Source organism: Pan troglodytes, chromosome 15 (genome assembly GCF_028858775.2).
Source record: "Pan troglodytes isolate AG18354 chromosome 15, NHGRI_mPanTro3-v2.0_pri, whole genome shotgun sequence".
NCBI classification, from domain to species: domain Eukaryota; kingdom Metazoa; phylum Chordata; class Mammalia; order Primates; family Hominidae; genus Pan; species Pan troglodytes.
This window is the reverse complement of record NC_072413.2, coordinates 69,233,623-69,721,209: the sequence shown is the minus strand read 5'-3', so window position 1 is coordinate 69,721,209 and position 487,587 is coordinate 69,233,623. Positions and strand designations below refer to the sequence as shown.

The 487,587-nt window shown below is 39.9% G+C and overlaps 1 protein-coding gene, 3 long non-coding RNA genes, 1 other non-coding gene and 1 pseudogene across 57 annotated transcripts; 2 read left to right on the top strand and 4 right to left on the bottom strand.

Annotated features, from left to right (window-relative positions):
* Positions 1–276: 276 nt before the first annotated feature.
* SIPA1L1 (signal induced proliferation associated 1 like 1) lies at positions 277–417,453 on the bottom strand. 50 transcript variants are annotated; one of them, XM_063792959.1, is made up of 27 exons: positions 417,357–417,452; positions 416,680–416,739; positions 326,045–326,111; positions 227,994–228,096; positions 211,448–211,506; positions 164,737–164,789; positions 151,978–153,777; positions 122,455–122,585; positions 117,114–117,302; positions 90,848–91,022; positions 82,846–82,949; positions 79,813–79,970; positions 69,595–70,168; positions 68,669–68,943; positions 55,996–56,265; positions 42,506–42,652; positions 39,092–39,216; positions 36,814–36,876; positions 36,257–36,375; positions 31,941–32,383; positions 17,727–17,966; positions 16,778–16,943; positions 11,309–11,555; positions 7,501–7,647; positions 5,919–6,033; positions 2,998–3,082; positions 277–2,305 (listed from the first exon to the last, which is right to left on the bottom strand). In XM_063792959.1, the coding sequence occupies exons 7-27, from the start codon at positions 153,473–153,475 to the stop codon at positions 2,162–2,164; spliced, it is 5,415 nt and encodes a 1,804-aa protein (XP_063649029.1). In that variant the 5' UTR covers positions 153,476–153,777; positions 164,737–164,789; positions 211,448–211,506; positions 227,994–228,096; positions 326,045–326,111; positions 416,680–416,739; positions 417,357–417,452; the 3' UTR covers positions 277–2,161. The 50 variants fall into 50 exon arrangements, with proteins under 50 accessions (XP_063649029.1, XP_063649030.1, XP_063649023.1 ...); XM_063792960.1 differs by having other exon boundaries at positions 416,326–416,739; positions 417,357–417,441; XM_063792953.1 differs by lacking the exon at positions 164,737–164,789 and having other exon boundaries at positions 417,357–417,453.
* LOC129136989 (uncharacterized) lies at positions 40,558–42,499 on the bottom strand. The gene is made up of 2 exons (XR_008539035.2): positions 41,432–42,499; positions 40,558–41,397 (listed from the first exon to the last, which is right to left on the bottom strand). It is a non-coding gene; the product is annotated as an uncharacterized LOC129136989 (long non-coding RNA).
* On the bottom strand, positions 341,664–341,733 carry LOC112205477 (small nucleolar RNA SNORD56). The gene has a single exon (XR_002939430.1). It is a non-coding gene; the product is annotated as a small nucleolar RNA SNORD56 (small nucleolar RNA).
* LOC100614830 (PDZ domain-containing protein 11-like) lies at positions 407,133–407,603 on the top strand (annotated as a pseudogene).
* On the top strand, positions 417,435–445,134 carry LOC107968203 (uncharacterized). 4 transcript variants are annotated; one of them, XR_008539033.2, is made up of 7 exons: positions 417,435–417,692; positions 418,313–418,410; positions 426,499–426,663; positions 427,197–427,317; positions 442,410–442,603; positions 443,574–443,816; positions 444,956–445,134. It is a non-coding gene; the product is annotated as an uncharacterized LOC107968203 (long non-coding RNA). The 4 variants fall into 4 exon arrangements; XR_008539032.2 differs by having other exon boundaries at positions 444,366–445,134; XR_008539031.2 differs by lacking the exon at positions 426,499–426,663 and having other exon boundaries at positions 444,366–445,134.
* Positions 442,510–450,967, bottom strand: LOC107968204 (uncharacterized). Its single transcript, XR_001709231.3, has 3 exons — positions 450,814–450,967; positions 443,644–443,772; positions 442,510–442,594 (listed from the first exon to the last, which is right to left on the bottom strand). It is a non-coding gene; the product is annotated as an uncharacterized LOC107968204 (long non-coding RNA).
* Positions 450,968–487,587: the final 36,620 nt, after the last annotated feature.

Sequence of the window (487,587 nt, the reverse complement as noted above, 5' to 3'; positions counted from 1 at the left end):
ATGTTATGAAAAATCCATGCGTGGATAATGAAGGGGAAGCTAATTATGAAGTGCTCTGCAAATATTAAATCATAAGCAGAGAAGGCAAAATAGTAATTCTCTATCGACATGTGGACAGAGTAAAAAAGTTTATTAACATTCTGAGAAGGACAGAAATTTTCAAGAATCATCATTAGTGTTAACAAAGCTTGATGAAAAAATTCGGATGCAAGGAGGGTCAATGAGTTATTGGGTGGTCTTTCAAATAAGCAAACCTCAAGCAATAATACCAAAGTGTTTTAAAAGAGCGTTTAAAATGAATTTTATTCTTTGAATTTTACAAGTAGTCTTTAGAGGCTTCAAACAAGAACTCTGTTGCAAAACTCTAATAAATAGCTTGCCCCAAGTCCCCAAACAAAATGTAAAACAAAATGAGAACTAAACTCAGAAGGATAAGCAAGACTTCAGAATGCTTGGATGTTAGCAATATTTCTCATTTACAAAGAGATATCAGGCAATGTACAATCTCCTTCATACAAGTCAAAGAGAGAAAGAGACAGACAATTGAAATCTTTACAAAGCACTCCGAAATCTTCCTATTTCCATGATAGAAATGTCACCAGAAAAAAAAAAAATTCCATGGAGAAATCACAATCAAGAATGAAACTGTAGCATAAAAATCTGGTAGTGAATGTAGCAGGGAGAAGAGAGGAAAATCCATCCTGTTTCTTTCAGGGATGGAGAGAGGAAGGAATTGAGATTACTTGGGTGAGGGAACTTCCAATCAGATGCCGCCAGAGTGCTGAATGTTCCCTTAGACCAGAGTTGCCACTGAAAGGGCAGAGGGGTCGGTTTAGTGACAGTTATGAAGGCAACAAACAAAGGGGTCTCCTCAGGTCAGTCAACACTGGCCAGCCCCATGTCTCTGTGCTCTACAGCAGCCTTGGAAGAGTGACCCAGGGGCCCAAAGCAGCCTGCATCACAAGACAGGAAAAATAGCACATCAATAATTTCTGCAGCAGAATCCTTTGGATGGCCATGAAAGGATGCAGAAAATGCCGTGCTGAAATTTCACACTGGGACATGCAGGTTTCAAAAGCCCATTCTAGTATCACAGTCATTGTTCCTAACAAGCAATAATTAAAATTCACAATTAAACATTCACTGTTAGCTTCTCCTAGTTACAAATACTGGTGAAGTCTTGCTCTGGAGAGAAAGATTAATTTAGAGATATGGTCATTTTCAGCAAGCTAAAAAAACCAATTGTGCCACATTTTTATCTTTAAAAATCTTTAAAACGTATACTTTTGACCAAAATGCATTCAAAATGCAGACAGATAAGGTTTTAGTTTGGGGGAATTCTGAAATCAATTAATGTTTGGAGCCAGGAAGCTGTAAGAGAGATTGATTCCAATTTAGTGGGGCTCAATTAAGCCAAACAAAAAAGAGTCTTGCAGCACAAGTGGGACCATCTTCCTGGGGAAAGGGAGAAGCAGGAAATGACCTCACAATGCAGGACTGAGAAGGGGTGTGGCCTGCAGGCACTGTCAGAGCTGCTCTGGTTTACAGACTTGCTGTTAAATATTTAACTCCGGTCCTGCTGATCTCTGGAGGACAGGTACAGACAGCACTAGCTCATGCACGAGTCATTCAAGGGAGGTAGGCATTTTCTCAAAGCAACTCCCTCTCCAGGCATTTTAGGGAAGAAGGTAAGGAAATATCCCTCTCTACTCCCCAAACAAGTTATAAAAACATTCTTTTTCTAGGAATAATGATATTTGTTAGAATAACAAGGGAAAGCTTGGGTTACCTGAAGTTGATAAGAAAGCTGATGGGAATAGAGGCGGATGGGCCAGGGGACGCCCTGGTCCAAGGCCCAGTTTCTTCTTAAATACATAACAGATAAAGATATTGTGCAAAAAAATAAAGACATTCACATTTTAGCAGTTAAACTTTTATTTTACTGTTTAAAATTTTTATTTACTTTTTTTGTTTTTCTTTTCTACAAAAGGCAGGTGATGATTGTTGATCTGCAACTATTGTGTTGTGCACTCCCCGAAAGGGGGCAGAGTAGGAAGCCGGGGAAGGTGCTCTGAGGATGCTTTCTATGGAGGGAATAAGGGCTGCAGGACACTCGCTGGAGGGAGTGTCTGGGCCCTTCTCCTGTCCTCCTCAGCCTTCCCTAGCTCATGTCTATGGTGTTGAAGACCCATTCCGTGAACTTCTTCAGCTTGTCCGAGGCATTCTGGGACTCCTCCTGTAGCCTCAGGTTGTCCTCTCGCAGGTGCTGCACCTCCGCCTGAAGGTGAGCTTTGTCTTCTTTTTCCTGGGAGGCAGAGTGAAGTAGAAAAGCTAAGAGGTGTTGGCCCCACCTTGCCCAGCTCTTCTGAGTAGTAGCTATGGACCCGTTTTGATCTTTTGTCCATTTCTATTCTTCGTTCCTCCAAACACCTGTCTAAACGGACTGGTATCAGGTGCTAAGACACTCTAAGCTCAGGGAGCAGGGCTTCTAGAGAGATTCCACCCTGCAGGATTAGCTCTAAGTAATCCTGGAATGTAAGTACATTAATGTGTATTTTAACATCCTTGTTATTCAGGATTGTCTTAAATTTTAGACAATTGTGTTGGTGGCTGATGTCTTGATATATAGTCAAGGCCACCCAAAAAACAAAACATTCAGTTCTTTTGGTGCAAAAGCCCCAATAACACCGACTACATGGGGGTCTGGGCTACTGACACATTATACAAGGAGTGGGGAGGCCGGGAGAGGACCCAGATGGTGCTGGCTGAGGTTCACAGCCTTTCACAAATTATTGAACAGTTTTTCTGTACACCGGACATCGAACGCCTCCTCGTGCTGTGTGTTCCAGTGGCAACTGAAATCCCTGCAGCCCCAAACACGTGCAGGCACCGGGAAGACACCCACGTCTTATTTTACCACGCTACTTAGAAAGGGCTCTCATGGTTCAAGGGTAGTTTGTACAGACTGGACAATTTGCTTTGAGAATACATGTTTACCTTCTTCAGATCTTCCCGAAGCATCTTCAGCATACCTTCCAGCTGGTCCACTTTAGAAGCCAGAGTGGGAGAGGAGTCTTTACTGCTGGGAACAAGAAACAAAAGACCATGTTGGCAGGGGCCTCCATGGCTGGGTTTTTTTTTTTTTTTTACTCTGAGGAGGCTGTATTTATAAAATGGTTTTCAATGTCAAATTACTCAGTATGGCGACCCAATGAGTATTTTTACTTTAAAAAAGAAAATGGTAGTCTTGAAAAAAGGTAATACAAGCTTGAACTGCAGCCAATCAATAGCTTCCTTTGTTAAAGATGCTGCATCCTCACGACTAAAGAATGAAGCACAATAGTGAAAATGGTCTCTTTGGCAGCACAAGAGGTACTTTCTGGCAGATATAATTGTCAAACAGTAAAATGATTCCCAGGGAGGCTCTGGGATCTCTCTAGTGGGCTTTGACAGAGGAGTTACTCCCCTGTGTGTGGGAAGGAAGCTGGGGAGCTGATGTGATAGGCAGGTCGTCTCTGGTCCCAAGTGTGTGGTCTTAGCTACTCATGCAATTGCAGCTAAGGTATCATGCCTACATCTTAAACCACTGGTCTAAGTATCTTGTTAGCCTAGGCTTAATGTCTTAAATTCTGTCCCAGTCTGATCAAAAAACCATTTTCTTCTCATTTTCTCATGTTTTCTTTTGTTTATGGCATGCTAATCATGCCGTGCTAGTGGAGTACCGAAAGAAGTGTGAGCTGGGGTACGGCAGGCCAGCCAGCGAGCTAGACAGACGGCATGGCTGGGCACGCTCTCACCCCGAGGGTCCTATGGCTGAGGAACTGACAACTTTTCTTGCCACACTCTCCTCTACCTGAGTTCAAGCTGCCAAATTTTCCTGATTCCTAGCCAAGCTATACATCCTCAGGGGCACACCACAGAGAACCCAAAGTCTTCCATCGGGAAAACATGCAGAGCCTCTTCCCAGCGCCAATGGGAAAGAGCTAAGTGACTCCGAATTTTCCAGGTCACGGAGTAAAAGGTATTCTTTACTTTAAAAATAAAGATTCAAGTCACAATTCCTGACCTCAAATGAACTGTGTTGATGTCTTCTGCTAATCCTAAGTCTACAAGAGGCCCCAGAAGGCAAAACCCACCGTGGTGTACAGTGTGGCAAGGCTGTGGGCTGATGGAGTGACCATGACCTCCAATCCCTAAGGCAGGAAGGCCAATGAAAAGCTGACAATGAATGGGTTTGAGAAGGGACATGGTCAGCTGCAGTCCATAACCGCATAGTATGGTACGGCAGGCTGGTCCGATTTTGGGTGGGCTGAAGGCCACAGATGTGGTAGAAAAGGGGCAGTGCTGGACAGACACAACGAGGCTGGGGCCGGGCAGCAGTGGTATCCTTCGCAAAGCCACTGCAGCTCATCAGGACTGCAGCAACGCTCAGGAGCATTCTGTCTGTTCACCTCCATTTCCATTTGTTCAGTCCACGCTGACCCAAGAAAAGAGCCTGTCATCACCCTCATCTGCTGATTTTTTAATAATCCTTTCACAGGAAAACAGTCTTGGCTCACTCACACTTCTCTTTGTTGGAGGCTCCTTCCTAACGAGGCACATTTGGGGCTTGCTTCTGGGATATGCATTTTTAAAGTTCTCAGCAGTCAGCCTGATTGCTGCTCTCCTCACCCCAGCAGTGCCAGAGGTAAGTGCGGCCTCTCTCCTATACTCATAACAAATGATCCCCTATTCTTGTGCCTTCTCGTTGAGAGCACTTCCTTGCAGACTTGTTCAGAGAAGTCCTCAATGGCAAGCCCCAGTTTATCTGTGCCATTTACTTCAATTGCCTTTCCTGTTATTGTCCGTTTCTGACCAAGTTTTACAGATACCTGGAGTTTTAATCACTCTTGAAAGGTTTTTTCCTTTTTCTTAAGACAGAGTTTCGCTGTGTCACCCAGGCTGGGGTACAGTGGTGCGATCTCGGCTCACTGCAACCTCCGCCTCCTGGGTTCAAGTGATTCTCATGCATTGGCTTCCCGAGTAGCTAGGACTACAGGTGTGCACCACCACGCCTAGATAATTTTTTGTATTTTTAGTAGAGACAGGGTTTCAGCATGTTGCCCAGGCTGGTTTCAAACTCCTGAGCTCAGGCAATCTGCCCGCCTTGGCCTCCCGAAGTGCTGAAATTACAGGCATGAGCCACCAATCCCAGCCTCAAAGGGTTTTAAGGGAAGAGATTTCAAATGAATGAAATTATTCTGCAACAAGAAGTGCTTACTAAATGTTCCATACCTGACTGATGGGATGCTTTAACATACAGAAATTAGCACACATAAATCTAGCAACCTCACCATTTTGAAACTAAGGGGAAAACAGAAAAGTCGGTCTCTGCATAAACAGAAGTTGTAAAGTCCCTGCTCCTGACTGAGAAGCCCTTAGGACCTCAGTTATTGCCTACTTTTCACCTTCATACCATCTTAACCATCCTGGTGATTTAGCTTTCCAACACACAGACGTGAAGCAGCACACTGGGAGCCACTAGGACTCAGCAAGTGCGTGTATAAGCATGACCATCAGCAACACTGCGAAAGAGACTGAAAACCCAGACTGCAGGACTACACAGCACAGAGCACAGGGATACTTAGAGCAAATGGTCTCTCCTACCTGCCCCAACTGGCCCTGAGGGCATAAATGTATTATGACATTAAATAATAATGAATATTCATCATTATGGCCGTATAAGTCATCAAGAATAGTTTAATTATGTCTACAGTATTCAGTTACAAAGCGTTCTGACTAAAATGTAAAGTGTCTAGCCCTGCAGTGATGAGCTTCACTCAGCTACTCCGTGTGGCTTCCATCTCTTCTCCCCACAGATGCAGTCACTGGCAGATGTGACACAAGGTGCAGAGTGCTGCCCTTGCACTGGGACCAACCTGCTGTAAGGCTTCATCTGGGCCAGAGCCTGGTCCTCCAGCTGATCACTGTTGGATGCAGCACTCAAGGGGCGATGGTTTTCATCACTAGCAGCAAAAAATGAGGCTCTCTGGACTGGAAAGGAGAGAAGAAACCATTTAGTATTTTGGAACCACATCCCTGGCCCTATCTATCAAAGTCAACAAGTGGTCTAGTTGGCAGTCATGTCTAGTATTTCCAGTGCATCCTGCACTGGAAATCTTATTTCCCAACCCTCACAGGGAAAAATATGACTGTTTTAGCTATAAGAGGATTGTAGCCATGTAATTTCCCTTTAAGAAACATTTGTGAGTCAATTTCTAGTCCCCCCTCTTCCCTGCTCATCACTGTAGCATTCTATGAAATGTTTCTCTGGAAACAGTCCTTGTGCCAAATTTCCAGACCAAGGCTTTCCACTCAGCAATGAAATAAATGTGTTCGAGAGCTAGCATTATGCTTAAAACTTCTTGAAGTATGTTTTCCACCACAAGATTCCTGGACACTCTGGTTGGCTTTAACATAAATCCATACCACCTGTATTCCAAAACATACCAAGTTAAAATTTAAGCCAAGAAAACTAAATCAAATTTAAAATAATCTCCCATTAGAAACCAAAACTTCTACCATTTGTATATGAAGGAGATTAACCAACAAATTGAAAAATCAAGTTAGAACTGGGAATTTCCATCTGCTAAATAAACAGCATGGAGGTAAAAGGATTCGCTGCTGACCATTCCATGGTTGCCCGACGTACAGATTCTGTGGCCTAGTACATTTCTCCCCAAAATTAAAACCTGACTAAATAGCAATTTTCAATTCTCCTAATTAAGAGCAACAACAACAACAAAAACAGAAAAAAAAATCACCTGCTATAATTTTGTAAAGAATAAGAATAAAAATTTTAGAAAGATCTTTAAACTTAGAAAAAAGTCAGTCTTCACTCAAAAAACAAAAACCCCAGCTGACAATCTTATGTCAACACACACATACTGCACTACTTTTTGTGTTTTCATTACAGCAGGCAAGATCAGCACCAGTCTGAGGACCTGCATTTAAGAACCGCCAGCATAAAGCGAGCACACGGCCAGCAGGCTGGCAAGGAGACAATGCAGACAGACAACGCGCTACCGCGCACGGAGACGAGGGAGAACGGCAAAGGGGGCGCCCCACATTTGTGAGGATAGGCGCGTGGCCAAGCAGGGCAGGCACTGTGACATTTAGCAACAATGTCTTGCGATGTGATGAAAGATCCTCTCTGGATACATGTTCTTTTTAGTCAAGGGACAGCTGGGATTCCTCTACCCATTGCCCTTCCCATATACGGAGGAGGTGAGGCATTCATGTTATGAATCCTGTGGAGGAAACACCAGGTGGCATCTGATTACATAAAACATGTGCCTAAGTGTCCAGCTTAGGGTCTGGTCCCTACTGAATGCTCAGTAACTGATAGCTCATCTGGTGAGGCACATATGTTGTGAGTATGTCCACAGAAGTAGAGTGGATGGAGACTGCTCACTCCGCTGCAGGATCCTGGGCTGTCTTGTGTGGATTCAGTGGACTCACCCTCATAGGCTTTGGCAGCATCTACCAGGTTGGACCAATCCAAGTCTGCAGCAGTGTCAGGCAGGGGCATCAGGCCAGGGTCGGGCATAGGCTGCCTGCGGGTCTCCTGGATGTCAGTGAGGGAGCTGTCCGAGGCCGAGAACTCTCCTGCAGGAAGGGAGGAGGAATGAGATGCTTCTTGTGCCTGTGGAAGAGCCACTCAAAACTTACCTCTTTCCTGTTACCACAATAGATTGTAAGCCATTTGTGACTGTTATCAATGTCCAGGTTAGCAGGCTGTTAGTGGCTATTCTAAAGCTGACTTGAAATAGGAATCGGCTTCCTCTAGTCTGCCTTCATTTTTTCACAACCTCCCATCATCTGCCTTCCAGCAGTGAGTCATGGCAAAGTTAGTTTTGCACGGAGGCACTAAGTCTGCTTTTGTGAGAGCTGTCTGTCCACAGCAGGGCCTAGGCAGCACTAGCATCTACTTTCCTGCACAGAGTCAAGGGATTTGGGCCAGGAAGAAGAGGCCTACTTCAACAGGGAGCTGGATTTTGGAGCCAGACCAGGGATGTTTCTTCCTATTAGAGGGGACAATAGGGCTTATTTTTTTATTTTTTGAGACATATTCTCACTCTGTAGCCCAGGCTGGAGTGCAGTGGCATGATCTCGGCTCATTGCAACCTCTGCCTCCAGGGTTCAAGCAATTCTCCTGCTTCAGCCTCCCAAGTAGCTAGGACTAAAGGTATGTGCCACCATGCCCGGCTAATTTTTGTATTTTTAGTAGAGACAGGGTTTCACTATGTTGGCCAGGCTGGTCTTGAACTCCTGACCTCGTAATCCACCTGCTTCAGCCTCCCAAAGTGCTAGGATTACAGGCGTGAGCCACCACGCCCAGTTTAATAGGGTTTATTTTTATCTGGCCCGGGAGTGGTAAGGGACAGAAGGCCCATGCCTGCCCTCTCTGCTGTTCAGGGGCAGCCCACTGGGTTCCATGGTCAAAGGTGTCCAAGGGGGTGTGAGGGGCAAATCAAGGGATGTGAGTGTGCTGGGTTACTCAGACAGAGCTAAGACAGGAAGGTGATTTTAGGGGTGGAACTGGCATTATTCTTCCCTAGGATGCAGTCATCACACGAGCTATTCTTTGGACCAATTTTGGGTTGCAGCAGTCTAACATCCCAAGCTCTTCCTAAGGGGACATTTTGTTGAATACAAATATTAAACCATTGTAACAACAAACTGACATATTAACAACTAAGATCTGCTTGGCAGGGAGGACTGGGCAGAGTGAGCCACCCTGAACACTGAAGGCAGCTTCTATTGCTCAGGTTCATGCAGGCAGATAACAGGAAGGGCGGGCTGCTGGGGTCCAGGGGAAACGACGCTCATGACATAGAAATGCCCTCAGTAGGCAGAAGCTGGGTGGAAGCAAGGGCAGAGCACACCACTCCACGAGAAGGAGCACCCTTGGAAGGTGACTGCGACACTCAGGTCCATGCAAACACACAGCTAAAGCTAAATGCTCAGCTAGAATATTTAAGTGACTCCAGAAAGACCTGTTTACCAGGAGTTAAAGAGTTTCATGTATTATGACAGCCCGGTAAGCCAGTGTATTAAATGCTTTGTTTTCCCTTTCAAATTACGAAAAGAACTTCTCTGAAGTACAGTTGCTGGTTATTACTGTGCTCAAAATCAGCAAAATTATGAGTAAATGGAAGTTAACAAACACTGCAAGATATTAAATGTTCAGTTCTACTTAAATGTGCTCCTACCAAGGGTAAGTAGGAGGGGAGATAATTCTGTGTGTAACTCACAACCCTTCTGCCCTTTTATCTCTGGGGCCCGAATTTCCATGTGGGGGATAAAAGAAGTCACCCTTCCTCATCCCCCAAACACATTTCAGTGGAGGTCACCAAAGCAAGGCAGGGCTGAGGGATCAGCCCAATGAGGACTGCCTGGTTAGGGGGTGAAATCACTGCAGCTGCTATCTTATTCAGGAAAACAAGAAAAAGTGAAGGGAAGGGGCTCAGAGAGGGCCGCCTGTCCCTGCCTTTCCATTGTGGACTCACATGGGGCCTCTAGTCCCAGGACTCCTCGTCTGGACAATGACCACATGTGGGACACAGATTTCTGGGCTGTTCTTTCGGAATGTAGGCTTCTACTACTCAGGACCTACTCTGATATGACACATGCAGAGAAGACTTCACAAAGGGGTTACCTTTACACTGCAAAGGCAAATTAAAAGTACAGGGAAATAAGAGAGCAATCAAAGTAAGGCAGGAATAATGGAATTCAGGGAAGACTGACCCCGATGTAGGGAGAGAAGAAGAGAAAAAGGTTAGGGGCAGGAGGTCACTACCAGAAGGCTTGTTCTGGAGTCTGCTGACAAAAAGTGGTCATTTCATGTGCCAACCTTGGTTCATCGGAGGTGACTTCCTGGCGCAAAGACAACCCAGATTTTAGCTGCAGGTGGATGGAGCAGCTTTATTTAAGGAGATTTAAGGAGCAGGGGAAGCTGGCATGATCCTCGGGGCGAGCAGGGTGGGTGGGACTGCGCTGCTGAACAGTGAGTAGGACAGAGACATGGAGGAACATTCATGAGCGTGGGCTAAGAGCTCAAAAATAAGGGAGCAAAAGCAAGAGATGTAAAGAAATTACTGTTCCAGAGAAGCAGCAGAAGGAAAAGAAACATGGGTATGAATGGACACTGGAGATATAAAAGCTGCAGCAGAGTTCACCAAAGGAAAAAGGACAGAAGGGAGGAAGGGTGACAGCAGTGCATCCGGCAAATGATCAAGAACACTGGTTCCGTGACAGGCATCTGCTGTGCTGGGCCACAGCTATGAGGGGAGGTGTAGAGCCCTGGAATGGGGTGGGACAGAGACAGGAAAAAGGGAAAAACCAAATTTAAATCCCGAGTGCCAGAACGTGGCCCTTAATAAAACTGGGATCTAGTTGGGTCACAAAGCAAACAAGGCATATGTGGACCAGGTGCAAGAACATGGAGTTACCCATCATCCACAAGCCTTTTCCTTACATAATGCTTGCCTGCTCACTGCACGAAAAAATCAATGAGTCAACAAATGAGTGGTTGACACCACAGGCAATTTCCTTACAGCCTGGGAAAGAATGACAGCAATGGCAAGTCTGGGTTCTTATGGTAGCTACAGGAAGCAGCGGATACCACTCTCTAAGAACTAACTAATCTAGTGCTAGTCAAATTTGCCCAATCATAACAGCAGCTGGCATGGTTGCTAAGAATACCAATTCCCGGCCGGGCGCGGTGGCTCACGCCTGTAATCCCAGCACTTTGGGAGGCCGAGGCGGGCGGATCACGAGGTCAGGAGATCGAGACCACCCTTGCTAACACGGTGAAACCCCGTCTCTACTAAAAATACAAAAAATTAGCCGGGCGTGGTAGCGGGCGCCTGTAGTCCCAGCTACTCGGGAGGCTGAGGCAGGAGAATGGCGTGAACCCGGGAGGCGGAGCTTGCAGTGAGCCGAGAGCGACAGAGCGAGACTCCGTCTCAAAAAAAAAAAAAAAAAAAAAAAAAGAATACCAATTCCCAGACTATTCTTTTGGAGATTCAAACTCAGGAGGTCTTGGGTCCAGTGAGGGAATCTGTTATTTCTAGCAAGCAACCCAGGTGACTATGGTGGTCTGGGATTACAGGAGAGAGAGGGCAAATGAGGAAGGGGCGGGTGAGCTGAGACCATCTGAGCATGGATACAGGACCCCTCTCTGAGCACATGAGTGGCAGCCACGTCTGGGGACACTGACCATCATCAACAGGGCCATCCAGGCTGCAGCTGAAAGACCACTTACCATGCAGCGATTTCATTCCTAAGGTGTAAGAAGGCCTCCTCAATGGGAGCGACTTGGGGAGAGAAGGGTACGTGCTACTGAAGAGGACGTCGTTGGGCAGGGCTTGGTCCAGAAGTGACGCCCTGGAGGTGAAAAAGTGCTCCCTCTGGCTACTGTAAATGCTCTCGTCCGACAGTGTTCTGTGCAAGGCCCGCCGTGAGGTGGGGGTGCTGGGGAAAGGAGACTGAGGAGAGGAGAGTGCGTGGAACTGAAAAACAGGATCAAGACAAAAGAAAGTCAATTTTCTGGTTCAGATCCCTGAGACCAAGGTTGGGGGAGGGTGGGATAACCAAGTTACTGCTCCAGACACACCCCTAGCAAGGAAGCTTCAGGGCCCACTGTCTATTTCTACAACCTCAAGGAGCTAACCCAAGAATTCCTGGTCATTATTCCTTAGCCTGGCACGCTGCCTGCAGTCTATCAGTGCTCCCTATGTGATTCAGGTATGTGATTAAGTGGATCTATCAAGATCGTGTGTGGTTAAAAACAAGACTTTAGGATCAGATAAATGTGGGTTTTATTTGAATCCTGTGTCTCTGACCAAATCATACAATCTCTCTGAGTCTAATTCCTCATTTGTACAACGGGAGCACAAAACCTCTCAGGATTACCACAGGGATTAAACAAAACGCTGGACTGAGCACAATGGCAGGTGTCAGTGGCATGATGAAATGGTGTTATGGCCCCCGGGGGAAGAGAGAGCCACAGTGCCAAGAGGGTATCCTGACAAGCTTGTCGGATGATAACATGCTTGCTGGGCAACAAGGGTATTTGATCATCAAAATATTTTAACTCACATAGCAGGTAGCTCTTGATTAACTACTAACTTACACCAACTGAACCTATCGAGGTAGATAAATTTCATGAGTTTTGGAGAAAATTCATTTTTTGAAGATGCATTTCTATTCATGAAATAAGAATAGGGTAGGCTGGGCGCGGTGGCTCATGCCTGTAATCCCAGCACTTTGGGAGGCCGAGGTGGGCAGATCACTTGAGGTCAGGAGTTTGAGACCAGCCTGGCCAACATGGTGAAACCCTGTCTCTACTAAAAATACAAAAATTACCCAGCCGCAGTGGTGCACGCCTGTAATCCCAGCTACTCAGGAGGCTGAGACAGGAGAATCGCTTGAACCTGGGAGGCAGAGGTTGCTGTGAGCCATGACTGCACCACTGCACTCCAGCCTGGGCAAGAGAGTGAGACTCTGTCTCAAAAAATAAAGAAAGAATAGGGAAGTCAGCTTTCTAAATGACAAATAATTATATATTTAAATATACATGACAAATAGTTCCAGATGTATCTCTTATCTTTTGCCTTTGTGACCAAATTTGATTTTACTTGAGATTTTTTCTGCAAATAGCAAGCTTCTGAGTATCCCTTCACTGAGAACAGCAGATACCTTAAAAATAGCAACCTGAAAGGCAACAGAGCATTTGACCCATGAACAATAAAGTTATCCTTATTCATTTCCTCTTAGGCCACTGTCTGCCTCGATAGGGAAAATGATGTGGAGAACAGGTGAAGATGTGAGGAGGGTGTCACTGCTGGTTGAAAGCCACCCTGGGACTTCCCATGACACTCTGAAGGGGCAGAGAGAGAATGATTTAGCAAATGCTCCATTTAGTGGGCTGATTACAGACCCAGAAATACAGTGGATACACAGGGCCTAGCATGCTTCCGCTCAACAAGCCAGGGGTGAATCAGGTCCAGGCTACCCTCAATGTGGTATGCACAGCTGCTGCATAAATACCAAAAGATTATGAATCAAACACATTGTGAATACACCCAAGATGTGACCAACTGGGTAAAAATTATTCTCACTTTAAAAAAATTCATGATGAATTAAATCCAAGGTACATATGTACTTGTCTAGAAACTAAATTGCTGTGATAAATGCTTTGAGAGAGAGAACTTGGAATGAAAGTGATAATTTCCCTTCTCTTTTTGTGGAGAAGAGTGAGCATTAGAGCCATTATATGGCTTGCTAACTGTAATTTTCTTAAAAAATAAAACCAGATTAAAAAATAAAACCAAATAAAACATCTCCACCTGCAAGGTTCTAGGACTATCACATAAGGCTCCCGCCTGCCAGGTCAGATCTCAGATTTCTGTATGGAAAAACTGCTGCTAAATAGTTTTCAGCACCCCTGGTTTTAGTAAAGGGATTTCCTTTTCCAGTATCCCCAGCCTGATGGTTTTACAGGTGTGAAATCCTCTGCCAATTCTAGTTTCAGCCTCTTTGGGAAATGTTAATATGCTTCAAGGCCATGAACAGCTACCTTGAAGAGCTTCTTTAAGCAGGGTGCCCTATGAAAAGTTAAAACACCCTGCAGTGAAGGGAGGCAGGACAGGAAGCAGAGGAAGCAACCTACCCCGAAGGCGTTCTGCTCATTAAAAGGTAGGAGAACCCAGCCTTGTCCAAGAATGTTGAGATGGCCCCTTGCCCCATCCTCTTTAACTCCAGTCTTAAAGGTGTGCAGAACTAACTGCTTCCCAAGAGCAGCCCCTGCCTGCCTTGCAGGTTGTACCTGGGATTGCCCAGGAGCGCTGCCTGGTGCTGCCAGCCCTTGGGAAAGAATCGCAGTGGAGTGGGATGGCACTGGAAGTGGGATCACACCTGGAAGGGATTTCAGAGGACATTCGAGAAGGGGGCTGGTTCTAACTTGTGCTCCAAGGAGGCCCTAAGGGTTCCTTATAGCACCACCGCTACGGAGAGGTTCAAGTGGGACCCAGGAGTCCAGACCATCCCATCCCTCCCATAAGAGAAACTCTACTGTCTGAATTCTATATAATGGGGTTCCATGTGTGATTTAAAAAAAAAAAAAAAAAGGCTTCCTGAGCTTTAAGACTGGTTGGGCACCACTGATCTCCTCTGGTCCTCTCTCTCACAGTTGAGGAATGGGGCCTGGAGAGGTGGAGTTTTGTTTCATGCCAGTCTCCTGTTCTCTCATTCTTTTCAGTGCCCCTGGCTATTAGTGACATGTGTCACCTGCACTCACAAGAAACTCTTCCTAAATACTGGAGCCACACGAAGCCACCTCCTTTGGTATATACCTGAGAGCACTGGCACTACTGTCTGTTCACTTGTCAGACTGTATGCCACCCTTGGGGAAAATAACGTTATCCTATCTCTGCTTGCCAGTGAGGTTTCTTAGAGTGCTGTAGCTCTGCCACTGTTCTTGAGGTCCTTGCTCTGCTGACAAATGAGCCTGGGAGTGACCCTGCCACTCAATATTAACAAAAACTCATAGGTAGCACTGGCTATCCAGGAAAATCAATGTGGCACATGAGTGGCTTTGGAGTGTCACAGCCCAAAGCTGGCCATGACACCTAGTATCCTGAAGCCTGAGGCAGTGACTCAGAGCCTTGAGCCAGGAGTGGCCTGGAAGACCTCTCAAGGGCATGCCAGCCTTACTGACACAGCAGAGCCTCCATCATTCAGATGACGACTCTCAGAAGACAAAGGGAGCTACTAAGCTGAACTCATCTGAAACTAAACCTGCTCAAATAAGATGAAACTGGAGAGAGAAAACCTGGGCCTATTCCCAGTTCCTGCTTCCAGCCTTCTCACTGTGATGGTTCAGCCAGCAGAAGCACTTTCTTCGCAGAGTCTCACAGTAATACAGTCACAACATAAAGAAAGCACACTCCTGTTTCAAATAGGAATGCTAAAGTAATTCATTTTGGAAATAAAAGCCAAGACCTGGAATAAGGACAAAATCAGACATTTGCCTTCAATTATTTCTACTGCATAAGTAAATCAAAAGAATGAAGGCTCTGAGCTTTCCCCTTGCCAAAAATGTTAAACTAGGAGTTGGAAGAAAAACTCCCTTCAGGGCAGGTTTTATTTCCCTTTAACCTCAAAGGAAAAATCTGAAATAATTTTTATTTTCAAACTGGTACTTGAACATTTTAATATACCTCTTTGGGTTTTGGTGGATAAAGAAAGAAGTTTCAAGCACTGTCTTTCGCAAGGTTGCTAAGGAAACCATTTGTGCCCTGAATGATGAGTCAGAACTGTTAAGTGCTGGCTTATGAGATGGAAATTACAGAAATCAAGAATGGCTACATCTGTACAATGATTTATTAACATAAATCATGTTAACAAATCATTTATTTCTCGACAAAACTCTAAAGTGGTCTTTGGGGGTACATTCAGTTCCTATGAATGTTGATTTTTTAGGTTTAGGGGGTTTATCTGGCCTATCTGGGGAGATGCATGCACACGCACACACACGCTAGCATGGTGCTAGGGAAGCCTGAGGGCGGCAGCCCCACACAGCTGCTCCACCCGCCATGCCTCTTGCACTCTGATCACAGTCTGAAGCTGGTGTGTGGTTTAGGAAATATTCTAGCTTCCATTTCAATCAATTCAATTCTCAAGGTTCTTCTTAAAGCTTTCTAGTCTCTTCAAATAGACTACAAATCATCCACCTAAGAACCTAGAGAACAGAAGACTTCAAAGTTTGCAGCCATGACCTTTCTGGGGGTGCACTCCCTTCTCCTAGGAGACCCAGAAGACCTCAGACAGAAATACCTATACTCAGAGTGACGTAACTTCAGGCCCAGCTCAATAAACACCCATTCCAATCCCCGGGGGCGTGAGACTCCACACTTTATAGAACAAGAAAGGAGAGAGCCTTAAGTGAGTTTCCAAAGGTCTTACAAGCTGAGACGAGTACACAAACCTTTCCATGTGGTCACATAAAGGTCTGGACAACACAAAAACGTACACACTGGACAGGTATTCAGGACTTGGTGCAGAGAGACTGGGTTTTAGAGAAGACATTTACCGTCTGGAATTCTGAGCATAAAATAGAAGGCTTTATGAAGTCAAGAGAGTTTGGAAAGTTCTGAAGGTGTGTGGGTAGACTTAGATTGCTGGATTGAAGCAGCAGCTGTACATTTACTTTTGTGGGTGTGGCAATGAGAGCGACTGTCTATCAGGCAGTTTCTCTGAGTGAAGAGAATACCATATATGGCCAGTAGGTTTGCTAGACAGGGTCAGGAGCAAATGGGGCCATTTCTGAGAAGACGAGGACCCTCTGGACAGAAGACAGTAAAACCCTTATGGAAAACGTTCTAGCTTTCCATAGGAGCCACAGGTGTCTCTGCACAGTTTCCAAGAAGTCATATCACCTAAGTGATGTTCAGGGAATCATGCACTCTGAGCAGGACACAGCAGAAGAATAAACAGCTGTAGGGGTAGGACCAGGTTAATAGAAACCATGACTAATGAGATGTGGCTGCAGGGACAGAGCACTGTCAAACACTGTGGACCAGTTATCAGGGAAATGGGATGATAGCAGGAAGTGAGACTTAGTGAAGAACAGCCAGTAACCAACACTTTCTGGAAAGTGTGACTATGGTTAATAGCCCCATCATGTCTGGCTTGTTTCTAATTGCCATCTACCCTGAGCTCTGTCTTGTACCTTAAAACTCTTCTGTGATTCAGGAGTTGGGCTTTCAAGATCAATTAGTTTCTTTAGATCTTCTTCAATGGTGGACTTGGAGGTTGGCTTAGGAGATGCCCGGAGGTCTCTGGTTGAGGCACGCAGCCTGGTGTGGGCTATTTCATTGCCATCGCTCTGATGACGCCTGGAAAAAAAAGAGAAGAGATGATACATACCAACTCAACAAGGCTAGCTCAAGGGCATGATGGGCTCTAAAGGATGTAAGTCAATATAAGTCAATAGAGAAATATTATGTGGAGAAACAGATAATTACTTCTGTTTATATGAGAATCTACTCATATAAACGCTTACTGAAGAAACAAAACCAATTTGAAACACAAAATAAAATCTGATGAATAAGTCACTCTTTTAAATAAAGCTATTAGTTTTACTAAGCCAAAATTAGCAACAGATTTACTAAACGACCACAGGGTATACATCCAAAATGCAACCTTTGCACAAACGAAAACAAAATAATTGAATGAATCATTTAATTTTTTGCTGTACTACCTTGTCAAAAAGTCCTTTATTTTCAGGGGTACTCACTCACTTTGTAATATTCCCTCTGGTGCCTACTGGCCTAGTTAAGAATTACACAGGAAGGCTGTGATTAATTTAATCAAAGGGACTAGTATGGTCTTAGCACCAGAGGGGCAATTATTCTGAAGTGTATCCTTCAAACACACCCTTTTCAAGATCTAAGATTCTCAAATCCTAACATTTTGCAATACATCTTATTTAAGGAATGAGGCAGAGAAATAATTTAAGAAAATATTACTTAGGAAAAAAAATAATAATCCCACCAACAGACCAACTCCTGCCAACCCCCTAGCCTGGCCTCTTTTGTTGTAAGAGATCACGCCAAGCTTTTCTATTCTCTGTCCTGTTAAAAGCAAGCCACCAGCAAGGGAAGGAAAGTAACTCTTACTTTCTCGTGTCCATAAATCCCACGGAGTTTATGGTTCCTTCGGGTTTTTTCCATCCAATCAGGTACTTGCTAGTAGCGCCCTGGCGAGGGTAAAAACTCCTAGGACCAGAGGAGGAGGAGGAAGAGGAGGAGAAGGATGGTGCGAGCTGTGAGGGGGCAGCTGGATGAAGCTCTTCTTTAGGTGAACTCCGGGCACTGGTGAAAACCACTGGGCTGGCAGAGTGTCGGGAGCTCATGGTACTGAGGAGAAGCAGGGCAAAGACATGTGTATCTCAGGATCATTATGTCAGCTATAAAAGTGCTGTCCGGGGTACGGGTGATGGCTGGGTTGAACAACAGTGAATTTTTCATGAACTATTAACAGCGATGCCTGGCTGGCCTTCCTGGCTTTCTCATCATAATTTAAATGTCTGCTCTCAAAGTGACAGATGACCACTAGGGCTTAGTCTGCACTTTAAAAAGTAAAAATACTTAAGACTGTCAGGGACACTTTCAACTTTTTTCACTTTTTTCACATTGGCACCACTGACATTTGTCACGGAAGTCTGGCAGTGGCAAGAGACAGAAGAAAGAGAAGTAAAAGGTCTACCGTCTCCATGCCTCTGTCTTGCTTTCCTCACAACTAGGGATTGTGGTGATGCTCTCTAGGACCAAGCTGAGGAGGGGAGAGTAGACTCAAGCAGGGCTATGGCTCTTCAGACTCACATCCAAGGCCAAGGGGCACAGTGAGTGCTCCTTCCCCATGGCAGCTGGCATTCCTATTGGCTCTGGAAGCTGCTGGTCGATGTATTTCAAACATCGGTTAAAGATTACAAAACTAGGGCTGGGCGGGGTGGCTTATGCCTGTAATCCCAGCACTTTGGGAGGCTGAGGCTGGTGGATCATCTGAGGTCACGAGTTCGAAACCAGCCTGACCAACATGGCGAAACCCTGTCTCTACTAAAAATACAAAAATTAGCTGGGCATGGTGGTGTGTGCCTGTAATCCCAACTACTTGGGAGGCTGAGGCAGGAGAATCGCTTGAACCCGGGAGGCAGAAGTTGTGTGAGCCAAGATCACGCCACTGCACTCCAGCCTAGGTGACAGAGTGAGACTCCATCTCAAAAATAAAAAAGATTATACAACTAAAGTCTGCATGACTAAAGAGTCCAAAACTCAGGGGTTTCAAGAGTTCCAGAGCAGAAAAAGGCAAGATTTTCAAAATAAGGGATGAGAGTTTTAGTTGACTAAAACTCATGTTAAAAGTGGAAGGCCTTTAACTGTAGGATTTTCATACTTCCTGCCCAGTGGTCTCACAGGACCACACTATTTGAGCCTTTCTGAGTTCTCCAGCATGGGGTGAGACCAAAGATGGCTGACTCTTGCTACAACAGACTTTCAGTTATTTTTACTTGAGGTTTAATTAACAGTATGTGGTCCCAAAGCGTTCCTCGATGGCACTTTCATTTGTCAAAAATGAATCGTCCTGACGTAAATAAAGTACGGACTCTAGTTAACAATACTGTATCAATATTGACTTGGGGAGGAAGATGACTGAATAGAACCCTCTAACAACTGTGCCTCCACAGGAACACCAAACTGAACAACTATCCACACAAAAAAGCACCTTCATAAGAATCCCAAATCAGGTGAGTGATCACAATACCTGCTTGTCACATCATATCAAGGGGAAAGAGCCACTGAAGAGGGTGGGAAAGATGGTCCTGCATCGCCTATGCTCCCTCCCCTACCCCTGGCAAAGCAGCTTGGAGAGAGAATCTGTGCACGTCGAGAGGGAGAGGGTGTGGGACTTTGCATTGGAACTCACTGCTGGCCTGTCACAGCAGAGCACAACACTGAGCAGAATTCTGCTGGCACCCACGGACAGAGCATTTAGACCAGCTCTGGGCCAGAGGGGAATTCTCAGCCAGAGTGGGAGGAAGCTGAGTCCCAGCTGGTTCTGCCACCAGCTGACCAAGGTGGCCTGGGGCCCTGAATACATATGAGTGGCAGTCAGGCCACAGGGACTGCAGTCCTTGAACAAGCCCCAGAGCTGCACTGGTTTAAGAAGAAGTGGACTTGGGATGCACATGACCCCATGTGACACCAGCCATGGTGGCCAAGGGAATGCCTACACCAACAATCCTCCAACTCCAGGCAGGGAAGCTTGGGGAGAGGCTCCTTCCACTTGGGGAAAGGAAAGGAAAGAGTACAGAGGGCTTTGTCTTACAACCTGAGTAGCAGCTCATCCACAGGAAAATAAAGCAGGTGGAATCCTGAAGCCCTCGATTCCAGAACTTTGCTCCTGAGTGGCGTTCCAGACCCACCCAGGGCCAGAAGAGAGTCTGCTGCCCTGAAGCGAAAGGCCCAGACCCAGCAGGATTCACCACCTGCTGACTAACCAGCCCCTGGGCCTTGAGTAATCATTGGTGGTAGCCAGGCAGCAGTCACCACGGGCCTTGGGTGGGACCCCGTACCGTGCTATCTTCAGGTCTGACCCTGTGCAGTGCCAGCTGTGGTGGCCATGGGAGTGCTTGAATCACCTTCCCCAACTCTAGGCAACCCAGCACAGAGAGAGACTCCTTCTGAGAGGGAAGAGAGAGAGAGAGAGACATTGCCTAGCAACCCAGAGAATTCTCCCTTATCTTGTCCAAGCCCATCAAAGCAGTGCTTCTTGGAGTTGGTGAGTCAAAGCGTTCCTGGACTTAGGGTGCCCCCTAGTGCCGATACATCTACAGTGACCACAAGCTAAGATCACAACAGTCCCATTTGAATACATGGAAAGCCTTTTCCAGAAGGACGGGTACAAACAAGCCCAGGCTGCCAAGATTGGAATAAATACCTAACTCTTCAATGCTCAGACACTGATGAATGTACACAGGCATCAAGAACATCCAGGAAGACATAACCTCATCAAATGAACCAAATAAGGCATCAGTGACCAATCCCAGAGTGACACAGAATTCAGACAGAGAATTCAAAATACCTGTCCTCGTGCAAGTTCAATAAACTTCAAGATATCACAGAGAAGGAATTCTGAATTCTATCAAAAATTTAACAAAGAGATCAAAGAGACTGAAATAGTAATTTAAAAATCAAGCAGAATTTCTGGAGTTGAAAAATTCAATTGACAAAGTGAAAAATGTATCAGTTTCTCAACAGCGGAATTGATCAAGCAGAAGGAAGAACTAGTGAGCTCAAGACAGGCTACATGAAAATACACAGTCACAGTAGAAAAAAGAAAAAAGAATAAGAATGAAACATGCCTACAAGAGCTACAAAATAGCCTCAAAAGGGTAAATTTGTTTTTCTTTTTTTTTTTAGACAGTCTCCACCCAGGTTGGAGTGCAGTGGCACTATCTTGGCTCACTGCAACCTCCGCTCCCAGGTTTTCTACTTCAGCCTCCTAAGTAGCTGTGATTACAGGCAGCCGCCACCATGCCCAGCTAATTTTTGTATTTTTAGTAGAGACAGAGTTTCACGATGTTGGCCAGGATGGTCTCAAACTCCTGACCTCAAGTGATCTGCCAGCCTTGGCCTCCCAAAGTGCTAGGATTACAGGCATGAGCCACCATGCCTGTCCTGTCAAAAGGGTAAATCTAAGAATTATTGGCCCTAAAGAGGATGTAGCGAGAGAAGGAGATCGGGGCACAAAGTTTATTCAAAAGAATAATGAACATTTCCAAACCTGGAGAAAGATATAAATATCCAGGTACAAGAAGGTCACAGAACTCCAAAAAGATCCCACCCAAATAAGACTACTTCAAGGCATATATTAATCAAACTCTCAAAGGTCAAGGATAAAGAAAGGATATCTGAAAGTAGCAAGAAAAAAGAAGCAAATAAAATAAAAGGGAGCTCCAATACAACCGGCAGCAAACTTCTTGGTGGAAACCTTACAGGCCCACAGAGTGTGGGATAACATATTTAAAGTGCTGAAGGAATATTGATTCTCAAGCTATAATAAATGTACTACACTAATGTAAGATGATGCCAACAGGGGAAACTTGGTGAGGGGTTTATGGGAACTCTATCTTTGCAACTTTTCTGTAAATTTGAAGCTATTTTGATATTAAAAAGTCCCACAATAGGCCAGGTGCAGTGTCTCATGTCTGTAATCCCAGCACTTTGGGGGCCAAGGCAGGCAGATCACCTGAGGTCAGGAATTTGAGACCAGCCTGGCCAACATGATGAAACCCTGTCTCTACTAAAAACACAAAAATAGCTGGGTGTGGTGGTGCACACCTGTAGTCCCAGCTACTTGGGAGGCTAAGCCCAGAGAATTGTTTGAACCCGGGAGGCGGAAGTTGCAGTGAGCCTAGGTCAATACACACTGGTGCTCAACATCATCGGTTACTAGGAAAATGTAAATTAAAACCACAATGAAGGACCATTACACACCTACCAGAATGGCTACATTAAAAGACTTATAATATCAAGTGCCGGCAAGGATGTGAAGCACTAGAGCTCTCATACACTGCTGGTGGGAGTGCTACTTGTTATGACCACTTCGGAAAACTAGTTCAGAGACCCTACTAAGTTGAACATATGTATATTCTTGACATGGATATTGCATTCCCAGAAACTCAAAAGAAACATATATGTATGTGTACAAAAGGACATGTACAGGAATTCTTAATATTGGCTGGGTGCAGTGGCTCACACACCTGTAATGCCAGCATTTTGGGAGGCCGAGGCGGGCAGATTACTTGAGCTCAGGAGTTTGATACCAGCCTGGGCAATATGGTGAAACCCTGTTTCCATAAAAAATAAAAAAATTAGCCAGGTGTGGTGGCATGTGCCTGTAGACCCAGCTACTTGGGGGGCTGAGGTGGGAGGATTGCTTGAGCTCAGGAAGTTGAGGCTGCAGTGAGCCAAGTTCACACCACTATACTCCAGCCTGGGTGACAAAATAAGACTCTATCTCAAAAAAATAAAAAGAGGAGGAAACAAAAAAGCAAAGATTCTGAATATCCAAAATTGGAAACAATCCAAATGTTCATCAACAGTATAGTGGATAAATGAGCTGCTATATTCTCACACTGTAACTATAACATAGCCATGGAGACAAGCAAATGTTACCTGCAACACATGGATAAATCTTAGCAACATAATGTTGACTTAAAGACACAGGACACAAATTAATGCAGATAGTATGATTCTATTTATATTATATAAAGTCCCAAAACAGACAAAATAAGGCTATTATTTTCTTAATTTTTGTTTTTGCTTTTGAGACAGGGTCTTGCTCCATTGCTCAGGCTAGAGTGCAGTGGTGCAATCACAGCTCACTATAGCCTCAGCCTCCTGGGCTTAAGCGATCCTTCCACCTTAGCCCCCCAAGTAGCCAGGACTACAAGTGCACACTGCCACACCTGGCTTTCACATGTATTCTTAAAAGGATAACTGGTTAAATAAGATCAACCCCGATTCTTGGTTTTATCTATGAACACAATGGGCTGACACTAGCTCCCAGGTGTGAAATGCCAGTGCACTTCTTTTCACTAGTGGTTCTAATTGAGACAGCCCCATTTAATTGATTAGATTTAGGCACAAAGGTTATGAGAGAAACAAATGAACAATTCACTGGTATGGCTTTCTTCTTTAATGCACACAACTCACAGCATGAAGCTGTGCACTTCAGTACACATGGCCTCTAATTCAGTGGGCCTGTGAGCGTCACCTGGGAGCTCTTCTAAAGCATACTTTCTTGTGTCCCAATCCTAGATATTTAATTTAGTAAAGGAGGAATGATGCCTGGAAGATTAGGCAAAATGTCCTCCAAGTGTTCACACCAACTGAGGCCTACTGCTCACTCTCATCCAGTTGAATTACACACATTGTTGTGACGGTCAAAATCCAGTTCCATATTGTCTAGGTGAAGAAGGTGAAGTCGCGGCAGCAGTGTTTCTCAAGCCACAGAACATGGCCACCTGTAGGTACTGATGTAACTGGGGAATCCTGGGCTTGTGTTAGATCTTCCAGAGCCCCAGAAGTCTGTATTTTAACACACTTCCAAAGTATTCTCATGTTTTTTTGGGTTGAAGAAATACTGCATTAGCCCCTCAACTCCTCCCACTCTAAAATGAGTCTGTCTCTGGGCACAGCTGTGGGTGGGCTCCTTGCAGCTGACCAACCCACTGGCCTGAGACTGCGTCAAGGGATGTGCACCCATACACTTCACCTAAGAATCTCTGAAGTAGATTAAATTACAATACAACTACCATGAAGCTATCAGCTTCATAATTTTTAAGGGGAGCTGTGTGGCTGGGCTCTTTCATTATCCTGGAAATTTCATGTTAATTTAATAGGCTGCAATTTCATTTTACTCACAGAGAGTTAAATCTTGTCATAGGAATTACGTAAGAAGGGAATGAACCAATAATATCTAACAAAAGGAAAAGAGCATTAGATGTAACAGGAAATAATAACTGCAATATGTTACTTTTCTCAATGTATAAGAAGTGAGTTTAACTGAGTATGGCCAAATTGGAATCACTAGAAATTTACTCAAGGTGTCTCTAAATTCTACATGAAGAAACTACTAACTTTAATTTTTCCATAAGCTATAGGGCATTTCTCCTTTCCTAAAAAGGAACAACCTTAGATTCTGTCTGGCCATGTCAGGATGTTAATTTTGAAAAGGAAGAGAGGATACACAAGTACATGATACCCCATATAAAAGAGGTCGGGCACAGTGGCTCACACCTGTAATCCCAGCACTTTGGGAGGCCGAGGTGGGTGGATCACGAGGTCAGGAAATTGAGACCATCCTGGCCAACAAGGTAAAACCCCGTCTCTACTAAAATACAAGAAATTAGCCGGGCGTGATGGCATGCATCTGTAGTCCCAGCTACTCGGGAGGCTGAGGCAAGGGAATCACTTGAACCTGGGCGGCAGAGGTTGCAGTGAGCCAAGATCGTGCTACTGCACTCCAGCCTGGCAAGAGAGCCAGACTGTTTCAAAAAGAAGAGAGGTAGTGAGGTCACCGAGGATCTGGGACAGCCTGAATCTGTCCAAACTTCTCATCTTGACCTGATGCTCAAATGAAACCATGGACCACGTGTACAGCAACCTGGTGATTTTACATTCCCAGCTGTGGCGAAGCTTTATAGGAGGGGATGCTAGATGACCAATCTGCAAAAAAGATGCTACTCTCAGCGGGTGCTGCTTTAAGGAGGACCTACATCTATTTGCTGACTTTGCCAAGCGATGAGCCACACAGGATTGGGAAGCCTGAATGTCATCAATCAAGGCCCAGAGTGCTGAACCTATGAGGCCTGGGGAGACCGCTGTGAATTCCTGCATCGTCACTGAGATCATCATATCCTGTGAAAAACATCTGCCAGCCACTGTCTGTGTTGTAGAAAGCTGCTGATGGGAAAACTTGGAGTCATCTACTATTTAGGCATGGCAAGGGGGTTTTAGACAAGCTTGGCCTGCTAAAGATGGTATTTTCAGGAAGCAGAGAGAAGCAATTAGTCACCTGTCCAATGGCTGTGGCAAAATCTGGGCAATGGCTGAATGCTGGTCTAATACCAAGGAGAGGAGAGCTGATCGGGTTTCCTGTGATTGCTTGTACAAATAACAAGCCTTTGGGTGACGGATAATGATTAAGGAGGACTCCTCCCACTGTGTTCAGCACTAGCCAATTCTGTACTCTATCCAATAGAGTACAGTACGGAACACAATTTAGAAGACACTAATTCCAAAGGACTGGGGGGAAAACAAACAAGTGAAGTAGGGATGATTAAGTTGACAAAGAAGATATCCAAGTGACTGCAGTAAAGAAAAATTGTCCATCTATAAAAGGCAGAAATTTAACAGTATAAGGGCATATTAATACATACAGCATAGGGAAATGAGTGGCTAGCTATATGCAGCAGCAGAAGCCTCAGGGATCACCGTGGACCACAAGCTGAAAAGCCTGTAACGCTAAGCTATTTAGTAAGGGGCTAACAAGATATCTATGAACATTATCATTTTATTGGGCATAGCTGAGAAGAGTGTCATGTCCAAGTTTTGCATCTAAAAAGGATAAAGAAAACAAAGCCAGACGCTTGAGAAGAGAAAATATGATTACAGGATGAAACACACAAAGTGTAGTTATAAGAGCTGTGGGAGATACCTGCTTGTTAAAAGAAAAGTCACTAGAAAATTGTTAGGGCAGGTGATGAAGAGCTTACAAAAGGAAATGACAAAAAACCTTTGGTCTTAAAATGACATTTACAGTTTGCAATACATTTGATAATCTTTTTTATTTTCAACAAACATATAAAAACAGCCATTTAGTAGGTGGAACAGGACTTTGGTTTGGTGGTACTAGGCTATGCTAATGTGTATGACATGGCACATTACCAGCTGCAGGCTTTATCCATTAGACACTGAGTTTCTGACCTGCTGTCTATTGTGTAGAATCTGAACAAGCTGACTGCTGAAATGCAGTTTGCTGGCCAGTGAACTGAAAGATGCAATAGTAAGCCATCTTCATTTGTCACCATGTGCTTGTATCTGTTTAATTTGTGCACCTTAAAATCCTATGGTGTTTTCCATGACCAATACGCCATCTCCTAGATTACAGATGAGTGACAAGCCAGGTGAAATGGTACAACTGGCCACAGGCCACATAGCTGATCAATGGTAGAACTGAGACTTGAACCAGGGTCTCAGGCTCCAAATCTATTTTCCCTATGTTCCTCTCCCAACTTGCCTGGGGGTAGAGAGCTATACCAAATTTTCCTTCTTTCTTTTTTTGCAAATGACCACGTTATAGTCAATAATCTATATCCAATAACTAGGTTAAGGCAAGCAGGGCCAACACATGTTCTCAGAATCTTAGATGTCAAAAATCTTCATGTTTAGAAAACACTCAGCTCATAAAAAGACATTTATTCTCTCTTAATTGTGTATTTGAGCTGTAGCTAGAGGAATGGAATTAAATATTGAAAAGGGAGAGGACTTATTATATACTGAAATTATTTAGAAAAGTTGTGTGGGCCAGGCTCAGTGGCTCATGTCGGTAATTCCTGCACTATGGGAGGCCAAGGTGAGAGGACTGCCTGAGCACAGGAGTATGAGACCAGCCTGGGCAACATGATGAGACCCTGTCTCTATAAAAATATTAAAAATTAGCTTAGCATGGTGGTGCATGCCTATAGTCCCAGATACTCAGGAGGCTAAGGTAGGAGGATCACTTGAGCCCAGAAGGTTGAGGCTATAGTGAGCTGCAGGGCCACCACTGAACTCTAGCCTGAGTGACAGAATGAGAGACCCTGTCTTTAAAAAAAAAAAAGGGAGAAAAGCTGTGAAATCTCTTGAGATTATTTCCCTCCCCACCGCCCCAATAAAACAATTGTATGAATTCTCATCCTGGTAGAATGCTTTACATATGACGAAGAATGGGCTCTCTGCCCTTTCTGAATTCCTTTTGGCCTTATGATTTAATGACACTTGAAGAATTTGGGCTTGCTACATCAACTGAATGAATGGATTAGTTGCTTCATAGAACAAAGCAAAAAAATGTTTTGTTGGTGAGATCTGCATCAAGCATCTGTGGCTTGACAGAGGGCTCATTTTCTCAAGGTTCACTTGAAATTTCTTCCTCAGTGGTTCTATTTTTCAGTCTTTGAGGTTACTAAAAGTAACTGGTTCTGGATAAAATAACCACCCCCAAAAGCTGGAAGAGGTGTGGCAAGATCGCTTAGGCCAAATCACCTGGAGTTCTGCCATGTAACAGCAACATAGAACATAATCGTGAATGTTTATTGTATGCGGTGATGCAAAGCAAAAATTGCCAATTAAAATGATCCATACCCACAACCTAGGCTAAGGCAAATAGAGTCAACCACATCTCTTAAGAGAAGTTCTGGTTTTGTTATTTTAGAGGGTGAATTTTCAAATTCTGAGTTAGTCCATAATATTTAGAAAAATGACATTCTCATCTTAAGGAAAAAATATAAAACAGAGGCAATTAATTGTTAGTAACTAAAAAAAAAAAAAATTTCCAGGCAGAAAAGATTTAGAGAAGGAAATGTTACAGATAAAGACAACTGAGTAACTTCTAAACAAAGATGGAAGGCATATTTCTCACATCCATAGGATGCCAATGAGGGTGCAGGGAACAGGGCATACACAGAGGCACACAGACAGCCCAGTGTGCCAGAGTAGCCTGAGGCAGTCCTAATGTTCAATGTAAACCACACATAAGAAGCCTTTCTTTTCCTCAGCTCTCAAGAAACATACAGCTTTTGTGGCATGAACAGTTAACTTATTAGATCAACCAGAAAAAGCACATTCATGAAATTGAGCTGTGTTGACAACTGTGAGCAGGCATTTTTCTTGGTCTTTAACCAGTTCTTCCAGTGATAATGTCAGACACTGACCAACATATATCTAGATCCTGACTGATATTTGTATATTAGCTGTTCTAAAGTTCTTCCTTGTCATACTTCGTAGAGTTTAAAAACTTTTATGTAGACATGACAGTTTACTAAGACTTCATGCTACACAAAACTCTATGTATGCTCTCATACCTACACCTATAAGCACTGCAGCTCTGTGCAAATACTGATGCATCTGTACAATAACCTTCAAAATAGTTAGTGGTTTTCTAAGAGCCAGGAGTTGAGGATTTATGTAACTTTTGAACTGGTTTGAGTCATCACGCAAAAAACATAAAGAAAAGTCATTCTTTCATTTTTTTGAGACAGTGTCTCACTATGTTGCCCAGATTGACCTCTAACTCCTGGGTACAAATGATCCTCCTGCCTCAGCCTCCTGAGCAGCTGGGACTATAGGCCCATGTCACCGTGCCCAGCTAGTTATTCCTATTTGCTCACTGGCATGTATTGAGTATCAATCTATTATGTTCACGTTGGCATGGCCTATGCAAATGTACTTAGGATGAACATATTGGGTGAAAAATCCTCTTGTACTGACTAGATGGCAGTAAAAAGGTATATGTGATCGCATAAGTGGGTAGTAATTGGCTACAGGTGTCTGAGGGGGCCTTAGGGAAGCAAGAGGAAAGAGACCTGGAGAATAGCTGGCTAACAACCGTGGACACCAAAACAAGTCAGGTCAGTCAGTTACAGAAGAGATGTCTATGTGCAAGCATGAGGTAGGGTTTTTAGCTTTCTCATGTGTGTTCTTAAATTAAGCTCCAACATCAGAAACAGCATTGGTCAGCAGGTCTAGAGGATTTTGGACTAACTGAGGAGGTCCTTGATTGCCACACAAACTGGCACTGCCTACTGCCAAGGCCAGAACGCTAAGAAGAAAATGAACGCTGCTTAAATTTAAGAATGTCCTTAAATTACTACTATCTTCACCTCTCCTAGGCTTACCACTAATCATTTTTTTTTTCAGTGGTTCATTTTAAGATCTGAAAGTGAAACAGCCATTACCAAAAAATAAAATAAAATAAATTTTCTCCCTACATTTCCAAGCTTCATAAAGATACACATATATTCTAGGGAGCAATAATTTAGAGCAATTAATAGACGTTTTTAGTTATAGAAAGTTACCAGTATGTGTGGCTTATTTTAATGACATTCAAATATAGCAACTCTATGTAATTACCAACCTGTATTAATGTAGCTCTCATGAGGAGCTACAAAAGATCTGCATGATCATCAAGAGGGAGACTAGAGGACAGAGAAGGTAGGAATGGAGCCCAGCCAGAAAGATGCAGTGAAACTTAATCACTGTAATTTAGACTTTGTCACTGAGTCCCAGGTACAAGCTCTTTTAAGCACTGTCAAGATATCTCTACATTAATTGCTGTTCCTGTCTTCTGAGGACACAAACACTCTAATTTGCTGTGATTTTAGTTTTTCTATAGCAATGTGCATTTGGTGGCTAAGTCCCCTTTCCTCCAGAAAAGGCAGGCTGCTAAAGCTCTGATTATCCAACTCACTCTGCCAAGATCAACATACCAAAGTCTCAAAACATCCCTACTTACCAGAGTCTAGAAATGAATGTGACTCAAATGAGTGGGTGAGAAGCTCTGCCACCCTCCCTGAATGGCCACATTCTTCTCTTCTCTAGTAAGTTTGACTTTCAATAGGAGAGTTATTTCTAAAGGATGATTTCAATGATTCTGCATTCTTCCAGTTAGAAGCAGAAAATTTAGATAATCCTTTGAGGCCTTCAGGCAGCTCCAGTCAGCACATTCAGATAATGCAAACCCAGGTGCTTTTTTCAGGGAGCTTTGTTGATCCCCTGGGATTTGTTAGATAATGGCACAGCCGCACATTCTGTGCTTTGGTTTCAGGGGCCCAGCTCTTTCCAATCTCACTCCATGGTGATGCCATTTGAGACAAGATCTCTATAACCAACTTTCTTCTGCCATCACATTGGACCAGAGAAATATTTTCAGATGGAAGACATTCTTAAAAAAAGGCATCCTCCTTTCAAAATGACAAATTGAAAACCAAAGAAATAGGAGTCAAACTAAACTTAAAAACCAGAGAGAAACTATTCAGATATGCAAAATGTTGTAAGTCAATGCACAGTCTACAGAGATGGGGATGTGCCAAGAACAGCCAGCGAGTGTCATCCTTCTGTCTTGTGTGATTCTGTCTATATGGTTATGGCATCTGATGCCCACTTCCTGTTCTACTTTGGCAAACACATCTCTTATACCATTTGAATCAAACAATCTACTTTCTGAATTGTGGAATGGAATACATAGTACTCAAGAATATTGAGACTACTTTCCCAATTTCCTTTTGCTTGGAAGCCATGGAGTTTCCAGACCTATCACCATCATTTTGAGATCTGCAATGTGGTAGTGGTAAACAGAAACAAAACTAGTGAAAGGCTTCATACCATGGGGCCTGACATTTTAAATGAAGGGAAGCTCAATGATAAGTAACGATAGAGACTCCATGAGAAAACAAAATACTTAGCTGGTCAAGTGAAAGCAATCCAAATTAAGTAGAGGACGTCCTCTCTCCTTCAGGTTATCTGGGCTTTACTGACAGATTATGTGCCTAAATTTCCATTTGAAAAATAAAAACTAAATTAAGCCTCTCTATTACTTTTCTTTTTCTTTCTTTCTTTTTTTTTTTTTTTTTTTTTTTTTTGAGACAGAATCTCACTCTGTTGCCCAGGCTGGAGTGCAGTTGTGTGATCTTGGCTCACCGCAACCTCTGCCTCCTGGGTTCAAGCGATTCTCCTGCCTCAGCCTCCCAAGTAGCTGGGATTACAGGTGCCTGCCACCATGCCCAGCTAATTTCTGTACTTTTAGTAGAGACGGGGTTTCACCATGTTGGCCAAGCTGGTCTCAAACTCCTGACCTCAAGTGATCTGCCCACCTCGGCCTCCCAAAGTGCTGGGATTACAGGCGTGAGCCACCACGCCCAGCCTCTACTATTTTTCTTGCGGTCATAATCATAGCAGACCCAGAAGACAGCAAGGTTAGATGCTCTCACACATTGATCAATGACTGACAACAATCGAAGATAAAAGGAGAAACCACACAGAGATCAACAGGCCTAAAAAGACAGTGATGGAATGCTTCTTCCCTATGTGGATCTTGTCACATTGGGGATTTTAGGCTCCAATCAAGAGGAAACGACAAATAGCATTTATTTTATCTAGAGGTGTGATCTCCAAGGATACAGGGGAATGTGTACTTTCCTATTCTGAAAGGTATGTCTAATTTTAGCTACACGTTTCTATTGGACATCCCCCACTCTCAACCCATTGCTGCCAGGAGCCAATTACTGAAAAAAAGTTACAATGTAAGTATCAGGTAAGTGAGGTTCTCGGCTTGAGAGGCACGTAAAGGACGTGCTTGGCATCGCAAACGATGCTCTGTTACTCAGAAAAGACCCCTTTCTTTTAACAATATGGTCAATATTTTAAAAACATAGTCTTCAAAAGCTTGTCCCAGTATACATTCCCTATTACTCACCGAAAGCCAACATTACAAAATTACAAATTTCCTCTCAAATTGTAGTAGCCAGGAACATTATTTTAAAAATCAAATCCAACTTTAAAAAGAATAAATCTGCAAAATTTTCTCACAGTTTAAAATAATGCACTAAAATTGCAGGATTAAAGTATTTTGAAGGCAAATAAAGGGCATTAAACATATAAAAATAATTGTCACTGCAGAAAAACCTCCTTTCCTTATACACTATTGAGCAAAGTAAAGTGGGCTGAGGCCAGGGAACTGGGCTTAGGTCTGGGCTGGGAATCAGAGAGACAGCGGGGAAGGGTGGTTACCTTGTGTGGGAAGCAGCATCGTTTATACTGAAGGTGCTGTTCTCCCTTGTCAGAGGGCTCGAGCCGGCTTGGCTCTTGCTGTGTATGTCTAAGCTCAGGGAAGACTCTGTTTTCCGGTCCAGGCCGTGGCTCTCTGTCTCCAAAGTCCGATCTGCCATGGAGATTACTTCACTGGAGCTGTGCCATAGGGGTGCCACTTTCTCCTTGCCTGACCCTGAGCGAGGTGACGATGTGGCAGCCCCCAGTGAGGCTGTGCTGCCGTGGCTGGGGCCATAAGAGGTGGTGTCAATGCCACTGTCAGCAGAGGTGCCTTGCAGATAGTTATAGCTGTTGAGTTCGGATTCTGTGCGGTCCCCATCGTACCACTTCTCATCACTATGGGCACTCGACGCATTGCTGGAGAGAGTATTGCTACTGGAGTGGCTCGAGTAGTGGCTATCAGACTGCAAGAGAAGCAGGATTTATTTGAGAGCAAAGTTTTGCTTCCTGAACAAGAGACTAACAGAAATGACACTGTGATTAATTTCTAGTTATAGGGCTCTGAAGGCCTAAAAGTTCCAATAATGACTAGTCACAGTAAGACAGGGAACCTATGTCACTATGGTCCATTCAGAAGTATCCATGGTAAAGAGTACTAGAAACGTGTTTTTTTTTTTAATCTATTTTTCATTATTTGATTTATGCTAAAGTATCAATACTATTGAGATTATTTTAGTCAGGAAGAAATTTAAATTGTCATTGAAGTTTTAGTATCTTAAAAAAGAAAGGAAATGACATTTCCAAAGGGATTATAATTAGAAAGCATGTTAATTCTAAAAGCCCTATTTGTTCAGAGTAAATAGAAGGCTGAATATAAGACTTATGTCTAGAGAGAGCTCCTTCCCCAATTAGCCTCTGTTTAGGAGACAGCCTTCTAAGACATGCTTTGAGGTGAAATTTATACAGAGGTACCAAGGTAATTCAATGGGGAAAGAATTAGGTTTATCATGAAATGATGGTGAGACAACTGAATATTCACATGCAAAAAAGAATAAAGTTGGAACTGGGGCAGCGGCTCACACCTATAGTCCCAGCACTTTGGGAGGCCAAGGCAGGTGGATTGCTTCAGCTCAGGAGTTCAAGCCCAGTCTGGGTAACACAGCAAAACCCCATTTCTACAAAAAATACAAAAATTAGCCAGGCGTGGTGGTGCCTGCCTATAGTCCCAGTTATATAGGAGGCTGAGGTGGGAGGATCGCTTGAGCCCAGGAGGTTGAGGCTACAGTGAGCCGAGATTGTGCCACTGCACGGCATTCCAGCCTTGGTGACAGAGTGATACCCTGTCTCAAAAAAAAAAAAAAAAGAAAGAAAGAAAGAATAAAGTTGAATCCTTACCATATAGAAAAATAAACTCACAAATGATCAAAGATCTAAATGTAAAAGCTAAAACTATAAAGCTCTTACAAGAAAACATATGTGTAAGTCTTCAGGACCTCCAGTTATAAAATGGTTTCTTAGCTATGACAACAAAAGCATATGAAACAAAAGAAAAAAATAAACTGGACTTCATAAAAATTTAAAACTTTTGTGCTTCAAATAACCCAATTAAACAATGGGCAAAGGATTTGAATAGACATTTCTCCAAAAAAAAAAAAAAAAAAAAACACCAAAAAACAAATGTCCAACAAGCACATCAAAAGATATTCAATACCATTAGTTATTAGGCAAATACGAATCAAAACCACGAGATGCCACTTTGGCTATAATAAAAAAAGCCAGATGATAATGAATGTTGGCAATGTTGGGTATATAAAATGGGGTGGTAACTATGGGAAAACAGCTGCAATTCTATGTTGGTATATATATATACCCAAGAGAAATAAAAAGGCATGTTTCATTGTACGTGGATGTTTATAGCCAAATTATTCATAATAGTCAAAAAGTAAAACAAACAAAAAATCCAAGTGTCCATCAACTAATATATGGATTAAAAAATAGGGTATATCCATAAAATGGAATATTATTCAGCTATGAAAGGGAATGAAGTACTGATTCATGCTACAACATGGATGAATCTTGGGAACATAATCAGCGAGAGAAGCCAGGCTCAAAAGGCCACATATTGTATAATTTCATTTGTATGAAATGTCCAGAGTAGGCAAATCCAGAGAGAGAAACTGGTGACTGTCTAGGTCTCCCAGGGGATGACAAGCAGTCGGTGGTGGTGATGAAAATGCCCAGGAATCAAGCAGTGCTGGCCGGATAACTCTGTGAAAACGCTGCTACAACTCACTCAATTGTATATTTTAAATGGGTAAATACTATGGTATGTGAATTATATCTCAATTTAAAAAACATATAGAACTCTTTCCATATGCTGGCTTAGATGCTTAGAAAGAACATTTGATAGAGTTTCCCAAATAAATAAGAATTTAAAAGATATCTGAATAAAATAATATTTTAAATTAGAGGGAGGCGGGAAGTCCAGATGATTGCTGGAGATTAAAAGAGGAGAGAAGGAACTGTGTGTGTGTGCGTGTGTGTGTGTGCATGTGTGTGTGTCTTTTGGTAGAGGAAGGAGCAGGCTCTTCATTGGCTAAGGGGAGGGGCAGGAATAGGACATGCCAGTTTCTTTTTTTTTTTTTTTTACGGAGTCTTGATCTGTCACCCAGGCTGGCGTGCAGTGGCATGATCTCAGCTCACTGCAACCTCTGCCTCCCGGGTTCAAGCGGTTCTCCTGTCTCAGCCTCCAGAGTAGCTGGGACTACAGGTGTGTGCCACCACACCTGGCTCATTTCTTGTATTTTTAGTAGAGACGGTTTCATCATATTGGCTAGGCTGGTCTCAAACTCCTGACCTCAAGCGATCCACCTGCCTAGGCATTCCAAAGTGCTAGGATTACAGGTGTGAGCCACCGTACCCAGCCACCAGTTTCACCTCAAAGTGAAACATCTCTTCCCCTTGAAAAAATAATCAATCCCACTTACTTTATTGGTGTTACTCTAGTTTTTCTCAATAACAACTTACTAAGTGCTGTAATAAAGCCTTCATTTATTCTTAATAGGACAGAACTTCTTTAGCTCCAGACCTGTGCTGTGAAATCTGGTGACCCTTAGTCATGTGTGGCTATTGAGTACTTTCAACATGGCTGGTTTGAATTGAGATGTATCAAGAGTGTAAAGTATATAATCCATTTCTACAGAAACATAATGGGAACCATATATGTAATTTTAAATTTTCTAGTAAAAAGTAGAAAAGAAACATGTGAAATTAATTTTAATAATATATTTTATCTAGCCCAATGTGCCCAAAATATTATTTTACCATGTAATCAGTATAAAAATTATTAACGAGGGAGGGGAAATTTATAGATCAATTGGGATAATCTATCATTTACAAGTAGATTTGTGACAATATCACATTGTCACAACTTGCCTCAGTAAATATTTTCCTCATAGAAAGGTTTTCCTCAGTAAACCTTTCTCTTCAGAGAAAAGCGCAGGGCATGCTAACTCTCCCTTGTTTTTTTTAGCTTCAATATTCATTTTTCTATAGCAAAACTTACATGCATCTCTCATTTAAAGTTCTCTGGGCATCTTCCATAGTGAACCAGTAAGCATGAAATACAATATTTCCTCATTCTATAGAATGACGTGAATATAAACATACACATTCCAGTGAACAGACACACCAAGGAAATCAACTGCATGGGGAGGGTGTCCCGTCCCAATAGCGGTATCAGGGAAGAAGAGTGGGGAAAAAAATAAGAGGGGAGTTGGAGAATGATAACCTCATATTCCCAATTTTACTGTAAGTGAGAAGGAATTGTGTATTACTATAGCTAAAGGATGAAATGTGTATGGCTATGAAAGACAAGAGAAGCGGTAGAGGAGGCATAGGGGAAGCTGTCTGTCTCCTACACCTCCTCTACTGCAGCAGAATCAAAGATATGGTTGGAGCATCAGTCCTGCTGGAGTCCTCTCATGGCTGGAGCAGGACTGACGCTCCAACCACATCTCATGCTTGCAATTGTGTAAGCAAATAAAATCAACTTCTAACACATTTCCACTCCTAACATTTCAGGATTGTTAGTGACTGAATCAGATGACCAGACCTGTGGGGGTGGCAGAAGCACAGCAATGAGGAGTTACAATTTATCTCAAAGCAATCTAAAGGCCATGGCAGCAGAAACTGCAAGGCCATGGCAGCAAACGACCACTCTTTGCCAGAATGATTTCCTCTTTGGCCATGCAGAGGAAAGAGCAGAGCATTTTCATAGTGCAAGGAAGGTACACTGCTAGGAATCTAATACTTTTTTAAGTTTACAGTTAACTTACATGCCCTTGTTTGTTTGGAGACAAATGAACCACTGGATCCTGCCGCATTAATCTCCCACTGGGGCTCTCTCGGAAAGCTGGCAGTACCTTTGATACTGCTGGGAGATGGCATGTTGGCTCTGGAATACAGCATAGGACATTATGGTGCAGGCACTAAGCAGAAACAAGCACATGGTGACAAATGAAGATGGCTTGCCATTGCATCTTTCAGTTCACTGACCAGCAAACTCTGCATTTCAGCAGTAAGCTTGTTAAGAGTCTATTTGATAGACAGCAGGTCAGAAACTTAAGTGGCTGATGGATAAAGCTTGCAGCTGGTGACAACTTGTCACGTCATACACATTAGCATAGCCAAGTACCACCAAACCAAAGGCCATGAACAACGCAGCAAAGTTCAGAATCAACTTTTGGTTTGGGGGAAAAATTTAGATTATATGAATTAAATTTATGAAATTCATTCATTGCCAAGTGTGGCTAACCTAGCTTGGTCTACATTACCTAGACAGGCATGGATGCAATCACGTGTTACTTACCATGACACTTTGGAAATATTTTACCTGTATATTCATGCTGCTCGAGGACAAAAGAATTGAAATCCTGAGGTCCTCTATAACTGTAAGCTGAGCACAACAGAAAAGACACACAGCAACTAGTTTACTTAAAACAATTGCTTCCTTTTGGACTCCAAGCTGGCGTTCAAGATGGGGTTCCAAAAGTGAGAGATAAAGAATTTATCCTCCATAACACCACTATAGCTAATAGCAAGAATCCTGGGCCTCTGAAACACCCTTCCTAACGTGTAGAGGACAGGGCAAAATACTCCTTGACTCTGACTCTCAACCATTTCCAAAAGCAGAGGCAGAAAAGTGAACAGCCATAAAGATAAGTGAGCCAAGTCAGTAGGCTAAACTCCTGTCTCCACTGTCAGGAGGGTACCTGTTGATAACACACTGATGCCTAACCAATAAGAACCTCGTAAACATTCTCAATCAGTGCAAGTCATTAGAGAATGTTGTTCTTATAAACTGAGTAGAGAATGGTCAGCCCATTATATACTCAATATTGGGTACTGAGTAATAAAAATGCAACAATTATTTTTCTTGACTTCTCCCTGGAATGGCTTATACCAGCTAAGCCTTCTGATTCCTTCTGATGTGCCAGTTAGGAAAGGCTTGGTTATTTTTCTGGAATGCTGGGATATCAAAAATTATTTTTAAAATTATTTTAATATTTTATTTGAAGGGTTGGATTTCCCATGGTGAAAGGCCACCACTTGGACCTCTTGTACTGTAGTGAAAAGGCTTCTTTGGCAGGCTTCAGGGGTATCTTATTTTTAAAAAAGTATACCTTACAAAAAAGATCAACAAATAGGTTTTAAAAATTCATCTACATTCATTTTTAAGTCTTATCTATTAAGAGTGGGATGCCACTAAAGTAAAGTGGATGCAGGGAAAAAAAGACTAGAGGGAGGTTTGTGTGAGAGAATGAACAGGGGTCTAGGAAGAACCTTGTAATCACCCTTTCCATCCCTTCTCACTCCGTGTGACTTCCCGAGAGTGGGAGGCATGACACTGCATGCCTCACAAAGGGCTTGCTGGCAGCCTTGTTCAAAGCCTGCACTAGGAGCCAAAAAAAGCTGCTAAAGTCATGCTGAAGAAGGGATCCTTTTCACATGTGTCGTTACCATCTCAACAGTATCAAAACATATGGGATTTAAAACATTCTGTCAAGAGTAGAAAAGCAGATCAGAATATGCTCAGGTTTTCTGTGTAGGGGTGGGTAGGATAAGAGTGGAGAATGACAGATGGCTTCAATAACAAGGCACATCTCACTGAAGCTACTGGAACAAAGCATATCTTCAGAACCTAGGAACTCCATTTCTCTTCCTCAACCCCTGTCTTAGTGGAACACATCTCCACTCCTTTCTATGTCTATGGTTAGTACATTTACTTGGGCACAGTCATTAAAACAGGACGAAACAATGAATTTGCAGAGAAGATTAACAGATGGGTCTTGTCTTATAAGATTATCTTTTTTAGCCCTGAAATGTACACCTTTTTATCCTACACTGATGCAACTAGAGATTAAACAAAGGAGGAAAAAATCCAACAGTCTAACAATCTAGATTCAAGTTAATGATGCACCAACTGTGTTGGTACCAAATCCCTGAGGCTCCTGTGTTGAAAATCTTGTTTCATGGCAAAATGTTATTGTATCAACTAGTGTTATGGTGTCACTGTGAAACAACATATATATAGAAAGAAAGGGCTATGCAGTAGAAATCCGGGCACAAGCTCACTAATGCAAATCTCTTCCACCCAGCTGTTTCATACTGCTAAGACATTTCCTTAGCTGACAGCTTAATAGCAGAGTGAGAAGAATTTTTTTTAAAAGCACATCAGGGAGGAAAGAGATTCTAAGCAAGCTACGGATGTGACTAAACAATAATTGTATCTCTTTTCCACTTTGTTAGTAGTTTTGTTTTTCAAATTGACATTAAGTATACCAAGCAATCTCTCAAGGCACTTATTCTAGGCAAAAACAAATAAACAACGGGGAGGAAGGTACTTAGTCTGGTAGTCTGGTGTTTTAATCTAGGTGCTCAAAATAATTCCTATCGCCTTTCCAGTTTTGAATTTGGGGTCACTTAGAATTCCTTTTCTCTTAGGTCTTATTTATTGTTTTCACTTATACATAATCTAACAGAGACTTAATTCTAATTCATATTTATTAACTAGGGCTATCTTTTATAACAATGTTTTGATAACATCATCAAGAGGTGACCTAAGTCACCTTGTAAAAGCAACTTTCTTCTTGTAGAAATTGATTACTTACCCATCTGGTCAGCAATGCTATCCTCACTTCTTTGCCAGCTAGGCGTGGATTTTCCGCTGCCACCAATATCTGACTGGGTGTTCTGCCTGTCAATGGAGGCTGGGGATCTACGGCTCACTCCAAACCTGTGGTGATTTCCGCAAAGGCAAAGACAACATCAGGGACCTTACCCATGAGGGGAAGGCAGTCCTGGGTGTAATGAACTAAATTTTAATGACAGGCACTACTGGTTTTTGCTTATGTGTCTGTACTTGTATACACACCCTGGTTCGTGTTTACGTGGGTGTGGAAATGTGTATGTTGTGGTCAATATACACCACTCTGCTCAAAAAGGTATGCATGCTATGTAAACAAACTTGTAACAATGAGGGCGGAAGCCATTAGGACTGAGCTAACCTAAGGTATGTAGTATAAGAAACCAAAATTTTCTAAGCCCTCGTACAGCCAAGTTCAGACTTACTCACAGCCAAAAGAAAAAGTTCACAAACTAAATATTAATATTCCATATATATCTTCCAAATGGTATATTGTGGAGGTTTGTTTCTCTTAACTTGGTAGTTTACTAAATCATTAAGTCAGTGGTTCTTGGAACAAGTATTTTCTGAGTACTTGCTTTGTGGTCTGAAATACAAAGATTACTATCATTTAGATCATGTAGAAACCACGTTCAAACTGTATAAATTTTAAACTGCCTTTGGGAAGGGCAATTTGGAAGCAGGTAAACTGGCAAAAAATAAAGGCAAATGTTTATTTCTGGAAAGAACATTTAGCTATTTAGTGAGCCAGTTTTATTTTTCCCTTTGTAAAATAATAATACATGCTTAATTAAAGCATATGCCTTGACTAGCAATATCAACAAAGTAAATACTGACTGAGCCCATGAAAAAGTGCCAGAGTGTAGAATTTAAACATTCATATGGAAATTTACTAATGTATATGTGGTTACTAATGAACTTATGCATAATCTATATAATAAAAGACCAAATAGGGGCCAGGAGCAGTGGCTCACGCCTGTAATCCCAGCATTTTGGGAGGCAGATACAGGAGGATCACTTGAAGACAAGAGTCAAGACTTGCCTGGGCAACAGTGTGAGACCCCAGGCTCTACAAAAAAAAAAAAAATTAGCCTGGTGTGGTGGCCACTACAGTCCCAGCTACTCAGGAGGCTGAGGTGGGAGGATGGCTTGAGATGGGCCTGGATGAACTGATGCTTGTGGGGTGTCTTCTTGCTATAGGCTGATACATGTATGGGTAAAACCAGGAAGTGGTGCACAGAAAGGCAGGAGATAAACAATAGGAAGACCTGGGGCCAAGTTCCAACCCCCATCCAATATGACTGAACAAAGTCACTGAATTTTTGCCTCAATTTATGTGTAAAACAGCAATTCCATTATAAGAAACCAAGGAGAAAAATCTACATAAAGCATCTGCAAAGTAGAAGGGGCTAGAAAAACATTTATCTTAATAAAACTTTTTTTTTTTTTTTTTTTTTTTTGAGACGGAGTCTCGCTCTGTCCCCTAGGCTGGAGTGCAGTGGCGCAATCTCGGGCTCACTACAAGCTCCGCCTCCCGGGTTCACACCATTCTCCTGCCTCAGACTCCTGAGTAGCTGGGACTGCAGGCACCCGCCACCACACCCAGCTAATTTTTTGTATTTTTAGTAGAGAAGAGGTTTCACCATGTTAGCCAGGATGATCTTGATCTCCTGACCTCGTGATCCGCCCGCCTCGGCCTCCCAAAGTGCTGGGATTACAGGCGACAGCCACCGTACCCAGCCAATAAAACTCTTATTATATCATCCCCCCAGTTACTGTTTCACAAATGCTTTTCATTTACATACCCCATCACAAGGCTCACTAAGCAAAGCTATCTCACATACTGATGTAGCACTTATCAAAAATAAAAACCTTGATTTATGAAAACTTCTAATTGGTTAAAGTGGTCATTTAAAAAAAGGACTCACAATTACACTTTTTGCCATCTCCTCCCTAAGGGTCCTTGTTTCATTCATAAGAGTAAATATACCTATTTATGATCCTATTCTAAATTTGTATTAAGACTTTTTTAAAAGGCATGGAGATGCCAGTTAGAAATGGATTCTAATCATGCTTTTACTTTTTTATTTTTTAAGAGACAGGCTATGTTGTCCGGCTGGACTCATATTCCCAGCCTCCACGGATCTTCTCCTGCCTTAGCCTATCAAGTATATGGGACCACAGTGCCCACTTGCTTTTATTTTTTGGTAGCAGTGTAAACTTTTAAACCTCTGAACCTTTTAAACCTCTGAACCTTTTAAACCTCTGAACCTTTTAAACCTCTGAACCTTTTAAACCTCTGAACTTAAAGCTGGACATTTTTCTGGCCCTCTGGTTTTAAATAAACAATAAGGTAAAACTATCCTTAAACTCTGCTTTGGAAAACATTTTCATCTGATGAACTTTTAATTTCATTTCTCATGTATGCCCCCTATCCCCAATTTATTGTATGCCAGAGTATAAGGCATACCCAGTCCTGAAGAGCTAAGATAAAACTTGTTCTAAATTTTACTTGGTGCTGTTTTTGAAGAGCTTAATTGTTCTTTGTTCAGAGAAGCATTTAGTAGTTTAAGAGTCACAGTTAGATTTGAAGGAGTTTTAAGTAATCATTTGGCTGACATATGAAACACATTCAGTGACCAAGGACTCTGCCTCATGAGGCCATCCAGTTCTTTCCACGGCAGGCTGACAGCTTTGAAATATCTTCCTCAAAATGGGCTGGACCCTTCTTCTCTATAACTTTCATTTATTGGCCTCACTTGTCCTCACAGACAAATTTGATCCCTAATCTAAGAGTCCTGGAAGAAAGCTACTGTGGCCTCCTTACCTCCATAATTCTCATCCTCAGCTTGCACATCCTCAGTTCTTTCTCCCACATGGTCTCCAAACTCCTCATTTACCGGGGCCCTCTCTTTGGACCTGCCCTGCCTGGTCAGAATTCCTCAAAGTGTGTGGTCCAAAAATAAATCTCCAAGGAGGGTAGAACACGCCCTATGTCTTTTAAACAGTTTTGCTTCTTAACTGCCTCTCATTCCCATCCTAAAACTTGTACAGGTGTTTTTTCTACTTTGGAGTAAATAAGAAGTGACAAAATCTGAACTGTGAAACTAAACAATATATACAATGGACAAACTAATGCAATTTGATTTCTTTGCCATTTAGTTCCTCGTAGAGGCTAGAGAATGATAAACTTCCTAAGAAGTAGTTTAAACCAGCCATGAAGCCATTTTTCTATCTGGATTATTAACTACGTTTTCTCTTTTGTTTGTCTACAAATTGATCAAGGCTAGCTGAATGGAAGTCATTTTACATGTCTGAGTACAGATGAAAGAAATGATGCCAACAGGGACCATGTACAATGGGACAAACGCATAACTACCCTTCGGGCATGGACTTCTGCCTGTAAGTGCCCCCCACAGAACCAGTATCACTGGATGAAGACAAGTTGCTAGGAGAGTTCCGACACTGGGATCTTGCTAAAGCCATGGATGAGACCGTCACATAGATGTCCGAACCAGGAGACAGCCTGCATGTGCAATACAAAAACATGAAGTCAACAATTCAAAGGGAAAATCCCAAGGCAACGCATGATGGATAATATCATATAAATGTGACAAAAACAGTGACTTCATGGAGATAGTGAAAATGAAGCCAGCTGGAAGCCTACAAAAGAAACTTCCCCATAAAATGACTCCCTAGGGGAACAGCTGGAAAACTGCCTTGGAGGGGGTGGGGGTGGGTGTCACAAAATAATGGGGAAAAAAGATCTAGAAAACATGTATGCTTCCAAAAGCTGCCAGAATTCAATTGGCTAAATTACTTATGCAGTTTCCTAGTATGGCAGAGCAGAAGATAATTGAACCCAAGTGACATTAACATAGCAATTAATTCCAATTTCTTACACTAGTCCTCCCAGAGTATATGACCATAGTAACACTGGTACATTTTTTGTATGCTTCTTTGTTTTCCAATTTTATTATTCACACTCTGGAATGAATATTCAGATTTTGCTATTTAGTATTTATAATTCTGGTTGGTAGTAGTATCACTATATAAAAACCTCCATGAAAAAATGTCTAAAACTGCAGTTGTTGAATTTAACTAGAATTACTGAATGTATATAATATCACAGTAGAAGTGTGCTCCACATGGGCACCTCATGTATCTGTTTTTAAAGTTATGGGTCCTTCACACTGCCAACTGGCTGTCAAGGCAGAAACCATAGCTTTGTGGTCAGGACAGACATGTTTTTTCCCCTCTACCTCCTCTACTCTAGTAGGCAACACGGCAACCACAGGGATATGAGTAAGTGATGCTGTGCTGACAGTTGTGACTAGGTTTAAGCTAACCCTTAGTAACAATGGTATTTTATTTCAGAAGCAAACGCTGGCACAAATCACTCGACTACTTGTAGCAGGGGAGGTCATTTCCATTTTATAACTTAGGAAGTGAAATCTAAGTCATCGTTCAAGTTCACAACAAGTCAGGTCTCTAGACTCTAAGCCCACTGCACTCCATGCTAAACTACCGCTGTCCCCTAGAGAAGGCCTGTTTTCTGTGGGTTTATTTGTTTTTTTAATAAGACAGTTTATAATCGGTTTGCATGCTCAAACAACTTTGCACATAAAGCTATCTTAAGACAAGTCAAAGTTTTGACGTCTTGAGACAGAAGCTGCTTCACTGGCAGAGGCCCTGTCCCACAGTGAACCTATTTATCTTCTGAGTAGGGCAGGATGGGGCTTCAGGTATAGGAAGCTGAGAAGCTTTGCTAATAGAGAAAGAATAAGGATAGATACTAAAAAGTACAACTCCCAAATTAATCCATGCCCAAGAGGCAGATCTGACTTGAGAACCCAGATTTGTCTCCGGCTGTCTCCTAAACATCTTGACTGGACACCTTTCACCAGCAATCCAAATCAGACCTTTTCAAGACTAACACATTTTATCCCACTCTCCAATAACGCAAACTGCCCTTCCTATATTTGTTATCTCAAGATAAACATCATTTTTTTTTGTACCACATAATGGCTTTATTCACAGGACAACTTGTGACTGCAAGTCATGTGTCTAGTCAAGCTAAACATGGCGAAGCCATTTTTTTCCTTCCTCTGTCTTTACTTTCCACAGTCAATTGGGTTAATTAAGTTCAACTACTATTTACTGAGCACAAACTGTGTGTCAGGCACCTGGTGCTGGTCCTGATAACACAAAGACAAAGAAGATATCTAGTTTCCAACCTGCTGAGGGGCTTCTGATTTCTCTCACCTGCAGCCTGGGTCAGTCCAAGTGTCCCGACAGGTCTCTCAACTTCCAGGCTCTCTCCACCCCATTCCTCCAGCAGCCCCAACCCACACTCTTCCATCAAGTCAACAGACTGCTAAAAGCCTATTCAAAGCTTCCCTTTGCCTACAGGATAGAGGACCAAATCCCTGAGACCCTCTTTAAGGCCTTGAACCATCTGACCAAACCCCATCCTCATCTCCATCCCCATTAATGGCTCCACGCACCCTACATTCTAGATACAGTCAAGGTGTCCCAGTTCTCAGACTCTGCCCATTCACACTATTATCTTTTTCTCTCTGCCTGGAATGCCTTCTTCCTTTGCTACTCACATAAAAAGGCCTGATGCCAACATCATAGCTTTGAATTCATAGATTAGAATCTCCTCAAATCCTATGACAATCTGTTCTTTGCACCATTACACCAAGTCATATAGAATGGTTATTTTATGTGTGTCTCCCTTAACGTGAATTAAGATTCTGTCTTTAAGGGGCCAGGACTGAGCCTTATTTATCTTTACATTTCTGAGTGCTTAACATGTGTTTTGAATGAAGGAGAATCCCTATCAGTGGTGTAGAAAATGAAGAAGAGAAGGGGGATTCAGGACAAGTACCATAGTTATGTCAGATGCCCCAAATCAGGAGTTCTCAACTATGGTGGGGCTAGATCACTTGAACAACAGTTGGTCACTAATAATGAAGTGCCAAAATTTGTGAATAATTTAATAAAAGCAATTGTAACAGACTGAAAGTTAATATGCCTTCTAAAATGCAAGAAAAAGGGATGGAGTTACAGGTGATAGAATTACACCTAAGCCCAGACACCCATGTGAGTATCATCCATCTTACATATGATGGTGAGAGAACTTAGGACAATGCCTGTTCTAACTAGTGTGAAATGGGGTAAAGAGGGAGACTTGGGATGTCAGTGTTCGGGAAATGTGGTGAGAAGAAAGAGGCAGGGTTTCTAAAGTCTTCCTGTTATCATCATCAATCTTGCTGTTGCTATACAGACTGTGAGAAATATGGGCCAACCACCCACTGGCACTGTAATTAGGTTGCCAGATCTCAAAGTAGGGTATGCGTGGGGCAGGTATGGCGGGGCCACGTACTAGTGGGATACTAGCTCATTTCTACTTCAGGTAATGTGTTTTAATAAGAGAAGATCAAGACATTTATCTGGGTACCATAACATGGGTTTCTCTTTACTCTTTTCCACTGAGACATATTGCAAATTTCTCATTATTATTCTAAAGTAATTAATTGTAAGGTGATCTGAAAGGGGTATGAATAGGAGGAGTTGGTTATGAAAATGAAAACCAAGTAAGGCTTAAGGAATGACGTGAATCCAAATATAACAAAATACCACATTCCTTTCAACCTGATGTGTTTGGCTCTTATACACACCTAATAGAAACTTCAAATAGAGTTTCACTTCATAGCTGCTTTGACTTTCTTACTGCAAAGGGGAGGAGGTGTTACAGAAAACTAGAAAAAAAGGAGACAGCAGTGGAATGTTAACCCAGTGAAGATTAATGCAACGTGTAGGGGTCTGATGATTTTTTGACTTAGGGGTAAACAAGCAATGCCAGTGAAGTATATTTACGGTGAACGTTAAAATGTTTATGCTTCTATGAGGAAGTTACAACATAATTCCAAAGGAAAAGTCAAGATGTAACCTTTACATTTGTATTTAGAGGCTGCTTTTCTTACCCTGTTCTCCAAACGTATATTAAGCTAAGATATCGCAGGCTAGTTCTCAACCTCAGCTTTCTTATTTGGCAAATGTATCAGAAAATTCTATTTGGTTACTGGAGTTATCCCAAAGCGAAAAAATAGCATTTCCAGAAGGCTGGCATTCATTCCCATCCCTCTTTTGCATTTATATAACTCAATAGTGGCTTTGTTTTCTGACTGTTCACACACATAGAACACACATAGAGCAACTGATGGAATGCCACCCAAATGTTTTTATGACTCTAGATGTATGTATGGTAGGCAAAGAAAAATTCAGAATTAGCCCTTATTCTGATGACTTACTATTTTTTCCAAATACTCTGAATTTGATACTATCACACAAGTATTATTTGAGAACAGACCTAGTGGGAGAGTGGAAGGCACCGCCGCCTGTCTGGGTACTGGCAGTCCACTTCTGCAGAGATAGCCTGAGGCTGATCGTTATTGGAAGATGGGCTGATTGCTATCCTGCCACTTTGAAGAGGTGCTTCAAGAACTGGGAGCAGTACCTCTCACATTGGCTCACATAGGAAAACCAGCACACTGATCTCCTGGATCTCTGTCCATCCCACCCCACCTTACAAGTGTACTCTGTTTTAAGAGTTGCTGAGTCCAGTGAAGTTACAGCAAGATTACAAGAGACTTTTCTTCTCTTTTGAGATAAATCCAGATCTTTCTGCTTAAAGAGCCCCAAACGTCTGATGTTAATGCCCCAACAGATTTAGAGGACAAAGATTAATACCTCTTTCAATTGCTGTGAGATCTTTCCATTCTGTTGAATACAGGCAATATTCTTTTTAAAGAATGCTCTGGTCACTGTCAGAGAGGAATTCTGTAAATCTTTTAGCATTAATTTCAGAAGATTTTCTTCTCTATATTTTTATAAACTTAGTCAAGAAATAACTAAACATTTTTAAAATAACTGATACTAAACATCCTCTGGGGCTTCCTTCTGCTGAAATAAAACACCAGGGCTTTTTTTTTTAATTGTACTAAGAATGCGCAATTGAAAAAGTCATGATCATCACCATCCAGAGACATTACTTCCACAGTCTTTTGACTACACTTAACACTAAACACCAGCTTTTCATTTATATGCAATGCACTTCACTGCAGTGAAAACAGAGAGTTGAAGGGGTTGGACATTTAGGAAGAGATGGTCCAAGATACATCCTTCATTCTTCCAGAAGCAGTCGCACACCAGGCTAAAAAAGAGAGCTGACACACACACATACACACACGCACACACATACGGATTTCTAACACAACCACCCCTGTCCTCCACCACACCTATTCCATGAATCAACTCACAGGACGACATATATAGTGCCAACATTAATAGATTCTTATTAAACTGATCACTCCAGATTATGACTGATTACAACTTATCAACTTATGGCTATGGAATTCTAAGTGACAAGTTGATGGTAAAATATTTTCCTAACTGATTAGGTAAGATTAATTAAATCTCTATTCTATTTCTTACTTTTTATTCCAACATGAGATATGTACAAGGACATAAGGCCCTCAGTAACCCAAGTGCAAACAGTGAGCTGGTGGTATAAACAAGTGAGAGCACTTCAAACAGCAGCAGTGATGGACAAATTAAATGCTTGAGTCCATAATTATGCACAGCATTTTACCACAACTTAGCAATTAAAATGCTATCCAACCAGGGAACAGGACCAAGTTAAAGTCTTCTGTCTTCAGCCATGTATATCAACTAGGATTCTTCCAAAATTATGTAAAAAAAAAAAAAAAAAAAAAAGAAAAGAAAAAAGAAAAATCTCTACAACAATTCAAGGTGATGTAATTTGGGTGCTATAACCGGAGTAGTTTGAACAAGTTGTGTTCAACTTCAAGCAACTCGTGCCTGTCTTTTCATCGCTTCCTGTTGTGTACTTTGTGAACAGAGTTACTGCTGGCTTTCTAACCACATAATTCATACCAGCTGTTCAGACTAGATCATGGGAATCCTGTTCTTTTTTTTTGAGACGGAGTCTTGCTCTGTCTCCCAGGCTGGAGTGCAGTGGTGTGATCTCGGCTCACTGCGATCTCCTCCTCCCAGGTTCAAGTGATTCTTCTGCCTCACCCTCCCGTGTAGCTGGGATTACAGGCACCCGCCACCACACCCAGCTAATTATTGTGTTTTTAGTAGACAGGCTTTCGCCATGTTGGCCAAGCTGGTCTCCTGACCTCAGGTGATCCACTTGCCTCGACCTCCCCAAGGGCAGGGATTACCAGTGTGAGCCACAGCAGTTGGCCCCAAAATCCAAAACTTTTTGAGCGCCAATATAACATTCAAATGAAATGCTCATTGGAGCATTCTGGATTTCAAATTTGGGATGCTCAACCAATAGGATCCACGCAAATATGCGCAAAATTAAAAAAAAAAATTGAAATTTGAAACATTTCTGGTTCAAGCATTTTGGGTAAGGGATGCTGAACCTGTATTACCCTAATTAATCTTCACAGACTCTAAGAGGTGGGGCCGTGACCTACTTGAGTCATGGGGATGTTAAAGTGCAGAAGGACAGGACCTTGCCCACTGCCACACACTCCCAGTAGCGTAGGCAGGATGCAAATCATGGCCCCTGGACAGCACAGCCTACCCTCCTGGTGCTTCTAGGAATTTCCAGGCAGGTCACACTAATACACAGGTGGCCCTGCAGAGAGGAAGCCGTTATGGAAACATTTCCCTAGGGTGAGTGCAGAATAGCTACTTTCGAGGCCCAAGGAATGATGAGTAAGTAACTGAAGAGCTGGAGCTGGACACAGTACTAGAGCATTCTCCTCCCATTCCTGGGCCACTCTGGAGTTTGTAAATGATGGGGAACTGGGAGGTGTGCCAAGCTGAAGCCATTGTGCCCATTTCCTGAATGCCTGAATAGGAACCACTGTTGCAGTATCATCTAAAAATGTGAACTTGCAAATCACATCAACTCTAATCCTGACATGGATGCCAGAGTACGCTGTTTCCTGCAAGGAGTGGAAAACAGGAGCCTTCAGAGTCCGGTCACTTTAAGTCAAATGCGGCCCTCTGCTTTTCTCCCTTGTCTTGGCTGACAAATACACCACCAGAATTCAGTTCCAACTAAAACCTTTTGAAGGAGTCAATCAAGATCTTGCATTTCACTTTGAGTCAATTTTAGAAAAGCTCTACCAGCAATATACTTTTAAAATGAAGTATTCTAAACTTAGTCAACAAAAACCAAATAATTCTACTTATATCTATGTTTAATGCTATAGCTTTATCAGACTATCAAGTGCTTTGCCTTTACCTATCATCTAATTTTTATAAAAGGAAATTGGTTTATTTTCTCCAAGATAGATTAAATTCTGTCCCCAGTTACTTAAATAAGTCCTTTTGATATTAAAGGGTCATTACCACAAATGGAAAGTAGAGGAAACTCTTAGTGTGGAAAGCTGGACTACCATGTGAAGTGTAGACACACTAAGTTGAGGAAACTCTTCTTAAAAAAAGCATTGGGAGCCTATTAAATGCCAGAGTCTGTGGCTAGTATTTGGAATACAAAGATGAATAAGACAGGCTAAGTTTAAAGAAATGGACAAATAACATTAAAGCGAAGTTTCATAAATTTTGTGAGTGAAGAAGCCATGTGGTGGTAAGAACATTCCTAGTGAGGCAATTAAGGTAGAAATGGGAGGAGAGTGTTTTGGGGAAATTAAAGGCGACTTGTCAGAGGAGCAGGCATGGCAAGACTTCAGCAGTCAAAAGAAGGAGTGGAAGGTGCACCAAGTAGAGGAGCTCCTAAAAAGGCATCAAGGGGAACATAGTGCTTGCAGAGGAGAGAGCCACTCCCATGCCTAGGGATGGGGGTGGTGACGATGATAGGGGAAAAGGGAAAGGCAAGTCCACATAGACAAACTTTTTGGGAGGGACAGGGTCTCACTCTGTTACCCCGGCTGGCGTGATCACGGCTCACTGCAGCCTCAAATGCCCAGGCTCAGGTGATCCTCCCACTCAGCCTCCCAAGTAGCTGAGACTACAGGCATGTGCCACCACACCTGGCTAATTTATTTTTATTTTTTGTAGATACGGGGTCTCACTATGTTGCCCAGGCTGGTCTTGAACTCCTAGACTCAAGCCATGCACCAGCCTTGGCCTCCCAAAGTGGTGGGATTATAGGCATAAACCACAGCACCCAGCCAACACAGGCAAACTTGCTGGTGAGTTGGACTTGATCCTGAAGGCTGTGTGGAACTATGGAAGGGCTATAATGAAAGGCACAGCCTGAGGAGTATATCCATTTTTATTAGGTCATCCTTCCAGTGGGAGGCTGGTAATCACACCTAGAGGCTGTTGGCAACAGTTTAGGTAAGCAAAAGAAACTTAGTGCGAAATGAGAACTTCTCAGGCAATGGCAGGAACGTGTGTGGAGATGGAATGATAGTGCTGAGGGGAAGCTGATAACGAATCCTACTTCTGCTCTGGATACTCAGGTAGATGGCAAAGCCATCCACCAAGGTGGGTAACACACGAGACGGAAGAGGCAGAAGGAGGGGCAGGTGTGAAGGTCAAGTCAGCTTGAACTTGTGAATGTGAGACACTTTCATGCCTTTCAAGTGCATATGTTCAGTAGGTAGTCAGGAATATGAAAAGTGAAAAAGAGACCAAGGCAAAACAGATCAGCTAAGGAACTGCCCACATACAGATGACGGTTGAGGTTGCTCAAGTGGATGAACCTTCTAGAAGAATTGCACAGTGTGGGATTCAAATAAAAATGAGGAAGAAGTGGGGAACACAAATTTCAGGGTAATGAGATAGGTGCAAAGAGCTGACGATACAAAAAAAATCAGGAATACATTTTGGAAGACAAGGAAATGTAATTTGAAGAAGGAGGGAGTAGTGAATGGTATCAAATAAGCTAAGGACCTAACACCATCCAGAAGCTTTAGAAATGTAGAAGTTAGCTGGGTGCAGTGGCTCTCACCTGTGATCCCAGCACTTTGGGAGGCTGAGGAGGGAGGATCACTTGAGGCTAAGAGTTTACAACTAGTCTGGGCAACAGAGTGAGACACTGTCTCTATAAAAAAAATCAAAATCATTTCAAAACATAAGCTGAGTGTGGTGTGGCGTGTACCTGCAGTACTAGTTACTCAGGAGATTGAGGTGGGAGGATGGCTTGAACCCAGGAGTCTGAGTTTACAGTGAGCTAAGATCAATGCCACTGCGACAGAGTGAGACCCTGTCTCAAAAAAAAAAATAATTAAAGAAATGAAAAGAAATATGGAAGTCAGTGAGCAATGGGGACCTAGCTGGAGCATTCCCAGTGAAGTTCAAAAGTCCCATGATTTCAGGATCCTCATGGCAAGGCACGAAGCTGTGATGGAGGGGGCCAGTATTTGGAAAGCACAAGTCTGAAGCTTCCAACCACAGCTAATGTTCTAAACAAAAGAAGAGTAAACATTAAACGGTGCTCGTTTTGTTTGAAAGCAGAAAATGACACAGTGGAAGATTAGCTTAGATCCTGTATGATATAACAAACTTAGAAAGTATTTCCTTAAAAATCAAGACTGAATGGTCACGTGACTATTATGCTCTCTGAGAGGAGAACTCTTTTAAGTTTGTTTCCACCACATTCACACCCTATATGGTGCTGGTGTCTGTAAGGAAGGAGGGAGGGAGGCTGCAGACGCAGCTGCCATAACTGCGTGAACAAAAAAGGCCCCCCATCCAGCTTCTTAAGAGTTAAGTGCAGGGGTCTCAAGGGGAGTAACAATGACATCCAGGTAAAACTCAGAAGTACCAAGTGTTCAGTGAGCTCTAACATCAAATATTTACATAAAGGCTGGTAATACTAGCCTAAAAAAAGGAGAAAAGAAAATCATTTTACATGCTAAGATGTCTGTTGTTTATCCAAAGCCCCTCAACTAGCTCAACTTTTATAAGCATATTAACACAGATCAAGGTTTTATTGCTGATCCCGCATTATGTTTAAACACAGTAATGTATCAAGTTCAGCATGCCACAGCCAGCAATTTTTATTTCAATCCTACCCTTAAGCTCTAGGTAAATTTGAGGCCAAAATAGTGACCGTATCATATTACCTATTTCTGTTGAACGAATGTTAATTGTTAATAAATACTACTCTCACAAATACTGTAAAATTCTGTAATCAGAAAGCCACCTGGAGAGCATAAAACTCATATATTTAAACCAAATAGAAATTAGACTTTATTCTATTTAGATGCCAAATGGATTATCAATTCTTACTGTGTCAGTTTCTCTTAACTATGTAAAAAGAACATCATCCAACTAAAGAATTTTTATTAAAACTCAAAACACCAACATTTTTATGTCATAAAAATCCTGACCTTGATATTAAAGGAAAAATATTATGCAGATTTATTTTTTTTGTTCCTAATGACCTTTTAAGTCTGGGATACTACATACAAATTAAAGAAAAACTATGCTTCTACAAGCAGTAAATTAGTGTTTTCACCCAAAATGGACTGTGTTGGATCCATCCATGGTTACTTAAGTGGGCAGATTTGGGGAGCACTGGAGGAGTAGACTTGAGATGGCTGCTAACTTGAGCTTAAGTATAGCTGGTTTCTCTATGGTTAAACACAATTTCCCTAACCTACAGGAGAAAAAATGAATGGAATGAACAACTGTAAAGCATTCTTTAGTCACAATATTACGCCACACCATTACTGGTAAGGCAAGATTCAAGGTCTGGCAGACCCTGTCATTTATTTTCATGATTTATGATTCCTCTGAAAGGTCCAAATTATACTTGGTGAGTACAAGGTACAAATTGTAAATGGCACTCAGGACGGCGCTGGTATGCAGGGGAGAGTCAGATGGATGAGGGGTGCCCCGGTACTCCTCACTTCTGTATCTCAATAAGGTATTTGTTCTCAGTAGGACTACAAAGGGGATGCTTGAAGTTTTCAGTTATGTTTTACTAAATTTCATGAAGGAAATTATATTCTAAGGTGAACTTTATGCATCTGGGGACTCAAGAAGGACTGAGGAAGTATTTCTGATAAAACTCATGAATCTGCTCTATCCTCAAATATTCCTGGAGTCACAGTAGCAAAACAAACTTTCTCAAACACGAGTAGCCCGTATCCTAAATTCTTTGGACCAGAAATGTTTTGGATTTTGGAAGTTTTTGGATTTTGAAATATTTGCATTACACTTGCAGTTGAGCATCCCTAATCCGAATATCTGAAATCCTCCAATGGGCATTTCCTTTGAGCATCATGTCAGTGCTCAAAACGTTTTAGATTTTGTAGTATTACAGATTTCAGACTTTTGGATTAAGATATTCAATCTATAGTACCTTCTCTTTATGCCTCAAAATTAAAACTTAAAAGATATTTTTTACTAAAAATTAGGAACGATAGGGTAAGAAACTGAACTTTAAATTTTCATAAAAGAAGAATATCCATCCAATTAATTACCATATATTTCAAAATGAAGATGAGCCAAATCATCCTAATATCCTGGAAACTGTAGGACTGAGATCTCACAAGTCATCTAAGCCCTGCATCCTAAGATCTGAAATCCTAGTCTAGTGTACTGAATATATACCAGAGACTAAGGGGGCAGTGAGTAGAGGTTAAATTTTCCTGAAAACCTCGTCAGCCCCACCTATGGCCCTTTCACCTCTGCAGCTTAGAGAGTCACAAGCTACTCTAACGGTCTTCTAGAAGGCGCACTTACTGAGATGCATTTTCCTCTGGGTGGAGTAAAGAAGAAAGGCAGACACAAGTACACACAGAAATTACCTCTAGAACTCAAGGATCTACATCTGGAAAAAATGGAGTTCTGCATTCTCTAGCACTGAAAGCTGCTCCCATCGAAATATGATACTCAGCTACAAAAAATATTTTCCCTTTTGAAGGTCAGTATGACTGGCAAGGAGCTTTAGTTTCTGTTGCAGAAATTAAATTCAACATGGAATCAAAATACATTCTCAAATGGAATATTGTATAAAGGAAATTACACAAAGCCAATTTCACTTGTGAAAGCCTGCTGATTGTTCTGGAGAGAAAGAAAACAGCACTGAGGTGGGGGAAAAGGTCCTTCTCTATACAGTGATTTCCTGGGTTCATCTTTCAAAATGTGGGCCAAATCATGAATTCCAGTTAGCACACACCTCAGAGGCAGCCAAGTCTGGAATGTGTCAAAAAAAGAATTTACTCAGAGGTCTCTTGGATGTTTTCCTCCTCAAAATAAGGAAAGAGAGGAGTCCAGATGGTAATGGGGCCACTATGGGAGAGGAAACTTTTATTGAGATAAATAGCAAGGCTCTGTAAATAGATCTCCAGGATGAAATGAGAAGTTGTAGAAAGATGACTATGTTTTTGGTTTGTCTGTTTTAATTAAATTGTTTGTCTGTTTTTATTAAATTATTTCTACATAGTATCCTAGTAACCTAAAATAGTTAAGTGACAATGTTTTATGCAACAGTTCAAAAGTCAGACTAAGATAAAGACTTCATAGTGTGGTTTCTAAATCTTCCTGCTCTCTGCTCCCATACTGGAGCGGTGATGATTTACGTGTATCTGGGAACCGTTTTCCTCAGCATCCTGCTCCTGCCAGACCTGGTTCTTGCCACTCAGATGAGTCAGGCTCATGTTTTGGCTTCCACGTGGACCCTCCCTTCTCCCCAACACAGTTCCCAGAATACAGACTTCTCTCCAGGTCTAAGGGTTTTCACAACAACATTCTGAGATGTGATTAAGGCAATCCTGAAGAAATGGGGAAAGGACAGTGGATGGACAGAAAGAAGTTGACTTCTAGGCCAGGCGTGGTGGCTCACGCTGTAATCCCAGCTACTTGGGAGGCTGAGACAGGAGACTCGCTTGAACCTGGGAGGCAGAGGTTGCAGTGAGCCGAGATAGCACCACTGCACTCCAGCCTGGGTGACAGAGTGAGACTCTGTCTAAAAAAAAGAAAAAAGAAAAAAAAGAAGTTGATGACTTCTAGCAGACCACTAGCAGATTATTCAATTAAACTGCTTTAGTGTACATGATTTGAGGTAACCAAATTTATAGTGCAATTACTTAAAATCTGTATAGCCAACTTCTATTCCCATTTTGAAAGCACTTAATCTAGTTTAATTTTAGGCCTGGACTCTAGTTCAAAGTGCTGCAGTTTACTCTTAACTCCAGACAAAAGTGCTAGGGCAACCTTGTAAAGGCAGAGTTAACCCACTACCTTTTGGGAGGGAACTCTCTATGGCTTTCAATTTAACAACAACCTTTGGTTTCTTACTTTCTAGGACCCCTCAGTCCCTCGCCCTCTGGCTTACTTTACTCAGGACTAAGTGTTTTAACGTATCTCCACGTATCGTCTTCTCTTCACTATTCTTTCCTATTTTCAGAGTAGTGAAAAATATGTTTGTGTTATACTAGTTTTCCTTCCGCATAATCCTTTATTAATAAAGTGACACAAACATAGTTATTCAACCAAAAACCTGCCTTCTGTTGCTCTTATATCATCATTTCGGAACAAAATGATGAAGACTGTCAAGGATGATATACAGTCACTGTCACCTCAAAGAGTCTGCTAAATTCTAATCCACAGGGCCACTAAGCATGCAGTAATGACGTCTGTTGATAATCACACGGAAATTAAAGAGCAAAGCACAAATACCAGTGTGCAGAGCTGAAGGCTTTGCTAGAATCAATCTCTGTTGATCCTTATGGTTTTGGAACACTACCATGCTTTGAAAGTCACTACGGTATGCACCTCAGTTTAATTCTTTGTTTCTAGTAAAATATGAAAAGGCCTAAAACTAGTGCTTATGGGTCTGTGTTACTTACATTTGGGGCAGAGAGAGATAGAGCAAACCTTTGAAGGCACACTTACCGCCTCTCTAGTGGGCGCCCGTCACTGGAGATGCTTCGAGGGATGTTGGCGGCTCTTTCTGGAGGAGGCATCTTCCCATCTCCTTTTCCAGCATTCAGCCGCGAGGTCATGGGACTCTGCACCTGGGACGGGACTTGAGGTGAATGAGGCCCCTTGCTGGCGTTCCTCTGCCACTTGTTATTATTTCGGAAGGGAAACTTGAATTCATATGAAACACCTTCATTCATTTTGTACTCCATCACTGGCATGCGGTAGGTTTCAGAGCAACTCCTATTAGGGGCAAGGCACAGGGAGAAACACAATGGATACTGCGTTTTCTTGCTGATGGAACCACATTGATTCTCATTAACACTTAAAAATGGATCCACAATTTCACCCTCTGTTTCAAACCACCTTTCAATCTTTGGGCCCTAGTACTTATTTTCTTTTCAAAAACCAGAACCCAAGGAAGTATTATAATAGTATTTTCCTTTACTCAATCCCAACTTGTTGAGTGCGAGATATGGAGTCTTTAAAAAACAATGGGACCCACGGACACCCTGGGGGTGGCCAGACTACTGAGACCTGAGGAGGAAAGGCCACCAGGACAGCATGACAGGGGCATACCTGAGAGCATGAAGTCTCAATGGAAGCAAGCGGCTTCACACACCCACCACTGCACACCACGACTGGGTTCTGAAAGGGTGTATGAGCAGCTTCACAACCCGCCACTGCACATCGTGACTGGGCTCCAAAAGGGTGAACGAGCAGCTTCACACACCTGCCATTGTACACCATGACTGGGGCTCCAAAAGGGTATACAAGCAGCTTCACACACCCGCCACTGCATACAGTGACTGAGCTCTGAAAGGGTGTATAAGCAGTTTCACGCACCTGCCACTGCACATCTTGACTGGGCTCCAAAAGGGTGTATAAGCAGCTTCACACACTTGCCACTGCACATCGTGACTGGGCTCTGAAACGGTGTACGAGCAGCCTCACACCCCCACCACTGCACACCATGACTGGGCTCTGAAAGGGTGTATGCGCAGCTTCACACTCCCGCCACCGCACATTGCGACTGGGCTCCGAAAGGGTGTATGAGCAGCTTACAGACCATTTCACTTTGGACCAGCGACATCACAAGTGCTGTGTAGCCACATGCCTCCTGTCCTGGACAGTGCAGGCCCAAAGGGCGTCCGGCCAAAGGCCTGGTCTTGACGTGGATGAGGCTGAAGGCGCGGGGAGGGAAGGTGAGACATGGAGACGGGGGGCAAAGTGGAAGGGTTTACATAGTTGGCTGGCAGGAGAATAAGGACAATGCAAGGTGCCACTCTTTCATGACCTTGTCTACATATCTCAGTGTTGACTCCTTACATTTCAAATGTGTATTCCATAATGCATCTTCTCCCCCACCTTCAGTAGAGTTTTTGTTGTTGGAAAGTGCCACTTTTGGAGCATGTGCTCAGAAGGAGCAATGGCGTCTGCTGCCATCCTTACTTGACTCAGTCATAGCCCACGTCTCCAAGGAGTACTTTCTTCTTGGGGTTTCCTTACCAGTCCCCTAAATGTCCCAAAAGCCAAGGGTGACCTTAATCTGACCCTCCGCCCAAGGCTCCACTCTATCCCTTTTATGCTTTAATAGCAATGGCTTTCACACTTTCTGGATGACAACCTAAGACATACATTTCACACTGGGACACAGCACCACCATATATACACACAGATGTGCATCCTTCCTCTCATGTCTTCCATTTTGCTGTATTCTGAATGAATACACTTCATCCAAAAATACACTGGGCACAATGTCCTAAATTGATTTGATGATCTACTTGAGAGTTATGGTCTGCAGTCTGTAAAACATTGTTTTATGGCACATTTGACATTACTTTTAGTAGTTAATGACTGCTATGTCATTAAAACCTTTTCTCTAATAGAACATTTTCTCTAATATTAACGAATACTACTTTAGGCTCTGATATAATTTCAAGCTTTGATTCTGATATTTATGACAAAAATATGCCATTGCAACCCTTTTTTGGTTGTTCATAGAGGTAATACACTGTGGTATAGTTTAGAGTCTTTCATTTGTGACTACAGCCTTTCATTTCTGACTAAATAAGGCATATTATAAAGATCTAATGTTCTGGATCTGTAAATACAATGCAAAAATATTACATTTTACCAAAGGAATATTGACTAAAATTTATAATAATGCATGGAAAAATTTCACTTATGCTCAAAATCTGGACTATCTTTGCTTCTCCTCAGCAATGCTCTTGTTCTAACTTGTTAACTCAAAGAACATCATCATCTATGCCCCTTTCTGTCGGCTGCTAGGAACCAGCACATGTACAGAACTTTATTATTATGTATTTTGGGCACCAACTTTCCAAAAATTTTCACCTAGGCCATGTTTTGCTTTCACTACTACCTCTTCCACCTCCAATTCCCTAGCTAAGCTTCTATTTTAATACTGTACAACTACTTTCTCTTTCTTTTTGAGAGAAGGTCTTGCTGTGTCGCCTAGGCTGGAGTGCTGTGACGTGATCAAGGCTCACCACAGCCTCAACCTCCTGGGCTCAAGTGATTCTCCCATCTCAGCCTCCTGAGTAGCTGGGACTACAGGTGTGCACTGCCACGCTCAGCTAATTTTTGTATTGTTTGTAGAGACAGGGTTTCGCCATGTTGCACAGGTTGGTCTCAAACTCCTGAGCTCAAGTGATGTACCTGCCTCGGTCTCCCAAAGTACTGGGATTCCAGGCATGAGCCACTGTGCCCAGCTCACAAGTACTTTCATAGGCTGTTTTAAGTCCATTTTGCATCAGGCAGATAATAAAATAAATAATGATAATGGTAACAGACACAATAACAGCAATAACCTAATATCAAACAGACAAGTTACTTTATCTTTGGGTTTCTTCAAACACTCTTTGGAATAGTCTTTTAAACTGCTTAACATTTAGTATGAAAACTGGCTAGAAGGCCTCTCTGGCCAAAGACGCTGTCTTCCCCACAGTCTACATTTTATTTCCACTACTCATAACATATAACTGGAAACTTTCTTCATATCCCACATTGGCCAAATATAGTATGATAAAGTCTGAGCAGAGAGAAGATTCATTCATAAACAATGAATAAGCACAGAAGGTTCTGCAGAGCTAAACTTCAGCTACTCGCCATTTCTGATTGCCTTTTGTGGCCAGGGTAACCATCACTGGCTCCCTGGTCTCTTACTTAACTCTGCAAAACAGAAGAACGTTATGTAGAATCAAGAAGTATACAACAGACTGAAGAATACAGATTAAAAACTGGCTTTTAATGCTATGCATAAACTTTCATAAAAGGATTTTTATTATATCATTCTAAGTAAAATTCTGTGTTGACGAACGGTAACTCTAATAATACTTATAACTTACAATGCGCCAGGCACGAATTTAGCCACTTTACAGCAACTCTATGAAGTGGATGCTATCATTATCCCCACTTTGTAGAGGAGGAAATAGAGGCCTAGAGAGATTAACCTGCCCAAGTTTACACAGCCAGCAGGTGGCAAAGCCAGGATTTAAACCCACAGAATTAATACATACTATGTAGGTAAGACTGTGTAGGTTAGTCTTATTTTAGCGATTAACGAAACCATTCCAATTCTCCAAGGAAAATTCAACAACTTTTATAAAACCCAATTAAAGGGCTATGGCCAGCAGGAATTACAATGTCAATGCTAAACGTGATAAGAGGTGACATGCTGAAACCCTAAATTAATGGAAAAGCTACTCCATCTCCTTACTCTGTTTTTCAGTCTTTGTATTCTTTCTCTTTTAATCTTTTATTTCTCATAACTCTCTCCTTTTTCCTTAAGACCCTGTGGAATATAGAGAAATGGTTGACTAGGAAATTGAACAGAACATCACAACACTGGACTCACGAGTCAGAAAAGTTTTATGTTTGAGGATGGCTTGGTCCCTATAAGCCATGTGACTCTGGCTTGGAAAAAAACACATAAACTATTTGAATCAAAACTCCTCCTCTGAAAAATCAGAGATCTGAACCACATGATTTCTAATTGCCCTCTTCACTCTAAAGCAGTATGCTTTAGCACTTTAAAATACTGGATTTTTAAAATGAAGAAAAAATGCTGTGACCTGTTCTTATTTAAGAGGTAATTTGGTCTTATGTAACCTGTTTGTTTTTAGCTTGTCATTTTGAATGGCCCTTAATTGCTTTCTTTAAGAACTATAGGCTAGTGGCCCTCAACAGAATAAAGGGTTGACCACTCTATGCAATACCATTCAGAACATCACAATTTAGTCTGTTCATCCAGGTACTTTTCATCTTGTCACGGGAATGACGGTGAAGACCCAGAGGTCACAGAGGTCACTAATCTATTGATGCTGGCTACCTACTGCAGAGGGGTGACAGCAGGGGGTTGAGAATCAGGCAAGTCCTGCATAAGGGGCCTGCTCACTCCAGGGAGGTTTTCCAGTGAAGTCTACCAGGACTGTGTCCATCAGGCTGTCATGCTAGCTGGTTCCGTTCACTCTTTGCGCAGCAACTGAACTTCTCCCAGCCTCATTCTCATCACTGTTTTAATAAAAATGAAGCTGCTGATACGGAAGTCCTGGGAAGGGAATAGCATGTTCCCTTTAAATGATATGAAACAGGGAAGGGAAGAGCTGGGTAGAGGAGGGAGTGGTCCCTGGCTAGGGCTCCACCCCCACGGATCAAGATGAGGACAGGCACTCCTGCCTTTGTGTCCAGATGCTGCATTTCCGAAGACAACCCTGGCCCATGACGCCCCCATCCTGTGGCTATAAAGACCCGAGGCCCTCTAGATTTTCTAGTTTATTTGCGTAGAGGTGTTTATAGTATTCTGATGGTAGTTTGTGCTTCTGTGGGATCGGTGGTGATATCCCCTTTATCATTTTTTATTGCATCTATTTGATTCTTCCCTTTTCTTCTTTATTAGTCTTGCTAGTGATCTATCAATTTTGTTGATCTTTTCAAAAAACCAGCTCTTGGATTCATTGATTTTTTGAAGGGTTTTTTGTGTCTCTATCTCCTTCAGATCTTCTCTGATCTTAGTTATTTCTTGCCTTCTGCTAGCTTTTGAATGTGTTTGCTCTTGCTTCTCTAGTTCTTTTGATTGTGATGTTAGGGTGTCAATTTTAGATCTTTCCTGCTTTCTCTTGTGGGCATTTATTTAGTGCTATAAGTTTCCCTCTACACACCGCTTTAAATGTGTCCCAGAGATTCTGGTATGTTGTGTCTTTGTTCTCATTGGTTTCAAAGAACATTTTAATTTCTGCCTTCATTTCGTTATAAACCCAGTAGTCATTCAGGAGCAGGATGTTCAGTTTCCATGTAGTTGAGCTGTTTTGAGTGAGTTTCTTAATCCTGAGTTCTAGTTTGATTGCACTGTGGTCTCAGAGACAGTTTGTCACAATTTCTGTTGTTTTACATTTGCTGAGGAGTGCTTTACTTCCAACTATGTGGTCAATTTTGGAATAAGTGCAATGTGGTGCTGAGAAGAATGTATATTCTGTTGATTTTGGGTGAAGAGTTCTGTAGATGTCTATTAGGTCCCACTTGGTGCAGAGCTGAGTTCAATTCCTGGATATCCTTGTTAACTTTCTGTCTTTATCTGTCTAATGTTGACAGTCGGGTGATAAAGTCTCCCATTATTTTTGTGTGGGAGTCTAAGTCTCTTTGTAGGTCTCTAAGGACTTGCTTTATGAATCTGGGTGCTCCTGTATTGGGTGCATATATATTTAAGATAGTTAGCTCTTCTTGTCAAATTGATCCCTTTACCATTATGTAATGGCCTTCTTTGTCTCTTTTGATCTTTGTTGGTTTAAAGTCTGTTTTATCAGAGACTAGGATTGCAACCCCTGCCTTTTTTTGTTTTCCATTTGCTTGGTAGATCTTCCTCCATCCTTTTATTTTGAGCCTATGTGTGTCTCTGCACATTAGATGGGTCTCCTGAATATAGCACACTGATGGGTCTTGACTCTATCCAATTTGGCAGTCTGTGTCTTTTAATTGGAGCATTTAGCCCATTTACATTTAAGGTTAATATTGTTATGTGTAAATTTGATCCTGTCATTATGATGTTAGCTGGTTATTTTGCTTGTTAGTTGATGCAATTTCTTCCTAGCATCAATGGTCTGTACAATTTGGCATGTTTTTGCAGTGGCTGGTACCGATTATTCCTTTCCATGTTTAGTGCTTCCTTCAGGAGCTCTTGTAGGGCAGGCCTGGTGGTGACAAAATCTCTCAGCATTTGCTTGTCTGTAAAGGATTTTATTTCTCCTTCACTTATGAAGCTTAGTTTGGCTGGATATGAAATTCTGGGTTGAAAATTCTTTTCTTTAAGAATGTTGAATATTGGCCCCCACTTTCTACTGGCTTGTAGAGTTTCTGCCGAGAGAGCCACTGTTAGTCTGATGGGCTTCCCTTTGTGGGTAACCTGACCTTTCTATCTGGCTGCCCTTAACATTTTTTCCTTCATTTCAACTTTGGTGAATCTGACAATTATGTGTCTTGGAGTTGCTCTTCTCGAGGAATATCTTTGTGGCGTTCTCTGTATTTCCTGAATATGAATGTTGGCCTGCCTTGCTAGGTTGGGGAAGTTCTCCAGGATAATATCCTGAAGAGTGTTTTCCAACTTGGTTCCGTTCTCCCCGTCACTTTCAGGTACACCAATCAGACGAAGATTTGGTCTTTTCACATAGTCCCATATTTCTTGGAGGCTTTGTTCATTTTTTTTTACTCTTTTTTCTCTAAACTTCTCTTCTCCCAAGACTAAACCAGGAAGAAGTTGAATCCCTGAATAGACCAATAACAGGCTCTGAAATTGAGGCAATAATTAATAGCCTACCACCAAAAAAAGTCCAGGACCAGACGGATTCACAGCCGAATTCTACCAGAGGTACAAGGAGGAGCTGGTACCATTCCTTCTGAAACTTCCAATCAATAGAAAAAGAGGGAATCCTCCCTAACTCATTTTATGAGGCCAGCATCATCCTGATACCAAAGCGTGGCAGAGACACAACAAAAAAGGAGAATTTTAGACCAATATCCCTGATGAACATCAATGCAAAAATCCTCAATAAAATACTGGCAAACCGAATCCAGCAGCACATCAAAAAGCTTATCCACCATGATCAAGTGGGCTTCATCCCTGGGATGCAAGGCTGGTTCAACATATGCAAATCAATAAACGTAGTCCAGCATATAAACAGAATGAAAGACAAAAACCACATGATTATCTCAATAGATGCAGAAAAGGCCTCTGACAAAATTCAACAGCCCTTCATGCTAAAAACTCTCAATAAATTATGTATTGATGGGACATATCTCAAAATAATAAGAGCTATTTATGACAAACCCATAGCCATTATCATACTGAATGGGCAAAAACTGGAAGCATTCCCTTTGAAAACTGGCACAAGACAGGGATGCCCTCTCTCACCACTCCTATTCAACATAGCGTTGGAAGTTCTGGCCAGGGCAATCAGGCAGGAGAAAGAAATAAAGGGTATTCAATTAGGAAAAGAGGAAGTCAAATTGTCCCTGTTTGCAGATGACATGATTGTATATTTAGAAAACCCCATCGTCTCAGCCCCAAATCTCCTTAAGCTGATAAGCAACTTCAGCAAAGTCTCAGGATACAAAATACAAGTTCATATGGAACCAAAAAAAGAGCCCACATTGCCAAGACAATCCTACGCAAAAAGAACAAAGCTGGAGGCATCACGCTATTTGACTTCAAACTATACTACAAGGCTACAGTAACCAAAACAGCATGGTACTGGTACCAAAACAGAGATATAGACCAACAGAACAGAACAGAGCCCTCAGAAATAATACCACACATCTACAACCATCTGATCTTTGACAAACTTGACAAAAACTAGAAATGGGCACAGGATTCCCTATTTAATAAATGATGCTGGGAAAACTGGCTAGCCTTATGTAGGAAGCTGAAACTGGATCCCTTCCTTACACCTTATACAAAAATTAATTCAAGACGGATTAAAGACCTAAATGTTAGACCTAAAACCATAAAAACCCTAGAAGAAAACCTAGGCAATACCATTCAGGACATAGGCATGGGCAAGGATTTTATGTCGAAAACACCAAAAGCAATGGCAACAAAAGACAAAATTGACAAATGGGATCTAATTAAACTAAAGAGCCTCTGCACAGCAAAAGAAACTACCATCAGAGTCAGCAGGCAACCTACAGAATGGGAGAAAATTTTTGCAATATACTCATCTGACAAAGGGCTAATATCCAGAATCTACAAAGAATTCAAACAAATTTACAAGAAAAAAACAAACAACCCCATCAACAAATGGGCGAAGGATATGAACAGACACTTCGCAAAAGAAGACATTTATGCAGCCAACAGACACATGAAAAAATGCTCATCATCACTGGCCATCAGAGAAATGCAAATCAAAACCACAATGAGATACCATCTCACACCAGTTAGAATGGCAATCATTAAAAAATGAGGAAACAACAGGTGCTGGAGAGGATGTGGAGAAATAGGAACACTTTTACACTGTTGGTGGGAGTGTAAACTAGTTCAACCATTGTGGAAGACAGTGTGGTGATTCCTCAAGGATCTAGAACTAGAAATACCATTTCCCAGCCATCCCATTACTGGGTATATACCCAAAGGATTATAAATCATGCTGCTATAAAGACACACGCACACATATGTTTATTGCGGCACTATTCACAATAGCAAGACTTGGAACCAACCCAATGTCCATCAATGATAGACTGGATTAAGAAAATGTGGCACATGTACACCATGGAATACTATGCAGCCGTAAAAAAGGATGAATTAATGTCCTTTGTAGGGACATAGAAGATGCTGGAAACCATCATTCTCAGCAAACTATCACAAGGACAAAAAAACCAAACACCACATGTTCTTACTCATAGGTGGGAACTGAATAATGAGAATACTTGGACACAGGAAGGGGAACAGCACACACTGGGGCCTGTCATGGGGTGGGGGGAGGGGGGAGGGATAGCATTAGGAGATATACCTAATGTAAATGATGAGTTAATGGGTGCAGCACACCAACATGGCACATGTATACATATGTAACAAATCTGCACGTTGCGCACATGTATCCTAGAACTTAAAGTATATATACTTAAAAAAAAAAAAAAAAAGGAAAATGCCTGGCACCTAGTAGGGGCTCAGAAAGTTTGCTATACTGTCCCTGTCCTTTCTTCTCTTAAAAAAATTGTAGTTTGGAAATGATTCATAAGGGGTCTGCATATTTTCCAAGAACAGGGAAGAGAGCCTTGTTTTACATGTTATTTTATTTATTTATTCTTATTTTTTTGAGATGGAGTCTACCTCTGTCGCCCAGGCTGGAGTGCAATGGCACGATCTCAGCTCATTGCAACCTCTGCCTCCTGGGTCAAGTGATTCTCCTACCTCAGCCCCCCAAGTAGCTGAGACTACAGGCATGTGCCAGCATGCCCCCCTAATTTTTTTTGTATTTTTAGTAGAGAAGGCTGGTGAATCATTTGAGGTCAGGAGTTTGAGACCAGCCTCACCATGTTGCTCAGGCTAGTCTCAAACTCCTGACCTCAAATGATTCACCAGCCTCGGCCTCCCAAACTGTTGGGATTACAGGCTTTTACATGTTATTTAAGTACTACTTTTTTGTTGTTGAACTATTATATATATTTTAAAAGCTGCATTTTCAAAATGAATGACTCTCCCATGTGAACACACAAATCCATTTGTGTTTGTATTAGATCCTGGGGGTGTTTGTATTACATACAGTCATCACCTCCCCCACCCCCTTGCTTGTGTCCCTCTCTGGGTCCTGGCGACCCTAAGAACCACCAGGCTGAGGGGTAGAGGAGCAGCTTGCCTCAAGGAGGCCTGTCCTGCCTCTCGCTGCAGCTGCAGTGACTGGTGGTGAAGTCCCAGCTGACAAAGAAGAGAATGACTATTCAAAGAACAGAGTAATTAGTTGCTACAAAAACAGCAGTGGGAGTGTGAAGTGCGGAGGAGAAGAAAAAAATGACACAAGAGCATTATTCTATTTTGTTGAAAATTGTAACAAGGTGTTAATGCTTCAGCTGTTCCCTTTGAAGTTATCTCTAAAGAAAGGAGAAATGAGCAGGCTTTCAGCCCTCCAAAGGCATCAAGGCATTTCCCACCTGCCCTGCCCAGGTCTGACTTTTCAGATGGAAACTGTATGGCTTTTCAGATGGAAACTGTAGGGCTTTTCAGATGGAAACTGTAGTGAAAGGGGCCCTGTGTCTCCCTCCAGGCTGGTGGGGCTGTGCAGTGCACTAATCCTTCCCCCAGCCTCCCCTCCTGGCACCCAAATGACATGTCACTGGCAGCTCCACTGGCTCCTCCGGGAAGGCCTGAGAGCGTCACAGCGGTGTGACAGCTCATTCACTCCCTGGTGTGCTGGAGCTGGTAATCATCCCATCTACCCCAATGCTGCCTGCAGTGACATCACATCGGTAGCTTGGAACCAGCCACAGTGGGAGTATCTGCACCATAGAAATCAGCAAATACTACAAATAAAGTTTTCTTCACCCCAGCAGAAAGCCAACTCACCAGCACATCACTGCTGATTCTAGTGTATAAGGAAAGGATCTGTGCTCTAAGCACACAACGTGGCAGTTCAGAGCCTGGACTCTGATGTTAGACCTAAATTTGTCAGATGAGCTTAGCAAGTTACTAACCTTTGAGTCTCGGTTTCTTTTAAAACAGGAATGCTACTAACACTATCACAAGAGAGGGTTGTTATGAGAATTAAATGCACTAACCCATAAAAAAGTGCTTTTTTCAGGGCCTGGCATATTAAGGTAAAAAACTCAGTATATTAGTTATTTTCACTGACACACCACAATATATCTAGTCTACTATTCCTCCTATCATGGCTCCATCTATCCAGGATCAGGCCTCTTATCCATCTTTCTAGTAACAGCTATTTACAATTTTGATGTCTGTACTGTTGTCTCATCCCACCCACAGTCACACAAACCCATTTCCCTCTCCTTTCCCGCATATAAACCTGGGAGCCTAGATACAAGGGAAAGACTTCTGAGTGGGCAAGATGGCATCATAAGGTCAAGGGCTCCATATTTCAGTAGACGGTCCTTAGACTAACATCTGTAACTCTTTACTGTAGGTAATTAAGGTTGACAATTTACAAAGCTTGGCTATCTTCTCCCATTTATAATTGTCTGTTCAGAAGCAATAAAGTAGACAATTTGAAGGAGAGACAGCAGAGAAAGAGACAAGACAAGGAATGCAGCAAGACTGGAGACTGTCATAAGCAAGAACCCCACGGCCTTTCTGAGCCACGTCACATAATTTTTTAAATCACAGTTCAGCACATTACTTAACATTTAATGATGATATGCTTGGGGAAACCAGAAAAGGCTAATAAGGTTCATTAGACCTGGTTAACTAAGGCAGGGTATGTGGGTAGGGCAGTTTCTGAATATTTACTCCTCTCCAAAACAGGTGAAATTAAAAGTTCATATTTTGATTTCCAGGGAAATGCAGTCATCCAAAAGGCAGTTCTTCAAACTATCAGACAAAGGAATTTTTCTATATTTTGACATATATACATAATCCCTAGGCCATCTAGGAGGTAAGCAGTATTAGGAAATACTATCCTGAGCAAAGTATATAAAACACACACACGCACACACACACATATATATTTGCTGCTCTTTACTTTTTAAAAGACACAAATAGCCTATCATAACCATTAACTTTCTACCATCTGATATTCACAAATCCATGAGAGCTCAGGTGTAGGACTGGTCATCTTAGTGGCAAAATAGGACACAGAACACTGTCTTGGCTTTAGAAAGCCTAAGAATCAATTGCCAAAGCTTAAGAGAAATTCTTAGAAAATAATGGCATAAAATAAAAAGAGAGATCTTAAAAACTAGCAAAAATAGCATGTGCATGTCCAAAGGAGAAAATAAACAGTTGATTAAATTTCTTCCACCAAGAAACCTCCCCAGAGACAGAGAAATTAAATTTTCAACAGTGCTGCTGGCTTGGCAGGAGCTGCGGGGGGTTGGGTGGGGCAGGGAGCTCTTAGGTTTTCCCTTCTGGAAAAGACTAGGAACCAAAATGCCAAAGCACCATGAGCAGGGGCAGCTCACCTGAAGCCAAACCCTAGCACATGCAGATACAGTTAGGAAAGCAGCTGCCAGACTGAGACAGCAAAGGTCCAAACAATTGCTGAGTTTTGGGCAGCAACTGGGAGAGAGAAGAGAATAAGAGCATCATGGAACATAGAAGAAAAGCAATCTGACAATTTGAGATGTTGAGTGTCTTTTAATGTTAAGTGTTGAATGTTTCTCAGCTCCCAGTGGAAAATTCTTAAGATGGATATTACCAGACTTCTCTATCTGTCATGGCAACTTTATAAATCCAGTGATGTAAATCCTGGGAATGGTCCCATTTAGTCACTCTTTCCAGCTGCTGTCACCACACACTGAAAGGGAGCTTCGTCCTGAGTCAGACTCCATGGATGAAACATTCAGCATCACATGTAACCTATTGTTCTTCACAACACCCTACTCCACTACCTGCTAAGAGATGTTCTACATGGTACACAAACCCTGCACTCGAGTCTCAGGCCCACAGCTGTCTCCTCAGACCTACCTCCGCGGGGTGCAGTCATCATGCGGGGGAATGATGACAACCTTCACCGTGACAGATGTTCTCAGGAGGTCAATCATCTGCTCATGGCTCAGAGTGGCTACCGCCACCTTGCAGATCTCTACCAGGCGACTGCCCTGCCTCAGCCCTGCCTGCCAGGCATAACCGTAGGGCTCCACATCCGCCACGATGCCCTCATAGTTGACATGGAAGCCAAGCTGTCCTAGCCCATTTCTTCGCAGAGTCATCTCCACCGATTCACAGCCTTTTGAAACAAACTAGACAAGGAAATAAAAGATACTGTGGTTTAAAGCAATAGGGTATTAAGTGGTGGACATGGAACTGGAAAATCATTGCAAGCAGGGTTAGTTCTGAATACCTTATTGCCAGCTGAAGAGCAGTCTGGTTATTTCTTCTTCACTAATCTCCTATTCATTAGGCCAAAAGGAATATACTTGTTGCATCCAAAAAGCTCAACGGCTTCCCTGAAGTTACAAGGAAACCTCTACCAGAGACCTACAGGGAGCTGGCAGTAAATAGAAACCATATACTGCTACTCATTTAGCCTTTGTAAAATTCAAGGCAGCAGATACTCAAGCAATTCTTTTCAACACCACCACCAGATGACTGGACTGCAGCACCAGGGAACAGGTCACATGCAAATGGGTTTTGAACATGAACACACACACACACACACACACACACACACACACACACACAGAGTAAATGTGTCTTCCCCAATTTGTTCTACTTTTCCGAAACATCCATGGAAAACACAAGCATGAGATAAACTCTGTTTGCTTCACACATCAAGGGAGTTTTCAGAGGAGCTAATAACAGAGCACAAGGTTCAGTAACTTGGCTCTAGTCTGTATTGAAAACTTTATGAAAGAGAAACTGCATGTAAGGAAGAGGAAGGAGAGACTCACCTGCAACCTTTTGACAATCTCTTTGATCTCCTCAATGTTAATAAAACTCCCCACTGAAACACATTCTCCTCGTTCATAGAAGATTTTGAGGCTGGTGTCAGTTGAAGTCCACCCTATCACATCTCTACAGGAACAATTGAAGACCACGCTCTTTGTTTCCTGTTCAATGAGCACAATGAACTCATTGGAGATCCCTAAAAGGCAGTCTAGTTCCATGGCCTTGTTGTAGTCTTCAGCCCGGACTGCCCATACAATGGCCCCCATGCTGCTGAGCTCGGCTCCTGGATATGGCTTAGACTTTTCCTTCTTCTTGGAAGCCAGAGAGATGAATGGAAACTTGCCAGAAGGGTCGATAGGGGTGTTGGTGACATTCTTTTCTGCCAGATCTTTCAGGTATTCCTGGCGGGTCCGAGTTGCCATGGCCCGGAACTTCTCCGATTTATGAGCAGCATTTTCTGCATTAATCACTTTCGCCAAAAGGAAGTCCCTGAACACATTTGACTTAGGGAAAGTGACCCCTTTAGGAATGGGAGGCCCAAAGGAAGGCACATCTCTGGACCTGGTAACAGCCACACTGAGAGACAAAGATCAAAGAGAGCCACGTCAGTATTTCTCAGTCTCACAACATCAGAATAAAATATACTTTCTCAAAGACAAAGATGTACCTCAGATACAAAATAGCTGCTTATTTTTCCATGACAAACAACACACATTTCTGCTTAATACGAGTATATTTTTTCATTCTACCACATTTAGGATTTACACAACATAAATTTTTTTCTAGGCCAAAAACAAACCTCCCAAAATCCCCAAAACTAACACTATTAACTTTTTTTTACCAGACAGGAAACTGACCAAAACTCCATGAAAAAAATAGGTTTACTGTAATATTCTGTGTAAGACATTTTAAATACCTACTAACTGTTTTCAAGGGAGGTTACTGTAACCACATCATCTTTCAGAACAAGCATACATTCTGTGAGAACACAAATGTGTTCTCCATTTTAGATATGATGGCTATAAGCAGACAGCTTACATTGAAAATATCAGAAGATGCATGCCATAAAAGAAATGAATTAAATTTCAATAAAACTTAACTAGTATTTGTTGGCCTAAGTGTGAGGCATTATGCAACCAGATTAAAAGCATAATTTTAAAATGAAAATTGGAATCTGAGTAATAGTATGAGAATCTTTATGTAATAGCAACAACGCTTTAAAATCATATTTTTAAACTGAGCTATTCCTTGGTCCTTTTGGTATTTTATTCTGATAATCTATTTCTAAGAAAAATATTTTCCTTCTCCCATTCCTTTAAGCAAGATTGATATAAGAAAGCCTGTTCCAGTCATTTCTTCTGAATATATATTCCTAAAATTGGGCCTAAGAAAAGGATCATATGAACATTTGTAATAACTTATTATTTTTAACCTCAAAAGGAAAAAAAGTAAGTGTCTCCTAAAACAACAAAGGAAGTTGTTGATATAGAAATAGAGAGGTTGAGTGTTTTATATCATTTCCCAAGATTTTAGTAAAGTTTGACATGACTGGAAATGATTCTAACACATCGAAGATCGCTCTTTCCAAATTAAAAGTGAACAAATTATGCAATTATACTTAGTATTAGGGAAACAATAAAAAAATTGGTTTCTTCTGAACTCTTGGAATAGAAATGGCATCATCAGAGAGTATGCATCTTTCAAATAAAATTGAAGAGCTCTGTTTCACTTTTTCTTTAGGAAGGGTTTGCTTTAAGATATTCAGCTTTGTTTTTCAAGAAATAGTTATTTCTTGTGAAAATAAGAAAAATAAAAATCAGCAACCTCAGGAGGCAAATTATATTTCTGGTGGAATGGAAAAGCTACATGCTCAGAAGATGCCATGGGATGGCCTATCTGTTGGTTTTACAAGTGTATTTTTAAAAGACTACCTAGTTCACTTCATGACAAAGAACAGTGGCAACCAACACTCCATTTTCTAACTGGAGGAGAGAATTCAGAGACTTCCATATGTTAATTATACCAATATGTATTAGGAAGGCAATTTTTCTTGTCTATTGTGAACTGCCTGACTTGAACGCTGACAGCTGTATAATTTTAATTTGATCGTGTTATTTTTCTCTTAAAGTCAAGCAAAAGATGCTGAAATCCAGGTTTGCTAGATTTTTCTAAGTGGAATCCTGTAAGAATCCAGAAATATTTAATATCTTTCACTTTAAAATTGGCAACTTCTCATCTGCTATTTCACTCAAATTGTTATTCTTTCTCAGAAAATATCTGTGATTTTATTTTAAATAAGGAGAGCAAAATGCTTAGCAGGGGGTGTGATTTTAAGCACCCTCCATCTACTTGCCCCTTAAACTAAATGGCTTTCTGCAGATCCATTTATTAATTGATAGAACTTTAGACAAACATACACTGAAAACCTACCAATAATTAGAAACAGCTATAATGAACTGTGAGGAAAAGAACTGAATCCTTACCATATAATTTTCAATGATTCACTGTGGTAGGGAGGTAAATGATACAGGCACTGAAATCAGCTTCGCATAGTCAGAAATAGAATCCTTACAGAAGATGAGGAAGATGATACCCTGGAATGCTCTTTTCAAATAAATGATTTTGTTTTGGATAAATCAAACTGGCAAGGTTTCTACAAGGTTAAAAGCTCATTAATTTAGATGCCACAAATTCTGAACTCTTGATAATAAGGCCTGGTTTAAGCTAAACAGAATATTTAGAAAAAAGCCTTTCTAGAATCTCAGTTTGCTGCATGTAGTTACCTAAGATATATTAATTATAAACGGTTCTTGGTATTTTTAAAAGCAGATTCCAAAGGGCCTCTGCTTGGCTGTATGTATATTAGCCTAGTTGGCAATTCTGTGTCTTCTTGGAAATAATACATGCTTTAAAATCATAGCCATGCTTTATTTACCCAGCATTGTTGAGGACTGGAATGTTCTACTCAGCAGGGTTATCTAGATGACAGACAGACAGAGCTAGAGGCTAAAACAGTGATGGAAAGTTATCACAGGAAGGGAACTTAACAGAACTCAATGTTCCTCAAATTCTTTCAGTAAAATCTTTGGGTTTCATTTGAAAATTCACCTCGATTTTACATACTACTGAAAAATATTTGTGTTCATTTTCATATAAAAATCTTCTCACTCCAAAATCTTTGGGTACACTGAGCGACCAGGAAGGTGTCTTGTTTGTATTCTGTGGTTTGACATCTTCATGAACCTCCGGTTGAGCAGCTGGTACAAATTCTTCACTTCTCCAGGAACAGATACAGAGAAGTAAAAGGATTTACCCAGATTTGTTAGAGAGAGCCAGGATTGGAATGTAAGCTTCTGGACAGCCAAGAGAGTGCTCCACGACAAGCCCACACTTACTCCCTCTGAGGAAGTGCTTTCAAACCTCCTACTCCTGAGGTGCCTGCTAAAAGGGACCATTCACATGGGTCACATGGCCTAAGAGATGATGAGGCTATTTCTACTCGATATGGGCCATGTAACATTGGTTGGCATCAAAGAGCTTGAATGAAATAACAAGTGTTGATACCCAAAGCCAACTTCAAGCTGACACATGAAAATTTTCCAAAGACTTTTTTTTTTTGAGATGGAGTCTCACTCTGTTGCCCAGGCTGGAGTGCAGTGGCGCGATCTCGGCTCACTGCAACCTCTGCCTCCTGGGTTCAAGCAATTCTCCTGCCTCAGCCTCCCCAGCAGCTGGAACTACAGGGGCCCACCATCTCGCCTGGCTAATTTTTTGTATTTTTAGTAGAGACAGGGTTTCACTGTGTTAGCCAGGATGGTCTCGATCTCCTGACCTCATGATCCGCCTGCCTCAGCCTCCCAAAGTGCTGGGATTACAGGCATGAGCCAACACGCCCGGCCTGTTTCAAAGACTTCTGAACAGTTTAGTGGATAAAAATTGAGAAATATAAGACATTTGAACTTTGGAAGCACAATGGAATAACAGCAATAATCAACAATCCCCAGCCCAAAATTTAAAAGGAAGGTGATACAGAAAACATCAAACGGGAGAAGGAAGTTTCCTCTTCTTGGAGCCTGAATCAGATTACTGGCCAGGGCAGCTTCCAAGAAAGCAGATCTGGGCAAAGGACAGGAAAGATCAAACACGTGCCAATCATTCTCTCGATTTCTAATAGTATTGATCCACCAGTCACTGAGTACCTACTATGTGCTAGGCACTTTGCCTTTGCTGAGGATCAAGGCTGAAGATGTCCCGGGCTCAGCCCTCCAGAAACTCAAAATCTGGTGGGAGCCACAGCCAGTGATTTGAGTCTCCTACTTGCGAAGTACAGGGTGCTACTGGTAGCACTTAGGAAAGGCACTTTAGTCCTGGGAGGTCCAGGGAGCCTTCTCAGAAAAAAGAAAAGCAGGAATTCATCAGATGGAGGGAAAGGGGAATGTGTGAGAGGAGCAGCATGTGCAGAGCGGAGGGGCAGAGCATGCTGTTCTGGGGAGTGGTGAGTAGCTCCAAAGGAGTGAGGTAGGCATGGGGTGCAGACTGGTAGATGAGACTGAGAGACAGGAGGCCAAACCTGAAGCCCCCATGCAGTAAGCTATGCTTGCAAGTCTGAACTTTCCTCTAAATGCTTTTAAGCACAATAAATGACATAATCAGATTCTTGTCTTAGAAAGGTCAGCTGCAGTGGACAATAGGGATGCTGATTAATTGAGGCTTGAAATAGACCTTCTGAAAGAAATTTCTATCACTTGACCTACTTGGATTTTTCTTCTTCTCAGCTGAAGCTTGCAAAATCTTTTTTTTTTTTTTTTTTTTTTTTTACAGAGAGGAAAGAGGATGAACACAGACATTTAATGGACATGCATCACGCTTCCTCCCTGCCTATGCTAGATATTTTACTTAATAGGATTTTAAGTGGATGTCAAGCAACTTCCCACTGCACTGTTTAACAATTTGGTCTAATTCCAAGTGCTTTTTGTACTATATCATACGGATTCCTTTCAACAGTTATTACATTTTAATTACCGGGTATGGAAACCTCTCTGAGAGGAGTAACACATATTTCTACCTTCCTAAACATACCTACTGACCACAGTTTAATATTTGTTTTGAACAATCAGGGTCCTTGTTATGACTACTTATTACTATTTTAGTTTTAAAATGAATAACAACTCTTTTATTTCATCAAATAGTGTGTCAATGTTCCAATTTACAATTGTTTAGGATGTCCTAGGATTTTCTTTATAGTCTTTTTGTCTAAATTGGGATCCAAATAGGATCCACACATTGCAATTAATTTAGCTTTAAAAAATGTTTTATTCTGTAGATTCCCCTCCACTTCCTCACCATTTCTTGCAACTTACTTGTTGAAGAAATGGGGCTTTGTGTCTGCAGAGTTATTCTGGGTCTGAATTTTGTCAACTACAAACATGTTCCTCTGTCTTTTGTATTTCCTATAAATTGGCTTTTCTGGAAGCTTGATCAGATTCAGATTTAATTTTTTTTAGGGGGTAGCAAAAATAATTCATAGGTGAGGTTGTATTCTTCCATTATGAGGCACATATTTGTCTCTTTTTATAGTATTTGCATCCTTTGATGATCAACGCTTAAATCCATTAATTCTGTAGTTGTTGAAAAATGGTATTCTCTTATACTGTGTTTCCACAGTGAAGCCCTCAGGAGTGACTGAAGCACACAATAGTTCCCCCTTATCTATGGTTTTAACTTTCTGTGGTTTCAGTTAGCTGTGGTATAGTACAGTGAGGTATTTTGAGACAGACACCACATTCATATAACTATTATTAAAGTATATTGTTATAACTGTTATATTTTATTAATTACTGTTAATATATTAATGTGCCTAATTTAGAAATTAAACGTTATCATATAGGAACAAACATAGTATATATAGGGGTAGGCACTATCCATGGTTTCGGGCATCCTCTGGGGGTCTTGGAATATATCCCCAACAGATAAGGAGGAACTACTGTATTTGGTTGTTTGCCCCAAAATCAAATGGCCCCAGACTGCTATGCTTATTGAATTCATATCTTTGATGTGAATAGTTTTTCAGCATCTCTTCTATCAATAAACAAGTATTTGTTTCCAGTATATACTCGCTATTAACAGCTCCTTCTTCTTTTTTTGCTTCTAATCTTCTCTATCAACTGGGATCAGATAATTAAGGTCACTGCAACGATACAAATAAAACAATAGAGACTGGAGGGCTCTCATCAGTTATGGGATAAGCTTTAGTATGCAGACTTAGTGACTGATTTCTGAGTTCTTGGCTACATGATGACTCACATTAACTGGCCTCTGGAATTAGTCTGAATTAGTCAGTTATTCCTATATAAGCTTTCTAGTCCCCAGGGAGGTATAATACCACATTATTTTCAGATCTCATGTCTAGATCCACTATAGGGATTTTTCTCTCTTTGTTCTCATGTTATATCCCAGGGTCCAGAGTAGTGTCTAGCACATATATGCTAAGGGCTGGATAAAGAACTAATGAAAAATAAATGGATAATGACAGTCTCCAAATTTATCTTTCTGTGTACAAATTACCTAGCATGGTAACACTGGATAATTTTTCCTAGAATTCTACTTATGTAGTGTTGAATTGATGGCCTAGCATTCTGGAGGCCTCTACTGCCTGGTCATCTTTTCTGCATTAGTAGGCCTTTTTATTGTACTTTCCATCCTCCTTCCCATTTCTAGGCTTCTGTCCTTTCCACTGACCACTCCTAGAATGGTTTCTCTTTTTCCCATTGAATTCCATCCAGCTATGCTTTAACACACACATCAAATCCCATCTTCTCATAAATATCCATATAACTTCAGCCTGTAATGACCCCACACCTCTCCACACTATTACTGCAGGACACTCTTTCAAGGAAACTTTTCCCCTTTCCACAGTTCAGATACCAGGTAGGTGTAAGTAAATAAATATGTGTGTTCATGGTGGAGAAAGTTGGGACCAAGAGGTTTTAAATGCTAAAAAGCACTTGGGGTACAAAAAATAGAAAGAATGAATATGACCTAGTTATTTGCTAGCACAACAGGGTGACTATAGCTAAAAATAATTTAATTGCACATTTAAAAATAACTAAAAGAGTATAACTAGATTGTCTGTAACACAAAGGATAAATGCTTGGGGTGATGGATACCCCATTTACCCTGGTGTGATTATTATGCACTGCATGCCTATATAAAAATATCTCATGTAACCCAAAAATATATACACCTACTATGTACCCACAAAAATTAAAAAATTAAAAAAACTTAGAAAAAGCATTTGAGTTACTCTAGCTATATCACTTAGGGATAAAATTAAATTAGATTTAAATAAAATGAGTATAAATCAACCCATGTCTAAGTTTTTCCACCAAACCACCCCTAATAAAACAGGCCTATAAATTCATATCCCTAGTAGTTCGGGGAGTGGCTGGGGCTTGAGAAAAATTCACAGGTGTAGAAATTCTTTGAAGACCCATGTTTTATCTGAAAACTGATATTTTCCATTCTACCTCATAATACATTTATTTTCATGAGAAAATAAGCTCGTCCTTACCCTGCCTCCCCCCAACATTAAAGGCTTGAAGAAAGGTGTCCTGTTTATTCTGTGTCTTCAAACACTTCCTGACATCACCACATACCTGAGGAGGTGTGCCTGCCTCTTTTGAGAAGGATGGCAAAAAACTATTGATCTTTAAAGTTTGCAATAGGCATAGGTCACTACTCTATAATCTCTTGTGATTTCTTTCAGTGATGTTACAAACTAATGTTTTCTTGGATTTATAAACAGGCCAAAATTCACAGCTTAAAAGCTGTGTGTTGGGCCTTCAAACAAGCCTGATAACTAGGAAATTCCAGACCTGCCCACATGTCTTGAGCAGGGGTGTTCAGTATCCCACTTCCCGCAAAGACTCCTAGCGTTAAATGATGGGGTTCAAACGGTGGGCTCTCCAGGCAACAGATTAAAAATAAGAGAGAGAAAGCAAAAATCCTAATTTTCAGGGGAGGGATGATAAAAATAAAAAAACAAAGCACTGAAGAAGGCGAACATACCTCCCTGAGCAGTCTGTTTAGACTTGTGCGGTTCATTACAGTGGCCACAGCCAGCTGTGGCTATTGAGCACTTGAAATGTGTCTAGTGTGACCAAGGAATATCAAATTATATTAAATTTTAATTAATATATGATTTAAAAATGGATACTTAATTCTGTTATTTTAAAGATTTTTAAAAGTCCATTTGGAAGAATCTGGGTATATTAAATCTACCTTTTCATTGTAAATTTTATGAAATCTAAATATACATCAAGTATCACCAATGAAAATTTAGCATTCTAATTGAGATATGCGGTAAGTCTAAAATGTACTTCAGGTTACAAAGACTTAGTCCAAAAAACCATGTAAGATGTCACAATAATTGTTAAATGCTGAAATCACATGTTAATTCATGTTGAAATAATATTTAGATATATTGAGTAAATAAAATGTATAAATTGGTCAAAAACAGTGTCAACATTAATTTCATCTATATCTTGGCACTTTTTTAAAAAATCTGGCTATTAAAAAATGTAACATTAATATGTAGCTTGCATTATAGTCCCATTGGACGGTACTGATTCAGACAAAGGCTTGAAAAGAAGAAACTCTCTTTAAAAGAAACTGCATAGCTTTCCACTCCCCAAACTTTGGAGTGCCCATTCAAAATGGGCTTAACTTTCTACCTGTCAAGTGGTATGAAATCCTTTGCATGAATCTAGTACATAGCATGTTTTAACTGCTCAGAGTATTTTCTAAATGCAAATCGTTATCCATCCCAATTATAGTCAATTGTTCAGTGCTTTCATTCTACAACTAACCAGAGCAGCTCTCAGACACCATTTCCTTGATAAGAGGTTTCAGATCTAGGTTTTCATTGTTGGGGGTTCTGCCCCAACCCTAGGAAACTACAGACCTCCCTGGTCTTGGGTGTTCACCTAGGCTCAGCACCTGAAAAGTTCTGGAACAGCCTCTGTGTTGGGAGCTCGGAGTGAAAAACCCAGCTTTCCCAGCATGTTAAGAGAGGCGGCATAGCAGTGTGGTTAAGAGACTGGGCTCTAGAATCAAACTGACTGCATTCCTGTCTAATTCTGCTCAACACTAGCCAGCTAACCCGAGCCAAGTGACCTGGCTGAAATTTCATCATCTGAAAATGGAGATAAAAGCAGTACCTACCTCATAGGTTTTAAAGATTAAATGGGATATACATGTAAGATGTCTAGAATAGTTTGGGGCTTATAACAAGAGCTCAACCAATGCAGTTATTAGGATATGTGCAAGGATGGTGACAGCCAGCAGGAGACCAACATAACCTCTACTTGTTTTTTTTCCCTAAGCTACGCTTACTCTACTCCTAGAATTAATCTGCCTTACCCCTAGAAATATACAATTGTGGATCTCACAAACTGTCAATGTGCACAGGTCACTTTCTATGCAGGTAACATTTTTTAGGGATGGAAAGATATGCCAAATGTCCATATTTTGAAAGGAACTGATGCACATTAAAAACATCTTACAAATGCCAGAACATTACCCTTACACATTCTGGCACTACACCCATATCGAGCTAGCGTCACAGGTCCCTATCCCCTTCAACTCCTAACTCTCTAGTATTATTACAAGAAAGGTCTCTGCAGATAGAGGCCTGAATTCTGATACTCATGTGACTACGTCAACAAGTAACACTGAAACAATTTCAATAATGCTAAATAAAGTATAGAAGCGCTTCTAAGCTTGTAGTCAGAGTGCTAACATGAATCAAGTAAGTCAGAGGCAAGGATTTAGGCTTCTTTAATAACAATGCTTTTCAAAAAATTAACTTCTCTTCCCTATTTATTATAATCATTCTTCTCTGCTCTTGCCATGCCAAAAGAAAAATATAATTAGCAATATGAGTAATTAGTTGGTTGGTGACCAGATGGTATGGATGAAGGACATCACCTAAGAAGGAGGTGCAAATGGAAACGGCAGGTGTCTAACCAACATGCTTGGGTAATGTCAATGCCACCAGATTACATCATCATGTGAATTCAGCCATCCGCATGCATGGTTTAAAGACAAAAAGAAATAGTAATAGACTTCCCATTGCCACTTTAGAATGCAGAGCTGAATGGGGCCTCTATGCGATAACCAGCCAACATCCACAGAGCCCCTGCTGTGACACCCATACACACCTATAACAGACACTGTCAGAGCACGGATTGTGCACCCTGACGATGACGAAAACGTGCTGGAAGTGGGATCGGATGTTTTTTGGGCTGAATGGCTGTGCTCCAGGCTCTTGGAAAACAATTGTTACGATATCATTTCCAATGTGCCGCTTCCTCAGGAGCTACAAGAAAAAATAAGCAACCAACATAAATAACAATCATTTGCTTCCCCCACCACCCCAATTCCCTTATATAGCTGTATTTAAAACATCCATTCCTAATAAGTACACATGAAGGTAGGTAATCTACACAGGTACTGTCAATGTTTTCACCTGCCTTATTCCCTCTAAGGAAGAACATAGAAATGAATATTCTGAAATTTGCATAAAAGATACAGCCATTCAAATAGATCTACCCAATATCTGGCATATTATGCCAGGTCCCAACATCACCAAACCCTCAGTTTCTATAACAACAGTGTTGTTCCATTTTCATATAAGAAAAACACGTGCCATAGGGAAGATTTTTAGAGATGAGAATGGCTGAAATAATTACAATGTAATTTATGTTCTGGTTTAACTGGCCTCATTGAAAGAAAATGTGGCTAAGGTGTTTTCTGATATATGTTTTGTGTCACAAGCTGGGCATGTAGAAAAGAATAATATTCCAGAATGTTGCAACAATTAAAAGCAGGTAAATTTCAGGTTTAAACAGCTTCTTTAATTGCAATGAAAGCTGCTTAGCTTTCACATTCTCTGTTTCACATTCACTGGGTTTTGGATGGGTGGCTTTCAAACTCAGGCACCCCAAATCATCCTAGGTCAGTGCCTTTCAGCAGTTAATTCAATAGTGTAAAGGAAAACCAAACCAAATTTGTGTTTCTCAAACTTACTGTACGGAGGCTCTTAAAAAAGAAAAACAACTAAGTGTGACATTTATATAAACTATCCATTAGACATAAGCTTGTACTTATAAAACTTGAATTTAAAAAAATATTCTCTAGTGACATTAAGGCATACAAATTGCAAACCAGTAAAATCAGTGATCTAGTATTGGCTGCCAGCTGGGAGAAATAATAGCCTTTTAGATTAGGGTTGCAAATTGGGAGTTAGAATGTTCAGGAAATGCACTTTTAACCTCAGGAATTTGAAAGCATCCCAAATTGTCTTCTAATGAAGCAATTTATTTCTGAGTTCATTTCTAAATATGATATACAAACAGACGTTATGAAAATAAAGGCTGGTGTGTATTGATTGCTCTACAGAACATACCAATAATTAAAGATTATTAATCTACTCAAGATCTTGGACATACCAAAAACAAATACTATTTATCTACATGTTATGCCATTCCTGCATAAATGATGTCATTTTCTGTAATATTATTCATTCTTCAAAATATGGCTTGACATATAAAAATAAATGTCTTAATAAAGGACCCAAATAGAAACAAATCCATTTTTCCATCTTATACTACATATAATGAAAAATATTTTATTAAAAATATTTGCAAAAGAATTTTTAAAGATACATTTTTCCTGGTTTTTTTTTTTCAAGCATAAAGTAATCTACATAGAGGAAAATAAATTTTTTGGCTAGAGAGTGAAAATTTTTTCATATGTTGCAGTACCAATTTCTTTCTCATTCTGATTTAGGACTGTAACATTTTTGCCTTGATTGGACTCCACAATTAAATAATTGAGAGAGCTGCCATTTAAATGCCCACTTTCTCTGCCTACCACTTTAACTCATTTAGTTACAAATAATCAATCCAATCTTGTTAGTAAATTTTTTACCCTTACAAATCTCATCTTTCTCTTCTAAGTGATCAGGCAGAATAAGCCTTTATGCTCTCTTTAAGGATCATTTTGTTAATGTTCTTAAATTTTTTATCTACTGACTGGTCAGAATAAGTTTATTATGCCTTTCTTAGCATGTTGTTTTTCTTTCAAAGAGAGCTAAAATCTGGAATTTGCATAAAACAAATTATCAACAAAGTACAGATCAGGGAGTTTATCTTAAAACAGGTTTACTTCAGATTTATAGCTGATTCATTGCTTTGCTCTCTATTTTTTATTACACTGGCAATCATGAAAGGCAAAACTTTGTTACCTAGATTTGTGATTTAATCAAATGTGAAGTGATAAAGTGTTAGATTAGATCAGTGTTTGGTTAACTTCTGTGAAAGAGGATGTGATTCATTCTGCAGCTGGCCTGTGCTCTGTTAGCACAACAATTGACAAAAACAAAAATCCATATCCATTTGAAGGTCAGAAGTAAAATTGGACTGCTCAAGTTTGTAATAGCTTTTAAAAGAAGTGTGTTAGCTCTCTGGTTCTTTTAAATTTCAATTTGCTACTATTTATTTTAAAATATTTTAAAAAATCAACTACCACATATTCCCTAAAACAATAGTGCCAGTTTCCAGTTTGCTCTGTAACAATCTGTCACCTCTTAGTTTCCACATTTTACTACCTCACTTACACTTTAGTAATTGGGCATTGAGCTTTTAGATCATTTTAAGAGAAGCCCTGTGTATGATGTGCACATATGCAATTGTTATTTATGTTCTTTGCTATCTCCCAATGAACATGGTAAGGAAGAATATCATTCTGTTGACATTTGACTTTTTTCCAAGTTAGTATTTTATATCTCCTTTGAAATCTATAATGCAACCTCAGAACTTTCCTATTCTGTGCACTGACCTCTTGAGATGAAACTTCACCCACTCATGGATGTTCTTTGCAACCCTGCAGAGTCATGTAATCACCAATGATTTCAACTTGTTCCTCAGATTTCATGAAAACCTCAATCCCCGTGGGTGAAAAGCAAATGATTAATTCACAAAGGCATCCAGCTGGCTGTTAACCTAAAATTTGTGTCTCTTCATTTGTTTTCAGTTCATTTGCTATTCCTTACTTCCACAAAGCACAAAGCTTCCCGCTGCTGTGACAGGTGCAACACTAAATTCTGGTTTAAGATTTTACAAACTTGCCACTTAGGCTTCTAGAGGAAATGAAACAAGGGTGAAAACACAGATAACAGGAGGATCTCTTACCTGTTGTTTGTTGTTAGGTGTGTATGGCAGCATGGTAGAAACATGGAACATAATTTCATAATCTTTGTATGTTGTGTACAGAGAATGGGTTCCAGTGGAGTCAGCTACAGTTAAAAAAAATATAATGATGAGATGACTATAACAGGAAAAATAATTTATTTAAGAGAAATATCTCAAAAAAGAAAAGAGAAGAAAAGAAAATGATTTAGGATGAAAAGATTCTAGAAAAGACAGGTGTTCTTCCTTTTTTTTTTTGTATTTGATCCTCTTTGGCAGTCTAGTGAAGCCTACGGTATTTGATCCTCTTTGGCAGTCTAGTGAAGCCTACGGATCAGATCCCTTCTCAGAATAATATTTGTAAAAGTATAAAATAAAAAACATAAGATTTCGAAAGAAATTATATCGAAGCGCACAGTATCAAATAATTTTAAATATGAATGCACAAGATTTATATAACAAGATTTAGCAGTTGGTCTAATATCTACTGTAATGCTGAAGACATGATGAGCACAAACACTCTTGAGATGTCTGCAACAACAAATAATATAATACGAAAATATCTGTGCTTTCTATTGGCAATGAAATCACAGGTAAATGAATTACTGTGGTTTACTGCCTATGGCCATAATGAACAGAAATGCTAAATTTCAACTTGGGGTCAGGGAAAACAAAGAAAATATTATTTCCCATCCAAGTTCACAGACCCCTGAATGCTGTCGACACATCAAGTTAGGAAACATTTTTCTAATACTTCCAATTCAAGCAAGAGACTTGTTTTGTTCTCAAAAAAAAAAAAAAAAAAAAAAAAGACAATAATTTAACAAGACCATTAACACTGAAGAACAAAGGTGACACAGCAACGTCTAACAATTTTTTTAAGACTTAAGCATGTTGTGTTCTCACTTTCCTTAAGAAAAAAAAACACCTCTACTGCCTTTATCTTAACAAAGTTTCAGAATCAGTGTTCCCACAAATACCTGGAAGCTGCAGAAAAAAGTTATTAACTTCCCAACTCAAAGGGAATACCTGTTTAGACTCAAAGGATCTGGACTTAGGGGTTGCAAAAGGAACAGAAGTACATTCACTGTAGGTAAACTCAACCCTCTATCAACCCAATTTTTTTTTTTTTTTTTTTGAGACAGTCTCACTCTGTCGCCCAGGCTGGAGTACAATGGTGCGATCTCGGCTCACTGCAACCTCTGCCTCCTGGGTTCAAGCGATTCTCCTGCCTCAGCCTCCTGAATAGCTGGGACTATAAGTGCATGCCACCATGCCTGGCTAATTTTTGTAGTTTTAGTAGAGACGGGGTTTCACCATGTTGGCCAGGATGGTCTCGATCTCCTGACCTTGTGATCCACCCACCTTGGCCTCCCAAAGTGCTGGGATTACATGTGTGACCCAACATACCTGGCCTCGACCCTATTTTTTGAGGACCAAAACACTTGATGGCATTTTAGAGAACGATGCTCTCAGACAAAGTCTCTGACACATACCAAAAGGCAACCGTAGTTCTGAAAACTTAGTATGCACAGCATCAGCTGCGGAGCTAAATTAAGAGGCAGATTCCCAGGGCCCACCCCCCAAAATACTCCTCAGTGGGTATAGGGCCTCACAGGGGAATCTATTCTTCACAGACACTCCCAGGTAGCTCTAATGCAGTAACTCCGCTGCCGTTAGGTACTGCTCTAAGAATAGACTACAACTGTGGCTTGCAGACAGCTTTCTAAAGATATTCTAGAGCTCTGAGTTTCAAGCTTGAGCTTGTTGGAGAATCTCAATTTTGAGCTGACAAAAAATGCGAAGGCTTAAAAATAGTCAAAAATAGAACAAAGCAAAGACTACTTTTCAAAAATTGGAAAACTATGTAACAACATATAAATATCCAAGAAAAATATCTTCTAAGTATTAATGACCATCACAACAAAAAAACTGTGTATTACTACAACAAAGGATTCAACTGAACTATTTAAGACAGGTCTTGAACGTGAAGAACTTATCTATTGTCAAGAACCCTTTCTATAAATATGTATAGAACAGATCAGCACATTTTAAAACTTTAAAGTGAATGTGTCACCACTGACGTGTACTTATACATGTGTTTCAAGTCAATTTTAAGCAAAATTAATGAAACAGAAAAAAAAAAAGACTGTCATTGGTATTCATTTATTACACTGTGCTTTATATGCCTGCTAGTTCTAAAAGGATTACTGCCAGAGAGGAAAACTGCTGGGGAAGAAAACACTGAAGATCATTTATTTTTCTACTTCTAGCCCCTTCTCTCTGTCCTCCACGTCTCATTTCACACAATGTATGCTATCTGACCAGCCTTTTTCTGAGGTCTTTTAGATTCATAGAGTTTTGCTGATAATTTTCAACAGTTTGGGAATAGTTTCAGAAGTTTCAGAGATGAAACTAGGGCTAAAATAATGAAACTTTTCTTTCCAAGAAGAAAAGAATTCCAAAATCCTGAAATTACTATGCACTTCATAGAGGTATTAAACTTTACCAGAAAGAATGCAAAAAGAATGTTTGCTATAAAGAAATAATTAACAGAGTAAACAGACAACCTACAGAATGGGAGAAAATATTTGCAAACCATACACCCAACAAAAGACTAATATCCAGAATCTCTAAGAAACTTAAGCAAATCAACAAGAAAAAAACAAACAGCCCCATTAAAAAGTGGGTAAATAACACAAACAGACACTTCTCAAAAGAAGACATACACGTAGCCAACAAACATGAAAAAATGCTCAACATCACTAATCACTGGAGAAATGTACATTAAAACCACAATGAGATACCATCTGATATCAGACAGAATGGCTATCATTCAAAAGTCAAAAAATAATAGATGTTGGCAAGGATTTTGAGAAAAGAAAATATACATACACTGTTCATGGGAATGTAAATTAATACAGCCACTATGGAAAACAGTATGGAGATTTCTCAAAGAACTAACAATAGAACTACCATTTGACCCAGCAGTCTCCCTACTGGGTATCTACTCAAAGGAAAAGAAATAATTTTATCAAATGGCACCTGCACTAATTTGTTTATTGCAGCACTGTTCACAATAGCAAAGGCATGGAATCGACCTAAGTGTCTATCAATGGTAGACTGGATAAAGGAAACATGGTACATATACATCATGGAATGGTACGCAGCCATAAAAAAGAACATCATCATCTCCCTGGCAACAACACACATGCAGCTGGAGGCCGTTATCCTAAGTGAATTAATGCAGAAACAGAAAGTCAAATACTGCATGTTTTCACTTACAAGCAGGAGCTAAACAATGGGTACACATGAACATAAAGATGAAAACAACAGACATTGGGGAGTCCAAAAGTGGGGAGGAAGGTTGAGAGGAAGGGTTGGAGAACCCTACTCCACCTCAAAATCTCCACCTACTGGGTACTATGCTCACTATTTGGCTAATAGATTCACTAGAAGCTCAAGCCCCAGCATTATGCAATATACCCCTGTTAACAAACCTGGACATGTCCTCCCGAATCTGTAATTTTTTAAAAGAAGACTGTTTACTATATTACTAAGGAATAAAGCATCCAATGCTCTTATTATAATATTTTTAGTGACCATGAAACCCTGAAACTATGAAAGTTTTAAGAGAATGACTATCAGGAAAATGAAAAAAAAAATGCTTTTTTATCTGGTTGAAGAGCGTATTGAGCAACTCTAAAGGGACAATGTGCTTGTAGAAGAAGGATGAAAGAATGATGCTACTTCATATTTGTATAGAGCTTTAAAACTTAATAAGTAAATTCAGGCATTATATAGGTCACCTTGACAATCACGTGATCTGCCTCCTTGACAATCACATGATCTGCCTCCAAATCTTTCTTTATGAAAAGTCTTATATCTCTTTTAAGATCTTGAACCTCAACTGCATTTATAACACTGCTGAAAAATGGAGGAGAAAACAAACAGTCACTAACATTGCAGCAAATTAATGAAGGCAGGGCTTTGAAGGAAAGCTTTTACAGAGGGCTTCTAAGTCTCCTGTGTACTGACGTGACAAACAAGCCTCAGTCAGGAAATAATTTCCCCAAATAATCCACGTACGCAGCTAAAAATGAGGATGGTCTCCAGCTTTCAAATAACAAACTGCTTGGTGGGAAGTTTATTGTATTTATTGTAGTGTGAGAGAATGGTAATTATCTAGGTTATATCATCCAAATAAGAAAACAAAAAGGAAGGAAAAATCCACTACTAAAAATTTCTTCATTGCAGAATTGTTCCAGCCTGTGACATATTTATTTGTAGCTTGCTTGTTTGCTACAAATCCTTATTTTTGAAATGTGTAGATGGTCTTTGCACAGATAACTGGGAAAAAGAAGAAATGGTTCAATAGTTCATTACTTCCCTGAGCCTCGTCCTCCTTTACAAAAATACTAAGAAATGAATATGATGATAATGCATGAAGTAGAGCTATCTCATGAGCTGGTTTGAATACTGTTAGCTCAAGGGCTTAAGAGGGAGGAAGACATAGGCTAAAGGCCGGTCTTGGGGCTTTGCTATACTTCATTCTACTTTTATGCTTTCTCTGAACACTTCATTAACCACACTACTGGGATCTATTCTACTTTCCTAATGCTTGCTAGCTATCTAACCATGGGCATGTTACTTAATCTAAAGAAGCCAATTCTGTAAAGAGGGGATAATTGGTATCTAGCAGGTTTGTCGGAATTAAACTAGACGGCATACATATCAAAAGTATCTGGGACTTCTGCTTCCAGCCATAATGAAGTGCTTGATACAGCACTTACCATGCCATTGTGAATAACTAGAAAAAATGATATAATAGCTGAAACAACTGTTTGCAGACATTGGACAACAGGCAGCCTTGGATAGTGATCCTTGAGAAAAAAGAATACAGAAGATGAGCCCTATGACCCCTGGGCTTTCTACCTTGAGGTACTTGTGGGACAGTGACACAGAGCAAGGTACTGAAGGGGGAAGCCAAGACAGACTCGAGTTCAGGAAGTCTGAGGTGGTTGATATTTGCTAGGCAGAATACCAAAGAGAAAGAAATATCAGATGAAAGGTTCAGAAATCTGAATAGGGGTCCCTTTGAGTCTTGAGTTGGACAGTAAGCTGCATATGCATATGCATAAATTCCAAAAGCCAAGCAAAGACAAAATATTAGGGAAAGAACAACTACCAACGAATTATAAGCCAAACAATTCCACAGTTCACACTGGGTTGGGAGATATTAATGAGTTCTGAACAGCCACAGTAGACACTTCATTGAATATTCAAGTACTGAGGTGCAAGAAAAGTCATGCCTTAGTAGTAGGGCTAAGTTAGCCAGAGTAAAAGCTACTCTAGGTATGCTTTAACAAAGCTTAAAAATAAGACTCATAAAAATCAAGCTATTCTGCAACTTCACTGCCTGCCAAAACAAAACTCAACACTTAAAGAAGATAACAAAATTAAGACACTGAACAATGAAACATTTACAATATCCAACATCTTATCAAAAACAACCAGACATGTGAGGATGTAAAATATATACAAAGGAACCCCATTAAAAAAAGAAACTGAAAATGAGAGAAATGATGAAATTAGCAGATGAACATTTTGAAACAACTATTATAAATGTGTTTAGGGATCTGAAGGACAGCGTGAACCTAAAAAGGTGAGAATAGAAGACATTTAAAAAGATTATCAAATGCAACTTTTGGCCCTGAAATATAATATCTTAAATGGAAATTTCACTGGACGGGATTAACAATGAATTAAGATACCATGGAAGAAAAGAAAAACACAAGGAGCTTTAAGATATATTAATAGAAATTATCCAAACTGAAGCACAGAAGGAAAAAAAAAGGTTAGGGGGGAAAAAAAAAAAAGAACCAGGGCCTCATTAACCTGTGGTACACCAGTGAGTGATATAACATATGTGTAATTGGAGTCTCAGAGAGACGGGAGGTTAAGACAGAAAAAATAAAGAAATAACAGCAGATAGTACTTTAATTTGATAAAAACTACAAACCCATAGATTCAAGTGACATCTACAGTGGGAATGATCCTTGAACATTTGTTCTGAAAAGCACTTTTTTGGAAAAAGAATTATATTCAAACTTTCTTGACACAACATAAAGTTAGATTAAGTATGGCGAGATTACATCACAGCACATAGAACGAAGTCTTATCTCTACTAGTGTCCAGCCCAGTAGGAGGCAGCTGAGGTGTACAGAGGCTGGCTGTTGCCTATTTTGGTGGTCTATGATTATTTAATGCAAGTTTAAATGGCATAGTGAATAGACTCTAGTTTTTGTCCCTATTAATAAGCTTGGAGTAAAAGAGACGATTTTGCGTACTGTCTTCTTTGGGGCTTCAGAGTAGGAATACTTCCCTACTTTTCGTTCATTTTAGGAAATGCGACATTTTAAAAGGACAGAAAAGGACACTTTTCTTTGAATCCTTCTCAGGAAATATGCCCTGAAAGGTCAGACATGCCTCATAAAGTTGAACTACTTAAAGGAGAGTAGTTCAGTGAAAAAGAATCTTTCCCTGTTGAAGGTATTATATAATTCCAAAACTACATTAAGAGGCTGTTTGGTAATCCAGGCTCATCCCCCTCTAGCCTTTGCAGTTGTTGGGATAATTGGACAAACTGTGCACAAAGTGCTTATTTTGTGTATTCCACTGCCTTACTACATGTCATGTTGCTTAACGATAACCTAGCTATACATTTCTCACATCACCCTTCATCACAGATAACACACAATCTTATCAACTCCCAATCTGACCATTCACTTATAGTATCACTGAGCTTATTACACATTCTCTTCCCAGATCCTTTCAATAACTGTTTGTGGCAGTGATAATTTATACAGCACAACAAATGGGGGCAACATGAATGAACTGTACCAGGTGAATATCAGAATAGCTGGATAAAAAGAGTTTAAGGACATACTGAAATTTAACATCTTTATGCAGTTGCAAGCAGAGTACAGAATGTTAAAATAATATTTAAGCAGCTAGGCTATTTATGGGTTTTAATAGTCTCTCTTGCATGTCGTTTCCAAGTTGGCAACAGCAAAACCATGGCAACAGGAAATTCTTCCCTGCAGTGGAGTTTATGAATGCTTTTCTGTTTTCATGACTCAACTCCTTATTTAATTTCCTGTACAGAAAATCAGAGAGATTACTATAGACTGCAATACAGATGTGCTAATCCCAAGACCCTCTCAAAGAAAAACAGGTCACAGGTGTCTATGGATGAATTTAAAGATAAAATTTAAAACTGCTTTCACACAGACACATAGCAAAAGTCAACACGCTCTTTGATTAGTCCCAGCTAACCAAAATAGGCATTTGAGAATGCTAACTATTTTACTGACAACTTGGGGACTGGACATGGACAAGCTTTTAGGTTCATGCACCATAGTTAAACAGATTGTTTCATTATCATGCTTTTAATCAACACATTTTATGAGCTAAACTAATACCAAAGCTAAAAAGCCTATTTTCTCAGAGATTAAGTAGACTGTGAATAATAATAATAGAAACAAAAACCCTAGATATAAAAAGAATACAAAAAAACAAAAACAAAGGCTGACTACATAGATAAACATGAAGACTATGAAATGAATTAATGGAAGTCAAAAATTCCAGGCTTACACTCAGACGGTTGTAAGTTTCCGGAGTTTTTAATCACCCTAACATTTGGCTAAATGTAATGAAATTTACACAATGCTCACCCAGGAGCAATTCTGCACGATCTGTGTCACTGCCCCACTCCATGCACACACCTCTGACAACACTATTTTTTTTAGAGTCTAATTCTAGCTACTTTGGTTATGATCTTCAACTGTTCTGGTGCTACATCCTCCCTCTCTGGCTTTCTCTCCCCCATCACCAGCAGTGTTCTGCGATAAATGGCAATGTTGCTTTACGGATAATTTAGCAGATGCACAACAGCACAACAGGGGGAAAATAAGCCTAGTAGGAGGGTGTAAGTATTTCTTACTTTTGGTATCAAGCTGTGCTCGATACTTCTCAAATCCTTTGAGCCGAACTCGCTCTCCCAATAGTTGAAGGAATTCTTCAAAGGCTGGGCCAGCTGACTCATTGTTGTACATCTCTTCTTCAGTGCTCTGTCCAGCTTTGCAGTACATGATGCCTACTTTCTGCTGGTAGTTCAGCTGTGAAGGCAGGTAATACGATGCATATAAATATAGGCAGATCCACTTTGTCCCAGTCAAATGCTAAAAGGTCCTATAGGGCACACGCCCAGAAAATAGCTAACACCTTTCTTCTCTTGAAATCCTTCTGTATTTTCCGTCTTTGATCCAAAATTAAGTGCAGCAAGTATCTACAAACTTCATGAATTGAGAAAAGGCTAGAAAAATAAATGAAAATTTCCTGTATGTAAAGATCATGCACCATTAAACAGATCTGTTGGTACTATAGGAAATTTCTGTTAATCAATTACAAAGTACAAAATGAGGTTATTAAAAAATCCTGGTAACTAAAGGCAATTCTTTTTTTATGGTGTCCCCCCTTTTAAAAGGGAGGTCTTTACAAATTTAAAAGCAGAGGTCTACTTTATAAAACATATTTTAAAATAAACTGTTTTGCACTAAAAGGTCCACTAATATTTTTGCAGTTTTTTTTTTGTAAAATTAGAAAAGACTTATCTCCCAATACCCTTTTCCCAATATATTAAATTATAAACCTTGCCTATATCTTTGTTACAGCACTACTATCATCAATACTGTACTTAGAGCAACTTCTCTTTCAAATAGTTTTCCAAAGGATGAGTGTCTGCAGAGAAACTTTAAAAGAGGCCTCACAATGGCAAATCAGCTAATGGCAAATATTTCTTCCTCAAATGCAGTTAAAATGAAGGATTAAGAGATTTACTTATAACATTAATCAAAACATTTATTCATCATTGAAAAGTCCAGTCATTCTGCAAACAAATTTTAAGGTGTTACTGATCATTTAACAAGCAGTGAGTTTTCAACATAAAAATGTGTACTTAGGGCTGGGCACAGTGGCTAATGCCTGTAATCCCAGCACTTTGGGAGGCTGAGGGGGGCAGATCACTTGAACCTAGGAGTTCCAGACAAGCCTGGGCAACATGGCAAAACCCTGTCTCTACAAAATGTACAAAAATTAGCCAGGTGTGGTGGTGCACACTTGTAGTCCCAGCTACTCGGGAGGTTGAGGTTCGAGGATCATTTGAGCCCAGGAGATTGATGCTGCAGTGAGTCATGACTGTACCACATACTCCAGCCTGGGCAACAGAGCAAAAACTCTGTCTCAAAAAAAAAAAAAAAAAAAATTGGACTTTGAATTCTCCAATGACATTGGGACAATTCTTATCACTTAATCCTATTTCCAGAGTGTCATTACAACCACCACATCAGTAAGGTTTTATCTAATAAAAGGGGGAAGAGAAGAGGTGAAATTTTAATAGCTAACATTTATTGAATACCTACCATATGCCAGGCACTACGTGCAGTGTTTAACATACATTAAATTCTTACTCTCACAATAGCCCACAAGGCAAATATTACCCCTGTTTGACAGATGAGCAAAGAGATCAGAGAATGCAAGAGAGAGGAACTAGTACAGTAGGGAGAGACACAAGATCATAAAGAGTCAGTTCTGTGACTCAGCTCCATTAACTATCACAGGACTCAACCAGGTTTGTCTTTGGACAACCGCTGCAACATATGTCTACAACTTCTTATTTGCAATTCTGAAGTTGAAAGGTAGAAAGCAAATTTAGGCAAACATATTTGGCAGCAAAACTTGATATGGGGCTGACATTAGTACTTTTAATTTATTCATCTTTGTGTGAATATTCATGTTTCCCCTGCATAATTGATTGTGGGGTACTGCCCCAGATCTCACTGGGAATATTACTATATGGGTCATACATTTTATTATCCCTCTAAAATCTGAAAATTCCTCAATTCTGAAACGCAGCCAGCCCTGCCACTTTATATTAAGGGACTATGAACCTGAACTACCATTTTCAGCTTTCCAAATCAAATGGTTCAAATCGTGATAACGGAAAATGTCACAGGGGAGAAAACAAATGAACAAACAAAAAAACACCTTTGCTTGCTTTGTCTCCCTCCCCTGCACCCTGCTTAGCTGATAAGAAAGCTCAACAGCCTTTGCATTGTGCATAGACAGGAGAGTTCCTGGATATATATATATATTTTTTTGAGATGGAGTTTCGCTTCGCTCTTGTTGACCAGGCGGGATTGCAATGGCGCAATCTTGGCTCACTGCAACCTCCGCCTCTGGAGTTCAAGCGATTCTCCCTCCTCAGCCTCCCAAGTAGCTGGGATTACAGGCATGCGCCACCAGGCCTGGCTAATTTTTGTATTTTTAGTAGAGATGGGGTTTCACCATGTTGGTCAGGCTGGTCTTGAACTCCTGACCTCAGGTGATCCACCTGCCTCGGCCTCCCAAAGTGCTGGGATTACAGGCATGAGCCACTGTGCCTGTCCTGGAATATTTTTAAAATAGCATACAATCTGACCTACTGCTACCTTGATTATGAACAGGCACACATTCGGGACTTAGTTCATTTTTGTATAGCACACATAAGAAAAAAAAATCAGGGTAAAACTTGCTGCACACTACTGACATTTAACCCCTTTCTTAGCTGGCCTGCTTCTAATGGCTGAATGTGGCTAATGCTTAGAAGGGAACGCTCCCACAGGTAAAGGTTTCATCTTGGCTTTAGAATTGAGCTAAGTACCCTATTAGGTCTCAACAAATAAAAAGGGAGAGATAGTCTCGATGTCTATTACAAAAGAAGTCCTTAATACAGCCAGATTCCAGGGCTGAACATTACCTGACTCTCTCCCTCCAGGGAGAACAAAAAGATCAAGCAATCTGTAGACAGGAAGGGGCTTTAAGTTACATGCTGTCTGGCTATGCCTTCCAGAACAGCCTTCACTTGCAACAGCGTAAAACAAAACTCACCCTGACTAATGGAAAGCATTACAGCGACACTGTATTTGTGGGTGCCTATTTAAAACTTCATAGATAGAGGCCTAAGATTTCACTGTGCAACACTCAAAAGGATTAATTTATTTAGATTCATTTATTAAAAAAAAAAAGTTTCCTGCAGAAAGAAGATAAGAAAACATCCCCCAAAGTAGTGGACAAGCAGAATTCAAGGACAAGACAATGTGCCTCTTTTGACTGAATTCTATACCCTAGTGAGCTCCACCTGCTGACAGAACAAACCGGTTTTGCCAGTTGTGAAAGGAATAATCCTTTAAGAGGATTAGGAAATTCCTTACAATGTCAAATTTCCTCTGGTTTGAAACTGTGTCAAATATCACTTGCTGTATCCTCAAAGGTGACAATGTGACTGTATCTTGATTTCTACTCCAATTAGATCAAAGGTAGGTAGCATTCTCCGAACTCAGGCTCCTAGAATCCTTAGCAGCCATGCTCCCGGATAGAATGAGATGTTGACAAGCAGAAGTTAAGTAAATGTAATCAGGAACATTCTAAGAGAAGGAGCTAATGTACATGGAGTTGTAAAGCCATGATGTGGGGATTTTGGATTGCTTTGAGGTTATATAAAACAGTATTTATTGTCTGAGAAACACACAAACATACCTACATGGGCTTATGGATCTACATATACAATACTTTAAGGTAATGATCAAAATAGAGTTATGATGACACCAGAAGCCCTCCTGGGAACAGGCTAGGTTTATCCACAGTTTAGCATCTTGCTTTGGATAACCTCTGGGTCATTTAGCAATGGTGCCATAATTCATGCCTGCAGATCAGCTGTTCATATGAAGCACTGAGGGAAGTGCTGGGCACTCAATAAATGTTTGTACATACAAAAGTGATGGTGGTCAGTCCAATGGGACAAGGGCTATATTTGAGATGAAGGTCTTAAATCTCAACAAAGTAAAGGGGTCTTTCAACACTTACTAAAAGTGATGTGAGCTTCCACAACTGGGAAACAACAGTACATAAATTTGCTCTTCCTCTCATACAACAGGCACTTTAACACAGAGTTAAGAAACAGACACTGCAGGCTCACGCCTGTAATCCCAGCACTTTGGGAGGCCGAGGCGGGTGGCTCACGAGGTCAGGAGATTGAGAGCATCCTGGCTAACACGGTGAAACCCCGTCTCTACTAAAAATAGAAAAAATTAGCCGGGCGTGGTGGCGGGCACCTGTAGTCCCAGCTACTCGGGAGGCTGAGGCAGGAGAATGGCGTGAACCCGGGAGGCCGAGCTTGCAGTGAGCCGAGATAGCGCCACTGCACTCCAGCCTGGGAGACGGAGCAAGACTCCATCTCAAAAAAAAAAAAAAAAAATAGAAAGAAAGAAACAGACAGTGCAATCTGACTTAAACAGCCATAACTTCCTGGAAAGATGGACGATAAAGTCACAGCCCTGTACCAGAAGAAAGAGATGTGAATAACCAAGTTCTCAGTCTTCTTCAGAAGTTTTGCATTTTACCTCATCTTGCCTGGTATCATGGCCAGAAAGCGGCCACTGGGGTAGAACAAACCATGAGAACAACTCAATTCTTACATTCTTATGAAACCTCTACTATTGCCTAATTAAATTTAGAAATTTAAAATAGTCACTATGAGGTATTTCATTGTGCAACAGTTCTTGAAGTGTGGACTGTGAACTCTTGAGCATCTCTGAGAACCTTCTTGTGGGGAGTGATGGATCATGACATCAAAACTATCTTCAAAACACTATTAAGAGTCAATCTGGTATTTTCCACAGACATATGCACTCATGGTGAGTCAAACTGCTGGCACTTTTGCATGAATCAAGCAGTGCCTCCAAACTATACCAGCACTCCTTGCATTCTTTTTCTCCGCTATACACTCACCCCTTCCCCAAATAAAAACCCAGTTAAGAATGTCCTTGATGAAGCAGTAAAATATTAACTTGTATTAAATCTAGACACTTGAGTATATGCTTTTTAATATTCCATGTGATGAAATGCAGCGTATATATAAAGCATCTGTTGCCTACTAAAGTGCTTTATGATAGCTTTCTCAAGGAAAAGCACTTGTTCAACTGAGTTGCAAGATGAACTTTGTGTCTTTTTCATAGAAGACTGGCAGGCAGAGTAATTTCTCCTCAAACCCACCTACTTCCTAATCCCTAGATCCTGTGAATATGTAATGTTAATGGTAAAGGGGAGCTCAGATTATAGAAGGACTTAAGATTGCCAATTAACAGATGGGGAGAGTAGCCAGGATTATCCAGATGGGCCCAATAACTGAAAGGTCCTTAAAAGTGGAAGAGGAAGACAAGATGATCATCAGAAAAAGACAACGGAGACAAAAGAGAAAAGACAATGGAGGCGGGGTCAAAGGGATGCAACACTGCTGGCTTTGGAGATGGAGGAAGGGCCATGAGCCAAGGTGCACGGGCAGCCACCAGAAGTTGAAAAGGCCAAACACAGATTCACCCTTAGAGCCCCCGGAAAGGACACAGTTTGATTTTAGCCCAGTGACACCAATATTTAATTTTTAACTTACAGAACTGTAAAATAACAAATCTATGTTGTTTTAAGGCACTGAGTAGGAGTAATTTGTTACAGCAGCAATAAAAACCTAACTAAAATCACTATTTTCATATGAAAGAACAAACAAGAGACAAACTATAGTCATTCAGGCTTGTGTATTTGGGAGATATTGTCTTGAAAATATAAAAGGGAGCCTGTTACTTCAGGAAAAACAACTGACAGTATTTCCTGACATAATAGAATTTAAGCTCTAAAGCAAAATTTAAATTTTTGGAAACTTACACCTATCACCATGAGCCTAAGGGTTTCCCAACACTTAACTCTTTTTCTAATAAGATCAATGGAATATTTTCATTATTGTAAACTAAGCAAACACTTACAAAATCTCCATAAGAGAACCAATTTTTCCAAATGACTGCTGTATGAAATTACAAAATCATGCATGAATAAAAGATTCATTCAAGGCCAGGCATGGTGGTTCATGCCTGTAATCCTAGCACTTTGGGAGGCCAAGGCGGGAGGATCACTTGAGGCCAGGAGTTCAAGACCAGCCAGAGCAACACAGTGAGACCCTGTCTCTGTAAAATTAACAAATCAGGTGGGTATGGTGGCATGTGCTTGCAGTCCCAGGATTTGGAAGCTAAGGTGGGAGGATGGCTTAAGCCCAAGAGGGCAAGGCTATAGTGAGCCATGATTACACGATTGTGCCACTGCACTCCAGCCTGGGCAATAGAGTGCAACCCTGTCTCAAAAAAAAATAAAAAGAAAAGAAAAAGGAAAAGAAAGATTCATTCAAAGTGCATGAAAGTCAATGAATTTTTAATTTAACAGAATGATTTCAGATTAACTCATGATTTCAGATTCCACATAGCTATCAACCTTTAAGAAACTACCATTTGTTGGCCGGGCATGGTGGCTCACGCCTGTCATCCCAGCACTTTGGGAGGCCGAGGTGTGCAAATCACAAGGTCAGGAGTTTGAGACCAGCCTGACTAACATGGTGAAATCCCGTCTCTACTAAAAATACAAAATTTAGCTGGGTGTGGTGGTGGGCGCCTGTAATCCCAGCTACTTAGGAGGCTGAGGCATGAGAATTGCTTGAACCTGGGAGGCAGAGGTTGCAGTGAGCCAAGATCGTGCCACTGCACTCCAGCCTGGGCGACAGAGCGAGACTCCATTTCAAAAGAAAAAAACACACACACAAAAACTACCACTTGTTGAGTTTTGGTGTTATATCAAAGGAAAATATCCACAATTATCTGAAAAGGCCGTATGAAAGTCCTTCTTTCTCCAAGTACATAAACTCTGTGAGGACAGATTTTCTTCATCTACTCCAACCAAAACAATACATTGCAGCAGACTGACAGCAGATGCACATATGTGAGTCCAAGTGCCTTCTATTAAGCCAGACATTAAAGAGATCTGCAAAAACGATACTTTCTTTGCACTAGTTTTTCATTTTAGAAAACTTTTTTCACAAACATGTTACTTATATTAACATGAAACATGTAATCATTTTATTTAAAAAGAACATTTTAAAATTTGTTTTGATTGTAATGTGGTAAACACACAAAAAAGTCTTATGAACAAAAGCTCTTTGGGATCTTTAACTTTTAAAAGGGTGAAGGGACTCTGAGACGTAAACATCTGAGAACTGTATTGCTATGCTTTCTTCTGGATTTCTCTAACGACTAAAAAAGTCATCTAACTTTTCCTATGTTCATTGTTTATTTTGATAACCTTTCTTCTGAAAATCAAGATTTTTCCCTTTGGCTGCTGTTAGGAGTTTCTCTGTATCACGGGTTTGAAACAATTTGATTATGATATGTGTTGGTGTCATTTTCTGCATGCTTCTTATTCTTAGGGCTCATTGAGTTTCTTGGGTCTGCTTGCATCATATGTGGAAAATCTGGAACTATTTCCTCAACTACTTTTTCAGGTAGTTCCTAACTCCTCTGGGGTCTCCAATTATATGAATATTAGGTCAGGTGAAGTTGTCTCACAGTATATTGATGTTGGGTTTTTTGGGGTTTTTTTGGCAATTGTTTCTATTGCTATGTCATCAAGTTCACTAATCCTTTCTTCGACAATGTCTAATCTGCTGTTAATTCTGTCCAGTGTACTTTTCAACTCAGATATTGTAGCTTTCATATCCATAAATACAAAGCTTTTCTTTTTCCAGATTTCTACTTAATGTTCAATCTTTCCTCCCGCTTCCTAAACATTAAAAAGACATCAGAGTTATTTTTGTGGTTTTAATTGTTTTATTATTTTATCCCCTCCCCAACTATAGGTCATATGCTCCTGCTTGTAGTTTTTAATTAAATGATTGACTGTCAGACATTATGAATATTACCTTGTTGGGTGCTGGATATTGTTGTATTCCTATAAAGTATTTTTGACTTTGTTCTGGATTCATAGTTAAATTACTTGGCAAGAGTTTGAGCCTTTTAGTTCTTGCTTTTAAACTCTTGGTTGTACGACAGCAGTGTTTAGTCTAAGGATAATTCTGCCCCACTATTGAGGCAAAAGCATTGTGAGGCTCTACTCAATGCCATGTCAGTTATGAAGTTTTCCAATCTGGTTTGTAGGAGTTGAAACTATTCGCACCAGAGGTAGACTGTTTACGGCTCTCTCCTCCCTGATTCTCTGTGCTCTGCGAATTCTAGCCTCCCTGGACTCATATCTCAATCTCAATCAGGGAGGCTTCTGGCCTTTAACTGGGTACCCCCTGCCTGTACTGTAGCCTGGAAACTCTCTTCAGGCAGAAAGCTGGTGCAATCTTAGGGTTCACCTCATTTGTTTCCCATCTCCCAAGCAATCAATGTCCTTCAATGCCTGATGTCCAACATTATAAAAACCATTGTTTCATTGTTTTGTCTAGTTTTTAAGTTGTTTCAGGTGGAAAGTTAAATGCAGTCCCTCTTACTTAATCTTAGCAAGAAGCAGAAATTTGCCTTCAGTTTTTAAATCAACTTTATTGATGTATGATTTCTGAAGAGTAAATGCAAGGCGTATAATTTAATAACTTCTGACAAACCCCCAACACAATCAAAATACAGAACACTGCCATTACCCCAATAGCTCCTGGTTCCTCTTTGCAGTACATCCCTGCATCATCTAACAGCTTCAGGCAACCACTGTCCTAATTTTGTTTTTTTTTACTATAAATTAGTTTTGCCTACATTTTAAAGAAATTTTTTGGTGTAAAATCCATTGTGAGGGTTACTCTTTCAGCACTTTAGAAATGTCTTCTGCCTTCTACTTTTTTTGTTTGTTTTTGAGACGGAGTCTCGCTCTATCACCCAAGCTGGAGTGCAGTGGCTCCATCTCGGCTCACTGCAAGCTCCGCCTCCCAGGTTCACGCCATTCTCCTGCCTCAGCCTCCAGAGTAGCTGGTACTACAGGGACCTGCCACCACACCCGGCTAATTTTTTTATGTTTTTAGTAGAGATGGGGTTTCACCGTATTAGCCAGGATGGTCTCGATCTCCTGACCTCGTGATCTGCCCGCCTCGGCCTCCCAAAGTGCTGGGATTACAGGCATGAGCCACCACGCCTGGCCTCTACTTTTTCTTTAGGCTTTATAGCCCAGCAAATGTTTAACAGTCTTGTTGTTCTTTAAAGGTATTTTTCCATCTGGCTATTTTTAAAGAGTTTTCTCTTTTTCTTTTATTTTCAGCAATTTTTACTATGAGCCTACATTTGATTTTTTTTTTTTTTTTTTAGATTATCTTGTTTAGGGTGGACAGAACTCCTTGTTTTTATCTTAATGCTTGTCTTTCATCAGTTCTGGAAATCTCTACCAGCATTTCCTCAAATACTGCTTTTATTCCCAAATAATGCATACATATCTTCTCTTCTGGAAATTCAATCATATATATATTTTGCTGTTACCCACATGCCTTTCAGACATTTTTCTGTATTTTTCTATGTTTTCTTGTCTCCGTTCTTTAGTTAAAATTTTTCTGGTAATCTGTCTTCATCAGTTCTCTCTCTTCTACTGTGTCCAATATGTTCTTAAACATATCTACTTTTAAATAAGTCTAACTTTAGGGGTTTTTTAGTTTTAGAGTTTCAATATAGGCTGGGTGTGGTGGCTCATGCCTGTAATCCCAGCACTTTGGAAGGCCAAGGCAGGTGGATCACTTGAGGTCAGGAGTTCGAGACCAGCCTGGCCAACACAGTGAAACCCCGTTTCTACTAAAAATACAAAAGTTAGCCGGGCGTAGGGGCACACACTTGTAATCCCAGCTCTTCGGGAGGCTGAGGCACAAGAATCACTTAAACTCAGGAGGCGGAGGTTGCAGTGAACCAAGATTGCACCACTGCACTCCAGCCTGGGCAATAGTGTGAGACTCCGTCTCAAAGAAGAAGAAAAAAAAATGAATTTCAATATAATTGTTTTACAGATTTGAGTTCTCTAGTAAGCCTTGAATTCAATTTGTAACCTCCAAAGCCCTATACAAGCTCTGATTTGATCTGATCACTGAAAGCTCTGATCTGTCTCCTAACTTTTTATCTGCTGCTTTATGCTAGATGGAAAAGCCCCAAGATTCTTAACCTATCAGCAAATGTCTAAGAGAAAAAGCACTGTAAGATATTGTTAATCTTGATAGACTACAATTTCTCAAATTTTTTTTTCTTTCTAGATCAAGCTCTTGGTGCCACATCTAAGAATTCTTAACCAAGCTGAAGGTCCCAAAGATTTTCTCCTATGTTTTTCTCAAAAAATTTTAATACTTGTAGATTTCAATCTATGATCCATTTGAATTAATTGTTGATGCTTAAAAGTCAAGGTTTAGGCCGGGGGCCTGGTGGCTCACACCTGTAATCCCAGCACTTTGGGAGGCTGAGGTGGGCAGATCACTTGAGATCAGGAGTTTGAGACCAGCTTGGCCAACATGGTGAAACCCCGTCTCTACTAAAAACACAAAAATTAGCCGGGTGTGGTGGTATGCACCTGTAATTCCAGCTACTCAGGAGACTGAGGCACGAGAATTGCTTGAATCTGGGAGGCGGAGGTTGCAGTAAGCCAAGATCATGCCACGCACTCCAGCCTGGGCAACAGAGCAAGACTCAGTCTCAAAAAAACAAAAAAACCCAAAAAGTCAAGGTTCATTACTTTGTTTATGGATGTCCAGTTGTCCCAGTACTGTTGGAAAAGCCTATCCTTCCTCCACTGAATTACTTTTACACCTATGCCAAAAATGAGCTAGATATATTTGTGTGGGGCTATTTCTGGTTTCTCTATTCTGTTCCACCGATCCACATGTCTACCCTTCCAGCAATGCCACACAGTCTTGACTACTGGAGCTATATAACATGTATTGAAATCAGATAGAATAATTTCTCCCACATTAATTCCTCTTTCTCAGATTGTTTTAGGTATTCCAGTTCCTTTGTTTTTTCATGTAAACTTTAGAATAATCTTGTCTATAACCACAAAAAAACCTTGGTGGAATTTTGATAAAAATTAAGAAGTTAAACTTTGTATCAGTTTGGAGAACACTGACATGATTAATATATGTTAACGCTCTCAATTTGTGAATATAGTATGCCTCTCCATTTATTTAGGTCTTTGGTTTCTTAGAGACAGGACTTAATCTGTCACCCAGGCTAGAGTGTAGCAGGATGATCATAGCTCATGGCAGCCTTGAAATCCTGGGCTCAAGCGATCCTCCTGCCTTAGCCTCCTGAGTAGTTGGAGCTACAAATGCACACCACCATGCCTGGTTAAATTTTTAAAATTTTTTGCAGAAACAGGATCTCACTATGTTGCCCAGGCTGGCCTTGAACTATTGGATTCAAGCAATCCTCCTTCCTTGGCCTCTCAAAACGCCAGGATTACAGAAGTGAGCCATCATGCCCAACATTAGGGTTTTGATTCGTTCATCAGGGTTTTGTAGTTTTCAAAATACAAGTCCTATTCATGTTTTGTTAGATGCATGCCCAAGCTTTTGTTTATGTTTTTAGATGACATCTCACCGTGTTGCCTGGGCTTGTCTTGAACTCCTAGGTTCAAGTGATCTTTCTGCTTCCTGACTATCTGGGATTATAGGCACAGGCTATCATGTTTGGCTCCAAGTTTTGTTTGTTTGTTTAGGGATTGCAAATGGTGTATTTTAATTTCAGTGTCCACATATTCACTGAAAGAAATCTAACTGATTTTTGTAAGTTGATGTTGAATCATACAAGCTTGCTAAACACATTTTGCAGTTCCAGGTTGTTTATCTATAGATTCCTTAGGGTTTTGCAAACAGACCAGCATGTCATCTGAAATAGGGAGTTTTATTTTTCCACTGCTGCGTCTACATGCCTTTTCTTTTACTTGCCTTACTGCACTGACTAGACTTCCTGTACTATGTTGAATAGCAGTGTTAACAGCACATATCCTTCCCTTTCTCCAGTCTCTTACCATTAAGAATAATGCAAGCTATAGAAGTTTTGTAGATGTTCTTCATCAAGCTGAGAAAGTTCCTCTGTATTCCTAGTTTTTATCATAAATAAGTTCAAATTTTATCAAATGCTTTTTCTGCACCAATTGATATTACCACGTGATTTTTCTTCTTTAGTCTGTTAGTACGATGGGCTACATTAATTGATTTTTCAATACTGAATCAGCCTTGCATCTCTAGAATAAATCCAACTAGGTCATGGTCTACAAAATTTTTTTCTACTTTATTATATTTGCTAATTTTTTTTTCAAGGAATTTTACATGTATATTCATGAGGGATGTGGTCAGTAGTTTTCTTTTTTCCTACCTTTGTCTGGCTTTGGTATTAGGGCTTCATAAAGTTAAATTTAAAATGTTTCTTATCTTGTATTTTCTGGAAGCAATTGTGCAGAACTGGTGATAATTCTTTAAATGTTAGGTAGACTTCCCAGGAAAACCATCTGGCCCAGTAGATTTCATTTTTGGAGTTTTAAAATTATGAATTCAATTTTTTTCAATAATCATAGGGCTATTCAAATATTCTATTTCAGTTAGCTGAGTTGTGACTGTTTTCTGAGGAGTTCTCCCATTTCATCTTGTCAAAATTATATGTATTCAGCTGTATACAGTATTTCTTTAATACATTGTTGCTATTGGGGGGGTTGGTGGTAATATCTAATTTCATTCCTGATAGAGTAGTACCCCCGTATTCATGAGGGATATGTTCCAAGACCTTCAGTGGATGCCTGAAACCATGGATAGTACTGAACCCTATATAACTATATACCATGTTTTTCCCTCTACCTAAAAATCTATGATAAAGTTCTTATTTTTTTTTTTTTTAAGAGTCTCACTCTGTCAACCAGGCTGGAGTACAGTGGCTTGACCATGGCTCACTGAAGCCTCCAACTTCTGGACTTAATTGATCCTCCTGATTCAGCCTCTTAACTACAGACATGAGCCACCAAGCCTGGATAATTTTTTTTTAAATTTTTTGTAGAGACAGTGTCTCACTATGTTGCCCAGGCTAATCCTGACCTTCTGGCCTCAAATGATCCTCCCACCTCAGCCTCCTGAGTTGCTGAGATTATAGGTGTGTCACTGTGCCCAACTCGATAAAGTTTAATTTATAAATCAGACATAGTAAGAAATTAACAACTAGTTATAAAATAGAACAATTACGACAATACAATGTAATAAAAGTTAAGTGAATGTACAATGTACTCTCTCTCTCTCACAATATCTTATTGTATTGTACTCTCCTATTTTTAGACCACAGTTGACTGCAGAAAGCGAAACCATGAATACTGAGGGACTACCGTGTTGACAAGATTTGTATTGTCTGTTTTTCTTTGTCAGTCTTGTTAGAGGATTTTCAATTTTATCATCTTTTCAAAGATCTAGCGTGTGTGTGTGTGTGCACGCGTGCACACACAGGATCTGGGTTTTATGAAAAAAAAAATTTTTTTTAACCCCAAAGATGTAGCTGTTTGTTTTTTTTTTTTTTTTTAAAGATGGAGTCTCATTCTGTCAGTCAGGCTGGAGTGCAGTGGCGCCATCTCAGCTCACTGCGACCTCTGCCTCCCGGGTTCAAATAATTCTCCTGCCTCAGCCTCTTGAGTAGCTGAGATTACAGGCATGCACCACCATGCCCGGCTAATTTTTGTATTTTTAGTAGAGTCGTGGTTTCACCATGTTGGCCAGGCTGGTCTCAAGTGATCCACTCACCTGATCGCAAGTGATCTGCCCACCTCGGCCTCCCAAAGTGTTGGGATTATAGGCGTGAGCCACCTCGCCTGGCCAGATCTAGCCTTTCATTTCATTAATTTCCTCAAATGTTTTTCTATTTTTAATTTCATTGATTTCTGATCTATACCATTTCCTTCTTTCTAGTTGCTTTGGATTTATTTTGCTCTTCTCTTTCTAGTCATATAAGGTTATGAGCTTAGATTACTGGTTTGAGATGTTTTGTCTTTTCTAACGCAGCATTTCATACTGTCAATTTCCCCCTCAGCCTGCTTTAATTGTATCCCACAAAGTTTCATATGTTGTCTTTTCCTTTCCATTCAGTTTACATACATTTTTTCATTTCCTTTGAAGTGTTTTCTTTGACCTACTGGTTACTTAGAAATCTGTTTTTTAGTTTCCAAGTGCTTAGAGATTTTTTCCATTATGTTTCTGTTATTTCTAGTTTGATTCCACTTTGATTAGAAAATATACTTTTTGTTATTTCACTTCTTTTAAATTTGAGGATGTTTATTTCATGGGACAGGATGTCTATCTTGGCATACATTCCATGTGCAACTGAAAAGAACATGTATTCTGCTGTTGTGAGTAAAGTGCTTTATGTCAATTAGATCCTATTGGTTGATGTTGTGAAGTTCTATGTCTTTGCTGATTTTCTGTCTAGTTTTCCTTTCCATTGTTGAAGGAGATATGTTCAAATCACCAACTATAATTGTGTATTTACCTATTTCTCCTTTTAGTTTCATCAGTTTTTTTCCTTCACATTTACAGCTCTGTTTGACGCACATATATTTAGGATTGCTGTCTTCTTGGTGGATTGACCTCTTCATCATTATGCAATGATCCTCTCTGTCTCTGTTAACTTTCTTTGCTCTGAAGTTTACTTTACCTGACATTACTAAGCCACTATAGCTTTCCTTTGATTCATGTTTGCATGGTCTTTTTCCATTCTTTCCTTTCAACTACTTATATTTCAAGTAACTCTATAGTTTATATAATTAGATAATGCTTTTTAAAATCCAGTCTACCAATCTCTGTCCTTTAATTGGTATATTTAGATCTTTTGCTTTTAATGAACTAATTTCTGCATTAGAGTTTAAGTCTGTCATTTTATCTTTCATTTATTTTATCTTTCTGAGAATTACTTGAGTGCTCTTTAGAATTCTTTTCTGATTTATCTATAGGGCTTTTGAATGTATCTCTTAGAACTTAAGTGTTGTTAGTGATTGCTCTATGTATTACTATATATATCTTTATCTATGTAGTTGATATCTACATGCACCGTTTTACCAATTGAAGCGAAGTGTAGAAACTTTACCTCTCTTTAGTCTCCTTACTCTCTGCCATTTATAAAACACTTATATTAAAAAATTCTTGTACATATGTTTGAAAAGCACATTTGACATTGTTATAGCATTTGCTTCAAATGGCAAAATAATTTAGGAAACTCATTAAGAAAAGTATTTACCCATATTTTTACTCTTTCCTTCTCTCTGAAGTTCCAAGATCCCTTTTTTTCTGTTTGTTTGTTTGTTTGTTTTGAGATGGAGTTTCGCTTTTGTTGCCCAGGCTGGAGTGCAATGGCGTGATCTCAGCTTACTGCAATGTCCACCTCCTGGGTTCAAGTGATTATCTTGCCTCAGCCTCCCGAGTACCTGGGATTATAGGCACCCACCACCACACCTGGCTAATTTTTTGTATTTTTAGTAGAGACGGGGTTTCACCATGTTAGCCAGGCTGGTCTCGAACTCCTGATGTCAGGTGACCCACCCGCCTCGGCCTCTCAAAGTGCTGGGATTACAGGTGTGAGCCACCATGCCCTCCCAAGATCCATTCTTTTATCACTTCCTTTCTGTTTAGATAACTTAGCTATTTTTTTTTTTTTTTTTTTGAGACGGAGTCTCACTCTGTTGCCCAGGCTGGAGTGCAGTGGCACGATCTCTGCTCACTGCAAGCTCCGCCTCCCAGGTACCCACCATTCTCCTGCCTCAGCCTCCTGAGTAGCTGGGACTACAGGCTCCTGCCACCACGCCAGGCTAATTTTTTGTATTTTTAGTAGAGATGGGGTTTCACCATGTTAGCCAGGATGGTCTTGATCTCCTGACCTTGTGATCCACCCTCCTCAGCCTCCCAAAGTGCTGGGATTACAGACGTGAGCCACCGCGCCCGGCCAACTTAGCTACTTTTTAAGGGTAGGTTTCCTGGTAACAAGTTCTCTTAATTTTCCTTTATCTGAGAATGTCTCAATTTCATTCCTGAAGGATATTCTCCCTGAACACAGAATTCTGGGTTGACAGTTCTTTTCTTCCATCTCCTGAAAAATTATCATGCCACTTCCTTCTGGCCTCCATGATTTCTGATTAAAAAAAAATCTGTGATTCAAATTGTTCTTCCCTTATAGGTGGGTTTTGTTTTTTTTTTTTTTTTGAAATGGAGCTTTGTTCTTGTCACCCAGGCTGGAGTGCAGTGGCGCGATCTTGGCTCACTGCAACCTCCGTCTCCTGGGTTCAAGCAATTCTCCTGCCTCAGCCTCCCGAGTAGCTGGGATTACAGGTGCCCGCCACCATGCCCAGCTGATTTTTTGTATTTTTAGTAGACACAGGGTTTCGCCATGTTGGGCAGTCTGGTCTCAAACTCCCAACCTCAGGTGATCCACCTGCCTCTGCCTCCCAAAGTGCTGGGATTACAGGCATGAGCCACCGTGCCCAGCCGTTCTTCCCTTATAGGTAACATGTCATTTATCTTTTGCTTCTTTCAAGTTTTTTTTTTTTTTTTTGTATTTAGTGTTCAAAAATTTTACTATGATGTCTCTTGCTGTGGACTTCTTTGGATTTATACTGTTTGGGATTTGCTCAGTTTCTGTCATGTGTGGGTTTATACCTTTGACCAAATTTGGGAAATTTCTTACCAAATATTTCTTTGAATACTTTTTCAAGGCCTGCCATCTTTCTCCTCTTCTTCCAAGACACAATTGTTAAATATTTTATTATCGCCCCACAAACCGTGAAGCTCTGTTCATTTGTTTCCCCCAGTCTACTCTTTGTTGCTCAGATTTGGTGATTCCTATTTATCTTCAAGTTCACTGATTTTTTCCTCTGTCCCTTCCATTTTGTCTCTGGGGACAGGGGCTTCTAGGGTGTCTAGCCCATTGAAGTACCTTACATTTCAGAATTTATAATTTTTGGTAGACTGCTAATGGCCCATATTCAGGGTCCACTAGCATCCTAAAAACCTATCTACTGAGTTTTACATTTTGACTGTTCTATTTTTCAGTTCTAACATTTCCATTTGTTCCTTAATACCTTCAATTTTTTGCTAAGACTTTCTATTTTTTCATTTTTAAAAATCATGCTTGTGGCCGGGTGCTGTGGCTCACGCCTGTAATCCCAGCACTTTGGGAGGCCTAGGCAGGAGGATCACGAGGTCAAGAGATCGAGACCATCCTAGCCAACATGGTGAAACCCCGTCTCTACTAAAAATACAAAAATTAGCTGGGCGTCTCTACTAAAAATACAAAAATACTAAAAATACAAACATTACTCACGAGGCTGAGGCAAGAGAATCGCTTGAACCCGGAGGGCGGAGGTTGCAGTGAGCCGAAATCAAGCCACTGCACTGCAGCCTGGCGACAGAGTGAGGCCCCATCTCCAAAGAACATAACATAACATAACATAACATAACATAACATAACATAACATAACATAACATAACAATCATGCTTGTAATTGCTCATTGAAACATTTTCATGATGGCTGTCAGAAAATCATTGTTAGATAATTCTAACAACTGTGTCATCTTAGTGTTGGCATGTGTTGATCAAATTTTCCCTCAAGTTGAGATTTTCCCAATTGTTGGTATAAGCAGTGATTTTAAATTCAATTTTGGACATTTTGGGTATTAACTTACGAGACTCTGGATCTTATTTAAATCCTCTATTTAGCAGGCCTTCTTTATTACCATTCTGGTATGGAAAAAATGACACTGCTAGGTGGGGTTGAACATCAAGTTCCCTCCATGACACCTAAGGGAAAGCAACACCTCTGTATTGCTAGGCAGTGGCAACAATTCCAGCTCCCTGCTGAGTCTCTCCTGATACTGCCCTGGTTGGTATCAGGCATGCATGATTACTACTCTCCACGTGGCTTTCACTGACACTTTGGTAAGAAGACCCTGTTATTGCTGGGTGTGCAAAAATGTCCTGACTCTCCACCAGGCCTCTTCTGATGCCACACAGTGGGGAGCTGGAGGGGCACTTCATTACCACTCCACCGTGATGAAAGTTCCAGTTCCTCACTTAGCCTTCTCTAATAATGCCTCAGCAAGGATTAGGGAGGAGGGAAGGCTGTGGGTTTTTTGTTGTTGTTGTTAGCTTCTTTTTGTACTGTGCAGTTGGAGTAGAGAGATTCCTGTTTTAAAGTTTTCTAAGTTTGTTTTTTTTGGTCCTTTTGCTAAAAAGAACAGACATTTGGGGGACATTTTGGCTGTGCCTATAGGCATTTCCAGTTTGCTGACTTCTTCAGCCCAAGACTGGGATATATGAGCAAAGAGAAAACCCAGGGACCTCACAGCTATGCCATTCCAGAGATCTCAAGGTCCCTAACCAGCCTGCTGCTTCTCTCCACCTTTCAGATTCATTTTATGTTTGTTTTATACATGTGTCCAAGGTTGTTGGCTGTACCTAGCAGGAAGAACGCAGAGAAATACATCTACTCCATCTTTCCAGAATCCAGAGTCCAAACTTAGTTTTAAAAATATTTTGTTCAATTTTCCTGGTTATTCTCAATGGATGGGCTGGTCTGCAATAAGCAACTTTGCCATTACTGAAAGTAAAGATCTTGGTCATTAAAATAAAACAAAAAAATTGTTCTAATTCACATTATTTGCTTTGATTTGTTCTTCATATACATAACTCTCTTAACTACTTCCTGAAGATAAATTTCTATACTGTCCTCCAAAAAGAATGACAAAGAAACTGGAAAAATTCCGCATTGAGAGCAAAAAATGCCAGTTAGAAAATGTATATCCTCATTGGGAATTACTAACAAAAATCCAACTGTTTTAAAAAAAATGACATATGGATACTAAATAGTAAAGTTGTAAAGAGAAAAAACCTGACAGATGCTTTCAAAATTATTTATATATAAGTACACAGACATATTCTAACCTATTTTTATCTTTGGCATAATGTAAAGGAAATAATCCACACACAATAATTTTACCTAATAATGTTATTGTGCAAAATTTCTCACAAAGATAAAAAGTTTCATATTGGGTATTAAGTGGATAATAAAGGTACCTGATTTTTTTGACATTGAGATGAATTTCAATTCTACAGAAAAAAGTCTTCATTGCAGTACTGTTTGTAAGAGAAAAGGACTTAAATCTACACATACATGCCCATCAATAGAGAAACTGATGAAATAAACTATGGCACAGCAGTACAACAAAATACTATGCTACTATGCAGTAGTAAAAATACTGGGAAACCTTTCTATGTACTGACGAAAAAATCTCAAAAATATATTCCTAAATGAAAAAAGCAAGTGTCTACAGCCTGTTATATTTTGTATAAGAAAGGGGTGAAATGCATGGAATACTATGCAGCCATAAAAAGGATGAGTTCATGTCCTTTTCAGGGACATGGATGAAGCTGGAAACCATAATTCTCAGCAAACTATCACAAGGACAGAAAACCAAACACTGCATGTTCTCACTCATAGGTGGGAACTGAACAATGAGAACACATGGACACAAGGTGGGGAACATCACACACAGGCCTGTCAGGGGCTGAGGGGCTGGGGGAGGGATAGCATTGGGAGAAATGCCTAGTATAAATGACAAGTTGATAGGTGCAGCAAACCAACATGGCACATGTATACCTATGTAACAAACCTTCACGTTGTGCACATGTACCCTAGAACTTAAAGTATATATATATGTATATATATAATATATAAAAGAAAGGGGTGAAATAAAGCTGCATATGCATATTTGGTGGTATCTGCATAATGAAACAGAAATACAGAAACTGCATAATGAAACAGAAATACTACACCTTGTAGTTAATAAGGTGATTAACTACAAGGCAGGGGAGAAAAGGGTCATAGGAACAGGTAGAAATGGAACCCCTGAATGTAAACATAGTCATACTGCTTTGATTTTGGGACCATTTGAAACTATTGCCTAGTTTAGATAAATCCTATAGGAAAGAAACTGGTTTAACTTTTATTTTAAAGCTGAATTTAAAACACAATCCACAATTCAAAATCCAGAAGACAAATGTTTGCCACCAGTTCCTGCATCCTTCTGAATCGTGATCCAAGTCCTCACGTGTGATCTTAGTCTTGCTGTGTTCTCTCACTGCAAACTGCAGTCCTACCATAGCCGCATGTCTTCCAAATGCTAATGCTATCAGTCCCATTAATCACAAAATCTTCTCATTGGAAGGGACTCTATCCTGTCATCCAATCCAGCCTCAGCCAGGCAAAAGAACAGCGATAGGCCAGCACAGGGTGATCACTACTTGTGAACACACAAGACAAAGCTACAGATGCCACTGATTTCTTCCCCTGACTAGATGGCCATGGTGGATATCTCCTTCCTGAAAATGTACATACGGATCCACCAGTTGTCTGGAATCAATTTGGTAGCCATCTGAACTCTAAACATGCATTAGCTAATATCATAATCTAAGAGACAATTAAAATTCTAGGAATGGCAATTGTTCTGCCAAAGCTTCATTTAGAGAAAATCAGTTTTGGAAAAAATATTTCCCCTATGGATCATTTTTCAAAACTAGCTGCCTGAATCAAAGAGAAAATGGCTAGTCAAACTCATTTATCCTCACAATAAAATAACGCAGCAAGGCAATGAATAGGCGAAGTCAGCAGAGAATTTCATTCATGTCCTTAATCAAAGGGTCAGTGCTATTCATTACCACATAAACATTGCTCATTTCCTTATATCCATTCTTGAGATATTTATTGCAGAGTTAAATTAAATATGATCACTTTCTCCCTTACTCTGACTTCAATAACCTGAAGGATAACTTCTTAAAATTTGAAACCCAATAAATATTTTCATTTCACTGCATTTTTTATAATCTAGAAAAACAGTGAAGATTCATTTAGGCGAAGTCACTACCATGTACATGAAACCTGACATTTCCTAATGAAAACAGAACTACCAATTTTCTCTACTGCAAACTAGCAACTGTACCTTAAATATTTATAAACCAGACCCATTCCAATTTTATTTGGGTTTAACATATTACACTGAATACTGGGCACTGAAGTCTGCAGCAATATAATTCCAGTTTCTTCTTCCATTCATGGGGAGGGAAAAGAGGACAGGGTGGCTGATGTACTGGTTGAGAATGCAGGCTCTAGAGTCTGAGTGCCTGGATTCAAGACCAGCCTGCACAGACTCTAATTGTGACTGGTCTTTGTGTCTCAGTGCTCTTAGCTATAAAACAGGAACAATAATAGTATCAAAGCATTCTGAGGATTAATTAAAATAATTCATGGAAACTGTTTCACACAGTGCCTGGCCTAGTCACTGTCAATAAAAATCATCTACTTTTGGCCAAGAGCAGTGGCTCATGCCTGTAATCCCAGCACTTTGGGAGGCTGAGGCAGGCGGACCACGAGGTCAGGAGATCGAGATTATCCTGGCTAACACGGTGGAACCCCGTCTCTACTAAAAATACAAAAAATTAGCTGGGCGTGGTGGCGGGTGCCTGTAGTCCCAGCTACTTGGGAGGCTGAGGCAGGAGAATGGCGTGAACCTGGGAGGTGGAGCTTGCAGTGAGCCGAGATCGCACCACTGCATTCCAGCCTGGGCGACAGAGTGAGACTCCGTCTCAAAAAAAAAATCATCTACTTTTATTACTCCCTTACATGTGCCTCACACTCCTGCTCAGCGGGATTCCTTGCTGCCCCGTGAATGCACTGTGTGCTTCTGTCCTTCCGAGTCTCGTTCTTATTGTTCTGAGTATGGACCACCCAACTGCTTATTCCCTGGCCTGATGAAATCTTCTTCCCCTCCAAGGCCCATCTCATTCTGATCCAGTTAACCATTATGACTTGTCCCCACTGGCTTGTACCTCCATGCTCTTTGTTTGCAATTCTCTTACTAGATTTATTATATTAACCCTGACATCCATTACAGTAATTTATGACCCTGTCTCCTTCATGGATAAGGACTATGTCTTACTAGCCTATTTTGTTCTCTACAGTATTTAACAACCTGCAGAGTCATACTTAAAAAGCATTTATTGGATTTGAAACAGTCCTGCTTACTTGTGAAAGTGAGCATAATGTATCAACTACAACAGAAGCTCTCTCATAGGATATGTATAAAGATTAAATGAGATAATGTATGTAAAGGGCTACTAACAAGTTATTATCTTATTATCAACACCTCCTATTTCTTCAACGTTTTATCACATGCTCAGCACTGTACTAAGTGCTTTACATGTGGGAACGCCTTAAACCAGGGCTTGACATAATCATCTTTCATTCCCCTTGCACAGAGTAGATGAAATATAGGTATTTTTAAATGACTGTTGAAGAAAAATGGCTCTGACATGGCAAATTTAAAAGTATCTGAATTTTCTACATTATTTAAAAGCTGACTTGATTAAATAATAAAATTCCTAATACTTCACAGTATAGTTTTTAAAATTATTTATTTTTTTAGAGACGGGGGTCTCATTATGTTGCCCAGGCTGGTCTCGAACTCCTGGGCTCAAGCAATCCTCCTGCCTCAGCTTCCCAAAGTGCTGGGATTATAGGTGTGAATCACATCACCCAGGCTACAGCATAGTTTTAAGCATCAGAATATTCCAATATTCTACACTGAATTCCTAGTTAGAAATTAAAAAAATAAAGATAACAGATTTAAAAAAAAGAAATTAAAAAGAAAGTAATTCGAGATATGTAAATGGGATCTTGGAAATCTTAAAATTGAAGAGCTGTATTATGCAAATTTATATCCAGTGCTCAGGACTATTAAGGGATGACAGGTAAGAAAAACAGCTCTGGGAATTTCTGTATGCCTTAATCCCCTTGACTGTAAAATAGGCCAATAGTTGGAATCTATTGCACAGGGTTGCTGTGAGGATTAAATCAGATTATGCCAGTAAAGTGATTAGAACATAGTAAAATGAAATATGTATTTATTTCATTTGTTTTTATCATGAGATGCCCCCAACTGTACTGTAAGTGAAGATCAAGGTGCCTGACAGTAAGAACACAAATTTTCTAAAGCATCAAGTGTTATAAATTCTTATTGGTGTGAAAATATTAGGGGGTTAGTTTTGTCTTCTCATTGCCATTTTAACAACTGACATGGGCATCACTAAGTAGTGAAAGGCGGGCGCGGTGGCTCACATCTGTAATTCCAGCACTTTGGGAGGCCAAGGAGGGTGGATCACCTGATGTCAGGAGTTCGAGACCACCCTGGCCAATGTGATGAAACCCCATTTCTACTAAATATGCAAAAATTAGCCAGGAGTGGTGGTGCATCCCAGTAATCCCAGCTGAGGTGGAAGAACTGCTTGAGCTCGGGAGGCAGAGGCTGCAGTGAGCCGAGATCGCGCCACTGCACTCCAGCCTGGGTAACAGAGACCCTGTCTCAAAAAAAAAAAAAAAAAAAAAAGTAGTGAAAGTCCCAGAAAGGCATCAGGATGGAGAATGTAAAAGCTTGGATAAGCTAAAAAAATTAGTTCGTTTTCTAAAATAAGTTTCTTCAGGAATTGAAATGCATACTTCAGCTCCCACATATATATCACTGTCAAGTTAAATAAAAAAATTATTAGATTTTTGTGCAGTGCTTTCTTTTATATTTAATAGATAAAATTTTAATTTTTCTGTTCACTTTAGCTTTTGATAGTGGTAAAATGAGGAATTAAAGCACCAAAGATTTGAAAGGCAAAATGCCACAATATAGGAAATAAATTGTGTCTTCTTTTACAAAGCATGGTTATGTAAGACAGTTAATAAAAACATAAAATATATTAAAAGAATCATTTAAACCAAATATAAAAAGAGATTTAAAGCTCCTTCTGATGAGTCCAGTTTCCTTGTATCACACTATGAATCTCTTTAAATATAACGACACACAAAGCTGGAAATTTTAAAATATGACGACACAGATGGAAACTAAAAATGCTTTGCAATGATTCATATGCATAATCCACTGCACTTATAAGCATTTCCTTTTTAAAATCTGTATTTGTAAAGGCACCAAAATAATCAGTTTCTCAAAATAATTCCAAGGCATTAATGAGATTTCCTACCAAAAAAATTACTCCCAAGACTAAAAGCCTAAGTATGCATGTCGTCTGCTTTATCTCAGTACAATCCAGGCTTTGAATGCTGTATGTATGGAGATAAAAAAAAGACAGAGGCTAACCCCCGGTGCTCTTTAGTCCAGACATGGAGCTGTTCATATAGAATAGCATGCTTTGAACCTCTAGATTCCACTGTCTAGTAAAAAACTACTGTCTAATAGTAATACTCCTGTTGAACGGGATGACATATTTAAGGCACTTACTTTCAAAGTAAAATTGAAGAGACTGACTGATTGCCAAATTTTAATTTTGCCTAGTAAAGATATTAAAGAAAACAACTATCGTATATTATAATTAATAATTTATGAAGGAAGGGACATTTTAATGCTTCCAAGAATAGGAAGGCCATAATTTCAAAATAATGGCCAGTTTTGTGAATTAAATAAACTTTGAGTTCAACTCTTTATAGTGTTCTTATCTTTCCCATGTGGATAGGACTATAAAATATTTATCACAGATCAGCACCGTCTGTGATCCAGCACTTGGCATCACTAACAGAGGACATAAAATGTGTCAGAAATCCCCATAATGTCTACAACTAGAGTATCCATTTTTATTTAATATAGTTAAAACAAAAGAAAATGGCAATAACTATCTCCTTTACATAAAATAATGTTTTAATAGAAATTTCAAATGTTAAGTATATGACTATATTATCAATGTCTAAATGTTTTTATTCTCCTTGATAAACACAGTAGTAGAAATGACCGAATCAATAAAGTTGGACCTAAACATCATTTTTCTACGCCTTTGTTAGAATAAATGTTCAGAATACTACTGGAAAACAGCCTCCAAAATAGTTACGTTTATACGTCAGTAGTCTTTTGAAGAATTCAAAGGGCAACAAATTTTCACATTATGAACATGGATACTCACAGCATTCTTCAGATGTATGTGTCAAATAGATATTAGCTGTGCATTATGAAAAGTGAAATGGATAGAAAAAGGCAAAGATTAGAAAAGAGACACCTGGCCAGGCGCAGTGGCACATGCCTGTAATCCCAGCTACTCGAGAGGCTAAGGCAACAGAATCGCTTGAACCTGGGAGGCAGAGGTTGCAGTGAGCTGAGATTGCGCCACTGCACTCCGCCTGGGTGACAGAGTGAAACTGTCTCCAGAAAAAAAAAAAAAAAAAAGAGAAGAGAGAAAAGAGACATCTAACTATTGCTTCATTATATATTCTCAGTGGCTGAATTAAAACAATAAATATACCTTAAAACTGATTTTTTGGACTCCCATTCATTTTAATAAAATTTGAATTTTTGATTAAGGAAATCCTATCCAAATCTGTTCACAAAATGACATTCAATAGCTGGACCCTTCTGTGAAAAATGAACATAATGGGGAAAATAAATAAATAAACTACCTGAACCAATTTTATTTTTGGAGTAATTTTTAAATGTAATGTTAAAACTACTACCACCCACTACTAGGATGCAATGTGGCTAAAATGCTAAAAGAGAGAATTAAAGTAAGAGTATATAAATATATTATCTATAAAATTAGCCCATATGCTCAAATTACTCTAAGCAGAATGTGAAATTTTACATTTTTATATTTAAAAATCTTGGCTAGAATATATCTTTGGTGGTACTAATAGACTTTGAAACTCTAAGCTTTTAAGAACAGCGCGGTGAAGTGGCACAGACTTTGAGGCAGACTATGTTTGCACCCTGGTTCCAAAACTTACTAACTGTGTGAAATTGGATTTATTACTTAATCTCTCTGTGCCCCAGAATCCTTCTCTCTAAAATGTGAATAATAATAGTACCTTTCTCACAGTGTAGGGAGATTAAATGAGATAACATATTTAAGGCACTTAGAAAAGGGGCTTGCAAATATGCTCATTATTATTAATTACTGTTATTACTGTATTGTCATTAACACAACATTATTATGATTACTGCTATTATTTATTCTCGGACACTCGAAAAACTTACCGTACATATGGAAGATTATCAAAAGAATTTAACGTAGTTTAAAGTGCCTTATTTATAAATTCTGACATGCAGAATTTCATCAGATGAGAAATGTTCAGAGTTCAGAGTTAAGAAAAAACAAAATGAGTAATTGCAAAGAGAGTGTCTTTCACAATAAAAAGTATCAATTATCTCCATCAAAACAAGAAACATTAAGGTCTGTATTCCGGAAGCCTAGCAATAAACCTGAGCAAGAATGCTCTCCTCATAAAGGCAAACTCACCCCTTGTTCATCCAGTTTCATGAGCTGCTCTGTGACCTTGGGTGTGTTGAAGGCCAACCGCAGGCACTGGACATTGAGCTCAGGAACCACGTGCTCCAGCACTTCTTTGAGAGGCAGGCCTCTGGCTGTCGAGTGCTTGGCTGTCGACGGAATGGCGTCCTCCAGGACGGAACCTCTCAGTGTCATGAGCTGCAAGAGAGACAGGTGCTGTGGTGAGGCTTCTGGGATGTGAGATGCCTCAACACATGTACATGCACTGCAGGCCTGAACTGTGGGGCTCCTCACGGAGCTAGGGAATGATTTTTGATGGGTAAAGCCAGTGAGGGAGAAAGAATGAGAAAAGTGATGTAGGATACTGTAATATGAAAAATGAAACCAATGCTTTCAAGACCAGGGTGGGTCCAAAGGAGCACATAATCAAGACTTCTGAGGATATTTATTTAAAGACCAAAAATAACATTTCCTTAAAGAGATCAGTAAAGATCAAGGTCTCTATATGGCTATACCGTGTCACTATGCATACTAATTAGGAAATTAAGATGGCAGAATCCCAGAGCAATGTCTGAAGAATAAATACTTAGAATTTGGATGTTATACTTCTTTGAATTATAAAAAGGGGGAGATAAAGTTTTAAGCTTCATAAGGCATGGCTGACAAGCATAAACTATTCATATTACCAAATGCTGCTGCCACCGGACAATTATCACCATCAGTACAGCGGCACAGGCAATAGCAGCTGAAATTACTTTAGATTTTCTCTTATTTCTTAAAATACCTTCCCTTCTTAAAATACCCTCCATTAATACCTTAAGCAAAGACATTTTCCTACGTAATGATGTTGTTTTCAGAGAAAAGTTAACCAGACATGAAGCCTAAAGTAGTCTTAATTTCCAAAAATGTCTACAAGGCAAAGTTTTGTTAACCTAATTTAACTGCTGCATGGGGAAAGAAGAGAAAATCCATCAAACTGAATACATTTCCATTTAGCAACAGGAGCTACAAAAGCTAGGAGTGCAAGTTGAGGATTGTCAAATATGAGGGTGAGAGGTCAGAAAGACACACTGCAATCTCAGAAGGACAAGTATACCCAACAAAGCATAACAAGGTCAGGACCTCAGACAGTCCAAAGGCAGAGAATGGACCACAGTGGCTCAGGGCATAAAGAAAGGCCCCACTGAAAGGGGGGGTTTTAGGAAATGGCCATGAAATAGAGGAACAATTTCTACAAAAAGAAAATGTCAAGAGACAACATGAGCAAAGGTATGGAGATTGGGAAAAAAGGGAGTAAGTGGGAAGGAGTGATTATTGTAGATGGACACAAGGAGAGTACAGGGAGAAATGGATGAGGCAGCTGTGAGCTGGGGGTGCACAGAAGACCCTGAAGCTGACTGAGTGGTACACGCCTCACTGGGCTCCTACAGGTCAGCACAGGACGTGTTCGTAGGGGGACGATGTATACTCAGAAATTAAGCTGCAAATAAGATGAACTGTGAGAGGAAGCAACTGGAGGCAGAGAATGTAGTTAGAATGAGTATCTTTTTTCTTTCATTATAAACAATTTCTTTTCAAATAACAAGTAAAAATCATTTTCCTATTAATGTATAATTTGACACAAATAGTTTTTATTTTGTTTTTAAATCATGGAAAATGGTTAACTCAGTTATTTGACTATTTTCTTCATGAGATAATACATAGCTTAAAATAGGGAGCCACAAAGGCTAGGGGTATTCTCAACTTAGAAGCCAAGACCAAATTCAAGCCATTGCATCCTGAGCCACAGAAAGCAGCTAACTCATGAAAGCTAAAGCAGATGAGAAAAAGAATGGCTCATTTTTTACATCCGAATCACTAGTATTACTGATATTTTTCTTAATGACTTCCAGAAATAAGAATGGAGTCCTCATAAGTCCTCGTGTTCCTATGCTTAAAAACACTCACATGCCATAAAATTTTGCTCATAAACAAACTGCCATGCCTACAAAGGTATATATCTTCTTTTATGTTTTGCAATGTTTATTTATACTAAAATGAAAGAGATTTGTTTGTATTTCTGTTATCTTGCTGCCGCTTACTGAAGCCACTAGAGTGTCACTGTCATGTTTTCTTTTTTCTTATCTGCATGAGAAATTAGTAACATGAGAAGTCCCTGATACAAATTAAATCTTATTTCATTTGTAATAGGTAAATGGGCTTCAGTGAAAAAAGTGAAGGAACTATCTCTCAAAGTGCAGGAGCTACAGACAGGAACCAATATCTGGAAACATTTCTATCAAAAGTCTTAATACAATATTACCATTAAATCAAATTTATGGATTATTTATTATTAGAGAGAAAAAAATTATACAAAACCTAGTGGCAATTAATTACATAAATATTAGAGGGAGGAAGGAAGAGAGGAAAAGGAGGAAAGACATGGAGAAAGGGAAGAAAGGAGACAGGCAAGGAGGGAAGTGAGAAACAGGGAGGCAAGGCACCATTTGAGGAATCGGGCACGTTGTACTGAACAACTCGGACAGAAGCCCCCACCCTCCTGGGGCCTGCATTCTAGTGGGAGAGATTAAAAGCAAACAAAATGACTAAGTATAACAGAGAAGACAGTGTTAAGTATTAATGAAAAATAAAGCACTGAATTGGATATGAAATGGGAGGGGAATAGAAATTTTAGATTCAGCGGTCAAGGAAGGCCTCTGTGGTTTCTGAGTAAAGGCCAAATGGAGATGAGGCAGCCTGATGGAGAACACAGGAGTGGCGAGGAATGACGGGCATCTGAGCCCTGAGGCAGAGGTGTCCTGAGGTGGCCCAGGTAGGAAGGAGGCCAGTGTGGCGGGAAAAGACTGAGCCAGGAGGAGTTATCAGGGATGAGGCGCAGAGAGATAACCGGGAAACAGAAGAGCATGGTCTCCTAGGCTAGCAAAGACAGTGGCTGTTTCTCAGAGGGAGATGAGGAAGCTTTCAAGGATTTCGAACTGAGGAATGACAAGATCTGGAACGACATTTCAAAGGAACCCTGTTGGGTCAAAAGGAGGCAGGGCTTCAGCAAAGAAGCAGGGAGAACAGTTCTCAGAGCAAGACCAGGACCAGGACTGGGTAGTGAGGCTGGGAGAAGTAGTTGAGCTCTGGGCATATTGTGAAGACAAAATGAACAAGTGTTGCTGACAGACCAGATCTCAGGGGCAGGAGGGAGAAGATGGGAATAAAGTGTGGCTTTAATGGTTTCTGGCCTGAGAAAATACAGTAATAGAGTTGTCATAAAGTGAACATTAATTTGAACGTAAAAAACAAGTGGTAATGGTTTTTTTGAACACTTGACTTGAACCTTTCAGTCAAAGCCTAAGGAAACAGACCCAAGGGACACAACTTATTCAAATGGCTTAGCTGGAGAAGAAGAGAATCTTATGACCACAGAATTCAAGTAGAACATTTCAGGTCAAGGGAGTAAAGCAGAAAGAAAAGAGGTGGGAAAGGTAAGAGTTGGTGTGGTTCACAGACCAGAGCAGAATTTAGGACAGATAGGTAGGAGACAGGGGCTGGGATCAGATGTGGAGAGCCTGCAAGACATGCTGAGAAGGGAAGCTCGTGGAAACCAGTGACAGGATCTGCTGAGAAGGGAAGCTCATGGAAACCAGTGACAGGATCTGACTGAGAAAGAATCATAGGAAACTTTAACCTCTGGCATGAAGGATAGGATGAACAAGTGATAAGGAAATGAATTTAGGTGGACAAAAAAACAACACAGAAAAGGAAGAATATGATGGGTATTTAAATCAGAGTGGCCTTGGGAAGGGAAAAAGAAGAGAATGCGAAAGACAAAAATACTTGGAAGTAAGATAACAGAGTATCACTAAAAACTGGTAGGAACGACCAGGTGTGGTGGCTCACGCCTGTAATCCCAGCACTTTGGGAGGCCGAGGCGGGTGGATCACCTGAGGTCGGGAGTTCGAGACCAGCCAGACCAACATGGAGAAACCTTGTCTCTACTAAAAATACAAAATTAGCTGGGCATGGTGGCGCATGCCTGTAATCCCAGCTACTCGGGAGGCTGAGGCAGGAGAATCGCTTGAACCTGGGAGACAAAGGTTGCGGTGAGCCAAGATCGCGCCATTGCACTCTAGCCTGGGTAACGAGTGAAACTCTGTCTCAAAAACAAACAAACAAACAAACAAACTAAACTGGTAGGATCTGGGAAGCTAGAGAGGAGCAACTACCTGCATACAAGTCCGAAACACAGAACATGATGTTCTTCGTGCCTTTGTGCTCAACAAAAGAATTTACACCACTTAATGATTAGCTTTGCCATGGAGAAAAAGCACATGAGAGTATGTTGGTTCATTTCTCTCTGGCCAGTGTAGACAACACATTAGATATTTAAGTCTTGTCTTTAAAAGTCCTATATTTAATTTCCCCAGAGTCCAGGCTTAGGAACTATTACTAAGTGATGCCAACCCCGGAAACTTGCTTTGCATTCAATGGGGGAAATGAAGCCAAATGCCCTATTTAAACTAGTTTCAAAACCATTATTTTCTAGATGACTCAAGGGTATTAAGTATTAATGCATAACAAAAATCCTAAAGTGAATTAGCAACTGAGAGGCAATAAATCGATAAGTGGCCCAATTATACAAGTTTACAAAGAAAAAGGAGAACCTCATAGTCCCAAACTTGTTCATAGGTGTTTTTTAAAAAAATGCTGTGTGGGTTCTTTTTATTTTTCCATGTCTTTTTTTTTAGCCCAAACTTCATTTTAAAATAAAAAACTCATACATTGTGTATATTTAGATTCCTAAAGAGCTCTAACAGCCTGTTTCACTTACAATTAGATAGCCCCTGGTTCAAAGAATGTACCTTCTAGGTCTCAGACAATGGGTCCCAAAGATAGTGGAAGAAGTCAAGAATCTCTTTCCCTCCTCTTCTTGGGCGAAGACATGAGCTCAGCAAGAGCTTGGAAGAGTGAATTAAGTCTTCGGTGGCCTTCTCTTATATCTAATACCCTGGCTCCTCAAGTTGGCTTGGTGCTTTCCAGTAGCCCTAAGCAGGATACACAATATCCCAGTGGGGATCTGAGGGCTCCAATTTCCTTGGGCCACACTTAATGGACATATCTTTCTCTGAATCAAAACTCCTCATTCATAGACTGCATCTATTCAGAGTCCGATGAAAAGAAGAGGTCCAGATCTAACCATCTTGTCCACCTCGATCTCCACCAGAATAAATGAAAGGGGACTTTGCTTACTCCAAAGACAGCTGTAACCATGTGCTATTAAATTTAATTGCTTTGCTACTGCTACTATTTGCTTTCTTCCCCATTTCAGTTAAACCTCAAACCTCTCTCATTTGCGACTTACCTCACTAGTTCTAAAAATTATTCGGTAGTTGTACGGAGATCCATTTTCTTTCATTTCATCTGGTTTTTCCCTTCGAATGCTCACAGCCACTGGACCAAGATTCTCATCAGCCCCAAAATAGTTCCAGTGTTCTTAGGTAAAATAAGACAAAACAAAGTTAGAAAATCTACCTAACACTTTGAAAATGTTACATTCTGCTCAGTATTTAAGGTTGTCACTCAGAAATTTTATCAATAAAATGTAAACATTTAACAAATATTAATATTCTTCAGTTAGTTATAAAAACAAAGACTTGGCTACACAGGTTTAGTTCCAGAGAAGATAACACTGAACACGGGTGGCCTGTTGAGTTTTTTACTACTCTACAGATTACTACTCTACTATTTCTCAAAATAAACTTGTATTTTCTCCCTATCTCCCACCATTTAAATAGGCTACATTTGTGCACACTTCCTTGCCTAAGAAAAGGCTTGTGCCAGGGCTTTTTAGTTTCTGTTTTTCAAAAACATTCTAAACATATTGAGAACAGAGTTTGAAGAAAGGGGGATTCCACCAGATTAAAAAAGATGTCCCTGGATTGGAGAGAGAGATGTGTGCTGCGAGTCTCTGGGCGGCACTCTGCTCCCAGGTGGCCTGTGTATGGTGGAGTAGGAGCTCAGAGGAAAGAGCTTCACAGTGCCCCAGGGAGGCAGGACCCAGGGCTCTGGGCCATAGCACGGTATCCCACAGTGCAGGGCTAATGTAACTTGTGTGTCCAGGTGACCGATGAGCCTAGGGCCTCTCTTCAATGTTCTGGCCTTTTGCCTAAGGCCCCAAACCTTAGCACAAGCCTCCAAAGGACTGGCGCTGAATTTACCTTTCTCTTGCAAAAAGAAAGATAGGGATCAAAATTAAGTTAATTTATAGAAAATGTTGAAAAGTGATATTTACTGTGCATATACATCTTTTAAAAATTTAAACTGTTGATACATACATGAGATGTTCACAGATGAGGAAGTCCACAAAACATGAAAATATATGAAAAACTAGAACAGATAATTTGTTTTTCAAACCTCCAAAATGCTTACTTTACATTACTGTATTTCATTTATACATTATTGTATTTCATTTATATCTGACACGGCTAAATGACTGGATTGTGACATAATATCTCATTATCACACAAAATGCATACACATTTGAAAATACATGTTATTTCCATACAAAATATAAGTATTTGAAAATCCATGAGAATAATAAGAAGAAATAGCATAAATATCGAATCATGTAGTTTAAAATTTAAGTAATGCATATGAAAATACTTTGCAGGTACTAAAGCACAATTACAAAAGCTACAATCATAAATGTTGAGGGCTCTCTAAGACTATTATCATAAGCCATGGAAATTCAAAAGAAGAAAAACACAATGGGAATACAAGCAACAAACATCTCATATATAAGAAATAACCCACTAAATGTCACAAAATTCATGTACAGACACTTATGCATATCCTCAAAGCACAGCACATGAGAATCACACTCAGATTATTTACTCTTACAATTCTAATAAGCTTGGTTGTCTGGTCTTCAAGCTCACAGCTTTATTTCAGAGGTGTGATAATTCCAGGTGTTGACAAAGTCCAGGGTGTAGGGCTGATACAGACTTGCATGCAGACAGCAATGTGATAGAACAACTGACAACAAGGAAGAAAACAGAAAGGGAGGAGACAGAAATAGTATAAAAAAGCGGACAAGAACTTAAAGAGAAACAAGACAGCAGTCTGGGGCCATTTACTGAAGGAGCAAAGAGCTTAACATGCTTTGATACCCTCAGAGGATATTGTACCGCTGCAGCACAGATCAACAGTAGATGCATCAGAGTGTGAGTCACACTCATTACCTGGTCCTCGTACTTCATGGACTCTAATAAAAATCAACTTCTAGGAACTCCTCAAGTACACCCCACATATCTCACAATGGGCAGGTGGCATGGCAGTTCTCTGCTCCTGGAGAAATTCCCAGATATAGGGCCACTATAAATTCATCACCAATAACCTCAATTCATCCTCATCCTCAAGCTTTCCCTGGTCAGCAACCTCTCCGTTTCTCCAGGGCAGATGTGGCAAACATGCTCTATTCTCTGGTAACCACTCCTCATCTACCTTCTCCTCAATCTTGGCAAATGACAATGTGTCTACATACAACACAAAGGAAATAAAGAAGCCATTTCAGATGCAAACCTAATCACCATCCACACAAATTCACCAGCATCCAGACTCTAGCTTCTTTTTCTGTATGATCCAAAGCCCTACCCCCACCCATTTGCCCATTCCTCTTTCCTAGGGACTCAGGTACCTTGATGACCCTCTTTTTTTATCTTCAACTTCTCCCTCTAGACTTGCTAATTCCCATCATCTTTTAATTACCTTAAACTCACATTTATTCTCAACTCCTTACGACCTGTCAGAACTAAAGAATTATCTCCTCTTTCCTTTCTTCCATTGGAAACTTCTTGAAATAGCTGTCCAATTCCTCACTTCAGAATTATCATCTGACTTCCACTGCATGGGTCACCAATGACTTTCTCAAAGTTAAAACAAATGGTACTTTTGGTCCTTCCCTGGCTCAAACTCTCCATAACATCTAGCATAGATGATCACTTCATGTCTTCTAGAAACACTCTTACTTCCTTGTTCCTATGACATCACCCTCTTCTGATTTTCCTTCTACCACTCTGGCTGTTCTAGCTCAGTTTTCCTCCCTCTTCCCATCTGAATAATCCACCTGCTTTCAGAACTTCAACTGCCACCTCAATGTTGACGACTCTCAGAGGTCTACATGTCCTCTCCAGACATCTCTAAGCCTGAGACCTTTTTTTGGTTTTGTTGTTGTTTATGTGTTTGTTTTGAGACAGAGTCTCACTCTGTCACCTACACTGGAGTGCAGTGGTGTGATCTTGGCTCACTGCAACCTCTGCCTCCTGGGTTCAAGCGATTCTCTTGACTCAGCCTTCGGAGTAGCTGGGATTACAGGTGTGCACCATCATGCCCGGCTAATTTTTTATATTTTTTTGTAGAGATGGTTGGTCAGGCTGGTCTCGAACTCCTGACCTCAAGTGATCTGCCCGCCTTGGCCTCCCAAAGTGCTGGGATTACAGGCCTGAGCCACTGTGCCGGGCCAAAGCCTGAGCTCTTTATATTTACCTAATGGAACCGTTTGTCCCATGCGCATCTGCAAAAGTGAACCTATCACCTTCCCACAGAAACCTATATAGCTCCCCGTCCAGTCCCTATTTCAGCAACTGCTACCACATTCACCCAGTTGCTCATGCCAGGCCCACTGCCATGCTCTGTGAATTCCAGCTTCTGGACATCTCTCAAATCCATCTTTTCTCATCCGACTGCCATTGATTTATCCTATCATCACTTGCCTGAGTGTTTGTAGTAGTCTTCTAACTGGTTTGTTTTTATCCAACTTAATTCACCCTGCCAGATGATCCTTCTAAAATGCAAATCTGACCAACTACTACGAAACTTAAAACACTTAGGTTCTTGTACCCTTTTCATGGTTTCCCAAAGGTTCTCATAACCTGTCACTGTCAATCACTCCAGCCTCAGCTCACACCTTTCACCCTCTTAAATTTTGAAAACCAATGATACTAAACTTCTCTTTCAGGTGCTCAAACTCACAGTCTTTTATCATCTGAAAAAAATCTGCTGAGAACATTCTTTCCATAACCCCTCTTTATTTGGCTAAGTCCTCTAATTTTTAGGTCTCATCCGAAGTATGACATAGACATCTTTGAAAAGAGGGACTGAATACTGGAAGAAAATGAAAGTGTTTACTTTGGATATTGATACCAATAACTTTATTTTAAAGTGTTATGAATTCATAACAACACAAATTATTAAAACCAAATATTTAATATATCTCAAGAACAAAAATAGAAACATTATAAAAATGTAAATAAAATATAAATTTATAAACTGAAAATATTAAACATAATCATTTTAGTATTACTGGTAGACAAAATACAAATTGTGTTAATAAGGTTACTTTGTTAATAATAAAAACTGTAAAATTAATGATAATTCAAACTTTTTGTGTGTCATTATCAAAACCTGACTACATTTTTTTGTAACTTTTCCCAGCTGCTAATGAAGTATATTTCTGAATTTGGGGAATGGTGATGGGATAATTATAAACTAAATTCCAACACTTTCTTCATACTCTAGCTTTAAACAAACTCATCTCTGGTTAGATAACGCTAGGAAGATATTTTCGAACTTGTGTCAAGTTTTTTCATTAAAAAAGAGCTCTCGCTATTATTTCCCAAATAGCTTTTCCAGCCAGTCTTCATCAGTATCAGTTCCATTGGTATGGATGGAGACTCCGGTCCAATTTCCCATGCTAAATTCACCACTATCATCACCAGACTCTACTTTTTCAAAAAGTCTTTGAACTTGAAAAAAAATTATTTTTACAATAAAAGCTCTGTTTTGGTCCACTGTCTTTTTTTTCTCTTAAGGATTACAGAAGTATAGAAAAAACTCTTTCCATATGAACATAAGTTTATTCTATTCAAAATCCTAATGTACTATTTAAATTTAACCCTCTGGTACAGGAGCATTTCATTCAGCAAATCACCATGCATCACAATTTTCAGGTTTTTTTTTTTTTTTTTTTTTGGAGACAGAGTCTTGCTCTGTGGCCCAGACTGGAGTGCCGTGGCATGATCTTGGCCCACTGCAACCTCCGCCTCCTGGGTTAAAAGGAGTTCAATTGTTCAAGCAATTCTCCTGCCTCAGCCTCCTGAGTAGCTGGGACTACAGGCACGTGCCACCACACCTAGCTAATTTTTGTATTTTTTTTAGTAGAGGTTTCACCACATTGGCCAGGCTGGTCTCAAACTCCTGACCTCAGGTGATCTTCCCACCTCAGCCTCCCAAAGTGCTAGGATAACAGACATGAACCACCACACATGCCTACAATTTTGAGTTCTAAGCTAGAAGATACTGGACTGCAGTCTCCTCCTTCCTTCAGGCCCCTAGTCCCTGGGCAGTGTGTCTACACTTGCTCTGTGATGTAGCACTTTAAATTTGTTTTCCTATCAGCCATCGACTTCCATTGTTTGCTAGTGAAGATATCCATAATTACAAAGTGTTCTTCTAGCCAAATCCACAATTGTCTTTCTCTTTCTTCTGAAGTGAAAAGTTTAGCAGGGAAGGGGAGTAAGGACGGGGGAGTTACAGATGAAGTGCGTCAAAGAAAGGCAAGGAAGACTTCGATGAGCAAATTCAGGATGAGAAAAGTCAGGGGAAGGGAAGAGGAATTGGAAACTCAAGTAGAGTGGATAAAGCTTCTGATGGATGAACTGAAATACAGGTATTAAACCACCAGAAATTAGAATATTTTAGAGCCAGCATACCGGGATGCCAAAAACCAATACAGCAATCACCATATTAGAATGATATAATGCAGCAAAGCAAAGCATTTTGCCAAGTACTCTAATAATCATATCAACCAAAAAAAAAAAGGTACTTCCTTCTTTTTTATACATGTGGCAACTTTGATTTAAAGAAGATAAGTCACTTAGTCAGAAGTAGTATATAGCAGTACCAGATTTAAACATATTAACTGCTGATTTCAAAGCTCATTTACTTAGCCATTACACACAATATTATGTTCCCATAAGTTTCTAAAATTTTATTATGAATAAAAAAATCATTAAATAAAACTTGGTTCCTAAAGGAATAAACTATTTATCTAGTCAGATGAGACATAATGCTTTACTTCTTGATGTGCTGTTTAGCTAAGCTTTTGTTGAAAGGGGGAGAGATTAACATTGTATCCATATACGGTTGACTTCCTTCCACCTACTCCATTCCTCACATTTAAATGTTTAGTGTGAAGTTTTCTTATTAGTTCTGGTTCTTGAGTTTTAACCAGGATGGTACAAAGAGTAACAATAAATAATTACGTCATCATTAAAATATTCCAGGTAAATAGTTTTATTTTTGGTTGATACTTTCACAATAATGACTATAATAAAAATTTCACATTCTTAGTGAGGGGAAACAGCGAATAGTTCAAAGCTCAAAGTAATTAGATCAGGTACAGTCCAATCACCTGATTATAAGATATATAAGCATGTGTGTACAAGGCAAAGAAAGTTAAGCTTGGTGTTTTACTTGTGAAGGGGAAAGGAAACTACAATTACAAGAGTTACAGGGCTTTAACTATCAACTTTTTGTCACTTGCACTGGTTATCATGGTATCTGCAGGCTATGTATTAATATTTCAGTTGCATACTTCCCTGAGGACATCTATAGCATAATCTGAACTGAATGTAATTATGAACAGTAAAAATATAGTTTTACAAGTAATCTGTAAAGTTATAATTTATTGCTTGAAACATCTGTTTACAATAGTTAATTTAAATTGTTTAATAGAAAAAATAGACATCATAAACATGAATCAAAGAAACACAAAGCAAATAAAACTTAGCTACTATCTCATGCCTAACCCAATATAAAAAACAATGTTTCTGAAATAAAAACCAGCCCTTGGTAGAGATGTAATATATTCATATATTGCTGGTGGCACTGTGGATTGGTATCAACTGCTTTTGAAAGCAACACAGCAAGATATGTTAAAGTCACAAAAATGTTCACATCCAAATCTTAGAATTACCCTAATTGATCATACAGAAAGAAAAATAAAATCTTTTCCATTTTTCCCAAGAAAAAAACACCATAAGTCAATGTATAATGGGGATGCTAAATATACAAGTAATAAGCAGACAGACTTGGGCTTCATCATATATCAGCAGGTCAAAGAATGGAACAGTGACAACTTCAATAGCTTAAATTAAAATTATTTCACCATTTTTAACATTTAAACTACTGTTTTTTTTAAATAGTCTACTTGGTTGGTTACATGTGTGCCACCATCAGTACAGTTAACAACATAAAATTTCACCCTCAATGTTTTCATCAGTTTAATATTTTCATTAGACAGACACATGCACACATATGTTTATTGCAGCAGTATTTACAATAGCAAAGACTTGGAACCAACCCAAATGCCCATCACTGATAGACTGGATAAAGAAAATGTGGCACATATAAACCATGGAATAGTATGTAGTCATAAAAAAGAGTGAGTCATGTCCTTTGCAGGGACATGGATGAAGCTGGAAGCCATCATTCTCAGCAAACTAACACAGTAACAGAAAACCAAACATCGCATGTTCTTACTCATAAGTGGGAGGTGAACAATGAGAACATGGACACAGGGAGGGGAATATCACGCACTGGGGCCTGTCAGCGGGTGGGGGTCAAGGGGAGGATTAGGACAAATATCTAATGCATATGGGGCTTAAAACCTAGATGACAGGTTGATAGATGCAGCAAACCACCATGGCACATGTATACCTATGTAACAAACCTGCACGTTCTGCACATGTATCCTAGAACATAACATAACATTAAATTAAATTAAATTAAAATAACAACTAGGAAAACCACTCACTGTTCAAATTTTTCAGGTTTTGTTTTTGTCCAACTTCTTACATCTTAATCTGACTAATGACTAAGAAAGAGAGGACAGAGCTAAAGGATTGGAGAATTCAATGTTAAAAATAAAGAAATTTATTATCTTGTTAAAAGGAAACACAGGTCTGCCAAAGTGGACATAATAAGAGGCCAACTGTTTAAAGAATGGCTCTCCTGGGAAGTGCACCACTCAGATTCTCAGTTTCTGGTCCTCAAAGGGCTCATCCTAATTTTAAGGGTGGAGGTTCCATGAGAACTAAACAGCCTAGGACTTCGCACCATAATCAAAAGCAGGTCAGAGTAATGGATGGGGACATTTAAACAGGACTGGCCACATGCCAGAATTCTGTCCCAAAGCATGGCACTAAGCTTATAATTACTGTTGCCTAAGAGTAATTGCTCACATTTACAAAGTGCATAGTACTCTGACATTCCATTTCTTCTTCCCACAGGTAACACTTAAAAAGTGGGGTGATGTATTTGCCAAGATTACATGGAATTTGGGGGTTTAAAACAGTATCTAAAGTAGCACCTAATAGGCCTCTAATTTTTCAGTAAAAGGCAAACTTTAGTATGAAGTTATGTTGATATTAATAAATTGCATCTAAATGATTAAAGAAAAAAATACAAAGAAAACCCTATTTAAAACAAAAGGACATACATTCCAACTTTTCTGTACATAAAAAAATTATTTTTAAATAAAGAGAGGATGAAGATTAGCAGAATCATGAGAGATTTTTTATTGGTTGCTATCAGTCTATGACAAATGGCCAATAGTTATATTTTTAAAAATTGAAACTCACTAGTGATCAAAGAAACAAAATGTCTTTTGTTGGTCTTTAATAAATGTTCAAAAATATAAACTGTAAATATTCATAGTAGTTAAGAGAATGTTAAACTACAAGTCTTAAACACACCAGTGGATCTTTCTGGTCTAAGCTTTCTTAAGAGCAATTTGGCAATAAAAATCAAGGCTCACATTTCATTTACAGGGCTCCACCTTATGGAAATAATTAGATATGTGGAAAAAACTTAAATTACAAGGCTGTGGCTAGGAACAGAAATTAGGGGGTCTATAAACTTGACTGAAAAAAATGCATCTTTATTTTTACTAACTTCTAACCGAAATTTAGTGTTTTCATCAATTATAAATGCAGACAACAAACAATATTAGTTGTACATGTGACTTTGACACCAATAGAAATCACAGTTTAATATTACATTAAAGTTGTTGCAGACATATCAGAATATTAACTACACTCACCCCTACTTTGAAATGATGGTAATTAACAGAGCTGCTGCCAGGTCTTTTTTTCATGAAATAAGAAAGAAGCACATCCATTACTATATCTCAAAATTTTAACACTTCTGCAACTGTGCTTCAATATGCTTGGTTTGCTTTGTATTTTTACTCCATGCACTTTAAAATATTATTCTGGCAGGGCAGGGTGGGGTGGGGGGCGCAAGGGAAGTGGCTTACTAATCAAGGTCAAGGTAGGAGGACTGCTTGAGCCTAGGAGTTCAAGACCAGCCTGAGCAACAGTGAGACACCATCACTACAAAGAATTGGCCAGGCGCGGTGGCTCATGCCTGTAATCCCAACACTTTGGGAGGCCGAGGTGGATGGATTGCTTGAGGTCAGGAGTTAGAGACCATCCTGGCCAACATGGTGAAACCCCCTCTCCACTAAAAATTCAAAAACTAGCTGGGCATGGTGGTGTGCACCTGTAATCCCAGCTACTTGAGAGGCTGAGGCAGGAGAATCACTTGAACCCAGGAGGTGGAGGTGGCAGTGAGCTGAGATCACCCCACTGCACTCCAGCCTGGGCAACAGAGCAAGACTCCATCTCAATAAATAAATAAATAAATAAATAAATAAATAAATAAATAAAATATTAGCTGGGCACAGTGGTGCACACCTGTAGTCCCAGTCATTTGGGAGGATGAGGTGTGATGAGCACTTGAACCCAGGAGATCAAGGTGGCAGTGAGCTGTGATTATGCCACTACACTCCAGCCTGGGTGACAGAGCAAGACCCAGTCTCAAATAGGTAAATAAATAAAAATTTATTCCAAGGAGAGTTCGTAGGCTTCACTAAACTGTTATCGGGATCAATGGGGCAACAACAACAAAAAATTAAGACCAGCTAATGTAAGCATTATTTATTATAACAAGAATTGGAAAAAACAGCTGAAAAACTTTAAATAAGAGATGGCATGGCCCAATATAGAAGCAGGACAAAAATATACAACTGTATTTAAGACTCCTTATTTATTTTAAAAAGGAGTATGCATGTATTAAGACTGATGGGGCAGAAATAAAATCAATAGCATTCCCAAAAATTTATTTTCTATAGTTTCTATTTTTTCTATAATGATATACATATATAACTTTTATAATTGGAAGTTTTTTGTTTGTTTTTGTTTTGTTTTGTTTTTTGAGACAGAGTCTCGCTTTGTCACCCAGGCTGGAATGCAGTGGCACGATGGCTCACTGCAACCTCCAACTCCCAGGTTCAAGCAATTCCTCTGCTTCAGCCTCCTAAGTAGCTGGGATTACAGGCATGCACCACCACGCCCGGCTTACCTCTGTATTTTTAGTAGTGACGGGGTTTCACCACGTTGGTCAGGTTGGTCTCGAACTCCTGACCTCGTGATCTGCCTGCCTCGGCCTCCCAAAGTGCTGGGACTACAGACATGAGCCACCGTGCCTGGCCAGAAGATTTCTTTTTTTTAAGTATAAAAAATGCATTTGGTTTGCAAATGGTCAATGACTATAAAGAGTATGTTTACAAGTTGCATATTAATGCAACTTTTTATTTTTAATGTTAATACCAATTCAAACATTAGCTTAGGAAAAAAAATTGACATCTAAATGAAAGAAATTACAATGAAACACTTGTATGTAAATGAATTTCCTTATATTTAAAGCACCCTTTATACCTCCTTACCAGGGATATTGCAGCAAGATGTCTTCCTATGGAAAAGGCTATTGAAGGATTTAGGGGGAAGTCTCTAACAGGTAGCCAGAAATTCAGTTAAGGCAGAAGTCACTACTGCTAACAAGGACAGGGACCATGTAGTGTCCCAAACACTTAGCAAAATCTACCTCTTTGTTGACTAAATGTTCACATGAGTCCTAGAGATGGCTTCTGCTCATGCTTCTCTCAGACTTGACTTGAATGCAAATAGGAAGATGTCTCCTCTCATTGCCTTGATGCTCACATTAATACATACAGAGGAGGGAGCTCCATTAGAAGACTGGAAAAGGAATTGATGCAATAAAGCAAAATTTTTTTTGAGCACCTAATTTCAGGGCTCAGAATGAGGGTCTCACTGAAGACATAATGAGGTATACATTTGGGAAATAGGTGGCAAGTTTGATTATGTGTGTCATCAACTTGTACTGAAACAACAGATCTAAAAGGCCCTTTGTTTCGAGAATGCCAAACAAAGAGCACAGAAACTCACTGGAATATGGAAATCAGCAAGCAAGGTAGTTACTTTGATCTTTTTATGTGGATGGTGTTGGGGCACAGATAACAATACCCCAAAGTATGGTGCTTTTGCATGCTGGGCACTTTTTAATTAAAGAAACTGAAAAGTCTTAGAAGCTGTCTCAGAACCAAGGACCTTCTAAATCTTCTCTAGTTTCTCCCCTGAAAGCAAAGGGAGGGACTCTGGAATTTCCTTATCTGACTGAGGAAACTTCTTACCAAAAGAAGTGGCACTGTCTTAAAACTCCCTCCCTAGGAATCACATCAGATAACCAGGAAAGATTAACCACTTGAAATCACAGGCCAATTTTCTGTAGTGATGGTGTCTCACTATGTTGCTCAGGCTGGTCTTGAACTCCTGGGCTCAAGCAGTCCTCCCACCTTGCCTCCAAAAGCATTGGTATTAGTAAGCCACTGACCCCTGGCCAGAGTAATGTTTTAAAGTGCATGGAATAAAAATACAAAGCAAAACACCAAGCATATTGAAACACAGTTGCAAAAACGTTAAAAGAGAAAACACTAATAGTCACCACACCATGCAGGCTTTTCATCTATTATGCCGAGGGCAGTCCCTGGAAATTACCTGGGCAAGTTTATCTGCAAATTAAAACCACCATTGTTCATAGTGAAGTTCTGCCCCTCACCTTCCTGTCACCTCCCCCTGGAACTCGGAGAAGCTTTGTTCCAGGACATTATCTATTCTTTGGGCTCATTCATTCCCCTTGAAAATCATTTACTACCCTCACAATTGCCTACATCCCCCAATTCCCTCTACACTATGAAGGAGGTGCTATTTAAGCTTCAATCATCTGGCCAATCTTTTGGTGTCACATCTTCTATGGTTCCTGTGTTTATGCATGTATATGACTGTATATGAAGGTTTTTATTTGTTTTTAATTTTTTTTCTGCCTGAAAAAAATAAAAAGTTTTAACTTTTTATCTGGACTCCTTTTAGACTGAGAGAAAAGTTACAAAAATCGTACAGGTTATTTCCGTATTGCTCACCCAGACTCCCCCAGTGCTAACATCTTACATAACGACATACAGTACAATAATCATTGTCAAAACCAGGAAATTGAACCTGCTTGGTTGGGACCGGTTGGGAGCGTGGAGAGACTCCCCAGTTCAGGGTAAGTGAGAGATCCCCCACGAGCCACATTTCCATTGTGGACTCACTCCTGTAATCCTAGCTATGGAAGAGCCCCATGACCCTTGCAGGCCCTGAAACAAACATAAGGAGATGCCTGGAAACCGTGCCAGGGCAGTGCTCAGGACGAAGCCCACAATTGGTCCAACATACCCTCCTGAGTCCTATGCAGCTACAGCATGCATAATGACACCATTTTGACAGCCTAGTCCCAAAAAGACTGCACCCTGCCCTAGGGATCAACAGCACTTGCATCTCCACATTCCTGGAACCCCACCAACATCCCCTATATGCAGCCACTGCCACAGCAAACTGCTACCACCAGGGCTGCAGCATGGGCCACCTGGCAGCAACCCCCCTTCCTCCAGCAGAGGAAGATCACCCATTTTCACACGCCCAGACAGACTTCACGGCCTGCAGGTGCCTTTGTTGTGGGCTGCCATCACTGCGGCTGAAGCACAAGGGAAGGGCATGTTTTCCACCCGTCTGCATGTGGCCGCTGCTACTGAAAGCAATCCCGCCACCCCCAGGAGCACAGCCACAGAGCAGCCACTGCCATCCCCACCTGAGCAATCTTCCAGGGGTCTGGGGATAACTCAGCCCCTGCCCACCATAGCCAGTGTTTCATGTGCCATCAAGGAGGCGGAGGTCAAGCTTTCTCGGCCCACCATAGCCATGGCCAACACCAGTGCACACCACTTAGAACTCAGAGGGTCATCCCACTACTGTTACTGCTATCACCCCTATCATGCCTGCTTCCCAGGGCCCAGGACTCCAACAACTGTACAGCCCACTGCCAACATTACTGGTATCCAAGCAAGCTACCTGTAGCCCCAGAATTAACCTGCCGGGACCTGCTGGCACAAGTGCTGGTGTTTGTTGCCCTGAGGCCCAGACACACACAGACTCAGTCCAACACTGCTACCACTGGACTCGACGATTGGCCCACCTCCTAGGCACCAGCAAAAGTTCAGCAGAGCCTCCATTAACAACTGTACCCTAAGTTATTGAGGAAATCACAGACACAACTTATGCTGTTTACAGACAAAGACATTATACAGAGACTATACTACTACATGCACACAGAATCAAAGTCAAAATGCCCTACCCAATCAGCACTACAGATACATTTTCAGAAAAAGTCCGTCCCCGTGAAAGTAAACTCAAAAAACTTCAAGAAGCAACTGTTACATCAGATGTGTACATAGTAATGTAAGGACATAGAAACCATGAAAAAACTAAGAAATATGACATCTTAAAAGGAATAGAATTAAGTCTCCAGCAACAGATCCCAATCAAAAAGAAATATACAAAATCCTAGAAAAGGAATTCAAAATGTTGATTAATGAAGCTCAGTGAAATACAACCAAATACTGAAAAACAACACAAATATATCAGAATATGAATGAGAAATTTACCAAAGAGATAGAAATTATAAAAAGAAACAAACAGAAATATTAGAAGTGAGGAATTCATTGAATGAAATACAAAATACATTTGAAAGCATCAACAATAGACTAGATTAAGCAGAAAAAAAAGAATCTCAGTACTTGAAGACAGATCTTTTGAAATAACATAGTCAAAAATTGCAAAAGAAGAATAAAAAAATGCAAAGCCTATGTGACATGAGACATTATAAAGCAATCAAATATTCAAATTTTCAGAGTCCCAGAAGGTGAAAAGAAAATCAAAGGGTTAGAAAATATATTTAATGAAATAATAAGATAAAAACATTCCAAGTCTAGCAAGAGATTTAGATATCCAGATACAGGAAGCTTACAGATCCCCAAACAGAAACAATAAAAAAGGGTCTTCTCCACAGCACGTTTTGGTCAAACCATCAAAAGCCAAAGACAAAAATAGCAAGAGAAAAGTGTGTAGTCACTTATAAAGTGACCCCCATCAGACTAACAGTGGATTCTAAGCAGAAAACTTATAAGCCAGTAGAGAATGGGAAGATATATTAGAAGTGCTGGGGGAAAAAAAGAAAAAAAATAAATAAATAAACCTGTCAGCCAAGGCTACTATACTCAGCAGTTATCCTTCATAAATGAAGGAAAAAGAGTCTTTCCAAGACAAGCAAAAGCTGAGATAAATCATCTTTTTTTAGTATTAAATTCAGTGCTAAAAAAAAATGCTTAAGTGAGTTCTAGCCCTGGAAGTGAAAGAATGATAACTACCATCATGAAAACACACAAAAATGTTACCACTCCAGAAATCCACCAAACTTGGCCAGGTGCAGTGGCTCCCACCTGTAATCCCAGCACTCTGGGAGGTTGAGGCAGACAGAATGCTTGAACCTAGTAGTTTGAGACCAGCTTGGGCAACATAGTGAGACTTCATCCCTAGAAACAAATTTTTAAAAAAATTAGCTAAGGCCAGGTGCAGTTGCTCAAACCTATATTGTTCTAGCACTGTGGGAGGCTGGAGCAGATGGCTTGAGCTCAGGAGTTCAAGACCAGCCAGGGCAACATGGTGAAACCTCATCTCTATAAAAAAATATAAAAGTGAGCCAGGCGTGGTGGCATGTGCCCATAGTCCCAGCTACTCAGGGGGCTGAGGCAGGAGGATCACTTGAGCCTGGGAGGCAGAGGTTGCAGTTAGCTGAGATCAGGCCTCTACACTCTAGTCTGGTTGAGAGAGCAAAACTTTGTCTCAAAAAAAAAAATTTATATATATATAAATATATCTATATATAAATATGTATATAAATATATCTATATAAATATAAATATATATATAAATATATCTATATATATATAAATATATATATATATATATATATATATAGATATATATATATATATATCTTGCTCTTGCTCTTGCTCTGTTGCCCAGGCTAGAGTGCAGTGGTGCAATCTCGGCTCACTGCAACCTCCACCTCCCAGGTTCAAGTGATTCTCCTGCTTCAGCCTCCTGAGTAGCTGGGATTACATGCACGTGCCTGGCTAATTTTTTTGTATTTTTAGCAGAGATGGGGTCTCACCATCTTGGCCAGGCTGGTCTCGAACTCCTGACCTCGTGATCCACCCGCCTCGGCCTCCCAAAGTGCTGGGATTATAGGCGTGGGCCACTATGCCCGGCTATATTTCTTTTTAATTAGTAAGGCATGGTGGCACATGCCTGTAGTCCTAGATATTCAGAAGGCTGAGGTGGGAGGATCACTTAAAGCCTGGGAGTTCAAGGCTGCAGTAGGCCATGATCACACCACTGTACTCTGGCCTAAATAACAGAGTAAGCATCTGTCTCAAAAGAAAGAAAAAAAAGAAAACCACCAAATCACAGTGGTAAATAATATGAGAAAGAAACCGATATATAAAATAACTAGAAATCAATTAATAAAGTGGCAGAAATATGTCCCCCCTATAAATAATAACCTTGAATGTAAATAGATTACATTTTCCACAGAAAAGATATAGATCGGCTGAATTGAAAAAAAAAATATATGACCCAACTATATAATGTCCACAAGAAACTCATCTTACCTCTGAAGAAACATACAAACTACAGTAATAGGATGAAAAAGGTATTCCATGGAAATGGAAACCAAAAGTGAGCAGGAATAGGTAGACTTAGATAAAACAGACTTTAAGTCAAACAAAGTAAGAGACAATGAAGGCCATTATATAAGATAGATCAACTCAGCAAAAAGATATAACAATTCTAAACATATCTGCACTCACCACCAGAGCACCCAGATACATAATTAGATTATTATTAGATACATTATTAGATACATTATTAGATTTAAAGAGAAAGACTCCAATACTATTATAGTTAGAGCAGTGGTCCCCAACCTTTTTGGCACCAGGAACAGGTTTCATGGAAGACAATTTTTCCATGGATGGTGGGGACAGGGGACAGGCATTAGATTCTAATAAGGAGGGCACAACCTAGATCCCTCGCATGTGCAGTTCACAATAGGGTTCATTTGCGCTCCTATGAGAATTTAATGCCGTCGCTGTTCTGACTAGAGGCAGAGCTTAGGTGATAATGCTGGCTCACCTGCTGCTCACCTCCTGCTGCGCAGCCTGGTTCCTAACAGGCCACAGACCAGTGGTTGGGGACTCCTGAGTTAGAGACTTCAATACCCTACTCTCATCCTTAGACAGATCATCCAGACAGAAAATCAATAAAGAAACACTGAATTTAAGCTACACATTAGACCAAATGGATATAACAGACATTTACAGAATATATTTCATTCAGTAGCTGCAGCATACACATTCTTTTCATCAGCACATAGAACATTCTCCAAGATAGACTGTATGTTAGGACCCAAATAAGTCTCAACAAAACTTTAAAACTTGAAATAATATCAAGTATCTCCTGAGACCACAATGAAATAAAACTAGAAACCAATAATAAGAGAAACTCTATAAACTGTAAAAATAAATAGAAATTAAACAATATGCTCCTGAATGACCACTGGGTCAAAGAAGAAACTAAAAAGAAAATGAAGAAATTTCTTGAAGCAAATGAAAACCAAAAAACAATGTACAAAACCGATGGGATACGGCAAAAACAGTGTTAAGTGATAATTTTATAACAATGAGCAACTACATCAAAAATAAAGATTTCAAATAAGCAATCTAATGGTGTACCTCAAGAAACTAGAAAAGTAAGAACAAACCAAATCCAAAATTAGTAGAAGGAAAGAAATAACAGATCACAGAAGAATTAAACAAAATAGAGACTAAAAACACAATAGAAAAAAATCTACAAAATAAAAAGTTGTTTTTTTTGAAAAGACAAATACAATCAATAAACCACTTGGTAGGATAACCAAGAAAAAAAAAGGGAGAAGACCAAAATAAAATCAGAAATGAAAAAAAAGACATCACAACTGATAACTACAAAAACACAAAAGATCAGAGGCACTAACAAACTAAAAAACGTACAGGAAATGGATGAGCTCCTGGACACATACAACCTATCAAGATCAAATCCAGAAGACATAGAAAATCTGAAGAGAACAATAACAAGTTATAAGATCATGCAGTAATAAAAAGTCTCCCAATAAAGAAGAGTCTAGAACCCAATGGCTTTGCTTTTGAATTCTATCAAACTTACAAAGAATACAAATTCTCCTCAAAGTATTCCAAAAAACTGAAGAAGATGGAATTCTCCCTAACTCATTCTATGAGGTCAGCATTACCCTGATACCAAAACCAGATAAGGACACAACAAAAAAAGAAAACTGCAGGTCAGTATCCCACATGAACATACATGCAAAAATGTTCAACAAAATATGAACAAACTGAATCCAACAACACACCAAAGAAATAATACACCATAACCAAGTGGGATTTATCTCAGAGATGCAAAGATGGTTCAAAATATGCAACTCAATAAGTATGACATATCACATCAGCTGAATGGAGGACAAAAACCATATGATCATCCCAATACACATAAAATTGTTTGGTAAAATTTTGCATCCCTTCATGATAAAAACTCTCAACAAACTAGGCATAGAAGAAACAGACCTCAACATCATAAAGGGCATATATGACCAACCCACAGCTAACATCACAATGAATGGGGAAAAGCTGAAATCCTTTCCTCTAAGAATTGGAACAAGACAAGGATGTCTACTTTCACCACTCCAATACAGTATTGGAAGTTCAAGCCAGAGCAATCAGGTAAAAGAAAGAAAGAAAAGGCATCTAAATCGGAAAAGATGAAGTCAAACTGTCCCTCTATGCTGATGATATAATCTTATATCTAGAAAAAACTTAAGTCTGCACCAAAAAAATCTTAGATCTGGATCATTAAATTCAATAAAGTTGCATTATACAAAATCAACATCAACACAAAATTCAGTAGTGTTCCTTTACACCAATAACGAATTAGTTGAGAAAGAAATCAAGAAGGCAATCCCATCTACAACAGAAACAAAAACAAAAACAAAAAACAAGAAAAGAAAAATACCTAGGAATAAATTAAATCAAAGTTGTAAAAGATCTCTATAAGGAAAACTACGAAACACTGTTGAACGAAATTGAAGAATACACAAACAAACATGTCCCATGCCCATGGATTGGAAGAATTATTATCATTAAAATGACAACATTTTACAGATTCAGTGCAAATCCTCATTCAAAATATCAATGTCATTCTTTGCAGAAATAGAAAAAACATCCTAAAATTCATATGGAACCAAAAAAGAGGCAGAAGAGACGAAACGATCCAGAGCAAAAAGAATGAAGCTGGAAACATTGTATTACCTGACTTTAAAACATATTACAATGCTACAGTAATCAAAACAGCATGGCATTGGTCTAAAAACAGACACAAAGACCAATGGAACAGAATCCAGAATACAGAAAAATTCATATATTTACAGCCAACTAATTTTTGACAAAGGTGTCAAGAACACACAATGGGGAAAGGATACCCTCTTCCCCTCTTCAATAAATGGTGCTGGGAAAATTCTACAATCCTGTCTCTCGCTATATACAAAATCAACTGAAGATGGATTAAAGACATAATAAACATATGACCTGAAACTATAAGGCTACTAGAAGAAGGCAAAGGAGAAATGCTCCAGGACATTGGTTTAGGCAAAGACTTTATGGCTAAGACCTGAAAAGCACAGGCAACGAAAACAAGAATAGACATATGGGACTATACTAAAGTAAAAAGCTTTTGTACAGCATAAGAAAGAATCAAAAGAGTGAAGAAACCATGAGTTTAATGGGGTAAGATATTTCCAAATTCTTCATCTGACAAGGGACTAATATCCAGAATACACAAGGAACTCAACAGTAAAACAAAAACAAAAAACAAATAATCCTATTAAAACAAGTATGAATAAACATTTCTGAAAAGAATACACACAAATGGCCAATAGGTATATAAAAAAAAATGCTCAACATCACTAATTATCAAAGGAATGCAAAGCAAAACCACAATGAGATAATCATCTTATCCCAGTTAGAATGGGTATTATTAAAAAGACAAAAAGACAACAGATGTTGGTGAAGATGCAGAGAAAAGGGAACTCATATACTGTTGATGGGTTAATACAGCCACTATGGAAAACAGTATGGAAAAAAACTAAAAACAGAATTACCACACAGTCCAGCAATCACTACTGAGTATTTATCCAAAGAAAAATAAATCAACATATCAAAAGGATACATACACTCACGTGTTTATTGCAAAACTATTTGCAATAGCAAAGATATGGAATCAACCTACATGTCCATCAATGAATGAATGATGAAAATGTGGTATGTATACACAACAGAACATTATTTGGTGATTAAAAAAAAAAAAAAAAAGAATGAAATCGCCGAGCGAGGTGGCTCATGCCTGTAATCTCAGCACTTTGGGAGGCCGAGGCAGGTGGATCACTTGAGGTCAGGAGTTTGAGACCAGCCTGATCAACATGGAGAAACCCCGTCTCTACTAAAAATACAAAATTAGCCAGGCATGGTGGCGCATGCCTGTAATCCCAGCTACTCGGGAGGCTGAGGCAGGAGAATCACTTGAACCTGGGAGGCAGAGGTTGCGGTGAGCCGAAATCGTGCCATTGCACTCTAGCCTGGGAGACAAGTGCAAAACTCCATCTCAAAAAAAAAAAAAAAAAAAAAAAGAATGAAATCATGTCATTTGCAGCAACATGGATGGATGGAACTGGAGATCATTATGTTAAGTGAAATAAGCAAGGCACATAAAGACAAATATTGCATGTTTTCAGGCATATGTGGGAGCTAAAAAACTTGATTTCATAGAGGTAGAGAGTGTAACGATAGATATCAGAGACCAGGAAGGGTGTGTAGGTGGAAGTGGGGGAGGATGAAGAGAGGGTGGTTAATGAGTACAAACAGTTAGACAATAAAAGTTCTAATGCTCAATAGCACATTAGAGTGACTATAGTTATTAGCAACGATCTACTGGTATATTTCAAAATAGCTAGAAGAGAGGCCTTGAAATGTCCCCAACACATAGAAATGATACTCAAGGTGATGGATATCCTCCCTCGCAAATAAAACTGGGAAATTAACATTGGTGCAATACCATTAACTAAAGTTCTTATTCAAATTTCACCAGTGTTTCCACTATGTGGAATCCCCCCAATCCCATTCAGAATCCCATGTTGCATTTTGTTGTTATGTCTTTTTAATCCCCTATAGATTCTAAGAGTTCCTTAGTCTACTTGTCTTCCATGACCTTGACAGCTTTGAAGAGTATTTATCTCTCAATTTGGGTTTGTCTGGTAGTTTCAAGTGATTGGGCTGGGGTTGTGCCTCTTGGGCAAGAGGACTACAGAAATGATGTGTCCTTCTCAGTGCGTCCTGAGGTTCATAACAACCTTGATTCACTTAGGTAAGGCTGTGTCTGCCAGGTTTCTCCACCATAAAGTTACTATCTTTCCTCCTGTAGTTTACGAATGTCTTAAGGGAGATACCTGGAGATCATGCAAATCCTGCTTCTCCTCCCATTTCTCCTGAAACAGTCATTCACTGATTTTAGCTTCCATCAGTTGTGTCCAGTAAAGTTTACAATAGTAAAAATCAGTCTCTGTGATGGCGTTTTGTGCCTGTGGGGATCAATTGGTGGTCTTGGTAACCACCATGACTATACACAGACCTGTCTGTAATGTCATTTCCTGAAAAGAGAGGAAGAGGAACTGCAACATATTATTCAGTGTCTGGAGTATAACACAAGGCCATATATACAGACGGCTTCCTCTACCTTTTTCTTCCTGATGCTATGAATACAAGACATATTGGCTCCTCAACTCAATAAATTTTAGGCCTTGTTCAGCAACAAACATTCATTCATTTGTAAAACCTGACCTTCTATTCTGTGGCCCTTGCCTTCAAAGCATGCTTAGGCTGGCTGTGAATTAATGCAGCATAGAAATCATCATGCAGAACAAGAGATGCTAGGGTGGGTCAGGTCAGTGGTGGGAGAGTATCTAAACCTTGCAGGAGAGGGGTTCAGAGGGTTGCATAACCCTGGAGGACAGGCAGGAGCCTGTCAGGTAGGCAAGAGAGGAAAGGAAGAGTAACCTATTCCAGTGTATACCCTGAGGCAGGGGAAGGAAACTCAGCTCCATGCAAGAGTGGAACATGATAAAACCCTTCTAATTTTGACACACATGTGGGTTTCTATCGTGCAGCCTGATCACTGCTCCCTTACTCCACAGGGACACCTTCCTATAGAAAGGTTACACTACTTCTCCTACGTAAGAAGAGATCAGCTGGGGAGCTGCAGGGGAACCCAAGCCATTTACAATAAGCCACCTCAGCCTTTATTCATAAATGTGATAAAGATCACTGGACAACTAACAGCATGAAGAAGAAAAAACAAGAAAAATAAGAAAAGTAAAACATACAAACAGGAAGATACAGGTTATTCAAGAAAAAGAACTTAGAAAAAAATCTTAATTAATACCAATAGAGAAATGGGAGGGGAGGTTATATAAGAAAAAATGATTATGAAAGATAACTATAAGGCGGGCACAGTGGCTCACGTCCATAATCTCAGCTCTTTGGGAGGCTGAGGTGGGAGGATTGCTTGAGCCCAGGAGTTTGAGACCAGCCTGGGTGACATGGTGACACCACATCTCTACAAACAAAAAAAAAAAATCTAAAAAAATTAGCCAGGCGTGATGATGCACGCTTGTGATCCCAGCTGTTGAGGAGGCTGAGATGGGAGGATCCCTTGAGCCCAGGACTTTGAGGCTGCAGTGAGCCATAATCACGCCACTGCACTCCAGCCTGTGACAGTGGAAGACCCTGTCTAAAAACAAAAAAAAATGAGTTATTGGGGGATTAAAAATATGACTGCTAAAAATAAAATTCACTGAAAGGACTGATAGAACGTACAGAGCTACATAGCAACTGCTTGTCATAAGATGAAATTGATGAGTACAGAACAAAAATAAAAAGAAATTGAAATTACAAAAGAGAAAAAAAGGGAAGATAAGTCCAGGGGTTCACCACCCATCAAAACAGAGTTCCAACAAAGGAAGCAAAGAGATTGTAGAAGACTTTTTTAAAAACCTCTGTTTAATAGCTTCCCATTCATCTTAACTGCACTAATTGGAGGCTATAAATACCATGAAGGCAGAGGTGTATCTCTATTTGTTCTCCTCCAGACACTGTATCTGGCACAAAATAGATGCTAAATATTATTTGAATGACTGAACAAATGGACAAATGAGTGAATAAATGTGCAGTTATTTTAATTTTTAAAACTACTTTTAAAAAATGAAGGTACTCTTGACAATAGTAAATTGGATAATGCATTTTTGTATGTTGGGGCAACACTCTGATTTCCCTTCTAGAAAGAACCTGCAACCAGTTCGGTCACAAGAAATAGGATTAGTTAAAAGTCTCTGGATGCAGTGCCTTCAAATCTACTACAATTTTTGAGCTGGGCCACACTCCTCCTGGGCAGCCCCTAGTCAATAGCTGAGCATGCTGGGGTAACAGGACCTGGCTACTACTCCCCAACAAGGAGTAATGCTCTAGTAATGCTTCTCTAATGCTCATTTTTGACCCTTTGCATTGACTGACACTTTGTCAGATCTGCATCACGGTCTGAGGCTCTCCCTGCCTAATCTTCCTTTGTCTCCTCTTTCCTTTGAAGGACTGAAGCCTTTCTCTGCGAAATTATCTTTCACAGACCTAAGTTACTCTCATCCAAGCCCCTAACCACTTGCAGTCCTGTATAGTCTCAGCATCTGCCTCTCAGATGACCCACATGTTTGTTACATGATTGAATAAAGGACTATCTGGCAAAGACAAGAGGTTAGATTTTGAGCAGGGTAGACTATAAAGGGACTAAGAAACCTAGAATTTGGGTAAGAAGCATGAGGCCCTGAAGTTACATAAAGAATTGGGAATGGGACAGAAGGAACAGAAGTTACCTGCAATTTGAAGGTAGACTAGAGATCGTAGGTTGAACACAATGAAGATAAAGGAGGCATCAAAGAAGCTTTAGTTTACAGAAGGAGAGCAATGATGAGGAGGGGAAAAAATGGTGAACTCCAAATCTCTCTGCACATGGGTTACAGATGCCAATGAGATAGCCATCTGGGTAGAGGCAGATTAACAGCTGGTGAGAAATGCAGCCGGAACTAAGGAGAAAGCCTGGGGACAAAGGCGTTTTATTTGGATATAAATGTAGGCTAATCATCTTTTTCCAAAAAGAATTGAGGTCATTAATGATACAGGATATATATAAATCATGCTAATGAAACAGAATAGGAAAATAAAAGATGAAAGTGAAAGCAGATGTGTTAATAATCAAAGTTGTATAGTTGAGCATCAAATTTCGTTCTGGGAGTTGAAGTAAAACTAGACATACAGTGAAACAAAACACACACACAAAATACCTATCATCAGAAAGGCAGGCATTTGGTAGCTACCGGTTTCAACTTCTGGCATCAAATTCTAAAATAAATTTTTCACGTGAACTTTCTAAAGGGGCTGATGAATGACACAATGAAAATGTCTTCATCACCAGCTTTACCGCAAAACAAACTCTGTTTTTATATGACTGGCTCTTAAAAAGATGACCTTTAATAAAGTCAAGTGTTGAACTAGTGTGGTCTTTGATGGCCTATCTTGATTTTAAAATAAAACACATGTAGGAGCAGTTGAAGCCCACGCCCTTTTAAGCAGCTTCCAAAAACCTCTGGCTTGAGAGGCTCAGGCACTGTGAAAGCCTTCCAGATCAGGGTGCAGCTGAGCCACGCTTGCAGCTGAGCCACGCTGGGACTTCGAGATCACAGTGAAGAAAAGAGAGGACCTCTGCTTTCCAAGGAGCAAACACACAAAACCACAATACCTACTAGCTTTCTTGCTTCTGGAAGCCCTGAGCAGATAAAAGGACAGCAGCAAAACACACTCCTAGCTTAGCTTCTCAGGAAGGCATTTAGTGCCTCAAATCTCCCTGTGAGGGAATACATAGAGAGCTACCTTTGAATGAATTACATAGATTATATATAAATAGAGCGTTTAAAAATGAAACTACATTGAAAAATACTTCAGTTAAAAAATGAAAGGCAAGGGCATTAAAACAATTATTATATATGTATAAAAACTTTCACCATTCAATTCATTTTGGCAGAAAATAACTGCTAAATTCAACAGCGTAGAACACAACATGGTTCAGCAGAACAGACTCATTGACCTTGGAGTTTACCATTTATCTGAAATCTAAAACTGTCCACATCAAAAAACTAGAAGTAGAATAATTATATTTAAAGAACACTGAATTGTAAGGCATTCTATGGTACTTTTCTCAAGCCTAATATTTACATAGCAGAAGGATTTTTTAAAAAGCAAAAAAAAACTGAATAAACAAAATAAGCACACATTTTTAGAAATATATTTAGCTAATCATATTCCCTGATGTTCTATATGCACTAAAAAAATCCACTAAAATTTATAACAGCTATTTAATGATGCTTATTTGACAGACTGGAACTTGAAAAACAGCTCTTGATAGCAAAATTGAGAGTATATGAGAGTGCTAAAGCTGTAACTTTAGTACAAATCAAGATAAGTGTGGTATTCTAAAGAAACTATGTTAAAGATGGCTGATTACAAGAGGGTGAGAGGTAAAGACAGAAAACAGCAACTGAAATGTGCTTTGTCTCCTCAATCACTGTTCAACCTGATTTGTATGTGTTTTGGAATGGAGGAGGAGGAGGAGGAAGGTGAACAGTAAGAACAATCAAATCTGGTGGCTTACAGTTATCCAAAGAATATTTAGGTGCATAAGCATTAGTCGTCCCTCTTTTAAGGAATGGGAAAATACTCTTAGATGCGCTTCAGACCAGATACTGTGTTTCTCCTGGGCAGTGTGCAGTAGAAGGAGGCCCTTCCCTATCACAGCATCTTCAGTAACTTGACTTTGAGAGTAACACTCCACCTACCATGAAGACAAGCCTATCAACACTGTTGATCAGTGGAGCAACAAATGCCACTGCCAAGAGCCCATGGGCTCCTCTGTCTTCATTAATGCATTCCTCTGTATAGGATTCAAGGAGAACACACTTCATAGACAATTATACACTCGGTGCAAAATTGAAGAAGTCCTGTGGGGCCACAGAAACCAAGATGAGTAATGGCTTGGAAAGGGTCTCCTCCTCAACAAGCTATGCAGGATATAGGCAACATTATAATTATTCTATAACTTAGTATTTTCCACTTATAAATTTCCTTAGTACTCTGATCATGGTGACTATCTAAATGAAAACACAAGGCCAGGCACGGTGGCTCACGCTTGTAATACCACACTTTGGGAGGCCAAGGCAGGCAGATCACTTAAGGCCAGGAGTTTGAGACCAGCCTTGCCAACATGGTGAAACCCCATCTCTACTAAAAATACAAAAATTAGCTTGGCACAGTGCTGCACACCTGTAATCCCAGCTACCTGGGAGGCTGAGGCACGAGAATCGCTTGAATCCAGGAGGCAAAGATTGCAGTGAGCTGAGATTGTGCCACTGCACTCCAGCGTAGGCGACAGAGTGAGACTCTGTCTCAAAAAACAAATAAATAAATAAATAAATAAATAAATAACACAAAACACATACATACTCAAAGGAAGATAAGTAATTCAGGTTAATCTGAATGCAGCCCTACTGCCTAGTCTGTGCCTCCGTAAGGAGGATGTGGCTATCACTTGGACTTCTATCACCAGTACAGATCCACCTTAATGTCCAATGGGCATTAAGTGAGGAACTCAATAAAGTACAAAGAAGTAACACGATGAATGTTAGCTATATTATTACTGTCATTTAATCCTGGTTCTCAATATAAACATACACTCACTAGCAAAATGGCAAAGAGAAGTGGGCATGAGAAAGGACTGGAAAGAAAAGCATCAATGGCATGTTGCTTATTTTACTAAATACAAACAATGGGATTCCTCTATTGATCCAGAATTCTTCCAGCAATGGACCTGGCTTCTATGTTGGACTAAAATATCCTCTGAAGTCTCAATTTGTAAAATAATGTTTATAAAAACAACGTAATAATAAAGTGATTATAGCTTCATCAGCCAAATATGATTTTTACATATAATATCAGCTGTATAGCATACTTTAGTAAAGTACTCCCCCTCCACCCCCTCCCCACCTGAGACTTACCCACATTGAAGTCAGGAATGCATTAGGCAGCCAAATGGAAACTACCCGGTGATAAGCGGCTGAGTGACAGCCAGGTCAGCACTGCCGCACCTTGGTGCTAGAGGATAAATTACATCTGACACTGATGTACTCCTTCAACAAGAAGACTTGCTTTAAGGTTCTGATTAGGAAAAATGAGTTAGTCTGCTAATTTCAGTGAATCAAAGTTGTCTATTATAAGACAGAGTTGTTTGTTTAGATATGTTTTATACTATATAAAAGTATAAACAACAATTTTTAAAATGTACAGTTTATACTTTACAGAGCTGAATTTCTGCTCCAAATTTTGTTATCCAGAGCCACTATTTGTGGTATATTATCATACTGTAACAAATTGCCTGTCTGACTTGAAAATTCTAAGTTGTGTGGCCCAAGAAAAGCTCTTACAGTAAGCACTCTGTGTAACTGACTTCCACTGAACAACTTCCTGGATTAACCACTGCTCATAATTTCCCTGCAAACCATGCTGACGAATACCCAATGGCACTAGCAGTCTAGTGGGTGATCCCTAGGTGCCATACATACTTTCTGTTCCTGCCAGCTGGACCTCATGCTGACAAAGAGTGGGCTGTTTATACCAATTGACTTGCTATTTTAATTATGAAATTTAATCATGAAAGCTGATGAAATATGAGTACAAAAGATAAACGTTGTTCCTATTAAAAACTAAGGCTTTATACAAACTTAATAAAGGCAAGTCATTAAAAAGAAAGCTGTTGGATTAAATGTGGGCAGGACAGCTATGAAAAAATGAGAAAAAATTTATGAAATCTAAGATTTTGTACTCAGATTATGTTGTTAGTCTCTATGTTTTTATTCTTATGGTTTAGCCTATTAACACAATTAAGAATTTAAAAGAGTAGAATCATTGTCAAAGAAAAGCCCTTGGCCTCACAAGAGTTTGGCAAACATATTCTTATATGTGTTAATGATAATAAAACAGTTTGAATGTATACTTTTTAACAATTCCCTGCTTGAGTTGATATTTTCAATTCACTAGTTCCAATTATGCTGGGTAAAAGGGTATTTTCCGTGCTTCAAGTTAGTAACTACTGGATTAGTGGCTATTAGATTTATGAGGTTATTATGAACAAACAGGATTAATCTGGAATCTAGGCATTCACATTTTTATTCCAGACTTTTGAAAGATAAAATACTTTAAGATTCTCCATCTCTTTAACCTAGCAGAGATCAGAGAACAGTGATTAAGAACATGACTCTGTTCAGACAGCCTGGCTCCAACATTTACTAGCTCCATGACAGCCTATCACTTAAGCTCCAGTTTTCTCAACTGGAAAATAAGGTTAACAATAGTACCTACCTTCCTGGGCATCAAGAGATTGAAATGAGAAAATGTGGCATAGCAAATGCCTAGTACAGTGCCTGGTACACAGTAAGTACCCAAAATGTTCATTATTATAATATTATTATACTGCCTAATAGGAAAAAAGTACCCATTATTACATAAATTAGATTATAACTAATATGTTTCAGTGTCAGTTTTGGGTGGAGGCCATTTTGCCTCCACCTATCGACAGCTCAGACACACCTGCAGAAAATTTGCACAGGTACAGTAAAGCAGGGGTTCTCAGCTAGGGGTTAGTTTACCTCCTAAGAGACATTTGGCAATGCCTGAAGACATTTTAGGCTGTCACAACTAGAGGGAGGAGGAAAACCTACTGGCATTAATAGTGTGGAAGCCAGGGATGCTGCTAAGCATCCTACATCCTACAATACACAGGACAGCCCCCTACTCCACCCTACCCCAACAAAGAATCATCTCACCCCCAAATGCCAAGTTGGCAAGAATGAGAAACCTTGTACCTTAAAGGACAGTGTAACAGAGATGTAATTTCTAAAATATAAACTTCAGAAAATTATTCAGAGAAGATAAATGTTTAAAAATGACATCAGGGTACGCAATACAATATTGATTCCAAGACCCACGCTATAGATATGTAGGAATGAGACATGGATGTTTAGTCACGAGACAAGATTGTTTCCGTCAACAAGCCTTCTGGAATGGGACCTATCATGTAGTAATATTAAGATATGCTTTATTCTAAAGCAATTGTTATAAAGCTATGAGTACTATATTTGAAACTAAACTTCACTCATAATTTTAAATACCATTCAATAATTTTAAATAATTTTAAATACCATTCAAAACCCCAAAACAGTGGAAATCAAAACACTGCGAGAATAGTTTGCAGACAGGGAGCCTCTCGCCACAGGCCTCTTCACTTGGCTACAGAGATGACCGATGTAGCTAATGTAACACAGAGGTATGTCCTTCGTGGGTAAGCATCCTGTTTCCTCGTTTGTCTACCTGGATGACTTAAACTCATTCCTTAACTAACGCTGCTCATAAAGCTTGTAAGGGTTCACTTATACTACTTACTTTTCGGTAAATCACAATGGTCTTTCTTAAAAGTATGAGATAAAACTGTGTATAATCTCAAATATATATGTGTATATATATGTGTGTGTGTACATATATATATATATTTTTTTTTTTTTTTTTTTTTTTTTTACTCTCCCACTCAAAGAAAAGATTAGAAAGGAAGTGGCCCTTATGTCAAAGGTACTTCTCTCTTCAGTGCCTTTTCTACTCAAAGACCTAGATTTGATTCTTGGCACTGAGACTTATTGGCTCTGTGACTTTTGTCAAATAATGTAATTTGTTTTCACAATACTTCCTGTAAATGGACAGGAATATATTATAATTACCACCTACTGATGACAACATTGAAGCAGCAAAGAAATGATTCCTGTACTTACTGTGGAAGTGATAAAAAATGAAAGTAGCATTAAAACTGTTTTGCAATCCTTAAACAACAGCTATATTTCAAATATTTTCAACTTGGTATATTTATCCCTAAAGGTGACACAGCAAATCTACTGTACAACAAAGACTATAATTTCAATCGCTAAGTCAAAGGGGCTTTTTATTTGTAAAAGTACTATTTAACATACAAGACATTTATATATCTGAAAGGAGAAAGTAACTCAAAAAATGCAAAAAGAAATAAATTGAGCAAATGGTTATTTAGCTATTTTACCATCAAGAAAGATAAGACATGCAAACCTTATGTCACATTGTTAATAAATATCTTAATATACAGTACTTTTCTTCAGAAAGTACTGCAAAAGAAAATGTAAGAAATAAAGGATCTCTACTTACCCTTCTGGTAGAAAAATTTTCTATAATAGTATGCACCCAGATCTACGTGTTCCACGATGTATCTTTTCACTCTATCTAGGTGCAACACCAAGTTCTCCTTGGGCACTTCAAGTACTGCCACTCCTGCATTTGTGCAATGGGAACTAAGGGTAGACTCAAAGGAGGCACTTTCACATCCACTAAAGGAGCCAGAATTTGATTTCGAAAGGCTGATTTTCCTCTCCCCTTCTCCACCTATCTCATTCCGAAAATATGGACAGCTCATTACAAGCTCATTGCTTTTATCATCTCCCTGGTCCATGCTGAGGCTTCCTTTGGAATTCAGGTCCTCTGTGCTGCCCATTGGGGAGCTAAAACTGGCTGAATGAGACAGAGGTCCAGAGACCAAGGATGCCACGGCAGCTGCGGAAGCTCCAGTGGTGGTGTTTCTCCTCTTAATAACATTGTGCCTGTTCATAATTGCCTCATTCAAATCAAATAATATACTCTGGACATCATAGTGGGCAAAGCACTTTGGACATGTCCAGGGCCTGACAGAGTCTTCCGATCGGTTATCTTCAAGATCTGATGACTTCCCAAGTTCTTCACCTTTGGCATTGCGCAATTTACGAAAAATAGATGAGTCTCCAGTTTCAGATTTTGAACGTCGCTTGAGTGGTTTTTCCCTTTCCTTAAAAAGCCTGAGGTTCTCTCTCTGTGAGATAGGCCCGTCTATTACATCCAAAGAGAAACCAGAACCCTTGCCACCACCAGTAATGAGAAAGTCACTGAGCTTGGTTGGAGTTGGACCTCGATCAGATTTGTCATCTTTGTAGCCCTTTAACAAATCAAAAAAGCTTTCTCCGGATGTTCCCTGTTTATCAATTGAAGATGTGCTACCATATTCCCTGTGCAGTGATGGTCCAGTCTTGTATGTAGGTGAGATACATTCATCAAAGCTATCCACATCAAGTTCACTTATGGTGATATCACTGTTGCTTCGCTGGCGTATTCTGCGAAGAGCTTTTCTGGGGGAGCTGGGGTAGGCTTCAGGCATGAGAAATCTGGAGTCCATGTTCTCCGACGGTCTTGTCTTGTTTTTCAGCGTGTTCTGTATGCTTTTCAGCATGGCTGAGTCATTGGAATTGAGGCTAACAGAACTTCCCTGACTCACAGGACTGCTTTTGGAGGACAGGCTATCAAGGCAACTTGAGGTTTCTATTTCCTGGCTTGAACGGCTAGATTCTTTTATGTTTTCCTTTCTTGGGGGCCAATCTGCAATCCTTGCCCTTACCCCCATTTTTGGGACTCCGGGGGTTGAGGTTATATGGTGAGAACCTTCACTTCGGGGGGGTCCTACAGGAGCCATAACTGATGATCCTAAGCTGCCATTTTGGGACCGGAAGCGCCGCATGTAGAAATCATCAGTGTGGACTTTGGGGGTGCCGTCTGTGCCAACAACAGAGGCCCTGTCAGTGGCAAGAGGCCTTTCTGTCTGTGACCGTTTCAAGCTGGTCATGATGTAAAAGCAAGTAGACTTAAATCCCTGCAGCAAGGACCATCATATCTGTGTTTTAAATGTGCACTTCCCTTTTGGAGAATGGCTTCCAGAAAATACAAGAGTTGCATGAGATCTTAATCTTTTTCATTTAAAAGGTTAAATGATGCTTTATTTGTAAAGCACTGAAAAATTGGAACTTCTAAACGTTATAATCCACAACAGTTTCTTTGCTTCACTTTAACAGAGGGCTTTCTTTCAGAAAAAACTGAATGGAACTTGTACTACTGAGATTCTGTGGTTGCCATAATCCCATGCTTTCTCTAAAAGAGAAAAGGATAATTTGAATTAGCAGATAAATACATCTAAAAACAAACATGCAATTGTCAAAACCAGACACATGAAGATAAAAGACTCAATAATGGATTAGGATTCACAGTTCCACAATCCGTATTTTTAGTAAAGCAGGTTTGAAAGAAAGGAAGAAAGTAAAAACCATTTGATAAAATCCATAATTTATATTCTAAAAAAAAAAGACTATTAAGACTTCATCTTAATTGAACTGTTTCATAAAATGGGGGGCAGGGGGAGGGGTACATCTTGTTCTGGATATCATGGCTCCTACCCAAAGTACAGACTTTTGCTCCAATGACCTCTAAAAATGTAGAACATCATGAGCTACTGTGATGACCAGAAGTTTGAGATGTAACCAAGTGAATAAGATAATTAGAGCAACAGAGTTTTTTGACAAAAGTAAAAACTGAAAAATGACTTTACTGAATATGCTGCAACAATCACTTTTTAACTCCTCTATTCCAAAATCAATACATGTTTTTTGTTTCCTTACAAAGGCTTAACATAGTTGGCAAAAACAAATACAGCAGGAAAAAAATAAATAAAAAGGGTTTTCCAGGAGCCATTATATCCATTAGCACTCTTTTGTATTTTCCTCTACTTTATTACTTACCGAGACGAGGATATTGCAGAATGAATCCAGCATTCACCACCACCTCTTCCCAAGCTCTCCTTAGTTTCTTGTACTCTTAAAAGCTAGAAGTATCTCACTAATGAACAAAATGCCTGCATTTCCTCATGCAGTACAACCTACTCCACCCCATCAGTGCTAATTTATGAAGACGGCAGAAACAAAACACAGCTCTGAGTGGCCCTCTCCATATCCCCAACAGATTACAGAGAACTGTTAGCATCCTTCCAGGTGACGGGCATGGAAACAAACTTCCTCATGAGCACGTCAGGCAGAAGGCAGGAGACACAGATTCTGAGTACAAAATTCTGCATGGTTGCGTACATTCTGAAAAGAAAGGCAGAGGCTCCTTTTCCAAGACTCCACAAATTACACAAGAGGTGGCCTTTAAATTCTTGCCAAATACATGTTTGGAAAGATGCTGCTGAACCAGCACTGAGCTGACAGGGCGGCATTGTCTACAAATCACGGCTCTGACACCGGAGGACGACCTGCACTTGCTGCACTCTCCACTCAATGGTAACAAGCACTTACTTCCACGATAATTAAGCATCTCCCTAGTCGGCTTCCTGCCTCCAAGGCAGGCGCTTTCATTTCTCTTGCAGCACACAGCATCATCTTAGAAGACTCGCTGCTATTTAAAGGCTGGAACATGTAGGGGTGTTTCAAAAAAAAAAAAAATGCATGCTGCCTGCAGAATGCAGGGTGAGGCGAGCTCCGGCTGGGCTCGTGCTGGCTGAGTCTGTGGAGCCATTCAGATAAATGCCAATTGTTTTCACTAGCACTCCTCTTCACCATCTTTTGTAAAAGGGATAATAGTTTTGCACTGCTACCTAATTAAACCTGGCTTTTGAACTTTCTAGATACTTCTACTGTCAGACTGCTATTATTCCCTTTACATTCCAGAACTTTACATGTTCCTCTTTCAATGATAACCCTTCAAGTGACAAAACATGCTAACTGTTGCTTCCGAGGATATCAAAGGACAGCATATATGGCCATAGCAAAGGTTCAAGAAGTGATTCTCATAAAATGGAAGGAAAATTGATCAACTGAACCAAAATGCAAACACCTGTTCAACATCTCCCAAAAAGCTGATTATTTCAATGAATACTCTACATAGCATAAATAATACTTCTAAAGTAGATTTTATAAAAATTAGATGCTTTCAACATTTCTCACAACCTCACAGAAATCCAAATAAATCATCTTTCATTCCCCAAACATTCATTCTCTAAAAGGACAACACACCAATCCCACCATGATAAAAACTCTTGCCACATTTCATGTGCCTTAGAAAATACTTTACTGCAGAGCTGTCTTTCCCAGGATATGTGAAGTTATTTCCATTAGAGGAGGAAACTAAAAGCTGGCAGTAAAATACAAGAAATAAAACTGACTTGGAAATGCTCAGTCTCCACCATCAGTATTTCTCTTCCAAACCATCTCATATACTTCCAATATTTTTAATGAGTTTATAAAATCTTATTTTTAAATATAAAAATTTCTTACCAATTCAAAAGAAATTTCAAGACTCCCATTACATTATATAACAACGACTCAATGTTTTCTTTTCATTTCAAGATATAAATAAGCACATGGGAGAGAGAGAAGCCACGTTTTAATGGCTTGTAAAAACTGATGAGGTTCGAGATGGGCAATTATGTTAAATAACAGATTTTTTTTCAGTCATAAGGACCTTCCTTTTCTATGTATTTTTTTTCTCCCTCTCATTTTCCATCTCCCTCCCTCCCTCCCTCCCTTTTCTCATTCTTATTTATAGCATCGAACCCCTTTGGGGTACAATATAAACTTTGGGCACTGACTAGCATATATGGAAATATACATGCTTTGCACTTATTAAACTACCAGTCAAAAATAATGCTGTCTATCGATGTGTATCATATGATGACAGATCAATAATACCTTCACATCTATTCCTTAGGGTTGACTGAAACAGCAAACCTATGTTGACAATGATTAGCAACTCTCTTAAATATCAGCAAACCTGCCTAAGTACCAATATGGTAAAAAGCAATAGAATTAAACAGAAGAGCAATACGAATTCACAGCATGTCACCTCCATCTGTTGAAAGAGCAGGCTATATAAAAATTTTCCTTATTACATGTTTAATTTTACAGCTCTAGATACTATCTAAGTCTATGGTAGATCCAGGTAGCTAGAATACTAATTCCATCTAGAGGGCCCATAGTTTAGTTCAATGAGTTCAATTCAACTAGTTGAAAGTCTTTTCATCACTCAAGATCTCTCACAACCTAACCCAACATTCTTCCAGAAGAAATGCTTCCTCCTCTCATCCAAATCACCCCCTATGTTTCTGTAGTGTCTTCAGAGCATGGCCAATACATCCACCAGTCCCTCCTTCAAGGAAAGCTCCAGGTGTAGCAGGGAGACACAGACAAGTAAGAAGATGACGGGGGATGCATGGGTCATGCCTCCTTCCTATACACTTTCCATTTTGATTGTAAGCTCTTTAATAACAGAGCTTATAATCTCCTGCTGGGACTAATTGTACCACAGTAGGTCAGCCATTTAGAATATCAAGTCCCTGAGAATGCTGAAAGCAGAACCTCTTATGGGATCTCTTGATTGCCAAAAATCCCTTGTCATTCTGGCTCTGTGAAGCATCTGTACTCCTGAACCCATCCTCCATCCTGAACCTCTCTTTTCTGGACCTCTGTGATAACCATGTGCTTCTTCATTTTCTCTTGCCTCTTTTTGCCCACTACTCAGTCTTTAGTTGGGGTCCATTGAAAAGGTGGTGTCTATGGTTTATCTCTCTTGCCATTTTTCATATTTCTGGAAAGGGGTATAAAAGGTATTTCTATCAGGATGCATGTGAGCACTGAGTGTATTAGGATGAGACAGAAGCATGGGTCCACTGGAGTAATAATATCACTGTGGAAAGCAGAGGGTTGATTGGGCTGGCTCACATTTGTCTGTGCAGCTGAACAAAGGCAGAATAATTAAGTTACTGGCTGGAAATCTGCATGGCAACCAGTACTCTGTCTGTTGATACTGTAGGTGCCTGCAGCTTTAAATATCATCTCTATGCTGTTACCTCCAAATCTCTGGTCATTATCTTCTCCACTAAACTTCAGATAAAATAGAGGTGGGTGCTCATTTGACATCTTCTTTATTTACCTATTTTACAATGAAATAACCAACAAGCAGAATAATGAAAAAAATTTTTTTTCAAGAAATGATTAAGTGGTAAGGAAGGGAGCACATTCTATTCCTAATTCAAGGAATAGAATGAAAGAAACAACATCGTGCCAAGGGCATAAAGAGCAGTTTAAAGGTTACAAGAAGAAGATGTGGGAAGGGGGTGGGGTTGGGGGAACACTACAGTTCCTGTTGTGAAAGAATTACAGTGCAATATGGTAGGGTCACCAGAAAGATGTAGCGTTCCTCATAAAATACTTCCACATTCCAAAATGAGATCTTCTCAGATTCTTTAACTGGTACAGCCTAAAATACAACGCCAGCTCTCAATGTTTCAGGGCAGTAGAAGGAACTGTGCTGATGAATAACTATTCAAATGCCCCAATAATTCAGAGATATATACTTCAGAAGTATTTATGAAAATTTCCAGGCCCAGCACAGTGGCTTGTGCCTGTAATCCCAGCACTTTAGAAGGCCAAGGCAGGCAGATGGCTTGAGCCCAAGAATTTGAGACCAGCCTAGGTAACATGGTAATACCCAGGCTCTTAAACAAACAACAACAAAAAAATAGAAATAGTTTTTGAACTTGTATACACAGACTTAGAATGCCTGTAAATATTCTTACTTTGGAATGTAATAGAACACTATTTAAAAACAGAAATATAACTTCACAGTACTTGAATATTAGATGAGCTAAGATAATCAAATAAGGCAAACTATTTTCTTTACATCCCTTCTTGGCTTTCCTGAATTCCACTCACATTACATAAAAGTTGCATCTCAGACAGAAGGGATGGCTCACTCTTTCAAGTTAGCCTGAAACACATCTTAGTGCAATGTCATGGATAATTTAAGATTTATGAATCAGCGTAAAACTTTTTAGAATGGAATTTCTACCTCCTTTCATTTCTGTATTCTCCCTTCAACAAAAAGCAGGAAGAGTTGAGAAAAACAGTTGATAAATCTAGTTCCTGCTCTCCTAAAAAGAGACAACACTGATGGAAACAAAGTCGAGTCAAAAAAACTTTTGGTAAAATTAACAAAGTGAATAGAAAAGTTATAGATACAAAACATGTAACATGATAAAGCTGTATTTGAATTTAGAGATAAGAAAGCAACTTAAAATGTGCCTGTTTGGACACAGGAAGGATCAAAAAGGAAAATCACATTTCCCTCCCACTCACCCTCGTAGCTAAAAAAGTTCAGTGAAGAAAGTTATGCTTCTAAGGTTTTGTTAAGCTTGAATATAGTTTGTATAGCTGAAGGTGAAGGAAAGAACACAAAAGTTTGGCAGAAAGCTTGAGGGCAGAAGAATGATAAAGAATGCGGGAACAAGTTACGTGGTGGAATAATAATATTATTATTATTACTATTTGAGACAGGGTCTTGCTCTGTCACCCAGGCTGGTGTTTGGTTGTATGATCATGGCTCACTGCAGCCTTGAACTCCCAGGCTCAAGTGATCCTCCCACCTTGGCCTCTTGAGTAGCTAGGACTACAAGCATGCCTCACCATGCTTGGTTAATTTTTAAAATTTTTTGTAGAAACAGGGTATTGCTATGTTGCCCAGGCTGATCTTTAACTCCTGGGTTCAAGGGATCCTACCAAAGTGCTGAGATTACAGGAGTAAGCCAGTGCACCCAACCCATGGTGGAATAATTGGTAAGTAGTAAATTGATTCAACAGCTGGCAAAATGAAGGAGAACAGAAGTACATGTCAATGTTTATCTCTTACATTTAAATATGACTAATCTCATGCAATAAGCACATAATAAAATACCAAAGACCTAAGTTGGGACAGCTTAAAGTAGGAAGGGCAAAAGGAGTAAAAGATAGTAAGTAGAAAGGTAAAAGTGAAACAGAATTATTAGAGGAAAATAGTGTTTGAGGTGTGATAAGTTATAATAACACTTTAAAGGAAAACAAACCAAAAGCTCACTAACTCATTGGGGGCATTGAGAGTTTCCATGCCTGCCATCAGGATAGCAAGAGACCAGATGAGACCGAAGAAGTAAATGAGTGTTTTTATCATAATAATTGTATGATAAAATACAACTGTCATACATTTAAAATACATTAAAAAAACTTATTCACCCAATACTGTAAATTGAACAACTGATTATCAAATCAAATCTGGTATTAAATAACTTATTACCAAATATATCTGGGGAAAGAGGAATGTGAGAAATAGATGCCCCAGGACAACCAGTAAGTATCCAGCACACGGGGTAAGTGCTTGTCCATTTTCCCAAACTATGCTCAAATTCAAGAAACCCACAAAAAAGCATTCTATAATTAAATAAGGCAGTAATACACTGTATATATCACCTTGCTTAGGACATCGTGATATATGTTGGTCTATTAAAGCCTCCAAGAAATCTGCAGCCACAGTGGCTCATGCCTGTAATCCCAACACTTTGGGAGGCTAAGGTGGGAGGGTTTCTTAAGCCCAGGAGTTTGAGACCAGCCTGGGTAACATAGTGAGTTCCCATTATTTTTATTAAAAAGCAGAAAACACCACCACTACCACCACTAATTTTATTAAACTAAGAAATTTCTTAACTGATTTGACCATGGACTCACTTAAAAAAAAAAATCAAACATTTTATATCATGCATCCTATTGAACATAACTGGGGACAAACAGACCCATATTTCAGAAGAATACAGGATAAAAAACTGAAAATACATTACAAATTTTGATATGTTATAGATAGATAGATAGGCAGGCAGGCAGGCAGACAGATTAAAAGGGCAAAGTTAGTTCACCAAAGGACTGACAATGTTTGTCTTTTGATTATGAGTAATTTCTGTTTTTTTATTTATATTTTTTATTTTCTGAAATGAACATGTGTCACCTTCATAATCAGAAACAAAACTTATGAGAAAAAAAGCCATCTTTCTGTTGCTAAAAATATAAAATATGATCTGGGAATGCAGTATGATGACCACACGTTTAAATACTAATTCTAAGATACTATACTTTGTTAAACCTCCAGCCATTCAAATCACCAAAAAAAGTAAAAATCCAAGAGATGTCAGGTCCTTCCTGTAAGATGTTCTTGTGCTAAATCCCCTAATTAAAATGAAATCAAAGAAGGCTGTATAAAGTAGAGAGTACTAAAGATTATAAGATTAGCAGTATTTATAGGATTTGAATAATTATTTCACATAGATGATTAACACAATTGCTTATATTTCCTCATTTACAGATGCTTTCCTTATATTTCATATTGACATAAAAGTTCCCTTGTGCCCAGCAGCCTTCACCTTGTCCCCTCCCAAGACTGTAGTGACCTAGGAAAATCAGATGAGGGTACCTACGCAGAGCACAGGTTGCCATCATTAGTTCCCCTTTCCTGGGAAGCATCTACTTTCCTACGTATATTCTGTCCTTTTCACAGTCCTCCTTCTGCAGGATTGAGGCTAAATCTGAAGAATGTCTCTATGTGGACTCACACCAACACCCTGGAGAGCTTTACTAAAGTGCTAGGTGGTATCAGTGGCTCAAGGAATCGCATACTGGGGAAGAAGAACCTGGTAGTACTGATTTTCTTCTTTGAGGGCAGAAGAGAAAGCGATGAAGTCAGATTTACATTAGAATAAGCCATGAAAATTGCCTTTGATCCACATATAATGAACTCTGTAAAAAACGCAGCAGAGAATCTGCATCTCTAAGACAAATTTTCAGGCTGCTAACATTGGCGATCTGAGACAGTCACTGTCAGTGACACAGGGCGCCATCTCTACCCTCAAGTCTCTATTATCTAACTGGAAAAAGAAGACAAGTATGTAGGAAACGGGAGGGGGCTCAGCAGGAAGGAACACCACAAATGGCTTTATTAAGGATAGTGCAGTTTTCTTATTTGAATATTTATGTTCCAAAAAGAATTTAAGAAACTGCACTTGAAAAAACACGTTTAAATTTAGCTTAGGAAAAAAGTAGAAAGGAGCATAAGAACAATGGGTGAACGTAATATCCAAACTATTATTAATCATGATTGATATCAACAGTAAGCATATTTCCCTTAGCAGATTTTGAAATACCACCCAAGAACCTAGAACGTAAAAGAAAAAAATTAAAATTACTCCACATTGCCTTAGCATGTCCTTAAATACAGACTGCATATGGTTCCTCTGTCTGTCTGACTGTACCGTTATCTCTGAGCATAACCTCTCTCCCTCAAGGGATCTAAGACAGCAGGACTCTGTCACCCATTTCGTTTCCTCACACATGCTCATTCCTCTCCTTCAGTCCTCACCAGCACCCCAGGAGTACAGCTGACCCTTGAACAACACAGGTTTGAACAGGGAAGGCCACTTATCTGTAGATTTTTTTTCAATAAATACACTAAAAAATATTTTGGAGAATTGTGACAATTTGAAAAAACTACATAGCCTAGAAATATAGAAAAAAAAATCAGTAAAAAGTAAGGAATGTCATGAATGCAGAAAATACATGTAAGATATTAGTCTATTTTATCATTTACTACCATAGAAAATACATAAATCTACTTAAGGAGCTAAGATGTATCACAACTTATGCACAGAAAGATCATAAACGGTGCGGTCTGCAGCTGAGAGAAATGTAAACAAATGTAAAGATGTAATATTCAATCATAACTGCATACAATTAATTGTAATACATACTGTACTCCTAAAATAATTTCATAGCCATATCCTGCTGCTATTGCGGTGAGCTCAAGTATTACAATTCTCTGATTAAAAACTAATCCTCTCCAGGTGAGCAGTTCCTCTCTCTGACAAACTTCATGTGAGAGTAAAAAAGTGACCACTCGTGGTTCTGGTGTATTTTTCACGCTTAGTAAAATACGTTAACCCCAAATAACACCATGGGACCCATATGAAGTGCCACTAGTGATGCTAAAAGTGCTCCCAAGAAGCAAAGTCAGGATTTTATAAGAAAGAGTTGGATTGTTTGATCTGTACCATGGACTGAAGTCTGCAGCTGCAGTTGCCTGCCACGTCAGACAGATGAAGTAAATTTACAGTACTGACAAATACAGTAAAGTACTGCAAATGTATCTTCCTGATGATTTTCTTAATAACATTTTCTCTTCATTAGTTTACTTACTGTAAGAACACACTATATAATACATGTAACATACAAGCTATGTGTTCATTCACTGTTCATGTTATCAGTAAGGCTCCTGGTAAACAGTAGGCTATTAGTCAAGTTCTGGGGGAATCAAAAGTTAAATATTCAACTGCATTCAGGGTGGGAGTTGTGGTGCCACAATCGCTGCATTATTCAAGGGTTAACTGTATCTCCATTTTACGAATGAAGAAAGAGCATAGAGAGGTAAAGGAGTGGTCAGGCCAGGTGCAGCGGCTCACAACTGTAATCCCAGCACTTTGGGAGGCTGAGGAGGGAGGATCACTTGAGCTCAGGAGTCTGAGACCAGCAAGGACTCAAACAAAGTAAGACCTCAAACAAAGCAAGACCTTGTCTCTACTAAAAAATAAAAAATAAAAAGTCCGGGAGCAGTGGCTCACGCCTGTAATCCCAGCACTTTGGGAGGCCAAGGTGGGCAGATCATGAGGTCAGGAGTTCAAGATCAGCCTGGCCCACATGGTGAAACCCCGTCTCTACTAAAACTACAAAAATTAGCCAGGCATGATAGCGTGTGCCTGTAATCCGAGCTACCTGGGAGGCTGAGGTAGGAGAACTGGTTGAATCCGGGCGGCAGAGGCTGCAGTGAGGCGAGATCGCACCACTGCACTCCAGCCTGGGTGCTAGAGCAAGACTCCGTATCGGAGAAATAAAAAATAAAAAATAAAAAAAATTAGCCAGGCGTGGTGGTGTGTGCCTGTGGTCCCAGTTATTCAGGAGGCTGAGGTGGGAGGGCTGCTTGAGCTCAGAGGTTTGAGGCTGGAATTAGCTGCCATCGGACCACTGCACTCCAGCTTGGGTGACAGAGCAAGACCGTTTCAAAAAAAAAAAAAAAAAAAAAAAAAGGCATGCCCAACAAGTCATAAAGTTAAGCAAATTGTGTATAACACAAAGTGCAGCTGGGCGCAATGGCTCACACCTGTAATCCCAGCACTTTGGGAGGCCAAGGCAGGCGGATCACCTGAGATCAGGAGTTCAAGACCAGCCTGGCCAACATGGTGAAACCCCACCTCTACTAAAAGAATACAAAAATTAGCTGGGTGTGGTGCTATGTGCCTGTAATCCCAGCTACTTGGGAGGTTGAAGCAGGAGAATCATTTGGACATGGGAGGCGGAGGTTGCAGTAAGCTGAGATTGCACCACTGAACTCCAGCCTGGGCAATGGAGTGAGATTTGTCTCCAAAAAAAAAAAAAATAAGTGCTCACTATATAGCAGGCTCTCTCTCAATACTGGGCTAGTGGTTACAAAATTTATGGTAGAAAAACTACTTTGAAAATATAAAAGAAAAAAAGGCTCCCTTATAGCCTGTGTACCACTTCTGCAGTCCAGCGCAGGAATGAATTTCTATATCCTGTGGATATGGATACAGTGAGAGAAAAAGTATTTATTGATAATTAACTTTAACTTTTTAAAAATGCTATGGTAGTCATGTCACTTTGAGAACCTTCAGTGGCTCCTCAACTGCCATGCCATTATTTTCTTCTTTTTTTTTTTTGCTCTGTCGCCCAGGCTGGAGTGCAATGGCACGATCTCGGCTCACTGCAACCTCTGCCTCCCAGGTTCAAGCGATTCTCCTGCCTCAGCCACCCGAGTGGCTGGGACTGCAGGTGCCCGCCACCACACCTGGCTAATTTATATATTTTTAGTAGAGACGGCGTTTCACCATGTTGGCCAGGCTGGTCTCAATCTCCTGACCTCGTGATCCACCTGCCTCGGCTTCCCAAAGTCTGGGATTACAGGCATGAGCCACTGCACCTGGCCCCTGCCATTATTTTCTTATTTAGGCCTGGATTTTAGGCCTGGAATTCAAGAGTAACTGGCACCTGCCCACAAACTGTTTCCTTCTTATATTAACAGAAGGAAACAGGCTTGCCCTAAACAAACCACTGTGCCCTCTTCATAAAGCTCTACCAAGTGACTCAGCCTGCAGGAACAATTCAATATTGACAATTTAAAACTGTAAGTTATAAAGAATACCTTGTCTGAGCCCATCATTTTCCACCAGTAGTAGCCAGAAACTGTAAGTCCACCTAGGATTAAATAGCAAGTGTCAAGTCCAGGTTTACATTCAGATTTCCTCATTCCCCTACTCTTACCCTGCCTGTTGCACCATGCTGTCCTTTCAGAGCATGCTTGTTCAATAATCTGTTTCCATCCATTGTAACCAGTTATGTATGCATCAGGCACTGCTCATTATCTCACTAACTCGCTAAAGCAATCTTTAAAGAGCTATTATCTACTGCAGTTTGTACATGAAGACCCAGCAGCTTAGACGAGACTGGGTCACTGCTCGAGAGTCTGATCCCTAAGCCATGTTCCTTGTACCAGGGCACCCTCCTTTCTAAAAATGCTTCCCTTTCTGCTACTTACTGAAATTTCAAGATTCAGTCTACCTGTGGTTCAGCCTTCTCTCCCCAGTGAGACTTTCAGGCTCTTGAGGAAAAGATCTGTCCAATCCTTATCCTGAAAGCACCTAAGCTTAGTACCCTTGAAATGTAATCACTAGAAATAAAAGTTACGTGCTTTCAGCTAAAATAGAATGGAAATTAACTGATAAATTATCAGAACTTCTATTGTAATCTAAAACATAATCATGGTTATTTCACACATATCTGTGTTGAGGGAGAAATGCCAAAAACAAGTCCACATTAGCAAAATTTAAGAAAGGTTTCAGCTTCATCTTTCTCTCTTAAAGGGCCTTCACAACAGTAATGAATAAAAAATAGTGGGTTTGACCTTCTCACCCCAATCCACTCATCAAAGGAGCATGAAAAACAGGCATAAAAAGGAGCAAATCTCTTAAAAGATTAACAAGAAGTGACACAGAACTGGATAAAACACTGTCACAATGAAGTAACTAAAAGATAAACTAATCCACAATAGAATCGACTATTTAAAATCCCAGCAAATAAACATATTCTCACAGGACAATGGAAGGCAGTGTGGTTAATACAGCATTAAAGGGAGAGACAACTAAAACCAGAAATTTAAAACAATTACCATCAAATTAATGATGGTCAAAATAATTTTTATCTTTTACCCTCAAATAATTTTTCTCCCCACACAAGTCTCTCCTTTGCCCCTTTTCAGTCATTTTTGAACCTGGTTATATGCTTACTGAAAATTTTAATAATTGAAATAGTACAGAAAAAGTGAAAAGTATACGTCTTCTTCTACTTGTCCCAATCCCAAGCCCAATGATAGTCACTCATCATAGTATACATATTCTTCCAGGCACTGTGTGTGGGCTGGGGGCACAGACAGTAAGACACTGAATGATAAGGGCAGAGGAGAGAAAGGATCCAGTGCAAGGGACAGTCAGTTCCGCAGCAACTTAAGTATTTACAGAGCCAGCAAAAGAAAGGCAAAGGGGTGGATGATTAAGAGCCAAAGAATCCACTTATGCTCACAAGCAGCAAAGGACCTCCTCCCATTCAAAGCTGACGTAAAAATGCTGGATGAAATGCTTCATATTGGAAACATTTTGAATCCTTTATTTATATCATGGTTCCGAAAATAGAAGCCCTATACAAATAATTCTGGCAACTTGTCAACAGAAATGAAAGCAGGAGCAAACAAAGTATCTTTCTTTAATGCATACCACATCCTTCCAGTTTTTTTAAAAAACTATGCACATACGCAAATATACATACATTTTATGCCTAACTTTCGAATAAAATTATTTTTAATCTAATCCCCTAAACTTAAAAATCTCTGATTTCTAAGTGAGATTTTCCTCACAAATGTATTAACTTGATCATTTAAACTCTTATTAACTTGAAAAAAAATTAATCAAAACGCAAACCAATAAAGTGTTCAAAGATAAAACCTTGTGGCAGGAAGTCTTTTTTTTTTTTTTTTGCCAACCTTTTCATTTTTGTGACAAAGTAAAATAAATCCTCTAACTAGAATGTAAGTTTGATCTTAAAACATAGTCTTGTGTGTCTGCAATAATGCTTATTTTAAAAACTGATCACTTTGCCTATTCAAGACTGTTTATAAGGTGCATATTAGCACGAGTCTTAGCCTCCTTCGCTTAAATCCTCAAGGAGATAGCCTCTCTGTTTTTGCAATGTCAGAATTTCCTAAGTGCAAGATAAATCTCCCTAATTAACAGCCCAATCTCTCCACACTCTTCCCACCATGCTCCCTGAACCCTGAGCTCCAGTCAAAGGGAAAGGAAACCAGTTAAAATTTCTTGAATGCACCGGGTTCTCATGAGACTTCAGGTGAAGCCAAGTGGTAACTTCTGCTGGAACACAACTCCATTCAATTCTCTTCCTTCCTCCTCCTGTTTTATTCTTATCCACCCTTTACTCCTCTAACTCTTACTCCTCCTTCAAGATTGCACTGGGGTCAGGAAGTTGTCCACCCCTTCCACTCCCACCCCTACCCCACCTTATTCTTTTTACAGCATCCCTTGGGATTACTACAGGAAATTTATGGTGGTTAAAAATCAAGATTTTTGTTGTAGAAATCAAAATTTCTACTTTAAATAAATCATGATTTCACTATGTGTTATTACCTTCTAACACCAGAACTGCTGCCAAGAAAAAGTGAGGAACTGTCTTTTTGAAACTTTCTGGCATCACTGCAGTTAAAACAAGTTTTAAAGAAAGAATATGTTGAACTAAGAAAAATTCTTTGACAGAACACAAGCACAAGAAAAGGCCCATCTACTGTTCTGAGTATAATAAGCATCAAAGGCATACAAATCAAAACAACACTATACGCATTAGGAAAAAGTACTGGAATACCAGTAACCACTGTTAACAGTGACAAAGTTAAAATAGACATGTCGCTAGAGATAATGGATATTGTTTCATTTTAGGGGGAGAAAAAAACCATTGGCAGGTAAGCCAGAAAATATTCATGTTGTTGAGCTCTGCAATCTCTCTTTCGACATTTGGAAATGCATAGTTGTTGAAAGCAGGAGGGATTTTCCTCTGCCCAGCTCTCGGGCATCTTTCCTCCTTCAGCAGGTCCCAGGAGCTCTGCTGGTTTGCCCTTCCTTGTGCAGCTGTAGACATCCACTCTTTCTCTTGAGGTCCCAAACTTTCTCCACATCCTTGGTTCCCAACAGACAATCAAACAGGACACACTGTGAATGCTCAGTTTTCTGATGCGCCACCCACTGAAATGTAAGTGCTTCAGGCCAGGAACTGCATCTTATTTGATTTTAGGATACTTAGTCCTTAGCAGAGGCTTAATCATAAATGTCAACCACATTTGAATAGGAAAATAGGTGGTAAAACAAACACTGAGAAGTGATTTTACAATCTGTAATAATTGTCCAAAGATACTTACTGCAATGCTATTTTATTTTTAATTCGTTTATGTTTTTATCAAAGTAATACACACAGTAGTTAAAGGCAAATAGTACCACAGGCATATAAAGTGGAGGAAACCGATACTGCTTGACTCCATCTTCTTCAGTTCCAGGAACAGCCACAGCCACTTTCAATACATAGCACTGTTTCCTTCACTATTTCCTTATTCCTAAATAACACGCTCATATTGCTACTTTTTAATTTGTCAATCTTATATAGTAAATGTTGAAGTCCTGTTGTGGAAGATGAGAAATTAGCATGCTTCCATTAAGTGTCTCTCCCATTTCCTTACCCCATTCTATGTACCTATTTATGTTCACATGTGTGTATATTAGTTATATCACATAGCTATATATATTAGGATTTATGTTACTACGGCTATATTTGCTCGGTTGCTTACTTTACTTTTCCTGAACTTACTAACAGTTTCATTTATTTTCATTTGCTTTATTTCTATATACCTACGCTTAATTTTTCCTACATACAACATAAGAAGCAAAAAAATCTTGTTATTCTTTCCACACAGTCAAAAACAACAGATTCCTATCAATTCCATTTCTCCTCCCTGAAGAACTCTCTCCTAGGGCTCTTCTCATGCCCCAATCTAGCTGCTGATCTCTACGTCTCCTGAAGAGGTATTCCAGGGAACATCCCACCAATCACCATCCTGACAGTTCCTTTCTTTCTCTCCTGGATGGATCCCACGTCTCCCAGATTTCATTTCTTCTTTTCTTAATTCACTCCCTCACCTGGATGGACCACTACCTTCTTCATTTAGTAACTGCCTAAGAAGGGGTGCATGGGTGGTAAAAGCTTTGAGTCTTAGCATGCCTAGCTTTAAACTGACTGATGGTTGGCTGGGCATAAAACGACAGGTAGTAAAACATTTGCCATTAGAATTTTCAAGGTTGCTATGGTCCGAATATTTGTACCCTCCAAAACTCATGTTGAAACTTAATCCCCAGTGTGGCAGTATTGAGAGGAGGGGCCTTTAAGAGGTGAGTGAATTATGAGAGCTGTCCTTGTGAATGCTTAATCCAGTCACAGATTAATGGGTTAATGGATTAATGGGCTATCATGGGAGTAGAACTGGTAGCTTTATAAGAAGAGGAAGAGAGACCTGAGCTAGCAAGTTAGGAGGCTCAGCCCCTCAGCATGTGATGCCCTCCATCACCTTCTCGGGATGCTGCAGAGTCCCCACCAGCAGCAGCTGGACCTTGGACATCTCAGCCTCCATCTGTGTGAAATAAATTCTTTTTAAAAATAAACTATCCAGGCCAGGCACGGTGGCTCACGCCTGTAATCCCAGCACTTTGGGAGGCTGAAGCGAGCGGATCATGAGGTCAGGAGATCGAGACCATCCTGGCTAACACGGTGAAACCCCATCTCTACTAAAAATACAAAAAAAATGAGCCAGGCATGGTGGCAGGCGCCTGTAGTCCCAGCTACTCCGGGGGCTGAGGCAGGAGAATGGTGTGAACCCGGGAGGCGGAGCTTGTAGTGAGCCGAGATTGTGCCACTGCACTCCAGCCTGGGTGACAGAGCAAGACTCCATCTCAAAAAAAAAAATAAAATAAAATAAATAAATAAATAAATAAACCATCCAGTTTCAGGTATTCTGTTGTAAGCAACAGAAAATGGACTAAGACGAAGGTATTATTTCATTAACTTCTAGCTTTTACTGTTGGAACTGAGCAGCCCAAAATAGTCTGATTCCAGTTTTTTTTTATGTTATATGCTCTTTTCTGGATTTTTCTTAGGATCATCTGTTTAATACTGGAGTAGTCTTTGTGTTGCTCTTTTTATGGTCCTTGTACTGGACACTCAGTGGACCTTCTCAACTTTCAGTTGAGTAAAATTTTATTTTATTACTCGTTGATTAATTCCTTTTCCTTCCCATTCTTTGTTCTTTCATTCTGTAAATGTTCTATTCATTGGACACTGGGCCACCTGAACACTTTCTTATTTTTTTCTCCTGCACCCTCCATTTCTTTATCTTTTTCTCTTAGGTATTTGAGAGACTTTTTAAAACATCGTTTTCCAACCAGATTATTTAATCTTTCACATTGATTCTTGGGCTCAATTTTGAAGAAATTTTGTGTTCTCTGTTTCTTCCGTTTAAAAAAATCATTCTGGCCAGGTGCAGTGCCCCATGCCTATAATCCCAGCACTTTGGAAGGCCAAGACAGCTGGGTCACCTGAGGTCAGGAGTTCGAGACCAGCCTGGCCAACAGGGTGAAACCCCGCCTCTACTAAAATACAAAAATTGGCTGGGTGTGGTGGTGCGCACCTGTAATCCCAGCTACTCGGGATTACAGGTGGCTGAGACAGGGAGAATTGCTTGAACCCAGGAGGCAGAGGTTACAGTGAGCCGAGATGGTGCCACTGCACTCCAGCCTGGGTGATAGAGCAAGACTCCATCTCAAAAAAATAAAATAAAAAATCATTCTATTCTTGTTTCATGAATGCAGTATTTTCTCTCGTCCTTCTAATAAACTAATTTTTTATGTTTCCATTTCATCTTCAGTATCTTATATTCCCCAAATTTACTTTTCTTCTGTTTTGTTTTCATCACTGTCTTTTACATGCTAAGTTTTGCTAATATGTCTGCTATAACTGGCTATCCTTTTGTATTTAAAATTGAGGCATTAAAATAGCAGACTGGGCCAAGCACAGTGGCTCACACGTGTAATCCCAGCTCTTTGAGAGGCCAAGGTGGCTGAATCTCTTGAGCTCAGGAGTTCAAGACCAGCCTAGGCAACACGGCAGAACTCTATCACTACAAAACTTTAGCCAGGTGTAGTGGCGTTCACCTGTGGTCGCAGCTACCTGAGAGGCTGAGGTGTGAGGACTGCTTTAGGCTGTGAGGTGGAGGTTGCAGTGAACCGAGATCATGCCACTACACTCCAACTTGTGTGACAGAGTGAGACCTCATCTCAAAAATAAATAAATAAATAAAGATAAATGGATTTTAAAAAAGAAAAAAGAAAAAAATAGTAGACTGAAGCTCTGTGTGAGGCAAGGCTTGTTGACTACTAAGTAGACTTCATGAAAGGGACTAAGTAGAGATCTAGTTGGTTTACCCGGGGAAACTGGATAGAGCGGAAAACACTATGACTTCCTAACATCTGCTTATCCTCTAAACTTTGTATCTACATCCAGGAATCACCTCACCTTTCGTTATACAAAATCTGCCTTCCATAGTAGAAGCTAAAAATGCCACAATGTTACTTAACATAGCCGTTCTTACAGACAGGGTGCAGACACACAGTCAGCCCCTCAGCCAATGAGACATGCATGTCCTGGACTCTGAATCAACAGTAGTGTCTAAAGAAAGCAGGGAAGAGGCGAATCCATTTACATGGAAGGTTGTGGCAGAAGCAGTGCCAATGCTGCACACTGACACCCTCAGGCAAGTACTGACAGTGGCAATGTCAAGCCAGACATCCAGTGTTCATGGGCAACACCACACCAGCCTACTTGTGGGAACGAGTGTTGTCTTGGCTACCTGGCCTCCCTTGTTTTTCCTATTTTTCGAACCCAGTTCTACAGCCTTTCCAGTGATTCTACAAGCTACTAAATATTATTACCATAAATTCCATTCCTTCTTAAATCAGACAGAGGGTTTGCCCTTCTATACTGGGGGACCCACAAATGCCATATTTGTAGTTCATTTCTAGGATACATTTCAGTGTCTCTGAAGAAGAATGGTTCCACTTCCCGTCTGACTGCCAGCATCCTGGGAACAAATCTCAGCAACAAAGGTTTCAAATAATTCCTATTTCCAGAGCCTCTATAATTACACTATGGTTAGGGAAAGGACCCCAAGTATCTACTTAAAACTAATTCCACCCCTTAGTGCAATCCTCCCAGCTACTTGGGACCCTCCCATCCTGGGGTTGCAGAGAGTCAACATTTTTTGGAATCCCTCAGTAAAGCCATTCAAGACACTCTTTTCACGTCACTAAATTAGTTAAATTAAAATTCATGCCCCTCTCTCTGTTGACAAAAATGGTGTTGATCATTCAAATCTGCTCCTATGTCTTTCCCCCTTACCTGTCTTCATACATTTTTTTTATATTCCTTGAGTAACACTGGCATAGGGCTTGATGAGGGAAAGTAAATAACTACACGTGTTCAATGCAACGTATTTAACTGGAAACTGCTACACGATAAAACTGAGAACTATTGATTATAAAATATTTGACATATGCAAAAACATACCAGCCATCCAGATTTAATAACTATTAATCTGTCAAGTTTGCTGCACATCAAAAAGTAAAGAAACATTATGAATATAGCTAAAATATCAACTTCCCATCCCATGCTTCTCCTGGCCTCTCCAGAGGAACTTTCTTCCTAAGGACAGTATGCATTCTTCCGACACACATTTTGTTAAACTTTTACAAAATGGAAATGGACCCATAATAGTACTGTGTGTTTATGAAATTTATATAGATGGTATCATTTGGAATGTATCCTTTTGCAACTTTCTTTTTTCACACAAAATTATTATCAGGATTTGGCTTCTCTGTCTATGGAGCAGCCATTCCTCTTTCATTCCTTTACTTGCTTAATAAACTTGCTCTCACTTTACGGATTCACCTCGAATTCTTTCTTGCACAAGATCCAAGGACCCTCTCTTGGGGTCTGGATTGGGACCTCTTTCCAGTAACATCTTCCTAGCGAACCAAGGAGGAACTATGCTAAGGAGACCTCTGACCCAGAGGAAACAGTGCAACACCAATTGGTCAACTCTGGATATCATCTTTTGTCAGAACTCAGGCTTGTGAATGGCCCTCACCATACTGATGCTTTCTGACTGAGCTCCTCTATTCCCTGGATACAAGACACCCTAACAGTTTGGCAAGAATATCATCACACCTATTCGGCCTGAAGAAGTTACAAAAGATGGATTTTTGTCCCTCTACAACCCTTAGGATTAAGGGTTCCCTTGTAAAAGGGAGGAGAGAAATATGTCAGAGGTGTTCAAACCTGAGCGACTCCATCTTGTATAGAGGCTGGGTAAAATGAGACTGACACCTATGGGCTGCATTTCCAGGAGGTTAGGCATTCTAAGTCACAAGATGAGATGGGAGGTCAGCACAAGATACAAGTCTTTAAGACCTTGCTGATAAAACAGGTTGTGATAAAGAAGCCAGCCAAACCCCACCAAAACCAAGATGGCAATCAAAGTGACCTCTGGTTGTCTTCACTGCTCCTTATATGCTAATCATAATACATTAGCATGCTAAAAGACATTCCCACCAGCACTACTGCAGTTTACAAATGCCATGGCAACATCTGGAAGTTGCCCTATATGGTCTAAAAAGGGGAGGAACCCTCAGTTCTGGAAATTGTCCACCTCATTCCCAGAAAACTCATGAATAATCTGACCCTTGTTTAGTATATAATCAAGAAATAACTAAAAGTTTGCTCCACTGAGCAGCCCATGCTGCTGCTCTGCCTATGGAGTAGCCATTCTTTTAATTCCTTTACTTTCTACATAAACTTTCCCTCACTTTAAAAAAAAAAATTACTATCAAGATTTCTCCACGTTGCTACAAAAAGTTATAGATCCTTTATAAACGGCTTCTGTTTTTCCATTTTTTGCATACACCAGAATTTGTTGACTGATGTCTAGATTTCCAATTTTTTGCTATTAAAAACAATGATAGGATGAACCTTCCTTTCACATCTTCTTTAGAAACATGCAAAAGTCTCTCTAGAGAGCTCTAGAATGGGAACTGCTGAAAGTTTAAGTTGGAGCATCTTTCAACATCCTTAGAGAAAGTCAAACTTCACTCCAAAGTTGTAACAATTTTACAACTCACAGTAATGTGTGGGGGGCCCTGCTTGCTGCCACAGCTTTGCTTTTAAATTATGACTAATATAAGAATATAAAGTGTTATCTTGTTGCTTTCATTAGGCTTTCCCTGATAATTAGAGAATTTTAATTTGTTTACTGATCTTACCCACTTATGTTCTGTCCATTTTTCTAATAGGTCTTTTTCTTCATTGTTACTGATAAGGTAGAATTCCTTTATATACTATGGATATTAACCCTTCATTAGACATATACGTCTGACTTTATTCGCAGAGTCTGTACCTTGTGTTGGCTTTTGTTTAAAGTGTATTTTTTATATATCTGTATTTGAAAATTTTAACATGGTAAGATTTATAATTCGGTGTTTTGCTCTAAAGGCCTCCCAGTCACCAATATCATACAGATGTCTTCCCATATTTTCTTCTAAACGTTTAGAAATGTTCCTTTAAAATAGGATTAAATGGCTTTAATTCATCTAGAATTTACAGGAATATATTTTTATCATACTGTCCCACCACTACTTCTTAAATAGCCATCAATACTTTTGAATTACTGACTTGTATACAATGTCAAAAACAAGTTCCCGTGCATGTGGAGGTCTCTTTCTGTGGTCTCTCTTCTGTTTTGATGGTGCATTTCTCTCTCCGTGTGCTAGTGCCACACCAATTCAAATGCCACAGCATTATAATACATCCTGCTAACCCCATTAATTCTACTTCCTCGGCTAATTTTAGAATCACTCTGTCAAGTTTCATGCCAAACACTCTTGGTTCTGCTGTTTCATTTTTGAATTGCACAAATTTATAAATTAGTTTAGGGAACTTTAAATTATTTTTAATATTGAGACTTCCCACTCAGTAACATATACAGCTCCTATTTATTTAGATCTGCTTTAATAACTTTTAATTCATAAGGCCATTGCATATCTTCTGCTAGGTTATTATAAAGTAAATTATTTTATTTTGTGACTAAGATCATTCATGTGATCATATTTTCTAATATACCGTTACTGGTGTACTACAAAACTATTGGGTTTTTTTGTTTATTTACTTCATATCTAGTAATCTTACTGAAGTCTTATTAGAGTTAATATTTTGATGATTCTCTTTAATTTCCCTAGTTAGACACTCATATCATTTTCAAAATGACAATGTTTTTCTTTTGTTGTCTTACTGAGTTGGCTAGTAGTTAACATGGCCTAAATTTAAGATATAATGTTAAATTTAAAAATAAATATATTACATTCTACTCTGTGAACATATATTTATATATGCAAAAGCACAAGGACTTCAGAGGAATATGGAAAAATAAAAAGTTAACTTTTTGGAAGGATTTTTCTTTTTATAAATATTTTCTATAAAGGAGTTTTCCAAAAACTGTAATTACTTTGGAAGTAATATACAGGAAATTACATACACCCCATAATTTTTATTAAAAGTAATGAGAGATCAGTAAGAAAGTTATAAAAACATGGCCAGAATATTTAAAGGAGGAGTAAATCTTACCATATGTGGATATTTATTTATGCAATGATACAGGATTTGACAACCCAAATGACTATTGCATATAATCCACCACCTTCACTAAAGGACATGGCAAGGAGTTTGTTACAGATTATATTATTATATTTCTTACTGCATGACTTTAGTGTGGAAAAGAGATTATACTTTCAAAATTATTCTTGAAATGCAATTAATTTTTGCTTGATTACAAAATTCATGAAAGGTGGAACCTTCGGTAAAATCTCTAGGCAGGCCTGCCAACCCCCTTCCCAAAACCAAATTCAGTATCTCTGCAATTAAGAGCACATAAGGCAAATAACTTCAAAAAAGTCTCCTGTAAGACAAGGTCTCCAGAGCCTAGCAAATTACTAAGAAGAAAACCAACAAAAACAACACCTGACCCAACTGAAAAGGTTGTGTTGTATAAGACAGACAAAAATTGATCAACAGAATGCAGGGAAAATTGTTGGAGAGATCATGTGAATGGAAGACATTAGGATAAACATTAAAAACAAGACACTAGGATAAAAATGGGAATTTCCAAATACAAACTCCAAAAGAAGAAAATATTAACAAATAGAAAAGAGCCAATGTTCTTCAGAAGAGGACACACTTTTCTTTTCCACATTCTCACCAACAACTTAAAATTTTTGTCAATCTGATCGTGTGAAACCAAGTACTCTTTATAGGGACAGAAACAGAAGGCATGGTTCACTGGATGAAGAGAAAAGACCAAAAACATACCTTTAAGTGAGGAATTAAAGTATGGAAAAGTAACGATAAGAACCTGTGAAAGTAACTAGTACTTATTTTACTATTAAGTGGACAGCTACACTAAGCGGAGAAAGAGCTAAAGAAGAAGAAAGAAAATGCCAAGGATGGCCGGGCGTGGTGGCTCACTCCTCCAATCCCAGCACTTTGGGAGACCAAGGCGGGCGGATCACAAGGTCAGGAGTTCGAGACCAGCCTGGCTAACACGGTAAAATCCCGTCTCTACTAAAAATACCAAAAAAATTAGCCAGGCGTGGTGGCACATGCCTGTAATCCCAGCTACTTGGGAGGCTGAGGCAGGAGAATTGCCTGAACCCCTGGGAGGCAGAGGTTGCAGTGAGCCAAGATCGTGCCACTGCACTCCAGCCTGGGCGACAGAGTGAGACTCTGTCTCGGAAAAAAAAAAAAAAAAAGAAAGAAAATGCCGAGGATAAGAAGTCAGGACATCAAGGAAGAGGAAGAAGACTACACATTTTTCTAAATGGAGTACCTGCTGAAACAAAAGCAGACCTCCATGTATGTTTAAAAAAAAAAAAGAAGAAGAAAAAAAAAGTCACAGAAATACATTCATTTATGCACATTATACCCAAGAAAAGTATAGAGAGTATAACTTTAAGTTATAAAAGAAAATAGTATTAAGAAGGAAAATGAGGCCAGATATTGCAGCTCATGCTTGTAATCTAAGCACATTGGGAGGCTGAGGCAAGAGGATCGATTGAGCCCAGGAGTTCAAGACCGATCTAGAAAACATAGCAAGACTCCATCTCAAAAAAACAAATTTAAAAATTGGCCAGGCATGCTGGTACATGCCTGTAGTCCCTACTACTTGGGAATTTGAGGTGAGAGGATCCCTTGAGACAGAAGGTGGAGGCTGCAGTGAGCTGTGTTCGTGCCACTGCACTACAGCCTAACAGAGTGAGACTCCAGTTTTTAAAAAATAAAAAAGGAAAATGAGAAAAAAACATAACTAATATCTACTGAGCACTTTCTGTATGACTGTGGAAAGCACACTGCAGTATAAGAAGAAAATGCCTGGAAATATACATATAGTGCAGTAAGAATACACAGGACCACTGCCTAAGATTGCTGGAGAGTTACGAAAACTTTCACAAAGAAAACAGTGGAGCTGAAACTCTGAGGTAAAATAGGACAAACCTAGGAGACAGAAGTTCAGTAAAGAAGACAGTGTGTGCTATAGCAGAAAGGAATGAATTGAAATCCACTGCATTGTGAGGTAGTACAGAATAATAATAGGATTGAGAACAGAAGCAATGAGATAAATAGGTCATGAGAAGTGGCTTAGTTCAGATGTTACACTCAAAATCATTTGAAGATATAAAAGGAAATGTCATGTCCAATAAATCAAAAGGCACTGACTGTAATTCTTAAGGAGTCATAGTTTTAAAAAACACCTTAGTAATAAGTGCAAAAACAAAAGCAAATTACTTTAACTTATTAAAAGAACCTCAGTTTGTATTAAGAAAGAAAATACGAAATCCAAGATGTACAAACCAAAAGAAGACAGAAAAAATTTTAAAGAAGATATTTAACAAAATCGTGTTAAAAAAAAAAAGAGGAGGTACTATTATTGTCAAGTTTAAAAGAAAAACATCAAGCTAGATGCTATGATAAAAGAAGTATTTGTACTAAAACATGACATTTTATGTCAAGTAGTAATAAATAAAATCAAGACAAAAACTGAGATATAAAAAGAGAAATCAACTGAAATGAATCACAATAATTAGACAAATATTTATTGTATGTCTACTCTACGCCAGGTATTATTCTTAGTACCCAGACTACAGCACTGGTCAAACTGACAAAAGTCCCTGCCTGCCTTCCATGGAGTTACAGTCCAGGGAAACAGGCAGACAACAAATAAATAACAACATTTTTTGACATGCTACAAAGTACTATGAACAATAATAAAGCAAGAAAGGGGGCCACGCCTGTAATCCTAGCACTTTGGGAAGCCGAGGCGGGCGGATCACTTGAGGTCAGGAGCTCAAGACCAGCCTCACCAACATGGCAAAACCCCACCTTTACTAAAAATACAAAAAATTAGCCGGGTGTGGTGGCAGGCGCCTGTAATCCCAGCTACTTGGGAGGCTGAGGCAGGAGAATTGCTTGAACCCGGGAGTGGAAGTTGCAGTGAGCTGAGATTTTAATTTCCTGATTAAATTAAGAAGTCACACATTATATGTTCCATACACATAGAAAAAAATACAAATAACAAAACATGAAATAAAAACCAGCAGGTTATCCAACGAATTCTGGGTTAAATAGGATGCCAATCTTAACATGCAAGATACTGAAAAAGCTATTCTATTAATTGAGCATTTATTATGTGCTGAACACTTTAATAGCAACTTTGGATACATTATTGATGTACACAAATGAAGTTTTAGGCAATATTAGTAAATCTGTTAATAATCCATATAACTAAAACATGAAAAAAGTGTAAAAATCATTTAACAGACACAAAGTAAGCATTTAATAATAAAATTCTACATGAAGTTTCTTATGGGTTCTATTTTTGATAAACACACTTATTTTAAACAACAAAAAATGATTATTATTATAAAGACTGGGTAATTTACTATGTCCTAAAATGAAATGATACAAATATTAGGGAAAAATAAACAAAAGTATCATTTTTTTTCTGATGTCATAGATATGATACCTGTTATACTGACCATAGTATCCCCAAGAGTCTAATGCACTATCAGGCACATAGATTGAGACAATATAGTATATATATTATGAATAAAATATATAATTACTTACATTAAAAGTTTACAAAAATTGTTCAGAAAAAATATTAATAGATCTTTGTGAGGTGACATCTATGGCTAACAAATATTCTACACCAAGAATGTATCATTTTACAACGTGAAAAAATATACTGTGTTACTTAAGAAAGTAACAGACTAATCAAGAACAGAAGAATGCCATTTACAAGAGGAAAAAAAATAAGTAGGAAATATTTAGCCTGGGCCGGGCATGGTGGCTCACGCCAGTAATCCCAGCACTTTGGGAGGCTGAGGCAGGCAGATCACCTGAGATCAGGAATTTGAGACCAGCCTGACCAACATGGTGAAACTCCGTCTCTACTAAAAATACAAAATTAGCTGGGCGTGGTGGCACATGCCTGTAATCCCAGCTACTTGGGAGGCTGAGGCAGGAGAATGGCTTGAACCCAGGAGGAGGAGTTTGCAGTGAGCTGAGACCATGCCATTGCACTCCAGCCTGGGCAACAAGAGTGAATGAAACTCCATCTCAAAAAGAAAGAAAATATTTAGCCTTACTACCATAAAAGAAATTCAAAGTAATTCTTCACTTGTTAATTAACAAAAAAATTTTTAATTGCCAATAATCAATGCTGGGGAAATTGACAGAAAAACTTTTATTTTTATATCTTGCTGGTGGGCACTGCGAATTAATGCTATTGGATTGTACAATGCTATTGGACTGCGATCAGCTAAATGTTTCAAAAGACATTAAAATATGAAGAATCTAAAGAAAGTAATATACAACATTAAAAATAACCTATATAAAGATGGAATTATAGCATTGCTAATGGCAGCACAAAATGGAACTAAATGTATAACTGGGAAATGATTAAGTACATTGTGACACCAAAGCAATTTTTAAAGTACTATACTACATGGGAAAAATTTTATGATATGGTAAGCCTAAAAAGTGGAATATAAATGTATATATATGATGATCATTGCCCATGTTTTTTGAAAATGAATCAAGCCATTTTAATTACAAATAAAACAAAATTAATCTTCTAGAGAGCTACTAAAAAGAACTCTTTTTAGAAAGCATAAATTCATTAAATAGCTTTCAAATTTCAATTTTAGAGTGTTATGACTCAATTCCCATTTCATCATATACTTAATAACAAGGAAGTCTCTAAAACACAGTATTTGCTATCCTAATATCTAAATCATCCCCTACAATGACAAGATATGTATGACTACAGAAGAATATCTGAAGAACCTGAAAAAAAATCCCTAATTTATTCCAGAAGACCAAGAATCAAGAAGTCAAAATGCACAGGGCTTCTAAGTTTATCTAATACATACTGTCCTCACTCCAGCAGGTATGGAAGACACAGTCCATTAACTAACCCATACTGTTCTCCCAATTCTTTACTAACAACAGATTCTCAAGTTGTTCAGGTGGGTGTGGGACACCTTGGTGTGTCCTAGAAGATACATCAGGAATTTTCTAAATTTTCTAATGGACTCTTTTGCCCTGTGGCCATGGACTGGTTTAGGGGTAACTAGTCAGGAACAGATTAGTCCTAAATCAGGACTAATAAAAGTAAACAGAAGTCTGCAACACTCTTTAGCTTTCCTGATAAAAAGGGACTGATTCACCTAGCCTTTACCTGCTACCTTCTTACTCCCCCTTCTTCCTCCTGGAGTACATGGTACCTAGAAGAGCAACAGCCATCTTATCATTCATAAGACTAGCATGAGGAAAGATACCAACAGAATCAAGGAAAAAGCTCCAGGGTCCCTTGTGACATCACTGAACATGTGTAACAGCCCTGGACTGTTGATTTCTGGGGCTACTTTTTATGTGGGAGAATTAATTTCCTTTTGCTTATGCTACTAGAGAGGTTTTCTAATGCTTGCAGATGACTGCATTCCTGACACAAGTAAATCTGAATAGGTAAATATGAATTTTATTCACAAATACTTAAGAATTTAATTTTTACCAAAAGTAGACAATATTTTGATCAAATATAAAGTTTAAACAGAAGTTTGCAAGTAGAATGAAGAAACCAATGAACACATTAATGGTAGGTAGATTTCAGTAGGGTCTTTAAGATGCATCTTTAAATTCAGTTACAATAATCAGAGTCCACTAAAAAATATACAAATATCTTACACATGGAGCATAAATTTAGTGTGTTAATGAAAAAGTCTCACTCCCCCAGCCTATTTTTCAATGATTATTCAAGGACAAGTTTTCCATGTCAAGTCCAGTTCAGTAACATGAAGTGAAACTTTATACAAAAAAAAAAAGTTTATATAATTCTACTTTGAATGGGAATAAACTTATTTTTTCAATAGTTAGAAAACATGCTTTTGGAAATTTTAAGAATTACATTTTAATTTCATAGAAAAAATGCAGAAAAGTTTTTATTCTGTTCACAACCATAGATCAGGTTAAAAGCATACTCATGATAAATCAGGAACTAGGTCAAAATCTTTTGGCTTTAAAAACAATTGTTGTTTTTATTACTCTATACTTATTTGGCAGGTAAAGAAAATGTTACAGTATTTCACATAACATCTCTATGAGACCCTTACCACCATAAATGATAAAATCATGAATGCTTGACAATATTTTACAACAATCCTGGCATAAAATTTTTCTGGGAGAGTCCAATGCCACTGGGCAGGGGAAAATCTATAAAAAGTACCTACTATTAAGAAAAGTTGGGAAAACTTCCTTTTGATGCCTTTCTCTACAAAAAGTAAAGCTGAGGCTGGGCACAGTGGTTCAAGACTATAATCTCAGCACTTTGGGAGGCCGAGGCGGGCAGATCACCTGAGGTCAGGAGTTCAAGACCAGCCTGGCCAACATGGCGAAACCACCTCTCTACTAAAAATACAAAAATTAGCTGGGTCTGGTGGCGCGTGCCTGTAATCCCAGGTACTCGGGAGGCTGAGGTAGTAGAATCGCTTGAACCAGGGAGGCGGAGGTTGCAATGAGCTGAGATAGCGCCACTGCACTCCAGTCTGGGAGATAAGAGTGTGACTCCATCTCAAGAAAAAAAAAAAAAAAAGTAAAGCTGAAATTACGATTGAGTAGAAAATGAAAATGTTGACATCTGCTGCTAGTTTGCATGCATCAAAATGCTTCGGCAAGGCCAAGTGCCCTGGCTTACACCAGTAATCCCAACATTTTGGGAGGTCAATGCTGGAGGATCACCTGAGGCCAGGAGCTTGAGATCAGCCTTGGCAATACAGCAAGACCGTGTCTCTACAAAAAATAAGAAACTTAGCCAAGTGTAGCGGCGTGCACCTGTAGTCTCAGCTATTTAGGAGGCTCAGGTAGGAGACTTGGTTGACCCTGGAGGTTTGAGTATATAGTGAGCCATGACTGTGCCACTGTACTTCAGCCTAGGTGACAGAGCAAATCCTGTCTCTAAAAAAACAAAAACAAAATGCTTCAGGAAATTAAAAAGAGACTCCCAGATTATCTAGATTCACAAACTAAACCTACATCAGCAAACTACCTAAGTGCACATATGCCCGTTCAACAGCAACCACGGCTTTCACCAGCCTTCCACACCATTTCTGATTACAGTTCTGGTTACAGCCAAGTGAAAACAGAGAGAGTGGTTAGCTAAGGCTCTTTAGTAACCTTCTCCCAGGAGAGAAATCTACCTTGAAACATGATGGAGCTCTCCACTGTCTGTAGTTTCCTACTGTCTCCTAAAAACCTATCACTCTTGATGTTATCCAGAAAATTAATGGCAAAGGTAAAACCAGGTTCATCTTTAGAAAAACAATGCTCTCTATATAGTCATGAGATCACCAAACATCTCATACAATGGCTGGTAAATTCTAGGTACTCAAGCAGAAGTATTTCTTTTTCCTATAATTTTAAGTCCGTGCCCTGATATTCACTCAACAAATATCCATTATTCCATAAATATTTGAGGCATCATTCTACGTGCTGAAAATACTGCCCTAAAAATGTTTATATTTACTTCGAGAGACAGACAACAAACAAACATATGATGTAAGAGTATCACTACGTACTTAGGCTTTAAATTCAATAAAATATTTTTTTACCTATGTCACCTGGAATGCCAACAAGAATATTACTTCTAAAAGTGAGTTTTTGGTGTAAAAATCATGAGACAACTGATTTAAGTATCACAAACCAACACTTAATAATTACCTACGATGTAAGTTAGCAATATTCATTTTCCAGCAAATTGGAAGCATTTTCACTTCAATGGATTTATGTATTTCTAAAAAATTGAACTTGTACAAATTAGAAATATAGCAGTTATCACCATAAACTATGTTGGCAGTCAACTTGAGCCTAATGCTACAATCCATAACTATCACAGGAAAGTGAGGTAGGTTTTTTTATATCGGTTACATCTGAAAAGAGTCACAATTTCTGGGCCTCTTAAAGTATGAACTCACATAGGAGTCAATCATGACTAGTTTAATTTTATTTTACTTTGTTCATTTTCATATTTGTATTCAATAAGGTACTTTCGCAACGAACCAAATGTAACAGAACCACAGATTAACACAGAATTAAACAGGCACTCACATATCAAGTACCACATCAAAGCCAAAAGTTAACAATTAGCGCAAGTGGCCCCTTTGTGCAGAGAACTACAAAAATACAACCTGTAGTAACCATGATCAGCAGCAAAGTGCTCCTAATTCTCAAATAGTGGATTTCTTTTCTTATGAAATTAATGGGTGGTAAGGACTTAGTTTGAAATTAATAAAATGTCAGGGAAAAAATGTGATATCTAATGGGGAAACATTTTCCATGAGCAAAACTAATGAAAGAAATCACAAAAGAAAACATTGACAGATTTGGGTACATGAAACTTTTAAACATCTGTACATTAAAAGGCAAACCAAATACTAGTTTAAAAAATACCATAAATACAACACAGATTGAATACACTGAATATATGCAAAGATTTGTGAAGGAAGATAAAATACTAAGACTCCAAAAGAAAAATGGGAAAAGAAGTATTAATGGGTGTGGTGTTATGATAGCTATATTGGTTTTTGTCCACAGTTCCTAGCTCCTAACTCCCACAGTCCTTGTTATAATGCTGGGGTACTTTAGGCCTCAGGAAACAGAATCTCTCTCTCTCTCTGACCTCCTGTCCTTTCACCTGCCCAAGGCAGGGCTCTAATCTGATTGTGGATCAAAAGACCCTCATTCCAGAGAGTCCTGCTCCATATCCTACGGGAAGGAAAGCTACACAGAAAGGCCAAGAAAAGTCTGAATAGACAGGCCTTGCTGGGTTTAGATAATGTGCTTTTTGTCCAATCACATTTCTACACGGTTGTCAACCAGGCCATGTAATAAAGTCTCCTTGTATAAAAACCCAAAGGACCAGGTTTGAAGAGCTTCTGGAGAGGTGAACATGTAGAAGTTCTTGGAAGGTGGCACGCCAAAGGAGGGCACGGAAGCTCCGTGCTCCTTCCCTGATACCTTGCCCTACACAACGCTTCATCTGAATCCTTTGTAATATCCTTTTAAATAAATCAGTAAACATGTTTCCCTGAGTTCTGTAAGCTGCTCCAGCAAATTAATTAAACCCAAACATGGGGTTGTGGGAACACCAACTTAAAGTTGGTCAGTCAGAAGTCTGGAGGCCTGGATTTACCAATGATGTCCAAAGATGTAAGGGGCAGTCTTGGGGACTGAGCCCCCAACCTGTGGAATCTGACACTATCTTAGGGTGGATAGTGTTGGAACTGAATTGAGAACATCCAGCCAGTGTACGCTGTTTGGCATGTGGAGAAAAAAACCCACAGCTTTTGTCACAAAAGTGTTTTCTGTGTTGATGATTGTCATGATGGTATGAAAGCAGAGGAAAGACACGGTTTGAGAGTTTTTCTGAAACAGTAGGCAATTTACAAAAGAAAAAATTGGTTAAACATTTGAAAAATGTTTCTGTTCAATAAATACAATACAGGCACACCTCATTTTATGGCACTTCACTTTATTGCACTTTGCAGGTGTTTTTTTACAAATTGAAGGTGTGAGGCAACCCTGCATTGAGCAAGTCTGTCAGTGCCATTTTTCCAACAGCATGTGCTCACTTCCTGTCTCTGTGTCACATTTTGGTAATTCCCACAATATGTCAAACTTTGTCATATTATTACATCTGTTTTGGTGATTTCTACTCTGTGATCTTTGATGTTACTACTAATCTTTTGGGGAATGCCACAAACTGCACTCACAGAAGACGGCAATCAATCAACAAATGTCAAACAATCAACAAATGTCGTTTGAGTTCTGACTGCTCCACCCACCAGCCATTCCCCATCTGCCTCCCTCTCTTTGGGCTCTCTAGTCTCTGAGACCACAACACTGAAATTAGAATGGCCTCTAAGTTCAAGCGAAACTTGAAAGTGAAAGGAAGAGTCACAGGTGTCTCATTTTAAATCAAAAGCTAGAAATGATTAAGCTTAGTGAGGAAGACATTTGAAAGTTGAGAGGCTGAAAGCTAGGGATTGTACCAGTTAGCCAAGTTGTGAATGCAAAGGAAAAGTTTTTGAAGAAAATTAAAAGTACTACTGCAGTGAACACATAAATGATAAGAAAGCAAAACAGCCTTACTGCTGAGATGGAAAGTTTTAGTGTTCTGGAGAGAAAGAAGATCAAATCAGCCACAACATTCTCTTAAACCAAAGCCTAATCCAGAGCAAGGCCCTAACTCTCTTCAATTCTATGAAGGCTGAGAGAGGTGAAGAAACTCAGAAGAAGAGTTAGAAGCCAGCAGACATTGGTTCATCAGGTTTCGGGAAGGAAGCTGTCTCCATAACATGAAAGTGCAAGCTCACCAGCAAGTTATCCAGATGATCTAGCTAAAATGATTGATAAGGTGACTACACTAAACAACAGATTTTCAGTATAGATGAAACAGCCTTCTCTTAGAAGAAAATGTCATCCAGGACTTTCATAGCTACAGAGGAGAAGTCAATGCCTGGCTTCAAAGGTTCAAAGAACAGTCTGACTCCCTTATTAGGGGCTAATGCAGCTGGAGACTTAAAGTTGAAGTCAATGCTTATTTACAATCTGAAAATCGTAGGGCCCTTAAGTATGCTTTAAGAAAAATAAGAGGTATTAATTTTTATAAAATGTGCTCATTAGCTACTGGAAGAGTGAAATTGTTGTTTTTTTTTTTAAATTAGGAATATGTATCGAGAGCCTTTAAAATGCTTACGTACTTTTTCTCCCAGTTATTTTATTCCTGAGTATTTTTTAAGGAAACAATTCAAAAGACAAAATTCTGTGCAAAAAAAGGGTTCATCACAGCATTATTTAGGATAGCAAGGAGCTATAAACAACCTAAATGCTCCCAAACTATGTTTATAGCAATAAATATTATAAAAAGCGTGGTAGCCCGAGTGTAGCAGATCAGGGGAACAAGAATGAAATTCCCAAAACCTCACCAAAAAATTTTATGAAGAATCAAATCACAGGATGTTGTAATTTGTGAACTGTTATCTTTTTCTTATCAATATAGAAGTTAACAACAACAACAACAAGCTCTCTTTATACAGAAGGTCACCTGTGGGAAGTGTTACTCAAGAATGCTGAGAACATCTTCGGTTTCACAGTGGGGCAGAACTGACAGGGAGCTAAAGACTGAAAGCAACAGAAAAAGAACATCTTTTCTCACCAGCCTACATCAGAAAAGCAGATACATTTTTTTAACTTTCTTCTTTAAAAATCTTTATATTTTTTATTTTTAAGTCTGTGGTGTTTAAGTTGCACGATTTTCTTTAAGGTCATCTGCTTTTAAATTCAATATCATGGCTTCATGTGTGCAAAGAAAGCAGTAATACTGTTTAAAAAGAAATGAGGAATCTAAACTTCCTTAAATTAACATTTGAAGGTTTGAGCACAGTGAAGCCAAGGTTCAATATCAAGACATTAATTTGTTCAGAAAAAAAAAATACTGTATCTTAAACAGAAAAAAATCTCTAAACTACCTTTGCTGAACAGAAATAACGTATCAGTACCATGTTCCTACAAACTAACAGAAGATGCTACAGGTCGTAAATATTAAGAAAGAAAACTTTTTTCTCTAATTTTATATTCATCCTTGCTACATTTGAAAGGACTGAACGGAATATTCCATTCAGATAGGCCAAAGTTCAAAGTCTGTACCTGGATGAGGACATGAATTTCAAGCACAAACCACAATCTGAAAAATAGTCTGTCTCTAGTTACTTTATACAAAACACTATGCTAAGGTCTCAATTTAAGAAAGCTGACAAGAATTGCATTTATTCAATGAATCAATCAGTTCTACACTAAAAACTAGGTTACATACATTCTGATATTTGTTTTCTATATGAAAAAAAAGAATTGTATATGATGTAGAGTAGCCCTACCTAAACAATACAATGGGATCTTTGAAGCACACAAATCTATAAAATGGGTGCAGGCCAAGGAAAAAGTCTCCTTCCCTACACATTCCTGGTATATTTTACCTTATCTCAGAATATCAATTCACAGGTCTGTTCAAATTATACTGTTAGCATTTCCTAAGAAAAAGTAAGCTCTGAAAAACATGCCTTTCCTATCTTGACATCCAATTAAAACATTCAAACTAATACCCTATTTGGCTGACTGAGGTAAGGAGGAAGAGAAGAGAGGAAAAAAGAATGCAGAAGCAAAATGTTTTTTCCTCTTCTGTCATTACCGTTTTTAACTTAACATGTCTCAAAGTGTTTAGCTCCATGGTGATGGGAGCAGAGGAAAAATATAGAAACACTGAAAGAACAAATTCCCCCAGAATATTTTAGGGTTCCTAACACAAAGTGTACTGTGGAATTATAGAAACATACAAGTTGAAAATAGATTCTTATAACTTAGTAATGGTGGAAGATGAACAATCTTTCCTTATAATAGCTTTTAAAAATCTGCTACATTCACCCCACCAAAAAAGCTGAGCCAGATTTCTATCTGATTTTTTAAAAATTATTATCTCTCAGTATAAAGGAAATAGAAGAAAAAGTATTCATTGTTTAGAAGAGTGGATTTCAACAGGGGAGACTCTGCCCTCCAGAGTGACACTGAGCAGCATTTGGAGATATCGGCAATCTGAACTGAGGAAGCGCTATTGGCATCTCGTGGGTAGAGGCCGGGGATGCAGCTGAACATGTAATTCCACAGCCCTTCACAACAAAATTATCTGACCCCAAATGCCAGAGTCCTAAGGTTGAGACCCTGGTTTAGAAATACTTTCGACACTGAAATGTGCAGATTTATAACCACTCAAGTTCCAAAAGACAGTCCCTTAGGTCAAAGTAAGGAAGGAAGGCTCCAAGGCACTCGGTAGTCCCCACAGACTGATGTATGGAATGACTGAACTTTCATACTAAGGATACAAACTCAAAAGCTGCTGCAGGAGAAAAGTTCAACCATTCAATAAATTACCAGCTTAAAAGAAACAGGATCCCAGCACTTTGGGAGGCCGAGGCGGGCGGATCACAAGGTCAGGAGATCGAGACCATCTTGGCTAACACGGTGAAACCCCGTCTCTACTAAAAATACAAAAAAAAAAATTAGCCGGGCGCAGTGGCGGGCGCCTGTAGTCCCAGCTACTCGGGAGGCTGAGGCAGGAGAATGTCGTGAACCTGGGAGGTGGAGCTTGCAGTGAGCCGAGATTGTGCCACTGAAATCCGGCCTGGGCTAAAGAGCGGGACTCCGTCTCAAAAAAAAAAAAAAAAAAAGAAAGAAACAGGGTATGGGAAAATACATTTGTAAATAAACCTAAAATTTTAGCTAACATAAAATCAGTATAACCTATTAAATGAAGATAATATCAATGATATTCTGTACCTTTTGTGGTAGTAATAATAGCTATGGTACAATTAATTTCCACTTACTGGTTCTTGCTTGCTAAAACTTTCAAGATCTCAAAGTTTTAATTAAATGGCTTAGGATACATTTATTCTTTACTACAATTAATAATATTTTCTGGCCCTTGTTCTGTGAACTGTCCTAAAGCCTGGGGAAAGGATGGCGGGTACAGCAATCAAAGCCATCACTCTTGAGGGGCTTACAGTCTAGTAGGGGAGAGTGAGAACAAGCAAATCAATAAACAAGATAAACGTCAGATGGCTAGAAGTGCCATCCAGAAAATTAAAATATAGTAATATGATCAAGAGTGGCTGGCTGGCTGGCTACTTTCAACTGATTTGGTCAAGGAAGGCCTCTTTGTGAAGTAGTCATTTAAGATAAGATGACTAAATGTCATGAAGGAATCAGTAACACGAAGCATGAATGTTCCAGGCAGAGGGAAGAGCAAGTGGAAAGACTCTGGGACATGAGCAAACAGCGTGTCCAAGGTAAAGAGTGCCAGTGTGGCTGGAGGGGAAAGGGAAATGACCCAGAAAAGAAAAGACAGATGGTGTGGGGCTGTGAGGAAGCTTGCAGGGCCTGGTATGGGGTTGGACTTTAAGAGCAACGTGAAAGGTTGCAGGTTCCACATCACTGTCTCATGACATAACGCAGCTCAAGATCAAACCAGCTTGCATTAAGGTGGGATCAGCAGAGATGCAGAGAAGCAGACAGAGTTGGACACTTTTGGTAGTAGAGCCAACTAGGCATACTGATGGATTAGATGTGGTTAAGAAATATGTTACTGATGGGTTTAGAAAGAGATGAATCAGGGATAACTGCTGAATGCTTAGCTTGAGCAACTGGACAGATGATTCTCCCAAGGAATTTCAAGTGAGACAGAAACAGGTTTAAGGACTATAAATAGGGAGACTAGCCATCCTGGTTTGCCTGGGAAGAAGAGGTTTCCTAGAATGTGAGACTTCAGTGTCAAAACCAAGAAAGTCCCAGGAAACAAGGATGAGCTCATTACCCTAGACACACATCAAGGTTTTTGTTTTGTTTTTCAGCTCACTACAGCTTCGAATTCCTGGGATCAAACGATCCTCCCACATCAGCCTCAACTGATTTGGTCAAGGAAGGCCTCTTTGCAAAGAAGTCATTTAAGATGATATGACTAAATGACTAAATATCATAAAGGAATCAGCTACACAAGGCATGAATGTTCCAGGCAGAGAGGAAGAGCAAGTGGAAAGACCCTAGGATATGAACAAACAGCGTGTCCAAGGTAAAAAGTGCCAGTGTGGCTGGAGAGGAAAGGGAAATGACCCGGGCACTAGCTGGAACTAGCTGTAGCTGGGACTACAGGTACATGCCACCATGCCCAGCTAATCTTTATTTTTTGTAGAGATAGAATCTCGCTTTGTTGCTCAGGCTGGTCTCAAACTCCTGGGCTCAAGCAATCCTTCTGCTTCAGCCTCCCTAAGTGCTGGGATTGCTCATAATTCTTTGTTGACCATGTTAAATTAGTGATGTCTATTGGACATAAAGGTGGAAATATCAGAAAAGTAATTGGAAATACAAGTCTGAAGAGTTGGATAAGCAGAGTTAGAAACAAGAGAGGCATACAGAGGATATTTCAAGTCATGCAACCAGATAACATCGCTTTGAGAGAGAAGAGAAACCAGCCCAGAACGGAGCTGTCTTTCTCTTTTTCACAGATAATATACTGAAAGACATCTGCCTCAGTCTGGTTCTCCATCAACACACTCACTGCCCTTCAGACTTGAACGCCATGTTTTGACTCTCACTTTCCAGATCTTACCAGAAAATCAGAAACACCAAGTAAAATGCACATTTCAGATGTTTTCAGTGAGCTAACAAACTGCTTTGCTTATAACTTCAGCTCTAGACTACTCCACACTATACCTTTTCTGAGGTCCTCTCCTAAGAGTCACAGAGAAACCCAGCTGCATGGAACAAGTTTATTGTCCATCATTTCCCTTTGGCTTTTTTAAACTTAAAAAAAAATTTCTGTTTTTGAGACAGTGTCTCACTCTGTCACTCAGGCTGGAGTGCAGCAGCATCATCACAACTCACTGCAACAAACTTCTGGGGTCAAGTGATCCTTCCACCTCAATCTCGCAAGTACCTGGGACTACAAGTGCACGCACCACCACACCTGGCTAATTTTTTTGAAATTTTTTTGTAGATACAGGGTCTCGCTGTGGTTTCCAAGTCTTGGCTTCAAGTGATTCTCCTACCTCAGCCTCCCAAAGTGTTGGGATCACAGGTGTGAGCCACCACACCCAGCTCCCTTCGCCTTGTCCAAAGCTTCTTTGCAAAGAAATCCCACTATTGCTACAGCCAAATGATTGGCCTCATTTTTCCTATTCCCAAGCAGTACTACTTCCCCATTTTTCTAATTATCTTCAGCAAGCATGACCGTCAACTTCCGCAATTAAAAAAACCAAACTCTCACTATTGAGGAAGAAATACATAAGAAATGGAGTCAACAAAAACTCTCTGAGGGCAAGTTTCAGTTGAGAGGGTCCCACTGTTCAGCACATGAAGAGTCTAACAACCTTTGCTTCAATTTAACTGGGTACATTGGAATTTATAAAAAGGAACAATTACCAGAGTGACCCAACAGATGGCCCATTAAACTCTGGGATTCGTACAATGTGTCTGGTGACCTATTTCAAGGAACTGGTTAGAAACCTCCCAATTGGCCAACTTGTGATTAAAAATACGAAATGTTTGCAGCTGACCTTCAAATCTAACTCTTTCTGGCCAATCTAGGCAGAAATAATAAGAGAATAAATAAAACATCAGAAATAATCAAAAGAGATCCTGGGACTTGGAACGGCTGTCAGCAGAATTACTTGGTTCACATATGGGACAGCTCCTTCTCTGTGAGGGCAAGCATCATGGCTAGGGAGAACAAGAAATCTCGGCATTTAAAAAAGAAAAAAAAAAAAGGTAGTCTCTTCCCTAGATGATGAGGTGAATGAAAAGGTAGAATTCCAGAGACAGGCAATTAATGGGAATAAATTACACCTAGTAATCCCGATCTACTGATAAATGGACCTGTCACTGTGGGCCCCCTGGAAGGCCAAGGGAGCCACCAAGGTCACCCTTGAAAAACGCATTCCAAATCTTTCTCCAGCACTTAAAACCACTTAAATGCTGAATTATTTTAAACTCTTATTAAGTTTAATAAAAGTGAGGCATTTTTATCATATGTCAGGAAAAGAGAAAAAGCAGACTTGGGTTTAAAATTACAAACAATTAATAGTAACCTCTGAATTGATAAGGCTTAATTGCTCATAGTCAAATAAACTTTAAGCTATATCTCACTATATAAGCATGCCTTTTCATTTCACTTTTTTTTTTTTTTTTTTTTTGGAGACAGTCTCCAGGCTGGAGTACAGTGGAGCCATCCCAGCTCACTGCAACCTCTGCCTCTCAGGTTCAAGGGATTCTTGTGCCTCAGCCTCTGAAGTAGTTGGGACTACTGTCGTGTGCCACTTGCGCTCAGCTGGTTGTTGCATTTTTACTAGAGACAGGGTTTCACCATGTTGCCCAAGCTGGTCTGGAACTCCTGGCCTCAAGCGATCCGACCACCTCGGCCTCCCAAAGTGCTGAGATTACAGGTGTGAGTCACCACGTCCGGCCTCATTTCATTTTTATACTAAATACCACATTTACTTTCTTAAGAATATTAGAAATGTAAACATCCTAATGTAAATTACACTTAAAACACTTATTTTTCTGTTGATTCAAAGTTGATAACTACATTTTTAAGGCACATGTAACATTTCCATGCACACTGATTTTATCTGATATCTAAATATGATCACCACACTCCTCCCCACAAGGATATAAATAAAAAAAATCTACTGGTGATAAAAGACAATTTATCTTTCAAAGTTATTTCAAATTTTGTAAATGATAAAAATTTAGTAAATAAAACGCTAACAGCAGACTTCATTACACAGTTGAGTTTAAAGACTTCTGACCTTACACTTAAGCAAAATTAAGCTATATGCCCCCATATTTAATGGATACTAAGTAGCACATGTTTGCCTGAAAGAAATACATAATTCAATTTGAAAAAAAATTAAATGCCTTTGTTTCACCTTCATTCCAATGAAATCACTAAACAATGCCTCACATAACCATTACATTTGCAATAAGGCATTGTTCATGGTTTTATAATTTAATTATCTGAAAATAATCACTAGTTGGTACCTGCTCAAAAATAAAATCTATTCTGTGATGCCATTATGGCTTTACAAGAATAAGCAGAGCTACTGAATAAGAAAGGCAAGTGATTCTTGTGCCTCAGCCTCCCAAGTAGTTGGGACTACTGTCGTGTGCCACCCGTGCTCAGCTGGTTGTTGTATTTTTACTAGAAACAGGGTTTCACCACGGCAAACAAAAATGGAGCAACAGACATTGGTTTGGGTGAAGAAATGGAATGAAAAACCCAAGACAGGAATCTTGAAGTGCAGCTCACGAGCATCTGTTATTTAAGGAAAGGGTCTGCTCTGGGTACAGTAGCAAGTTAGAGAGTCATCCTACTGTCCAGCAGCGTGGAAGGAAAGAAGCCCCCCAAAGGAATAGTTGAACAAAATAATTATTATTTGAACAAAATAATTATTCTAGAAAATTAATACAATCCAAAACTATTTTGAGGTCAGGCCCAGTGGCTCATGCCTGTAATCCCAGCACTTTGGGAGGCCAACGCGCAAGGATCACCTGAGGTAAGGAGTTCGAGACCAGCCTGGCCAACACAGTGAAACCCTGTCTCTACTAAAAATACAAAAATTAGCCGGGTGTAGTAGTGCACACTTGTAATCCCAGCTACTTGGGAGGCTGAGGCAGCGGAATCACTTGAACCTGGGAGGTGGAGGTTGCAGTAAGCCAAGATCATGCCACTGCACTCCAGCCTCGACAGAGCAAGACTCCATCTCAAAAAAAAAAAAAAAAAAAAAAGTTATTTTCATATTAAGTGACGAATCTCACGAATCTATCCAATAATGAAATATAAGACACATATGAACAAAAAATAAAAGTTATTCTATTAGTTCATTCATTCAAAAACATTTGAGTTTCTAACACATATAACATTCCATAGAATTTCTAAAAATCAGGACAAACAAGTTACTACCATCAAGAGCTAAAGAGCTATTAGGGGAGCTCTTTACACAAAAATTACATAGGGTACAAGGCAATAAGCACCACAATATAGTTCTGACAACTACGCTTCTGGCCAGAATTGGAAATTGTGGCATGAAAACAATTGAGAAGAGGTATAATCACATGTGAAGGAAAAAAAAGAAAACCGATCCTCAATCTTGGATGACTGCACAAAAGGAGCAAAAATAAGTGGTACAATCAACTCCTTCAGTAGGCCTTTTCACTGACCCTCACCAGATCAAGTGAGATGTCCATTCCTTCCAAAGAGGTCCAAGGAAGCATCCATTACTTTCCATGCTTTACAGTGAGCTCTTTAAGGACAGAGACCATGTCTCATCAACTTGCATAGCTTCAGATACTAACACGGTTAGTCATATTGTACCTGCTCAATAAATATTTGATAAATAAGAATTCATTAAAAAAGGAATTCATTAAAAGCAAATGAATGCAGGCCGGGCACGGTAGATAACTTGATGTCAGGAGTTCGAGACAAGCCTGGCCAGCATGATGAAACCCCATCTGTACTAAAAATGCAAAAATTAGCCAGGCGTGATGGCGTGCACCTGTAATCCCAGCTACTTAGGAGGCTGAGGCAGGAGAATTGCTTGAACCTGGAAGGCGGAGGTTGCAGTGAGCTGAGATTGTGCCACTGCACCTGCACTCCAGCCTGGGGGACAGTGCGAGACTCCATCTCAAAAAAAAAAAAAAAAAAAGAAAGAAAGAAAGAAAAAGAAAAAACAATACAGAGAGAAGAGAGTAAAAGAGAAGAAGCTATGTTCGCAAAAGTAGAAGAGCCAAGGGGAAAAAGCAACAGGTAACTGCTTGGAAAAAGAGGCAGAAAACAGAAAAATGGGAGTAATGCAGTAACATCACAAGCACAGGAAAGCTTAATATGTAGATTGAACATTGTGAACTTAAAAAATAGGAGCTCACAAAATTATAGGGCTTTAAAAGCAGAAGCCACAGTGTAAAAAACCTAAGTATGAGACTTTTTCTCTCTCTCTTTTTTTTTCCTGAGACAGGGTCTCGCTCTGTTTCCCAGGCTGGAGTGCAGTGGGACAATCCCAGCTCACTGCAGCCTCGAACTCCTGGGCTCACCTTTTGCGACAGCCTGGAACTACAGCCATGTGCTATCAATCCTGGCTAATTTTTTATTTTTTGTAGAGATGGGTTCTCACTGTGTTGCCCAGGCTGGTCTTAAATTTCTGGACTCAGGCAATTCTCCCACCTCAGCCTACCAAAGTGCTAGGATTATAGGCATGCACCACCATACCCAGCCAAATATGAGACTTAACAGTGAAACAATGAATACTTTTTTCTTAAGATCAGGAATAATGCAAGATGTCCATTTTCACTACTCCTACTTAGCACTCCACAGCAAGTTCTAGCTAGTTCGATGGGCCAGAAAAAGGAGTTTAAAAATGTATAAAGATGGAAAAGGAACAAATAAAACTGTCATTATTAACAGAAGCAATCATGATCACATATGACAACTACACACACACACACACACAATTAGAACTAGCAACTGAATTTAGGAGGTTTGCAGGATATCAGGTCAATACACAAACAGCAATTGTTATGTCTGTGTACTAGCAAGTGAACAACAAAATGGAATTTGAAATACACTACTTAGAGGATCACAGAAAATCCAGTATATCTAATGAAAATCTATATCTAATGAAAGATGTACAAAACACCTATATTGAAAACTACACAACACTGCTGAGAAGTTAAGTGAAGAGGTTCATAAATGGAATACTCAGTATTATTAAAATGTCTATTCTCCACAGACTGAAAAACAGTATCAATGAAATCCCAGTCAAAATCTAATTGGCTTTTATTTATTTTTTTAATGACAAATGATTCTAAAATTTATAGGGATATTCAAAGGATCTATAATATACAAAGCAATTAAAAGGCAAGAATGAGGCTGGGTGCAGTGTCTCATGCCTATAATCCTAGCATTTTGGGGAGCCAAGGCAGGAGGACTGCTTGAGTCCAGAAGTTTGAGACCAGCCTGGGCAACATAGTGAGATAGCACCTCTACAAAAATAAAAATTAACTGGGCATGGTGGTGTATATTTCTAGTCCTAGACACTTGGAAGGCTGAGGCAGATAGATCACTCAATCCCAGGGATTCAAGGCTGCAGTGAGCTATGATCATGCCACTGCACATCTCTAAAAAATAAAAATTTAAAAAAATATAAAGTTAGAGAACTTAATTACCTGATTTGAAGCCTTTATAAAGCTACAGTATTCAAGACAGTGTATAATTGACTTAAGAACAAAGAGACCAGTGGAACAGAAGAGACTCACACGTATATAGTCGACTGATTTTCAACCAAGAACTAACTCAGCTCAATGGGAAAAGAACAGTATTATCAACAAATGGTACTAGATAGAAACAGGAAACCAGTGCAAGTAAACCTTAACAGTTGTTTCATTTCACACTAAAAAAAAATTAGAGATGGTTTATCAACCTAAAAGTAAAAGACAAAACCCTAAAGCTTCTCGGAGTAAACATAGGAAAATATCTTCCCAATATTGGCTAAGCAGATTTCTTAGGTAACACATAGTACAGCGTTAACCATGAAAAAAACTCAAGAAATTTGACTTATTCAACTTTTTATTCATCAAGAGACATCGTTAAGAAAATGAACAGGCAAGCTACAGACAAGGAAAAGTATTCATAATATACATATCTGACAAAGAAATCATATATACATATGAATATATGTATATACACATATATGATATATGTATATACATATATGTATATACACATGAGATATATGTATATACATATATGTATATACACACATATGATATATGTACATATATGTATATACACACATATGATATATGTATATACATATGATATATGTATATACATATATATGTGTATATACATGATATGTGTATATATACGTGATATATGTGTATACATACATGATATATGTATATACATACATGTGCATACATACATGTGCATATATGTATATACATACATGTGCATACATACATGTGCATATATGTGCATACATACATGTGCATATATGTGCATATATGTGTATACATACATGTGCGCATATGTGTATATACATACATGTGCGCATGTGTGGATATACATGCATGTGCGTATATGTGTATATGCATGCATGTGCGTATATGTGTATATGCATGCATGTGCGTATATGTGTGTATGCATGCATGTGCGTATATGTGTATATGCATGCATGTGCGTATATGTATATATATACACATATGATATATGTATATATACACATACATATACATATATTATATACATATATAATCTTACAAATCAGCAATTAAAAGACAAGATAATTTAGAAAAACAGTCAAGACTTGCAAAAGACACTCTGCAAAAAAAAAAGTTACTGACCGCATGAATGGCCAATCAGCACATAAAAAGATGCTCAAAATCAGTCATCAGGAAATAGCAAATTAAAATCATAATGAGATACTATTAAACACCCAGCAGAAGAGCTAAAAGTTCATTTAAAAACTGATAATACCAAATACTGGTAAGAAATGTGGAGCAACTGGAACCCTCATGAATTGCTGGTGCAACTATAACATGGCACAACCATTTCAGAAAAACAGTTGGGCAGTTTCTTACATAGTAAAATATACATCTATCCTATGACCCAATTATTCTATTCCTAGGTATCACCCAAGAGAAATGAAATTCCATGTCAACAAAATGACTTGTACAAGAATGTTGATAGCAATCTTATTCCTAACAGCCAATAATCAGAAACCCAAATCTTAAAGGACAACTAAGATCTTTGCATTTTGTTGGATATATATAATACCCAAATTTAAAAAGAACTTTTAAGAATTAAGAATAAAGATAAAAAAGAGTGATGGGGTAATTCTCCCACTCCTTCACTTTTTGTGACATACTGGAAGCAAGAAGAGAGAGAATGGAAAAGATCTGAGAGTGGATGGGGCAGTGGGTGCTGGAGAGGACAGGAAAGAGCCAGAGAAGATTTACAGACAAAGAAAAAGCATGAAGAGATGAGGAAGGAGGAGTAAGTGGAATGACACAATTAGAGAATTCACATCCCAGAGAAGAGAGGGACTGGTAAAGACAGAACAAAGAGGTTAGCTACAGAAAAGAGTAGGACTTCATAAAAGTTGAGAAACATACAAAGTTAAGAACAGAACACAGAAGAAATGAAGGGGCAGGGCACAGAGGATCATGCCTGTAATCCCAGCACTTTGGGCCAAGCCAGGAAGGAGGATTGCTTGATCCTAGGAATTCCACACCAGCCTGGGCAACATAGCAAGACTGTATCTCTTAAAAAAAAAAAGAGAGAGAGAGAGAAGAAGGAGGAGGAGGAGGAGGGAGGAGGAGAAGGGAGAAGGAAGGAGGAGGAGGAGGAGGGAGGAGGAGGGGGAGGAGGAGGAAGAAGAAGGAGGAGGAAGAGGAGGAAGAGGAGGAGGAGGAAGAGGAAGGAGGAGGAGGAGAAGAAGCAGCAGAAGAAGCAGAAGCAGCAGAAGCAGCAGGAAGAAGAAGCAGCAGCAGCAGCAGGAAGAAGAAGAAAGAGGAAAGAAGGAGGAGGAGGAAGAGGAGGAGGAGGAAGAGGAGAAGAGGAAGAGGAGAGGAAGAGGAAGAAGAAGAAGAGGAGGAGGAGGAAGAGGAAGAGGAGGAGGAGGAGGAGGAGGAGGCGGAGCCAGGCATGGTGGTGCACGCCTAACTACTTGGGAGGCTGAGTGGGGGAGGACGGCTTGAGCTGGAGCCCAGGAGTTCAAGCCTGCCAGTGAACTACGACTGTGCACTGCACTCCAGGCTGGGTGATAGAGTAAGACCCTATTTCTAAAAAAATAAAAATATAGAAATAAGGAGTTGGGGGACTGGGAAGTAAGTTCATTCTCTAGCAGGTTGGATCCATGGTCGTGCCATTGATTTCTTCCTGTCCCTTAACCCCAAAGTCAGTAAGTTATTACTGATCCTTACGTGTTTTACAATTCCTTTGTGCCATCCAATGGGAAATATATGGAATGGGGAGCCTTAAGCTATTACTGTGCAATGGCTACAATACTTATCTAAAAATAATGACACAATAACTGGCACTAGAATCTCTGTTTTGAATGATGTATGCATTGTGTCAACATACCTTAATGTTTCTGTTGCTGTTGTCAGAGACAGAGTTTCACTCTGTCACCCAGGCTGGAATGCAGTAGCATAATTATAGCTCACTGCAGCCTTGACCTTCTAGACTCAAGTAATCCTCCTGCTTCAGCCTCCCAAGCAGCTAAGACTACAGGTGTGTGCCAACATGCCCGGCTAATTTTTATTTTTTAATTCTTATTTATGTAGCGATAGGGTCTCACTATGTTACCCAGGGTGGTCTCAAACTCCTGGGCTCAAGCAATCCTCTCACCTTGGCCTCCCAAAGTGCTGGGGGATTATAGGCATGAGCTGCTGCTTCTGGCTGAGATTAACTTTTATAGAAAGAAACATGCACTGGCCCATCTGTTTCCTGCTCTTTGAATGACTTGTTTTGCTACTTTTAACAAGTAACTATGCATTTGGGTCTTTATTTACTTATCCTTAAAGAGGAATTGTTATAGATATAATAAACATTAGAATCCTTACATTAGTCAATTATTCTAAAAATGAAACATGCCCTCTTGGTTAATGTACTCATCCATAGGCAGAACTTAACATTTAATAAATGATCCAATAAAGGAACTAACTTAACCTCACATGGAGCAGCAAATTATTCTCACCAGAAGGAGAGAGAAAAAATTATCTTCCATATAGCATAAATAAGTTCTTCTTTTTTTTTTTTTTTAAGATGGAGTTTCGCTCTGTCACCCAGGCTGGAGAATCTTGGCTCACTGCAACCTCCACCTCCCGAGTTCAAGCAATTCTCCTGCTTCAGCCTCCTGAGTAGCTGAGACTACAGGTGTGTGCCACCACGTCTGGCTAATTTTTTTTCTTTTTAGTAGAGTTGGGGTTTCACCATGTTGGCCAGGCTGGTCTCAAACTCCTGACCTCAGGCAATCCGCCTACTTGGACCTCCCAAAGTGCTGGGATTACAGGCCTGAGCCACCCTGCCCAGCCAGCATGAATAAGTTCTGATTAATGCGTTACAGCTTGGCTTTCTTTTCACTGTATATTTGAGTACTTCTTTAAAACACTACATGATTTTGCCCTAATTTCAAACAATGTCATGTCTAAATAACCATCTCTCTTGGAGGAGGAAAATTCTGTTCTAACAAGAGTCAGAATGTTTTCAGCAATGAAACTGCTTCCCTTGTCACTGTATTCTTTTTCTCATTCAGCAAAGACATCACTTCCAAGACAAATGACACAACCTTTTTTTGTTTGTCCTAGCTATAACACAGCACTTTTTATTTAGTTTTAAAATTTTTTAAATTTTATTTTTCGTAGAGATGCGGTCTTGCTATATTGCCCAGGCTGCTCTTGAGCTTCTGGCTTCAAACAATTCTCCCACCTCAGCCTCCCAAGGTGCTGGGATTACAGACATGAGCCACCACCAGGCTTAGCTGTACTTTAAAAAATCCAAAATTCCTAAAAACAAATTCTGTGAATCAGTTCTATCAGCCTTTGATGGTATTTTGATTTCAGTATGCACTGGAAATGAAGGAATGGACATGAATTCAGAAATGTCCCTCTAATCACGCAGTCTTACAACAGAGGCAGGATCAGCCCCGCTCTTCCCCTCAGAGGAACTAGCTGCTGACAGCAAGTGATTAGTGTTCTGAAACAATTCCAAGGGGCTTGTCAATGTAAACTATCGGCTGCTATAAGAAATGTCAAATCTCCATGATAAGGTATTTTTAGAGCTCCCCACCAGAGTCAACACAGGTTTACTATAAAATGCGAGAGAGCATTTCTGATGAGGAGTTGCTGCCAATGCCGAAGCATTTCTCAGCCTGCTTCCAAATGTGGATGGCATCGTCCCACTGGATGAGGCGCCTGCTCAGATAATGTCTTGCACAGAGGCAGGCAGCTTCTCTTCACCCTTAGGGTGTTGCTGACAATATAGACAATAGTTCTGCTTTCTAGCTACAGTAATAGATTTAATTACTTGGCTATTTTGGGAGATCGAGGAAGGAAATGCCCCCCTCCCCAACTCTTCTTGCACATTATATTTCCTGTAGTCCAGGTCACACATCTCTCCATGGGAAGAGCTCTTCAGATCAACATATACAAATTGAAAAGCCTGAGGGCAATGAGTTAAATCACAAAACAAAAAGCATTATTCGATATAAAAGCTCGACAAAGGCTACAAAATCCATCTGTCAGAGAAACAGTCCTCTCTGAATAAGAAGTTAGATTCAGACTCTCTGGTCAGTTATTTCTCATGTGGCCAAGAACTTCATGGTCACTGCCAAAAGAAATTTACTGCCATATATAAAGGGCAGTGATTCTTCAACTTCTAAATATTATGAAATACCAGCAACTCATTTTAATGCAATATATGTCATATTTGTTCAATGTGCAAATAGTTTTCCATTGGAAAAGTTCCAAGCTGGCCTAATCGAGAAGTAGCTATTCTCTGGAAACAGTATTGTCAAAAGCAGCCATTTCACCAATGGAGATCATGTAGTGAATAGAGAATATTTACACTAGGCCACACAAGCAAAGAGTAATATAGTAAAGACAATATTCTCCTCCATTTCTGACACTTCTACAGCTTATGAGAGAGTGTTTTTATATTCATTATCTCATTTTGGAAAACGGGCCAAGGAGCAGGAAGGACTGTAGAGAGCATCCTTGAATGGAGTGTGCACTGACTGTCCTAAAACAGACCACATGGCTTTATAAAGGTCACAGGAAAAACAATGCGGCTCTCTGCTCTTGGAGGAAAAAACGAAGGAAATCAAAATGAGTGCATCTTCCCTTGTGCTGAAAAACAGTTGAGAAATACTAAGAAGCTACTTTGTAGACCACTGTGTTCTCCCAGATTTGAAAGCAACCCTGTATGACTGCAGTTAATGATGTGCACATTTAATAAACACCATCAAAACAAACAAACAAAAAACAGTCTGAAGAACAGACTGTAACTACTTAAGAAATCAGATTTTCTTTGTTTCTTTCTCTCCTTTTTCCTTTCTTCAGTCATTTATCAAGCACTGCAACAGAAATGGGACTACTTTGCCGTCTTGTATCCAGCAAACACCAGAAAACAGACACAAACTCCAAAAAGCACCATGACCCTGCCTCTATTACAACCTTAGGAAGACAGTGAACTTGACAATGAAGCTTAGAGACCTGACTTGGCAATAAGGACAGAGAGATCTGAAACAGCAAACTAAAGAAGGCAGAAGAGACACACTCAGGAGTCCAGATCCCAATCTGCCAGACTACAGACATTTAACCGCCTTCCTTGCAAAGGATGATGTCCCTGTGTACCAGGTGGAAGGATTATTCCTAAAGCAATTATTCCAAGCTGTGGCTCCATACCACCTCTAGAGGACTCCAAGAATCTCAAAGAATTTGGTAAAATTTCAGAACAAAATTTTATTTCGGCTAATTTATGGAAGACTGAAGAAAAAAAAAAGTAAGAATAGTTAGAAATCACCTCGCTGGGACCAATTCTTACCTTAAAACCTGAAGGGAAAATAACTTCTCACTCCTTTTGAGAAAAAGGGAGATCTTAGTGTATAACAGTAGGGAAGAAGATTCAATTATTAAAAATAAAAACTGTTCAAATTATTTCATAGCCTCTTCACAGAACTGATGAAGGAGGAATTCATCTGGTAAGAAATTAGAAAGGAGAGAGTGAATCTTTTTTTTCCCCCTGCAGTTAACAAATCAGCAAGTCAGTCAAACTCTTAACTGACTATGCATTATAAAAACAAACACTGACAAGCTAGCTATTGCTCAAATGCCATCCTCAGACCCTGATGAGAAAATGGCAGTTACCTGGTCCAATTCAGGGTCACACAGAAACAGCTAAAGGAACAGTGGCAGATTTTACTTTTTAAGACTACAAATTCCTCACCTGAACTCTTTTTCTCTCTCATTTTCTTCCCAAATCTGGCCCACAACTTCATTCTTTACCTGAACTTGATTTTTACTATCATCCTCCACTTAGAAGAAAGTAAAGCTTCTCTCTCAAGGGAGAAAAAAAAAAAAAGAGAGAGAGAGAGAAAAGGAAATGAAGATGCAGGGGAAAAAAAGATAGCCCACTTGCCCACACTGAAGGAATGAGGAGGAGGAATGGGAGGCCAGCTGAAAATACTTTATCTAAATCCTCTGAAAAGAGATTACACTGGAATTGCTTATCTAAAATAAAAACCTATCAGTCTGTCTTCGTGTAGAAGTAGTAAACTTAGCCAGGATTGGTGGCTCATGCCTGTGATCCCAGCACTTTGGGAGGCTGAGGCGGTCGGATCACCTGAGGTCAGGAGTCCGAGACCAGCCTGGCCAATATGGTGAAACCCTGTCCCTACTAAAAAAAATACCAAAAATTAGCCGGGCCTGGTGGCACACGCCTGTAATCCCAGCTACTTGAGAGGTTGAGGTGGGAGAACCATTTGAACCCAAGAAGTGGAGGTTGCAGTGAGCCAAGATCGCGCCACTGCACTCCGGGCAACAGAGCTAGACTCTGTCTCAAAAAAATAAGTAAATAAATAAAAGAAATAGTAAACTTAATAGAATCAGCAGCCCAAGGATAAAGAGATCATGTTGTAACTTGGTAAGAATCCAAGAAGTAAATAAACAGGGATGTCACTACCATTAGGGCTGTGAATAGGTAACTGAAATAAATCTAATGAGAGCTGTGCAAGAAAACCAACCCATGCACAACCCTAACATTGTGCATAAGAAGACAAGAGTTCAGAACTATTGCATATGACCATACAAAATCTAAATATTCCATAAAAGAAAAACAGGCAAGAAAGAAACAACTGCTACTTATTAATATTTTTTAACAAGTTAAAATTTGCGTATCGCTTCCTTCAGGTATTTAAATGCTAAAATCTCAATGTAATGCTTAAAATTAAAAACACATTATAACACCAGAGAATCAACATTTGAGCATTTTCCAACAATACAACATTATAATTTAAAACTTGGCAATATTCGCCTAATTTAGACCAGTCTCTCAATGGAAGGGACTGCAACTGCAGAAGTGAAATCCAGCAAGCTACTGTTGTATAACCAAAAGATCTTCCAAAACAGTGCTATGTTCTTGCTGCTGACATTAACAGCTGCTGAAACACATTCTTTTTAAAATCATTTTTTTCCAGGGGTGGAGTTTCCAAAAGAATTCCAGGCTAAAATCTAAATAGACACTGTTCCAAAACTGAATGATACCACAAAATGCAGACTTCCTTTAAAACAACTTTTACACTCTTTACTTGGAAGAGAGGGCAGAGGACAAAGCTCTCATCATGTGCTCTGTTTATACCACAATGGCTTCAAGACAACAAACTGTGGGGATCATCACTGACCAACTGGTTGAAGTACATTATTGCTCATAGAGAAAGCTTCTGTTAAGCACAGACACTTAAAAGAAGCCCATTGGAAGTTAAGAGGGTTGTGGCATACTAAGTTATCCTGAGCATCAGAGAAGGAAACCAACAAACAAGCACTTGGAAGCCATCAAAACAGCACAAAGGACAACTACTTTCATATCCAGGGAGATGACTGTTGCTTACATAAACCTTTGTAGTGTAATGATTTGAAAGCCAGACTCTTTTTTTTTTTTTTTTGAAAGCTATTGTAAATTGAAGGATGAGAGAATGTTAGTGGAATAATCAGAGATCTTAGCACAGAATTCCTTAGATTTTACAATGTAGCATTGTTAAGTTACGTGAAGCTGCCATAGGATGGCAAGGCAACAGACAGAAGAAGAGGGACATCAGATAAGATGTAGCAGGGGACAGATACACTATGTTAAAAACCATTTTTAAAAATCTAGAAGGGACCAGGTGCAGTGGCCCATGCCTGTAATCCGTGCATTTTGCGAGGCCCAGATGGGCAGGTCACTTGAGGCCAGGAGTTTGAAAACAGCCTGGTCAACATGGTGAAACCCCTTGTCTACTTAAAAAAAAAAATTAGCTGGGTGTGGTGGTGCATGCCTGTCATCCCAGCTATTCGGGAGGCTGAGGCAGGAGAACTGCTTGAACCTGGGAGGCGGAGGTTGCAGTGAGCTGAGACTGTGCCACTGCACACCAGCCTAGGTGACAGAATGAGACTCTGTCTCAAAAGAAAAGAAAAAGGAAAAAAAAAAAAAAAACCTAGGAGGGATTCTGACATTCAGTTATCCCTTGATAATAACCACATGCAGCTTCTGGTGACTTGACTTTCCTATCTTTCCATCAGAGGAGCAGAAGGCATTCCTTTTAAAAGTATGTTATTATTCTACTCTTTCTATATAGCAGCTCATTTTATATTATCCCTTCACTTAAGAATCAAGAGGAAAATTCATGCTTACATAGAGAAACATGCCCTGCATAAGAAAAACACTTCCTAAAAAATCAATGGAAACAAAAGTCAACCAGAATAGGGCAGTTACTCCTTCAACAGGTGCTTTCTTTTATCTTAAATAAAATGAACACAGCTAATAAATACGTCCAGTTTAGAAGACACTAAGTCTAACACACACCATACATAGGTATTTAAGAGTTTCTAGCTGTCATCATCTCCAGCCAGTCCCTTATTAATTGTTGGCATAGGATCCCCCTGCCCCTTCTCAAGGGTGTGCTCTGTGTTCTGTGAGAACCTATTATTAGCCTATGTTAGTAATGGCCACTTCTGGACGGTAAAATTATAGATGGTTTTCATTTTTGTCTTTATGTTTACCTGCATTTTCTACTTTTTTACCAGTATGTATTATTTTTGTAAGTTACTTTTAACATTTGTTGAGAATAGTGTATTAAATGAGATTTTCCTTGATGCTCTGAACGAATACAACTGAATGTTATTCCAAGCGATCATCAAAATACAACTAAAGGATCAAATTATAGTAACAATGAATGCAGGATCTTGGCCTAAATCTTTACGATCAACAGACTCTATACACATGCAGAACAGATGAATGTACATTGGCTTCTCCATCTTTAAATTGAGGCCACTGCATAGTAATACAATGGGGATACCATCAAATTTAGGGAGGGAGCCAAATATTCAGATAGAAATAGAGACAGATGGTCTCTCTGCACACACTGTTTAGTAAAGCTTTCCATTTTACAAAGGGGGCACCTAACTCCATAGGCCAGACTAATTTTATTCAATTGGTTTGTGAAGGAAATTTTTTTAAAAAATGAGGTTGGGAAGCTCTTTCATCAGGGATTACCATTCATTCACAAAATTGGGAAAGCATCTGTTACTAGATGGAATAAGATATAATCACGTATAAAACTCCTTTAGATATTTTCCTACCCATTAAGAACTCTAGAAGTCTTGATTGAGGTCTTACAGCACTGCACCCACAAACAAAAGATATTTGCTGCCACGAATAAATAATTTACACGAGTTAATCTAGAAGCCATAAAGTATTGTTAAATTCCCACTAAGGTCAACCTTTCATGCCCCTCCATTTACATATTGGCTAATGACCCAATTATTTATACAAATGAAAACCAAGGGTAATGAGGTTGGGTGATTTGTTTTTGGTACTAAGGCATGGTCTCTTGGCTTACAGTTGCCAAAATAGATTAAGTGAAAGGTTAACTGGGTACTAAGCAAGTTCTGTGACAAACAGGATCACAATTCTTAGTGAACTAGCACTCTTTTCTTATTTTTATTTTTATTTTTATTTTTTGTAGAGATGGGGTCTCACTATATTGCCCAGGCTGGTCTCAAACTCCTGGCCTCCAAGCAATCCTCCCACCTTGGCCTCCCAAAGTACTGGGATTACACGCATGAGTCACAGCACTCAGCCAAACTGGCACTCTTTGTAAACACAGCCTAAATGAAGGTTTTTGTAATTTATATTAGGGAAAAAATATTCACCTACCCACCTAATGAGGAATTTTATCAAGGGTACTGACTGATGAAATATTTTACCAATCAGTTTTTTAGAAACTCACTCTAAAGTCTTTCAATTTAACTCAGCATATGTTCTAACAATTTTATAATTTGAATATGTGATTTTCAACAACTCCAAAATGAAAGTGGCAAGGTCTGACAAATAGCAATGCCCTATACTAACAAAGACAACCTGAATCACAAGCATGTGCACGTACAACCGCAGACACAAAATGGCAGTTATGCCTTCACAACACAAAATTACATAGTGAGCTGTGGCTTTCTTCTACTTACTGCCAAAGACGCATTCCTCTGAGATGCCTGCTCACATATATTCCAACATGAAAATAAAGGTTTATTCACATATTAAAAAGCCAACTCACATTACAAGTTGAAAATTTGGCCTTTTTGCTGCTGAATCAATAAATCTGCTTGTCCTTTTTAGAGCAGACACAGCGCTGGGAAAGAAGTGCTGGTAAAGACTCCTAATAAATTATCAGAAAAAAATGAAAAAGGGTACTCTAGGAAAAGTCTTCATTTTATGTCTATTCCTAAGTGACTTATAAATGCCTTCAACTTTAGAATATAATTAAAGTCTTGTTATAAAGTAAATTGAGACAAAGTAAGAAAACTTTTGATTTGATTTTTTAAAAATAAATTGAAACACTGTCAACTTACTACTTAGCAAACACACCAAAAAAATGACTTTCACCCACTTCATTGCCAGGTACCTAACAGGTCTCAATAAGTCTACGACCCAACATTTTCGAAAGGGAAGAGAGGAGTATCATATTTCCATTCTAAATACTGAGATACTGATTTGTGAGACTAGTTAGGAGGAAGCAAAACAGATACAATATGTTTCCAGGATTTCCCCTGCCTCCACCACCCTGTAGAGGTTAAGCAGAGGCTACAGATGGCAAGACAGGTCTAAAAGGTCTGAGTGGAGAAATAAACGGGAGCTGGAAGACAGGCCACACTTCCTACCTTCTCACAAAGGAAAACAGTATGGGAACCATGGAGGAATCTCGTAAAACTGACCCATGAGATCAGAACTGCTTACAAATGTCAAATATTCCACTGCTTTTCATTCTATCCAGGGAAAAAAATTTACTTTCATTAATGTATATGTACCCTCTATAATACTTTTAAAGAACAAGTCTCCTTTTCTAATTCTCTCAATTACGGAAGAGTAGAAAACATTTAGCAGCATTCTGGATAATTTGTGCCAATTTAGATGATTCATGTAGTATTGCTTTTCCAGACTAAATGGTCTATGGCCAGTGCTTTCAAGTCAACAAGGGTGCGGAGAGCAAGACCTAATTACAGATCTGAGTCAGTGTCTAGAAGCTCCCTCAGCCCAGGGGGCCGTTCCCCACAAAGGCAGCATTTCATCTGGCGGTACAAAAACAAGCCAAGTTTTTGTACCACTTTCCATATTTACACAAGTCCTTTTGTATGCCTTTAATATATATACAAGTCCTTTCATATATAAGAAAGAAGACTCCATTCCACAAGAAACAAACAAAAAAGAGTAATATCAGTTCAGCGAATTGATTTTTCAAAGAAAATTTTCAATAGGCTTTTCCCCTTAAAACCCAACTATAACATGCAGATTTTTTAAAAAAGAAAATGCACACAAAACATATTACACAACAACCAATGCATTCACAAAGTATAAGATCTTCAAACAATTTCAACAAAAGATGTTAATGTTTTCCTTCCTGTAACATGGATATAATATGTATAAATTAAAGGGGAAAAAATCTTTTGAGTTCACTTTTTTTCAAATGTTAAACATTTAAGTAAAAATGGCACCCAGAAAAAAAAAACAGAAATTATATTGTTGTAAATTTTTCTCTGATACTTTATTAGTAATTAGGTTCTCAAGTTGAAAGGATTAATGATTTTTGAACGGAACTGACTATTCAGTTTCATGGAGGCAACATTCCAAGCAAGAGCAAAGGGTAACAGGACTCCCCCAATAGTAAGGGAATTAGTTTTTTGAATGCAAAATTTAAATGACTTAAGATTCATTTCAGGCCAGGCATGGTGGCTCACATTTGTAATTCTAGCACTCTTGAAGGCTGAGGCGGACAAAAAATACAAAAAATTACCCAAACCTGGTGGTTCATCACGCCTGTATTCCCAGCTAAAGGTGGGAGGATCACTTGAGCCTGGGAGGTAGAGGCTGCAATGAGCTGAGATTGCACCACTGTACTCCCGCCTGGGCAACAGAGTGAGACCCTGTCTTAAAAAACAAAACAACAAAAACAAAAGCAAAAGCAAACAAAAAAAAAGATACATTTCACACAAGAACAAGATAGAAAATGATCCCTAAGACCCAATATTGGGTCACAAGGGACATAAAGGCACAACAAAGATTTCCAAGGAGGCTCCCAGATGACTGATACACAGTACTATTTCGAGGTGCAACCTGACAGCCAGTTCTTAGGAGTAGATCCCTCTTCTGTACTACTGCTACCAGTACAAAGTAACGTAGTGACAAACTGACAAATTTAGAAAAAAAAAAAGAAGTAAATTTTGTAGGCATAATGGCGAATTCTCACAAAGCAGAAAAATGATGCCAGAAGCATCATTTGGACTACAGAATGAATAGAGCTATTTAAATGAAACAGCAACCAACACACTCTGAAAACCTCATTAATGACACAATGGATCTATAAGTATCCTGCACATTCCACACCTGCACAGGAGTGTAGAAGTAGATACAGAGAGTGAACTCAATGGTAGACCAATTACCAGAGAAAAGTGCTTCGTATTAGTAGATAAGACAGAAAGCTATCAGCATGTTGGTTCAAACTCATCGACCATTCAAAATCTAAAACATTCTATCACAGATCACTAGGATACCCAATAATAGATCTTTTCACAAGTACCTAAGAACAGATTTATAGCCTCTTTCAGTGATCCTCAATTTATTCTAAACTCCCTTATGATTTTGAGTAATAAATACACATAGCATCTACATTTACTCAAAGTTAAAAAGCATCCAAAATCATACAATACACTATGTGGGAAGAACACAAACAAATGCATGGGAATAATAAAGACCAAAACCAGGATAGTGGCTTCTTGGGGATTAAGAAAGGGAACTGCTGTTAGAGAGAAATATCCTGAGTTTTTTAATGTTCAATGGAATTGGTAAACATTCGATTTCTCTATAGAGTGTTGAGGAGAGGTAACATGGATTTTGTTTTTCTGCTAATCAAAAAGGAGCTGGGGTAAGGATATTTGTGTTATGCCCTATATGCTTTTTATATTTGAAATATTCCTACTAATTTTTCAAGAACAAAAACAAGGAATTAGAAGGGTATAGACTGTTCTAAGAAAACACAAAGAACAAGTCTGCACTGCCAAATATGCACCTACCTATGCAAAGGGATGATTTTGCCAGTATCCAAGACCCTTTTTAGCATTCACAGCACAAGTTGGTTGATCAGGACGCAAAACCTTCTGGGGGTGTGGGGGTGGGGTAGAATCTGAAAGTGATATATTTTATTCTCATGTCTTTGAATACTAAATCACTACCTGCTAACTGTTAAGAGTGAAGAGTATGCCAGTCAACACCAACACACTCTGCCAGTTTAATTTAATGGTATTATTTTGCCTTGCTTTGCAATTACTCCTACATTTCCCCAGGGAGAAACTAATGGATTACTAAAAATAAAATGGAGACTAAGTGAATCACTTAGGCTGTTTTGGCTCCTAACTCAAACTGGCTTAAATAAAAAGGAAATGTATTGGCTCAAATGCTTGGACGTCAGCGAAAGGGCAAGCTTCAGGGCTGGTTTCCTTGTGATTCTGGACTCCGTCCTCCACCCTGTGTGGCTTCTCACTCAGTCCGGAAGCCACAATGCTGCAGCTACACCAGACCTCACACCAGCGCACAACAACATCCAGAAGTAAGAGGCAGCTCTGTCCTAACCATGAGAAGCCTTCTGCCAGAAGCTCCAGGCAAACCCACATTGGAGCCACGCTGGGTAGAAAAGGATTACAGGACCATCTCTGAAACCATCCCCCTGGCCAGGTAACACTCAGCACTCACTGATGTAGCCAGAGTTCATGAGTCAATCATGGACAAGGCAGAAATGAGACTGCTCCTAATCAGGGCGAGCTGCAGTCAGTTTTTCAACCCCATAACATGAGGAATAGATGCGACGCATGATATGGATCCAACCCTAATGTTCAGTCAGTACTATTTACAGGGAATAGCCTGAGCAATACTGTATCAGAATACGAAATAAATCACTATTACACTGTATTGGTATATAAAGCTATAGATTCAAAAAGCAGATGACAAACGACTTCATCTCTTTGAGAAAAGTAGATTTTTTTAAATTTTGTTTCTATGTTTTCATTTCTCTAATCAGAAATTTAAACACAGAAAATCAACACTTTGTAAAGCAGGTAGGTCACAGGAAGTATGGCATAGTACTTACTATATTCTTGTGCCATGGCTACCGAAATTTAGACAACATCCACACCAATAAGGTATAACCTGAAATAAAATTAGAAAAAAAACCTGGTTAAGTGCACAATAAATTTCACTAAAATACAATAGCTGTATAACTTTCACAGGTCTTACCTTTGTTCTAGAAGAGGCAAACCAGCCTTTCTAAGGTAAACAGTTGCTTTTAAATTAGACATTAGAGAAAAATGTCTCTAGTCTTATCATATTTCTTTCTTTTTTTTTTTTTTTTTAAGATGGAGTTTCACTCTTGTTGCCCAGGCTAGAGGGCAATGGCGCGATCTCGGCTCACCACAACCTCCGCCTCCCAGGTTCAAGCGATTCTTCTGCCTCAACCTCCCTAGTAGCTGAGATTACAGGCGTGTGCCACCATGCCCGGCTAATTTTTTATTTTTAGTAGAGACGAGGTTTCTCCATGTTAGTCAGGCTGGTCTCGAACTCCTGACCTCAGGTGATATGCCCGCCTCAGCCGCCCAAAGTGCTGGGATTACAGGCATGAGCCACCGCGCCCGGCCTGTCTGTAGTATTATAATATTTCTAAATATTTTTAAGGTCACATGCATTTTTGTAGAGCTGACCATAATAAACCAAAACAAACAAAATACCTTTTTATCAAGTACTGTTGCCCTGGACTGCTATTTATAAAGCTGAAACAAAAAGGGGAAAAAATAGAATTATTATTTTTCTCTTTTTGAGATGGAGTATCATTCTGTCACCCAGGCTACACTGCAGTGGCACAATCTTGGCTCACTACAACCTCTGCCTCCCAGGTTCAAGCAATTCTCCTGCCCAGCCTCCCGAGTAGCTGAACTAGAGGCGCGCACCATCACGCCCAGCTAATTTTTGTATTTTTAGTAGAGACAAGGTTTCACCATATTGCCCAGACAGGTCTCGAACCCCTGACCTCAGGTAATCCACCTGCCTCGGCCTCCCAAAGTGCTGGGATTACAGACGTGAGATACTGCGCCCAGCTGAAAAATAGAATTATTAAACAGACCTCAAAAATCATGTAGTCTACTCACTACAAGACACAACTAACCTGTTCAACCCAATGCAAATTAAAGCTAGATAAATAAGCTTCGATTTCTAAATTCCTTAACTTGAAGATCTGAGGAGACAGTTCTCAGGAGAAAAAAATGCAAAAATATGATTCCAATATCTGATACTGCATCATCTTACTTAGTAAAATCTATGAATATTCAGCACACTATGGAGTGCTGAACAAACACACCCACAGAACTTGAGATTCTTAAGACGCTGGAATTGCTTTTAATATTCAAAAGGGAAAGATAATAGCCGGTACAATGGCTCACGCCTGTAATCCCAACTACTCTGCGGGCCGAGGCACGAAAATCGCTTGAACCTGGGAGGCGGAGCTTGCAGTGAGCTGAGATTGTGCTGCTGCACTCCTCCAGCCTGGACGATAGAGCGAGACTCGGTCTCAAAACAAAAAAAAGGAAAGATAAGAACTCTGTCCTTATCCAAACCTCAGACCACATAACTATATAACAAACCACACTTTCAATTAAGAGGGACTGAAAAACATGAAAGTCTAACTAAGCTTTAAGACAATGAAGTTTCCAGGTAGTATGATGACAAGGCTGAGGATCACTGTCCATGTATCCACAAATACAGTGTCTAACTTCACTTGCCTCAGTGTGTGTGAGATTCAGCCATGTTGCTGTATTCATTATAGTTAATAAGCTTTAAAAAAAATTTTAAAGCATTAAAAGAAGAAAAGTGGACACCTCAAAACAGACGGAAATATTTGCAATACATATATCTACCAAAGGACAGATTCAGAACATATAAAGAACTCCTTACAAATTAATAAGAGGGCTGTGCACAGTAGCTCATGTCTGTAATCCCAGCATTTTGGGAGGCTGAAGCAGGAGGATTGCTTGAGCCCAGGAGTTTGAGAACAGCCTGGGCAACATAGCAAGACCCTGTCACTACAAAAAAATTAAAAAATAAAAAAAAATTCAACATCTTCCTTGGTTTAAAAAATAAAAATAAATAAAAATAAAAAATTAGCTAGGCATGGTGGTGTGCGCCTATAGTCCCAGCTATTTGGGAGGCTGAAGCAGGCAGATCGCTTGTCCCCAGGAGTTCCAGGCTTCAGTGAGCTCTAATTGCACCACCACATCCCAACCAGAGCAAGACTCTGTCCTAGGGGGAGAAGAAAAAGACAAGCCACCCAAACAGAATATAAAAATGGCTAACAAGCATATAAAAAGGTGTTCAACTTCATGCATCACCATGGAAATACAAATTAAAACTACAATGAAATAAAATTACATAATGATGAAAATGGCTGAAATTTTAAAATCTGACAACACCAAGACTTAGGATGTGCAGCAATTCAACTCTCACACAATGCTGATGGGAATACAAACCGTAAAGCTGTTTGGCAGCATCCAATAAAGCAGAACATAAACATACCCTGCAACCTAGCAATTCCACTCTTAGGTAAATGCCTCCTGGGAATGTGCAAACATAAATCCCATACAATAATTTTCCAGTAAGTGTTAGCTGTAATAGCTGAAACCCAGTAACAAATTGTGGAATATTCATATAATGGAATACTATAGAGCAGGAATCAGGATTTTTTTTTTCCTGTAAAGGGCCAAATAGTAAATATTTCAGGCTTTGCAGGCCATAAAATCTCTGTCCCTGTCACATCTGCTCAAACCTGCCTTTGGAGTACAAAAGCAGCCATAGACAATACGGGCTTGGCTGTGTTCCGATAAAACTTTATTTACAAAAACAGCCAGTCCACCAGCCTTAGTTTCGCCTGCTACACAGCAATGAATATAAATGAACCATAACTAATACAAGAACACTGATAAATCTCACAAACATAATGTTGAGACAAAGATGCCAGACACATGAAAGAATATACTGTATGATTCTGTTTTATAAAGTTCAGTAATAGGTAAAACTATGTAAGTCAGAATAATAGTTTCCACTGAGTGTAGGATGTAGGGGAAAATACAGACTGGGAGAAGGAAAAGGGGAGAAATTTGGTGGGCTAATAATATTAGATTCCCTGATTTGAGTGGTAGTTTCACGACTATGTTCAATTTGGAAAAATTCATTAAGGTATAAATTTATGATGTACTTGTCATCATTCTGAATAAAAAAAGTAAAACATTTCAGTAATTATTATAAATAAACAATACGGGACACATTACTAAGTGGATGCTTTCTCATAGCGTGCTATACCCAGATTCAAACACTGATGGAATGCAAGCCTTGTGCCCTCACAAAGCAAGTTCCTGAAGCTCTCCCTTCACATCTACAGTGTGATGTCTGCATTGCAACTAAACTCCTCTTCCAAGTTTCATGTAGGACTTGAGAACGAGCTATGATTAGATAGCATACACAGGAGTGACAGGAGGTAAACGCAATACAGAGGGAGGAAGGAAAGTAACAGATGGATGAAGAGACTGGTAGAAATAAGTCCCTGCATTTTAACATAATCTGCTAAGTAAGCAATACAGAATTTAAAAAGTAACACAAACAGCTTAGAAACACAATTTGGAAGGTCACTGAACTTGCCTTTTGGACATTAAAAATAACGACAATTTAAAAGCTTACTAAGGCTCTTAAAAGACTGATGAAGGGATTTATTTCTGGTACAACAATTTCTTCCAATCTAACAGATTAAATAGACAGGAAGTTTCAACTTTTCAAGTGAAGTAGCAAACATGGCAATGATACAGTCTTGACTTTCAAAGCTGACATGTTTTCACATTATGAGGATTTACGTTCTATTGTATGGGCTTATGTCATTAGTGAAATGAAAAGAGAAGAAATAAAGAAAAGAAGGTGAAAATAATTGAAATCTAGTCACTACAGGCCAGGCGCAGTGGCTCACGCCTGTAATCCCAGCACTTTGGGAGGCCGAGGCGGGTGGATCACGAGGTCAGGAGATGGAGACCATTCTGGCTAACACAGTGAAACCCTGTCTCTATTAAAAACACACAAAAATTAGCCAGGTGTGGTGGCAGGCACCTGTAGTCCCAGCTACTCAGGGGGCTGAGGCAGGAGAATTGCTTGAACCCAGGAGGTGGGGCTTGCAGTGAGCCGAGATCGCACCACTGCACTCCAGCCTAGGCAAGAGTGAGACTCTGACTCAAAAAAAAAAAAGTCAGTTGGGCTACATAGCAAAACCCCATCTCTACAAAAAATACAAAAATTAGCCAGGCGTGGTGGTGTGAGCCTGTAGTCCCAGCTACTCAGGAGGCTGAGGTAAGAGGATCACTTGAGCCCGGGAGGTTGAGGCTGCAGTGAGCCATGATCATGCCACTTCACTCCAGCCTGGGTGACAGAGCGAGATTATTAAATGTAGGGAGAGTAAAAGGCAAGTGAAAAGAAAATAAGGAAAGGAAGTTTTCCCACAGAGGTAAGAATGGAAATAAGTTTTGAATGATTACAGATAGGCAAGGTTAGGAGAATAGAAGTATCACTCTAGGCAGAGGGAGAGAACGTATGCATGGAGACATGAATGAGTCGGTCATATCTGAGGTATAATCACAAATCTGAGACAACCAGAGTGTGACGTACAAGGACAAGCTAAAACTGAGATGTGGCCAGGTGCAGCCGATCATGCTTATAATCCCAGCACTTTGAGAGGCCAAGGCAGGAAGCTACTTGAGCCTAGGAGTTTGAGATCAGCCTTGGCAACATAGTGAGACCTCATCTCTATTTAAAAATAAACAAATAAATAAAACTGAGATGATGAAAGGACTTGTAAATCACACTGAAGTTTGAATTTTATCTTACAAGCATTATGGAACCATGGGAGTGGGAACTGGGGAATGAGAATGGAGAATGAGAATGAAGTGGCATGTCTCAAAATATATCTTTTTGCATAGTTTTGACATTTAGAACCATGGTAATGTTTCACAAAATAAAAAAAGCAAACAATTAACATCAACCAGTATATAAGGGGAACCTAAAGCGAAACATAAACAGTAACAACTAAACTGCATTAGGAATACATAACATAACCACATGACCACCCTGAAGGGAATGCAGAAGAACTAACCACTGTGGAAGCCAGTATCTTGACTATAATAGACACTGAGGCTAGAGACAAAACAAATACAGAAAGGAGAAAGGCTAGAATGAATTTCATGGTGTTAGATTTGAATCAGCGGTATCACTATGAAATCATGGTTTTTAACATGTATTTCAACAGACAGACAGGAACAGATAAATGTAGATATGTGTATACATACATATATTCATTTCCCAGCTCTGTCCTCTGAGAGAGCCTAAGGGTAATAACATCTTAATAGCACAATTAGCACCCACACGGTGGTTTCTAAACACCATCCTTCAATAAAAAGAACCAGGACTACTTGGAGAGATGTCTGGCTGCAAAACTGAGACAGGGAAAATACCAGGTGAGCCTGAAATATCTTGTGGTGCCAAAAAGTAAGGAAGTGATCAAAAAAGCTGGGGACTTCTTAAAAGGAAAGTGGAACCAAACTGAAGAGGCCACATCTGGAACAATTTAAAGGATTATAACCCATAGGATAAAACAAACATCCACAAGTCCATAGTGATAAAAAATAAATAACTGAATGTGTAAGTACATGGAAGAGAAGGCCAAGCTCTTTCTTATAGGAAAATTTTAATGGACACATGCAAAAAGGATAATGGAAGTAGAAAAACCACCATTTGACAAACACCACAGGTTAAAGAAAATAAGGAAACATAACTAACTGCAATGTTTGATCCTGGATTGGACCACGGTCCAAACAAAAGACATTATTGGAAGAGTTGATAAAAAACAAATGCAGTGTAGAGATCAGTTAGCAGTATTCTATCAAGGTTAATTACCTGATTTAGATAATTTTACTATAGTTATGTAAGATATTAACATTTGGGAAAGGTGGGCAAAGGGTAGATGGAAGTTGCTTGACATATCTAACTTTTTTTTTTAAACTCTGAGATTATGTCAAAATAAAAAGCGAAAAAAAGAAAAATATGGATAGACAAGGGATTCTGAGTCATAACTTTCATCTAAAATCTAGTTGCAGGCCTTTTTCTCTCTATGCCAAATATTAAAGCTGACAAAGTGTGATATCTAAAAAAAAACATATATGCATATATGTATAAATGAGAAGTTTGAAAATATGAGCAAATAAGGGACTGTAAATAACCAAACAGAATGGAGAGAGAACCAAACCATCGAGAAATTTAAAATGTGATAACTGAACTTTAAAAAAATTCATTAGGTGGATAAATCACAGAATGGACACAGATGAACAGTGAATCAGTAAACTGTAAGACTGACCTTGAAAAATTACCCAGAATGTTTCTCAAATAAAAAAATGCAAACCTTAAAAGAGAGAGTAAGGCTGGGTGCAGTGGCTCACACCTGTAATTGCAGCACTTTGGGAGGCCAAGGCAGGTGCATCACCTAGCCTGGCCAACATGGTGAAATCTCATCTCAACTAAAAATACAAAAATTAGCTGGGTGTGGTGGTGGAGCCTGTAATCCCAACTACTCGGGAGGCTGAGGCAGGAGAATCACTTGAACCTGAGAGGTAAAGGTTGCAGTGAGCCGAGATCGTGCCACTGCACTCCAGCCTGGGCAACAAAGGGAGACTCCATCTCAAAAAAAAAAAAAAAGAGAGAGAGAAATTAAGAAGCTTAGATGATAGAGTGAATAGACCTAAAATCTGCCTAAAAGGAGTGCAACTTGAGCATTCCAAATCGGAAAATCTGAAATCCGAAATGGTCCAAAACTTCAAACTTTTTGAGTGCTGACATGATGCTCAAAGGAAATGCTCACTGGAGTTCAGGTTTTCAGTTTTTCAGATAGGGATGCTCAACTAGAAAGTATACTACAAATATTCCAAAATCTGAAAAAACCTGAAATCCAAAACACTTCTGGTCCCAAGCATTTCAGATCAGGGATACTCACACTGTACTAGAAGAAGATAATGGAGAGACTCTCTGGTATAAATGACACACCAATCCTTGAATCCAGAAAGGCCAGCAAACAAGAAGCAAGTGAAAAATCAATACCAAGAGACATAAAAGTAAAAATACTGACCACTAAATAAAAAACAATCTTAAAAGCAGCAGAGAAAAGAAAATCACCTACAAATTACCCCAATTAAGGTGATGACTTATTTCTCAAAAGCAACAATGGAAGCCACAAGACAGAGAGAACTATTATTTTCAATAAACTAAGAGAGAGAACTATCAACCCAGAATTATATAGCTAGAGATAATTCCTTCTAGAACAATAAACATTTTCAGGCAAACAAAACCAAGATTTTACCATCAACAGACACACAATAAATTATATGACTTTTGCACAGCAGGAAAATGATCCCAGATGACAGACTTAAAAAGCAGATGAATGGTGATACCACACAAAAGATGACAACCAAATAAAGGGTTAACAGTCAGATGAAAGATGACTGACCCCATTAGTCATGATAAATAAATCACAATGTGGTACTACTACCTACCCACTGGAATGGCTGAAATGAAAACCATGTCACTAAGAATGTGGAGCAAATGGGACTCTCTTACACCTTTGGTAGCAGTGTTAACTGATACGGCTCCTTTGGAAAACTGGCAGCATCTATTAAAGTTGAACATAGGCATATGCTATAACTCAGCAATTTCACACCTAGGTAGACAGCCAGCATAAATGGACATATATTTGTAGCAAAAGACACTAATGGGGTTCAGCACATGCTACTGCAAAATATGACATCTTAGCATTTGAGAAAACCACAGAAGCAACCTTCTCCTGTCCTTCTACTATGAAGTAGGCCATAAAAGAATTCTCTAGCCTTCCTCTGAAGTAGGTCATAAGACCTTCATTCCACAGGTACCCTCCCTATACCTGCAGGAAAGGAATGCCCTTATCTCTGAAGACACAGGGACATGGAGCAGCTGAACAAATAGGCCTAGTTTATTACCACTGCCTCATACTCCCTTTGCCCAATCAGACTTCTGCACAACTGTCCACTCATCATCAAATTTAGCATAAAAATACAGAGATGTCCCTGCTTCTTTGGGTCTTAATTCCTGAAGATTCCTGTGTCACGTAAAACTTATATTAATAAATTCGTATGCTTCTCTCTTGTTAATCTGTCTTTTGTGATAGGATGTCAGCCATGTACCTAGCCATTGGAAAGAAAAAGAAATCTTTCTCCCCTACAACATAAACAAGGATGTTCATAGCAGTGCAATTCCTAATAGCCCAAAACTGAAAACAACTGCAGTGTACATCCACAGCAGAAAGAAAAGCTAGGCTGGGCACACTGGCTCACACCTGTAATCCCAGCACTTTGGGAGGCTGAGGCAGGCAGACTGCATGAGTCCAGGAGTTCGAGACCAGACTGGCCAACATGGCGAAACCCCATCCGTACAAAAAAATTAAAAAATTAACCAAACATGGTGGTGCATTCCTGTAGTCTCAGCTACTCGGGGGCTGAGGTGGGAGGACCACCTGAGCCTGGGAGATGGAGGCTGCAGTGAGCTGAGATCACATCACTGCACTCCAGCCTGGGTGACAGAGTGAGGCCCTGTCTCAAAAATAAATAATAATAAGGAAAGAAAAATAATAATTGAGGAGTTCCATATAACAGAATACTGTAACAATAAAAGTAGTGAAATATTGCTACCTGTAACATGAACTATCATGCATGTAATGCTGAAAGAAAAAAGCCATATACAAAAGTATACACTACCTAATTCCGTTTACAGAAAGTTCAACACCAGGCAAAACTAATCACTGCTATAACTCGCAGGAGTCCCATCAGGGGCTTCCAGAGTGACACTTCATTTTTTTTATCTCGGGACTGGTTTCATAGATGAGTCCAATTTTTGAAATTCACTGACCTATCCACTTATGATCTGTGCTCTGTGTGTATATCATACTTCAAAATAACATTTATTTAAAAATAAATTATAAGCAAAAACACTAGCAAGAATATCACAGAAAGAATACTGTGTTCTCATGGCATCCTATCAGTGACGAACAATTTTGATTTGTATTCTTACCAATGATGTTCATTTTGATGAACTGATTAAGGTGGTATCTGCCAGGCTTCCACCACTGTAATTTATTCTTTCCCCCTTTGTAATTAGTAAGTATTTCATATGGAGGTAATCTGAAACTATATAAATATCTGGTACCTCATCAAGCTTTCAATTAACACATTTCATTATTTTAAAAAAATTTGTTTTTTCATTTTTTTGAGACAGAGTCTTGCTCTGTCACCTAGGCTTGAGTGCAGTGGTGCAATCACAGTTCACTGCAGCCTCGATCTCCTGGGCTCAAGCAATCCTCCTGTCCTCAGCCGCTAAGACTATAGGTGTGTGCTGCCACCACAACCAGCTAATCATTTATTCATTCTTACATTTATGTTATTCATCAATTTATTCAGTGGGTTATAATCCATTACTATTATTGTTTACTATAATTAATCACTATTATAATCAATCAATCAATCAATCAATCTTTTTTTTCCTAAGAGACTAGGTCTTACTCTGTCACCCAGGCTGGAGTGCAGTGGTATGATCATAACTCACTCAAACTCCTGGGCTCAAGCAATAATCCTGCCTCAGTCTCCTGAGTAGCTAGGATTACAGGTGTGTGACACCATGTCTGGCTATTTTTTTTTTTAATTTATTTGTTTAGAGGTAGGGTTTTGCTATGTTGCCCAGGCTGGTCTCAAACTCCCAGCCTCAAACAATTTTCCAGCCTTAGCCTCCCAAGTAGCTGGGATTACAAGCATGAGCTGCTGTATCTGGCAATCATTTCCTCATTTTCTGAAACTACATGTTTTGGTCTCATTTCTCCAAGGAGTACTGGTTCCTTTTATTAGAGAATTGTATTTAGAAATCAAGATTAGGGTGCCAGATATGTTCATTGTTATTGGGGGATACTTTCAGGCACTGTCAATGGGCAGTGCTAGGGAATATAAATGCATGTGTGTTATACATCTACACATATATCTACATCCATAGGATTTTATTAGGAGGGTTTTTGTTTTTGTTTGAGGCAGGTTCTCACTCTGTTGCCCAGGCTGAAGTGCAGTGGTGCAATCACAGCTCACTACTGCAGCATCAACCTCCTGGGCTCAAGTGATCCTCCCACCACAGCCTCCCAAGTAGCTGGGACTACAGGTGCATGCCACCACGACTGGGTAATATTTCTAGTTTTTTGTAGGGATGGGGTGATATGGTTTGACTGTGTCCCCATTGAAATCTCAACTTGAATTGTATCTCCCAGAATTCCACGTGTTGTGGGAGGGACCCCGGGAAGGTAATTGAATCATGGGGGCTGGTCTTTCCCATGCTATTGTTGTGATAGTGAGTAAGTCTCAAGAGATCTGATGGGTTTATCAGGGGTTTCCACTTTTGTTTCTTCATTTTCTCTTGCCGCCGCCATGTAAGAAGTGCCTTTTGCCTCCCGTCATGATTCTGAGGCCTCCCCAGCCATGTAGAACTGTAAGTCCAATTAAACCTCTTTTTCTTACCAGTCTTAGGTATGTCTTTATCAGCAGCATGAAAACAGACTAATACACAGTGTTTTGCCATGTTGCCCAGGCTGGTGCTGAACTCCTGAGCTCAAGTGATCTGCCAGCTTCAGCCTCCCAAAGTGCTGGGATTATAGGCGTGAACCACTACATCCAGCAGGACATTTTAAAAACTCGACAAATTCCAATCAATGGTGCCAATACTAGTAACAAAAAGTAAAGAAAAAGAAAAAAACTTCACAAGCTGACTATATGTGAAGTTCACATGAAAAATCAAAAGCCCAAGAAAAATCAAGATACTACACATGAAGACAACAGTAATGAGGGGATCTGCCATACCAACTATTAATTATAACACAGTAAGACTTCCAGGTTAATGGAGAAAGGTTGAATTATTTAATAATGGTACTTGCAAATGTGTTTATGCATGTGGAGGGAAATTAAACTAGATTCCTGTTCTACTCTCTATATAAAAATAAATCCCAACTTAACTAAAGACTTGCATTTAAAAAATAAAATACAATTTTTTTTTTTTGAGACAGTCTCCCTCTGTTGCCTAGGCTGAAGTGCAGTGGTATGATCTTGGCTCACTACAACCTCCGCCTCTGAAGCTCAAGCAATCCTCCCACCTCAGCCTCCCAAGTAAATGAAACTACAGGTGTGAGCCATCAAACCTGGCTAATTTTTGTATTTTTTGTAAAAATGAGGTTTTGCCATGTTGCCCAGGCTGGTCTCTAACTCCTGAACTCAAGCGAGATTCACCCGCCACAGCCTCCCAAAGTGGAAGGATTACAGGTGTGAGCCACTGTGTCCGTCCAGCCACTGCAGCTGGCCTCATTCTATGTTAAAATAAAAAACTTCTGTTCATTAAAGGATACCATGAAGAAAATAAAAAGATAAGCCACAAATTAAAAATCATATCAACAAAATATAAGTATCCAGAGTATATAACTCTTATAAATGTATAAGATAAACAATCCGACAGAAAAATATATAAAAGTTACAAAATACAAAAAGTCCTTCAATACAAAAAAACGATGCTCAGTTTCCTTCCTTAGTAATTAGGAAAATATAAATGAAAAGCACCTTTCACACTACTAGCTTAACTAAATTTAAAAAGTCAAACAATGTCAAGAATGTGGCAAAGCTGTGGGGCAATGGAAACATTCAGATGCTCTGGTGGGAATGTACATTGGTACAATCACTTTGAAAGGCAGTCAAGATGTTAGGTAGGCAGATGGTACGGCATATCCTACCATCCAGCAATTTCACTCTTAAATTTATGTTCACTGAGAGACGTGTCGCCCGGAGACACATATAATTGTTTATAACCACAGAAAACTGCAAACAACTCAAATTCCAACAGTAAAATAAGAAAACAGAATGTGGTTTTGTTTGCAGGAAAATCAGTGAACCATGATGTTAAATGCATCAAGTGAAAAAACTCAAGGGGACAATGTCCCTCAGTATCTATGCCAAAAGAAATTTGTAATAAACCAAAAAAATTTTTTTTAATTACATTACAAGCTTACTGAAGACTGGGCCAGTATCACTTAATAGTCATTAAAAGCTTCCCAAAAGTTTTGTACTAGGTATTCTAGATGTTTCCAAGACATATACAATTATGTCCACCAAGATACAATAATGTGATCCCCCAGTTTTGAAAATGATAGTGAGTCCATGGCACACACTAGATTAAACGAAATAAAACAAAACCATAGATGTCATTTTTATTTATAGAAGGTACTTACATTCCCAAACTTCAATTAAAACTCTTGAGAAAGCACCATTCACACTGTGGTTTTTTAAAAGAAAAAAAATGTTTTTTTGTTTTATTTGTTTGTTTGAGACAAAGTCTCGTTCTGTTGCCCCAGCTGGAGTGCAACGATGAGACCTCGGCTCACTGCAATCTCCACCTCCCAGGTTCAAGCAATTCTCCTGACTCCGCCTCCTGAATAGCTGGGATTACAGGCGCCCGCCACCACACCAGGCCAACTTTTGTATTTTTAGTAGAGATGGGGTTTTGCCATGTTGGCCAGGCTGGTCTCAAACTCCTCACCTCAAGCAATCCGCCTGCCTCAGCCTCCCAAAGTGCTGGGATTACAGGCGTGAGCCACCACACCCAGCCAAAAAAAAAAAGGCATTTTTTAAAAAAGTAAATCTCACACTTATAATCCCAACAATTTGGGAGGCTGAGGCAGGAAGACTGCTTGAGCCCAGCCTGGGCAATACAGGGAGACCTCATCTCTACAAAAAATTTAAAAATTAGCCAAGCATGGTGACACATGCCAGTAGTCCCAGCTACTCAGGAGGTTGAGGTGGGAGGATTACTTGAGCCCAGAAGGTCAAGGCTGCAGTGAGCTACGATGGTGTCACTGCACTCCAGCATGGGTAACAAAGCAAGACCCTGTCTCAGAAAAAAAGGTTAATAAAAAATCCTGCTATTTTATTACTCAGCTACAGGGACAGGTGAGACTGTTTCTCTTAGGCTCAGATCAAGTAGAGTGTATCAATTTGTTTAAATATGTATGTATTTAAGAACAGCATAATTTCAACCAAAATAATTAAACTCTTCAAATCAATATAACTGGATTTTAAAACAAAACCAAAAACAACCTCACATGAGCAGAATGGTTAGAGTTCTATCCATGATGCCTCTGATTTCAATCAGCACTGGTGTCACCATTGCCAAGCTGACCTGATCCAAGTTAGAGTGAGGTGCACTTAGAGGCCTAGTAACCACCCTTAAAGCAAAAGGTTCTTTATACCACTTAAAGTTAACACATTTTAACAGTTTGAAAACATCATAAAGTAAACAGTTAAATTTGGCATCAAAGGTAACTATCTACTTTTCTTGGGTTTAAATGCTATATAATAGGCCGGGCTTGGTGGCTCACGCCTGTAATCCCAGAACTTTGGGAGGCTGAGGCAGGCGGATCACTTGAGGTCAGGAGCTCAAGACCAGCCTGGCCAACATGGTAAAACCCCATCTCTACTAAACAACAACAAAAAAATTAGCTGGGCCTGGTGGCATGTGCGTGTAGTAGCAGCTACTTGGGAGGCTGAGACAGGAGAATGGCTTGAATCCAGGAGGTGGAAGTTGCTGAGATCGCGCCACTGCAGTAGAGCGTGGGAGACAGAGTAAGACTCCATCTCAAAAAAAAAGAAATATTATATAATAATGTTCAGAATTTAGAATATTATGGACCATATTATGTGGGTTACAGTATGTACGAAATCTTTAAAACAGATGGTAAGTTACATAGAGACATCAAGTGACAGTTCTAGCTGATTCAGCTCTAATTCATTGTTTGCTTTCTAACAGCACTATTTCAAAATGAGCAATTCCATAGCCCATAGAAGAGATTTTCATTTTAAGTAGAGGTGACATCTTTACTTATGTAAGAAGCAATTATACAGGTTAACAGAAAAAATGAATTGCTATAGAATACACTAGAGATATGTTTCAGCAAACCATTAGTTTTCATTCTCAAGGGTATGTACTAAGGGTATCAGCTTAGCAGTCACTGAATTTATTAAGCCGTAATTTTGCTACACGAATTCTCCATTCTCTCCTTCAGAGCACTCTGAATAAACCAGAAAGCAATGTTTGCTTTCCTCTCTACAGTAACAACTGTGTATTTGGCCTGAATTCTAAATAATCAGGTTCTTTATGAAATTTTTGGAATTTAGCCAATATACAGATCTTTTCACTAAACATAAGCATGAAGGAAAGAGGCTCAAATCATAACTTTCATATTTAACTACTCAAAATGGGGGAGAACAGCCTCCTCAGACAAGTAGGATAAACATGCACAGAACTCTCCATCACCATACATGCTCTCCTGTCACTAAAAACAGAAATGTTTTTGAGAACTCGAGGCACAAACATTCATTTGGATGTTTGATGACATCAGCATCTATAGTCTAAAATCTATTGATATAATCCTTAGCACACAGTGTCTTTTACACTGGTTGAGAGCACACTAGGTGTGATGGTTAGTTTTATGTGTTAACGTGGACAGTCTATAGTAGTCAGTTATTTAATAGAACACTAATCTAGGTGTTGCTGAGAAGGTATTCTTTAGAGGGGGCTAACATCTACCTTCAATTGCTTTAAGTGAAGATTATCCTCCACAATGTGGGTGGGCCTCATCAGAGTGTCAGAGAGGGCAGCTAGTCAGACACAAATAGGGCAGGACTGGGCCCCCACACTCCCAGGAAAGTTAGGCAACCATCAAGTGGTGGACAGGCAGTTGTCACACCGCCTCACTAAAATAACAATAAGTCGCAGGCAGCACCAGGGAAAGGCAGTCTCCCTATAGATAGGAAACACCTGAAACTGGTGATCAGCAGCTTCCTAATAAGTTCTCAATGGGTGGGTGAATAACCTCAAGCATGTGCATTAAGAGGCAAAATGGCAGAGTATGACCTTCTAGGGACATTCTGCTGGTAAGGGAAGAATGCCTCAGGCAAGCGTTATGTACAACTCCAGTAAACACACTGCACATGCTCCCCTCCAAGCACTAACAGACCACTGTGCATACAGACAACCCACTCCAAGGGAAGAATCAGGGCAGAAAGGACGCCAGACCCCGGAAGTATGCTAACATATAACACCCCAAGTCAAAAGGTCAAACCCCACACTTGTCCTTCAAGTCACCCTCAGTATCTTTGCAGATACTGCACCGCTTCCAAGTGTACTTTCTTTCCTTTTGTTCCTGCTCTAAAGCTTTTTAATAAACTTTCACTTCTGCTCTAAAACTTGCCTCGGTCTCTTCTTCTGCCTTATGCCCCTCAGTCAAATTTTTTCTTCTGAGGAGGCAAGAATTGAGGTTGCTGCAGACCCGTACGGATTCACCGCCGGTAATGAAAGGCCTTTAGAGCAACAGCGGAGGACTCCCAAGGAAGAAGTTCTGCGTCATGACCGCAGCATCAACATCTATCTGCGAGTTTCTAGCCTGACCTACAGATTTCTAACTTGCCATCCCTAACTATCATCCCTAATTGGCTTACTCGCCAATTTCTTTCTTGAAATCAGTCAGGCCAGTCTCAGTAGCTTACTCCTGTAACCCCTGTCCTTTGGGAAGCCTAGGTGGATCACTAGAGCTCGGGTGTTTGAGACCAGCCTAGGCAACATAGCAAGACCCCATTTCTATAGAAAAATTTAAAAATTAGCTAGGCACGGTGGCACATGCCTTTAGTCCCAGCTACCTGGGAGGCTGAGGTAGGAGAATGAATCCCTTAAGCCCATGAATTTGAGGTTACAGTGAGCTATGACTGCACCACTACACACAAACCTAAGCAACAGAGCGAGACCCTGCCTCTAAAACAAAACAAAACAAAAATCGGTCAATATCTATTTCCATGTCTGTATGTCTGTCTCTCTCTCTCTTTACACATATAAATATATTTGTATTTATAAACACACACACTCTGGAGAACCTTGACTGATACACTAGGTAAAAAGAAACACTATATTTCTTCTACACACACCAACAAATTCCAACATCAAATCATCAAATAGGGAACGGGGAGTTTCACAACAACCAAGTGTCCAATTCTTGGCAGACACCAAGACACCAACCAGATATCTTACAGTTCAATTCTATGGTGATACTGTCTACCTGGAGTTAGCTATTGATGAAGAACGCCAAACTCTGTAAAATACTTGAAAAGATTTACTCTGAACCAAACATGAGTGACCATGGCCTGAGGCACAGTCTCAAAAGGTCCTGAGAATACGTGCCCAAGGTGGTTGGGTTTCAGCTTAGTTTTAGGGAGACACGAGACATCAATCAGTATATGTGAGATATACATTGGTTCGATCTGGAAAGGTGGGACAACTTGAGGGGGTTGGGGGAAGTGGGTCTCAGGTGGATTCAAAGTCTGATTGGCAATTGGTTGAAGGAGTTACTATCTAAAGAACTGGAATAAACAGAAAGGAGTGTCTGAGTTAAGATAAGGAGCTATGGAGACAAAAGTTCTTACCACACAGATGAAGTCTCATAGGTGGCCGCCCAGAGAGACAATTGATGATCAGACTTTTAAAAGGTGCCAGACTCTCAGCTAATGTCTTCAGGATAGGGAGGGCCTGGAAGGGGAAAGATCTAGTTAACAGAGATTCTTTATAGATGCACATTCCCACCCCCCTCCCAACCCCCCCAACCCCGGCTTCCCCCCACACACAAAAGATGGCATTGCAGGGCCATGTCAAAATACGGCAAAGAACTTTTTTTTTTTTTTTTGAGACAGAGTCTCGCTCTGTCGCCAGGCTGGAGTGCAGTGGCGCGATCTCAGCTCACTGTAACCTCCGCCTCCTGGGTTCAAGCAATTCTCCTGCCTCAACCTCTCGAGTAGCTGGGACTATAGGGACGTGGCACCATGCTCAGCTAATTTTTGTATTTTTAGTAGAGACGGGGTTTCACCATGTTAGCCAGGATGGTCTCGATCTCCTGACCTCGTGAAAGAACTTATTTTAATGTAAAATATTTCCATTTCCTCCTTTATCTGTCATGTGATGTTATGCCAGTCAGGCTGGTTAAGTAAAACCCAGTTGATGAGATTTTATGATTTAGAGAGAGTGACTTCCCAGACCCCTGTAGGAATTTGGGCAAGAGACAAAAAGGTCAGAGTTTAGTCCTCATAGCTTAGATCCCACAAGGCTGTTCCTAATTCAGACGCTAACCATCAAGTCCAGGCCTCAGGTATTTCTTACCTACAGAAAATAAATTGCATGGGAGGTGGGAAGGGAGTTTCCCATGACCCCCTCCTTGAGTTTGAGAATTTCCTAGAAGGACTCACAAAATTCTAGAAAACAGGTACTTCTGTTCGCCAGTTTTTTACAAAGATATAAGTGAGGAACAGCCAAATGGAAGATGCATATCGTGGGGTAAGGGAGGAGGCAAGCCCTCTCGGGGCACAGCACCTACATGTGTTCACCAACCCGGGAGCTCTCTGAGGCTGTCCTTTTGAAGAGTTTTCTGGAAAACTCTCTAAACCTCCGGCCCATCTTTCCTCCATGGAGCTAATGGGATGGGATGAAAAGTTCCAAACCTCTACTCACATGACTGATTACCCAGGAAACCAGTCCCCATTCCAAAGCGGTTCAGGGGTTTTCAACCACTAGTCATCGTATTAATATACAAAAAGACACTCTTATCACTCCTGAGAGGTCAAGGGTCTTCGAAGCTCTTGTGTCAGGAACCAAGGACTAAGACCAAATACTGTAACAAAAGATGCTCCTGCCAGGAGCAATGGCTCATGCCTGCAATCCCAACACTTTGGGATGTAAAAGTGGGCACATTGCTTGAGCCCAGGAGTTCAAGATCAGCCTGGGCAACAAAGTGAGACCCCAACTCTGCAAAAAAAAATAAAAAATTTAGCCTGGCATGGTGGCCCACGCCTGTAGTCTCAGCTACTAGGGAGGCTGAGGTGGGAGAATTGCTTGAGTCCAGAAGGTAGAGGCAGCAGTGAGCTGTGTTCACACCACTCTACTACAGCCTGGGCAACAGTGAGACCCTGTCTCAAAAGGAAAGGCGGGGGAGGGGGGCTGAAAATGCTCCTGTCATACCCTATCAGTCAAGAAGTTTTAGAAGTTTTAGATCTGTGCCAGGAACCCAGGTCAGAGACTAAACATATACTTCTTATGTCACACTAGGCAACATGGGAAACACTGTGAGTTTTAAAGGTTTTTAAATTTGAAGTCATACAAGGAAAAAGGCACTTTAATTCAATTCACCTGGGGAACAAAGGCATCCCTTGTTTACTGAAAGATCATACATAATGACTGAAATAATCCCCAACTAACTAAAAGAAAAGTAGATCAATGGTAAGTATACTAAACTCTCTGTATGAAAAACATTTCAGGGAAAGACAGGGTAACATTAGTTCTGATGTGGGATCTGGGGAAAGGGGAGGAGGGCTGGAAGAAAATCAGGCAAAGTGAAATGGAATGCCACACCTGAGCTGAGCTGTCAAGGCCCGTACTTATTCACCCAACCATTTTAAGCTAATAATGTTTCAGGACTATGTCCCAGATGTTTTACTTTGACTGTCTCATCGATTGGTTCATACCAACATTAACTGGCACATACTATTATTATCCGTAATTCTCAGGAGGGATGGAGGAGCTAAATACACAATTCACAAAGGTGACACAGCTATGAAGTGGTACTGGGCCCTGATTTGAGTTACTGAGCTATATGCACCCCTGGCAATAATTCCCAGGCAAAACAATAGGGCAAAAACATTCTATCCCAGATAATCTTATGAGCAATGTCACAGACATATTAAAAGTAAATGGTATATTATGTTTGAGATTTGTATATAAAGAAAGGGGATTAGGCCAGGCGTGGTGGCTCGCACCTGTAATCCCAGCATTTTGGGAGGCCGACCTGGGTGGATCACCTGAGGTCATGAGTTGGAGACCAGCCCAGCCAACATAATGAAACCCCGTCTCTACTAAAAATACAAAAAATTAGCTGGGCGTGGTGGTGGGCACCTGTAATTCCAGCTATTTGGGAGGCTGAAGCAGGAGAATTGCTTGAACCTGGGAGGCAGAGGTTGCCGTGAGCCAAGATCGTGCCACTGCACTCCAACCTGGGCAACAAGAGTGAAACTCCATCTCACACACACAAAAAAAAGGTGGGGGGATTAAGGGGAACTAGCATGAGCAGAAACAAAAAAGCAAGCTGTATAAAAAGAAAAGATTTTTGGTTCAAAGTTGCCAAGAACTGTTAAATAAAATTTACAGGAGGCCACTGTTTTGAACTGAGCTTCTGCATTAGGCTCCAGCAGGCCAGATCAAAGTGGGGGCACTTGTGTCAAGTTGAAACTTTATTAACAGATAAATCCCAAACAGGCCAGTGTTTCCAAAAAAACCCAGGAGATTCACAGAAACCAATCCAGAAGAGCCCAGTCAACCTGAACTGGCATGATACGGAAGTTCCTGTCTCTTCTGCTTTAACCCTTACAAGAAAAGTAACCTGAAATAATCTGATGTTAACAAATCTGCTCTTTTATATTGTACTGTTTGCTTGAGCTTTCTTTCTTTTTTCTTTCTTTTTTTTTTTTTTTTTTTGAGATGGAGTTTCACTCTTGTTGCCCAGGCTGGAGTGCAATGGCGTGATCTCAGCTCACTGCAACCTCCGCCTCCCGGGTTCAAGCAATTCTCCTGCCTCAGCCTCCCTAGTAGCTGGGATTACAGGCACCTGCCACCACACCCAGCTAATTTTTTGTATTATTAGTAGAGACAGGGTTTCACTATGTTGGCCAGGCTGGTCTAGAACTCCTGACCTCAAGCAATCCACTGGCCTCAGCCTCCCAAAGCGCTGGGATTATAGGCGTGAGCCACCGTGCCCAGCTTGTTTCCTTGATATTGCTCACGCTACCTTACAAAAAAACAATTGTTCTGCCATGCACAATGGAGCTCCAAATTTGTAGACGTATGCTTCCCAGTTCATGAATAACTAATAGAAACCAATTAGATGTTCAAATTTGTTGAAAGATTTTGTTTTTAAATACAACCTAAAAATTTACCTTTTTTCCATCCTATCTCAACTTAATAAGAAAATAAAAACACAAATTCATGAAGTACAGGAAATCCCAATACAGATGATATCAGCAGACCAGACCAGTGAAAAATTCTGAGAAACAGAAAGCATATGGAAACAGCATGAGGACAAACCCCATAGGGCCAAGAGAACTGTAACTCGTTACAAGTAAGAGGACGGACCTTCAAATAAATTTTCCTAGCAGAATCCAGGAATAACTAACCATGTCAGCCGATTCTGGGAGAAGCAGCAGGCCTTGGATGGTGAGCCAGGGAATTAAAACTCACACATCTTATGGGAAAATCTACACTACCCAACAGGGTACACTCACCATGGCTTCTGTAATAACAGTCTACATGCACCACCAGGTGAATAAAAGTCTTTACAGCAAAGCTGAATTCAACTTTTTAGTTCTACCACTTACTACAAATAAATCTATGACAATCGCTACTCATCCCATGAAAATCAGCAACATGAAAAGGAGTACTGAACTCAAGAATACGTAAAAAAAATTCATACAAAAAACAAAGACTATGTTTTTTAAAGTATAATAAATTCCCTCAAGAAATTCAAGGAAACATGATATGCATAAAAAGAAAAAAGAAAACTTTTTGGTTAAAACATATTTGTTCGGAAATAAAAGTATGCAAGGTGAATCAGCATCAGCTCCTGGAAGTCTGTGGCTGGCTTCTCTACCCTGGATGCCATCCCCAGTGGACATACCATGTTCTAATATCTTCTCTCTTTCCAAAATCACTTCTTTGGCTTCTCTTCGACTTATAAACATGTACAAACTTCCTTTAAATTAGAAAAAGCCTTTCCCATGACCCAGATCCCTTTTCCAAATAAAGAAGTAATGAGGTGAGGAGGTGTTAAGAAGCTGAATGGATGGTCTATTATATGAACAAAGAAACAAGAGAAAAATGGGGAGGGATAGTTAGTAACATACCAAACTTAAAGTGCCACCTTTACTGGAGGAGATTACAAATTAAGAGCCTGTATATAGAACTTTGTCCATGAGCATATTCTCCTTGACCCATGGAGTGTTTTACAGAAATTCAATTCCATTTTTTAAAATCATGTATTTAAAATGAAAATACAGATTAACAGCTTCTCTTGAAAAACTGGTAGATCTGATAGCTTTGAGGCCACATTCCCAAACAGCAATGGTGGCTGGAGCCAAATGGCCAGCATGAAACAGGCATTCTCCTCCTCTCCACAGTCCCCAAGACTGTCTTCCTCACCTTGAGCTTATGCCGGTTACCCTCTATCGTCCCACTTGCCCTCTTTTTTTCTTACAGTAGAAAAATATTTTCTCTTATCCCAAGGCCTGCTTTTACTCATTGCCATTGTTTGCCAGCCCCTGCGGGCACTTAAGTTTGTGAGTCTGCTGCAAAATGATGGAGTCAAGAGAGGAGTTGAAAACACAGACCTCTGGCTGGTAAGAGAAGGCTGACAGGGCTAGAGTTACAGCTTTAGGGGAGCTTGACATATGTTAAAATGAAAGAAGACTGAGTTCACAAAAAAAGAATATATTAAAAGGAAATGGCAATAATGAAGGAACTTTAGGAAATAACCATAATTCAAGTCAGTATGAGAAACTGAAAGGTAAGTAAGTAACAGTAAGGGAAAGGAAGTACAAGGAGTAAGATGGTCAAGACAGATTTCAAAATGAGTTAAATTGATGGTGCACAGATTACAGCAAAAATTCATTCAGTTGTGACACTCCAGCCATAGAAAGAGATCATGGTCCACTGTAAAGTAATCTACTTAACAACCAAATTCAAGTCTAAACTACCCACGAAACTGAACTACACATCAATTGATTAAGGTTAACACAGAAAGAGGAGTGTCTTAATTACTGTCAATGTAAATGCTGTATCAAGGTCTTGGAAGACCTTTTTCATTGACCAGAATTATCATATGACAAAATTTATCTTACATGTTAAAAACACTTTCAAATGAAACAAACAGGCGGGAAAAAAAAATTAGGCACAAATCAACAACAAAATTTCCCTCCAACTGCTGCACTCTATGAGAGTACGTTGTGCTGTCATATTAACAAAAATGGTCAGTTAATAAAGTGAAAAAGTTACCAAGTTTTCCTCTAAATTTTTATGTCATGAGGAGAGCAAAAAGGCCCATTTAACCTAGAAGGCAAGAATTTAAGGCATTACACTGCAAAAGCCATCAGACTGTGAATAAGCGTAATATCTCTGCACATTTGGCTTAAAAAGAACATAATTTAGAAATTCTACAATATAAAATAGGTACCTCTGCTATGGCTTTTGCATTAGACTACAAAACAGGCCAGGCAAGGTAGCTCACGCCTGTAATCCCAGCACTGTGGGAGGCAGAGGTGGGTGGAACGCTTGAGCCCAGGAGTTCCAGACCACCCTGGGCAACAAGACGAGACCCTGTGTCAAAGAAGAAAAAAAAGGAAAAAAAAAAAAAGATTACAAAATAGATAAATGTGAGATAATAATATGGAAAGAATTCATGGAGAAATATAAATTCCACATTAAACATGTAAAAATACCCTGATTAACAATCAAAAAAATAAACATTAAAGCAAAAATGAAGTACCATCATTGTACAACTACTAAATTAGCAAAATAATATTTTGTACATTTGGCCCAGCACGGTGGCTCACACCTGTAATCCCAGCACTTTGGGAGGTCGAGGCGGGTGGATCGCCTGAGGTCAAGAGTTCGAGACCTGCCTGGCCAACATGGTGAAACCCCGTCTCTACTAAAAGTACAAAAATTAGCCAGGTGTGGTGGCACGCCCCCGTAATCCCAGCTACTTGGGAGGCTGAGGCACGAGAATCACTTGAACTTGTGAGGCAGAGGTCACAGTGAGCCGAGATCACGCCACTGCACTCCATCCTAGGCAAAAAGAGCAAAACTCTGTCTCCAAAAATATATATATATGTATTTGCTTGGACAAGTAATTAATGGCACTCCCAGAAAAGGATCTTATGTAAATAATACAACACAAGCAAAAGGTTATAGGAACAAATATACATTCTACTACAATGTTTCTGAAGCAAAACACAAATAATCTGGAAACAAGTCAATTATCCAACAATAGACATATATAGAAAATTATGGTGCAACAAAACTATAACCTATAATTTTTTGTTCTTTCATGTGACAATAATGGGACAATGTGTGCAAACCTGGAAAAATAACTGATACCATGTTAAGGTGGAAAATAGAATACAGGATGAGTATCCCTTATCCAAAATGCTTGGGACTAGAAGCATTTCAGAATTTACGTTTTCGTGGGGATTTTTTCGGGGGGGAGGGGGGAATATTTGCATATCCATAATGAGATATCTTAAGGATGGGACCCAAGTTTAAACATGAAAATTCATTTATGTTTCATATACACCTTATACACATAGCCTGAAGGTAATTTCATACAATATTTTCAATAATTTTGTGCACAAAACAAAGTTTGTGTACACCGAAACATCAATGAAGTGCAAACTGTCACATCAGGTCAGGTGTGGAAATTTCCACGTGCGGCATCATGTTGGTGCTCAAAAAGTTTTAAATTTTAAAGCACTTCAAATTTCCAATTTTGGGATTAGAGATGTTCAACTTGTAATATACCTACCAAGATTAAAAGTACACTAGGTAAAGAATGAAAAGCTAGGCCAAGACAAAGATGGAAAAACTCAAAGTTCAAATAAGTATTATATTGGAGTGATACATTTATGGAGCATTTTATTTTTCAATATTATTTTAATAATAAAGTAGATGAAACAAAATCTAGGCATCATGGGATAACAAGATTGGCACAGAGACAAAAAACTATAGCGACAGTGCTAAAAAAAAAAAAAAAGAGGAAAGAGAGAGCTGTGAGATCCCAATGTTAGACAGCAGTAACGGTAAGTTTTCACAAATGAAATAAAAAGAGGTCACCAGCTTTAGAAACTTAGAAAGCTACTAAGGACCTAAGAGAGAGGCACTTCAGCAAAATGGTAGAGACACAGATCTTACACAGAGAACTGCTTATTAAATAAATGAGGTGGGGAAGTATCTGTGAGTGACCCAGGCAATGCGGGGAAATAAATTGTTGATCACCTGGGCAAAGAATGAAAGAACGGTGATAGTTTGGAAAAGAATCAAGGTTGAGAAAAGTTTTTTAAACTACAAAATATTAAGGAAAGTGAATGGTCAGTAAAGAGAAACAATGAAAATGCAAAGGAGAATGAAAACTACAAAATGGCTCTTGGAGGCCACATAACACAAGAACTCAGGTTACATGAAGCACAACATGGCTTTTCATTGCTCCCAAAAAGCACTCAAATTTGTCTACAAAAGTGATCCTTCATTAAAAATTTTCATATCTTCTTAAAATCAGACATACTGATTAGAACACGTCTCCAACAGCATTTTAGCAAAAAGCAAGCCAGAGTTCAAATGAATGATTCTCTACTGACTTCTAAAAAAGGCAGAAGTCCCAAGTTAAACCCCAAATAAAATGATTTTGTTAGAGCAAGGAATGTTTGGAATGGATCTAAAATTCACATTTTTCTTCACTTCAACATCACTGAAATCAGTACGCATCTTATATTTCCTGGCATCTTAGCAATGTGCCATAGTTTAGAAGGCTGCATTTTTTTCTTTTTTAAAAATTTTCCCAGATTCAACTCAATTCCTCACAGAGCATTTTTTTCCTTAATAATACATAAGATAATGGTGTGCCTTACAATAGAAGGTATCTTTTATTTTTAAAAATATGGTATCTTTTGGTCCTTACCAACTGCCCTCACGTGTTACTATATAACTACAACAGAAAAGGAGGTAGAGAATAGAGAGAGGAAAGCTGGCATATGCAGTTTTAAACTACTCTGTTTTATAAAAATAGGAAACTGTGAACATTTCACCAGATTTCTGATTCTATAACTAAATGATCCCCACGGTCCTGATTCAGTAACGTTTATTCATGCTCATAAATGCAGAACATAAATCTTACATATACACATTTCACAGCACTCCATGTGAGTAACGGTCATGTTACAGCACAGGAAAAATGACATTTAAGGAAAAAGGATAATGAAAACAGCATACTTTCATTTAAACACAAAAACTTAAAAATTTTTTTTATTGAACAAAGATCAGAGACAAGAATATTTTTATTAAAAATATTAAACTTTTAGGACTGGGCGCGATGGCTCATACCTGTAATCCCAGCACTTTGGGAGGCCAAGGCAGATAGATCACTTGAGGCCAGGAGTTTGAGACCAGCCTGGACAACATGGTAAAACCCTGTCTCTACAAAAAATACAGAAAAGTAGCCACACCTGGTGGCACACACCTGTAATCCCAGCTACTTGGGAGGCTGAGGCACAAGAATCGCTTGAACCCAGGAGGCAGAGGTTGCAGTGAGCCAATATTGTACCACTGCACTCTAGTCTGGGTGACAAGACCGAGACCCTGTCTCAAAAAAAATAAAAATATTAAACTTTTAAGAGAAATACTAGATAAGTAACTATCACTCAGGGCAATTTAATACATATTAACACATTTGCAACTTTTCTGTAAATATAAAATTATTCCAACATAGTTTACAAAAGTAAATAAATATATACATACATATTAACAATTTCAGTGACGATTTTTTGGTGTTTTAATCTCAACAAATGGGTTGTCTAGAAACATTAAAGAAAAATATGTGAAACATTTACAGCGTCAAGCACCTTTGGCAATTACCATAATCACAATTAGCCACTCTGAACTGGATGCACTACAAATTTTTAAATGTTTTACAAATAAGGAAACTGAATTTGCCAACCAATAAATGTATTCTACTACTTCTGCCTATACTGTTGGAAATATAAAGGATGATCAAGTCAATGAAATCAGCATCTTCAAATGTTTCTTCAGCATAATCAGCTTATTGAGGACAGCAGTTTACTCAGAGAACATTTAAAAGTGACTGAATATACACATGGGTTCAGCATCAAAACAAAAACAGGTAACATGCCAGAAAATTCCATCATGACCTTCTAGTTGTATAACTTTGTAATTTACTTTCACATGCATTGTTCTTAGGATAAAATGAGCTATACTATTAGATATAAGAACTCCAGATCTTCCCATTTTTAAATAATACTATCTACACCATTTGAAGCTAAACTCAGACATACAAACTTCATCATGCTAAAATATATCAAGCACATTTTTTCAATAGAGGTCAGGGACATGATGACTACAAAATTTCATGTTACATCATACAAGAATTGCAACTAACTGTCCTACAGCAAGGGGGGACATGCATAAGAATTCAAAACTTCTGGAATTTTATTACTAAGTCTTTTATAAAATATGGAGATAATATTTTCTGATTATTTAATATAAGCAATGCACTATGCTAGGAGAAATTTAAAAAGCAGCTCCTATCCTTAAGAAAATCAGAGTATAACAGGGAAAGAAACATAAAGAACTTCATTAACATGTGGCAGAACACGGTGTTAGAGGAGTCTTATGAGAACACAAGGATGATAAAACTGAGAAGTATATTAAACCATAACTACATTTGCACTAATGTAGGTGAAAAATAGTCTCTCTGGATTAAATGGGTCACTAGGAATAAGAGTATTTTATTTTAGTTATCTGCAACATGTTTTAAATGTTGACAAGTTTTCATATTTAATATACTCTACCCTAATAGCCAAAAATTTTTGTTTCTGGGCTTTTAAAATACTCAAGATTCTAGGCTGGGCATGGTGGCTCATGCCTGTAATCCCAGCACTTTGGGAGGTTGAGCCGGGTGGATCACTTGAGGCCAGGAGTTTGAAACAAGCCTGGCCAACATAGTGAGACCCTGTCTCTACTAAAAACACACACACACACACACACACACACACACACACAAAATTGCCAGGCGTGGTAGCATGTGCCTGTAGTCTCAGCTACTTGGGAGGCTGAGGCATGAGAATCACTTAAACCCTGGAGGCGGAGGTTACACTCTAGCCTGGCAACACAGCGAGACTCTGTCTCAAATATATATATATATATATATATATTTTTTTTTTTTCAAGTATCTCAAAGGCTCTCATGATAGTAAAACCAAAATAGCCAAATAAAAGCATCAGTCCATGAAGGTAAAATGGTTTTTAAGAACAATCATGGCTAATACTGAAGAATTCTAATTACTTGTTAGCATACCAGGCTACAATATGACACACAGAAGGAAAAAAAAAAAAAAAGCTATGTTCAATGAAGATTTTTTTTTTTTTTTTTTGGAAACAGGGTCTTACTATGTCGCCCAGGGTAGAGTGTACTGGCAGTTCACTGCAGCCTCTACTTCCCGGGTTCAAGTGGCCCTCCCACCGCGGCCTCCCGAACAGTTGGGACTACAGGCACATGCCAACAGGCTCAGCTAATTTTTGTATTATTTATTTATTTATTTATTTTGTAGAGACGGGGTTTCGCCATGGTTTGAGACCCAGGCTGGTCTCAAACTCCTGGAAATCAAGCAATCCTCCCACCATGGCCTGCCAATGTGCTGGGATTACAGGCATGAGGCCACTGTGCCCAGACTTCAATTAATTTTTTAATGAAGCTTTTATAAAAACTGAAAGGTACAAATTCTACATGTACATCTTTTAGAACTTTCAGAAACTGAACCGACCACTGTAACTACTACTCGATCAGGAAAGAGAACATTACCAACACCTCAGAAGCCACCCTCATAAGTCCTCAGTAACCTCCAGTGCTAACAACCATTATGACTTCCAGCACCACAGATTAGTTCTGCCTGTTTTTGTATGGTCACTTTACAACATGGGAAAAGCAATTTATTTAAATGGGGTCAGAGAATATGTACACTTTCTTATGTCTTCTTTTGTTTCACATTGTGAACTTCATCTTTGTTGCTATGGAAAGCAAAATACTACAGAGGATTTCACCATTTATCTTTTTTCTTCATATATATTTATTTTTATTTATTTATTTATTTTTGAGACAGGGTCTCGCTCTGTCACCCAGGCTGGAGTGCAGTGGCTTCAACATGGCTCACTGTAGCCTCGACTCCTGGGCTCAAGTGATCCTCCCACCTCAGCCCCCCAAGTAGCTGGGACCACAGGTGCACACCACTGCACCCAGCTAATTTTTAAAATTTTTTATAGAGATGACGTCTAACTATGTTCCCCAGGCTGGTTCAAACTCCTGAGCTGAAGCAATCCTCTTGCCTTGGCCTCCCAAAGTACTGGGATTACAGGCCTGAGCCGCTGCACTCGGCACCTTTTAATGTTTTTGTTTTGTTTTGTTTTTGGAGGCGGAGTTTCGCTCTTGTTGCCCAGGATGGAGTGCAATGGCACGATCTCAGGTCACCGCAACCTCTGCCTCCCGGGTTTAAGCAATTCTGCTACCTCAGCCTCCTGAGTAGCTGAGATTATAGGCATGCGCCACCATGCCCAGATAATTTTGTATTTTTAGTAGAGATGGGGTTTCTCCATGTTGGTCAGGCTGGTGTCAAACTCCCGATCTCAGGTGACCTGCCCGCCTTGGCCTCCCAAAGTGCTGGGATTACAGGAGTGAGCCACTGCACCCTGCCCCCTTCTAACTTTTGATGAACATTTTGTTCTATTCTAGTTTGATGCAAGCACAAATAATGCTGCTATAAACACTTTTGGCATATTCTTTGGGGCACAGATGTGTGTGTTTCCATTGTATCTGTACACCTGGTAGTGGAACTGCTGGGTCAAAAGTTCTAGCAATTTTACTCCCGCTAGCAGGGTGTATAAGTTGCAATTTATAATTCCACGAGCAGAGCTGTCCAATTGCTCTACACTTGGGGTTATCTTTTTCATTTGTTCTACTGGTAAGAATATAATAATACAACTGTGGCTTTAATTTGCGCTTCCACCATATGATTTTGAGGGCCTTTTAAGAGGCTTATTTTATTGTCCAAATGAGCATCTTCTTTTGTGAATTGCTTCTTCAAGTCTTAGATCTTTGGCTGGGGGAAGGCAAGAGGGAGGGAGTGTCACGCTTTTATTGATTTGTAGCTCTTTATGTATTGTGGTTATGAGTGCTCTGTTGGATGTATGTGCTGCAAATATTTCCTCCCACTCTGTAACTTGCCTTTTTGCTCTTAATTTTTATTTTGTTGAAGAGAAATTCTTAATTTTAATGTTCAACTTATCAATGTCTTCCTTTATCTAGTTAATCTCAATGACACTCAAACACTACGTCCAAATGTCAAAAAAAGGAATGTTTAGACTAATTCAACCAATATTAGCATGTTTATAATAGATATTTTAAAGAAGTTTATGCAAAGATTTTAATTTCTAACAAATTTGGTATAATTGTTCAATAAAAAAGAACCTTAGGGCTTATTTTAGTGAAAAATGGTTAGGAACTGAATCTCTGGTTTCTGGTGGGACACATATCAATGACCTCCTTCTCAATTAAACGATTTTAAATTTCTATTCTCATTCAAACAATTTTGCACAGTGGCTCTTAAAGACAGGTTTTGCTTTAATATCATGAAGAAACTGAGAATCTAAGTAATGTGATACAAAACAAATCAAAAAAGCCCCCCAAAACAAATTACACCCCTGAATATCTCATAACTAAAATTAGGGCAATGATTATTTAGCACATCAATCACCTTTTTTTTCCTTTTGCTAATTTCTATTGCTATCCTATTTCACATCCTGAAATGAGAACCAAAAATAACTGAGGAAAATAAAGCTGTTAGATTGATAATTTAAGATATGATATTTGCATAACAAATTACCATATTATGATACAATTACATATTCCTTAAACAAGAACTTGCTTGACAGGATGAGGCATGCAAAGCAGCAAAGTACTTTAAAAACTTGAGAAAAAATCTGGTCAACAATACGCAAGCAGATGTTGTGCTTATATAAATTACATACATAGGAAGAGTTTCCTTTTCTCTCTCTGTATAGATATATACATATTTTTGAGACAGGGTCTCACTGTGTCATCCAGGCTGGAATGCAGTGACACGATCATAGCCCACTACAGCCTCAACCTCCGCAGGCTCAGGTGATCCTCCCACCTCACCCTACCAGGTAGCTACAGGCACGTGCCACCTCCTTTTCTATTTTTATAATCTTTGATTAAACTAACAATCTACTAATCAAGTTTTATTTATAATAAAAGCATCAAAATGACTTGATGAATGTGGGAAAGAATCAACCCTGCAAACCATGATTTAAATGTTTCTTTTATGCAATAACAACTGGAGGAATATACTTTTTCTTGTCACTTGTTAGATTAGTGTTAATGACAAATCATATAAACCCTATCATTTGAAGAATCTGAAGTATCCTAATTTTCCCAAAATGCTTTTCAGCAAAAGTATGCAATACTACATCATCAAAAATTAATAAATTAATATAAGCCTTGTAAAGAACATTTGATAACCTATGGTTAAACAGCACAAACAAAAAGCCTACTTCATCCTGTCCTGACTAGTCACAAACAGTAATACCTCACTTATCAAGAAAGCTCCATCTGAAAAATTCTACTCACCACATCACGGACTAGAAAAAGCTGCAAAAGAGTTGGTAGGCAAATTACATAAAGAAAAAACAAAAACTACCCAAACTCAAGATTGTTCAACAGCATCCATATAATTCTGAAAATAGTAGAATATGTACTGCACGGAATACTGTTTATTCAGCTCATAGACAATGCTCACTGCACACACAGATTCACACTCACAGACTCCTCAGATGAATTTCAGGGCCCCCAGTTTGGAGGAGCACTAAAACAGATGTTACAGAGTTTATGTACTTTCCTTAGAGAAGAGCTCTTGGGGAATTTACTGAGAAGCACTTCACTATTTTTTTCAAACATGATTCTTATAGCCTTATTCATGATCATTTCATAGAAGCAGTAAACCAAAAACCGAATGGAAGGGGAAGCACTGCCAGAATCAGGCATGCTAACAGCAGAAAAGGAATGCCTGAAAGAGACATAAGCAGCCTTACACCACTCAATAGTCATTGCTAGCTTCCCTGTAATTTCAAACCCATATGAAAATTACAGTTCATACAATGACTTTGTTATCAAGAAAAGATTGTATTTTTAAGTGTACCTAAAATAAGATTTCTCAGAAAAGGTTAACATAGCAAATTTAAAGCTTAAAGAGGACACTCCACCAAAGAGGTACAAAGATGGCAAATACATGAAAGATGTCTGAAACCACCATTAGCCATTAGGGAGATGCAAATTAAAGTCATAAGAAGATCCCACTCACACCTATTAAAATGGCCAAAATTTAAAATGCTGGCAATACCATGTAGTGGCAAGAATGGGAAATGAGAACTCTCCAACATTGCTGGTGAGAACGAAAAATGATACAGTCACTCGTGAAAGTGGTTTGGCAGTTTCTCATAAAGCACTTACCCTATGACTCAGAAATCATGCACCTGGGCATCTATCCTAGAGAAATGAAAGCTTACATTAACAGAAAAATCTGGACACAAATGTTTATAGCAGCTCTATTCACAATCACTCAAAACCAGCAACAACTCAAGTGTCCTTCAACAGGTGATTGTATAAGCAAATTGGTATATCCACACAATGGAATATCCTGAAATAAAAAGGAACTACTGATACATGCAACAGCTTGGATGAATCTCAAAGGCAAGCTTAGTGAAAGCAGCTAGTCTTGGAAGATTATATACTGTATGGCTCCACTTATATAACATCCCAATTTATTAAGTTAAGTGACATTCTTTAAAAGAAAAAACTACAGGAATGGATGGCAGATCAGTGGTTGCCAGAGATTATAGGTAGGCAAAGAGGTGACTATAAAGGGGTAGCATGAGGGAGTTTTAGGGGGTTACAAAACTCTTCTGAATCTTTATTATAATGAAAGTCACAAAAATCCATACATGTGTTTAAATTCCTGGAATTGTATATGTGTATGATCATTTAGAACGGTATGGGCCAGGTGTGGTGGCTCACATCTGTAATCCCCAGCATTCTGGGAGGCCAAGGAAGAAGGATCCCTTGAGTCTAGGAGTTCAAGACCAGCCTGGGCAATATAGCAAGACCCCATCGTAATAAAAATAAATAAAACTGTAGGATCTTTTTTTTGTTTTTTTGTTTGTTTGTTTTTTGAGATGGAGTTTTGCTCTTGTTGCCCAGGCTGGAGTGCAGTGGCGTGATCTCAGCTCACTGCAACCTCTGCCTCCTGGGTTCAAGTGATTCTCCTGCCTCAGCCTCCTGAGTAGCTGGGATTACAGACATGCGCCACCATGCCCAGCTAATTTCTGTATTTTTAGTAGAGGTGGGGTTTCACCATGTTGGCCAGGATGGTCTCAATCCCCTGACCTCATGATCCTCCTGCCTCGGCCTCCCAAAGTGCTGGGATTACAGGCATGAGCCACCGCGCCCAGCCCAGGATCATTTTTAAAGGATTCTCTTTTTAGTTTAAGATAAAAACATTACTGGAGAAAAAGAGGGACAATTTATAATGATAAAAGGGTCATCAGTGAAATATAATAATTTAAAACCTACATGCAACCTAACAACAGAGCACCAAAACAAATGAAACAGAACTGAAAGGAGAGAGACAATTCATCAATAATTGAAGACTTCAAAACTCCACTCTAAATAATTGACAGAATAACCAGACAAAACATCAGCAAGGATATAAACACTAGACAGTATAATTAACCATACTGACTTAACTGACATCTATAGAAAACTTCATCCAACAACAGCAGAATACACATTCTTTTTAAGGTCCAGGTTAGACCATTTGCAATGTCACAAAACAAGTCTCAAATTTAGAAGGATTGAAATAATATAAAATATGTTTGCTGATCACAAAGAATTAAAATCTACAATCAAAAGAAATTTGAGAAATCTCCAAATACTTGAAAATCAAACAATAACATCCAAACAACCCATGGGTCAAAGAAAAAAAAATCACAAGCAAAATTAAGAAATATATTTATTATCATCATTAATATAATTTTTATTTTTAGACATGGAGCCTCGCTATGTTGCCCAGACTGGCCTTGAACTCCTTGGTGCAAGTGATCCTCCTGCTTCAGCTTCTTGAGTAGCTGGGACCACAGGCATATGCCACCACACCCAGCTCAAAATTTTAAAATACCTTAAACTGAATAAAAACAAAAATACAACATGTCAAAATTTATGGGATGCAGCTAAAGCTGTGGCTAAAGACAATTTTATAGCTTTTTTTTTTTTTTTTTTGAGACAGGATCTTGCAGGCTACAGTGCAGCAGCAAGATCATGGCTAACTACAGCAGTCTCAAGCAATCCTCCCAACTCAGCCTCCCAAGTAGATGGGACCACAGGCACATGCCATTAAATCCAACTGATTCTTTTTTTCTTTCTTTTTTTCTTTTTTTTTTTTTTTTTTTTTTTTGTAGAGATGGAGTCTCACTATGTTACCCAGGCTGGTCTCGAACTCCTGGCCTCAAATGATCCTCCCACCTTGGCCTCTCAAAGTGCTGGGATTACAGGTGTGAAACACTGCTCACAGCTGAGAATTTTATAGCTTTAAACTTAAACCTATTTTAGAAAATAAGAAAGATCTCAATCGTCTTCACTTTAAGAAACTAAACAGTAAAGTAACCCCAAGCAAGCCCAAAGAAAGAAGTTAAAGTTTAGAGCAAAACCCAATGAAACTGAAAACAGAAAAACAGTAAAAGTCAATAAAACCAAAAGCTGGTTCTTTGAAAAAGTAAATAAAATAGACAAAGCTTTATTTAGATTGACCAAGAAAAAAAGAAAATTATCCCCACCAAAATTACCAAAATCAGGAATAAATGAGGGAGCATCACTATTGACCCTACAGTATAAAATATAAATATATTTTAAATATATAAAAGAAAATATAAAAACAGTATGCCATCAAATTAGACAAATTAGATTAAATGGACAAATTCCTAGAGAGACATAAATAACCAATACCAACTCAAGAAGAAACAGAAAATCTCAATATACCTAAAACAAGAAATTGAATTACTAATTAAAAATCTTCCCACAAAGAAAATACCAGGACTAGATGGCTTCACCATGGAATTCTATCAGATACATAAAGAAACAATGACAATTCTTCACGAACTCTTCTAGAAAACAGAGAAAGAGACAACACTTCCCAGCTCATTCTATATTACCACAATACTAAAGCCAGACAAGAGCATTACAAAATAAGAAAACAATGAACCAATATTCCTCAGGAATTTACAAACAAAAATTCTCAATTAAAAAATCCTCTGTCTGGGTGCAGTGGCTCCCACCTGTAATCCTAGCACTTCTAGGAGGCCAAGGTGGGAGGATCAATTGAGCCCGAGAGTTCAAGACCAGCCTGAGCCAGGCGCAGTGGCTCACGCCTGTAATCCCAGCACTTTGGAAGGCCAAGGCAGGTGGATCACGAGGTCAGGAGTTTGAGACCAGCCTGACTAAACATGGTGAAACCCTGTCTCTACTAAAAATACAAAAAGTAGCCAGGCAAGGTGGTGCACACCTGTAGTCCCAGCTACTCGGGAGGCTGAGGCAGGAGTAACCAGCCTGGGCAACATAGTAAGGTCCCATCTCTACAAAAATTTTTAAAAATTAGCTGGATGAGGTTGGGTGTGCCTATAGTCCCAGCTACTATTGAGGCTGAAGTGGGAGGATCGCTTGATCCTAGAAGGATGAGGCTACAATAAGCCAAGATCATATCACTGCACTCCAGCCTGGGTGACACAGTAAGACCCTGTCTCAAAAAAAAAAAAAAAAGAAAAGAAAAGAAAATCTCAATTAGATACTATGACCAAACGGGATTCATCTTAGCAAGTATGGTTTAACATCCAAAAATCAATTATTATAACCTCCAAAAGTCAATTAATTTAATACAACATATTAATAAAGGACAAAAAGCCACACGATTATATCAATATATACAGACAAAGCACTTGAAAAATTTAATTCAACACCACTAATGATTTAAAAAGAAAAAGAAAAAAAGCCTTAGTAAACCAGGAACATAAGGGAACTTCCTCAGCCTGAACGAACATCATACCAACAGTAAAAGACTGAAAGCTTTCCCTCTAACATCAGGAACAAAACAAGGACGTCCACTGTCACCATTTCTATTCAACAATCCAATGAAGATTCTAACTGTTACAAGAAGGCAAAACAAAATAAGACCGAACAAAAATTAAAGGCATCTGAATAGGACAAGAAGGTGTAAAACTGATAACCTTTCAAAGCCTCAATTGTAGAGATTTTTCAATACTCACACAAGCACTACCCAATCAGAGAACTCATGTTTAAAAGCAAAAGCCCCTGTGCTATTGCATGGTAAAGACTGAACCACGGAGTCCCTTCGGGCTGGCCTGCCCACATTATCAGTGATCAGGAGTATAAAGTTCCTTCATAATATTAAAAAACAAACAAAATGCTGAATCTATCCTTTAAGGAGTAATAAAAACAAATATTTGCTGAATTAAAATTTATTCATAAAATATCTGACGTTTTCCAAATATAAACACACGTTAATTTTCTTAATCCATTTGAATAAAATCATATAGACTTTATAGTATCAGCTTCACTGCTAACAGAACATACATAACCTTTGTTCCACTGACTGCTTTTAGGTAAGAAACAATAATCCAAGTTTCCAGCCTGTGCTATATATTCTGATGAGGGATACTTTGGTGATGATACTTTGTCAAAATACTTTTTTTGTTGTTCAACATTATGTCCTTGGAGAAACATAATGAAAGTCTCCTCAGTCACTCTGGTTAATCAATTTAATTGTTTCTCTAGAAGTCACATCCACAAAAATAACTGAATTTGTATTGTTCACAAACATAGCAGTAAAACAAGACCTCCCATCTGCCCAAGTAGTTCTTCAATAACTACTTTCGCCAGGTGCAATAGCTCACACCCGTAATCCCAGCACTTTGGGAGGGTGAGTGGGGAAAACTGCTTGAGCCCAGGATTCAACACCAGCCTGGGTAACATGGTGAAACCCCATCACTCCAAAAATAAAAAAAACTGGGGGCGTGGAGGGTTTGGGCACCTGTAGTCCTAGCTACTCAGGAGGCTGAGGCAGGAAAATTGCTTGGGCCCAGGAGTTCAAGGCTGCAGAAAGCTACAGAGCTACAGTCACACCACTGCACTCCAGCCTGGGTGACAGAGCAAGACCCTGTCTCTAAAAAAATAAATACCTATGTTTTGGGGGAGGGATAAAGGGGCAGGCACCACAGATATATTCTTTCGATATAAATTGATTTGGAAATTGGAGAACAGTTACATAAGTAAAAGAGATCCCAGATTCTGCCTTCCGGGACAACAAAAAAGGAGGTAAATGTATGAAAATGCCATTTACTGGCTGGGCACAATGGCTCATGCCTATAATCCCAGCACTTTGGGAGGCCACGGTGGGAGAATTGCTTGAGCCCAGGAGTTTGAGACCAGCCTGGGCAATAGAGTGGACCCCATCCCTACATTAAAAAAAAAAAAAAATCTAGCCAGGCATGGTGGCATATGCCCATGGTCCCAGCTACTTGGGAAGCTGAGATGGATCGCTTGAGCCTGGGAGATTGAGGCTGGAGTGAAACATAATTGTGCCCTGGGCGAGAGAGTGAGCTCCTGTCTCTGAAAAATAAGAGCGGCTTTCACTCACAAATATTCTGACCACTAAAGAGCTACCGCACAGCCTGGTCCTATCACACAGTCTTCAAGTCTGAAGCAGACAGCAGAGGTTGTTTATATCCAGAGTTTATATTAACATGACCTATATCCAAGAAAACTGCTATCTGCCTCAACAGATGTCCACACTATTAAACAGCTCTGTCAAGCTCTTTCAGAATCAAAGATTTTTCTTAAAGAAAAGGAACACACTAAAATTGTCACCTGTAAACCCCACTTCTGGCTCTTTTTTAACAGGGCATCAAGTTGACCCTTTATGCTGTTGGAAAAAAACATGGCTATATTGAAGATTAAAACTTCTAAACTAATAAAAACAACACCACAGTTCTAAATTCTCTCCTGCCTCATCTCCCCTTGAAACTTCAAGCAATCCACACTTGCTCCTTCCTGCCAAATCCTTGCTGTAACTGTGCCATCAGGCTGCTAGCAAGAAAAACTGAGTTACTATACCACCCTCTTTGCACTCAGCCCTGGTAGTAGCCAATATTTCCCAACACAGCCAAACAAAGACCTTGTTGTCAAGGACAGGCATCTCGGCCAATGCTAGCTACCGTGGTGCCTCGCCATTACACAGGTTGAAATACAGTCAAATCATTAGGTGACAGAGGGGAGATGGTGCTGACAAGACTTGGATTAGCAGAAACAGGAGAGCATTTTTCCCACACACACACAACCCGAACTATAATAAATGAGGATTATCAGGTAAATTCTCATAATTCTCTTCATTTACAATTTACTGAAAACGTAGCCTACAAATGCCAACTCTTCATGTGGGGTGGGGAAGGGGTGTGTGTGTGTGTGTGTGTGTGTGTGTGTGTTTGAAATAAAACATTAGGCCTGAAACGGTGGCTCACGCCTGTAATCTCAGCACTTTGGGAAGCCAAGGCAGGCTGAGCATTTGACTGTTGTTCCAGCTACTTGTGGGGTTGAGGTGGGAGGACTGCTTGAGCCCGGGAGGTCGAGGCTGCAGTGAGCCATGATCGCACCACTGCACTCCAGTCTGGACGACAGAATGAGATTATCTCAAAACAACAATAACAACAACAACAACAACAACAAACAGGTTGCTCCCTAATACTATCGCTTATATTGCTTCTAGAGCACTTATTACAGTTCATATGTCCATATTTGTTTCATTTCTCTTCCACTAAGCCATTAAGTTCCATGAAGGTAAGTACAATGTCAGTTTGGAGATATACTGTCCCCAGAACCCAGGCCTGACACATAGAAGGGGCTCAAGGGGAAAAAGAGGAATGAATGATGATCACCAAAAGGAACAACTGTAATTTAAACTTCAGAGAACTGAACCCAAAGATAGCTCAGAGTTTCCAAGAGCCACGTTCAGTTTGCTTGAGTATCCTGCTGTAATGAAGGAAAAACAAAACTGAAATTAAAGAGACTCTTGAAAATCAACTGGTAGTTGACATTTCCTTTCCAATGAGTTAGAAATATATTAATAGGTGAATTTAATTTCTTTTTATTTTTAAATATCGACATCCTGTCTGTTTGAAGGGAGGACTCTGAGGATTAAAAAGGGTAACTACTTAAGCACTCAGTGATATACAGAGCATTATAAAATATTAGGATATGATAAATATCATTGCTACTAAGTTAAATAAGCAAACTTCCCAGTATCAGGAACAGGCATCTTCATTCCTATTAAACCACTACCTTTGAAAATGTTCTCTACAATGTATGTACGATATTAGGTAGCTAAAACTTAAGGTCATCTTTATAAAGAAATTCTACTTTTTATAGATTCAGCATTTATGTTATTATGAAAAAATAACTATTGTAAGCAATTACTTTGCTTTTGTTCAAATGGGTATACAACAAAGAAAAAATGAAAAATGCTTCAAAATGTTTCCACAAGTGTTTCAAATAATGTTGCTGTATGACACTTTGTGGGAGCTAGTTAATGGCACAACAATCTTGGAGATGTTCACACATCACCTGTGTGGGCAATGCAAAAATATTCACAGAGGTCCTCTGTTGGAAACACATCAATTATTATAATAACATGGACAATACATCCTCTTATAAATAAAAGTTAAAAAACCCACATTTTCTTTTTTAAAAATACTTATTTTGATGTAAAAAAAATTTAGACACAGTCACAAAATAATTTATAATTTTGTGTTGCTGAAAAGTACCAAAAAGACATAATGTTAAGCACTGACACCATTAAAAGGTATCATCAGCCTCAAGGAAACTATTACACAAAGGTGTTGGTTAAGATGATAATCATTAAGACTACAAGAAAAGTGGTGCCCAGAAATAAATACAGGTTTTCCTACTTCAAAATAAATGCTTAAGTAACACTGTTAAATCATGAAGAATAAAAATATTGTCCTTCAAGGTTATTTTTTAATGAAATCAAAATAACTTATTACCACTTTGTTTCAATTTTAGTTGAAATTTTAGGCAATAATTTAACTATATCTATGCAAGCTCAATATATGTTCACTTCTCTGATTATTAAAAAGTTAGCAATAACCTTCTCTACTCCCATCTTACCCTATTAACGTATCTGTTTAACACATTCTATGTAAACCTTAGACTTGTGTGTGATAAATGAGGCTTGAAAGAATCCCTCCATATTTTGATAACTGATTATTCACTTGCATAAATGAATAATGTTACGTTGCAACATATGATAAACTGACTTCCAGCCCCGTGGGAGCTGCCACTAGTCTTACCTTTCTCATTTGCAGGTTTAATAACATTTACAAGCCTGTCCAACCCACAGCCCGCAGGCCACATGCAGCCCAGGACAGCTTTGAATGCGGCACAACACAAATTCATAAACTTTCTTAAAACATTATGAGACTTTTTGGCAATTTTTCTTTTTTTCTTTTTCTTTTTTTTTTTTTAAGCTAATCAGTTATCATTAGTGTTAGTGTACTTTATGCGTGGCCTGAGACAATTCTTATTCTTCCAGTATGGCCCAGGGAAGCCAAAAGATTGGACATCCCTGATTTATGCAGTCTCCAGAGGAAAAATTCCTGAATCACCTAAATCGCACTGAAGAATATATCAATACAATGGTCTTATTACTTTAAAATTAACCTGTTAAATTTTCTTTCCATGTTCTCTAACCTTTCCTAGTCAAACTGGAAAATATCCAATAAAATTAGTGTAGAGAAACCAGACTCAATTCTATAACGAATATTCTCTCATCTTCTCACGAATTTCCTGGAAGTAATGAGTGTGGACTGAAGAAGCAGACATATAGCACACCGACTGGGTCCCAAGTTACAAGTACACTGACCTTATCTAGCTTCAAAGGCATACTGCCTTTCAGAGTCTAAAACAGAGTGATGTGCATCATAAGAGATAGCCTATCAGATCCCTAGGCCCCAAATGTACCAAAGGTCAGTTTTCTAAAGGCAATGTCTATTTTTAAACGAATATAAGTTGGGTTCTAAATCTGACCTCCATTTAAATGATCAACTGGGGAGGAATGTCTGGCTGGACTCCTAAGCAGTTTAAGTTGCTTGTGGAATGGTCCAAACAAAGTTCATTTTATACACAACACACAAAGATTCTCTTAGCAGCAGGCGTCTTCCACAGAGGCAAGAGCAGCAGCTGTGAACAAGGAGCCATCCTGCAGCTGAGGAGCCTGGAATTTACTTCTTCACATAACTGATAAAAGCAGGCCATTCTCCACTAAGATGGTTTGGGAAAACCAATTTCCGAGTGCTCAGTATAAAAGAATGAGCATATTTTATGAAAAACAGAGCATATTTTCAGTGGCGTGCAGAGTACATGAATACCATCCAGAAGAAGATGCCAACAAAAACCTACAGTATTTTCAAGCTTCCTCACAGTACTCTTCTCTTCACGAAGTACAAGTTCATAGCCTACACTGACCAAGAGTCTCAGTGACAAGGAAGAAAGAGTTTTCTTTTGAATTTTGTGTTCAGAAACAGGAAAATAAAGGAAAACCATGAATTTCCTATTACAACATCTCTTAGAGATAATTATGGCATCAACTGATAATTTTGGAAATTTTCATCATTCTCAATTTTGAAGAAGCCTCAAAGCACTGGGAACTTTTACAGCTTTTTAAAAATTATTTTTCACGGGTACTACAACAGTGGTATAAGGTTGGCACTAGCATACTGTACTAGTTGGGAAATTATGTCCTATCAATTTTAATATTCACATTTGAAAAATCACTTCCAGGACAGAGTGAAATTCTAAAACAAATACACCTCTGAAAACACATCTATAAACATAGAACTACATAAATTATATATATATTTTTAAGCCAAAATAATAGTAATTCAGTAAACTCCATTTAATAAACTATTAATAATCAGTAATGAAAGTGAAAATAGCAGATGTGCCCATTTGTACATGTCACTAACAAGGTCTGCCTTCTCTCATTAGCCAGTAGTTCTGGCCCCCTCCACCACGCCTGAAGATAAACCAACACAGTGAGTCAGAGGGCAGAGCAAAGCCAGACATCTCCTTTTCTAGATATCTGAACAATCAGACTTTAAGATTCAAAAAGTATCGACCATGAGAAGTGAAAGCATAGCATCTGCATCAAAAGCCTTGATTTGTCATGGCACCTACACACTGAGGATGGGGTGTATGTGTATGTGTCTGTCTCCCCCAGTTCCCTGGAAAATCCTAAAGGTAAAGACTACTCTTGTTCTCTTTTGCAGCTCTAGAACCCAGCATATAGCAGATATTCAAGTGTTAAATGACAACTTGAGCAAATGAATACAGATCTCCTACAATGAGTCTTCCAATGACAGATAATTATAGCTCTCAATTATGCCCTGGTATCTGCATGAGGTCCAGCTCATTCAATAAAACAAAGCATGGTGGAAAACTGCTGTTCCTCACCTCATTCTTTACCTCTGGGATCCACAGATCTCACTTCCTCATGTCCCCAAGAGCTGAGCAGAGTGAAAGTGGACACTGGACAGCTCTAGGTAGTCTTCCTTTCTCCTCTTCCTGCTCACCCATGCACACTCATTCATTACATATTTAATGGGTACCTACCATGCCCTATACACCATACACAGATGCCAGGAATAGCTCTAACACACCATAGCAACTGCCCTCCAAGAATTTATCACTGAGAAAAGCAGAGAAGTTACTGCAATGCAATGTGAAAAAATGATGGATATACAGAATGCATGCTTCCTATGAGAAGTCAGGCACTGTTTGGAGTATTTACAGGAACTATCTCATTTTCTCCATATCACCACTGCTTAACTTCCTCTCTATGATGCGGTAGGCAGAGACCAGGGAACATTCAGTAGGAACACCTAAGCCACTAAACCAGCCAGGAGCACCTGAGCCACTAAACCAGTCAGAAGGTGATGGGGAGGGGAGGGAAAACAGCACGTATGTGAAAAGAAGGCTGAGCAGAAGACGTGAAACCTGAAGGATCAAAAGAAGTTTCCAGGTTGAAGAGGAGTAAGCAGAACTTTTCATGCAGAGAACTTACCAGGCAGAAAAATCCAGAGGGAAGAAAGACCACCGTGCCATCAGAAGATTATGGCAGAATTTGGTACTGAATCAGTGTAGCTACCCAAAGCAGTTCTTAACATGCTAGGGAGAGAGCTTTCAAGAGTTCTATCTAAAGAAGGGCCTCTGTGAGAAAGAAAGACCGGATAATTTTACATAAATATTTCTAAAACATGCGCCTTTAGAAGAGGCATGAAAAAATTTATTAATTTGTAGCACATAATATCAATCCTGTTCTATTTTTAAACCCTGAATAATATTTATAGATTTAAAAGATTACTTATTGGAAAGTAATAATGGTGCATTAAGAATTTTACAAAAGCATAGAAATGACCTGGGAAATAATTTGTCCAAAGCTGAAATATTTCTTTAAAATACTCTTAAATAACACCCTTCACTCTAAATTTTGGCAAGATGGTTAGGCAGATTCATGACTTAAAAAATAAAAGTTGTATTTGATGGCAGAAAGTCAACTTTTTCAAACTCAGTTTCCACTCCGCTCCCCTTCTTTAGCAATAGAAGTATCATTTTATTTGGGCTGGCAAAGTGCCCATTTAAACACCACACTTGAGCCTCCCTTGAAGATAGCAGTGGCCAAGGAGTTTCAAGTAGAAGTCAATGGGTAGAGATTCCAGAAAGTCTCATTTGCCTGTTTTCCTTTCCCCTCCTCTTGCAGACAACTAGGCTGGAGCTCCTGTGGATTTGGGGACAAAGGCCTTACACCAAAAAGGCTGAAAGCCAGGAGCCTGTGTCCTTTCCTGATGACTTGATAGAAACACCACCCCAAGTGGTTTCTCCACAGAAAATCGAACCCTGTATAGTCAGATACCTGTTCCTACTAGTCAAACAGAAATTTCATTGCAGATGCTGGAGAATATTTAAAGTACACATGGTAAGATTTGGCAAAAAACAGTTGCAAATACATTTAGGGTATTAAAAATATTTCATGATTCACTATCTTTTTCTGTCTAAATCGCACATCCGTATGATTATGAAACATCTTTTTAAATCAAAATAAATGTTTTCCAATGTTTTCTTTGGGCAGGAAAGACACCCAGTTCTTGAAACATCTGATCGACTCTGGGTGCTGAATTAGGGAGAGTGAGTAGGGCCAACAGAAAGATCTCTGGAGAGAGGGTGTATAGGCAATGTGGGGGGGGGAAATGGAAGTTAAACATCAACAACAACAAATGTAAGCAATTTACAAAAGCTTCCTTGTGTTTTACAAGCCAGGTGAATTGTTAGATAAGAATCAATTTGGGGGTCTATGCCCTAAACCAGCGGTTCCCAATCTTTTTGGCACCAGAGACTAGTTTTGTGGAAGACAATTTTTCCACACACTGGGGGCAGTAGGGAATGGTTTCAGGATGATTCAAGTATATTACATTTATCATGCACTTTATTTTTATTATTATTACATTATAATAATAATAAAATAATTATACAACTCACCACAATGTAGAGTCAGTGGGAGCCCTAAGCAGGTTTTCCTGCAACTAGATGGTCCCATCTGGGGGTGATGGGAGACAGTGACAGATCATCAGGCATTAGATTCTCATAAGGAGCACGTAACCTAGATCCCTCACATGCACAGTTCACAATAGGGTTTGCACTCCTATAAGAATCTAATGCCACCACTGATCTGACAAGAGGCGGAGCTCAGGTGGTAATGGGCAATGGGGAGCAGCTGTAAATACAGATGAAGCTTCACTTGCCTGCTCACTGCTCACCTCCTGCTACGCAGCCCAGTTCCCAAGAGGCCACAGACTGGTACTGGTCCGTGGTCCAGGGGTTGGAGACCCCTTCTCTAAATGAGTATCTGGTTGCCACTGCCCATCATCACAGGATTTCATGGACTTAACTGTAATAGCATTCTTCTGCTATTGATATCCTGTCATTTTATCTTTAAAAGGTAGAGCTGCTTTATGGCAACTTATCTGATAAGTGACACACATTTCATTTGGTTTTTGTGGAAACGTTATTGTACCTCTTTCTCTATTCCCACCCTCCAAAATAGCTAAAGGATCATGGGCAACGAATTACACTCATCGAAACATAGTAATTCCACAGGGCTGGGATGGAGTAAGGGGAGGGGTACTCCTGTCTTTGTGCAGAATCAGAAGTCTACTGACTGCAGAAGAGTCAGGATCATGTTCTCTACTCTAACTTAACTCTAAGCATAGGTTTTGTTTAAAGCTAGGAACAAAATCCAAATGGAGGCATTAAGCAAAGTAATTCCATTTCCATTTTTAGCTCTGTTCACTTTTTAAAACAAATGATTATTCCTCTCTATTTCAAATATTGGTTGCCAAACTAACAATAAGCCTACTGTCAAGTCTCTGCTATCTGACGATAACTGCTGAATTCCTACTGTATGGTAAGTTGTTACATAAACATCAGTTTTCTGGGATAGCAAAATGAGTATCACGTCCAGATTCAAACCTAGATTTCAATCCTGATTCTAATAATCACCAACTGCAGGTAAAACCTTGCAGATTAATTTCCCTCTCTCTGGCCCTAGTTCCTAAAAATCATAAAATGAAAATAATGCTTGGCCCTTCTGATACACTATGAAATCATTCCCCTTCTAACATTGTTGGAAAAATTAGTGCTAATATATATAAAGAACCTAGCAAAATGTTTGACACATAATGGGCATTTTATAATTATTAATACAATGCTAATTACTTAAAGGGTTTTAAATATTTAAGTAGCTAGATTACTTATTTGAGTATCAAAGATAAAAGACGAGAAAGTTCAAAAAGAAAAAAAAAAAAGATGAGAAAGTTAAAAAAAAAAAGCTGTCCAACTAAAAGCTTCAAACAAAATAACAAATAAAATGAGAGGCAGAGTGACTTCTAAGCAACAGTGTCCTCTCAGCTGCTATGTGAAACACCTGTAGTGATGAGAACTCACGACCTCAAAGAGCAACTCCACCATTTATTCAAGGCTGCATTAAGACATACTGAGGATAGTGTCTATTATATGTGTCCGTTTCTGCAGCAGGCTAGAGGAACACAAATAATGAGGACACAGCCCCCTGCTTTTGAGGAATCCACAGCTTCCTCATATGAACAGACAAACATCGTACAGACATGAGCAACCAAAGAGGCGAACACAGGGTGCTATGGAGTGCAGAGGTGGGGCATGCAGCCCAACCTAGCGATGTCAGAGGGAAGGAGTAAAACCTTACCGGTGACAGAGAGCATAGTGCATCAGAAAGGCCTAGTTCCAAGCAGGAAGTGATAGATGATATGGTTGAGCAAGGTTCCCATCACAAGGTTTGAAGGCCACATGAAGACTCCTGAACTTTCTCCAGTGAGCTGTGAGGAGCCTTGGAAATGTTTTAAGCAGGAGAGTGACATGGTTAGACATGCTTTTTGTACAGAAACTCTGGTGGCAATGCAGAAAATGAAATGGGTGCAGGGGTGGGATGGGATGGTAAATCAGTAGTCTAGGTGAGCAAGAATAAGGCTACAGAAACATAACTCAAATTTTAAACTTGCCCAAACTGTTAAAATTACAATAAAGCTGGGCCTCTCTTGATTTCTGCAGAGGTTTTATACAAATGTAGTCTCCCAACAATTATCAGTGGCTCCAGAAGAATAGAATCAAGTGGTCTGGTTTTGAAGTCTCACAATGAATGCATGATACAATGTTGTAAGCAACACTGTACATGAAAGATGAATTAGGAGACATTTTCACAAAGAGCAATGTGCGCACAAAGAGCAAAGTGCAACTTCACCCTAAAATACCACAGAGCACGTTCCCCACTAGTTTCATGCTCAAATGCCTCTAATTATAATCATGTTATTAATAGAAAGAAAAACGGTACCCCAAACATCTATAATTTTTCTGCATGGTGTGGGTAAACTACCATCTAAAACAAATATTTAGATTTAGGTAAAGAATAAAATTCTAATAGCCCTCAAATTCTGACCACTTTTAAGACTTTTCCCTCCAAAGACTTGAATGTCTTTGGCCTGCAAGTATGAAGTCTCTTATCAAAAGGAGAGTAAAACAAATCTCTGGATATCATAAAGGATCATATCTGTGCTTAGCTGTCAGCTGAAATTGTTCATAAAAAAGAAGAATACCACCCAAGTTGTCTGGCTGACTATGAGTTGGCTGCTGCCTGTGCATTCATACACACACAAAAATGTGTATAAACATGAACATCTAGGCACAAATATCCATCTGGACAGGATGTTAACACCATTCCTCAATTCCTTACGGGTCCTATTCTCTTCCAGAAGTATAAAATCTACCAACTGGCTAAAAGCACTTCAATTTGGGTGAGAGGGAGAGAAGATGGAGAGGAGTCAATTCTTTGAACCCAGACAAGGACTCATCTCCATAAGATCATTCAGAAAGCTTAAGAGGTTAAATACATCAGAGCCCTAATTCATCCCTATGAAAAAAGTACTAAATTCTTCTCTCCTCTCTAATCCTGTCTAAGTCTTTCTTTGGATTTGGTCCCCGGCACAGATTTAATGAGGCGCGTTTCCACACACTTTGACTGAGAGAGATGTACTCAGGGAAAGAGTGGCAACAAAAAGTGGCTACTTATACCACACTGACTTGGGAAAAATTGGCAGAAGAAATGTTCTGGTGGCATAATGAATCCTGGAACTGGACTGTTGCCATTCTTTCCTTGGTTGAGATTGGGTAATCGCTAAACCCAGCACTTGATTTTGAAGCTTCTACACCTCTGGTCAAAATATCCTTCACTGTTTCATTTGGTCTTCCCAATCCCCTCCCTCTCAGTCTTTCACCCCACTTAACTAGGGGATCTTATAGCTAAAAGCTGAAGAGCAAAGGCTCTACAGCCAGACCCTGTAGATTTGAATCCTTAGCACTTACCTACTCTCTCTGCCTGTTTTCTCTCCTGCCCATCAGGACCAGCTTCCCAGGGTTCTCCTGAGGATGACACGGCATAACCTATGTGAGCTGCTCAGCACAGGGCCTGGCACAGAGCTCCATAAAGGGTCCCAATGGTCTCATTAGTCTTAAGTAACAAAAGCATGGTAAACACTTAGGAGGGCAGCGTTCAAGCCCTGTGACACTTGCCATTTTGTGGAAAATAAATACTAAAAGCATAAAAATACCAATCAGTTACCATTTTGATATATCTATAAAGGGATGTCATAGGATTATCCAACTATCTTCCATCTTTGTATTTTATTATCGTTTTCTATAATTAAAATGCCATGTGAGTTATTCTTAATTACCTTAAACTTCACCTTCCTAATTGTCTACTCCTATATCCTGCTGTGACTCCATTAACATGGCCTCCGGGGGTGGACTTCAAGAGATTTATGATCACCTACAGTTAGTTTCCCCCTCACTAATTTTTAATGGTTTTCTACTGATAAATAATGACTTAAAATAAATTAGCTAATTTTTAGACCACGTAGTTGTTTTCACTAGGAATCCACTGAACTATATTTGTTTTTCACCAGCTGTCTGGATAATTACACTTAGTCCATGTTTTTAAAAAGTCAGTAGAGAATGAATATGTTAATCATTAGCCTCTCTTTTTTTGGGGACTTTTTTTTTTTTTGCTGTTGTTGTTGTTGTTTGTTTGTTTGTTTTACAGAAGGTCTGGCTATCACCCAGGCTAGAGTGCAACTGGTGTGCAATGGAGCCATCTCAGTTCACTGCAACCTCTGCCTCCCAGGCTGAAGCCATCCTCCCACCTCAGCATCCCAAGTAGCTGGGATCACAAGCATGCACTACCATGTCCGGCTGATTTTTGTATTTTTTGTAGAGGTAGGGTTTTGCCATGTTGCCCAGGCTGGTCTCTGACTCGTGAGCTCAAGCTATCCACCCACCTCAGGTTCTCAAAGTGCTAGGGTTACAGGAGTGAGCCACCACTCCCAGCCTGGACTTCCCTATATTCTCTAATTCGCCTTAACTTATGCAAGGGGTTCAGAATGAAAACATATCAAATCACATCTCAAAGGCAACTCAATAATTGGATATAAAAGACTTAAAATTAGACATTTTTTAAAGTAACAAAAGATGAGAACCACAAGGTAAACAGGAAAGTGAATGACTACAGGTGTCCTGGGTGCATTTCTGCACCTAAAATCAAATAGCACTAAATGTAAATTTACATATGGTATTAAAATGCTCACTTTAAATTGTTAATTTTTTTAGTAGAGAGGAAAAGCAAGAAAAGAGTCCACTGTGATCCTAGCACAGAATTTCCACAAAACTGAAAGGTTTCTAGTTTGTTCTTGTATTTTACACAATATATATTAATTCAGCCAAGATAAAATGACCTTTGTTTTTTTGTTTGTTTGTTTTTTGTTTTGGAAACGGAGTCTTGCTCTGTCACCCAGGCTGGAAAACAGTGGTGCAATCTTGGCTCACTTCAAACTCCGCCTCCTGGGTTCAAGTGATTCTCCTGCCTCAGCATCCCGAGTAGCTGGGATTACAGGCACCCACCACCAAGCCCAGCTAATTTTTCTATTTTTAGTAGAGACAGGGTCTCACCATGTTGGCCAGGCTGGTTTCAAACTCCTGACCTCAGGTGTTCCACCCAACTAGGCCTCCCAAAATGCTGGGATTACAGGCGTGAGCCACTGTGCACAGCTGACTTCTTCTTTTTTTTTTTTAAGACTAAGAGAAACAGAATGTCTATTATTTTAAGATGTGTGCAATTTGTGAAAAACACTAGTCTGGCCGGGCACGGTGGCTCACGCCTGTAATCCCAACACTTTGGGAGGCCGAGGTGGGCAGATCAACTGAGGTGACTCAGGAGTTCAAGACTGGCCTGGCCAACATGGCAAAAACCCGTCTCTACTAAAAATACAAAAAAATTAGCTGGGCATGGTGGCAAACGCCTGTAATCCCAGCTACTTGGGAGGCTGAGGCAGGAGAATCGCTTGAACCTGGGAGGTGGACGTTGCAGTGAGCCAAGATCACACAACTGCACTCTAGCCTGGGCAACAGAGCAAGACTCCGTCTCAAAAAAAAAAAAAAACAAAACAAAAAAAAAAAACACTAGTCTAAACTTTGTATTTAAAAACAGAGGAGGACTGCATGCAATGGCTCATGCCTGTAATCCCAGCATTTTTGGAGGCTGAGGCTGGAGGATCGCTTGAGCCCAGGAGTTCAAGATCATCCTGGACAATATAGTAAGGGCTTGTCTCCACTAAAAATAAAAATTAAAAAAAAAGAATTAGTCCAGCATGGTAGCATATGCCTGTAGTCCCAGCTACTAGGGAGGCTGAGACAAGAGGATACCTTTAGTATGGGAGGTCAGGGCTGCAGTAAACCATGTCACACCATGGCACTCCTGCGTGGGTGACAGAGGGAGACCCTGTCTTAAAACAAAGCAAAGCAAAACAAAACAAAACAGGGGTTTAGACAGGTGTGTTGGTTCATGTCTGTAATCTCCTAACTTTGGGAGGCCCAGGCAGGAGGAATGCATGAGCTCAAGAGTTCAAGACCAGCCAGGGCAATATAGTGAGACCTTGTCTCTATTTAAAATAAAAAAAATAAAAAAAAATTGGCCCCGCATCGTGGCACATGCCTGTAGTCCCAGCTACTCATGAGGCTGAGGCAAGAGGATCACTTGAACCCAGAAGGTCGAGGCTCCAGTTAGCTATAATTGTGCCACTAAACTCCAGCCTGGGTGACAGAGCAAGACCCTGTCTCTAGAAATGAATGAATGAATGAATACATACATATATACACACATACATACATACATACATACATACATACACACACACACACACACATGGAAAAAGAGGGGTACTGGTCCTGGGTAGGATGAAGGAAGGATACTCCATCTCATTTCTCTACTGAATGCAGTTATAATACCTGGAAAGATTATAAGCAGCTATTTGAGGGGTCTGAAAAGTAAACGATAGCAGGCTGATTAGGGAAGAAGAATGAATCTCAAGGTACTACCAAACTGGCAATGAGCGTCCCATTTTTTTCGTAAGAAATCACCAGCCTGGACTCAAGGCAGCTAGACATGGCATACCAGGATGTGGACAGAGGGAACAAACTGAGTTTTAGCTAGAGGAGCAGAAAAGGGAATTCCTAAACCTGGAGAGAATGGGGGAAACACTCCATTTTTCTTTCCTTTTTTTTTTTCTTTTTAATTCTCTTGCTTCCCAATCCAAGGCAATTCCAAGGTGGTGGTGGACAGCGGGGACAACAGTCACATATACTCTGAGGGAAAGGAACCTTCCTCTCTGATCAGAGGAGCTATGATCTCAAGATGTAGGAGCAAACATCTGCTGCTTTTTTCCTCTGTCTTTCTGCCTCTTGGCCCGAAATGCAAGCAGTCACAGGAAGTACACTGTCCTATTCTAATGTCTCATCTCTGTGGCTGGAAAAGTAAAAAGGGGAACCCCAGGGAAGGAGGAAGTCATGGAGAAATCGACTTACACAAATATAACCAATTGATTCTTGGTAAAGGTACAATGGCAATTCAATGGAGAAAGATTGTCTTTTCAACAAAGGTGCTGGAATAATTAGACATCCATATCTAAAAAAGGAAACCTAACCTAAAACAGATCTTACACAAATATTAATTCAAAATAAATCATATATATCTAAATGTAAAACTATAAAACTTTTAAGAGAAAACATAAAATCTTTATAACCTTTAGTTAGTCAAAGAGTTCTTGGAAATCACCCCCACTGTACTTTAAAAAAAAGATAAACTGTACTTCTTCAAAATTAGAGAAATTTTGTTCAGAGAAATACACTATTAAGCAAATGAAAAAATAAGGTATAGACTTGGAAAAAAATTTGCAAATCACATATGCAACAAATAATTTGTATCCAGAATACATAAAAACAAAATAAAACTGAAAACTCAACCAAGAAATAACCCAATTTAAAAAGTGGTTATTTAAAACCTTGAACAGATGCTTCATCAAAAAAGATATACAAATGGCAAGTAAGCATATGAAAAAATGTTCAACCTCATTAGCCACTAGAGAAATGCAGGTTAACACCATAATGAGACACCGCTACACATCCATCCAAATGGGTAAAATAAAAAATACTGATAATACCTTGATAACAGGAAATGCTGTCAAGGATGCCATGCATCTGAAACTTTTATACATTGCTGGTGTAAATGGAAAATGACACAAATACTCTGGAAAATAATTTCAAAGTTCCTCAGAAAGTTAAACATACCCCTACCATGTAATCCAGCAATCCCAGTCCTGGGAATTTACCCAAGGGAAAGGAAAGCCTATGTTCACATAAACACTAAAACACAAATGTTCACAGTAGCTTTTTTTTTTTTTTTAATACCTCCAAAGTAGAACAAACCAAATGTCCTTCAATGGGACACTGGATAAATAAATTGCAGTACCTTCATATAAAGGGATCTACTCAGCTATTAAAAGGAACCAAGTATCTATACTATCCACAACAAATTGCATGAACCTCCAAGGCATTATATTCAGGGAAAGAAGTCAGCTTCAAAAGATGATCTAGGTCCTAGCACTTTGGGAGGCCGAGGTGGGTGGATCATTTGAGCCCAGGAATTTGAGACCAGCCCGGGCAACACGGCGAGACACCATCTGTTAAAATAATTAATTAATTAATTAATTAGAGATGGTCTGCTCTATACTTCCACATAAATGACGCCATCCCAGAGAGAACACTATCGGAGACCAGCCTGGGCAACACAGTGAGACCCGCGTTTTTGTTTTTGTTTTTGTTTTTTTCTTACAGAGAGAAAACTATGGAGATGGGGAACAGATCAGTGTTAGACAGGAGGTAGAGGTGGGGAGACAGTATAACATAAAAGAACTTTTTTGTTCTTGTTTTAAAGAGTCTTGCTCTGTCGCCCAGGCTGGAGTGCAGTAGCACCATCTCAGCTCACTGCAACCTCCACCTCCCAGGTTCAAGCAACTCTCCTGCCTCAGCCTCCCGAGTAGCTGAGATTACTGAGTAGCTGAGATTGCACCACCACACCTGGATAATTTTTGTATTTTTAGAGATGGGGTTTCACCATGTTGGCCAGGCTGGTCTCAAACTCCTGACCTCAAATGATCCACCTGCCTCGGCCTCCCAAAGTGCTGGGATTATAGGCGTGAGCCACTATGCCTGGCCCACAAAGAAACTTTTTGAGCGGGGTAGAAGAGTTATGGGGTAGTTACACAAGTCTATACGTGTTTAGATTGATACCATCCTGGCTAACACGGTGAAAACCCGTCTTTCTTAAAAAAAAATACAAAAAATTAGCCGGGCATGGTGGCAGGCGCCTGTAGTCCCAGCTACTTGGGAGGCTGAGGCAGGGGAATGGTGTGAACCCGCGAGGCAGAGCTTGCAGTGAGCTGAGATCACACCACTGCACTCCAGCCTGGGCAACAGATCTAGACTCCATCTCAAAAAATAAATAAATAAATAAATAAATAAATAAAACGAACAAATTGACAGATTTGTTATTCGGAGGCACAAAAAAGTTTTAAAAAAACATAAAAATACCTCAAATTTACAAAAACATATTTTATGACTAACTTAACATAAATATGGTACTGAAAACTGCCAAAGAAATGAGTTTTAAAGATAATGGAACAATGTAGTATTAAGTGTTATTTAAACCAGTGTACTTATAAAATATTTTTAGAGATACCACAAAACCATTTCTTTCCAAAGTTAACTGTTCAGCCACAAAAATATGACTGTTTAACAGCAAGAACGCTAATGTTCAACAGAGCCCAACAGTTCTTGCCATTTGGCTTCTGGCTTTTGAGACGTTGATGTTACAAAGCAGGTGAAACATTCGGGAAACAGATGCATGAACTCGGAGTCATCCAAAATTTGTCCACTACAATCCAGGCCCATCTCTACCCCACCAGGTTATACATACCTCCTTCATTTCCTCAACAGGAAGCACCCAATACACATACAGTTTGTTTTAAAACTTGAAGAGTGTGTATACAAAAGGAAAAGGTCACGGAAACCAGTTTCAGCAGGAGCATCTGCACTGTGTCATCAAGACCACCACAACTGCGGTGCCTCTACAACGTGCCCAAATATGACCTACCTCACTGTAAACCTCCTGCTAGAAATGATGCTTTCCTCAATGGAGTAAATGAAAGTGAGGAACAGCTCTCAATTACACTGTTAAACAAAAATGATCCAGCCTTGGTTCAAAATGCTATGATAAAATAATTTCTTAACACTGCACTCTTTCTGTCCAAATACTATTAGTCTTCCACTGGAGGCATTTTAGCCTTTTTCAAGGAAACACAATAATAACCATTAAAAGGGCAATTTGGATGTTGCCCTCATTCCACTTTCACTGACTGTGCCTTCCCTTTTTCAGCTGTGTCCTATGTACATAGCTCTGGCCATTCAATTCATAAAATAACCACAAATGTGTTACGTTGGAAGACATTTTGAAAGCAGAATTTTTGTTTTAATGGAGAAGCTATGGATAATTTTTTTCTTTCTAATTTTCTCTATTTTTCAAATGTTCCCAATATTGAAACATCAAGATAGGTGAAGAATTCCCTTTCCTCTACTCCTGACATAATTTGCCAAAAATTATGACAGTGACTTGTATTGGTTTTCAAATACAAGGAAAAATCCTACTGTTTGAAGGTATTACCTAATCCCCCACCACCATCATCACAAAGAGGAGGAGGGGGAAAGATACACTAAACTTTCCAACAACATTGTTCTCACCAATTAATAAAAAAAAATCAGTTACAAACATAAGGAAAGTCTGGTTATTTCTAAATGGGAGAGACTGCTTCTTGATGTGTTTAGCTTGCTGGAGAACAGTATGCAGGAACAGATAAGCATTTAACAAACCTGCTTTTATTACAATATTTCAAGCCTGAAGTATATGCTATAGCATTCTTTAAAGACTGGTACTTCTTGGTGTTCTGTCAGACATGTACTTAAAAATAATCACCTGGTTACACATGACCAAACCTTGGCTCACATGCACAAGGAACACTGTTTTTTATTACATGTCAACAATGAACAGGGATGTCAAGTGACACCTTCACAGCAGTGCTTTCCCTTCTGTTGCCTAAGATGCTATTATTTCTATTAGTCTGAGTGGCCAGCAAAGACATTCTACATTCAAAAGAAAATTGACAGTCAGAATTTCACACATGCACACACACCTACACACACAAAATGTTCTTAAGAAAACTCATTCATTTTACACGATTTACAGCCTGAAATTTAAGGGTTTTTTTTCAGGCTGGAATATATTAGCAATGCCTACTGGCAAAAATGCAAGTTAGAAAATCAGAATTAAGAATCAACTATAAATAGCCAAATGAAGAGAGGAAAAACTGGAAGCTATTATGTGAAGCCCGAAGACACCAATCAGGGGAGGGATTCTGATGGGTCCTACGTACTGATAGGAGGGACTGATCAGCAGTGTGGTGCACAGCAGAGATGTCCTCACCTGAACAATGACAGGGCTGAACTGAGATTACTCCACAAATCCCTCACAACTAAATAATTCCCATTCTATAATTTTGGCACAAGATTGAGACCCTTTTATATTGTGATCTCCTTATAGGCTTTGTCTTCTTTATCACCCTGGCATGGTGCCTGGACCTAAGAGATACTCAAACAGCTGCAGAATAGAATGAATTAGAAAAGAAAGTCAATTACTTGCAAAGGACGGTATCTCCCAGTGGGCATTATCCACTGGTCCACTGAAGCACTCAGCACACTCCCAGTTGGCCAACAGCAGAATCACCGTCAGTTTGGAGGATTTTTGTAAGTGCCTGACAATTCCATGTAAAATAACTAAATTTTCTTAGACAAAATTCACTTTCCAGCTAACTTCATAGTTGATCATAGCTTGTACTGGGAGAAGTCTCAGCTCTGCCAACTATTTACGGCTCATTTTTATTTGCATTATCTACGTTACCTTCAACCCATAATTCTCTGTAGGAATCTTTATAAGCCAAGTGTCAATTTTGCAGCTGTTGCTTTAATTAAAACTGGTTAACATAATCTGTAAGTCTGATGAGTAAATGTAGCATGTCACAACAGGCTGAAAGCAAACAAGGGAATGCAGGACCCTTTGCACTATGGAAGTTCCACATAATCCCAGGATAGCTGCATTCAAAATAGGACACTTGTCATCTGACAGATGACATGAGCAAGGTTCCCAGTTTCAATCAAATATTAAATATTAGTACATTTTAGCTTATTTCTTAGAACAGCTTAATGACAGCTCTAATATTTTCTTCCTGTCCTTCAGCAAATGCACTTATTTGGAAAACATAGTTCTAGACTCCTTCTGAGAACATTTCTGTTCTCAAGTTATTCTTCTCCCATCACTTTGACCACATCACCCAAATCCTTCCTCAGCATTTTTAAAGTACCATTATATAAAAGAGAAAGCCCAGAATGATCTTCCTGTTTCGAAGACAGACTTACATCTCATCCAGTTTAACCTTTTATTTTCTATCCATGAGTAGTTCCACATATAGGATTTTTAAGGCAGATCCCCACTACTCCTCCTTTTCGCACCTAACTTTACGGAAGAAAAAACCAAAGAACAGTGCTAGAAATGAAAAGACCAATAAATTTGGATCAGAAAATCTGGGCTCAAATTCTGCCAGTACTAGCTGTGTAAAAAGGGATGGGGGAACAAACCTTTCTGAAACTATTTCTAAACTCAGGAAAATTCCACTTTGTTCCACTGTCTTGGTTATTATAAAGAGTAATAACTATTATAAATGATGAATAATGATTATGAAGATTAAAAGTAATTTTATTTCTAGACTTACAGTTATATATTAATTATGTTATAATTATTGTACAGATAAAAGCAATTTTATTTTTATATGTACATTTAATTAAATAAAGGTAATCTTGTTTATATCTTATTACACTTACATATGAAAGCTGAAAGTAATGTGTACTGTTTTCATTCATGGTCTCTCTTAGTCATTCTATGAAGCACCAACACTCAACAGCAACCAAATTTAAAAAGCCTCCCTTTAAAGTTTCATGTTATCCATTATTATAATATAATTATCATGTAATTAGAGAAATACCCATTTTAAGTGGAAAATTAAGCCAGGTGCTGTGGCTGACGCCTATAGTCCCAGCTACTCAGAAAGCTAAGGTGGGACGATCGTTTGAGCCCAGGAGTGTGAGGCTTCGGTGAGCTATGATCACACTACTGCACTCCAGCCTGGGTGACCAAGTAAGACCCTGCTTTTTTTTTTTTTTTTTTTTTTTTTTAAGTTTTCATAGAATAAAGTCCCAGAAGTAATATTAGCAAGACAACCATTTTTAGGGCTCTTGGCACATACTAGATGATTATTTTTTACAAAGTTCATATAGTAAAAACTCACTTAACCAAGATAATAGGAAACTTGGTTTGGAAACTGAGAAACACTATATATCTCAGACATTTTATTTAAACTGAACATGTTATACATTCATTAACCAACTTTGTAATGTAAGGACAAGGCCTTTTGTAAGAATAATCAGTCTCCTGAATGACTGTTAGTCTAGTCATTCTTATACAAACCACCCAAAAAAGCATCATGACAACTTTCAATTTCCCTTTTTATTAGAGTACACACAAACTCAAAGCTCTCAAGAAGCAATCTGAGAATGCTTAGAGTAGTTTAATTACTTCCCCCCAATCTTTTATAGTCATCATGACCACACGTAACATATTATAACAGCAGCTTTGAGTTTGTGGTTTTTTGGATTTTTTTTTTTTTTTTGAGGCTTGCCTTTGGAAGCTTTCCAAAGTATTTAACATATTTTTGTAGAAAAATAATACTGATTTAATCAGATAACATAACATTTTAATTACGCAATTACAACAAGTCCTACTGACCAAAACAGGGTTTGCTACAAACAAAACCGACTCTTGATCAATATTCAAGTCAACCAGCTGACACAGAAGGACATGAGAGTCTAGACGGAGGCTGCCTGACCCAAAGCAGTGAGGGTGGTGGGCATCCATGCACTTCGCAGGAGGAGGTGGTCCCTCAAGAGTGCTCTCATCTCTCAGCACCTGGCACTTAGCATTATTTTAAAAGATATTTATTAACCCTTACGTGTATGAAGGTGCGATACAAACACAAGAGGCCCTGAACTGCTTCTACCTTCCTCCTCTACCCAACCTCCAAATGTTGGGCCCCAGGGCTTGGAGTCAGATAGGCCTGGTCTCTAGCACTCCTATCTTTTCTATCTAAATTCAATAATTAGCTGACCTCACCCAGTCCCAAAGATTTAAATGCCATCCAGAGACTGAAGACTTTGAAATGTAAAACTCTAGATAACATCTCTCCCAAGCATGTCAAACTTAACAGAATGTGGATCATCCAACTCCCAACCTGTTCTGTCCACCAGACCAATAACCACTACTACCATCCACACAGCCACTCAGGCCAAATGAGTAAGTTGTCCTTGGCTTTCCCATTTGTAACTCCATATCCAATCTAACAGTAATTCCTGTCACCTCTCTCTGTTTGTTTCCCTGTCTTCTGTCCTTAAAATGTAAGCATCTAGAGGGAAAGGACCCTGTCTTGTTCGAGGATGTGCCTCCAGCCCCCAAGGCAGTCCCTGACACACAGCAAGTCCTTAACTCACACTTTTTTCCCCCAAGACAGAGTCTTGCTTTGTTGCCCAGGCTGGAGTGCAGTGGTACAATCTCAACTCACTGCAATCTCTGCCTCTTGGGTTCAAGCAGTTTTCCTGCCTCAGCCTCCCGAGAAGCTGGGATTACAGGCACATGCCACCACGCCCGACTAATTTTTGTATTCTTAGTAGAGATGGAGTTTCACCATGTTGGCCAGGCTGGTCTAGAACTCTTGATCTCGTGATCTGCCTGCCTCAGCCTCCCAAAGTCCTGGGATTACAGGCATGAGCCAATGCACCTGGCCCAATTCACACTATTAAGTGGAAAACACTCCTAAAAAAACCTCTGAGGCCGGGTGCGGAGGCTCACGCCTGTAATCCCAGCACTTTGGGAGACCCAGGTGGGTGGATCACAAAGTCAGGAGATAGAGACCATCCTGGCTAATATAGTGAAAACCCGTCTCTATTAAAAAAAATACAAAAAATTTGCTGGGTGTGGTGGTGGGCGCCTGTAGTCCCAGCTACTCGGGAGGCTGAGGCAGGAGAATGGCGTGAACCCAGGAGGCGGAGCTTGCAGCAAGCCGTGATCAAGCCACTGCACTCCAGCCTGGGCAACAGAGCAAGATTCCATCTTAAAAAAACAAAACAAAACAAAACAAAAAAAACTCTGAGTCCTCTGGGAAGTTTTCCATATATAATTAGAAGAGTAGGAGAAAATTTTCCAACCCCTATTAAACTACATAATAGTCACAGCTTGGGAACAGACTACTGCCCCAACACTCTCATTTTATAAATATGGGCCCTAAGGTACAGAAAGTTAACATCATTTACCCCAGATGATGAGAACCCAGAGCTCCTAATGCAAACATCCAATGACCTACAAGCAGCTCCACCAGGTGATCACCCACTAAGTCCCCACTCCCTTTGTTATATACAACTCTTGCAAGTAGTTGGAAAACTGGATTAAATTAACATTAGATATGTATATTTTTTCACTGGGGGCATGTAAGAAATCATTCTGCAGGTGGCTTCTTGCAATGCCCCCAGTTACACAGTCACTTAAAAAGTTTGGGCGCTGCTGAAGTGTCAGATAGCAATTCACAGCAGACAGGAATTAAAAGTGAGGTTGTCCAGATTCTAAATCCCAAAGTCACTACAGCAAGCTATTGCTGCTAACTTTGCTTCTTTCTTTTGCAAACGTGTCCGTAACAGGATCTACTATAAATTTCTAGTACAGAGAGAGAAAGTAGCTGGGTGGCTGTAATTTGGTAACTGTCATCCAGTTTCACATTTACATTCAAAGGTTCTTCATAACACAAGGCCCTACCCAAAAGCTCCCCACTTGGTGTGAAGAAATGTTACCTTACAGATTTAATCATTTCCCTGTCTCAATCTGAATACCCAAGTATTTACAAAGCTCCTAGAATTTCTTCATCAAGCTCCCTTGACACAGGTAAAGGGTCTGCCAAGCACCACCAGCCCCAACCCGAACTAATGCTGCTGCCCCAGGCTCAGGACTGGCCAGGCTGCAGAAGTCAGTCAGGTCTCCCTTCAGTTCCCATCCCACTCACATGACCACACCATCCTCCTGGTTATGACGGAGCATGACTTATGAATTATCCAACGCTTGATCAAAGTTCTGCCTCATGTTTGTTTTTATTGGAAACAACTAATAAGCACTTGAAAAGCAACAAAATAGTTTTTCCACAAACGTCACTTTACTCCTCATAAACATTGCCCTATGAGGTATACAGCAACATCACCTTCCTCATTTTTCACATGAGAATATGGACGAAAGGGGGACCAATCAATCCCACACTGTAGTAAAGTCCAGACCTGCACCAAAGTCCTCCAGAACAAAACCCTTGCTCTTTTGCCCACACTAACAGCATGCACATTAGATATCTTCGCTACGATGAGCAGAGAGAGCATCATTCTGTTCACTCACTCATTCATTCCAGCTCTATACTGCTTTGATTTTTTTTTATTTTTTGCACTTGGGGATGGGTTAAGAAACATAAAGCTTTTGACCTCTAGGAGGGTCATAATGTGGGGGAAGGGGATGACAGGACAAACACATAACAGGTAAAACAAAAATAATAATGCAAGGAAAACAGTGTTGCCCTCTCACATCTGTACTGCACTTCACAGCATGTAGAGTTTTCATGTGGATCTAGCAACCCCTCACCTCATCCCCGAATAATAACTAAGCACTAAAGTGATGCTGGGGATGCTGGGGCTTGGTTTAGGTGGCTGGGGAAGTTATCTTGGAGGTGAGACTCCAGTGGACTCTGCGGATGGGTAAGGTCTCAGAGAGGTTGGGGAAGTTATCTTGGAGGTGAGACTCCAGTGGACTCTGCGGATTGGTAAGGTCTCAGAGAGGTTGAGGTTAAGAAGAGAGCATTCCAGACCATTCCAAAATCAGCACATAACACAAATGGCTTGAAAATGGAAAAAGACTTAGAAAGTAAGGGAACTGGGCTGGAGTACTTGCTTTTCTAGTGTGGTATAGTAAGAGCTACAGAAGAAAACAAGGGAGATTGTTAACCAGGGCTTAGAACTCATCCAAAATGAATGACTAGGCCTACAAGAGAACAAAGAACATGACAAGCTCGTTTTCATCATGTGTTTCTCCCAGATACAAAGCTGAGACTTTTCATGATGGGTTTTTATATAGCTCCTGTCCTCCAAGATGAAAATTCACCATTTATACTTCTTCATTCTGTTTTTACTACAAAAGATTAAGATCTTTTCACTTACACATTGCTATAATTCTTTGAATTGTATGTGACATGGTTTGGATATGTGCCCCTGTCCCAATCTCATGAGACCACACTAGAAAGCAAGTACTCCAGCCCAGTGTTAAGAGGTGGGGCCTGGTGGGAGGTGTTTGGATCATGGGGGCTTAAAACCCATGAGTGGCTTAAAACCATCCCTTTGGAGTGAGTAGGCTCTCATCTGTTTTTTTCCCAAGTGTGTGGCACCCACCCCTGCCAATCTCTCTCTCGCTCTCATTCTCACCATGTGAGAAACCACCACCCTGTCTTTGCCTTCCACCATGATTGTAAGCTTCCTGAGGCCTCCCCAGAAGCTGGGCAGATGCCGGCACCATGCTTGTACAGCATGCAGAACCGTAAGCCAATTAAACCTCTTTTCTTTATAAATTAACCAGTCTCAGGTATTTCTTTATAGCAACGCAAGAATGAACTAACAGTATCTATCTCCATTTGGGTACTTATTTAAATATGGCTCTAGCTTTTAAAGTAGAGACAATGCCTTTTATTTCTTCTGTCTGCCTTAGAGGGTCTAGAACAATACTCAAGAAAGTTACTCTACGAAAGTCATTGACAGATCAGGAAATAAAAGACCCAATTTTTAAAAACTGCAACTGATTATAGGAGAAGCCCCTGTAACAGACAGACACACACACACACACACACACACCCCTCTAACTGCTTTTCCCCTTTATGGTTTTACTCATTTGTCCTTACTATGTGCCAGGCATTGTTTTAAGCATTTTATATATACTTTCCCAAGGTCACAACGCTGGTAAATGATAGAAGCCAATACTTTTTCTTTCTTTTTTTTTTTTTTTTAAGAGATGGGGGTCTAGTTATGTTTGGCAGGTTGGTCCTGAACTGCTGGCCTCAAGCAATCCTCCCACCTCATCCTCCCAGAGGGCTAGGATAACAGGCATAAGCCACCATGCCCAGTCAAGATTTGAATCCAGACAGTCTGGTGCCAGAGGTATGCACTAAACCTCTAGGCATGACATTGTCTCTCAAAATGACTCATTATACTTAAAAACATAAGGGACAATTTTTGCTTCTTCGGTTTTTAAGCTGTGGCACCAATCACATACTTTTTTGAAAACTGGGCACAATGCAAACCACAATTACGTTTTTAAATTACAAAAAAAATACTCCAAGATTTTAATAGGCTTCTACATAATGCTTAGATTTGGGCTTTGCATGTTGTTTTTATTAGAAAGTGCATCTGCTCTTGGCATTAAGCACGACAAAATTAGCTATTTTATGATTACACAATAAGAATGTAAGTATCATCTCATCAAACAAATAGTGAATGACGAATGCTTCTTCTTGGAGAAATTTCTTTTTAAACATATTAATGTATAAATAGATAGGCAAATATTACTTGATTCAAATAACCTGATATCTACAAAGACAAGAGAGTTCTTTACCTGTAAATAGTCAACATTCACTTGAACGACAAAGAATCCAACGGTGCATTTGTAAATATCCACACACACACAATGTTGGCTCACAGAACTCCCCAGCGACAGTAATTAATGCTGACATAAATCTGGACACTGAAATGGCAATGGAATTGCTTTCACATGACAATTCAAAGTGTTGTTCCAAGCAGGCAGGAAAATTTCTCTCTAGAAATGTTGAAAACTGTGTCTGAGTTATGAGATAAAATAGTTTGCGTTATATCCCTAAAATCATTTAAATACTACATCTATTAATGACTAATTTATAGATCAAAAGCACTCACATAACATGCCCAAATTCAATTAAATGGAGAGAACTACTATGGAAGAGAAAATTGTTATCAAAATAAACTGAAAGAACAAATAACTAATGCCATTACATTGGTTCTGTGCACAATAAAAAATAGTTTATTAAAAGATAACTGGTCAATGTGCTTGAGACCATGAACATCCATTTTAGTCAGAAATAGTGGCAAACCCTAAACACAATAAATACTACTTAAGAAAATGTATTTAGTTCATAATGCATACAAATCTCCACTTTAGGTACCATTTTGGGGTTAAAAAATATAACGCTGCTATGACGACACAATTAGAACACAGTGAATTTTATTACTGGTTTTTTGTTTTTTTTTCAGTATGGCTCTATTAATGCCTGTTGTTTATCTACACAAATACAGAGCAGCCTGGGAACTGTCCTAGTTTCTTTGAGAGTTATCAACTGAAGCTAATGTTTCCTTAGAGAACTCCACTTTGAAAGGGTACTATGAACCTGGCCAGTTTTCATTGCTGTTTAGACAGACACAAGCACAATTTGCAGTGTGGGCAACACCACCTCTTAGATGCAATCCGCCTGTCTTCAAGTGAGTCTCCCAGTAGTCCTCACTGTGTTCGTTTGCTCTGCCAAAAATAAACAACAGCCTCTCCCCTAGTAAACAGCAGGTAGGAATGGGTTTAATCATAAATTCTAGTGGATGGCAGTCCAGTAACAAAGCAGAGCTCTCTTTGGTGGTAGCATTAGCTTCTTTCTGCCCTGCTCAAAACACCCCTAAAGTACACTGACTTGGACATGATCTCATTCAATATATGAAGCCCTGTGATGGTTAATACTGAGTGTCAACTTGATTGGATTGAAGGATGTAAAGTATTGATCCTGGGTGTGTCTGTGAGGGTGCCGCCAAAAAAGATTAACATTTGAGTCAGTGGGCTACGGAAGGCAGGCCCACCTTTAATCTGGTGGGCACAATCTAATCAGCTGTCAGTGAATATAAGCAGGCAGAAGAATGTGAAAAGGCGAGACTGGCCTAGCCTCCCAGCCTACATCTTTCTCCCATGCTGGATGCTTCCTGCCCTTGAACTTCAGACTCCAACTTCTTCAGTTTTGGGACTCGGACTGGCTCTCCTTGCTCCTCAAGCTTGCAGACAGCCTATTGTGGAAACTTGTGGTCGTGTAAGTTACTTAATAAACTCCCCTTAGTTCTGTCCCTCTAGAGAACCCTAATACAGATTTTGGTACCAAGCGTGGTTCTAAAGAAACAGAATGTTAAGGATGGAGTTCTTTCATTGGTTTCGGGGTTTCTGGAGTTGGCTGCTTAATAAGAAAATGCTAAGGACTCTACTTCTAATAGTACGGATAACACTGAGAGTCCTTGGCACGAACTGTTTAGAGTTATGCAAAATAAATGCATTTGACACTACTGATTCACCACTGTGAGCAGCAAGGAGTTTGGTGACTACATAATACCATATGTGGAGAACCAAGGAACATAATGAAGCTGGTTGGTTGCTCCCAAGTTCAGTGGACAAAGTGATGAAGGAAAATGATGAACTCAGGGATTCTGTCTCCTGGCTTCAGAAGCAGATACTGAGCCTCAAATCTGCTAAGATTGCCCTGAGTGAGAGTCTTATCTGCTGTAGAGAAAGAGCTGAAATTGTGGAAAACAGACACAAGCTCTTATCATGTAAATGGCTGACCTGCAACAAAAGTTGCATACACAGCCTCATCAGGTGTCTACCGTTACAGTCAGGGCACTGATTGGAAAAGAATGGGACCCTGCAACTTGGAATGGGGACACTAAGTTTGTGAACTCTGAGGAAGCTTTTTTGCCAGAAGCAACAGCTTCCCCATCTCCAGTAGTGGCAACATCCCCACCTGGTCCCATGCTGCCATCAGCCTTTCCACCCTTGTCTGAGGAGATAAACCCTGAGCGGCCTGAGGCAACAGTGATAGCCTCCCCTAAGGCAGTTGCCAGGAAAAATAATGTTGATTCTCCTCAGGAGTCACCCCCAACACCCCTGTTTGCTTCTAGACCTATAACTAAAGTCCCGGCCGGCCCCTAGAAGTGAGGTTGAGAGTGTGACCCACGACGGGGTGCGCTACACTTGAAAAGAACTGTTTTGAGTTTTCTAATTTATATCAACAGAAATCTGGAGAACAGCCATGGGAATGGATATTAAGAGTAAGGAATAATAGTGGAAGGAACATAGAGTTGGATCAAGCCAAATTTAATGAATTGGGCCCACTAAGTAGGGACTCTGTTTGTTTTTTTTTGTTTTGTTTTGTTTTTTGAGATGGAGTCTCCCTCTGTCACCCAGGCTGGAGTGCAGTGGCATGATTTGGGCTCACTGCAACCTCCGCCTCCTGGGTTCAAGAGATTGTCCTGCCTTAGCCTCCTAAGTAGCTGGGATTCCAGACGTGTGCCACCAGGCCGGGCTAATTTTTGTATTTTTAGAAGAGACAGGGTCTCACCATGTTGGTCAGGCTGGTCTCGAAGTCCTGATCTTGTGATCCGCCCACCTCGGCGACCCAAAGTGCTGGGATTACAGGCATGAGCTGCCATGCCTGGCCGGGACTCTGCTTTTAATGTTGCAGCTCGGGGAGTTAAGAAAGGTTCTAATAGTTTATTTGCTTGGTTACCTGAAATATGGATTAAAAGATGGCCCACTGTAAGCAACCTGGAAATGCCTGATCTCCCTTGGTTTGATGTAGAGGAAGGGATCCAAAAGCTTAAGGAGATTGGGGTGGTGGAGTGGATTAGTCCCTTTAGACCTACTCATCACAGCTGGGAAGGTCCAGAAGATATACCCTTGACCAATGCCTTGTGAAACAGATTGCTGAGGGCAGCACCTGCATCTGTGAAAAGCACTGTAATTGCTCTTCTCTGTATGTCAGATCTCATGGTGGGAAGCACAGTCACTCAACTACTAAATTTAACTACAATGGGAATAATTGGATTGCAAAGTTGCAGGGGCCAACTAAGTGGCAGCACTCAACCATCAAAGGCAAGTGGGCATAGCTACCACAATGGGCAGCAGAGGCAAAGTGGCAATCAGAATAATCTGACTCCTGTAGAGCTCTGGCATTTGCTAATTAATCATGGTGTTCCTAGAAGTGAAACTGACAGGAAGCCTAATGCATTTCTACTTAATTTATATCAGCAGAAAACTTCTAGGTCAAATGGACAAAATACTAAGTTCAATTCTAAAAATAGAGAATCATGGCCCCTCAATCAATTTCCGGACTTGAGCCAGTTTACAGATCCAGAATCCCTTGAATGAAGGGGAGGCCGGGTCCCCTTGAGGAAGGATCCCACTACATTACCAACAATTTATGCAGTGAATCTTTCTCCCATCCTTCCCCAAGACCTCTGGCCTTTTACCAGGGTAACTGTGCACTGGGGAAAGGGAAATGATCAGACATTTCAGGGACTACAGGATACTGGCTCTGAGCTGATGCTGATTCCAGGGGACCCAAAATGTCACTGTAGTCCTCCAGTTAAAGTAGGGTCTTATGGAGGTCAGGTAATTAATGGAGTTTTAGCTCAGGTGCGACTTACAGTGGGTACAGTGGGTCCCCGGACTCATCCTGTGGTCATTTCCCAGTGCCAGAATGCGTAATTGGCATAGGCATAATTAGGAGCTGGTAGAACCCCCAGATTGGCTCCCTGACTGGTAGGGTGAGGGCTATTATGGAGGGAAAGTCCAAATGGAAGCCATTAGAGCTGCCTCTACCTAGAAAAATAGTAAATCAAAAACAATACCGCATGCCTAAAGAGACTGCAGAAATTAATGCCACCATCAAGGACTTGAAAGACGCAGGGATGGTGATCCCATTTGGCCTGCCCAGAAGACACAGATCTTGGTGAATGACAGTGGATTACTGTAAGCTTAACCAACTGGTGACTCCAATTGCAGCTGCTGTATCAGATGTGGTTTCACTGCTTGAGCAAATTAACATATCTCCTGGTACCTGGTATGCAGCCATAGATGTGGCAAATGCCTTTTTCTCCATTCCTGTCCATATGGCCCATCTGAAGCAATTTGCCTTCAGCTGGCAAGGCCAGCAATATACATTTACTGTCCTGCCTCAGAGGTATATCAACTCTCCAGCTTTGTATCATAATTTATTCGGAGAGACCTTGATCACTTTTCATTTCCACAAGATATCACACTGGTCCATTACGTTGATGACATTATGCTGAGTGGATCTAGTGAGCAAGACACTGGACTTATTGGGGAGATATTTGCATGCCAGAGGATGGGAAATAAATCCAACTAAAATTCAGGGACCTTCCACTTCAGTAAAATTTCTAGGGATCCAGTGGTATGGGGCCTGTCAAGATATTCCTTCTAAGGTGAAGGAAAAGTTGCTGCATTTGGCTCCTCCTACAACCAAGAAAGAGGCACAACGCCTAGTGGACCTATTTGGATTTCAGAGGCAACACATTCCTCATGTGGGTGTGTTACTCTGGCCCATTTATCAAGTGACCCGAAAGGCTGCCAGTTTTGAGTGGGGTCCAGAACAGGAGAAGGCTCTGCAACAGGTCCAAGCTGCTGTGCAAGCTGCTCTGCCACTTGGGCCGTATGACCCAGCAGATCCACTAGTGCTTGAGGTGGATGCTGTTTGGAGCCTTCAGCAGGCCCCCATAGGTGAATCACAGAGGAGGCCTCTAAGATTTTGGAGCAAGGCTCTGCCGTCTTCTGCAGGTAACTACTCTCCTTTTGAGAGACAGCTCTTGGTCTGTTACTGGGCTTTGCTGGAAACTGAACATTTGACTATGGGTCATCAAGTCACCATGCAACCTGAACTGCCTATCATGAACTGGGTGCCTTCTAACCAATCTAGCTATAAAGTGGGTCATGCACAGCAGCATTCTATCAACAAATGGAAGTGGTATATACGTGATTGCGCTCCAGCACATCCTGAAGGCACAAGTAAGTTACATGAGGAAGTGGCTCAAATGCCCATGGTCTCCTCTCCTGCGACCCTGCCTTCTCTCCCCTAGCCTGCACCCACGGCCTCATGGGGAGTTCCCTATCATCAGTTGACAGAGGAAGAGAAGACTAGGGCCTGTTCACAGATGGTTCTGCATGATATACAGGCACCACCCAAAAGTGGACAGCTGCAGCACTACAGCCCTTTTCTAGGACATCTCTGAAGGACAGAGGTGAAATGAAATCTTCCCAGTGGGCAGAACTTCAAGCAGTGCACCTGGTTGTGCACTTTGCATGGAAGGAGAAATGGCCAGATGTGCAATTATATACTGATTCATGGGCTGTAGCCAAGAGTTTGGCTGGATGGTCAGGGACTTGGATGAAGGTTGATTGGAAAATTGGTGACAAAGAAATGTGGGGAAGATGTGGATGGACCCCTCTGAGTGGTCAAAAACTGTGAAGTTATTCGTATCCCATGTGAGTGCTCACCAACAGGTGACCTCAGCAGAGGAGGATTTTAATAATCAAGTGAATAGAATGACCCATTCTGTGGATACTACTCAGCCTCTTTCCCCAGCCACCCGTCATCGCCCAATGGGCCCATGAACAAAATGATCATGGTGGCAGAGATGGAGGTTACATATGAGCTCAACAACATGGACTTCCACTCACCAAGGCTGTCCTGGCTACGGCCACTTCTGAGTGCCCAATTTGCCAGCTGCAGAGACCAACACTGAGTCCTTGATATGGCACCATTCCTCGGGGTGATCAGCCAGCTACCTAGTGGCAGGTTGATTATACTGGACCTCTTCCATCACGGACAGGGCAGAGGTTCATCCTCACTGGAATAGACACTTACTCCGGATATGGGTTTGCCTATCCTGCATGCAATGCTTCTACCAAGACTACTATCTGTAGACTCATGGAATGCCTTATCCACCAACATGGTATTCCACACACCATTGCCTCTGACCAAGGCACTAACTTTACAGCTAACAAAGTGCGACAGTGGGCTCATGCTCATGGAATTCACTGGTCTTACCATGTTCCCAATCCTGAAGCAGCTGGATTGATAGAACGGTGGAATGGCCTTTTGAAGTCACAATTACAATGCCAACTAGCTGACAATACTTTGTAGAGGTGGGGCAAAGTTCTCCAGAAGGCCATGTATGCTCTGAATCAGTGCCCAATAATATATGGTACTGTTTCTCCCACAGTCAGGATTCACAGGTCCAGGAATCAAGGGGTGGAAGTGGAAGTGGTACCACTCACCATCACCCCTAGTGATCCACTAGCAAAAGCTTTGCTTCCTGTTCCCGCAACATTATGTTCTGCTGGCTCAGGGGTCTTAGTGCCAGAGGGAGGAACGCTGTCACCAGGAGACACAACGATGATTCCATTAAACTGGAAGTTGAGATTGCCACCTGGACACTTTGGGCTCCTCCTACCTTTAAGTCAAGACTAAGAAGGGAGTTACAGTGTTGGCAGGGGTGATTGACTCAGACTATCAAGATGAAATCAGTCTACTACTCCACAACAAAGGTAAAGAAGAGTATGCAAGGAATACAGGAGATCCATTAGGGCATCTCTCAGTATTACTATGCCCTGTGATTAAGATCAATGGGAAACTACAACGCCCAATCCAGACAGGACTACAAATGGTCCAGACTCCTCAGGAATGAAGATTTGGGTCACTCCACCAGGAAAGAAAACCACGACCCGCTGACATGCTTGCTGAATGCAAAGGGAATACAGAATGGGTAGTAAAAGAAGGTAGTCATCAATACCAGCTACGACCACGTGGTCAGCTATAGAAACAAGGACTGTAATTGTCATGAGTATTTCCTCCTTCTTTTGTTAAAAACATGTTTGTGCATCTATACACTTCCACTAAGAAAATATCTTTATTTCCTTTTCCTTTATCATGAGACATAAGATTTATTGACTTCATATCAGCATTTATGTATTATTAACTTTATGTAATGGTATTTGGGTTGGGGATTGGTACATTTCCAGTTGTACAAAAGACAGTTGTATTATGTTAGGCGTAATTATGACCTTATTATTGTCTTTATTTGAAGATTATGTATGATCTCAGGAGATATGTATGGGTCCAAGGTGACAAGGGGCGGACTTGTAATGGTTAATACTAAGGGTCAACTCGAATAGATTGAAGAGTGTGAAGTAGTCATGCTGTGTATATCTGTAAGGGTGCTGCCAAAAAAGATTAACATTTGAGTCAATGGGCTGGGAAAGGCAGACCCACCCTTAATCTGGTGGGCACAATCTAATCGGCTGTCAGTGAATATAAGCAGGCAGAAAAACACGAAAAGGCAAGACTGGCCTAGCCTCCCAGCCTACATCTCTTTCCCATGCTGGACGCTTCCTGCCCTTGAACATCAGACTCCAAGTTCTTCAGTTTTGAGACTCGGACTGGCTCTCCTTGCTCCTTCAAGTTTGCAGACAGACTATTGTGGGACCTTGTGATCATGTAAGTTAATACTTAATAAACTCCTCTCTCTCTCTCTCTCTCTCTCTCTCTGGATGGATAGATAGACAGATATCCTAAATATTACATATCTTCTATTAGTTCTGTCCCTCTAGAGAACCCTAATACAAGCCCTATCCTTTTCCCCCGAAGTATTGCAAAACTGACTGGATTACCACTATACCGTCGTGTTACCTATTTCAACTCACATAATTGTAAGGACTTAAAAGAAGCCACCATTCAGAAAATTTACTAGCGATCTGTAGTATGTTCCTGCCACATATCACCTGCAAGTGTGTGACTATAAACCTCTCTTACTCTCCCCTTTAAAACGGGGATCTTGTGAGAAATATAATGCTCACAGCTAGCACATACCAAACACCTTCCTAAAATGTGTATCAACAAAAAACATCTATTGCTGAGAATTTTTTTTTTTTTTTTTTTTAGACAGCGCCTCTCTCTGTTGCCCAGGCTGGAATGCAGTGACATGATCTTGGCTCACTGCAAACTCTGCCTCCCAGGTTCAAGCGATTCTCCTGCCTCAGCCTCCAAGTAACTGGGATTACAGGAGCACACCACCACGCCCAGCTAATTTTTGTATTTTTAGTACAGACGGGGTTTCAGGAGTTAGAGGCCAGGTTGGTCTCTAACTCCTGAGCTCAGGTAATCCCCAAACCTTGGCCTCCCAAAGTGACAGGATTACAGGCGTGAGACACCAAGCCTGGCAGAGAATTCTCCTTAGCCTCAGACACCGGTAGTGAAATGGTTACTACAATGTCAAGGGAGAAATGTCAAATACTAAGAATAAGGGGTGACTCTGGCAGAAGTAAAAGCTGATAGCATATGTAAAGCCCCATAATACATCTAGTAAAAACAATGAATTAGGCCAGGTTAAATAGTTGAATCAATTCATTTTACTTCCACTTCTTATTATATAATATCTCTACCTGATAAAATATATGCACACCAAAGTTGCAGCCTTGTTCTACACTTAATATCACTGGTTTCATAATGGGGATGAATCCTGTTACTAAAAGAACATTCATTTGTTAATAACAACATTTTTGTTACTCTGATGGAAGCAAGTCTCAAAAAAGGTTTTGACAAAAATGTTACATACGAATATGACCTAATGTATAATCTTCACCCCAATCACTGCTCAAAAGGTTCTAAAATTCTAAATCAAATATACTATTACATACAATGTCTAGAGTGCCAAAATCTCAGAGTGCCAAAATCCTCATTTATAAAATTGAAGTAATATGTCTCTTAAAGAGCTGTCAATAATAAAGTAAGCAAAAAAATTAATTCAAATTGGATCAGACACTTGAACTCAATGCCAAAACCATGAAGCTTGCAAAAGAAAACAAAGAAAAATGTTTTCAGGACTAAGGGGTAGGTAACACTTCCTAAGACACAAAAAGTAATAACCAGAAAAGAAAAAAAAATCAATTAGATCTCATCATATTTAAAACTTTGTATCTTCAAATGATATTGTTTAAAAAAAGACTCAATAGGCAAGCCACAAACTGGGGGGAAAAGGTTACAAAATGTAAATCCAAAAAAAGAACTGGAATCTAGGACATATAAGGAACTCCTACAACTTAATGTTCATTGCAGGCCGGGCACGGTGGCTCACACCTGTAATCCCAGCACTTTGGGAGGCTGAGGCAGGCAGACCACCTGAGGTCAGGAGTTCGAGACCAGCCTGAGCAACATGGTGAAACCCCCATCTCTACTAAAAATACAAAAAATAGTTGGGTGTGGTGGCATGCACCTGTAATCCCAGCTACTTAGGAGGCTAAGGCAGGAGAATTGATTGAACCTGGGAGGCGGAGGTTGCAGTGAGCTGAGATCACACCACTGCACTCTAGCTGTGCATGATAAAAGCGAAATTCCGTCTAAAAAAAAAAATGTTGGCTGGGCATGGTAACTCATGCCTGCAATCCCAGCACGTTGGGAGCCCAAGGCAGGCAGATCACAAGGTCAGGAGTTCAAGACCAGCTTGGCCAATATAGTGAAACCCCATCTCTACTGAAAATACAAAAATTAGCTAGGAGTGGTGACATGTGCCTGTAGCCACAGCTACTCAGGAAGCTGAGGCAGAAGAACCGTTTGAACCGGGAGGCGGAGGTTGCAGTGAGCCGATATCATGCCACTGCACTCCAGCCTGGGCAAAAGAGCGAGACTCCATCTCAAAAAAAAAATTTTTTTTTTTCATTGCAGTTTGTTTACCATATAGCCTGTTTGGAGAGAATAGGTCAACAGAAAAGCAGATGCTGACAATTTCTCTTTTATAAGGAATGGAAGAATGGAGGGTTGGTAGCTAGACGAGGAGAGCAGAAGACTATTTGAAGAAGGCAGGAAATAAAAGTCAGATGGATGCTAGGGCAGTTTGAAGTATTAAAAAATATATTCTACACAGTGTCAGTAAGTCTCCATTTAAAAGATATTTACTGTAATCCCAGCACTTTGGGAGGCCAAGGCAGTAGGATTGCTTGAGGCCAGGTGTTTGAGACCAGCCTGAGCAATGTAGCAAGACCTTGTCCTCAATTTTAAAAATAAATAAATAAGAGAAATTTGGATTTCAGATGGCAATATTGATGTCCTATTAAGTTGGTTTCAAAAAACTTCTGCACAAACTTAATGCTGGAAGCAATAATTCTTATTTAGACTTATTCAATTCTCCAGATCAAGAAACACAAAAGGTTGTTTGGAAGAAAAATATATTTTATTTTAAAAACTGGATTCGTCCACCAGGAAAAATGAGTGAGTAAAGACTGAAAAATTAAAAACTTAAAAATGTAAAAGCTTTTTAGAACTGGATTAATATATAACACATTTTAGACATTCTGTTTTGTCTGAAAATAAATTTTAACTCTTCAGTAATAATAGGCCAACACTATAAGGATGCAAACAAAGTAATATAAAATAGCATAGAGTTGCCAATAATTATTAATGTTTTTTGGCTGTAATTCCTGGGCTATTTTATATAATTGTACATTTGGTTCTGCCTAGACATGCTATTCAGTTGGATTCATAAAACATACCACACTACCACACAAGCGCTGGCAGACCAATGTATGATAAACAGTTATCCACTGTAATATTTTAGTACATAAAATTGATAGGGTTGTTTTTTAATATAAGATGTTGAATACTTATATCAATAAGAATTTCTTACATTTATTGCAAGCTTTTCAAACACAAATCTAAGCATATCATGAATGATGGATCAGTTAATGCGTGTCTGTTCTCTCTCATCTGATTTGCTCGTCTCTTTGCTTTTTTACCGTGGCTGCTTTTGTGCTATCCATGTACTATGCTCTTGCAGTTATACCACACAACAACTTGAGATGTTGTTTTACACATATTAGTAAAAGAAATATCTCAACACCAGGGTTCTGTCTCAGAGGATTGTTAAAAACTGTTTAGACCAAATTGCCAATTAAAAAATGATATTGCATGTGAAATAAAATAATTTACGTTTTTCCCTTTAGCTGTAAAAACAAAATCGCACACAATTTCTAAATACCATAAACACAATAGTAAATGAAAGAGTTTTGTCCAAACTAGTTAAGATGTCAAACCAACCAACAATAACCACCAAAAGTATATTAAACAAGTAATATATAAGTAAGAATCCATCCTGCTACCGTAATATGTGAAGGGAAAGGCATCATAAATACTTGGAAAAAACAAGAAGGAACAATTTAACATAATGACTCAGGCATTGAAGGCAAACAGATGTAGGTTCAAATCTCAGCTCAGGCCCTTACGAACTATGTGACCTTGTAGAAACCAATTTACCCTTATTAGTAACATGAGAACATCCACTGACATCTCACAGGATGATTTTAAAGATTAAATACTACATGCCAAAGTCTTTAGCAAAGTCCCACATATAAATTAAATTAAATAATAATGGTAAACATTATTATTATTGCTAACTTAAACTTCTTTCAATAAGCATTCGGAATTACCAAAAGACCATAACCTAAGATAATCAAATTTAATCATAAAAATCACACCAATTAAATCACACCAATTTCTAGTTTAGGAATTTTGTCTCGTGATCATATGGAACTCCAAAGAATTCTAAACTATAAACAAGCAATACAGACAGCGGGAATAAGCCATTCTTCCTCCTTTCTCCTAGTCCAAATAATTTAAGAAAAGGGATGAAAAAAAGCAAGAAAAACAATCATTTGGAATCAATCACTTCGCCAATCATTCACTTGATCAAACAATGGCATACATTCAATCATAGCTAAAGATAAAACTAAACAATTTGCAAGTAAAGTTACAAAACTGCACACTCATTTCCTCTAACCTGTAAACCAACTTGTTACAGTTAACACTATAATGATTTTCTGAGACAGAATGCAACTATTCAAACAAGTATCTGTACATGATAAAAATATGAACTTAGTAAAAAGGCATGGCATTCTATCTCATTCAAATCTTCACTTGTACATTCACTCATGAAGGATCTAGCAGGTTCTGGCTCTGTGTCAGCCCCTGTCAAATATTAATAAGGCAATAAGGGTAATCCCTGCAGGAATACAGTATCCGTGAAAGTGTAAAGAACCTGTGACATCAGGTGTCCCGTCTCACTCAGCACATGATTCTGAACTTCCACAGTAAAAGGGCAGATAAAGGGAGTAACTGCAGTGACACTGGGTAGACAGAGCCAGAGCTTATAGGGCCCATCTCATGTGTGCTTTGTCTGATCTTCATCTTGAAAGCTATGGTTTTACAATAAACAGATTCTTGTTGTTTCTCCTTTTATTTATGGTACTCATTTGTTTAATCAGCATATTTGTTCAGTTGTAAGAAAATAAACTCTATACTGCCTTTGCACCCAATCAGGCACCAATTTCTAAGTGTCCATTTTCTAAGTGTCTATTCCATTCTTCGAAGATAGTTCCAAGACCACCTTCTCCAGAAAGCAGAAGCCTTCAATTAAAAAAATCACCTCTTTGCTGCTATGGTATTACATTTAATGATATTTGTACCTTTAATTAGATGCTTTAATTAAAATCTTTACTTAATATTAATATAAGAAAGTATAAATCAAGAACAACTCTCCATACAATTCCCTAATAGTCCTTTATCTGAGATTCAATAACTGCCAATCCACTTTTATATATTACTGGCGCCCAGGATAGCTAAAGAGTTGACAGAGAGTTGTTCAATTTAAACCAAAGGTTCTAAATACTATAGTTTTTCCGCAAGTAAAATCATAAGATCAGAGTTAGGACATTTCCATCTACCCTTTCTAATTATGTGACCTCCTTTAACCTTTTCCAGCCTCAATTGCCTTGTACATACGATGGGTATAACATGCCTATATCACAGTACTGTTAAGAATACAGTAAGAAAACGTGGATGACAATGCCTGGCACCAGACCTGGGAACACAGGGTTTGCTCAGTCTCCATGTTATTTTAAGATGGCCAAGTGATAATCTATGAACTCTCTTTCTAGGATTTCTTTTTTCCTTTTTTTTTTTTTTTTTTTTTTTGAAACAATCTCGCCCTGTCACCCAGGCTGGAGGGGAGTGCAGTCGCACGATCTCAGTTCACTGCAACTTTTGCCTCCCAGGTTCAAGCAATTCTCCTGCCTCAGCCTCCCGAGTAGATGGGATTACACGCGTGAGCCACCATGCCCAGCTAATTTTAGTATTTTTAGTAGAGATAGGGTTGCACCATGTTAGCTAAGCTGGTCTTGAACTCCCGACCTCAGGTGATCCACTTGCCTCGGCCTCCCAAAGTGTTGGGATTACAGGCGTGAGCCACTGCACCCGGCCTCCTCCATCTAAGATTCTAATGCAATACTTCAAGGATCTCTTACTTTCATTTCATGATCAAAGAAAATTTAGTATTAAAAACTAAGAACTGCACTCCAGTATTATGATTCTTATACAAATATTTCATACAGCTATTAGACTCAGACTTAAGTCTCAAATGCACTTTCTACTTGCATTAAATTTACTTGTAATTTTCTATCCTAGAGTGAGATTCTTTTCAAAGTTACGATGCAGCCTGGGCAGCACAGTGAGAACCTGTCTCTACTAAAAATTTAAAAAATTAGCCAGGCATGGTGGCACACACCTGCAGTCCTAGCTATTTAGGAGGCTGAGGTGGGAGGACTGCTCGAGCCCGGGAGATCAAGGCTGCAGTGAGCTGAGATCGTGCCACTGCACTACAGCCTGGCCAGCAGAGCAAGGTCCTTTCTCCAAAAACAAAACAAAAGAAACCCCAAAAAAGCTAAAACCAAAGTTACTATGAATAAAGAAGGGATGAGTCACTATTGGCATATTGTTCTGAAGACAATTACTGCACTAAAGCCAGAAAGCATTTCCTTTTAGATTTCTTAAGTTGAATTATTTAACAAACATTTTAATTAGTTACATTGTGAAACAGATAGATAACTTTAAATATTTCACAATTTCAAAAATTCACTAAACATGGAACAGAAAGTCATTAAATTGGATCATCAAGAAGCAAAATTTGGATGTTGTATCTATTAGTGATTACCATAAAATATGACACAGAAGGGTCTAGAGATTTGAAAAACTTGGTGTAGAGTATATCCTGAACACCAGAGGAAAATAATAGTTTCTGTGAATATCGAAATAAAGTCAAACTAGCAGAGATCATTTTAAAAACCTAAGATTTAAATAACATAAGATCTCCCCAGAGGGGAAGTTCTTGAGGTCAAAGCACTAGTCCTCTCTAGTCATCAGGGAGATGCAATCTGGACAACAACAAATACCACTTCATACCCACCAGAATGGCTAAAATCAAGACTAAAAATACAATGTGCTGATGAAGATGTGGAGCCACTGGAACTCTCACACACTGTGTGTGAGAGTGAATCAGTAAACTACTTTAGTAGAAGACTTTGCTTTGCAGTGTCTACTAAATCTGAACAAATATTAATACATATCCTATAGCTTGGTAATCCCACTCCCAGGTATAGATACCTGACAGAAATGTGCACGTATGCCCAAAAAAGCAAAAACAAGTATAAAAATACTATAACAGTATTAATAGTAAAATGGTCAAAATCTGCAAAACAAAAACAGATGTTCAGTAGTAAATAAAGTGTAGTATATTCACATTATAGAATACTACACTAAAAAATTATCCTTCCTATATACGAAAATGTGTATACATTTCTCAAACATTACACTGAGTACAACCAAAGAGTACATATTATATTATTTCATTTTTATAAAGTTCAAAAGCAGGCAAAACAAATCTATGGTGACATAAGTCAGAACAGTGGTTACCTTTGGTAGTATAGGGGGAGGTTGGTAGTGAAATGGGAGAGAACATGAGGGGGGGGGTTTCCTGTAATGGTGATGGTATCCTGATTTTTAATTGTGATGCTGGTTATACACGTGTGTTAAGTTTGTGAAAACTTATCAAAGGTGAAAACGTAGGATCTATCTACTTTTCTATATGCACGTTAAGCTTTTTAACTTATAAGCAAGTAAGTCAAGGTATTTATATATTTTATATAAGCAAAAATATACATATTTGGAAGACCAGAGTGGTGTTTTGTTCACGAAATTGTTTTTGATGTATATAATTCCATGCATTTTTGTCTTATATAATGACCATTTTCCCTTCTCTCAAATATTTTAATTAACAAGTAAAAATTGTATGTGTTTATCATATACATGTTGTTTTGAATTGCGTACACACCAGGAAATGGCTAAATCGAGCTAATTAACATATATGTTACCTGACATACTTTTCATTTTTTTGTGGTGAGAACATTTAAAATCTACTCTCTTAGCAAGAATATAGTACATAGTTGTTAACTTTAGTCATCATGTTTTACAAGAGAATTTTTTCTTTTTCTTTTTTTTTTTTTTTTTTTGAGACAAGGTCTCGCTCTGTTACCCAGGTTGGAGTGCAATAGTACAATCACAGCTCACTGCAGCCTCCACCTCCTGGGCTCAAGTGATCCTCCCACTTCAGTCCCCTGAGTAGCTGGGACTACAGGCATGCACCACTATGCCTGGGTAATTTTTAAAATTTTTTTGTAGAGACAAGGTCTCACTATATGGCCCAGGCTGGTTTTGAACTCCAGGGCTCAAGTAGTCCTCCTGCCTCAGCCTCCCAAAGTGCTGGAATTACAAGCAGGTGCCTGGCCTGCAATATATTTCTTATCTACTAACTTATTAACTTATCTATTAATTTATTCTTCCTATCTAACTGAAAAATTTGTACCCTTTTTATCAAATATCCCCCTCCCTAAAACCCTCACTATCCCCCCTTCTCCCTGGTAGCTACATTCTACAATCTACTTCTGAGTTCAACTTTTTTATTTTGCATATGTAGGGGAGATCATGCAGTCTTTCTGTATCTGCTTATCTCGCTAACATAAAGTCCTCCAGGTTCATCCATGTTATTGTAAATGAAAGCATTTCCTTCTTTTTTACGGCTATACAGTATTCCATTGTGTATATATACCATATTTTCTTTACCCACAGATCTGTTATTAGACACTTAGATTGATTCCATATCTTGGCTATCATGAATAATGCCACAATAAACATGGGAATTCTGATACTTCTTCAAACACTGATTTCAATTCCTTTGGATATATACCCAGCAGTGGAACTGCTGGATCACATGATAGTTCTATTTTTAATAATTTAAGGAACCTCCATATTGTTTTGCATAATGGCTATTCCAACTTACATTCCCACCATCAGTATGCAAGGGTTCCCTTTTCCCCCATCCTCTCAAAACACTTGCTATATTTTTGTCTTTTTTTAATAACAGCCATTCTAACAGGTTTTAATAACAGCCATTCTAACAGCTGTTCTAACAGGTAAATAACACTGCAGCTTTAATTTACATCTCTCTGATAATTTCTCAAATATTTTAGAATAAAACTTTTTATGGCTCCGAAGTTGAATGCAGTACTAGATAGAGCCATAAATTAAAAGTCTGTAATCTAGAAAAGTTTTCATCAACAATAGTCAAGATATCTTTTTTATTCATTAACTAGCTGAACACTTAATGATATAGAAAGTTTGGCTACCCAGAATGACTCATTTCTGTGAAGTTTTGTTTAATGAATAGGTTTATTACAAAGATTTTAAATCCTTTTATATAAATGAGTACAGAGTCTTAGAGAACATACTATCGAGCTATAAACTGACACCTTAGGAAGTAAATTAAATCTACTGTATCAGTACAAGGGTGATGAGAAAATCAGTAAGGCCTCCAAATAGAAATATGACAGAATATAAATCTAAATATAAAGTTATATATATTTATTTCTGGTATATCTGTATATTAACACATAAACACACTATCAAGAATGTAAATAATCGTAATAGAAAAATTATATAAAGATATATTTAGCAAAAATATTACATATATCTCTGGGTTTAGGATTTGGGATAATTTTTATTTTTTAAGTTTTATTTTACTGTTTGCATTGTTAAAATGAACATATATCATTTTTAAGTTTAAAAAATAAGCTAAAAGATCTGAGAAAAAGATAGTTCCTGTTCAAAAAAATGAGTCAATGCGTGTTTTCTTCCTGATTCACAGAACAAATTAGTGGGAGAATTTTCTCAATTTTAAGACCTTTCTCCCAATGTTAGCCTTCTGGCATCTGCCAAAGTATACCTACAAGCAAATACCAACAAAGCTCATATAGCAGAACAAATAGAACAGTAGCAGAAAACTGGCACTAAAAGAATTCATAATAACATTAATAAATCATGCTTAACTGAGACAGTCCCCCCACCTCACCTCCAACCCTGAGCCAGCAGTTGTGATTTTATGTTACGTACATATAACTGTGTTCATTTTCTGCTAGTAAAATCGTTCTTCGTTCCTAAGATAGAATTAAGTATACCAATATTTCCTGATTTTCTATTAAAATCACATAACTTCCAGGTGCTCCATTATCTGAACAAAAATAAGGACCTAGAGGCATCCCTGTCACCAGATGTGTAGCCTTGTGACTAATGTTAGCTGTATCTTAAAGACAAGAAAAGGGAAAAGGTGAATTCAGCTCTCTAGGAGCTCAGTAGTAAATTACTCACCAGGTAGAATTCTGCCCATTGTCTCAATTACTCTTCCCCAGACAACTTCATTTGTTCAGAGAAAAAAACAAAAGCCCAATCTGGTTTATTCTCCCACCTAATCAAGCCATCCACACAAAGCTGAACTAAAACCATAACTAGAGTTTAAATTTCCTGATTCCTTCCTTGAAAGGTAGTCTTACTAATTAGGTAATTTACAACAGGGCCTTGGCAAACCAAAGAGGAAACCTAAAAAAGCAGCAGCCTTTTGCTGTCCCTCTGGCTTTAATCACCATGAAGGTCACCCAGTCCTGCCATCAACCAGCTCTCCTACTTTGGAGAAGCAGGCTGACTCAAAGAGCAAACACCTGTCTCTCATAGTAATGACTTTATTCTCCAGGCCTAACTTTATAAATGAGAAAACTAAGAGAGTAAACAGCTCTATTAACACTGCTGTCATTTTTTAAAACAATTCTTTTAAAGAGATGGGGTCTTGCTATGTTGCCCAGGCTGGAGTGTAGCAGCTATTCACAGGCACAATTCCACTACTTATCAGCACAGGAGTTTCCAACCTGGGCCAGTTGACCCCTCCCTTAGGCAATCTGGTGGTCCCCCACTCCCAGGAAATGCTGAACTTAGTAGGGACACTCAATTGGCATAGAGCACTACAGCTTATAACTCCTGGGTTTAAACAATCCTCCTGCCTCAGCCTCCTGAGTTGCTAGGACTACAGGCAGGTACCACAACACCCGGCTTACAATTAGACTTGAAATGCAGGCTGTTATGAAGAGTCTCTTGGCTACAGTTCAAGGGAAACATAACACATTAATGCAAAACATCTTCAGCTTTCCCCAATTCCACTTATTTCAGCCCATTTCAGAAATGTCTTCTTTATTCCAACTTGAAAATTCATGTTATACTTGTTATAAATGTCAAACGGTTTTCAGAATATAGAATTCCAGTGGCTAGAGTTAGATGCCTGGGAACACAACTAGCCCCATAAACCTTGGGCAAGTTGCTTAACCTCTCTGGGCCTCGGTTTCTTCAGCTCTAAAAAGAGGATAATACCTACTCCATAGGACTGAGGTGAAGGTCAATACATTAGAGCACTTAGGAAACTCTGTGGCACATGGCAACTGATTGATCAATAAAGGTCAGTTATTACTATAATCATTGGTGTGGATGATGTTATTACTACCAGAAAGACAACCAAGAAAGCGATGGAAGCGTAGGGGAAAAAAGTGCAAAATAAAGGAAAGAGAACTAAGAGAAAGAAGAATGGCAGCTGCCATGTAATAGCCAAGGGGCATTAGACAAGTTCCTTCAGTTTCCTCATCTACAAAACGGAGATGACATCCACTTGCTCCATCACCCTCCTCACAGGACTGTTCTGGAGGCCACAAGAAAATATCTCTGGCCACAGAACAGAAAGCTAAATGTCTTGCATTGTCACTGACCAGAGGGGCTCAACAAACCTTGGAATACCATGAACTTTCACAATGAGCCATTAGTCAAATAACTGCATATTAAATGAATATTCTGGATACCACTCTAACAAAAAAATCAATAGTAGGCCAGGCATGGTGGCTCACACCTGTAATCCTAGCATTTTGGGAGGCAGAGGCAGGCGGATTGCCAGAACTCAGGAGTTCGAGACCAGCCTGAGCAACATGGTAAAATCCCGTCTCTACTAAAAAAATACAAAAAAAATTAGCCAGGTGTGGTGGCACACACCTGTAGTCCCAGCTACTTAGGAGCCTGAGGCACAAAAATCACTTAAGCACAGAAGACAGAGGCTGCAGTCAGCAGAGATCATGCCACTGCACTCCAGCCTGGGCAACAGAGTGAGACCCTGTTTCAAAAAAAAAAAAAAATCAACAGTACATGCTTTTTAAAAATCAGATTAAGTAAACCATAGTAAAGTATCCACTACCTAGTGACACCAAATAGCATCCCCGTAATTTTGCACTGGCAGAATAATCAGAACTCTTAGGAAGCATCTGCCATCAATTTTAAAAGGCAACCCTAAAGTGAGCTGTGAAACCCAAGTACACCATAGCACCATAGGCTTGTTAGGGGTCCCACAGCAAATCCAGCTGAGTAGATCTAAACTGCCTCTTATTTAGGCTATGAATATTTGAATAAAGTTATTTTCAAGCTTTGTTCTTTATTATATCCTACAAATTTTCCTTTCACTACAATACTAACATAAAAGCTAACAGAGGATAAGCGTGGTGGCTCATGCCTGTAATGCCAACACTTTGGGAGGCTAAGGCAGGAGGATCACTTGCCCAGGAGTTCAAGACCAGCCTGGGCAACACAGTGAGACGCTATCTCTACCAAAAAAAAAAAAATGTAATTAGCTGAGCATGGTGGTGCATGCCTATAGTCCCAGCTACTCAGGGGGCCGAGATAGGAGAATCACTTGAACCTGGGAGGTCAAGGTTGCCGTGAGCCATGATCATGCCACTGCACTCCAGCCTGGGAAACAAAGCAAGGGCCTGTCTCAAAAAAAAACAAAAAAAAAAACAAAAAACAGAGCCCATCTCTCTTTATTTGCAGGATCTACTTAACTCAATTGGAAATGTATTTTCAAACATGGTTTGTCAAGGAGAGATGAAGAAAAGGCAAGAGTTTCACCCCTTACTGTTTCAGAAGGAGAATTTGGGACTGCAACAGAAAAAGTCATTCAGACACTCTGACCTAATAATTCTTATCCTAGATAATTATCCTAAGAAAACAATCAAGCATTTATATAAAAATGCACACACACAAAAAAACACTGAAGACTGATTTGTAACAAGTGATTACACAAATATATAACAAGATGAAATAGTAAATTCTTTCTTTCTTTATATTTTTAGAGACAGTGTCTCGCTCTGTCGCCCAAGCTGAAGTGCAGTGGCATGATCATAACTCAGCTGCAGCCTGGAACTCCTGGGCTCAAGCGATCCTCCTGCCTCAGCCTCACAAAGAGCTGGGATTACAGGTGTGAGCCACCATATCCAGTCTCTAAAAATTATTTAAATAAGATAAAAAATTCAAAAGGCATGCTAAACATAAAAAGCAGAATACAAAACATATATACAATAGAATTCCAATTTTGTTTTAGAAAATACATATGCATAGAAAAAGAGTAAAAGAAATATAAGAAAAAAATATTAGAAACCCAAATGAGCATGGTTTCTTTTTTGATTCCTTTCTATTTTCTGAATTAGCTAAAATCAGCTTCTTTTACTTACTTAGTTGGCAAAAAACAATTTCTTTAAAATAAACAAAAAGTGTGGCCAGGCATGGTGTCTCATGCCTGTAATCCCAATACTTTGTGAGGCCAAAGTGGGAGGATCACTTTAGCCCAGAAGTCCAAGATCAGCCTGGGCAACACAGTGAGATTCCATCTTCTACAAAAATAACAAAATTAGTTGGGCATGGTGGCAAATGCCTGTAGACCCAGCTACTCAGGAGGCTGAGACGAAAGAGCACTCCAGCCCAAGGAGGTCATGGCTACAGTGAGCTATGACTGGGCCACTGCACTCCAACCTGAGCAACAGAGCAAGGCTCTGTCTCCATAAAAATAAAATAAATAAATAATAAAATAAACATAACAATTTGGTTTCAATTAACAATTCTGTTAAGTTACCTAATATCTAAATTACTTACTTTGGTACAACTACAATAACTGAAAGAGAAGATGTATTTTGCAAAAGTAGTAATTCGAGTAAGAAATATTTGTCATCCAAATGTTACAATCAACAAATGTTGAAAATATTTACACTAAGAGTGTTTTACATTTAAGAGAGATAATTGTGTAATATTAATATCAAATGCATGACTCCATATAGTACATATGCACTTAAGTGAACCACCAGTACAACCGATTTGAGAGAGATTATCCAGTCTCTCTTCCCATGCACATCTAAAAACTAAAATTAGTACAGACAAATTCTGCCAGGCTAAAATCAGACTTTGTTTCTAGATACAAGAATTAAAAAAAAAAACTTAGACTTTATTTTAAAATAAAATTCCCGAGAAAGAAACAGTGATCACTGTAGCTAAACAAGATTAAATTTCAGCTCCAGCTGATAACTTCTCTCATCTTAAGACAAAAAAAGTGAATTCTGATTCTAATCCTACTCTCTCACCAAGGCCTCAGACAATTGAGAATTCTCTACATATCAGGAAATATACAGGAGGTCACAATTTTGAAAGAACAAAGTTTTCCTTCTTTCTATGACATCAGAAGATTTTCAGCTTAATAAATGGATTTTTTCTTACGCCAGGATAAGTAGAAACTGTCAATGAAGCAATTAGATTGCATGTTGTCTTCCACTAACTATAATTATTTCATATGAACATGTTTTCTTTCTCCAAATAAAATGCTTCTAAAGTTCATATCACAAATATTTTATACTTAAATGTGGTATCTGTTAGCTTTTGCTCAGCCTAGAACCACCTGGAACCACCTGGTCCTGAGGTGGAGGTATCTTCCCATGTTTAGGAACTGTCTCTTCTAGGCACAGAACAAGCACTAGCTAGTAGCTCCCTATACAGGCTTTAGTGGCAAAGAGCACTTCATCAGCTTCTTTATAACATTCCAAAGCTGAGAGTATCGTTTGTGACTCCTTCACATAATACAAAAACTCCAACTCAACAGTATGCGGGTAGAAAGTCTAAAGAGTTCAACTATGTTCTCTCAGTGCCAATAAGAGGGAGCAGCAGACATCTACCTGGGCCTGGCTCAAAAACACCTCATGACACCATTCTCCAGGGACCAAAGGGAAAGAGGTCAGTCTTGCTTTTCACAGTCACACTGAGAACACTCACTGTCTTTACAAAAAAGTAAACCACAACCAAGCTCCCAGGATGAGCAAAAGAAATGCCAATCTGGGAACTGTAGATAGGAAATGGTCTCAGGCATTGAAAAATTCGGTGGATATTCATTCCCTATTCTGAGAACCATGAATTAGGAGAGTCTGGGAACTTTTTACCTTCTTCTGAAGTTGCTCTGATTTCAAAACGGTATCCTATAACCCCTAAAAAAAGTACTGAATGGAATACTTTTATTTTTTGAGAGTGAATGCTAATTTGATTGAGAATTTTATAGTGTTCTCATTTAAGTAAATGAAATCATTCTTTGTGTTCACAGAGAGGTGGGAAGGGCTGTAGCTCCGTGCTATTTGTAAAGGCTCTGAGCACCTAAGAGGCAACAATCGGTATTACTTTCGAGAACGTGAATTGGCTAATGTACTTGCTAGGTATATGCAGAAACTAGACTTCAGGGTAACTGAACATAAGACATGGAACATCCTAACACCGCTGACATCCAACCTTCACAAATGTTTTTGTTCTGCTTTGCTTTAGTGGCTGTGATAGGATTGCCTGGACAGAAACTAATAAATGAAGAAAAACAAGATTGTCTGGACTTCACATACTATTTATCTCCTATGGGTCCAAGATACAACATGTGTGACTCTAGGCTCTTCTCCCTCCTACCTAGGCAGGTGCCAAGGAATGTACTCCACAGACCTGTGGAGAGGGGAATTCCTATGCAAGTTATTTGCAGCAAGAGGATGACAGTGGGTACAGTGTGGCACCTCTGTAACAGAAGTTGTCCCTAGTGATTTCCTTTATTTCTCAGAAAAGTGTTGTTGCAACTATGGTTGCAGATATATGTGTATGCCATCTAATACTGTAAGTCTGGGTTTTAAAAGTCTAAATTCTACAGAGTAGAAATTATTCTGCTTAACCCGCTTAGCATAACACAAGCTCATTACCATCATGAAAAATAATTCCATCAAGGCAGAGATTATTAGGGAAGGGCTCCTGGAAGCACACTTGTTGGTTTTCCAAAGGTCTTATTGCATGTCATCTCAAGTACATTAAATACTGGCAACATCTCTGCTTCAACTTGATAAGTGGCTTCCATTTGAAAACCAATTTCATTTTATATTTATTCAAAAGCCCATAAAAAGGATTACAAGGAACTATAAATACAAACAAGCACAAAAAGATAAAATTCTTTATCAATGATTAAATATTACCAGTTTCCAGAATTCGTGTATTGATTAGCCCCAAAAATTACTTTTATAAAAAATATGATCAGCAACAGACAAGTACCTAGAATACCACTAAAGTCTTGTGTATGATGCAACAATTACCTCCTTCACACTAGATACTGGACTACAAAATTATAAAATGGAATTCTGAAAGGCTAAATATTTTCAGACAGAGTAACACTGAAATTTCTTACAGAATAAAAACCGAATCTCAGGACATTTTGAACACAAGCACTGTAAGCACAAAGTTTACCTCCCTAACTACTACTGTAAACTGGTTCCAACATGAATTATGTCCAGAGGTTTCTAAATGATATTCCAATAACCATCTCAATGTGCAACATGCCATACATTATCCTTAAGAAAATGTAAGAAGTCACAAAAACATAGGCTCTTTTATGATTATCAAATCTTTTTGTTTGTTTGTTTTAAGAGACACAGTCTTGTTTTGTTACCCAGGCTGGAGTAGAATGGCATAATTATAGCTCACTGCAGCCTTGACCTCCTGGGCTCAAGTGATCTTCCCATCTCAGCCTCCCAAGTGGCTAGGACCACAGGCACATGCCATCACGCCTGGCTAATTTTTATTTTATTATTTTTTTATAAAGACAAGGTCTCACTATGTTGCCCAGGCTGGTCTCAAAGTCCTAAGCTTACGCAATCCTCCCACCTCAGCCTCCCAAAGTGCAGGGATTACAGGCATGAGCCACCACACTTAGCCAATCATCAAATCTTTAAACAATCACTGTTTTCTCATATTTTCCTATTTTGCCCTATCAGAAAAAACTTAATATTTATAGACAAAAGAAAAAAAGTACAACACAAAGAAAAAAATTTATAGACATTTCTCCATTTATTTCAACTTTCTCTTCATTAGATGTTAACAAAATAACATTTTTCATGTTAATTACTATAATTTAAAAAAATAAATTCCAAGTTGCCAGGGGAAAAATCTCATTACTCTTCCATGCTTTGGCAAACCTTCTTATGCTTCCATCTATACTCTGGGCTTTGAATCAAGTAAATGAAATCTTGGCTGGAAAGGACATACGTTATTAAATAATTTAGGATACTGACCCTTTCTAATGCAAAAGGAAGAGAATGTCAATACTATATGTTCTGAATTTTTTTAATTAGCCCGCAAGATTTTACAGTTTAAGTTACTTCTTTTTTTTTTTTGAGACAGAGTCTTGCTCTGTCATCCAGGCTGGAGTACAGTGACGCGATCTCAGCTCACTGCAACCTCAGCCTCCCAGGTTCAAGCCATTCCCCTGCCTCAGCCTCCTAAGTAGCTGGGACTACAGGTATGCACCACCATGCCTACCTAATTTTTTGTATTTTTAGTGAAGACGAGGTTTCACCCTGCTGACCAGGCTAGTCTCGAACTCCTGACCTCAGGTTATCTGCCTGCCTTGGCCTCCCAAAGTGCTGGGACTACAGGCAGGAGCCACCACACCTGGCCATACATTTTAAGTTACTCCAGATCTACATGGTTATTTTATTATCTAAAAAGGACTTTAAAGTGTTACTAACATTTTAAAGCAACATATCAAAAAAAGTTTTAATCTTTATCACTAACTAAAACCTACGGAACTAAGAGAAAGGAGTGTTAATCAAAAACTTAGCCAGTCTTTCCATCCACTATAGTAGTTACTGTATACAAACAATTACCCGAGATTTATCCAACGTTCATTCAACAAGCATTTATTTAGTACTTACATGTCCCAAGCACTATACTCTGCCATGGAGAGGCAATAATGAGCATGATAGACATGGTACCTGAATGCAGGAATCTTAGAGACTACGTCCCTCCATGCCACCACTTTAAGCTCAAAAGAAGCATAAAAGTATAATCCTTTCCAAATAGCAGTATGATGACTATGTTTTTATAAATAATCTAGATGGCTAAAGGTTCAACCCAAGATCCTTTGGGAACTTCTGGGCAGCAATACAAGGACAGAGGCCACTAGGAAGCTGGCTCTTTTCTGGGACTAAGGAAGCCAGCCTAGGGAAGGCCACACCAGGTCCCATCTAAATATTTTGGCCAGCCTATGCTCCATGGGAAAATCTCCCTCTGCAAGACTTTGGATCAGAAACAGATCCATAAATAACCTCCATCAGTGGCAGACTTAGAGGCTGTGTATGTAAAATAAGTTGCAGAAATTCCATTATTCAAACAGACAACACCATGTTTCCAGTCACCTCAAAGCCATGAACTCACCAAGGTAACAAGATGCTGAAAATTTATACCATCAGAATTATAATCCATTAAACAAACAACTAGATTTAATGATCTTTCCCAAATAGTAAGTCTGAAATTTGTTTTTTTACACTGAATCTTAACTTTCCTTAGTGATATCTTTTAAAGAACTTAGAAACAATTTCAGTTTTATGCAAAGATACAGCTAAAGACAAAATTCAAGTTCAGTATGAAAAAAGAGGTATCACGCACCTTCACCTACCCCAAAACCATCAATGGTTTCTCAATACCTACATAAAAAGGGTAAAAATTCTTTGATTAGGCACTCCAAGTCCTAGACAAGTCAATTCCAACCTAAATTTTCAAATCCATTTCTCTGTACACCACTCCCCATATACACCACTCCAGGGAAACTGAACTATTCTTTCTTATCTGAATATACTCTTCACTTCAGATTTTTCTTTTTCTTTACTTTTCCTTTTTTTTTTTTTTTTTTTTTTGAGATGGGTTCTCACTGTCACCCAAGCTGAAGTGCAGTGGTGTGATCTCAGCTCACTGCAGCCTCGACCTCCCAGGCTCAAGCTATCCTCCTGAGTAGCTGGGACTACAGGCACCCACCCATGGCCAGTTAGTTTTTGTATTTTTTGTAGACAGGGTAACACCATGTTGCCCAGACTGGTCACAAACTCCTAGACTCAAGTAGTCGGCCTGCCTCGGCTGCCCAAAATGCTGAGATTACAAGCATGAGCCACTGTACCTAGACATATTTTATTTTTTTAATCATCTTACTTATGCTACAAGTTTAGAAGCTTTAGGCAGTGGCTCATGCCTGTAATCCTAGCACTTTGGGAGGTGGAGACAGGCAGACTGCCTGAGCTCAGGAGTTCAAGACCAGCCTGGGCAACATGGTGAAACCCCATCTCTACTAAAATAGAAAAAAATCAGCCAGGAATGGTGATGCACGCCTGTAGTCCCAGCTACTCAGGAGACTGAGGCATGAAAATTGCTTCCACCTGGGAGGCAGAGGTTGCAGTAAGCTGAGATGGCGCCACTCCAGCTTAGGCAACACAGTAAGACTCTGTCTCAAAAAACAAACAAAAAATAAGTTCAGAAGCTTTAGGAGGGCAAGGCCTGTATATGACTGACCTCTTCTTCCAATCCTTTCCCTGTCCCTCTTCCCGTATAACAGGAATTAAACGAGTTAATAGGGAGTGGCTTCTAAAAATAAGTCAACCAAATCATGAGATTATTCAACATCTCATGGTTGTTCTGCCAAGTGATTCATCACCTCTAAGACCCAAAGTTAAAGTTTGAATAGATGTAGACACTTCTCTCACATCTGGGCAAGGAATTCAACAAAAATCTTTTAAATCAAAAGAAAACGTTTTACCTAAATAAGGTTTTCATTAGTGGTAAAATACTCAGAAACAATAGAAACAGTGAACTGAAACTAAAAATGTAGGGGAAAAAAGACTGTGCTACCAAATTTTATAATGTCCATGACACTTTAATATTCTTTTCTCCTCCAGCCAAATACTTTTCTTAGAAAGATAAATTAATGTTTTCCATTCCATACTCATGAGTAGTTATGAAAATAAAGTAGCATATACTATGGTAGAGGGTTTTAAGTTATTAGATTAATCAAATTAAAGTTGACTCATAAAATATATTTTGACCTTGATGCTTTCCAATGTGGGTATCACCCCATTAAAACATCTGTTTTCTATTTCCAACATTTCAGAATCATTAAATTTATGACAAACACAGAATGCTCCACCTACCTTTTCCTTGCAAGGGGTGGTGGCAGTGAAGAAGAGGGAGAGGAGTGGTAGTGAAGAAGATGGTAGTGAAGAAGAGAGAATTAAATACTGACTTTCCCCCTCCTGTCTGCAGCACATTTCTTAACAGTATAAAAAGAGGCTTGGGTTTAATTTTGAGTTCAATGAAGCCTGAGAAGCCAGTTGCTGAAACAGAAATTCATCTGAGAAACTAGCCATCCTTTGTGTTGCCCTCGTCTCCATGAGGTCTTCCTGGGTTAGAGTGATGACAGCTCAACTCCTCCTCAGGGTACCACAGGTGAGCTCTTGGAAAGGCTCTCTTCAGCTAAAACCACATTAGTTAAATCAAATCAAAAAACAGTAAGCAGGAAAGCAGAGGGCAAAAAAAAAAACCTGCTCTCCTAGTATTTCTGTATCAATTCCAAGTACTTTCCTTCTCTCACTGCCAGCAGCACCCATCAATTCCCATAGTAACCAGCCCACGGCTTTCCAGCCAGCCCAAGAGGGAGGCAAGTAAGCTGCAGGCAGAAGCACATGAGAGCATGACCCAAAACCCAGGCACCAATCTAATAGTTACTTGGTGGCTTAAACATTCCAATTCTACCTCCTTACTTCCTTAATTCCCAGATTCCCAGATGGCCCTCTCCTCTTCCCCTTCACCCTGATGTGGAGACAGGCAAGAGGATTTTTTTCTAGAATTCTGCACAAACAATTTTTCTGTTTTCTGGTGCAATTTTTGTTCATGTCTGTTTGGTACCAAAGCAACCGTGGTCCTTTTACCACATGCGCATAAATGTATACTGTTGAATCCTCTGGAATGAAAGTAAAGACTGCAAAGATATTGGGAGCGATATTTTGAGATCTGGGAATAAGGATGAAAAAGGAACAAAGAACAAAAGGTGCTGCTGATGTGGGTGGAGATGATCTTTGCTTTGAGAACAGGATTCATTATGTGGGCTGGTCAGGAGTGGGAACAAGAGCAGGAAGGCCACAGGGGATTGAGAGTACTTCTGTCCCCAACACACTCATCAAGGACGTGCAATCGGGGGCCAAGGCTCATTATGGTGATTTTCAACAGGGAAAGAGGGAATTATCGGAACTGGGGTGAAATGTGGGTGATGATTAAAGAAGTTTGAGAGAAAAAAAAGCATACCTAGCTGATTCTAACATCTAAAGAATTACTATGGTGACGAGTTTTGTTTTGTTTTGTTTTTTTTAACTAAAAAGTAAGGTAGAGAATCAAATTAAAAGTGCACAGCATGGGCTATGAACCACTTCTAAAAGGTTTCACATCTTCTTTAACAGAATTTAATGGCTAAAATGTAAGGAGATAACAAGGGTGACAGAAGGTACTGAAAAAAACAGTATGTGAGTCACGGCCCATGTTTTCTTTAGGATAGATGCTGAGTAAACAACTAAAGAGTTACGGTACATGCCTGTGTATATTTTAAATTTCAATAGATACTTCCAAATTACTTCCTATTGAGGATCCCACAGTGGTATGGACAAGCTCTCTAAACTTTTACCTACTGTATGCATGACACCTTGCTAATTACAGAATATATAATAATAAAGGCCCTAAAATATGATTCAGCATCACTAAAAGTAAAGGGAAAACAGAAATGTTTGTTGTGATAGAGGTAGTATGATGAGTAACTGCTCTCTGTAGTATCAGTAATGAAATATTTGTACAATAAGCCGGGCGCGGTGTCTTACGCCTGGAATCTCAGCACTTTGGGAAGTCCAGGCGGGCAGATCACTTGAGGCTAGGAGTTCGAGACCAGCCTGGCCAACACGGTGAAACTACTAAAAATACAAAAATTTGCTAGGTGAAGTGAAACACACCTGTAATCCTAGCTACTTAAGTGGCTGAGGCACCCCGAAATACCTCGAACCACAGAGGCAGAGGTTGCAACAAGTCGAGATCATGCTACTGGACTCCAGCCTGGGTGACAGAACGAGACTCTGCCTCAAAGAAAAATAAATTTGTAAAATATATATGTAGTTTCTAAGAGACAGGGTCTCACTATCGCCCAGGCTGGTTTTGAACTCCTGGGCTCAAGCAATCCTCCTGCCTCGGCCTCCAAAAGTGCTAAGATTACAGGCATGAGCCGCCCCTACCACTCCCAGCAAATTTTGTAAAATCAACTTTTTTTTAAAAGCAGATGAGAAATATTTGAGCTACACAAAACAAATTCTTAGAGGATCAATGCTTTAAAAATTTTAAATTAATAAGTAAATTTAACGCAATCCCAATAAGATTATCAGGATATTCTTTTAGAAATTCAAAAGCTGGCCGGGTGCAGCAGCTCATGCCTGTAATCCCAGCACTTTGGGAGGCCGAGGCAGGCAGATCACGAGATCAAGAGATTGAGACCACCCTGGCTAAGACGGTGAAACCCCGTCTCTACTAAAAATACAAAAAATTAGCCAGGCATGGTGGCACGCACCTGTAGTCCCAGCTACTCCAGAGACTGAGGCAGGAGAATCGCTTGAACCCGGGTGATGGAGGTTGCAGTGAGCCGAGATCGCGCCACTGCACTCCAGCCTGGGTGACAGAGTGAGACTCTGTCTCAAAAAAAAAAAAAAAAAAAAAAAAATTCAGAAGGTATGTCTGTAGTTTATATGGAAAATAAACAAGAACAATGAGGGCAATTATAAAAAAGAAGAGTAATAAGGGGGACCAGCTTTAATATTTGCCAGATAGTATAAAATATGTTATAAATATATAATAATTTAAAAGGTCTAAAACTGGTTCATGAACAAGCCATCAAATCAATGGATACAACAAACATTCTAAAAAGACTTCAGGAATTTGATAAGATAAAACGTGACATCAGTGTAGAAAAGATAAATTGTTCAATAAATGGTGCTGGCACAACTATACAGCCACATGGAAAAGAGGATGGGATACCAACTCACATTAAAATAAATCCCAAATTGATTTAAAGTCTTAAACATAAAAAAAAACCCACAAAGTATTAAAAGCAAGATATTTTTTCATAATCTTGAAGAGCCTAAGACCTAAGTAAGACATAAAATTCCAAAACCATGAAGTAGAATAGTAATAAACCTGATGATCCAAAAATAAATTCATATATAGCAAAAATTACCATAAATGACAAAATACAAACCCACTGGAAAAAAGTAGCAGCCCCTATCACAAAGTGCTAATTTCCTTTTTATATAAAAACATTATTTCCATAGATAAATTGGCAGTCAATTCACAGAAAGGGAAATTGTTCTTAAGCACACGATAGTATGTTCAACCTCACTTATAACAAGAGAAATGCACAGAAAAATAGTGATAAAATTCCATTTTTTCACCTATGAAATTTGCAAAATTGAATTGTTAAATCACACGCTACCTGCAAGGGAGAGGTAAAACACATACATTGCTGAAGCCAACAGACACATGAAAAAATGCTCATCATCACTGGCCATCAGAGAAATGCAAATCAAAACCACAATGAGATACCATCTCACACCAGTTAGAATGGTGACCATTAAAAAGTTAGGAAACAACATGTGCTGGAGAGGATGTGGAGAAATAGGAATACTTTCTCACTGTTGGTGGGACTGTAAACTAGTTCAACCATTGTGGAGGACAGCATGGCGATTCCTCAAGGATCTAGAACTAGAAATACCATTTGACCCAGCCATCCCATTACTGGGTATATACCCAAAGGATTATAAGTCATGCTGTTATAAAGACACATGCACACGTGTGTTTACTGCGGCACTATCCACAATAGCAAAGACTTGGAACCAACCCAAATGTCCATCAATGATAGACTGGATTAAGAAAATGTGGCACATATACACCATGGAATACTATGCAGCCATAAAAAAGGATGAGTTCATGTCCTTTGTAGGGACATGGATGAAGGTGGAAACCATCATTCTCAGCAACCTATCACAAGGACAAAAAACCAAACACCACATGTTCTCACTCATAGGTGGGAACTGAACAATGAGAACACTTGGACACAGGAAGGGGAACATCACACACCGGGGCCTGTCGTGGGGTGGGGGGAGGGAGGAGGGATAGCATTAGGAGATATACCTAATGTAAATGATGAATTAATGGGTGCAGCACACCAACATGGCGCATGTATACATATGTAACAAACCTGCATGTTGTGCACATGTACCCTAGAACTTAAAGTATAATTTAAAAAAAAAGAAAAAAGAAAAACACATACATTGCTGAAAGGAGTGTAAATGTATACAATGTTTAAGCAGGGCAGTTTAGCAATAAAGATACGAATATATTCTTCCACCCAAAAATGCCTCCATATAAACTGCATACTTGCGAGCTCAAGGATAGCCACTGTAGCACTGTTAATAATATCAAAAGATTGGAAACAACTTAAAGTCCATTATTAAGAGACTAGGTAAAAACTGGAATAAAACACAACGAAAGCATAGTACAGTATGCTACCATTTGTGTAAAAATAAATTTCTACGAAGCATACATATTGCTGGGCACAGTGGCTCATACCTGTAATCCCAGGACTTTGGGAGGCCAAGGTGGGAGGATCACTTGAACCCAGGAGTTTAAGACCAGCCTGGACAACATAGGGAGAGACTCTGACTTTACAAAAAAATAGTAAGTTAGTTGGGCATGGTGGTGCACACCTGTTGTCCCAGCTACTGAGGAGGCTGAGGTGGGAGGATCGCTTGAGCCCAGGAGTTCAAGGCCACAGTGAGCTATGATTGTCCCACCACACTCCAGCCTGGGCAACAAGGCAAGACCCTGTCTCAAACAAAACCAAACAAAAGAGCATACGTATAAATGAAATGTGGCATTTCTGGATTAGATCCTGGAAAACAAAAAGGACAGGAACAGAAAAACAGGTGAAATCTGAATAAAATTTATATAGTTTAGCTTCACTGTATTACCTTGGAATATTATTCCATGGACTTGTAACATTCATATGAAAACATAAAATTTAGCTTTTTAAAAATCTAATTACTTCGTGATTAAACTTACTTCATCTGTGATACTCATATCCTTCTACATATTGCTAATAAGAAACATCAAGAGTATATGTATTTCTTCAACACTTTTAAAATATATCCATTACTGCACCTAAACATACAGGACATCTGTCTCATCTACTAGATTTCAGGTCCTTAACAGTAGAGGCTGTCAAACTCATCTCTGTACTCAAAGAATCTGACAAATATTTACCACACAGAAAGAGTTCAACAAATGAAAGCCAAAATTAATAGGTTCTGGTCCAGTGATCCAATTTTTAATTAGTGAGAAATTTTGTATTCCAAATGTCTCAACAATTCTAAGGGTTTCCTTTGATCATTAGCCACAATCACATGGAAGAGAAAAGCAAAGGACAAAGAGAAGTGAAGTAATTCTCACTAAGAATTTAAGTGGGAAAATAGAGAGGCATTTTAAATATACTACCTTCCAACTTTCTAGACATTTTGCTCTGTGCTAGGGGCTGTAGAGAATATAAAGATAGATAAGATATAATCCTTACAATAAAGGTTGGGCATAATTCATTTAAAGTCAACATTTGAAAAGGTGAAACTATGAAATTGCCTTGGATTTTCAAGAATGTTTTCCATGGAAAGTATTAAAATCCTTTTCAATGAAAAGTGCCTTATTTTGCAATGTAAGAATGTGATAAAACTCCAATTTTGACAAAGTTTTGGTCTTCAATGATCTTTTCTCAGGAAAAAAAAAACTCATGGACAGCATGCTTAAGAATGTCCAGACAAGCGCTAGGTGCAGTGGCTTACGCCTGTAATCCCAGCACTTTGGGAGGCTGAGGTGGCAGGATCCCTTGAGCTCAAGAGTTTCAGACCAGCCGAGGCAACATGGTGAAGCCCTGTCGCTACAAAAAGTACAAAAATTAGTTGGGCGTGGTGGCGCACACCCATAGTCCCAGCTACTCAGGAAGCTGAGGTTGGAAGATTGCTTGAGCCCGAGAGGTTGAGGCCATGGTGAACTGTGATTGCACTACTGCACTCCAGTCCGGAAAAGAGAATGAGGCACTATCTCAAATAATAATAATATCCAGACAAGAGTCTACCTTCAAACTCCATTGATAATCTAATCTTCCAAATATCCAAAATCCAAAAGATAATTCAGGAAATAGAGACTCTGAGTTCCCTGAACGGGTAAAAAGAATACTGCTAAGTTTCTCCCAAAGCATTAAGAGTGCTCTCTAACTCCAGAAACTCAAGAGTTCTTCTAAGCCTTAGCTCTAACACTATACAGCAGAATAACCTTGTCAAACCACCTGATCTCTGTAAATATCCATTCTCACCTATAAACAGATAACAAATAAGGTTCTTTCCAGATATAAAACTCTATTATACCCCTTTCCATTCACACTCTAAGCAAAAGATCTTATAATCCTTTCATACAAACACACACCAACACATACATTTGTGCATGTTCAGTGGAAGAGCTACCTGTAACATTTACTTCCAATTTCCATAGCAGCCCAGCCACAAAAACAAAATAGTATTTGATTACAAATCAGGGGCATATAAAAGCAGTTCGCAAATGAATGTGAAAAGGATTTATTCAGTACTATGAAATTAAATAAAAATGTGCACGTTGTACAATCAAACATTCATTTGATTGTTCATTCTGTTGAGGTGCAGAAAACAATACCCCAAAATGAAGGTCTCAGAAGCAAATGCTTTTCTCTGACCTTCTCCTGCCCTCCTGTCTCTCAGTCCCACTCTCTGCTGAGGCTGGCCATAGAAACTGGAATCCCTCTTTCCCAAGGCAGATCATAGAAACCAGAAATCTCTTTCCTCAGAGCTAGTCATAAAACATAAATACATTACTATAACTTTCCCTCCACCTTTCTGTGTAAATACTGGCCATAAAGAAATTATCTGACTACCTTGTGTGATTGTAGGTTGTTAGGCCCCCATTCTAGAGAAGGTTGTGCCTCAGACCCCGAGGGAAGGAATTCATGCTCAGAGAGGCCAACAAGAATCTAGATAGGCAGGCCAGGCACAGTGGCTTACGCTTGTAATCTCAACAATCTGGGAGGCCGAGGCAGGAGGATTGCTTGAGCCCAGGAGTTCAAGACCAACCTGGCAACATAGTAAGGCCTCATCTTTACAAAAAATAAAAAATTAGTCAGGCGAGGTGGCACAGGTCTAGAGTCCCAGCTACTCCGGAGGCTGAAACAGGTGGATTGCTTGAGCCCAAGAGTTTGAGGCTGCAGTGAGCTGTGATCACGCCAATGTACTCTAGCCTGGGCTACAGAGACAAGATCCTTTCTCAAAAATTAAAAAAAAGAAAAAGAAAAAAAGAAAGCAAGAAGCACCACCTAGACAGGCCCTGCTGAGTTTCCCCACTCAACTGATTACCATTTAATCACCTCCTTTTTGTCAAAGCCTATTTCTACACGGCTGTCTATACTCTGTTGAACCTAAGCATAAAAATAGACAATTTCCCTGTATCTTTGGGTTTTCATTTTGAAAGCTTCTGTGTACACACATTAAATAAATTTGCATGCCTTTTCTCCAATTAATCTGCCTTTTCTGAGTTGATTTTCTATCAAACCTTCAGAGAGGCCAAGAGGAGCCCTCCCTTGGCCCTTATAGTTCATTCATGTTAAGGATTATGAAGTCCAACTTGGCTTTCATGTGATTTATTTTTATTTATTTATTTATTTTCTAGACACTATCTTGCCTCTGTTGCCCAGGCTGGAGTACAGTGGTGCAATCACAGCTCACTACAGCCTTGACCTCCCAGACTCAAGCAATCCTCCCACCTCAGCCTCCCAAGTAGCTGGAAGTACAGGCATGCTCCACCATACCTAGCTAATTTTTGTATTTTTTTGTAGAGACTAGGTCTCACGATGTTGCCCAGGCTGGTCTCGAACTCCTGGACTCACGCGATTCTCCTGCCTCAGCCTCCCAAGTGCTGATATTACAGCTGAGAGCCACCACACCCAGCCTCATGTAATCTTTTATGTACTAGTTAAGTCCACATATAACTACTTCTGTGAGTTATCTTTAGGAGTGTATACTGCTACTTGACATTTTTACTTTATTTGCCTCTTTTCATAGTGTGGAAGAAAGCACACTAGGGGAAAGTTGCAAGAATATTCACCCATATGAAAAGATGTGAATTAGCAGTGGGTGGTTTTCTTCTAACTTATTTAACATAATCCTTAGCTCTGGACTACTAGCTTGAAAGCTGATTGTATGAAAAGCAGAACAAGGATCTGTGAGTAGGAGTTAACATGCTAAAAGCATATCGTGCATTTAATTATCTCATCAACTGAAACTGTCCCTTCCAAAATACACAAATAACACTGCGCTGCTAACAAATTTGTTCTCAAGAAGTTTTTTTTCCCTAAATAACAAAAAATATAAGTGTATATGTATATCTATATAGGACCTTTATAATAATATCAATAATAGGTCCTTCACATTTCCACAGTGAAGGATAAAACTGAGTTGATCAGGATTTGAAATACCCATCTTTAAGGATGAACTAGAAGAGCCTCCCTGAGGAAATGAATTTGAATGTGTTTCAAAGGGAGGGCAAGGTGACTTGACAGGTGGTGAAAAGAAAGAGAAATTGCAAGCAAGGAAAATGCCCTGTGCAAAAGCTGCCCCTGTGGTTTCTCAAGAAGCGGAGTCGCAAAGTGATCCCACAACTGAGAAAGATATTAGTTAAGCACAAACAAAAGGGAGAGAAGCTACACATTATGTGACACTCAGCCTCAGTTTTCTCATCTGTTATAGGAGAAGGCTGGATTAAGTGATTTCTCTGGTCCCATGCAGCTTGTTTCCTATGAGGCACTGCACTGACAACCTCATGCTCCCAAAAACCCTGCTGGGTTCCTGGCTTATTAGCCCCATTTGTTAGATGAATAGAGTGAGGCTCAGAATACTGATGAGATCTCCAGCTAGAGGTTGTAGAGATAAAATGGAACAGACGTAACTATTGTGGAGAAAGAAGTGGCATATGAAGACTGATAACTTCAAAAACCAAAGCTTCTGAAAATAATTTCTTGATAAAATAAGTATTACAGTTTTTTATTTTCTTAAAAGATCAAAAGGAAGAAAGAAATATTCCCCATCATACCAGACAACCATGCCAAAAAAAGGGAAAAGAATAAATACCATTCTTACTTTGAAACCAACAGTCCTTTAAGGGAAACTAGAGGAGGTGGTGTGCCTATTTCTGCCCAGCAGTAGCTCTCATTTAATTATGTATTCCCTCTGCCTGTGGTGTCCATAATGAGGTAGGTGTGATGCTGAATATACAACACATCCCTCAGCCATTAGAACACAGATTAGCAGTTAACTGAAGAAGTCTTCCAAACTTCAGAAGCACTTAAGACAACCCTCACACCTAGCTTTACCCCCAATGCACAGATTCTAAAACAAGGTGTTACTTTTACATAAAAGCTCAATGGTAATTATAGTAATTTACCTGCAATTATTCAACAGCAGAAATCTTTATTTCTAAATAAATTCACATCTGATAGCAAAATACAGTGCAATGAATAAAACTAGCCTTCAACTTCAAAGCCAAATATTATAAGCTAATGAGATCTACTTATTTGTAAATATACATCAGGTCTTCAAACACAGTTCCTATCCTGTACCATTTCTCCACATATAAACATATAGGACTAAAGAACCTATCCTCTGCTGATGGAAGCCACTTAGATAAAGCAATTCGAGCGTGTCTATTACAATATCCCATGACCTGACAACTGCATAGAGAAACATGCCCATATACACAGAGCCAAGGACAAGGATGTTGCCTGCAGCCTTGTTTATAATCAGGAACTATCAGAAACAATCTAGAAGTTCAGCAATGGGAAAAATGAAGAAAAAAAAAAATCAATCCCCATGACTAGGCAGCAGTTAAAAAGGATGAACTGGGATTATATGAACCAACATGAATACCTATCCAAAGCCAGTTGTTGAATAAAAAAAAAAAATTACAGATATTAAATACAATGGCAATTATGTGAAGTTTCTAAAATACAAAAATACAATGCTTTTATATTATAAATAAAAATAAAAGTACCAAATCAACAAACTGTTTACCAGTGGAGAGCAAGCCAGAGAACCAGGACAAGGGAAGTGGGGAGGAAACAGGCACTCAAACCTTATAAATGGACTAATTTATTACTTCTATTAAAAAATTAATTTTGAAAAAATGTCTCACAAAAACAAAATGTTATCAAGTGACTTGGGATTAAATAATATGGTGAAATAAAAATAATATCTCAGCAACTATTACTAAATTAAAATGAAATTGAGGAGCATGTTCTGGGATGATCACAGAGTAGCAAGTATCAGGAATCTGTCTTCCCGCCCAGACAATAGATGCACTGGCAGAATCTATCCAAAATAATTATTTTGGAGCTGTGGAATCTATGGAAAACTTGCAACTTCTAGCAGAAGGCTTGAACAGTTCATTGAGGTTATTTTCATTTAATTTTGGCTCTTACCGTAGTTGCAGCTACCCATCATCTACCCCAAGTCCTGGGGCAGGTAGCTGGGCACACATTTCCTAGAGTAGTTTGCACACAGCTGGCAAGAGCCAGGATGGGCAAAAAGGACCCTGCCCTCTAAATATCAGGGATCTGTGCTCTAATGGCTGACTGCTGCTTCTGATCACAAAAGTGCAAAGAGGCCACTGTTGTTGAACCTCCCCTCTTGCAGGAAGCCCCTCCTTTTTGACCAAAGGGACTTCAGGGCATTTAACAGGCCAGAGCCCTTCTCCCCAACCCCCATTCAATTTTCTCTTTACCCCTTTTAAGGGCCAGACATTAAAGATTAGGCTATTCAAAAGCAACCACATATATGGGGAAAATTAGAACGTGACCATGCATGGTCAGGGAAAGGTGCAGACTCAGAAAATATCTGAAAAGATCTTAAATTTACACGTCAGATTGATCATCAGCACAGAGACAGCCTACAATAAAAATAAAAATAAAAATAAAACCAGTAAAAAAGAAAAAAAAAACGCAAATCATAAGGAAGGGGGAGAATCTGATTTCCAGAGTTGGCACATTATGAGATTAAAATGTCCAGTTTTCAGCCAGGCATGGTTGCTCATGCCTGTAATCCCAGCATTTTGGGAGGCTGAGGTGGGGGGAATCACCTGAGGTCAGGAGTTCGAGGCCAACATGGCAAACAAAACCCCATCACTACTAAAAATACAAAAATTAGCAGGCACAGTGGCACACACCTATAGTCCCAGCTACTTGGGAGGCTGAGGCAGGAGAATCGCTTGAATCTGGGAGGTGGAGGCTGCAGTGAGTCAAGATCGCACCACCGCACTCCATCTCAAAAAAAATGAGACTCCATCTCAAAAAAAATAAAAATAAAAAAATAAAGTGTCCAGTTTTCAACAACAACAACAAAATCACAAGAAACACAAACAGGAAAATACTGCCCATTCAAAGGAAAAAATAAATTAAAAACTGACCCTGAAAAATACTTGTTGGCAGATTTACTAGACAAAAACAACCATGTTAAAGATAAACAAAGAACTAAAGGAAGATGTAGAGAAACTTAAAAAAAAATTCATAAGCAAAATGAAAATATTCATAAAGAGATGCAAAATCCAGAAAAAAATTTTTGAAGTTGAAATGCACAATAGAAATGAAAAATCCACTGAGGAAATCAAAGGCAGATTTGAGGATGCAGAAGAAACAATCAGTGAACCTGAAGAGAGGACAATGAAAATGATCAAGTCTGAGAAACAGGAAGAAGACTGTAGAAAAGTGAGCAGAGCCAGGGGACCTATGGGACACCATCAAGCTAAGCAACACATACATTGTGAGAGTTCCAAAAGGAGACAAGAGAACTCAAAGAGACCCCCATTGATATACATTATAATATCTTTCTAAAGACAAAGATAGAATCTTGAAAGCAGCAGGAGAAAAGCAACTCATCACATACAAAGGATCCTCCTAAGATTATTAGCAGTTTTCTCATCAGAAACTTTGGAGGCCAAAAGGCAGTAGGAAGATATATTCAAAGTGCAAAAAACAAACAAACAAACCTATCAACCAGAATGTCATTCTGTCAAAACTGTCCTTCAAAAGTGGGTGCGAAATGAAGACATTCTCAGACAAAAAAAAAAAGCTGAGAAAGTTTACTACCATTAGACCCGTCTTGCAAGAAATGATAAAAGAAGTCCCTGCAGGGTAAAAATAAAAGGACACTAAAAAGTAACTTGCAGCCATATAAAGAAATAAAGACTTCAATAAAAGTAAATGCAGGAGCAATTATAAAAGTATCATTGTAAAAACAGTCTGTAACTGCATTTTTTGTTTGCTCTGTGATTTAAGAGACTAAACTTTCTCTAAAAATTTAGTCTAAAAGGTAGTACTATTAGTTACAATGCCACATTTTGTTTTCTACATGGTTTAAGAAATGAATGCACTAATCTCTTATTAGTTCATTATTACTTTATGTTTTTGAGCACACAAGGTATAAAGATGTAATTCTGTGACATCAACAGTGAAAAACGTGGTGCCTGAACTATTAGAGGAAGAGAGTTTATGTAGTTAAGCTGGTATAAATTCAGGCCGGGTGCAGTGGTTTACGACTGTAATCCCAGCACTTTGGGAGGCCAGGGCAGGCAGATCATTTGAGGTCAAGAGTTTGAGACCAGCTTGGCCAACATGGTGAAACCCCGTCTATACTAAAAATACAAAAAAATTAGCTGGGCATGGTGGTGCACGCATGTAATCCCAGCTACTCAGGAGGCTGAGGCAGGAGAATCGCTTGAACCTGGGAGGCAGAGGTTGCAGTAAGCCAAGATCATACCACTTGCACTCCAGCCTAGGCAACAGAGCGAGACTCTGTCTTTGGGAAAAAAAAAAAGAAATTCAAATTAGGGTATTATGACTTTAGAATGTTAAATGTAATTCCTATGGTAACCACAAAGAAAATACCTACAGAATACAAACAAGAAAAAAAAAATTTTAAAGGTTTCACTAAAAACAAACAAACAAACAAACAAACATAAAAGTCAACAGTTAATGCTAGAAATAAGGAACCAAAAAGCTACAAGGCATGTAGAAAACAAATAGCAACATGACAAAAGTGCCTCCTTATCAGTCATTCCTTTAAATGTAAATGGATTAAACTCTCTAATCAAAAAAGACAGAGAATGGTAGAACAGATAAAAACAACCTCTGATAGACAAAGGACATGTGTTTAAAGATTAAAAAATTAAAAAACATGATCCAACTATATGCTATCTACAAGAGGCTCACTTTAGATCCAAAGACACAAACAGATTCTAAGTGCAGTAATAAAACGATTATTTCGTGCAAATAGTCACCAAAAGAAAGCAAGGATGGTTATACTAATACCTAACAAAATAGATTTTAGGTCAAAAACGCTTACATTAAACAAAAAAAGGACATTATATAGTAACAAAAAATACAATATAGCAAGAAGATATAACCATTATAAAAATTTATTCACCTGACTATCAAAATATCTAAAATAAATCTGATAAACCAAAGAGAGAAATAGACCATTCTACAATAATAGTTGGAGACATCAATACCCCATTCTCAATAATGGATGGAACAACTGGACTGGATACAAGGAAACAGAGGACTCAAAAAACACAAGAAACCAACTGAACTAACAGGTATATACAGAACACTCCAAGAACAGTATACACATTCTTCTTAAATGCATATGGGATATTTTCCAGGACAAGCCATACACTAAGCCACAAATTAAGTCTCAACAGATTTTCAAAGATGCCACATAAAATGTCTTCTGCAATCACAACACGATGAAGTTAGAAATTAATAAGAAGTAAAACTATTTCCACAAAACACAAAATTGTAGGATACTGAACAACATATTCTTAACCAATAGATCAAAAGAGAAATCACAGGGGAAATTAGAAAATACTTAGACTTGAACGAAAATGAAAACACAAATGCCAAAACTTATGGGACACAGCAAAGGCAGTGCTGAGAGGAAAATTCACAGCTATAAATGTTTACATTAAAAGACAAAATCTCAAGTCAAAAACCTAACTTTAAGAACAAACTAAACCCAAAGCTCACAGAAAGAAGGAGTAGAGATAAACTAAACAAAAGAAAAACAACAGAGAAAATTAAGGAAACAAAAGTTGGTTCTTTGCAAATATCAACAAAATTGACAAATATTTACTGAGATGTACTCACACACACAAAAAGGGAAGATTCAAATTACTAAAATCAAAAATGAAAGTGGGGACATTACTACTGATTCTACAGAAATAAAAAGGCTTATAAGAGTGCACTATGGAGAACTGTATGCAAAAAAACTGGATAACCTAGAAAAAATGGATTCCTAGAAATACAAAATGTTACCAACATTAAATCATGAAGAAACAGAAAACCTAAGACATATAACTAGTACAGAGATTAAATCAGTAATAAAAAAAACTCTCAAAAAAGAAAAGTTCTGAACCTAACGGCTTCACTGGTAAATTTTACCAAACAAATAAGGAACTAACACCAATCCCTCTCAAATTTCCATATAATTGAAGAGGAGGGAACACTTCTTAACTCATTATCTGATGCCAGTATTACCCTAAGACCAAAACCAGATGAAGATACTACAAGAAAATTGGAGACCATTATCTCTAATGAATACCGATGCAAAAATCCTCAACAAAATATTGGCAAACTGAATTCAGCAGCATAGTAAAAGGATTATACACCATGACCAAGTGGGATCTATTCCTGGAATACAAGGATGGCTCAACATACAAAGATCATACACCACATTAACAGAATGAAGAGATGAAATATCCCATATGACCATCTGAATTGATGCAGAAAAAGCATCTGTTAAAATTCAACACCCTTTCCTGATAAAAACATTCAATAAACTAGGAATAGAAAGAAACTACCTCAATAAAATAAAAGCAATATATGAAAAACCAGTTGCAAACATCATGTCTATAATGAAAGTCTAAAATAAAAGCTTTTCCTCTAACATCACGAACAAGGCAAGAATGCATGCTTTCATCACTTCTATTCAACCTAGTACAGGAAGTTCCACCAGAGCATTTAGGCAAGAAAGAGAAATAAAAGGCATTCTAACTGGAAAAGAAGTAAAATTACTTCTGTCCACAGGTGATATAATCTTACATGTGGAAAACCCAAAAGGTTCCACAAAAAACTGTTAGAACTAATAAATGAATTCAGCAACATAGCAGGAGACAAAGTCTACATACAAAAATCAGTTGCATTTCTATATACTTATCAATGGACAATCTGAAAAGGACATTACAAAAACGCATCAAAAGAATAAAATACCTAGGAATTAAACAAGGAAGTGAAAGACTTGTACAATGAAAACTACAAAACACTGCTGAAAGAAGTTAAAAGAAATAAATAGAAGCACTTTCCATGTTCAAGGACTGAAAGGCTTGATATTAAGATAGCAATATTACCCAAAACAACATACAGATGTAATACAATCCCTATCAAAATCCCAATGATATATTTGCATAAATAAGAAAAACAATTCTAAAATTTACATGAAATGTTAGGGGACCCAAATAGCCACAATGATCCTGAAAAGGAACAAAGCACGAAGACTCATACTTTCTGATTTCAAAACTTACTACAACGCTATGGTAATCAAAACAATATGGTACTGGCATAAAGACAGACTCAGAGACCAATGGAATAGAATACAGAGCCCAGAATAAGCTTTCGCATATATGGTGAAATGATTTTTGACAAGAGCGCCAAGACCATTCAATGGGGAAAGGACAGTCCTTTCAACAAATGGTGCTGGGAAAACTGCATATGGAAAAGAATACAGTTAGGTGAATACTACTTACAAAAATTAACTCAAATGAATGAAAAACTGAAGTGTAAGACCTAAAACTATAAAGCTCTCAGAGGAAAACATAAGGTAGAAGCTATACAGCACTGGCTTTGGCAATGTTTTCTTAGATATGACATTAAAGGCATATATAACAAAATTAAAAAACAGATAAATTGGACTTCATGAAAATTTTAAAATTTTGTGCATCAAAAGACACTATCAACAGACTAAAAAAGGCAACACACAGAATGGGAGAAAATATTTTCAAATCATATTCATATATCTGACAAGGGATTAACATCACAGCTATATAAAGAACTGTAACTCAACAACAAAACAAACAACTTGATTCAAAAATGGGCAAAGATCTTGGATAAACATTTCTCCAAAAAAGATATTAAAATGGCCAATAAGCACATAAAAAAATGTTCGCCATCACTAAGCATTAGAGAAATACAAATCAAAATTATGAGGTACCACCTCATACCCATTACAATGGCAACTATCAAAAAACCAGAAAATACGTATTGGCAAGGATGTGAAGAAACTGGAATCTTTGTGCACTGTTGGTAGGAATGTAAAATGGTACAGCCACTGTGAAGAAAAGATTATGGCAGTTCGTCAAAATTTTTTAATAGAACTACCAGATGATCCAATGATTCTACTTCTGGGTATTTACCAACAAAATTCAAAGCAGAGTCTCAAAGAGAAATTTGTACACTCATTTTCACAGCAACATTCTTCACAATAGCTAAAAGGCGGAAGCCACCCAAGTGTCCATCGATGGATGAATGGATAAGCAAAATGTGGTATACACATACAACGGAATATTATTCCGTTTTATAAAGAAGGAAATTCTTACACATGCTACAACACAGATGAATCTTCAGACATTATGGTAAGTAAAATAAGCCAGTCACCAAAAAGACACATAATGTATGATGATTTCACTTATATGAAGTGCTTCAAGTAGCCTAAATCATAGAGACAGAAAGCAGAATGATGGACATCAGGGCCTGGGCAGTGGTAGGAATGGGGAGTTACTGTTTAATGAGTACAGAATTTCAGTTTTACTGAAATGAAAAGAGTTATGAAGATGGATGGTGGTGACGGCTGGACAACATTATTAATGTATTTAATACCAACGAACTGTACGGTGAAAATGGTTAAGATGTTATATGTATTGTTTCATATTTTTAAAAAAGGAAAAAGCAACAACAAATAAAAGTTAAAATAACTACAAAAGGTCTAATCAAATGGAAGAATACAAACTACCATAGGGATAATTATAACATCATAAATGAAGCTGACTCTGTCTACTTAAATGGCCACATGAAGCTTCAGCTGGTATAATTATTATTGGTATGAGCCAACACACATATCTCTTTCCCAGGCTAAAAGTTTGGCAATAACTGAAAGACGTCCTCATATACAACTGTTAAAAATGTTAGCATCACTAAATAAAAACGTCATACTCCATTTTAACGACTAAGAATCCTTTCCCACTGTGCTGGGATTACAGTGGCCTAGTTTATATGAGAATGTAAGCTTAACATTTTTAAAAAGTTCAGCAACAATAATTATGAGTCCCCTTCTTGCGGTAAATCTCCAGAAAATCACGGCCTGGGTGAGCACCATTTACCTCCCTCTACTTTCAGCCCTGTCAAGGAACCATTAGGCAGGCTGTCTTTTACACAACCATCTTCTACATTCCCCAGGAAAAACCAAATGGACTTTCAATCCAGGTAATTGCATCTCCAATATTATATCCAACCATAACAGCTACTGGAATAAAAAAGAAAGGAAGAAAGGGAGGGAGGGAGTCAAGGAGGAAAGAAATAACCAATCTGTTGTTATAATATATATCATTAATGTAAGCTTTACCTATTTTATTATTTTATTTTATAATTTTTTTAAGAGATAAGGTCTCACTCTGTCACCCAGGATGGAGTACAGTAGAGTGATTATAGCTCACTGCCTTCAACTCCTGGGCTCAAGCCATCCTCCCACCTTAGGCTCCCAAGAAGCTGGGACTACAAGCAAACACCACCATACCTGCCTACCTTTTTTTTTTCTCGTTTTTGTAGAGATGGGGGTCTCACTATGTTGCCCAGGCTGGTCTCAAACCCCTGGCCTCAAGCAATCCTCCTGCCTCAGCCTCCCAAAGCACTGGGGTTACAGGCGTGAGCCACCATGCCTGGCCAGATTTACTTTAAATATAATCAACTACATCTTTCTCATTTTAGTTACTATTATTCCATAAGATTTAACAGAAAATAAAAACTAATTGAAGAAGAGTAAATAATAGAAAAATGTCCTCATTCAATCGTTAAGTATAAAAAGTAGCTCATAAAACAGTATGCGCAATATGATCTTAATTTTGCTTTTAAAACATATCTTTGATTACAAAGAAGAACAAAAATGAAAGAAAACTATTAAAGTGACACAGGACAAATGACCCCATTTCTTCCACAACAAATTACATGAAAAAAGGGAGAGAAGGGAAAATGCTACAGATGAAGAAAGACTTAAAAGAGACACGTGCGATGTGTGAAGGCTGCTTGGATCCTGATTCCCACAAATCAACGGTAAACTGACAATTTTGAAACAATAGAGAAAACATGGACTAGGGCTTACACGACTAGCTAGTGTACATAGTAAGTTTGTTAATGGTGATGACATTGCTGCTATTTTTTTAAGTGCTTCTCTGTTAACAAAAAATGACTGAAGTATTTATAAGTTAAATAGTATAATATCTGAAACTCCAACAAAAAAAAACACAAAAGCAGGAGAAAGACAGACAGAATGGCAAAATGTCCCTGTCCATGACTGTGGAAGCTAGATGATAAGTATATGGGGGCTCACTGCACTTTTCTCTCTACTTCTATGCATGTTTGGAAAATTCCATAGATAATAAGTAAAAGTGATAGCAGAGATAGTTACTTCTGGATGTTAGTGAAGACTGAGTGATCTGGTGGGAATTAGGTGATTTTTACTTTGATCTGTGTGCCATTAAGAACATCCAAGATTTTACACAACAAAGATGAGTTGCTTTGGTTACCTAAAAAACCAAATGTTACTCCTTTAGTAGACAGATAGATGGGTAGATAGGCAGACAGACAGTCAGATGGCCTTTCAATGCCCTGTTCGAATAATGCCACCTTCATGGATTCAATCCTCCCTCTATAAATGCCTCAATGCATTTACCTATATTTCTACTAAAGGCCTTATTATGTTTGGTCATTTATTATGACCATTTCCAACTATGTCTAATTCTCCTCTAGAAAAATAACTTGATTACGAGGAGGCATTTCTTTTTCATATTTCTATCCTGGCTAATACTAAGCAAAATGTTCTCTACATAATAGATATAAAATAATTATTTGCTTAATTAACTTTTCCACTAATAAATCCAGGGAAGAAACGATGTCAACAAACGCAGAATATCTACCTTATAACTACAAAAGCTTTAAGGTTTTTGTTTTGTTTTTTTGAGACAGGGTCTTGCTTTGTCACCCAGGCTGGAGTGCAGTGGTGTGATCATGGCCCATTGCACCCTCAACTTCCCAAGCTCAAGCAATCCTCCCACCTCAGCTTTCCAGGTCGCTGGGACTACAGGTGCATGCCACCATGTCCAGCTAATTTTTTTTTAAGAGATGGGGTCTCACTATGTTGCCCAGGTTAGTTTTGAACTCTTTGCCTCAAGAGATCCTCCTTGAGCCTTCCAAATTACAGGATTACAGGTATGGGCCATCACCCCTGGCCCAAAAGCTTTCATTTCAGGCCAGAACAGCCCTGAAAGTCCCTACACAAAGACAGATGTTTATCAAATGTTACCTAGTCAATTTCTCAAAACATTTACTTTTCAGTTGACTGGAAAAAAACACTGGTCGGTAGCAGACAAGGGTCAGTTACTGAATTAAGCTATAGACTTAAAAAAAAAAAAAAACCCTGAAAGAAAACAAAGTCCGTTAGCTCTACAGCAACCATTCACTATTTAACCTACTGAACGCTCATCCAGAGTGCCAATCAGACCGTTTTAATTAAGGAAACTATTACAGGCAGAACTCAAGGCTAGTCATGTGCTGAGACAGCAACGGTTCAGGAAACACCCCTGCTCTGAGAGGCTGATATCAGGCGGAAGGGCTGCCCACCCATACCACTGTGTTTCCCTTATCATCTACTCACTGAAGCCCTTGGCCCATTTTGTGCAGATGTGAGTAGTAATGGCCTTCAAGCCAAGGACATTCAACGCTACATTCTCTTGCTTATTAAAAATCTTTTCCAAAAAGATACAATAAAGCCCTCCCTGCAGGAGCACCAAAAGCTCCAGAACGTGGCATGCTGAACTTCCCCACATTTAAGACTTTACCCACCATATGGCCTTAATTTTCCATACATGGTTTTGGGGAAAGGCACTTAAATACTAGTGAAGACATTTACAACTTCCTCTTATATATAAAATATGCTGAGGGATTGACAAACATTAAAATGAAGTCCAGGTTTTAAAATAAAATCCCCATCACTGTTTCCTAAGCCCTTCGAGAAACATTAGCAATTCATGATCAACTGGCAAATGCAAGCTTCTCCCAAGCTTCTTCTCCAGTTCTGCCCTGTGACCTGCTGTCTCAGAAGCCAGGTCTTCAAAAATGCTCATGTCACCCAACTTTTTAAGTCAAATAGGGACAGTAGGGGGTGGGGCTGAGCTCTGCACAATTCCTACCCTGACCTCCAACTACATCCACATAGTTCATGTTCTCTCTTCTTTATTTTCTGATTCCTTCCTTTAGACTTTTGTTCAAATCCACTATTAGCAAATTTTAAATATATGAGACAGTCAAGAAAGTGGGCAACATGGTACCATTATAAAATTACAATATACTGCTATAGACAATCATACCCATGCAGATCTGGGCCCAAAAAAAAAATCAGGTATTAAGAAATAAGGCACACCCCTCCAAAGACAACTTAATTCAAATACCTCTTACCATTTGCTCCACTAGAATGAGTTTAAAAGAGGTAACTATTTGGCATGGGCAGCTGCTCTCTTATGTTCTGGAGAACATAAAAATAAAAGCTGAGTGAGAATAAGTTGTTCCTACTGAAGAGAAAAAGGGTACAACAGCATTAGTAAATACGAAAGAGTCAGATCACCGTTCTATTGGCTGATAAAAATGTTTGTTAGGCTAAAGGATTTCATATCATTTTCTTCTTTAAGAACAAAGAAATGGGCTTTGGATAATAAAAACGTGTAACAAAATAATTCTGAAGTGACCTCAGGCCATGTCAAACTCAATTCAAACTAGTCACAGCCAAAGATGAAAGGAAGATTCTATAATCATCCCCTAGCTACTATACATTTTTAATATTTATATACTGTATTATAGTTAGCATTTGGAAAATAAAACTGTCTAGCACTGTTGACCCTTCAACAATACGAGTTTGAACTGTGCGTGTCCACTTAAAAGTGGATTTTTTCAATAACAGTTACACCAAGTGTGCCTGCCTCTCCTGCCTCCCCTTCCTCCTCCTCCACCTCTGCCACTGGAGACAGCAAGACCAATCTCTTCTTTCCCTCCTCCTCATCAGCTTACCCAATGCAAAGACAATGAGGATGAAGACCTTTATGATCCACTTCCATTAATGAATAGCAAATATATTTTCTCTTCTTTAGGATTTTCTTAATAACATTTTCTTCTCTCTAGCTTATGTTATTGTAAGAACACAGTATATAATACATATAACATACAAAATGCATGTTATTCAACTGTTCATGTTATTGGTAAGGCTTCTGGTCAACTGTAGGCTACTAGTAGTTAAGTTCTGGAGGAGTCGAAAGTTACATGCAGGCCAGGCACGGTGGTTCATGCCTTTATTCCAAGCACTTCAGGAGGCCAACGGAGAAGGATCACTTGAGGTCAGGAGTTCCAGACCAGCCTGGGCAACACAGTGAGACCATGTCTCTATTTAATTTTAAAAACTGTATTTTAAAAATGTGTTTAAAGGAAAAGAAAAAAGTATGCTTATTCAATTCAGTATTTATATTCTAGAATAATGCTGCTCAAAAAATAATTTAAAAAAGAATGATGGATTTAATAAGGTACACATAAAACTACATATATACAAGGTTGTGTGTGTGTGTGCGTGTGTGTGTGTGTGTGTGTAGATTTTTCTTTCTTTTAGAGTATAGAAATTGTTTTAGATATCCCTTAAGTAGAGAAATAGCACTTAGGAAGGAAGTATACACTTAGAAGGCGAAGAGTCATGTCACCAACAGGTTGGGAGAACTGTTGAGTCATGGCCTCCTCCTGTGTTGCCTGAGGAGACCTGAGTAAGAATGGATGTATAACAGAAGAATCTCCCACCTAACCTATTAGAGATACTGTACCAGCATTACCAGATATCACTTCTATTAAAAGATATTTCAGTGCCCAGAGGTTCAAGTTATCAAACGAAGCAACTCAATTCAAAAGACAAGGAGTATTAAAACCCATAAAAAAAAAAACAAAAACCATTTTTAAGAAATCCTAACAAGTAACTGAAACCCAAAATGCTCTGTCTTGAGTCATGAGATCCATCAGTTCCTGATATTGTCTGGACTTGCATCTAGAGCTAGATTGTAAAATCTTTTTAGGCATGTGTTAGATTTCTGTGAAAACTTTGTTTAAACGTAAACCTCATACCACACTATCAGTTTCTGTGTTAATAAAACTATAGATTTATTATACTAAAAAAAAAAAAGAACAAAATACAAGGGGTAGCTATATGACACAGAAGCTAAACAAGTGCCTGGCCTCACGGTAGTATACAGAACTTAAGGTGCCTGCTCAAAACTGTCATGTTTAAGTTTATCAACCAAGAGTTATTATTAAAATACCATTAATACATCCGGGCATGGTGGCTCACGCCTGTAATTCTAACACTTTGGGAAGCCGAGGCAGGCCGATCATCTGAGGTCAAGAGTTCAAGACAAGCCTAGCCAACATGGCGAAACCTCATCTCTACTAAAAATACAAAAATTAGCTGGGTGTGGAGGCACACGCCTGTAATCCCAGCTACTTGGGAGGCTGAGGCGGGAGAATCGCTTGAACCTGGGAGTTAGAGGTTGCAGTGAGCCGAGATCATGCCTTTGCACTCCAGTCTGGGAGAGAGAGTGAGATCCCATCTCAAAAAAAAAAAAAAAAATAATTAAGACATTTGAGAACTGCACTGAAGGTGCACATTTCAATAACATATAGCTATTCTGGAGGGAAAAAAAAGTATATCTAGAAAAACAGCTTCCAAGGTTGAGGTAAAAATCACAGGGCACTCAATAATATGTACTGATTTTTCTTCCCTCTCGAAGTACCAGAGCAGAGCTACATTCACAGAGCATTCCTGCAGGCTGCTTGCTTCACCATTAAGCAATTCTTGGCAGTTCCAAAGATGTTATGTTTTCAAAGACAGTTTTTCAGTTGTGTTGCTATTATAAGCCTGGATTTTTCAAATGGCTAAAAATTACAGATATCTAAAAATCTTAGATTCCACCTCTATTAAAGAAGAATGATGCTGGGAACGGTCAAATAAATGTAACCCAGAAAAGTGCCCTAATGTACTTTAAAAACATTTTCAGAGATAATAATTCCCAAATTTCCCTTACTGAAATTCAAGGAAGGTCACAAATAGCAAGCCACTTTAAAAGCAGTGCTCCAATTACCCATCCCCTAAGCTCTGCACAAAGGTTTATGGAGGGGAGATGGTCAGATAACTTGACCATCCGTTATAGGATGCAGTCACTCCAGAAGAGCTGACTCCTTAGGAAATTTTCTTCTGACAAAGCAACAAATGAGAAAAACTCCAAGGTCTTTGTTTCAGCATCTGGCTGAGATCAAGGTTAAGTATAATGAAACCTACACAACCCCAGAATTTAACATATGACAGTATTTTTGGCCTGTATAAAATGCATCTCCCTTAATCTGCATTAAGCTGTTGTTTTTCTCAATAAAAGAATATCCTTTTGTAATTGTTTAAAATGTTTAAGAAATGAGTAAGCCAGTACAGTCACTCGAAGAGCAATAGTAATGCATATACCAGTATACGTCAGTCAAAGGGTAGATCATCTGATCATTTCTCAATTATTCAGGAAAAGCTTGGCACCCCAAACTATACACCAATGCATTAGAGTTAACAAGATTCTTAGAACATGGGTTGAAGTATAAGCTCTCACCTAATTTCAAGAAACATAGAGAAGATTTTAAATGCATTCACTATGGAGGGAAAACATAAACATGTAACAGAAAACCTTCTTAAGTAGCCAGAAAATTATCCAAACTATTTCATCTGCAAAGATGACAACACTGAATTCAGAAATCAATGACTAAAACTGCACAAGCATTTCCCATATTTTCCTTTTCCACTTCAAAAAGGGAAAAGCCAGTGGGCAGAAAATATCGGACATTTGATAAATCAAAATTCTGCTATAAAGAGCAGGGTTTTTTGTTTTTGTTTTTTTCCCTGAGATGGAGTCTCGCCCTGTCCCCCAGGCTGGAGTGCAATGGCACAATCTCGGCTCACTGCAACCTCCACCTCCTGGGTTCTAGCAATTCTCCTGCCTCAGCCTCCCAGGTAGCTGGGATTACAGGTGTGTGCCACCACACCCAGCTAATTTTTGTATTTTTAGTAGAGACAGGGTCTCACCATGTTGGTCAGAATGTTCTCAAACTCCTGACCTCAGGTGATCCATCCACCTCAGCCTCCCGAAGTGCTGGGATTACAGGCGTGAGCCACAGCGCCTGGCCAAATAGCAGGTCTTCTAAGAATGACAATTTGAGTGACATTTCCTCCCCGCAATGTGACTTTGGAACTAATCCACCAACTCACCTTATTCCATTTCAAAGTTAGTAGTATATCTTGCTTTTGAGTGCAACTTCAGGTAATCTCTCAAAACCTAGATTAAAATAATTATGAACTTTATTAGTAGTTATTTCCAAATTTTGAAAAACACACAACTATAACTCATAGTAAGTAAAAGGGGAGAAAAAATCACCACTACTAATCAAATCACAATTATGAAATTTTATACTTTGTCTCTAAAACCTTCTTTAATTGGTAATCTCTTTATGTGCAGCTCAATACACATTTATTGGGCTTTTGTTTTTTAGACGGTGTTTTGCTCTTGTCGCCCAGGCTGGAGTACAGTGGCAAGATCTCAGCTCACTGCAACCTCTGCCTCCTGGGTTCAAGCAATTCTCCTGCCTCAGGCTCCTGAGTAGCTGGGATTACAGGTGTGCACCACCACACCGGCTAATTTTTGTGTTTTTAGCAGAGACGGGGTTTCACCATGTTGGCCAGGCTAATCTTGAACTCCTCACCTCAGGTGATCCACCCGCCTCAGCCTCCCAAAATGCTGGGATTACAGGCGTGAGCCACTGCACTATGCCCCGCCTCAACACATATTTAAATTTAAGCCAACCAACAGCCATTCCCACTTAAACAACAAATTCTTGCTTGGCTATTCATTCAGTCTGTCCACAGACTGCTACTCAAAGATCTCACCCTGGAAGCTGTATGTATAGAAGAAAAAACAACAACAACAACAAAGTGATTTTGATGAGTTGGTCCATCACATGCCTATGGGAATCACTATTCCAAAATACTAATTCTCTACAGGGAGCAATTTTGTACCCACAGGTGACATCTTGCAACATCTGGTAACATTTTTGGTCATCACAAGTGAAGTGGGGGGTGGGTACACTATTGGCATGTAATACACAAAAACCAGGGAAGCCACTAAACATCTTACAATGCACAGGACAGTCCCCTCCAACAAAGAATTATCCTGCCTAAAGCGAAAATACTGGTGAGGTTTAGAAACCCTGTTCCGAAGAAACCAAACACTGCATATTTGGAAATTCCACAATTCTCACACTGCTCATTTCAGATCACCTACTAAGCTCCCACCATGGTTGTATTTCCTATGAATGCTAAGCTTATTGGTTAAAAGAATACCCACACACATGCCCAATAGTAATCATCTACAGCACATGTACCAATTTCTAAAATGTATTAAATAAGTCAGACACGTCCATAAGAGCTTCCAATAAATAATTTTAAACACTATTTCAAACTATGTAATTGCCAAACTCTGTTCCCAATCACATAAAATGGAAGCTAAGAAGAATAAAAATCATCAGAACTTAGTTTCACTCACAGATATTCCCAATTCCTACTGAAGACAAAAGGGGAAGTTCCTCTTCCCAGCCTATCACCCCGGACATTAGGCCTCCCACCTTTTATTCAGCTAAATAAAAAAGCACTTCAAACAAGACTTACCAAGGGCCTATCATGCCCTCACACTATGATCTCATGTAATACGGTAGAACAGAGCTCGGTAAGACCCCGCAACAGGCCTTTCCTACACCACCATAACCAAATCGTACAAATATCAGAAGAAAACCGTGGGTAAAATAAACCTCTAAAGAAGGAATGTCCAATCTTTTGGCTTCCCTGGGCCACAGTGGAAGAAGAATTGTCTTAAGCCACACATAAAATACACTAACGATAGCTGATGAGCTTTAAAAAAATTGCAATAAAGTCTCATAATGTTTTAAGAAAGTTTACAAGTTTGTGTTGGGCTGCATTCAAAGCCATCCTGTGCCACATGTGGCTCGTGGGCTGCAGGATGGACAAGCTTGCTCTAAAAGATATTCTGAGAGTCAGATATCTAAGATAACAAAACTTGCTGTTTTTACACAACTGGCCTGCAGCTTGCACCCATAGAATAGGTGAAGAAATCTATAACACTCAAAATATGTACTTCGTTTTGTTAATCTTTAACTAATGAGCTATAACTAATTATATAAATAAGACATGGCTGGCAGCTGATCTGCAGTAGTAATCCACTTAGGAACATGAATAAACATGCAAATTTTAAACTCAAGCAAAAGGACAGGATTTATGAACACACTTAGAAAGATTCCATCAGAATTACTCCATTCTAACTGAACAAGATTTCCATATGTGGCAAATGGGCTTATTCTAATTAAAGTCTGACTTTGTCTTCTGAATCCTCAGTGTACACAGGAACTACCCAAATCAGGCTGAACTACAGTAACTTGAAGCAGCAAGCGGGCCAGGGGCTGTGGGTAGTGGGGCAAAGACCGGTGCTCGTACCCCAAAGCACCAGAAGGTTTGGCAGTCCAGGTAGAACCTGTGCCAAAGGCAGGACTCCAGTCGGGAGCTCCCACTCATTGCAACCTCTGGCCCAGCCAACTCCTTGGGAAGCTTTGCTGAATGCTATGCTTATCCAAAGCTGAAACGGAGTAGAAGAGGCTAACATAAGTTCTAGATTCAAGGTGCCTGTGAAATCAGTGTAGAGACTACCACACCTCCACTACAGAGAAGACAACTGGGGAAGGCAGCCCCAGTTAAGAGCTAGAAAAATAATGACAGGTTCAAGGACAACTTCTCAATATCCATCAATGGCTAAGAGAACAAAGCAATGCTACAAAGAAAGGAAAGCCCAGAAATTACTAGGAAGGTTCAGAAGTTGTAGTGCACGATATGAAATTTAACCTCTATCCCCTTTTTCTAGATTTAAGTAAGTCTTTAAATAAAAACTCATAATAAAGTTTCAAAACATAAACATTTTTTCCCTCTCTTAGCAGTAAAATATATTCAGTTCCAAAAAAGAAAGGTTGCTCAATTTCCTGTCAAAAGCAATCAGGAGAAGGCCACCTACACTGTAAAAGCAGCAAGAAAAAAAACAAAATGCTAAAGAAAAGTCTGATGTGTGGGCATATACAAAGTGCAATGTAACTACCACCCTGAGTTTTCAAAAGTTCTTTTCCCTGATCATTCTGAGAAATATGAAAATTAGTATAACTGCTAAAGAGAAGTTTGACCTCCAGCCTATTTAAGGAAAACAAGCCCTATGATGGATCTAAGTCGCCTCAAAGAAAGACAGGTATGGAGGGAGGGGGGAAGGAATTCTATGTATTTAACCTATGGTTTTCTGTACCAAAGGAAAAGGGGAGATTCTGCCAAAGAGACAATTTGCATGTAATGTTCTCACAGAAAGAACACTATTCTGACAATGAACCTTCTCCCTATAGCTACCCTTACCCCCCACCCTGACTCACACAATTTTGTGAACTAGAACCATCTTCATCCAAGGCTGAGTATTCTTAATCTGAAAACATGAAATCGGAAATACTCCAAAATCTGAAACGTTTTTAGTGCCAACGTGACTTTTAGTGCTCAAAGGAAATGCTCATTGGAGCACTTCAGATTTCAGGTTTTCCGATCAGGGATGCTGAACTGGTAAGTACACTACAAATATTTCAAAATCCAAAAAAATAAAAAATCCTAAACACTTCCGGTCCCAAGCATTTTGGATAAGGAAAACTCAACCCATATGTTTAACCCTAAACATTTAGGGGCCAACCATTCACAAATATGTATGTGAGCTGACTAGATTATGAATTAGCTAGAGCATCACATCCACCACTCTACCAAATGCCCCTCACCCTGCTTATACTTTCTGAAAATTTGAAATTCTAAGACATGCAATCAACAGCCCAGCACTTTGAAAAGTAAACTAAAAGCCTACTGAAATACGCTTAGTACGAAGGTAGACATAGTGTGATGAAATAAGAAATTGCTTTAATGGCTCACCAGCGGATTGAGAAGAAAAGAATAGCATATACAAAGTAAGTTAAAATTAAATACAGTATTGTCATTGAATACAATGAGGTGCCATATTTTTGTAAACTACACTTTCCATTCAAAGAAGCAGTTTGGCACAAAGGCAAAACAGATGAAGGAAATAAATAATGAGCCAAGAATGTATTAATGTGATGATTATAAATATTAAAAAACAGCATATCGAAAGACAAATCAAGATGTATAATAACAGGAAGGCCACCATGGTCGGGTAGTTTCAAGACAAGGCAGCCCAAAAAGCAAGCCCCGTAAACCTTATAAATGACTTTGATAAGCTAACAATTCTGTTACTAAGTCAATTATGAAAAGTTTTGTTTTGTTTTACTTTATAACTTCAGACCAACCTACAAAAATGTTGCAAGAACACTACAGATAACTTTTTTTTCCCTGAACTATTTGAGACTAAGTAGCCAATGTGATGGCCTATCACTCCCAGAGTTTAGTGAGTAATTTCTATAACAAGGGCATTCTCCTACAAAACTACAATGATGACCATCAAAAACCAGAAATTAACACTGATGTTATATAGTCATCTACTTTACAGACCAGATTTGACTTTCTCTGATTAGCCCAATCCTTTTACTAAAAGGTCCTTTCTCCAAAAGGACCCAGTCCTTTTACTAAAGGTGAAACCTAGTTTTCACCTTTCCCTTCCCTGTAAGAGTAGTAAATCTGGCTCCCATTAACTTCAATGTTTATTTATTGGATTTATCCCTCACACCACATGTCATATAATGCCTTCCCTACCTGTGATCCTGTATCAGAAAGAGCCAGTCTCTCTAACCAAAGGACCCATAAGGGGGTGGCCTGGCAAAACAAAAAGTTTTAGACAAAAACCACTCTACTCTAGCCACACCACGGAAAAAAAATCTTCAACCCCACACCCACATCCCATCATCAAAGGCCAGGTGGAGAGCCAAGAGTTCTACACTCACCTGGTTCCGATGAGGCACCCTTATTTATAGACTACATGTAAGAAGACACCATTTTTACAGAGCCCAAATGGGCAAAACTAAGAATATATTACTTACAGATATACTCACTTTAAAAAGCAACAGAATGTTGAACCTGCAGTTCAGGACAGTGTTATTTCCAGAGGGAAAGAGAAGGAGGGGATCACAGGGGAACACACAGTAGCTTCAAAGTAAAACCTGCAAATGCTAAGCACGAGTTCCTCGACATACAAGATCTGAGCCTCACCAAACCATGAGGAGGTCTTTAGGAGGATCCCGATTTTACATCAGAGATTTGAGGGCTAAAAAGGTTAAGCCCATTGCCTGTGGTCACACAACTAATAAGCAAGTGCTCAGATGCAAGCCCACAGCTGTCTGACTCCAGTCTCTTCCTGCTCACTCCCTTCCTCAACACAGAGAAAAGACAGGCAGGAGAAATGCAGCTGTGATTCTGAACCAACTGGTGGCTTCTAAGGAAGAGACTCCTACTGTACTTCTAAACCATTTCCCAGAGAGTTTTGAGTAAAGGCAAGTGTAGTTCCAAAACCAGGGGGGGGAAAAATCTTCCTGAAAGCAAGGAAAGGGGAAAGGGGGTGGAGGCACAAACCTGGGCTCTGCTTGGCACTGCAAGAGCTATGTGAACAATCCTCGAGCGAGAGTCCCCATCACATTCCACAGGCTACCAAGTCAGGCCCAATTCAGTAAAGGCCCTGGGAAAATCTTATTACTCGTTGTTTTTGTTTTCTTTTATTCTGAAACTGGGGGACAGGAGACAGAAGACCAGCAAACCATTCGTAAAATTCTAAACCTAGCCTAAATATGGTAAAACTATAAACTGCTTAGCCCACAGCATGAAACATGAAATTAGTGACAAAATTTGAGTCTCTTTGAAGAATTCATATAAAGGAATACGAAAGCAGAACAATGCTTCTCTGTAGCAAAGACCAGACACTTGGGAAGCTTAAATACCACTCTACTATCTGAGGATGTTTTAAAACTGATTTCTAAAAACTAAAAAGATGGAACTACATAAAAAGATAACAGAAGCAAAAAAAATATTATTGTCTTCTCAAAACATCAGAAATAACTGTATTCTAACTGCATTTCTGGTAGAGGTATCTCCAGAACCCATCGAAGTCATTAATAACAACTCACATCACCTGGAAAAATCTCATGATCAGCACTGATGATTTTGTAACCTTAGTTCATCTTTTCTAAGACTATATTTAAAAGGAAATCAAGTCTTTCCATTGTTGACTTTCCATCACTGGTGGAATATAATTGAATCCAAGATAATTTTAAGCCTAGCTTCGCCTACAAAAAAACAAAACAAAACAAAAAATCCTGCTAAGCTCCATCTCCCCCTGCTGTCAACCTTTCCTTTCTAAAAAGAAAAAGTCTAGAAACAAGGCCATACACCAAAGAAAATGCTACAGTATAAAAGAAATAAAAGGACATACAAAATGGTATAAAAATAATTCACCAGCCTGGACAACATGGCGAAACCTTGTCTCTACAAAAAACATAAATTAGGCAGGTGTGGTGGCACACGCCTGTAGTCCCAGCTACTTGGGAGGCTGAGATGGGAGGATCATTGGGGCCCAGGTGTTCCAGGCTTCAGTCAGCCCTGATCATGCCACTACACTCCAAACTGGGCAACAAAGTGAGACCCTGGGAGGGAGGGAAGGGAAGGGAGGGAAGGAAGGGAGGGGAGGGAAGGGAATGGAGGGAAGGGAGGGAGGGAGAGAAGAAAGGGAGGGGAGGGAAGGGAAGCAGGGAGGGAGGGAGGGAGGGAGGGAAGGAAGGAAGGAAGGAAGGAAGGAAAAGAGAAAGAAAAGAAAAGAAAATTCAAAACTCATGCAAACTTCGTGTTGCAGCCTAAAACTGTCTACAGTATATCAAAGCAAAGGCATGTAAATTCATCCTCTAAATACAATAAGCAGGTGAGAAGCAAAATCAAAAATAAATCTCAATAGATAAAAATGGAAAGCATTTAACACACAATCGTACAAGGTGAGGAGTATTTTTTATTAAAAGCTTTTTAGTTACTTTCTTCCACCTCCCAGATTTGAGCAATTCTACTGCCTCAGCCACCCGAGTAGCTGGGATTACAGGCACGCGCCACCACACCCAGCCAATTTTTTTTATTTTTAGTAGAGGCAGGGTTTCTCCATTTTGGCCAGGCTGGTCTTGAACTCCTGACCTCAGGTGATCTGGCTGCCTGGGCTTCCCAAAGTGTTGGGATTACAGGTGTGAGCCACCGCGCCCAGCTACTTTAGTTACTTTCTTTATGAAAAGTGATCAGGTGCTAATGAAATCAGCACCTGGCATTATAAAGATAAGAAGTTATCCCAAAGAATATCTCAATGAAGAATGCTGAATAAATTCATCCACAGGCACTTGTTTCGTTCATCCTACTGCATTAAGCCTAAGTGGTCACAACACAACTAACAATTATCCTTGAAAATTAAAGGAGAATAGCCCAGCTTTAAAACAAACTTAAAATCTAGAAAAGAAAAAATATATTACTTCAACTTCAAAAATGGGAAAATCCTGAAACATACTGAAGAATTTCTTTGTAAACTCCTAGATAATGAATTTTGGGTAAAAATCAATATGGCTTATTAAAAAATAAATCCCCCCAAGGTAATCTAATTTACTGTTATTGAGGCAACCCTCTTATCAAGGGACCACAAGAATTGTATTTCTTATCTTAAATATTGATTTGATAACCATGAAGACACGAGAAAGGTGTTCTTCCCAGAAAAGCACATCCCAATGGTTCTTTGACCCCAAGTCATAAAAATTATTCTTATTCTTCCTGTCCCTGCAATTCTAAACATAAAATTTCTGCAAAGACAGAGACAAGCAAATGAAATGGCTGAAAAAAAAGGCAAAGAAGTGATGACAAGATGTCAGTGGCACCCATATAATCATTATAACCTTGCAATATATACAGCATATTAGAAATTTTTATAGGTTAGTTATCTTCATTTTTGAGGCTTCTCCATCTCAGCAGAAGTTCATCTTCCCAGTTGCTCAAGCCAAAAACCTACAATTCATTTACATTCTTCTTTCACACCCCACATCCATTCTGTGAAGATCTATAAATTCTACCTCCCAAAGACCATCTTAACTCCTTTACTTCTCTCCATCTCCACTGTCTTCACATTGGTTGAAGCCATTGTTATCTCTCGACGAGACAGCTACCCCAGATTCCTCATTAATCTTCTTTCTGCCCATGATCATTTTCCACAGAGTAGTCAGACTGACTTGTTAAAAGGTTAGTAAACTACATCTTACTATTCCCCTGCTTAAAAGCCTCTAACGTGTTCCCATGGCCTCAGATATCAAGAAATGTGAAGAATGTAAAAATTCTGCCCTACATGTGAGATAACAAGTTAGCCTGCCACACAGCTATATAGATGCCTGTGGAAGACATGAGACTCCAGGGTCAGAGACAAAAGACATCATTACAGCAGTAGCAGTGGCCAAAGTATCAGTATTTTTTGGTGCTAGTCCCTTAAGCCTCAATTCCCACCAGGTGACACAAAGAGAACAAGATGACCTCAGCACAATAGCAGGTTGTGTCACAGTAGAGTAACTCCGAGCTTAGTGAACTGAAATATTTTGTAATGGGCAGTAAGCTTGCCTGGCCTTTACCCCAGAAGAGGCATTCTCTTTCTCTTCCAAGGCCATTCACTATACAAATCATCCTTGAAAAGATCATCCAGAAGAAAGACAGTCAATGTACAAACACAAGAGACAAGTGGAGAACTGTCCCCCAACATTAGAGTAGGAGCCAAGTTTCTTGCTATGGTCTATAAGGAGCTACATGATTAGTTATTTCTCTTCAATTTCATCTGGAACCTCTGTCTCCCCAGCATACTCACTTTAGCTCCACTGGCCATCTTTGATGCCTTCCAATGAGCCAAGTTCTTTCCTGCCTCAGGTCCTCGGCCTGCACTGGTCCTTTTGTGAAAAATGTTCTTTGCCTAGCTTAGGTGTCACTTCCTCAGAAGGACCTTTCCTGGTCAATCTATGTACTTAAGCAGCTACCCTCACTTGTTATTACCTTTTTACCACTTTGCTCACTCATTCATTTGTGCAATAAGCATTTACTGAGCACCTACTATGTACCAATCATTGTTACCATAGGCACAATAATTACTTTTGATACTTGTTTATTTACTGAGTCTTCCTCAAGGTGGAAACCTTGTCTTCTTATTCATCCTTAAATGCCTAGAGCTTAAAATTGTACATTCATTAAAAACTCTGTTGAATGAATGAACTATTACAATACCAAGAACCAAAACATTTGCAGATCGGTATGGGAAAGCTGCATGACACTGCACAAGAAGTATGGAATTGGAGCTAGACGTCCTAAATTCAAACCCCAGAACCATCATTTAATGGTGCCCAAGGAATTCTACTAAGTTCTTTGTAAAAATGAAGTTCTTTCCTACCTAACTCACAAAATTATTGTTAGGATCAAATAACAGAATTTAAATGGACGGCCTTGCAATGCTAAATGTAATTCAAGGCCTGTAACAAATTAATAGTTAATACATGCCTACTGTTAGGCTGGTCCTAGTACTGAAACTTACAATAAAAATGTATAACTTAAGTGAAATCAGAAAACACCTTGTCCTTTAATAAACTTGAAGGGGAAAAATGGTTCTTCCCCCTAGAACCTTGGGCTCTGTAGCCCAGGCTGGAGTGCAGTGCAGTGGTGCAATCTCTTCTCACTGCAACCTCCACCTCCTGGGTTCAAGCGATTCTCCTACCTCAGCCTCCTGAGTAGCTGGGATTACAGGCGCCTGCCATCAAGTCCAGCTAATTTTTGTATTTTTAGTAAAGACAGGGTTTCACCATGTTGGCCAGGTTGGTCTCGAGCTCCTGACCTCAGATGATCTGCCCACAAAGTGCTGGGATTACAGGTAGGAGCCACGGCACCTGGCCTAGACATGCTTTTAAAATTTTCAGATAAAAGTGAGTTGCCTTTACCTGATCTTTATCCTAAAATACTAAAAGAATGCTTTTTGGTTACCAAAGTTATTTTTAAGCAAGCCAATCCAATGCAAATTTACAAAAAGTTGACTATAGTTACACCCCTGAGTGCCAACCTTCAAAACAGAATTTTTAGCTTTCTGGCAAAAGTCATGAAACTATAAATTTTAAGTATTAATTTACTGACTTTAACTGAAACCAAAACAGTCTCTTCACTGTGATGTGGGTGGGTGGGTGGGTGGGTGGGTATGTGTGTGTGTGTGCAGTCAAGGGAAAGTAAGCTTCATCCTATAATAGATATAAAAGAGTAGTTTCAGAGGCAAGGCACCAGGTGGCCTACAGGAGGAAATACAGTGATCATACTGAAGTGTTAGCAGAAGACTGGGACTGGCAACCAGACTACAAACCAGACCATCAACTCAGACAAGCTGCACAGCTGGCTTGAGCTCACCCATCCACAAGCTCATTTTCTATAACCTCACAATAAAATTACTCAGAATTTAATTTTGAAGGGTACTGCTTCTATGATCTAACACTGAAGTATAAATTGATAAAAAGGACAGCCATTTTAAAAAAGTAGAATGTGAAAACAATATGATTAAGATTTTTTTTTTTTTTTTTTTGAGACAGAGTCTCAGCCTGTCACCTAGGCTGCAGTGCAGTGGTGCAATCTTGGCTTACTGCAACCTCTGCCACTTGGGTTCAAGCGATTCTCCTGCCTCAGCCTCCTGAGTAGCTGGGATTACAGGTGCCTGCCACCATGCCCAGCTAATTTTTTTGTATTTTTAGTAGAGACGGGGTTTCAACATCTTAGCCAGGTTGGTCTTAAACTCCCGACCTCATGATCCACCCGCCTTGGCCTCCCAAAGTGCTGGGATTACAGGCGTGAGCCACCGCGCCAGGCCAAGATTCTTTTTATGTAACATTTTTCAAACTCATTATACATATATGTAAATAACTAATAGGAACACTGTGCTAGCAAAAAGAAGGAATATGAATTGGTACTTCTAAAACTTAAACTCAAAAAGAAAATATTGAGGCAGAGAAGTACATGAAAAGTCTGTTTGGCACTGCTATGAAAGATACCCAGTTTAAGAAGAATGGAGACAGATGATCTACAATGAACATATAAGTGGCATTAATAGGGGCACATATTTCAATATATATAATTATATTCAGAAGCTTTTCATTACTCATGTGAAGGTCTCTCAAAAACGTGCATCTTTACATGTTATTTTAAAGATGGCTACCTATTCCAAATGTGGAGGGAGAGGGGGACAGCGGCAGTTATAAAACTGTTCACACAGTCCTCAATAACCACAAATACTATTATAATAGTAAAAATAAAATCTAGGACATCTAGAAACTTCCTCCTTGATATTAATTTTAAATAGCAAATATCTAATTGTCTTCCAATTAAGTAATTTCCCTTATAAATAATAATGATAGTGTCTCCAATATGCCAGGCACATATTCTTTACATCATATAACCAATACAACAATCCTAGGACATGGGCATTATCTCTATTTTAGGAAGGAGTATAATAATCAGTGAAGTTTTAAATCTTACCCAAGGCCAGGAACAGTGACTCATGCCTGTAATCCCAGCACTTTGAGAGGCCAAGGCGGGCAGATCACATAAGGCCAAGAATTCAAGACCAGCCTGGCCAATATGGTGAAACCCTATCTCTACTAAAAATACAAAAATTGGCCAGGTGTGATGGTTCACACCTGTAATCCCACCTACTCGGGAGGCTGAGGCAAGAGAATCACTTGAACCCGGGAGGCGGAGGTTACAGTGAGCTGAGGTTGCACCACTGCACTCCAGCCTGGGAGACAGAGAGAAACCTTGTCTCAAAAAAAAAAAAAATTTACCCAAGATAAATTAAGAAGTGGTGGCACTGTTATTTAAACCCAAGACAATCCTATTCCAAATCCTTGCCTTTTTTATACAATGCCATCAATATATTGCCTCTCAATAATAAGTTAATTTTCAGTGTGTTCCCAGCACTGTACGAATGAATGAGACTCATTATTTCATCTAATTCCTATAATACTCTTGCAAGGTAATTATTAGCCATATTTTTTTTTTTTATTTGAGAAAAGACTCCTAACAGTTAAGTAACTTGGCCAACGTCATACAGCTAACTTAATAACGGGACAAGCAGGGATCCCACCCTAAGTCGCTTGATACAAAGCCTAAGTTTCTACCATTGTATTATGCAGCCTCCACCTTATATTATTTACAATAATTGTAATTTAGGCATAATTTATAAATTATTAGTTTACTGTTGACAATGCTACATAAAAATGCATGTTATTAAGAACAAACTGTTAAAATGCATATTTTATATTTTTTCAGAAAAAAACTGGAAAAACACACAAATAAAAAATCTTATATTTATGAGTGATAAGATTACTGGTAAATTTTTTTATTTCTGTTTTTCTGGTTTTTCCTTAATTATGATATATAACTTACCAAAAGTTAATTTTTTTCTTAGCATTCATTTAACATTTTATATTTTTAGTTATGCCTATCTGCCTTAACTAAATATAACTTTTGCTAAAAAATATTGGGTTAAATGGGAACACTAACTGAGGAAAGTAATATAAAGAAAAATGTTTTAGAGCACACACAAAAAAGCTACATTTCAGGACAGGTATGTTTCTTTCTGTTTTCCGGAACCTATCAAAACTAAATTCTGATTGTAAAACATGATAAAGTTTAATATAACTGCAGAGTTGAACAAACAGACGAACAACAAAGAAAAATACATCATACAATTAAATCAGACAGCTTTTAAGTAACACTAAAAAAAAAAAAAAGCAGCCTTTTTATTTTATATTTATCCAAAAAAGAATAAAGAAAGTAAAAAAGAGGTATTCAGAATCCCATCAACTTGGAGGCAATGTTCAAGGAAAAGTACTAAAACTAGCCAAGTCAGCGTAACTTGAGAAGAACACCCTTGGAAACTACAGCACAAAATCATCTTGGAAACACATCAGTTTTAGTGACTCTTCGGGCATTTGAGCAGATTAACAGTAATCTGAACAAACTACTTAGTGGCTCTGAAATGTTGCTTAAGCTAAACAACAAATCAGAAGATGAATACCCATAAGCAATCGAATTTACTTTTCAAAATACATACTCTTCTCATTTTGCTCAATGACCCCATATCATGCTCACTAAACCTCTTTGGAAGCACTGCTCCTTCGTTGTGGAGGCTGCTGCAGTAAGTGCAACCTGAAAATGGGAGGTACATAAATTTCATTTCCCTAAAGGAAACCACCACTCTACTACTCACTGTGTAATCTGACAAGAATTTAGCATTTGTCTTAGAAGCCATCAAGTGATATGCACTCCAACAGAAGCACAGAATCAGGAGGGTAGAAAAGGGGAGCTTCAACTTTTTCCAAAATGTTTTAAGACCTGAAGCAAATACGACAAAACATTAAGATCTGATGAAGCTGGAAGGCATTATATTATTCCTTATCCTTTCCAGTTTGTTTGAAATATTTTAAAATTAAAAACAGTAATGTTTAATATGTATATATTAACATATATACATATTAACATATATATGTATATATTATACAGGTTAACACAACACTCATTCCTCCTAGTATATTTGAATCAATAACACATACATACATACAATCTCAACATCCCTCCAGCCTTATCTGTGCCGCTTGACCACCCAAGGCAGCCACTGCTGACGTGAATACCAAACATTCCCTAAGATTCAATTTGCTCCTTTGCAAAGCATGAATTCATAAAAAGTGCCATATGATAGGATAAAAAAATAAAAAATGCTTTATGTAATGATGCCAAAATAGCCTTAAGTCCCGAGATGGTTTATGTGGATGCCTTCAATCCATTTTTAAAATGAAAATAAGTAGGTTTACTTCTTGAAATGGCACAATTCCAGAACAGATAGTCCTAATCCCCTAGAGAAAAGCACAGGTTCTCAAGGCACCTTACAAAGTATGCCACCTACTTTTCACACCAGAAAAGTCACTTTTGGTATTAAGATGACAAGAAGATATATTAATGGCAAGCTCAGACCTTTAAAATGTGAGTTCTTGGGCTGGGTCTGGTACCTCAGCTGATGCCTGTAATCCCAGCACTTTGGGAGGTGAAGGCAGGCAGGCAGACTGAGCCCAGGAGTTTGAGACCAGCCTGGGCAACATGGTGAAATCCCAACTCTAAAAAAAAATACAAAAAATACATTTTGTGAGGCCGAGGCGGGTGGATCACTTGGGGTCAGGAGTTAGAGATTAGGCTAGCCAACATGACGAAACCCCGTCTCTACTAAAAATACAAAAATCAGCCAGGTGTCATGGTACACACCTGTAATACCAGCTACTCGGGAGGCTGAGACAGGAGAATCGCTTGAACCCGAGAGGTGGGGTTGCAGTGAGTCAAGACTGCGCCACTGCACTCCAGCCTGGGTGACAGGGCAAGCATCTCAAAAAAAAATAAAATTAATAATAATAATAATAATAATAAAAGGTGTGGTGGTTTATACCTGCACCTGTAATCCCAGCACTTTGGGAGCAGAGAAGAGAGGATGGTTTGAGGCCAGGGATTCAAGAACAGCCTAGGCAACAGAGCAAGGCCCTATCTCTACAAAATAAAATTCTAAAACCTAGCCAGGTATGGTGGTGTGCACCTGTGGTCCAAGCTACTCAGAAGGTTAAGATGTCAGGATTGCTTAAGCCCAGGGGTTCAGGGTTATAGTGAGCTACGATAGTACCACTGCACTCCAGCCTAGGCAACAGAGCAAGACCCTGTTTCAAAAACAACAGCAGCAACAAAAGTGCATTCTTAACTCTCTTCTCACTGAAAGAACCAGAGCCCACATTAGTATGGTGCTTTTGACTACATAGGCAAAAGGCACTACGTGGAAACTGCTCTCATTTACAGGAAACGGATGGGGTGGATAATACAAACATCATCAACTGCCTCCCTCTTCCCTTCACTAGAATTTAAGAAACATTTGGTTAGTGACAAAACAAAAACTTGAAAAGCAGAAGTTCACAGCTGAAACAGGACTTGAATATGCATCAAGGAACATGTTATGAGCATCATAGTGGTCAGTCCTAAATGACATGATTTCAGCTGTGTGTTTCCTTATTCTCAAAAATAAGTGCTAAACTTAGTTGCCACTCCTCAATGAAAGCTGAGATCTATCTCCACCCTCACCAGCCAAACAGGTTAGATTTTAATTAAAGTGCAATTATTACTTTATTTAAGAGTATGTATTTACTTTAATTCAAACACTTATGAAACATCTATTCGGTATAAGGTTCTGAGCAAAAAGCTGTGGAGCTCCAAAGATCATGATGATCTTGAACTTCCTTTTGAAAAGTTCACAACCTAATTCACAGAGAAAGATATGTAAAAGCAGCAAGGACACAAAGTGTAAATAGGTACCACTTCAAGGACAGCAAAAGACCACAAAGTTCTACTTTGTCCTTACTATCCATCTGGTGTCTGTCATCTAGCTTTGGCCTCACCCTTCAGAAAGCCAGGGAACTCAGGTGCCTACTTCTACATCATTTCTGGCATCCATGAACTTGTGTGCTATCAGTCATTCCGAGATTACAAAGATGATCATCAAATCTCAGCATCCCAAAAGTGTGAGTCACACAAGGCGTGTCACTCGGAGTCACTGCTCATGTGTAACTATCTACTTTTAAATACAGGGAATACATTAATCTGAATGAAACTTGGAGGACTTGTAATTCTATCAGGTAGTTTAACTGAGTACGGTATTTATTAATGCAAAAGAAAATGCTACAATTCATTTTCACTCAAACCCAAAGTATCAACATTCACAGGTGAACCGCTGTTGACAAAAAATATTGCCATGATTGTAGTGAAAACATAATTTTATGCACAAAAATAGTTCAGAACTTTCAAGTAATACCTGGAAAATAATAACCTTTGAAAATTAATCTAAAGAAATGCAATTAAATTTTGGTTATTTATGCTAACACGGTGAAACCCCGTCTCTACTAAAAATACAAAAAATTAGCCGGGTGCAGTGGCAGGCGCCTGTAGTCCCAGCCATTCGGGAGGCTGAGGCAGGAGAATGGCGTGAACCCAGGAGGCGGAGGTTGCAGTGAGCAGAGATAGCGCCACTGCAGTCCGGCCTGAGCAAAAGAGCGAGACTCCGTCTCAAAAAAAAAAAAAAAAAAAATTTTTTTTTGGTTATTTAATTCCAGTTAGGCCATCAACCTTTCAAGAAAAAAAGAAACTCTGTGTGGGAATTTGTCACATCTTATAAAGGTCAATTAAAAGTAGAACACAAACTCTGCCACCTAAGATGCTAAAAATGCCTGTGTACTTACATAAGATGTACAAACAAGATGAAATAGTGGCTTTTATGATTAAAAGGCTGCCTGAACAAAAGAAAGTCTGAATACTTGGCAAATAATACTAACAAAGCACTACTCCACTAACAACCAAACTGCAAAGAAAATAGTTCATTTGATGGAAGCAACTAGAAGGGCAAGGAGAGAGACTGAGGCATTGGCACTGGAAGGCTGGAAGGATTCCATGAAGTTTTTAAATGACCTGCTCAGGAGCTTAACTTAGCCTGCAGGCAGTGAGCAGCTACCAAAAAGTTTATTAGAAATTGTCACAATCAAAACCATATGTGCCTGTATGTGTGCACACACACACACATTATTCCCCATCCACCCCCCAAAAAAATTTCAATAGTATTGTGAAAGACAGCCTGAAAGAGGAAAAATACTGAATAAAGAAATACTAGTAATAAGATACTACTATATATATATAAAGAAATACTAGTTAATAAGATTGCTGCAATTTTTGAGGTGAGACATGACTGGGATCTGAACTGGGGTAGTGGGAATAAAGAAAGAAATGAATGTAAGAGAGACTTAAGAGATAAAACTGACAACACACGGAAAACAATTATATGTCATGATGGAGGAAAAATGGGACCAAAGTCAACTAAAATCCTTGGCTTGAAGGACTGGAGAAGATGGCTATACTGTTGTCCAAAGAAAGAAACTGCACCATCATAAAATAAATACACTATTCTCAGAAACAGTATTTCTATCAATATTACATTCGACTGACCTTTGAAGTTATTAATAGTTATCTTCCACAGTCAGAATCATCCATTAGCCACACAGAGGCCGGTCCTAGAAGAGACTCAGCTCCAAATGGGCATTTTGAAATTTGTCCATTTAGTTTACCTTAAAAAAGTCAGTAAATAATTTAAATTTATCAAAAAATATAAGATATTCTACAGAAGAAACATTCCACAAATGGAACTAACTCAAGATTCTCCATAATGAATAGCATTTGCTCAATGAATTTCATAATAGAATCTAATTTTAATGCTCTTGTTAATGAGTTTTAGCATTAACTCATTACATGGCATTTTTAAATATAGTAAACCTTTTTAAATGACACATGTAGCATAATATAACATATGATAAACTACTAACAATGCTACTCAAAACAACATAAAATTATAGATACACAACGTAATTAGGGTTAATGCCTAAGAGCAAAAAAAAGTTTTTACCAAAAAATTGTATCAGTTTTACCATAACACCTTCTTAATATTCAACCTCAGATAACTGACCACTTGGACCAAACTGCTTTGCAGGACATGCTCATTTCTAAAGATTAACGGACTGATCTTGAACTGAGAAAAAACACACAAACCCAAGTCCACAAGTCAAAGTACAAGGGTAAATGAACAAACGGGACAATAGTTGGCCAGCAGCATAAAAATTAGGTAAAAATAAGTGAGGCAAAAGAAACTAACACATTTTGAGGGTCTGCTAAAAGTCTGGCACTGGGCTGAGAAACCCAAGTGAACTGATTTCACAACCCAGACACTCCCCTCTTCCCCAAACTCACTATATAATAAGTCTTTAGATAATTGGGTATAAACTTCAAGAGGGCAGAGAAGGCTTGGTAACCAGCATATTTACGGGATCTAGAACAGCACCTGGCACAGAATAAGTCCTCAATAAATATTTACTAGATGCATGCATAAATGGATAAGTGGCTAGATGGCGGAAGGATTTTTTTTTTTTTAATGATCTGGACCATGCATACAGAAGGAGATCCTGACACCTTAAGCAGGATAGGACAAGACATGTTCTCCAAGCTACTATGTTCCCTTCTCTAAGGAGCACAGGACATCACAGTGGAGTGTAAAAGGCATGAGCTCCATCATCAGACCTGGATGGGAAGCCAAGTTTCAGACTTACCCTTACTTTGTCCCTGGGCAAGTTACTACTCGGTGGCTGAAATATGTAGACTAATTCCTTAATCTTGAAGTTGTAAAAAGCCTTAACTAAAATAACATATATAGAGTTTCTAGCAAGTACTTGGCGCATAGTTTTCATACTTAATAAATATAAATCCCTCCATATACTGGGCCAAGGGAAACAACACTGGTGCTGACACAGTCCTGGTCTTCAAGCCCACAAGAGGAGTTTCAGTGAAAGGAATCCTAGTGTGGTCTACAGCAGGACCAGCTCTTGAGTTTTCAAGAGACAGGGTCTTGCTCTGCCACCCAGGCTGGAGCAAAGCAGAGCAATCATAGCTCACTGCAGCCTCAAACTCCTGGACTCAAGTGATCCTCGCACCTCAGCCTCCCCAGTAGCTGGGACTACAGGCAAGCCCTACTGCGCCCAGCTAATTGTTTTTTATTTTTTGTAGAGACAGGGTCTTGCTATGTTGCCCTGGCTGGTGTGACACTTCTGGCCTCAAATGATCCTCCTGCCTCAGCCTCCCAAAATGCTAGGATTTACAGACATGGCCACCACACCCAGCCTTTGAGTCATTTTTAACCATCAATCCCAAAGCCTCACTCATCATATTATGTTAGCAGCATAAACAGTCATAGTATGAGCCTATGTACAACTCAAAAAGGAAACTGGACTCTGCTGGTCCAGTGAAACACAAAACAAAACAACACATGCTCTGTGGCTGACAATTTCACACTTGCCAAAATTACGCATATTTTTCTCTGTTATTACGTCAAAGCTTCTTTCTTGAAAGTATTTGAAGTGTATTTTGTAGATCTGATGAAATTATGAATCATTACAAACTCTTTTTAAGAAAAATTTCCTAAGGGCCCTCTCCAAACTAAGAGACCAAAATAACTGCACATTTGGCTATAATTATGCCTTTATAGATTTTCTCTTTCTTATTTCAATAGCATATTATATAATGCAGCCCCATTCTTAAAAATGACAACACCCAAATTTTTTATCCATTAATTGAAATGATGAAAATAATTTTTTTAACAAGCTCTAATATAGCTTCTTCTTTTGAGTTAGTATTAAAACGAATCACACAAATTATTTTAACTATCCTTCTCCTTACTGCTTATCCATCAGGCGAAGTCAGTAGCAGGTCACCTTAAGTTTATCTTAACTTTAGATGGTACCTTGGGCACATTATTCAACTACAAACTTCAGGAGTATCTACAATGTTTTTTGCAATAGGAATCCACATCACTTAATTCAAACATGATTCCAGATCACGAAACTCAAATACACAGTTAAACAGTTTGTTTTTGGATGAGGTCATTTTATTGACTGCTGATTTTAAATGAACATTATTACAACGGATGTCTATAGCAGGAGAAGCTGAAGAATAGGTGAAAAGGTCTGAACAGAGGAAGACGTCACACCAGAGACATTTCTCAAGCAAGATAGTTCTCTCTTATGAACAAGATCTGAGTATCATTCATCAAGTCTAGAGAATAATACATAAATGCAGCAGGAGATGAATGACATAATATTCTGGTAACTTCAAACCATTTTACAAACCATTTTCTAGCTACAAAATAATAGTAATAGAGGCTTCCAGTTAATGAATGGACATTTGGAAATTAATGCTGTATAATTAATTGGTGAATGGAGAAATTTAAACTATTTAAGGTAATAGGGGAGGCACACCCTATTTTGATTAGAATCAGCCAGAAGCTATGAGAGAAAGGATGAGTGCCCAGTAGAACAACTCTCTGAAGAGATCTAGGCTGATATGTTGGCAGGGGATAAAGAAGAAAATTTGGGTAGCAAGTCAACACCTTCCTCCGCCCTTGCTGGCTTTGATAGCGCATACATCCCAAGAAGCTTTCTGAAGATAACAACGCTGCCCTAGCAATCTAGCCAGCTAGGAACAGGATTTGCTTATTCTACTATCAAATACTTGTCTGCCTGAAAGTTTACCTCTCATTGCTTGTTAACAAGTGACTTTCTAGTAGACATCAATATTCGAAAAATTCTGTTTAAGCATATCAGATTTTCCAGGATCTGATCAGCCCTGGATAACCAGACCACTGGTGTTACCTGAACTACGAAGCTATTATTTCTTATTTTTTTAGAGATGGGGTCTTGCTGTATCACCCAGGCTTAAATGCAGTAGCATGATCATGGCTCACTGCAGTCTTGACCTCACAGACTCAAGTAATCCTCCCATCTCAGCCTCCCAAGTAGCTGGGACTTCAGGTATATGCCACCAATCCCGGCTGAAGTTTTTTTTGGTGGGGTGTGGGGAAGATAGAGACTAGGTTTTGCTATGTTGCCCAAGCTAGTCTTGAACGTCTTGCCTCATCTGATCCTCCTGCCTCAGCCTCCCAAAGTGCTGGGATTACAGACATGAGCCTCCACGACCAGCCACAAAGCTATTACTAAAGCAAGTCCTGCTAGCTTGAGTGTGGTCCAATAAGATTTTACAAATCGGCTTTGGCAAACTATGAGCTCCACACCATATCAGAACACAATCTGTTCTTTAATTGTCCATAGTGTACACCCAATTTAATTTGGAACATTTCTTACCACAGATTTCCTGCACTTTCAAATGCATATTAATATCATCTTTCTTTACACAATTACTTATTTTAAATTTTCCTTAGCCTCATTTTACCCTTTTTTAGACCTAAGATGTGTTTCTTATTGAAAATATTATAATAACTTGACAATTTTTAAGGAGTACTATTAAAAGAAGGTAATCCAAAATACAACGTGGTCTTGCTAGAAACTAGGAATGCCCCTCCATATATTGATATCCTATTGGAATATTTAATAAGGGAGTCAAGAAAAGTACACTCTTACACACTTCAAAGGTTTAAATCAACCAATCAGTAAGTTCAACTATGTATTTATTATATCTCATGATGTTAAATTCCAAAGCCACAGCCACAATAAAGTATCAATATGGTAAGGCAAGTGAGAATTATACTCATTCATTGAAAAATTACTGAATGCCCAGAATGGGCCATTTATTGAGAGCTTTCAGGCACTGAAAAGTTAAACAGAATACATAGTCCCTGTATTTAAGGATTTTATGGTCTAGGGGAGTAAGCTAAATAAAAAGTTTCGGCCAGGTGCGGTGGCTCACGCCTGCACTTTGGGAGGCCGAGACGGGCAGATCACGAGGTTAGGAGATTGAGACCATCCTGGCTAACACAGTGAAACCCTGTCTCTACTAAAAAAAAAAATACAAAAAATTAGCCGGGCGTGGTGGCAGGTGCCTGTAGTTCCAGCTACTCGGGAGGCTGAGGCAGGAGAATGGTGTGAAGCCGGAAGGCGGGGCTTGCAGTGAGCCGAGATCACGCCACTGCACTCCAGCCTGGGCGGCAGAGCGAGACTCCTCAAAAAAAAAAAAGTTTCAATAGTACTGTAACAGAGGTATGTGTTATGAAGTAACTAACTTGAGCAAAGCAGAAAAACTCTACAGATGTTAACTTTTAAGCTGGTCCTGAGAGGAAAATAAGAATGTATTCAGCAAATCAGAGGAATGTTTAAGGAGAAGAAACAGCAAGGCACTGAAAGGCAAGAAATCACATTATGCAAGGACTTCACTACCACTAGAACAAACAAGGCTCGGTGACAGGCGAGTGAGAAGAAAGCGATCAACAGAGAAGGCAGAAGCCACATCCAGAGGGCCTCTGCCATATTAAGGCACTCAGCTTCCATCCTACAGATTATGGGGAACTCCTGAAGCATCTGCCTGCACCGGAGACTGTCTGTCCTCAGGAGATAATGGGTATTGGGATTTATAGCTTTCCTGCACTCCCCAAGCCTCTCTGGCTTCCTCTTGCTTGGACAGTTGAGACTTGAGGGCAAGGAGAATGGGTGGATACTCTTCCTCCAAATCTAAATGGACATAGGCTGAAAATCATCCTCAGGGTCCTCTTATACCCACCTGATGCTGAATGGCTTCAGATAATCTTTAACAGCGTGGAATCTTAGAATGGAAAGAGAACCAGTACAGCAGTCTACTTCTCAACTCTGCAAGAATCTGCTCAATACACCTTGATCTACTGCTACACACTGGACAACCACAATGTCCTCCCTGTGCCTTCTTTCCTCAGAATCACTTGCTACGGTCCTCCCAACCTGGCATCACTTGAATTCCTTTCTGAAACTGTCTCCCTCTCTCCTTAAAATGTACTCTCCTTAGAGAGTCACTCTTTAGAATGTACTCTAGTTGGTCAGAAGAAGACAAAAAGAACCCCCATGTTCTCTAACCATGGTAGAGTACCATAGGCACATTAAGTTCTCGGAGCAGAACATGCTATTTCTTGGCTAGCACTGACCTTTACAGAAGTACAGGACCTGGATCATTTTAAATCTGTTGTCAAATAAAACACCTAATTCTTGTTCATATGAACTGTTCTCATAAGCAGCATTTACTTGTCCTTCAAATCACGTATCACAGTTATAATTTAACATTTATATGTGTGATTATTTAAGTAATGTCTACATTCCCAGCCTATAGACTAAGAATACTGAATGCGGCCGGGAGCGGTGTCTCACGCCTGTAATCCCAGCACTTTGGGAGGCCGAGGCGGGCGGATCACGAGGTCAAGAGATCGAGACCATCCTGGCTAACACGGTGAAACCCCATCTCTACTAAAAATACAAAAAATTAGCCGGGCGTGTGGCGGGCGCCTGTAGTCCCAGCTACTCGGGAGGCTGAGGCAGAAGAATGGCATGAACCTGGGAGGCAGAGCTTGCAGTGAGCCAAGATCGGGCCACTGCACTCCAGCCTGGGCAACAGAGCAAGAGGCTGTCTCAAAAAAAAAAAAAAAAGATACTGAATATAGGCACAAAACTAATTTTTGTTGGCTTTTTTTTTTTTCTATTTCCTTTCCACTGTCATTGTCCTGTGAAGTCTTAGTATAGTGTCTATTCCAAAGGAAGGGTTCAATAAATGTCAGATGAAGAATTAGATACATATATTTAAAAATTACATGAAGCAAGATATATTGTCACCGCAGCAACAAAACCAAAATTCTATAGAAGGCCAGTGGAGATTTTTTTCACTTCCTCTGTGGAGAAAAGGTGTCGTGGAGGAAGGGACACGCAAGCAGATTCCTGAATGGTGGGGTTTTTGTTTTTGCTTTTGTTTTTTTGAGATGGGATCTCATTCTGTCACCCAGGCTGAAGGGTAGTGGTGCGATCTTAGCTCACTGCAACCTCCATCTCCCGGGCTCCAGTGATCCTCCCATTCCTGCCTCCCGAGTAGCTGGAACCACAGGCACATGCCATCATGCACGGCTAATTTTTTTTTCTTCTTTTTTTGGTAGAGACAGGGCTTCACCATGTTGTCCAGGCTCTGGTCTCAAACTCCTGAGCTCAAATGATCTACCTCCCTTGGCCTCCCAAAGTGCTGGGATTATGAATGGTGTTTTAAATAACACTGAAAATAAAGAAAAATATTTGGGCACCAAAACAACCAATAAAAACCATGTTTTTGAAGAATAGCTATGTACATGGGAAAATGCTCATAATATTAAGTTCATAAACACGATACAAGAGTATGGCTGCCTCTCCCTCCAAAAAACCCTGAAAGGAAATAGTTTAAATATTAATAGCAGTTGCTGCTGGGTTGTGGGATTACTGGTGATTTTTATTTTCTTCTTCATGCTTTATTGTACTTTCCAATTTTTCTATAATAAAGATTTTTATAATCAGACGGGAAAATATTTGGATTGTTTAACACATTTAGGATGAAACAGCTGTATCATTTTAAGTCGTTAGGTTTTATCAAACAGGTTTCTGGACCATTTTTTCACTGTCATACTTTATTTGAATGGTATAAGCATAAGGAATGCTGGATAAGAAATTTCAGTCCCAAAGAAAATTACAAATTATCATCCTACCCCAATCTTCATAAATTGCATTTACTCTCTAATCTCCTTTGGATTTGGAAAGATGGAAATCTTGACAACATGTGACAAAGGACTTATATTTACAGGTAATACTAGAAAATCAGAAACTAGTACCAGCGAATGCACTTGTCCGCTGGATATTAACTGTTCCCTTTCCCACTCTCCTCTGAGCCCTTCAGATGAGGAAACACAGCACCACACTGACAGTCTGCATGTCAGACCGAGGAAAGGGTGGGCTCCTGACGACGAGTCTCTACTGAATGTGAGGAACACAAAGACCCATTACCTACATTACTACACACTTTAGTCCAATTAATTAAAAAGTTGAGAAGTATGCCACAAAACACTGCCTATTACCAAAGAAATGAAGAAAAATATACTCAATATTCCTAAATATGAAACATCTCACTTGTCCCCTGCAATCTACAGGAAATCTGAAATGGGAGATTAAAGTGCCTTTCTATGTCTAAGACTACACAAAATATAAAAAACAGTGGTGGAAAAAACTACCACTTTAAGTAGATGTCAGATTTCCTACAAATGGTACTATCTTAAAAATAGAAATTCAAATAGAAGTAAAAGATTTTCTGAGCAATGATCATCAATCATGTATCTTCCTTAACTAGTCAAAGGTGGCAAAAGGGAAACATAGAAACTATGAAGGAATGCACAGTTTCCAGTTAGTTAAATCTATTACCCACTGAGCCATCTAGACAGATGCCTTGTACAACTCATTTTTCTTTCCTCTTAAAAGCCCTAAGCTTTGACCCACTGGTCCCTCTTCTCTCCAGTTACAATTACCTACCCATCTCCTAGGGGTCTGTTTCCCTCAGGACTTCCTGCAGAGGAACCAGCCCTATCTCACCCTTTATCGAGTCTTCCTATCTTTGAAACAATCAGACAAACAAATCTTTGGTGATTCATCAGAAATCAATTCTAATAAACAGGTCAGGCATGGTGGCTCATGCCTGTAATCCCAGCACTTCGAGAGGTCGAGCTAGAAGGAATGCTTGAGCCTAGGAGTTCGAGACCAGCCTGGGCAACACAGCAAGACCCTATCTCTACCAAACAACAACAAAAACTAAAAACCTATTTATATAGGTAAGGTGGTAAAAAATACATATGACACACTATGACTACAGAATCAACAAACCTCAGAAAGTTCTTCAATGAAAAATTTGAATCCTGGCTAAAATGTAGGTAGCACTAGGGAGGGTTTTGATTTAAAAACAAATAAATCTGGCCAGTTTTAAGATCCTAAAGCTCCACAGATGATTCTGATGTTCAGCCAGGGCTGACAACCACTTTCAGAGACTTTCAGACTGTCACTCATGCAATCGTGTATTTAAGCTTCTACCATCTTCTGCAGGAAATATCTTTAGCCTCTCATTCTCTCTATCCATGCGGATCCTAAGTTATCCTATTAAAAAAGAAGAGCACGTGTGACGTGTGGGCCAACAAAGTGCCTCTAGAGTCTGGAATTTGACACGGAAAGGGTAAGCTTCAATTACGTTAAAATCTCAGTTAGGTGCATTCATAGCATTTCCCCAGGCTATGAAAAGAAAAGCTAAAGTATGTGTAGAAGCTATGCACTCTTAAATCCTTAATGTACACAGTAGATAATAATATTCATGTGGTTTTGCAGATAATTCCCTGTGAATGATCTCCCAAATACATAAGATAAATTAGACTTAACTTCTTTGTAGCTTGGGTCAATTAAAGTCTAGGCGGTAGATTCTGCTTTGACAAAAACCTGCGTCTATATCTTTTATTGAATAATTTTTGCATTACTTTTTCAAACTTGTGGTACATTATCCTAAAATGAACAATAATGAACAAAGTATTTTGCAGTATCTACTGACTTAGGGAAAATTAAAAATCATATTTTAGGCCTTCTCAATAAATGCCATTTTCTGCACACCAGAGTCATTTCTCAAAAATTCAAATATTTGAACACCTTGTATGAAGTATGTGCTGTGCACTGATATCTCAGTTAACAACACACCTTGCTCTGCAGAGTGATCTGTCTTGGCTTTTATCCAAAAGGAAGATGAAATGCAATGTCTTCGTATCATACCGATACTCTAGAAATTAACTTGGATTCATCTTTAGCAAAACAAATTGAATCATACCAAAAGCATCTGCCTTAGGTTTTTATTTAAATGTTAAGCACAGTAAAACCAACCATTTTAATGGCTCAAGAAACAAGAAAGACACAAAATCCAATAACTTAAGCAACGAAGGGTTACGATGCTGGTTAAGTAGTTTCCTCTATATAAAAGACAATTCTCCACGTGTAGAACAGAAATCGTAACACATTCCTGCTAGAGAACAACTTCTGCAGAGGTGAAATGGTTATCTAGAAGAATAGTTTGAAACATATGTACGCATACCTTTTCATAAAGTCTTTTTATTTAACAAATTTTTATGTGCCTTCTGTTATTCAGACAGCCTGTGTTAAACACCTACAGAAGCCACACACACACCTTTCTTGGCTACAGTAATCATGTCTTTGATTACTGAATTAAAGACAAACTTTAAGATGTGACCTTTAGCTAACTATTTTTTTCTTTTGTTCCTTAGACAGGGTGGCATGATCATAGCTCACTGCAGCCTTGAACTCCTGTGCTCAAGGGATCCTCCCACCTCAGTCTTCTGAGGAGATGGGACTACAGGCGCGTACCAGCACACCTGGCCTAGTCAACTATTTTTAAATAGTTCTGTATTAACAATATTTACTCAGTCTTTTTTTTTTTTTTTTTTTTTTTTTTTTGAGACAGAGTTTCACTCTTGTTGCCCAGGCTGGAGTGCAATGGCGCAATCTCAGCTCACTGCAACCTCCGCCTCCCAGATTCACGCAATTTTTCTGCCTCAGCCTCCCGAGTAGCTGGGATTACAGGCATGCGCCACCATGCCCAGCTAATTTTGTAATTTTAATAGAGACAGGGTTTCTCCATGTTGGTCAGGCCGGTCTCGAACTCCTGACCTCAGGTGATCTGCCTGCCTTGGCCTCCCAAAGTGCTGGGATTACAGGCGTGAGCCACTGCGCCCGGCCACAGTCTTTCTTTTAATATCTATCCATAACTAAGGGCCAGCTACTGTTCATAGGGAAGATTTTTAACACAAACCAATGAGAAAATTCACAGTAACGAGAAGAAAGTACTCAAGTTTGGATCCTGGTTAAACCTTACACAGCCTCAGTAGATCAACTTGGTCTGTCTAAATCAATGGTACTGAAGGTATGTATTAATGAGATAATACATTTGAAAATGATTTTAAACTAAAAATAAAAGGATCATTCAGTTATCTTCTAGTCAGGAGCTGCCAGGACACACCAAAACAAGTAAAACAGGGTTCATCTGTTTATTCATCTTTGAAATGTTACCATTTTCTTCTTCCCTTCCCTTTCCTTCTCCCTTTGTTTCTTCCTTTCTTCATTTTACAGATATTTACTGTGCATCTACCATATACCAGATTTAGTCACTGTGATGGTTAATATTCAGTGTCAACTTGATTGGATTGAAGGATGCAAAGTATTGTTCCTGGGTGTGTCTGTGAAGGTGTTGCCAAAGGAGATTAACACTGGAATCAGTGGACTGGGAAAGGCAGACCCACCCTCAATCTGGGTGGGCACCATCTAATCAGCTGCCAGCACAGCCAGAATAAAAACAGGCAGAAGAACGTGAAGAAACTAGACTGGCTGAGTCTCCCAGCCTACATCTTTCTCCTGTGCTGGATGTCTCCTGCTCTCGAACATTGGAATCCAAGTTCTTCAGCTTTGGGACTTGGACTGGCTTCCTTGCTCCTCAGCTTACAGACGGTCTATTGTGGGACCTACAAACTCTCCTTTATATATACATCTATCCTATTAGTTCTGTCCCCCTAGAGAATCCTAATATAGTCACCACACTGTCCAATATGACAGGCAGTAGTCACACGTGGCCATTAAGAATTTGAAATGGCACTAGTACAAACTGAGATATACGGTAAGCATAAGATATACACTAGATTCTGAAAACAAAAGAATGTGCAGGCCAGGTGCGATGGCACACGCTTGTAATCCCAGCACTTTGGGAGGCTGAGGCAGGCGGATCACGAGGTCAGGAGATCGAGACCATCCTGGACAACATGGTGAAACCCCGTCTCTACTAAAAATACAAAAATTAGCTGGGCGTGGTGGCACATGCCTGTAATCCCAGCTACTCGGGAGGCTGAGGCAGCAGAATCACTTGAACCAGGGAGTCAGAAGTTGCAGTGAGCCGAGATTGCACCACTGCACTCCAGCCCGGGCAACAGAGCAAGACTTGTTTCAAAAAAAAAAAAAAAAAAAAATGTACAAAAGAAAGTAAAGCATCTCTATAATTTTTTATATGTATTATATGTTGAGATATTTCACATAAATCAGATGAAATAAAATATATTATTAAAATTAAATTCACTTTTCTTTTTACTTTGTCTTAATGCAACTAGAAATATTTAAATATAATGAAGGCACAGCGTACATCTATTGGATAGAGCTGTTCTACATCCTGAGGTTTTATTAGGGAACAAAACCAAGTCCCTATCCTCGAGGAGCTTTTGTTTTAATATCTATAGCACTAAATTTTTCAGTAATCAGCAGCAAAAACTAAAAACCAGCAACTGTTGCAGAGAAGACTCTGGGATGGAGGCCATACCCACACCTACCTACTTTCCTTTAGTCCTCACTCCACCAAAGACAGGGCCTATGGTCCCCAGAATAATCAGAGTCAGTAAAATTGTGAGTTATGACCTTGACCATGTTGAGGAAGACTGTCTCTACCCTGTTGGGCACTTCTGAGAACACGACCAATTTTAATCAGAACTTCTGAGGGAGAAAGCTTTTAATCTGGTGCATCGGTAGTTTCAAGGCATCCTTTTTTAGTACTCTGGGTTGTGCCTTAAAAATATTTTAAAAGGTTTCCAACTGTTGAAAGATGTGTCTTAACAATGACACCCTCTCCTGGATTCTAACATCCTCCTTTATTACAAGAGTCCTTTATCGCTGTCCTCTCCACAAGTCCGATTAACCCTGACTCTCCTCAATACCTTTCATTCCCCACATCACAGCCAGAGTGCTTCCAGATAAAGAGCAAAAAGCTGAATTAAACAACACAAGTCCATTACAGCAATGCTGAAAGTCCCTACTGATCTGAAGGAGACAGTCAAAAGGAAACGCGGGTCAGGCTGACTACAGAAGACATGCCAGTCAAATGTGAAGATTACTGGCGGTTTTAAGATTTTAGAGAATATCCAAAGAATGAGTTTAATTTAGACCAAATGGGCCCATATTTCAATAGCAGTTTACCACCAAAAAAGGCATGTTGAGTATTTGAATTTCATATTCCATGTGTTAGAAACTTACCTTAAATTCAAAGCACAACATGGCAAATGTTTTGCTGGCCCATACATCTTTCTGGCTGACTACAAACAAATCAAGGCTTTTGAGAGATTCTCTATGCCATAAAAGGCTCTACTGGGTGTAGCAGAAAAGCCCAGAAGCTCCAGTTTCAAGGCGGCGGTGTCGTTTCATGTTGAACCCATTCCCGTGCACCACTCATGCTGTTCTCTCGGCTGGGTGTGCCCCTCTCCCTTCTGCCAACTCAAATGTTAGGCCTTCAAGGCCAAGCCCCAAACCCAGGCCCCACACCAACCCAGAATAATCTCCCTCCTTCATTCTCACAGGAACCAATGTATTGAACATAAATCACTTTATCTCTTCCCTAGGGATTTTAAACACCTGCAACTCAGAAAGAAAGCAAAGAAAAAAGTCAGCATGACATCTGAAAATTCATCACCTTCCCTTTCATTCCGTTGGATTTATCTGACCTTTATTCAGCAATAATGCTGTGCCTAACACCAGGGACATGAAAAGGATGTACAGGCAGAATTCAAGTAATTCGCAGTCTGGCTGAGAAAAAAACAAGCACATAATGACCCTGCCACCTAACAAACCCTATATGAAAAGAACCAGCAAAGTGCCACCTGAGCCCATGGAAGGGCCCGTCCTCCTGGGTGATTGAAAAAGCCCCAGAGAATAGGTAATAAACAAGCAAAGAAGTTAAGAATAAGTAGAAATTCATAAGGAAAAGTGGGTGATATGGTTTGGATATTCATGCCTTCCAAATCTCCTGTTGAAATGTGTTCCCCAGTGTGGAAGGTGGGGCCTGCTGGGAGGTACTAGATCATGGAGGCAGATCCCTCATGATGGATTAGCACCATCCCCTTGGTGATAAGTGAGTTCTGGCTCAGTTAGTTCACCTGAGATCTGGTTGTTTAAAAGTGTGTGGCACCTCCCCCCTCTGTCTTTCCCCCACCACTCCTTCTCCTTCCTCTCCCTTTCATCATGATTGTAAGCTTCCAGAGGCCCTCGCCAGGAGCTGAGCAAATGACTGTGCCATGCTAGTACCGCTTGCAGAACCATGAACTAATTAAGCCCCTTTTCTTTACAAATTACCCAGTCTTGGATATTTATAGCAAAGCAAAAATAAACTAACACAGTGAAAAAGGCATTTCAAAGGCAGTAACGCATGGTATATTAAGAGAAATGAGAGGATGTGCTTAAAACCTTCACACAGAACCATTTTAAAAATATCTTCCAATATATTAAATTATTCATCTGGGCATTTGAGACTCTACATAAATGGAACCCCATCCAGCTTTGCTACATTTCCCAAAGTATAACATAGCAAGTAAGAGTGAACTCTCCAGGACCAGTGTGGGGTTAGAGTTTCAAGTTTCTTAACCTCAATTTCTTCATCTGTAAAATGGGATGACAATAATACCTATCTCATAGGGTTACTATGTTATTGTTATGAGAAAATGATAAGAACACTTAAAACAGCAGAAGTTAAATATTCAATAAACACTAGCATTATTATCATTTATTTTCCTCACTAGACAATGTAGCAATCTGAAGTTGTTATCCTCAACACATGCCTCAATCTGAAAAACTCTTCATAGGTTCAAGTCCCACCTAGTAAGACACTGCTTAAATACTACCTCCCACATGAAGCCTTCACTCCCTCTATTCATTGGGGAAATCAGTGTTTCTCCATCCTTTAAACTCCCAGAATATTCTGCTGGGCCTCTCTGGGGCACCCATCACTGTGTTATGATTATGGTCACTTCTGATTTCCTCGACAAGGCTACAACTCTTTAAGAGCAGAAACTATATCTTACTGATCTTGGTCTTCCCCAGAGAACTGATCTTTCACATATGGGCACTCAATATTTGCTGTTGAACAAATAAAAATACTCTCTCCTTTAATTAAGAACAGACTGGTGCTTTTAAAAGTGCTATAATATCTATCAAGCAATTCATCCTAATTACAAAAAAAAACCCTTACCGAGGGAGAAACCCTGAGAGCAATTCTACACAGCTCAGTCCTTAGTGACTCCTACAGAAAAGTCAAGAACAAGATGGTGTTCTTAAAGTGACCGACAACTGCCAAAATGGAGCCACCTTCGGACTGCTACTGGCTAAACGAATCTCTCTCCTTCCTTCTTAATTCTCTGAACAAGTTCTAATGTAAATTTGTTTAGGCTTTTGTTATCTTTCTGTTACGTATTTACAAAAGGTGGGACAAAGTTTCCATATCATATTCATTGCTTATCCAGATTCTAAAGCCTATTTCATCCGGTTATGTTTTCTACCACCCAAGTAAAGAAAAGCTAGTCTAGAACCACCCCAAACACTTGGCTTATGCAATAATAATGTCAGCACCAAACTACATAGAATTCTTAGCTTTAGCGCCTTTCTCCCTAGTGAAAGCAGAGGGGAAGAGCACCTAATCCAGAAATTACCACTGTCCTCTAACACTATTCTAACTAGACAGCATAATTATTGCTAAGTATTACTTGATTAAAATTCTAAACTTTAATTAGCAGAAAAAAATGTTAACTTGGATTGGCTTCCTCTTACAAGTAGAAACATTCTCACATTTAAGCACACTCAAGGAATTCAAAGACATTCTTCATTTACTATGCAGTACTGATGACTTTTAAAAAGAACCTCAAAAATTTAAACAAAAAAAGAGAAAATAGGATAAAGCAGAACTCAGACAGTACTACCCATCTCTAAAATCTGTAAATGCAGTTATTTTCATAATATCACAATGGGTATCATGGATTCAAAAAGGAATTAGGCATAGAAAGATAGTAAGGTTATCATACCAGAAATATATTCACAGAGAAGAGGGCACCAAGAATTAACAACCTGACCAGCACACACAGTCTATCAGAAATACAGAAAATCACCACAATGCAGTTGCCAACAAAGGACCAAAGTAAGTCTGTTCAATTCAATAATAATGTTACTTTATGATAAAGATTATTTTGAATATTTCTAGGACTAAAAGATCATAAGGAAAGGGAATTCACTGGAACAGCTTCTAAAACAAGAATCCACCCGATTTTTCAAGTGCTAAAGCTGTTTATACTTTATGTCAACAAATACAAACATTCAGTTATATAACTCTATTTTCCATTTTTTAAACTATTTTTAATATACCCATCACCATTATCACAAAATTAGCAAAATCATTATAAATTTATCTTTCCCTCTATAATCTAGCTTCTTTCAAATATACGAATATGAAGGGCGGGGTGAGGGGGATTCCAAACTCATTAAATAAGTCATATTGGGGCCAGGCATGGTGGCTCATGCCTGTAATCCCAGCACTTTGGGAGGACAAGGCGGGCGGATCACGAGGTCAGGAGATCGAGACCATCCTGGCTAACACAGTGAAACCCCGTCTCTACTGAAAATACAAAAAATTAGCCGGGCACCGTGGTGGGCGCCTGTAATCCCAGCTACTCGGAAGGCTGAGGCAGGAGAATCACTTGAACCCGGGAGGCGGAGGTTGCAGTGAGCCGAGATCACGCCACTGGACTCCAGCCCAGGCGACAGTGCCAGACTCCATCTCAAAAATAAAATAAAATAAAATAAGTCATATCAATGAATGTCTTATATTTTGTCCAAATGCCAATTGCACTATGGGGGTAATAGTCAATTATTAATATTCCTTTTTTCCTTCATTTCTTCCCATTAAGGGTGGGAAACTTCTACTTTTCCTCACTTGCGAAATATGCTTTAAGAGGCTTACATGGGCAGCATATAAGTGTTGCTAAGCTGCTAGTACTTGAATCTTTGGTCTTCAAGTGCATGGATTTTATACTCAAACATGACAATAACTACATAAGTATTATGATGATTAAGAGATCAGACAGGGCTGGATCTAAAAGGCCTGAAAAATAGATATTGTATCCCTACTCTTCTTGGAATCATTTCCCTGCTTCCCAAGGCTAAGAGCTATGGCTCTCTATCAAGGCCCACCAACCCTGACATTGCATAGATTTTAGATTTCTTCTACCCTGCTATCCAAAAAACTTAAGAGTCCTGTATCCTATTCTCTTAAAGTCTTGTTCTCCAGATAAAACCAAATTTTTGTCCAGAGGCCAAAGGCAGATAACATCCCAAGACATAACTTCTTCAGTAACAACACGGGCAATTAACAGGAATCTTTGGAATGCATCGCAAAATACCAGACTGAACATGGAGCAATTTAGAGGCCTGTAAGTTCTTGAGCATTTAAGTACCACATTTGGGCAGCTGTCTACCTTCATGCAGGACTGTATCTGGGATATGAAGAAGTTATGAGATGAGCGTCATTTTACAAAGCATGGGACAAGTTTTACACCACAAAGGATATTCAACTAAAAGTTATCTACAAGAACCATTTAATTATCAAAGGACATAAACACAAATAATTTAATTCCTAACTATCCAAAAGTATGTTAATTATTCCATACACAATTTTACACACATTAGGTATGTTTTTAAACCCTTTTCTATTACCTTACAAGTAAGATACCCTTAACAACTCTGTGAAGTTTACATTTCTGGGTAAAGAAACTAGCAGTATATTTACATGACTTAGATTAAAATGGCAACTCTGTGACTTTCAAATCCTAGGTCAAAGAAACCTCTATTCTACATTATTATTATTATTTTCAAAAAGAAGGCACTTGAAAGAATATGGCAATAATAAATTATCAAAACACAAAAAATAGCTAATCATTTACAAAAACATTTTATGTGATAGTGAGCCCCATAACAAAAAAAGACGGTATTAAAATTGTAAAATGGAAAATGTATAAAATACTGCTCAATGTCTACCAAACGAAGCACAAAGAAAGTAAACACCACTAATACTTTCTAATGTAAATGAAATCTACAGCAAGAAATACATTAGTTTTCAAATCACTGAAATAGACACCATACGTGCACGCGCGCACACACACGCACTCTTTTTTCCTTACATGGCAAAAGATAACACTGAATTAGTGTTTTATATTTTAAAGATCAGGTTAACAACAATGTATGTCAATTAAAAGCCCTACTGTGCCAGGTGCAGTGGCTCACGCCTATAATCCCAACACTTTGGAAGGCTGAGGTAGGAGGCTCGCTTGAGGCCAGTACTGGGCAACACAGCGAGATCACATTTCTAAAAAAAAAAAAAAAAATTAATTAGCCAGGCACGGTGGCCTGCACCTGTAGTCATAGCTACTTGGGAGGGTGATGTGGGAAGATTGCTCAGGCCCAGGAGTTTGAAGCTGCAGTGAGCAATGATCAGGCCACTGTATTCCAGCCTGGGCAACAGAGTGAGACCCAGTCTCTTAAAGGAAAAAAAAAAAGAAGAAGAAAGAAAGTCTTAATGTAATGTAAGTAAGTGGATGACGCTTACCTCCATTCCCTCCGGAAATGACAACAAAGAACATGACAGAAAAATATTAAAAAAAGGCAACAGCATATGAGATGTCAACAAAATTCTGACAGATGGAAAAGCAACACATAACTGGGAATTGATTTAGCAAACTGGAGAAAGCTGAAAACGAAGTGTGAGGAAGTCACCAGGAGGAAGCAATCTATTCATGATACAGAACTTCAGAACGGCTAAGAAACTGAGGTACTAAAGGGTGAGGCTGAAAACGAGAAGAACTAGATCAATAAGGGGACTACCATTGAAATGGCAGGGCCCAAACAGATCATCCAGAGGCAAAGGAATGCCAGCCTCACCACACACAGAGCTTCTAATCAACTTTTAAATAGAGTATTACCATCAAGAGTATAATTATGAAAAGCAACATTTCATAATTATAAAGGAGACAATTCATGAAGGCATACAATTATGAATGTACACACATCTCAAAATAAATGAAGCAACAACAGACATAATAAAAAAAGGACAATGACAAAATCATCATAGATTTTCAATGTATCACTCAGTGATAGAACAATTAGACAAAAAAAAAAAATCAGGAATGACCTAGAAGTTCTGAAAAACACTATCAACCTAATTAACATTCACAGAAAATGTGGCAATTGAAAAAGACACATTCCTTTCAAATGCACATGGTACATTTATCAAGACAGATCATATCATATGGTGGGCTCTCAATAAAAGGATTGAAATTCCACAAATATTCTCTGACCACAACAGAATTAAATTAGAAATCAATAACAGGATATCTAAGAAAATCCCCAATGTGTGGAACAACACACCTCCAGAGCTCATAGGTCAAAAATGAAACCAAAAAGGAAATCAGAAAACATCTGAACCAAATGGCAACAAATAAAAAACATGTCTTATTTTAAATGCTTAACAAAAGAAAATAAGAAAGATCTACCACAGTTACCTAAGGTTCCACCTTAAGAAACAAGAAAAAGAGCAAACTAAACCCAAAATAGAAAGAAGAAAATAACAGAAAACAGAAGTCACTGAAATGAAAAAAAGACAACAGAAAAAATTAACACAGCCAAAAGCTGAGTCTTTAAAAGTATTATATCAACAAAACCGACAAACTTTTAGTTAGAGTGATCAACAAAAAAAAAGACAAAACACAAATCATTAGAATCAGAAATGGAAATACAAAACCAAAAAACCAGAGATCCTATAGACATTTAAGAAGATTAGCTCTCCCTCTCCCTCTCCCTCTTTCCACTGTCTCCCCTTCTCCCTCGTCTCCATCTCCCGCTTTCCACGGTCTCCCTCTGTTGCCGAGGCTGGACTGTACTGCTGCGATCTCGGCTCACTGCAACCTCCCTGCCTGATTCTCCTGCCTCAGCCTGCCGAGTGCCTGGGATTGCAGGCACACGCCGCCATGCCTGACTGGTTTTTGTATTTTTTGGTGGAGACGGGGTTTCCGCCGTGTTGGCCGGACTGGTCTCCAGCTCCTGAACTCGGGTGATCTGCCTGCCTCGGCCTCCCGAGGTGCCGGGATTGCAGACGGAGTCTCACTCACTCAGTGCTCAATGTTGCCCACGCTGGAGTGCAGTGGCGTGATCTCAGCTCGCTACAACCTCCACCTCCCAGCCGCCTGCCTTGGCCTCCCAAAGTGCTGAGATTGCAGCCTCTGCCCGGCCGCCACCCCGTCTAGGAAGTGAGGAGCGTCTCTGCCTGGCTGCCCATCGTCTGGGATGTGAGGAGCCCCTCTGCCTGGCCACCCAGTCTGGGAAGTGAGGAGCGTCTCTGCCTGGCCGCCCAGTCTGGGAAGTGAGGAGCATCTCTACCCGGCCGCCACCCTGTCTGGGAGGTGAGGAGCGCCTCTGCCCGGCCGCGACCCCGTCTGGGAACTGAGGAGTGCCTCCGCCCGGCCGCCCCGTCTGAGAAGTTGAGGAGCCCCTCCACCCAGCAGCCACCCTGTCTGAGAAGTGGGGAATGCCTCCGCCCGGCCGCCCCATCTGGGAAGTGGGGGGCACCCCCGTCGGGCCGCCGCCCCGTCTGGGAGGTGGGGGGGCACCCCCGCCCAGCCGCCACCCCATCTGGGAGGTGGGGGGGTGCCCCCGTCCGGCCGCCGCCCCGTCTGGGAGGTGGGGGCTGCCTCTGCCCGGCCACCCCATCTGGGGGGTGGGGGGCCCCTCTGCCTGGCCGCCACATCTGGGAAGTGAGGAGCCCCTCTGCCCAGCTGCCACCCCGTCTGGGAGGTGTACCCAACAGCTCACTGAGAACGGGCCATGATGACGATGGTGGTTTTGTCGAATAGAAAAGGGGGAAATGTGGGGAAAAGAAAGAGAGATCAGATTGTTACTGTGTCTGTGTAGAAAGAAGTAGACATAGGAGACTCCATTTTGTTCTGTACTAAGAAAAATTCCTCTGCCTTGGGATGCTGTTAATCTATAACCTTACCCCCAACCCCGTGCTCTCTGAAACATGTGCTGTGTCAACTCAGGGTTAAATGGATTAAGGGCGGTGCAAGATGTGCTTTGTTAAACAATGCTTGAAGGCAGCATGCTCCTTAAGAGTCATCACCACTCCCTAATCTTAAGTACCCAGGGACACAAACACTAAGGAAGGCCGCAGGGTCCTCTGCCTAGGAAAACCAGAGACCTTTGTTTACCTGTTTATCTGCTGACCTTCTCTCCACTATTGTCCTATGACCCTGCCAAATCCCCCTCTCCGAGAAACACCCAAGAATGATCAATAAATACTAAAAATAAATAAATAAATAAAATAACTGATGCTGGTGAGACTAAAAAGAAAAAGGAACACTTAAAAAAAAAAAAGTTGCCTGATTTTTTAGTTTTCCAAGAGTAGCTTAAATCTGGATCACGTGGAACCTCCTGATTTTTAAATACTGGCAAATAAATGATTTTCTAATAATTGTAAAAGCCAATTTGCTAATCAAAGTAAACCCAACATGCCTACTAGAAAAAAAAAAAGAAGATTATAAGAGAACACAATGTTTAACTATGCCAACAAACTCAACAACTTACATGAAATGGACAAATTTCTTGGAAAATTGAACCTATCAAAAATAACACAAGAAAGAAAAAGTCTAAGTAGCCATATATTTTTTAAAGACATCAAATCTGTTATTTAAAATATTTCAAAAATGGAAATTCTAAGTCCATATGATTTCACTGGCAAATTCTATGAAACATTCAAGAAAAAGATTAAACCAATTCTACATACACTTTTTCAGAAAACAGAAAAGGGATCAAAGCCCAACTCATTTTATAAGGATAGCATAATGCTGACACTAAACAAAAAATAAAAATCACAGACCATTAATTGAGGCACAAAAATCTTTAACAAAATTTTAGCAAATTAAATCCAATACTATATAAAAAGGTATACCATGAGCCACCACAGTTATCACAATAATGCATTTTTGGTTTAACATTTAAAAATCAATCCGTGTAATACATCATATTAACAGATTAAAGAAGAAAATGCTCAGGATCAGTCCAATAGACACAGAAAAGGTATTTGACAAAATCCAACAGACATTCGTGATAAAAATTCTCCACACACTAGAAGAGTAAAGAACTTTATCAAATAACTGAGGACAAATACAAAAAGCTAAAACCAATATAATACTTAAAGGCAAAAGACTGAATTATTTTCTCCTGAGAAGAGTAAAGCAAGAATGCTTGATATCACCACTTTCTAGTCAACACTATACTGGAATAAAGCAAGAAAAAGAGGTGTAAAGCATAAAGATCGGAAATAAAGAAGTAAAATCTCTTATTTGTGGAACATGATCATTTGTGTAGAAAATTCCAGAATCTAAAAAACAACTACACTATTAGAAGAAATGAATTTAAGAAGATTGCAGAATACAAAGCTGATGTAAAAAAAATCAAGTATATTCTTACATATTAGTAGCAGACAATTAGGAAATAAAAGTTTGCTTTAAATCCCACTCATGGGCAGATGGATATTGGTATATATTAATACTTATATATCTCTTTCCCACCAAAATGGGAAAATAAAGAAAGATGACCACACAGAATCTAGGAAATAGAAAGTCCACCAAAGGAAAAAGCCCAAGAGAATCCCCAAGATGGTGGTAAAAAGAAGTTCCAAAATGGCAGCTCCCCAGAGGCTAGAAAGCAAGCAGCTCAGAACCAACAGGACACAGAACCCCGAAAGAGACAGTGCCAAGAGAAAACCAGAACTGAAGAATTCTCTAATCTGCTTTACCCTTTGAGTTGTTATAGTTCTATAAGAATATTTAGAACAAAATTATTGTTTGATAAATAGAAAGCTAAGCAAATAAAATGGTCTGTCTCTATTGGAGAAAAAGTTGGAGAAAGAAATTATGATCACTGAAAACTCTGTGGTCACTGTCATCAACATTCAAATGATAATACTGTAAATACTGAATGATGGCTTGACCAAAACTTAGGTAAAATTATCATTGAGAGGATGGGGAAAGGGAAGTAGGAGGAGCCATATCCTTAACTTGTATAAGAATAAGTCAAAATATAATGTTTGCAATTGAAAACTACAGGCTATAGGAGTGAAAATATATTATTTAGATACATGGCAGTGAATGCGACTAGAAACAGCAAAAAAAAAAAAAAAAAAAAAAATTTCAAAACAGTTGCCTCAGAGAGAGAAGCAGGAAGCATATAGCATAGGAATTTTTCTTTCCAAGCCTTGTATTACTATTTACTTACAATTTAAACCAGGCATGACCACTTCACTAAAATTAAAAATTAAAAATAATATACTTCAGATTTCTGTGAAAACTTTGTTTAAATGTAAACTTCATACCACACTATCAGTTTCTGTCTTAATAAAACTATAGATTTATAAAAAATAATAATAAATACTATAAATAAAAATCTATAGTGTGCAACCTTGAAGGCTCTATCAAGAAAATACTTTTAACTGAATACGGTTTCTCCAAATAAGTTTACTGACAAAATTAGTTGGAATAAAACATATAAGAGTATATAAATAATTACAAAAAATTAACTCTTGCTGATAAATTGAAGAATGAATCGTTCAATAAAAGCATTTAGTAAAAGACTACAAAAACAGTCCTATATCAAATATCTCCGGTTTCCTCATAAATACTGCAAATGGCAGTTAAGTAAAAAAATTTTGTCAAAAATACTGACATCATTCTAAAGAATATACAATAGGCCCATGGGATCTTCTAAACATGATCACAGGCATTCTATTTCAGTTCTTTGGCTGTCTGCAGTAACACGAAGTACTTTCAAATACTACACAAGAGCTCCAAAGACCACTTCCTTGCATTCATAGCAGAGCTGCCCTGAATGGACACTTTACCAGTCATTTCAAACAGAATGACTCTAAACTGCACTCCAGCCAGTGTGCAGAGGGTGAACTGAGTCTAAGGATTTTTTCTTAACTTTTTGTAGGGACATTTCATTATGTTGCCCAGGCTGGTCTTGAACTCCTGGCCTCAAGCAATCCTCCTGCCTCAGCCTCCCAAAGTGCTAGAATTACAGGCATGAGCCACTGAGCCCAACCAGGGTTTCATTTTAAATAGCTTTCAAATCACAAAGATATCAGGAAGGAAGAAGAGAGGAGAAAAAATATAAAATTTTGAAAAGTATATACATTTTTAAATACTGGTAACCTTTTTTTTTTTTTGGAGACAGAGTCTCACTCTGTCACCCAAGGTGGAGTCCAGTGACGTGATCTCAGCTCACTGCAACCTCTGCCTCCCGGGTTCAAGCGATTTTCCTGCCTTAGCCTCCTGGGTTCAAGCAATTCTCCCACCTCAGCCTCCCGGGTAGCTGGGATTACAGGCGCCAGCCACCACACCCAGCTAATTTGCTTATATTTTTAGTAGAAGCGGGATTTCACCATGTTGGCCAGGCTAGTGTCAAACTCCTGACCTCAAGTGATCCGCCCACCTCGGCCTCCCAAAGTCCTAGGATTACAGGCGTGAGCTACCACACCCATCCAATACTGGTAACTTTTTTTTTTTTTTTTTTTGAGACGGAGTCTTGCTCTGTCGCACAGGTTGGAGTGCAGTGGCGTGATCTCGGCTCACTGCAACCTCCACCTCCCGGGTTCAAGTGATTCTCCTGCCTCAGCCTCCCGAGTAGCTGGGACTACAGGCACGTGCCACCATGCCTGGCTAATTTTTTGTATTTTTAGTAGACATGGGGTTTCACCGTGTTAGCCAGGATGGTCTCGATCTCCTGACCTCATGATCCGCCTGCATTGGCCTCCCAAAGTGCTGGGATTACAGGCATAAGCCACTGTACCCAGCCCAACACTGGTAACATTTCAACCCATTCCTTTAGATGTTTGTTAGGAGATTATCTGGAAATTCTAAAATACTATCCACAGTTCCATCCAATCAGAAACATTTCAATTAAATGAAAAATGTTAATATACCTAAGAAAACACTCAAGGGAACTCTACAGATGTAGGCTCCATCCTCTGGAGCAATTTCTCACTGAAGATTTATGTGACCCAGGTACTTATTCCTGTGTTTGTAAAGCATAATCTGTGATTATGCAACTGAATATTACAGACACCCCAGGCCATTCTGTGTTTAAAAATAAGTGTTTATGGCTATAACCTGCCAAACAACCATAATACCACTTAACCTCGGTTCAACTACTGCTTGAATGGACTTGTTAGGATTACACTGAAATACAAACGCAAAATGAATACTAGGCCAAGGAATGTGATGTCAATATACTGAAAGAGGAAGAAAAATTCCTTACATAATGCTCCTTAGTCACTAGGACAGAATGTACATGAATATTTAAATTCTACGTACTGAAAACGTAAATGTAGAACACAGACAGAAATAGCGAATTGTAAATTTTGGAAAAAGAAGTAAATTCCTCTAAGAGGAATGTCATCTCAAAAAACAGCTCCTTGTAGATGGCAATAAAGTATAATGTTGTTTCTGAATCTATTCAAGTAAATTAATCTGGATATGGGAGAAAAAACGAAATTGAGAATTTTGTTTAAATGTATTGTTCAGAGCAGAATGCCCAAGGTTTTATTTGAATCTATGCATACTGATAGCAACTAAAAGTCATTACCAATTGCTTCCTGGAAGCTGACTAATTCTGAGTGCACAAGTCTACACGGGAAGGTGAGCCAGCATACTCATTCTCTTCTGTCAGGCAATCACCCAGTATATACTGACCAAAAACATGTCCTTTAAAAAATTAAAACCATGAACGAGACAGTATCATAATATCTGAACTGTGGTTTCTCATATTTTCTAACCTCTTAATAAAATAAAGGGTTCAGCAAATAAGTCTGAGTTCATCAGCAGATTTGTTTCAACCATTCAGCAATCATGTTAAACTTGAGATGCATTAAGGAGATCAAGTAAGGGTTAAGAGGCTGACACCATCACCTGACCTCCAGACTATGCCACTTAGAACTGTTTTATTTTACCACTCAAGTGAAATGTGACACAAGAGTATACAAAGAATACATGTGAAACCATACCTTTGCTTAAACTCCAATTATAGTGAACATTATTGAGAAACAACCATCCATAGCTCCTTAAAACACTCAATTATGCCTATAATAAAATAATAATAGATATTTTAATATGCTTTGAAGACTCTGGCCAGGCACGGTGTTGCAGGTCTGTAATCCCAGCACTTTGGGAGGCAGAGGTAGGTGGATCACTTGAGCTCAGGAGCTGAAGACCAGCCTGGACAACAGGGTGAAACCCTGTCCCAACCAAAACAAAACAAAACAAAACAAAAATTAGCCAGGCATGGTGATACATGCCTGTAGTCCCAGCTACTTGGGAGGCTGAGGTGGGAGGATCACTTGAGCCAGGGAGGTCGAGGATGCAGTGAGCTGAGATCACACCACTGCACTCCAGCCTAGGTGACAAAGCAAGACTATGTCTCTAAAAAAATAAAAATAAAAATAAACTTTGAGGCTGCCTTCTGTTACTTTCATCAGTAGAGACAGACCATTTTAATCTTTCATCTTTCATGAATAAACAATCCATTACAGAAATATTGTCCTTATCATTACTCAAGGTAAGGCAACCATTACTACAATTCCACTTTGAAATTCATTTTGATTACCACTGCCCAATGTTCTAACAAGTATTTCTTATTCACACTAATAATACTCAGGATAATGGCTGATTAAATATAAAGTGAACTACTTAGTCTAATAGTATGTCACCAATGAGAAAACAGCATTATTTATCAAGGTCATCCTGTTATTTAATAAATAGAATTAAAGATCAACCTCCCCCATTTAGTGGCCTTTTTCACTCCAAAATACCACTCTTATTATTAAATTCATTAAGTATTTGCCTTTATATTATAGTATTAATGTATATCACTTTTATTATAAGTACTTTCTATAGAATAGATACTGCAGAGCCTGGACTATTTCTGCTTATGTTAAATTATTACTATTTAAAAACAAGATATACAAATATAAATAACATAGAAACTAAACTGTGATGTCACAGACACAAGGTACCATTTCTGATTTGGCAAAATCCTGGGAGACTGTTGAGCATCACAGTTGGAAGCAAGACCTTTGAATCCTAGATGCATAACTGACCTTGGGCACGCAAGTTGGCCTCTCTGATTCTCCATTTCTAAACGCTTCAACTTCACCTGAGTAACACCCGCATGAAGAAATGAGATAATGTATGCTCTTAGTACATATATGTATAATAAGCTCTTAGTAGCCACCAAAAATAAGTACTGTCCCTTACTGTTGTGTTGGTGTTACTATTGAAGGGCAATTATACAGCAGTCACGCTAAAGGAGTTACACTTAAGCAATGCACACACCTGTCTTTAAAAGTCTATCCCAATAGTGAAACAAGAATACCACAAAAATAAAACAAACAAAATGTACAAAAAACATAAAAGCTGCCCCAGAAAAGGTCTAGTATATTTTCTAACAACAACGAAAAAGTCTAAGTTCTATTCTGACTTGAGTAAAAAAGGTTTAAGATTTCACACTGAAGACATTTACTACTTAACCCCCAATACCCCGGAAATAAATCTTTTAATAAGAATTAACTAATGTTTTAATTAAAAAAAAAAAAAAAAAAGGCAAGGCCGGCACGCTGGCTCATGCCTGTAGTCCCAGCACTTTGGGAGGCCGATGCGGGGGAGTCACCTGAGGTGAGGAGTTCGAGACCAGCCTGGCCAACATGGTGAAACCCCGTCTCTACTAAAAACCCAAAAACTAGTCAGACATGGTAGTGGGCGACTGTAATCCCAGCTACTCAGGAGGCTGAGGCAGGAGAATCGCTTGAACCCCAGAGGCAGAGGTTGCAGTGAGCCAAGATGGCGCCATTGCACTCCAGCCTGAGAAACAAGAGCAAACCTGTCTCCAAAAAAAAAAAAAAAAAAAGGCCGGGCACGGTGGCTCACACCTGTAATCCCAGCACTTTGGGAGGCCGAGGCGGGCAGATCACGAGGTCAGGAGATCGAGACCATCCTGGCTAACACGGTGAAACCCCGTCTCTACTAAAAAATACAAAAAAATTAGCCGGGCGCGGTGGCGGGCGCCTGTAGTCCCAGCTACTAGAGAGGCTGAGGCAGGAGAATGGCGGAAACCCGGGAGGCGGAGTTTGCAGTGAGCCGAGATCGCGCCACTGCACTCCAGCCTGGGAGACACAGCGAGACTCCATATCGGAAAAAAAAAAAAAAAAAAAAAAGCAATGAATGTTCATTAGCTTTTTTATAAAAGTGAAAAATTAGAAACAGGCTAAACGTCCATCCAATGGGAATATATGAAAAAATGTATACAGCTATTAAAAGAATGAGAGAAGTTTATATATCCTTACATGGAATGATCGAAGACATGCTGTTAAGTTTAAAATAAAACGGCACAAATACACAAAGTATTACTATTTATGTTAAGACAACCAAAAAAATGTATGTCACATACATACATATTTATGCACTTAAATGCATACCAAAGGATTCAAAGTATGCAACTAACAGTGACCTCTGGGCATTATTCTGCATAATTCTGTGTTATTTGACGATTTCTGTGAGACCATATTTATATATTTCTTGTGTAACTTATAGATCCCAAGAAAAGCAAGCTAATAAACGCACTAGGTTAAAACTGAGTAAAAATAAGTTTTAAAAAGCACTTTATACTTTACAAAAATCCTTTAACATATTACTTAACTTGATCCCCACAATAAGCTTTAGAAATTACAGTAGTGTCCTTACTTTTAAAGAGAGAACAGACTCAAGTAGTTATTAATCCACAGTTAATAAATGCAGAGCCACACGCCTGTAATCCCAGCACTTTGGGAGGCCGAGGCGGGTGGATCACGAGATCAGGAGATGGATACCATCTTGGCTAACACAGTGAAACCCATCTCTGCTAAAAATACAAAAACAAAATTAGCCAGGCATGGGCGCCTGTAGTCCCAGCTACTCGAGAGGCTGAGGCAGGAGAATGGTGTGAACCCAGGAGACGGAGTTTGCAGTGAGAGATCACGCCACTGCACTCCAGCCTGGGCGTCAGAGCGAGCTCCATCTCAAAAAAAAAATAAAATAATAAATGCAGAGCCAAAACAGAAACATGGTCCCAACTCTAAATTCAATGTTTATACTACAGCACCTCCAAAAACTGAAAACACTGGCATCTATACCAAGGCATTCTCTCTCTCTGCAGTGCTTCTGGTTCCTGTGAAAGTTCAAAGTGCAGAGGAAAAGGCAGTAGAATAGGAGTCAAAAGACCTGGATTCTAGTCTTGACTACACCACCACTAAGACTTCATGATAAGTCAAACTCCACAACAGTAATTATCTGTAGCTGCACAACAGATTCAACAGTGATGCTTTTAAAAAATACTAACTACCCAGGCCTGACCTCTAGAGATTAAGACTTAATTGGTCTGGGCTATCAGGACTTCTATTAAAAGCTCCCCAGGTTATTCAAGAACCACAGCTTTAAGACTTAGTAGCCTTGGCCAGGCACAGTGACTCATGCCTGTAATCCCAGCACTTTGGAAGGCAGAGGCAGGAGGACGGCTTGAGCCCAAGAGTTCAAGACCAGCCTGGGCAAGATGGCAAAACCCCATCTCTTCAAAAAAAAGAAAAAAAAAATTAACCAGGCATGTTGGCAGACAACTGTAGTCCCAGCTACTCAGGAGGCTGAGGTAGGAGGATGGCTTGAGCCAGGGAGGTAGAGGTTGCAGTGAGCCAAGATCTCAGCACTGCACGACAGCCTGGGTGACAGAGCCAGACCCTGCTAAAAAAAAAAAAAATACTTAATAGCCTTGCCTGATAAAAATAAAAAATGTTAAAAACCATGTGTGCTACATACTTCACATAGTTGAAATGAAGGAAGAATGCAATAATATATAAACAACAAAATGCCTTAGAAATGCAAAGGAATTATTATTTATTAATTTAAACATGTACTAAACTTGTATGCTCCACTGGGATAGAGAGAAGCTGAGAAACTACCATGTCATCAAACAACTACTGAGCAGTGAGAAAAGGCACACAGATGACACAAAGGCAGTCATGACTAATAACCTCAGGGTCTCAAAGTGCCTACGGGCAATAGTGGAAAGAGGGCTTTGAAAAGGCCGTGCAGAGGAGACTCTTGAGCTAGATTTTGGCATTATCGACAGTGGGGCACAGCATAGGTAGGCAAGTAATTCAAGACATTCTAGGCCCAGCAGGGTGGCTCATGCCTGTAATGGGATGAGCTGGGGCACTTTGGGAGGCTGAGGCAGGAGGATTGCTTGAGCCCAGGAGTTCAAGACTAGCCTGTGCAACATGTGAGACCCTGTTTCTACAAAAAAATAAATTAGCCAGGCATGTGATGTGGTCCCAGCTACTCAGCAGGCTGAGATGGGAGGATGGCTTGAGCCCAAAAGGTCAAGGCTGCAGTGAGCCGTGATCGCACTACTACACTCCAGCCTGGGCAACAAGAAAAAAAAAAAAATTGGCCTAGCATGGTGGCTCATGCCTGTAATCCCAGCACTTTGGGAAGCTAAGGCAGGTGGATCACTTGAAGCCAGGAATTCGAGACCAGCCTGGCCAACATGGGTGAAACCCATCCTCTACTAAAAATACAAAAATTAGCTGGGTGTGGTGGCATGCACCTGTAGTCCTGGCTACTGGGGAGGCTGAGGCACGAGAACCGCTTGAGCCCAGGAGGCAGAGGTTGCAGTGAGCCAAGATCGCACTACTGCACTCCAGCCTTGGCTACAGAGTGAGACTCTGTCTCAAAAAAAAAAAAAATTGATGTTCTGCTGGAATATGCAGATGATGTGCTGTAGGCCAGAGGTTCTCAGCAAGAGGTCTCAGGGCTCTGAGGAGTCTGCAAGGTCATAATTATGTTAATAATAAAACCAAGACACATAATCACCAAAAATTAGAAACAACCCAAATATCCTTTAACTGGTAAGTGCACAAACTGTGATATATTCATATACTGGGACAGGACTCAGCAATAAAAATAAATTAGTGACACACACAACACAACTGAATCTCAAATGTCTTATGTTAAATGAAAGTAGCCAGATTCAAAAGGCTATATACTGTATAATTCCATTTATACGACAGTCATGAAACGGCCAGACTAAGGGTGGGAAGAGAAAATAGGTCAGAGGGTGCAGGGGTTGGGGAGGGGAACATTTGGGAAAGATGGAAATGTTTCATATCTGCACTGTATTTACAACCATATGTGTTTACATTAAAAAGCGTGGATTTCCCTGAATATGAATTAAACCTTGATAAATCTAACTTTCAAAAATAACGTCATTTGCCTTTTTCACTCCCGTTAAGAGTACAGTGTTTGCCAGAAGCCACATGACTGTGATGATGCCATCATTCTGCAACTAAGGAATGTGTGCTTGTATATTCTTAGGTTTTATATTTTCTCCATTTTAATACTTCTAATACAGTAAATAGTCATGAATGTAACAGACATAAACAAAAACTCTCCTGAGTCCCCAATAATTTTTTAACAGCATAAAAGGTTTCTGAGACCAAGAGAGTTTCAGAACCACTGCTGTAGATAAGGAGGAGGCCCTGAAGTGTTCTAGCAAGGGAAACAGGAAAGAAGAACTGATGGAGGGAAACTAGTAAAGAAGTAATTACAGGATCTGATTAAGGCTGATCCCGGGACTAGAAAGAAAATAGGTCCACACATCATCTGTACCTTGTTATAAATCCCAAGCCCGTTTCTGGGCTGACACTTTGCTGGTGCATTCAAGTTTTGCAAACTAATTTCTGTTAACTGGTAATATAGTTAGGAAATAAAATCTGCTATAGGAGTCATCCTACAACACATTACTAATCAGTGATTTGTGGATTATTTACTCAGTTGCCAATGTCCTTCTTCAAAAGATGACAATCATTTAAAATTGACCTTTACACATTTTGAGCTTGAAAATTAAGCATCCTAAAGAGAGGCTCAAAAACTAACTTATAAGTGATTCAGTACCTCATGATCAATTAGGCAAATTAGGTAGTTGTTTAAAAAGCCAATGTGTTACTTCTCTAAAATATGTTTTCACTTGTATCCAGAAACACTATGACAATCTCAACTCAGCACAATTTTTTCTATGCAATGTGGTTTTCTGGATGGGAGGGGAGGGTGATTACGTTGTTTCTGTCTTTGTTTGGCATAGTTCCCTTTCCTCCTAGGGAAAACTCATTTCTAAATACAAGCTCTGTAAATTCCAAATTATTTCAAGTACAGATCTTTTTCTACAGTCTTCTCATACCCAGAACTATTATAGTACTTTGGTATGCCACAGAGAGGTAGAGAAATTATTCTTAAAACCATCCATGTCTTTAAGCTTTAAGCAAACAGAAAACAGATTGACTGATGACAGCTTGATCAATCAATCACTGGATGAAGGTGATAAGTATTAGAAGAAAGGATAATCCCTTTCCCAAAAAAGGTAAATACAGTTTTATAAGCCATTTTAAATGAGTGAGACTGTGTGTGTGTGTGTGCACGCCTAACTGCCATTACATATTGCTTCTCTAATTGTTTTAAGTAACCAACCCCACTAACACCTCAGCTAATACCAAACAGATGGAAATCTGTCTGGAGAATTCAAGTTGCCACTTTTCAAAAAATTCACCTATACTTCTATTACAGAAGCCTGAGAAACTCCAGACTCCTGCAAAAGTATCTGTGAATTATTAAGATAAAGTGAAATTACATCGTTACCTGAAAGTACAGTCCTTTGATTCTACTTTTCATAAAAATCTTGGAAATTAGACTACAGTCAACACTACAGGATATTTTAATTGGAAATTTCACCTAAAGATTGAAAAGGGGGAAATAATTAATCTGAAATACATGCAAAGATTGAAAAGGGGGAAATAATTAATTTGAGATACATGTACAATGCAGATAAAAATATCAATTTGATCAAAGATGAAATTTCCGTAAATGTGTTAAAGCCAAATGGTTTCTGCAGGAAACCTGTTTTCTGTGACTCAAATCCAAAATGGAAAACGTGGGTGGTTCTTCCTGTCTCACCATTAGAGTCAGCCAATTGGCTGGTGAAGCTTTCACACAACTTCAGCTCAAACCCCAGCCTTCCATCTGCGTTAACACTGCCATACCTTAGTGGAATGAAAGAGGAATAAAGGCTTTCTCTAGCCTCAAAGGAAGTCTTTCACAGGGAACCTTTGGTTTATTCTATCTACACCATACTTGATCAAACCGCCCATTTTTTAAAACTTCAAATCCAAAAGATGTGAAAAATAGTAAGAGCTAAATCACAAAATAATTCAAGGGCATTAAAACTATCTCTGATTGTGGAGCTGATTTCTAAAAAAACAGCAAACTCATCTCTCAAGTACGAAACTCCAGTGGCAACACACATGCCGGCTCCAGCCCATTACCTTGAACACAGCGGCATCTCTTCCCCAGCCACATGGCACTCACCATTTGCCATGACGGGCCGCCAACAGAGACCACATGTGAACTTCTAAACATGTGACTCCACCAGAATGGAGTATGAACCCAATATTTCTGTAGGGTATGTCTGCATATCCACCTAAAGCTACTAAATTAGCTAGTGTGACGCATTTAACTGAAAATATCACACGCAACAGTATGCCTTCAGTGAGAAAAGACCACTAGTACATGATACTAGCATGGTAAAACAATTGTGCATACACTGCTGCCCAACTGAATCTTAAATCCTTAAAGCACTGGAAAACCTGCTAGTGCAAGACAATAAAAATTCAGGCAGCTGCTTCCAATGGTGATGTAAGGACCCCACATGGCAAACTGCTCAGGGGTAGCTACTGTCCAGTTCCTAAAGATTCCAGGCCCACTTAAAAATCCTAAGGTCCCAGGAAGCTTTTTTCTCAAAAACTGCTAAAAGGCTGATACAGTTCACCCCATGTAGTAGAAAAAGGCCCTTGATAGGCCACCAGTGACTGCACAGCAAGTTCTTACGTAATGACTTATCTGGTAGTCACACAGGAAAACCCGTTGACCAGGATAAAGTGAGGGGCCCAGGTTCTCAGATAGTCATCTCAAGGGAACTGTTGTTACATGGAGCCACTGAAATGTGAAATACACACACACTATTTGTAAATGTGAATTTTAGAAAGTATATGTATGGAAGCACTAAGCATATCATGAACAAATACACACCATAAGCTTGTAGAGCCAAAAAAGACCCAATACCCCATTACCACTGTAATACTCTTAATTTTACCAATAAAATTAAGTCAAAACCTCCTGACTGCCAGCCCAGTGCTCCTAATAGTACACCTGCTTTCTTATCAACTGTGAAAACTACATTTTGGAGTATACTAAAATTGAGTTACAACTCAGTTGCATGATCAATATCTCATTTAACCATGTGCTGCAAAAGCATAATTTACATAAAAGATTAAGAAGTAAAAACCTTTATCATATCCCTAGTGAAGGGGGAAGGGTACAGTGAAGTTTGCTGTCTTTCTCCATACCAGTATAATTTTATCCTCAGGAAAAAAATATATATATAAACTATATATACAAATCATCTCTCTTTTCAAAAACTGCTGCCAAAACCAGTACATCTAAGAAAAAGACACAAAATATGATGTCTTACTACCCTTACAAAGAATGGCATAAATAACAATCCTTTCTTAAGGTTTAAAATATTTTCTAAGTTATTTTCACTGTGCTATCATTAATTTCCTCTAATGTAATTTTAGAACAGATCAAGTAGATACATTTCCTCATTTCAGTTTCTTTAAAACTTTGATTTGCTGACACTTCTTCTAAGACAATAATCAACAGTGATCTCTCATTCTGTTCATTTTCTCAACTTCCAAAAGGCAATTCCTCAAGTAAGCACATTTTTGCAAGACTAAAATAATGCACATACTTACACACACAAAAAGAGAAAGACATAAATACTTTGTATAGGATGAAATAACTGCGTGACTTTTGAAATTTTTAAGATAAAATGCAGACCTCAAAACAAGTTCATAATTGCTCCCTGGGTTATCTCCAAAGAGAGGCTTGTACATTCATCTCCTATTGATACTTCAGTGAAAATCTGTGACAAAAATTCATCCCAACTCTGCCGTTAACTAGCTGTGTGATAGATACTGGGCAGGTCATGTAAGCTTTGGACTTAGGCTCATATAAAAAGTTGGCATATCTGATTTCTATAGTATTTTCTAGGTTTCTTAATATCTTCCTAAGACATTATCTATCATCTTTATTGTCACTGAATTCTAAAGGTCAAATATATCTTTAGATAATAAAAATAACCATTCATAAACTACCTTACGCCCTAGAACTCAATAGAAGACTACCATCAGCTTATCTGAAACCTTTAGAACATTATAAGCTTTATCTTCATTAAATGTTATCGCTTTGTCTCATGTTTTAGCATTTTGTAAAAAGTTTAGATTAGTAGAAATGTACTCTCACATCTAGATGATCCCGAAGCACCATTCAACTCTCACAAGATGGGAGATCTTGATGCCTTCACTTCCTTCCTCATCCATCCTCCATCACCACAGTACCCTCATACCCTGAAACTCAACTTTTTGGGCCACAATGTTGACAACAAAAACCTTTTAAACCACTTATGTTAAAAATCAGCTACATGTCCAAGTCTGTATCTGAGAATCTCTGTATGCATTTTTATCATTTAGTACTCTCGATTTTAAGATCTAAAGAACCAGTTCCATTGATAATATCTGCATAATCTCATGACTCTTCATCTGAATCTGAGTTCCCTGTTTATTGCCAAACAAGCAAGGAGGTTCCAGAAAACTGTATACAACACAACTCATGCACTTACTTTCTTTATATACCAACTGATGATTTTGCCATCCTCAATTAAGTCAATTAAAAAAACAACCAGTAGGACTGAGAATCTGTCATTTTACCAGTAGGAATCCCAAAAAGCAGCTGCTTTTGCCAAGTTCATTCATTCAACACATTTATTATCTACTATGTGGCAGGCACTTTTTATTTTTCATCCTGGGGATATATAAACAGACAAAAGTCCCTGCCTTCATATGCTCTACTGAAGAAGATGACACACCATAAATAGAAACCATAATAGACAAATTATATGGAGGAGATGTACATATAAGGTGTATTAGTCTGTTCTCATGCTGCTAATAATGACATACCCGAGACTGGGTAATTTATAAAGAAAAAGAGGTTTAGTGGATTCACAGTTCCACATGGCTGGGGAGACCACACAATCATGGCGGAAGGTGAAGGAAGAGCAAAGTGACATCTTACATGGCGGCCAGCAAGAGAGCGTGTGCAGGGGAACTGCCCTTCATAAAACCATCAGATCTCATGAGACTTATTCACTATCATGAGAACAGCACAGGAAAAACCTGCCCCAATGATTCAGTTACCTCCCACTGGGTCCCTCCCACAATATGTGGGGAATATGAGAACCTCAATTCAAGATGAGATTTGGGTGGGTACACAACCAAACCATACCATAAGGTCAGAGGGGATACGTGCTTGATATGGTTTAGATCTGTGTCCCCACCCAAATCTCAAGTTCAATTTTAATTCCCAGTGTTAGAGGTGGGGCCTGGTGGAAGGTGACTGGATTTTAGGGGTAGATCCTTCATGAATGATTTAGCACCATCCCTTTGGTGCTGTTCTCAAGTTCACACGAGATCTGGTTATCTAAAAGTGTATAGCACCTTCCCACTCTCTCTCTTCCTCCTGCTCCAGCCATGCAAGACGTGCCTGCTTCCCTCTGCCATGACTAAAAGTTTCCTGAGGCCTCCCCAGAAGCTGTCATGCTTCCTGTACAGCCTGTGGAACCATGAATCAATTACATCTCTTTCTTTATAAATTACCCAGTCTCAGGTATTTATTTATACTAGTGCAAGAATTGACTAATACAGTGCTATTGCAAAGAAAAAGGACAGGCTGTTAAGAAAAAAGGATTCAGGAATGAATGGAGGGCAGGTGGGCTCAGTCTTAAACAGGACGGGGTCAGGGTAAGACTCACTACAAAGGCAGTGTCTGAGCAAAGACATGAAGGAGATGATGAAGTGAGCCAGACTGAAGTTTCCTAGTAATTCTTAACTTGTACCGACTATACACGTAATGGCAAATGCTTTAGCAAAAGAGTTATGTATGAGCAAATTTATAAACAACCCAGAAGACTAAAATAGAAGAGAGCTGTGTGTAAATCCCCTTCATTTTTGCAGCTTATTTTACCAAGTGAAACTTACAACTTCAATTAGGTATGCTTGGTGTGTTTTTACCCCAAGTGTTATTTTGAACAAAATTCTTACTTCTGTGATTCATTTTCCTCAAAATTCAAAAATAAATGTCCCACTATTCATTTGAAACATAAAAGAGCACCAGTGTTGGCCGGGCACAGTGGCTCATGCCTGTAATCCCAGCACTTTGGGAGGTCCAGGCAGGTAGATCACTTTGAGTTCAGTAGTTCAAGACCAGCCTGGGCAACATGGCAAAACCCGTCTCTACAAAAATACAAAAAATAGAGGCCAGGCACACTGGCTTACGGCCCAGTACTTTGGGAGGCCAAGGTGGACCACTCACTTGAGGTCAGGAGTTCGAGACCAACCTGGCCAATGTAACAAAACCTCGTCTCTACTAATAATACAAAAAAAAAATTAGCTGGGCATGGTGGTGTGCACCTGTAATCCCAGCTACTTGGAAGGCTGGGTTGCTTGAGCCCAGGAGGCGGAGGTTGCAGTGAGCCAAGATGGCACCACTGCACTGCAGCGTGGGTGACAGAGTAAAACTGTGTCTCAAACAACAACAACAAAAATTAGCCGGCATTGATGGCTCATGCCTACAGTACCAACTACTTGGCAGGCTGAGGCTAGAGAATCGCTTGAGCCCAGGAAGCAGAGATTGCAGTGAGCAGAGATCATGCCACTGCGCTGCAGCCTGGGTGACAGAGTGAGACCCTGTTTCAAAAAAACAAAAGAGCACCAGTGTTATCAACCAACAACTCCACTAAGACATCCTGACTATTACGTCAGGGCTCAAATCCCAGTATGGGGAATCCAGGAGCTTTTCCCAATGTGGAGAAACCTGTGCTTTCCTAGAGAGTTTAGTGGGAAATGAATAGGCTATGAAATCAGGCGGCCTTACCACCAACCAGCTATACAGTCTTGAGCAAATCACTTCAGCCCCTGGGCTTTGGTTTCCTCAACTATAAAAATCAGGGTGTTGGACCATGTGATTTCGAAGTTCCTTATAGGGCTAACTCTCTTTCACACACACACACACACAAAAAAACTTCAGATAAATAGCCATCTATTAAAAATTATAACATTAGCCAAGTACGGTGACACACAGTCCCAGCTACTCGGGAGGCTGAAGGAGAGGATCACCTAAGCTTAAGCATAGGAGTTTGAGACTGCTGTGAGCTACGATCACGCCACTGCACTTCCCCCTAGGAGACCAGAGTAAGACCCTGTCTCTAACACATAAAATTTTTTTAAAATTATAATAATGTCATGATTTGTAATTCTGCTAACCCACCATCAGATTCATATTAATTTCATTCTTCAATATTCTTCAAATAACTAATGAATTTATACTAACTGATTCATAAGTCTCAACTCTCTCTGATCAGAAAAACAAATTCACAAGAATGGGTCTTGACTTGCAGTGGTATTCACCAAGGATTAAAAAAAAAAAACCCTGGAATTTCTCTGTCTTTGGCTTTCCTATCAACATACCCCTGCTAGCTTAAATAGAATTTTAAAGTAACACAACCATAAAATATTCTTTATATCCCTCAGTGAAATAGTATTTGTTGTTGCTGTATTTTGTAGAGACATGGTCTCACTCTGTTGCCCAGGCTGGAGTACAGTGGCACCATCATAGTTCAGTGCAGCCTTGAACTGGGCTCAAGCGATCCTCCTGCCTCAGCCTCCCTGGTAGCTAGGACAACAGGTGTGCTTTTTTTTTTTTTTTTTTTTTTTTTTGTAGAGACAAGGTCTTGCTATGTTGCCCAGGCTGGTCTTGAGCTCCTGGCCTTAAGTAACCCTCCTGCCACGGCCTCCCAAAGTGCTGGGATCACAGGCATGAGCCACGTGCCTGGCCCAAAAAGTACGTTTTTAAATAGTAGGTTTCCTTAAAAGTTTCACTTAAAAGCTTATATTATTGATTACTATTATACTGCTTATAATTATAATTAACATTATATTATTTTAAATTGATACTGTAATAAGTATCTGTTATTCATGGAGCCCCAAATCATCTTTGTTATGTTTTCACTACTTCCTTACTGTGTAAACCTCACTTCCCAATATAGAATTTAAAAAAAGAAAGCAAATAAGCAAATTGGGGGTATACAAGCAGACAAGTTAATTAGGTTCCACCAACCAGACATACCACATGGGGCTCCTTCAGAACGGAGTTATGTAGGGAAAGTGGAAGAAGGGGGGTGAGTCTTGCTTGGGTTCCTGGTTTGCAGCACCCTGACTTTATCAGGAGCAGCAGCTCCTCAGCAGGCTTGTTCCACAGTGCAGAACTGGCAACCATTCCCAGAAACTCAGAGTACAGTCTCTTTTGTCAGCCTGCCCAATCTGCTAAACTAGCTATCACCCTTAATAAATCACTTGCTGCTTACACTACTAGAATAACTCTTAGTATCTGTAACAAAAAACCCCAACCAACACTCATAGCAAATATTCATTTCATTATTTCCACATACAAGAGCTGAGATTGAAAAGAAAACAACACACAAAACATTCCACCATATAAGCCAAGAATTCTTTGTATCAAGCCAGGGCTTATATTCACAATCAACACTTCGAACCTTCCCTTATATGTACTTTCTCATAAATTTCAACACCTCTGCCATGCAAGGAGAAGAAAATGGTTTTTGCCTAATTTTCTATCAATAAAGAGTCTGATGACAGTAACTTGGCAAGATATTTGAGAAGAGGATACAATAAACATCATTTTCTATACCAGCTCAAGTTTATGGAGAATCCTGCAGTGTTAGGTAGCACTTTCAGAACATTCCCCAACTGCAGGCAAGGTGATCTAATGCCGTATTTGAATGCCAAAATGATCAGTACTTCGTGCCAAGGCATAACTTAATTCACAAAGCAGCAGTGAACTTTTCACTGATTTCCTCCATCCCTCAGGGTAAGATAATCACGTTAAAACCACAGACACATCAGGCAACTAAAATAGGACACTATTATCTAATACTAAAAGCAGACTGGAAGCACTGAGAAGTGATGATGCATGTTAAAATTCTCTTCTTGGTATAAAGATTAAGTCCTATACAATTACTTGGCAAAGATGGAAAAAGTAATCAGCGGTTAATAATACTGGTCCTTAAAGTGGCAACAGAATCTTACAAAGGACATTTGATATCTTTGACTAATACTGTCAAACTACACAAGGTACTTTTCAGGTAATACTCAAAGGCAAAACTTTATAAAGATCGCTTACACGTTTCTGAAGGCCCTTAATGACACTGATAATGATTCAGTGCATCTCAATGCTCTGCCAAAGCACAAGTATGCATTGTCTCGGCACAGTGATTCAAGACAAGTCTCACTAATGTTAGTGACCCCCGGGCCCTGGGTCTCCAGGCACTCAGCAAGCTTTCCCTTTGTCATCGCAGGACCTCACCTTGCCTCCTGCTCCCTGAATGGCTTTTATCAAACAATTTATAGTGCACTTAGCTTTAGCACTGATGGTGGGGAGAAAGGGAATATGCAAAAGTTAAAACATAAACTATATTCTTCCCTAAGAACAAAGCAAATCAACTTGCTTAGGAAAACTTAGAGCTTGGCTACTTCAAAAACATTTTAAAATTTCATAGAGAATGTCTGCAAAGTAGTTACTACGATGACTCTCAAGCTTTACTACAACTACACATGTACCATATGTGTCCTCTGATTGCACCTGGCACACACAGTCTTTTTTTTTTTTTTTAAGAAATGAAGTATCGGGCCAGGCGCGGTGGCTCACGCCCATAATCGCAGCACTTTGGGAGGCCAAGGCGGGCAGATTGCTTGAGGTTAGGAATTCAAGACAAGCCTGGCCAACATGGTGAAACCCCCACTCTACAAAAATACGAAAATTAGCCAGGTGTGGTGACGGGCGCCTGTAATCCCAGCAACTCAGGAGGCTGAAGCGGGAAAATCACTTGAACCTGGGAGGCAGAGATTCCAGTGAGCCAAGATGGCCACTGCACTCCAGCGTGGGCAACAGAGCGTGACTCCATCTCAAAAAAAAAAAAAAAAAAAAAAAGAAACAAATGAAGTATCTCTAGGCCAGAAATGACACACAGCCTACTTTAATTTTTCGTTTATCATGTTTAGACTCTAATCGCAATCTTATTGCAAGATTAAGGATATGATGCTCATTTGTTAATAGTATCAACATCAAAGGATACATGCATAATACCACAAATCAGTGATTCCCAAAGCTGGTTTGCAAAACAACACCTGCATCTGTAGGTCCTCAGAGAAATGGGGAAAAAAAAAATTGTTTGAGTATTTCATAAGGCTAAATTTATCCAGTTTAAATGGTTGATCTTTATTTTGAAATTGTGTCTTTTCCTATTCTTTCGGTATTCGAATGGCCTTTCTTTATAAAATGCTGAAAAAAATTAAGATTACATCTGTGAAATACAAGCAGATGGCTGGCACTACTCCACATCTTCTGCACCTTCTCCCCATCTCCAACTTCCCAATTCCCCTCTTTCCAGTTGCTCAGGCAAAAAATAAAAATAAATACTAAAATAATACCTAGTGCCATTCTTCTTTCTTCCACATCCCAGTTCCAGGCCATGAGTATATCCTTCAGCTTCACACTGAAAACCTACCAACAGTCAACTACCCCATTTATTGCCACCACCAGGTCTAGTCACCATAATCACTCCCTCAGACCACTGCCACTGCCTCTTAACTGGCTCCCTACTTCAGCCCCACTCCCAAAAGGCTATTCTCAACACAGCAGCCTAGCGACTCTGTTAAAACCTAGGTAAGACCAGGTCAATGCTGCGCTTAAAACCCTTCAGGAGTCCCATCTCAGTGAGAGGAAATTCTTCAGCAAGCCCCACCTGCTGTCTCAATGCCTCTCTCAGCTCATCTCCGCTCCTCCATTACTAGCCATGCCCTTCTAGGCACCTGGCCTTGTGTTCTTCACACCTGCTGCCTCTTTGGTCTAAAAAGTCTCCTCCAGGTCAGACACCTGTATGATTAGTGACCTTACTTCTTCAAGTGGTTACTTGAAATTCATCCTTATCTTTGTGACCTTGAGATAAACTAAAATTTCTTAAAACAGGACACCATTAAGAGAGCTGAAAAGGCAAGCCAACAAGTGGAAGAACAGATGTGCAATACACATATACAATGGAGAACTCATCTAGAATATATTTTTTAAATTTCTATAAATCAATAATGAATGTGGTATTTAGTCATTTTATTTATTGACATATAATTTGCATATGGTGAAATTCACTCTTTTTAGTGTACAGTTTTTCTGTGGGTTTCCACAAATGTATATGGTCATTTAACCACAACACAATGAAAATACAGAACATTTCTATCACACCAAAAAGTGGTTCAAAATGGCCAATAAATATGAAAAGGTGCTTAAATGCATTAGTCTTCCACAATGGAACATCTCTACACAACTACCGGAATAGCTAAAGTTAAACGGCAGGAGATGCCAAATCCTGACATGTCTGTGGAGCTCTCACATGCCATTAATAGGTATACAAATCAATATAATCACTTTAGAAAACTGTTTATCAGTATCTACCAAAGTGAATGTACACATATCCTATAACCTGGCAATTCCACTTCTAATTATATCCCCTGTAGATGGCATCACTAAAAAGAAATATACAAGCATGTTTGCTGCAGGACTACTCATTAGCTAGAGATAGAAGACAGTAAACTGTGGTATCATTATACAATTTAATACTCTACAGCAACAAAAATGAATAAACTACAAATACTTGTAAGAGCATAGATGGATCTCACCAAATCAATGTTGGTAAAAGAAGCCAGAAACAAAAGAATATATTATACATTATGACATTAATATAAAGCTCACAAACCAGCAACAGTAACCTATGGTGTGAGTCCTCAGGAAGCAAGGCTTCAACTAGGAGGGGGGGTAACCAGACCTCCTAAGGGGCAGTTAAAATTCTGTTTCTTAATTTGAGTGCTGATTACACAAGTGTATTCACTTCGCAGAAATTCAACCCTCCCAGCTACTCAGGAGGCTGAGGTGGGAGGATCACCTGAGCCCAGGGAGGCTGCAGTGAGCCATGATTACAACACTGCACTCCAACCTGGGTAACAGAGTGAGACTGTCTCAAAAAGAAAAAGACAGAAAATTCATCCCATGGTACATTTGTGCTTTCTGCACTTTTCTGTATTTGTTACACTACAATATAAAGTTTGTTTTTAAAAAAAATCACCTTTTCAATGAGGCCTTCTCTGGCCACTCTAATATTTCCACCAGTCCCATTGTTTATCATACTCCTTTTCTACTTATTTTTCCTCTGGCACACTTGTTAATACCTAGCACACTATCTCACACACTAGATATATTTTACAAACTTACGTTGTTTACTGTCTGGCTCCATCCACTAACCTGTGAGTTCCATGAACACAGATATTTTGTCCAGTTGGCTGAGTACAGAGTCCCCAGTAGCTAGAATAACACCTGGAAGATAGTAGGCACTCAATATAGATTTAATTAATCTATTAATTATACAGCATTGCCCAATTTAATTGTTAATTATGTTTGTGGATTCAAGCCATAAATTCTTACAGTTGTCTTGTTATATTTAAACAATAAGTTGGTTGTTGTTCTGTCTGAATAACGCTTCTCAACATGGTTTTGAGACTTCTCATCTTCCAAGTTCCAGATCAGGTTCTGATCAGTTTATGGTATAATAAACCGTATTAGGAAACCATACAGGAAACTCTTACACTCTGAATTCTATTCACACCTAACTTTATAAATGAAAGCTAAGGCTGCATTAACCTTTCTCTCAGTCATATCCACCCTACTGACTCATACTGAGTTTAGAAGCAAATAAAAGTAACAAAGGGATTTAATTCCATTTTTTTCCTTCACATAAACATAAATCATGAAATATTCCCAACCTATCATGGTACCTTTAGTGTTGAGTCCTAAATGTAGAAATTTTCAACTATCTCCATCTATTCCAAGTTTTGGCTAGCCATTTCAACAGCTTTCTTTTAAAGCTGTGGTTCTCAACTTTTTTCCATCACTGCACCCCTAAAGAGACTTTTTAGGCATTTTTTCTTAATCACCCTCTCCCATGAAATTTTAGTATCACAGAAAAACTATTTATCTGTTTATGTAATTATACTGTACTTGCAACCTAAAGAGTAGCATTTCTGCCCCCACAACCCCTACAACCAATTTCACCTCTTTGAAATTTTATAAAGGCATATTTTAAACTTGAAAAGTAATTTGTCAACTACTACCTCACCTTTCTAACTTCACATATAAATTTGTTAACAATAAAACTATTTCAAAGATCAAAGTTGTAACCCACAGAAATCAAATACAGAGTGCAACAGCACAGGACAAAATGCTTCTCTTCCAGCTTGTGCAGATCCATCAAATCTACTATTCAACAAGCTACAAATCCACCTAATACCCATATCACATTTTCCCATCTTGTTCATAAGGACAGCCTTTTGTTAAACTAAATATTCCGTTGAAATCAAAAGACAGCATTCCCCTAATTAATAACCTATTTAAACTTTTCAGAATCTATCTTTAAAGGAAAACAAGATTAGCACAGAATGACTTATTTTAGTCTCTCCTAAGTCCCTCTGGGGGACTTAGGACCACTGCAATCCCTAACTTCACTCTTTTAAGAGTTTCCTATGTCCCTGGACACAGATCAGTACATTTTCCACATTATGAGCAAACTTTTTCAATGCAGATCTGATCATTCTGCTCCCTGGATATTTAAAATATTTCCAGGGCTCTCCTAGGCGTATAAAAGCCCCAAGTCCTTAGCATAATAGGCAAAACCTCACTAGGTTTTGCCAATCGGTGGCAATCAGTGGCCAATCGGGTAAGGCCAATCAGTGGCAATACCTCTCACTTTTTTTTGTTTTGTCATGAGAAAGAGTCTTGCTCTGTCGCCCAGGCTGGAATGCAGTGGTGCGATCTCGGCTCACTACAACCTCCACCTCCTGGGTTCAAGCAATTCTCCTGCCTCAGCCACCCGAGTAGCTGGGATTACAGGCACATGCCACCATGACCATCTAATTGTGTGTGTGTGTGTGTGTGTGTGTGTGTGTGTGTGTGTGTGTGTGTGTGTGTGTTTAGTAGAGACGGGGTTTCACCACATTAACCAGGCGCAGTGGCTCACGCCTATAATCCCAGCATTTTAGGAGGCCAAGGCAGGCAGATCACGAGGTCTGTGATCACGAATAGGAGTTCGAGACCTCCCACTTCTAAAAAGTTTTTTCATAATCACTTTACTCCATCTAGCAGAAATGCTCTTATAACCAAGCCTCAGCACCTGCCTGCCCTCCCCACCCTACTCTATTTTCCCTTAGTCTCTTCAGATTTTAGAAGCAGTATCACCTCTTCAAAAGATGTCCTATTCTCCACATCCTCCCCAGTGTCACAAGAGCACTCCTTAACCAGGTTCCTAAGCACTCTGCCTATATTTGGGGATTACTTACTAATGCGTCTGCTTTCCCCACTCTTGGGCCATCAAAAAATATGTGCAAGGAAATGCACTAAGGATACTAGCTACAAGCTGACCTCCTAAATTCAGAACTTGACATTCACCTTTGTTCCTCCGGCAGCAGGAGTACCAGGAACCCACAGGAATTAGAAACCCAGTGAATGTTTTTTGTAATACTGAAACCATCCTGGCTCCTGGTAACCACTACCTTTTTCTCTCATGCTATCAAATCACCTGTTTAAACCTATACTAAAATTCTGTCAGAAAGTCACATGAAACTTTTTCTAGTTTCCTTTCTCTAGGAAAAAAAATCTATTTCCTTTCTTTAGGGAAAACAAATGAAAACACTGACGTAAACCTTCAGATTTCAGGAGTGTCAGGGCTCAGAATATATTACCCCCAAAAGATTCTGAACTGAAGGAAACTGGAGGGGCCCCAGAAACAAGGTCACTTCCCCTGCCTTCTATGTGAAGCATGGTCATAAAGGAATTCTCCGACCCATCTTACCTGAAAATAGATCATAAGACCCTTATTCCAGAAGGGTTCTGCCCCACACCCAGCAGAAAAGTAATGCTCAACACAGAGAGGCTGAGAAGAATCTGGACAGGCCTTGCTGGGTTCCCCTCTCAGTTTATTACCATTAGATCATTCCCTTTTTGTGCAATCACATTACTACATGGCCATGATTCTCCATCAAATGTAAGCATAGAAACAGTTTTCCTTGGGTCTTTGAGTCTTCATTTCTGAAAGCTCCCACGTCATATATAACTTGTTAAACAAATCTGTGATATTTTCTTTCTTGCTAACCTGTCTTTTGCTAACAGGAGTACTGACCACAACCCTTGCGGTGGATGAGGAAAAGGTATCATCTTTTTGCCCCTGTAAGAGCTTCTCTCACCTTATCAGTTCTTGAAGTTTCCCAACTGCAGTTCCTCAAATTAATGGTAGAGTTTTCAGTATCCTGGGGAAGAATCCATTTCAGCCTGGAGATTCTTATTTATTTTAAGTGAGTAAGAACTTGTTTGCTTTACTCTCATCTTTCATATTCTACCCTTCTCTGTCTGAAAAATACTTTCCTACCATAAAAGATACTAAGAAAAAGGAGTGAATTACTCTGAAATCCCTTTTGTTAAAATTAAACAGTGGGTTTAGCCTCTTTTTAGTTATCACTTTGTTTTAAAGCTTAAAAACTAATTTGCATACACTTTAATAAAGCGGAACACAGATACACTTTATGACACAGCAAGTCCACTCTTAGACATACATCTAATGGGAAGGCATGCCCCATGTGCACCTCAACATGCATGCAAGAAAGGGCCTAATGACCAGAAGTTGAAAACTGAAACTCAAACATCCATCAAAAGAAGACAGTATAAAGAGTTGGATATTGATACAACGGAAAACTATTGACTAAAGAAAATGAACTACAGGAAATACATGGATAAATTTTACATGTTAGGCAAGATAAACCAGGTACAAAAGAAAACATGCTGTAAAATCCCATTTCTACAAATTTCAAAAAATATATAAAAACTAATCAATGGTGACAGAAGTCAAAAGAGCTGTTATCTTTGGGGTGCAGGAGGGCTAATGATTGCAAAGGTGCAGAAGATGGCTTTTGGGGGGGCTGGTAATAGTCTCTGTGTTGACCCTGCATGGTGGTTACATGTGTGTATGCATTTTCTGATCATTTATCAAGCTGTACCTTTACAGTTTGCATACTTGATGTGGATTATACTTCCAAAAATTTTTTTAAATCACTGTGGTAATTTCAAATTTTTTTCCTGCAAGCCACGGGTCACCCTAGGTATACTCTGTCTAAAATATTTGTAGCAGTTCGGCCTATTCTTTTGTTTTCATGCTTACTACATGCCCTTTTCTCTTTTGTATTCCACTTAAAGTCTGGCCTCCTGAATAGAAAGACAACCCACAGAGTGAAACATTTTGCAAATCTAATAAAAGATCTATATCTAAAATACATAAGGAATATTTACAACTCAACAAAAAAAGACAAAAACCTTAACTTTAAAATGGGCAAAAAATGTAAACAGACATTTCTCCAAAGATCTACAAATGGCCAGCAAACACATAAAAAGATGCCCACCATCATTAGTCATTAAGGAAATAAAAGTCATTCACACCTATTATGACAGCAAAAATAAAAAGAAAAGCCATACAGTAACAAGTGTTGGCAAAGATGTGGAGAAATTGGGACCTTAATACACTGCTCGTGGAAATGGAAAATGGTACAGTCACTTTGGAAAACAGTCCGGCAGTTCCTCAAAAGCCCGGATTGTTTAGAGTTACTAAGCATAGAGTTACTATATAAGTCAACAATTCAACTCCTAGGTATATATCCAAGAAAAAATGGAAACATATGTGCACATTAAAACTTACACCTGCAAAGCAACATTATTCTTAATAGCCAAAAAGTAGAAAAACCCAAGTGTCCATCAACTGATGAATAGAAAAAAACAAAATGTTATTAGAATAGAATATTACTTGACAAGACAAAGAAATAAAGTATGATATATGCTACAACATGTACAAACCCTGAAAACATTATTAGAAGCCAGTCACAAAATACTACATTTTGTTTGGGCATGGTGGCTCATGCCTGTAACTCCAGCACTTTGGGAGACCGAGGCAGGTGGATCACTTGAGGTCAGGAGTTCAAGACCAGCCTGGCCAACGCGGTGATACCCCATCTCTACTAAAAATACGAAAAAAAAAAAAAAATTACCCAGACGTAGTGGCGTGTGCCTGTGATCCCAACTACTCGGGAGGCTGAGACAGGAGAATCGCCTGAACCTGGAAGGCAGAGGCTGCAGTGAGCCGAGATCACACCACTGCACTCCAGCCTGGGCAACAGAGCAAGACTGTCTCAAAAAAAAAAAAAAAAGAAAGACTACATATTGCTTAAATTTACATGAAACATCCAGAATAGACAAATCAATAGAGACCGAAAGTAGATTAGTGGTTGCTTAGGGCTAGGGAGATAGAAAGATAGGCAGGAGGGTGATAACTAACGTGCATGAAATTTATTTTTGAGGTAATGAAAATGTTCTAAAATTGTTGTGATGGTTACACACAGCTGTGAATACATTAAAAGCCACTAAATTGTACACTTTAAATGGGCTAACTGTATAATGTGTGAATTATATCTCAATAATCTTTTTTAAAATCTGGCTTCTTTTCCAATGACCCTGAACACTTTGTTGACTTCTTTAGAAGCCATCCCCGCCTTTGCTTACCATCATGACTTGCAATCATACAATCACAATTTTTGTTTCTTGGCGCTCCCCACACATCTCGATGAAACCATACTCTTTTCTACAGTTCTGCTGGCCTTGGAGGTAATACCATCTTTGCTCTGAGCTTCATGAGACACCTTTCTAAAAATCTCATGTGCAAGAGGGTCTTGCACAACTTCCATCAGGATGAAACCCCAAAATAAAATAGCCAGTTTCACCCAAAGTTCTCAGCATGAATTAACTAGTCAAATTTCCACCTCTACCTTCTAAAAATGAAATTATCAGTAAGTCTAAGACTTATCAGATGTCTCCAGTTACAGGGTTGAGATTTCCACACATATAGTTTAAACACACCATTTATAAACTACCTTGTCTCTGTGTCAGGTTAAAAATTATACAAATTTGACTGGGTGCGGTGGCTCACACCTATAATCCCAGCACTTTGGGAGGCCGAGGCAGGCAGATCATGAGGTCAAGAGATAGAGTCCATCCTGGCCAACATGGTGAAACCCCATCTCTACTAAGAATACAAAAATTAGCTGGGCGTGGTGGCAAGCGCATGTAGTCCCAGCTACTCGGGAGGCTGAGACAGGAGAATTGCTTGAATCCGGGAAGCGGAGGCTGCAGTGAGCGAAGATCGTGCCACTGCACTCCAGCCTGGCAACAGAGACTCCATCTCAAAAAATAATAATAATAAATTATACAAATTTATTCAGGGATGCATATAAGAGTAAGCTCTGGGTGCCAGGCGCAGTGGCTCACGCCTGTAATCCCAACACTTTAGGAGGCCGAGGCAGGCAGATCACGAGGTCAGGAGATGGAAACCATCCTGACTAACATGGTGAAACCCCGTCTCTACTAAAAATACAAAAAAATTAGCCGGGAGTGATGGCAGGCGCCTGTAGTCCCAGCTACTCAGGAGGCTGAGGCAAGAGAATGGCATGAACTCGGGAGGCAGAGCTTGCAGTGAGCCAAGATTGCGCCACTGCACTCCAGCCTGGGCGACAGAGCGAGACTCCATCTCAAAAAAAAAAAAAAAAAAAAGTAAGCTGTGGGAAAAATCAAGTTACAAAGACATAGTCCTGGCCTTCAAGGTCTAATGAAGCAAATACAGAAAAATAATTTTAATATGCTTTGGCAAAGCTCCCCCAGCTTCCCTCTAACTTGGCACTTAAAACTGAGCTGTAACTTTCTGTTACTTGTCTATCAACTTGGCTTAATCCTACAGAGGCGAGGACATCCTTTGAATCCCAAAGGACTGGCACAGTGCACCGCATATAGGAAAGCGTCAACAACTGTCTGATGACTGAATAAGTGCATGAAAGAGCATGAGTATGCACGGAGAACCAAATATCTTCCACATAGTACCCGTCTCCCACACAGTGCCCTCTTAACCTCTGCTCCGTTACAATCCCAGTCACACATGGCCATAGTACAGTCCTTACTAAGGTGGGTAGGTAGCAAACTACGCCAGGAAAATACCCAAATTGACTCCTCCTGCTCTCCTTCTCCCCCACTCCCACCTGAGCTCTTAGCCTTCCTACCCTTAGCCTTCCCCACTGACACCCAGGGGAAAATGTTCAGGATGACCTTTCAAAGAAGACTACTGATGAGATGGAATTTTCCTGTGCAGTGCAGATGACATTTATTTTACAAATCCAAGAATCCACCATGATAATTCAAATGAAATATATCTTTCCATTAAGGTCCTTCAAAATCCAAGAGAAAGACACTAGAAAAAATTGAAAAGTTGGCATGCCAGGCACAGTGGCTCACGACACCTCCTAGCAGTTTGGGAGACTGAAGCTGGCGGATCACTTGAGCTCAGCAGTTGGAGAGCAGCCTGTGTAACGTGGCAAAACCCTGTCCGTCTCTACCAAAAAATACAAAAAATTAGCTGGGCATAGTGGCGCACACCTACGGTCCCAGCAACTCAGGAAGCTGAAGTGGGAGGATCACTTGAGCCCAGGAGGCAGCGGTTGCAGTGAGCCAAGATTACACCACAGCATTCCAGCCTGGGCAACAGAGTGAGACCCCATCTCTCTCGATAGACAGACAGACAGACAGACAGACAGACAGATAGACAGACAGAGAAATTTTTAAAAACCTGAAAAGTTGGGAGGGCTTGTAAGAAGCCCTGGGTCCAACATCTATTGGACATCTACTATATGTCAGGCACTGGGCCTGCTGCCTTACAAGTGACATACTAAAAGCTCTCACTCATTGATCCTAAATCTAAACTGTGGGAAGGGTGCTATATACATTGTCTCATTTCATCTTTATAATAACCTTGAGTTAAGCATCATCATCTTTTCCTTTTAAAAATTAAGAAAGAGGTTGAGGAATTGTCTGAGATCACTGTGGTAGGGCGGAACCCAGGTCTCTGGTTCCAAAGCCTGCATGTGCCCCTACCACTTAATATGAAACACTATGACTGTAAACAAGCAATTAAATCCATTTCCTAAATCTGAACTACAAAAATGAGGAAAATACTTCCTTCAAATGTTTGCTATGAACATTAAATGAAACACTGACTTCAAAAAAAGTGCTAGTACCTAAGAGACCCTTCAAAAAAAATGTTTTTTCCTTGCTTCTCCTATTATAAATTCTCCAAACCTTAAACCGTGGACACGCAGTGGACACTGCAATCTAAAAATCATCTCGCATATTCTGTCCTAGAGGGAAGACTCCATTTACTCATCTAGCATAGATTAGTATCTGAGAAAAGCATCTGGAATGCCAATTACCACCTCATCAAGTTTTAGAACACAACACACTTGTAACTTGGAAATCTAAGGTAAACACTGTTCTTGGTTTTGTTCCCTGATACTTTCTTCCTGAGAACTCCCAGACATCCCTTCCCCAAGATGCTGCTTCCACAGCATGGTCACCCACAACAGCAGAAACATTTCTGGGGGCCTTTTTTTCCTTTCCCTCATCAAATTTCACCTTAAAGCCTTTTACTGGACAGAGCTCTGTTCTGCTTGTTTTTAGAAGCCATTTTTTAAAGACAAGAAACATGAAAGTAGTAACAGTGGTTATTCTTGGGTGGCAGAATGATGGATGACATTTTTCTTCCTCATACTTTCCTGTATTTTCCAAATTTTCCACGAAGTCTTGTGTACTGCTTCCATAATACAAAGAGGAAAATATCAAAGACGGTACATTTAAATTATTTCCTTCATCTCCTGATAAGATATTTTTCTCTATTCTTCCTGAATTCCCAACTAGCTGGAAGCATCCTGAGAACAGAACTGCAGTGTTATCTACGAAATACATAGCTCATCCACAGCCAGCGCCTGACATGAAACAGCTCAAAAAGTATTTGCTGAGTGGATGATGAATATTAGGTAATATTTAGAAACGGACTTTGTGGATTGATGGTGGGTGGACCAAGGTTTGAGGGTGGCATGTCCTCAATACTGTTGGATTATTGTGGTTATAGGACATTATTTAAAAGGTAGCTTTCAAACAGTCTTAAGCAGGTCAACATGAAAAGTCTGTAACATGAAGACAAGGTGAACCAATCAAGGTGATTTATTGTTGCAATGGTAAACCAAGAACAGGATGATAAATAGGCTAAGGTCCTTGCACATCTTGCTATAAATGAGTGCACCAGGAGTGGAATTCATTAAATAACTTTGGAGCTCTCTGCCATTTAGAAGGCACATCGTGGCCTTCTTTGGCCACGAAAGTTTAACAATCCTTTTTAAAATTAATCTTCGTTCTTAGGAGATTAAATAAAACTAAATACTAAAGCAAACGAGAGATTAAGATAAAACCACCCAACCTAGTTATTATACCACCAAAAATCCTTATCTAATAAACCAAAGCAAAAATCTTGAGGATTTATAAACATGAAAGAGAAATCTCAAATATTTGGTTTGGAGAAATGAGCTGTACGTAAGGTTTAAAGTGGGTATAATGGATTCAAAAAACATACACAGTCCAAAACTCAATAGAAAAGTTCAGGTATAAAAAAAGTACTCCTTTCCCATCATAATCTAAGTTAACTACAAGAACTTTACCAGCAATTTCATTTCTGTCTGATCAACTGAACATGCTTCCTAGATGAATACTTGGAAAAGCCAAGACTGAACTTACACTTGTATTTTCTGTATTTTCAATTAACTTCACTTCCATCAACATCTCTTTAAAAATCTGTATATTTCTAGGGGACTCTTATACACTGTTGGTGGGAATGTATATTAGTTCAGCCACTGTGGAAAGCAGTTTGGAGATTTCTCAAAGAGCTTAAAACAGAGCTACATTCAACCCAGCAATCCCACTACTAGGTATATACCCAAAGGAAAACAGGCCAGGTACGGTGGCTCACATCTCTAATCCCAGCACTTTGGGGGACAAAAAATGGCCCCCAAAAATGCAGGTGGATCATTTGAATCCAGGAATTTGAGACCAGCCTGGGCAACAAGGCAAAACCCCATCTCTACAAAAAATATAAAAATTAGCCAGGTATGGTGGCGCACAACAACAGTTCTAGCTACTCGGGAGGCTGAAATGGGAGAATCACTTTAACCCAGGAGGCAGAGGTTGCAGTAAGCAGAGATGGTACCACTGCACTCCAGCCTGGGCAACAAAGCGAGACCCTGTCTCCAAAGAAAAAGAAGAGAAGAGCAAGTCATTCTACTGAAAAGACACATACACTCACACGTTCCTCACAACACTATTCACAACAGCAAAGACATGGAATCAACGGAGGTGTTCATCAACAGTGGGTTGGATAAAGAAAATATGGTACATATACACCATAGAACACTATGCAGCCACAAAAAAAGAGTAAAATCATGTCCTGTGCATCAACATGGATACAGCTGGAGGCCATTATTCTAAGCAAATTAAAGCAGGAAAAGAAAAAGCAAATACCACATGTTCTCACTTATAATTGGGAGCTAAACGCTGGGTACTCACGGACATAAGAATGGCAATAATAGACACTGGAACTACTAGAGAGGGGAGGGAGAGAGGGAGGGATGAGTTGAAAAACTAACTGTTGGGTACTATGCTCAGTACCTGCATAACGAGATTATTAGAAGCCCAAACCTCAGCATCACACAACATACCCACGTAACAAACCTGCACCTGTACCACTGAATCTAAAACAAAAGTTGGGGAGAAAAAAATCTGTATATTTCTAATATGCCTCCAGGCTCTTAAAAGACATGTATTTCAAAACAAAGCAGATGCTGACTTGATGACGGCCCGATAATTTTAGGGCAATAGGCAGAAGTCAATGACAAGATGACAATTGCACAATCCATGCTGCAAGATGAAAAAGAAAGCATTTCACCCCAAAAAATAAATGTCTCAAGCTTCCTGTCTTGCTCAAGTTGGGAAGTAACGTGAAGATGTTCTTACTAGAAAAAACTCTGTGGTTATTACAAACTTAGTGAAGATTTACATTTATTTCACCTAACTATATATATTCACATTTCACCTAGCTATTCATATTAAAAGCATCTGCAATCCTGGGCCTTGGACTTCCCTCGGCAGGTGTCAGCCCACTGTGGAAGTTGCTCCCCACATCTCAGTAAGTTCTGTTGGCCAGAAAGGACATTCAATGACAAGCACTACTTTAAATACACTATCCATGACTTTTCTCTAGGTGTCTGAGATACTAGTACATCTTCACCTCCTAAAAGTTCACTTATATACCACTTAATTTTTATTTTTTTTTTTGAGACGGAGTCTCGCTCTGTTGTCCAGGCTGGAGTGCAGTGGTGCAACCACAGCTCACTGCAACCTCCGCCTCCCGGGTTCAAGCAAGTCTCCTGCCTCAGCCTCCTGAAAAGCTGGGACTACAGGCATGCACCACCATGCCTGGCTAATTTTTTGTATTTTTTTAGTAGAGATGGGGTTTCGCCACGTTGGCCAGGATGGTAACTCCTGACCTCAGGTAACATCAAATTTTTCTCAGTAAAGCCTACAATAGGAAGAAATGAGGGAAAGAAAAAGAAATGGTATTAACTCTTATGCAAACCATGCCTGAGTCTCCTCAGGTAAACAGGAGAGCATCAGAAAGTTAGGGGAGCATCGGAAAACTAGGGGAGCATTGGAAAGCTAGGGAAGCAACTGAAAGCGAGACAAGTTATTTAGCCTTTCTCAGTTTCCTCACATCTGTTAAATGTTGATAATACCTATTTTTCAGGAATTTCATGAGGATAAAATGAGATGGAATAAGTAAAGAACCTAACACAGAATGAATTCACTGGTGTTGTTCAGCAAAAGATATTTATGGTCATTACTAACTGGGCACTAGGGCCGACACCGTGACAGGCCAAAGTCCTACAGCAGATAAGAAAAAGAAACCACCAAATGGGTCACACACCAACTCTGTGAAATCTAGATCATTGTTAAAGATACGAAAAAAAAAAACAGTCCCTGACTTTCCATTTGGGCACAACATGAATGAATAATAAACCATATACCATGCTTAAAACTATAGTAGCAAGATCAGCCTTTCATTGGAGAAACAGATGAAGATCTTTTATTATCAGTACAGCATAGTGTTTAAAACGAATTATAAGTGTAACAGGGTGGTGGTCATAGCTACCTATTATAAGCAGACAGGCTTTCTGGCATTCCCAACAAAATATGCTTTATGCACACAGCCAAAATATGACTGCAATTACTCTGGTCCCAACAGATGACTGCATTAGATAACGCCTCAACTCAGTAGCTGCTACAATCTATGTTAAGAGAAGCAGAAATTCTGTAACAGGAACTCAATATCCTGGCTCCCACAGAGTCCTAATGTCTATCTCACAGGCTTGTTTATAAAGATTAGCAATAATGTGACACAAAGTGCCTGACACAGTGGTTACTCAATAAATGATAGCTGACATTAATTACCAGGAAGCAACAAAATCTAAAGCCAGAACCTGCCATGAAACAAATGAAGATAGAGTGGCTCCTTCTCAACCAAGACATTAAGTTGTATGAAAACACTTGGATAGGCCTGGCACGGTGGCTCACGCCTATAATCCCAGCACTTTTACAGGCCGAGGCAGGCGGATTACCTGAGGTCCGGAGTTTAAGACCAGCCTGGCCAACATGGTGAAACCCTGTCTCTACTAAAAATACAAAAAATTAGCTGGGTGAAGTGGTGAGTGCCTGTAATCCCAGCTACTCGGGAGGCTGAGGCAGGAGAATCACTTGAACCCAGGAGGCGGAGGTTGCGGTGAGCCGAGATCATGCCACTGCACTCCAGCCTGGCCTACAGAGCGAGACTTTGTCCCAAAAAAAAAAAAAGAAAGAAAGAAAAGTAAAGAAAACACTTGGATAAAGAACATAGTACTAAGCCCAACCACAAGGAGGGCTTGTCAGTAAACATCGGGTTAATCATCTTGCCAGTCAAGAAGGAATCCCAAAGTGCCCATTCCTCTGGGGCAAATAAAGAACCATGAAAAAAAGAGAAATGGTCTGTATCCTCAGAGAATCTATACCTACCTGAGGAGAAATCACATGGTTTCAGCTCTCTGTCTGCATTACTCCCTTGACTCTATGCTCCATGAAGGCAAAAACCAAAAACTTTATATTGCCATATAATACAGGCACTCAATAAATATCTGGTAATCTGGCCATGCACAGTGGCTCACGCCTGTAATCCCAGCACTTTGGGAGGCCAAGGCAGGCAGATCACTTGAGGTTGGGAGTTCAAGACCAGCCTGGCCAACATGGTGAAACGCCATCTCTGCTAAAAATACAAAAATAAGCCGGGTGTGGTGGTGCACACCTGTAATCCTAGCTACTCGGGAAGCTGAGGAAGGAGAATTGCTTGAACCCAGGAGGCGGAGGTTGCAGTGAGCCGAGATCACACCATTGCACTCCAGCCTAGGCAACAAAGTGAGACTCTGTCTCAAAAAATAATAATAATAAATAAAAATAAAATAAATAAAAATCTGGTAACCAAATGAGCCTCATAGGATCTCAGGACTAAAAGAGCCACCTAATTCAAAACTTTCCAAGCCTGGCTTCACAGACTGCTCAACCTAAACTCTCAAGGTGGAGACTGAGAATCTGTGTATTTAAAATGCCCCCGGATGACTGTGACACTCGAGACAGATAATCACTAGTGTAACTGAGCCCATGTGAATCATGTGAACGCCCTTTACAATGACCCTGTCCAGAAATGATCCAGCCTTATGCATTAGGGCCTCCAACGATGGGACACAGCCTATCACAACTGTAAGCACCTGGACCAGCAAAGTCCTTTCTAATGTTTACTCAAATATCTGTATTTACTCTACTCATTGGTTCTGTCCTGCGAGGCCTGAGAAGACAAAAGGTAACCTCTCCTCCTTCCACTTGATGGACTTTTGACTCCTGCGACAAAGGATGATGCCCCTCTGAGTTTTCTCCAGGCTAAACACCCTTGATGAACTATGCATTAATCATTAAGTGCTAGGCTCTTTAAGTACGCAACACAATACAACAACATGTCAGAGAAGGGAGAAATCAGGGTGTGTTATGGTAACCAGCAAGACATCAATGAAGAAGGTGGGTCTTGAAGGATGAGAAAGACAGGGATAAAACTAGTGTTCAGGGGCTGGTGCTCAGAGGGAAAAGGGAGACAAGATACTGATAAGGAGTACCATATGCAGGGAAGGGTATAAGAGTGATAAAGCAACAAATGAGGAAATTAGTAGATTTCACATACATTTTTTTTTTTTTTTTAAAACATGGTCTCACTCTGCTGCCCAGGCTGGAGTGCAGTGGCACTATCTCTGCTCACTGCAGCCTCGACCTCCTGGCCTCATGCGATCCTCCCATCTCAGCCTCCTGAACAGCTGGGACTACAGGCATGCATCACCATGCCTAGCTAATTTTTTTGTATTTTTTGTAGAGACAGGATTTCACCATGTTGCCCAGGCTGGTCTCGAACTCCTAGGCTCAAGTGAACCATCCATCTCAGCCTCTGATATGGTTTGGCTGTGTCCCCACCCAAATCTCATCTTGAATTATAGCTCCCATAATTCCCACTTGTCATGGGAGGGAGCCGGTGGGAGATAATTGAATCATGGAGGCTGGTCTTTTCCATGCTGTTCTTGTGATAGTGAGTAAGTCTCATGAGATCTGATGGTTTTATAAAGAGGAGTTCTCCTGGACACGCTCTCTTGCCTGCTACCATGTAAGACGTAACTTTGCTACTCATTTGCCTTCTGCCATGATTGTGAGGCTTCCCCAGCCATGTGGAACTGTGAGTCCATTAAGCCTCTTTCCTTTATAAATTACCCAGTCTCAAGTATGTCTTTATTAGCAGTGTGAGAAGAGACTGATACAGCCTCCCGAAGTGCTGAGATTACAAGTGTGAACCACCGCACCTGGCCTCCATACTTTTTGAATTAAATATAACTAAAACTGAAAACGAACTGAAGATTTTTCGAAAATCAGAATAGGACGGAAGAGGACAGAGCAAAGTCCTAGCATAGGAAGGCAGAGACATAGTCTGGTAGAGGCCAAAAATGGAGAGACCAAACAGGAATGTCGTAAAAGCAAGCAGGAAAGTATGACTTTGATGTAGCAAAGTATTAGAGCCATTTGAGTTCCTCCAGGGTGGCACATGTAACTAAGTGGTCCCTTAGAAAGAATGATCAGACAAGATGGCCTGGAGAATGGGACAGCGGGAGTCAAACGGGTCAGAAAGGAGGCCTAAGCCTAGATACAGCCGCTTAGATACAGGGGTCAAGGTCCACTCTAAGACAGTGACAATAAAACTAAGAGCAAAAGCGGAAAAAATCAATTCAAAGGGAAAAAAATGATAAAGCTTGGTCACAGATCAGAGCAAAAGTAAAAGAAAGGGAAGAATCAGAAATGACTTCTAGGAGCTGCAAGAAATTCGAGGGAAAAACAGGATAATACTCTGGAAAGGTGCGGTAAAACAATTACGCAATCACATGTACTGAATGCACTGGTGGATTAGTACTAGGGTGGTTTTATTTTATGAAAGCTTCAAAGTTCACTCCCTGTTCTACAAACACACATAGTAACTGGTCGTTTTGCTATTTTCTCTGGTCCCAGCACAGGTTGTAGTTTCTGTGTCAGCAGACAGGGAATATTTGGTTTTGAATCCTTAAATCTGTAACATTACCACCAAAGTTAAAGCGCTTGCAAAAAATGTGCTTTGACAGAGCTAGGTGAAAGAAGCCAGTCACAAAACACAAAATATTGTATGATCCCATTTATATGAAACACATAGAAGAGGCAAATCTATAAAGACAGAAAGTAGGTTAGTGGTAGCCTAGGGCTAGGGTCAGAGAGGAGGGGTGCGGCTGGAAAGAAATGGGGAGTGACTGCAAATGGGCTTGGAGTTTCTTTGCGGGGTAATGAAAATGTTCTAAAATTGTTTATAGAGATAGCTGCAGAACTGTATGAATATACTAAGAACTACTGACTTCTTAATTTAAATAGAGAATTATAACTCAATAAAGTTGTTATTTAAAAAAACTTTAGGAGTACATAAATAATTACTGCAACCTCAGACACTCAGCATCTCTCCAATAAAAGCAACTATTGCACTTAAGTTCAAATAAAAAGCCATCAGACAATTTGGAAAGCCTAAAAGATACTTTAGGAAGACTAAGACAGTCATGTTCCTTCTAGGGGGAAAAATTAAGCATGAAAAAGATATAGATTTAAACATATAGATCCCCTTTAAATTAGTTCTTACAACTGACCAAAATTTTCTAATATGTACTTAAAAAGGAAAGACAAGGTTTGAGGTTTCTCTTCAACAATTATGAACAATTATGTCAAGTAATATACTGGGTACCTATGGTTCAGTTTCTTAGAGGCTGAAACAAAATAATGTACAGTAAGCCAATTCAATGAAAAGCAAAAGACTATGTAACTTAACAATTACTAAGCGGATGGGTAAACCTATTTTATAAATCTGAAGACCTAACAAAAACCTCATGTAGAGAGAGGTCCTTTTGCTCAAAACATATAAGAAAACTATCCAAAATAACTTCTGCCCCCATGATATCTCCTGAAAAACATGGTTCCTACCTCCCTGAGGCCTTCATTATTAAAGCGATTACCATTCTCTTTCCACTGAACACTTAGAATGCTTACTTAGATGGTATTCCAACGGTTACCATACTTACTTAGATGGCAGTCATCAAGTTATACTCACTGCATGTGTCAGGACCTTTCTAAATCAGAGGACCTGCAATGGGCGCACACTGCTGATGCCCAGTGGAACCTTGCTGACTGATAATCAAACGAGGACAGCAGTGAAGAGTGATAGTGTTTCTGTTCAAAACTGCTTGTGGATTAGAAGAACCCAAAACCACCACATCTGTTGGCTAAAGACATTTTTTTTTTCTTTTGAGACACAGTCTCACTCTGTCGCCCAGGGTAGAGTGCAGTGGCACGATCTTGGCTCACTGCAAGCTCCGCCTCCTGGGTTCACACTCCATTCTCCTACCTCAGCCTGCCAAGTAGCTGGAACTACAGGCGCCCACTACCACGCCTGGCTAATTTTTTGTATTTTTGGTAGAGACGGGGTTTCTCCGTGCTAGCCAGGATGGTCTTGATCTCCTGAGCTCGTGATCCACCCGCCTCAGCCTCCCAAAGCGCTGGGATTACAGGCGTGAGCCACCACGCCCAGCCAAGACATTCTTAAAGGAACAATCAACTGGTAGGAAAGTATAGATTATAAAAGTACTACATTTCAAATATATAACTATTTACTACTACCTCTAATGACAGACATTTAATAAATTCAAAATGACACTGATAAAAATACAAGACTGATGCTTTCAACATGGTGGATCCTAAGCAAATTTTAATTCAATAGATTCAAATACATACTTAAATGTATTTCACCTGCCTAAAAAAATGTAACGCAGTCAAAAAAACTAGAATATATAAGTTTTCTGAATCAAGAAACATGAAGAGTGGTCTCTCTAAATCATCTGACCTATTAGACCCTATCTGTTAATGGATTCAAGTTATGGAAAAAGCCTAAAATAAAGAATTTGAGAAAGATAAGAGCCATTTTTCTACTACAATACCCTCCCACCTAAATAAATTACTTTGGCCCAAAGCTATGTTTATTAAGAGGCAAGTCTGGTACCACACTCTCAAGTATGGTTCTACACAAAATGAAGCCCTCTGACACCCTGGAGATAACTGAAATACATACATACCAAGTTCTCCCAGAAGCTGCCCAGGAATTGCAGGAGGGATCAAAGAGAAAGCTTTCACATCTACTGGGAAAGAAACCAGGCTTTGGAGGGCATATGCTAACTTTCCACAATACAATGTGGCCTATGAGTTAAATAGTGCAAAGGAGACCACAAAGGACACAAGATGGTAGCCAGTCTACTTTCCAGAAATAATGTAAGACACAGCTTTACAAGTTTTAACTTTTTTTTTCTCATTTGATCTCAAGAATTCTGAGAAGGGTAGACACTCTCCCCATTTCACAGATGAGAAAACTAAAGCTCATGAAGACTGACAGACCTGCCCAGCTGCCTACCTGACTGCTCCACTTGGCAAGTCAACTTGCATCTCATACCTAACATGCACAGATCAACTCTTAATACCACACCCAAACTTGCTCCTCTAGGCATCTCCATTTCAATAAATGGCATCCCCATTATTCCAGTTGCTCAGGCTAAACACCTCGGTGTCATCCTTGAGTATACTCTTTGTCACACTCCACATCATCTCACCCACCAGTGAATCATTTTAGCCCCATTTGAGATATATCCAGAAACCACTCACTTCTCATCACCTCCACAGCTGCTATCATATCTCACCTATAGAGCATTGCCAGAAACCTCTAACATCCCCCTATTTCCACCTTTGCACTCCTCCCCATTCTATTCCCCTACACAACAGAGTGTCACTCTTTAAAGATGTCAGACCAAAACCCTTTGTACAAAACCCTCCAGTGGCTTCCCATCTCACTCAGAGTTGTTTATTGATGTATCCCTAGGATGAGAACGTATCTGCCATCTACAAAGTGCATAATGATACTGCTGATTAGTAAATGAAAGACAGCCAAAGTCACACAACTAGTATGTAGTAAAGCCAGGACTAGAACAAATCTTCCACTGTTCTTTGGTAACACTGAAACCAGATTTACGAAAAGCAACAATCCACATGGGAGGAAATTCTTACATTTTACTTTGCATAACTGAATCTTTTCATGTATAGTCAATACTATGTTGAATTTCCAACAAGTTAAAATGAAAATATCACTTTATAAAGCCATGAAATCTCACACTAGGAACTCTGAATATTACTTTTTTGGCAGCATGAGCAAATACCTGCTTAATTATCACAGTAATGGCACTCAGATCTTCAGTGTGACTGTTCTGCATTCAGTGACATGATGTTACCATTATCCCAAGACGACTACACATAAAAGATGACCATAGTCTAAAAGATTCAGAACCAAGCACCTAGAAGAGGTAACAAGCATTTCCAAACCTCCTACACACACATTATACCAATCATCCGAAACCGGCATTAAGTTTCCAGGGTGCTACCTGTAACAACAGAAAGGTTAGATTCAGAACTGTCTACTACCAAAATTAAAAAGAAAAACTCTGAGCTGAGTTTAAATGTTGATTGGTTTCAGCTCAGAATGAACTAACACTAAAATTATCCACCATTATAGAATTTTCTCACTAAAATATTTTAGAGTTAAAAACAAATACTCTAAATTTCTTTCTTCAGTTCTTTCAAAAATATTTCTACTATCTATAAAAAGGCCTAAATCTTACTAAATCATAGTAATAAATTTATAGAATTTTTACAGTAGGTCTTAAAGAAAACTGAATTCAACCCTCAATTTTCTCCCTTTTACAAGGATTATTTGATACATAACAGGTAAACAATGAAGACTTATTAAGTGAATGAAGAAATGAATGAATGAATGAAGATCCAGAAGGGTTATATGACTCTTCAAAGCTCCAACAATCAATATCAAATCCAGGACTAGTCATAACTAGCTTTCCAGATTCTTTTGGAGTGGGTGTGGGAGTAGAAGAAACCAAGATTTAAAAACCCTATCTGGGTCCTCAGGAAAATCTTAACCAAAAGGCATTACGGCCAGTTTCCTTTGGTACTCTTTCTTAGAAAAGCACTTGATAAAATAAATTTTGCCAAGATACATCTCCTTGGAAACCAAAATGTAGTTGACTGTTTATTTCTCTCTATATATAAATACTATTTAATATAGGACCATAAACAACTGCAATTGTTTTTGCACCAAAACAGGTGGCCTTTGACTAAAAGAAAAATCCAACTAGAGGAGAGGAACAGAACATTGACAAGGGCCACATAAGTCACTAGAAGAGTATCAGCTATACAAGAACAGGAACCATGTATCCTGTTTACCAGCGGCAGCCACCAGTCCCTGGCATATAATGGGATTCAATAAACACTTACAGGAAAAGTGAATAAATTACTCCTTAGAGACCCACCTATGCAAACAAAAATTCATTTGGTCACCATTCAAATACCTTGCAGATACAAATTCATTTGGTCACTAATAAACAAATCTTTATGGTAGGCCTACTACATACAAGCATACTACATTTTTCCTCCATGGAAATTCTACCAAATGTCCCTTCAAATAATATACTCAACCAAAATTATCCCCATCATTGTATTAAGATGATGAGAAAATATTTCTTAAGTAGCCGAAATTTGTTCCTATAGCAGCCACTAAATTTGCTGTTCTGGCTTCAATCTTTTGCCTTCAATTCATCCTGTACAACCCAGCCAGATCAGTTTTCTGTTTTTTTGTTTTTGTTTTTGTTTTCATTTTTTAACACACCCAAAATATAAAACAGTGCTGTGGTTAAGTATTCTACCTTCATATGGGGCCCACTGCTATTCAACAAGCAGATATAGGAAATCTGAAACTACTGGCTTGGAAAAGGAAAGACAACACAGCATCAAGGAAAAAATTACCACAAGTGACAGTTCTTATAATAATTTCTCTATATCGCTGTGATGCAACTGACACAGAGTGTTGGGTATGAATACCCACTAAGGTACACATCTGACTGTTGTGATAATTCAAGATTCATTGCCTTTTTGAAGCTTTCCCAAGCCACTGGACTCTATATGTGTGAAAGTACTTTGCAAACCGGAAGTGCTAGACACACAGCTTTTACTATGCTCCTTGCCAATTGGTAGCCTCATACGTTCTGCCATTAAAATCATCTTACCTCATTCTCTAAGTGTGTCTCGATCCTTCAAAAACAGGAAAAATTCTTTGAATTGTTTCATGTCACTTCTTTATTATTCAATATCTAGAACAGCATAACTTAAAAGTGCCATTTATACTTCCCGATTTCAGAACATATTACCAATCAAAACAGTGTGATAATGGCATAAAAACAGACAAAGAGACCAATAGAATAGAATAGACAGCACAGAAATAAACCCACATATATAGTCAAATGATTTCTGGCAAGGGTGCCAAGACCACTCAATAAGGAAAGGACAGTCTTCTCAACAAATGGTGTTGGAAAAAATAAGATACCCACATGCAAACGAATAAAAGTTGGACCCTTATACTATACATAAAAATGAACTCAAAATGGACAAGACCTAAATGTAAGACCTAAATTATAAAACTTCCAGAAGAAAACATAAAGAAAAAGCTTCATTACTTTGGACTTGGCAGTTACTTCTTAGATACGGCCAAAAGCAAAATTAGCCAAGCGGGACTGCATCAAACTAAAAAATTTTTGTGCATCAAAGGATACAATCAGCAGAGCAAAAAAGCAACCTGGAGTGGAAAAAATATTTGCAAATAATCTATCTCATAAGGTGTTAATATCTAGAATATGGAGTGAAGCCTGAGGTCGTCAGGGACAGCCCACTGGGCCTTGCCCGAGATGGACAGCCAGATTCCTTATGATGACTACCCGGTGGTTTTCCTGCCTGCCTATGAGAATCCTCCAGGATGGATTCCTCCTCATGAGAGGGTACCCCACCCAGACTACAACAATGAGTTGACCCAGTTTCCGCCCCAAACCATCACACTGAAGAAGCCTCCTGGAGCTCAGTTGGGATTTAACATCTGAGGAGGAAAGGCCTCCCAGCTAGGCATCTTCATCTCCAAGGTGATTCCTGACTCTGATGCACATAGAGCAGGACTTCAGGAAGGGGACCAAGTTCTAGCTGTGAATGATGTGGATTTCCAAGATATTGAGCACAGCAAGGCTGCTGAGATCCTGAAGACAGCTCGTGAAATCAGCATGCATGTCCGCTTCTTTCCCTACAATTTTCATCGCCAAAAAGAGAGGACTGTGCACTAGAGAGTTACAGCCCACAGCCCTTCATGTGGACTCTCCCACAACATGCTAACTAGACTTCAGGGGAGCCACTTCTACTTTCAGCCCCTCCCTGGAATAGTGGAGTTGGGAGGATGGGGAGACAGCTAACCAACTGCATTACCCAAACTGTATTGCACTTTTAGTTCCCTAGTTTTCTAGGCGAGCTTCATTTGGAGAAGGATGATGATATCTAGGCATAACCTAGCCCATGAGGAACCTAGTTAGGAAAGACAACTGACATTTATTGAATTCCATGTACTAGTCCTTTCCACTTGTCATGTTTTAATTATAGAAATCAGTCGCCAAAAGAATCTTGGGGATTTTCCATCTGACTGGCCTGGCCATCTCATCCCATCCTTGTATTGCCAGAGGTTGCATACACTTTGGAGACTCCAATGAGAACCTGTTTTCACCCCTTCCTCCTCCTAGCCTCTCCCCAAAAGAGTAAAACACAATGCTGAAGGAAAAAAATATATATCCAGAATATATAAAGAACTCCTACAACTCAACAACAACAAAAAAAATCAAATAACCCAATTTAAAAATGGGCAGAGGGGTTGAACAGACATATATGCAGAGATAATATACAAATGGCCAACAAGAATATGAAAATACAATCAACTTCATCAATCATCAGAGAAACATATATCAAAACCATAATGAGATACTACCTTGCATCCATTAAGATGGTTCCTATTTAAATTGTTTTTTTCATTAGCTCTGGGTGTGGTGGTGTGCACCATTAGTCCCAGCTACTCGGGAGGCTGAGGCAGGAGGATTGCTTGAGCCCGGGAGGCGGACGTTGCAGTGAGCTGAGATGGCACCACTGCACTCCAACCTGAGTGGCAGAGGGAGACCCTGTCTCGAAAAATTTTTTATTAATTAATTTGAAAAAAAAACAGAAAATAAGTATTGGTAAGGATGTGGAGAAGTTAGAACCCTTATGAACTGTTGATGAGATTGTAAAATGGTACAACTATGAAAAACAGTATGGAGGTTCCTCAAAAAATTAAAAATAAAACTATCATATGATCCAGCAATCCCGCTTCTGGGTATATACACAAAATAATTAAAAGCAGGATCTTGAAAAGATATCTGCACACCCACGTTCATAGCAACAATCACAACTGCCAAATATCTATCCACAGATAAATGGATAAACAAAATGTGGTATACCCATACGACGGAATACTATTAAACCTTTAAAAAGACAGAAATCCTGTCACATGCTACAACATTGATGAACCTTGAGGATTTTATGCTAAGTCAAATAATTCAGACACAGACAACTACTACATGATTCCACTTATATGACGTTACCTAAAGTAGCCAGATTCATAGAAACAGAAAGAATGATGGTTGCCAGAGTCTGTGGGAGGTGGAAATGGGGGCCAATGTTTAATGCTTACAGAGTCTCAGATTCACAAGATGAAAAAGTCCTGGAAATCTGTTTCATGACAAGGTGAATATACTTAACACTACTGAACTATATACTTAAAAATGGTTGAAATGGTCAACTTTTTCTGTTTTTACCACAATTTTTTTAAAAGAAGTGCCAACATACAATTATCAAATTGCATGTACATGTCCCATCTCCACTGCAGGAGTCTAAGCAGTCTGACTCTTTAAACTGTTGGCAGTCATTTGAGGAGTTATTCCAAGTTATCTTTTTGAATCAATGGGCCTCTACAAAAGATCCAGAGGCTCTCCTTTTTACCCATCCAAAATGAAGTTTCTACAATCCCCAGTTGGCTGCATTCTGGTTTAAGTCCCCTACTTATTTACCTTATTGTCAAGCATAGATCTAAAAATTATATAAAAGCCACTGTGTTTTCAACTGGGTGGGGGAGAAGCATAACAGAATCACCTACTGAGCTTCTTCAAATCACCCATCAACCTCAATATCTAGCATTCTCCCCCAGGAGAAAAGCCTCAAGGTTCATGTGATTCTCTACTCAAGCACTCACTGCTTCCCCAAACACACATCCCACCCAAACCACAGAAAATCAGCACTTTTAACGACCACCTTGAAAATGGCCTTCAGAACAATCTCACCCAGATTAGGCTGAGGTTCCTGAACTTTTAATAAGCCTTTTCTGTGAATCCTACAGCTCTCTGTAACCTACCATTTATCTACTGAAACATTATTTTGTTATGCAATTTACTATACCTTGCTTCCTGTTACAAAGGATCATCATTAAGATCCTAATTTAAAAAATAAAACAATACTGAGACTCTTTGAAGAACCACAGGCATTTCTCAAACTGGAAAAGAGACACAGTTTAGGAACCATATTCAGGCTTCCTAACATGTTTCACAAGAGCACATTCTGAGCTAGGAGTCAAATCTGCCCCCCACTACACAAACACACAAGCATGCACACATATGCACACAGAGCACTCTCTTCGTATGTCAAATACCAGCTACTAAGAAGTTAGGCTCTGGGAAAGCATACTGGCAGAAGCTTCTGAGGTCTTCAGTGGAGCAGCTACAAGTATGGTTAGGGAAAAGGGAGGAGTTAAATCAACTACACATTTAACCCACATTTCAAGAACATGTGTTTTTGAAAAGTCTTTAAAAGTCAAGCAGTATGGTTCAGAGCCACAGCCCCATGCTTCTTGCAAGAATATGGAAAAAAACTGACTTCATTTTTATTCCTAGGTATATACAGGTGAAGCAAGCAATAAAAGTCAAATTTGGTGAAAATTTTAGGACATCCTATTAATTTATATTTCTATATCTTATAAGCATCTCCTAATAAGCAGACTCTCTCTTCCTGAAGACATGGGATACCACAGTCCAGTTAGCAGCTCAGAGCATCAAGAACTGATGATAAGCATCAAGAACTGAAAAGAAACGTAAAATAGAAAAGAAATGTAAAAATAGAGGTTCAGGCCGGGTGCTCATGCCTGTAATCCCAGCACACTGGGAGGCCAAGGCGGGCGGATCACCTGAAGTCAGGAGTTCAAGACCAGCCTGGCCAATATGGTGAAACCCCATCTCTACTAAAAATACAAAAAATTAGCTGGGCATGGTGGCACACGCCTGTAGTTCCAGCTACTCAGGAGGCTGTTGCAGGAGAATCGCTTGAACCCGGGAGGCAGAGGTTGCAGTGAGCCGAGATCACATCACTGCACTCCAGCCTGCAATGACAAGAGCAAAAACTCCGTCTCAAAAAAAAAAAAAAAAAGATTTCAATCAATTCTGGGAGCTAGAGACTATTAAAGGAAAGGCAATGAGCCCAAAAAATACCAAATTAGGCCGGGCGCAATGGCTCACATCTGTAATACCAGCACTTTGGGAGGCCAAGGCGGGAGGATCGCTGGAAGTCAGGAGTCCTAGACCAGCCTGGCCAACATGGCGAAACCCTGTCTTTACTAAAAAAACAAAAATTAGCTGGGTGTGGTGGCACACGCCTGTAATCCCAGCTACTTGGGAGGCTGAGGCAGGAGAATCGCTTGAACCCAGGAGGCAGAGGTTGCAGTGAGCAGAGATGGTGTCACTGCACACCAGCCTGGGTAACAGACTCCATCTCAAAAAAAAAAAAAAAAAAAGCAAATTACATTTCCTATCTAGATAAATAATTTACAATATGAAGAAAATGAATTACAGAAAGATAACATAGAGCCAGAGTAAAAGACACTGACCATAGTCAAGTCTTGATTATAGGAACACGATCGTTTGGCACACAGCCCTTTGCTTTTCTTTCTCAATAGCTTCTTTCTGAGCAGTTCAGAACTCATTATAAAAAGAAGCAAGTCGGCCAGGTGCGGTGGCTCCTGCCTGTAATCCCAGCACTTTGGGAGGCTGAGGCAGGCGGATCACCTAAGGTCAGGAGTTTGAGACCAGCCTGGCCAACATGGCGAAACCCTGCCTCTACTAAAAATATAAAAATCAGCCAGGTGTGGCGGCGTGTGCCTGTAATCCCAGCTACTCGGGAGGCTGAGGCAGGAGAATCGCTTGAACCCAGGAGGCAGAGGTTGTAGTGAGCCGAGGTCATGCCACTGCACTCCAGCCTGGGTGACACAGCGAGACTCCATCTCAAAAAAAAAAAAAAAGAAGCAAGTCGCTGAACCACAAAACCATCAATGACTATACCTGTTCATAGCTTTGGTAAAAGGCTTTGTGGAAAAAGTAGAAAGAGAAAAGAAATAACCACAATTAACTTTCATATCTGTGAAATTCATTTAACCTAGACCTGCTCTGTGGGAGGAAAGAGGAAAAAAGGAATCCAATGGCAGCAGCACTGGCTGTCAGTTCTGCTCAAGTTGCCTTTGAGTGACCCCCGAGTTTGTGTGAACCAGCAATTCTCCCTCCCCAAGCTGGCATTCATAACAAGCACACATTCTCCTGCCTCTCCTGAATTGGAAAAAGGGAAATCTAACATTATGTAATTGCCTGCTTCCCGCAATTTCAACTTAGGCATACTAAATCCTAATTAGAGGGAGAACTTAGTGCAACATGACAAGCAACAAATTGGAAATCTACAGGTTGAAATTTCTCATCCCAGACTCCAGAGGCAAAGAGAAATGGCTTCGCCTGACTTTGTGGCACACCCACCAATGCACTACTACTTACTACGGGCCAGCTAAAGCAGCTCCTGACATCCCTCCATGTCATTTTGGTGTCATCTCTCTATGCCTTTAAGAAAACACTCTGTTCTATTTGCAAATGGGGTTATCTTACTCTCTCCAGGCCAGAATAAAAGGAGAAAATGGTTGTTGACTGGTGAACATTACCTACCATTAAAAGATCTGCCCTGATGGTTTTTTGTACCCTCATGATCACAAACCAAATCACTGTGTTGCTCTGTCCCTTATGCAAATCATCCATGTTTAAAAGACCCAGAAGCCACAAATCTTTCCCATGCTTCTAAGACTCACTCCAGGGCTCATCAACAGTCCACTGAATAAAAATGAGCTATCATTTAAGAATAATTAACTTAAATATAACCTTTGAAAGCAAGGTTTCATCAAAGCATGTGGGTTTTGTTTTTGTTTTTGATTAGCTAGGCATAGAAAAAAACTAAAAGCAAAAATTCAATGAGGCCAATTTATTTCCCATACCAAAAAAGTAGAAGTGCAGCAGATAGAAGGTCGGATTGTCAGTCTCAAGGGATAGTGGAACACCCTTATTTTACTGCGTCTGTCTGTAGAATAAGACCCAAACTTCTGTGTGAGCAATGGCAGAATACCACAATGCTTACCTCTCCCGGAAGAAGGAAACCCCCTCACCTCAAGGGCATTCACCCAACCAGCAGGGAAGTTTCTTCTCTGCTGGCTCAGATTACTCCACTGGAAGGTAGGGTGGCGCAACATAAATCAGTCCCATTTTCAACAGGAAGCTCCTACACGTTCCTGTTTTATGTCCTGTTTTATCTCTCCACCTAACACCCCCAGCCCCAATCTCTGGTTACCCTTACATGTCGCTGAGAAAAAAGGTCTAAAATTTAGTTGGCCATGGTCCAGAAACAAGGATGGTACACCTAATTTCTTCCGCAAATGGAAATGAGTTTAAAAAGAGAAGAAAAAGATGAACCAAAATAAACTGAGTTTAGCTTTTCTAAAGAGCTAAAGAGTACATTATGCTCTGTGCTAATAAAGATTTCTTTAAAAATGAAACAAAACAAAAAAGCCTACAGGCTCTACTATGTAGAAACTTTAACTCATATTTTCTTTTTCCGTAACTTTGTCATTTAATTATGAAGCTCGGTTACCAATGTTGTTTTCATAGCTTTACAACCTCACCACAGATCGTTCGTTTCCTTAAGTTTTGCATCTCCTCATTTTGGATATTTAATAAATACTGAACTCTTAAGTGGGGGGAGATAGTAAAATTTTAACATAACAGGCTCTAAGGTAGGAAAAAAAAGAAAAGAAACGAGTGCAATTAAATATGGACACCTGTCTTCCAATCACTGCCTAGTCATTAACCAGTTCTATAACCTTCAACAAATCACTTCAACTTTCTGGGCTTCAGTTTCCTCATACGTAAAATGGGAAACATGAGCCAAATGAGTCAAAATCCCTCCTAGTTCCAGCAATCCATGAATCTGTCCAACAAAAAGTAAGAAAACCCTATTACAAATAAGACTTTATAGTTTACAAAGTACTTTCATACATGTATTCTCATCAATTTTTGTAGCTCATCTGTGAAGCAAGTCTTGAGCCCATCTCCGCAGGAAACAACAGTAAAGTTCAGAAAGAAGTTCAATTATTTTTCAATATCTCACAACGAAAATGGCAGGGCAGGTATTTGAAACCCAGACCTTCTGAGGACAAATTCTAGGTTACATTATTTCAAAATGTTAAAATATATTAAAATTCAAAAATAATTGCCTATTATGTATAACCTTTACGAGGGCATCAGGGTACCATAACTCCATGCCAGAAAATATTACTACAAATGGTCCCACTGGACTACAAGTTCCATGCGGCCAGGTACACTCTTGCTCATCACTGCAATCACAGAAACCAAAAGTGCACCTGCCAGATAGCAGCACTCAACAAATATTGCTTGACTCACCACTCAAAAGGTTAGGAATATAGGGATGCTATGGGGAAAAAAAGAAATTTCTGAATTTATTTTCAGATTTGAACTTCCATGATTTGATCCAAAGGGGAAAAAAAAAAGTGTGCTCTATCAGCGCTCTAGTTCTTTATTATGGGAATGAGTCTATTTGTTTTCCATAGAAAAAATCTAATATGGTCAGTGAACCAAAAGGCTCAAATCTGAGATGTCAACAAAAAATCTTCAGGATATTCATACTTCATCTGTGCACTGATACGGACCAATAACAATGATAATACAACGGTAAGGACTGATAAGAGGCACATAGTCACATTATTAATCATGACAAACTTTCCATCAAATTCCACTCTCATACCATTTCAGCTCTCCTCATGCTCCCATTTCACAGCTCAAACAGATTTTTAAAAAAAGAAAAACAGTCATTTATCTAAAAATTCAGATTGCAACTTAAGATAGAACATATATACATCACAACTCAACCAAGATCCCCCCGAAGTCTACAAAACTGCTAATCTCAAGCAATCTTCAATCTATGACTTCAATAAACTCACTAGAAAGTGTTTTTTAAAAGTTCCTAAACAATCAAGGTGGGGGCACTATACCAAAATTACACACATACTTCAAAGCAAAAGCAAAGCAAATGCAGAAGCCTGAAAATACTAGTGTAAGGACAGAGACAAGAGAAGAGTTAAATGAATCTCAATACAAAGTATCAGAGAGGTGCTTTGCAATTATTACCTGGAGTTGAAGTCAACCTTGCCATAGACTCCTCCAATGAAATCACAACTATTACTGACTGATACTTCAGATTTTAAAAGTTCACTGTACCAGAATTGCAATTTCAAACTCGAGGAGCAGAAGCAGGAACTGCAGAGAAGCTAACAACAGCAACACCTACTGACTGTCTCAAGCCACTCACCAAACTTGTTCACTCAGTCAACTAGAAAAATCAAATAACAGTCAACTTCAAGAGTCCTTTACTTAAGCATTAATAAGAAAATTAGTTGTCAGAGACATAAAGCCATTCATCCCCCAAATCTCTTATTTTGCCTCTAACCATTTATGTGGAAACAATCACTCATCATTTTAAACGCACTGTTAATTGTTAATGCTTTAGCATAATTGATTCCATGGGAAAAATGTTTTAATATTAATATTGTAGTTAATAACTGGGATGTCATCTAATAGTTGGACACATCGGTGGCCATAATAAATTAGCTGAGACCTACTGTTATTACCACTGTTCCATATTATCCTCTTTTTTAAATCCTGGTAAAGGTAGCTTAATTGCAGCTTTCAAAAAACGAAGAGAAAAATGAAAGTCGTTAAATCAGGATTATATAGAAAACTAATATTATTACTAAAACGGCTGCAGAATTCAGTATGATCTAACCTTGCACGTTTCCAAAAGATTCAGTCAGAGAATCTTTGCCTTGGACGGATACTCCATAGGAGAAAACAGGAGAAAGTTGACACTTAACTCCCACAGAGTACCAGCATAAAAACAATGGCTTTAAGAGTCTGACTCAGAGTTTCAACATGAAAGGTTTGCTTTATAGAGGAAACGCCAATCCCAGTCCATCCAGATAGACCTGGAACCTGATGAAAGTCGACACCTTTATTCTGAAATTTGCATCACATCGCTGGCTCCAGTTTAGAAACATGATCGTTTCACAGATAATATGCATTTCAGCGAATGCTGCCTCTAAACTACCCGTCATGAAAAATAAAATCTATAAGGTAAACGTAGTCTAGGAGCCATCAATCCCCAAATGCTTCTCTTAGAAAACGAATGCCAACAATTTAGCTAAACATCTTCCTTGGAAGTGAGCCATTTCCCATGTCTCTCTGTTCTCCAAACCGCGATGAAATTTCAACCTGCCCAACACGATTACTGGTCCACCTAGAAATGCCGTGGAGCGATTTAAGAGCCTCGGAAATTTCCTTTAAGGTCAGGAGACAAGCTGGTAACAGATGGGGCGAAGGAGGAAAAGTTCTTTTTGCGGCACCCTCACGCCTTCCCAGCCCTTTCGCGGTTTACTCGCTCCCTGGAAAGCAGGTTAGAGCATCCCAAAATTTCATGTCCCCAAGACCCCCAAAGGGGAAATTAACCACCCTCGGGCACCGAGCTGTTCGTCTCCATTTCCCACAACTCAACCAACTCGGCCTGCCTACTCCAGCTCAGGCTGCAAAGCGCTCACCCAGGTGACTGGAGGGGAAGGGTCGCCAGGTGGCGACCAGCTCAGCGGGGTGGACGCAACCGCCCGGACCGGGACGCGGGTCTCCTGGCCTCCCGCAGAGACGCCTGCCCAGTAGTTGTGCAGCTTCGGGTTCTGGGGTGCGTGCGTGCGCGCGCGCCGGGCGCGGTGAAGCCGGACTCGCCCCCGCCGGGCTAAGCTACCAGCAAGCCACCAAATCGAAAATCAAACTTTAACCGGCCTCCTGGGGTCCTGCTCCGGGCCCTGGACCCCAACCCCGGCCAGAAACAGGGCAGGGGGCTGTCAGCCGTCCTGCACCCCCGCTCCCCACAGGACCCGGGCGCGGGGACCACTTACCGCTCGGCCCGGCCTCCCGGTGCCGCCGCGCGTCCCGGGCGCGTCCGCCGCGCGCTCTCCCTGGGGAGAAAGAGAAACCGTGTAGACGGCCGGCGCGCGCTCACTCGCCGCCTCCTCTGCGGAGAGCGGCGAGGCCGGCCCGAGGCGGGCGCCGAGCGCGGAGCGGAGGGGGGCCCGAGGGAGGCGGGGGTGGAATCAGCCCAATTCCCGAGCCTGGCTCCGAGGGGGACCCGGAATACAGGCTGGCGGGCGGCCGGCGGGGGCCGAGCTCCCGGAGGAGGGGAAGGCGGAGGTGGCCCCGTCCTCGGGCATCAACTATTGTCTAGGCGCCCGGGCCCCCGCTCTCGCCGTCCCCGAGGCTCAGCGCCCCCATCCCGCCCGCCAGCAGAAAGAACTGAGGGGGCGGCCAGTACGGGAAGCAAGTGCGGGGGTCCGGGCTCCGAAGGTCCAAGGTGGGCGCGAGGTTGCGGGTGGGGGATGAGGAGGTGCGTACCGCATGGGGGAGGGGACAGGTAAGTGCGGACGGGGGCGGGAAGGCCCCAAAGACCGGTGGGGGAGGAAATAGGGAGGGAGCCACAGAGGCGGGAGGGAATGGAGTGGCTGCGGGGGCGGCCTCTGGGGCCCAGACCTGGCCCTCCCCGGGGACCCTCCTGCCGGGGACTCGGCGCTGCACTGACTTTTCGCTCACTCGCTCACGCACGCACTGAACTCGCTCACAAAGTTGCCGGCAGTGGCGGCGCCTCACTCGCCCTTCCCCTCCCCGCCCCGCCTCCCGCCTCCCGCCCCATTCCTTTCCCTCCTTCACTCCTCCCTCTCCCCCAAGTCTCGGGTGAGATCACCACGGAGCGGCTTAGCGCGGCGCACAAGTCTCGCGAGAGAAGCGGCGGCTGGGCCCTGCAGGCGGAGGAAGTGGAAGAAGTCGCGGGAGGGTAGGGGACCGCGGAACTTCTGGTTGCTATGACGACGGCAAAGCCCTGGATTCCTGTCTCCTGCGGAGAGCAGAGGCTGCAAACGTGGGTGCAGTTTTCAACCTGCCCGGCGCACTGGCGGTGGGGAAAGCTAGGGGTGGTTGCGGAAGGATAATTTTTAAGCCGATTCAAGAGGGCATCTCTAGAGGACCACAGTCATGATATCTGGCCAAATTTGGCAAATGAGACTAATGTATTAAGAGGTTCTGGGACAGGTTTCTGCCTTTCTAGGCAGCACATATCTGCACCCCAAATTTCTACCATATATTCAGTTTTTCGGCCTTCTCTTTCAATCTCATTCCTCCATCCCCACACCCCCCATGCTGCCTCCCTCCTCCTCTTCTCAACTCGCACACACACGCAGACTGGGCTCCTTCAGGAACTGGCTCATTCATCTCTGTATTCTCAGCGCCTCTATAGGCTTGGTCCATACTACATATTGGCTACTTTTTTGACAAGTTGAACGCAACAGTCCATACCTGTCCTCAGTACTTGCCTTTGGCCCTAACCTAGAGAGTTCAGTCAAGTTTGGACTCTATCAAGCTACCCTCCCATTTCTGTTAACACCTTGTCTTTTTCAATGGTAATAATCTCTGCTTTCTCCATATTTTTCTCGTAAAAACCCTATTCACCATGGTGAGGGGAACTTTTTTTTTAATCATTAGGCATCCGCAGACGCCTTTATACGTACTCCAAAATGCTAGTAAGGATGAAGATGAACTCTCCTCAGCCCGTGTCTTTTAACTGTAGAAACTTTTCTGAGGTGAGGGTTATTATATACTCACTGCCTAAGTAAAATGGATATTGTGAATAGAAGTTAAACTTTAGATTTCAAAATGAATGAGTAAAAATAGATACCATTGTATGTGGATTATATCTCAATTTTTAAAATTCCTATCCATGAACATGGGGAAACCATTATTTAACTCAGTCCCACAGAACTAGAAACCTAAAGCATAACCTAAGCATATGAGGACTAGGCAGTCAAAACTTTTAAGTCACTTGCAAGTTTAAATCCTGTCAATGAAAGTTTGTGTATTAGAAACCTAAGTGATACTAGACAAAGTCAGCAAACTAGGGTTTACGTTTTTCTGTGCCACTAATAATTGAGTCTCCTTGAGAAGTTATTTAATCTCTCTGATTCTTCATCTGTGGGGGGTACCCCACATGTTAGGTTATTACAGCTTTAAAATTCTATAGCTGGCCGGCATGGTGGCTCACATGCGTAATCCCAGCACTTTGGGAGGCCCAGGTGGGAAGACTGCTTGAAGCCAGGAGTTTGAGACTATCCTGGGCAACATAGAGAGACCCTGTCTCTACAAAAATAAAAAATATTAGCTAGGTATACTGACATGCACCTGTAGTCCCAGCTATTCAGGAGGCCGAGGCTTGAGAATCACTTGAGCCCAGGAGTTAAAGGCTGCAGTTACCTCTGATCACACCACTGCACTCCAGCCTGAGCAACACAGTGAGCTCCTGTATCTAAATATATATACACATATGTATGTGTGAGTATATATATATATATATATATTTCATATAAGAGCTCTTAGACCTATAAAATTTTCCAATAAATAACAAATCTTCCTTTTACAGCAAATGATAAAAAAAGTTTCATCTTATAGTAGGTCAGTTTCACAAAGAGTAGCTACATGTTGACAATTTTCTTTAAATGTTGACAATTTTATTTTAAAATTTATCTTGTCCCAACTACAAAAACAACAAAAATATTGACCATGTTACAGTAATTTCAAAGGTAATCTATAGTTCATGATTTGCTTTTACACTAACTCAAAGCAGATTCCTTGTTATTTAATAAATACTCTAATTAAAACCAAAGACCCAAACTAAATACATCCATAGTCCCAAAATAACTATAAGGAAAGAGGGAGGGAGGAAGGAAAGGAAGGAAGGAAGGAAAGAAGGAGCGAAGACTACATCTATGGAAGGAAGGAAGGGAGGGAGGGGGGAGGGGAAGGACGGAGGGCCTCAGATTCATTTACTGGTATGTTTAATATCACATTTTCACAAAGAAACACAATGGAACATCACCATCAGTCCTGTGAATCTGTTTTAAGGAACCATTTTTCATAACATTGCAAAATATTATAAATCAGTTGTTGCTCATTTGTTCTGGCTTAGCTTTTAACATAATTTTGCCCTTAAAAGATGGCTGCCAATCTACATCCACCAACACAGTACAATTTCAGAACCATCTGTTTTATGACTCCCAGATAGCCATTTGAAATAATTGACCCAAATGCTAGCCAAATCTATTAACATTCTTCAGTGCTTCTTATAAGGCTCAAGAGATGGGTGTTGGCCTCAAATTACAAAAATAACCTCCCTAATCTTCAGACATAGTAAAATAGTAGAAATTGTCCCAGGGATCTAAAACTGCTTTTTCAAGGCCCTGGGCTACTATTTATCCCTCACTGATGGCAGAACTTTCATCCGTGTTTCTAAAGGAGATAAAAAGTGAAAGCTACCAAAGCCTAGTTTCCAACTGCACATTCTCTAGGTCAGTCACTCCTGCTGTATCTTCCTGACCTTCCTAGGTTTCAAAATAGCAGATGTCAGGCAGCAGAAGAGGGAAATGCGGAATGGAGAGTTTGCCAAGAGCACAGACTAGATCTCAGTCCACTTCCTGTCCACTCTCTTGGCTCCTCTACCCATCTCTGCTCAACCCCTTGCCTTTGCCCTCCAACACAAAGGATATGTAACCTTTCTAGTGATAAGAACATCTAGTCATTTGCTATGTTGTTCCCTCCCTATTTGCTTCTTATTTCGTTAAAACCCAGGTGAATTCATTTCCCTCTGGTTATTTACTTCTACTCAACAAAACACCCTAATGTATAGTGTATACCAAATATAGAATGAATTTTGACACAGAGGCTTACCATACAAATTTTATGTATTTTTTAATATTATAAACACTGACTCACATTTGCATGTTTTACATTTAAAATCTGATTTAACTGGCCTATTCAGAACTCCAGTAGCTGTACATCTGCAGGGCATTATTCTAAGTGATATTTAGAAAGATTAAATCATTACAAGGTCCAAAGTGCCCTCAAAATTATTCAGGATTAAATGATATCCCATGTTGTTTTAATTTTAGGGTGTTATTGTTTTAGCCTTATTGATGTAACTCTGTTTACATGAATACTGGATTCCTTAGCAAATGCCCCTTCTCTCATTTACATAGTAGTATTCATTACAAGTTTAAAACACCAACTACTTTATAACCAATTAACGTTCTGTTAATCAATTAACAGCAAAACTACTATACTTCCCTGTACTCTTCCCTCCTCTTTAAAGGACTGTTTCACGTCTTCTCCTCCTTAATCAGACCTCTGCCTAGTACTTCTAGCTAATGGCCTTGCTCCCTCTTTTGTTGGTAAAATAGAAATAATCAGAAGAGAACTGAACACACATACCCTCTCTATCACTCTTGTCTACCAACCTGCCTGCATCTGTCTGCATATACTCCTCTGTCCTTCCTGTCATTTATGAACTCTTGGTGCTCTTAGCCAAGATTAGCCTCTCGGTCTGTGCATTAGTGCCATCGCCTCTAACTCAGGGACATTGATTCAGCAACTGTCCCCACTCTCTCTTGAATCAGCAAATTTTCCTTCTCTACTGCTTCACTTCTAAGGGCTTACAAGCATACTGGAATATCTGCCGTGGTAAAAACTAAAATGCTTCCTAAATTTTATGTCTCCCCCTGCTTCACTTTATAACTGGAATCTTCAAAAGGCTCTTCCATGCTTGGTGTCTTCAATTCCTATCCTTCCCTTCCCATGAATCCACTCTGAGCAGCCTTTCACCCCCACTACTCCACAGCAACAGGTCTTCTCAGGGGCATCAGTGACTGCCTTATTGCTAAATCTGGTGCTCAACTTCCAAGCTCACCTGGCTGGAGCCCTCAGCAGCAGGGAAGAGGTCAACCATGCTGGTTCTTGAAATGTTTTCTTCCCTTGGCTTCTGAGCCAAGAGTCTATCCTAGTTCTTATCCTACCTTTCTGGTCTTTTTAGTCTTGAACCTCTCAACATAGGAGGCTCCAGGACTCAGACTTTGGACATCTCTTTATGGTCTCTTTTCACTCTGTGGTGAGCTCACCAGTCTGATAGTTTTAAATACCATCTATACATTAAATACTCCCAAATTTACACCTCCAGGCTAGTCATCTCCCCCATCTCCAGATTTGTACATCCATCTGCTACTCAACATCTGCAATTGATTATGTACTAGGTATTTCAAATTTCACATGTTTAAAACTGATGAGCTCCAAATATTCCCCCAAAAACCAGTGCCCTCCTGAACTCCAGATATCCCTCTCAAAACCAGTTCCCTCTGGGAGGCCGAGGTAGGTGGATCATGAGGTCAAGAGATCGAGACCATCCTGGCCAACATGGTGAAACCCCATCTCTACTAAAAATACAAAAATTAGCTAGGCATGGTGGCGCGTGCCTGTAGTCGCAGCTACTCAGAAGGCTGAGGCAGGAAAATCACTTGAACCTGGGAGACAGAGGTTGCAGTGAGCCGAGATCGCGCCCTGCACTCCAGCCTGGCGACACAGCAAGACTCTGTCAAAAAAAAAAAAAAAACACTTCCCTCCAGCAGTCTTCCCCAACTCTGTTAAGGATATCTTCCCAGAGGTTCAGAGGTTTTGTTCAGAGCCAAAGTCTTGGAATCATCCTTGACTCCTCTATTTCTCTCTCATCCAAACCATCAACAAATTCTGATGGTCCTTTCTTCAAAATATGTATAGAATCCAACCACTTCCACCCACTGCAGCTCCACCTCTCTGATTCAAGCCATTTCTCACCTGGATTATCACAATTGTCTCTCTACTGGTCTCCTAGTTGGTTTCCCTACTCCTGCATTTCCCCTCCAATAATTTGTTCTACACACAGGATCCAAAGTGTGGAGCATGAGTAAATCTAATCTTGTCACTTCTCTGCTAACAAAGCTTCCAGGACCTCTCACCTCACTCGGAGAAAAAGCCCCAGTTCATATTCTGGCCCAGGAGCTGTATATTCTTTGACTCCCAATCCCTCCCTCTCTCCCCTCCCTCTTTCTACCCCCAGCCACACTGGCATTCCTGCTATTCATTGACTATACTTGGTGCTCTACTGCCTCCAGGCCTTGCATTTGCTCTTTCCTCTGCCTGGAGAGCTTTTTCCCCAAATATTTGCATGATGCACTTTCTGGGTCTGTTTAGATGTCTGTACAGAGGTAACTGTTGGTAATCTGCCTGCTTGCTCTTGGGTGCTCTCTCTTGTCCTGCTCTACCTTGCAGTAGGGCTGAACCCCATGGGCCATGTTTTCAAGGATGCCTTGTCAGGGGCTTCCAGCTGGGTTCAGCCATCAGGATGCATAACAGGAATTTGGACAGATGGAATAGACAAGTGAAAGCCATTCCACTCCTCTCTCTGTCTGCTTCAGGCAGAGTTTTAGTAGCAAGTGCATCTCCTGCATGGCCCCAGGTTCCACTGGGTGAGAACCATCCCCAGGCTCTGATATAATTTCAGCTGGAGGGTGGTAGTAGCTTCCTGGTGTTAAGAATCTGTGGGTTTCCAGCTGGACACGGTGGCCCACGCCTGTAATCCCAGCACTTTGGGAGGCCGAGGCGAGCAGATCACCTAAGGTCGGGAGTCGGACACCAGCTAGACCAACGTGGAGAAACCCAGTCTCTACTAAAAATACAAAATTAGCCAGGCGTGGTGGTGCATGCCTGTGATCCCAGCTACTGGGGAGGCTAAGGCAGGAGAATCGCTTGAACCCACGAGGCAGAGGTTGCGATGAGCTGAGATTGAGCCATTGCCCTCCAGCCTGGGCAACAAGAATAAATCTCAAAAAAAAAACAAAAAAAAGAAAACTCTGGGTTCCCTCATCACCCTGGTTAATTTATCAGCTCTTCCATCCACCATGTAGTTCCCCTGTATAAAAATTCTCTCATTTTGGCCAGGCACGATGGCTCATGCCAGTAATTCCAGCACTTCAGGAGGCTGAGGAGGGCGGATCACTTGAAGCCAGGAGTTTGAGACCAGCCTGGGCAACGTGGCCAAACTCCGTCTCTACTAAAAATACAAAAACATTAGCTGGAGGCTGAGGTGGGAGGATCGTTTGCGCCCAGGAGGTGGAGGCTGCAGTGAGCCAAGACTGCACCACCGCATTCCAGCCTGGGTGACAGAGACCCTGTCGCAAAAAAAAAATAAAAATAAAATAAAAATAAAAATTCCCTCTTTTTGAATGATCACGAACAGCTTCCATTCTCCTAAGTACACCTTGATTGTTACAGTCACCCCTTACAAAATAGCAATCACCCGAATCTCATACTCCCCACACAGTTCTATTGCTCTCTGAAGTCTATCACTCCCTGACATATTATCTAATTGTTTGTTGGTTTATTGTCTGTCTTTCATCTAGAAGGTAAGATCCCTGAGGGCAGGAACTCTATGTCTGCTTTATTCACTGCTGTGTTCCTAGCACCTAGAACAGTGCCTGGCACATAGTAGGCACTCAACACATGTTTTTCATATAAGCCAATAGTGCTCATTCAGACAAAATAAAACTGCTAGCAGAGTGTGGTAAAGAGAACACCCTTACCCTCCAAGATGTCCACATCCTAATCACCAAAACCTGTGAATATGTTACCTTATGTGGCAGAAGAGATTTTATAAAGATATGATTAAGTTAAGGATCTTGAGATAGGGAGATTATCCTGGATTATCTAAGTGGGCTCAATGTAACCACAAGGTTTTCATAAGAGGGAAGTAGGAGGGTCAGAGTTAGACATGGAGATGTGACCACAGAAACAGAGTCAGAGAGAGATCTGAAGATGCTACATTACCGGCTTTGACAGTGGAGGAAGAGACCATAAGCCAAGGCATGTAGACAACCTCTAGAAGCTGGAAAGGCAAGAGAAACAGATTATGAAATCCCCTATAGATTTCATAAGGAATGCAGCCCTGCCACTATGTTGATTTTATCCAAGTGAAACTCATTTCAGACTTCTGACCTCCAGAAATGTAAGGTAATAAAATGGTGGTGTTTTAAGCTACAAATTTCATGATAATTTGTTATAGCAGTAATAGGAAACTAATAGTGTTTAATCAGGTATGTAAGCTCTTTGTAGTCATAATGTGTGTCTTGTTTGCTCTTAAATCCCTATAATTTAATACAGTTCCTGACAAAAATAGGCACTCCATAAATGTGCAATGAAAGAATGAAGTTTAACAGCAAAGCAGAATCAGGGCTCCCATTCTGATGGAGTAGAAAATCCCTTACCTGGCTTTCTGGCTCAGAAAGCACCTTGATATTAGGAAGCCTTTGTGAGCCTTCTGAGCCGTGAAGTTATAGGGGTATAGGGTAGAGGCAATCCAGGTCTTATGCACCAATGTCAGCTAGAGAGAATGAGGACAAGTCACAAGGGCCTTGTGTGATATATTCAGGACTTGGGCTTTATTCTGTAGGCAATAGGGAGCCATTGAAGGATTTTCAGCAAGGGTGGAAACATTCAAATTTGTGTTTATGATGCACAGAATATTAGAAGCATGAGATTTAGAAATCCATGGGTTGGAGAAGAGATTAGAACTGCAAACATAAATTTGGCAAGCAGTAGCTTATAATTGCTAATATGATGCATTTAGATAATTTTTTTTTTTTTTGAGAAGGAGTTTCACTCTTGTTGCCCAGGCTGGATTGCAGTAGTACAAACTCAGCTCAGTGCAACCTCCGCCTCCTGGATTCAAGTGATTCTTCTGCGTCAGCCTCCAAAGTAGCTTGGATTACAGACGCCTGTCACCATGCCTGGCTAATTTTTTTTTTTTTTTTTTTTTTTTTTTTTGCATTTTTAGTAGAGATGGGGTTTCTCCATGTTGGTCAGGCTGGTCTCGAACTCCTGACCTCAAGTGATCTGCCCGCCTCAGCCTTCCAAAGTGCTGGGATTACAGGCGTGAGCCACCGCACCCTGCCTAGATAACATTTTAATTAAAATGCACCCTCACAAACTTTCTTTCCTTGTCATAGGCATTTTCTTCTGAAACATTTTCCATTGAGCTACTCATGCCTTTCCTGGGTTTTCAGGCAATTTTCTTATAAACATGGATAAAATAAAATGAAATAAAAATCCCAAAAAGGATGAAAAGTTCTGGCCCACCAATACTTTTGTCCTTTTCCTCTATACTATAGACATCAACACAAGCTATTACAGTTATAATACTTTTGACCTTTTCCTCTATACTATAGACATCAACACAAGCTATTACAGTTATAATATTTATATTTTTATATATATATATATATTTTTTTTTTTTTTGAGACAGAGTTTGCTCAATCAACCAGGCTGGAGTGCAGTGGCTCAATCTCAGCTCCCGGGTTCAAGCAATTCTCCTTCCTCAGCCTCCCAAGTAACTGGGATTACAGGTGCATACCACCATGCCTGGCTAATTTTTGTATTTTTAATAGAGACAGGTCTCACCATGTTTGCCAGGCTGGTCTCGAACTCCTGACCTCAGGTGATCCACTCACCTCGGCCTCCCAAAGTGCTGGGATTACAGGCATGAGCCACTGCAACCACCTCAGTTACATATATATATATTTTAATTGTATCTGAACCATTTCAAGATTTTTTATTCATCCTACTATTAATATTTCCTTTTAGGGAGCCCTTTGAACCATTTAAAATAACTTCAATATTCTCTTAGGAGCCGGAAGTTCCCTTCCAAACAGCCCTTTCCCCTTTATTCCTTTCATCAGATTTCACAGTAGAGAAGGTGTCAAGGAAGGAAGGTGAATTTTAAAAGTCCTCTCTCTACTCTCTTGTCTTTTTAAAATCCCTAGAAATGAAAAGAGGCTTGCTCATGACTTGGAAGTGGTGGGCTGAGGCCTCCCAAGACCATCTGGCTTGTTCCATTGCCAGCCAGAGTGGAGGCGACATTCACACGAACCCAGGAGCTGCAGGGGCGCGTGAGCTACAGCTGCCTTGTGGCATCCAAGGAGTGCGCAGTGAGATTCCGCAGGAGAAATCACGCTTTGCATGTTCTTGAGTACAAGAAACATGTGTAATGAGGGTTTTTGTTTGCGGGCATGCCAAGGAGAACGACTGGAATATTAAAGTCATCACAGCCTTTATTTAAGGGAAAAGAGGACAAGAATGAATATGCTGATAGTTCAGAGATATTTAGGACCTTCAGCAGCTCAGCACTCATCCTAGATTTATACAAATAGCTTTTCAGAGATGAAGTTTTTAAAAGCCTTTTAAAGGAATTTTATTTGTTCTTTTCACGTGGGGAAAAGTGATGAGTATATCTATGCAAGTATGAGAAATGGCCAAGGCCACTCCATGTAATTTTTTACTTATCCTATAGCTACACAAAGAAAATAGCACCAAGTGTTGTAGAGGAAAATCTACTAGACTTCAAGCCCGGCTTGAATTCAATTCTGTGCTCTAATTCAGACTCTATCTTTACTTAGCTGAGTCAGATAAATTATTTAATTTTCTAGACTTCTCACTTCTCTTTCTTTCTTTTTTTTTTTAGACTAGTCTCACTCTGTTGCCCAGGCTGGAGTGCAGTGGCGCGATCTCAGCTTACTTCAGCCTCCGCCTCCCGGTTTCAAGTGATTCTCCAGCCTCAACTTCACAAGTAGCTGGGATTACAGGTGCGCACCACCCACCTGGCTAATTGGACTTCTCTTTCTTTAAATACAAAAGGAGAAGGCTAAGAGGCCATCCCTCCAGACTAAAAGTTTGTGTGTTGATGTGTTATCCTCTTTCAAGAGTCATTTTGCTTCTGGTCAGGAATCTTTGAGGGGTCTGTTTGCTCTTGGTCAAGAATCTGAGGTCTAGACTTTTGCTCAGAGTTGCTGAACCTCTCTCCCTTCCCGTTTGTTTTACTCTTCTTAGGATGATCTCTACCTTCTTCTCCCCTCTTCTGTCCCTAACACACCCCGTTCTACAACCCCATCTGAAATATCAAGGGTGACCATAACTCACTGGTAGGATGGAGAGGGATAAAGACTTCTGAGCAATTTTCACAGACACCTCCTGTTATCTGGTACTGGCTGTGACTGGCGCTGCTAGAGTGGATCTTGATCATTGCTTCTGGCATGGCCAGCCCATACCTGCTGTTCTTGTTGGCAGTGGAATTTTCAGGACTGCTGCTCCTAGCTGCTTCCTCTTAGAACCTCTTAGAACAGCCAGCTTCTAGGTCTCTGAGCTTCTGGGCAGTTCTTTTACTCATTCCATACTTCCTATAGAGGGCAGCACAAATCACAGTCTCTGCCAAGCATATGGAGTTGGGATCAATACCAGGACTCAGGATTGGCTTGTAGAATTTTTTCAAATTACCCTAGCTTGGCATGAGAGTATAGGAGCAAGAATGAATAGGCTAGGCACGGTGGCTCACACCTGTAATCCCAGCACTTCGGGAGGCTGAGGCAGGTGGGTATCTTGAGGCCAGGAGTTCGAGACCAGCCTAGGTAACATGGTGAAACCCCGTCTCCACTAAAAATACAAAAATTAGCCAAGGGTGGTGGCACACACCTGTAATCCCAGCAACTCGGGACACTGAGACAAGAGAATTGCTTGAACACAGGGGTTGGAGGTTGCAATGACCAAGATTGTTCCACTGCACTCCAGCCTGGGTGACAGAGTGAGATTCTGTCTCAAAATATATATAAAATAAGAATGAATAGAGCCCTCAGCATCACACCCATTGGCCTTCACTTGAGGACAGTTCAGCATGGTGCAGTCAGATGGAGCTGGCCTCAAGTCCCACGCCCACCTCCAGCTTAGTAACAGAGTGGTTTTAGGAAAAGTTACTTAACTCCTCTAAGCCTTCATTTCTTATTTTTCAAGTGGGAATAATAATGATTGTTTCGTAAAAACACGTGATTATTTTGAGGATTACGTGAGATCATACGTGTTTCCTTAGATCCTGTGGACTGGCTATCTAGAGGCTATCCACAACTCCCTTTTCCCTTGCCCTTTGAGTCTTCCCTGAAGTCTCCAGAACTAGCTTAACATAAAATGGGGGCTTTATTCTGAAAACTGTGAGTTCCGAAAGATACCCAGTGGTAGAAATACGTCCCATCTAAACCCCCTCCATCACTCATGTGCTCCTCTCTCTGCATCTGCCTCTACGTACAGCATTCTTCTCTCTTTCTAAAGAATAGTTTCCTCCATTTTTCTGGTCCACATAGGGAAAATATCTCCTGGGCTCAATCTGAATTCAAACATCTCCCCAGTTTTCAAAATACCTGGGGAGAAAAGGAACTGACTGACACAGCTTTAAATCAGGTGCCCACCTCTAGACCAATCAGCTGTGACCAGGAGCCTGGAGGCACATTGCATAAAATGTCATGGAGGAATCATGACAAGACTGAGGGGGTGGCAGTTCCCAGGGAAGAGGGCGGGCAGACAATAATAAATGTCTAGGGTGGAGGAATTATATAAGAAGCATTAAGACTAGGTTTCAGCCCTTAAGATTATAATATAGTTGGGGAAAAGGCACAAACATTGTCTTCAGTTTAAATTTATTTTGATGCTGAGGGGGTTAATGTAGGGAAAAACCAAAACAATCAATAGTGATAGAAAAAAATCTTGTATCTCTTGAGATCCAATCAGTGAAGCTCAACAGTGCAGTGGTGGGGGTGGAGTGAGAACTTTTCCCATTTTCTCTGGAAGACATCTGCTCCTCAGGACTTTCTGCTCTTATGGAGCTCTAAGACCCACTCCTTCTATTGTATTGAAATACAGGAAGCAAAAGCATTTATTTAAAAATAAAAAAGTGGCTAGAAGACAGGTCTTGTCAGAGAAGGAAATCATTTAAAGCAGGATCTTTCTGCCCTGGGCAGGAATTAATGAAATTAATGGAATGAAGGGGGATTTACTATACCCCTGAAAGAGGTTACAAAGTAGGATAAGACAGGATTAAGGAGCATAATTACTGTCCATGAGAAAGAGATCAAGAAGTTGGGGACAGCCCCAGGAAGCCAGTGGATCTTAGCCCATGGGGTGAAGAAAGTAGAGAAGGGAGGAGTGTTCCTGGAGGGAGAAAAAGCAAAGGAACTGAAAATGGGGTGAACATGGCGTATTTGTGGACAGTCACATTGTGCAAGAGAGTGCAGCAGTCCTTAAACTATGAGATTTTCAATGAAAGCACCCGGGGTACCTATTAAAATATAGATTCCTCACCCCTGGTGCAGAGGTTCTGATTTCGTTGATCTGGGGTGGGTCCAAGGATTGAACCTTAATAAGCCCTCTAGGGGCAGGGGCTCTGCAGAGGACAGCTTGAGAAACACTGGTATCTCCATTGGCACTACCTGTTAATTAGACAAAAGAAATGGCTTCTCTTTTGGGGTATGTGTTTGCTGGGTAAAACAACTAACTACCAGACTATGAAGTCCCCCCTGATGGCCCAAGAGAGCTGCCATCAGCCATTGCCACCAAGGCCACCAATTTGCCAGTGCCTCTTCCAGGGACTCCTTTGTACTCTCAGCCCCCAGAGGTGCCACTTGATTATCAGCTGATTTGGCCTTCATCTCACATCTGTGTGTTTTTACAGGATTACACCCAGCCCAAGATGCAACAGAATCAGTCTAGATGGTGAATTCTTCTCAGTGTTGCTGTTCATGTCTTGCTGATTCATTTACTTGTCTTTCATATCTAATTATAGTTAATTTTTATATAAACTTAATAATCAGCATTTGTGTAATAGTAAAAGAGTGATTTGTTTACTTTAATCTAAAAAAAGAGGTTATGTGTTTGAAGAGGAAAATGTTTCTATTCCAAACTTCTCAAGAACTGGTACTATTTACTAATTGCATATTCTTTCTTTTTCCTTCTAAGCCACTTTTTATCTTCTCTCCTGCAATCCAACCCACATAATTTCCATGAAGAAGGCGGAGTGGTGTCATTTTACAACAAGAAAACTGAGTTAAGAATAAGTCCAATCAATTGCTAGGTGTTGAGACTGAAATGGAAGTCTCTTAGTACTCCACCCAAGGATTTTCATATTAAACAATTATCTTGTCATCATTTTATTTCTGAGTTATTCTCTTCAGTTTTTGTTCTCTTCAATTTTCAGAAAAATTGAAAATGCTAATAACATGTGTTCTGGTCCCTTGAATCAGAAATTTCAAGTACACGCAGAATGAATTTTCACTGACCCTCCTCCCCTGTGTGCTCAGATTTCTCTTATTCTTCATCCCATCTGTATTTCTGGGTTTTTTTGCAACAGTATTTCTCAGGACCTACCATTTGGGTGAGAAAGGAAATGTATCTGTCCTCTGTCTTTATGTTCATTTAATCTAGTGGTTCTCACTCCTTCATCACCATGAAGAGTCTTTTGGTCTTGTATCTAATTTCCATCTAATCTCATTCTATTAGAAATGTTAGTTCTATCGAGTGATTAACTCTTCCAATAATCAGCAGAAAGAATTATGAGGGTTCAGTCCTCCTGGGTCTAAAGTGCTAGATAGAATCCTATTTGAAATCTGTGTCCTGAGGTTGGTCAGGTTCCCTGGTCTATGCTGCCCAAGAACTCACAAAATGAGAAACAGCACTTACTGGCCGCCACTAGTTGTGGTGAATCAGCCCAACTGTCCTCACGTGTGTACCATCCTGCTCTAGTCAGGTGAACAGTAGCTATGAATACACGAGTTGATCTCTGGGGTGCTGAATAGTATACATAGAGCCCCCCTCAGGATTTTGTTTTGATTATTTATGGTTATATAACGAAGTAATCTAAAACTTAAGTGGCTAAAAAAAAACAATAATTTTATTATATCACAGATTTTATGGGTCAGGGAATTCTGGCAGGGCCCAGCCAGGTGATTGTTCTGTTCCAAGTGGTATTCTGCTAAGAGTCTGCAGGCTCCACTCACCCCTCTGCACCTTGACAGATGTATGGAAGGCTGAACTCTTCTGGGACTTGGGACTGTTAACTGACTTCTCCAGCAAAACAGTCTCAGGGTATTCAGACTTCCAGAGAAGTGGAAGGGCTTCCAGAGAAAGTGTTCTGAAGGACAGAAAGTAGAAGCTTCCAGTGCCCAGAAATTGCCACAACATCTCTTCTGCCATATTCTGTTTATCCAATTACATCACCTGCTTATGTAGTAAAGAATATGTAGCCATCTTTAATCCATCACAGAGTTCATTCACTAAACATTTAATAGAAGATGTAGTAAGGACCAGGCTCAGTGTAAGACTCTGGGAATACAGAGGAAAGTTAACACACTCCTATAGTGTAGAGGCAAAGCCAGTATGTTGTGTAGTTCCTATTCACAACCTTTCAGTAGTTCTCCAACACAGCATGTCAGCAAAACCTAGAATAAATTTTAGAAAGAGAGAATTTAAATGAAAAAGAAAATTCACTGTCTAATAGTCTCCAGTTGCTCGTAATTCAAATGTCTGTTTATCTAAACAACACCTGGCATGCAAATAAATTGTGACGTCGCATTGAAGCTTGAAGTGTTAGAGGGCAAAATAAATGGCAAAGATAACGTCTTTGAGCAATAGCTCTTGTGCATGCGAAGAAGAAACTATAGTCAGAGCTTAGTGATAGAGGGATAAATTCCAAATGGCTTCAGTTCTCATCTATAAGGCAAGTGATTAGGCCAGTTATCACCCCTGGCAAACTTGTCAATCACAAATCAGAGAAAGCTCACCCTTGTAGCAGAATGTTAGGATCATGAAGGAAGAGCACAGCATTCACGTATCATCTTCTTGGGAGAAAAGGAAAATTAATATTTCTAGTTCAGCAGGCTTCTAGCTGGGATGTTGCTTAGCCCTGAAGCAGAGGTGTTAGGTAGAAAGCCACTTAGCTTAATAGACTGATACGTCACAATTGTTTAAGGTTTCAGATTTTCAGCAAGTGTTCCAGAGAATATGGTCATACTGTAATAGACTACTGTGTTCTTGAAGCAAAAATATCATAAAGAGATTTTGGCTATGGAGAAACTGGTTTCGGTTCTTTTTAGGCATGTTTTCTTAGGGGCATGGCCATCAAGATCACGGACCTACAAACTGTTCCCTGAATTTCATGTTCTCTTGGGTCTCTGGGCTTTGCTCATGTTGCTCTCTCTGCCTGGAAAACCTAGATCATACTGGAAAAGGGAAAGGAAAACTTGAGAGATGGTTGGGGCTAGAGAAATGGCTGCAGGAGCCCAGTAGTTGGAAGCCACATAGTTTTTCCCATCAGTGATGCAAATGACAACTGCTGTGGTTTAGAGAAGGGAAAGATAAGTGAGGACTCACGTGGCAGGAAAAGGCCTCATGTAGCACGCACAAGCTTTAGCTAAACAGAGATGTCAAAGAAGAGGATTCCAGGCTGGCAAAACAGCACATGTAAGAAATGGATGTGGTTCTGGCCAGTGGTTCTGGAGCACCTACTCTATGGCAGGCACTGGCTGGTAACAAGCCCGGTAAGAGAGCGGGATGCAGTCTCAAGGAGACTGGCCTAGTGCCACAGTCCGTGGGTGTTTGAAGAATGTTAGGAGATACGGTTAGCAACATTGGGATGGGTAAGTTAGGAAAAGTCTTGAGTCCTCTACCGAAGTCTTTGAAGCCAGTATTCCTCATTCTAGAAATAGAAATGTCTGTTTATTTCAGAGAACTCCCTTTTTTTGTTTTGTTTTTGTTTTTGTTTTGTTTTTTTTAAGATGGAGTCTCATTCTGTTGTGTAGGCTGGAGTGCAATGGCGTGATCTCAGCTCACTGCAACCTCCGCTTCCTGGGTTCAAGCAATTCTCCTACTTCAGCCTCCCAAGTAGCTGGGAGTACAGGCACACACCATCAAACCTGGCTAATTTTTGTATTTTTGGTAGAGACAGGGTTTCACCATGTTGGCCAAGCTGTTCTCGAACTCCTGACCTCAGGTGATCCACCTGCATCAGCCTCCCAAAGTGCTGGGATTATAGGCATGAGCCACTGTACCCAGCTTGTTTCAGAGAACTCTTGATAGATTTCCTTCCAAAAGCAGAATCCATATTTCACAGAAAAAACCCAGTACCTGTATGCTACATATGTCTCTGTTGTCATCATTGCTAAACATAATTTATATATAGGATCATATGCCTAGTAGTTCTTGATACCAGTCCCTGTACTCTTTTACTTTTCATTTTTATTTTATTTTATTTTATTTTTTGCTATAGACATGGTCTCAACTGCACATTGTACAAATGATCTTTAAAATATCATTAGATTTGTTTGGATGAGCAATTATGAAATTAGGGCTACCCTATTTCACATGTTGTGTTTTCCTAAATCACATTATTAAAATATTCACTTTACTCCAGGAAGATGAGGCTTGAAGGAAGAATAAATGACATGTGTAAAGCAGTCTCCTAAAAATTGAAGAGAAATATAATAATCCCATATCCTGTCTCCATTTCTTCAAGTATCTCCACTCTACCTATCACATAAGGCCCACCTTAAATCCAGCTTCCTCCATGGTATTATTCCTAGCCTTTCCATCCTCAGTGATTATTCCCCTCCCTGATTTCCTCATGCTTATACATCATTATTTAATTATCATTACTCTTTTTGAGACAGGGTCTTGCTTTGTTGCTCAGGCTGGAGTGCAGTGGCACAATCACAGCTCACTGCAACCTTTACCTCCTGGGCTCAAGTGACCCTCCCACCTCAACCTCCTGAGTAGCTGGGACTATAGGCATGTGCCACCATGATTTTTTTCTTTTTAGATATGGGATCTCACAGTGTTGTCCAGGCTGGTCTCAAACTCCTGGGCTCAAGCAATCCTCCCATCTCAGCCTCCCAAAGTGTTGGAATTACAGGTGTGAGCCACTGAAACCTGCCTCTCATTACTTCTTAGAAACTAACATAATAAGCATTTTGCAAACAAGAAGTAGGTCCTATACATCTTTTATATTACTCACAGTATAGCTAATAATAGCCAACATTTACTGGGTATTAAACCATGCCAAGTGCTTTACATGCACTATTTGAATTAATTCTCACAACTATCCTGTCAGTGCTATCATTACTCCCACTTTACAGATGAGAAAACTGAGACTTAATCAAGATTATATAGGCAGTAAGTAGTGAATGCAAGATTTAAACCCAGGTATTCAGACCCCAGAGTCCATGTACTTAGCTACTTCTCAAAATAATATAAATAGCATTTATTGATTATTATTTATTGATTATTTAGTGTGTTCCAGGCATTGAGTTAAATGCATTACATGGATTATTTCATTTATTTTATGTATATATATGGTAAATACTATTATTGTCCCCATTTTAAGAATAAAGAAACTGGCCAGGTATGGTGGCTTACTCCTGTAATCCCACTTTGGGAAGCTGAGGTGGGAGGATCACTTGAGGTCAGGAGTTTGAGACCAGCCTGGCCAACATGGTGAAAACCCATCTCTACTAAAAATACAAAAATTCATTTGATGTGGTGGCACACGCCTGTAGTCCCAGCTTCTTGGGAGGCTAAGGTGGGAGAATCGCTTGAACCTGGGAAGCAAAGGTTGCAGTGAGTCGAGATCGCACCACTGCCCTCGAGCCTGGGTAACAGAGTGAAACTCCATCTGAAAAAAAAAAAAAAAAAAAAAAAAAAAGATAATGAAGAAATTGAGAGGTAGTGAGGTTTAATGGGTTTGTCAAGATCAGATAGCTAACAGGGGCTAGAACACCTAGAACACAGATTGGGACCAGCTACGACTCTGTCCCACTGAACTGCCACTTAGTATAGTGAGGGTAAAGTATGTAATGAAGGCATTCCTAATGTAGGAATGCCTTCTCTATACCACATTCTCATTGCTAGAATTCTCTTACTTCAACCATTTCTTCCATAACAGTTTTCCAGTATCTTAACTGTCCTAGGCTTATCTCAAATAAGATTTATCTTAAAATATGGTCTTCTGAGCTAGAGCAAACAACTCGTGTGGGGTGTGATGAGACCCTACCCTAAGTTTGCTCTCTCAAATGAAATTACAAGGTCCTTAGGCCAGGATCTCTGCCACCCACATTTCCATGCCTTCAGCCCCTAGCACAGAGTGTCATGTCCATTCCCATCTTCTGCCACATGGTCTCTGAAGGTGATGGAGGTCAGGATTTCCATCTTCATAGGAAGTGGAGGTATTAGGAATGCTTTCCATTGTGAATAACAGTTTATCTATTGATGGCTTAAACAAATGGGCTTACAATTTTTATGTAGCAGCAGTCAGGACATACGTGGCTGCTGACATTAGTTTAGTGGTTCACTGATGGTAGAGCAGGCATCTCTGTGATTTACTTGGCCTTTTCTTGCTGGTTACAAGTTTGTAGGAAAGTCATAAAGAAAGGATGAAGGGCTGTGCCAGTCCTGTTTCTTTTAACAGAAAAACAAAAGCTTTCCCCAAAGCATCTCCAGCCAAGTTCCCCTCTGTCTCCCTGGTTACAGCTGGGTCATGTGGCACCGCCTGCTGCAAGGGAGGCTAAGAAGTCAGGGAACAGGACTGCCATCAGTATAGTTTAGTCCTTTCATAACCCATTGCCTGGGGTAGGACACACTGCTGCCCAGAGCAAGGAAAAGTAAAGAAGTCCTGGATGCTGGAGGGTAGATAATGGTGTATGCCACAGTGGATCATGGAAGTAATCTGTAGCCATTATACTCAATGTCTAATTTGCTTGAGGAGGAAATTAGTCTTTGGGCAGCAACATATACATCCCATTAAAGCCTTCCTCCGTAGCCTCAACCAGCTGGTATCCATTCCAGATTCCCAGTAGAACTGAAGTCCAGCCATGAATAGAAGCCATGAATTCACCTAGTTTCTGCCAGTCTGTTTCTCAATCATAATTTCCAGCAATTGGAATAGTTATCTCTGTTCTTGGACTCAGACTTGACCCCTAAGAACGAGTGCTGTTTGTTGCTCAGAAGCCCTGCATCGTGTCCCATTCTACCAGATCAGACTTCTTGGTTTTGGACTTTGGCCTGGATGGGATTGTGGTCCTGGCTGGCTTTCTTTTAAGTTATTTTTGCAACTGAGACCTCTCAGCATGCCTTGAAGCTCAAGCCACACCATTTATGACACATAATAGATTACTAAATAAATTCTTATTGAATTGGTTTGAATATTTAAATTCCCAGGATGTCAACTGCTGTTACTAACAGCAATGGCCATCTGTCAGAAATGCTATTAAGGAAGTAACCTCATTCAATGAAGATTTGTAGCAAGCTAATTCCAATGTATTAGGCAATATGGTCAAAGATAAATGAAGTTTCATTTTTTAAAAAGAAACTTTTGAAAGTTCCATACATCAAATAATGAACCACCGCAACAAACAGACAGTGATAAAATAGGACAAGTCTAAATATGGGTTGATCTCGTGCTCTATGGCCCATTTACACTGAATATTGATGACTGAGGTTTCAGATAAAGTAAGTAGAAGGGGAAATTCATAAGGCTTATAGAATAACAGGAAAGTAAATATGGCAACAGCATGTATGACTCTTGGTATCTATATTCAGAAAAAAAGTCTCATCAGAGGAGTGTAAATACATTTCATAACCCTGATAGTTTTATTTAACCCATCATATATCTCTATAGCTTAGAACTAAGAAGAATGTTTAACCACAATAACCACATTCCCCGAGAGTCCTGGTATACGTGTATCTCTGTAATTCTGCCAACTTTTGATTTTCTGTTTTTTTCTTTAATTGGCTTATTGCATATATGTACTACTGAAAGCCATCTCAAAGTCTTTTTTTCAAAAGATAGTTTTATTTGGTGAGAGGAACAGCCCAAGGGGGACGAAGTTCAATTTTTTGTGATCTAGTTTTTTATAAAAGGTAGCATATTCGAATAACTAGAAGCAGATAAATAGGTAGATAGCATGTGTCTTTCACACTCCACAATTGGATGTTTAACAAGGTTTGACGACGGCAATTACATCGAGATTGAGCTGTCTGGAAAGAGCCTGCACTATAGACATTGTGCCTATGTTGCTAGTTGAGGAAATTTTCATATGCTGTAGTGACTGGGTGTGCATATGTTAGGGGTGTTATTTGGTTATAAAAGTTCAGAAATCCCACTTGCTTTCTTGTTGTCTTGAGGGGGTCTCCTAACCTATTTTGGTAGGGCCATAATTTTTCTCTAGGAGAAAGTCAAGTAGTTGAATGAATGCTTCATTGAGATCTCAGAGCACCACAGCCTGACCAGACATGCAAACTTTGATTGATTTGTAGGAACTTTTGGCACTGTGTTGAAAAGGGTTCTGAGATTTCATCCAGACTCAATGGGAAAGATGCTCTGCTTCATGAATGGGATCTCTCGGGAATGGAGCGAGGGTGTGCAGTGGGAAGCATGGATCCATATGCCATCAGTGCTATGGATCAGTGTCACCTCTGAGAGCTTATGAAACCACAGATTGCCATATTTTAATAAGTCTGGGGTGGGACCTAAGAATTTGCATTTCTAACCGGTTCCCAGGTGAGTCTGCTCTAGGAACCGCATTTTGAGAACCACTGCTATAGGTTACAGCAGAAATCATTTTAACCAGGACATTTTAAAAACAATTTTTAACAATTGTTTCCAATTGCTCTAGTCATAGAAAAGCCTTGATATATCGCATGAGGATTTTCTGATTTTAATTAACAAACATCTCCACGGAGTCACTTGGAAGTGTTAGTGCCCTATAGAAATTGATGTTCTAGATGAGTTGTTCGATATTGATCATTTGAAGTTTAAGGAGATGTTAGCTAAAAACATCAATTTGGAGTTTAGTCTAACTAATATAGAATAGCACTCTCAGTGCCAATTAGATAACAAGAAAAGCTGCATTGCAAGCCCTCCCCTGGTGCATGGATCCTGTAATCAGTATACAAGAGGACGTCTGTCCTCCTATTTGCTGGGCCTTTGGGATGGCATCCTGCTCATCTAACAGGTGTTAACATAGTTAATAACTTAGTGCATGACAAGCAGATGGAGTTTTACATATGTTATCACATTTACTATATCACCACATTTAATGTTCATATCAATTCATTCTCCAGATAAGAAAACAGAGGCTCAAAAAGGTTACATAACTTCCTCAAGGTCATAGAACTTGTAACTGGCATAAATGAGACTTAAATCCAGGCAGTCCACCTCCAGGGCTTAAACTCCTAGGCCCTGCACAAGATTGTAACTGCAGGCCACGTTGAATTAAACAAGCATTGGTTAAAGAGCAGAGCCTTGTTTTCATAACACTTGAATCAGACATTGGATGTTCAAAGATGATTTCTCTCCACTTTGATTCTAGAAATGCTATTTTAATACCACCTTGGTTCACCTAGGGTTCAAGACCAGCCTGGCCAACATGGTGAAACAGGGTTGTCCTTACATGGCAAGGCCACCCCAATGACCTGTATGGGATCTGCTTCCAAAAAAGCTCCACACATGTCATGCATTGTCAGTCATATCTCCTTTTATTATTATTGTTTTTTTTTTTGAGACGAAGTCTCGCTCTTGTCACCCAGGCTGGAGTGCAATGGCACGATCTCAGCTCACTGCAACCTCCGCCTCACAGGTTCAAGCGATTCTTCTGCCTCAGCCGCCCGAGTAGCTGGGATTACAGACACCTGCCACCATGCCCGGCTAATTTTTGTATTTTTAGTAGAGACGGGGTTTCACCATGTTGGCCAGGCTGGTCTCAAACTCCTGACCTCAGGTGATCCACCCACCTCGGCCTCCCAAAGTGCTGGGATTACAGGCATTAGCCACCGCACCTGGCCTCATATCTCCTTTTAAATATGCCAAGGGACTTGGTCATTTAAAGGAATCTACTGGCAAATGTTCTTCTTGGAAAATGAAAGATTTTGTAATTAAAATAATCACCCCATGTTCTGTTTTTTACAAGTCTGATTATATTTTAGCACCAGATTTTTCTTGGCAGGTGGAAGGTGTCTGGTTTGAGTGGGAAGAGTATTGCCCAGAGGAGAGACTAAGAGCCAAAGCTAGAAGCCCATTTGCTATTTTATCCTTATCCTTCTTGTTCTTCGATCTAAGGAGCAAGATGGGACTTAGACCAGGAGTGGACATGATTGCACTGACCGAGGATTTCTCTGTCTGGGTAGTTGTCACTCCTATGCCAAAAGAGCGTTACCTTGCCCACCAAGACTCCCCACAGTGGTTTCCACCGCAGCCTGCTTGGCACACTGAACCAAATCAACAGCATCTGCAAGGCCAGCATCATTCATGTTTTGGTAAAGATCAAGGAAATGAGAGGAAAAGGGTAATCAGAAATTCTCATACCAGAAGCCAAAGAAATTCTTTGTAATTTTTCCATGTATTCATCTGAGGGGGAATTATCAAAAACTTCAATGACACTTTCTTACAGAGGGTTCTCATCTTGGGAATCTTAATGGGATTCTTCTCACGCATTTGAGTTTGCCTGGATTTGTCTCTGTGTACTTAACTGATTCACAGAGCCATTTTGTGTTGTGAAAACTCTGGGGTCATGAATAGGGAAGGGGCGGTAAGACAATCCCAGACTAAAGCCTGGGGTCCTGGAATAATTGCTCTGTGGCATTGGCTTCTTTATGAATCTTCACTTATTGTTGTTTAAATTATGTTTAAAAACCTGAAAAGCTCTGTCTAATACCTGAGCCATATATAGATCAATGCTTCTCAAACTTTTCCATTGAGGTGCCTCTAATGCAGCAGAAGGGTTGAACCACACTCTGCCCCTGGCCCCCCCACTCTCCTGATGTCTGTGGGTCATGGAAGGAAATCCGCGACATATCCTCCTCCAAGTCTTCTATTTTAGCTTAAAAATTCGCATAGATATTGTACCCCTGCTTTGGGCCTTGGAGGGTGAGTTACCCTAGCACAGGAAGATGGTCAGAGCTTGAGCTTCCACCATCTGAGCTGTCAGATTAACTCTGGATCATCTAACCCTAGCTTTGAGGTCACATGTGAGGCCAAATGTCTCAGGGTCATAGGTCTATTACATTTACTTACAGCAGTAAAAGTAACCGGACTGTTACCATCAGAATTATGAACTACAGATCCTTTCTCAAATATGAACAGATACACTGAAATCAGTGTAAGTTCTACTGATTATGGTAAGGGTAGAGGGAGAGCATGTATATAACTTTAGCCTGACAGAAGGATTTGTAAAAATTCAGATGTCAGGCCTGGTGTGGTGGCTCGCGCCTGTAATCCCAGCACTTTGGGAGGCCGAGGTGTGTGGGTCCTTTGAGGTCAGGAGTTCGAGACCAGCCTGGCCAACATGGTGAAACCCCGCCTCTACTAAAAATACAAAAATTAGTCGGGCCTGGTGACGGGCGCCTGTAGTCCCAGCTACTCAGAAGGCTGAGGCAGGAGAATCGCTTGAACCTGGGAGGCGGAGGTTGCAGTGAGCCAAGATCGCACCACTGCACTCAAACCTGGGCAACAAAGCAAGACTCCGTCTTAAAAAATAATAATAATAAATAATAATAAAAAAATTCAGACATCATAAAATGAGGGTTAAAGGGAAAATAATATGTATCTGATGGCCATATTCTGCAACCTTAAATATGTGGAAATATTTTTACAAGGCAGGGGAGTGGGGTATGGAGAGAGCATGTACAAGAGCATTTTAACTCTTTTCAGGGATCATCTTGGTGGCAGTGGGATTGGTATTGTTAAACTGAGTCTGTTGTGTATAAGGTGGGATGAGGCAGTAGCACCCTGGGAAATGCACAGCTCAGATATGCTGCCTTTGGGAGCATAGTTGAGTGATAGCCCCAGCTTCCATGCTCTGGAACCACCCCCTCCACCTACCTAGTTGGCACTAGGGCCATGCCCCCAGGGCTGCTCCCAGCCATTGAATGAGCAGAGCAGTACATTAGTGCAGATCTGCTCCTACCAGAGGCAGGACTTCTGCAGCAGGTGACTGTGGCTGCAGGAGTTCCCCTCTGCCTGGCCAAAGGTTTCTTAGAACTGAGCTGCAGTCTAGGGCTCTTCCTATCCATCTATTTCCCTTCTTTGGTCCCTTTCTCAGTGTTAGACTTGCATTGCATCTCTGCTCTTCTTGTTTCCTTCCCTTTGCCCTTCCCAGACATATCCCTACCAAAAGCTCTTGCATGGTTAATCCCATCTTGGTGTTTGCCTCTTCAAATGCCCAAAGCAACATAAAAATAGATGGGCAATTATGAGATGTTCTAATTGCTAGGATTCTCAGTATGAAAAGAGTTAAACACATAATGTGGAATAAGTTAAGTAAGTCCTGAATGTGACTTGGAAGGAGCAGCATGAATTTATGAGGTTGTTTGTTTGTTTTTTGAGATAGGGTCTTACTCTGTTGCCCAGGCTGGAGTGTAGTGGCACGGTCATGGCTCACTGCAGCCTCGACCTCCTGGGCTCAAGTGATCCTCCTGCCTTCAGCCTCCCAAGTAGCTAGGACTACACATGTACCACCACACCCAGCTATTTTTATTTTTTATTTTTTGTAATATGATATGTTGCCCAGGCTGTTCTCAAACTCTTGGCCTCAAGTGACCTTCCTGCCTTGGCCTCCCGAAGTGTTGGGATTACAGGCGTGAGCCACGACACTCTGCTGGTATTTTATCTTTAAGTATCAACCAGCCTCCAGGATGGTCCCTAATGTTTCTCTCCTTTTCACATTCATGTCCTTATGTAGTTTCCTCCCCATCCCCCAACCTGTGTAAGCAATAGGACATCATGGGATTGACAGGGTGTGACTTCCAGTGCTAGATCGTAAAAAATATTGTGGCTTCTGCGTTGTTCTTTTTGATCACTTGCTTCTGGGGACATTAGGGCATTCAAGGAGCCCTGAGGAGAGGTCCACATGGTGAGCCACTGAGGGCCTTGCCAAGAGCCAGCACCAACGGTCCAGGTTTGGAGTGTACCACCTTGGAAGTGAATCTTCCAGTCCAGTCAAGCCTTCAGATGACTTCAGAACCGTCCATGTAAGCCACTCTTGGATTCCTGACCCACAGAAACTGTTGGAGGTAATAAATTTTATTGTTGTTTTAAGAAGCTATGTTTTGAGGTAATTTGTTACACAGCACTAAATAACTAACACACACACTTATAACTTTGTTAATTGAAAAGGCCTAAAAACAATGTCCTACCCAGTCAAAATGGGCTCCATTAGAGTTTAGATAATGGTCTTGAAATATCTATTCACTCTGAAAGAAGCCAGGCCTTCTTAAAGAAGTAACTTAGGGTAGGAAATGTACCAAATGAACCTGGAGTGTATTATTATTCCAAATAGTTCTCTCAAAAGGACCCAGGAACCAACTTGAAGTGGCATCTATTAGTCCAAGATGGCAGGATTTGAACTTCAATAATGACAATAACTGCAGTGGATTGAAATCCTGTCAAATATGTTTAAATCCATGAGTCCAAAATGCTATTTAAAAATAATTGGTCACCTTTGGAGGTTGATGGGGAACTAATTGATTACCTTGAAAACTGGTTAAAAAAATAGGAATCAAGCATTTACTGGCATTTTCTATATAAATTGTACCACTGGATTAGTAGATGAGGGAAACATCTCTTTATAAAAGTATTTTAGGCCAGGCGCTGTGGCTCATGCCTGTAGTGCCAGCACTTTGGGAGGCCAAGGCCGTGTGGATCGCTTGAGCTCAGGAGTTCAAGACTAGCCTGGCCAACATGGTAAAACCCCATCTCTGCTAAAAATACAAAAATTAGCTGGGCATGGTGGCAGGTGCCTATAATCCCAGCTACTGGAGGCTGAGGCAGGAAAATTGCTTGAACCCAGGAGGCAAAGGTTGCAGTGAGCCAAGATTGTGCCACTGCTGCACTCCAGCCTGGGCAACAGAGCAAGACTCTGTCTCAAAAAAAAAAAAAAAAACCCGACAAAAAACGATTTTAGCTAATAAATGAAAAATGAAAAAGAAATGATAGAATTAGAACATCACCACTTTGTAACCCCCAATAAATTAATGGATTTAGGCATTATCAACAGTTTGTAACATCACAGACAGACAAACATGTGCCTCCTGATTGAAAAAACGAACATCACCTGTAGTCTTGCCAGTGAGATCAAACTGAAGTCCAATTAACCTCTGGATCCAGCTGCCAATTTGCAGGAAATAGAGGAGAGAAGCATCTGTTGAACTGCACCATGAGTATACACTCAGCAAAGGCCAAACTGTGGAAAATGATACAGGTCAAACAGCCTGGATTCTTTAACAGGTAAATTGTAAGGAAAAGAAGGGGCTGAAGGGGAAAACTTTATATTGAAAGAGACTTAAAAGAAATGAAATTTTTTAAATGGGCAGGAATAAACTACAGTGTTTAAGAGTGCATACTTTAGTAATAAAATGACAAAGAAACAGAAGGAAGTGATTCCTCTAAAACAGTGGTTCTCAAGCTTTAAGTTTTCATGAGAATCACCTGGAAAAAAATTTAAAACATGGATTGCTGGGCTCCACTCCAAGAGTTTTGTATTTCTTAGGTCTGTGATGGGGCCCAATAATTTGCTTTTCTATCAAGATTCTAGACACTTTGAGAACCACTGCTATAAAAGTCGGGACAGTGATTTCTTGGGATGGGAGGGTAAGGATGGAGGGAAGGGACTATAATTGAGACAGGGTATGTGGAGGGGCTTCCGGGATAGCTGTCCTAGTTCTATTTCTTGACTTTGGTGTTGGTTATAAGAAAGTTGGACATATAATAATTCATTAGGCTATACATTTGTTTCATGTGTCTTTTGTATCTGTTTTTTCTGTTTGTTTGTTTTAGACGGAGTCTCACTCTGTCACCCAGCCTGAAGTGCAATGGTACAATCTCAGCTCACTGCAACCTCCGCCTCCCGAGCTCAAGCAATTCTCCTGCCTCAGCCTCCTGAATAGCTGGGATTACAGGCACGCGCCACCACGCCCAGCTAATTTTTGTATTTTTAGTAGAGACGGGGTTTCACCATGTTGCCCAGGCTGGTCTTGAACTCCTGACCTCAGGTGATCCACCCACCTCGGCCTCCCAAAGTGCTGGGATTACAGGCGTGAGCCACCGTGCCTGGCCTTTTGTATCTGTTTTATTTTTTAAATAATAAGATTAAAAATAAATATTCTGCATGATTAAACAAATACAGATTTAAATTTTTACAGTCCAATTGAGTGACTTCCTCATGTTCCAAAACCAGGAAGTAGGTGTGGGACATCTATCTCCGTATTGCATACACAGTCTGGATTCTAGTTGTAGACTCCATATGGGCTGTCATACACGCTACTACAGAAATGAGAGAAATCCTTGGGAAATGGAACCGTCTCACACATGAGAGACATCTCTGACAACTTATTCATAACTGAATACTTCTCATTTATCTTTACCAGTAAGTGATGTTTCTGAAGCACCAATGAAAATGAAGTCCTGAAGTCCTGTGCTCAATATGAAATGTTGGAAGTTAGAAGAAAAAAACAAAACTTGGATCCAATCTCAAGGCACTTTTGGTTTAATGGGAAGAAGTGGATTATTTTAAAAGCTACAAATAAAGTTACATAAAAGTAGCAAAGTTGATATACTTTCTGTTGCTCTGTTCCATATATTTTATTTTAAAAATTTATAAGATTATCAATTTGGAAGTCATATTTATAACCTAAGTCCAAAAATATTCTTAAAATATTTATGAAAAAAGTTCTGGTGAAGTCTTTATGATAACATCTTTACAGTGTCTTATTTTTATTTCATCTTGCTTCCTTTGTATTACCATCAAATATTTATTCAGTATCTTCTCTTTGCAAGATACTGTATTGAGGGTTTTACAATAGCTTGATTGTTATTAAATTAAAATAAATAACCTAGCCATATTGCCATTTGGCTAAGGGGCATAATGTTAATATTAAGTGATAATTTTCTTATCTCTTGCCTCTCTCCTACTTCAATGTCAGCAAGATGATCACAGTGTTCAGCTTTTCATTTTCTTTGTATTTCTTCTCTTTGAAGTTGGTATTACATGGACAATACAATTGTTGTGAAATTGTGTAGATGCCTCCAGAATGCCAGTACCTCCGAGGAATGACCAGGAATTGACAATTTATATACTAAGGACCTCTTTTATGGTTTTTAACAATTTTTTTGGATCACACCTTTGGGAAATCAGAGGAGAGATATAGACTTGAAACTCAAAAGATGCCCCAATGCACCCACAAAACTTCATGACATTTCTAAGCTGTTTGCCAGCACGCATGCATTTCCCCTTGGGCTCAAGGACCAGTTAGAGAATATCTAGTTTCGTTATATCATACCATGCGGAGTGTTGGGAATAGAAATAGAGAAACAAGTTTTACCTGTTTTCCAGGAGCTTTCACACTCAGTAAAGAACAAATTAGACAAAAATATTTTATTATGATGAGATCATTTTTTTTTTCCAGACAAGGTCTTGTTCTGTAGCCCAGGCTGGAGTGCAGTGGTGCAATCACACTCACTGCAGCCTTGACCTCCCCAGCTCAGGTGAGCCTCCCACCTCAGCCTCCTGAGTAGCTGAGAGTATAGCTGTGCACCACCATGCCCAGCTAATTTTGTAATTTTTTTGTGGAGACAGGGGTTTGCCATTTTGCCCAGGCTGGTCTCAAACTCCTAGATTCAAGCAATCTTCCTGCCCTGGCCTCCCACAGTGTTGGGATTACAGGCGTGAGCCACCATCCCTGGCCAGATGTTTTAATTGAACTATGTATGGATAAAAGTCTTTTAGTAAACAACACTATTATTTTTATATGTTTATGCCTTTTTCCAAATAAAATGCCTTAGAGCTTTTTATAAATCATATTATCCAGATGGAAAAACAAGGAAAAAAGAGATCCTGAGCTTGCCAAATATGACTCAGCAAGTCAGTGACATGCCTAGAAATAGAAATGAGAAACGAAAGAAGTTTTCAACAATCTACCTTGAAACAAGCAATCTCTGCACTTGCTCAGCAGTGCAGTTGGAAAAGAGGTAACTATGACACTGTAGGAGGAGGAAGCCAGTGAGTCAGCTCAACGTGGAAACTGTGTTTGAAGAGAGCCCTCCTGTGTGGAACAGTGCAGAAAAACTCTGACTCCATGCTTTAATCACTTCCTCCTTTGTGGCTGGAGAGCCATTGTCAGAGGCATTTAAACCAGAGTGACTCCATCTTGAATAGGGGCTGGGTAAAATAAGGCTGAGACCTGCTGGACTGCAATCCCAGGAGGTTAGGCATTCTTAGTCACAGGATGAGATAGGAGGTCACAAGATACAAGTCACAGGCCGGACGCTGTGGCTCACACCTGTAATCTCAGCACTTTGGGAGGCTGAGGGGGGGTGCAGATCACTTGAGGTCAGGAGTTCGATACCAGCCTGGCCAACGTGGTGAAACTCCGTCTCTACTAAAAATACAAAAATTGGCCGGGTGTGGTGGCACACACCTGTAATCCCAGCTACTCGGGAGGCTGAGGCAGGAGAATCACTTAAACTCTGGAGGTGGAGGTTGCAGTGAGCCGAGATTGCACCATTGCTCTCCAGCCTGGGCAACAGAGTGAAACTCCATCTCAAAAAAAAGAAAAGAAAAAAAAAAAAGACACAGGTCACAAAGACCCTCCTGATAAAACACGTTGTGGTAAAGAAGCCGGCCAAAACCCACCAAAACTAAGATGGTAACGAAAGTGACCTCTGGTCGTCCTCACTGCTCATTATACGCTAATTTATAATGCATTAGCATGCTAAAAGACGCTCCCACTGGCACCATGACAGTTTACAAATGCCATGGCAACATTTGAAAATTACTCTATATAAAAAGGGGAGGGATCCTCAGTTCCAGGAAATCTCTGCCTCTTTTCAAGAAAACACAAGAATAATCCATCCTTTGTTTAGCATATAATCAAGAAATAACTTTAAATATACTCCGTTGAACAGCCCATGCTGCTGCTCTGCCTGTGGAGTAGCCATTCTTTTATTCCTTTACTTTTTTTCTTTCTTTTTTCTTTTTCTTTTTCTTTTTCTTTCTTTTTTTTTTTTTTTTTTGAGATGGAGTCTCACTCTGTCTTCCAGGCTGAGTGCAGTGGTGCGATCTCGGCTCACTGCAACCTCCACCTCCTGGGTTCAAGCGATTCTCCTACCTCAGCCTCTTGAGTAGCTGGGATTACAGGCACATGCCACCACACCCAGCTAATTGTTGTATTTTTAGTAGAGACGGGGTTTCACCATGTTGGCCAGGCTGGTCTGGAACTCCTGACCTCAGGTGATCCACCCGCCTTGGCCTCCCAAAGTGCTGGGATTATAGGCGTGAACTACCTCGCCTGGCCTATTTCTTTACTTTCTTAGTAAACTTGCTTTCATTTTATGGACTTTCCCTGAATTCTTTCTTGCCTGAGGTCCAAGAACCCTCTCTTGGGGTCTGGATGGGGACACCTTTCTGGTAACACCCAGCCAAGCTTTATGCAACTGCCTATCCTGTCACCTGCATTTTCTTTGTCCTATGACACAGAATCTGTCACTTCTGACTTTTTAGAACGGCTTCACTTCCTGCAGGTGGACCAACTGGGTGGAGGTGGAAGGTGAAACTCGTAAACTCTGTCCTGCGGTCTTTGGGGGAAGTTTGTCATGCTGGCTTGAGAGCCCTGCCAGTGCCCTGGTGTGTTTCTGTCTGCAGGGCCTAGCCTAGGGCCTGGCTCACATGTGGATGCTTAAGAAAGGTATGTTGTGAAATTGAGGCAATACTTCACGACAGGTAAAGTCATAAAATCATGTAATCTGTGAAAGGAAAATAAATATTGGAACCCCAAAATCACTAAGCCAAAGGGAAAAGTCAAGCTGGGAACTGCTTAGGACAAACCTACCCTCCATTCTATTCCTAAAAAAGATAGCTACTAAGATTTTTTAAAAGCTACATACCTCTCTCACAAGGAATTTCCTTGAAGAGAAAGGACAGAGAGAACTCAAAGTCACACCTCTGCTCACTGAGATAAATGCGTATCTGGTTGCCTCCCTTGGAAAGGCTAATCAGCAACTTGAAAGAATGCAACTGTTCGTCTCTTACCTATGACCTGGAAGCCCCCTCCCTGCTTGGAGTTGTCCCGCCTTTCTGGATGGAACTGATGCGCATCTTACATATATTGATCTCATGTCTTCCTAAAATGCAGAAAACCAAGCTGTACCCCCGCCACCTTGGACACATGTAGTCAGGACTTCCTGAGGCTATGTCATGGGCACCCTCCTTAACTTTGGCAAAATAAACTTCCTAAATTGACTGAGACCTGTCTTAGATATTTGGGGTTCACAAATCATACTTGCCAGAATGTGTTAGAGTTGTGTGCTTAGTATTCTCTGCTAAATTGTGGTTTCCTAAAAGGCAAATATGACATTCATTTATTTCTGAATCCTGAATACCTAACAGATGACCTGGAGCACAGTAGATAGTTGCCCAATAAATTAATGAATGAGTGAATGTAGAATCATGGAGAGTCTGTATTATGCTAGTTCTTCTTTTTTTAAAAAAAAAGTTAGAGATGGGGTCTCATTATGTTGCTCTGGCTGGTCTTGAATTCCTGGGCTCAAGTGATCCTTCAGCCTCAGCCTCCTGAGTGGCTGGGACTACAGGATCAAGTCCCCCATACCTGCCTTCTAGTTGTTGATTTAGGGGTGGGGGGAGAAGGAGTTGCATAGAAAAAAGATTCAAACCAAATTGTTAAGGACATTTTTGCTAGCCTAGTTCTTATTTTTTTAAAAAAATTCAAGCAGCAACCAAAAGTACAAAGAATTAAGTAATACACCAAAATTGCCTGAATCCAAAAGTAACCATGATGAAAATTTGGTTAATATCATTTCAGATATCTTTTAATATATTAGTTAACAGATAATATTTTTAAGTATTAAACTGATCCATCCTAATTTCTGTCTTAATTGGTTCCTCAGTTGCCTTCCACCCTTAGGGTTGACTTACTGAGTCATGAGGCTTATTGTTCTGGTAAAGAATAGGTAGGTACTACTTGGAACAGGAACATTGATCACAGCTAACTTCCTTGACCTCTTAATTTCAAACAAGAAAATATTCATGAAAGACAGACATGCTTAATTCAGAAAATAATCCTTCAGCTATATTATCTTCCCCTTTATCATCAGGACTAGCTCTGGAGGGCTCTGACCAGTTTCTTCTCTAGCATAGAGTAGACCTCCCTCCTGCACGGCTCATGCCACGAGGCTGGCTCCTCTAGGAAGAGCATGTCAGAAGAAGGATGTGCTACAGATGAAATGGAAACCCCACACCTGCCCCTTCTGGCTGCAGGAATGGAAGGATCAGACATGGGTTGAGGAGCTTAGACACAAGGTTCTGGTTTTTGACCTCCCTTAGAACCAAACTTGGTTGCAGGAAAGGAGGAAAGAGAGCCTTTCTTTCTTTCTCTCTTTCTTTCTTTCTCTTCCTTTCTTTCTTTTTTAGGAAAGAGAGCCTTCCTTCCTTTCTTTCTATCTTTCCCTTCCTTCCTTCCTTCCTTCTTTCTTTCTTTTCTTTCTTTCTTTCTCTCTTTCTTTCTTTCCTTCTTTCTTTCTTTTCTTTCTTTCTTTCCTTTCTTTCTTCCTTCCTTCCTTTCTCTCTTTCTTGCTTGCTTTCTTGCTTTCTTGCTTTTTCTTTCACAGGGTCCTATCTCCCCAGCTGGGATGCAGTGCTGTGATCACAGCTCGTTCAACTTCCTGGGCTCAAACGATCCTCCTGCCTCAGCCTCCTGAGTAGCTGGGACTACTAAGTGCACAGCACCATGCCCAGCTAATTTTTGTATTTTTTTGTAGAGATGGGTTTTTGCCATGTTGCCCAGGCTCGTCTTGAACTCCTGGGCTCAAGGGATTCACTTGCCTCAGCCTCTCCAAGTGCTGGGATTACAGGTGTGAGCCAGGAAAGGGAGTCTTAAAGCATCCAGATAGCTAAAGGAAGTGCAGGAACTCAGAACTCCAGGGATTCCCCCAAAACACTGCAAGGAGGTATCAGTCTTTAGCATAGCCCTGCACTCACCCACCTTTAACGTGGCACAAGATAATAATGCAGCAGCATTAACTCTCTACAGATAACTAAACAAACTATCTGCAGGTAACTGAACTATCTACTAATATGTAGATAATTTAACCTGAGATAGTGTTTCTCATCCCCCCATGGCTTGTATGTGGCCTTCAGAGGACCCAGAAGCTCTTGCATGTTTAGGGGCAGAGAATGTAGGGATGTTGATAGGGTTGGTGGACAGGCAGAAACCTGAATGTAGAGACGAATGGCCAGGACCATAAACTCCAGTGGCAGGTATCTTAGAAGCCATCAGTCTAGGACACTGCCTAGAGCAGCCAGTTCACAGCAGAGCTCAATGATGTTGGGAGGATTCAGCATGGATTTGAGGACCTCGTCTTCCTGTCCCCACTGATGACACTATGATGTCATACAATCCACCTTACCCCATAAAGGCAGACCCTACCTAGGAGAGGAGCAAGGAGAAGGAGAGGACATTCAAGGGACCGAAAACTTACCTCAGTGAACTCCTGACTTCATTGCATTAACTTTAACAAATTGCCATAAAATTTGGCCCCCTTTTTCCTTGTATTCCAGCCACCAAAACAACCATTGCCGCATGGCTGAAGGAGCTTGTAAGGAATATCAGAACATTCATTTATTTATTTTTCCTTGATTCTGCATCACATAAAAATTATTTTTCTAACAGAATTTGAAAAAGACAGTGTTTTTTCTTTGTATATATTAGCATAGTAGGTGTGTAGCCCAGTTATACTTATATACAGGTACAGTATATATAGAGAAATATAAACAATTGTATCAACATGTGATCAGATTGTCTATATCCATCAGGGTTGCACATAACAGAAGCACTCTTGTAGTTTAAGTAGGCAGGGCATTGGGTACAAATGCAATTATGGAAGGGTTGGGGGAGTAGGCTTCAGGCTTGGGCTTTTAGAAATGACTCCCAGAATAACCCTGCAGAACTGGTGTGTCAGGCAGTGTCTACCTCTGCCACAGTCAGGAATCTGTGGAACAGGAAGCTACTGTCCCAAATTCAGCCTCTAGGATTATGCCATTGTGGTAGGCCAAAAACAGCCCTCCAAAAGATACCCATTTTTTGATTCCTAGAACCTGCGAATATTACCTTGGACATAAACAGGGTCTTTGCAGATGTGATTGAGGATCTTGACATAGGATTATCCTGGATTATCAGAGTGGGTCCTAAATGCAATCACGTGTATCTTATAAAAAGGAGGCAGAGGGATGTTTAACACTGATAGAAAAGGAGGCTGGGTGCAATGGCTCACGCCTGTAATCCTAGCACATTGGGATGCTGAGGCTGGTGGATCACTTGAGGCCAGGAGTTTGAGACCAGCCTGGCCAATATGGAGAAACCTGTCTCTACTAAAAATACAAATATTAGCTGGATGTATTGGTGGGAGCCTGTAATCTCAGCTACTCAGGAGACTGAGACATGAGAATCGCTTGAACCCAGGAGGCAAAGGCTGCAGTGAGCCGAGCTCATGCCATTGCACTCCAGCCTGAGCGACAGAGCAAGACTGTCTAAAAAAAAAAACCCAAACAAAAACCAAAAACAAATAAACAAACAAGCAAAAAAACACTGATAGAAAAGGAGAAGGTGATTGAAGATGGAGGGAGAGTGATGTGGCTGCAAACCAAGGGGTGCCGGTAGCCACAAGAAGATGGAAGAAGCAAGGAATGGATTTTCCCCTAGAACCTCTGGAGGGAGCCTGGCCTGGCTGCCACCTTAGTTTCAGCCCAGGGATACTGATTTTGGATGTTTGGTCTCCAGAACTGTAAGAGAATAAATTAAAGCCACCAAATATATGGTCATTTGTTTCAACAGCTATAGGTAATGAATATACCACCTCAGTGTGATCTGGGCACAAGGAAGCCACCACTTCAGTGATGGCTCCAGGAACCATGGGGTTACCTTAGCTTCAATCCAGGAGTCAAGAAGCCCCACCAGAACTATGGGCTCCAGAGCCATGGCATAACTCTTGGAGCTCTAGCACTGATGTCTCACTTGCCATCATCTTTTCTTCACTGAACTGCTGAATTCTAGTCTCACAAAAGTGCATCTGACTGGTGACTACTGAATCTCTTTGAAATAAAAGCTGCAAGGGAGTCTGGAAATACAGACACAGGAAAACACAGTAGACTAAGCATAGAAGAGACATTAAATAATCCAATCAATTGCATCTACCGTAAGATACATGCTATTTTTAGTAAACTATTAAATTTACTACTACTTAAAAAAGAAAGAAGAAATTAAGGTGAAATAGAAAAGAGCCAAACTTTAGATAAATATATCTTTACCACTCAAATATATTACTTCCTAAGAGTTCCTTACAATTAAGGAGAAAACTTTTTTTTTTTTTGAGCTGGAGTCTTGCTCTGTCACCCAGGCTGGAGTGCAGTGTCACAATATCGTCTCACTGCAACCTCTGCCCCCTGAGTTAAAGCAGTTCTCCTGCCTCAGCCTCCCCAGTAGCTGGGATTACAAGTGCACACCACCACGCCCGGCTAATTTTTGTATTTTAGTAGAGATGAGGTTTCACCATGTTGGCCAGGCTGGTCTGGAACTCCTGACTGCAAGTGATCCACCTGCCTTGGTCTCCCAAAGTGTTGGGATTACAGGAATGAGCCACCACGCTTGGCCATAAAACATTATTTTTAAAAAAGACAAAACATAATAGGTTGGAGTGTTCATAAACACATTTCAATTTTAGATATTTGGACTTTGTAGTATACATTCATAACTTGTTCCCAACCCTTCTCCTAATACTACTCAATTTTGACCATATTAATTTTACCTTCTTAAAGTGTTAATATTTGCATTGCATTCACTTCTATAGCATAAATCCCATGTGATTTAATGATAAGTTCATATTCTTTAACCCTGAAATTTCCATTTCTTACTGCTTTATTTTGATTCATCTCCTAGTTGCCTGCATTACAATTTTATCAACAAGGCATTTTTTCAAGAATGGTGCATGGTAATGTATTCCCTGAATTCTTGCATGCTTGAGACTCTCCACCTGTAGCCTTCATGCTGATAATCTTCATACTGATAATCTGGATAAAATTCTAAAGTCACAAGTCTTTCCCTCTGAACTTGGTAAATATTTTTTCGCTGTCATCTAGCATTAAGCATTGTGACAGTTTCCTTTCTCTTTCTTTTGTTCTTCCTCTACATTCCTTTCTTCCTCCCTCCCCCCAGCCCCCACTTTCAACTACAGTTTACCCACTCATTGCCTGGCTGACTGGATTCTATTCTTGAGCCTTTTCAAAATTTCTGGCAAGAAATTGTATTTTTCTCCTTGTTCGGTTGCTGCTAATGAAAACTGTATGTTGACTGGTAAGTTTTTTTTTAAATGTGTTTCTTTTGTTTTAGAGAGGGCAGGTTTTATTATTTGCATATTAATCTGGAAACCAGTTCTTCTTGTTGCCTTTATCTGAACCTCTTCAAGGACTCATTTGGAGGATTAGTATTAGAAGCTCCATTTGGTAGCCAGGTCCTGGGGCTCCTCTTGGTCATAAATGTTGAAGACGCACAAAGCCAGAATGTCCCTACAGGCTGCTTCTCTCAGCTAGTACAGAATATGCTCCTATTGCAAGTAGCAACTTGAGAAATGGCCCTTATATATCTGAAAATAGCTCTCCTGTTTCCACTGTCTTCACGTTTTGAAGCTAGGTGTTTCCGGATCCTTTCCACACTATCTCCATCTTCATCATTTCTATTTATCACCATTCATCTTAAAATGCGATTTCCTGCACAGAACACTGCAGCTATGGTCTCATTAAAGCAGGGCCCAGCAGCTCCTGGCCTTCCTTTGTTTTGGACCCTCTAAGTTCATTAATATGGCTCAAGGTCACGTTAATGTTTTTGACAGCCGTATTTCACCATTTACCCATTAAATTCTGTAAATAAAACTGCTAAGCCTTTTTTTTTTTTTTTAACATGTGTTGTTGTTAAGCTGTCTCGCTCCCATCTGGTATTTGTGTAGCTACTTTTATTCCCTTGTTGTTTGTTGTTTTGTTTTTAGACCTTCAGTTGTTCTTTCCACTTAAGTTCATTATTTTAAATTCTGTCTATCATTCTGGACTGTGGCTATTTTGGATAATAATGTTATTTTCTGATGCACTGGCAATAGCTTCATGTCATAAGAGCATCACCAGCGTCCTCATCTAGCCAGTTGTAACAGTTTTGGAGTCCATCAGGTGTAGGTTTAAGTTCTGGTTCCTCTACTTATTAGTTATGTGATGTCGAACAAGCTAATTGTTCATTCCAAGCCTCAGTTTTCTCATTTATGAAGTGGTGATAAAAAATAATACCTACTTTATAGAATTAAAGTAAAGTGCTTAGCACTGTGCTTAGCATATGTTAGGCACTTAATAAAAAGTAATTATTATTAGCATTATTGATTAAAATGCTAAAAAGGAGCTGACAGAAAAGAGCCTCTTGGCAGGCCCTTAGAAATTCCCCCAAGGTTTGCATTAACTCTATAACCAACAACCTTTGGGGATGGTCTTAACAGTTTTGCATCTATTAATGGCATCATCAAAGAACGTTCATTTTGTTTGCAAGGTTATAACGAAAGATGTGACAAATATGTAGCTCAAATCCAAGTGAACTCTACTGTAACATTCCATTAACAGCCTACAGAAAAGGAAACAAAGTTGGTCTGGCCTTGCTCTCTCTTGGGGAACCCTTGCTTGCTGGTCTCTGGGGTTCACTGCTTCCCTTTATAGGAGCTAATGAGTGATTTTTTCAGCAGATGTCCACCTCACTAACCTATAGAAGTTGTATAGTAGTCCATTCTCACGCTGCTAAGAGTGGGTAATTAAGTAAAGAGTTTTAATCGACTCACAGGTAAGAGTGAGTAATTAAGGTAAGAGGTTTAATTGACTCGCAGTTTTACTTGGCTGGGGAGACCTCAGGAAAATTACAATCATGGCAGTAGGCAAAGGAGAAGCAAGGACCTTCTTCACAAGGTGGCAGGGGAGAGACAGCATGCAAGGGAAGCTGCCACTTTTAAACCATCAGACCTCATCAGAACTCCCTCATTATCACGAGAACAGCATGGGTGAAACCACCCCCATAATCAAATCACCTCCCACCAGATTCCTCCCTCAACTCTTGGGGATTACAATTCAAGATGAGATTTAGGTAGGGATACAGAGCCAAACCATTTCAGGTGGTTTCCACAATAGGGTTCAACACAGTGCCCCATCCTGGGGAAGAGAGGGAGGTAGGATGCAGGAGGCCTTGCCACCTCTGTGATACCCAGAGCATCTTTACTTTGACCAGTTTTCTATATTTGGGTCCCATAAGTAGGTGCAGACTACATTTTGTTGATGTTGTTATTATTTTTGAGACAGGGTCTCATTTGTCACCCAGGCTGGAGTGCAGTGGTACGATTATGGGTCACTGCAGTCTCAACTCCTGGGCTCAAGTGACCTTCCCACATCAACCTTGGGAGTAGCTGGGACTACAGGCTTGTGCCATCACACTCGGCTAATTTTTTAATTTTTTGTAGAGATGGGTTTTCCCTATAGTACCCAGGCTGGTCTCAAACTCCTGGGCCCAAGAAATCTTCTGGCCTTGGTCTCTCAAAGTGCTTGGACTTGTCCTATCAGGTATCTAGGTTTTAGAGTTCCTGTGGCTTTTCCAAGTTGTGAATATCACTCCCCTCTCTTAATCTCTTTCTGTCTCTCTCTCTCTCTCTCTCACACACACACACATTTATACTTTTACTGTTTTCTCTTGTTGTTTTTAAACATAGCCTCCCCGTCCCCAAGTATGTATGCTAATCTTTTCTAATTCTCTTTGGGCTTTTAGACTTACTTCTGTTCCTTGTCTAATATTGTTTAGTTTTTATACCTAAGTTTCTCATAATGCTGCCTGTGTAATCACATTTAATTTTTTTGTTTTCTCCCCCATTTTTCCTCACCAGTCTCCTTCATGCATTTAGAAAATATTGACTGGACACAGTGGCTCTTGCCTGCAATCCCAGAACTCTGGGAGGCCAAAGCGGGATTGAGGCCAATAATTTGAGACCAGCCTGGGCGAGATATCAAGACTCCATCTTTATAAATAATTTTAAAAATTAGGCAGACGTGGTGATATGTGCCTGTAGTCCTAGCTGCTCAGGAGACTGAAATAGGAGAATCGCTTGAGCCTAGGAGTTCAAGGCTGCAGTGAGCCATGATTGCACCATTGCACTCCAACCTGGGCAACAGAGACCCTGCCTCAACAAAGAAAAGAGAAAAGATTTGTCAAGGCTTAGCTGTGTGCTAAACAGGGGCAGGGCCTAAGCCTTGGGGATACCTGGCTTCCATTCCCAAGGAGCTGAGGGGTATTGACAAACGAACAGGCAGTTGCAATACAGTGACTTCTTTGTCACATTCCCATTTCTGATATTTTCCCTCTCTTTCCAGCCACTTTCGTTTTATAGTCTGAGACCATGGAATAACTCTCAGGCAAGTAATCACATTTGCCAGCTGTGAAAGAATATGACTCTATACTGATTGAAACCTGGGCAATCGGTTTATATTAAAGACTGGAAAGAGAAAGGGGGCTGGCATGTATTAAGTGCCTAATGCATGCTAAACATTAGGCTGGGCCTGCTAACATACCTTATCTTACTTATTTTTCACAATTACCCAAAAGGAGGTATCATAACCTTCATTTTCCAAGTGATAAAATTCAGGTTTAGAGAACCCTAAGGTCACATAGCTATGAATCAGGATATTGGGATTCACGTTCAAGTTTGGCTTTCCAATGCATCATGTTACAAAATTCGCCTTCTTTGAAATGGTGCCTTTGACCCTTCCATGCCTCTCCTTCACTGGGTCTGTATTTTTTAGACCCTTCTAAATGCAGCTTGGCTCAGAACTCACACCTACTCAGAGGCTTGCCAGTGTGGGGATGAATCAGGAAAAGTGGCAAGGGCTGGTGCAGGCAATGACAAAGAGGCTGGCAATGGTGTGAATGCCGACACTTTGCCCTGCACTGACTATTCAGTCCAGGCTTGGGGACCAAAGCAGTGTCACCATACAATGATTTCAGGAGCCATCAGCATGTCAGAGATGAAAGACTCACAGACTCTAAGTAGGGTATGTGCACTTTGCAGAGACAAGAGAAGAAGATAGCAAACTCCGTCATGTGTCATATTGCATCAGTACCCATTCTCTGTCTCTCTGAAGACTATGCCTGAAGTGATGGCAAAAAGCTGGCCTTACTTATTGGACAAGGTCTGGAAAATGTGAATGGAAAACAAAGGAAAGAGGAGGGAAAAAAGCTAGTTGGTTTAATAGGAAAATGCTATATGTCTCATGAATAAAGCAGAAACTCTGGATGTTATGAAATGGCAGGGGCTGATCACAGGGCAGAGAGTAGATCCCAGAGTCCATCAGCATGATAGGTGTGTCCCTCCCAGAGGGCATGGTGAACTAGGGCCACGGGAACTGAGTATGATGTACTGTGTCCAAGGAAAGTGGTATTTCTATGGAAAGAAGAAATGAGCATGCTGGCCTCTGTCACTATAGCTGGCAGGTTAAAAACCCTTACTAGGGGCCGGGTGCAGTGGCTCACACCTATAATCCCAGCACTTTGGGAGGCAAGGTAGGTGGATCACTTGAGGTCAGGAGTTCAAGACCAGCCTGGCCAACATGGCAAAACCCCATCTCTAATAAAAATACAAAAATTAGCCGGGTGTGATGGCACATGCCTGTAGTCCTAGCTACTTGGGAGGCTGAGGCAGGATAATTGCTTGAACCCGAGAGGTGGAGGTTGCAGTGAGCTGAGACCGTGCCACCACACTCCAGCCTGGGTGACAGCATGAGACTCCGTCTCAAAAATAAATAAATAAATATTCTTCTTTAAAAATTTTTATTATATATGTAAACATTAATATAATTATTTAAGGACATAATTTTCAAACATGCATTTATTAGAAAGCAGGCTAGAAAAAATATTTTTAGTGATCACAAAAATTTGGAAACCACTTATTTAAATCACTTCTAGTTCTATTTTCTGTTTCTTGCAGCCAAAAGCATCCTAGCTCCTAAAAGGATAATAATAGTAGATAACGCTGAATGTTCACTATGTGGCAAACACTTTTAAACCTTCACTTCATCCTCATGACAATCTTCAAAGTTGGGTACCATGATTCCCCCGTTTTACGAATGAGAGCTTTGACTAGGAAAGATTAAATAATTTGCCCCACATCAGAAAGCTGGTGCGTTAAGGCGCCAGGATTAGAACCCGGCTAGCTCTACGTCCTGCGCACTTAATCATCATGTTATACAGGGGCACAGACTTCATTTTACAGTAAGGAAGCGGAGCCATGAAAAACTTAAAGAACTCCAAGCAGACTCAGCAAGTCATGGCAGAACTGAAGACAGGGTGAAGGAGAGATGGCCCATGAACTAGTTGGTCAGCTACTATGGTGGGACGTGGGCCCGGTTCTATCCTAACAATGAGACGGCATTCCTCATGGCATGTTAGGAATCAGCTGCCTTCCCTCCTTCCTTTCCTCTTTACCTCCTTCCTCTCTTTTCTTCTCCCTTTCTCAGGCATGCGAACTCCATCCCTCCTGCCCCGACCCCACCACCATCACCACATGCACATACTCAAGCCTGATCTTTTTTTTTTTTTTTTTGAGACAGAGTCTTCGTTCTGTCTTCCAGGCTGGAGTGCAGTGGCATGATCTCGGATCACTGCAACCTTCGCCTCCCAGGTTCAAGCGATTCTCCTGCCTCAGCCTCCCGAGTAACTGGGACTACAGGCACCCACCACCAAGCCTGGCTAATTTTTTTTGTTTGTTTATAGAGATGGAGTTTCACCATGTTGGCCAGGCTAGTCTCAAACTCTCTGACCTGAAGAGATCCACCTGCCTCGGCCTCCCAAAGTGTTGGGATTACAGGCGTGAGCCACTGCGCATGGCCACGCTTGATTTATATTATTTGGAATCATATCCAAGTGCCAGGAATCCCAGAAAGCTACCCCTTCCTTGACTCCCTGCTACTATCCATTACTTAAGTAAGACAAGAAAGAACAGAGAAAAAAAAAATTTGTATAGGTTTGTACTAAGCAAATATGGGTATGTGAATACATTCACTTTCAAACTCCATTTGTTTACAGATGGAAATTACTTGGGTATGTTCTTTAAACTAAAAGTAATTTCTTCTGAGGAAAAGATAAAAGAAACAGTGCCTCTGACCTTTGATATTAAAATACCTTTATGTTTCCTCAGCGCGTGGCAAAGCACTGGCAGATTTTACAGGTTTCTCAAAAGCTTCTGTGAGCTATACTTTATAAGTGCTGGCACTACGGCCCAGGGGACTATTTTCTCCTCAAAAAGGTGAATTAGTGAACAAGTAGGATGACCAATGCTAGAAAGATATTACCAGAAAATAAAAATAAATATATCACCCTGAGGCAATGTCACTAAAAATAAAAAGCAGTGTACCAGAACCATTTCAAGATTCTTCCATGAATCTTTCTAGGATTTAGTATTTGAATACGTTCTTAGGAAGGAAGCACTAGTAAGCCAGGTACTGCTCTGGGTGGCTGGGGCATAACAGCAGTCAAAATAGATGAAGACTCTTCTCTCAAGGAGCCCACCTGCTAGAGGGAGAGCAGAGGATAAACCAATCAACCAAGAAGTTTAAAGTTTGTCATGTGGTCATGGGGGCTGAGAAGAGTAATAGAGCAGGGTAAGGGGGAGAGACACTGGAGAGATGAGGGTTTTGTTTGATAAGGTGAGCAGTGAAGGGCTTTCTGAAAAGGTAACAAACATTTATCTTTTTATTTATATTGATTGATTGATTATTGATTGATTGTGTGACAGAGTCTCACTCCATCGCCCAGGCTGGAGAGGCACGATCTCTGCTTACTGCAACCTCTGCCTCCTGGGTTTAAGCGATTCTCCTGCCTCAGCCTCCCCGAGTAGCTGGGACTACAGGCACACACCACCACACCTGGCTAATTTTTGTATTTTTATTAGAGATGGGATTTCACCATGTTGGCCAGGCTGGTCTTGGACTCCTGAGCTCAAGTGATCTGCCCGCCTTGGCCTCCCAAAGTGCTGGGATTACAGGTGTGAGTCACTGTGCCCAGACTGAAAAGGTAACATCGAAACAGAGACCCGGTGAAAGTAAGGGAGTGGATCTTGTGGTTTACCCAGGAGAGGAACCAGCACCTGCAATGGTCTGAGGCAGGGCTGTGTTTGCCATATCAAAGGAAAAGCAGGGAAGCCAGTGTGGCAACAGTGGAGTAAGAGTGGGGAGAGTGGTGGGAGAGAGAATAAACTTAGAAGTTTATTCTGACAGGGTTGGGCAGCCTTTCAAGGTTTGGAGCTGAGAAGTGGTAAGAACTGACTTGCCTTTTAGAAGGATTGCTCTGGCTGCTGTAGGGAGAATGCTATCCTTCACCATAAGGAGTGAGAAAGCTGACAGCCCAGTGGAGAAGGCAGGTGATGTATGGATAATAATTGGAAAGTGAAGTGCCCAGTATTTAGAAATCTGTAACAGGTCTGACCTAGTCTGCGGACCCAGGGGAGGCTTCCTGGGGAAAACAACATTAAATTGAGACTTAGGGGATAAGTAGTAGAGGAGACACTTAAAACCAGAGGGGAACCAGTTTAGAGCACACCACTGTCTCTAGGGAAAATTTGACCCTGGTTTTGGACTCCTCAGTGACTGGTTGGTTGGCCCTTCAGTGAGTTAGGAATACAAGTCGTTATTCTCCAATTTTCTTATAAAATGTGGGCCCTGTTACTTGGATTGCACAGAATGCATGGGTGCCTTCCTATGTACAGCTTGTCTTCTTCAGGCCATAGTTGACAATGGAAGCAGCTGTGGGACACCGGAAAGAATTTTGAATTTAGGTGGGCCAGGGTTCTTATTGCAACTCTGTCACTTACTAGTTGGATGACATTGGTATGGTTTCTAAACCCCTCTGGATCACCATGTTCTCAGTGGATAACACTTAGGTCTAAAGGATACATGAAGTAAGGTATATAAAAGGTCAAACACATTAGTAGCTGCTTATATTAGTCCATTCTTGCACTGCAATTAAAATAATACCTAAGACTGGGTAATTTATGAAGAAATGAGGTTTAATTGGCTCTTGGTTCTGCAGGCTATACAGGAATCATAGCTGCTTCCGCTTCTGGGAGTTCTCAGGAAAGTTACAATCGTGGTGGAAGGCAAAGGAGAAGCAGGCAAGTAAGACATGGCTGGAGCAGGAGAAAGAAAGAGAGGGGAGGTGCTACACACTTTTAAACAACCAGATCTCACAATAATTCACTCACTCACTATCATGAGAACAGCACAGAGGGGATGGTGCTAAACCATTCAGGAAGTATCCTCCCCCATGATTCAATCGTCTCCCACCAGACCCCACCTCTAACACTGGGATTACAATGAGATTTGGGTGGGGATGAAGATCCAAACCATATCGCTGCTCAATAAATTCTAGTTCAAAATCAAAGCAAAATGGACTTCTAACCAACTGATATTTGCTATTGTTTGAATGTGTATCTCAAAAGTTCATATACTGGAAACTTAATCAATCTGCCTTCATGGATTAATGTCACTATCATGGGAGGGGGTTTGTTACTGAGGGAGTGGCTTTGTTATAAAAGCGAGTTTTCTCCATCTCTCTTGCTCCTTGCCTTTCACCATGTGATGCCCTCCTTCATACTATGACAAAGCAAAAAGACCCTCACCAGATGCTGGCACCATGCCCTTGGACTTCCCAGCCTCCAGAACTATGAGCTAAATACACTTCTTGTCTTTATAATTACTCAGTCTGTAGTATTCTGTTATAGCAGCAGGAAACCGACTAAAAATATTTGAGAAAGACACTTGGAAGGCAGCTTTGCATCCATTTCTCTGAGCAGTATATGCTAGGCCCTGGAGTTACATTCACCAATTACTGGCCATGGGTACCTCATCTAAACTTGAAGCTCCAATTTTCTCATCTGTCAAGTGGGGCAAGTCATAGTTCCTATTTTACTGAGTGGCAGTGAGGACCAAATGAGATGATGCAGGCAAATTGAGAGAATGCCTTATGTATAGCAACGACTCTATAGAAAAGTCTTAGTCCATTTTATGCTGCTATAAGAGAATACCTGTTTATATCCATTTATAATCAAGAGGAATTTATTTCTCACAGTTCTGGAGGCCAGGAAATCCAAGATCAAGGTGCCAGCAGGTTCACTTGTCTGGTGAGGGCTGCATCATCTGAAGGGAAGGGATGCCATGTTCTCACATGGCAGAGAACAGAAGAGCAAGCTAGCTGAATGTTGCATGAAGTCTCTTTTATGAGGGCCTTAATCCCATTCACAAGGGAGGAATTCTCATCACCTCAATCACCTCTTAAAGGCCCCACTGCTTAATCCCATCACACTGGGCACACCTTAATTTTGGAGAGGACACATTCAAGCCGTAGCAGTTCCATATCATGATTATGCTCTCTCCCTGTATCTGGCTAGTTCATCAGAAGGCTATATCTCCAGATTTTGTTGGTTTAGTGGATTCCCACTTCCTCCCTTCACCTGTGGAATATACAACTGTGCTTGAAGTGTTGGTGTTGAGGCTCTGGTGAAAGGGGAAATTGAAGCTAAAGGAGGAGGGTTGGGTGGCCAATGGAAACATCCCCCACTCCACATCCCTGCAACAAAGTCCCCAGGAAAAGGCTCATGTTCTTTCCCTTGATACCTTAAGGCACTCCCAGTATAAATTCTTGGCTGCTTTTCTATTTTATTGCTTTCTGGACTTCTTGTCTAGACACCTTGCCTTCCCTTTATTTCTTATCTAATGCTAAGATTCCATGGTTAGCAGGATATTTGAGAAGGAGGTAAACACTGGAAAGTATAATAGGCAGGATGCCAGAAGATTCATCCACCCACCCATTCATCCATCCACCCATCCATCCATCCAAAAAATATTTGCTGACCATCTAGTATGTGTCATGTACTTCTTAGTGCTGAGGATATAAAACTGAAGACCTGTGGGTTTCTCAACATTACCAGGGAGTGAGACTTATAAATAAATCTAATACCAGTTTTCCACTGCAGGTGACAGAAAACCTAGGTCAAAGTGGCCTGAACAACAAGATATTTATTGTATAAAATATAAAGTAGTTCAGAAGTAGGGCAGGTATCGTGTGCATTACATAAAGTTCCCGTTCTTCTTCTCTGTAATAGTCTTGGATTTGTCCTGCTCTGTGTGTACTGGCATCTAATCCAGGCTAGAGCTGCTGCGTATTAGTAAAGGAGAATGGGGTGGGGGCCCTGGGTGTTTGCTGGGTGACAAATAGTCTGCTACACAGGACTGGGAGATGCTGTATGAGTGGTATTTGTACATTACGTGGTGGGAGTTCAGAGTGTACCAAAGGTTTTTGTTTGTTTGTTTGTTTTTTATGGGTGAGGGAGGGAGGCAACAGTTGGGAAGGTATTAAAAATTAAGTGACTTGGACTGGGGATAAAGAGCATGAGGCTGAAAACCATGTTCGATACAGATTGAGAGGGTCTTAGAAGCCTTTCTCAAGTGATTTGGCTTAATCCTACAGGAAATACAGAGTCACTGTTTATATTTTTAATGTTTTTAAATCATATTTTTAGTTGAGCAACAAATAGGAAAGGGGAACAAGAACAACTATTATCAAATGTCTACTATGTGCTAGAAGCCATGTGGATGGTTGCCACAGATTCTCTCTTTAATCATCACAACAATCCTTTTTGAGGCTACAATTGCCCATCTTACAGTGAGCAAATGGCTCAGGAATCGTGTATCATAGCTTGGTCAAACAATAGAAGCCCTCACTCATTGGTGCTGGCCCAGGACACCATTACAGGTATGGCATTCCCAAGCCCCTGACCAATGTGGGTAAGACAAGGCACTGTAGTGGAAAGAGCATGAAGTGGTTGCTGCAATAGTACAGAAAGGAGGTAGTGAGCATCTAGACTGGAGCAGCAATGGCAGAAATGAAGAAGAAACACATAAATAGGAGCAAAAATCATGGGCATTAGTGACCAAGTGCCTGTTGTGGATGAACCAATTGAGTTTTCCAAGATACCATCAGTTTGACTGTAAAGCTTGTTTTGCAAGTTTAAATTTGCTCCAGTCCTATTGATAATTAGAGAAAAATTTGAGTGAAATCTGAACTTCAGAATACTTATGCATATATTTGTCCTCCAAGAAACACTAAGTGTATGAAGAAAACTGCACCCAGTTTAAAAATACACAGAACACACACGGTGCACACACCTCAAACAAACATATAGCAGTTACCTCAGTTCACCGTGTGTGTCAGGAGCTACATCCATCCACACCTGATGTTACAACTTTTAGCCTGATTTCTGGTAATCCTCCTTCCACTAATTCACAATAATACACAAACTGCAGCTCTTCTGACACCCTCTTCCACAGGCAAACTTCAGGTCTTTTTACAGTGCCATGTTTATTGTGTTATTTATGTATTTTATTATTTTATTAACCATTTAACATGTGTAAGACCATCCTACTGTTTTCATTAGGTTCTACCACTTTTAAGTGCCATTGATGATGTTTTTGAGTGTTATGCCCATTTTTCCCATATATCCTGTGCTTTTTATTGATCAAGTTTGTCCAATACACTGATTTTTAGGAATATATGTGTTGATTGTAGTGGTTTGGATGCTTGGAAGCACAATGATCAGTTTCTGAGACAGGAAATACAGCAGTGACAGGTTTAGTCAAGGATGGGAAGATTGTGGCTTTGGATGTGCTGAGTTTGAAGTTCCAGGAGAAGTTGGAGAGTATCCACAAGGTGATTAAAAATATTGATCTGAAGTTCAGGGGGGGAAAAAAGCCAACAACAGCAGGAGATACATAAGTAGTTTTGGAGAAAATTAGCAAATACAAGGTAATTGGAGCCATGGGAGTGAAAGAAGCTTCCTTCAGAGGGGCATAGAATGAGAAGGTGAGAGTCTAGGAGGATACCTAAGGACCCTAGCACCTAAGGAAAGGCAGGTAAAGAGGAGTCACAGAAGGAACCTGGGTCAGAGGTTGGGAAGGTAGGAGAAAATGGTGTCATGAAGTCAAGAGAGGTCAGAGTTTAAGAGGGGAAAGGTGGGTCAACAATGGCAAAGGCTCCAAAAGTTCAGATGAAGTGAGTTGTGGAGTAGACCTTAGGTTAGGGCATTCATAATTTTTTTTTTTTTTTTTTTTTTTTTGAGACAGAGTCTGGCTCTTTTGCCCAGGCTGGAGTGCAGTGGTGGAATCTCGACTCACTGCAACCTTTGCCTCCTGGGTTCAAGCGATTCTCCCGCCTCATCCTCCTGAGTCGCTGGGACTACAGGCATGCAGCACCACACCCAGCCAATTTTTGTATTTTTAGTAGAGATGGAGTCTCACCATGTTGGCCAGGCTGGTCTTGAACTCCTGACCTCAGGTGACCCACCTGCCTCAGCCTCCCAAAGTGCTGGGATTATAGGCATGAGCAGCCACCACGCCCGGCCCATAATTCATTTTTTTACAGTAGAAACGGCAGGCTTCTGGAGTCTCTTCTCCCAAGAATTTTAGATGTGAAGTGAAACAAAGGAATGGTATTTCGTAAGGGAGGGGAAACTGAAGACAAAGTTAAAGGATGTTTTTAGAGCTAGGAGTAGGGTATGAAAAGATACAGTGAGTTAAGTAAAGAAGGAAATGGAAAGAAGCAGAAAGTGATGGAAATTGTTAAATTGGGGCAGGGGGAAGGATGATTTCTTCTTCCTCTGAAACAGGAATGAATAAGGCAACATGAATTTAGATATAGCAGAGTTGATACGCCAGCCTCCATCCTCCTTGGGAAACAAAAGGAAAGTGAAAATAGAATTACAGTGGCTTAACCAAAAAGGGGCTTATGTTTTCAGCATAACAAAAAGTGGCAAGAGGTAGCCAGTCCAAGGCTGATCCAGGGGCCGTGCAATGTCGTCAGTGCCCTAGACTCCTGTATTTCTGCCTTACTAGCTTTTAGTGTGTGGCTTTGTCATCATAGGGACAATATGGCTGCTGACATGCCACATATCATGTCTTCATTTCAAGAGAAAACATGGAGAAGGGCATAGAAATTGCATGCCAGTAAGATCCTTCTCTTTTTAAATCAGGAAAATATAGCTTTCCTGAAAGGCCCCACCCAATAGACTTCCATTTACATTTCATTGGCCAGAACTAGGTCTGGCTATAAGAGCATTTGGGTAAGCTATTATTTTTTACTCTTAGGAAGGAAAAAATGAAGAATAGATATTGGATAAACAACTAGCTATGCCTGCCACACTGAAAATAAGGAAGAATGAAATTGTGGACAGTATAAAGGACACAGTATGGTTTGGAGACATATGGGGCTCTGTCATCTTCTAGTTGGGTAACCAGAGGTAGTTGCTTTACCTCAGTGGGCCTAAAGTTTTCTGATCCATAACAGGAGATAGTAAAACTACATTATTTCTAAGATTCCTTATTCTACAATCTAAGGCTTATATAATATGCATTTTTTAAATAGCAGGGAATAATGACTGACTTTCTTGGAAGTTTAAGAAACCTGCTGCTTATGATTCTTTAATAAAGCTACTCTTCCAGTTCATACTGGCATGGTATGGGACACAAGGGAGATGTTGTCTATAGGTATGTTTGTTAAGCTTATCAGTGTACCAAATCCAAGTTTTTTAGAGTTAAATATACACATATGAACACTTCTTTGATATGGAAAACTAGAAGTGGAATTGCAGGGTTGAAGGCTATATTAGTCCATTCTCATGCTGCTGTGAAGAACTGTCTGAGACGGGGTTATTTATAAAGGAAAGAGGTTTAATTGACATAGTTCAGCAAGGCTGGGGAGGCCTCAGGAAAATTACAATCATGGTGGAAGGGAAGGCAAACATGTTCTACTTCACATGGTGGCAGCAAGGAGAAGTATGAGTGAAGCCAGGGAAATCCCCTTGTAAAACCATCAGATCTCATGAGAACTCACTCACTGTCATGAGAACAGCATGAGGGTAACCATCCCCATGTTTCAATTACCTCCCACAAGGTTCCTCCCAAGATATGTGGGGATTATGGGATCTACAATTTAAGATGAGATTTGGGTGGGCACACAGCCAAACCATATCAGTCCCTCCCCCAGCCCCTCCCAAGCCTCATGTCCTCACATTTCAAAACACAATCATGCTCTTCCAACAGGCTCCCAAAGTATTAACTCATTCCAGTATTAACTCAAAAGTCCAAGTCCGAAGTTTCCTCTGAAACAGGGCAAGTCCCTTCCACCTATCAGCCTGTAAAATCAAAAGCAAATTAGTTACTTCCTAGATATAAGTGGGGGAAAGGCATTGGGTAAATATACCCATTCCAAATGGCAGAGATTGGCCAAAACAAAGGGGCTACAGGCCTCATGCAAGTCCAAAATCCAATAGGGCAGTCATTAAACCTTAAAGTTCCAAAGTGATCTCCTTTGACTCCATGTCTCACATCCAGGTCATGCTGATGCTCGAGGTGGGCTCCACAGCCTGGGGCAACTCTGCCCCTGTGGCTTTGCAGGGTACAGCCCACCTCCCGGCTGCTTTCATGGTTGGTCTTGAGTGTCTATGGCTTTTCCAGGCATACAGTGCAAGCTGTTGGTGGATCTACAATTCTGGGGTCTGGAGGATGGTGATTCTCTTCTCATAGCTCCACTAGGCAGTGCCCCAGTGGGGACTTTGTGTGGGGACTCCAACCCCACATTTCTCTTCTTCACCACCCTAGCAGAGGTTCTCCATGAGAGCTCTGCCTCTGCAACAGACTTCTGCCTGGACATCCAGACATTTCCATGCATCTTCTGAAATCTAGGCAGAGCTTCTGAAACATCAGTTCTTGACTTCTGTGCACCCACAGGCCAAATACCATGTGTAAGCCACCAAGGCTTGGGACTCGTACTCTCTGAAGCAATGGCCTGAGTTGTATCTTGGCCTCTTTTAGACATGGCTGGAGCTGAAGCAACTGGGACTCAGGGCATCATGTACTGAGGCTGCATAGAGGAGGGGGACACTGGGCCTGGCCCACAAAACCATTTTTCCCTCCTAGGCCTCTGGGCCTTTGATGGGAGGGGCTACTGTGAAGGTCTCTGACATGCCCTGGAGAATTTTCCCCATTGTCTTGATGATTAACATTCAGCTCCTTGTTACTTTGCAAATTTCTGCAGCCAGCTTGAATTTCTCCCCAGAAAATGGGTTTTTCTTTTCTATCATATTGTCAGGCTGCAAATTTTCCAAACTTTTATTCTCTGCTTCCTCTTGAACACTTTGCCGCTTAGAAATTTCTTCCACCAGATACCCTAAATTATCTCTCTCAAGCTTGAAGTTCCACAGATCTCTAGGCCAGGAGCAAAATGCCATCAGTCTCTTTGCTAAAGCATAGGAAGAATCAACTTTATTCCAGTTCCCAATAAGTTCCTCATCTCAGTCTGAGACTACCTCAGCCTGGACTTCATAGTCCATAACACTTTCGGCATTTTGGTCAAAGCCATTCAACAAGTCTCCAGGAAGTTCCAAAAGAAAGTTCCAAACTTTCCCACATTTTCCTGTCTTCTGAGCCCTCTAAACTATCTCCACCTCTGTGTGTTACCCAGTTCCAAAGTTGCTTCCACATTTTTGGGTGACTTTACAGCAGCACCCCACTCACTGTGCTACCAATTTACTGTATTAGTCCATTCTCACACTGCCTATAAAGAAGTGCCCAAGACTGGGTAATTTATAAAGGAAAGAGGTTTAATTGAGTCACAGTTTAGCATGGCTAGGGAAGCCTCAGGAAACTTACAATCACAGCGGAAGGGGAAGCAAATGTGTCCTGCACATGGTGTCAGCAAGGAGAAGTATGAGCAAAGTGGGGGAAAAAGCATCTTATAAAACTACCAGATTTTGTGAGAAGTCACTCACTATCATGAGAATAGCATGAAGGTAACCAGCCCCATGATTCAATTGCCTCCCACCAGGTCCCTCCCATGACATGTGGGGATTATGGGAACCACAATTCAAGGTAAGGTTTGGGTGGGGATACAGCGAAATCATATCAAAGCCTATGGGATTTTAAAAATTTAACATAAACTATCAAATTAACCTCCAAAGAAACTGTACCAATTTATATTCTCACTGGCAACATACCTGAGTGCCAATTCCCCTAGCATAAAATATATGTAAATATGAAGAAATAAATAGTAGTATAAGTTCTTTCACTCTTTGTCAGACACTGTCAAATGCCCTTTACAATAATTATTTTATGTAATTCTGACTATCCTGTAAAGTAGGTGGTAGTATTATGCCCATCCTAGAGATGAAGAAACTAAGTCTTGGAAGGGTTAAACAGCTTTTCCAAAGCCACATGTTTAATTATCGGCAAAACTGAAACTGAAACCTAGGTTTGCCTGACATCAAATTTATTTTCTTAAACTCTGTACTCTACTGCTTTGCTATTTATTCTCACTGGGTCTTTAACCCACATGGAGAAACATGGAAAAATTTTTCTATCTTGCCTCAAGATTCTGTACTCTACTTCTTTGCTATTTATTCTCACTGGGTCTTTAACCCACATGGAGAAACATGGAAAAATTTTTCTATCTTGCCTCAAGATTCTGCCCAGAAGCCCTAACATTGCCAGTGCCAGAAATTGGTTGAGGGCAGTATTGCTCAGAATAAGCTTGGAGCACTAGAAAGCCACAAAACTATATTATCCACTAATATTAATAGAACCTTCAAGAATTATAATGAAACCTCCTTTTTATGGTTTCCAGCAGTGTGAATAACACAGAAGCAAAGGTAATTTATTTTCACCTTTCTTTCCCTTGCTAAGTAAGAAGTAACTGTGTCTTCAGGTTGCATTTTTAAAGACAATCTCAAGTTTTTCTTGTTCTTTGTCATGGACCTGAGGCAAGGTTCCCACAGGTCCTAGTCTATGCCTATTTGATGCTTCTTGGATATTTGCCCAGTCGCACAATTAGGTATTGAACTTCATTTTGTCATAACACATAACCACTGCAGGAGAAAAATAATCCCCTGAATGGAATGACCTGTGCTTATAGTATAGATTTTGCTGGAACAAGGTCAACAAACTGCAGTAGCTATTAGTCATTGCCTAGTTCTTAGAACCCTGCTAAGACAGAAATTGCCCACACAAGAAAATCTTGAGGTTCACCTGGGCCTTTTAAAGTGACTAAGAAAATTGGGTAAGGGCAGGGCTGAAGTGGTCATTACAGAGTATGGGGAAACTTGATGGGATTTGGTAAGTTGGCCCTTGAAAGAGGTACGATCTCATGTTGTGGAGAAACATAGGGGCACTCTTATCAACCAGTGATTGAGACAGAGACTTAGATCAGTCTGAAATAAACTGATTTAACCCAGTAGAGAGTCCTCTATCTTGAAGCCTAGAGACCTGGCAGCAACTGATATAATCATATAGTTTTTCGTCTTTATTCTATTAATCAAATGAATTACACTGATTTATTCTTTTATAGTTTTATTGAGGTATAACTTCTATACAACCAAATTCACTCACATTAGATGTGCAATTTAATGAGTTTTGCAACATCTATATAGTCATGCAATCACCACAATGTTTTTAGGATTTTTTCTGAAATCTTCTATTTAATTTCTATTATTGGTCATTTATATTTTCTCTTTTTTCTTTATCAGTCTTGCTAGGTGTTTACTACTTTTATTAATGATTTCAAAGAATTAACTTTTGATTTATATTCTTTTATTTTTCATCTGTTTTTTAGTTCATTGACTTGTGCTCTTATCTTTATTATTTCCTAATTTTTACTTATTTTGGGTTTAATTTGCTCACTTTCTTTCTAGTTTCTTATGTTAAAAATTCAGATAATTTTGGGGAGTAACAGCATTATTGAGATATAATTCATATACCATACAATTCACCCATTTAAAGTATACAATTAAACAATTTTAAGTACATTCATGGGGTTGTGCAACCAATATCAAATACTTTTCAGAACATTTTCATCACCCCAAAAAGAAACCGTATACCCTTTATCAATCACTCCACCCGTCCCTCAGCTCTGAACAACCACTAATCTAATTCTTGTCTCCATAGATTCATTTATTCTGGACATTTCCTATAAATGGAATCACATAATATGTGGTCTTTTGTGACCGACTTATTTTATTTAGCCTAATGTTTCCAAGGTTCATCCATGTTACAGTATGTGTTGGTACTTCATTCCTTTTTATTGCTGATTAATATTCCATTGTATGGACATAGCACATTTTATGTACTCATTCATCAATTGATGAATAAATGGTTTTTTTTCTTCATTTCTAATATAGACACTTAAAAGTATAACATTTCCTCTGAGCACTCCTTTACCTGCATCATACAGCTCTGATATCTTGTATTTTAATGATAATTCCATTCAAAATATTTTCTAGTTTCCCTTGTGAAATAAATCATGGATTTAAAAAATAAACGTTGATTAATTTCCCAATATTTGGGACTTTTGTCTATATCCTGCGGATTGAAGAATCTCTATTGATCTATCTTCACATTCACTCTTTCTCCAGCTGCCTCCAAGATGTTGTTAAGAGCATCTAATGAATTTTCCATTTCACTTATTGTACTTCTCAGCTATAAAATTTCCATTTGCTTCTATTTAAATAGTATCTATTTCTCCTCTGTGATTCCCCCACCAGGTTTATTTGCTATGATCAAATTTTTCCTAAATTCTTGAACATATTTATAATGACTGCCTTAAAGTCTTGTCTATTTATTACAGCAACATCTAGGTCATCTCTGGTTCCTTTTTTTCCCCTGAGTATGTGTCACATTTTTCTTGTTACCTTGCACATTCTGTGATTCTTAGTTGAATGCTGGTTATAATGGATACTACAATGTAGAAACTCTGGGTTCCATTATATTCCTTTGAAGAGTAATCTTCTCAACTTGGCTGGACTCAAATTCCAAACTTTGTCTCCCTGCAGTTAGCAGCAGTTGAATTCTCTGCTCAGGTCAGCTTCCAGCTGCTACTTTTTTGTTTCGCTCTTTCTCTTTTTCTATTTCTGGATCAGTCAAGAAGTTGGGTGGATTTTTTAAAGATAGATTTTGGGTCTCACAGTACCTGCAGTAATTCCCTTCTAGGATTTCCCCCTTAATTCTAGCCAATCTGATTCCATGACAACTCAAGACAATGGATTAGTGAGTGCACACAGGTAAAAAAGTTGCAGACTTGCAAATCTCACAACATATGTTTTGCCTTTAAAGTTGAACTTCTCGCCACTTTGTTTTTGATAAATCTCCAGTATATTGAAATTGTTCTTTTTTTCTAAACATTTTTTCCAGTTTTTATAACTGTTTTTTATAGGAGGGTTAGTTCAACCAAGCTGTTCTGCCATTACGAGAAGTTGAAAGTCATTTTTAAACAATTTTCAAAAAAACATACTACTTAACAAGACCTTATAGGGAAGATATACAAGGATCTATCTTATGGTATATTCTAAAAATACAGTTTCAGAAAGAATCAAGGTTTACCCAAAATATTATATAATTTGAGAAATAGAAATTACAGAAAATCACCTTCATCTCCCTTAGGTACATATGTTAGTTTTTAAAAGGGAAAGAAAGCTGAGGAAGGAACAAGCAGTAGAACTATTCAAATACAAAATTGGTATTTTTCATAGAAAACTTTATTTAACATTGAAGATGTTGTTACATTTTGCATGCAATTTAAAGTTTTAAATTTTTGACATACTCTGCCAAATGAGGGTCAATTGTTATGTTAGATGTCTGCTAGTTAATCCTGTCTCACTCAAATTATCTATCTCGGTAAATGACAAACAAACATCCCTGAGGCTGTGGCTACAGTAGCTGCCACAGAGCTAATGAGGCTGAGGATGGCTGGGGCACAAAGCAATCCCACAGACTTGAGGTCCCAACTGCTGGGAGGAGCAGCAGCACAGCAAGGATTACCCTGTTTGATGAGCAGAGGTCATGACTGATTTTGTCCCCACAGAAAAACTCAGGTGAACTCATTGCAAGAATTTTACAGTAAAATGTCTTATGTAGACCAAAAATTTTAAAGTCACATAAATGAAGCTAGTCTTACAACCAGGTAATTGGTTAATGGATTAACAAGACGAGCCAGTTAAAAATGTCACTATTATCATTGATTGCTTTGGGTTATGAGTGTTCTCTCAGATTCCTGTTTTAAAAATGGACTTCTTCCAACGAAGATTAAGATCTTAAGATTTTGGACTTCTTCCAACAAAGATTAAGATCTTAAGAATGGAAATTAAAAAAAAAAAATCTTTGCTTCTCTAGAACTGTGGAACTGGCAACATGGGACTATTGGGTTCAAAGTGCCATAATTTTTGCCCTGAAATAACTGAGCGAATGATCCCAATTTAGATTTTTTTTAAAAAAGCAAGTTCAGATGATCCAACAAACCATCAAGATTTAGAGGGAGGCCAGGCGCTGTGGTGGCACACACCTGTAATCCCAGCACTTTGGGAGGCTGAGGCAGGTGGATTGCTTGAACTCAGGAGTTTGAGACCAGCCTGGAAACATGATGAAACCCCATCTCTACATAAAATAAAAAAATTAGCTGGATGTGGTGGGTCATGACCATAGTGTAGGCACTTAGGAGGCTGAGGTGGGAGGATCAATTGAGCCCAGGAGGTTGAGGCTCCAGTGAGCTGAGATTGCATCACTACACTCCAGCCTGGGTGACAGAGTGAGACCCTGTCTCAAAAAAAAAAAAAAAAAAAAAAAAAAAACGGGAAGAAAGGAAGGAGCCAGGCGTGGTGGCTCACTCCTGTAATCCCAGCACTTTGGGAGGCCAAGGCGGGCAAATCACATGGTCAAGAGTTTAAGACCAGCCTGGCCAATATGGTGAAACCCTGTCTTTACTAAAAGTACAAAAATTAGCCGGGTGTGGTGGTGTGTGCCTGTAGTCCCAGCTACTCGGGAGGCTGAGACAGAAGAATTGCTTGAACTTGGGAGGTGGAGGTTGCAGCAAGCTGAGATTGTGCCACTGCACTCCAGCCTGGGCAACAGAGCGAGACTCTGTCAAATTAAAAAAAAAAAAAAAAAAAAGGAAGGAAGGAAGGAAGAAAAGGAAAGGGAAGGAAGGGGAAGGGAAGGGAAGGAAGGAAAATAAAGATTGATTTAGAGGCAGCCAAAAAGAGAAAAACAACCTGGCTCTCAAAGGTAGACTGAGACCCTGGCTGAAAGACAGAAGGGATGGGAGTAAACTATGAAAATGTTATGAGGTGAAAAACAAGAATGAATTAGAGGAAGCGACATAAAAACCCAGTGTCATTCTGAAGAGCCACAGACATTTAACATTCAAAGCATCTTGCCATGTTATTTTAATTGGTCAGCATATCATTCTACTATATTTGAAAAGTATTTTTAAAAATTTTTAATTGCGGCAAAATATGCATAGCATAAACTTTACCATTGTAAACATTTTTAAGTGTTCAATGGCATTAACTACATTCACATTGTTGGGCATCCATTGGCATGTTTTAAACATTTTAAACTTTTATCATAGCCCCACCATAGCATTTCCTACTGCCTACTGTCTCTAAACCTAATGGTTTTCCCTTGAGGAATGAGGACTCAGAAGACATTGCTGACTGATGGGTAAAAGTTACAGAGAGAAGGAATTTGGCTCAACATGAGAAAGAACTTTCTAAGTTTAGATCTGACCAGCAGAGGAACGGGAGGCCTGTGAGCTCCCCTTTGAAGGTGAAGAGTGTTCACACAGGGGGCCTTAAGCCATCTGTTGGGTGTGTTTTAGAAGGGATTCCTGTCCTGGGTGGGAGAGGGACCTCTGGGCTTCCTTCCAACTAGGAGATCCTATAGTTGAACTGACTTAGAAATTGCTGTACGCTCAGGTTTCAGATGAGTTTACTGGCGTTCAAGTACACTAGATTTGAGCTTTAAAATAGGCACACTTTAAACCACTCATTGACAGGTTTTACCCTTGTCTTAAAATTGTCTGTTGTTTTGTCTAAACTATGGAGAAATAATTCAAAGTCAGTTACTTGGTTTCAGGCCCAGTTCAACCACTTATCAGCCAAGAGATACAGGGCAGGCTACCTTAACAAGGAGCTACTTTCACTTAAAAGGGCTCTGTAGGCCTTTAGGTTTGCCCCATTCCAGTACATTTTCCACATTGCTACCAGAATAATCTTTCTTTTACACATTATTTTTATTTTTTTGAGACGGAGTTTTGCTCTTGTCGCCTAGGCTGGAGTGCAATGGCGCGATCTCGGCTCACTGCAACCTCCTCCTCCTGGGTTCAAGCGATTCTCCTGCCTCAGCCTCCCGAGTAGCTGGGATTACAGGCACACGCCACCATGCCTGGCTAGTTTTTGTATTTTTAGTAGAGACGGGGTTTCACCATGTTGGTCAGGCTGGTCTTGAACTCCTGACCTCAGGTGATCCCCCCACCTTGGGCTCCCAAAGTGCTGGGATTACAGGTGCGAGCCACAGTGCCCAGCCACACATTTTTTTTTTTTAAATGGTGTGTATGTTGCTCAGGCTGGTCTTGAACATTTGGGTTCTAGTGATCCTCCCACCTCAGCCTTTGAGTAGTGGGTCTTACAAAGCACATGCCACTGTGCTCAGCTCCAGAATCATCTTTCTAAGATGCAAATCCGAGCATGTTACCTTCTCTCCCTTTAAAAAATTCTTCAATGGTATCCCTTCATTTAAAAAATAAAGTTCAAGTTTCTAAGCATGGCATCCAAGGCCACCATGCTCATCTCTTGAAGCTTTTCTCTTGCTGTTCCTCCCTCAAATTCCAGTCTTTAGCTGGATCGAATGACTCGTTTCTCCAGTCCTCATGTGTCTGGCTAACTCCTACATATTCTTCAAGACTCAGATCAGATATGGCCTTTTAAGGAAGCTTCCATTTCCCCTTATGGCTCAGCCAGGGCTCTTTACAGCACCTCATCATCTGTGGCCATTACACAAGCATTCTAGAAGAAGAACTTTTGGTGACCTATCAGGTCTGAGGGGGAGAAAAAGAAGTTGGATTCCTGCCTGAATCCACACAGCACTGCAACCAAAAGATCAGAGGATTAAAAAATAGTATGGACTAGGGAAGGTCTTTGTATACATGACATAAAACACAGAAGCCATTTTAGAAAGATAATTAAATACTATCGTGAAAATTTTTGAATTCTCCGTGTCAAAAAACATGATTAACAAAATCTAAATACAAATGATAAATAAGGAAAATTTGAAATATGTCTCACATAAAGAGTCCCTACACAACAATAAGAAAACAAACACATATATGAAAATGGGCAAAGAATATAAACTGTATGCATAAAGAGTTACATATGGCTTTTAACCAAATGAAAAAAGTAAACATTATTGTAAAATTTATTAATGATAAGAGAGGTGCTAATTAAAACTGCAATGGTATTTTTTTTTTTTTTGAGATGGAGTCTCGCTTTGTTGCCCAGGCTGGAGTGCAGTGGCACAATCTCGGCTCACTGCAACCTCCACCTCCCAGGTTCAAGCGATTCTCCTGCTTCAGCCTCCTGAGTAGCTGGGACTACAGGCGCCCGCCACCACACCCGGCTAATTTTTGTATTTTTAGTAGAGACGGGGTTTCACCATATCGGCCAGGCTGGTCTCAAATTCCCAACCTTGTGATCAGCCCGCCTGGGCCTCCCAAAGTGCTGGGATTACAGGCATGAGCCACTGCGCCTGGCTATGATTTTTTTTTTCATTGCTCAGATTAGCAAAGATTTAAAAATCTGAAAATGTTGTTGGTAAGAGTATGTGGAGACAGGTATGCTATCCATACACTGAGTGGAAAGATAAATTGATATGCTATTTATGGTGACATGATCAAAATTACAAGTGCACATTCTCTGGATTCAGTCATTTCATTGCTGGAACTTTATCCATAAATATGTACACGAGTGACATGACTATTTGCAAGAAAAAGCTTTATCTAGCTTGTTACTTTCAATCTGAGTCTTTACATGTAAGGTCTGTCTCTTGTAGACACTATAGGGGTGGGTCTTCATTTTTTTATCCAGTCTGACTGTGTCTTTTAGTTGGAGTATTTAGTCTATTAATGCTGAATGCATTTATGGACATGATCAAATATAGGTCTAACAATTGCTATTTGCTTTTCACTTGCCTAATCTGTTTTTGTCCTTTTGTTCTTCCTTTCCTGTCTTTCTGGGCTAAGGAAATATATACATTTCCAGTTTAACTCCCACATTGACTTTTTAGCTATGCTTCTTTGTATTACTTTTTATAGTGGTTGTTTTTGGGCTACAAATATGCATCTTTAACTTATCACAACCTACTTAGAGTTAATATTGTACTACTTAATGTAACATATAATTCCTCAACACTATAGTTCCATTTACCTCCCCATCCTTCACTTTATTATTCTATATATTTTATCTACTTACATGATAAACCCCACAATACAGTGATTTAACTTCTACTTTACAGAGTCATATGACTTTTAAAAAATAGGATAAGAAAAAAATTAATCCTAGTCTAGTGGCAGCCATGACAGTGTTGCTCAGACCTCCCTTCAAGAACCCTACTGTGAGGAGAGCAGCTGGTGGATACCTTCCAGTTGCTGTACTTTCAGGTCTTCTGGGGCATTCATGCCAAAACCATACTATGCCCCAGCCAGTGATTGAGCACAGCAGAGGTACTAGAGCCAGGCCATTCTTGGCTGATGTGAAACTCCTCTCATGGGTATTCTTTACTCCAGAGATTCTGATTGGCTGGAAAAGATTTTCTCAGAGCTGCACTGCAGTAAGACTTCTACACAATCTTCCTTCCTTCCCTTTCACTTTTCAGATGTCAGACTTACATTGCCATCTGAGGTTCTCCCTATTCCTCCTTCCACTTCCTTTTATCCTTCACAGGCTTTCCCTCAGTAAATCTCATGCACATCTAGGTCCATCTTGGCATCTGCCTTTTGGAGGACCTGAAATGATGTAAGTCTGTTATACATATTCATATATTTACTATTTCTGGTGCTCTTCCAGCATGTGTTTTTTGTTTGTTTGTTTTTTATAGTCTGAAGAAATACCTTTCTCATAGTGCAGGTCTGTTGTTAACAACTTTTCTCATGAAAAACAAATCTGAATGTCTTCAGAATTCACCTCCATTTTTGAAGGATATTTTTGCTGGATATACAATTCTGGGTTGGCAGTAGATTTTTTTTTTTCTTCCTTCAGCTTTTGAAATGTTCGGTTGACTCTAGCCCTCATTATTTATTTACCTTTTTTCTTTTTAGAGATAGGATCTCGCTTTGTCACCCAGGCTGAAGTGCAGTGGTGTGATCATAGCTCAGTGTAGCCTCAAACTCCTGAGCTCAAGAGATCCTCCTGCCTCAGGCTTCTGAGTAGCTGGAACTATAGGCACACCACCATGTCCAGCTAATTTGCTGTTGTTGTTGTTGTTGTTGTTGTAGAGATGGGGGTCTCTCTATGTTGCCCAGGCTGGTCTGGGTTATGAGATTGGCTAATTTTTGTATTTTTGGTAGAGATGGGGTTTCACTATGTTGCCCAGGCTGGTCTCAAACTCCTGGCCTCAAGCGATCCACTGGCTTTGGCCTCCCAAAGTGCTGGGATTACAGGTGTGAGCCCTCAGGCCTGGCCAGTAAATATATTTTTTAACTTGACAAGGTACATATTAGTAAATCTGGGTCTAGTGGTTTTTTAAAAAAGGATATTTGTATATGCTTGTATATTAAAAAAAATTAACTCTGGAAGGGTAGAAAAGAGATTGGTTATGGTGGCTGTTTCTGGGAAGGGGAACTGCCTGGCTAGGAGCAAAGAGTAGGAGGGAGACTTACCTTATCCTATATTGTCTTTTGTCCTCTTATATTTGGGTAGGTTCATATTACGTATCCCCCTCCCAGATAATTCTTTTTATTTTGGAGAATTCACATTAAAAAAGAAAACTCATCTGTTGCTATGATCACATATGATCTTGAAGTTCCCTTGTTCTTTGGGAACTTCTCTAGATCCTTGCTTCTTTGAATGTGGTCCAGCACCTGCAGATTAAGCATTACCTGAGTGCCTCAGGTTAGACATGCAGACAGGCCTACTGAAGGAGAATGCACTTTTAGCAAGATGCACAGGTGATTCTGCGTACACGTTAAATTTAAGAAGCATAGCTCTAGACATCATCATACTACCTACCACGCTATTGCGATATTTTCATTTTTTCCCGTCTAGGCTGTGAGCTACATAGACACATTGTCTTTTATAACTCCATCCCCTAAACTTACACAGTAATTGGTACAGATTACACACTCAATAAATGCATATAAAATGCATAAAATAGGGATTATGGCACACCTTCTAAGAGATTGTTTACTTTTGGAAGAGGGCTGCGCCTGAGGCTTGCTGGCTGTGTTTCATTCCTAGGTTTGCGTCAGCTATTACCCTCTAGCTAATGACAGGAAGCCCTCCATCATGGGCCTACCAGCACAATCTGTCATCTCAACCACATAGCAAATGCTTTTTCACCTCTTGATGGTACTGTTAACTTGTTAGGGAATATATATATATTTTTAAGTCAGAGATCAGAGAGTGGTTTATTTGGTGGCTTAGGTTGGGATATTAGGAACACCCCAGAAAATCCTTAAAAACAGGGCAAAGGAGAATGAAATTAGATTAGGCCACAGCCATTATTCCTTGCCTAGAAGAGAGGAGAAGGCTAGAAAGAGATCTGAAATTTGTCAGGCATAGAGTGAGAAAGTGGAAGCAAGGGGATAAGGAGGGTGGCAAGAGTAGAAGGCAAGAGTAGAAGACAAGATAACAAAGATCCATATGGGAAGAATGGGCATTTTCCATCACCATCAGGCCCAAGGACAGAGAAGAGAAGGAAAGTTTGAGTCCCATCTAGTGCTTGATGCCTGCTAAATGCCTACCAAATTAAGTGCAAATGCTTTAGCCTGCATTCAAAACTCTCTACATAATGTCCAAATCTCACCTATCAGCCACACTTTCCATTACCCCCTGTGTGTACTGCATCACTTAATATTTGTCCTCACTGATCTGGATCATTTCTAACAATGTCCTATTGACCTGGACTGTCATCTTGTCTGGTCTCCTTCTATAAAAATCCTACCAACCCTTCAAGGCTCTTTCAAAATGCCCTACTTCCTTGAAGGCTTTTTTCTTTTTCCTTCAATGGATGCCTGGTTCTGCCCCTTTGTAGAGAATACGCTTTTGTGACTTTTATCTTCAAGTCTAGTTATTTGTGTACTTGATTCCTTTTATTCAACTGCAAATGTCACTTGCTTTTCTGTCTCTTTCAATTTCCTGGAGCAGAGTCCCAAAATACAGATCAATGCCCAAGACATTTATTGGATAAGGTAGGTGAAAAGCATTTAGTTCATTGCAGTGAACTGATAGATACCTTACTGGAGTGCTTTCCTTCTAAAAAATCATCTCTCACTCTATTTTAAAACTTTGAAGACACTCTTTGTCAGGCAAATCGACTTCCTTTTCTATCTGCTGGTCTTCTTGGTCCCATGAACAATTCAACCTCCGTCTCTTACTGCCAATAGCTCATCTTCAAACATACATTTAACCTGGTGTACTAACATAGCAGACTGTTCTCACCCATGGTTTTAATCATTCACAAGTGGCATGGGAGATTGATGACATGCTGTAACTTATAATCTTCCTGAGACATGAATTTGTAAGAGCTTCCCGGTGTACAGGAGTGTCATTTGTAGATGAGTGTAACTAGCTGACATCCTAACACATCTCAACACAGCCTTGTTTGCTATTCACTCTAGAATCGGTCACACAGGAGTGAAAGCCCAAAGTCTCAGAGAATTAACGACCTTAGATAATTCAACGACCACCATGCCTGGCTAATTTTGTATTTTTTTTAGTAGAGATGGGGTTTCTCCATGTTGGTCAGGCTGGTCTCGAACTCCTGACCTCAGGTGACCCACCCACCTCAGCCTCCCAAAGTGCTGGGATTACAGGAATGAGCCACCACGCTGGGCCAGTTATCAACATTTTTGGGATACATTTGCATTAACTAATCCACAGTTTACCTTAGCATTCACTCTTTGTGTTGTATATTCTATGGGTTTTCACAAATGCAAAATGTCATGGACCCACCATTACAGCATTATACGGAATAGTTTCACTGTGCTAAGAATGCTCTATGCTCTGCCTGTTCAGCCCTTCCTCCCTCCCCCAGAATCCCTATCTCTATAGTTTTGCCTTTTCCTGATCTTTGTACTGTCTCTATATTTTTGTCTTTCCTTGAAAGTTATGAAGTTGGAATCATAAAGTATGTAGGCTTTTTAGATTGGCTTCGTTCACTTAACAATATGCATTTAAGCTTCCTCCATGTCTTTTTGGGGCTGAATAGCTCATTTCTTTTTATTGTTGAATAATATTCCATTGTACAGCTGTAACACAGTTTATCATTCACCTATTCAAGGACATTTTGGTTGTTTCTAGTTTTGGGCAGCTAAGAATAAAGCTGCTTCAAGACCAGCCTAGGCAACAAAAAAATAAAATTAGCCGGTGTGGTGGTGCTCACCTGTAATCTCAGCTAGCTACCTCAGGGGCTGAGGTGGGAGGCTCCTCTGAGCCTGGGAAGGTTGAGACCACACTGAGCCATGATTGAGCTACTGCCCTCCACTCTGGGTGACAGATTGAAACCCTATCTGAAAAAAAAAAAGAAAAAGAAATAAAGCTGCTATAGCATTTGTGTTTAGGTTTTTGTGTGGACATATGTTTCAACTTCCTTTGGAAAAACACCTAGGTGTTGCTTGCTGGATCATATTGTGTACGGAATTGGTGGGTTCTTGGTCTCACTGACTTCAAGAATGAAGCCGCGGACCCTGGCGCTGTTACAGCTCTTAAGTTGGCGCGACAGTTTGTTCCTTCTGATGTTCGGATGTGTTCAGTTTCTTCCTTCTGCTGGGTTCGTGGTCTCGCTGGCTCAGGAGTGAAGCTGCAGACCTTCGCGGTGAGTGTTACAGCCCTTAAGGCGGCACATCTGGAGTTGTTCGTTCTTCCCGGTGGGCTCGTGGTCTCGCTGGCTTCAGGAGTGAAGCTGCAGAACTTCGCGGTGAGTGTTACAGCTCATAAAAGCAGTGTGGACCCAAAGAGTGATTAGTAGCAAGAGTTATTGCAAAAAGCCAAAGAACAAACTTTCCACAGCGTGGAAGGGGACCTGAGCCGGTTGCTACTGCTGGCTCTGGAAGCCGGCTTTTATTCTCTTATCTGGCCCCACCCACATCCTGCTGATTGGTCCATTTTACAGAGAGCAGAGTGGTCTGTTTTGACAGGGCACTGATTGGTGCGTTTACAATCCCTGAGCTAGACACAAAGGTTCTCCACATCCCCACCAGAGTAGCTAGATACAGAGTGTCCACACAAAGGTTTTCCAAGTCCCCACCAGAGTAGCTAGATACAGAGTGTGGACTGGTGCATTCACAAACCCTGAGCTAGACACAGGGTGCTGATTGGTGTGTTTACAAACCTTGAGCTAGAGACAGAGTGCCGATTGGTGTATTTACAATCCCTGAGCTAGACATAAAGGTTCTCCACGTCCCCACCAGACTCAGGAGCCCAGCTGGCTTCACCCAGTGGATCCCACACTGGGGCTGCAGATGGAGCTGCCTGCCAGTCCTGCGCGGTGCGCCCGCACTCCTCAGCCCTTGGGTGGTCAATGGGACTGGGCGCCGTGGAGCAGGGGGTGGCGCTCGTCGAGGAGGCGTGGGCCGCACAGGAGCCCACGGAGCGGGTGGGAGGCTCCCGCATGGCGGGCTGCAGGTCCCGAGCCCTGCCCCACGAGAAGGCAGCTAAGGCCCTGGCGAGAAATCCAGCGCAGCGCCGGGGGACTGGCACTGCTGGGGGACCCAGTACACCCTCCGCAGCCGCTGGCCCAGGTGCTAAGCCCCTCATTGCCCGAGGCCGGCAGGGCCGGCCCGCTGCTCAGAGCGCAGGGCCCGCCAAGCCGACGCCCACCCGGAACTCCAGCTGGTCCGCAAGCGCCGCGCGCAGCCCCGGTTCCCGCTCGCGCCTCTCCCTCCACACCTCCCTGCAAGCTGAGGGAGCGGGCTCCGGCCTTGGCCAGCCGAGAAAGGGGCTCCTACAGTGCAGTGGTGGGCCGAAGGACTCCTCAAGTGCCGCCAAAGTGGGAGCCCAGGCAGAGGAGGCGCCGAGAGCAAGCGAGGGCTGTGAGGACTGCCGGCACGCTGTCACCTCTTAATATGGTAAGTCAATGTTTAGTTTTTTAAGGAACTGTCAAACTGTCTTTCAAAATGGCTGTGTCATTTTGCGTTCCCAACATCAATAAATGAGAGTTCCTGTTGTTCCACATCTTGGCCAGCATTTGGTATTGTCAGTGTTTTCGATATTGGACATTCTAATAGGTGCATAGTGGTATTTCATTGTTTATTTTGCAATTTCCTTATAATATATGATGTTGAGCCTTTTTCATATGCTTAATTGCCATCTGTATATAATCTTTGATGAAGTATCTGTTCAGATCTTTTGCTGAGATTTTGAAATGAGGTTGTTCATTTTCTTATTGTCAAGTTCTAAAAGTTCTTCGTAAATTTTGGATTACAAATCCTTTATCAGATATGTATTTTGCAAATATTTTCTTCCAGTCTACAGCTTGTCTTTTTCATTTTCTTAACAATATCTTTCAAAGAACATAAGTTTTTAATTTAATAAAGTTCAACGGATCATTTTTTTTCTTTCATGGATTATGCTTTCGGTGTTGTATCTAAAAAGTCATCACCAAGCCCAAGGTCATTTGGATTTTCTTCTATATTATCTTCTAAAAGTTTTATAGTTACGTGTTTTGCATTTAGTTCTGTGATCTACTGTGAGTTAATATTTGTGAAAGGTGTAAGATCTGTGTCTATGCTTGTTTTATGTTGTTTTGTTTTGCATATACACATTCAGTTATTCCAGCACCATTTTTAAAATAGACTATCCTTGCTCCATTGAATTGCCTTTACTCTTTTGACAAGATCACCTGACTAAATTTTTATGGATATATTTTTAGGCTCTGTTCCATTGATTTATTTGTCTATTTTTCTACTAGTATCACACTATCTTGATTATTGTAGCTTTATAGTAAGCCTTGAAGTTAAGTAGTGTTAGCCTTCTGGCTTTGTTGTTGTTGGTTTTTGTTTTTTGTTTGTTTGTTTGTTTGTTTGCGATAGCGTTTTGCTCTGTCACCCGGGCTATCAGGCAATCTTCCCACTTCAGCCTCTCAAGTAGCTAGGACTATAGGCACACACCACCACACCCAACTAATTTTTTAAAACCAGTTTTGTAGAGATGGGTTCTTGCTATGTTGCTCAGGCTGATCTTGAACTCCTGGCCTCAAACGGTCCTTCTGCCTCAACTTCCCAAAATGTTGGGATCACAGGCTACCACACCTAGCCTGTTCTTCTTTTATATTATATTAGCTGTTCTAGGTCATTTGCCTTTTCATATAAATTTTAGAATAAGTTTAAAATAACTTGCTGGAATTTTGATTGGGATTGTGTTGAATCACAACACAATATATATCAGGTTGGGAAGAACTGATATCTTAACAATAATGAGTTTTTCTATCCATGAACATCAAATATCTATCCATTTATTTATATCTTAATTGATTTCTTTCATCAGAATTTTATAGTTTTTCTCATATAGCTCTTATACATATTTTGCTAGTCATACATATTTTGTTAGTTTTATACCTAAGTATTTCTTTTTTTGGTGCTAATGTAAATGGTATTGCGTTTTCAATTTCAAATTCCAGTTGTTCATTGCTGGCAAATAAGAAAGCAATTGACTTCTGTATATTAACCTTATGTCTTGCAACCTCGTTATAATTATTTATTCATTTCAGGAATTTTTTTTTTTTTTGAGACGGAGCACTCTATCGCCCAGGCTGGAGTGCAGTGGCACGATCTTGGCTCACTGCAAGCTCCGCCTCCCAGATTCACGCCATTCTCCTGCCTCAGCCTCCCGAGTAGCTGGGATTACAGGTGCCCGCCACCACGCCCGGCTAATTTTGTTTTTGTATTTTTAGTAGAGATGGGGTTTCACCGTGTTAGTCAGGATGGTCTGGATATCCTGACCTCGTGATCCGCCCCCCTCGGCCTCCCAAAGTGCTGGGATTACAGGCATGAGCCACCGCACCCGGCCTCAGGAAATTTTTTGAATTTTCTACATAGGCAAGTTAACATGTAATCTGCAAAGTTTTATTTATTTCTTCCCAATCTGTATACATTTTGTTTTGTTTTAAATTTTTTTTTAATTTTTGTGGTTACATAGTAGGTGTATATATTTATGAGTTACATGGGATACTTTGATGCAGCCATGCAATGTGTAATAAGCACATCAGGGTAAATAGAGTAACCATCCCCTCAAGCATTTATCTTTTGTGTTTTAAACAATGCAACTATGCGTTCAGTTTTTGTTTTTGTTTTTTTTTTGAGAAGGAGTCTCCTCTGTCTCCCAGGTTGGAGTGCAGTGGTGCGATCTCAGCTCACTGCAAGCTCTGCCTCCCAGGTTCATGCCATTCTCCTGCCTCAGCCTCCCTGTAGCTGGGACTACAGGCACCTGCCACCACACCTGGCTAATTTTTTGTATTTTTAGTAGAGACAGGGTTTCACCGTGTTAGCCAGGATGGTCTCGATTTCTTGAGCTTGTGATCCGCCCTCCTTGGCCTCCCAAAGTGCTGGGATTACAGGCGTGAGCCACCGCATCTGGCCTTCTTTTAGTTATTTTTAAATGAACAATTAAATTATTTTTTACTATAGTCACCCTATTATGCTAACAAATATTGGGTTTTATTTATTCTTTCTAACTTTTTTTTTGTACCCATTAACCATCCCCACTCCCCCACCACCCTTCCCAGCCTCTGTTAACCATCCTTCTACTCTGTATCTTCATGAGTTCAATTGTTTCCATTTTTAGCTCCCACAGATACTTAAGAACATGCCCTGTTTGCCTTTCTGTGCCTGGCTTATTTCACTTAACATACTGACCTCCAGTTCCACCCGTGTTGTTGCAAATGACAAGATCTCATGCTTTATTATGGCTGAATAGTACTCCATTGTGTATATGTACCACATTTTATTTTTCTATTTGTCTATTAATGGACACAGATTGCTTTCAAATCTTGGTTATTGTGATTAGTGCTGCATTATTTCCTTTTCTTGTCCTGTTGCATTAGCTAGGACTTCCAGGATAAAATAAGGGGGAAATAAAATATTAAGATCTATATTTCTGGCTTGTCTTAGGAAAAAAATTAGAGAACTGGGCATGCAGCCTATCTTGGCAGCCTTTGGCTAGAATTGAGCAATGATTACCCATTTTAAATAGGGTATCTTCTTCTAGTTCACTGCAGTCTTCACCACTTCCTGGTAATAAACACTTTATCTCTTTGTGAAAAATGACATTTGAGATTAAACTTTCTCTTTAAATTGAAAAACATGGTCCAGGGATACCAGGATCTGCACAAAAATCAGATATAACTCTCTATGGACATGTGACTTGGAAGACAGGAGCCTCCACAGACAGCTCCCCGTTATAAATTTGGAGGTTCACTAAGATCTCCAAATATCCCCTGGTATATGTTTATGATCTCCTAAACAGGCAGCCCCCATCTTATCTCACCTCAGTCACATAAACCCATTCTATAACCTAGATCTTAAAACTCAGCTCTTACGCTCCCTAACTTTGGTCTACAGAGCCTCACTCAGCTCTCACCCTTGAGGTTGGTTCATACCTTTCCATTGCCCTCTATTATTGCCATTCAGTAGTAGTGCCACATGCATGTCACTCTTCCTGCCTCTGCAATTGTTATTGTACAGAATACCTGGGTGTCATAGTAATCCAGTGAGGCGAACCTATGTTGTTAGTGCTCTAACTCCACTGTAATTACTCTAGAATACATTTTGTACTTCAGTTCAGTTGTACTATGGAAATTTAT

Bases quoted from the DNA above. Each gene is read 5' to 3' on its own strand.
- SIPA1L1 (XM_063792953.1), bottom strand. From the start codon at position 153,475: ATGACCAGCTTGAAACGGTCACAGACAGAAAGGCCTCTTGCCACTGAC. The intron at 70,169-79,812 runs GTGTGTATGGGT...TTTGTCTCTCAG, and splicing joins TCTGACAGTGTCTGTTATAG to TGTGGCTGTTACCAGGTCCA. The intron at 68,944-69,594 runs GTGAGTCTCTCC...TTCCTTGTCTAG, and splicing joins AGATTGTCAAAAGGTTGCAG to TTTGTTTCAAAAGGCTGTGA.